The sequence below is a fragment of the Emys orbicularis genome, chromosome 1, assembly GCF_028017835.1.
Source record: "Emys orbicularis isolate rEmyOrb1 chromosome 1, rEmyOrb1.hap1, whole genome shotgun sequence".
NCBI classification, from domain to species: Eukaryota; Metazoa; Chordata; order Testudines; family Emydidae; genus Emys; species Emys orbicularis.
In genome coordinates, this window is record NC_088683.1 from 36,248,781 (window position 1) to 36,825,496 (window position 576,716).

The 576,716-nt window shown below is 41.4% G+C and overlaps 1 protein-coding gene across 1 annotated transcript; it reads left to right on the forward strand.

The window, feature by feature from the left end:
• The first annotated feature begins 18,001 nt into the window (after positions 1–18,001).
• TAFA5 (TAFA chemokine like family member 5) lies at positions 18,002–336,596 on the forward strand. The gene is made up of 3 exons (XM_065400274.1): positions 18,002–18,092; positions 174,014–174,163; positions 336,433–336,596. The coding sequence occupies exons 1-3, from the start codon at positions 18,002–18,004 to the stop codon at positions 336,594–336,596; spliced, it is 405 nt and encodes a 134-aa protein (XP_065256346.1).
• The last annotated feature ends 240,120 nt before the right edge of the window (positions 336,597–576,716 follow it).

Here is a 576,716-nt window from a genome sequence, read left to right on the forward strand (position 1 = left end):
CTCTCATTGTTTCCTCATGGTAACAAACCAAAGTTGTTCATGGATCTCACTTTTCTTGGCACTACAGATTAGTTTTTACTTAATACAGGTTGAGTATTACTAAAAGGCAATAACTAGACAGTTAATTTGTACTGTCTGTTGTTCTTTTGAGACAGTATGTGAATAGTTAGTCCCTTTCCAAAAAGAAAGCGAGAGGCTTCTCCTAGTTTCATTTGTACTAGCTATAAATGTGAGTGTGTATTTTATTAAATTAAAGTGATCACAAAAAACACCCTTAAAATCAGAAAGAGTTTATACACACTATCCTCAGCCTCTTGCAACACAAACACACACACACACACACAGATTATATAAGGAAAGACTATGCAAATCTTACTTCTAAATGTTCAGATTTGTAGGTTGTTAGATCCCTAATATTATTTGAACATAATTTATTTTGTTTCATTTCCTTTTGCACTTTCAGAAGTGATTTCAATTGAATCATTTATAGATCTTCCATTCAGATTGTAACAGCTATTTTTGAATGGATAAATCTCAATGGCCTGAGGTGTTTCCAAGATGCTTTTGAGCTGGGTAAGGAATACATTGAGCCTTGACACATCCTCAAAGCACTGTGGTGTAGATTTAAAATATACAGTTTAAAAATCTCTCGATAACCCCATTATCTATGGATCATTCAGACAATAGGCTATAACTTGGAGCTCTAAAGGAATCTTAATCAACAAATTATTTAGGCTGAAGCCCACATGAAATATTTACATAAAAATATGGTGTACTTGCAAAAATAAAATTAATAATCTAATCCACATGCTGCAACGGATGCATGAAAACTATGATGTATTATTTGCATACTTTAATATTTATTTCAATTGTCTTTTGTATAAAACCATTCAAAGTATAATATTACTGTTATTGGGAAATATGAAAATCATTTTGCAATGGCTCACAAAACAGCAATGCTAACAGACTCTGTGGGGCATTCTGTGTCTGTCCCTGCATGGGTATGCAAGTGAGGTGAAGAGGACCCAAGAAGCTTCCTCTCCCTTGCTCAGAGACCAGCCACAATCTCTGCTGTTGAGTACAAAAATCCAGAGAGTCTAGGTTGGATAGTATGATACTAGACTTCCAAAAAGAGTGGAATAAAAGTGGGGCCATGATTCTGCTCCCTGACTTCTACCCTATTTAGAGTTGAGCAATCTCAGCATGTTGCAACATGTTAAGGGGTGTCTTAGCCTTTATTTTGGGATATGCTTCAACACCGCACTGCTCTACAGCCAAAATGCTTCTGAAATAAATGTAGTCAAACTTTACTAATTCTGGGTCACTGAGAACGAAAATGATGCTTAAAATTGTTGATTGGCTCTAGTTTTCAAGATATGCTATTGGGTCAGTATATACGACCCTTGACTTGGGAATGGCGGAGGATAAGTGAGTTATAAAGGGAAGGGATCTCAATTTAAACCAGAAATGACTAAAATACATCTTTGACTGGATCTATGAATAAATCTATGACTGGGTTTGGACAGTACTTGCTTTTTAGGCAAAACAATGAATGATGCAATCTGAAGCTGGTATTGTGTCATACATGATATGAATTGCATCATGTTATTCCTAGATGACATGGATGATGCAATCATAACGAAGCTTACATCACTCTGCTGAACAAATTGCCCTATATCAGCTCTAGAAATCATACAGTGTCGTGCTCTCTTATTTGTCAGTATTTGATTTTGCAAAGGGACACATTTCTGTTTAGCCAAAGTGATCAGAGATGCCTCGTACTTGTGTGAACAGTGCAGATAACTTCTGCTATGTTTGTGGTGAAGTGACTTTTGCATCACAAAAGCGCAGTATAACCACTATGGTTAAGAAAGCCTATCACCTTTCTTTTGGCTGCAAAATTGGAGATCAGGACAAGAGGTGGGCCCCACACATATGCTGCAACACTTGTGCAACAAATCTTTGCCAGTGGTTGAACAGGAAAAGGAAATCTATGCCTTTTGCAGTGCTAATGATTTGGAGAGAGCCAACAGATCATACCAGCAATTGTTACTTCTGCATGGTGCCTCCAGTTGGGAAAGGTGTGTCAAAGAAGAAAAAGTGGACTGTGCATTATCCAAACATTCCATCAGCTATACGCCCAGTACCCCACGGAGAAGGACTGCCGGTTCCTGATGCACCAGAATCATTCTCACTTGAGTCAGACAAGGAAGAGGATGAAACTTCTGGTCCTGAACCATCAATGTCACATTTTCTCCCATCCTCCTCCTCTGAACCACACCTCATAACACAAGGTGAACTGAATGACCTTGTCAGGGATTTGGAACTACCCAAGAGTAAGGCAGAACTGTTGGGCTCCAGACTACAACAATGGAATCTCCTGGCAGGTGATGTTAGGGTTTCCATGTTCCGTGACCGTCAAAAGGATCTTGTCCCATTCTTCTTCATGGAAGGTGATCTTGTAGCCTGCAACAACATTGATGGTGTGATGGCAGCCCTCAACATCGTTCACAATCCAGATGAGTGGAGACTGTTCATTGATTCATCGAAGACGAGTCTTAAAGCTGTTTTACTGCATAATGGCAATGTTTTGCCATCAATTCCAGTTGGTCATGCAGTCCATATGAAGGAAACCTATGACAACATGAAACAACTTTTGAGGTGCATAAGCTATGACCAACATCAGTGGCAGCTTTGTGGCAATTTGAAGGTTGTTGCTCTCTTGCTTGGTCTGCAGACTGGATACACAAAGTACTGCTGTTTTCTCTGCGAATGGGATAGTCGTGCAAGAGATTCCCACTACATCAAGAAGATTGGCCACTCCGACAGTCATTGGAGCCTGGGAGGAAAAGTGTTCAGCATCCACCACTTGTTGAATCAAGGAAGATTTTGTTACCACCCTTACACATCAAGCTGGGTCTGATGAAGAACTTTGTCAAGGCCATTGACAAAACACAAGCAGCTTTCAAGTACCTCCGTGGAAAATTTCCAAGGTTAAGTGAAGCTAAGATAAAGGAAGGTGTCTTTGTTGGTCCTCAGATTCGTGAACTTCTTCGAGATGATGCATTTGACCATGCACTGCGTGGCAAGGAAAAGACAGCATGGAAAGCCTTCCAGTTAGTGGCAATCAATTTTCTCGGAAACAACAAGGCAGACAACTACAGGTTGTTGGTGGGAAACCTCCTCAAGGCATACAAAAGCCTTGGTTGCAACATGTCACTAAAGATACATTTTTTGCACTCTCATCTAGATTTTTTTCCACCGAACTGCGGAGCAGTGAGCGACGAGCACGGCGAGTGATTTCACCAGGACATTGCAACAATGGAGAAATGCTATCAGGGCAAATGGAGCCCATCAATGCTTGCAGACTAGTGCTGGACAGTGACAAGAGATGCTCCATTTAATGAATACAAGAGACAAGCCAAGAAGCGCCGAGTAGACACTGAATAGGACTATATAGGACTATATAGGCATAATAGTTTTTTGCCTTTTGTTTCATAATAAATTTTATTTATATAACCCTTTTGCTAATTTTTAAAGTGTTACATAAACAGGACAGGTGAAATATTATCATGTAAAGCAACCATAAACACATGAAAAGACCTAGGTTTACAATTTATGATTAAAACTCTACTATCTACACAATATACATAGACATAAAATGTAAAAATTTAAATATCTTAGAAACAGTAGCCAATCAGTTGTTTTAATTGTCATATTTGAATTCAGCACATCAAAATATCTAATAAATAGCACATTTTATCTCTGAAGCAGACGACTTCTCAAAATTTGTAGACCAGTGTAATATGATTGACCGAACCAGAATGCCTTGTGGAACTTCCACTGGTGTTGATTCCTTCCGTGCGCTGCTCATCAATGCAGGCTGTGGCTTAATACACACAATATTGCTCTACCTGTGGTGGGCATTACCATTTCAGTAACTGGCTTTTGTTGTTGTTTGTTAAATGCCAGTAACTTAGATGCTTCATTTCTTGTTCTAATTAAAGTTTGCTGTTTTAAAATAGCGTATGCATGCAGAAAAAATGCTCCTGTTAGAACTGTAAAATCCAAAACTAAGTGTATGAGGACGATGGATCTTCATTAACTCCAGTGATTTATCTCTCACTATGCTGGTACTGTGATACATACAAAAACAAATCGTATGGGAGGAAAGGGTGATTGGGAGGGGGGGGGGGGGGAGGAGAGAGAGAGAGAGAGAGAGAGAGTGTGTGTATGTGTGTGTGTAGTGATGCTAACCTTCAAATTCTGACATTACCCCCACTACAAATATACGTGTATTGGCCTTCATTTAATTAATTCCTCATAGCACAGAGTCCTGAACTGACCCCCAAATTATTTTATAGTAATCTATTTTCTCCTGCTTGACAAAAGAAGTCTCATACTACTTGGTAATATTTAGCCAGTGAGACTGGATTAGTACTTTACTTTTTTTAATATCCCAAAGATAGATTACATTTTACAAGCCATTCATGTATAATATAATGTTTTATATTACAGAATTACAAATAAATTTGCATTTTAAAATGACATACTTGAAAACCACTCCCTCCTTTTCTTACTTAAGATTGTGGAATAGAATGAAGTCCTGAACCTAGGCCCAACGGTAACTTAATATTTTAAAACTTCTGGGGCCCATTTACTGCTGTATTACTCCAGTTTTATGCAGGTGTAGCACTTCTGAAACCCGTGAAATTGCACAGGCATAAACCTGCAGTAACACAGTGGTAAATCAGGTCTTTTTTCTTTGTTAAATTTTAATTATTGTTAATTTTTGGGTCTACTTTTAGCTGTTTATTTGGGATTTTAACTAACTCTTTTAAAGCTTTGCACTTAACATTTTAATCAAAGTGTTTCTGAAAACATTTGTATTTTCCCTTTCAGTTTACAAGAATCCAAAGAAATTTTAAACTGCTTTTTGGTGGCGGAAGGGTGCGGGGGAGCATTGTTTGGGATCTATTTTTTGACTGTTCCTAAGGGATTTGTATAAGAGATTTCCTCACCCAGCATTACTACCATCCAGCATGCTTCACATTTTACTAGGACAGCCACTCCCACATCTGCAGCTGTGCACAGCACCCCTCAATTGCAGTAGGACTGTGGCAGTGCATCTGGGGTTCGTCCTAAGTATGCCATATTTGTGCAACAGCTCCCTTTCCCACACAGCAGAGTATGAAGAGCTGGGGGAAGGAGTCAAAAGAATCTATAGGGGCCGGATGGCTGTCCCTCATCATCAACCCTTTCGGTGTGCAGGGGAGTCAGTGGTTTGAACATAGCCACGAGGTTTTAGTCACAGACCCTGCAGTTTATTCATCACAGTTTTACCATCCTGTGGCATGCTGGGGCATATAAGGAGCATCCTTATGTGGAACCATGCTTTTCCTGCTTTCTCCACTTTACTTTCCCTACCTACCCTCAGACCTTTCCTATGCTGCGCCGCTTTATTGTGTGTCTATCAGTAGGCACTGCTGGCACCTTAAAACTTTGCCATCTCTTACTTTTACTCATTGCTTATTCTGCATGGCATTCCCCAGGGACCTCTGTCTTCAGACACAAAGTACTCATTTTTTCTGGGATAAATGGCCAATATTTCTGTCCACTTGCTGTTGTTACCAAACTGTACTATAAGGGGATGCCAGCATTCAGGCCAGGTGCATCAACAAGAAATGATGTTGATAAATATGTATGCCCCAAATTTAGATTCCTTAATTTCTTCTATTAGTAACACAGGTTATAACTTAGTTTCAAATACCATTTTAATCAGTAATACTTTTGGTGCGATGGAATTCTCATCACATGTTGGACTAATACAAATTAAACCATTATATTTTAATTCTGGAGAAGCCTTAAAAGATTTATCTTAACTTATGCAGACAAGTCAGTTGAAATGGTGGAAACCATTTTTTTTCTTTGACTAATGAGACCTAGCATTGGATTTATTTTTTACACCTCTGATTGCTTAGTTGTTGACACTTATTATTTTGAGCACCCCAAAGGAGTGCTGTGTAAAAGTAAAGATATGGGTTGAGATTTTTCAAAGCTAGCTAGATTTACCCACTCAACTTCCTTTAATTTCAAATGGGATTTGTGTGACTAACTCCCCTTAGTCAGTCTTGAAAATCTCAACCATGGCCTCTTCCCTGAAGAGCTGATTGGTAATGATTTTCTACCCTGAATACAATCTCAAACTAGGCCCGGATCCTGCAACTCGAGCCACGTGGGCAGCCTCTTGCAGCCCCGCTTTGGCTTCAGTAGGCTCCTCCTGGATGTAAGAGATCACCCATCCTATGACACAAGTGAGGGTCATAAACAAACCAAAAAAAAGGGCGGGGTGGGGAGAGGAAGGACATAAGGCCACTGTAATATCAAAAATTACTCAGTAAGGGACGCACCCATTTGGATAGTTCTGTCAAATTAATATTTTTTTATTTCTTCAAATGTACATAGGTATCTACAGGGAGCCATTCTATGGTTTTGGTACCTAGCCCATAAATTAAAACACGTCATATAAAGGACTGCCCATAAATATCCATCAATCACTTTCCGCTCAGTCCTCTGACCACCCCTTCCTCCAAAGCCTGAGTGGAAAATGATTTTTTTGGCATGCCCCAAAAGTTAACAAATCTGGTGTACAAGGCACAGGGGAATGAGTTCCAGAGTCAAGGAGCAGCTTGCTACCTATAGACTCACTGGTTACTGGGTTCATCTTTCTGGAATATGACACCAGTGCTTTTGGATCTGAACCAGCTGCCTTTTAAGTATTGGCTAAAATGTAAGGTGTTTGTGCTGTTGATGTATAAAGCCCTAAAGGGGCTAGGCAGCTTCCCTTAAATATTGCATCTCTTCCTATGTCATAGTGCCACCTTAAAATCAGAGGGTAGCCTAAGCTGGAGCCCCACTTATAAGAGATGGGACAGTTGGTGGGTATGGTCTGTGAGGGCCCCTTAGCTGTGCAGTTCACTCCCCATCCCCTCACAGTCTGAAGTATTCCTAGTTCACCAACCTTCACTGCATTCTGTGAGGCTCATTTGTTTCCCCTAGTTGGGAGGGATGTGGAGGACTCCTGTGGGAGACTGTAAATATCTAAGTATGTCTTCAGCTGCTAAGTTATTAGATATGTCTATTAGGCATAAGGCCTAGTAATACATTTTTATAACTGTGTTTTTAAGTGGGTTGCAGAGTACCTAGTGGAAAGGGTAGGTGATTTTTTATAGAATAAGCATAAAAATATTACATAATAATAATAAAAACAAATAGGCAATGTGACGGAAGTGAGGAATTAAGGATTTGAATAATTGTAAGGGAGGTGGCTGGGTGGAAGGTGTTCTATGGTTACAGCATAGAAGAGGAAGGCATATGGTAGTGTAGTTCTACTGCAACATCATCGTAAGTTTGCCTGGCATCTTGGTCATGTCCCCTTGGTCATTGCTTTGTAATTTAATACATGGCTCAAGGGCTCATTATGGACTATAGACCCTTTTACCTAATCTTAGCCAGCTCAAATACATCCTAAATCAATAGTGGACAAAAATTATTACCAACTGATGGCTGTTATATGTGAAAAAGTCAAATGAGATCCTAGTGGGCAACAGTCCACCTGACAAAAAACTACTGGCACAGTTCTTTCTCTATAAATAAAGAAAAGGAATGAGATTTAACCCAGAATAGAAAGTCAGTTAAATATTGTAGGGACAAGAGAAGAGCAGCAAAACAGCACAATGAGTTTATGCTATCCAAAAGGAGTAAGAAGAAGAATAAGAGATTTTACAAATGTCTCAGAAAGAATTAACACTAGATAAAAAGTTGGCCCATTAATAAAGGAGAAGTTGATTATATTGACTATTCTAGAATATGAGATACAGAATCCCTTTTAAGAATTTGTACTTTGCAAGAACAAATAAATACAAGTGGTCTGGACTGTCAGGAAATAACATAGAGCTTATTAATGTAGCACCCACTTAAGTAAGTGAAGTGAAGGGAGAAAGGGAGCAATGTTTTGGAAGCCACAGAGAAAGAAAATTGTTAAAAAGACATAGAATGGTGAAACAGATGTGAACTTGTAATCTGACATGGTAGATGCATGTATATCATGTCATAGATCAGGGAAATCTGTCAGAGCTTCTTTAAGGTATTTTTTCAGTGAAACTACCTTGATATTCTTCTTCATCTTAGCATACACGCAATGTGCCTCAGGTGGCACGTGTCTAGGATTCATCACCGAATTTGGTCTGCTGGTTGGATCATTAGCTTCCCCGACTTGGGCCAGGTACTGACGAGGAATGCAATGGGAATGCTGATCCATTCCCCTCCCCTCCTGGTATTCACTAGCTGGAGATCTGGCCCAATATTTAGATCACCCTATACAGTTCTGAGTATCTCAGTAGCAGACGGATGTTTAAAAATTGTAAGGGAATCTGAGGACAGAAACAAAAATTACTTATGGCGGGGGGGGAGGAATTAATTTATGCAGGGTAATTAGAAGAATTTTCACACACACACACACACACACACTCCATTTTTTATACTATGATATCCAAATTGGCCATATTACAATAAAAGGTGGGAAAAGATAATCTAATGCTCATACAGAAGTATGTGAAGGGTGTAACCATGATGAAAGGATAAATAGGAGTAACAGGATGAAGCTGAGCAAAGTAAACTGTTAAACTGAATGTCAAGGACATCCCAACTCAGAGATGATGTATAACTGTTGATGGGGAGCAGGGTATGGGGACAGTTTAACAGGTTTGATGGTATGCAGCAGGGTTAAGGGCAGGGCATATAAACCCTAGCAGAAATCTGGGGAGGGGTGGCCCCTCCACATGCCACCTCTGTCCCAACTGGTAGACCTGACATCAGTTACTTGGGAGATTATTCCATCCTAACCAATCCATCAACTGAGTAACACAGAAGTAAACTAAATAAAGTTCAGGTGGGAACAATCAGAGACAGGCAAAAGGTTTGGCCTAGATAACCTAAGAAAAGATCTTTTATGAGCTCTAATTGGTATGGTTCCAAGAAAGCAGTGGATTCCAGACGCGTAAGTGCATATGGGGTAAAGCCATCCCTGCCATAACTGCATTATACCAGGCACGAATTTGGACTATATTGAACAAAAAGGAATTAAACCCCCAAATCTATTGTCCCACAAAAGACATTCAACACAACTGAAATTAAGGGTTTGATTACAGGTATGAGTAGGGGGATCTTAAAATGGCCCTGCAGTAATTTCAAAGAACTGAAACACTTTTTAAAATTACAAAATACCACAGTTCTTCTTTAAGTAGTGACCCAGCTGGGTGTTCCCTGTGCGTGCACAAGCAATCCATGTACCTGAGACCAGAAGATTCTTCAACAGCAACGTCTGTTGGTCCACATTTGCAATGTGCATCTCAATGTGCTGCGGACCAACTACACTTCCAGTTCCTTTCAACCACTCTGGTCCGAGATGGATCTCCTCAGTGTTCACAGCTTTGCTAGCATTGATTTCCTGCTATGAAAATTGATTTCCCCCCCTTTAAACCTAGACACTAAAACTAATTAGTTAGTTGATAGTGTTTTGGGGGCTAAAGAGCCCCCCCCCTTCCCCTCTTCCCTGTCCTGGCATTTAGTATGCCTAAGATCCTGGACTTCAATTCCTGTGTGTCCTACCCCATGGTCTTTCTGATTAGCCATCTCCTACTTCTGCTTGTATTGTCTCAGGGAGTCTTACTTTCCTTCTAAGTGAGAGATCTGTTGTGGCTACCCTTCTCAAATGCAGCAATCCCGTGAGTTCTGGCTCTGAAGACACCTCATGGGACTCTCCACAAGGCCCAAACCACTCCTGAACCCTTTGAACCCCTGTACACCAGTTGAAGTCACCAATCAGGTGACTGGTATGCAGCTCTTGATTTGAAAGATTCCTACTTTCACAGACATTCACTCAGTGCACAAGAAATTCCTGAGCATCATGGTGGGCCTAAATCATTACCACGATAGAGTTCTCCCTTTCGATCTCTCAAGGGCCACAAGTGTTTTCACAAAGGTGCTCTCCATAGTAGCAACGTAGTTCTGTTGCCATGGCAGCCCATTTCCTCACCTTGACGACTGCCTGCTTACATGGAGGTGATCTTGGGAAGTTCAATAGAGAATTCTCACCCTCCTCAGCCTCCTGAAATCTTTAGGATTCCAGGTAAACCTAGAAAAGTCCACTTTAATCCACCCTCCACCCCAAATTATAGATTTTATTGGAGCAACTCTGGATTCTCCTTCAGCCAGAGCTTTCTTACTTCAGGGCAGATTCCTCACGGACCTCAACACCCAACTTTGCCTGAGCACTCAGACAACAGCTTAGTCATGCCTGGACATCTTTAGTGTCTTCAGGAATTGGTTAAAGACAGTCTATATCCCAAATTGAGATTCTCTAGGCAAAGGAGTCTCAATTCCCTAGACCATCCTGACAGCTCTCACCTGGTGGGAAAACCCATGTGTTATAGGAGTTCCCTTTGTTTTGCCTCAACTACAGTAATTACAGATACCTCCCCGGGGGATGGGACAGGGACACCTGGACAACCACGTGGCTCAGGGTTCTTGGACCCATCAAGAATCCAGACTACGTATCAACCTCCTTCAAATTTGAAGAGAATACAAAGCTTGCAATATTTTTTTTCCTTTCATACACAATCTACATGTTCTGGTCATGTTGGACAACATGACAACATAAACAAGTAGAGGGGTATGAGGTCCACCCCTCTTAGCATAGAAGTGGTCATACTCTAGAATTGGTGCATCTGATTAGGCTTTAACCTGCTTTAACCTTCCAGGGATAACAAACACCTCATCGGACAATCTCAGCAGACACTTCCACAGAGACCACGACTGGGAACTCCACAACTCAGTGATACTGAGCATCTTCTGACAGTGGAACTTCTTGGCATCACAAATAAACAAGTATCTAGCTTTCTGCTCATATGCAGCTCAAGAGGACACATTTTTGGTGCAGTGGTTGGAACCACTAATGTTTGCATTCCCACCCAAGATGAAGCAAGATAAAATGACACTAATTCTAGTGGTGCCTTGGTAGCCAAGTTCGTTTTAGTTCACCTCCATCCTCCAGTTGACCCCTCCCTGCCCCCTAAGGCACACATTTACGACTGCTGCCAAATCTTCTGACCCAGGATAAGAGAGTGACCATCCATCCAACCCAGTGCTTTTCCATCTCACAGCTTGGTATTTGGATGGATGACTAATGTAGAGAAGTCATGCACAGGAGATCCAGTCCATCCACAATAACAGCAGGAAATTCTTTGTAAGTAAATATTATACGGCCAAATGGAAGAGGTTCTCTATCTGATGCTAGCACCATCATGAGCCTCCAGGGGAGGCAGACTTCCCTATTATCCTGGAGCGTCTGTTAGCATTAAAGATATCTGGTTTATCTATCAGCACACTGTGTGTATATTTGGCAGTGATTAATGCCTTTCATCCTCCAATAGAAAATTGCTCATTCACCCATCCTATGACTATGAGGTTTTTGAAAGACCTTCTCAGAACCTTTCTTCCAGTATCAACTGCATCACTGAATTGGGACCTTAATCTGGTACTGTCAGAGCTTATGAATCCACCATTTGAGCTGTTAGCTTCATGCTCTCTTCTACATCTTTCCATAAAGGTAGATTTCCTGATAGCAATTAGCTCCACTAGACAGCTTGGGTCACTTATGGCATCCCCTCCATACATTATGTTCCATAAATATAAGATGCCTTTGAGTTTGCAGCCCACATTCACCTTAGGATATTTCTGATTTCACTTTGAATTAACCCATGCATCTTCCCATTTTCCATCTTAAACTTCACACTACTAGAGAAGACAAGAAGCTTCATTCTTTGGATGCCAGTAGAACACTGGTGTTTTACCTGCAGAGGACAAAGGCCTCCTTTAGGAAAACCCCCAAGCATTTTCATCACTGAGCAGAAGAAAGGGGAGGCAATCTCCTCACAAAAATTGTTGTAAGGGATTTTGAGCTGCATCCTGTTTTGATGTGAACAAAGAGGAACTTCCCCTCTTCATGGAGTTAGGGCCCATTCTACCAAAGCTCAAGCTACCTCTTTCACTTCTCTTAAGGGTGTACCACCTACACATCTGTAAAGAATCTACATGGGGCTCCTTTCATACATGCATTACACCCTGGTATAGCTGGTAAATGGGAAAGGTTCAGAGAAGAGCCATGATAATGATTAAAGGATTAGAAAACATGCCTTGGTGTTTGAGCTCCTTGAGTATATCTAATTAACAAAGAGAAGGTTAAGGACTGACTTGATCACAGTCTATAAGTACCTGCAGGGGGGGAAAATATTTGCTCTTCAAAACTATAACAAGATCCAATGGCTGGAAGTTGAAGACAAATAAAGTCTGGAACTAAAGTACACATTTTAAACAGTAATTAATCACTGGAACAATTTACCAAGGGTTGTGGTAGATTCTCCATCACTGGCAATTTCAAAATTAAGACTGGGTATTTCTCTAAAAGACATACTGTAGTTCAAATAGAAATTAGTTCAGGAAAATCCTAGGGCCTGTGTTTTTGGAGGTGGTCAGACTAGAAAATCACAGTGGTCCCTTCTAGCCTCATAGTTAAGGCTGCACGTCTGTCATGGAATCCGTGACCTCCGTGACTTCTGCAGTGGCGGTATGGCTGTCTCTGGGCCTGCCCGAGCAGCTCAGGCATCCCCTGGGCCAGTTGCACTGGCCACTGCCGGGGCAATCTCTGGCCCCCACTCCCCCAGAAGCAGGAGATGGTGGGGGGCTGGGGCATGGGAGGGGATGAGACCTCTGGGCAGCACTTATCTTAGGTGGGCTCCCCGGAAGTGGCAACATGTCTCGCCCTCCCTCAGCTCCTAGATCCATGTGCTGCCTCTGCCCACAGGCACCTCCCCCACAGCTCCCATTGTCCACTGTTCCCGGCCAATGGGAGCTGCAGAGCTGGCAATACATAGAGCTAGGAGCTTAGGGAGGGACATGTCACCACTTCCGAGAAGCTGGGTAGGGAGGCTGCCAGCCCCGCCAACCCCTCCTCCCCCAGCACTTGCAGCACCCCCCGGGTCACCTCCCCCGCACTTGCGGCACACACACAAGCACCCAAGATTTAGTCAGGGGTATAGTACAGGTCATGGGCAGGTCATAGGCCGTGAATTTTTGTTTACTGCCCATGACCTGTCCATGACTTTTACTAAAAATACCCGTCACTAAAACGTAGCCTTACTCATAGTCGATGATCCTACAGAATTAAACAGAAAAATATATATTTGCTACTGAGTTTCTTACAGCGGTTTTATAATACTATAGTGAGATGATCACTACCAAATTGTATGGGACGTAAGAGAAAAACAATGAGCTGATCTGGACACAATTTTTACAAGGCCTTTGTGTTTCTTTAAAAAAGGGAAAAGAAAAATTGGAAATTTTATATGGTTCTCCTATTATCTTCCATGCAGCGGGATAAGCACACACATCAAATACTCATTGGGATTGCTCCCTGACAATAACCGGGGGAAACATTTCCACCCCCACCAGCTCTGTGGTTAGAGAGTACCTTCTGCTTGGGGATCTCTCACTTCTACAAAAGTGCAGTTGAGATGTTTCTGCAACACTATCTCCTTCACTCATCTTTGTAGGGGAGGGGATTGTGATTCATCATTGGGATTGGGATTTATCATTGGGATTCATCATCATCTCCCCATCAATTCTGTAGTCTAATTGGAAAAGAAAATACAGACTGAGGTTAGTGTCCCTGGTGGCAGCCACAGCTTGGGCATATCCCCAGAACACATTGCTCCATTGCATCTGTGCTACTGGGGGATACCTGGGGCAGAGCTACAACAGAGGCTTTGGACATCTGCACAGATAGCGCTGCATATCCCTCAGGATCTGTGGGGCTTGGAAGTCGGTCTTATGGCCTGTTCCATTGGGGTGACACACCAAATCTTGCCCCCCACCTTCTCCCTGCCCTTGATAGACCGCCATAGGGAAATTTCTAAAAGGGGATTTATTCATATACAGCTACACTGGGCATTTGCAATATTGTTATTGGATTTAGCTATACCATTATCTTTAAAATTTTATATACCTCTATGCAGCTGACATGTTGAAAGGTCAGGGCTATTTTTGAGTGGGACTCACTCTGCTTGAAAGGTCCAAGATATTTAGAAAATATATAAACTTGCTGAACCATATTTAGTACAGCATGCCAGATACCACTTTCCTCCCAAATGGGATTTCCTACGGAAACTCTTGTTGCTATGAGACTGAATAGCTTTTTACAATGTGAGCTCTGTACCAAATTTTGCTCTCACAGTGTTGTACACTGAGTTTGAATTCTGATCTCTTAATAGTGTAAGGATATACTCCAAAGTTCACTGAAGTACATGGGAGTCTCTTTACAACCTTCAGTAGGCTCTGGATTAGACCCTAAATGAAGAGTAGCCCCTAAATAGTCACACCGGTTTAAACCAGTGTAAATGCAAGATGAATTAGGCTCATTGATTTCAGTGGGTTTACACAGGTGCAACTAAGAGGAGATTTTGACCCTCTTGGAGTATGTCCTTGCATAAACTTGCCAATAAGGAAAGAAATGTATTGCACAAGATTTTTCAAAACTTTTATCTCCAAACCCATTATTTTCAAATATGTGGACCATATTGCTCATTCTGGATCTCATACATTCTAAGTTTGATGCATTTTAAAAACCATTTCTGAGCTATTTTTATCCGATGACCAAAAATCACAAGTTATTTCAATTTTATTCATACTGTTACAACTCAAATTCATGGATTTTCTTCATACATTAAAAAAAACCCCACAAACTGTGGACTGAAAGCAGATGTGGTATATTTCAGATCTGTAGGTACAGTTCTGAATGAAAGGTTTTACAAATGGAACATCTCAAATTTAACTATAATGTTGCTACTGTGAAACTACAATCTTCAAATATCTTAAATGAGGGCAGCAAATGGGGTTATAGGGATATAGCAGTTTTATGAAGTAAAAAAATGAAAAGATAGATATTTTTAATGTTTCTCCACTCTTTGTCACTGAAGAACCAAAAAGCTTAGAGAACAGACTGTATCCCAAGCAGAATCAACAACAAGAGACAGCTGCCCCCCAACATTTAATTGATCTCTAATTTAAAATGGAGTAAATCTTTTTTTCCACCGGCTTGTAAATATATGGAAGCACCTACTACAAGCTACATTTTAAGCATTTAACAAAAAGATCTCAAAACACCACTGACTAATTTTTAATTTTCTTAGTTTAATTCTACCTTAAAAATCATTGGATGAGCTTTATTCTCAATCCTCCCTAAATCCCTGTGAAAATATTAACCACTGACATATTACAATAAAACTGTACAAAAGTAGAGACAAATAGTCTAACTAAAATAATAACTGTTGCTTATTGAACTGGCATGGCATTCTAGTGGTAATTAAAGGGTCAGTTTAATCCATGGAGTTATACCAGAGATGAGGACTCACATTGCTCATATGCTTGCAGGGTTTGGGTTGTTTTATACAATCGGCTTCCTATTAGTGCTGCCTTTAGCCGGCGCGCTCACACTGCATTACAGGTGTCAAATAATGAGATTGAATCACAGGTTCTCTAAGGGGCAAAGGGTGACTAGTGAAAGGGCAATGCGGCCTCTTTCCCCTAGCTCCCCAGCACCAACAGGGTGGGTCTAGAATCAGCACCTGAAATAATCGGTTCCCTCCTTACCCCCGCCCCCAGAAAAAAGAGTTGAGGACTGGCTTGTCCCCTGCTTCTCAGTAGTGGGTTGGAGGGTTATCTCCACGGGCAAGGAAGCGGCGTGGGGCGGAGGAAAAGGGAAGGACAAGTGTGATCATCACAGATCCAACCCTTCTCCTCCATGTTTACTCCTCTGATCCCCTCCCTCGTTTCTGTTCCCTCCTCCCATTCTTGCTTAGCCGCCCCGCTTCTGCACCCACTTTCCCCCCTGGCACCCCGGTGTTTGCTCCTTTGGCCTTTTCCTCTCCCACATTTTCGCTTCTCCCCCCGCCCCCGCTTTGGTTCCTTTGCCCACAGGGTTGCTCCCTGCCCCTCCCTGCTTGACCTTGCCCCTCTTCTGCCCGGCGGGGAGCAGATCCGGACGGTGAGCGCCGGCTGAGCGCTGCGCAGGCTCAGCTCTCGGGCATGCTCGCTACCACCCGGGGAGCGAAATCGGGGAAAGTTGGGAGGGGAAGCCGGCAGGGTTTAAATGCGACGGAGCGGGGCTGGGATTGGGCGCGTTGAGGCGCTACCGCCGCCGATCTCCCCCGGCCAAAGTACCTCCAGGGAGCTTGCATGCAGGCAGGCTCCCGGTTCACAGCCCCAGCGCAGGCAGGCAGCTTGCATCTCTACAGGCACCCAGCCTGCAGCAACCCAAATACACCCAGAAAGGGGGATCTTCAGCGTGCGGCCGTCCAGCCACACAGCTACACCCTGGGAGGTTGCACCTTCCGCGCACCCGGAGAGACACCGAGATCCGCTGCGTGAGCCCAGCCAGACTGAGCCGACAAGCCCCGATACTCCCTGGGAGCTTGCCTCCACCAAGACGCCTAGCCTAGAGGTCTAACGCGACCCCGAAAGGAAGCGCTCCAGCGAGCGAGCGAGCCCCAGGCTGCGCTTACAGCCCAACTCCACCCGAGACTGAGTGGAAGATGTACAGCGTGCAGCCAATCCAGACACCGAGCCTACAGCTCCAACCTCTCTGAGCGCCGATCGGGCAGAACCTCACAAATCAGCTCCTCTCTGCCGCCAGCCAGCCAGCAGCTCCCCAACCCTCCTCCCTCTTTTCCTCCAGAAAGCCTCCCAAACCCGACGGCCCGGGAGCTGCTCCTCGCCAACAACCCGCTGCGATCATTCAGCACCCGCTCGTTCCCCCTCGGCAGCAGCAGCGGCAGCAGCACCCCAAGCTTGGGAATTGTATTGTGCGCGTGGAGTGTGTGTGTGCGTGTGAGCGCGCGCGAGAGATTGCTACGGAGGCATCAACCTGTAGGCTGAGATTTCTTTTGCGGCAGCTACCTGTTTGGAAAGCGCTTTGCGGGTGCAGCAGGAAAAGCGCACAGAGACTTATGCAACCCGTCCTCAATCTGGAGGCGGGCAAGTGAACTAGGTCTCCGGCCCCGGCTCAGCGCAGCCTTTCCGGGGGAGGGCTCCCCATCCCGGCTGCTGGCAGGATCCGGACGAAGACGGAATCAGGCAGCGGGAGGTGAGAGCCCAAGTGAAGGCAAGCGGCTTTGCAAGGCAGCGCACGCCAGGAGCTGCACCGTGGCCCGCTGGTACCTACACATCCCCGGGATAACAGGATACATTGAGTTGCTCTGAATGGGAGAAGCTCTCCAAACCTGGTGGGTGGCTCAGATTGTGATCATCAGCTTAGAGAAGTTGCAGTAAAGAGAGATTTCCCCTCCCAGTCCCACGCTCCCCCTTCTCCACAGATTGTGGTGGCAGACACCGGACAGGTAACCCAGCAAGCCGGGCGATGGTGCACTGGCTTCCCCGGAGCCCCAGAAAGATAAGCCTGGCTCCCGCATTCCCAGCACTGCTGAGCCGGAGCAGTCACTGAACCACCACCACCAGCAGCAGCAAAAACAGCCCCCACCGGAGCAGTGTGGGAGCTATTGCGCAATTCTGCCCAGATTTGCTTCCCTCACTCCCTCCCCAACCCTCAATGCTGCTCAACTCACGAGGAAACAGAAAGCTGATTCATGGATCCCAGACCCAGCTTCCTCTGTGCTGCTGTCCATAAGAAGATCATGGTGCTGCTGCTGCTTGAGACTTTGTTGTAAATCCCCTCACCCCCCCTCCCCAAACCCTGAACGCTCGCTCTCTCTCGGAAGTGTGGTTACTGCTTGGGGAGCAGCCGAGCCTGGCGCAAAAGGGGAAACGTTGATGCATCGCTGTGGAAATTCATTGTGTGACTTTCTGGGTATTTACTGAGTTTCAAACCGAGATGCAGCTCTTGAAAGCTTTATGGGCATTAGCAGGAGCAGCTATTTGCTGTTTTCTTATATTTGTCATCCACTCACAGTTCCTTAAAGAAGGTAATTATATCTGCATGTCTACGTACCCTGTTCTTTCAGCGCGAAGGTCTCTTACTAGGTGCCTTAATTTTTTTTTATTGTTTCCAGTATGTTCTAGCTACAGCATTGGCTCTACTGTATCCCCCCCCCCTTTAAAACCGCTCTTTTTTATTTAGAAGGTAGCTAGATGTAGGTTTGCATTCCTGATTTTTATATTTTTATATATACACAAACACACACCTAATGTGTGCATTCTCTGAGCTTTAATGTCTCATGGCTTTAATGAGATATTTTAGCGCATGGACAAGATTTTCTGCTATTAGGAAGACCGAGGATCACTAGTCATCGTTTGAGTATTAATAAACCAAAAAAACCCCCACAAGTAAATGTCTTATTTTTATATCAAATCAATAGGTGGCTTATTTTTTTCTTTTTAAATTCAATATATTTTCAATAGATGGCACTAAAGTTCTGTGGAAAGGGCAGGGCAGAGCAAATTCTGGGCATTCGGCTCCTTCCTTTTCCTCCTCGCTGCCCTAAAACTGGCAGAGGCCTTTTGCATGGTTCCAGGGTTCTTGTTTTTTCCATTGCTGTATTCAGAAAATCACCATCACAAATCAGCGGAGAAAATGTTTTGTTTCCTTAAGGAAACAAAAAATGTAAGATGCATTCTGGTTAAGTGGATACAGGACGTTTCTCGGCGAAGGAAACCTTCGGTTCAGTTTCTCTTCCCCCCCCCCCCCCCCTTCCTCCCCTTCTCCTCCTCAAGGAAACTAACCCATTTTTTCTGCTGAAATAATGATTCAGTTGGTTATTCGTGATACAAACGCAGTGTGAAGATGGGAGCTTAATGAGTTAGGGGTGCATACATTTCTTTTGTGGGGGGGGGGGCAAGGGGAATGAGATCTGCTGCTGCTTTGTAAACCACGCAACGTTGTCAAAACGCTTGCAATTTACTTGGTTGTGTTTTGGGATCCAAGCTGGGGTTTTTTTAGTGCACGTTACTAAATATCTCAGTACTTGACTGAACAGTGACAACCAGCGTAGGTTAGGGTGTTTGCTGTACCAAATGTGAAGCAAGTCCTGTGTGATTGGGACAAAGTTTCACTCAAGATTGGTCAGAGTGACAATGTTGCAGCCGCTGGAAGATCTTTATTGGTGTGTAATTTACATGAGTCAGTCCAGGAAGTACAGTACATTTGGTAAAGCATTTGTAAACTAAGAAAGCATCAGGGTTGATTTGGTTAGTTGTGGGAGAAGAGCTATTTATATAGCTACCTACACTAAGAAGTTAGCCAAAGATTTCTCTTTTAAGAGGTCTACAGATGCTTTAATTGTGTTATGTGTATAATGCCTCCCAGATATTCATTAATTTAATATTCAAACAAATTAGCATAATAGCAGGTTCGTATATTTTCTGCCTAATTAGGGAACTCTTTTAAAGACATTGTGGAAAAAAGAATATATTGCCATTCATTTCAAGCTAATTTTGTTTGTATTTGCCTTCATGTTTTGCAATTTTATGCTGTCTTTCACTACTATATTTTGACACCTTCATTACTGTAAATAATCCGATAAGAAGGAGGGCTTTATAACAGTTTAAAAGAAAGTATTCTTTAGTATTGTTGGCCAAAAAGATTAACTACCAATTGCATTTTCTTTTTCTTTTTTAATGAAGGGATCAGCGACCACCCTACCAAGTATTTTAGCACATTTTGCATTATTTTCTCCACCAATATTTATGGTCCTTCTGTTGTGAAATGACTAGATGAAACTGATGTGCTTCTGAGCCTGTAGGGTAATTTATTAACTGTGCCTGTCTGTGTATTTCTGTGGACAAAAGTATTTTCATCCCATTTTTTTAATAGACACACACACAGAGCTGTATAAAGAGTGTAAGTCTGGATTGTTTGTATCATATTAGCTCTCAGCCTGAATGCATTTATTTTGGTTAATCTTAATATTAGCATTTTGACTTTTTTTAATAACATTCACATTCAACACTGTATGTGTTCTGCACTGCAGTTTGAGTGATAACATTGTACAGTTTAATAGGATTGGGTAAAACTCCATATAGTTTCTCCATGTCTTGCACAGCTCCCTCCCCACCCCCCATCACTAATCGGCTGATCTGTTTTTATGTGTAGATGTATTGAGATGAATTTATTTATTTAGGGGAAGGAGAAACATTAGGTAGTGTTTTGGGTTTCTATTAAAAAAACCCACCTACATGTATTTATTTTGCCTAAAGGAATAAAAATTCCCTTTTCTTTTTTATTGGAAAATTAACTTTTTTTTAAACGGGTGGGAGGGAAAAAAAAACATTTGTTAGCATGGAAAAAGTGAGGAAAACAAACAACTTCCCTTTCAGAACATTCATCTTCTCCCTACCATACCAGTATGTTTGTTTACTGAACATACATCAATGGAATACATTTGACAGATTACTTCTGCCTGTCTTCAGAACATCTGAGACTTGCTTCTGATAGTGCAACTGTTTTAATTAAAAAAAAAAAAAGTCTGAGATGTTACAGAATAGAATGTCTGAATCCAAATAATAATATTGAAACACTGATTTATTGGCAACTGGTGAATTTAAGTTTATTGCACATCAGAGTCCTGTGGACAGCTTGGGTCCATTGTTTGTGGCCCAGGTATGTAGCCAAAATCCTCAGTTAAATGCTAAGGTACCTTCATTTGATCATTTCTTATGGGCTGTCAAATTAATCTCTCCTCAGAACAGCAACCAAGTGGGTTGCCAGTTTGTCTAGCCTGATCAAACTACTTGATAGCATATCTTTGAAACAGTCTGACAGTACAAATGACACATACTCCAATTCTCTATATTGTGTGTAAGAAGATACCTGAATTACAAAAAAAGTTATATAAAATTAAGTAAAGGTCTAATTTTTCTTTTCTTATATGGTACATGTATGTTGTGTACAAGTTATATTTAGTTTTTATTGTCATTTCTAGAGACCATTGGTGATAGAACGTATCATAAAATTTACATATAACAATCCCTTGAAAATGCTGCATAGGATCATAGAAATAGAGGGCTGGAAAGGACCTCAAGAGGTCCTCTGGTCTAGCCTCCAGTGCTGAGGCAGGACCAAGTAAACCTAGATTGTCCCTGATGGGTGTTTGTCCAAACTGTTCTTAAAACCTTCAGTAATGGGAATTCCACAACATCCCTTGGAAGCCTATTCCAGAACTTAAGTACATTTATAGTTAGAAAGTTTTTCCTAATATCTAACCTAAATCTCCTTTGCTGCAGATGAAGTCTGTTTCTTATTGTCTTACCGTTGACATAGAGAACAATTGATCACTATTCCCTTTTATAACAGCCTGTAACATATTTGAAAACTGTTATCAGGTCGTCCCTCAGTCTTTTCTTCTCAAGATTAAACTTGCCCAGTTTTTACAGTTATCACATCTTTTTTCTGTATTTATCTTCCTGCTACTCACTTTGAATTAGTGATTTTACCGATTCATGGTAATCATATATTACATATTAGTACGAAATATTTTTATAATTTCAATTTGAAAACATCGCATATAGAATTCAGAACTTTGATTAAAATAAACGGATAGTATCCAGCTAAGATTATTTTTAAAAGCAAATAAACATTCAGTCACATTGATAGATAGTTGAAATATAGCACCCTCCTATGTAGTGTAGAGTTTGCAAACTGTAAATTTTTCTGTTGTTGTGCTTTGCTGAACTCATGCCACTTAAAATATCCCATTTCAGTTTAAATTATTTTTATATAGGTTACATAATTACGGTAACTTAATAGTAGTTTACATTGTTGTACACTCAACATGATGTAAAAAAAAAAACAATGAACGTTTTGTTCTGAGATGAGTGGGAAAGAGCTCTTTAAATGGCCATTTTCATGAATATGTTTTTTTCAGGAAGTGAAGAATGGGTGACACAGGGTGCCATTTTTCCACACTTAGGCTTTTGTGTGGAAATACAGGTCATCCTGTGGCTAATCCGTTCCCCTATGTCCAATCTGTCTTTCAGTGTTTCAAAAAGATGAATAGAGCTGTGAACCAAGAAAAGGGTATTGTGATATATAATCACAGTCCCATGCCTGTCTGATCTTCGTACAAATCAGTTTAATATATTCTAGTTAGTTTGAAGAGGAGTTAAAATTTAAAACATTGTACAATCAGTATAGAGGACTAAAAGTAGGGAATGATATTGACTGTGTCTAATTTTTAAATGGTTAATCTTCTCTTTATAATCACTTAAGATTTTTTTCAATGAGAAGCAAAGCTGCATAATGTCACAAGTTGAGGAACATTGTATGAATGAATTGGGAAGAATCTCTCTCCCCCTCCAAAAAGAAATAACCCTTTCATTTAGTAATTAATTTTAACTATTCACAAGTATGATCGTAATTATGAGAAAAGGTAGAGAATACATTTTCAGATTGTGCCTTTGTATAATTTATAAAAAGTAGCCTAATTAGTGGGTAACTACAGTGATATGCACAAAGCAGTATGTGTTTGCACAGTAATTTCTTTATTTTGATGTTTTTGTTTAACCTAAGAATATCAGATCTAATTAAGACCTAGATTTATAAAATATTGTTTCCTTTTGGAAAATGTTTCCTATATTAAGGATTGTGAATGGTTTGACAGATTAGAATGGCATGACACTGTTTTGGGCGCTTAAACTGCGCAGAAGCAACACTCATACAGTGTCACTTACTTAAACCACAAAAAGCAACAGAATTCAGAGTCTGAAACACCATTCTTAACCTGTTGTGCTTAGAAACTATAAGAATTCAATCTGTATAGAATGAAGTGATTTTGCATATATGCTGCAGCACCTAAACAGAACAAAGTTAAGGAAGACATTTTAGTGGCCAATTCCTGTTTTTGTGGGTATAATACAGAATTGTAGTGTCAATGGGACATAATTGTTTCATTATATACTGTAAATGTACCCCATTTGTACATGTAGAAAATCTTCTTTCAGCATTACTTCTGTGATTATTACTACTTTATTTTTTCTTATGAAGAGCTAACTATTATTGGTTAAATTGGTGTAGACATTTTTCTGTCAAATACAAACTGAATTTTAATAATCAATGCTGTTGTGTTTAAGGGACTGTTAGCACTTAAATTATGTTTCAATTGTCTGTGTTTATAACTGCCATAATAATTTGCTTTGGGCAGAAGTTTGACATACATGTCCTAATTTTATCCCTTTTTACAAACAGTGTTTAACATTTGAAGTTATAGGGCTATGCAAAAATGCTTTATTTATTTTATTTTGTGTTCTTATAACTTAATTATTTTTGCAAACTTCTCAAAAATGAAGACAATGCCTTGTTATTTTGAGAGTTAAAAACATTTTAACGGTTAAAAATATCTACACACTTCAGATTTTTCATAGCTATTTTTTTTTAATTGCAGCTCATATAAACCCATAGTCTCATACAGTAGGTGAGACTGGTAAATATTGTAAAAAAGTTTTAGGGAAAAGATCTATGTATCAATTTCCAAAGCGCTTTGGGTATATTAACCCCAAAAGTTTGTTGGAACGAGTTGAAATGTGTTTTATATGATAGATTGTAATTTCAGATGCCATTACAATGGAATAAGTAACACACATTTAAGATTATCTGTATACCTCATATAGCTGCTATAATGAGAAGCTCTTATATATATTAAAAATTACCCAATAGACTATATATACTATGAACAAGCCATTATGGTCCATTGTGTCAACTATGTTGCCCTTCTCTGAGGTTTTTTTCCCCCCTTTAGTCTTCAAAAATTAACATATACATGTTTATAAACAATTGAAGAAAAGGAATATGAAAGGAATTTGGCTATGCAGTGGAAACTCTCTTCAGTTTCCCCTTTTGTGCTTGGGAGGTACCTGGGTCTCCAAACAGTAAGATATCTTCTATACCAGATGTGTTGCCTATGTTACATATGTACAACGAACCTGAGTTAAGGACATGTCTTAGCTATATATTTTCTTGCTTTTCTGGGTTTTGTCACATTTAACATGCTGAATTATAATTGCTTGTAGTCTCTTGTGTCATGCTTGTGTGTATACAAAGACTGCATTGCATGCAGAGAAGCACAGATGAACCGGAATGTCACCAGATTACAGTGGGACATGTAAAGTAAGAGGAGTATTAAGCTTCTTAGCCAGGCAACAGACTTCATCCTTAGAACAAATTGAGCTTGAATGAGTATTAGAGTGGGAAAGAAATTTTGAAAGGCAATCAAAATAGCTTTTTATCTTAAGATTTACTATAGTTACATGTATGAGAAATTAGCTAAATACAACTAACAGAAACACAATCTCTTGAATGTTTGACAGTTAGCCCAGTATGACTGAAAATAGAAGAGCCTGCTTAGAAACAAGATAAAATTTTAAGTATAGTGTCCAAGTTTCTAAATAACAAAAACAAAAACAAAAAAAAAAGGAAGAGGAGGAAAATGTACAGCTGTTAAAAGATGCTACCCAGACAAGGCATTATAAAATATCCTTTAATTTCCTTTCACCATGGGTTTTACACTTGATGTAGGTGTGCCAAAATATACCAATAGGGGGAGTCTGTCTTTTCTTTACCCAAAAAATAATTATCTGTTGAAACAGTAATGAAACACAGTCTTGTAATATTGTTAATAGACTATTTAAAATGAAAGGTATTTGTGTCTAGACACAGAAGAAGCACGCTATAGATGGTGCAAAGGGCTACTTCTCGTGATCTAGCTCCATCAGATTTCTACCATCCCCTGCACCTACTGTCTGATTTCCTCCTAATAATATTATGTTGCACAAATCTAGGAAGAAGAATATTATTTGATTTTTGGTGTACACATTTGATCATGACTTTGATTATTAAAAGGATGAAGTTGGAAGACAATTACGGTTTATGCTTATTGAGACCTTTAATGTAATATAAAAGGGGACACCAAGAAAATGCCATCCATACACTTTAGACCTACAGCAGCTAAGAAAATATTTGCAAAAATGCTAGGTGGTTTTAGAGCTAAAAACTGAAACCTTTGGGAGTCATTCTGCTTTTTTGATGGCTCATATGCTTAATATTAAAATTTCATACCTCTGTGACCAAAAGGACGGCACAATCTGTTGGTGGTTGTTGTTATTCATAATGTAGTACCTACACACCCTGTTAGAGTTAGGACCCCCATTGTGCTAGGCACTGTACAAATGCAGAATAAATAGTCTTCACTTCCTTGAAGAGCCTAGTTTAATTAGATAGTTAAAATACAAGAAAACCCTGCAAAATGCATGTCTTGTTAGCTATATTTACAAAAAAAGAGTGCATCTTAATGTCCCTTCTCTCCTTCCCACCCCATTGTCCAGTAACCCCAGCCCATGTGTTCCACTGTGGTTGACTAAATGTGCTACTATCCTTATGCCACCCTGCCCTCTCCAATCTAAAAGGTGGAGAAAATTACAGACAGATGAGACAGAGTACACTGGTATAACAAACTTGTTAGGACAGTGCCCTTTACTTGGTAGGTCTTGTTGTGGGGTGTTGCTTGCAACTCCATGTTTTTGGTTAATGAAGCGCAATGTGGTGAGTGTTTTAACTAGGGCTCTTGATTAATCGCCATTAACTCACGCGATTAACTAAAAATTAGTATGATTAAAAAATCATGATTGTAGTTTTAATCACACTGTTAAACAATAGAATACCAATTTAAAATTATTAAATATTTTGGATGTTTTTCTACATTTTAATATATATAGTATTCTGTGCTGTAATTGAAATCAGAGTACATTCTTTTTGATTACAAATATTTGCAATGTAAAAATGATAAAAGAAATTGTATTTTTCAATTCACTTCATACAAATACTATAGTGCAATCTCTTTGTTTTGAAAGTGTAACTTACAAATATAGATTTTTTTTTAAAATAACTGCACTCAAAAAATAAAACTATGTAAAACTTTTGAGCCTACAGGTCCACTTAGTCCTACTTCCTGTTCAGCCAATCACTCAGACAAACAAGTTTGTTTACATTTTCAGGAGATAATGCTGCCCTCTTCTTATTTACAATGTCACCAGAAAGTGAGAACAGGCATTTGCATGGCACTTTTGTAGCCGGCATTGCAAGGTATTTACGTACCAGATATGCTAAACATCCGTATGCCCCTTCATGCTTCGTCACCATTCCAGAGGACGTGCTTCCATGCTGATGAAGCTCGTTTTAAAAAAATAATGTGTTAATTAAATTTGTGACTGAACTCCCTGGGGGAGAATTGCATGTCCCCTGGTCTGTTTTACCTGCATTCTGCTATATATTTCATGTTATAGCAGTCTCAGATGATGACCCAGCACATGTTGTTCATTTTAAGAACACTTTCACTGCAGATTTAACAAAACGTAAAGAAGGTACCAATGTGAGATTTCTAAAGATAGCTACAGCACTCAACCCAAGATTTAAGAATCTGAAGTGCCTTTCAAAATTTGAGAGGGATGAGGTGTGGAGCATGCTTTCAGAAGTCTTAAAAGAGCAACACTCCAATGCAGAAACTATAGAACCTGAACCACCAAAAAAGAAAATCAACCTTCTGTTGGTGGCATCTGAGTCAGAAATGAAAATGAACATGCGTCGGTACACAGTGCTTTGGATTATTATTGAGCAGAACCCGTCATCAGCATGGATGCATGTCCCCTGGAATGATGGTTGAAGCATGAAGGGACATATTAATCTTTAGAGCATCTGGCACGTAAATATCTTGCGACGCCAGCTACAACGGTGCCACGAGAACGCCTGTTCTCACTTTCTGATGACATTGTAAATAAGAAGAGGGCAGCATTATCTCCTGAAAATGTAAACAAACTTGTTTGTCTGAGCGATTGGATGAACAAGAAGTAGGATTGAGTGGACTTGTAGGCTCTAAAATTTTACATTGTTTTGTTTTTGAATGCAGGTTTTTTTGTACATAATTCTACATTTGTAAGTTCAACTTTCGTGATAAAGAGATTGCACTACAGTACTTGTATTAGGTAAATTGAAAAATACTATTGTTTTTTACGGTGCAAATACTTGTAATAAAAAATATAAATTGAGCACTGTACACTTTGAATTTTATGTTGTAATTGAAATCAATATATTTGAAAATGTAGAAAACATCCAAAAATATTTAAATAAATGGTATTCTATTATTGTTTAACTGTGCAATTAATTTTTTTAATAGCTTGGCAGCCCTAGTTTTAACTGTAAAACTGTACATATGATTTTCTATACAGGATCAGACCAATGATCCCTCTGGGCTGGTACATTGCCTGCCTTTGGCAGGAAGACAAAAATCCATCTTGCTTAAAAAGTAACCTTATGCTCTGAAGATTTGGTGAGTGTAAGATACCATTTGCAATGCAAAATCATATTATTTGTCTATATATGGATTTCTGTTTAAGCATGTTTGTGTCTATCCTGTGTCTTGTCCTGGAAAGCCAACACAGAATGGTCTGCCTATTCATTTCATATTATCTTTGGCATTTTATAAATATATAACTAATTTCTTTACTGGACACAACATAGATCTTCATATTAATTCTTGTTAACATTCTGAAGAGGGATGAACAATGCTTGTTTGAAGTGGCAACATCAAACAGCTAATCCCACATATGTATAATGGAAAAAATAATATGGATGTATTGAAATGTTCTGTAAAAGCAGTTGTCATGCTCATATGTGCTCTTGTGTGCGTTTTGAATTTTTTGTCATAACGTGAAAGGTGTACGATCAAGATAGTATTTGTCAGATGAAAACATTGTACTGAGAATGGATCAGTTCTTTCTGTGATTCATTCCGTCCAAAGTCAGTTTTTAATTAATGTTATTTTGCCAAAACGGAGTCCAGAGCTGTTTAGGAGAGAGCATAGCATATAAGAACATGCAAAACATCTTCAATATTTTGTTATAAATGACTTCTTGGCCTAATCATACTACTTTTGGGTCTCTGGGATAACAAGCAGAGGAAGTGCACATATGGTGATTCATACTTTAAAAAAAAAAAAAAAAGCATGTCGTAATGCAAGATAAGGGAGCTTGTCTTAAGAACCATTTAGTTTGAACCATGTTCACTCTTTGGGATAGAGACTTTAGCACATATCCTCAACCTTGCTTCATCTCCATTCCTTTTAATGTATTGGAATCAGAAAAAGTGTAATTGACTGGGATTTCTTACTGCCAGGGAGGAAGGCTGCAGTTTGGCAATCCCTACCTAGCATACCAGCATTTTAAGGCCATAGCCAGCCTACTTTAGAGTAACCATAAGGCTGCTCTAAAGTATACTAGATCTAGGACATAACAATCCCCAGGACAGGAGGAGAAATGCAAACAGCTGACTTGATGCTTCTCCCTAAACTGGATTAGCTAATGAGTGACCTCTTTATAGCTGCCAGTAAAGTATGTGGCACCCTGATGCTGTATAAAAAATGATAACAATGCCATCTACTTTATGTGAAAGTGTGTAGAGATTTAAAAAGCATGAAAAAGTATGCTAAAAGGATTAGAAACTTGTGCTTCCAGGTGACCTGCTGGAAAACAGTGGCTACCACCTAGCAGCACCAAAGTCCATTGCAAGTCCTTGCAACAAGAGAAAAGCTGAAATAATCTGGAACCTTTTCCTCAGTGAAGGCCACATAGCCATCTGTTGTTGGTATATTTAAATGTGCTACAGCCACTGATTGATATAATTGTACTCCAAAGTGTGGAGGTGGCTGGGTGCTAGTTACTGCTTCCTTGTGGCAGCAGTAACTTTTTTTTTTTAAATACAGGAAGTTGTAATGCTTTTAAAAGTAAATGAGTAATATTTTGTACCTGTTGCCTTCCACTTTATCAAAGACTATACCCACATTTCAGAGTCCTGTTGCTCTCCTGAAGGTAGTGATAAATCAGGACACTGATGTTATATGACATAGTCTCTGTGTAGTCCCTTTTTGTTTCGTGCTAGAGTTTTTACAGTAGTAAATTATCACAATCTAATTCTCTCTGCACCATGCTTGCTGTGGGATCTTACAGCCCTAAAGGAAGAACCTATTGTTAGCCCTTCAGTTGTTTAACTTAATATACATTTTAGAGATGTTTGTAGTGGATCTGAGAATACAGTATGACCACAAGAATACTGAACAGTTGTTTTGAAATGGCTGCTGCTTGAATATCCTCTTGTTTACACCTATTAACTAAATGATGTTGGACTCAAATAATTGTGAGGGTATTTTCTCTTGCTGTGCATCTTCATCTCTCATTAATTATCTGTTCTTGCTTAACATTTTATTCCATCTCTAGGGGGGAAAATGGACTGAGCCTTTTGGTTTTTTTTTTTTTTTTTAAAGTAGATGTTGGTAGATAAAGTGAAGGCTTTTTGGCTTCATGTATTGTGTAAAGATCCTGTAATTGTTGTTGTAAGCATTTTTGCATGCTTGGCTATAAATATATATATAGATTGTACCAGAGGCTGCTTTAACTTATTTTATGAAATGATGATGGATTCTTATGAATATTAAGGCAAGTCAGTTTTTGAAAGATAGCAATTACTTTACTGTGTATTGATTTTCATTTGTTTTCTGTTGTTGTATAGAATAGTATGCCTGTTTTTTCTGCATCTTTTCCTTTTTATGATTTACTGACAGAGTATAAATGTATCAATTATGATAAAACCCAAATAACGAAAAAATATGCCATTAATGTTAATAACTGTTAAGCATCTTCACTGAAAGGAGAAAAAGGCACTGTGCAAATCTAGACTAGGTTATTGCTCCAAAGAGTTTACAGTTTAAAAGACAATACAGACAAACAGAAATAGATAAACAAGTAAACAAATAGAACAACAGAAGTTGTGAGTTACAATTTCTGCCCAGTTTCCCTTCCACATAAGCTGCACCCCTTACCCTCTTCCCTCTGTCCACCTACCACAATCCAACTCCTTCACAGCCCTTGCCCACTTGAAGTGCTCTCCTTCTGCCCTACATCACCTGTATAAGAGAATATGCAACCTCATTCTACTGGGAAGGGGGAGACTCGGAGCGAACAAAGTCCCTGAAGTTATGCTCACTTCTTTTTCTTTCCTACTCACCAATCTCTTGCAGCGATGGAGAGGGGTCCCTGCTGAGCCCTGGAGATAGGGGGCAGGCAGCCCACATACCAGTGTCTATTCTTCCTCTCTTATGCCTCTCCATTCCATTGGAACATTGGGCCTTCACCACTGGCTTCCATCTTTGTCGGTCTTCTGCTGCATTCTTGGCTTCTTCTGGTGTCGTTTTGATAGCTTTCAATTCTGCTTCTGTTGTGTGTTTCCATGTTATCCTTGGTCTTCCTTATTGCCTCTTTCTCTGGGGGTTCCATTCTATGCTATGTTGTTCGGGTCTTTCCTCCATATATGTCTTAGCCATCTCCATTTTTGTTCTGTAATTTCCTATCCTATTCGTTTCTGTTTTGTCCTTCAGAGTTCTTCACTGGTGGGCTGTTGTTCTCCCCCCCCCGCCCCCGGCCATCTGATATTGAGGATTTGCATAAGACAGTTCAGGAAAACTTGGATTTCAGATAGTAAAGTCTTAAATCCCCAAGTTTCAGCACCATGTAATAAGATTGATTTTACAATGATGTTAAATATTCAAAGTTTGGTGTGGAGGGTAAGATTTCTGTTTCTCCGCTGGGCTTTAGAGTTGCAAAGGCTTGTCTGGCTTTTGCTATTCTGGTCTTAGTCTTTTTCTGTTCTACCTGTTGGCAGGCAGCATTGTAAGTACAAGATACACTTCTACCCCAATATAACGCGACCCGATATATCATGAATTCGTATATAACGCAGTAAAGCAGTGTTCCGGGGGGGCGGGGCTGCGCACTCCGGTGGATCAAAGCAAGTTCAATATAACGCGGTTTCACCTATAACGTGGTAAGATTTTTTTGGCTCCCGAGGACAGCGTTATATCGAGTTAGAGGTGTATGTGAAAGATCAAACCTCTTCAATGACAGTCCCACAGAGTTTTCGGAAGGTTTTTTGTTGTTGTTGTCTGCTGATATTCATGGTTTTAGTTTTCTTGGTGTTGATTTTCAACTCTAATTGTGCATAGGCCTGGAGATTATTTGTTCTTGTTTGCAAGTCTCTGTGGGTGTGGCATAGCAAGTTAATGTCACCTGCACAGTCAAGCTCCTCTTACTTCTGTGTGAAAGTTAATCATTGTATTCCCCTTGGTTGTTCTGTGGCCTTTCTCATTATCCAATCTACTACCAGTAAAAATATCATGGCTGAATGTAAGACATCCTTGTCTGATGCCTGGAGTAATCTTGAATGGCTTAGTCAGTTTGCTGTTATGTATTGGCATGTCATAAGCTCTGAATCATACTTTCAAATTTCTGAGGAATTCCATGGTGTTGTGTGGCAGGTTCTATAAAACTCTTCTATCCACTGTATCAAAGGCTTTTTTTGAAATCTATAACATTTATATAAAGTGGTGACTGCCATTTGATTGACAGTTCTATGATGATACTTAGGATTCCTATGTGATCCAAACACAAATCAAACATGATTTCTCCTGACTGAACCTTGCCTGTTCTTGTTGTAACTTTGAAACTACCTCTTTCTTTGTTCTGTCTAGAATAATATCTGTAAATACCTTACTTGGTATAGACAGCAAGAGTTGATGGCCACACTCTGAGGCCACCAAAAAATTTGTTGCGAGAACCTCTGTACTAGGATATTAGAGATACCTGAAGAAGAGCTCTGTGTTAGCTCGAAACCTTGTCTCTTTCACCAACAGAAGTTGGTCTAATAAAAGATATTACCTTACCCACCTTGTCCCTTTAGAATGCTGACATTTGCAGGTTACCAACTGGCTGCTTAGGAGAACAGTATATATGTGCTGTCTCACAAGGGCTTGGGCGAAACTAGTACCAGCCACATGAGAATAGTCAGTTTGGAGAGCTCCCAGAAGCATTGTGAGGCAGCTTCAGTAACCACTGGGAGAACATGGCTGCTGCCATCTTCTTTAAAAAGGTGCTGTACAGCATGTGTGTTGGGTCATCTTTCTTGGCTGGTGTACGCAGGGTGGTGGGGGTGACATGTCCGTGGTCTCCTTTCCTTAGAGTGACCAGATGAGAGGAAGAAAATATCGGGACACATGGGGGGCGGGGAGGGTCCGCCAGCGGAGCAAAAAACAACAACAACAAAGATCGGTCGGGACACGGGACAAACACCTAAATAATAGGACGGTCCCAATTTTATCGGGACGTCTGGTCACCCTACCTTTCCTCCACATCTTCATCCCTCCCTTTTTCAGCTTTCTAGCACTGCCATTGGAGCCCTTGCACTCAGGGCTTGCTCCGGCCCTATTGAAATTAGTGGAAATTTTTGCTATTGATTTAAAAAGGAGCTGTCTGTCCCAGAAAGTGTAAAGCCTGGGATTGTGCCTGTTCCTTGCATGGGGGTGCAACAAGGGAAAAGCTCCTTGTGCCTTTTCCCCTTTCCTTGTGCATTCAGACAGGGCCAAACACAATCCTGCATTTTATTTTTCATGTAGTCTTACTACGTTGTATTTGTTTTATTGGCTTTTGTTGCTTTGCTGAACTCTCACTGGCAATCTCTTCAAGATGAAGATTGATAATTGTTCACAAAATTAATTGCATCCCCTAAAATTGTGTATATTTTAACAATTATGGTTTAAAAAAATATTGAAAAAAATCAGTATTTGGTATGGTTATTTTAACAAGTAGTTTGAAAAATGATTTTAGTTTCATGAGAGGATGGGGTTTGTAAGCCTCTCCTCTTTGACACTCATTAAGATGATGAAAGTCAAATTAGAAAATATATCATCTCTATAAGATTATTTCTAATGCTATCACTTACTAATATGTGGCCTAAGGTATCTATTCTGCTGTCAGTAGGCACATAATGCCCATTAACTGTAATGGGAGCTGCTGGCGCACATATATCTGTGGGAAAGTAGATTCCTTAACTAAATGAAAGCAATTCCATAGTACATTGAGACATGATAGCATGTATCAAAATACAGAACATACATTTTTGTTCTCTGAAATTATTTTAGAATAACAGGAAAGAACACTGTAAAATTTCAGTATAATTAACAAAACAACTGTGTTGTACTATACAACATACTTTTATATTTATTTTGTTAAATAGCTTAGCAATTATCAAGCCAAACTATGAATTCCTATCCAATAGAAGTATTTGTGTGATAAATTGCTCATTCCTGGGTCTCTTTGTACTAGAACAGAGATGGAGGTTAGGTGGGGGTATGCTAGCTAACTATATCACTGTGACCTTTTCCTTAGTGTGAATGTGGTTAACACTTTAATCCTATTGCAGACCTTGACCAGCTGAATAGAAAAAAAAAGGCATCTAATGGTAGGGAAAAGATTGTGGTGAGCAACACAACCCAGCCTCTTTTCTAGTGTGGACAAACCCACCGTGAGTAAGAAGTTTACAGTGTGGCCCCACAATTCATTTAAATTGCCATATTAACATTTATTTACGCTACAGAGTTAGGTTGACGTCTGTCAGCCCGGGGGGACAGGGCTTCAGCTGTCAGTGCCCCACACTGTCAGTTAAATCGGTGCAAGCTCTCCTGATGAGGACGAACACCGCCGACAGAAGGAGCATAGTGTGAATGTTAAAAATTTCAGGGCTTTGGAGCTGTGCTCCAGCTCCAGGCAAAAACCTGAGCTCCACTGCTCTGGGCTCCGCTCCAAAGCCCTGGAATTAATTATGGCAGTGGCTGCATGTCAACTTAAGGCAACTTAATTATGTAGTGTAGACATGCTCTTAGTTACCATATTGAAAGACCAATATTAACACATACAAGTTACTGTGAAGATTACAAACTCTGGTCCCAATCCTGCACATGGCTTTGTGTAGACAACCCTCTGTGCCCATGTGAAGCATGACTGAAGTCAGTAAGCCTCCATGTATTGAGCAGTTTGCAGGATCAAGGCCTCATTTGATAATGAAACAGTCAACTTACTGCATTTAAAATGTGCCTCAACTGCCACTAAACAGCCTGGCCATCAACACACGGGATTCTTGTTTAAGTGACTGGGAGCAGCATGAATAATTTATTTGTTTCTTTTACATATTTCTTTACTATAAAAGCACACTATCCAATACTTTATAAATATCATTATATTACGGTCTCTAATTTTGCTGACATCCATGGGCTTCTGAGCTATGATGTGTCTGAGCTATTAAGGGTCAGCTTGGGCTGCCATAGATGTCTCGAGAGAAAACATTTCCCAACCTTTTGGTAGGTTAGAGTATTTTAGGCTTGAGTAAGGCTTTTACACTAGCACTTTTGTCGGTCGGGGTGTGAAAAAACCACCCCTGACCGACATAAATTTCACCAACAAAAGCGCCGGTGTGGACAGGGCTATGTCGGCGGGAGATGCTCTCGCTGATATAGCTGTTGCTGCTCGTTGGGGGTGGTTTAATTATGCCACCAGGAGAGTGCTCTCCTGCTGGCATAGAGCAGCTCTGCAGGAGACCTTAAAGCGGTGTAGCCGCAGTGGTACAGCTGTGCCACTGTAAGGTCCGTAGTGTAGACATAGCCTAACTCTCTTCCATATGTGTGTTTAAGAGTGACGGGACTGTCCTCATTACTAGGTATTTTAACAGTAATAAAATTATACACAGGCGCTTATCACCTAATTGCCAGAGAACAATTATTAGGCTGTTAGGTCCCTCCCTCCTCTAGTTGTAGGTGTACTGCCGGGTTTCCTCTCCCAACCCAGTTTTAGTTATTAAATATTTTGATGGTAGCTCCTCTTCTGTTCCATAGTTTCTTATACTGTGCTAACCACCGCAGTATCTGAATACGTACTAATGTATTCAGTGACATGACTAACATTTGTCCCATGTTTGTTCTCTCATCTTCTCCCGAGAGGGAGAAGTGTGTGCAGTGGAGTGGTTTCATTTGGTATGGTTTAATAAAAAAAAAAAGTTGCTCTCTGTTTGTGCTAGAGAAGATATGGTGACAGAAACACACTTTGCATTTGGAGTGGAAAGTGTTAGGGTTTGTGATGCTTCTTAGTTTCTGAGGGTGGAGTGGGTGGGTGGAGTTCATTGTACAGATTCTGTTCTTGCTTTTTCTGGCCAGCCTTTGCAATGGTTCCAATATCCACAGAAGAACTCAGTGGCCAAAATTTTCAAAAGCAGGAGCCAAAAGTTAGGTTCCAAGTCCATTTCCAGGCACCTGGCCTATGTTTACAGCACAGAGCATGCAGCAGATTTCATTGTGGTCCATGCTCAGCACTTTTGAAACTCAGCCAGGTATCTAAATACAGACTTTAGAGCCTAACTTTATGCATTCATTTTTTTAAAGGCTTGGCCAGTGTCTTTTGCAGCGCCCTTAAATTTCTTCCCTAGATTACATCACAAGAAGATCTCTGAGCAGGAAGCTTGTATCAAGGAGATCTTTTACTGCCCTTTGCTGTATGACAAACAAGTGGTTAAACTGTTAATTAAAATATAATATTTTGTTATGCATGTTGACATAACTGAAATCCAGCTTCTGTGTACATGTGACTGCCCCATGCTAGGAAAAACATTTAAAATACAGTACATCAAATAAGTGAGCCATTTTCAAGAAATAGCCTCCCTTGGTATATGCACAATTTTGTATGCACAAGGTTTTGTATATGTAAAGTTTTTCAACTGCAGGTATGGAAAAGTGCACATGGACAGTTGCATACCAGGTTATGGATCATTTGAAAACGTGACTAAAGATTATTCACCTTGCTAGGTATATTGTACAAGCTAAGTGCAGTTGGGCTGCATCAGTATCAGACTTTTAAGGAGCACATGGATACTTCAGAAAGTGGTGTTGGTGGCACTTCATATCATGGCTTAGCTGATAGCATCTCCAGTAGCTCCATCTTTCAGGCAAGCTGAAAAAGAGATACTAGCTAGGAGGAGTATGGGTGCTAGCTAAATTGCAACATAGATAGTTTCATTAATTCTATTTAAATCATCTCTGCTGTTTCAATTAGTACTCCTGGGAGAATTCTGTACCAAAAAAATAAAAAAAAACTTCTGTGCACAATATTTTAAAATTCTGCAAATTTTATTTGTCAAAATAACACACATAATCATGCCAGTTTCAATTATGTTGGTAATTTATTTAAAAATACCTGTCAAGTATTCCTGAAACAATACAGACAAACACACAAATTCCCCCAGTAGTAGAAAGTTAAAGAAACACCTATGACAACCCAGTTCCTGTTTCTCTGCCCCCTCCCCCCTGAGAGCCCAGCTGCACCCTCCCCCCCCCCAGCCAATACACCCTACCCCTGAGAGCCCAGCCGCAGGGCCCCCCTGCCCCTCTTTGCTCCCCAGAGCACAGCCCTGCCCCCCAGCCCAGATAGCCGCACCTCTACCCCTCAGAGCCCAGGGATCCAGAGGGAAAAAAGCCTGATGCTTGGTCCCAGGCTTGTTAGGAGTTTCCTGTGCACCACCGTCTCCTTCCCCCAGGGCATGCTGAGAACTGCAGCTGCTGGGAACCCTCCGCTCCCTCTTCCTCCCCCCGGCAGTGTCTTCTATGTGCAAGCTGGTCTCTGCCAGGTCCAGTAGCCCCAAGTGACGGCCTGCGGCCCATTTCTGTGGGGGGAAGGAAATTCTGCATACACATTAATTTCTGCTAAATTCTGCATTGTGTAGTGGCACAAAATTTCCCCAAGAGTAAATTAGATATGTTAGCTCTCGTCATCTCCTGTCCTAAACTGTTATGGAGAAAAGTTGATTTTTTTTGAATTCCAGTGATGGCAGGACATTTTCAAGTGGGTGAAGTGCTCCCTCAGTCCAGTTTGTATATCACTTTCATGAATTTGTAAAGCACTTTGGGATCCTTCCAGGTGAAAGAGCTATTATATGAATGTAAAATACTTTTAAACAAGTGTGGTTTTTGTCTTCTTTCCAATCTTGTTTCTCCTACTTAACCCAGCAGTGAAGCCATAATTCTGAATTTGATGGCAGTAAACTGTGATACCAAACACATGGAATTAAAATTTCAGTGCCACACAATAGAACAGGGGTGAACAAACTTTTTTTGGCTTGAGGGCCACATCTGGGAATAGAAATTGTATGGCGGGCCATGAATGCTCACAGAATTGGGGTTGGAGTGCGGGAGAGGGTGAGGGTTCCGTTGGGGGTGTGGGCTCTGGGGTGGGGCTGGGGATGAGAGGTTTGGGGTGCAGGAGGGTGCTCTGGGCTGGGATTGAGGGGTTTGGAGAGTGGGAGTGGGATCAGGGCTGGGGCTGGGGGTTGGGGCGTGGGGAGAGGCTCAGGGGTGCAGGCTCTGAGCAGCACTTACCTCAAGCAGCTCCCAGAAGCAGTGGCATGTCCCTCTCCGGCTCCTGTGTGGAGGCGCGGCCAGGAGGCTCTGCACACTGCCCCATCTGCAGGCACCGCTCCTGCAGCTACCATTGGAATGCGTAGGAGCTGAAGCGGCTGCTTCCGGGAGCCGCGTGGTGTGGTCCCCAATCCTGCGCTCTGGCTGGAGCGTTGGAGTGGGGCTGAGCTGCGTGTTGTGGCCCCCAACCCAGCACCCCGCCTGGAGTGGGACAAGCCCCAGATCCCACTCCCCAGTGGGAGCTCGCGGGCCAGCTTAAAACGGCTCGTGGGCTGGATCTGGCCCGCAGGCTGTAGTTTGCCCACCCCTGCAATATGTAAGCGGGGGAATGGTCCTGCTATTGTGGGGAACTTTCCTGGCTTCTGCACTACCCCGGTGAAGTGGGCTAGCGAAAGGATCTGAGTCCTCGCTCCCACTCCCTTTACCCAGAGGCCTTCCTGCCTTGAGGGCTCCCCTTCCACTCTCCTGTCTGGCAGAGTCCTCGTAACCCCAACAAGGCTGGGCCCAGGATTCCTGGGGGGCTCAACCCCCAACCCTGCTGTGGTCACCTAGGACAGGGGCTAGGGTGTCCCCACTCCGGGGTACCCTCTCTGCACTGGGCACCTCCCTGACCCACTGATTATTCCATACAATTTAAAGCAAATACAAGTTGTTTAATTAACAATTAATCTAAAGAAAAGAATAAGGAAAAATGGGAAAGGTTAAAGGAAAACACATCACCCCGCTCTGTGGCAGGGAACATCTCAAACAGTGTCTCTGGACATCAGGGCAGTTCACAGTCTGTTCCTTGTAGGTCCCAGATTTCCTTCTCAGGCCCTGGCTGTGCTGCAGGGATGCTGCGGGTTGGACACTTGCAATGGTGGTGGCCACACACCTCCGGACTTTGAGTGGTGGGACCCTTCTTCCCAGCGTCAGCCCCCCGTCAGGTTACGGTCCCCCTCCCGGTCTGGCCTGCAAGGGCCCTTGGCTAGGGGTGTCTTTCTGTGCTGGGCCCTTTGCCCAAGGTCCCCCCTTGGCTGGCCCCACTTGCTCACCACACCTGGCTCTGTGGCTGCAGCTCTGTCACAGCACAGGATCTGCTCTCCCTGGGCTGCGTCTCTGGCTCTGTGGCTGCGTCTCTGCTCCCAGCACAGGATCTGCTCTCCCTGGGCTGCGTCTCTGGCTCTGTGGCTGCGTCTCTGCTCCCAGCACAGGATCTGCTCTCCCTGGGCTGCTTCTCAGGCTCTGTGGCTGCAGCCCTGCTCCCAGCACAGGATCTGCTCTCCCTGGGCTGCTTCTCTGGCTCTGTGGCTGCAGCCCTGCTCCCAGCACAGGATCTGCTCTCCCTGGGCTGCGTCTCTGGCTCTGTGGCTGCGTCTCTGCTCCCAGCACAGGATCTGCTCTCCCTGGGCTGCTTCTCTGGCTCTGTGGCTGCAGCCCTGCTCCCAGCACAGGATCTGCTCTCCCTGGGCTGCTTCTCTGGCTCTGTGGCTGCAGCCCTGCTCCCAGCACAGGATCTGCTCTCCCTGGGCTGCGTCTCTGGCTCTGTGGCTGCGTCTCTGCTCCCAGCACAGGATCTGCTCTCCCTGGGCTGCATCTCTGGCTCTGTGGCTGTGCCTCTGGCCCCTCTGGATCTGGCACGGTTCTGCTCTACAGGTCAGCTTGGGCCCCTGCTTTCTCCTTAGCTCGGCCCCACTCTGTCTGACTCAGGCCATTCCAGTTCACACGGAGGACGGGACCCACCCTGGCCTCCTGTCATGCTGATTAGCCGGCCGCCCTGTCAATCAGGCTGACCTGGAGCATTGGCCTCTTGCCATTCTTCCTGGGGACTGTCAGTCTCAGGGTCCTGATTTCCCATCGACCCTTCCCCTTTTAGTGCTGGGAGCTAGCCAACCAAAACACCCCCACTGAATGTTAGTAAGGGGGCAACAGTCCCCTTACAAATAGAAGGAGAATCTGAGTAGTGAGTGAGCTCTCTTGTTCAAACACAAGTTTAATATAAGCAGGAAAAAGGTAGCAGAAGTTGGTGTGTTAACTTTTTTATCTATACACTTCTCCCCACCCCCTCAATTTATACTGTGTACAAGTCCCTCTTCCAAGTGTTGTTCAAACATTACTTGTTTTTCTACATGAATGAAAATACAGGTGAATGTGATAAGGTAGCGTATTTAAAATGTTTGCATGAGTTCACTCATCAATTCAAATATAAACTAATACAAAAGTGGGCCCTTTCCTACATTGTAACATACGTACGTAGATAATCCAAACAGAAAAGACAAGCTGTGAAAGACACATGACCTTTTCACAAGGGTAGTTTCCATAGTTTACAATTATGCTTTACCTTTTACGTTAACAGTCAATAGCATGGTTGGTGTGCTCATTGATATATGTCAGTACCTAGAATTCTGTTCCAGCTGGCACAGTTGTGTTAGGCTGTACTGTTTTTACATTTTGTCAGTAACTTAAAGCCTACGTGCACAGATATGCGGGAGAAACAGCGGTTGTCTTTCCCTCACTCTTCAGTTACCAGACTTTATTTTGTATCCCAGCTGTACTAAAGCTTTGCTAAGCTTATATATAATTTTACGCCGTGAGAGACTTAAATACGTATCCAGGTAGCCTGCTGGAATTTTGTTCTAGCTGGAAAAGTTGCTACTACTAGAAATGAAGTGGTATTGCATGTGTGTTTGTTTGCATCTCAATATCCAGAATGCCATTTTGGTTTGTGCAGATGTATGATGGCTGTATGTATTTGATTTCTGGGTGAAAATAGAAAAGCTTGTAACCATATAAATGGTATGTTTGTTGTAACTTTAGTTTGCTGCTGAAATGATGGAAAGCACTTACATTTTAGCTAAACATTTTGCCACGTTTTTTCCCCCATCCATAGTCTAAAATATTCTTAACTTTATCATCTTCCAGCTTCATGAATTTGATATGACTACACATTTGAAATGTGAATTTACAAAATGCAAAACATATGTTTGGGCAACATTAAGATTGAATTTTTAACCCTACATCTTCTCTCATGTGTATAAGTATTGCAGTACAAGCCCAAATTCACCACTGCTGCAAGTCATCACTATAGTTCAATTATTTAAATCAATGAAATGTAACATACCATAATAGAAATGTGTACTCGGATCTTAAATACATGTGCATCTACTGTGACTATGAATGTAAAAACTGTGTCATAATGCTGAAGTGCAAGGCAAAAAAGCTAAAGTTGCATATTCAACTTTTACTTTGCTTATCTGAGCAGCACGTGTCATGCATTTAATTTCTTTATTTTCTAAAGAAGGCTTCAAACAGGTGGTGGGAGGATGAAAAGTAATCTTTTAACTGTCAAGTATCAGTCAGCCAAAGACAACTGTTGCCTGTCAGTCTCAACAGTAAGCCGTGCACTTGTAGACTTAGACACCTCTTGGCAATTCAGCACTGAATGTGTGTATACAAACGTGAGACTTTAGTGCATACGCTGCCATAAGAATGTCTATTTAACTCTCGGTCAGCCCTGCAACCATTTTGTTGTTTCCTGTCAACCTCTCCTCCTCTTCTGTTTGTTTTTCAAATTTAAACTAATAAAAAGGTCACACTTTTATATTTTAAAAGGGTGCTCCTTCACAGTATATTGTAAAATGCGTTGCACAATGTGTCTTCATCTTCTCTCACTGGAACTGTTTACGTGCACAATAAGAGGAAGACAGCTAGTACAAATTTTAACATGGTTCTTATAAGAACACAGTTATTAACAAAATTAGCAGCAATATCATATTTTCCATATAAAAATAAACTTTGGTCTACTGAGGCAGTGTTCAGTCCTGGTTTAGCCTTAGGCTAGGGTTTGGATCCAAGGACCAGTCAGGCCTTGGGGTTAGAAATTGTGCCAATGTCTATGAAGCATTTGGTCTGAAATGTTGTGAAATTCACCGTACTTGAAAGTTGTCTTCTAGCTTGTGAGTACACCCATTCAAGAAAATGTAACTTACTAAAAGTAATTCAGGGAAACAGAACCTTGCCCGTATTTTTCCCCAATATTCTCACTCAGAAAATCTGGTCTGACTTTTTGTTTTTCTAGCTTGTTTACTAAGTAAATTGATTAAATTTGATCCCCAAATACATGCTACTTCCAGGTGTGTGTGGCTCCGAAAGAGCCTTCCCACCTTGGAGTCCTTGTGGCACCTAAGAGACTAACAAAATTATTTGGACATAAGCTTTTGTGGGCTAAAACCCACTTCATCATTTGTTAGTCTCTAAGGTGCCACAAGGACTCCTAATTGCTTTTGCTGATTCAGACTAAAATGGGTACCACTCTGAAACCTTCCCAGGTTGGATATCTCTAGGGCTCTATCAAATTCATGGCCATGGAAAATGTGTCACAGACCATGAAATCTGGTCTTCCCTGTGAAATCTGGCTATTGTAGCAGGGTTTGTGGTATTGCCACCCTTATTTCTGCGCAGGCATCAGATCTAGGCAGCCAGAGAGCAGTGGCTGCTGGCTGGGCATGCAGCTCTGAATTCCGCACCAGCAACAGCGTGGCATAGTATGGGGAGGTTGTCACTTTTGGGGGTGGAAGAGCTGGACTTATATGTGGGTGATTGCCCAGGGCGCTATGGTTAGGGGGGGTGGCACTGTGATCATCACCCCCCCACAGCCAGCCCAAGGCCTCTTTAACACACAGATGCTCAGGGCCGGGGGCGCTGTGGCTGGGGACTCCTTCTGTGTGCCAAGCTCCAGCTGCTAGTCCTGGCTGGGCTGTGGAGAGACAGAACTTCGTCTTTCCCTGCAGTGGCTACTCCTGGGACTGGGTCAGACCCATCTCTCCAGCAGCGCAGAAGAAATGGTATCAATACCATACTATGCCACCCTCACTTCTGCACTGCTGCTGGCAGTGGCGCTGCCTTCAGAGGTGGGTCCCCAGCCAGCAGCTGCCCCTCTGAAGGCAGTGCCACCAGCAGCAGCAGCACAGAAGTAAGGGAAGCAATGCTGTTACCCCCCTACAATAGCCTTGTGGACCCCCTCACCCCTTTTTGGGTCGGAATCCCCACAATTACAACACTGAATTTCAGATTAAAATATCTGAAACTGTGAAATTTAAGATTTTTTAAATCCTATGACAGTGAAATTTACTAAAATGGACTGTGAATTTGGTAGGGCTTAGCTATCTCACTATGCCTTGAGTGGCTGGGAAAATAACGACGTACAAGTTTACAAATGGAAGGCTTGTACAGTTATGTCATGTGAAATTTATGAACCACAAATCTGACCCAGATTCACTGAAAGGTTAACAGAAGTTCATGAACTTTTTAAGCAAACCACATCTCAGCTTTGAACCATGCCATGCATTGGGGGAAGCATTTTTTATTTCATCCAAAACCAGGATAAATGTGGTAGTTTGAGATCTTGGAATACTTAATCCTAATACTCACTGCAGAATTTAGGGCTGTGAACTGAAACAAACAAAGAAAGACAAATTGTGTTCCTATGTTGTAAGCTATTTTTCAGCTTTACTTTTAATCTCTTGTGTGGTATGTCCTTCATGCCATGGGCTGCTCTCAAAATTCTGTCCTGGTCTCTTGTGTCAGAGAGAGTGATTAAATATGGTATCTCCCGCTTTTGCCCTTTATTGGTAGTATATGCCCTCAGGGGGATCTCATAGGTGTGCTCTATCTAAATGACATCTATCTTCTTTCAAAAAATTTTAATATACTTTCAAAAGGAACAGTCTTAACACATTTACAGTGCAGTGCAAAGCATAAACTTGATGTATATGGAAGTACATATTTTCCTGCAGTAGGCTGTGCACCCCAGCTGCTTGTAATCTGACTGTAAATTCACAGGAGTTTTTAATAGTACAAACAACCTAGAATTTGGAGATTCTGAAAATGAAGGCTTTTGTCTGAGCCGTATGACCTCTTTTCAGCTGAAATACATCAGTGTTTACATCGCTTCACAATCATTGATGGTTAAGTATTCTATTTTAGATTATGATTTTGACCATATGTGTTTTGTAAACAGTGAAGCAAGACAGATGTTACCAGTTTGCTTTGATGTTTCTCAATAGCAAGTCTTTTCTATTCTTTCTAGCCCTTTTCAGAAAAAAGTAAAATTATGGAACTAAAAATCTGAAAGTATGAATCTCATGCAACGTGGTTTGTACTCCCCCCCCTTTTTTTTTTGCTAACTTGTCTTGCTATAATTCTTATCTTTGAAACCAAAGTTATTTTGTTCCATCAGTGCTGCAGCAGCGCTTAGACAGCTAGTAGTAAATTCAGCTAATGTTTTGGCTTGTGTTTCTATGATACAAATACAGCTCCTGGAAAATGGATACATTTCACAGGTAGGTTAACACTGGACACAGTATTGAGATCTTTACAGCTTAAAGGTACAATCAATCTGATCTGGCTAGCAAAGACAGAACTTTACAAGGGTTGGAGAGCTGTACAGCTGATCTGAATGCTGCACATTTGATTTGCAATGCAGGCTGGGTTAAATATCCTTGAATGTAAATATGATTTATCAGTTTCAGCAACCAAACCTGGAAAATTTGATAAATCTATATACAAAAGACATTTAGAAGGATAGCTAGAAAGCTTTCTTGGCCTGCAATTCAACCAGCTTTGAACTTATCTCTCTACTGTTTAATTAATGTCTTTGTGGTGGAACATTAAAATAATACTATTCTCTAATCCTTTAAGAAGTAAGAGTGTCTCAAACTACAGTTGAATTACATGCCACATAAATTAAAACTTGTGGTACATGGTATCTTTCTCAGAGCCTTATTAAGTGGCACAATTATGCAAGAATAGTTAAGTATGAAAATAGGAATGTCTGTATAATTTGTTACTGTGCGGTTCTCTTCTATTTTTCTTTATTTAAGTCCCAGTTCTACTTAGAATTAGTGGTATTACTGTTAAAATCTCTTACCTATTCTTTGTTAAGAAAAGCATGTTCCACAGCTTGTATAATACATCTTGAAAGCATTTTCTGAATTTAGCAAGCTTAACAAGGGGGAAAGCCAGAAACTTCAATGTGTAATTAATCTTCAGAATTCACTGTAGTCATAGGTTAGTAGAATTATTCTTTACCCACCAAAGGTATTGGCTGAAAATAATTCCAGCATAGGATAGGCCAATATTAGCTCATGTGGTATATGATAAAATAATTACATTATTATTATTATTTATTATTATTTAAAATTTAAATTTGTCTTTACACACACATAGTTTATACATCTACTTTTTATATACAGAAACTATATATGCATAGGTTTCAGAGTAGCAGCCGTGTTAGTCTGTATCCGCAAAAATAACAGGAGTACTTGTGGCACCTTAGAGACTAACAAATTTATTAGAGCATAAGCTTTCGTGGGCTACAACCCACTTCTTCGGATGCATAAGTTATTACAATTTCTCCACACTGTTCTTTTGTTAATGATTAGCTACCACTGTCTATGTGGCACAAGACCATGAGAAAACATTGTTGTGCTGCCCCTTGAGCAGACCAGCAGGGATATTGTGACACACAATCACACAACAGTTTGGGGAAGAAGTAAACTATACCTGATGCAGTGTATGCTGCCTGACACCTCAGTGCTGCTCACCATCTGGCTCATTGAAAGGCTGGAGCTAAGGCGTTACTCATTCCACACCCTGCTCTGCCCCCTTCCAACTCATCTACGGTGGGGCAGAAGATTTTCAGAGGTTGCTTCTAGGGTGACCAGACAGCAAGTGTGAAAAATCAGGACGGGGGTGGGTGGTCATAGGCGCCTATATAAGAGAGAGCCCCAAATATTGGGACTGTCCCTATAAAATCGGGACATCTGGTCACTCTAGTTGCTTCCATTCCTGCACTGCTATCAGTGATGCTGGTTGCACCTCCCTTTCTCCTCCCCAGAGTCTCTGGCACTCATTGGCCTGTTGGGCGGGGGAAGGGTGCTGATGTCCCACATTCCCCAGCTCCCAGGATTTAACCTGTGGGGGAGACCCTATGGAGCCTCTTTTGGCTCCATTCCAGTCATCCTGTCCTACCCACCCTGGACTAGGAATGGGAATCCAGCCTGACAAATGCTGCATATCTAGACAATTGCCCAGCTGGAGGGCAGGAAGGAATTTTTTTCACCCATGGACCAATTGGCAGAGGATCCTGGGGAGTTTTTCGCCTTCCTTGCAGCACCTTCAAGCTACAGTAGGTTATGTAGGAATGTGCTTGGTACCCAAATAAGGTACTTGGTTGAGTTGTTGTCACGACTTGCGGCTGGTTTCCAGTGTGATTGAAAGGACAAAATGAATGATTCCCAGAGTTAAAAACCCTGGGATGTCGGTGGTGGACCTTGGGCTCATGGGTTAGGGTGACAACCTTGTGGGCTGAGGTCTCCACCCTTCTGCGAGTGGGAGGGAGGGGTGTTAGGTCTCAGAGAGTATGGAGTCCTGGGGGATATGCTGAGTAGAGCCTCCACCAAATTACAGGTTGTATAGTAGGAGCCCTGTAGCCCCCACACTGGAATCAGTTAAATGCTTGGTATGGGTGATGGGTGGGTGGTGCCCCTCCTCTGTGTTTACGTTTAATAAAAGTTGTGGCCTGCCACTTAAAATCCATCCGTATGTCTGTCCTCATTTCACAGCTGTGTCTGCATCAATAGCCCATGGCCATTCGATCCCAGTTGGCAGGTCTGCTGCTCTGTGCTTGTCTGGCTGGCTGTGGTAGCTTTCAGGGACCTGGGCGAGGGTGTGGAAGTGAAAAGTGGATCCATGAAAAAGTCAGAGGAGGGTGGGGGACAGTATCACAGCATCACTCGAGCTCCCTTTCATTCCATGGAGGAGGGAGATATGTGGAGGGTCCCCCTACATGTGGGGTTCAAGGGGAATGATCTAGGCATGCTGTCTACGTTTTCTTTTCTTCAAAGAAGGGAGTTCAGAGAGGCCCAGATCAGAAGAACTTTTTGGTGAGGACTATATATTGTTATTGTGATAACCTGTCTGCTTGGATATCTGTGACCACAATAGTAGAATGACACCATCACTAACAGCTGTTTTCAGGCTACAGCTATGCATGCACAGACGCTTAATCCATGATGATTGCACTGAACTTTAATTAGTATTATAGTGTCATGCCAGTGTGCCACATGCGCACAAAGTATGATGACCGGTGCAAGTGTGTCGCAGTACTGTCAGGAAGATAGACATTAACTTTATTTTAGTTCCCCTTCCCTTGTCAGTGATTGTAACCAAGGATATTCAATGTCAGAAAGTATATAGAAGATATTAATATTATCTGTCAGCAAGATGTAATTGGTTAGTGTTGTTACTGAATACTAATGGGTATAATTCTGTCCTAATTTAAACTCTGTATGACTCAATGGAGAAAGTAGGGGCAGAATTCATCCTCATTTCTTCCAAATGAGGGGTAAGAGTCAACTTCTCTTCATGAACCCATGATATGATGGGATTTAAACTTGTGGTGGAATTGAAGCAAGAACAAGTGTGCATTTATAGTGGTCTCTTATTTCTTAGGATTTAATTTAAAAACAAACCAACCAATCCTTACTTTTAAAGGGTTAAAAATCTTGAAGACTCTGAACCTTTAAAGATTTGCTTCACACGTGCACAACTTTGAGCATATGATTAAATGTAAGCATGCTTTCAAGTCTTTGCAGGATTGGCGCCTAAAGGATAAATTGTATTTACATGGACCTTTGGGGAAAACAGATTATCTAATGGAAAATTTGTTGGGCTGGAAGAAGTAAGATGGGTTTTACTGAGTATTAAAAACATATCTGGAACATTATTATTACTACTGAGAAGCATTCTTGAGGCTAGAGTAATAGAGAAGATAACAGCCCCCAATGTGAGCTACACCTCCTGAGTGGCACATCTCAGAAGACAGCCCAGTAGGGCTGTGGGTGTAATAGTCACCTTTGGACACTCAAAATTATAATAGGGGATGGCGGCTTCTCCAGCCCCCCCTTAATTTAGAGCAGCCCAGAATAGCTGAAATGTGGAGTGATCTGGTAACATCCCCTTCTGCTCCCGGGTCCAACCCCATCATGTCGAATGCTGGGAAGTGGGGGGAGGGCTGTCAGCTTCATACCCTGCCCCTAAACCACCCAGGGATTGGGGGATTTACTGCTTCGAGAGCAGTGTGAGGAGATCCATCTAGTTTCTAGTTTGAATGCATCCCACAATCAGGCTCGAAGAGTCTTAGAGGTGTGGTGCAGTAAAGTGATCTTTTTCTGTTTTCCTTTGTGGAGGGTGGTAGTTTGGGGGATTTAGCTGTAAGTGTGGATTTTTATCTTGGGGGATCTGCAGTTTTGTGGCTTGTGGCATAGGGACATTTTGGTTTCATGGAGTGGCTTCCTCCCATCTTTTGGTTTCCTACTGCTGTGTTTATCTTTGAGCTGTATCATTATTTATCAGTCAAGGGCCACTAGCACTTTGAAATGTATGTTGTTTTATGCTGAAATTGAAATAAATATTTACTGATTGGGATTCTAAATATATTGTATTGCTTAGTCTGATAATCATTTAATTCCATATTTACATTTCCCTGAAGTTGCTTAGTAAGAAGAATATTAAAAGGACACAGTCAACTTGGAAGGAAGGTTGTTGTTGTTGTTGTTGTTTTAAGTTAAAAGTAGGTGGAGTCATTTTCACCTGCCCCTGATTCCCCTGACAAATTTTTTGTGAATTTTTTTTATTCCTAGTCATAATTCACTATTTTTAATTTGTTTTTCTGTCGTATGTTGTTTGGAAGCCTCAGACAGAGAACTGGGGAAATTTGAGTAATTAAGGGCTGCAAACACTTAAGCATGTGACCCACTTTATGCATTTCAGTCATTGTTTTGAAATCAATAGGACTACTCATAGTGGTAAAGTTATATGCATAAATATTTGCAGGATTGCTCCCTGACTTACAAGACAAGGGAAGACAGTGAAACTAACCATACACAAAATGCTGTCAAATGCAAAAAGTAAAGAAACTGGTGGGGGGGTAGGGGAGAAGGTATGCTTTTCTCTGTTATAGTAATCAAATGTGTTTTCACACACAAGTCTGATTTTAATTGATGATGCCTTTAAGGTTTGAGTAAATTCCCCAGACTTTGGTCATATATAATATGATGTCCACTAAAGAAAGAGAAACTATTAGGTGGTAGGTTCTTTGGGATAGGGATAATCTTTTTGCTACATGTTTATACAATACCTAGTGCAGTGGGGTTGGAGCAGGGACACTAGGTGCTACTTAAATAAGAAATAATAATTTTCATATTATATACACTTCCACATGTTTTTCAGTGTCTCCGTGGTCCAATGTGCTGTTTCAGGGCATTTAAGAGAAGAAATCAGACAGACTGGCAATGTCAGAACAATATTGCTATTACTAGACCAGCAGGACATGTATATTAATAATTTGCTCTGATGGGTGCATTTATAATCATAGTAACTTGCAATCACTGCTATTTATTTCAAATGTCTTAAGAAATATTTGAGTCTGAGCAATGGGCTGGCTATCTACAATTGAGACTTGTATATTTGTTTTATAAGTCCTGTTATTTTATAGCCCAACAAGTACATAAGGAACCCCACAGTATTGTTGCACGAGGTCCCTCCCTTGAGGAGCTTACATTTCACCCATGACCCCATGAAAGGGCAACAGAACGGGGAGGGGAAAGATAGTGGTTTCAGTAATGCAGTACACTTTTAATTACTAGTAATTTTGCCTCCTATGTCTCGGAAATAAAGCAGGGAAAATAATACTTTTAGTTAGGAAGAACACTTAATTTTAAACTATGTTGGGTAAAATTCTGCCCTTAATTATATCAGTGCAGTTTCAGTGGCTTTGTTCAGGCATCCTATGCCTCTTACCTGAATGGGAATGGACTCCTCTTGAGATAATACTTTTGCCATTCTGCACAAGGATGAAAAACTGACTATGATAATTAAATCTAAAACTTACTGGGCTAAATCTTCAACTATGCTAGAACTCTGAGCCACCTTTTTGCCACACCTTCCTACCTTGGGTCCATGCTGCCCTCCTGCATGTTGGTGGCTGCCCTGACTTGCACCAGCTTGTAATGGTCCCCAAGGATGCATTAGGTCTGTGAAAGTCACCAGGACACAGAACACTCAGGTCGTACCTCCTTCTGCCTGAATGTATTTGCATGCCACTATGCTGGAGAAGAGATGGGAGTTGGGTGGCCTAGAGCAGGCTAGAGCTAGGGATTCCCCTATGTAAGTAGGAAGAACAATAAAACAGGTGTTAGATAGCTCAGTTCATTAATGACTGTGAGGTGTTTAGACACCGTATCCATAAGATCCATAGAAATATCTATAGATGAAAAAAATTCTTTAGTAGGAGGTCACAATCCTGTGTTTGTCTTGTCAATATTTGTCCTATTATGATTTCAGAGCAATGTGGCACATTTCCATAGTACCTCACATTTGAAGAACTCAAAACTCTTTCCATACATTGATTAACCAATCCTCCAAACACTCCTGTGAAGTAGGTGCATATTATTATCCTCATTTTAAAAGCTGAGAGACCAAAGCAGTGCATATGTAAATGAGTTTCCTCTGGGAGGTTTGTAGGCAGAGCTATGAATAGAACTAAGGCCTCCTAACTCCGAGTCATTCCTTGCTCACACAGACTTCTGTTAAGATGCAGTAGCATATAGACTCCTAATGTACAAAGAGCCTGTTAAGAGAGGACCATCTCATGGAGAAGAAGGATTAGAGAAGGAACCATGAACATAAGGGGTCTGAACCAGGGATGTTCAGTGAGGAAAGAAGTGAAGTAGGGCTTAATACAATAGGGAAAAAGAATTAGGGAGATGCTGTTTGTGCTTGGTATTCAAGGCTTTGTCAATCACATTTTTATTTCTGTGGCACTTGAGAGTAAAAAACACCATCATTAATGTAAAGACTGTTTTATAACAGACTGTCCTTCACATTTTTCATGTGGCATCGTGTGCTTTTAAATAGTGGCATTATTGGTAACATTTTCATGTGATTATAGAGGAGGGCATATAAACTGCATTATTAAATAAGTAAATACACATCTGCACGTATCTGATGCTGTGCATATGTAACCTTTGGGTGGGCTAGGGTTCACTTCATTGCCCTTCTCCAATGCCTAAAAATGACCCAACTCCCATAGAAAAGCACTTGGAGACCCAGGATTCAGTCTCTAAGGAATTTTCAGCAAAGATTGCGCAGGGTCAACCTCCCCTCATTCAAGTCTGAAAGAGAACAAAAGGAATGAATTTAATTAACAACTTTATAAAATCTTATAATAAAGAAACATAATAAATAATAACTTAATTTTCATAACACAACATGGGTTATTTATAATCCACAGACATTATCTTCACAGTTATACATAAACATAAATAAAGAAAACAAATTAAACAGTTCAGTCCCCACAGAAACAGTCAGAAGGAACTCAGAGTTCCAAAAAGCTTAGGTTGAGTTTACCTGAGTCTCAGTTAGTCTTTTGATCACCAAATCTATACAGTTTGCTGAGTCAAAAGTAACATCTTCTGCCACTTGCTTGTAGGAATCTTCAGTTGGAATCCATGCAGACGCTTGCTGGCACTGAGTTCAGCAGAGGCAGTCAGCTAACTGATTAACCCACCACTCAGTTAAGTGTATTGATTTAAAAAAAAATTGTTAGAAGACCAATACAAAAACTGAAAATAGCAAAATGACTCTTTTCCCCATCATCATATCTAATAAAAGCAAAGTTGGTGAATCATACTAGTTGAGACAATTTAATTGGCTAAAAGCAACCAACATTCAAAGTATACAATTTAAAATAAAATAGATTATTTTCCCCTTTCTATAATTAACATTGCAAGGGCTTCCCTGTTAGAGGGTTAACAATATCAATAACCTGCTGCAAAATGCTTCAGAGTTAGGGAAAACAGCTTGCTTTCTCCTCCTGGGCTCAGCTTCTCCCAGCCCACACAATGCACATGGCCTTTTGTAGAGCAGCTGCCCTGACTGCTCCGCCCTCATGGAGGCTGACCTCAGCAACGGGGAACCTACTGATGCATACCCAAAACTACCATACCCAATTCCAAAAACTTCTGGATGTCGAATGCTAAATAAGCCTAGCAGCAATGACCCAGACACAACTTATTCCTTGCCACCCCTCAACAGATCTTGTAAAGAGGTATCTCCCTATTAGATAGGTGGGTTAGGCTCTGTGCTAGGGGCTAAGTGTAACTTTGGACTGTAGTGTTGGTGTAGTGATGTAAACCCGATCAGTGCACTATGTGTAGTGTATCTGCATCCATTCAGGATCTGTGATTTCCCTTCCTCTATATTCAGTGAAGTCTAAACTGGAAAAGATATGAGAGCTCTCCGAAGAACATGAAAATGATATACTCTCTATTGACTCTTCGGTTTTCAAATACAGAACTTTAAAGTAACATCTAACTTTTTAGGAACTAGATTAAAATGAACTCAAGTAAATGATTTGTTCTACTCCTGTGGTTGCTTGGGCTACTATTTACATGTAGGTATAGTCTCTGTATCTCCCATTTAAATTAAGGCTCATTTTGTGGAGGACGTTTGCTATTGTTTGGATTTGGGGAATAACAAGTAATATGGGTATCATTTTGGCTTCAGGAAAAGAACCTTTTTTCACAGTCGTGTTTTACTTGAAACACTCACAATGTACTAATGAGTCATAATAAATAGTTGTGGGTCACCAGGCTAGCTTCTAAATATAGAACTTAGTACCTTTCGTCAGAAGGATATATCTAACTCTCTGTGTGAACAGGCAATGATATCATTTTTAAAGCAAAATATGAGATTATGTGGGGAAGCAAATTACATTTGTTTGCATTTAATTAGAAAATTTAATTTTGAAGTATAATTAATACATTGCCAATATCTTTCAGACCTTTCATTCATCTGTAAAGAGTTTTTGATCTATCTGGATGCTGTTTCCTAGATACAGTGTTGGCAGACTTCCACTGCATGCTAGTTTATGCTGCTATTCATTAGTTGGCTTATCAAAACAGTATAATCAATGCCTGTCACAACATAAATAGATGACCCTAGTGAGCAGCCGAAGTGGCTACGTTTGCATCTCTGTGAAAGAAGTACAATATCCCTAAAGGAAACAGAAGGTCAAATTAACATTGGCAAACTTTGCTTCCATCATTTTGTTTATATATTTTAAAAACACTGAACTTTTTTTTAGAAACTCATTTTTCATAATTTTTCTTGTAAGGCATCCAGAGACATATGTATTCTTCTGCTGATAATGCATTACTGAAAAGTTATTAGATTCTACCGAGACAAAAATACATCATGGTTTATGAATACATAACAGTCAATAGATATTATTGAGTGAGGTCTACAACTTACATTATAGACATTTTAAATTATCAACTTAAACTCCATATGTGCCTGAACAGTAAATTGAAGGAAGCTGAACTTCCAGGAAGAAACATTAAAACAATTGGTAGAAGGTTATGTAGTTAAGGAGACTACATAGTTACTTTTAAAACACAAGATCTAATTGCTGTATTGTTTCGTTTCAATCCTCAAGTGACGGGGAGATGGACTAGATGCCTCATATCTGCAATTGCTGTAATTCTTTGATTGGTCAGGCTTTCTTGCCATCTGACAATGCCATCTATTTGTTTCTCCTCCCCCGCCCCCATTTTTCAAAATGCTTTCTATAACTTCCCTACATTGCTTCAGTATGTGGGAATCAAGTTTCAAGATATCATAAGCTGCCTAGTAAAACATTACAGACTTGGTATCCTGTTTTTATAACTGTATTTGATTTTCACTATAACTCTTATAATGTCAGTGTATTTTAGGACAGTTTTGGTAGGAGATATAACGGATTGTATACACGTGCATGTTTTTAAATAACAAGTATATCAACTATTGTAATGGTAGAAATATAGTGACAGTTATTGAATTTTGGAGTGGATGTGTGAAAAATGTTCTCTTGATTACATGTGATATATTATGTTAGAGTTGATGTTTCTTCTTCTTTGCCAAAACACATGGTTTTAACCAGTGTTGAATTGTTCAGTTTCAAAACCTTTTTCATGAGATACTTAACTGTACTTGCCTGATGGAAATCTTGGAAACGTGTATTGGTAAAGTCTTAAAGATTTTGGATTTTGAATATTGGGGTTAAACCATTTTAAATGGAATTCCAGAATGTTGTTCTTCCCAAATAATTAACTAAAGCTAATTATTCTTTATTGTATATTAACTTTTCTTAGTTGACAATAATAACCAGAAGATTAGGATAGTGTGTGGGGGGGAAAAAGAGGCTTCTATACTGAGAAATTACATTGATAATTTTATTTATCACTGCTAATTGTGAGAGTTAAATAATGCTGTTTCTAACAGTAATAATGTTTTACTGTTTACTTATTTAATGTTTTTTAACTAATCTCAGAACTTCCACATGTGATTTTTTTTTTAATATTTGTTGCAAAAAAAAAGCCCCCAACTCATAACTTTATGAAAAAAAACCACATTTTTTTTCATATTTTTAAAAGCTACTATTAAGATTTTGGAATGATCAAAAATTAAAGTAGCTGAGATATAATGAACTATATGCAGTGATATTGAGAAAACAAAGCATGAGTCACTGGCGTATAAACCCTTTCAGAATCACATCAGTGAGAAAAAAGTGAGTTCCAAAGAAAGATACACATTCTCTCCAGGGAGCTAAGTAAATAGATGAGTTTTCTCCACAGAGATCTCTAACATTTATCATCAGCATTTATCCTGTGACTCTCTTTACATAACTAATATTTCAGAGCTGTATTTTTTAAACTACTGGAGAAAATGCTTCCTGTTTGACACCCTTGTCTTTCTCATTGGCATAAGCATAACAAAAAGACTTTCCTTTAATAGTTCCGGATAGTCCTCATTCTAACTTACAGCCTTTCGTTCTCAGCCCAAGATCTGTGGGCAGGTCTTCACTATGGGGGGGGGGGTCGATTTAAGATACGCAAATTCAGCTACGCGAATAGCGTAGCTGAATTCGACATATCGCAGCCGACTTACCCCGCTGTAAGGACGGTAGCAAAATCGACCTCCGCGGCTTCCCGTCGACGGCGCTTACTCCCACCTCCGCTGGTGGAGTAAGAGCGTCGATTCGGGGATCGATTGTCGCGTCCCGACGAGACGCGATAATTTGATCCCCGAGAGGTCGATTTCTACCCGCCGATTCAGGCGGGTAGTGTAGACCTAGCCTGTGTGTAAACAGGGCAAGGCAGCTGGCAGAAACCAGTTCTTGCTGTTTTTATTTTCCTTCTATCTTCCTTTTTTGTTAGGCACAATCACATAGAACAGCAGATTAAAGTTTTAGTGTGGTATGATGTGAGCACTTGATTCTCATTTGTTGTAGCTCCATAGACATTACATTGCTAAAATGAAATATGTATTTATAAAGTCAGAATCCATTCGGGAGGGCTTGTCAGATATTCAGCAACTTATCACATTTGTGGTTTGCTAACAAAAGTCCATGATGTGTATGGAATAATTGAACCTCTTTTTCGCTTACCGCTATGAGCACTGTTTGTGTTGTAAGAGGAAACCAAATAATGTATAGGACTGTCACAGTAGGACTAGTCCCTTTTAAGGGGAGATGGAGTCAGCCACACCTGTATTATAATTAATTAGCTGCTTCCTACTTTTAGAGGGCAGTGTAAAGGGGTCAAAGTTACAGCTTAATGGACACCAGGGCCTTGTAAAAGGTCTGAGAGAGATTTGTGTGGACCAGGAGGGAGTGGGTAGACTCCTGTGGAAGGCTGTGATCCAAGTCCCTGGAAAAATAATGGAGCAGGTCCTCAAGGAATCAATTCTGAAGCACTTAGAGGAGAGGAAAGTGATCAGGAACAGTCAGCATGGATTCAACAAGGGCAAGTCATGCCTGACTAACCTAATTGCCTTCTATGAGGAGATAAGTGGGTCTGTGGATGAGGGGAAAGCAATGGATGTGTTATTCCTTGACTTTAGCAAAGCTTTTGATACGGTCTCCCACAGTATTCTGGCCGGCAAGTTAAAGAAGTATGGGCTGGATGAATGGACTATAAGTTGGATAGAAAGCTGGCTAGATTGTCGGGCTCTACGGGTAGTGATCAATAGTGCCATGTCTAGTTGGCAGCCGGTATCAAGCGGAGTGCCCCAAGGATCGGTCCGGAGGCCGTTTTTGTTCAATATCTTCATTAATGATCTGGAGGATGGCGTGGACTGCACTCTCAGCAAGTTTGCAGATGACACTAAACTGGGAGGAGTGGTAGATATGCTGGAGGGTAGGGATAGGATACAGAGGGACCTAGACAAATTAGAGGATTGGGCCAAAAGAAATGTGATGAGGTTCAACAAGGACAAGTGCAGAGTCCTGCACTTAGGACGGAAGAATCCCAGGCACCGCTACAGGCTGGGGACCGACTGGCTAAGCAGCAGTTCTGCAGAAAAGGACCTGGGGATTACAGTGGATGGGAAGCTGGATATGAGTCAGCAGTGTGCCCTTGTTGCCAAGAAGGCTAACAGCATTTTGGGCTGTATAAGTAGGGGCATTGCCAGCAGATCGAAGGACGTGATCATTCCCCTCTATTCGACATTGGCGAGGCCTCATCTGGAGTACTGTGTCCAGTTTTGGGCCCCGCACTACAAGAAGGGTGTGGAAAAATTGGAAAGAGTCCAGTGGAGGGCAACAAAAATGATTAGGGGGCTGGAACACAGGACTTATGAGGAGAGGCTGAGGGAACTGGGATTGTTTAGTCTGCAGAAGAGAAGAATGAGGGGGGATTTGATTAGCTGCTTTCAACTACCTGAAAGGGGGTTACAAAGAGGATGGATCTAGACTGTTCTCAGTGGTAGCAGATGACAGAACAAGGAGTAATGGTCTCAAGTTGCAGTGGGGGAGGTTTAGGTTGCATATTAGGAAAAACTTTTTCACTAGGAGGGTGGTGAAGCACTGGAATGGGTTACCTAGGTGGTGGAATCTCCATCCTTAGAGGTTTTTAAGGTCAGGCTTGACAAAGCCCTGGCTGTGATGATTTAGTTGGAAATTGGTCCTGCTTTGAGCAGGGGGGTGGACTAGATGACCTCCTGAGGTCCCTTCCAACCCTGATATTCTGTGATTCTATGAAGATCTGCAGGAGGCCAGGTATTTCTGGGGAACCAGCCTGGGGGATGAGTGCTCTATCCCAGAGCCAGAAAGATTCTCAAAGGTAGCTCAGAAAGGGGCTGCAAATAGGGACCGCAGAGTGTGATGAAGGGAAACCCCTGCAGGGCAGAAGAACTTATGTTTTTGTTTGGGCTTTTTAGATGAATGTTTTCTACCAGAAGGGGTGACGTTCTGCTTCTGACTTGACTGAGTGGGGAGGCTAAGCCATCTCTCCAACACAGACCAGTATGTGGAGAGCTGAGAAGACCCACCTTGAGGAAGGAAACAGAGGCAGTTAATGCTGGCAGTGCCACACTTGGCCAGCGGGGGATACTACAGGACAGGGCTGCTCTATGACATGGATAACTGCACTGAAATGTAAGGAACACGTACATAGGGAAACTTATGAATACTTTTGCAAAAGTCCCCCATAACATCTTTCATTTGAACTGTAATTGATTTAGGAGGGTCTTTATAATCCACACACATCTAATATTGACAGTATGTACTATAGAGGGAAGGGAATATCATTAGGAGACTGAGCTCTGAGTTTGAGACTTACCATGTTATTATTATATCATAATACTTTGTCCAAAGAAAAAAAATCCAGGAAATCAAAGAAGACACATTATGTTATGGAGAATCATAGGCCTGTTAAACTAATACCTTTACTAAATCAATAAAGAAATTAATTCTAGGCCATCACGAACAGTTTCCTTCTCAACCTGTTTGTTCTTTAAAAACAAAAACATCATCATAGTGGATCATAATAGTATCTTTATGTGAAAGGCAAAGCTCTGCCTTGTTTCTAAATAACTTTTTTTTAAAAAATTGATAGTTCATTGCACAAAAGAAAAAAAATATATAATGGCTGTTTTGTTGTTCCACACTGTGAAATGTGTGAACTTTCCATCTTGCTCAGCAGCAACAAATAAGAGCCAGCCAAGAGTCTGTTACCTGGGAATGACTGAGCACATGAAATCGCTTTTCAGGATTAGGCCCTCTGTTCCCAGAACTTTGCTCTCTGTTTATGGTGATGATGGATAGATAGGGAAATATACAGAAGGGTTATGAGATGTATTTGCTCCTGTAACTATAAAGACTGTAAAATATGTCTGCCAAATAAAGGACAAAAGTGGTAGGGGATTTATTCTTAGAAATTGGACAGCTTCTTATATAGCATAAAAGGTAAAAATATCTATAAATATCTAAAATAAAATTTTGTTTATTGGTGTGCGTAGAGACCCGAGCAAGCCAATCACTTCAGCTGGTTTGAAGTTCGTCCTGCTGAGTGTCTGGGACCAAAAGTTTCTGAAGATTGACTCATAGACTTTAAGGTCAGAAGGGACCATCGTGATCATCTAGTCCAATGGTTCCTAAACTGGGGTTTGCAAAATGTTACAGAGGGTTCTCAGGAAAAAATTCCCTAATGGCAGACAGAGATGTTCCTAGGGACCCCGGGCAGCACAGGGTCAGCAGCCCAGAGCCCCTGGACTTCCAAGAGCTAAGCAGATCAAAGCAAGCATATCTATCACACTGAGGAGATTTAAACTTCAAGACTCCTTATAAGAAATGGAAAGGGAGGTGGATATTTTTTGCTGTTTTTAAAATTAAATAGGCAGCTAGGATTGTTTTAAAAATTATTATGAAGAAAAAGTTTAAGCTTTGTTGTAACATGCGTTGTTTGTCTGGACTGCTCAAGACCTGAATGCTTGTGTAGGAGGAACTCTTTGAGTTGGCTTCTAAATACCTTCATGCTGTTTCACATCTGATACTCCTTGATGAAACATAGGAGCCTTGTCTTATAAGAGGCTTATTCAAAGTGATATAAGCTATGAAAGTGAGATCTTGCCATTTTCATAATGTAATTAAAAATACTGTAATGATAAATAATAATAAATAGTGTGTAATAAGCATGTCATAAAACAAATTTTATATTTCCAATATCACTGCTTTTATAATTTATATTCAGGTAAAGGAGAACATCCCTGGAAATATTCATTTTTAGGAGGGGGTTCGTGAGACTTGACATTTTAGTGAAAGGGGTTCACAGGTTGTTAAAGTTTGGGAACCACTGATCTAGTCTGACCTCCTGCCCATTGCAGGCTACAGAACCTCACCCACCCACTCATGAAATAGACTCCTAACCTCTGGCTGAGTTACTGAAGTCCTCAAATCATGGTTTAAAGACTTCAAGTTACAGAGAATTCACCATTTCCACCAGTTTAAACCTGCAAGTGGTTGATTCAGTTTTAAGGTGGGTTTGTTTTTTGTTTTTTGTGTTTTAATAGAACTTCTAGCTCTTAGGGTTTCAAGTGCCCAGTGGGAACTGAACGCTTATCATTGCTGTTTTGTCTTTCTGATTTTGCAGACTTGCAGCTCCCATGCTGCCCCAGAGTGAAATTAACAACTTTGATCAGTTTTCTCTGTTGTGATTGAAACCCCCCTAGCAACATTGAAACCACCAGGAGTTACATCAATTCATGGTGGTAATGTTGATGCTACTGGAAACTATGAGCAGCAACAGGAGTTACCTGTTGAGGAAGAGACTCAAAAGGGCAGAGTTTATGATGGGAAAGAGTATTTTCCCCTTCACCAATCACAGCAGCCAGGAATATCTGTGGGAGAGGTGGCGTAACAAAAACCTACTCCCCCACCTCAACTGAAGTTAAAAAAAAGTCTCTAGAGGAGAGGCAGAAACTTGGAGACTCTTGTAGTAGCCAAGAGGTTCTGGAGTGGGGGAAGAGGATACAGAAAGCACCCCCTCTGTCCCATAGACAGAGACTGGGTATTCAAGTTGAAAAACATGCTTCCCATTAGGAGGCTGATAGATAGATATATGGCTCCCCAAGCAAGATCTAGAGATAATACCCAGTTAGAAAACCTAATATCTTCACTTTCTTAGCAGCTAAGTAGAAATGGGACTCTTACTATGGTATTGGCCCAGGCCCTCACTACTGGGGACCTCATCCTCGTCTCCAGTATATGCCCACTGCCTAGCAGGTAACTGGCGTATTTTTCGGGACCGGCATTCATGCATACCAGAAAACTTATGAGAGCAGCTGTGGGAAGGCACATCAGCAAACAACTACCCCAGTGCTGCTTCCTCTGGTAAATCATGTTGAGAATGCTGTGCAAGTCCCCTGCCACTGATGCTACTGAGGGGGAATAGCGGAGTATTGCCATGGAGGGGAGTTCTTTTTGGCTAGGTATTTGTGTAAGTTAGAAGAAGCAATTCCCCCCCCCCCCCCTTCAAGACTTCCATGCAGTTTATTTCTAGTCTTAGCAGTGAGGCAGAGAGTACAGGCTCACATTAATGCTAATCTAAGGCAGAATGCCGGCAATATTTTTGCAGAGTATGCTTGCAACTATTTGGGGGATGGGGGAGGAACGGCTCTACCACTTAGCTAGCCCTAACAAAAAAAAATCACTTTAGATGGATGTACTTTTCTAAAAACAACAAGCTTTAAAGTCAGCTGATTGCAACTGGGTCAAGATTCATAAAAATAATATAGTGAGATTTCTTTTAATTGACAAATGTGCAGCATTTTCTCATGTGATCTTTCCAACACACAGATCTGGTGACAATTACCACAATGTTATACGTGTAAGACTATGACGTAATGATATAATTACACAATTTCATATTAATAAGTGATGGCTTTCTAGTGGTACAGAAATTTGGGAACTTATAATTAGAACTATTAGTTTACTTTCAAAAGTATATAAACATTGAATCAGGTTACCATTTATTTGTTGAACAAAATTAATATCCTATAATTATGATCAGTGTAGTTCTGATAGTACCATGCCTGGATTACTTCACAGACAAATGTGTTAATCCATTGAGTTACCAACTGATATTTGAAATTATTATTTCCCTAATGCTATGGGGAAGGAGATCAGTTTACTGTGAGCTATATATCCTCCCTAACTAAAATAAGTATAAACTTGACCAAGTTACCCATCTTCTGACTATTGGTAAATTATGCATTATGTTGAACATTATTCATATGCTGCATGTGCAGGTTTCAATTACAGAGATTTAAATTTTTTTAATAAGATTCAGATACCAGGTGTCTATCAACAAAACCAGTTGAGTGACTCCATCATTTGTTTCTAGTTAAATCCTTAACACACACACAAGTCAGTAAATCATAAACACAGATTTACCCATCACTTGCATTTATACTGTCTAATTGGGAATTGGTTGTACAATCCAAATCTGTACAGATGCAAGAGATGTCTCAGTGTGGCTCTGCAAATCCCCCTATAATAAGGCGCTGAAGTGCAGATGTGACAGCATAAACTATTTCCTTATGCCTGCAATAACAGAGCAAATTTTGGGGGGAAATAGTTTTTGTTTAGAACCAACTCATACCATTAAAATCCAAAACTGCTCCTCTCCCTTTCTGTCAAATACACAGCATTGTTGCCAGTTAGCTAATTGAAAAGTTAGCATGCCTTGTTGGCATAAAGTACTTAGTTTTAATTGTCTAAGCTCTCAACAATCTTTAAATGTTACAATTTGTACCTTTTGAATTTACACTGTCATTGTGTGTGCTAGTAAATTTGGTGTGTGCTGGTAAATTTGGTGTAATTCCATGTTAATCTGGACAGGATTTTGAATTCTCACTTCTTGTGAAGAATGGTTTGACCTAGTGAAGTTACTTTTAAAGTTTAAATAAATCAAGAAATTATTTCATTATGAATTTTTACTGTGTGCACAAAATGATGACCAAAGTTCTCACAAGTGAGTGCTTAAAGAGACAGGGGTCTCTGTCGAAGAGGTGGAATAACAGACACTCACTCCCCCCACCTTGATTGAAGTAAAAAAAAAAAAAGTCTAGGAGAGGGGTAGAGAATTGGAGAGTCCTTTTTAGTAGCCAAGAGGCTCTGGAGTGGGGGAAGAAGATTCAGAAAGCTCCCTTTCCTTTCCACAGAGAGAGACTGAGTATTCAAATTATGTTAGAGACACAAATCTCACAAATGATGGCCAGAGTTCTCACAAGTGGATTCTTAAAGAGACCACTATATCTAAAATGGATGCCGAAGCAAAGGGCCTTATTTTTATAGGTACTGAAGACATGCAACTCTCATTGATTTCAGGGACTTCATTGGAAGATGTGGATATTCCGACCCTCTGAAAATCATGCCACTACATTTAGGCCCCTAAGCTTAAAAATGTTGGCCAAATTTCACAAGAAATGAGTAGTGTGCCTTCTTATGAGCAGTTAATTTGGCATCTTGTCTCTTGGTTGTGGGTCTTATCTTGTAGTTGCACTCTGGCTTTTCTCTTCTTCCCAATACATTTCCCCCCTCTAGCTTGTTGTACTGTCTCCCCTAGGTAGTTAGATCTTATGATCTGAGTCTGGCAGACAGGAGAGTGGTGTGAAGAGTGAGAACAGGAGCTGAGGTTCAGGGGAAGCTGTTTCAAGCACAAAAAAGAAGTCTAATGATGGGCTAAATGGGATCTATATCTGAAACCTTTGTGGGAGTTTCTTAGAGGTAACTTCTAATGAAAGTTGTCAGATTGGTAACCCATGGGTTTCCATCTCTACCTTTGGAGAGAAGCAACCCACCTAGGTCATGAGCTGCACCGTCATAATCATCAAACTTATGAAAGGCATATTACACAATGGTGTGTGGCAAGGTATCAGGGCACGTACACATAACTGGTAGCATTCTACTTCTGTTCAGTAGAACAAGGTGCATTGCCAGTTTTGTGGCTTTAATTAGTGCTTCCACTGAGGCAGAGAACCATAGGCTAGTAGTGTTTTCAGAGAAAGATTACTAAGGCTAAGATTTTGTCACAGTTATTTTTAGTAAAAGTCAGGGACAGGTCATGGGCAATAAACAAAAATTCATGGAAACCCCTGACCTGTCCCAGACTTTTACTAAAAATAACAGTGACAGAATGGGGAGGAAGGGGGGTCCAGCCCCCACCACTCTGGATCTCCAGGCTCCCCATCACCACACACTGGTGGTGGCTGGAAGTTGTGGGGGGAGGGCTCGCCCGCGGCAGCTAGGAGCTCCAGCCCCACCTCCCGCGGCTGAAGAGGAAAGTCACAGAGGTCTCTGGAAGTCATGGATTCCGTTACTTCCATGCCCTTTGTGACATAATCTTAGCCTTAGATATTACCCATTGGATGATAAATTATTATTTATGCAGCATCCAAAAGTGTGATAGGTGTCTCCCAGGTTATAGAGAAGACATGGGGTGAAATCTCTGCCCTGTTTAAGTCAGTGGGAGCTTTGCCATTGACTTCAATGGGGCCAGAATCCCACCCATGGTTGCTGCCTTAAAGAACTTACAATCTAAAATGGAGCTGACAGACAATAGGGGACGATAGGATGGGAAGATAAGGGTGACACAAATTAGATAGTGTGCTTACTCTGGTAGTGTGTACAAGCTTATTAGCAGTTGGTTTCCAGTTATTCATTGTATTTAGCTTGATGAATGGGGTATGAGATGTAGAAAGCAAACTGTGGAAAGGTGGAGGGGTTGAAGTCCCAGGTACAAGGTTGGGGAGTGAGAGGAAGCAGAAAAAAGAGGGTTAAGGATGGATGCAAGGAGGAGAGGAAGAGGGTAACATTGGCAACAGGGAGCAAGGAAGGGCCTGTTTTTACATCATATTGCAGCAAATTATTACAGGTCTGTTTGTGTTCAGAATATTTTCACAGTTTGTTTGCATGAGCACAGCAGTAAACTGTTTAAGCTGTGTTTATAAAGTGTGCTCCAGCAGAACAACTAAAACCAGGTCTGCTTCTACGTGTGATTTATTTTAAGGATTCGCTTGGTAATAATTATTTAGTGCACACGTTGTGTCAGATTATAAAACAGTTTATTGGAAATCATGATTTTTAAGTTTTCAATATGACAGTTTCCTAAACTAAATGTATGCAGCACAAAGTGAACTGAAAAGTACGGCAGCTGTATATAATATTCTGTAGCTGTTTCATTCTATCTTCTTCTTTTATTGCAAGAGTAGGCAACCTATGGCACACGTGCCAAAGGCGGCACGCAAGCTGATTTTCAGTGGCGCTCACAGTGCCTGGGTCCTGGCCACCGGTCCGGGGGGCTCTGCATTTTAATTTAATTTAAAATGAAGCTTCTTAAACATTTTAAAAACCTTATTTACTTTACATACAACAATAGTTTAGTTATATATTATAGACTTATAGAAATAGACCTTCTAAAAACGTTAAAATGTATTACTGGCACACAAAACCTTAAATTAGAGTGAATAAATGAAGATTCGGCACACCACTTCTGAAAGGTTGCCGACCCCTGTTTTATTGAATAAACTAATTTGTTTAACTTTCTCCCTCCCTTTCCTCCTTTCCATCTGTGTTCTACAGACACATAATCTGGGTTATTAATCAGGAGAAGATTTATAAACAAGAGATAGGCAAGAGTAAGTAATTGATTGTGACCAATTAATTTAAATCGATGTAAGTCTTCCTTTGCTAACTAATACTAAGTATCGAAGCAATGATGAATTATGGTAGGGGATGTTTGCATTTGTTGTTCCTGTGCTTTCTTTGTATGTTATTTGTATGATGGTGTCCAGCCAATAATGGGGCCCCACTCTGCTAGGTTCTATACAAATACAGAATAAGAGTCTTTGCACTAAAAGCTCAAAATATAAGTAGATGAGGGAGTCAAAGGATGGTAGACTGAAAGTATTCCCAGTTTACAGATGGAGAATTAAATGCAACATTTTTTTGTATAAGAACATTGTCCAGGTTTGATTTTTTTTTTTAATTCTTTGGCAATTTCAGGGTATTATTCTAAATAACAAAAAAACAAACAAAAAAACCACACCCTCTCCTTACTAGCTTTTTTTAAAAAAAAATCAGTTTCAATACACAATATACTCCAGCACATTCACTTGTGATTATATGATTGCTCATGAGTGCTGGGTTGCTGGGGTTTTTTTTTCCCTGAAGAAAAATATTGACTCATTTGTTTTGAACTCCTACTCCACCCCCACACACATGTATAGAATTATGTAGACTTTGTAAATGGAGAAAATAAGACCAGTTCTGCTAACCTTGACAATGCTCATTTAAATTGAGGTTACTCTTTAGTTTAAACTTGACTACTGTTATGAAAAAGGTGATTAAATTACATGTTTGCAGATTATAGGTGTTGATCCATAATAATACTGCCCATTAAGATACTATACTGTAGGCTTATTTTACCTAGCTGGGAACCTGTAACTCAAGAGATTGTAACGAGTAAGTCTTCTGCCAGTTGTGATTATGCATGTCTAGTCTTATTTCCACTTATTAATGTCCGGACTGATAGTGATTGTGTATATTTCTGTGGCTGTTGCACTTTTCCACCTTCTCAGTGCCAATTTAAGAGTAGTTATTCTTGAGTCGTAAAAAGAAATCATATTCTTTTTGTTCCCACCAGAGAGAGAAAATGGAGTGAGTGAATAGACCAAAGACAGTATTAGCCATCATTTGTTCCTTTGCTAAAGAAATTCCTGCTCAAGAAAGTTGTTGGAGCTAAGTGCCTTCACAGTAATAAATCTACAGGACAAATTATACCAGGTGATCACCAGTTGAGTATTTTTTGAAAAACTAGTCACTTCTGACTCCTTCAGTTCATGAGCTTTTAGTGGTATGTCTAGTAGGAAAACGCAACTTGATATCAAGATGCATACAAATCTGTTGAAATTTTTTTCTATTTTTGTGTTGCAGGAGATGTTGAAACCTTTTCAAGTAAATTGTAAACTTTCTCCAAAGCTTTGTTTTGTTGTTTTTGTTTTCAAAGTAAGTGCGTAATTGTGAAGCTTATTACAAGCTTGTAGAGATAAAGAGGTGAAAGTTCTCCTTTAGCTCTTACATAGTTAAAAAGTTTTCTTTCATCCCAGGAAATGTCAACCTGATATATGGTTATAAAGCCTGAAGGGAATCAGCAGGTATGAATCACCACAGGTGACAGTGGTGTGATGGAGAAGATTGAAACAGTGATTAGAGTTCTTAATTAGCAAGAATCTACAGGCTATAAATTAGTGCCAACAGAACTGATTAAAGTTACTTCTTTTTGAATGTGGTGACAAGCAAAGGGCGTAATCCTAACAGATTGTTTTAGTGCAAAGAGTAAAAGAATAATAAGATGAAATACAGTTTTATGATTAGTTTATGAAATGAAATACAAATGAGTTTACAGATATAGTGAGTCTGTCAGGCTCATATTAAATTCATTATGGGGTGAACTCTTGTGTTAGAACTCTTCACTTTATAAAATGCTAATTTTATGTTTGATAGAGATACTTTCCACCAGATTTCCTTTGATCTTTACTGTGTGTTATTTATTTTTTGATTGACAGTAAAGAAAGTACTGGTAAGTTTAGCGATGGTAGCTGTGATTGCATTGCTTTGTATATGTACTGTGTTTGATTTACTCCTGAGCTTAAAGGCAGCTGTACCTGCGAGGGAGTCACCCCCAGGGTAGAGTCACTGGAAACAACACCTCCACTACAGGGAAGTAGCTTTAAACTCTGGACAGAGATTCAGAGGTGCCCCAAAAGCAGGATGTGCCTGGGAAATACTTTGTATCAAAGCATCCTGTGGTTGTCCTAGCCCAGCCCCTTTCCTAACCCGATTTATTAGTCTGCTTTAGCTGACTGTGGGGCTCCTGAGCAGAGCGCAGGTTGCCCCACCGTGTCCCAGCTTCTGCCAGGCTGTTGGCAGTTAGGGGCCTCCCCCATTTTCAGGTCTTTTTGACTAATATTGAGATCTGATCTCCTTCCCTTCATAGTAGAATGATAGCCAGCGGAGTCCCACTGCTTTAGAATGTGGCTGCCAGCTCACACTAGCATCATTCCTGGATATTGCCAGGTACTGACATTTCTTCACAATACTAAGTTGCTGGTAGGAAGAATGGAAGACTTCTTTTTTTCCTGGCTGTTAAACTTTCCTTCCCTGATGGACCATAAACCACAATTTTCAACAACATCCCCTCTTTTCTTTGCAGTCGTTCATAGAATGTACCTGCTGACTGAGCTGCCATATTTATCCTGCATCTCCAGACACATCAAAGTGACAGATGTAGGTGTGGCTTTTCTTAGCAGCTCAGTGCTTTTAAGAGACATGGGTCCAACCCCCTCATTCAGATTTGTGCTTTTTTTCCTTTAAAGACTCCTAGGGCAGAATCTTCTATTCAGATCCCTGGAGTACAGGCTGCTTTCAGGAGAATATCAGGAGTTTGTCGATTCTAACTCAAGATGAGTCAGTTTCACTGTCCCCTCCTCCTCCTCCTCTTGACATTTCTGCATTAGAAGCAGTAATATCCTCTGATTCATTTTTTTTTCACATCAAAGGGAATTCAGTCTGAAGAACACGTATCAAACAGGAAGATTTGAGAATATTAATACAACCTCTGAAAACTTTTGTGGACCCTTATTTCTTGGCTTCTGAAGTCTTCCTGGGAATCTTTTTATTTTTTTCTCTCTTTTGGTTCAATAATTGGTAGATCTGATAAATAGATTGCTAAGGAGAAAGAACTTTGATTAATAAGTGAATATATCTGCTGTAGTTTCAAAGATGGAACATCTTGTAACTGTTGGCAGGCTTACCAAAAGCAGAGCTAACCACCTGGAAGGGGGCATAGCATAATGGGAGTGGTGGATAAGAAGAAACAAGACAAGGCTTTTGATGTTACTGTAAACAGCCATCTATGCTATTTACTTTCCTTTTGGACAGAGTCCAGCGACTGCAGCAACTGAACAAATCATTTGCAGCTTCAGATCATTTTGAAGCTGGACAATATTTTTTGGCTGCTTCAATTCCTCCTTTCTGGCACACTTTGCCTATGACTTTATATGTCCAATGCCAGGAATACGGCATCATTGTTCACGGTACTCTCTGGCAGAGGCAATCGTCTCTGGAATTTGCCATAAAGAGTGACTCCCCTAAGGTACCATCTTGAGGTCAACTCTTGTGTTGCCAAAGGAGACCTGAGCATATTCCCCAAGACACTCAGGGAAACTACCTTAGTCAGCTTCCCTCAAGATCAAAGTTGTAGAGGGAGATTCTTCACTCTTTTATGTTCCATTTGCACTGCTGTTGTGCAATGAGAATAGAAAACCACCCACAAATTCCTGACAGGATATTCTTGCAGTCTGGGGATGTCTCCCGTAGTTGTAGAGCTGGCAGAGTCAATACCTGTATTTCTCTCTCCAGAGGGCATGTTGGAGCAGAGAGCAATGCACTCTGGGTATCCCAACTGGCATATGAGAGAGGAATGGGGCTCATAGTCAGATAATGCAAGTTAGAGCACTTCGATGCTGCTCTAACCTGCACCGAAGCTGGGTCAGAGAAAACTCCATGACTTCACCATCACCCCAGCTATGATGCTGGGCTCAGCAGAGAACCTGGCCTTCTGTGTACAGTTTCACATATTTCATATTAACTCCTAACATGTGTGAAAGAAGCTATACACTGAAGCAAACCATTTGCCCACCAGTTACTTGCTCTAGTGCTTCCTATCATTAGAGACAAAGAGGAATTGAAAGTTCCCAAAGCACCTTGAAAGCACTCTGTTTAATATCTTCATTGAAATCAGTGAAGGGTGCATCTTAGCGATTTTTCTAGGAAAGCTAAACAGCTTTTGCTCAGCAGATGTTTGAGATAGTTTCTCAAAGATACTCAACTAACGTCTGTTAGGCACTACACAGAAAAGAGTCAACACTAGTACAGTAGAACCTCAGAGTTACAAACACCAGAGTTACAAACTGCCCAGTCAACCATACACCTCATTTGGAACCAGAAGTACACAATCAGCTAGCAGCAGAGATTGGAAAAAAAAATACAGTATAGTATAAATATAAAAAATATAGTACAGTACTATCTTCAATGTAAACTACTAAAAAAATAAAGGGAAAGCAGCATTTTTCTTCCACATAGTAAAGTGTCAAAGTCAGTGTTCAGTTGTAGACTTTTGAAAGAACAACCATAACTAAGGCTGCGAGTCTGTCACAGAGGTCACGGATTCCGTTACTTTCCAGGACCTCCAGGACTTCTGCAGCAGCTGATGTGGCTGGCCTAGGCGCCGCCTGAGCAACTCGGGCCTCCCAGAGCCAACCGCATTGACCGCTGCTGGAGCAGTCTCATGCCACCCCCACCCCCCAGCAGCAGCAGGAGTTTGGGTACGGTAGGGGGCTCAGGGCTGAGGCAGGGATTTGAGGTGGTGAAGACTCTGGGCGGCGCTTACCTTGGGGGGGGGGTCTCCCCGGAAGTGGCAACATGTCCCTCCTTCGGCTCCTAGGCAGATACACAGCCAGGCGGCTCCGCATACTGCCTCCACCTGTAGACACTACCCCTGCAGCTCCCATTGATCGTGGTTCCTGGCTAATGGGAGCTGCAGAGTGGGTACTCAGGATGTGGGCAGTGCGCGGAGGCCCCATGCCACACCTCTGCCTAGGAGCCGAAGGAGGGACATGATGTCCGCTTCCAGGAGTTGTGCAAAGTTGGGTAGGGAGCGTGCCACCCCCGCTTCCCCAGTCACCAGCGGGGGTTCCGGGCCGCCCGCCCCCCCAAGCACCTGCAGTGCCCGTGGGCTGCCCCCTGCCCCAGAGCACCCAAGTTTTATTTAGGGGTATATAGTACAAGTCATGGACAGGTCATTGGCCATGAATTTTTGTTTCCTGCCCATAACCTGTCCATGATTTTTACTAAAAATACCTGTGACTAAAACTTAGCCTTAACCATAACATTTTGTTCAGAGTTACAAACATTTCAGAGTCCTGAACAACCTCAATTCCTGAGGTGTTCGTAACTCTGAGGTTCTACTGTAGATCTTGATACAGGATTGTGGTCTATATTTGTAAAATTCATCATCTGCTAGATGTAGCAGGGATCTCATATAATTATTTAACTGTACATTAAAATATACCTTTCCATAGCTTTTTCCTTTCTTGTTTATCGGCTTTTTATAAGTTTTGATCAACCTTTTTTTGTTTTTAATATCTGTATGCTGTACTAGTTTGTTGCCTGGCACAAGGAGAAACAGGACTATAATAGAGTCCTTGGTGGGCCAGTTGACCTAGTGGTTAGCACACCTGGTTTCCAGTCTTTCACTTCCCAGCAGGAAGGGCCTTCAGTCCAGTTTCCAACCCTTGTATGTGGCTTATCATTGCCTCATGGCTTTCAATGTCCTTACCCTCTCCTTACTGGAGGAGAACATAGTGGTGGAAATGAGGGTTATGGCCCTTCTGCAACAATGGCAGTTGGTAGGGGAACCTGAACCATCCCACTCCACAGGGCTTTGACCCATGGCCCAAAGAAAGACAATAATGTCAGGCACTCTGGAGTGCCCCAGAGCTGCCTCCTGGGTCACTTCCTACCATCTGTTCCCCAAAGTCTCCAAGAGCAATATGATAGCAAAAGAAAAGACAAACTAAACCTTCAGCCCCAATTGGGCTCAGCAGGTAGTCCTCCTCTTCCTCACAGGGGTCTTCTTTGGTGCCCTTGTTAAGGTGTCCTCAGAGTAGATCTGTCTTCCTTCCCCCTTTTGAGTTGAATGGCTCCCTTTTAAGCTTCCTCTCCAGTGGGAGCATACTCTGCAGACACGGAGTGGGGTTCCCTGGGCCCAGTACTGTATTGTCCTTTAACCCCTTTGGACCCAATGTGGGGTTTGTACAATCCATCACACTGACATAAATAAAATGGCTCACTTCCTGCTTGTAGAAGATTCCACTGAGGAATTCTGCTTAAAAGTTGCTAGCAGGATTTGGCTCAATATAATAATATAAATATAGATAATCTAGGAAAATAAGGGGACCAGACTAGCTTTTTTTGAATTTAACTCTTCATGACATTAAAAATTAAAAGAATGATGAGTTCTAAGAAAGGGAGTCCTGGTCTTGGAATAGATCTACATTTTGTATGGCCTTGAAAAAAGCTTTTTGATAATATAAAGGACAATTCCATACATGTTATCTTAGTCACCCCAAGAAATGTGTGGGTTTTTTCTTCTTTTTTTGAGTTTTACACACTGTACAAACTTTCCTGCAAAATTACCCCTTGAGACATCATTGTTTTTGCTTGTTTTGTACTGGGCTGTATCTTGTTGGAAAATAGGAATTCTTTTGGCTCTTACTGTTCTTGCATGCGTAAACTGTTACTGTGTATGTGGAAGATCACTAACAAAATAATGTGTTGCATTGTCCAACTTACGAACTGCATCAGAGGAGAAGTGATGTGCTCCAGTTCAGGACTTTAAGCTTAAGTCCCACTGGGATACTTTTCTGAATCTGGGTTTTTCATACCAAAGATCCTTTTGTCACCAGGGATTAGTCCACTTAAGGTATGTCTGCACTACACACTACTTTTGGCAGCAGGTAGGGTATGTGTAGCTGCATGCTGCAGTGAAAAGCAAGCTGTGTCCACGTGGTGGTGTCTAACTACATGCGTCAGTGAAAGATCCTGGCAGGGGAGAGGTTCTGCAAGTGGGGAAAGGCTCTGCCAGTTCCCCACTGCTGAAGACCTTCCCTGCTGCAGAGAGAGACTCCAGTAGCTCCCCAGCTAGAGCCCCAGGGAAAAAGACTAATGCAGCCAGGAAAGGCTCTGGCAGTGAAGCCTTTCCCCACTGGCGGAGCCTTTCCCTGCTGCCTGCCTCCTGCCAGAGCCTTTTCTTGCAGTGGGGAGAGACTGCAGCAGCAGCAGGGAGGCAGTGGTATACTGTACTGCTAAAATAGCAGTGTAGATTGGAAGGCATGGCTTGGGCAAGTGAAGAGCTGTATAGGGTGTGTGCCTGTGTACACGCACCCACCCTTCTTCCATGTCAGTTCTCTACTTGTGTATGTCATCCCTTACTATCTACACTGTTGCTTAAGTGTGTGTGTGTGTGGGGGGGGGGGGTATCCAAGTACATACCCTCAAAAGAAGCGTGCAGTGTAGGCATAGCCTTGATGACCTCAAACACAGCTAGAGACTTTTTTTGTGATGCCTAAGTTCTTCAGTAGTACTAGAATTCTTGATTGCAGACTGACAACTACATCTTTGCTGCTGTCGGGAATGTGTCATAGACACTTTGTTTCACTGGCAGCAAAGATTGCTCTGCTGATGACAGAGCAGTGCTTTGTCCTCTAGGTGATAGTGAAGGTGTGGGCTCTCAGAGGACACAGTCTCTGGCAGCTAGCTCAGAATGAAGATCCAATTTCCAAACTTTCAGAAAAGCACTGTGTCCTTGTGGAGATTTGGTTTCTTAGCTGGTGTAGTATTACTGTGCCCTGTAGCTGATAGCAAAGAGTAAAGATCTGGTTTCCTAACTGGCAGAACATTACTGTGTCTTACAGCTGATAGTCAAGATCTGGTTTTGTAACTAGCCGTATAGCATTGTGTCATTTTAACTAAAAGAACATTTGGTTTAGGAACTGGCAAGGAATATTGTGTCCTCTAGCTGATAGCGACAATGTGGTTTTAACTGCTTTGGGGGGACAATTTAGTGTTTAGGCTTGCACTGAAGCACTTAATTTGTAGGTAGGCAGGTGATAGTTCCTGTTGTGCATAAAATGATGTAGAACACTGATAAAATAAATTATTAATTTCAGTTGCATGAGTTATGGCTTTGCTTTTCTGTAATACTGAAAAGAAAATTAAAGCCTGTCTAATATACCTTTTCCCAAAATACACATTTTGTTCCTTATCTGCTGTAAACAGCTGTTTTGATGTGATTTCTTTTTAACATAATTTAGTTTTCCAATATATCTTGTGTCCTGTTAGTTATTCATGGGATGTCTGAAGCCTTATTGAATAGTAAACTTAAAGTCGCTGAAAAGAACAAAAAAACCCTGTCTGGAGAATTATCCATCATTTAGAACAGTTATATACTTTCCTTAGTGACAAATGATAGCTATGACTTGCATTGACATGGTATCTCATATGGACTTAAAATATTACTTCAATTTACTTTGCACAAGGTGCTGAAACATTTTCATAACTGGGAGTTACCTTGGCATAATTCTAATAATTAGAAAATAATACTATACTTCTGCCTCAAAATAAGTGGATAGAAAATGACCGTCAATAAACCTGCTACTGTTAGAGAATTGTTTAAAAACTGACATATTGTGCCTTCAACGTTAGGAGAATTTGAAATAGAAAAAAAAGGTAATTGGGTTTGCATTTCATACGTAGCTATTAAGATAATGTAATATTTCTGAATTTAGTACTCAAAATGTTTCCTTTCTGTAGATCCTTTTGTGTGTATTTGCTAGTAACCTTGAATTATGATTGTCATGTTCTCAGTAACACTTTATTTTGATTTATATGTTTTGTGGCTTAGACAGACCATGCACTTCTTGATGTTTAAAATATTCTGTTAAAAAAACCACCAAGTTGAATATTAGATGGATGTGGTACATGGATGTCATACTTGTCATGAGGTATTGAGACTGGCTTTCTCTGCCAGAAGATGCATCATTTTTAGATAAAATGGTCTCTGGTAGGGTAAAATATCAATAGTCTTAATTATCAAAGAAGACAGAAAGCAAGGCTATTCTTCGTTCCACTGTAAATTAATTGTTTCTGTTAATCTAAGACCCAGCAGTCTAGATATGAAGGGTAATCTGTCATGTATCCTTTTGATAGTCCAGTAAACACCAGTGAAAATATATAACCTTTTAATTTTCAGACTCTGTTGGATCTGTTTTCTGTCAGACCACATCAATATCTGTTTAGAATCTTGACAAGGTGGATGAAGAAATATATTTTATTGGACCAAATTCTGTTGGTGAAAGAGATGAGCTTTCAAGCTTACACAGAGCTCTTCAGGTCCGGGAAAGGTAAACAGAGTGTCACAGCTAAATAAAAGGCATAGCACATTGTTTGGCATAAGTAGTTAACACATATTGTAAGAGACTACTGAAGTTGAACTGAGCTAGTCAACACCTCCTTTGCAGTCATAGGACAAAAAATGGAGGGGGGAGGGTTAATAAGTTACAGATTGTTGTAATAAGCCATAAATGCAGTGCTTTTTATGAAGTCCATGATTTTTGTGTCTAGAAAAATTATGGATTTAAGAACCCAAGCTCGTCTTTTGAGGGTACTGGGTGGGTTTCCTTTCAGGATGAGAACCTGAGATATGGAGTGACCAGAGTGGGGAAAACAAATGTCTCCAAATGCATACTCCTATTGTCACCTACTTCCCCATGCTGGAACTGATATGGGGTATAGTTAAACAATTATAGCCCATGCTTTCACTGGGGACCACATCCCGGAAGAAATCTTTCCTGAACCCTCTCTTTTGGCCTTCAAACAACCTCCCAACCTTTCCAAGCTCATCAGCAGAACCAAGCTCACCACAGATCAGAACACAGAAACCCAAAGCGGCACCAGACCTTGCCAGAATGACAGATGCAAAACCTGTAGATGTATCTTAACTGCTGTAGTGATCAAAAACCATCCCCCCAACACACCTTTCAAGATCCATGGGTCCTACATGTGTCTATCACCAGGGCCGGCGCAACCCATTAGGCGACCTAGGTGGTCGCCTAGGGCACTAACATTTGGGGAGCGGCGACCGGAGCGTCCGGATGTTCGGCCACCCCGGTCGTCATCGGTATTTCGGGGGCGGGACCTTCCGCCACCTAGGGTGGCAAAAAAGCTGGCGGCGCTCCTGCCTATCACAATCCGTGGTGTACCTCAATCGGTGCACTAAATGTCCCAATAACAACTCTGTGGGTGAAATGAAACAATCACTATGCTCTCAAATGAACTCACACAGAAATATGATAAATGACAAAAACTTCTTGTATTTAACTGTGACACTCTGAGTACCTTTCCCAGACCTGAAGAAGTGCTCTGTGTAGGCTCACAAGCTTGTCTCTTTCACCATCAGAAGTTGGTCCAATAAAAGATATTACCTCACCCACTTTGTCTCTCTAATATCCTGGGACCAAAATAACAACAACACTGCAAACAATGGAATCTTGACAGTCAGTCACACATTAAAGGGACAGGGTCACCTTGATTCAGGCCCCAAATGTAATTCTTTTTATACAACCAAGGTTTTAGAAATGTTGCCATAATTCCTCAATTCAAATATGAACCGTTTTTTACTTTGGATTTAAAAATTTACCTGCAATATTCAGTATATTGGGATAGTGTCTGACAGTAATAATGTAAAACTGATCAGAAACAAAAGTAAAATTTACTAGCCTAATTTCATTATTTAAACTGAATGAAATTAAATTGTGATTACCTTTTTTTCATTTTCACCATTAATTCCTAATCTTTTTAAACACTCAGTTTTAATAATCTGACATTTTAATAACAAAAAAAGTTTGAAAATGAATGATCTTTAACTTACTGTTCAAAATATCTATTTCCACAACCCCCCCATCTGAGATGTACAGTTAAAAGGAGAAACATAAGGACTGCAATTGTACCAAATACAAAGGAGTATTATGCAGCTATTGTCCTTGCTGTGAAATCGTGTTTCATCTCTTTAGAGACGAAGCTGTAATAAATGGGCTCAGTAAAAACCCCAAATGCATAAAATGGTTGCTACTATAAAGTCAATATTTATAGTATAGCACAGTGGTTAATATTATGAAGTCAGCATTTCCCAAGTTTTACCACAAAACGGCATCTGACATACAGGGAATTATTGTAGTATCTTATGATAGATTAATGGTATGGGAACCTTTTACATATAATAACCACAGTATGAAGATGGTTTGTCAAGCACAGCTTGAAAAAAAAAAACCAAAAAAACCCAAACAAACTTGCTTTCCCAGAATAGGTAAAAATTTTGATAGGTAAGTTCTTAATGTGTAGGGTTTGGAATTCATAGTCTTTCACTGGAGGGGAAGGAGGAATCAGAGGGAAGAACAGCCAGAATGCTACTGCCAGTTTCTCATGAGAGGAGGTGGAAGAGTGTGGAGCAAATCCCGGGAACAGAATGTTGAGATTTATGGGAGGAGCTGACAGCCGTGCAAAGTGTCAGCGGGGAGAACTGATTTATTGATAGGGGTTGGGGAAATGAAGAAAGTTTAGTGACAATTAAATATGTCTTTGGGTATGTGTGGTGGCCTAAGTATTTTTCACCTAGACTAGTAAACTTTGTTGTCAGGTTAATAAGCATTCTTGCTACAAGCTGGTTTGAAGTGTCAGCAACACCATAGATACACCAATAAACCCCCAAACTCTCTTCCAAAAAAGAAAAAATGATACCAACTATTTCAAGTGAGTTAAAAGAATATTTATTAAACAAAACTCAACTAAAAAGATTTAAAGGAAGAGTAAAGCCACTACCAATATTTTGGACTTTAGGCTTTTTACAAGGTCAGGAACATATTGGCAAAAGCCCTAAATCCCCAAACATTGGTGTCTACCTCATTCTTCTTACAAGACTATGTATGGAACAAAACTGAACTACTCTTATTTTTACCTTACATGAAATAGATGGTGTGATTTCCCACCTCAAAGTAGGGTGACCAGATAGCAAGTGTGAAAAATCGGAACACTTTTTTGGAGGGGGCGGGGTACAGTTGCCTGTATAAGACCAAGCCCCTAATATTGGGACGTTTTCTCACCCTACCGTCAGCATTTGAAATGTGCCACTAACCCACTGACTTGAATTTGGAGTTGAGGCTGATCTTAATCCATCTTCTATTAACTGTTTTAATTTATTTCCCCTTCTCTGTTCAATTATAAGTTGTGCCAGTAAAATTCTTTTCCTCATCCCAGGAAGTTGAACTTTGCCACTAACTTTTACTTTCCTCCTTTTCCTACCCATGAGAAGCCCTCCAAAGCTGTGCACAAAAACTGCTAACTCCTTACTGCTTGCCTCTTGGGTTTAAACTGGAGATGAAATACAGTTATGTCCAAATGCTACTCAGTAGCCTCCTATGCTGTCCTCTCATTTGGTGCTCTCTCTTTGCTCAGAAAACTCCTTAGTGAAACTTGTTGTAAATAGTCACCTGGAATAAACATACTTATTTTTAATCACCCTCTTTTCCAATATGAGGATGAGGAACTGTTCTACCCAGCTTTAAGTCTGGATTGAATGCATTTATTATTTCCTATCTGGAGATCAATTTTCTGTGACTCATATACACCATAGGAGAATCTCTTTGGTCATATGGAAGAAAGAAATCAAGTTTAATATGAAGGACCCAAAACTTCTGCAATGCTATTGGTACTACTTATGACCCTGCTCTAGGAAAGCACTTAAGCACATGCTTAAGTCAGTCCCTATTCAGAACAGACCATGCTTAAAGTTAAGAATGTACTTAAATGTTGTCCTGAAGAAGGATTCTTTTTGAACTGGGGCCTATGTGAGGCATAGAAGATCTGTCACATCTCAGTTCCTGGATTTGTATGTCACTCCATCCTTTGTTTCACTGGGGGGGGGGGGTAGGGTGTACTTTTTTTGAGGGCAGAGAAAGATGATGAGAGAAAGCATGAACCTCACTTGAGAGATGGTAGTCCTGTCACTTACTACACTGCTGGAAGATGCTCAGATACTACAGTGATGAGGGTGGGATAAGAACCTATATAGAATAACTTATTCTCTGAGATCCCCAGTTTTTTCTCCTTTGCAGTCACCATCTTCAAAAGCCCTGTGATATGACAACCTGCTTTGCCGCTCTGAAATGACTGAACACAACTGACCTCAGGCTTTTTACAAGGTCAGGAACAACTCTCTTGGGAGCTTGTCAATTCTACTGAAAGCTGGCCAGTCTTCCTTGGTTGTGGCACAAGGTAATCTTTTCTCCACTCCCACTTCTGGGAATTAGCATGCTATTTCCATAAAGCTCTCTGTCCCTTGAAGATATGATCTTTGAAAAATCTGTAACAAATATAATACATTTTTATAATTATTAGGTTATTTAAATTCAAAACATACTGTGGTAGATAGATATTTTAAAGAATGATCAATGGCTCGATGTCTAGTTGGCAGCAGGTATCAAGCGGACAGGGCTGGCACTTCCATTTAGGCGACCTAGGCGGTCGCCTAGGGCACCAGAATTTGGGGGGGCGGCATTTTGCCGCCCTCGGCAGCAATTCGGCGGCGGGGGGTCCTTCCGCGCTCCAGGTCTTTGGCGGCAATTCTGTGGCGGGTCCTTCACTCGCTCCGGGACCCGCCGCCGAAGTGCCCCGAAGACCGGGAGCGCGGAAGGACCCCCCCACCGCAGAATTGCCGACGACGACCGGGAGCGCGGAAGGACCCCCGTCTAGGGCGCCAAAAACCCTGGCGCCGCTCCTGCAAGCGGAGTGCCCCATGGGTCGGTCCTGGGACTAGTTTTGTTCAACATCTTTATTAATGATCTGGACGATGGGATAGATTGCACCCTCAGCAAGTTCGCGGATGACACTAAGCTGGGGAGAGAGGGGCCCAATTCTCATTAATTTTATTAGGAATTGTACATCCAGATTCCTTAGATGGCTGTGGAAGATCTCAGCCTGGGTGTATGTGGTTTTTATTTTATTTTTTATTTTTTTGGTGTTTTTTTTATTTTTTTAACAGGGAGTGTAGTGCGCTTGCAGAGAAAATTGTATTATTGTTTACAGGTGGTAGTGCTTGTCATTGGATTCCAACTTTCAACCTCAACTTTTTTTGGTTGCTGAATTTTTATTAAAGATAAACAACTGTTGACAGTACAAGTAATTTTTGTACGCAAGTATTAGCATGGCAGATATAAAAGATAAGGCAAAAGAGCACAGTTGAGGCAGTGCAAGTTATATTTATGATACAAGATGAAATTATCTATATAACTTCTAAGTTCCTTCCATTTGACACATTCTTCTCAAATTATTCAAATACAGACAGTAAGTCATTCAGTTCCTCTATATTATTTTATCCTGGTCATGTACATTTCTATAGATAGTATATTTTTTGTAACCATAGAGATGAAATACGTCTATTGGCTGTATTCACTGGAATTTTAAAAAGGCCTCTGTCTTTAATAGAAAAATACATATGACCTACATTTGAAAGCATATACAGTAACTCAAGATACTATATATGTCATTGCATGAGAACATAACCAAAAATGGATCCTCACAAGAGCAGTGGAAGAGTGTGGGGCAGAAAGACAGGAGCTAGTTAGCATGGGACCTTGGGTCACAATAGGAAATACTGCCAAATCTTTGCTTTCTTCAATGATTCTTTCTTCCCTGTCACCACTCTCGCTAAGGAAAGCATCTGCCAAGTAACTAGTGGCCTGAAAATGATGGCTCACAGAAATATAAGATGTCCCTCTATGCAAGTATGCTGGAGCAGCCTAGATGTACAGAACAATCTGCAACTTTCAACACTCAGATAGAGAGGTGAGCAAGACTCCACCTAGTTAGCTCAGACTTCTATCATGAAGATTGGTCACCCCAACATCTCCAATAACATCTGAGGACAGGGTGGTTGCTGTAGTCACTATCTGTAAGCAATTATATGGATTTACCTTTGTCAAAGGTAACCAGTTTTTTAAAAAAACAAAAACCCTACTTATGAGCAAGGGGGCCAACTTATGGTTCTCATTTGAATTTACAGACTTTTCATTCTCACTCCTAACACTTCATTCAGCATTTTACATCCTTTTTTGTACCAAATCATTGCTTGAATTAATTACAATGTTATTTTTAAAACATCTGCATACTCCTAGTTATAGCAGAAGCCTTTTGCAGTCAGGTAGGACTGAGATTAAACAAGATCCCTTTCTAAGAAAATCCCATTTAAAAAAAAATAAGGGAAAGAAGGGTTATTGCTTCAGTAAGAGGTACAGATCACTGCTCAATCATAAGGAGCAAGGTCCAGGCAGCATTTGCTCTCCACTTCTGCCTAGAATAAGGCATTTGAAGAAGTGAGGTTTTTTTACCCACAAAAGATTATGCACAAATAAATCTGTTAGGCTTTAAGGTGCCACCGGACTCCTTGTTGTTTTTGTGGATACAGACTAACACAGCTACCCCCTGATAGTTGAAATTATGGCATCCCATGTACAGTGCATGAGTAGTACATACTTTTAAAATGTCTGTGGCTTTTATGTCCAAAACCCTTGATTCAGAGCTCATTCCATGCTAAGCTTCAAGTTTTAAAATAAAAAACATTTTTATAGTCTTATTTTTAATAAATTCAAATAAATAATCTCTAAAGACCTGTTCTATCCTCTGGAAGCCTATGCTATGAATTGAAATTGCATAAAATAATCAAATGAGACAATCTTTGGAATCCTGGAAGATTAGGGTTGGAAGAGACCTCAGGAGGTCATCTAGTCCAACCCTCTGCTCAAAGCAGGTCCAACCCCAATGAAATCATCCCAGCCAGGGCTTTGTCAAGCCTGGCCTTAAAAACCTCTAAGGATGGAGATTCCACCACCTCCCTAGGTAACCCATTCCAGTGCTTCACCACCCTCCTAGTGAAATAGTGTTTCCAAATATCCAACCTAGACCTTCCCCACTGCAACTTGAGACCATTGCTCCTTGTTCTATCATCTGCCACCATTGAGAACAGCCTAGCTCCATCCTTTTTGGAACCCCCTTTCAGGTAGTTGAAGGCTGCTATCAAATCCCCCGTCACTCTTCTCTTCTGCTGATTAAATAAGCCCAGTTCCCTCAGCTTCTCCTCATAAGTCATGTCCCAGCCCCCTAATCATTTTTCTTGCCCTCGACTGGACTCTCTCCAATTTGTCCACATCCTTTCTGTAGTGGGGGGCCCAAAACTGGACACAATATTCCAGATGAGGCTTTACCAGTGCCGAAGAGAGGGGAATAATCACTTCCCTTGATCTGCTGGCAGTGCTCCTTCTAATGCAGTCCAATATGCCATTTGCTTTCTTGGCTTCAAGGGAACACTGTTGACTCATATCCAGCTTCTCATCCACTGTAATCCCCAAGTCCTTTTCTGTAGAACTGCCACTTAGCCAGTCGGTCCCCAGCCTGTAGCAGTGCATGGGATTCTTCCGCCCTAAGTGCAGGACTCTGCCCTTGTCCTTGTTGAACCTCATCAGATTTCTTTTGGCCCAATCCTCCAATTTGTCTAGGTCACTCTGGTCCCTGTCCCTACTCTTCAGCATATCTACCTCTCCCCCCATTTTAGTGTCATCTGCAAACTTGCTGAGGGTGCAATCCATCCCATCATCCAGATTATTAATGAAGTTGTTGAACAAAACCGGCCCCAGGACCAACCTCTGGTGCACTCTGCTTGATACCGACTGCCAGCTAGACATCAAGCTGTTGATCATTAACCACTGAGCTTGATGATCTAGCTAGCTTTCTATCCACCTTATAGTCCATTCATCCAATCCATACTTCTTTAACTTGCTGGCAAGAATACTGTGGGAGTCCGTATCAAAAGCTTTGCTAAAGTCAAGTTAAATCACATCCACCGCTTTCCCCATACGCACAGAGCCAGTTACGCATCATAGAAGGCAATCCCGTTAGTCAGGCATGACTTTCCCTTGGTGAATCCATCTTGACTGTTCCTGATCACCTTCCTCTCCTCCAAGTGCTTCCAAATGGATTCCTTGAGGACCTGCACCATGATTTTTTCCTGGCACCGAGGTGAAGCTGACTGGTCTGTAGTTCCCCGGATTCTCCTTCTTCCCTTTTTTAAGTCTTTTTTTAAGCCTTAAGCCTTCCCTCTTCTCAATAGCCTGAGCAAAGTGATGGGTGAGGGGACTAGTGGGAGTCAAAGGGGGCACCAGCTAAAGGGGGGCACATGACCTCCCCACGTGACCCCCCTACATGACTCATCCCCGCCCCCCACGTGAAACCCCCACATGACTCATCCCCGCCCCCTGCCTGGCAGCCCCTTCTTGTCCCCTCCCATCCCACATTACCTGGTGGGGGGAACTCTGCCCCAGTCCCCCTGGCATGTGTGGCATCATTAATGCACTCTCCCAGGCAGCCTCCGACCATGCTGCCTGCCTGGGATGCTGCCCGGTGTGGTGCACAGAGGCTGCCTGGGAGAGTGTAGCCGCTGTGTGCCGCACCAGGCAACGTGGCGGAAGAGGAGAGTCCTCTTCTCTTCCGGCTCTGGCCCTGCCCCTTCATCTCCCTTGCTGCTGGCCTTGTTTCCCCCCCCCCCCCAGTGTTTTGGGGAAGGTCATGTGACCCTTGGTCATCACCCTCCCGCCCCCCCACGGGTCGCCATTGGCATGTTAAGTATCAGAGGGGTAGCCGTGTTAGTCTGAATCTGTAAAAAGCAACAGAGGGTCCTGTGGCACCTTTAAGACTAACAGAAGTATTGGGAGCATAAGCTTTCGTGGGTAAGAACCTCACTTCTTCAGATGCAAGACATTGGCATGTTGTATCTCTTTGTTTCACCTAACCTTCATTCAGAAGGTTAACACATTTTGAGCTACCCACAAGCAAAAGATTCTGAAGCTTTCCTTCCTCTGCAATGCTGAAGTAACACAAAAATGCCCAAATGGATTTTTTTTTTTAGGAAAATGCTTTTTTTTAAAAAAGAATCTGGATTGGGTCCAACCATGAGATTTCAGTCCAAAAGAGAGAACTTGAAAGTTATTATTCAAATTTGGGTTTAGAATGGAAGTGCAACCGCAGTCTTAATTTACCACACTGTTTCTTTGACATTCCAATTCTAGTTGTGTCCCATGGTCACAAATGTTTTATAAGGTATTTAAATTCTAAAAAAAACCCTGTGATATGTTATACTAGAATGGAAAACTACTTTGTTCTGCTCAGAAATCTGACCCTGTGTTGATCTTACTATTGAAAAAAAAATACACTGTTGAATAATGAGCATACTTTTTTTACAAATACTACTAAGGCATAACAGTTTCTAAAATTAAGTAACCATGTACACATTACTAGGGAAGACCATAGGGAAGACATTCAGGAGTACATTTACAGTTATTAATTTAATCAAAAATATGTCTTGTAGTCAGTTACTTTAAAAAATCTCAGATCAATTATACTGTGCAAGCTGATCTCCTTTTTATAAAAGAAACACATAAGACCTTTTAAAGAAAGCATAAAGCTGAAATAAGTAAATCTCTTGTTTTTGCTACAACCTTTTCTTAGAGGGGTGGGAATTGTTTTGGTTTTACTAAAATATTGTTCTTGAACCTTGGTCTAATGCAGGGATCGGCAACCTTTGGCACGCGGCCCATCAGGGAAATCCGCTGGCAGGCCGGGACGGTTTGTTTACCTGCAGCGTCCGCAAGTTGGCCAATCACAGCTCCCACTGGCTGCGGTTCGCCGTTCCAGGCCAATGTGGGCTGCATGAAGTGGCACGGGCCGTGGGATGTCCCAAAGGTTGCCGATCCCTGGTCTAGTGTAACTTTTGGCGTGGGAGAGGAAGGGAGTTAAGGTGGGAGAATTTTTTTTCTGTTTATTATTTTTAAAAGGCATACATATGGAGATATACCTATCTCATAGAGCTGGAAGGGACCCCAAAAGGTCATTGAGTCCAGCCCCCTGCCTTCACTAGCAGGACCAAGTACTGATTTTTGCCCCAGATCCCTAAGTGGCCTCTGCAAGGATTGAACTCACAACCCTGGGTTTGAGCAGGCCAATGCTCAAACCACTGAGCTATCCCTCCCCCATATTTTGCAAGCTGCTGGTCATTCTGAAATAGTAGAAGTAGAAATTATGGATTAGTGGTTAGAGTTCTGGAGAAATGGTCAAAACAGCAAGGTGAAGGTAATTTTTTATCATTAATATACACACACCATATATAAATTGTGATAAATTGCAAACCATGTGATATGCACATTTTGTGTGTACCATGCCTTCATTTTTGTTTGTATGACATTTGGCACATACCAGAAATAATTTTTTCTCTTCCTCTTTACATTTCACCCCAGTTTGAATTGAAAAGAATAGATACATTTCCAGCAAGACAGACAGTGGGCCTACAAGCTATAGCATTCGTGAAATGACCTGCAGACTCTCATTCTTACTTTGGGTCATGGTCTGCCTCATTTTTTTGTTGTCTCTTAATATCCTCAGATAGATTAAAAATGTCCAGCATGGTAAGTGTTTCATGTGCATTGCTGGGGCTGACATTCTTAGGAGTTAGCAGTGCTGATTTTTAACTTAGTCTTGCTCTCTGCTCTTTATTAGAAGCCATAATAATATCAAGTAAATTAAGTAGTAAGAGCAGAAAAGCAGAAGATTTCTACCTTTTCCCACTTTATACTTTTCAGGGGTTGAGTCTATGGATTTCTGTTCCTTTTCTGGTTCAGCACTGGGGACAAAAAGAGCCTGTTTGAATCTTCCCTCCCCCTCCCCCCCCAGTGTTTCTGCTACTTAGCTCCTGTCTTAAAGAAGAAATGAAAGAGAAAACTCAGGACCAAAAATGTTTTCTGGATTCCAGGGTGCAACCACTAAAATGCATCAACTGTCAGGCTATGCCCACTGTGAGAAATTCATGAAGAAATTGCCTCAACATTTTGATCACAGTCAGTTTATTATAAAAGTAGCTGGCATAGAAAGACACCCTGACAAGTGGGAAAATAAGCAAAACAATAGAATAAGTGATAAAATTGAGCATAGCATTTGCACAGTTCAACATCTGGCCCTGGCAGTACCTGCTGCCTTCAGTCACACTAGGATTGACTGGAAAATCCCATCCCCTTTGTAGGGAAGGCATTTCTCATTGACTAGCTTTCATTTTAAGATCAGATAGCATCTCACACCAAAATCCAAGATGTAAGCACCCCTTCACTTCAGAAGTTTTTCATGCCTAATGAAGACTCTGCCTTACCAAGACCATCTGTATTTAAGACTTAATTTCTCAGGATACTCCTTCCCTTACCTGGCTCACATTTCTCTAAGGAAGAAGGAATCTCTGCAAACATGCACCTTCCAAAATAGATAAATATTCTCAGGTCTACAAATAAGAGAGGAATAAAATGGAATTACCAGTAATCCACACTGCAAGAGTTAGCATCACTCCTTGCTTTGTTTGGGTAGGGAGACCTTTCCCTCTAATTTGATGGAGCATTTGCAGTTTGGCTGTACAGAAGCAGAAGAACTGACTCAGTATCTATAATTTTCTCAGAAAGGGGTTTATATCCTCACACCTACACAGAACCTTCCTCCAGCTACAGAATGGGCTTAAGTCAAACAGAGGTCTTATTTTTTCTGTAGTTTTCCAATGCTCTCTCACATACCTACAGAGGCAGTAACTCTTTGAGTATCAACTTTCAAACCAGACCCATGTGTTTGTAGAGTATGAAGAAAATGGTAGCCATATTGACATATTATGGATATAAAAGTAGATACCTCCTTAAACCTGAGTGTTATTCAAAACTGGAAGTTACGGTGGGTCTGATTCTCCACTGCCTGGCACTTTGTGCAGTCATTTATACCTGTGCACAAAGGGTGTAAAACACCACTGTGGTTTGATAGTATTTTACACCCAGCATGCACAAGTGTCAAAATTGCTATGTACACCAGATACAAGGCAGGGGAGACTCAGGCAATAGATGTTTGCGATCATAGGCACCGACTCCGTGGGTGCTCAGGGGCTGGAGAACCCATGGGGAAAAATTAGTGGGTGCTCTGCACCCACCGGCAGTCAAGCTCCCCTCCCTGCCCCCCCTCCACCGCACCTCACTTCCTCCTCCAACTGCATGGAGTCCCCGCTCCTCCGCCTACCTCCCAGCGCTTGCTGCCGCCAAACAGCTGCGTATCAAGCTCCGGGTGGGAGGAGGGAAGAGCGGGAACGTGGCGCGCTCAGGGGAGGAGGCGGGGAAGAGGCGGGGCTGGGGTGGGGATTTGGGGAAGGAGTCGGAATAGGGGCAGGGCCGGGAGGGGGAGAAGCAGGGGTGGAGTCGGGGCAGGGCTGGGGGCAGAGGGGGGTCGAGGACCCACCGGTGCCAATAGAAGTCGGTGCCTATGTTTGCGATAACAAATCTTCCTTGCTGTAGAGAACCCTGGAGGTAGCTGAAAATTGGAATCTATCGAAAGAACCAGTTAGAACCTCTCTTCCAATTATCTTAGGGCTTGTCTACATTACCCGCTGGATTGATGGGCAGTGATCGATCCAACAGGGGTCAATTTATCGCGTCTCTTCTAGTCTAGACACGATAAATTGACCGCGAGCACTCGCCCATCGACTCCGGTACTTCACCAGGGTGAGAGGCGCAGGCGGAGTTGACTGGAGAGCGTCAGCTGTTGACTTACCGCAGTGAAGACACCATTATTCATGTAGCTAAAGTTGCGTAACACCACACTATCTTTTAATTAAAAGTTTAATCCAGAATATAAGGACACTTCATAGCGGTATCATTAGAACATCCAAGAGTTAGGACACCTTTATTACAAGGAGTTTGAACTTAGACCTACGTTAGTGAAGACACTAACTTCAGCTATAATATTTAGCATTGTTTTTTTTTATTTGACCTTGGTATTATGTTTTTCATGGCTCTTTGTTCTACCAAGAGGGCCAGCAAGTCTAATGATTTTGAATGTCTCTGTCCTTCTAAGGCAGATTTTTTTAAATCCAGACTGTACCCAGTTTTTCATCAAAAGTTAATATGAAATTTCATGTAAGAACAGAAATTTCTTTATTCTGTGTACTTTAACCTTTCCAATTATCTAGAACTCTATTTCTTAGGTTTTATAGATATTTATGATATGCTTTATTGCCCAGATTTCAAGAATTCTGAAATATTTTGAATTAGAAAAGGAATCCCATTCGAGACACTCTTAATATGGGTCAGATCTTTTTTATTGTTAATGAATTACACAGTATAGGAGATGTCATCTTCACTAATTTTGATTGGAGCACATTCTGCAAAGTAGTAATCAGGGTTTGCAAGTTACCTATTTGCAAAGCTGAAACAGCTGTGTCTCGAGCCAAGCTGCCTTTTGCCCAGTCTTCTCCTGGTTGGGTAGCCCCCACTTCTTGTATTTAAAGACCCCAGTCTATTGCTGGCTGAAATCTGAAGACCCACCACACACACCACAGATTAACTAATTAATAGTGAGCCGCTGTAATTCCTCCCCATTTGCGCTCCCCCCCCCCAAAATTAGTTTACGATGACCCCACAAACAGGACCCTGTGTTGTGGTAGCAGAGGCCTGAGGAGACTGGACTAGTTGCTGGCTCAGCCAAGAAAAGTGCAGAGTGAGGGGAGGGGGGGCGCTGATATCAGGGTATTCCCCTCCCCCCACCAATGTACCCCATCTCCACAGAGCAGTGGGGGGGAGGAGGGACAGGGCTTGGGAGTGAGACAGAGCTGCTGGCCGCTGCTGCTGTGTCCGAACACAGTGCATAGTCTCTCATATACTTCCCCAGCACACACTCACTCTCTCTCTCACACACACACACACAGTCTCTTTAACACTCACCTCCCATGCAATACACATATATTCTCTGTAATTTTATTCTTTCAAAGTGCTGTTATTTTAGTTTTTTGACTGGTCTGTGCATTTCATAATTTTATTTCTCTCTTATACTTAAATTTAATTCTTTGAGTAGTGAGTTCTAAAATGCCTAACCTGTCCTGGCGGGAATAATTATCCCTATGGTAACTTTTTACAAATATATATTATATCTAGGTTTTTTGTTTCTACTGCTGGCACACATCTGCACATTACCTCGATATTGGTGCACATAACAAAATTCATTCCGCATATGGAAGGAAAAAAATAGAGGAAACATTGGTTAGGGTTATCAGCTTTGAAATGCAAAAAATGTGGCACCCCCTTTACAAGGCAAGCCCGCTGCAACCGCAACCTCTGACCACAAGGGAACTCTGCAACCCCCTCCTCACTCTGGGTCACGTGACTCAAACCCTCTCTGTCACACCTTTGTGGTGCACTTGCGTGTTGCGGGCAGACAGCTGCTGTATTTTCAACAATTGTAACCGTTATCACTTAAACTGCGGATGTGGGAATACTATAGCATCTGTAGCTAGACACGGAAACTTTTAACAGTAGATATCCCAGTGTATTATGATAATAATGCAAATCTTTAGATCCATGTTAAAAAAAAGAAAAAGGGCATATTAAATTACTTTTCTGGCAACTGGCAAATCCATAAAAAAAACGGCCAGGCCATTCAAATACTGGGCAAGTGGTAACCCTAGCTGTGGTTCAACATGGTCCTAGCTGTTAACTGGATGACAGGGGCCACCCAAACAACCCAGACCTGCCTGGACCACCATTCCCTGTCCTCAGACCAGGCTTGGTGTTGCCTGAGAGAGAGAGGAGTCTGTCAGAAGTGGGGAAGCTCTGTTGACACCAACCTAGGACTACTATACTAGAAAGCAGCAGTGAGCTTCTCCCTTCTGCTTCCTCCACAAGTGTTCTGTGCAGGGATGATCCTGCTATTCCCCCTCCCTGCAAGCTGGTTTTAGGATTAAGAGGAATAATTCTCATTTCTTGGAACAGCTGCTTCAGGCTGTCTGCAGTTGTAGCCTGACAGTGCTTCATCTGTTACACTAAGTTAACATTTTCCTTTGCAACCATGAAGACTAGAATACACTTTTTAAAATGAAAGCTGAGACTGTTCCCATCATGTGATTCCGGGAGCTGGAGCCTAGCCATGGGAGTGTCTTGTCTTAATCCTGTCCTGCCTGCAGGATATGGAAGTGGCAGTCTCCCTTTAGGGAACTCTAAGGCTTTGTCTACACTGACAAAAGAAGACAAAACTTTTGTCGTTCAGAGGTGTTTAACCCCCCTCTCCCCGCCCGAAAGACAAAAGTTTTGTCGGTGACAAGCACCGGTGTGAACCATGCTTTGTTACCAGGAGAGCTCTCCTGCTGACAACGCTAAGCCGCTTGTTGGAGGTGGAAGACAAACAGCAGCAACACTATGTGCCTTTTAGCGGCACGGCTGTAGCGGCACAGCTGTGTCCTGTAGACATAGCCTAACAGTAGTGGCAACCAGACTCCCGACGGCTGCTGACCCCTGGACTCTGTAAAGTTCCAGTGGTGGCACTGGAACAGAGTTACGCTACACAGGAATAAATGACTACTGGCACTGGATTTCTTCACCAGGATGCCCCCTAAGCCATTGGTTTCTGCTCTGCAATGTCCGGATGTTCCATAGCACCAGTCTGGTCGTAAGAGGCTCAGCACTCTGGCTGTGCCCCAGACAGTCCGCACCTTCCAGGGTTGTCAAATGCAAAAAGAGACACAAACTAATTGTCCCACAGGTGTGGTAACGCTTTCTTCCTTCAGAGAGATTTCTGTTAAGCTGTGGCCTCCAACTAGGCTCACTAGCTAATGTGGCAAAATAGTCCCCTCAAAAGGTGGATGTGGATCTCAAACTGGATCAGGTCCATCTGTCCTCCATCCTCCCTTCATGGCGGTCCACTAGGTGTCAGCCATCCAAGCAGCAATTGCCTTCAGTCATCCCTCTCCGCAAGAGCTGAGTGCGGATTAATGGTCTGGTCTGCTACAACTGTACTGGGTTTCCCCATTGTGAGCGCCTCCCTGCAGATCTGCCATGTCTCCCAGGTGTGGCAGGGTAGGACCACCTGAGCCCACATTAGCTCATTAACCTTGTGTTGCCCAGTGTGGGGTTTGAATCACAACTACACATGGTGCAAGGCAGTGGAGAATCAAACCCCTTCTCAGTAGCAAAAGTCAAGAGCAGAACCAGTGTGTCTAATTCCCAGACCAAAGGCTAATCCCTTAGGCTTTATTAGTGAGTGCTGTGCTGTGAACAGGCATTCAGAATAGGTAATCCATCAAACAAAAGATCTCCATTTCACAGAAAATTCTTTCTTTGGCTCTTCAACTGATATATTTCTCTGTATTGAAGCTTTACAATATTCAGCTGTTTTACAGTCACCTAATGTACAGTGAAGTTCAGGGATTTCTTTATTTTGAAAATCAATACAAAAACATGAACCAGCTTCTATTCTGTAGTTGTTAATACACAGATGAATTGCATTTGAATACTTCTTTTACAGTGTTCATTCAATGATTACGGAAAGCATGATTTACAATCAACTTTGAAGGGCTGAGTTTATGAACCCAGGACTTTCTCTACTTCAAGTTAGCAAGGAAATCAACTTGGAGCTAGTTGGAGAAAGTGTTTGAAGATGACTGCCACGCATCAGGGTAGATCAAGTGTTTCTCAGTCTGGGGGTAGGAGTTGCAAAATGGATTTAAGGAGGTCGCAAGCAGGGCCGGCATTAGGAAGCAAGAAGCAGGACAGTTGCCTGGGGCCCCACGCCACAAGAGGCCCCACAAAGCTAATTTACATATTTCAGCGCTGGGTGGCTGGACTTAGGCTTTGGCTTGAGCCCCACCACTCGGGGCTGAAGCCCGAGTCCCGCTGCCTGGGGTTCAAGTCCAAGCCCGAGCCCCACCGCCCGGGACTGAAGCCAAAAGTAGGGGGAGGGTCACTTTTTTTTTCCCAAGTCAGGGGGTCATGTTTTTTTTTTTTAAAGTCCAAAGGGAGTCGCCAGCATAAAAAGGTTGAGAAACAGTGGCATAGATGATCAGCTCTTAAGCAAATCTTTCTGCTGCTGAATGAGTGAAATGGTGCTTTGCTGTGAATGTAAGCTCTAGTTTTGTCTCTCTCAATGCATTTTCTCAGCATGGCTTTTATCCCAAAAGAGATAGTTTGCATCATTCTGTTTGCATTTCTAATTACACAGTTAAATTTTTCATTGTGATATATGTTGTGAGAAATTGTAGGAAATATTTTTCCTGCAATATGTACAGTGCTGTTAGTAGTGCTGCACATTAGGGAACATTTGATGAAGAAGTAGGGAGGAAGGGTGATATTGTAGATGAGATACAGGACTGGGAATCTCACTAGTTTCATCATTCCTAGCTCCTCCACACACATCCTGTGGGAGTGTGAACAAGCCACACGCCTTCTGTGCCTCTGTTAACCCATCTGTAAAATGGTGAAAATAATACCTACCTTACAGAGGTTTAGTGAAGCCAAATGAATTCATATTTGTAAAGTGTTTGGAGAGATTTGGATAGAAGGTGGCTATGCTTTATTTTAAGCTAGGATTTTCTGAAGGATTTAGTTATAGTACACTGTAAATATCACACCTTCCCTGGAAACAAAGCATTTGTGATTGTATCTGTGTCTGTGTCTTCTTTTATTGCCCCATCTATACATCTGCTCTCCCTCCTGCTTCCTCTCCACTTCCAAAGCCTCTTACAGTTCCTCTCCTTTCCCACTCTATTTCATTCGTATCCTGCCCACATTAATGGAACAGTATCCTTTTTCTCATCTGTTCTGTACTCTCTCTCCCTCTTCTTTCAAATCCCTCTCTCATACCGATCCTGCCTCAGGGTTAGGAAAATTATTGTTTTTTCTTTGTTTGACTTTCCAGGAGAGGAGAAAAATCCTACCTAGCGCAGTGGCTATTTTTTTAAGGGTTTTTTTCTGGCTTAGGCAGTTGTCTTCCAGGATGGGTGTTTGTGATGCTTTTTTGTAACATCTGTCACTTTTGTGTACTCACATGAACAAGTTTGAAAGTGTTTTGTGTCTAGAAACTTTGAACTTTAATTTCTTTTAAATCCTGCATCTTGGCAGGGGACTAGACTAGATAACCCTTGTGGTCCCTCCTAACCCTGTGGTTCTATTAATCTGTCTCTGAATGAAAATTTTACTGTTTTAAAAAGTCATTTTGGGCATCAGCGTCCTTGGTATGTCTACTAGGAAGTTGTTTTTCATTCAGTGGATGATTGTTTCTCATTTCAATGGTAGTAAATGTGAAATCTGCTGATCAATACTGTGGATGGAGGCTAGTGTTCGATGATCATGACTGATTTTGTCTGAGTCAACATACTTCTCCCTTCTGCCCTCTCACAGTGAAAGTGAATATTATAGTTTCGGGGATGGAGAGAGAAAGAGGGGAGAATGGAAAGTACAAGGTAGAGGAGACTGAGTGATGAAGAGGTAATGGTAGTGAATAAGGGGTATAGAATGAATTTTAAGAATTGTAGAGGATGGAGGGAGAGGAAATGAGTGAATGAAGGGGTTGACTGAATGAGGGGGGTGGATGAGACTACACTCATAGTTCTTAAACTTTAGCACTGGCAGTCACCTTTTTTGCTCAAACTAATACAAAATGGAATATTGAATTCAATCCTAAAACTGGTTTTCTCTAACAACCATTAGCTTGGTCGTTGATAACTTGAAATTGGAGACCAGCTCCTCCAGGACACTCAGTGGAATTAAATCAGGGATGGACCCTTTACACTTGCATCTGACTACAAGGAGACTTTGATTGGAACATATTCCAAATGGGACTCTAGGGAGAGGCACCAACCTTGCAAAAACAATTGAAGGAGGTTTCAGAGAATTTGACAGATTAGAGGCTGATTTTACTACTGTTGCCGTCTGATGGGACAATCTATCTTGCTCTAACAAAGAACTGGATTTGCACAAGGAAAACATTGAAAGAAAAATAATTCAGAGATGTTGTGGAAACTTTTCACTACTTAATCAACATGGCTGATCTCCTATGGAAAAGTTGTATTATTGAGCCTGTAAAAAGAGGATGAAATGTGGGTGATGGAATGTAATCCTGCAAATTACTTTGTTCTAGCATTTAAAAGATCCAGCTTTCTACTCCGTACCTATGTTTGTTCAGGGGGCTATGTCAAAATTTGGTGCCTCAGAATGGTGGAAAAGAGGAAATACAATCATGGATGACAGGAATCATAATTAAGGGTTGTTGTTGGTTTTTTTTTTCTATTTTGAAAAGACCCATACTTATGTCAACCTGCTCAGCATTTAACACATTGAGATTGGTTTGGCCAAAATTTTGCAATAGATTAGGTGCTGTAAAAGCAAATGAGTTGGTAATAGTGTAATTGTATCTAGAGGCAGCTATAGAAGAGTGGTAGGGGAGGCTAGTTTTAGAACTTGATTATTATGGCTTGCTTAGAAAATTGGATGCTGTTCCTTTTGGACAATGTGTGTCTTTTAATGTTTGAAGATCTAAATATGTTCACAAACTGAACAGAATATGTTTTCTGTATTATTTCATAAAATCTTTATTGGTTATTTTGCCCGCGTTCAGGCTGAGAAAATGGCACCCATCCCCCTTTTATTGTCATTGATATACCTCATTGCCATGCATCTCCTGGAGTGTTGCTCTCTGTTTTGCTGTCTATTTGTTTGTCTTGTCTGTGATGCAGTGACATGTCTTTATTCGTAAAGCATTTTACTTTTGTTTACTTTTACAGTGCTGTGTAAACATTTTTAATTATACGCTACAGTGTGTCAGTCTGTGTAGCTATACTCAAAGCTAAATATATTCTATGAACTCTGTATTATGATGCTTAAATTCAATAATTTTTGATAACTACATATTCTAGTCTAGACCTACTAGTTTAAGCACATGCCACTAATGAACATTTTAAATGTTGGGTGCATCTTCTGTCACTCCTTACTCCCTTAATTAAATGTCCAGTGTTTAGGGGATGAAACATCTGCAGTAAAGATAATTTAAAAAAAAAAGTGACTAAGTGACTTAGAAACATAAGAACTATTGACTTTCAACTTTCCTTTTGAAATTCTCATCCTTAAGCCATAGACAGGAAATATTTAAATCAATATTAGTGGTTATTAGAAGACAATCTGTAGTAGTTATCACAATGGTTTAAGTAAATAAATCTGTTTAATCTTTTCATCTTTTCTAAAATAATATGCCAGTTTTAACAGTTGTATGAATGAACGTCTATTTATTGATTATTTTTCTAAAATGGCAAATATACAACTGATGCTAGATTTACAGGTTTGAACAAACTGCAACAGCCTGTGGTGTAGCTCTTCTATTCATAGTGCAGGAGTTTAATCTGGGTATGGCAAACAAGTGTCATGGGGCTGTCACTTTCCTGGCCTTCTCATTACTAAACGGGAGGAAGGTGCTGGCTAGATGGGAGGAATATATTGGTTTTAAACCACTAAAAACCACTTCACCTTTTTTATGAGAAGTTCTGCTAAGTGAATTGTATCACACAGAAGTGCTCTGTTTTTGTGATGGATGTGTGGATGCTCAGAAATGAACATTGATTTGTTCCCAAAAATGAGGGTTTGGTTTTGTAGGATTCCTGAGGTGGTGGGCTGGAATGTTAGGTGGAGAAAACAGTTTCACCCTCTCCAGTCACAGATATGCATCTGTGCTGCTTGTTTTAATATCACTTCTGCTATTGCTTTGTTCCATTTGCTAAATAAACGTGCTTGTTTTAAGAAGATTGTCACCGTAGATCACTAGTCCTGAGCTCTTAAAGGGAAGAAACGCAGAAGCCCAGTCAGACCTAGATGGTAATAAGAGGTTGACATAGACTTGGTGGTGCTGTACTCCAATCTCAGTCTAAGGGTATGTCTTCCCTGGAGAGTTAACCTGGTGTTTGGCATGGGGTTTGAGCGTCCAGATTAGTCTACCTAATGTGTGAGCAGATGCCCTGCAGAGTCTTACTTAAGTGTGGCACTTAACTGCAGCTATGTGGTGCTGCGCATAGTTCTGTGACATTTTAGGACTTCTAGAGTCATATCCCATGATCCTTAGCACTACGGTAATATGAGGTGTCACATGATTCTTTCCCAGTGAATTGTATGGGTACGTGTCTGTCCTGGGCACATAGCTGGGAATTGTGGGAAGGCACTGGAGGACTCTTGAATGGTTTAGCCTCTGTCCTCACTAGAAAGTGGGTGAGTTACCAACCCAAGTGTAGGCATTCAGGCTTTCACCCATACCCCAAGATGGGCTGGCTAGCTTTGGTGTAAAGCACCACCATATTCAGGCCAGAGGGTTTGGTGTGTAGAAGGGAGCCAGGTTAGGTGCAACACCTGAGTAAGACCCCAAGTTAACTCTTCAGTGAAGACAAGCCCTAAGAATAGGAAAATTGGAAATTCCATCCTAAGAGAGGTCAGGGCATGTGGCTTAACACCTGTGAGGATGTACTCAGAGGGACCAGAAAGGGTATTTAGGTGCAAACACCCGCATAACTGAGACGGTTGTGAAGGAAGGGGTACCATTACAATGCAGTGTATTGTAATTAACAATTTGTAGGGAAAATTTCTGCTGAGGTTATGTGATCCATGTTTCTGTGGGTAAAAAGGACATTTCATGTCTTATTTTTGCAGGTTTGTTCCTTAGGCTGTATACCAACAATGTGCTTTAACATTAATTTCATATATGGGCATTTAATTTGTGGCTGTGCCTGCACTGGTGGGCTTAAGTATGGTAGATGGGGCCTTTCATCACTTCTCTCTGCTCTTCATGTCCACTGGTCAGGTGGCAGCCAAAGTTCTGGTGAGTACTGTGGACAAAAGGATGGCCAGCTCAGCCTGAAGTGCTCCATGAGTCATGGTACTCTCCCATACATAGCAGTGAGTATCTGTGGGAGTGAGTGTTGGTTATACCTTTTTGAAGGCCTACCAAGTGCTCTAAACCAGGATATTCTCCTTGCACCCAAGTGCCATTATACCAGACATAATGCCTCCTTGCATACTGCTCAGAACCTCACTCCTTGTGCTCTCCTGCATATTGAGAAATATTTTAGCTGTTATTAATAGGAGCATAAAATGCAGATAGAAGTTGGAGAGGAGATTGCCTAGTGCCTACTTAGCACATTTGGTAATTAGGTAGAGATATCAGTTTCAGATCTTCACAGGATCACATTTCATGTGTTCACAATTAAAAAAAGAAAGTCATAAAAGAAATAAATCATGGAACATTATCATAATTGCCGTAATGTAAAGGCTTTGCATGCAGTCTATTAGTATTTGCCAAGCCATCCGGTTTGTGATAATTAGCAAAATAGCTGTTCCTATGTAATTTATTAGATAAGCAATGCATTCCAAAAACCATATTTGCACAAATAAGCCATGGGGTTCTCTAGATAAGTGGGTACATGGACTCTGGGGGTACTCAGAGGTCTTCCAGGGGACACAGCAACTCATGTAGATATTTGCCTAGTTTCACAACAGGCTACATAAAAAGCAGTACCAAAGTCAGTATAAACTAAAATTTCATACAGACAATGATTTGTTTGTGTAAATGCAATATTTATATTCCATGAGATTTATTTTATAATTATATGGTAAAAATGAGAAAGTCAGCAATTTTTCAATGATAGTGTGCTGTGACACTTTTGTGTTTTTATGTCTGATTTTGTAAGCAAGTAGTTTTTAAGTAAGGCGAAATTTGGGGGTATACAAGACAAATCAAACTCCTGAAAGGGGTACAGTATTCTGGAAAGGTTGAGACCCAGTACTCTAGATATTAAGAGAAAAGAGAAACTCTCCTTGTGCAGGGCTTTGGAGCTGTGCTCCGGCTCCGCTCCAGCTCCAGGCAAAAACCTGTAGCTCCACTGCTCCGGAGCTGCTCCGCGCTCCAGCTCCGCGCTCCGCTCCAAAGCCCTGTGCTTGTGTTCTCTGTATTTGGGGGTAGTGAGGGGGACAGCAGTCACTGGTTATAAAAATGTGTAATATGTAGGTGACTAGATAGAATAGGTGTTTCTAATGAAAACACGGATTTTGAGGGATTGGTGACCTGGTGACTCTTTTGAAATTACACTCCACTGTTCCTCGTCGGCTGGATGCTGTGGCAATTGATGCCCAAAATAGGTGGTGGGGCAGCAGTTACTAATCTGTACGTATAATCCCAGGTGGGTCAATGTGGTCATGGGTGTCCCAGGGAAGTATTTTTGTGAGGCAAAAAGAGATTGGTGGAAAGATTACGTTTATGGTAACCAGGGCAGCATCATAATTTCTCTCCATATGTTGGAATATACACCCTCAGTATACACCTTCAATTACATATACTGCTGGTGGTGATCATATCAGCTAACCATTTAACCAACATCTGTCTACATATCTAATATTACTACGTGTTATTTACATTACAGTATCAACTAGAGACCCCATCATGCTAGGTACTGTACACACATGTTTAAATAGACAATACAGACAAAAAGTGGGAGAGGAAACAGGCATAGAGAGGTGAAATGACTCTCTTAAGGTTACACATAGGTCAATGGCAGAGCCAAGAACAGAACCCAGCTCTGCGGAGTCCAGGGTCTTCTCTACTAGGGCACATCACATCTTCTAGCTATTTGATTTTTAAAAAAGCTCAGAAGCATTAATCCCTTTAACGCCTTCATTATTTTAGTTGCTGTTCTCCAAATTGTCCCCAATTTCTCACCATCTTTCTTTCTTTTTTTTTTTTTTTTTTGAGGTCAAGTGTCCTGACTGATTGCAGTATTCTTGATAGGATTACACCTATACTTAGACCACAGATGGATCACTTCTAAGGTGTCTGATGTGCTGCCTTCAGTAATGGTACTAGGGTGACCAGACAGCCCGATAAAATTGGGACCGACCCGATATTTCGGGGTGTGTCCCGTGTCCCGACCGATATTTGGTCGGGACGCAAATTGTCCCAATATCCGCAGGCAGCACTTTTTTTTTCTCCCCCCCCCCCCCCCCGCCGGCAGGGACTGACTCAGCTTTTTTTTTTTTGTGTGTGTGCCTCTCCCCCTGGTGTGTCCCGATTTTTTTCTTTCCCTCATCTGGTCACCCTAAATGGTACTAATAATCATCTTGGCTTTGTCATCATGTTACATAGAATATTCATATTGAATGCATGGTCTGCTGTTACCCCATATCTTTTTTTCCCCAATATTGCTGTTGAGTGGAAGGGAGTCACTTGTAAAACTGTGTTCCAGATTATTTTATCTCTAGATGTATGAACTTGAATTTTTCCAGTTGTCTATCTCATTACGTCACTCCCTGCACAAGAATGATCTAAATTGTCTATATCAGGGATTCTCAAAGTTCATTGTACCGCGACCCTCTTCTGACAACAAAAAATACTACAGGACCCCAGGAAGGGGGACTGAAACCTGAGCCCTTCCTCCCCGTGCTGGTGGGCCAAAGCCGAAGCCCAAGGGCTTCAGCCCCAGGCAGGGAGTCTATAACCTGAGCCCCGCCACCCAGGGCTGAAGCGCTCGGGCTTCGGCCCTGGGTGGTGGGGCTCAGGCTTTGACTTCAGCCCCAGGCCCCAGCAAATCTAATACCAGCCCTGGCAACCCCATTAAAATGGAGTCATGATCCACTTTGGGGTCCTGACCCACAGTTTGAGAACTGCTTGTCTAGATCATTCTTGTATTCATTATTTTTGTTTTTAGAGATGTTTACAACACTTGCCATGTCTGAATGTATAGGCCTTTTTCTTTCATTTTTATTCATATTGAGTCGTACCTTACTCCTGGAGCAGGCCCTGTAAAGAACGCAATTAGAGACAACTGGGTGTTGGCCTTAGGACATCCAGATGCAAGTTATATTGCTGCTTACGTTTACCAAAATATTATCTGTTTAATAATCTGCATTGACAAACTGCTTTAGGCAGTCATCACAGTTTTATATTCAATGCAAAGTCTTTTATTTGTGTGGAAGAGGAAGCTTAAACTTGTACGACAAATGATATGATAAAGATGATGATTATTTTACTTTAGAAATTTTGCCTTCCCCGTGATGAGATTCTTGCTATTAATAAAGGACTAATACAAACAATTATAGTAAGTGGCCTGATACATTTAGAAGTGGATTGCATTAAGTAGGATCTGATCCAAAGACTGCTGAAGTCAGTGGGATTCTTTCCACTGGCTTCAATAGGCTCTGGATCAGGCTCCAAGCTCATAAGGAAATGTGGAGCACAGGAAAAAAGGAGGCGGAGGTGAGCTGGAGCAGGGGGGCGGGGCGGGGCGGGGCCATGGGGAGCATGCTGAGCACCCACCAATTTTTTTCCATGGGTGCTTCAGCCCCGGAGCACCCACAGAGTCGGCGCCTATGCATGTAGCAATCAGAGCTGTGGAGCTATCTGCCCAGGCAGTTGGCCACCCAGGGAGACTGGAAGCCCTAGTCGCCTGGCTCTGTGGCAACCCACCTGGCGAGCTGCTGGAGGAGCTTGGAGACCTGGGGAACTGCAGAGCCTGGCTGCTTTGGAATCCAGGCAAGCTGGCAGGAAACCAGCCTGTTTTCTATCAAAAGTTTTGACAGAATCCACACATTCCTATAGAACACTTCAATTCTGTTGATTCAGCATTTTCCAATGGAAAACTGTTCTGTCAGAAAATTGCCAACCACCTGACTTTTGTGCACCATGGGAATTCAAGCAAATATGCCAAAAAGGAAGCAGTGCTTTTCTTTTTTTCCAAACTGTCTTGTGATTTATATGGGGATTGGAAATATCATAGAAGAACCTATAACATTCATTTGTAATGAAAGATCTGCAGTGAGTGATGTGGAAGCAAATGCATATAAATACAGGAGTAACTATCTGTAAGGTGGAAAATGTATATAAATGGAATTTGTAAAACAGTCTTTCAACAGAAATGGGAATGATTGAATTAGATTGAAATACATTTCCTGATCAGCTGATTAAATTGAATTTAATGACAGTATCCAAAGTATACCACCTTTAAATCGTGTGTGTGTGTGTGTGTGTGTGTGTGTGTATGTATTAGGGCTGTCAAGTGATAAAAAAAATCACAATTAATTGTGCGATTAAAATAATAGTTGCGACTAATCACAGTTTTAATCGCACTGTTAAACAATAATCAAATACCAATGCAAATTTATTATAAATATTTTTGGATGTTTTTCTATATTTTCAAGTATTGATTTCAATGACAGCACAGAATACAAAGTGTACAGTGATCAATTTATATGGTTATTCTTGATTACAAGTATTGCAGTGTAATATCTGTATTGTGAAAGTGCAACTTACTAATGTAGATTTTTTTTTTTACGTAACCATACTCAATGCTGCCCTCTTCTCTTATTTTTTTTTGGTCTTTATCTCCCGAAATGTAAACAATCTTCTTTTTCTTACCGAGTAACTGAAGAAGAAGTAGGACTGAGTGGACTTGTATGAGGTGAATTGAAAAATACTATTACTTTTGTTTATGTTTTTTACAGTGCAAATATTTGTAATGAAAAAATAATATAAAATGAGCACTGTACACTTTGTATTCTGTGTTGTAGTTGAAATATATTTGAAAATGTAGAAAAACATCCAAAATACTTATAATAAAATTAAATTGGTATTCTATTAGCAGCACGATTAAAACTGTGATTAAGCATGACTATTATTTTTAATCTAGTTAATTTGTTTTACGTTAATCACATTAATTAACTGTGATTAACTGACTGACTGTGTGTGTGTGTTTTTAAAGAGTTTTCCAGAGTTCTCTGTGAAATCCATTCACATATTTGAATTCTGGGTGTGAGTATTCACATAGTATAGCTCAATACATAGTGCTATATGTTCCATTAATAGAATGAATTTTGAAAGTAGTATGGACGTAGATTTGAAAAACAGGAGACCTAGCTGTCAGTGAGGGAAAAATGTATGCTGGCAAAAGTGATAAAGTCACACGTTTTGTTTTGTTGTTTCTTGACTTTTTGTGAGCAAGAGAAACACTGAAGCATATTGCACTGATTAAATGTAGTACATGGGAGCACAAAATGTCACAAAACATATGGAATACCAGGAACATTCATCACTGATGCAAGAGGCTGTCTAAATCCTTGATAGGCTGGTCTAACAATTGTGCCAATAAAATAGCGAGTGAGTGAAATGAAGATCTAGAAGCTTGAAACAGATGGAAAACAAAAATGAAAAACAAAAACAACAAAAACAACCCTTGGGGTTGCTATGGAATTAAGTTCCCCCCCACCCTCCGAAGGAAGAAAGAAGATTGCCATGAGGAAAAGCCACGCAGAGACCATTAGTTGTATTCTGGTTATATGCAAGCTTTGACCAAAGTGAACTGGTGTGCATGTATGGTTGGGATTTTAAAAAGTAACTTTTTAAAGACAGTGGGTGCTGCTACAAATTTTATTTCAACAAGTGCAAGCCTATAGTTGTGGATTTCATTATTAAGTCAAATCCCTTTTGTTCAAATGAAGCTAAGTACCTAAGTGATCCATACAGTTGTTTCTTTGGGAAATAAGTTGCTTTAAAATAATTTATTTAAAAACCTCTAAGACTGTGCTAAGAGGGGAAAATAGTCTGCATAATAAAGGTGGTTCAATTACTTACCAAATAGAATTTTGAATACATCATAGGCACAAAGGAAAGAGTGTTTAATGTTCTTATGAAATACTTCAAGGCTTTGCAAAAATATTTTTAGGTGGTTTGTGAAGACTCTCCCCTGATTCCCTTACTTGCCATTATCACACATAGAATCATAGAATCATAGAATATCAGGGTTGGAAGGGACCTCAGGAGGTCATCTAGTCCAACCCCCTGCTCAAAGCAGGACCAATTCCCAACTAAATCATCCCAGCCAGGGCTTTGTCAAGCCGGGCCTTAAAAACCTCCAAGGAAGGAGATTCCACCACCTCCCTAGGTAAAGCATTCCAGTGCTTCACCACCCTCCTGGTGAAATAGTGTTTCCTAATATCCAACCTAAACCTCCCCCACTGCAACTTGAGACCATTGCTCCTTGTTCTGTCATCTGCCACCACTGAGAACAGCCGAGCTCCATCCTCTTTGGAACCCCCCCTCAAGTAGTTGAAAGCAGCTATCAAATCCCCCCTCATTCTTCTCTTCTGGAAACTAAACAATCCCAGTACCCTCAGCCTCTCCTCATAAGTCATGTGCTCCAGACCCCTAATCATTTTTGTTGCCCTCCGCTGGACTCTTTCCAATATTTCCACATCCTTCTTGTAGTGTGGGGCCCGAAACTGGACATAGTACTCCAGATGAGGCCTCACCAATGTTGCATAAAGGGGAACGATCACGTCCCTCAATCTGCTGGCAATGCCCCTATTTATACAGCCCAAAATGCCATTAGCCTTCTTGGCAACAAGAGCACACTGTTGACTCATATCCAGCTTCTCGTCCACTGTGACCCCTAGGTCCTTTTCTGCAGAACTGCTACCTAGCCATTCGGTCCCTAGTCTGTAGCAGTGCATAGGATTCTTCCGTCCTAAGTGCAGGACTCTGCACTTGTCCTTGTTGAACCTCATCAGGTTTCTTTTGGCCCAATCCTCTAATTTGTCTAGGTCCCTCTGTATCTGATCCCTACCCTCCAGCGTATCTACCACGCCTCCCAGTTTAGTGTCATCTGCAAACTTGCTGAGAGTGCAGTCCACTCCATCCTCCAGGTCATTAATAAAGATATTAAACAAAACTGGCCCCAGGACCGACCCTTGGGGCACTCCACTTGAAACCGGCTGCCAACTAGACATGGAGCCATTGATCACTACCGGTTGAGCACGACGATCTAGCCAGCTTTCTATCTCAGCTTTTTCATAAAGGTTGCATTTTTGTTCTATACTAGCAGAGGTAGAGCTTTTGTTATTCTATCTTGTTATATATACAATAGACTACTTCTTTTAAGCATGGCATTTTGTAGACTGAATTTTTTAATAATCAATATCTATTTGGGTAATTAAAAGGTTCTTATCACAGACTCTGCATTGATATATAAAACATAATATAGTATTTATAGAGCATGAATTATCTGATATTTTATAGTTTTATTTTTCACCAATAAAGTGATAGTATTTTCATTAGGGCTGTCGATTAATCACAGTTAACACACGTGATTAACTAAAAAAATTAATCACAATTAAAAAAAATAATCATGATTAATTTCAGTTTTTGTCACACTGTTATACAATAGAATACCAATTGAAATTTATTAAATATTTTTGGATGTTTTTCTACATTTTCAAATATATTGATTTCTATTACAACGCAGAATACAAAGTATACAGTGCTCACTTTATATTATAATTTTTGATTATCATTTTTACAGTGCAAATGTTTGTAAACAAAAGAAATAGCATTTGTCAATTCACCTCATACAAGTATTGTAGTGCGATCTCTTTAACGTGAAATTGCAAATGTCAATTTTTTTTGTTGCATAACTGCACTCAAAAACAAAACAATGTAAAACTTTAGAGCCTACAAGTCCACTTACTTCTACTTCTTGTTCAGCCAATCACTAAGACAAACAAGTTTGTTTACGTTTGTGGGAGATAATGCTGCCCACTTCTTAGGGCTTGGGTACACTTGCAAGTTAGAGCGCATTAAAGCAGTCCCAGGCGCCCTAACTCCTGACCCGTTCACTCTGGCAAGGCACTTAGAGCGCCTGGACTCTGCAGCTGGAGGGCTCCTGGTAATGCACCTCTATGAGAAGCATAACACTTGTTGCTCCTCGGCTGAAACACTCCAGCGTTAGTGTGAAGAGGTGTTGCATTTCTGCACTTCGATCGGAAATGTCCCATAATCCCCTTAAATCAAGTGGCCACTCTTGTCCTTGTTTTGGAATCGGCTGTAGGAATGCAGATATGCCCTTTCAAAGCCTTGTTTCTAACAACCGCATGCTTATCTGCTCCGGGACAAAGCAAGCCATTAGTGTGGAATGTTGCTTGCTGCGAGTGTGTGAGAGAGAGGCGGGGGGAGAGGATCTGAACTTACAAGACAGCGTGCTGACACATTTTCAGCACCCCAAAAACCTACTCTCTCTCCCCCCCACATACACACAACACACTCCCTATCACACTCCATCCCACCCCCCGCATTTGAAAAGCACGTTGCAGCCACTTGAACGCTGGGATAACTACCACAATGCACTGCTCTTTGTGGCGTTGCAAGAGCTGCTAATGTGGCCACACCAGTGCGCTTCCAGCTGAGAGTGTAAACACTCGGCAGCGTTTTCTCTGCTGCGGTCTCCGAAGGCTGGTTTAACTTCCAGCGGTCTACATCTGCAAGTGTAGCCATGCCCTTAGTTACAATACCACCAGAAAGTGAGAACAGGAGTTTGCATGGGACTTTTGTAGCTGGCATTGCAAGGTATTTACGTGCCAGATATGCTAAACATTCATATGCCCCTTCGGCCACCTATCCAGAGGACATGCTTCCATGCTGATTACGCTCATTAAAAAAATAATGCGTTAATTAAATCTGTGACTGAACTCCTGGGGGGAGAAATGTATGTCTCCAGCTCTGTTTTACCCACATTCTGCCAAATATTTCATGTTATAAGCAGTCTCGGATAATGACCCAGCACATGTTGTTCGTTCTAAGAACACTTTCACTGAAGATTTGACAAAATGCAAAGAAGGTACCAATGTGAGATTTCTAAAGATAGCTACAGCACTCAACTCAAATTTGTAAGTTCAACTTTCATGATAAAGAGATTGCACTACAGTACTTGAAAATACTATTTCTTTTGGTTTTTACAGTGCAAATATTTGTAATCAGAAAAAAATATAAAGTGAGCACTGTACACTTTGTATTCTGTGTTGTAAATGAAATCAATATTTGAAAATGTAGAAAACATCCAAAATATTTAAATAAATGGTATTCTATTATTGTTTAGCAGTGCAATTACTCACACTTAATTTTTTAAATCATTTGACAGCCCTAATTTTCATATCTTTTATCTTTTAGTGTTGTAAAGAAACAACAGGTACAAAGGTTTGTTTGTTACGTTCACATCAAATGCACCTTTTCTTAAACATAATGTATAATTTCAAAACGGGGTAAAAAAATCTCTGTTCCACATTAGGAGAGAGCAAGTAGTACTTTCCAGTAACTTACATACGATTTTCTACTCCCACCCCTCCATGGAATTGAAACATTCAGGTGGCTGTTTTTTCCACTACAAAAACAAAAACATTCCATTAAAACAACCCCCTCCATATCCTACCATAAACAATAAAAGCCACAAAACTGAGCCTCAGATTTAAACTTTTGGAGAGCCCAATTTATAAAGTGAACACATGAGTATAAACATAACCACATATGTTTGGCTAGCCATGTAGAGAACAAAATTATCTACTGTCCTGGCACTACTTGTGCTTTAGAAGAGGGAACAGAGGAGATTGAGATCATACAACATTTTTTATATTATCTTAACTCTGACCACTTTGCGCCATGAGAAAGTGATTTTGTAACTGCAAGGGCATTGCTTTTCAGAAGGTTCCCAAAGCTCAGCAGCACGGCGGGTACACATCTCATATACAAAGGCAATTTTCAGAGGCAAAGTAATTTTATGTCATTAACTGATTTCTCAGTGTCTAAACATTTTTATGTACTATGTCTAGATTGCAAAGCAGGTGCCAGTGTTGTTTTCATAAGCTTATAACTTTCCATTCACCTTTAGCACTGAAATTGCCCATGCTTGATTTCTGTGCCTAGGTGATTTGAAGTTGGAGCAAAGCCTTTCAGCTGTTTTAGATTTCTAATTCTGTAGTTAAAGAACTACAGCAAAAAATGCTGAAAGTTTGAAACTTAGCAGGACACTCTCCATTGAAGAACACGTGTTTTGCTGGACTTCAAAAATTGTTTTAACCAATTCAAAAATCACTCCTGAGGATTCTCAGTAGACCTCTGCCAAAATTTTTACCAGGGTTTGAGGCTATGTCTTCACTCCCCAAAAGTTGAGTCGAGTTAGCTCCATTGATGTGAAATCCTAGTGGAGACAAGGCACAAATAGTTTTTACCTCAGTGCAACTAGTTAAAGTCAACCTTATATCACCCCGAGGTTTACCTTTACTGTAACGGGTTCCCGCTGGGGTGCCACCTGGAACTGGGGTTCCACTGAGCTCTCTGACTCACCAGCTTGGGCTCCCTCTCACACTGTGCGGCTGTGACAAGCTGTAGACCACTCCTGGTCCTACACTCCCACCAGCATTCACACAGGCAGGAACACACCCAGCCGCAGTTGCATGCAGGCTTTGGCATGCACAATAGAGATGCTGCAGCCAAAATAAGTCCCAGCTCCCCAGCCTAAGACTCAAGTGCTGTACCGTCCTGCCCTGGTCAAAACCTTGACCAGTATGAATTTATTACTCAGTTCACCTCTCCCTCAATGTGGAGAAGAATATGCAACAAACTTGTGTTAACCAAGCTGAGATGTCCACCCCGCCCCCCAGACACTTCTCTCAAAGGAACAGAGAGTCCTGTGGCACCTTTAAGACTAACAGATGTATTGGAGCATAAGCTTTCGTGGGTGAATGCCCACTTCGTCGGATGCATGTCAAAGGTACACTCTCATACCTCTCAAAGGTACACTGGTTTAGATAAAGCAAAAATAAGTTTATTAACTACAAAAAGATTATGTGATTATAAATAATAGCAAACATCAAAACAGATTATCTAGTCAATAAACAAAACTGCAAACTAAACCTAAGATACTAGAAAGACTGGATATGCATTAGCAATTTCTCACCCTGACTGATGCTACAAGCAGGCTTGCAGATTCTCAAGGCACAAGCTGCACTTCTTTGCAGCTTGGGCTCCCCACCCCCGTTCCAAGTCCTTTTCTTTTGGAGCTTCTCTCAGGTGTTGGGTTGTGGGGGAGGGAAGAACAATAGATGATGTCACTCCCTTCCTTATATAGCTTTTCCATAGGGCGGGAACCCTTTGTTTCTAACTTGGTTCCCAGACCAGCCTGTGGAAAAATTCAGATACTCAAAATGAAGTTCAGAGTCATGTGGTCTGGTCACATGCCTTGCAGAGTCATAGCAGCCATTGCTTACAGGCTGGCCAAAATGTTTACAGGAAAGCTAAGCTATTCCACAGCCCATTGTCTTTGTTGATGAGCCATTAGCACTGTCTGGCTTCTTTGTTGTATTTGAAAGGCTGGCTTTCGGTGTTTTCCAGAGTAAGTCCATTTGAAATACATATTCATATTCATTATTTATAACTTTAGATACAAAAATGATACATGCATACAAATAGGATAATCATGTTCAACAAATCATACATTTTCCAATGATACCTTACATGACCTATCTTGTAGAAAATGCATCATAATTATGCCATAATCATATCATCATAATATCACTATGGGGTGTAGTGTCACAATGAAATCCTAGTGGAGAAAGGCACAAATAGTTTTTACCTCAGTGCAACTAGTTGAGGTCAACCTTCTATCACCCCGAGATTTACCTTTACTACCTCCATTGAGAGAAGAATTAAAGGGCCTTGTTACTGCTAGAATTTCACAATGAGATAGTTAAGTCAAGATAGCTATTTCAATGTAAAAAGACACCTATTCTTTGCAGTGAAGACAGCCTAAGAAGCCCCACTTGCCTTATGACCTCCTTCCTGTCCATTCTGCCTACCTGGTCTAGAAGAGAGCCATTGTTCTTTGGCTGATGCTGGGACAATTTAATATTAGGAATATTTTCTAGTTGAAGAACACTGCAAAATTCTCCACTAAGCTACCTTAATAGCAAAACCACAGCAAAAAGCCATGAAGCCTGTAGTTTTAGTGTTTGCAATTTTTGTTGTATTGTACAGTATTGGCCAAATTCTGAGCTTTCGGATAAAAAAAAAGTTTCTCTATTTCTCAGTGGTGAGGACACAGTAATAAAGTGAAGTGTTATCCTGCTTGTCCTGTTTAGCCAACCTTGAAGAAAACTGTTTCCAACCAAAACAGTGGCAAAGGTGGGAAGTCCCCTTCCTCTAGTCTCATTCATATTAGTGAGGTGTGAAATTCAAAGGTGAGTTGGAACCCTTTAAATACTAACTTCATTAAATAATAGCAGTTTTAATATAAAGGGAGAAAAATTATAATTAAGAATTAATTATGGGCGAATAAAATGATAGACATCAGGGCGTCCAAAAGATTAGGATCAATAAGCAGTGATCATTTGGATCCATTGTGCCTGTATAACAATTTTGTGTGTGTATATACTGGTTTTTAAAATGTATACTGTATGTTGTTAGAGCTGCTGTTTCTGGAGCTCCCGTGTATTCTCTACCAGGAGAGCGTGCAGCTTGTTGATTCAGCAAACCTCGATTTTACTCATAAAGAAAGACCACATTCTTGGTTCAGTGACAAAAGCTCGGCCAGGTTTATTGTCAGCAAAGCACAGTAGCAGTGTCCTGGCTGTCCACTTATAGGTACGCTAACACATGTATGCCCATAACAAGGTGGTGTTACCCCAAGAACAGACCTGGGGTCCCATAGTAGCCTGTTGCTTACTTCCGGGTTCCCCAAACATTAACCTATGAATCTGTTCCTGAAAGGCAGAGCTGGGCAAACTTTTTGGTCCAAGGGCCACATCTGGGAATAGAAATTGTATGGTGGGCCATGAATGCTCACAAAATTGGGGTTGGGGAGTGGGAGGGTGCTGGATGGGGGTGCGGGCTCCGGGCTGGGGCCAGAAATGAGCAGTTCAGGAGGGGGTCCAAGCTGGGACAGGGGAGTGGGGTGCGGGGGTGTGTGAGGGCTCTGGGGTAGGCCTTGGGATGAGGAGTTTGGGGTGTAGGAGAGTGCTCCACCCTGTGACCAAGGGGTTCGGAGGGCAGGAGGGGGATCAGGGCTTGGGCAGGGGGTTGAGGCACGGGGAGAGGTGCAGGCTCTGGCTGGGGGTGCAGGCTCTGGGTTGGGGCTAGGGATGAGAGGTTTGGGGTGCTGGAGGGTGCTCCCGGCTGGGATCGAGGGGTTTGGGGGGGGGACCGGGGTTGGGGTGTGACGAAAGGCTCAGGGGTGCAGGTTCCGGGCAGCGCTTACCTCAAGCGGCTTCCGGAAGCAGGGTCATATCCCTTCTCTGGCTCCTATGCGGAGGCTTTGCACGGTGCCCTGTCTGCGGGCACCGCCCCTGCAGCCCCCATTAGCTGCAGTTCCCGGCCAATGGGAACTGTGGGGGCGGCACTTGGAGCGGGGGCAGCGTGCAGAGCAGAACCCCCTAGCTGCCCCTACATGTAGGAGCCAGAGGGGGGCCATGCCACTGCTTCCGGGAGCCACGTGGAGCACCCCCCGACCCTGCTCCCCGGCTGGAGCGCCGGAGCGGGGCAAGCCCCAGACTGCGCTCCCCAGCGGGAGCTCAAGGGCCAGATTAAAATGGCTGGCGAGCCGGATCCAGCCTGCGGGCTGTAGTTTGCCCACCCCTGCTGTAAGGTGAAAGGAGGGGACCTACCCTAGTAGAATTGCCAGGGTTTACCCAGGATTTCCCTGTGCCCTTCAGGAAATTCCCCCAGAACAGACTAGATCTGTTCACCCGGGGAGGATGTGGATACAGCTTTTGCTCAAAGGATTGACACCCACGCAGTACTTCTCCAAAACAAAGTATTTTTCTTTATTTAATGTAACCAACCTTTCCTAATACAATTAATCTAAACCTAAATTAAAAACATAAACATAAATCCCTTAGAACGGGCATACAACCTAAAGTACCCAATACTGTAATGCCATACAGTTATGGATTAAGTGATTATGTTCTGCACATGGTGATCAAACATATAGAGGACACTGACAGCAATCAAACTCTAAACTTTATATATAGTAATATAGACACACACACACACACACACACACACACACACACACACCACAGATATCCAACTTTATTATCCCAAGCATACACATTCATCAACCCTACATCTATTTTATATCCTGTACTATAGCTAGTATGCTTACTCTCTGTACTCTTCTTTCCCTCTGCTCTGTCCCAGCAGTCCACTGCTATTGCTGCTATTCTGCAGTTGCTTCTGCTGCTTCCTTCTTCTACCTTCTTCTGCTCCTAACTTGACTGACTTTTGCCTGCTTGCTGTCTTTGATACAATTATTGGCCTGTTCTGATTGGCTTGTTTCCCAATCCTAGCATTAGCATACAATCACTTTTACCCCCTCTCTGATTGGTCCATACTTATAGACAAATCACAACTGCTAAATCTGGCTGTCAATCAAAGCTGTTACACAACACGTTTTAGCACAATGGGGTGTTTACTATTATGGTCTTGGGACCCTGACCTACTTTTGGACTTAGTATACCTGACTGATACCTCCCTTCAGTTTTGGAGTGACCTATACCTGATCTCACTCCACATCTACCTACCAACACACTAGCGATAGGCCAAACTGCTTAAAACTGCCAAGTCACTGTCCTTGTGCCAACATTGTACACAGACCTAAATTACCAAACTTTTCAACTGTAAACCAAGGGTTCTCAAACTGGGGGTCATGACCCCTCAGGGGGTCACAAGGTTATTATGTGGGGATCACGAGCTGTCAGCCTCCAGCTCAAACCCACTTCACCTCACCAGCATTTATAATGGTGTTAAATATTTTTTAAAAAGTGTTTTTAATTTATAAGGGAGGTCGCACTCAGAGACTTGCTGTGTGAAAGGGAACAGGAGTACTTGTGGCACCTTAGAGACTAACAAATTTATTAGAGCATAAGCTTTCGTGGGCTACAGCCCACTTCTTTGGATGCATATGTGTGAAAGGGGTTACCAATACAAAAGTTTGAGAACCACTGCAAAACAATTACCTGATTTCTTTCATATATACTTATTTGTTAACTTATGCATCTTAATGTTAAGGTCTACTGTTGCCACCCCATTTCTTACCAATTTGTTAATTGTATTTTGGTTCAGTTCAGTTGGTGGCAAAGCAATGTTTTCAGTGCTGTTCTTAAGAAACAAAATAGAGCAGTTCAATTTTTTTTCCTATCAGTGGCTCACTTGACCTGGTGTTGTCCCTTAGGCCAGTAAAAAGAGGCTCCCCCTTCCACTCAGGGCCGGCCCACAACATTTTGGCACCTGAGACGGGGAGCTCAAATGACACCCTCATGCCCCGTCGCTTGGGCCAAAACTTTGAAAGGTCTCAATTCTGCCTTCTTCCTGTTCTGCTCCTCTCATGGTACTGCTCTGCTACCTACCCCAATAAAGGAGAACTAACAACTTAAAATGCCTTGATCAAAAATTTTAAGTAACACTTAACTTTCAAATGCCTGCACAGCAAATGTAACTTTTCTTGTCTGCATAGCAAACACTGGCATTTTTATCTGTTGGAATAATCAAAGTGGTGTTTTCCATGCCTTTTTGGTTGCAAAGATTTGAACTGCTTCCTGAAGGTCCACAGTCTGGACCAGCTTATGCTCTATTGAGATGGTTGCAAGGCCGACCAGCCTCTCCTGTGTCATTGTGGAGCGTAGATGTGTTTTTATTAATTTCAGCTTGGAGACGCTATGTTCTCCACTGGCAACTGTTACAGGAAGTGTTAGAAGTATGCACAGAGCAACAAAAGCATTTGGAAAGAGGGTGGTCATCTTATTTGTGCATATATATTCCAGAACAGCCTTTGGAGTTCATCCTGCTGAAATGTATCTTGAAAGGGCTTTCAGTTCATCATCTAAATCACTTGCATCAATACCACACATGTCATCATGTGTCAACACTGTCTCTAGTGCCCTGCATTGCTGGTGTAGGTCTTCTTCAGTTATAGTGAGGAGATTTGGAATATCATACAACATCCCAAATATACTGCTGTGTTCCTTGAGCTGCATGAAACATTCTTCAACTGACTGTATTGCACAATCTAGCACCTGGTTAAAGAATTCAACTTTGAATTATTGTTTGGGGTCTCTTATGGGATTATCTCATGCCTCGTAATCAAAATGTCTTCTTCGGTGACTCTTGTATTCTTGAATGGGTGGGAAAGTAGCTTCAGTGTGAAGTTCCTCTGCCAACTTCTTTGCACTCTTCAGAATGTTTTGAAATCCCTCATCTGACCAGTAAGACTGTAGGTATGACTTTGCTTTGTCCAGTTGTTCCACTGCTCCAGATATATCAAGGTCAACACCTTGGAGTCTCTTGCTTTCAACGTTTATTTCAAACAGTATGTCATGCCACAACACTAAGCCACACACAAATTTGAAGTTATGTATGTTTCTGGTGATTCCATTTCCCTCTGCCACTGTTCTCCCATGAACAGTTCCTGTTATAGCATTATCCTCCATAATGGTAACTATGACATCATCTATCTTCCCAGTTTGGTGTTCGATAGGCGTTATCACCTCCACTCAACTTTCCCATCGTGTGGCACTCAGTGGTTTCAGTGTCAGAGAGGATGTTCCCAGATGTTGCTTCAAAATTTGCCATCGATGAGTTGATGCAGAGAAAAATACATACATGCTTTGAATTACATTAAAAAATTCAGCAACCTCACTAGAAGTTGATGCTGCATCACTGACCACCAAGTTCAATGAATGAGAACTGCCTGAGACAAAAAAAGCTCGAGGGTTTAACTCTTGGATCTGTGTCTGCACTCCTCTGTTCTTTCCTCTCATGTTGGCACCATTATCGTAGCCCTGACTTCTCATGTCAGCTATCGCAATTCCCGTATTTTCCAGCTTTTTAAGAAGCACATTTGTCATACCAGCTCCTGTAGTATCATCAATGTCAATAAATTCTAGAAAATGCTCTCTGACAGTCACAATTGCAGGGACATTTTCACTAGGTTCTGTTGTTGTTACAAAACACACCATTAAAGTAATTTGTTCCATATGGCTGGTGTCAGGTCTGCAGTCCAGAATAACAGAGTAATATCTTGCTGACTTCAGATCTGCCACAATCTTCTGTTTGACTTTTGTTGCCAGTAACTGTATGATCTCATTTTGAATTGTTTTTCCAAGGTAGTGGTGTGTGTACATTTCTTGGGCGGTGACTCTTCTTAGATGCTCCTGGAGTACAGCATCAAACTCAGCCATCAGCTCCACAATTTTAAGGCAGTTTCCATTGTTTGGCACATACAGCTGATCTGAAGTGTCACACAGTGCTAGGTTTTGGTTAGCAAGGATTCTCACAATGGCAATGAGCCTTTTCGGAACATTTTGCCAGTAAAGAGACTCTGATGCAATCTTCTCTTGATGCTGATCATCTATGGTGGCCTTTAACCTTAGTCTCATCTCAAGCTCGTTCCACCTATGGAATGCTCTCTGGTGATTTGCTGCCTTCTCATGGCATGCCAGATTTCTAGCCAGATTTTTCCAGTCCTTTGTTCCTGTAGAACCCAATGTGGCTGGAACATTAGACTGGAAGAGTTTGTAACAAAAACAGTATGCAGCGTTCTGGGTTTTTGAGTACATAAGCCATGGCCTCTCCACTTTGTCACCATTGGGGATTTTACGCCAGTAATGTGTTGGATGGAAACTTCTGTATTCACTGACTTTGGGGAATATGAAGTTTTTCACTTGCTGTGCCCCATGCAGTACAAGGAAGTCCCTCAGGCTACTGCTCAAGTGGGTCCACAGTCCTGGATCATCTAGACTTAAGGAACTAAACTCAGCAGCAGCTGTTTCTTGCACCTCCACCACACTCTTGTCTGATCTACACTTTTCTTCAGGAATGTGCATGGTTACATCCATTTGAGATGGAGATATGGATGCTGCAGTAGCTGCCAGGTCACTTGCACTCTGACTAACTGGAAGATCAGGCATCTCCTCCTCACCACTCACATCCTCACTGGGGCCAGAAGGCTCACCATGAACATTTGTGTCTATGTATCTCAGGAGAGCTCCTTCCTGCTTAGATAGAAAAGCTTCCTTTGCTTTCTTTCTTTTTCTGAATGCTGTTCCAGAGGGGCGTTTCCTTCTTTCAGTCATGACTGCTGGTCTGTGCCAGCTATAGTGGCTCTCAACACTCAATTGAAGGGGACAAATAAGCAGGCTGGTAGCAGGGCCTGAGTGAGGGAAGATATCAGCATCTTAAGGACCTAACTGGCTCCTACTACTTCAGTTGACTGCCTGTTCTCCTCAAGTGTGTTCAGGCAAGCAGCAGGAAACTCCCTGAGAAGCTGGTGTTAATCAGTCCAGGCTCCTCGGGGTGCTAGAGAGGTACATAAGAGGCTTCTCCTCCTCTCTCGCCCTGCAGCTCCTGCTGCTTTCTGTTATTCCCTCTCACCTTTTCTCCTGCCTGCCTGTTATGTCTCTTGTGCCCTCCTTCCTCCAGCACATCACTCCATCATCTCTGTGCATCTAGAGCAGAGAGAATACATATGCACCAGCAGCAGACACAATTTTCTACACTCTGGGTCCTAGTGGCGCCCCCCCCACAGTCTGGCATTTGAGGCGGCCACTTCAGTTCGCCTCATGGTAAGGCCAGCCCTGCTTCCAGTGTCCTTTTACAGATTGATACAAACAAATTACATATTACATTCCATATGTCTGTTACCACCCTTGTATCTTGTACTTCAAAGAAAACATCCTGATCCATTATCCTGTCATCCCATCCTTATCTTTACAAGGGATCTGTGTGTTACTCTATCACCCTCTTAGGAACATACTTATGTATTTACTTGAGAACTCTGTATGTTCCTGTACCAACCTGTCAGGGCAGGAATGTGTTACTTGGTTAGCTGATACCTAGTGTTACTATTCTGACAAGGGCAACTTTGGTTTACAGCCTTACTTTGGTTGATACTTTCAGCTATGCCTCGGGCTCCAGCACTGTAAAATATAGTATGATAAGCACATGATCAAATTGTTGGAGAGTTTTAAATGTTCTGCTTTTTGTGAATTTAACAGTGTGATTTAAATTATGTATTTACATTAATTTTTCCCATTTAATTAGTATATGTTTTAGCTGTCTCGTTAATTAAACAATGGCTTTTTTGGAACCGGAGTGACCTTAAAAATGGGAATAGATTTGTAGGGATGTGTGCAAGTTTTGTTGCCACTCTGTTCTGTTCTTCAGAGAAGGCAATGCATCTGGTTTTCTGTGTGATCCAGAGCTCAGGATTCTTATGTATTTTTATATCCTGTCTACTTAGAGCAATTTAACAGACAGACAGAGTAGAGCAATTTATATATGTGCATCAAGGATTGTAAAGAACCCACACCAAGCTTTTGTTCTTTTCCGGTCATTCAGCAGAGAAGTTTGAATTTCATCTGTGTTGCAAGCTTCATTTTGGAAGAATATATATAAAAACATTTTTTTTCTGCTTTGAGCAGATAGTTTAAAAAAATGTGTAACCTGGCAACCTTGACAGTATCTCTTTAGTATACTAAAATTAGAATAATTTTTCTGAAAGTGAAGATCATTTCCTGTATAAAATGAAGTCTGTTGTTGTTATGATAGAAATATGGTTATGAAGAAACTGGGGGAAAATAGTACATAATTTCCATGATAATATGCACAATTGTATAATTGCATAATCTGTACTAAACAAAAACAAAAATAGTAGGTTTCTGTTGATAGTACAAAATTTTGATTTAGATTCTGCTCAGAACTTATAGCTTCTGCCCAGACCTCAGCAAGTTTTGAACTCCATAGGACTGATTCACACCAGTGCAAGTGAAAAAATCAGAAGTAACTCCATTAGCTGCAATGGTATTCGACTGGTCTAAAACCAGTTCAAGTGAAAGGCAACTCAAGCATTTTGAGCATAGCAGCATGTTTCCTCAGGGTGGAACAGGCAGCTATGCTCAACAGCCTGGTCTCCACCTTATCCCTGGCATCATGGCTGCTCAAGTCCCTGTGCTGCTGTTGGTTAATTTTCCGTCACCTGTGACCTGGAGGCAGGACTCATCAATGGGGACTTACTGCTGAACAGAGTAGAGTGGAGCATGTGGTGCTAAACATCTGTTCCCTGGTTCTGTTCCCGCTCATAGCTCCATATGCTCTCCAAAGTCATGGAGCTTTGACTGCATGTCTTCCATGCATAGTGGTCCCTGGAGCCATGGAGGGGACTACTACAGGGGCATCATTTCCCATCCCCTTTGTGTTTGGGGGCTGTCTTTCCACATCCTTTCCTCTCCAGAACATAGTATTTTGTATGTGTATATGCAGCAGTGTGCAGGGGTGTTTGTGTTGGAGGCAGCATGTTTGTGACAACTGCTTGAATATCACTATTAACAAACTGGATACTTTTCTTATTACTGGTCATTAACATTTTTAATGTTTTTAGTTTCGTTTTTTACCTCAAAAAAATATCACCCTTGTGAATGCTCATCTCCAGAATAGAATTGTCTTTTAGCTTGGGTAAAATAAGATGTTGCAAGTTGCTTTTATTGAACTCTGTTTGAATAGTAATCAACTGCAACATAATTACAAAGTGTTTATTATATTATGCCAGCAAAGTACCAATCATAAGCTAAAGACTGACATTGGAGCGGGCAGTTTGTTATTACTACTGTATGTCAGGATCTTCATTAATATGCACATTAACTGAACATAATTGACTGTAAGCCAGCTGGACAGTGGTAAAATACTTAATAATGAACCACTTCAGTGCAGCATTTGCTGCCTCGAGGAGAACAATAAAAGTATCCATATTTCCTTTAATATCCTTCAATAAAATACTGGCATATTAGCAAGCAAAATTATACTATCATGTGAGGTCTTTACAGATTCTGCTTCTCCAAATCATTGAGGTAATAAATTCTAAGACTGTGAGAGCTTATGAGGTAAGAGAGCGAACTGTCAAGGCTGTTGTCTCTTGACTTTACCCACTTCTTTTCCTGTAACCCAAACAAAGAAAGCATAGTAAAACTAACTTCCCTCAAACAGCAGTTTCCAGTTAACTGAGTAACGATGTATATTTTTAAGATATAACTGCTTGTAAATAAATAAAATGTCAGCATAACTGGAAAACATGATATAGAATCATGGGGAATATATCTTATAATATTTTTATTTAGTTTTATTTAAATTTTACAAACATAGTGGATGGCATAATAACATTTTAGCCCTTTCTGATGGTGTCCTGTCTTGTGTTTAGTTTTCCCTCTTTAATACAACTAAGATATTGTTTTCCTTAACTGTGACTTTTTGTAAGCTGCTCTCCACATCATATTTCATAGACCATAGCTGTGGAATATATTAAATTAGGCAGAGGTAACAAATCTATACTTAGTGGCATTTGGATTATATAAGAATTAAACCTCTATGCAACAAAGCATTGAAGAGCTCAGTTTTCTCTGAAAATCATAATTACATAATTGCACATAAAAAGTCTGTTGCAACAAATGGGAAACAGCATAATAGTGTTGTGTTTATTATGGCCAATTTCCACCATAATCTCCCTTATGTACTTTTATTATACAGTCTTATCTACATAATATAGTAAAGTATCAGAGCAGTCATATTCTCTTAAAGTATTTGATGTTATTGCCTCTTAAGTTCTCATTATACAGAACTATTGAGGCCTTGGTTTCACACAGGTCTGTAACATTCCTGCGTTACATACAGAACAAATTAATTTCACTGTAGTGTTTTAGAAGCAAATACTTCAACACTGTGCACTCTTGATGGAGTCTATGTTTTAAAACTTGGTCAGCAAATGTATTCTTGGAGATATAGCAGACTGTCAACAGCAATGTATTTTTTATTCTTTGAGCTATGTTGTAAAGCTTCAGAAAGGAAGTGTTGCTTCCTTTAAGTTTAGATTTCTCAGAGTTTGTACTGGGAATAATCCCCTGAAAATGATCTGCCCTGAGGGTGCATGCAATCTGATGTAAATAGTCCACATCAGGAAAAAAAAAACAATGTGAACAACAAATATACAAAAAAAGTTCCATGTAAAACTGCCTGGTTCATTCACCCAGCTAGCTTTGGCTCAGATGCAGCAGCTGGTTTTCTGTGGGATTCTGCTTTTTACTCCATTTTACAGCTGGGTTTGTTTGCTGGAAAAGGTCAGGTTGTTGCAGGGACAGAGGCCCGAGGACAGCAACAGCTGGTTCGTTGCCCGGCGTGCTTCGCGCCAATAAACATACCGGGGTGGAGAAATAATCAAAGTTTATTTGAGATCTCAAAGTGGTGCAAGGAGACAGGCAAGCCTCAAATCGAGCACATCAGTAAAAAACAGCTTCTCTCTTCTTATACTTTACAACTAAGCCCCCCCCCCTCTCTCCCCCTCTACCACCCCCCCCTTACTCCCCCTCCCCTCTCTACCGAAGACATGTTTATACATGTAAGCCGTTAAATCATTCTAGGGCTATAAATCTAGCTTGTTAGTAACATTCCTCTAAACAGTCATTTGGTTCTGTTTACCCTTAGTTTACTACCCCTCCTCCAGCTAGAAACATGCAAACCTCATCATTATTGCTTGGGACCTGGTTATGAGCAAGGTCGTAATTGGTAACTGGCTATTTACACATTCCAATTCATGTCCTTGGCTTTTGAGGTCGATTAGAGTTAAACATGGAAGGACAGAGTTTAAACATGGAAGAACTTTGGTTCATATATATATGCCTAATGACGTCAACAAGGTGATTTGCCCCAGGTCACACAGTGAGTCAGTGGCATTAAACACAGAATCCTCTTTGTGTTGCTACTTAGATTGCACAGACTCCTGACTTTCTTTGACATTAACATATTTAAGGAACATCTTCATACTTTACTGTATGTATTTTTCTCATAATTGTTTTGTATGGTAGGACTGCTGCATTATTATTTGTATTATGCCATGAACATAAAAAAAAAAAACTTTTTACAGAGGGTAACAAGATCTTTGTCCCAACATGTATACTCTCTAAATGGATAATGTAATGGATATTGACAACAGACCATGATGGGCAGAGAGGGAAGGAAGAGGAGGAAAAATAATAAATATAAAATGTACAATATTAAATATTACTTATTATTATATAAATACAACACATGGACTATTTAAAATCAATGGTTTCTTAGCAAGCCTTTTACTAGGGAATGCGTATTTTTTGTCACTGTTCTGACTAGGTGATTGGCTATTGTTTGTGGTTGGCTTTTTCTCCTGGTCCTCCTTTTTACTTGTTCTGCAGAGGGGCTTCCCTTTTGACATCAAGTCATGCAAAGGTTTAGCTGTCTTAGAGAACTTCTGTGTGTAACCACATAGTGTTACATAAACACCAAGAACCCCAGGCCTTACTAATTGAAAGTCAGATGTGTAACTTTAGCGCCCTCGTGGCCAAGATGGAGTCTGCTCTGCAGGCAGCTCTGGCCAAGAGAAGGCGCGCGCAGGAATGCAACAGGGGCACCTGTTCCAAACCCCCCAGAGTGAACACACACACCCACAGGAAAAGTACAATGGATATAACAAAGGGAAATATTTATTTACAGAGGGATGAGAGGAGAAATACAACAGGGGGAAATATAGGGGGAGCAGTAGAACAGGGTTGCATCCAAACCAAGGCCCCACAGGCCCAGTGGTAGCACAGTCTGGAAGGGCAGACACTGAGTAATGTGTCTGCACACAGAGTTCAGGAGTCCTGAGCAAAGTTCCAGTCCAGTGGTGAGTCTTGGGTGTTCCTGGTTGTCTTCGGCGCCAGTGAACTTTCCCCAACAAACCCCTCCGGTGCCCTCTTCTGCCGCTCTCTGCAAAGCCACCCAGAGCGACCACCTCCCCACTTAACTAGCTAGCAACCTCCCTCCTTGTTCCCAATGCAGAGTTACAAGCCCCAGTACTCACAGCCCCATGCAGCTCTGGGCAGTCGTGATACTGGGTCCAGCTCCGGCCTGTCCTTCTCGGGCAGTTCCTCCCTGGCACAGTGCTCCTCCTGGCTCCTGTCCTGGGCTGTCCCCGATCGGCCGCCCTGTCCTTCCCAGGCTTCCGGCAGGTTCTCTCCTGCTTTCTTTGTGAGGGCCTGCGGGCTGCTCCCTCTCTCCCTCTGAGCTCCAGAGCCACCCCCTGGAGTTTCCCTCCTTTTTTCTCACTCTCTCCTCCCCCCCCCCGGAAAAAGATTTAAAGGGGCCATGCTTTTTAAACCCGAAAGGGGTTACAGATGTATAATTGAGCACTGGTTCAACACCACTGCTAGTAACTGTGGAAGCTTGTTGGTGTAGTGTAGACAGGGTGGAGGCATTTTATCATCAGCTGCCTAATCCAGTAGGGTTGACCACTGTTGCTATCTTCAGTGTATCTTTATCAGTGGAGAATTATAATTCTTAAGCTTGCTAGTGTAGATTCAGCCCTAGATCTCCCATGCTGTTAGGGGTTTCCTTTGTTTCAGTGCTTATACTAGTGCAATTTGTGGAACTATGGATTGTCTGTCATGAATCAACTCTTTGCTCAAGAATCGTACTTTTCTTTTGAACAGGTAACACTGTGTTGTGCTTAATTTTACCCCTATACTGGGTATCAACAGTCATTCTATGGTAGAAATACCCAAGGGAAAAGAGAAACAAATCTTTAGGTTTTTTTTTTTTTTAATGTGATGCTTTTAAATTTGATTTGGTGTCTTCTTGACCATCTGTCTATGGGAAATGGTAAATAGGAGCTCCAGCTTCTCCTTCACTATACAATTTGATGTTTGAGATCTCTCTCTTAGTGTTCATTTCCAAATTCATCAGTTTTAGGGACAGAAGTGGCCTAAATCTCCTCTTACTCAGGATTCACACCAGAACATCTGCAGTGAAGTCAAAAGAGTTTCACTGGTGTCAGCCCTTTTGTGCTAAGCCCTGTGCAAGGTCGAGGGGAGAGAGCACATAAATCCTTTTTCCACTTCCCCCCACATCCATGCATGGGCCAGTATAATCCCAGTCGTACTTGAGTACAAAGACTCCTCACATCTAGCACCTCTAAGATTCACAGAAGGGGTGGTCAGGACTATAAGGATCTCTGGGGCTAGAACCTGGGTGTGCTGGTCCCTGGGGGGCTGATGCATCCATGCTGCCACCGAACAGCTCTGTAGAGCAGCCATCAACAGACTGTGAGCCTTGTGGGCCCAAGCACCACAGAATGTGCTGCCCACAGAGGGTCTGATTGGCAGTGCTCCCAGAGCACCTGATTGGTCCATGTGCACTACCTAAGCCTCAAAAAGGGACAGCAAAGAGTTGTCTGTGCAACCAGATGGGTCCTGAGCTGGCTTCTACAACAGACCTTGCTCCTTCAGCTTGCTTTGTTTCCTAGGCTCTGACCCTCAGCTCTTGTTCCTGGATTCTGACCCTGGCTCTGACCCTTTGCTCATGGATTTTCCACTTCCACCCTAGCCAGTGAAGGCCAGGAGAAGCATTTGCAGCACTGTGTAAAGGCGTGTAGCAAGGACTGTCCTGGTGTGTGATACCCCAGTGCCCCATACCTGCTTCAGGTATAATGTTTCCAGAGGCTGCTGCATAGGTGGTTCATAGAATCATAGAATTATAGTCTTTAAGGTCAGAAGGGACCATTATGATCGTCTAGTCTGATCTCCTGCACAACGCAGGCCACAGAATCTCGCCCACCCACTCCTGTATCAAACCCCTAATCTATGTCTGAGCCTTTGAAGTCCTCAAATCGTGGTTTAAAGACTTCAAGGTGCAGAGAATCCTCCAGCAAGTAACCCGTGCCCCACGCTGCAGAGGAAGGCGAAAAAACCCCAGGGCCTCTGCCAATATGCCCTGGAGGAAAATTCCTTCCTGACTCCAAATATAACGATCAGCTAAACCCTGAGCATGTGGGCAAGACTCACCAGCCAGACACCCAGGAAAGAATTCTCTGTAGTAACTCAGATTCCACCCTATCTAATATCCCTCCAAAGCCTTCACGGAACTGCCTTAAAAGAACAATGTAGCCCTTACATTTTGCTTGGAACGCCTGTGTGGCCTCTACTTATTATTATCCTTCTCTATACCTTTTACTATGCTTGATTTACATATATATTTTTTAGATGAGGTTGTTTAAAAAACAGTATTCAAGATGAGGCCATACCACTGATTTATTTAATGGCATCTAAATATTATCTGTACAGTTTTATTCATTGTGCAGTTGATACTGCTGTCAACTGAGTGGATATCTTCACTGAACTGTCCACAATGACACCTGCATCTTGTTTCCGACATCTTTTTTCAGAAGCCATCAGTGTGTACAAGTGTGTACAAGTAGTTTGAATTGTTCCTGCCATAGTACATTATCTTGCATTGGTCTGTGTTGAATTTCATCTTCATCATGTTGCCCAGTTACCTTATTTTGTTAGGTCTTTTTGAAGTTTCACCTCCATAGTCTTGACTCACCTCGTTATGTTCTCAGTGCATTTTGCCACCTCACATTTTGCTCCATATTTAACAATATTTGGTCCACTACTAGAGCACTCGGCTGATAACTATTTTACATGCGAAGAATGTTCCTAAGTTTTAATCCATGACCTCTCATTCCATAGTAACCAAGTCTCCTTAATAGCACCTTCAAAAGGCTTTGAATAAAATTCTTCAGAAAGTCTAAATAAATTATAGCCACCAGGTATAAAGCCAGCTATGTTGGCATTTATTTATTTATTTATTTTTAGTGCCTTGCATTACATCTGACGAATAAGCCACTTGTACAAGTGCTGCACAAATGCATTGGTAGGGGTTTTTGTAACTATTTGCCCCTTTTAAATATTTTAAAAAACTGTTTGCTTTTTGAATTATTCCTCTTTGTGCGTCTCATGGTTACCCATAATTAAATTACTGGCTTATGACCTACTTCTGGACAGTGGCGCTGGAACATAGTCGGGATGCTGAAAGCCAGCCCCCTTATCTTTGTCTACCCCCATCCCCCAGAGCTGAGGCTGGGAGCAAAGCCCTGGGCGCGGGGCTGGCCGCTGGGAGCCTAGGGGTGCGGGGCCGGCTGCCGGGAGCCCGGGGGTGCTGCAGCACCCCCCGCACTCTTAGTTCCCGTGCCTATGCTTCTGGATGCAAAGTTTCACTTATACTTAGGGTGACAAAGGGTCACTGAGGACAAAAGATCTTACTACATGCCTTGAATGTTACTTAGCATCAGCCACCTTGTTTCCAGCTCTTACACGGCCTTGCCTACACAAGTTGGACGGAAGTTGACCGTCATAACTATTCTGGAATAAATATTCTAATATAGCTTTTCTGTAATAGATCCCTGTGTGGACTTTCTCTTCTGTAATAAAAATGATCTTATTCTGAAATAATTAAGCCACTTCCAAAGCACAATTAAGTCCTCTGTGTTGAGTTCATGCTTCCCTCCTGTAAAGCATTTGTGTAGTGAATGTGGGGGCTGCAGGCCTGGTGTCTCTTCTGTCCTGCACCTTGCCCTGCCCTAGGTCGCTGTTCTTGGCAATCCTGCTTATAATCTCATAAGGAGTGAGTAAAGGTCTTCTTCCTATAGCAAGGAGAAAGATGTAGGCTTTTTGGTTCCCCACTTACCTCTCCCCACCCCCAACTTAACTATCTAAAATCTAATGTTGAAAAAGATTGCTCTTTCTCTCATCAGCAAAAAAAAAAAAAAATCACCCAGTCCCCCACCCAAAGAAAACCAAATAAATGACCGCCATCCCCAGAAAGTCCCCATAGGGTTAGGATAGTATTAAGGCATTGTACATAATTTCAAATGTTTGCATAGCACTTGTGATAACAGTCCTCTAAGGATACATCTACACTTGTAGCTAGGGGTGTGATTCCCAGTTCACATAGACATACTCATGGTAGCTCTCACTGAGCTACAACACTGAAATTAGTAGCCTGGGTACATACTCTGGATGGCTAGCCCCTGCCACCACTCACCACTGCCCGTGCTACTGGGTTCACTACTATTTTTAGCATGTCAGCTCAGATGTGTATACAAGTTGGGAATCACACTCCTAGCTACAAGTATAGATGTACCCTAAATGCTTGAATCTGAATGACCTGATTTTCAAAAGTACCAAGCATTTAGTCGCTCACAGTGAAGAAAATCAGACAAGAAATCTTTTTGCCATGTTATTTTCTTAGGTTTGTCTGTCTGTCTACCACCCACTCCTGCCTTCTCCCCACCCCCGCACCCTCCCTCATACACACTTATTTGTTGTTACTGGGTTTCATGGTTACCCCTGAGCCTTGTGTTGATGTTTTTTGTTCCTGTTTATAATTATTTATTATGATTGTTATTTATTTATTTATTCCTTATTTTATTTATTAATAAAGAACACTGACAGATTTGTTTTGGAAAGAATAAAACAGCCTATGGACAAATATTCAATCTATCAACCTAGAAAATCTGTTTAAAGACTGCTGTTGCTCGTACAAAATTCTTGTTGATTTGAAGGTGTCCAGGATCACTCCCAACATGGTATAAACTGCACACACAAAAATAAGAGCTTGGGACATTCCAGGCTAATAAAAGGAACCTAAAAATGAATCTTGTTTCATACCACTAAAATCTTCTTTGTAGAAGAACCCTCCTAAACAGAACTTATGGAAGAAGAAATATATGTATGTGTTATACTTGTGTGTAGGTATATATTATATAGACATATTTTAATAATGTGATTTTATTTTGTATTTGAATAGTGTAGTTTCAAGTTAAATAGCCTACATTTCAGAAAATTGCTATTTAACAAACTTTGATAAGACCTCCTTTATAAGAAGAGAGGGCTTTATATTGCTGGGATTCACAAGACAAGTCTGTTACAAATGGTCTGACAAGTTCTGTTTAAATGAGTATATAGACAGATATTGGGAAAATGCTATTTGTTAGTTGTGGTGCAGTTTTCTGAGAAGCTGTGAAACTCCTCAGTCAAGTTGATTCATTGCTTGAGAATTCTTCCGATGTGAATTATTTATCAGGAACAGAGCTGCTGCCTCTAGGATATAACCACACAAGCAAGCAAATAAACAACATATCATGACAAAACATTACACAATTATACATAGAATCCCTTTATGCAGCGTGTGTCTTTTTGTGCATGTTTATCTGCTATTGCCATCATTACCAATGAATGTATATGGTACAACACACATCACTGAGTGTACCCAAGCAGTGGCACACGACCAATTAAACAAACAAATAAAAAACATTCCTACTTGCCTAAAATTGTAGACACTTTTGTCCAAGGAAGAAAACCTTTTTGTCATTGGAAAATTAATTTCACCTGAGTTTCGTATACCTGTTCTTTGCACTCTGTGGTTCTGCAAGGCAGAGTTTATAGAGGAAGCAGCCTTTTTTCTTGTCATAGGTAGTATGTGTCAAAGACATCAGTGAATGATCTAAGTAATTATTACTGGATCCAACTTTAATTGGGAGAGTGGTAAATAATGAAGAGGAGAGGTCACCTATTCAGGGTGATCTGGGCCAAGCAAACAATGTGCATTTTAATACAGCAAATTGTAAATGCCTACATTCTTTTTTTTTCTAGATGTATGCCATACTTAGAGGATGGGGGATGCTCTTCTGGGAAGCAGTGACTCTGAAAAAAATGTGGGGGTCATGGTGGATAATCAGCTGAATATGAGCTTCCAGTACAATGATGTGTCTAAAAGAGCTAATGTGATCCTGTCATGCATAAAAAGGAATTTCAAGTACGAACAGAGAGGTTAATTTATTGCTATATTTGGCACTCGTGTGACCACTGCTGGAATACTTTGTCCAGTTCTGGTGTCCACAGTTCAAAGAAGCAGGCCGCAGAGGGTTTGGAGAAGAGCCATGAGAATGATTACAGAATTAGAAAACATGCCTTATAGTGATAGACTCAAAGAGCTCAATCTATTTAGTTTAACAATTTAGCTTATGTTCTTATGTTGACAAAAAGAAACCTGAGTGACTCAATTACAGTCTTATAAGTACCTACATGGGGGGAAAAATATTTAATCATGGGCCCTTCAGGTGAAGAGAGAAAGGTATAACATGATCCAACAGCTGATGGATGAAGCTATACAAACTCAGACTGGAAAGGAGGCGTACATTTTGAACAGTGAGAGTAATTAGCCATAGCACCCAGCTTTAATTTATTGGATCATGATGAGAATTTTAAAATAAAGATTAGATATTTTTCTCAAAGCTATGCTCTAGGAATTATTTTGGGGAAGTTCTATGGCCTGTGTTATATAGGAGATCAGATTAGATTATCATAATGGTTCCTTCTGTGCTTGGAATCTATGATCTGTGAATTAATTATTGTATAATTTCTTTTCCACTCTCTTTTTCCCTATGAAAATGAGCACAACTGCTCTGTACAACGTAACAAATCTAGATGAAGCAATCAGATTAACGTGTGGCTGGCATTATAATCATGAACACTAAAATAAGTTTAACGTTCCATTTCTTTTTGTCTCTTTCTTTTCTTTGTTTAAAATTATATATTTTACTGTAGGACAGCAAATGCATTTTATAGAATAATTAAGTCTTCCAAAAATACTATCATCCTGAAACTTTTTGTGATTATAAAAATTACCAGGGACTATGTGGGACTCCTCCTTCAGCTTGCACACAGAGCTGTTTAGTTTATCCAGATACGGTCTTTGTGTGAGAATATTTGTTCGTATTTTTAATTCAGTTCTTCCAAACCATAGGGTTACAAAGAAAACAAATTAATCTTTGATTGCAGACACTCCTAGAAAATATAACGTCAGAAATAATAAACAAATCACCACACATTTGTTTTTCCCCTTTGGCTGTTTACTCTTATTCTTTTCAACATCAAATTTTAATTCAATAGAAACACTCATAGCTAGTACGTATTCTTACAGCATAGGTGCAAAAATTCCACTTCTTCAATATAAACAAGGTTTCAATATGGAATACTGCAAGGTGCATGCACAGATTTAAATAGACAGACTTAACAATTTTATTGGCATGAAGCCTTAAAATTAAATATAAAGGATCATATATAGATCTGGCATAAGCAGTTGCAATTCTATTGAAGTCATTGGTATTGCACCTGCTTATACCAAACATTTGACTGAATGTCTAGCTAACTGGAAGAGAAAAAGCCTAATATCTGTTGTTCAAGTGTGTTCTTTCCCTTGGTCTTCAATCTTATTACTCTGTGTTTGTAGGGATGCATATTTTACACCCCTTGCCCCTATATGGGGTCTCAGAGCTCTGATGCTGCACACTCATAGATTTCAAAGCCCAAAGGCATCATTGCGATCGTCTAGTCCAGCAGTTCTCAAGCAGAGGTTCATGGCCCCCTGGTGTAGGTGCGAGCTGGTTTCGGGAGGGGTGGGGGGGGGTCGCGAACCCCAGCGCCCTGCGGGACAGAAGCCTCAAACCCATGAATGGAGTTGGAGGGAGGCACCGGGGATGTTGCCCCCCCCCCAATAAAAACCAAAAAAACAAAACTGCAGTGCCTTAACCAGAGTGGGGCAGTCCCGGGAGTAGCTCCACTTCCCATACCCTCGCCAGGTCAGAGTCCAGAAGCTGGAGACGGGCAGTGTGGGACGGTTGCCACTCTGGTTAGTGTCATGGAGCGGTTGGCCATGGCGCTCTCCTGTGTGTTGCGGGTGCTCGGGGCCCCAGGGCTGCGGGTGCTCCTGAGCTCCCAGCTCCCTTTGACTGCTTGCACAGACGGTAAGAGCCCTTGGGGAGCAGTGACCACAGGGGGGTCCTCCCTCAGTACACAGCCCCTAGCTACCCCTCTCCCTGCATCCTGAGCTAGTCCCCTCTGCCTGCACACAGCTCCCAGCTACTCCTGTCCCTGCACCCTGAGTGGTTTTCAAACTTTTTGAGCTGAACCTTTCTCTCTCTCTTTCCCCCCCCCCTTTAGTTATAATTTTTAGTTTCATCCACCCTTCCTCTCCCAAACCTAGACAGGCTGGGTGGCCTGCTGAGGTGAGTCAGGAGGTGGAGGTTTTGCTCCCTCCCTAGGCCCTGCTGTACAGAAGTCAAAATAGAAGTCAAACTATGCCTATGGAGGGCCCCTCCCTGCTCTGTGCCCTGCAGGGCTAAAGCCCTGATCACCTCCTTCCCCGACCTGGCGGCTGAAGCCCGGAGGCCTGAGGTGCCCCCACCCCCTGACTGGGCCCTGGAAGTTTTCTAGTGTGTTGGGAGGGAGGGGGGTCAGAAAGAAAAAAAATGAGAATCCCTGATCGAGTCCAATCTCTTGTATAACACAGGCCATAAAACTTCCCCAGCATAGTTCCTAGATCATAGCTTTTAGAATAACATCCACTCTTGATTTAAAAGTTGCCAGTGATGGAGAATCTACCCTTAGTAAATTTTTCCAATGGTTAATTACTCTCACCATTAAAAATTTACAGCTTATTTCCAGTCTGAATTTGTCTAGCTTCAACTTCAAGCCATTGCACTGTTACACTTTCCTCTGTTAGACTAGAGAGCCCATTATTTATTATTATTTTGTTTTTACCTGTTTGTTTTATTTCATATATGCCCTAGGGGGGGTTGAACTCGGAGGTCCTCCTCAGATCTTTGTGTCTCAGCTAATCTAGCTGAGGGAGAGTTTTTAAATTACAAAATTTAGTTTCAAATATTGTGGGGTAGAGTATATATGATGGAAATGCATACACATACCACTCCTAGCTTGAGGAAGCATATCTGTTTAATAACTTTGCAAACAGCTGATTCAGACAGAGCTCACATGTATGGCTTTATCTTCAGACAGAACAGGCGCTAGGCATAAGCAGACTAAGCAATTGCTTAGCACCCCAAGCAGCTCCGAACCCCACTATTAATTATTAGTATGTATTGTGTGGGGGAAAACCCCAGAATATTACCACTTAGGGCCCCCAATGGGCTAGCACTGGCACTGCCTTCAGACATGAACTATTGTGATCACATAGCTTTTCAGAGACCCCAATCATTCATAGAATATGCAAAATGCCATACCAGATCATACCAGAGGTCCATCCCATCCATTATCCTTTCTGACAGCGTTGTTTAATCATCTCCTTGTATGTGGCTAAGTTTTGAGCCTCAATATCTTGTGGCAATGAATTCCATTGTCAGATATGCAATGTGCATTTTAAAAAAAGATATTTCTTTTTAGCAGTTTTAAATTGATTGCCTTTCAATTTAATTCTAGTCCTAGAATAATTTCATCCCTACTTAAGGCTATTGGGCCTGGAGTCCTATGTGAAGTGAGAAATTTTGCTCCACTTCTGCTCAGCCTTTCTACCAATTGCTGGCTTGATGCAGCACTGGGAGAAGAAATAGCTTCATTACTCATCTGTACTGGGACCCAAGACCTGTGTGGGCTGGGTAATGGAATGGTCCTTATTCAGTTGTACTCCTTTGCGTGGGTGTGTGATTCAAGTATGAGTAGCCTAGAATGAATCTGCAATGTTTCTCACCCCCTATACATTTGTTGTTTTAAACTCTGTGTGGTAAAGAAGCATGGTTAAGGACTGGTTGCCTTAAAGGCATATACACTCACATGTTTTTCATTGCTTATTTATAAAATATGTTTTTTTTTAAAACACATACTGATTTCAAATACTAAAGTCCAACAGAATGGAGGTTTTAACAATACTGGGTCTGGTCCAGGTGCTCAGCACTGCTTTTGGGTCAGACACACAGTGGGAAACACTTGCTCAACTGCATCAGTAATGATAACATAAGCAGGGTCGGAATGAGCTCTTCTCTGACGTCTAGTGACACACTGGGGGAAAAGATTTCAGGAGCGGACTGTATTTGCATAGATGTGCCTACTCTGCCTTGATGCGCAGCATGATGGAGCTGCTTTGCCAAAATGATTAATTTTGGCTGGTTTGGGGTTACAGATCACTCCGTATTTGAATGCAGGGGTAATGAAATATTGTTATCCTTATTGTATGAGTAAAGGGAAACAAAGCTGTGCTTAGCATACCCTGATTGAGAGGGTCACCATAAACTGAGCCTCACTTGCTAAGCAGGGAGTGGGAATGCCAAATCTCAGTGAAAATGAGAGTGGGTGGGGACAGGTGTTTCTACCTGGTGGTGCAGACTCTGCCTGAAGAGTCCTAGACAACATTTGACCTGCCCTTCTCCAGTGTTTAAAGACAGAGTTGATTAGACTCACGTGAGAGTCTTTGTTTCTAGTTGGTGATTCCTGGACGTTGACATCTCTGCTGAGCAGGTCTAAGGGCTCAGCCTTACACTTTGTGTGGGGACAGTGTACAGTGAAAGACAACACAGAAAGTGCACTTGCAGTGAGGTTCCCCACTACTTGTTGAAATCACTAAGAACTAGATTAAGTGGTGGAACCTCAGAACATAACATGCAGAGAAACTGTGAGCCAGTTGCAGAGGCAGTAGCAGGAGAGGCTTTGCTCAATGCACCTCTCCCAAGACGGGAGGTGAACCCCATGACACACCTCTGAACTCTCGGTCTTCGCTAACCAAGGACTGCCAACTGTGAATGGAGTGCAGCAGAAGGAGAGGGGACTGGCGTGCTAAAGGGACGTTCTGTCATCAGACTTTCCCACTGCCAGATGGAAAACTGAGGCAACAGACACTGCTCAAAGCAATGTGAGGTTGGCTTTGCTTGTGGTCAAATGCTTTTGAATGTGGTTGGTGTTTTCCCAAATTAATGCTGGGTTCCCTTTCTTGTTTACTGAAAGTTCTCTTTTGTTATACACAGACTCAGTGCTTGTGATTGGGGAAGTATTGCCTCTTACAGATGTCCAGGCATGCTGTTAAGTTTTCCCAGGTTTCTGGGTGTGGGATCTGTTTTGTATTGTTAAAAGGAACCCCTGAGTATTGAACCCAACCCTTGTTGCTGCCGATTCTACCTGGCTTAGAAGGGTTACAGTAAGAAAAAATAGTTTGGAAGGATAGCTATGATGTTATTAGTATGGGAGTGGGCATTCACCCACGAAAGCTTATGCTCCAATACATCTGTTAGTCTTAAAGGTGCCACAGGACCCTCTGTTGCTTTTTACAGATCCAGACTAACACAGCTACCCCTCTGATAGTGTACTAATGAGATGATTTGTGTTAGCATGGCAGCCCCAGATTTAGGATCCTAATTATTTTTGAAAATCTGGCCTGAAGTTACTATACCGTTGACTGATTTTAAGCCCTTGTGAATGCCCACTGTGAACTAGGGGCCTGAATCTGAAATCACATATTCAGGTTTTACACCAATGTAATTGCATTGACTTAACTGGGACTGTTCTTGATTAGCATCCATGTAAGTGACTGCAGAATCAGGCCTTGGAAAAGCCCATCCTGGTTCAGTGGTGAAGTAATAAGTTTTTAAAGTATATTAGAAACAAAGGAAATTCTAATAATGGTGTAGGCCCATTACTAGATGGAGATGGTTTATAATAATTGAAGGCTGTCTGGTTGAACCGATGCCACCGACGGCCTTCAGAACATTAATTACTGGTGATGATGGGTGAGATGCCTTTCATTTTAGAGCCCAGGCTGAGTTGGCAGGGCTGGTAATTAGGAAAACATCTTTTACTGGCAAACTAAGCACACTCTGGGCACTACTTCTAGTACAAAAACACTTCATACTGAAATCATTGTGAGACAATGAGCATGAAAACCTTATAATGCCATTTGTGTAGTCCTTTTTCAGAGTATAATTGCACTTAAGGGATGATCATTATATAAAAATATTTGGGAAAAATCAAATGACTATGTGTATTAGGTATCTAAAACTAATGATGCACTCACTGAGGAAGAATGCCTAAAATTCATGAGAAAATGTGAGTGAATGGGAAGTGATGTTGCATTGATAATGACATGGGGAGATTCAAAATTGAGTAGGTTTGTTTCTGTCATAAGGGCGAGATTGAGGGCTTGTCTACACTTACTGAACCACTGTAGCACTAGTGAAGACACTATCTACGCTGACAGGAGAGCTTCTCCTGTTGCCATAGGTACTCCACCTCCCCAAGAGGTGATAGCTATGTTGACAGGAGAAGCCCTCCCATTGACCTAGCCCGGTCTACACTGCAAGTTAGGTCGGTATAACTACGCTGCTCAGGGGGTGTGGATTTTCCACACCCCTGAGCGATGTTGTTATACTGATATAAGTTGGTAGTGTCAACCAAGCCTTAGTAAATGACTTATGCTTGGGGTGTATGGGGTTGTCAGGGAGGGGTAGTACCTCTGATGGGGGAGCAGTCGTACTCCTAGGAGTAGCTCATCCACTTTGGTCCCCACTTGACACCCAGCTCTCACCTGTGGCTCCAAGTAGCTGTCAGTATGCGACAGCGGCCACACCCCGGAGACTGTCTCGACTGGCGGGCTAAATCAGGTGAGGGTAGCTGATGAGTATGAGACTCTCGCTGAGTCAGGGCCTGTCTACCCATTGCATGCGAAGGCTGGATCCGGCTGACTGAGGCAACCTGGTTCAACCTGGTTCAATGGTCAGGAAGGCGGTGACAGCAAGCGTTGTGGAACGCTTAAGAGCACGACAAGACACGTAGGCGTCCTGGTCATCCACTACGCCCTGTCCTATCTCCAGCCCTCTCGACTTCTGTCCTGCCACTGGATACAGATAGGAACTGGGAAGAGAGAGTGAGGCTGACGTTGCGCAACTCTCCCTCACTTTAATCCAATTCATGCGCAAATCTCGACATCATATCATATCATATCACATCATATCAAGTCCTGTGGCGATGGGCGAGCGACGAAGCAGCAGGTGTGGATACACTGGGAGCTGTAGCCGCGGACCTGCACATAGGCGGCTCAGGCATAATGGTCATTCCTCACTGACCGAAGCAGCAGTGGAGCTCGGCATCTTCTTGAGCGACTGAGCAGCCCTATTCAGGATTGCACTGCTCACCTCCGTAGAACGAGGAGGGGGCTAGAAAAGGTGCCCTAAACATTGCCTGCTTCACCTTACCCTGGCCAGCATACTGCAGGTGGCGGGGATCCCATGAAAGCGGTCGAACAAAAACAAAAACAAAACTTAGAGTGACACCGATCACTATTGGCACATGGAATGTGCGCACGTTACTGGACAACATCACGGCAGACAGACCGGAGAGAAGAACAGCACTTGTCGCTAGAGAGCTCGCACGCTACAACATTGACATTGCAGCCCTTAGCGAAACTCGCCTTGCTAATGAAGGACAGCTATCCGAGTCAGGTGGTGGCTATACATTCTTCTGGAGTGGCCACAGCAGTGATGAGCGTCGCGAATCTGGAGTTGGCTTCGCCATCAAGAATCATCTTGTTCGGAAACTTGCCAGGTCCCCCAAGGGTATGAATGATCGGCTCATGACAATGCAGCTTCCGCTTCAAAAAGGAAAACAAGCTATTTTGATCAGCGCATATGCTCCTACAATGACCAACCCAGAGGATGTGAAGGATAAATTCTACGAAGAACTAGATACTTTGCTATTGTCAGTGCACCGCACAGACAAGCTGATTCTGCTTGGCGATTTTAACTCAAGAGTCGGATGCGATGCCGCAGCCTGGGAAGGATTCATCGGGAAAAATGGAGTGGGAACGTGCAACAGCAATGGCCTGTTACTGCTGAAAACTTGTGCAGCACATAGCCTTCTGATCAGCAATACGGTCTTCCGCCTTCCTACCCGCAACAGGACTTCGTGGATGCATCCCCGTTCCAAGCACTGGCATTTGATCGATTATGTCATCATCAGGAGAAGGGACAGACAAGATGTCAGGGTTACAAAAGCTATGTGTGGCGCTGACTGTTGGACGGATCATAGGCTCATAGTATCCAAAATGAAGCTCCGTATCATGCCGAAGAGATGACCACAAGGCTGTAAGGCTCTCAAAAGGATCAATGTGTCGAAGCTGAAGAACAGCCGCATCACTGAAAATCTAGTGGAAGACCTAGAGAATGAGCTTGCTGATCTTCGTATTGAGGATGACGCTGAGAAAAACTGGGAGCGATTCCGCAACACTGTCCATACAGCTGCATCAAAGGTATTGGGGCCCTCCACATGCAGGCGGCAAGACTGGTTTGACGAAAATGATGCAGAAATCCAGGCCTTACTTGCTGAGAAGCACCGCCTGCATCGTGCATATCAAAACGATCCATCCTCAGCGGCAAAGAAGACCGCCTTTATCAACGTTCGCAGAACAGTACAGAACCGATTGCGCAAAATGCAGGACTTGTGGCTGAGTGCCAAAGCAGATGAAATACAGGCATATGCGGACAGGAACGACTTTAAGCAGTTTTATGAAGCCCTTAACACACTCTATGGTCCACAGTCTTCTGGGAGCTTTCCCCTCCTGAACTCTGATGGTGCTGTGCTCCTTACAGAGAAGACGCAGATTCTCCAGAGATGGGCTGAACACTTTGAAGCAATTCTCAATCGCCCCTCAGTCATCAATGATGAGGCCATTGACAAGATGCCCCAAGTTGCAGTCAATGACTCCATGGATGCTTCACCAGAAGAGGACGAAGTGAAGAAAGCTATCAATCAGCTGTCAAGTGGCAAAGCCCCAGGGTCAGATGCCATACCAGCAGAGGTGTACAAAGTCGGTGGACCCGTGCTGCTACGGAAACTCACTGAGCTGTTTCAGTCCTTCTGGGGGCAGGGAACCATTCCACAGGAATTTAGAGACGCGTCCATCTTGCACCTCTATAAGAGGAAGGGCAATCGCCAGGTATGCGACAATCACCGTGGAATCTCGCTGCTTTCTACAGCGGGGAAAGTTCTTGCACGGGTTCTGTTGAACCGATTGATTACTCACCTGGAGAAGGGCTTACTGCCAGAATCACAGTGTGGCTTCCGCAAAGGTCGTGGGACTATTGACATGATCTTTGCTGTGCGTCAGCTACAGGAGAAATGTCAAGAGCAGAATCGTGAACTCTACACAACTTTTGTGGACCTCACGAAAGCATTTGACTCTGTCAGTCGCCAGGGCCTGTGGAGGATCATGTCGAAATGTGGCTGTCCAGACAGATTTATACGAATGGTACATCAATTTCATCACGGTATGATGGCTCGTGTCCTGGATGACGGTGAAACATCTGAGGCCTTCCCAGTCACCAACGGCGTCAAGCAAGGGTGTGTTTTAGCACCCACTTTGTTCAGCATGATATTCTCTGCCACTCTGACTGATGCCTTTCAACACTGCACTGAAGGAGTAGGTCTGAAGTATAGAACTGATGGGAAATTATTCAATCTGAGGCGACTGCGTGCCATCACCAAGGTGAAGGAAACTGTACTTCGAGACTTTCTCTTTGCCGATGATTGTGCTCTGAATGCTAGTGCTGAGCCAGAAATGCAAGCCAGTATGGACAAGTTTTCAACTGCATGCAATAACTTCGGTCTCACTATTAACATCAAGAAGACTGAGGTCATGCACCAGCCAGCTCCCCACGCTCCGTACTCAGAACCGTCCATCACTGTACATGGACAGAGACTTCAGACAGTGGACCACTTCACATACCTGGGCAGTACTCTTTCCCGAGCAGTGTCAATCGATGATGAAGTAAACTGCAGAATTGCTAAAGCCAGCTCTGCATTTGGCCGATTGCGCTTCAATGTTTGGGAACGTCGAGGGATCAGCCTATCAACGAAGCTGAAGGTCTACCGAGCAGTGGTGCTTCCAACGCTGCTGTACGCCTGCGAGACGTGGACTGTCTATCGGAGTCATGCACGAAGGTTCAATCACTTCCACATTTCCTGTCTGCGAAAGCTTCTAAAAATCAGATGGCAGGACAAAGTGCCCGATACTGATGTCCTTACTAGAGCCAGTCTGCCATCAGTTCACACATTGCTGATGAGAGCCCAGACCAGGTGGGCCGGACATGTTGTGAGAATGTCAGATGAACACATTCCTAAACAGCTCTTCTACGGAGAACTCACTCAGGGAAAGCGCTCCCATGGAGGACAAAAGAAGCGATGCAAGGACACGCTGAAGACCTCTTTGAAGTCCTTCGAGATCAACACCGCCACATGGGAAACCTTCGCACTGAACCGTTCAGCATGGCACAGCCTCATTCACACAGGCAGTAATACCTCTGAGGCGAGGCGTATTGCTGAGGCTGAAAAAAAGCGTGAGCTGCACAAGTCCGGAGCTGCTCGTACATCATCGACAGTGCCATTACATGTTTGCCCGACGTGTGACAGGACGTTCCATGCCCGAATCGGACTGATCAGTCATCTTCGGACGCACAAAGCCCGGTCATCGAAAGAATGAGTTGTTGAGGTCTTCATTGATAACGATGGACAAACATCATCGTCATGCTTGCAATCCCTGTTGACTTTTACAGGAGTGCCATACATGGAGCAGCTACAGCATCAGTTTCTTAGAGATACCCGGTTGACAGTGTAAAACTGGAAAAGGTTGAATTGATTTGAAGTTTCAAAGCAAGGGCTTTTAATAACAATGGCTTCAATTCACATTGGGGGTTATTTCAGGAGTTCAGCCACCTAAAACTCATGAAGCATTTCAAATACAATTTTGACATGTTTTGAGGATGAAGTATTACCACATCGTGTTGAAGAGAAACATAAAAGTCATGCAAAGTGAATTGCATTCTAGTCTGCTGGCTTTTAGGCCTTAGCAGTTACATACCTGTGCTTTCCAAGCTGGTCAAAAATATTAATAAACTCACTCCTTGAATTAATGGATGGGTTTGCAGGACACCATCAAACATAAATTTTGAAGCTGAATGATATTTACATTGCTATTTGTACTGTAAAATTAGTAAGGGTTATTAATTCTATCTGGTCTTGGTGTTATAAGCTTTACACCATAATTACATGCACAGACACATACAACCTCTTGAAAGAAGTGCTGAAACGAAGGCACTTAGCGGTACGCCAAGGGCTGAAGCAAGTGTGCAGAAGCTATCCTATCTGTCAGTTTTAGTGATTTTACCCTTGCCTTTTGGTGATACTGCTCATCTCAGTGATGAGAGATGGAATCACAACATTTGTAATGATTATACTCTCAAAGAGTAAGAACTATGCTGTAGGTTGTTTTAAGAATATAATCCCTCATTAATGGGGCCTGTTGAGATCACTCTCACTATCTGTAGTATCACAGAGAGACAGATCACCTCCACAGAGAGTTTCTAGACTTTTTGCTCCTGTATTCAAAGATGTTTCAAATATTGCTGTGGTCTTAGCTTTATAAAGTGGTACTTCCCAGTAATGGTAATAATACTGGATAGAAATGACTGCTTTAGTCATGAGTACCAACTCCTCCGATCTATTTGTTAGAAATTATCAGTTATACAGAAATGGGGGAAAAAAGGGAACAGAATTTCAAATTAAAAACTTCTGTTAGCTTTTTGTAAGTACACTGGTTAATGTAATACAGTTCAGTTATGGAAGTGACTGTCTGAAGTATTCACCACCTGATGCATGTTATTGGTGTGTTTGATATTTCTCCCCCCCTCACCTCTATACGTAGGGCAGATGTCCTATAATGTGCGGGTTTAGTTATCAGATCCCCTTCCTGGCCGTTCTATGGAATGAGAGCAAAATCTGCCGCCATCTACTCCCCTCCAGAAGATTTCCAGGAAAGCTCTGTAAATTTAAATTTGTGGAGTTTCAACCCCTTGTTAGAAAATGACCTGCCAAAAGATATTAGTAATTCAAGAGAGAACCTATTCATAGCTAACTGACCAATGAGAGAGAGAGCAGGGAACTATATGTAGCTCTTTTTTTTTACTTCATAGCTAAAATAGTGACTAAATTGCACCAGTTTTGCCATAAGAATATGGAAGATTATTAATTTTAGTATTATAATGGACCCATATTCTGCTCTGTTACACTGGTGTAAATATGAAAGAACTCCTCACATCTTGGGGGTATCTGCTCTCTGCAAAGAGGCAAGAGACAGTAAAAATGCCTACCATGGTATTTACTTCAGACATTAACTTTCATAAGTGGTCTGTATTACATTAACCAGTGTACGTAAGATCTAACTGAAGATTTGAATTTGCAATTTTGAGTCCTCTTTTTGGGATTTACACTGGTGTAACTGAGCCTAGATTTTTCCCCTATAGAAATTAGAGATGGAAAAGTGCACTTCCTACAACATATTTTCTAGTTTTAAATCTCCTCAGAGTTGGTTTCACTAATTATCTCATCAAACTATACCACAGTCTTTATTAGAGGTTCACTGATGTGTGAAAATAGGTTGTATATTCATTGCATTTCCCCAAATCCTGTTATTCTTTATTTGTATTCTAGTAGGGCCCATTGTCTGTTGTATTAGGCAATGTACATACAAATATATGTAAAAATTAAAAGATGACCCCTGCCCTCCAAAACCTTGACAAGAGACCAATAGATATGACAAATAGATGTTTTTTTCAAGTAACGTTATAGACAAAAAGAAGATATCACTCTTCATGTGAACCTCAGCAGTCAAAGGAAAACCAGCAATTACCTTATTTTTCCCTTAGAGCATTTATTTCCCATCATTATTAATAGCAGGTTAATGACTGGTTTTGGTATAAAGGGTCTCTCAACTCTTGAAAGTGGTCATTAACTACCAGAAAATGTCCTGCATTTTCAACCAGTCATGATTGCTTAAATAAAGTACAAAATAAATGTGAAAATGCCCTTCATGACAGATTTTAAACATAAAATATTATTCAAATTGTATATTAGAAAACCAGTTTCAATGATATTTTTAGGATTATTCAAGTGACATGCAGTCACAATCAATGGTGATGAGAGTGGGGTAGAAACTCAAAATCCTAAAGGTGTTTAATATGGGGACTATTACACCGACATCTACAGATGAAAAGCATTGACCAGTTTACAAAGTGGGGCAATTTATTCACATATTTTGAATGGAGATGAAGCACCGGGATTCTGAAAAGATGATTATTTATCGTGCCAATGAATTCTGAGTGTCCTTATCCAGTGGATCACCAATACTTTTTATTAGTTGGGATGGCTGCTATTTATTTAGCATCAAAAGTGTGACTGCTGCATTATAGACAATTTAAAAAGAGAGTCGTTTTCTCAAATTTACAGTCGAAGGATCTGTCTAGAGTAGATTTTGGTTGTGTTGTAATTTGAGTTAATTGATTACCCATTAGCGTGAATAAGCTAACATGACTGTAAATACTAAAGTAGACATTACGCTTATGTTTATATCAGTACACTGTTTGTTCCTCCATGTGGTTCATCCTAGGCTGAAGGGGGTATACAGAGGAAGGAAGGGGAGAAGCAGAAGGAGAGGGAGAAGAGAAGAGCAAGATGCTTGGTAAAGGGGAGGCTGAGCAACAGTGAGGTTAGGGTGGCTGAAGACTGGTGGTAGTATGTTAGAACCAATATCCAATGGGAGATCAGCAAACTAGCAGAATTGAAAATTCATTCTAATTATACCAAGCTGAGTCAGTGAAGAATCTTGCCACCTAGTCTTGTTACTCTTTCCTGGCTGCTGCTGTAATGTGGCTGGATCAAGGTCCCAGGATCGTTCAAGCAGAGTTTACCTCTGTGTGCGTCTCTGAGAACAGATGTCCTTGATTGGCTGCTGTATAGACCTAGGTAGGTGCAGGGGTGATGTCAAATCTGACTCTGACCCTTTCACTCCAATTCTGCTTTCCTCTGCTCCAGTATTAGAGACAGAAAAGAGACATGGATAGCCATCCAATAACCCATTGTAGGAGTCCTGTGACCATTGTAGACTGTATGTTGTCATCAGCATAAAGGGTATGCTGGAACTCAGGTGAGAGTGGAGGACACAGGAGGGGCTGGGCCAGCGTGCACAGTGTTCCAACTATTAGTTGCTCTCAGAATGACCAATAGAGGACTGTTATGAGGCAGTACAATTTAAAGCATCCCTGGAGTTGCTGTAAATTACTATGTAGGCTGGGTAAGCCCCTAACAGCCCGAATTGGGGTTTAAACCACCTTTTGCGGCTCTGCTCCTGCTCGTGGTCCAGGAATGGTGCAATGCAGAATCGAGGCTTCTGTTTTTGCTGGAGGGTGCTGCTGTATTTTGTTAAAGATCCTGAATCAGCTTGTCATTGAGACAATTTCTGGGCCATTATATTTGCTTGAATCAATGCAAATGCAGGGTCCTGCATACACAGATTAATGACACTAATAATCCATGATGATATGGCATGTCTAAAGCAATAGATTCTTTTCAGAATAGATTATTTAAAGGCAAGGGAAGGGACAAGATTCTTCCCCTTCTCATTACTCTCCTCCGTCCCTGCCACACACATTTAGAAAAGCTTCAGTTGGGAAGGTTAAGTGCATGGAGCTCTATGTAGGAAATATAAAATAGAATGTGCTTGACCTCCAGTTTACTGTAAATTGCAGTAACTTCTCATGTTGCATGAATGTTCATGAAGCATTCAAAACTTCCAAACTTTTGTTTTATCAATATAAATGAAACCATTTAAAATCCAATTTGGGAGAAAAAAAATAAATTTTGCTTTTTAAGTGAAAACCTTTCACACAGAATTTGTCTATAGATATTTGCTCATGATACATTACACACTATTGATTGTTAAACATTTATAATGACAATGCTGACAAATTCTCAACTCTGACTCTAGATAAATAATAATCGCGGAACAGTCATATTCTTACAGCTTTACACTCGGCTGATGGGATTATTGTATCAGGAGTATGGAGTTGACAATATTTCATCTGGAGAAGACTGATTCACTTTTTTGTGTTGCCTTATTAGCTTGAATGAGTTAGTGACAGAGTTCCCAGGTAAGTTCAGAGAGCTCTTACAGGCTTAAATAGACTCATGTTTCTTGCTGATTTGGATTTGGTGTTCAGCAACAAACCAATGTTGAAAACTCTTTGAATGCAGAAACTTATTGCTCGTTATGGAGAATTAAGAAGTTATGCATTTTATTTTTTGTTATAAATATCATACGTAGCTAAGTTTACCTGTGTGGTGTTATCCTGCCTGAATGCATAGAGTTTAAATCAAAGGAGGATGTTCTGGGGGAAGCTGAAATGAAATGAACTAATGGCAAAGATGAGGTGTATATCAAGAGTCCTTAAGGAACTAAAGGGGAAATAGTTAGTTGACGGAATGCACCCTACGTGGCTTCACCTAGTCTGGTGAGGGGTAGTCTTCTCAGACCAAAACCTAGGATTAAAGCCTTAAAGATGCTAGCATAGGCAGGAAGAGGGGGAGTGGATTGTCAGCAAGCTGACATAGAGAACAGGAACTGCAGCAAACAGTTCTCCCTACCCAGAAATGGGAATAAGCTGGACCTACCTGTGCTATGGATAAAGAAGATATGCTTAGGTAAGGAAATGGACTCTTTGGTTTTAACCCATTTCCCTAGATGCTGTTCTGTTTGGCAAATAAATACAGCTTTGTTTTGAAGAAACCGTTTTTGAGGCACTTTATTCAGCTATTGTCTCAGTTCCCCTAAGATAAAGGGTTCAGAGGTGACAAACCCAACTGGGCCTGTTGGGTCAACATATTTGGTAAATGGAGGAGCGGTACATCAGAGGTCCAGTCTCAGAGCGGTAGGACTGTGTGGGAAGGTAGCAAACCCTGTTTCCGAAGGGGTGTGCACTTGAAAGAGACAAAAAGAGGTGTACGGCGCAGCTAACCTGGTAATCATGACACTTGCATTAATCACTATTTGATTATGTTCATGAATTCTTTAACTTTAGTTGGCACTAAAATCCTACCTTGGGAATTATTCAGTCAGGCAGAAAAAAATGCAAATTGTCTTAATTCTCAAAGCAAGACTGAATGTAGAACAGCACAGCTACTAGGAGACATGTATTCATCATGGTTAACACATCAGTAGTAAATTGGTAGTCAAAATGTTTCCTTTCCACTTTCATTTTTTGGCCTGGGCAACACAGAAAAACAGTGAAAGCCCAGAGGAATATTTAAAATTTAATGAAGTGATACAAATCACACTCTTTAAGGAGATGTGAGCCTCTGTTCCTTCATTTGCAAATGTTCAAATAAGTGAATGAGAGGGACGAAAAAGTAAAAAAAAAAAATGTAAGCAGCATTCCAGCATCCTAGGGGATGCATTGAAGAGATATAAAATAAGAAAAAAAACAAACATGGTCAAGGCAAATTAGAGAACTCAATCTCATAATAAATGCTCTAGAGTCTCTAAAGAAAACATCAGCAGAAAAGAGAATACTGGGCACAACAGAGAAAAGTAAGCAAAGGAGTAGAAGAAAAAAAGACAATAGGATGCTAGTTTGAATCATTCCTTTCAAATAATTTAATTTATTATTAAAACATCATGACAGTATAACACAATAGCCATTATCCAGGGGTTAGAGTTGGGAAGAGATTCTTATTTACAGTGGAATTAATTGATGTATTGAAGTTTGGTTATTACTAGTCAAAAAGTAATTGACACTGTATGTGTAGGAGGTATTGCTTTTAAGATATTGGGGAAGAAGATGCCCCAGCATATATAGAGCAAACCTGTAAGATTGATGCTTTACAACAGGGGTCGGCAACATTTGGCACACGGTTCACCAGGGTAAGCACCCTGGTGGGCCGGGCCAGTTTATTTACCTGCTGATGTGGCAGGTTCGGCCGATCGAGGCCCCCACTGGCCACGGTTCGCCGTCCCGGGCCAATGAGGGCGTCAAGAAGCGGCGCGGGCGAGGGATGTGCTGGCCGTGGCTTTCCGCCTCCCCCATTGGCCCGGGATGGCAAACCGCGGTGAGTGGGGGCCGCGATCGGCTGAACCTGCCGCGTCAGCAGGTAAATAAACTGGCCCGGCCCACCAGGATGTTTACCCTGGTGAGCCATGTGCCAAACGTTGCCGACCCCTGCTTTAGAATATAAACAGTTTTTTGTCAGAGGATTGCAAATTACTACAATCAAAGGGCCTGTGACATTCCCTTGGTGTTATCTGGATGGCGGTCTGCTAGGTCACCCCAATCCTCGACTCTGGGACCCAGCCTTACCCTGCTCCGCTGCGAGAACCTCCACTCCCAGGCTATTCACACACAGCCTCTGGCATGTAAGCTGCTTGGATTGTGCTACTGAATGACACTAGCCAATATCTCCGGTCCCAGACACAACCCTAGGAACCTCCATCTCGCAGTGTCCAGTTATGCCCGCTGGACACTGCAAACTTATATGAGTTAATCAATTTAACAAAGAAATTGATATGTACCAGGCTTGTTATCCCAAGGGGTGTCTCTGACATGCTTCAAACCAAACATACTGCTTCAGGTAGAATAAACAAACAAATTTATTAACTACAAAAGATAGACTTTAAGTGACTATAAGTGAAAGCACAACAAGTCAGATTTAGTCAAATGAAATAAAAGCAAAACGCATTCTAAGCTGATTTTAACCCTTTCAGTGCCCTTACAAACGTAGATGCTTCTCACCACAGGCTGGCTAGTTGTCCTTCAGCCAGGCTCTCCCCTTTGATCAGCCCTTCAGTTGCTTGGTGGTGGTATCCGTAGATGGAGGTGGAAGAGAGAGCAAGCATGGCAAATGTCTCTCCCTTTTATCATGTCCTTTCTTCCCCCTTGGTTTTGCGCCCCCCCCCCCTTCAGAGTCAGGTGAGTATTACCTCAGCATAGTCCCAAACTGACCAAGGGAAGGGGTGACTCGAGAGTCCAACAGATCCTTTGTTGTTGCCTAGGGCAGTGTCCTTTGTTCCTGTGAGGCTGGGCTGGGTTTGTCCCATACATGCCCTGATGAGGTGTGAACTGCCCCTCTGCTTCTGGAGAGTTTTGCCTGAGCCTCTGCTCCTGGAGAGTTTTTTGCCTGGGCTTGTTTTAAGCCATGGGGACACATTTTCAGCCTCATAATTATATACATGAAATTACAACCTATAACATTACTATTACAATGCTCAGTGCATCATGAGCCTTCCGAAGACACCTGACATGACAAACTTTGCATTGGATACCACACAATCATATTATAAGGATGAACATGGGGGTGCAGGGTGTTCCCCCGAGGTACAGAGTGTCACAGGGCCATCTTCTCAGGTGTTGTAAATCACAGTAGCTCCTTTGGCTTCAGTGGAACTATGCTGATTTATACTACATGACTGTCTGACCCACAGTGTTGGAAGTATCTTCAGATCCCGTTGCAAAACCCATGTATTCACATAAATCTTCTCACAATAACAAAGTTGTGGAAAAGCAAGGAGAGGCATATCATTTAAAAAAAATCCTTGTCTAAGTTGCAGCTCCAGAGAAGAAAGATTAGAGTTAGTAAAGTACATGATACAATAAGTTTCTGTATCCACACATTACAGACCTTGATACTCTGGGGACAAGTACCTTTATAAATGCCTTATACGGAGGGATTAGATTAACATATCACATCTTCATTTTAATTGTTTTATCAAAAAAAGTACTTTAGATTTTGTTTAATAAAGTAATAAGGGAGAGATCTAGGTTCCTTCTGAGACCTGTGAATTAAAGCCTAATACTGGGGTGCAATAAAAAGAGACCAGAGTTAGGATTAGATTAATTTAGTTTAGATTATGTCTCAAATATAACTGGAATACAGCCCTCGGAAGACTAGGTAGTCTAGTGGGTAGTTCACCCAGTATCACCTCTCAGCAGGAATGCCTTTCTGTCCAATTCATCACTGATGGACAGGCTTAGCTTCCCTAGGGTTGCAATGTCCTGGCCCTCTTCTTATCAGAGAGGGAGTGAGAGGGGAATGTGGTTTATGCCTTACCTGCAGAAAAGGCAGCTGGGCCCTCACATTCCACTGGGCTCTGTCTCAGGACCCTATGAGATTAAACAGTCTCTGGCACCCTGGGGTGCCCTATAAGTTACTCTCCCAGTGTCACTTCCTACCATCTGTGTCTCTCCATGTCTCCAAGTCCAATGTAAGATAACAAAAGAAAAAGAAAAGACAACGAAACCTTCAGCCCCAACTGCGCTCCACATACAGTCCTACTCCCCACAGGGAGGCTTCTTCGGTATCCATGTCCAAGAATTTTTAGGGTACGTTTGTCTTCATCCCCCGACTGAGCTGAGTGGCTTCATTTTAAGCTTTCTCTCCAGTCGAAGCATGTTCTCCATGCGTGGAGGGGCAGGGCTGCTGGGGCCTGATATTGTCGTTTAACCCCTTCAGGGCCAGTGTGGGGTTTTTACACCCCATCACAGTGACCTGAATGCCAACATCTGTTTTTCGGTGAGCTTGGCTAAGACTCAAAAGCATAACACCTACTTACATTTGACATAATATTTCTGTTTTCTGTATTTGAACTATACTGCAGCAACAGACAGAGACTTGTACCCTAAGGGCCATTGCAAAATATTTCTAAGATACTGTTGGGAAGAAAAAGTGGCTAAGCCAAAAAGGTCACATTTCTCAGCGTGTTATAAGAACAGCAAATTTTCTACTAGACTGTTCATTTTCTTATCCTTTGGATGTGGCTTTGCAAGAGCTTTACTGAGCTGCACTTCAGGAGCACATGGTCAGTATTAAGCAAATAGCTGAGCTTTTACCTGTGGCTTTGTTTATGCATTTTTCTAAAATTCAAAGGTTTTTTCCTGGTCTCAAAGCATATTGGGGCTCTGACATGAGGTGTGCCTGTCCTGTAGCACCCCCTGCCGGCTGAGTGTGCTGCATCAGGCACTCCCACCTCAGTAAGACACACCCCTAGGTTTTCTTTCTCCCAGGGGTTCACAGGGTGCCACCCTCTGGCTGAGTCACTCCAATTTCAATCCCCTTTCAGGATAATGAGTTCAACCAAAAGTCCAAAACCAATTAAAAGTACTTTCTCCCCACTTAGAGTTCTCTTCAGTCTGCTTTGGACCCAGTTCTCAGTCCCTTCAGGGTTATCCATCAGTCTCTGGCTTTTGGATATCCTTAATCCCAGGCTCCTTCCCTTCTCATAGGGTATGTCTACCCTCCAATGAAAAACCTATTGCACTGAGTCTCAGAGCCCAGGCAAGTCAGTCCAGGCTTCAGGGCTAAAAATAGCAATGTAGCTTTTCCCGCTCGGGCTGGAGCTCAAGCTCCGAGACCCTCCCTGATCACCAGGTTTCAGAGCTCGGGCTCCAACCCAAGTGGGAACATCTATTTTTAGCCCCAAAGCCCGAGCCAGTTGACCCAGGCTCTGAGACTCAGTGCCAGTGTTTTTTTTCTTTGCAGTGTAGATATACCCTCAGTCTCCAGCAGACCCTCACTCAGGACCTTCCACAGAAACCAGTCTGGTCTCTGTGTTTCCTCTCAAACTGAGTTTTCTCAGCCATTTTATAAGACATCACCCAGCTGATCAGGGCCAGTTTGGGAGGGAGGTGGGTATCTAATCTGGCACTACCTTTAAAGGGCCAGCCAACCTATGGTGCTTAGTAATTTTCTTGGGTAGCAGTACTGCATATTGATGATATTTAGTGTTAGAAAGATGATCATTCTGTAGCACATTTGTGTTTGTGCTGCAAAGCGAGTCTCACTGTATAATCTGAACAATAGTTCAATGATCCTAATAGGAACAAAACCTATCACAAATATGGGCCAATGGTGTATAATAGGAAGGCTGCCTATGGTAGCATGTTATTAGAGGCATTGCATGTTGTATGTATGTCATGGTTACCAGGGGAATTATGCCTTAGACCCTTTTAAATCCCTATCTAATGTGCTCCTTAGATGATAGGTCTGGTTCCCTTTACCTCACTTTGGGTGGAACCCGGCAGTCCCACTAATATCAGACTGGACAGGCCCTGGTTCCCAACTGGGTCAACACGACAGGCCCAACTGGATTTGGCACCTGTAACCCTTTAAATCTCAGAACCTGTGATAGGGGCTGATTAAAATGACTTAGAACAGTGATTCTCAAACCTTTGTACTAGTGACCCCTTTCACATAGGAAGCTTCTGAGTGCGAACCCCCCTTATAAATTAAAAACACTTTTTTATATATTTAACACCATTATAAATGCTAGAGGCAAAGCGGAGTTGGGGTGGAGGCTGACCGCTTGCGACCGCTCACATAATAACCTCACGACCCCCTAAGGAGTCCCGACCCCTAGTTTGAGAACCCCTGACTTAGAAACAGCTTCTTCCACACAGAAAATTATTTATTTATTCCTCAAATATACAAAGAACGTAGAGCAAAGGGGGCAAAGAACAGAGAGCAAAAGAGCATGCATGGATATTACCTAAACCTTTGTAAATTCCTCTCAGCCCAGCTAACTCTGTCTCTGAGTTGGGTGAGGCCGACTGCACCTGCTCTCACAGCATCAATGTCTTTCTGTCCCTCTGAGTAACCCCTTGCCAGCCTGTCAGCTTATCACTGACACACACTGGGCAACCTTTCCTACTTAACCTAACCTGCTCCCTGCCCCCTTTCCTTTTTTGGGTCTCTGTGAAATTAGATATCCTTTGGTCCCAGGCTTAGTCCAAGATCTGAGACTGGTTGTGTTTGTTTTGTTTTGTTTTTTGTTTTATTGCTGTGGAGACATACCCACAGAGGCCTGCACCATATCCCCTAAAATTAATACAGATTTTTCCCTGTTCATTACATCATACTTATGGCTGTAAGAAGCTTGTACAAATGCTGTCGTGTTATCAGTCCATTGTTTCATCAATTTTTTCAACATCAGATAAATTGTATTCCTATGAACACCAAAAATAACAACGTAGCAATACAATATGCTTGATTGTTAATGCGCTGAAGCAGTATGCAGTAGGGGTGGCATAACATTGTGTGGCCTGTGACATGAATGACATTGAAATAAGACGTATGTTTCATATAGCCTTATGGTTGTGGTAAATCACGTAAGTTATGCCATAGAACTGGTATGACATGTAGGTGTGCCGTGTTCTAAGAAATCAGCTGTAAAAACCAGGTATATGTGTTGTTTTCCATTTCATTTTCACGCATGCCACGTACCACAGAATACTGGAACCGTGTCTCATATTTTGGGTAAAATGTTTCCATAGTTTGGTGTTCATACATATGCGACACCGTAAAATAATGAAGGCCACAGTATGTATTTTGAAGTTCTGAAAAGTAGTCCCACTTTGCCACATGCCTCAGTTTATTGATGCCTACCAGCCATTCTGTCCTTTGGACATTTCAGAGTGCTGATCTGAGGCCAATGGATAGAGTTTGGCTTTACATGATGTAAACAACAGTAGAAAAAGCTAAACAGATACCTGAGATATAAATATGGTAAAATTCCAGTCATCCGAAGGGTCTCAAAAGAAGAGATTTCTCAGATAAACAGGATATTCATGGTGTGCATGGATGTTAGGTGACCTGACTTATCTTCAGTTAATGAGAGTCGGTTAAACAAGTTTATACTATACTATATTTATGATTCTATGAAACTTAGCCATTGATTTTTGGACCTGAAATCCTCCAAGGGGTGTTACAAATCCACTCAGTACTCTTGGATCTCTGATTTAGGTGACAGATGTTGAAAAGTGTATGTTGCCAGAGAACTCTCAAGTGACCATCTGTGAATGCTAAAGAACACAAATTACTCTAGTTAAGTTTGGTATTAACTTATGTTCAAGAGTTCCTCTCCTGGAATAGCTTTTTAATGTGTACTTGCAGAATAGATTACTGTAGTAATTTTATTTTTTTGTTCCATACAGATTTTGGTCAGACTATGAATCATTTTGGGTACTATTCAAACAATTGTAGAACTTGATTCTACTTTTTTTTCTTTTTCTTTTTTTGCAATTGTATCATACCAGTTGGGCACAAATCTGGTATTGTCATATCCTTAAATGCATACATTAACACAATGTGAAGATATTGTATAGGATGAAGTTAACATCTGATGTAAGCAGGCATATCTTAACTGACTTCGGTAGAAGTCACAGAATTTGAACTCATATACAATAATGATGAAATTGGGCCATACAGGGTCCCGTCCAGACTCACTGAAGTCAGTGGAAAAACTCCCTTTGGCTTTAACAGATGCTGGATCAAGCTCACAATGCATATCTCAATGGCATTGCCTATGCTAAAAATTCTATTATCCCTCCGACGCTCAGGGGAATTGCTCACAAACTGTGATTAATACATATGACACTTCCATTGGTAATTTTGGCACACACTCTCTTAAAAGTCCAGTTCTGTCCTCTGAAACACAGGCAGGCATGTTGTTGAATATCTTGTAAAATTAATTAGCTGCATACATAAACGTAGCAAGTGAATTTGCAACATACATGGCAACATATATCTTCTTCCCTGAGATCCAGATTGAGCTCTAAGGAATAGACATTGTTGTGGGTGTATATATATATATATATATATATATATATAAAAAGAATTAAATTCCAAGAACCTGATTCCCCACTGTATCTTGTATCTTCTGTAGGCATACACCTGTGCAAAGTGCAGATTGGTAGCACTCTTCACCCACGTTGCACAGGTGTAAATAGCACAAGGTGCAAGGCAGTGGAGAATAGGGCCCTATGTCTGATTCTAGAAAAGTTATTAGAACACACTCCAGACACTTCTTTAGCTTTATTTGTTAAGGCCTTTGAAGTCACATTGGAATACAGTGAGAAGCCACAAGTAAATAAAATACAGCAGAGCCCACCTAATATATCTAAAAAAAAAAATCAGATTTAGTTGGATTTGTCAGTGGAGCATTAGGAAACCTTTCCAACCAAAACCAGAATAAATGCCTCAGACAAGTGTGAACACTGAGTGCCACTGAAGGTTGATAACTTAGAACTTAAGTTTAAACACACTTATTTTGACTTATTATTTTGTTATCTTGACATATTACTTCTAGAGACAAGGAAACCACTGGAATGAAATACTGCAGATGAAAGGACTAACAAGCCATTCAAGCAATTATTTTCATTAACTCTTCTGATGTATCAGACTGGAAGTGGGTGATACAAAATGCTGCACGTAATTTGTTCCATGCCACCTTATAAAGCAGAACACAAAAGTTAGAGGCAATTACATTTTTATTCAATATACACCTCCAGGGCCATTTCTTCAAATCCCCATTAAACTCATTCCGAAGTGGATTAATTTTCTTGCAAATTTGAGGACACCATGCGTGGGAATTCATAAATCCTGGCATTAGAACCAAGGTTACTCTTGATGAGTTCCAGAATATCCCAGTCCATTTAATGAAGACTTAAAAAACAAACAAAAAAGAGAGCTGCTGGAGGAGTTGGGATCAAAGAAAGAAGACTATTTTTTTTAAAGCAGGTCACAAAGCACTGGTGCTATCCCCTGAAATATTTGTTATATTTGCAGTCAGCTGGTTCTGTTACGTACAGTCACTTGTCAGCCTCCCTTGCCAATGGTTTGTTAGTTTTAGATGCCCACCAGTTGAAATAAATCCTAAATTATTTCCAACAATAAATAAATAAATAAAATCATATAAATGTGTAATTGAGCAAAGTACTGTAGGACATGGATGCTTTATAGATAGAGCATCACAACTCTCTCATTTAAGTGTATCTGGTCATGAGGTGTATTGTACTGCTGCAGCTGTTTTGCCAGTGCACTTAGGGTATGTCTACACTACGAGGGTAGTTCGATTTCTCTTAAATCGAAAATGTAGAATCGATATTGCAAAGTCGAACGTGTGTGTCCACACTAAGGACAGTAATTCGACTTTGTGAGTCCACACTAACGGGGAAAGCATCGACATTGGAAGCGGTGCACTGTGGGCAGCTATCCCACAGTTCCCGCAGGAATTCTGGGTCGAGCCGCCAATGCCTTCTGGGTAAAAAAAAAGGGTCGAGGGTGCTTTTGGGTAATTGTCGTCATCCGTCCTTCACTACTGCCCTCCCTCCCTCCCTGAAAGCGCCGGCGGGAAATCAGTTCGCGCAATTTTCCGGTCAGTGCCAGCGCGGACGCCACAGCACTGCGAGCATGGATCCCACTGCGACCATCGCTGCAGTTGTGGCCGTTGTCAACGCCTCGCAGGTTATCATACACCTTTACCAGAGGCAGATGCAGATAAACCAGGCGAGGAGGCTACGGCACCGCGGTGAGGGCCTGAAGTCTGAGAGTAGCACAGGCCTGTCAGAAAGCACGGGACCCAGCGCTGAGGACATCACGGTGACAATGGGTCATGTGGATGTTGTGGAACGGGGGAAACAAGCACGGACTGGTGGGACCGCATAGTGCTGCAGGTCTGGGACGAATCCCAGTGGCTGCGAAACTTTCGCATGCGGAAGGGGACTTTCCTTAAACTTTGTGAGTTGCTGTCCCCTGCCCTGAAGCGCAATGACACCCGGATGCGTGCAGCCCTGACTGTCCAGAAGCGAGTGGCCATAGCCCTCTGGAAGCTTGCAACGCCGGACAGCTACCGGTCTGTCGCGAACCACTTTGGCGTGGGCAAATCTACCGTGGGGGTTGTTGTGATGCAAGTAGCCAACGCAATCGTTAAGGTACTGCTCTCAAAGGTAGTGACCCTGGGAAACGTGGAGGTCATCATAGATGGCTTCGCCGCGATGGGATTCCCAAACTGCGGTGGGGCTATAGATGGAACTCACATCCCTATCCTGGGACCGGAGCACCAGGCCAGCCAGTACATTAACAGAAAGGGCTTCTTTTCAATGGTGCTGCAAGCACTGGTGGACCATCGGGGACGTTTTACAAACATCAACGTCGGATGGCCGGGCAAGGTTCATGACGCTCGCGTCTTCAGGAACTCTGGTCTGTTTAGACGGCTGCAGAAAGGTATTTACTTCCCGGACCACAAAATAAGTCTTGGGGATGTGGAGATGCCTACAGTGATCCTTGGGGACCCAGCCTACCCGCTAATGCCCTGGCTCATGAAGCCCTATACTGGTGCCCTGGACACTGAAAAAGAACTGTTCAACTACCGGTTGAGCAAGTGCAGAATGGTGGTGGAGTGTGCTTTTGGCCGTCTCAAGGGGAGATGGAGAAGCTTACTGACTCGCTGTGATCTCAGCGAAACCAATATCCCCATTGTTATAGCAGCTTGCTGTGTGCTCCACAATCTCTGTGAGAGCAAGGGGGAGACCTTTATGGCGGGGTGGGAGGTTGAGGCAAATAGCCTGGCATCTGATTACGCCCAGCCAGACAGCCGGGCGATTAGAAGAGCCCAGCGGGACGCGCTGTGCATCCGGGAGGCTTTGAAAGCTAGGTTCCACAGTGAACAGGGTAACCAGTGACTTTTAAGTATCTGTACAGAGAAGCGGAACCTGCCCCCGTTTCTTTACCCAGTTAATGTTGACTATCCTCTCCAGTTACATACCCCCTCCACCCCCTTCCAAAAAAATAAAATCAGTTTTATTTTGTTAATGAACACCGTTGTCTTTATTACTGTTTTCACGGGACTGTTTTAAACCTGGGACGCAGACTGTGGTGGGGAGCGGGTGTAGTGTACTGATGCAGATGATCCTTCTAAACTCCAGGAATGACAGGATTCGCAGTGGCGGACTGGTTGTTTCAACGGAGCCTGCCAGCCCTCCTGAGCGGGACTGCGTGTATGTGGGGGCTATGTGACTTTATGGCAGGGGGAGGAGGGTTACAGATCCCCTGCTGCATGGCTCTGTGATCCAGGACAAGGACCGCTGCATAAGATCTGTAACTGCCCTCTCCCGCCACAAAGTCACAGAGCAACACCCCCCCCCCCCCCCCACGCACAGAACATGAAAACCACCTCCCAGACTGACCAGGTAACTAGTCACTGCACTGTGTATGTGCCCTGCTGCTGGACCTGCCCCCTGCTAAAGGTGACTGTCCTGTCCAATTACCAAGCCCCTTCCCCCCCTTCAGACAGACTCTCCCACAAAAGAACATGATTGAAACAGTAATGAACAGAAACGTATTTTTTATTAACAACCACACATGAAACTGGGGGGTGAAACTTGGACGGGGGCTTGGGTGAGGCGGGCAGGAAAGGACTTTTCAAATTTTGGGGAATGACAGCCTTCTGGTGCTTGAGCAGTCTGCAGTGGTCGAGTGAGAGTTTTCACGGACTCTGCCGCCCCTCCTTCTTTGGACTTTGGGCGAGGGGGGTATGGGACTTGGTGGCGGGGGAGTGCGGTTACTGATAGCCTGCAGCGGGGCTCTGTCCTCCTGCCTCCGTTCCTGCAGAACATCAACAAGGCGCCGGAGCGTGTCCGTTTGCTCCCTCAGAAGTCCAAGCAGCGTTTGAGTCGCCTGCTGGTCTTCCTGCCGCCACCTCTCCTCACGTTCCATGTGTGTCCGGTGCATTTGGGACAAATTCTCCCTCCAATGGTTCTGCTGTGCTGCCTGGGCTCGGGAGCAGCCCATTAGTTCTGAGAACACGTCCTCTCGCGTCTTCTTCTTCCTCCGCCTAATGTGCGCTAGCCTCTGGGAGTGTGATGCCAGGCTGGGTTGGGAGACAGTCGCAGATGTGGCTGTGGGAATGAGAAAAAGGTATTGAATTCCTCCGAAACATAAATGTAGTTGTGAACAAAGAACATAGTCTTTCTCTGTGAACAAGACCATGTACCGCACCTATCACATGCGCACTCAGGACAAGGTCGAATTTTCGGACCTCGCCTTCAGTGCCTGGGGTCTTGCACTGCCGATCTGGGAAGCGGGGCAGGACACCGGAATTTCTGTAGCAGGCAGACATGGTAAGCCGTAGACTTGTGGCTGCTTAAAACTTTAGTAGTACCACTGGCCTCCTTTCACATTGAAAGCAATGCCAGTCTCTGCTGCCAGCAATCGGCCAAGCATGAACTCTGGCCCTGTCCCACCCCCTCGCGGATGTCCCAGGGAAAGATCCCTGTATGCTGCCCCTCTCCCGCCTCCACCGCGTGGCTGTAAACCAGCGGTTACAGTTCTGTAAAGGAACTTGCAAGCAGTCCCAATACTAACAGTCCCCTACCTAATTCAAAGCAGGTCATCATGAGCGACATAACAATAATGAGGATCTCGGACAGCGATAAGGAAAGGATGCTTCGGGAAAGCCTGCAAAGACCAGGGCCCTATGCCGCCATGCTGTGCAAGGCAATGATCCCGGAGTACTTGAGGATCTCCTGGCGCGGGAACGTCTCCTACTTCGGAGGACCCAATAAGGCCGCTCTCCCCAGGAACCTGATGAACAGGCTTTCCAATTACCTCCAGGAGAGCTTCCTCGAGATGTCCCTGGAGGATTTCAGCTCCATCCCCGGACATATAGACCGCATTTTAATATAGCTGCACTGGCAGGGACTAAAGAGTGGAGCGGCTTGGGCAGCAGAATCATGCACAACCGGACACTGTTAGATTTTTTTTTAATTGTTGGGACTGAATAGTTAAGCGCCTACGGCAAAGAAATCATGACAAACACATTGTTCTTATTGTTAATATTCCAGTTCTGTTAAAAATAAATGTTTAGATGTTTAAAACACTTACCGCTTGATCCTTCCCCTGAATCTATGTCCGGGTTAAATGCTGGGGACGGTTGGTAGGGCATCTCTGTAAGGGTGATGAAGAGCTCCTGGCTGTCGGGGAAATCAGCTTGGTAAGCGCTGTCGACTGCCTCGTCCTCCTCATCTCCTTCCTCATCTTCCCCGTCCGCTAACCTGTCCGAGGAACCGGCCGTGGACAATATCCCATCCTCAGAGTCCACGGTCAGTCGTGGGGTAGTGGTGGCGGCCGCACCTAGGATGGAAAGCAGTGCCTCGTAGAAACGGGATGTGTGGGGCTGGGATCCGGATCGTCCGTTTGCCTCTTTGGTCTTCTGGTAACCTTGTCTCAGCTCCTTGATTTTCACGCGGCACTGCGTTGCATTCCGGCTGTATCCTCTCTCTGCCATGGCTTTAGAGATCTTCTCATAGATCTTTGCGTTCCGTCTTTTGGAGCGCAGCTCGGAAAGCACGGACTCATCACCCCACACAGAGATCAGATCCAAGACTTCCCGATCAGTCCATGCTGGGGCCCTCTTTCTATTCTGGGATTGCACGGCCATCTCTGCTGGAGAGCTCTGCATCGTTGCCAGTGCTGCTGAGCTCGCCACGATGTCCAAACAGGAAATGAGATTCAAACTGCCCAGACAGGAAAAGGAATTCAAATTTTCCCGGGGCTTTTCCTGTGTGGCTGGTCAGAGCATCCGAGCTCGGACTGCTGTCCAGAGCGTCAACAAAGTGGTGCACTGTGGGATAGCTCCCGGAGCTATTACCGTCGATTTCCATCCACACCAAGCCTAATTCGATATGGCCATGTCAAATTTAGCGCTACTCCCCTCGTTGGGGAGGAGTACAGAAGTCGAATTTAAGAGACCTCTATGTCGAACTAAATAGCCTCGTGGTGTGGACGGGTGCAGGGTTAATTCGATGTAACGGCGCTAAATTCGACATAAACGCCTAGTGTAGACCAGGCCTTAGAAGCTAAATGAGAAACTCCCATCTTAAAGACTTACCTTGAATTAAGCCTCATAGAAATCTCTGGAATCAGGCCTCCAGAAGTATGAGTGTGCTGGAGTGGGCTGTGGAGTCTGCAGCGTTTTTGTGTTGTCGTCATGGGGATGTGCAATGAACAAAAATTCAAAAAGAATGGGATGTTGTGGCCACAAAATTCAATGATGGTGACCAGCACAGTCACCATCAAAGAACAGTGCCTACATCTTTAGCTGATAATCCAGTGCATTTGCATTATGGTACAGAAGATGCCGACAGTAATCATGGCCTGTCATGCCTTTTTCCCTCTGCCACTGACCAGGAGATTTTGATCTCCTTTCTCAGATGCAGACCTCATAGAACTTTTTTTGGTTTAGATCACATTGTGAGTAGCATGGCTCCTTAATGCCCATATTATGTGACAGTGATTGGAAGTGGGAGGTGCTGGAGGATTTGCTGCTATCCCAGGTCACAAAACCTCAAAAGGAATCATTTTCTTGTCTTCCCACTTTTCAGTTTTTGACTTTTGGAACAGACAAATCAGAGAATGTTTCAGGTGCTCAGGTAGTTCAATGGAGGTTACTGTAATCTACATGTGTGTCAAATGAGGAGAATAGATCATGTAGGGTTCATTTTATTCTCTGAGGACAGCTTGTTTAATTCTCTTTTGTTAAGGTGGTACTATAGTTGGTTCAGTTGAGTAGTTTTTCCTAACTACTTCCATCCGTCCATCCTCTGTGATCTTTTAGAGAGATGGTCTGACGAAAAAAAACCTGTCAGGGACAGTACTTAGTCCTGCTAGTGAAGGCAGGGGACTGGACTCGATGACCTTTCAAGGTCCCTTCCAGTTCAATGACATAGGTATATTTCCATTTCTTTTTTAATTATTTCCACTTCTTTACGTCTCCCACCCTCTGTGCTCCATGTTGCGACCGTCAGATCTCTGTTCAGTCTATCATGATGCTCCTTACTTGTCTGAAGGAGACAATGTTGAATGCCATTTGAGTAGGGCAGTATTTTTATTGCTGTGGCTTTCAGGAAAATCACAGATGAGCCATGACCACTTAGTAAAAAATCATGAAAGAGTGATGGCATCTTAACGCTGCTAGGAAGTCTGGCTCCTTTAAAAACCAGCCAGTCTGTAGAGGTGGTTGTTACTTATCACTGAACTTCAGGGGGAGCCAGGATGGGCTCCTCTGCTAAGTCAGCCAGTTTTCCTATAAACATGGGCAACTATCAGGGCTGGGTATATTATGCACAGTTCTGTGCATTGTACCGGTCAGCTTTTGATTGGCTGCTGTCATTGATTCATAGATGATAAACCCAGAACGTTGTGATCATCTCATCTGGGAGCAGCTGACAAAAAGTTTTTTGGTTTTTTTTAAAGACAAGGGAGTGAGGGGATGGAGTAGAACTTTATATTTTTTGGCACAAAAGTCACAGCTGTGACACAAGCACTACTCTCTGCATTACACTAACACCTGCGAAGGCTGCTTCTTATCGATTTTGTAACTCTGTTGACTTGTATGGAGTTACTCTTGTTTTGCGTTAAAGTGTTTAAGCAGTCAGTCAGGCCCAGTACTTCTCCGTATTCCCAGCCCCTGCCAGCCTGAAAAGTGACAACACACAGGGGAGTGAATCTGGGTCTGCCAAATGGAAGTGCACAGTGGTTCTGCTAGGCCAACAGGCTAATGTGATTTTCGTTTAAAGTAAATAAAATTTAATACCCAGTGTTGAAATACTAAATAAATGACTTATAAGTGATAGGTTCTGCTTTAAAAAAAAATCCTTGCTATACAGTAGCAGAACAGTCAGGGTTTATGTATAATAAACAGATACATTTGCTGACTATGACTGCACCATATATTTGGAGTATTGCACAGATGGGAATATAAAACAAAGCATAGCATTAGCTGTAAATTTATCTTTTCTGTTTTAAGGTATCTGCAAAGGCGAAATGAAAGTTGCTTGGTTTTTACTTTATTCATATAAAGATGCCTTTAAATTATTATTAATAAAACCATTATGTTATCTTTGCCTAAATCATTTTGCACTGTTTTTATACATTTCCTCCCCTCCCCCCTACCCCCATGTACCCCCTGTCACCACTGCCACCCTTAAATACGTAACAAACATGAACACAATCATGGGATTCCAAGGGAGGGTGGGCAAGAAAGAATGTCAGTGTTTATCATACAGCTGTGCCAAAAGTAAAGGCTGAATGAATGAGATGGAGATTAAAGCCAGTAGTCTGAGCCTGTATTCAATCACTGCAGTCACTCTGTTTGCCTCCTGCATGCTGATGAAGTGTCATGAATGGTCCCATGTACTTTCATTCCAATATATTTCAGGCAGTAGTGATTATTGCTTGTACTCGGCTAAAGCTTGAAATAAATGGCAAAGTCTTGCTTAGCAACAGAAGGCCTAGTCTTATCTCTCTTGGGACTGCTAACTCAAAATGGGTTACTTCTTATAGAAGTTAACCGTAGGAAGGAGATATAGTTTATACTCATTGCTTTCCTTGATAATTTAAAATAATGAATAACAAACTAAAACCCACGAACAGTGCTGTTTCATAAATAATTATCTTGTTTGTAAAGTCCAAACCTCATGGTTTTTATCATACAGTAAACTGTCCTTCAGGGGGAGCAGAGGACCAGAGGTTGCCTTTATTTGTACTGAGAGAGTGCAAGTAGCATTCCACCTCCTAGAAAAGTTCTTATAGCATATTTTGGTTTATATAAAATGTTAGAAATATATTTATGGAATATTAAGACATTTTACATTCATGTATATTTTAAATGCTTATATATACGTTTGTGCTTTTCATTGGGCTCAATCTTAAAAATAAATAAATTTACATTTTAAAAATAAATGACAAAACACAAGTATGATTCAGGTTGTAGATCTTCAGTATATGCACAGAGGAATTCATTAAAAAATGCAGCAGCATAATTCTACTGTGAATTATAAGCTGCTATGTAGGTTTCTATTTTTGGTCACCACAAGATGGCAAAAGCAATGAGCACACAAACACAAGGCAGAATGGGTTCCATAATAATGCACTCTGCATTCACACTTTATGCACATCAAGATAGAATCCAAGCACAGCAGGGGTGACAATCACTCCAACAGTCTTTTGAAATCAAAGTACTTCCTTGAGAATGTCTTTCCAGTGCTAATTACACTCTTTTATTGTGGTTCTTGTATTGTGCAAAGTAAAATGTTTACACTGTCACTGAATACAACTCCATCATTGGGGGGAGGGGGGGGAAGATAACTAAATCTATTCAATAATCTGATTTTGGGGTTGTTTACCTGTTTGTTTTGGAGTCTAAACCAAAGTGTGGGTTCTTCTTCAGCAAACTGACTTTGAGAAGGGTGTTAATGTCCGCAAATGCCAAGAGCTACTTTCAGCTCAAGACAGTGAATATACTGTAGAAGTGACTGGTTGCTTGGAGATCCCAGTTCTCTTCTTAATCTGAGCCATTGTGTCCATTGTGTCTTTCAATCTCATAGTAGCTACTGTCACTAATTCCCCCACTGAGTGGGAAGGCAAGTACGTACCAACGTATCAAAGAAGCTGTAGTTCTACTGATTAGTGCATCTCTGTAAGTAAAATCACAATAAATAATCACCCTCTGGGGCAAGGTGCAGAGTGATATTTCCATAGTCCCATGTAAAACAAGAGGAGAAAGGATGCTAATTCTAAATATCTAGCTCTCACCTAACAGTGCAAAGGTTTACCCAGCTGGCTGATGAGCCACTCCATTCTTGACCTTTTCTTTTAGTCTTTATATTAAACTGATTCAAAGGATAATTGATAGAGTCGATAGTCAGATTTAAATGCAACTGGGAAAACCATTTAACATACATTACTGAAGACAGGGGACCAAATGTCTTGCAGCATATGGGCCTGAGTCTCCATTGCATTGTGTTTGTGTAGTCATTTACATCTGTGCCAAATGGATGTAAAATATTACTGCTCATATGAGTCGAAAATTTCTGATTTGGGAGCATTTTATACCAATTTTATACCATTTAGAGGACTACATAAGGTGTGAGATTATAGAGAATCAGGCCAATGGTATTCATTTTATACACATCAAAGCACATCTTGTGTATATTTTATGTTTAATATAATATATAAGTTGCTTTGTTTCTGGATTTGACCTCCTTTTATTTATTTATTTTTCTTATTTTGTCATCTGTTTGCCATGCATGTTCTAATTAGGTACCACTGGAGACCTCACTTATATTATCAAACAATTTTAGGCTATCTCTGCAATTTTTGAGTGTGTAAAAAGCCCTTAATACAATTGTGTGTGTGTGTGTGTGTGTGTGTGTGTGTGTGTGTGTGTAAAATACACACACCTATTTTACATTCAGTTAAAGGATTTTACAGACTCAAAAATATCACACACACACTTTACTGTTAATGAATTATTGGGAACGTATATGTCTGCGTTTGCTTTCCTAGTGTAGTTCTGACAGCGATCAGTCTTGCTTGATTAAAGATATCGGAATTCAAGTATTAAATGGAATGGAGATGGAATAAGCTTATCTCACATCAGCAGAGCAGTTCTGTTATGTCAAACTTATATTAATATATGAAATCAGGAGTTGTAGTAAACGGGAGCTGCCTGCCTGAAATTGCAAAGGAAGAGAGGGAGAATGAAGCTCTAATGCTTAAAAAAATCCAACATCAGCAATAATGAAGAGGTATGTCTATATACGAAGGCTAAATTCCAGTTTGAAAAGTGAATGTTTATGAAATTTGGAGCCTTATCCTGTAACCTTTACATATGATGCTAATATTTACACTTGCAAATCTTACTGTAGTAATGGTTGTGGAACTGGATCCTTAATATGTTGTTTGTAAAGGGAAAAAATATACAAGCCCCAGTCCTTGGATGCAGTCAGAGAGCAGCTAGCACAGTGCAGCGCAGAGGGATGTGCCCAAAGCTGGTTTTAAGTCACCTTTGTGCTCCCCAATCCTTGGCCACCTTTGCTCTGGACTAGTCCTCTGGCATACAGCAGTCTGATTGGTGTTCTAACTTACTCTAGCTGCCAGTGGTGCCAAAGGGCTAGTACCGCACCTGGGGATTGCTTAGGCATAGAGTTGGGGTCCCACCACTTTTTCTAGCCATACCCCGTACACCAGCAGAAATTAAGTGAGTTTTGATTTAAGAGTTTCCATGGTGGCAGTTTGTGTTAGGATGAATATGTCATGGCTGGTTAAGCTGGCGCCATTTTGCTCTAGTGGCACAGCATAAAGTGACTGCACCACAGCTGAAGATCTGTGTGAGTCTTACTGTTTGATAAGTGATTCTGTACAGTTGTACATAGTGCCCTCCACCTGAAGATCTTAGAGTTCTTTGCTAATGATGATGAGTAAAGCTTCACAGCACCTTGTGGAGGCAGATGACTATTATTGTCCCACATTTAACAGAGAAATCAGGAAGTTAAGTGATTGTCAAAGGTCACTCAGGAAACCTGTAGCAGTACTGGGAATAGAACTAGAGTTGCCTGACTCCCAATCCCGGGCCTTAACAACAGTGCCATTCTGTCTTAATTCTCTGTATTATGTAACAAATACAGATATTATTAAATATGCATATTATGGTAGTGTCTACATGCCTCTATCAACCCAATGTACTGGGTGCTGTACAAATCTAAAAGAGGTATGTAAGCTGAATAGTTTACAATCTAAGTAAACAATATAAACATACAGTAAGTATCAAACATTTACATGATTCCTACAGAATACTGTACATTATGTAGGCTCTCTTGAGCCTTTTATTCACCTTTATGAGCTTTCAGTTCATTGTAACACAGTATGAGCACAGTCTTGAAAACTGATACAGAGGAATATAAACATTTAAACAAATCTCCAAATTTTAGCAGCGATGGCCCAGTCCCTTCAGATAAAATGAATGGTTCTTGGACTAGAGCTCCCACTTTGATAAGACTTTATTTGACCAATGTCCTTGGTTAGAACCACAGCTATTGAAGATATAACACAAATTTACTAAAGGGATAATTCTGAAGATTTTCTCATTATAGTGTCAAATATTCTCCCTGGGAAGTCCGTGCCAAAACTTCTTTTAATGGGAGCAGCATTGGACACTGCATATCATACACCAGATAATACAACTGATCTTCCAAAGAGCTGGAGCCATCTTCACTAAAGACTAGTGAAGAGCTAGATTTGTTTAATCCATTTGTTTCAGCAGAATGGAAGACCAGACTACATTTGATAAGTACTTTTAAAGTCTCAGGGCTTGTCTTCACTACCCACCTGGATCGGCGGGTAGAAATCGATCTCTCAGGGATCGAATTATCGCGTCTCGTCGGGACGTGACAATCGATCCCCGAATCGACGCGCGTACTCCACAAGCACAGGTAGGAGTAAGCGCCGTCGACAGGGGAGCCGCGGCGGTCGATTTGCCGCTGTCCTCACAGCGGGGTAAGTCGGCTCGGATACGTCAAATTCAGCTACGCTATTCGCGTAGCTGAATTTGCGTATCTTAAATCGATCCCCCCCCCCCAGTGTAGACCTCAGAGTCTTATTTGCCTCTGTGTCATTCCAGTTTTATGCTAGTGTAATTCTGTTAAAATCAGTGACAAATCAAACTCTGAAAGTTAACTACTGGGCCACCAATTATTTTCTGTTGTTATTGATATTATATATTAGATTAGGCCTGAGTCCTGCAACCTTTACTCATCAGCAATCCATTAATTTCAGTAGGACAATTCACATGAGTAATATCTTCTCAGGTTAGCAAGGGCTGCCAGCAATATTTAAAACTGGATATCAAAAAAGTTAAACATTCATGCAAGATTTTGAGACAGTAGAAAGAACCGAAAAAATTGAAACTGAAACTATTTTTTTCTTAGAAATATTATTTATAATATTCATATCGAACAGTATCAGAATGTGTAGGGGGAGAAACTTTTCTTACTGACTCATTTTTAGCAGATCACTACAATGGATAGTGACAGACTGTTACAATGTTTATTTAATATCTGCAAACACTTAAACCCAGAAGTAGTCCAATTAAGGGCTATCCTTACAGTTACTAATGTGCTTAAGTGTTTCCTGAATCTGGACTATGTTGTACCAAATCCTGCTCCCTTCACTCATGAAAGTAGTCCTGCTAATTACTACAGCAACTGCGTAGCAGAGTCAGGAATAAAATGCAAACCTTTTGACTTTCAGTCCTGTATATTTACAATAGATCTTGATTCTCATGTAATTTCTGCCTGTTTAATAATTATCTTTCTTTCTTCTTTCTATAAAATAAACTGGCTTCCTTGAATAATATTTTTCCAACTTTAAGATTAAATGAGATTCAGTTGTTTATTTCAAAATCTCTGTTTCCTTCCCTTCTTCCCCACCCTCCCAAATTAAAGACAAAAATATACATATACACATAACATGGAGAAATGGCATGATGCATGAGAACCATTTACAGTAGTGATTAATCATTTAGTTCACATCTCTTAGCTGTCTTTTAGATAATATATGCTTCTATCTGCCTATTTTGTCCAGAGATACTCAACCCAAGCTCTTGAATGATTGAATTTATCTCAGTGTCATAATAAGTGATAATTTAAAGGTTGCTGTATATTATAAGTACAGATTAAATTTACCTTATTAAAATCTTTTTGTTTAAATCTTATACATTTTGGATTCAGAGCAGTTAGATGAAAGATTGTATGGCCTTTTGTAGAAAAGCCTTTTTTATTGCAACATTTATTTTCAGCTTTTTGCCTCTGATATCAGCTTATCCTCAATTTTTATTCAACCTATTTTATGGTTATAGGTAGAATTAAGTTTTTTTTAATAAAAAAGGCAGGTCGACTTTTGGTAAATGTGGTCATGTATATCTGATATACATATGTAGAGTGTGTGATATCCATGTGTACCTGACCTTAGAGTTTGATGGGTTATGCATCTACCAACTCAGACATCTCTTTCTTGCTGTCTTTGTTCCCATCTGCCTCTGTGCACTGCAACTCTTTGTCTGTATCTTTTGTACTCTCTTGTGCACATGTCTTGTATTCATACTCTTGAAAGCTAGGTCGAGAACCACTGAAACCAGATTGATCTGTTCCTCTGCACTCCAGCAGAGATTTATCCCAAAGAAGAGCAGCTAGTAATAGAGCCATCATCCTCCCAGGGTTTCCAGTGGTGGTAATAGCTTTTGTTAAAAACTTCATAACCAGGTTGCTGGTAGAAAATGATGAATTGGCATATCCTAGCTTCCCTGGCCTTCCACCATTTACTTTTTGGGATGTACTTGCTCCTAATGAGCCCCTGTCCAAAGTGTCTATTGCCACAACCTCCAGCCTGGGCAGACATTCCTCCTTGGTGACTCTCCAACAGGGTCTATGCTGACAGAGCTGGCCTATATGCATGTGTTTAGCTTGGTTCAGAGTGTGAATGGGGAGGTTTTGTAGCAAAGTACCACTAATCAGAAACACTTACCCAGCATACTGAAATTTTGATCACAGCCAATATTCTATCATAATCTGAAAGAGCTATAGGTTAGGTGAAAATAGGAGACACAAAATGTTGCCAACTAAGGACAAAATCCTGTGGATCTTTTGCTTGTAGGGTTCCCATTGAAGTCAATGGGAGTTTTCCATATAGGGTAGATTAGGGCCTTATATAGTGCTATCTTTCATAGGGTTCGATTAAAGGATTCATAGTATCAGACTTAAATTGGGGTTTTCGAATAATATGGTGACGGATTCATTCTTCATTACTAGTATGAAGTGGACTTCACAAGTTGCTTATTTCTAAACGTTCTATAGGAGAAGTTTGTTTTGAAGTATCTTCGGTTTTAGAGTCATACAGTACAACCCATATTTTTTTTATTGTTTTAAATATATAGTCTCTTTACAAGATGTCACACTACTTCATGCCCTGGGTAGCATCTTTCTCAATGGTAATTCATGAGTACTGGTAAGCATATTTCTTCAAATAGCAGAGCAAAAGAATGAGTCTTCATTTTAGTTCCTTTGTTACTAAGGAGCTTGGTCTGAACAGTATTATGTATTAGGTGTTTGTGAGGAAATTGATAGCACAGTTTGTTTTAATTGGGTAACAAAAATGATTAGTACATTTAAAGATGACCCTCATTAGACAGGGAATAGTTAAAAAATAAAAATGTTAATTTAAACTTTTAAACATAATGTCATGAAATTAATGACTTCTTAACATTATTTTCACTAACGTAAATGGATAACTTGAAGTCCTGCTTCTTTCATATCTATGGGTGATACTTTTTTTCGTTTGCTTCTATCTTACAGTTGTATGGTTGAGTGGATTTGTGCCATTTATCTCTTCTACTGTAGACTGAAAAGGCTTTTAGTTTTTCAGTAACTTGAGACTAATTTTAATTCTGGGGTGAGTGTATATAGTCTTAATGTAGAAACACATTCTTGTTTAGTGAACGTTAGACAGAGCCAATGGGAGTTGTGAGTATGCAAAGATTGGGCTCTTTGAACGGAAGAGAAATGCTTTGGTGTGCAGACTGAAAAATGAAACAGACTGACGCTGAGCACAGATTTTTACTGCAAACCCTTGTGCACCAAGCTGTATTATCCTACCTCCTGAGTGCTCAAAAAGGGATTTGGATTTCTGGGACTAGACACTGGCCCTCCACTGGAGCCCCTTTTTGGTGCTAAGGGGCTAGAGCACTGCGCTAATGGCTGCCCTCCATGGCTGGCATAGAGACAGATATGTTGGCTGTATGCCACTGCTTCTAACACCCCAGGTATAGAGGCTATGCCAGTGCAGAAGGAGGCATGACTGGAGTGCAGTACATTCTATCGAACTCTGTTGAGGATCTTACAAGCCCGTGCAACTTAGAGCAATCTAGAAGCCTCTATGTTTCTTTAATGACTAAACTGTGCCCTGGTGGCCTTGAGCATAGGAGGAGAACAAAGGTAGCTTAAAGTTACCTTTGCCCGTCACCTTCTGAGTGATGCTGAGCACAGCTCCAGTGCAGCTGGGGATCTCACCCTCTGAATGGCAGAATAGAAATGAGGCAACAAAGATTGAGCTCTGTTTTGATTTTCACTGTGCATCTATTTCACATTTTTGCTTTGAACAGGAAGGATAAAAATGACCAAAGCAGCAGCAAAGCTTGCCCAGACATAGCAACAGTCTCTGAATGCCAGCAAAATAGCTGAGTTATATAGCCAGAATGCTTGCACCTTTGTGTGACTCTTGTGTGTAAAGCATCTCCCCATGTGCACACAATCCTTTGAAAGGGAAGATAGTTAAGCCATCACTCAAACACTCAACACTTGAACAGTCAGTTAAAATCACCCCAAGTTAATGCAAACATATTGGGGGTTCCATGGCTTAATGAAAAGGGGTCCCTTTTAAATTTATTACATTTTAAATGATTTTTTCCCTTTGAGCCAATGCGGTACTGATTGTTTATGAACAGGAAACTTTAGATCTCTACTAATTGAGTTTCCTTTACATGGTTCAATGTATGTTGTTTCTTTTCAGAAGTGGCACGAGGGCCAACATCTGCTGAAGGCCATGCCATCCGTTTGAAGGCATCATTCCTCCATAGTGCCTCTGGTTCTCACCAGCTGCTGGGGTACTATTAAGGGTACATTTACACTGCAAGTGGGAGGTGTAATTCCTAGCTTGGGTAGGTGTACACACGCTAACTCTGCTCAAAGCTAGTACACTAAAAATAGCACAGTGGTCACTGTGGCATGGGCAGTGGCTTAAGTCAGTGGCTCTCAACCTTTTCAAACTACTGTACCCCTTTCAGGAGTCTGATTTGTCTTGAATATCTCAAAATTTCACTTTACTTAAAAATTACTTGCTTATAAAATCAGACCTAAAAAGTGTCACAGCACACTATTACTGAAAAATTGCTGACTTTCTAATTTTTACCATATAATTATCAAATGAATCAATTGGAATATAAGTATTGTACTTACATTTCAGTGTATAGTATACAGAGCAGTATAAACAAATCATTGTATGAAATTTTAGTTTGTACTTACTTTGCTAGTGCTTTTTATGTAGCCTGTTGTAAAACTAAGCAAATATCTAGATGAGTTTATATACCCCCTGGAAGACCTCTGCATACCCCTGGGGGTACATGTACACCTGGTTGAGAACCACTGGCTTAAGTTAGCCACCTGAATATGTTCCTAGGATCTCGGACAGGGTTATACTCAGGCAGCTAGCTTGAGCCATAACCCGTGCCTTGGGGGCCAGGCTTCTACTTTTTGGGGTATGTCTATGCTGCAATTAGACACCTGTGGCTGGCCCACGCCAGCTGGCTTGGGCTCTTGGGGCTCAGGCTATGAGGCTGTTTAATTGTGGTGTAGATGTTCGGGACCCTCCCCCTCTCAGGGTCCTAGTGTCCAGGCTGCCAACGGAGCCCAAACATTTACTTTGCAATTTAACAGCCCCTTAACCTGAGCCCATGAGTCTTAGTCAGCTGGCTTAGTGCCCTCGCTTGAGCAGAGTTAGTGTGTGTACATCTACCCAAGCCGGAAATCAAACCTTCCAGCTGCAGTGTAGACATACACCCTGGTGGGGCTGTGCTTTCAGGGGTTTCCTTGTCACCCGCTTATCCAGAACCTGTCCCTAATTGAGAGTGGTTCAGAGCACAAAGTCTTGAAGCCACTAGGATTAATTTAGACAGAAACTTTCCATGCAGTGAGTGGGGCAGGCAGAAAATAATGCCACACAGAGTAGCCAATTTCTCTGGCTTCACCTCCTAGAATTCACTTGCTACCCAATGAATCCCAGTTTTTGTGGAGAAATGGGGTGGGAAGCAGTGCCTTAGTTATACCTCATAATAAATGTGTTTATTTGAAGACATTACTTATTAGATGTGTTAGGGGTAGCACTGTGGATGATTTAGTGTGACCACATTCTTGCTATTGCAACAGCTACAAAAAAAATCAGGTCATTTGAATTTTTGTTGCATTCTTAGCTATTAGTTAGACCACGATAACTTACCAAGACAGAACACTATTAGGCAGCAATTGTTTTCAACTGCACAGTTTAGCCTTCTGATTTCCCCATTTTCCAGAGTAGTGTTATGGACACTGAGTGATTACACAGCTCTTGCTGGGTAGGATATAACTTTCTACCTCGCTGATGATAATCAGAAATCTAGTGTTACTATTTTTTCAGCCCTTTACATGCAAAGAAAGACTGACAAAATTTAATGAAATAAAAAATTCTGTCCTATTGAATTTTTCCTTTCCCATGTGATCACTACTGGATCAGAACAGTTTAATCTCATTACTGTTGTAGATCCAAGAACATTGCAATGTTTACTTAGTACGAAGGGCCTTCACATGACCTTTTAGTCTCTGTGTTGTGTGTCCATATAGTTTGTTTGCAATATTGGAATGGCAGTCGCTTTCCAGAGTGAAAAGGAGGATGGATCTGACAGGTTAAAATCTACTTTCACTTCTGCTGTTTTATAATATCTGTTTTGGATAGTGCATGTTCCCTCAAACCAGTTTCATATTCCCTGCAGTGACATCTACTGAAGACAGCAGACTTGTTCCTTCACAACATGCTGCTGCTGGGTTCAACAAATGTTACTAGATTTTCAGGAAAACTAACACTTCTTGCTCTCAACGTTTCCCCAGAGGAAAAGCCTCACCTTTATGAAAGCACCTTTTGTTCTTCTCTTGTAGCTATTTGTTTTGTAAACAAGATGGATTTGTTTTAATATGTACAGAGTAATAAAGATAGGTGAACGGGATAGTTAATGCTGTTTCTCATAGTTTTTAGAAGGATAACATACGGTTGACCAAATCCTCAATTGATATATCAGCATAGATATGTTAAAGCCTGCATTCCTGCATTTGTTTTCTTTTTGGTACTGATAGAGGTCTTGGGAACCGATTAATTGAAATCTAGCATCAACATTTTGTGCTTCCCCTCTCTAGATTCTTCTTCATAGCAGCTTTGTGCAGATATTTGGAATCCATAGTGTTTTGCATGGATGCAGTATTTCTGTAAAGAAAAGAAACCAGGTATTCCTTATCCCTTGTGTTTATTGCTGACAGCACTGGTTACATGACTTCCACATTTAGAGGGATGTTTTAGACTCACTATCTAAACAGAATTAAGGGAACTTAAAAAGAACAATTACTTGAGGAATCATCACTGAGGGAAATTTAAAGAAACTGCACATTATTCTGCAGACTAAGTTTCCCTTAGTTTTCCTTAATATTCATAAGATTATGTGAGGGCAGGTAGGACAAATCATATCTGGCCTTCTGTGGGTGCTCTGCAGAGAGAAGCCCTTTGCCCCCTGAGTAGACTCACAAAAGAAGCAGCTATAATTTGCCTGATAGTAATGGGGAGTACAGGGTTTTGCCAATACTTGTTCTATCCTAGTCCACTCATCAGGAAATGCTGGTGTGGGAGACCTAGTTACATGTTCCTTACAAACATAAATAGTTGCACTACTTTTGGATATGCATCACTCAGATGAATCTGACTCATGGCAACATACCACCAATCAGAACCACTTATCCTGTGTACTCTGATGGCTTTATCACATGGACAGTTATTATGCCTCTGCCCTCTGCCACGGTGGTGAACAAGTTTCTTCCTCAATACAGTATTCCAAACTTACTTTTCCCTTCACAGAGAATATAATGTACTGCCAAATGTGTTAATTTGGACATGTGACTGTGCAGGTGTCTGAGAATTAACACTGCTATGCCCTGCATTTGTTCACCATTGTGAATCACTTTTGGAAATAATGTACTGAACAGGAAGCAAATTGAAAATGGTAAACATCATAATGTATGTAATGTTTCTACATTCCTTTTTATGCATTAATGTCTTGATTTTTGAGCCTCTCCTGGCTGTGAGCTCATTTTTGGAATCAGCAAAAGTTCAGGCTGTGGAATGGCTGCAGAATCAGGTCTTTTGACCTGAAGTTTTTGGTGGAGACACTATCTGCATTTATTTTCCTTTTAATTGTGTTTTTGAATGCAGTGAACAGAGGACAGTATGATATATATTTATACAAAAACAAATAGAGTTGAGTTTCAAAGCTGTGGCACTAACCAAATAATGTAAACTGGCAACACCATGTTCAGTGTTAGCATAATATTACACTTACTTTAAAAATAATTCCACAAAAGGATAAACTAATGTATTGAATGAATCTTGAAGGCCTATAGACTTTTTTTTTTTTTTTTTGCCTATACAATTACCCAGCTGTGGAGGATCATTCGTTTAATTAAAATTGATTGCTTATTTCAGAATGAAAAGGATGACTTTTTTTTCCTATCCACCTAGCATCCATACTGCTTATATGTGTGAAGTGGTTAAGAAGTAGTAGTCTGAAAATGACAACAAGATTAGTTGTTACTTTAGGAACATACTGTACTGTTTCATGGCTGCATTACTCTGAAAATATTTCAGTCAGACTCTTCAAAAGAGCAGACCTTCATCAGATTTTTCACTTGTTAATTCATAATATTTACTTATGAATCATAGAAGGCTTTTAGCTGAAAAACTTCTTAATGTAGGCACTGCAAAATATGGGCCAAATTATGCTCTTTTACACTAGTGTAAATCCAGAATAATTTTGTTGGCGTTGGAGTTACTCCAGTTTTACACTGATGTAAATCAGAGCAGAATTTGGCCCTGTATATGTAACTCAACAAAGATCATACAGAAGATCCTGCAAGAGTCCACAAATTCCCCCAAACTGAGTCACAGGCAACCAATGCTTTTTAGCTCATGGCACCTCTGCAGGATAAATTTGTAATGAAGGAATTATCCAAAGTAATTCCTTTTTATTTCAGTAACAGTGACAGATTAATCCTTAGGTTCTTTGATCATCAGCACAGTCATACCCAGTAGGAAACAGTTAAGGACATTTAAAGAGAGTTGCTGTCCTAGAGTAGTATGCCTGAAGAATCCCAGTTTGCACTGCTTTACCTAAACAACCACAGCATTTATATGTTTTAATAAAAGATTTGGATTCTAGATGATCCTCAATGATGGATTGAACATCTTTGAGACAAATGCTTTTTTTATTTTAGTGATGGAAAAGGGATTTAGTTCATTTTAATGTGTATGTTTCTTGAGAAATTGGAATGCATTTGTAGCATAAATTAGGTTTGAAATTGTACTCTCAGTTGAAAGCTATCTTGAAATAATTCTGTTTCAGTGAATGTCCTTTTCCTAGATTCAGTTATAGAGTATGAACCAAATTCTGCTCTGTGACAGTAATTATAAAGTTGTTTCACTGACTTCTCAATTGCACCAGTGTAAATTTGGAGTTACACTGAATTTACACTGTTGTAATGCTGAGAATAGAATTTGTTACTCTAGGTTAAATTAATTCCCTCCAATTGCCTAGTGCTATTGTTTTCAACTGTATTTTAAAATAAAAGCTTAAAGAGCTATGTCCCAAAGTAGACATTTTAAATGCAATCATACTGTTCAAGTCATTGTCAAGGAAAGACATATTATTCTGGAATATTTCATTGGAAGAAGCAAATATGGAATTAATATTTTCAAGCTTTGCCTAAAACATTGTCATTTTTCTTCTAAGCAAAATACACCTCTACCCCGATATAAGGCTGTCCTCAGGAGCCAAAAAATCTTACCGCATTATAGGTGAAACCGCGTTATATCAAACTTGCTTTGAGCCACCGGAGTGTGCAGCCCCCCCTCTTCCCCCCGGAGCACTGCTTTACCACGTTATATCTGAATTCGTGTTCTATCGGGTCGCGTTCTATCGGGGTAGAGGTGTATGTATAAACTCATTGGACACTTACGGGTTAATATCTGTTGCAAATCTTGAGAAAGGCTAAGCCACTTAGAACTCCCACTTATTTCAGTGGGGGCTCAGTATCACTCAGGATTTGGCCCGTCAAGAAGACTTCAGTATTTCAATAACAAACTGCAGAATTTATTATGATGATCTGATTTGAAACAACTGCTGGCATTGTGTTCAATCACAAACAGAGCCTGAATCTAGCCGAGATTTTTAATAACATCTACCTTTATGCATTTTGAACTAAAAAGAGCTTGTGTTGCTAGGCATCAAATTGGTGGTGCATGGAAAATTATTCAGTGAAACTACAATATAAGCCTGCATGTTCAATTCAGAATTAAAGTTCCTGGATGAATATGGAAGCTAAAACCCTTAGTAAAACCATCCCTTTAGATCAGGTTCTGTTTGTATCATATTAGAAGATGGAGAAGGTATTGTCTCCATCTGAATTTCTATTTTAGGGAAAAAAGAAGTCTTCTGCTTTTCAGTGTGTGTAAGAGAGAAATTCATAACTATATCACATTTGTTATAATCACAGCAGACTTTCTTTTAAATGGATTATTTTATTCTGTGGTAGAGAACAGAAATGTTATTTCCTACCGAGAACTAACATTAAATAGATCATCATGCAGACCCTCCTTCTTGAGCAATTACTGTACTGCATGTTGGGGATGTGGTAAGAAGGACATCAAACATCTTACAAAAGTGGTCTCTTTCTCGTATGACATGCAGTTTAAATTTCAAGGCTCTTTGGAGGTGATGATGAGATTGCAAACCAGTATGCCTAAAAATAACCTGGGAAGAAATCTTTGTTTCATTAGCAAACAGGCATTTGATTTTATTTTTTCAAGAATATAGACTCTATTTTAAGACACATTTTAGGATTTGATCATTTCACCTGGGGCCTCGTTTTTCCTCCCTGCTATGCAGCTTGTATGCATGTATTCACAGAACTGTCAATGACCTCAATAGGATTCTCACACACGGAACAGTTGCGGAATTGAACAATAAACATTATTTTTCTCTCTTTAAAAAAAAAGGTGTTGAGTGCCCACAATTCCCATTGACTAAAGAAAGTTGTGGGTATTTATGATTTCTGTGGCCCAAAATTAAAAATACTAATTACAGAAGTACTGCCATTTTTTTTAGATTTTTATTAGTTTGGGATTTTGATATCTATGTATTTCTAGCTCAGAAATGGGTCCAAAGGGAGAACTGATCACTGAATAAGCTGGCTTATTGAAGGCAACTACCCCCATGTATCATACTCTGTGCTTAGTCTAGAAAACCAGGTAGCCATCTGCACCTTGCTAGGAAACTTGTCCCTTTCCTTCCGTATGAGGTTTTTGCCACAGTGATTCATATAGTGCAGGAAGGGGCTCAGGGCAAGTGATTGGGGCAGAGGAAGGGTGCAAGGTGTATGAGGGGGCTCAGGGCAGGGGTTTGGGGTGCAGGAGGGGTACGGTGTGCAGGAGGGGGCTCAGGGCAGGGGGTTGGGGTGCACAGGATTGCAGGGTGCAGCAGGGAGCTCAGGGCAGGGGGTTGGGGTGCAGGAGGGGTGCGGCAGGGGGCTCAGGGCAGGGGATTGGCGTGCAGGAGGCGTGCAGGAGGGATTCGGGCTCCGGCCCACACCGCTTACCTAAAGCGGCTCCAGGGTGGCACCAGCCCACACCGAGGCCAGGGCAGGCTCTCTGCATGCCTGCCCTGTTCCAGGCCCTGCACCACTCCAGGAAGTGCTGCGGCCACTGGGGGAGGGGGGCGGAGGGCTCCGCGTTCGCTGCCCTTGCCGCGCCTCCAGGTACCTCCCATGAAGCTCCCATTGGCTGCGGTTCCTCGTTCCTGGCCAATGGGAGCTGCGGGGGGCAGTGCCTGTAAGCAAGGGCAACACACGGAGCCCTCTGTCCCCATGCCCGGGGTCCCTAGGGACATGGTGCCGGCCGCTTCTGAGAGCGGCGCGGGGCCCACAGCACCACTGGGCGCAATCCCGCATGCCAGATCCAAAGCCCTGAGGGGCCGGATCTGGCCCGCAGGACGTAGTTTGCCCACCCCTGATCTAGCCACTTCAATGACTGCATCTCCACATGACTTAGTAATGTATTTACATTCCTTTGGGACAATGCAGCTCTCAAAGCGCAGGACAAGTTGTATGAGAGATGTGGAAAATCTCTTTCTTTCTTTCTTACTTACTCCTTCAATTTAAGGGGTGTCAACTTTGGAATAATTTTCCAAGGGAGGTCAGACAAATACAGAGGCTGGGCAAGCTGCAAAGTCGTCCGCTTTTGAAAAGCTTCCCCACCATAACCAGATTAATGGAAAAGAGGAGGAAGAGAGAAAAAGCAAACAAAATAAAAAATCAATAGTCCCTGCTTAAGATAAACACATCTTAACCAGGGAAGGCAGAAGAGAAGAAGGTTCATGAAGTTCTCTAAAAATCTCACTGTGCAAATCTAGTTTAACTAGTAGGCACTAGATAACACGGTGATGGGTGCTTTGGAAAACCTTTAGATAGATTAATATAGATATGTAAATATGTGTAGTCTGTAGAATGCTGTGCTCCTGATTCATCATTGTGTTATTTCAGTTTTACCCTGGTATAATTCACTGATATCATGGAGTTTCACCAACATAAAATTAGATCAACTCATTGGTGAATCAGTCCCAGTGGCTGGATGAGACCCATCAATATTTTGCTCCTCTGACAATTTCAAAAATCTTATTCACGTTTCCCAGGGGGAGTGGTCATGAAACATAAGCTGAGAAACATTAAGGGCGAGAATCTACTAGGTGAGAATTGTATTACATGTAGAAAAAATGGCAATATTATTTTAATCATTTAGACTTTACTTCATTTGAATTTATCTTTGTTTTTAGGTAGCTTTTTGTGAAATGAGAGGGTTTATTTTTATGGAACTATGGTAGTAAAAGATCAGATATCACAGTCTTTAACTGCTTGCTCAAATGTGCACCTTACATCATAAGACCCACCTGACAAGAAACATTAAAGTTTTCAATAGACCTGAAACCATTTACTAGAAATATTGTTGAAATTGCACAGCCTGGTTTGTCATCTCTAGATTGGCATTTATTGCATCTCAAGTATTCTGAGAACTAGATGTAGTTAGCTTATGAATTTCAGGCACATTTTTGCACATGTTCACATAAATGGTTGTAATTGATTGCATGCAAGTACAAGACCAAATAAAAGTGCTATCTTGCACTGTAACATAAAATCTAGAAGAGATAAATAATACACCTGCCCGGTGAAAAGTGATAGTCTGTTTTTCTACCTTATTAACCACTGTATTATCTATAATATATCTGTCTTGCTTGCAAAAGTTAACATTTGCCTTTACTAGTCTCATGTTATCAACATCTTCAAAAGGAATGTGACATTTCAAACTTTCAAGATTCACTTTTGGCACAACTTCCACCAAAAACATTTTCTATTACTTTCTCTATCTATCCTAAAGCAAGTATGAAATCCAGAATCAAACTGAATGGGCTTTCTTAGTATCTTTGGAGAAAACAACATAGATCAGGGGAATTTATACATATATATATGCTTGGCTATTAAATAGTGTCATCTTGATGTGGTTTGCAAGTTGATGGCATGATTAGTGTATAAAAGGATCACAGGCTAATATCTAATAGGAAATATGTATGTAAGTGCTTTTGTATTTTATTGTGATGGCATGGAAGCTAAATTAAGGGATTGAAAAATCTGCTCAAACTTTCAAATACTTTGTTATAAAACTGGATTTTCAAATTAAAAAATCCTGTAATTAAGATTTACATTCATGGAAAGGGCACTGTTTGCAGATATTTTCTGAAATTTCCCTTCGGTATTTTCAAACATTTGTTTTCCGCACGTATAGACAGTGCCACATTTAATTTCATTGCTGCAAAAATGGATTGTTGCTTTACACCAACTAACATAAAAGTAATCTGTTTGACCCTACCTTTCCTGCTTTTATAGAACAATAACCATTTTCTGACAGAACCAGTTTGCAAGGTTTTCACATGTCCACCACAAAGAAAAATTGTATGGCATCTCAGTTTTATTATATCCGTCAGCTGGCTTCCCATTTGTTGTGGAGTGTCTGCCGTGACATTGGGCCATGACTCTATTCAGCTGTAATAGATTGCCTGTAGTGCATTCAGTGACTCTGGTACCTGTTGCTGGTTCTTTTTCCAGGTCAACTGGCTGCAGGTACATGTGAGATTGTTACTTTGGACAGAGATAGCAGTCAGCCCCGAAGGACTATAGCCCGACAAACAGCTCGCTGTGCATGTAAAAAAGGACAGATTGCCGGTACAACAAGAGCAAGGCCAGCCTGCGTGGATGGTAAGAGGCAAAGATCCATTCAATCAGTATCTACCAGCACAAAAGTCATCACGTTTAATTGTTTATTCAAATAAAAAAAGATTATGTGTCTGACATTATTATATGTGTGAGCTAACCTACTAATTGGTTAGTTTTGTGATGATATGGTCGAAATCCTCAAAACCAAGAATTACTCATTAATAGCATAATTTTTTCCAAAGGGCAGTGAATCAGTGCTATTTTTCTTCTTTAGCATCTTCATTTCTGATTTAGTTTGGTAGTGCAGGTGAGATGTTAATAGAATTGGACTAATATATTCTGTATTTTAATTTGAATGATGCTGAAATCCATGAGCTTTCTAGAGTGGAATTTTTCTTTGTTTGTTTAAGTTCTTTGTGAAACCAAGTCTAATCTAGACTCAAAGGTTTAATACCACTGAGGCTAAAGTGACCACTCCTGCATGAAAGTTAGTGTTCTTGAAAAAAGCGTTATTGATGTTATTGGAAAAGAAAATATGTATGTACCTTACATGCACAGTATTTCTTCTTTCATTAAAATGATCATTAGATATGATTCACGGCAGATGCAGTAGCTGAGTAGAGCCTGCAGCCTGCAAAAATGCTGATGTAGAGGGAGGTATGAAAATATTTCACTTTGAAATCATTTTGTGAAGCAAATGAACTGCTATGTTACAGCTAAGTAAAACATTAGCAGTGGTGCAGTCTTCATTGTAAGCTTGCTGAGGTAACCTTATTAGAAAGCATTCATATTGCAATTAGACGAAATAAAATATGATGTTAAGTATATGTTAAAAATAGTTGATGTAAAATGGCATATTTTGATCTAGACTCTGTTAACAACAACAAAAGAAAGATGCTTCTATATGGATACAATAAAGATTGCCTTTGAAAAATGACTCACATACCAGCTTGAGTCCTTAAATAAAAATGTGGCATGCCATAACATCAGAATTTGATCTCACCCATTGACTGTCAAAGAAAACAGCTTAATGGGGATTTCAGTACCTACCCACAGAGCTAAGCATAGATCATCATATACATTCTGTTTCCATAGTTTGCTACTCTGGAGATCAATTCATTTTCTCGGCTATCTCCATCATGGATTGTGGGACTCCATCTCCAATAATTTTCTTCCTCCCTGTTTGCAGTAACATAATGTGGTTTCATTGGGTACCTAAGGGACACATTTTTAGTGGGCCACCTTATCTATTCATGCAAATTTTGCAAGCCCGTTTGTTAGCAAATTGGGTAATTCGACATTATGTGCAATTACCCAGTGTGATAATCAGAAGGTAGGTTTTGTGAGGGCAAATATGGGTTTTGCATGTACAAACCAGATGCACTCACAAATTTGGTAGGCAATTGAGGTCACATGTTAACTGGACTCAACTTTCAGACTGGTGGAGGTCCCATCTCATTTTCATTTGATGAAAAGAAAAAGGTCTCCACTTATCTGTAGAATGGGTGGGAGGGGTTAGTATGACTCCTGGTTTTGCTGCCAACATCCTTGGTAATCATCTTTATACAACTAAAGGGAGTAGATTATTGTAAATAAATCTATTTATTCATGTCTGCATAACAATTATATCAGCAGAATTTTCAGAAGCCTTCATGATCCATCGCTATCTTCAAGCACTCAGCATCTGACCTTCCAGTGATTTGCTGCACCATCCATTCATCTCCTCACTGATCATTCCTTACTACGATGACCCTCCACCATTCTTTCCATAATAACTTTCTCAAGGTTATTTCCTATGCCTAAAGTGACCAAAGTACGTAAGTTTGCTTCTATTGGTTTTTGACATCAGGGTCTGCTTCTCTTCGATATTTTTTTTTCTAACATAGACATTCATCTTTTTTTCTGTCCATGAAATATGCAAGAGTCTTTGCCAGCAGCACATTACAAAAGCTTCAATTTTCTTCTTGTCAGCAGCATTAACTTTATTCACATCCATAAATCTGTATGGGAAAAAAATTAGTCTTTTCACCAGTTGCCCCTTTTGAGACAGAATGGTTTTTCCACACTTTCTTAAGGGAGGCAATTCCTGAGCAAGCCATCCCTTGTCTTTTTTGATTTTTTGAAACAGCTTCATTGATTGGCTATATGTGATCCCAGATAATTAAATTAATCTGCTGCCTCTCTAGCTTGTCTGTTAATTATGATTTCTGCTTGCATCCTATTTTTGTTAGCTGAGTCAACGTATGTGCATTTTGTTTTCATCACATTCAGGAATAGTCCATATTCCTCACTAACTGTTTTTTACAGACTCCAACATTTGCATCATAGTTGTTACAAAGAGTGTAATATCATCAGCATTTGTGAGGTCAGTTAGATGTCCACTAATGGAAATCCAAGTTCATTCTATTTTGTCAAAACCTTCCAAGCCTTGTTTCATCATAAATTCGGTGTATGTGTTAGAGGCTTGCAACAAAATACACTCTTGTCTCATAGAATGCCCACTGTTCGCACCATGGCTGATGTTGGTGGAAGAGACTTGCAATGAGTTCATGCTTTGGACTCCCTATATCCGCCAATTTGGAATGCTTTAGACTCCCCATATCTGCCAATATCCTACAAAGATGGCCATGTCAGACAGAATCAAACGCTTTTGAGTAGTCAGTGAAGCATGTGATCAGTGGGTGATTGTACTCTCTGCATTTTTCCAGTGATGTGACTAATATTCGCCATTTGGTCACATGTGCCTTGAAAACAGACTGTTGTGGTGGTAGTTCTGCTTCTATCCTTTGTTTCATGCTATTCTGAATTATGCAGAGAAGAACTTTGCTCGCATACAATACCAGTGTGATGTTATGATAGTTACTACAACTGTCATGTCTGCCTTCTTTGAGAAAGGCAGAAAAATTTCCTTTGTCCAGTTCTCCAGCCAATTTTTAGTCATCCATATATCACTACAATTTTTCCACATAATTTCAGTATTGTGATTACCGATCCCTTTTAACAATTCTGCAGGCATGTTATCTACCCCTGGTGATTTCCCAGTCTTCATTTTCATAATAGCACACACCACTTCCTTTCGCAGGATTGATGGCTCTGGCTCAGCACTCTTTTTTCTGTCATCCTATATTATGAGTGGCTCTGCTGAGACATACAGAGTAGCAAAATAATCTCTCCACCTGATTACTGTAGGAGGTTGGAAATTTTCAGACAGCCAAAGACGGTGTGTACATTCTGTAATCCCTCACATTTAAAAGAAGTGGTGAAATCATCAGCTAAAAGCAAAAGCTACAAGCAGACTACTGTGACTATGGATTACTCTGCAGTTTGCACTTTGTCTTACAATTCCTGTTATTTCATAGACTTTAAGGCAAGAAGGGACCATCTTGATCACCTACTCTGACCTCCTGCATGTTACATGCCACCAAACCTCAACCACCTACTCCTGTAATAAACCCATAACCTCTAGCTGAGTTACTGAAGTCCTCAAATAATGATTTTAAGACTTAAAGTTACAGAGAATCTACCATTTACACTAGTGTTAACCTGAAAGTGACCCGTATCCCATACGGCAGAGGCAGGTGAAAACCCCCAGGGTCTCTGCCAGTCTGACCAGGGGGAAAATTCCTTCCCGACCCCAAATATGACAGTCAGTCAGACCCAGACCTCGTGGGCAAGACCCACCAGCCAGACATCTGGAAAAGAGTTCTCTGTAGTAACTTGGAGCCCTCCCCATCTGGTGTCCTATCACTGGCCATTGGTGATATTTGCTGCTAGTAGTCACATATCGGCTACATGCCATTGTAGGCAGTCTCATCATACCATCCCCTCCATAAACTTATCAAGCTCAGCCTTGAAGCCAGTTAGGTTTTTTGCCTCCACAGCTCCTCTTGGAATGCTGTTCCTATGTAGCTCTAATGGATTCGGTTAGCATAGATTATCCTAAAAGGTATAAACTGGAAACGTTATGCCCTTTATTAAGTGCTGCACTTGCAAATACTTTTAAGACACATTTATTTTGGTTCCATCATGTAGTTAGGAACATTGAACTTCCACAGGTGCTTTGGAATCAGGGTTCAAGTAGACCCCATAACCTGCTAGAACCAGGTAACAAATTCTAAATAATTTATCATAAAAGAAAGATAATATAGTTTCTATAATGCTCATTCAGACATGGTCTCATGAAAACAGAGAGACTGCCCCAGCACTATGAGAGACAGTGTCCATCTGGTTTCAACATAAGTATAATTTCCCCTTAAAGTAGAAAAATATGAAAGGTAATCCAAGCATTGTCTCCTATTCATAGTCTCCTGCTTATGAATATATTTAATGCTGACAACTAATACAAAAAAAAAAAAGGTTCTGTGAGTTGGTGAGATGGCTCAATCTCAAGATCACAAACAATTCTTGCTGCCCGGGCAGGTAGAGGTAGAATTTTCTAAAGGTGCTAACATATTTAGTTTCTAGGAAACTAGGAAAGTGTTGGGGAAGTTGCTATTGAATGCTTTTTGCTGGCCAGTTCAGAGAAGTAATCTTCACAGGGAGCTGTTCATCCTTCTGGTTTTTAGCAAAGTACCATTGTTTTAGGAATGTGACAACCAAACATAGGGTAGGATATTTTTTTTCTTACACTCAGAGAGAACATCTGCAGTTATAGATTTTTTTTGTACTTTTTGTCCATTAGAGACTTCTGTTCACTCTTAATCACATAGGCATCAATGCCAAAATTAAAAACAAACCCAGCTTTCTCACTAAGGACACACAAAATGTCTTGTTGACACTTTTGTTACTGGAAAGTTTGGCCTTCATAGCTGATCTTGATTCATCTGCTTTACTCTTTGACTGTGAAATGTAATGTATTCACCACCCATTGCACCTCTTTATGTCAGGGTGCGATGCTACAAGATGTCCTTGTCTTCGGTACCTCCTGCAGGCCATCTGCCTCTCACCGGGTCTTTCATGGCTTGGATTTGCTTCCAAGTCATATACAGTTTGGTCCTCTTCTGGGGTAACAAGGAGGTTGAAGAGAAAGTTCATAAACATCCCATCACAAAAAGCCTTCCCTCCAAACCCCCACCATTTGGGCTATTCCTGAGCCTGTCCTTTCAGATCAGTCTTCAACCCCACCTTAGGCTCAAGATTCCTTCCGTTGGGCTTGGATGCCTCTTCCTCAGGGGCTGGTGGGGGAACCCATACCCTTCCTCAACTCTGTATTCTGAGCCAGGGACCCTCTATTAAGCAGCTCGGTCTGTTTCTTCAGACATGCTCCTGTTTCCCTGGGTCACTTACTACCTCTAAGCCTCTTTGTGGTGCTGAACTACAGCTATGCTTTACACAGCCTCCCTTTGGTTCTCGGACCTCTGGGTTCTCCCTAGGGCCCCCCAACTTTTGCTTCCTCTGCTGAACCATAGGCACTGACTTTTATTTTTCCCCAGGGGTGCTCCATCACCCCTCCACCCCCTCCCCTGAGGCCCCATCCTTGATCTGCCTCTTTCCTCCCCCAGGCCCCACCCACCTGCCACCCACTGCTCTCCACCCTCCCCCAAGCCCCTCCCACAGCCACCAAACAGCTGATTGGTGGCCCCACCAATCAGCTGTTTGGGCAGGGCCCTGCTGAACAGCTGAGAGTGGTGGTGCTGAGCACCCACTATTTTTTCCCCATGGGTGCTTCAGCCCAGAGTACCCATGGAGTTGGTGTCTATGTGCTGAACTAAACACTCTCCTCCCCTCTTGGGCTTCACTGAAGTACGTTCACTAATCCTATTTCAGTGCTCCCTCCCTACAGGAGCCTGGCTTGCTCTCTGTGAGTTTCTGTCCGCAGGAGAGTCCCACCTTCTCTTCAGTCTCTCTCCTACTGAGTTCTTTCAGGTTCCCTATAAGGCCCAGGTGCCTAATGATCCTTATCTAGCTCCACCCCCTCTGATCAGGAATCAATCAATCACAGCTGCACTAATTGTCTCTTAACTCCTTGTCTAACAGGTGATGGGAGTAAGCCCCATCACAGTCTCCTACTCCAGAATGAAGATACTCTAATGGTAAGATTTTTTGAATAAGAATATCATTTAGATAATCTGCTGTGAACTAATGTCCTGATTCTCCCATTTTATACTCTGTGAGTAGTCCCATTGGTTTTACTGGGACTGCTTGTGGAGTAAAGATTCCCTCTATGCTTTGTGAATACGAGTGGCAGAATTGTACCCCAGTTCTTTAATAACTAGCACAAAACCACTGACGATGAAGACTAAGCAAAAGCAGTAGTTAAGAAAACACTAGTTAGTACTATGAGAACCTCTGATAGAGGAGCACTCTTTGGCTTTGTGATGGGGTCTACAAACTCAGCAGGAAGGGGTTAAGAACCCTTTATGCCTGCAAACAGCAAAACCAGCCTTCCCTCGCCCCCCCACAACTGCGAGAAGTGTCAGTTATGGACAGACACCCCCCTGCCCAGCTGCTGCAGGGAATGAAGGCAGGCACAAGTGTAAAGAGAGACAGGAAGAGATGGGTTGAAAGAGCTTGGAACTTCAATGCCAACAACTCCCTGCCAGACTGCCTCTAAAAAACTTAGAATCTCCTGGAGTACAAGGGAGGGAGCTGTAGCTGGAAGTCCTGTGGGCCGAGGGCTTTTTGACTTGTGTAAGTTTCTGAACGCTGATTTTTATTGATTTAATTTAAGCAATCGCTGCCTGAGCCAAGGACCAACCCAAAATGCTTAAATTAGGACTCTGCACGAGGCAGTGTCCATCTCCGCTGACAGAGTTCTGTATCAAATTTAGCAAAATACATTCAGAGCACATTCTGGTAGTGGTATCAGACTACCATTTACTCATTGTTTTGTGTTGAATGTTATTCTAGAGTGTATTCTGTTATGCTATATATTTTCTGAAGGACTGAATTCTGATGTCAGTTATTTGGCAAGGAGAGTAGGAAATTTAAGGGCCCTTATACTTCAAAAGCACTTGTACCAAGAGCAATCTCTACAACTTCTGAGTTGATTACCAAAGTCAGTTCTGATTTCTACTGGTATATTAACTAGTGTCGTTTCCTAAGAAATGAAAGTGTGTGCTTCAGATCCTAGAAAACTGGAAGCAGTCTTAAATATAAACAGGCACAACTCTGCACTATGTCTCAGTAAAGTATAAAGAACAAAGCTTTACTTTTAGATATTTGGCTAGCATGAGGAGCTCTGATGTACTCATTTCCAATCATTCTTCTCTAAATATGACAGACTACTAATGTAGCTTGAAAAGGGCCTCACTGTTCTCCCTGTTTTCTAGCTTGAGTTGATGCTATTACTTCTCTGCTGAAAGAGACAATGGTGTAACTGTATGTAATGGCTATGGCGTAATTTCATACCTATATGAAATTACGTAGGAGTCATGCTGGTATAATTTATTATCTGCCTCATCATTTTCTGTTTTTACCATTCTAGAGATCTGTAGACCTTCTTTTTAGATCAAATTCTGTAATGAAGTGTTTATTAGCATTGCTTTAACAATATATGGCAATTCAATATAGCCATTTGGATTGTCAACAAAGTAACTTGTCTGTGTATGACCCATTCTTCAGCACCATTTTAAATTGGAGGATATAGGAGATTGACTAGAGGAAAGAGGTTGACTGGATATATATGTACAATATTGTAATGAATTTAGTTCTTGTTCTAAAAGCAATCTTGACCAGTACAGTCTTACTCAAATAATGCTGTGTGTGTTTGCGGGTGCTCACTTGAGAGAGAGAAACCTACTCACACACACACACGTATGATTGCACTAGAATTCTTCCACAAGTGCCGTATCAATCTGGAGATGAAATTTGCAGTGCCCAGGTTAGCAGTGAGTCACGTGAGATGCTATGATGGCTCTCTCATTGATTTACATTAATGTTTTCCTCTCTTCTCTTGGTGCTCCACTCAGTGATGTGTGGTAAGGACAGTGTATTAATCAGGGACAGGGCTATTCTTTGTTTAAAGCAGATGTTCTGCCCAGTTGACATTCATACTGTGCAGCAATGAACTGTGCTCTAAGTGGGCAAAATATTAGAACTACTTGGGGTTTTTTTTTTTGTTTTTTTTTTGCTGCTCACAATCATGTCCTAAAATACCAGTTTCAAGAAGGGACATAGGGATTCTCTGATATGAACCTGGGAATTACCATAATGGGTCAGACCTGTGGTCCACCTAGTCCAGTATTCTGTCTTCAGCATTGGCCAGTACCGCATGTCTCAGAAGAAGGTACAAGAATCTCCACAGTGAGCAGATGTGCAACGTCACCTTCTAGCCTCGATAGCAGGAGACTGGTTTAAGCTCTGAAGGATGAGGTTTTAGATCTTCTTCAAAAAAGAGTGTCATAGTAGTCTCTTGCTGAGCTCACCAGAGTGTGAGGAGGCATTCTTCTTGGCTCAGTACTCCACAGACAGCAACTTCTAGCACTGAAATTCTGTGCCCTGGCCCACTACAATCTAACCCTGTGACTCTAAAGGCTTGTGTACACAAAAGGTTGCACTAGTTGGGTTGTGAATCTACCCCGCACTAACCTGACACAAACTAACTGTCCATGTGCACCCCGCTGTGGAGCATTAAGAATTGATGATGATCTAATTCCGTTTCAAAGAGGACAATTGCAATAAGAGTTGGACTGCCCTCTTGCTGTTGAATGCAGCTAAGAACAAATCAAAATATCACTGGTTTTAATTTCCATTTAGAAGATGGATATCTGTGGGCATTGTTAAGTCAATAATTGAAGTTAAGATTATGATTCCAGTCTTGAAATCTTGTTTAAAAGAATGATCTTCTGCATGATACTACTGCAGGGGTTCCCAAACTTGGTTCACGGCTTGTTCAGGGTAAGCCCCTGGCGGACCATATATATAAATACCATATATGAACTTTGTGTCACATAAAGATGCAGTAGAGAATAATGCAATTAGAAATAATTATTGCCAAAAAGGTACTAGAATTTAATTATCATAAAGTATGTCTATACCTGGAGATTATGTCAAGGAGCTCTTTAAAAAGTAGGAGGAAAAAATCTAATAGGAATGGAGAAAAAAAGAGAGGAAAGCAAGTATCAAAATACCAAATATTAGTGTTTTATTTTCAGTTGTTTTAAAGTAGTCAAAATTATAATACACAGTAGTACAGGGGTTCCCAAACTTGGTTCGCGGCTTGTTCAGGGTAAGCCCCTGGCGGACCGCGAGACGCTTTGTTTACCTGAGCATCCGCAGGTATGGCCGCTCGCAGCTCCCAGTGGCTGCGGTTCGCCATTCTCGGCCAAAGGGAGCTGCAGGAAGCAGTGGCCCGGCCCGTGCCGCTTCCCGCAGCTCCCATTGGCCGGGAACGACAAACTGCGGCCACTGAGAGCTCCGAGCGGCCATACCTGCGGATGCTCAGGTAAACAAAGCGTCTCGCGGTCCGCCAGGGGCTTACCCTGAACAAGCCGCGAACCAAGTTTGGGAACCCCTGTACTACTGTGTATTATAATTTTGACTACTTTAAAACAACTGAAAATAAAACACTAATATTTGGTATTTTGATACTTGCTTTCCTCTCTTTTTTTCTCCATTCCTATTAGATTTTTTCCTCCTACTTTTTAAAGAGCTCCTTGACATAATCTCCAGGTATAGACATACTTTATGATAATTAAATTCTAGTACCTTTTTGGCAATAATTATTTCTAATTGCATTATTCTCTACTGCATCTTTATGTGACACAAAGTTCATATATGGTATTTAACATGCTTTTCAGTTGGCAGTGATTGATTTTGTTTAACACAGAAACCCAGGATCTCTGAGGAGGCTGTATTAGACTCATTTAATAATTTCCTGCTCTTCTGTCCTCATTAGCTCTGAGAGCCGATAGGGAGATGTTGGGGTCAAAAGTGATTACTAATTGACTCCTAACTTACCCACTGAAACAGAACTCTATTCAATACCTAAAGGGCTTCAGGCTTCTTAAGATATTCCAATTTGCACAACCAAAAAATATTGCAAATATTACAATCTCTAGAAATGTAATATGAGTCTTTCATGTTTAAGTTGCATACACTGTTATTGTTGTAGTGCCATCTAAGGTAGGAAGTTTCTTATAATTGTAAATGCAGCATATGGAGTAAGTTTAGTTGCATTTATGATAAGTAAATCCGATGCATGTGAAACAAAAAGGCAGCATTGGATAGATTTGATACTAATAGGAGGTTGAATAAAAGTGAGTAGACAGGTGTTGGGTTGCTGGAACACAAACAGTGCTCTGTGTGATCATGCAGGAGATCTAGGTTTAGGAGGTGACCAGGGCTATTTGGTTCTAGACAGGTGGAACTAATTATATTGCAGTGGTAACAGTGGTAGAAGGGCAACTGCCTATCCTGGAGACTAGTTAGAGAGTTAAACAGCTGGGAGCATGTTTTTAAAGCTGCTTGCCTTTTTTATCATTTTGGGTAGGTTGGCAAGAAGTTCTGAAAATGATTATATGAAACTGAGGAAAATGATGGGTGAGTTGGAAAAACTAGCTCTGCTCTAATGCTCTGCATGATCTCTGAGCGCTGAAGGACAGTAGCAGTATCTTTTTCTTCCTTTCATCAAAATACAGGTGGATCACATTGGCCAGATTGGCACCTCCCAGAATTCAGTAGACATTGAAATCATTCTCTCCCCATATTCTAACAACAGGTCTGCTATGTGGATGCTAATGCAGTTTGGCAACATGTGATTAGTAAGGATTTATCCTAGCTGAGAGAGAATTTTACTTGGATGCCATGATACTTTTTTATTTTCAGTATGACGAGAGCCCAGATATCATGAAATGTGTTCAAGACCAGCATTTCAGTTGTGGAGCTGAGAGAGATTCATTAGTTTGATCAAGGCTTCAATATTTCTACTGCTTTTCAAAGATGTAGTTTCACGTAATGTTTAAAGCCTGATTCTAGGGGGTGATGAGCACCCTCAGGTCCCAGTGAAATAAATGAGAGTTGAAGGTTTTCAGCACCTCTTAGACTGTGCTCAGTACCTTGCAGGATCAGACCGTTAACTTTTAAATTACCTGATACTAAGATTGTGTTATACGCGATGTGGGAAAATAAAAGGAATATATATATATATATATATATATAAGATGGGTTGAATAATGAGTGGTTTGAATATTTGCAGGTATGTAGGCTGTCATAGATCATGCCATTTTAATTTCCCAAGAGTAGTTTTCCACCTCTTCATCAGGCCTTTTAAACACTACAAGAACTCACCAACTGCACGCACAATGTAAATGATCACTTCTTGTGCCCTGATGCCTATGTTAGGAGAGGAAAAGCATATTGTGTGCAGGGGAGGGGATGTCTTTTGAGGAATGAAAGGAAGTATTAATGTTTTGGCCATTGCATGTGCATACTTTTTAAATTTGTAGCTTGGCTGTCTAGCTTGACTACCTTTTGGAGAGGTGAATGTATCCGAAATTTACTACTACTTTGGATGTAGAAGTACTACTAAGCTGGGGGGAGAGGTAGATACCCTGGAGGGTAGGGATAGGGTCCAGAGTGACCTAGACAAATTGGAGGATTTAGCCAAAATAAATCTGATGAGGTTCAACAAGGATAAGTGCAGAGTCCTGCACTTAGGATGGAAGAATGCCATGCACCGCTACGAGCTGGGGACTGACTGGCTAAGCAGCAGTTCTGCAGAAAAGGACTTGGGGATTACAGTGGATGAGAAGCTGGATATGAGTCAGCAATGTGCCCTTGTTGCCAAGAAGGCCAACGGCATATTGGGGTGTATTAGTAGGAGCATTGCCAGCAGATTGAGGGAAGTGATTATTCCCCTCTATTCGGCACTGGTGAGGCCACATCTGGGGTGTTGCATCCAGTTTCCCTCCCCCCCGCCCCCAGAAAGGATGGGGACAAATTGGAGAGAGTCCCGCTGAGGGCAATGAAAATGATCAGGGGGCTGGGGCACATGATTTACGAGGAGAGGCTGAGGGAACTGGGCTTGTTTAGTCTGCAGAAGAGAAGAGTGATGGGGGATTTGGTAGCAGCCTTCAACTACCTGAAGGGGGGTTCCGAAGAGGATGGAACTTGGCTGTTCTCAGTGGTGGCAGATGACAGAACAAGGAGCAATGGTCTCAAGTTGCAGTGGAGGAGGTCTAGATTGGATATTAGGAAAAACTATTTCACTAGGAGGGTGGTGAAGCCCTGGAATGGGTTACCTAGGGAAGTGGTGGAATCTCCATCCATAGAGGTTTTTAAGGCCCGGCTTGACAAGGCCCTGGCTGGGATGATTTAGTTGGGGTTGGTCCTGCTTTGAGCAGGGGTTGGACTAGATGACCTCCTGAGGTCTCTTCCAACCCTAATCTTCTATGTTTTTATGTTCATTTTGTTAAAATGCCCTTTCCACCCCACACTGCAACTGAAAACATTAGATGCTTCTATTCAGTTCTACATGCAAACAAGTTATGATTTTTTTAAAGGCCATTTTCTTACTCAATAAACCTGCCTTCACACCTGTGTGAAAAAACCTATCCAAGGCCTACCACCTCCTACCCCAAACCTCTCTCTCAACTCTACCCCACCTAAAACACAATTTCTGTGGAAGATCTTTTGCCTTTAGAATCAACTTTACATCAGAGCCATATGCATAGCACTTAATTTTCTTGCACATGCCTCTAGCCAGTATAATCTGAATTATAGATATCCCTGATAACTGAAATCTGAGGTGGGTAGGTTACTGTGACTCACCAAGTCCCCATTAATATGCACAAATGTCTGATCCTGGCACATTATGACAGTTTCCACTTTGTGAATCACAGTTCCTTTAGAAGTACATGAAAAGCAGATTTTTTACTACGCTTCTGTTTTGCTGCCCGAAATGGACTATTAGGGAAATTATTTGGAATTTTAACTGTATTTTAGCAATAATATCTTATCCAAACAGCTTGACCAAACTAAAGGCTGGTAAATTCTTGTAAAACGTAGCCTCAAATAGAGTCAAGGGAAACAATAATGTATTTATTCTGTTTGGTTATGAAAGAAAAAGGTGGGTTAGAGTTGGAATTAAGCATATAAGAAGCAGGGCCGGCCCCAGGCACCAGTGCAGCAAGCAGGTGCTTGGGGCGGCCAACGCAAAGGGGCGGCACGTCTGGGTCTTCGGCGGCAATTCAGCTACGGGTTCCTCGGTCCCTCTCGGAGGGAAGGACCCACTGCCGAATTGCCGCCGGAAAATGAAGCGGCAGCGGTTGAGCTGCCGCCAAAGTGCCGCCGATTGCGGTTTTGGGGTTTGTTTGTATTTTTTCGCAGCTTGGGGCGGCAAAAACGCTGGAGCCGGCCCTGGCAAGAAGTCAGCGTTATTGGCTAAAATCTAGTGGAGAAAGTAAACAGCACAAAGTCAGTAGCTGTAGCACCCACAGCAACATCAATTTATGTGCAGTCTAGTGAAGTGAGAATACCACTCTTAATTTTAGATACACAACAGGAATAAATGCAGAAATGAAAGAAAGTGAAAGTGTGCAAAGAAGAGAACAAACAGTTCTGTAAAAGAACTGTAGCTGCCCCAGGGAAATTCTTTCTCGGGCAAGAAGTAAGGGCTACAGTTTTTCTGGAAGTGTGTGAATGTATAAACACAAAGAACAGAGAGGAATTGTTTATGATGGAATTACCTGAATTCACATAATGGAACCATGCATAAAGAGGCAGTCCAAAATTTTCCAAAGTGACTAGTGATTTAAGTGCCTGGAATTTGGGGTACTCAACTTGACACCATAAATGGAGCCAGAATTTCAGACTATGGGTCCTCAGTACTTTCTGAAAACCAGAGCTTGTTAAAAGAACAGGAGTACTTGTGGCACCTTAGAGACTAACAAATTTGTTTGAGCATAAGCTTTCATGGGCTACAGCCCACTTCTTCAGGTGCATAGAATGGAACATATAGTAAGGATATATATATATATATATACATACAGAACATGAAAAGGTGGAAGTAGTCATATCAACTCTAAGAGGCTAATTAATTAAGATGAGCTATTATCAGCAGGAGAAAAAAAAAACTTTTTTAGTGATAATCAAGATGGCCCATTTCAGACAGTTGACAAGAGGACCGTCTCTACGCAAAAGAATAAATGGACACAAATCTGACATCAAGAATCATAACATTCAAAAACCAGTAGGAGAATACTTCAACCTCTCTGGTCACTCAGTAACAGACGTAAAGGTGGCAATTTTTCAACAGAAAAGCTTCAAAAACAGACTCCAACGAGAAACTGCTGAACTTGAATTAATATGCAAACTAGATACCATTAATTTAGGCTTGAATAGAGACTGGGAATGGCTGAGTCATTACACAGATTGAATCTATTTCCCCATGTTAAGTATCCTCACACCTCTTGTCAACTGTCTGAAATGGGCCATCTTGATTATCACTTCAAAAGTCTTTTTTCTCCTGTTGATAATAGCTCATCTTAATTAATTAGCCTCTTAGAGTTGATATGGCTACTTCCACCTTTTCATGTTCTGTATGTATATATATCTCCTTACTATATGTTCCATTCTATGCATCTGAAGAAGTGGGCTGTAGCCCACGAAATCTTATGCTCAAATAAATTTGTTAGTCTCTAAGGTGCCACAAGTACTTCTATTCTTTTTGCGGATACAGACTAACACGGCTGCTACTCTGAAACCAGAGCTTGTTAAAGTGTATCAGCTTGGGCACCCAAAAGAAGAGGCACTCAAAATCACGAATCACTTTGGCAAACTATCAGGAAAAAACAGGGACAGTGATATTTATTGAATGGTAGAAATCTTTCTTTTACAGAATACCTTTCATCCCGAAGGATTCTAATAGGCTGTACAGATGTATTCCTATAACTAGGAATTACTTCATCTCTCACTGTTTGCACTGTTGTAGTCCTCGCTTATAGACAGCCTCCCAACCTGAAGCAAATACTCACCAGCAACTACACACCACACAACAGAAACACTAACACATGAACCAATCCCTGCAACAAACCCTGTTCCCATCTCTGTCCACATATCTTTTCAAGGGACACCATCATAGGCCCTAACCACATCAGCCACACCATCAGGGGCTCGTTCTCCTGCACATCTACCAATGTGATATATGCCATCATGTGCCAGCAATGCCTCTCTGCCATGTATATTGGCCAAACTGGACAATCTCTACACAAACGAATAAATGGGCACAAATCAGACATTAAGAATTGTAACTTTCAAAAACCAGTAGGAGAGCACTTCAATCTCCCTGGACACTCAATAAGAGACTTAAAAGTGGCCATTCTTCAACAAAAAAAACCCTTCAAAACAGACTTCAACGAGAAACTGCCAAGCTGGAATTAATTTGCAAACTTGACACCATCAAACTAGGCCTGAATAAAGACTGGGAGTGGCTGGGTCACTACAAAAAGTAATTTTCCCTCTGTTGATACTCACACCTTCTTGTCAACTGTTCGGAATGGGCCACATCCACCCTGATTGAATTGGCCTCGTTAGCACTGACCCCCCACTTGGTAAGGCAACTCACATCTTTTCATTTTCTGTGTATTTATACCTGTCTAGTGTATTTTTCACTCAATGCATCTGTTGAAGTGGGTTATAGCCCAGAAAAGCTTATGCCCAAATAAATTTGTTAGCTTCTAAAGTGCCACAAAGACTCCTCATGGTTTTTCCTGTGGTCATAGTCATTTCTCACTGGCATGCAGCCTCCTTTGACTTCAAACCTGGAAAAAGCTCATCCTTGTATGATAGGAAACTTTTCAAAATGACAGTGCAGGGAAATATTTAGGGAAGCAGAATTTGGTTACCTGATTTGGTGGTTGGCCAGGAACCAGGGGTTAACACTTTAATTACCTCAAAAGTTAGTACCTTGCTTTTACATCTCATTTGAAAGATGACACCTTGAGAATCTCAGTGCCTCAATGGGGACATTAGTTCACTATTTACATAGTGCCACCAGCTTCACTTCCTTTATTTGCTGGATAGTCCTACAGAATCTAATCCTATCTTGGCTATGGGTTCAGATGGGAATTTCAGCACAAGGTGCTATGAGCAGAGACTATGTGGTATTGGACTGTGGACTAGTTTTCCAAGGAAATGGCTAGAAGCCTCATCACTGAGGACATTTACAAGTGAAATGGACAAAGGTTAGACAACCTATTCTGGGAAACAAAATCCTGCATTAGGAGAGGGATGTACTACATGACCTCACAGTTTTTCTACCTTCGATTTCTATGACTTGCTAATGCTAGTTGGGTTACAGTATTAACAGTCACCACAAAGTTGACTGGTGACTCTTTGGGGGTGACGAAAGTAGTTAGAAAGACCCAGTTACATTAAGTATTTTTCATCCTTACCAAGTAGACTGACTAAGCATGAAAAGAAAATCGCTTCAGTATGTGGAACTGAATTGAGGGGGGCAAAGAACTATGGTTAGAAATAGCATAGAGATACATTACTAGAGCTTTATTTTTAACTTCTTTTATGTCTAGTGTGTGATGATGGATGATGTGTCAGAATAAACCTAAATAAACTCTAAAATTGAGTGCTAAACAAATTACTGACAGCATTAGTAATGTCACTACATTCAGCATCCACAGTGGCAGCGCAGTTATTGCTGTACATCTTTGCTTTCTCCTGTTATGGTTCTCTGCACAGAGCTGACTCAGAAAAGATGTCCTTTTTGAAGGAGAACCCTCAAAAAGCTGCATTCTTAGGGCTGACTCAGAGGAGATAAGATGTCTGTCCCTAGAGATTGGGATGGCGTCACAGTGGGACAAAGATGCTGTTGCATTAACATAGTTGTTTTCCATCCCTAAATAAATATCATGGCAAGGGCTCTTATGAATTCTCTGGCTCATTCAGTTTGAGTTGCATGTTTAGCAGAGGACTTGGTTGTCTGTGCTGTTGTCACATTCTGGTGTGCAATCCAGAGCAGTGAGGGGTTGTGTCACCACTTGCCCCTGCAACCTTGGGTGCTTCATAATACTTTGCTGTTGTAGCTCCTGACCTGGGCTTCTCACAAACAGCCAGACATCGTACAGATCACACCCTGAGTATCTGTGTATAATTACAGCCCTGGTCCTTCAACTGACCTAGCAGCCTGTCAGCAACACATCAGCTACACTATGGCTTCCAGAAGCCTTGGTTACTACCTGCAGGTGATCCCAATATACTACCAGTCCTGAAATTTCTGCAAAATGTATGTTCTGCACTGTTCAGCCCTCTCCTGGGCAGTTCAGATCTTAGAGGTCCATTGCCCCTGTAAGAAATCAATATGCAACAGTTTGCTAATTTAACTGAAGTTAACCAAACAGTTCAGTGTAAATGCAACACTGGATTTATTTATGTTAAAAATAAGACAAGTTTATTTAATTACCAAGAGAGACTTTGAATACAAATATAAGATATTAAAATTAGAAATGGTTACAAGAGAAATAAGATAAAGCACTTTCTAGTAAGTAAAACTTAACAAAGTAGACTTGGTTTGAAGTAAAATCCTTACCACATGTTCCCAGCAACATTGCTGACCTAATTTTCCAGTCAGGATCCCTCCCAAAGTCAAACGGCTGGTTCCTTTGTCTTCTTAGGTGAAAGAGAGAGAGAGAACCTGGGGTGCTCTTGCCCCTCACTTGTATAGCCCAGTCACCCTTTGAAATGCATTTTCCTGAGAGTTACCCCAAGATAAAGTTCCTTCCCACTGTGATCGTGGAGACATGGCATTTCATGGTAAAAGAGGTTCCATGTTGTTGTTTGCTAAAATGCCGATCAATCTGTTCCTCCCCCCTTAGTTGTCAAAGAATGGCAACTTGACCAGCATTAACTTTGATGATACCTGGCTAATCTTTTGTTCTTGAGAAACCAGTTTACCCCATCTGGCTATTCCAAGGACCCTGTTTACTACTTATATGTAAATTGAGATGAAGATACATTTATTGGTTTAGGATGTGTGTTCTGCACTGTTCAGCCCTCTCATCCTGTTTAACAACTTCTGCCTTGTCAGGGCTATGTGGAATTGAACATGTGCTACAACATCATACAGGGGGAAATCATAACTTTACATGTTGCTATATACATTTCACCATGATATTACTGATCATGAGTTATTGAGTTATTCATTTTTAAATGATACCTCACAAGGCATATTTTGTACAAAGATTATTACAATAGGATGTGAATACAGGAGTGCATTCGGTCACAGCTATGCAAACCAGTAAGACACAATCCTTGTCCCAAGAGCAAGCCCCAATCTAAGGGCAAGATTATAATCTGGTTTGTGCAGTGGTGCAAGGGAGTAAGAGTGTCTAAAATGCTTCCTTGCATTGGTCATTGTGGCAGCACAGGGAGGAGAGCAGTTTTGATGGAGCAAGTCCATACCCTCTCTGGTGAAAGTGGGCAGAGTGATGTGGGGAATGGATGGACTCCGAACACCCCCTTCTCCCCCGATGCACTGTTTAACATTGCTACGCAGGAGGAAGTATTCTGTGCCAGGTATAGACCTGATGCAGTCATATTCTACCTTCTGGTCTGCTCCAAGGAAGGGCAGCGATCTTCTGCCCCTTGTTCAAGTCTGGTGGTAAGGCCAAGATTGAGCCTTAAATGAGATGTGACAGGAGATGTGATAGTGGACAGGGTAGATGGGACTCCAAGGATAGCTGGGGGAGAAAAATACAAAAGAAATTGGCACTGCAGCACAAGGGAATGATGGGAAACTAGAGCTAATGTGTAGGCAGAGCAGATTGGTGCAGGGCCTTGAAGGGGAACTGAGTAGTTTGAATTTAATACAGAAGGAGACGTGGTGTCATAGAATGGACTTGGAATTGTGGGGATGGTGATGTGGGGGAGAGAGATGAGATTAACAGCAACGTTTTGGATAGAGATTAGAGGTGCAAGACAGGAGTTAGGTAGTCTAGAAAGTAGTAATGGTTTTAATTATTATTGTTTCCATTTATTATTCCATTTATAAAAAAGGGTGTAATTCTATTTGGTTTTTGTCCTGTGCCCATCAAAACTCCCCACCCACACGCAAACCTCAGATGGGAGTCTTGACTGATAACCAGGGTGTAAAGAAAGGTTTTCTCAGTAGGAATGGAGAAGAAGGGATGGATTTTTGAGATGTTGTAGTGGAAGAAAGTACCAATGTTTTGTTAAATTTTCAACAGATGGCCAAGAGGAGAAACAATAGTCCTGGAAATGTATTGTTTTGGAAGAGTTGGGATTAGAGCCAGGCAACGTTTTTCAGATGAATAATTTATTTGACAAAAAATTCAGTTTCAGTTGATCCAAAACTCTTTGCAAATTTGATACAAATTGTTTTGGCCATTCACAAAACAGCCAGAGGATGAGGAGCAGGAGGTGAGAGTGGTGGTGCTGCCACTTTTAGTCCAATGGTTAGGATACTCCCCTGGGATGTCCAAATGCCTTCTCTGGATCAGACCCACAATTGACTTTTTTTATTCAAAAACAAATTCAAAAACAATTCAGATTTGATTCAACCTGAGCTGAATTGTGTTTTGATTTTCTTCAACTCTTATTTTCCTCGCTTATCCTTTTCCTTCCTGTTGAGTTTTGTTGTTGTTTACACTTTCCTTCATAAACAGACCCACGTAATTCCCCATACACTCCTACTAACCATGACAAAAATATTTTTTTTCCTTTTTTAAAAACAGATTAGTTTTTAATTTAATTACTTAGGATACGCAATGCAAAGTACAAGATTTTAAAAACGGATGGGCTGTACTGCAAACCACCTAGTGAATACCACATTCTGCAGCAAGCACAGTTGAAACTTTGTCCTTTGCGGAATTTTTAGTTTTGCAAAGTATAAAGCAGTGATTGCTGGCTGGATACCATGATCCACCCTTATATCCCACCAATCTTGATTTACATAAACAGATACGGTTACCTCAGTATTTGTACTATTCCTTAAACATCCCTATAGTTGTTGTAGGGAATGCTTACAATATTGCAACTACTAAGCTACAATCACTGAGTTACCTGAGTTAGATGGCTTTTTTTTTTAAGACTGACCAGTGTCTTATTATGGTGCTGTCCTGAAGGAGACGTTTAACAATTCTACCACCATACCGAAGGGAAGATTGTGGTATTTTCCTACTGGTAGAGCATACTTCCGTCCTGTGTACTAGTAAATCACCCCTGCCAGATAGGACTTAATCCCGGGGTTCTTACAAATGGTTTTCATAAGCACATATTTTGCCTTTGGATTGCACCAGGATTGAAACCGAGTAACAGGTTGTGACAAAGTGAGTATTTTCTGTAATATTTTTATGAATGGTATGCATGGGAATGTCTTACTTGACTAGGGATTGATGCCCAGTTAGTGCAAAAGGGTTAAAAAGTTTCTCTTGGGACAGAGCAGGAGACTTAAGGTGTTTGTGTCATGTAACTGTCCAGGGTGATATGAATAGGTCATTAAGGGTCTGGCTGAATCTGACCTATATCAATGGAGGATCTGAAAAAGCAATGGGATCCCATGACTGAACAGCTGACATCTGTCCAGGGAAAACTCCAGCAGGTAGAACGTGTGAACTTAGCATTTGGTCAGCAGGAGGAGGACAGTGGATCAAGAGGTAACAGGAGGCTAGGTTAAGTGTTGGCCTTTGGAAAGACAAAGGGGCTCACCTAGGACTGGGAGATGCAAGCAAACCAAGATGGTGCCACAGCACTGTCGCTCCAGGTAGCCGTGGGTTGGTCAGTTTGAATGATGTCTTAGCCTTTGCTTCTCTGTGCTAATCTAAGTACTTTCTAATGCAATGTTCCAGTTGACTATTAAACCCTAGTCTGTTTTGGAAAGGCTGCCTGATGTCACCGCAAATACTTGCGGAGCTGCATGGATCACTGAAGAGGTCAAACAGGAGTCTCTCCAACTGGAAATGTTGGGTGTATCTCACGGTGTGAAACAGGAGTTCTGGAGCCCAGAGGCTCAGTCTCCGAGGCATTGTGGCTATGTGGCCTATCCTTAAGGAAGAGTGGGACCCCATGGGGGTCTGGCACACTGAAGTGGTTCCTCCAAGGCACTGTTTAAGAGCTGGGGTATAGCAGAAATTCTGTGGATCCATAAATAAATATGTCCTGGGGAAAGTGGAGCAATGCCTAGACTTCCATACAATAACTTCATCCCTGCTCCCCATTTTAAAATATGTCAGTTGAACACCGTGTTATCCTAACCTCTTTGTCAGGAGCAAACTATAACATCAATTGCACTTTAAATTAAGTTTGTAGCTCCTCCCTCACCTTATGAGAAAATGTTTGAATGGGAATGCAAATAAATACTCCTCTGCTATTAACGTATTCATCCCTCATATTTTATGCAGTGTTTATCCCACCCATGGGAGATGGATTTTTGTTTTGTTTTTATGGGAGTCCCTCATTGAAATGTCAGCAGCACACCACTTTTGTAAAGTAGATTTTTTAATCTAGTTGCAATAAGGGCAACAACAAAAAATAAAGATTTTGCTGGAGTCATTTGCGTGTGAAATATTTTGTAGAGATCTACATAGATCCTTATATGCATTATGATTTTCCACTGCACTGTAGTGACACAATGCAAAATCTAATAAGAAACTTCAGTAACTAGAGGTCAGTAATTCTCAGCCTCAGGCTTTCCCAGTTCTAAATGGAGTCAAGATGAAACAGAAATCATAACATTTCCTTAGTTTATCTTGCTCAAAGATAATGCAAAAGTAATACAATTTTTCACCCCATCTAAATCGGTGGAAATCTAAATTCGGTGACAATTTTACTTGCTATAACAGTAATAGTAATAATAATGTTTTGTATGCGCTTTTCATAGAATCCTAGAAATAGAGAGCTGAAAGGGGCCTTGAGAGGTCATCTAATTTAGCCCTCTGTGGTGAGGCAGGACCAAGTAAACCATAACCATCCCTAACAGGTGTTTTGTCTAACATGTTCATAAAAGCCTCCAAAGATGGGGGTTCCACAACCTCCACAAATGGAAGTCTATTCCAGAGTTTAACTATCCTTATAGTTGGAAAGTTTTTCCTAGTATCTAACCTTAATCTCCCTTGCTGCAGTTTAAGAAGATTACTTCTTTTCCTACCTTCCATGGACATAGGGAGAATTGATCATTGTCCCCTTTATAACAGCCTTTAACATATCTGAAGATGTTATCCCATCCCCCGCCCTCAGTCTTTATTTCTCAAAACTAAACACGCCCTGTTTGTTTTTTAACATTTCCTCGTAGGTCAGGTTTTCTAATCCTTTCAAGAGTGTAGACCAAGGATTGGCAACTTTTGGCACACGGCCTGTCAGGGAAATCCACTGGCGGGCCGGGACGGTTTGTTCACCTGCAGCGTCCACGGGTTTGGCCGATCGCAGCTCCCACTGGCCACAGTTCACTGTTCCAGGCCAATGGCTGCAGGAAGCGGCGCGGGCCAAGGGATGTGCTGGCCGCCACTTCCTGCAGCCCCCATTGGCCTGGAATGGCAAACCGCAGCCAGAGGGAGCAGCGATCGGCCGAACCTGCAGACGCTGCAGGTAAACAAACCGTCCCAGCCCGCCAGTGGATTTTCCTGACGGGCCACTTGCCAAAGGTTGCCAACCCTGATGTAATCGGAAGATTTTTGGGTTAGAATAATGGGACTGACATTATTATTAGGAAAAGTGCTATTGTGCTTTTAATGCCATTTTTTCCCTAAAATTTCCCCTAGATTCTGTATGCAAAACTACATATGCAACTGTGTACTTGTATGGGTTGTTGGAGGCCTCAGCCCATATGAATGTTGTGGATAAGTATCTGAACTTTTGCCTTTTTATTCAAAACAAACTCCAAGCCTCTTAGGGTTTCAGCATCACGTAGCATAATATTTTAACTATGTTGGTGCTCATTTCCTGTGCAGATGCCAAGGACTGATTCTCTGTTTGCAGGATCAGGCCCTATGGTGGACAGAAAGAGCACTGTAAACAGTGTAAATATTTTTGTTCTCCAGTACATAAAGTGATGCAATCAATGAAGTAGCATTGACTGGCTTTATGGAAGAAGTGCATTTTGAGGAGGGATCTGAACACATTCCTAATAGACATAGTTTTAAATATGGCACAGTGCAGTTATTTTTCTAGTGTTCAAGTTTTGAAGTCAATAACTTTTCACGATAGTTGATGTTTTCCACTTACTAGAAATAATCAATTGTAGCTATTTATTTTAAACTGGAATTGGGAAGTTTCTTTAAATGTTAAATATTTCCATACCCATTAAACATTGGCATCAGTTTTATATCTGTTATTTGTTCATAATAGCCAGCTCATTTACCCCATTCTCCAACTAATTTTAGGATTTAATAGCTAATTTTAAAACTAACACAGTTGAAAGTGCAAGAGCCCAAGAGTTAGCTTCTGACTCTCTCCTGCGTGCACAAGTTCACATACAGGATTTTCTAGTAGCTATAAATATTAAATGCAACCCTCCCCAAAAACATACATTAACATGATGTTAAAAAGATGTTAATATGAAATATATCAATTAAAAATCAGTTCAAAATAGTTTAAGGAACTATTCCTGTCCAACTTCCCAGACCAATTCTATTGGTTTTTACTATCATATTTTCATTTCAAATAAAGTCAGACCACTTCCTTCTTGCTCTGTAAAAGCAGACAAATAACAGGCTTAACTAACTATTGTCCCAGTTGTGCAAGCTACACATGGGTGGACCCTCACTGGAATCAGTAGGTATGTCTACACAGCAATTAGACACCCATGGTTGGCCTGTGCCAACCAACCTGGGCTTGTGAGGCTTGGGCTGTGGGGCTGTTTCATTGCTGTGTAGACTTCCGGGCTCAGGCTGGAGCCTGGGCTCTAGGACCCTGCAGGGTGACAGAGTCCGAGAGCTTGGATTTTTCTTTGCTGTGTAGACATACCCAGTGAGGCCCCATGTGACACTGGGATCGATCCATATTTTGTAATTAGGTATAAAAAAGAAACCTAGAGAAGTGTGATTATTTTTTCAAGTTAACTGTTTCTCTTTAAAACTATGCAGTTAAAATCACTGCTAAAAGTCAAGAAATGTAAAAGCTAATGTTTCAAGAACAATAATTACTCTGCTTTGTTTCACATCCTGTATGTTTACATTCATATTAAACTCAGCATTGTACTAAGCATTTAACCACAAAAACGCTACAAGATCCAGTTCTGCAAAGATTTGGATATGCTTAACTACAAATTCCTGAGTAGTTTCACTGAGGTCAATGAAGACTGCTTGAAGTAAGCATGTAGTTTTGTAGAATCAGGGCCATAGCATGTGCGATACTTCTGAGGTTTAGTTGCTGTTGCAATCTTAACTTTTGCATTTGTGATTTTTACTGTGAAACCTTAATATTACATTAATGTTCTTTTTATATTTTTAAACAACAAAATTAAAATGCAAGGGTGAAAAATACATTTTTATGACCTAACTGGCCTTTAATGTTCACATTGTATCATGATAAATAATATGGGAATGAAATGATAGTTCATCTTTGCTGCTGCTTTTTCATTTCAACCACTACAACCTTTATTTATTTTCCCATACCTAAGAAATGCCCTAGCCCTTGTTGAGGACTGAGTCTATGTAATGCTTCAAGTTTTCAAATTTCCATTATTCAGAAAAGTGTGTTTAGAACAGGGGTCGGCAACGTTCGGCACGTGGCTCGCCAGGGTAAGCACCCTAGCGGGCCGGGCCAGTTTATTTACCTGCTGACGCGGCAGGTTCGGCCGATCGCGGCCCCCACTCGCCGCGGTTCGCCGTCCCGGTCCAATGGGGGCGGTGGGAAGCGGCGCGGGCCGAGGGATGTGCTGGCCGCGGCTTCCCACCGCCCCCATTGGCCCGGGATGGCGAACCGCGGCGAGTGGGGGCCGCGATCGGCCGAACCTGCCGCGTCAGCAGGTAAATAAACTGGCCCGGCCCGCTAGGGTGCTTACCCTGGCGAGCCACGTGCCGAACGTTGCCGACCCCTGGTTTAGAATTAGTTTTACCATGGAAAAATTATTTTTTGTTATTTGTCCATATTGTAAAGAAAGCTAAAGGGATTTTACTCACTTTAAAAAAAAGTCACCTTTTGGTGACAAAGAGGACATAATATTTCAGCCCAAAAGATAAATGTGCTAAAAAATTATAAGCAAACTTAATTATAATAATGTTGGTAAATATCTACTATAAATGATTATATAAGTGTATCTATACAGATACACAACAGTGTAGTGTAATGATTTTAATTGGCATGAATATGGGATGGCCATATTGTTTCTGAATACACAAAGGTTGTCTGTATGAGAATGTTAATATTCATGTACATACATGTGAATATATATAAATACAACCTATATTGCTATGGCACACATTTTAAGTAGTGCAGTAAAGCCATTTCTTTGTTCATACGCTCCTCACAGGAAATCGCCATAAAATGTTTAAAAAAAGAATCTTAAATTACTTTTTGAAATTACTGCTATTTCACAAATCATTTTCTTAACTGGCTGTGAAGCAAAAGTAGTATCTAATTTGCAACAGAAATTGAGATGCTTTTTTTCTCTGTAGACTCTTTGTTCTGTACAGAGACTTCTGTGGAATGCTAGATCAGACTTTCCAAATCTTTTTTTTTGTATGTCCCAGATTTGTTGAGTCTAAATACTGTATGATAACAGCTGGAAAATGGGCCCTAATATTCAGCAACCTATATTTTGATAACCGTCTGTGGCCACAATACCTCCATTAGTAGGACTTTCAACACTCATGCCAGAATTTCATTATACTACAGAGACAGACTGACTGAATAAGTACAGATAGCTAGTAGCTTATAAGAGTTCCATTAACAGTAGCTATACACATGTCAAGGAAAATAAGCTATAACTATCTTCAAAGACCTTTCCTATTTCCTATGAGATATTCAGTAGCTATTGAATCCAATTCTTTATGTTTTATGTTTGATAAGGATCCTTTATCTACCAGAGCCTTTTATCATTGGCTTCAGTCTTGCAGTACAATATTGATTTCTATTTCAGGTGTAGAATACATGGTTGCCATTATGTGGTAGCCTTGATTGGTGCAAGTGCAAGTCTAATTGTGAATAGAGGACTGATTGGAAATTGAAGCTTTTGCATCCTGTTAATGCAACAAACTAATAATACTTTCTGACCTTAAAATATACTCCTGTGTCTTTAATCAGAAAAACATGGAGCTTTGGACTACAATGCTTTTAACATTGCAATAAAAGTATTGGTCATCTGCAGGCTTCCAGTCCCACTAAAAAAAAAAATAGAATTGTTTACATGTATTCTAAGAATTGCATGTTGTACTAATAGTTTGGTTTATTTATTTATTTATTTTAATTTCACAACATCCAGTGTGTGCTAGGTGCTTTACAAACAAATGAGACCTAGACTCTGCCTTGAAGGGTTTAGAGTCTTAGTTTAGATGGGTAAAATGAGTGAGATGAGTAAGAAACAGAGGTTGTGGGTAAGGAAATGGAAGACAAAGGATACAAGGGTAAGATTGTGTTAGTTTTGAATGGTGATTATATGCTGCTAGATGCTCCCACTGTGCTTTCATTCCTTCTTCCTTTTCTTCTGTTCTTCTAGCTAACTTTTTTGAGAGGTGTCTGGGTATTGAGGAGGTGGGAGAAAAGGAGAGAAAGGTGGATTGTGGAGACTGGGGAAAGGGTGGAGACTAGGAACAAAAAAGATGTCCTGGTTAAATAGAATCAGTGGGGGATTAATAAGGTGAATCTAAACGGAATACTGAGGAACTGAATAATTTCAATATTGATAGTATAAAGTTCCAGGAAAGTAAAAGCAGTTCAGCAATTAGCCTTGTATCTTACCAGTTAAAGTAAAAAGAACCAACATTGGTTCACCTGTAGATAGAAATTACCATTCATTTTGCACCCAGTTCATTCAGATTCTGAGTTTGTGGTTGGTATGAGGCTGTTAACCAACAAGGTGAAACAGTGGAATTCTAACACTGCCTCTCAGTATTGTGCCTTTCTATGAGTATATCCTTTATTTTTCTTTATGCCAATATTTTTCATTCCATAGTGAATTAACCATGTCTGGTACTTATCATGTAGCTCTCCAATCATTAGTTGGACTAACTACTTCTCCTAAACTAATTTATAAACTTCCTGATCTTATCCTAGCTTAGTTTGACTCCAGAGCTTCAGCAATTGACTGGTACTACTGCTACAGGACTAGAATTTTTATGACCATTTTCTACACCAATTACTAAGTGCTTTAATGACTTTCTTTTTACGTATGTTTTCTTGGTATCATTGTATTTTACGAAGATGGCCAAAGGTAATTCTGCCTCTCCTATAGCTATTTGACTAGTGATTTAGAGTTTACATTTGAAAAATATATTTAATGTACTACAAATACATGTATGTGTGTGTATATATATATGATTTCCACTGTGCGACTACATACAGTATTTGATGAGATACTAATCTCTTTTTTACTCCCTTTTCCTATTTAATCTTTTCATTAGCATGGAACTGCTGTAGATGGGTTCCTTTCACATTCTCCCTTTGTTTTATCTGACTGGAATTTATATAACTGGTACACTTCTCAGGGCAAAGGACTTTTCCCCTCCCTTTACAGTAATGCACTCAGCATGCTATATAAATAATAATAGCGTTGATAAGGGAGGTTCTGTGAATGAATCTCCTACTTCCCATTCCATGGTTATTCATTTCAGTAGGATGGGGATGTGGCAAATGATCCAAAATGGCTTCCTGGAGTCCCTTCACCCTTTCCCATCCACAAAATATTTTACTTGGGGAGTGGGGGTGAGAAGGGAAGGTTGTAGGTAGAGCTGGTAAAAAAAAATCAAGAGGATTCCTGCCCTCCTCCTAAAGAAATAGTATGGCCTTATCCTTGTTTGTTTGGGGGGGTCGAAATAATAACTATTTTAAAAAAATACACTTTCAACCAGTCTTATTTGTGGACACTCTGAAAAAATGCCCCCCCCCTTTTTTTTTTAGCACAGGCATGTTTGCATATCAACACACTACTCCCTTAATCCGAGCTTTTTTCGGATGATGGTGGTGGGTGCTGCTAGTTGTGCTCCTGGTAAATCGGACTGAGACTTGGCATACTGTAGTTCTTTGTTCTCTCTTTGCTCCCCTTTGTTTCCCATTCTCTTTGAAGTATTTTTTTAGTGAGACAGGAAGTCTGCAGTTGGCTAATAACCAAGAACAGCTCTTTTCCACTCTTAGGGTATGTCTACACTACGAGAGTAGTTCGATTTTACTTAAATCGAATATGTGGAATCGATATTACAAAGTCGAACGTGTGTGTCCACACTAAGGACTGTAATTCGACTTTCTGAGTCCACACTAACGGGGCAAGCATCGACATTGGAAGCGGTGCACTGTGGGCAGCTATCCCACAGTTCCTGCAGTCCCCGCTGCCCATTGGAATTCTGGGTCGAGCCCCCAATGCCTTCTGGGGAAAAAAATGTGTCGAGGGTGCTTTTGGGTAACTGTCGTCATCCAACCGTCACTCCCGCCCTCCCTCCCTGAAAGCGCCGGCTGGAAATCAGTTCGCGCACTTTTCTGGTCAGTGAAAGCGCGGACGCCACAGCACTGCGAGCATGGAGCCCGCTGCGACCATCGCTGCAGTTATGGCCGTTGTCAACACCTCGCAGCTTATCATCCACCTTTCCCAGAGGCAGATGCTGAGAAATCGGGCGAGGAGGCTACGGCAGCGCGGTGAGGACCTGAAGTCTGAGAGTGGCACAGACCTGTCACAAAGCACGGGACCCCGCGCCGAGGACATCATGGTGGCAATGGGTCATGTTGATGTTGTGGAACGGCGATTCTGGGCCCGGGAAACAAGCACGGACTGGTGGGACTGCATAGTGCTGCAGGTCTGGGATGAATCACAGTGGCTGCGAAACTTTCGCATGCGGAAGGGGACTTTCATGGAACTTTGTGAGTTGCTGTCCCCTGCCCTGAAGCACAATGACACCCGGATGCGAGCAGCCCTGAGTGTCCAGAAGTGAGTGGCCCATAGCCCTCTGGAAGCTTGCAATGCCGGACAGCTACCGGTCAGTCGCGAACCACTTTGGCATGGGCAAATCTACCGTGGGGGTTGTTGTGATGCAAGTAGCCAACGCAATCGTTGAGCTACTGCTCTCAAAGGTAGTGACCCTGGGAAACGTGCAGGTCATCATAGATGGCTTCGCCGCGATGGGATTCCCAAACTGCGGTGGGGCTATAGATGGAACTCACATCCCTATCCTGGGACCGGACCACCAGGCCAGCCAGTACATTAACCGAAAGGGCTACTTTTCAATGGTGCTGCAAGCACTGGTGGACCATAGGGGACGTTTTACAAACATCAACGTCGGATGGCCGGGCAAGGTTCATGACGCTCGTGTTTTCAGGAACTCTGGTCTGTTTAGACGGCTGCAGGAAGGTATTTACTTCCCGGACCACAAAATAACTCTTGAGGATGTGGAGATGCCTATAGTCATCCTCGGGGACCCAGCCTACCCGCTAATGCCCTGGCTCATGAAGCCCTATACTGGCGCCCTGGACAGTGAAAAAGAACTCTTCAACTACTGGCTGAGCAAGTGCAGAATGGTGGTGGAGTGTGCTTTTGGACGTCTCAAGGGGAGATGGAGAACCTTACTGACTCGCTGTGATCTCAGCGAAACCAATATCCCCATTGTTATTGCAGCTTGCTGTGTGCTCCACAATCTGTGTGAGAGCAAGGGGGAGACCTTTATGGCGGTGTGGGAGGTTGAGGCAAATAGCCTGGCTGCTGATTAAGCCCAGCCAGACAGCCGGGCGATTAGAAGAGCCCAGCAGGACGCGCTGTGCATCCGGGAGGCTTTGAAAGCTAGGTTCCACAGTGAACAGGGTAACCAGTGACTTTTAAGTATCTGTACAGAGAAGCTGAACCTGCCCCCGTTTCTTTACCCAGTAAATGTTCACTATCCTCTCCAGTTACATACCCCGTTCCCCCCGTTCCCCCCCTTCCAACACACGTTTAAAAATAAAATCACTTGAAATTTGTTAATGAACACCGTTTTCTTTATTCCTGTTTTCGCGGGAAAGTGTTGAACCTGGGACGCAGACTGTGGTGGGGAGCGGGTGTAGTGTAGTGATGCAAATGACGCTTCTAAACTCCAGGAATGACAGGCTCCGCACTGGTGGACTGGTTGTTTCAACGGAGCCTGCCACCCCTCCTGTTCGGGACTCTGTGTGTGGGGGCTACGTGACTTTGTGGCAGGGGGAGGACGGTTACAGATCCCCTGCTGCGTGGCTCTGTGATCCAGGATAAGGACCGCTGCATAAGATCTCTAACCGCCCTCCCCCGCCACAAAGTCACATAGCCCCCCTCCCCCCACACACACACAGAACATGAAAACCACCTCCCAGACTGACCAGGGTAACTAGTGACTGCAATGTGTGTGTGCCCTGCTGCTGAACCTGCCCCCGCCTCTGTACCCTGGTAAAGGTGACTGTCCTGTCCAATTACCAACCCTCTTCCCCCCCTTCAGACAGACTCTCCTCTAAAAGAACATGATGGAAACAGTAATTAACAGAAACATATTTTTTATTAGCAACTACACATGAAACTGGGGGATGAAACTGGGACGGGGGCTTGGGTGAGGCGGGAAGGAAAGGACTTATCAAATTTTGGGGAATGAGAGCCTTCTGGTACTTGAGCAGTCTGCAGGGGTGGAGTGAGAGTTTTCACGGACTCTGCCGCCCCTCCTTCTTGGGACTTTGGGTGAGGGGGGTATGGGATTTTGTGGCGGGGGAGGGCGGTTAGAGATAGACTGCAGCGGGGCTCTGTCCTCCTGCCTCCGGTCCTGCAGAACATCCACAAGGCGCCGGAGCGTGTCCGTTTGCTCCCTCATTAGTCCAAGCAGCGTTTGAGTCGCCTGCTGGTCTTCCTGCCGCCATCTCTCCTCCCGTTCCATGTGTGATCGGTGCATTTGGGACAAGTTCTCCCTCCACTGGGTCTGCTGGGCTGCCTGGGCTCGGGAGCAGCCCATAAGTTCCGAGAACATGTCCTCCCGTGTCCTCTTCTTCCCACGCCTAATCTGCGCTAGCCTCTGGGAGTGTGATGCCAGGCTAGGTCGGGAGACAGTCGCAGCTGTGGGATGGGAAAAAGGGAGTGAATTCCTCAGAAAGATAAATTTAGTTGTGAACAAAGAACATAGTCTTTCTCTGTGAACAAGACCATGCACAGCACCTATCACACGCGCACTCAGGACAAGGTCGAATTTTCGGCCTTCGCATTCAGTGCCTGGGGTCTTGCAGTGCAGATCAGAGAAGCGGGGCAGGACAGCGGAATTTGTGTAGCAGGCCGACATGGTAAGCCGTAGACTTGTGGCTGCTTAAAACTTTAATAATAGCACTGGCCTCCTTTCACATTCAAAGCAATGCTCCTAGCGTTGGCCAGTTCCTGCTGCCAGCAATCCGGCAAGCATGAACTCTGCCCCTGTCCCACCCCCTCGCGGCTGTCCCAGGGAAAGATCCCTGTATGCTGCCCCTCTCCCGCCTCCACCGCGTGGCTGTAAACCGCCAGTCACAGTTCTGTAAAGGAACAGGCAAGCAGTCCCAATACTAACATTCCCCTACCTAATTCAAAGCAGGTCACCATGAGCGACATCACTCTGATGAGGATTTCAGAGACGGAGAAAGAAAGGATGCTTCGGGAAAGCATGCAAAGACCAGGGCCGTATGCCGCCATGCTCTGCAAGGCAATGATCCCGGAGTACTTGCTTGTCTCCTGGCGCGGAAACGTTTCGTACCACGGAGGACCCAATAAGGCCGCTCTCCCCAGGAACCTGATTCAAAGGCTTTCCAATTACCTCCAGGAGAGCTTCGTGGAGATGTCCCAGGAGGATTTCTGCTCTATCCCTTGACATATAGACCGGATTTTACTGTAGCTGCACTGGCAGGGACTAAACAGTAGAGCGCCTAGGGCAGAACAATCATGCTAAACCGGACATTGTTAGATTTTTTTTCAGTAGTTGCACTGCCAAGGACTGAAACGTGAAGCGTCTAGGGCAAACTAATCATGAAAAACCCATTGTTAACATTGTTAATATTCCTGTTCTGTTAAAAATAAATGTTTACATGTTTAAAACACTTACTGACTGATCCTTCCCCTGATTCTGTGTCCGGGTTAACGCCTGGGGACGGTTGGTAGGGGATCTCTGTAATGGTGATGAAGAGATCCTGGCTGTCGGGGAAATCAGCGTTGTAAGCGCTGTCGACTGCCTCGTCCTCCTCATCTCCTTCCTCATCTTCCCCGTCCGCTAACATGTCCGAGGAAGCGGCCGTCGACAATATCCCATCCTCAGAGTCCACGGTCAGTGGTGGGGTAGTGGTGGCGGCCGCACCTAGGATGGAATGCAGTGCCTCGTAGAAACGGGATGTCTGGGGCTGGAATCCGGAGCGTCCGTTTGCCTCTTTGGTCTTCTGGTAGCCTTGTCTGAGCTCCTTGATTTTCACGCGGCACTGCGTTGCATCCCGGCTGTATCCTCTCTCTGCCATGGCTTTAGAGAACTTCTCATAGATCTTTGCATTCCGTCTTTTTGATCGCAGCTCGGAAAGCACGGACTCATCGCCCCACACAGCGATCAGATCCAAGACTTCACGATCAGTCCATGCTGGGGCCCTCTTTCTATTCTGAGATTGCATGGCCATCTCTGCTGGAGAGCTCTGCATCGTTGCCAGTGCTGCTGAGCTCGCCACGATATCCAAACAGGAAATGAGATTCAAACTGCCCAGACAGGAAAAGGAATTCAAATTTTCCCAGGGCTTTTCCTGTGTGGCTGGTCAGAGCATCCGAGCTCGGACTGCTGTCCAGAGTGTCAACAGAGTGGTGCACTGTGGGATAGCTCCCGGAGCTATTACCGTCGATTTCCATCCACACCTAGCCTAATTCGATATGGCCATGTCAAATTTAGCGCTACTCCCCTCGTTGGGGAGGAGTACAGAACTCGAATTTAAGAGACCTCTATGTCGAACTAAATAGCTTCGTTGTGTGGACGGGTGCAGAGTTAATTCGATGTAACGGTGCTAAATTTGACATAAACTCCTAGTGTAGACCAGGCCTTAGATCCTTCAACATTAAACTGTATTTTCCTATGTTGGTGCATTGTTTCATGTGAGTTGTAGTTGGGATTCCTGATGGCCCCATTCTCTTCTAGGGGTTTGTCTCCTTAACCAGACTATCTTGTCCATGAACAGTGCAGATCAACATGGGAGTCATATGGCTGCAGGTGCATCATGGGAGTTGTAGGGAGCTCAAACCATAGAGGAAAATGGGGTCAAGAGATCCTCAAAACTGCAGCTCCCATAAGGCACTGGAGCACCATTCGTCAATGTAATTTGATGTTGAACTGACTTGAAATAAAGCATTTTGGGTCCGTTCAGCAATCCATAATGAAGTATTTTGATTTGGGAACATGAAATGTCTCATTTCAATTGAAATTGCCAAAACAAAAAGTTTCACCATTTCCATATGTGTTTATTATTATTTGGAACTTTCCATGTTATGGGGGAAAAAACATATATTTCCATTTTTTAGCTTGATTTAGGATGAAACTAAAGGGCGGAAATTCCAGTTTCTGTTTCATTGTACTTCTTAACCTTCTCTTTGATAAGAAACATCAAACTCTATAAGCCTCTCATTGTAGGGCAGTCTTTCCACACCTCAATTCATTTTTGTAATTCTTTTCTCAAACCTATATAATTTTTCTACTTTGTTTTTGGTGTTTGAACCCCCATGCTGGACAAAGTATTCTAGTTATGGTCTTGCCAGTGCTATATCCAGAGGTAATATCAGTTCCCTTTGATTGAAGGGGGATAGATTTGCTTGCATTTTTGTCAGGATTGTATCCTCAACTCTAGCATCAGGGCCTCTTGCTCTCTCTTTTCCCAGTTCTGGCATCCTGTTCCTATTTGGGGAAACAGAAGAGTAGCCAGTAAGAATAAGACAATACCAAGGTATAGAATTAACAGTTGTGCATGCTGATTGCTGTTTTACCTGTTTGCTTTTCGCCGCAGGATTTCTTCAGTAAGGCTTTAAATGGTTGTAAGCCTTAAGGGTCTTGCAGGTAGTTTGGGAAAATATATGAGTCTGTCTGTGAGGAGTCACGTTACTACATGTGATAGCAAGTTAATGTGAGATTGTGACCAGCCTGGCTATCAGAATCCAGACCCATTATCCAAGAATTTGGTATCTGATCATTCCTCAAAAAGTGGAATCATCATAGCTCTGATATTTTCAAGCAGGGAGTATTTCTTATGTTTTAAATCATACTAGAGTAGGCTGATAATGTAGGATTTTCAGCCAGCGGCAGAGGTATATAGCACCTCTCAGTCTTGGAAGCCTGTGTAAATTATAGACTCTGTACATTTGTGCTCCTAGCCTGAATGATTTCAGACCTAAGCTCTCTAATGTGGCACGCTGTCATATCTCAGGCAAGCTGATGGGAATAAAAAGGAATTAATGTGGGGTTTTTTTGTGGAGGGGTTTAAAACAACACTCCAGAGACTGTGTGTGACTAAAGAAATGAGGCTTTTGGATTAATGGAACATTGAAACATATTCTGCAACAAAAGATGGCTAGTTGTTGGAGTTCTTTACAAAACCTTCATTTCCTTAGATCCTAAGGCATTTTAAATGTTTTTACCATTAATTATCTTGCTTCTCCAACTATATTTTAAAGACACAGTATTGTGATTTTAAGAGCAAGAGAAAGAAATGCCTTTGTATAGACATTATAGATGTTGCCATATCCCATTACTACTGGAACTGTTATGGCACTCATATTTTTCATTTTATTTTTATGCCTAAGGGCTTGTTTTACTGAATTAATGGTACAATAAGGTGGTTTGGTACAAATTCTTTGAAACTTTGAAAGGTGATATCGGAACTGTTAATTTGCTATGAACATCAGCCGCGGCTGCTGATTAGCAAAGAACAAGATGAGAGACCCAAATGAAATGATATATGGAAAAAATGGGGTTAAATATTATGTAAAGTATACATTTAATCAAATTACATTCCAAATTGTTCTCATTATATTGTAGTCTTGCTACCTTTACAGTAACTATCATGAACAATACTTGAAATGGTTGGCATTTGCAACATATAAAATGTCTCTGTCTTTAGGCATAGCCTAGGGCTGTGGGCATTTTTAGCAAATGGAGCTCTGATAGAATTCATTTTCATAAATAAAAACAGAATTAAAGTTACCCTTGCTGGGAATTAGCTCTCTGGGACTACTCAGCAGTCTATTTATATTAGTATTAATTTCCTTAGCATGCTAATTTGATTTATTTCACATTTGTATGCCCAAGTACAAACTCCTTCAGGAGAAGAATCATTGGTATGTCAATCATCATATGCAGTTACTTTGTTTCAATGATGTTCAAGTTGCTATTAGGAAGAGTTTAGAGAGGTAGGTATGTAAAATATATCTAAGGGAGCTCATTTGCCAGTAGATGACTTTAGATTTTCTATACATATTAACAAAGCAAAGTAGTTGTGCATTTGGATAAGTTGATCTTAATTTTACATGTGATATTAGAGCATATGGGTGTCTTAAATCATTACCAAAATTACTTTGTGAAGCTGAAAGATGGGTCCCCTGAGGCAGCTCCAGGTACAGTGTGCTGTTTGTGAGATAGTGATTAGTAGGCTGAATGTGTGTTAGTGAGTGTGGCAGAAAGAAAGGTTGAGATTGAAAAGAACTTTTAAGAGAGCTGCCTGGCTTTGAGAGATGCAAATTTTGGAGGATAACTGAGAGAAGAAAGGAGAGAGGAAGCGTAGGGGAGGTGGCAGAGAACACAATGTAGGGAAAAAAACGTAGAGAGAACATAGGTTGGAGGGAGCCACAAGGAGCAGAGGCAACATACATTCTAAACAATGCAGGAAAAGAGGTACCGTGATCTATTTTAGGAAAGAAAAGAATGAGTCACTGAAGGCAGGAAAGGAAATGTTATCATAAAAGCAAGAGAAATGTAATAAGAAACATTTTGGAAAAAATGTATAGAAAACTGGAGCCTAATTTTCAGAGGCTCTGAGCACCTGCTGCACCTAATAACTTCCATTGGGCATGTGGTTGCTCAGCATATCTAAAAATAAGACATTGATTGACAATGTCAATCAATGCTCATGATAAGTTGCATATGTTCTGTTGCTTTAATTGTACAGTGTGTGTTTTGGAGGTATGGCCACAGGGGAGTGTTAGATCCATTATTTGCACCTTTGACTGGTTATTTAGTCCTCTAATGATTAGATAGTGGGTAAATATTTCAAGCCCTGTCTCTATTACACAACAATGTCCTGTTTCCTATGAAAACCTCCCTGTAAGAATCTGTGCCACCACGATGTCTCCTGTTTGTGCTTCAGGCCTGTATTCCTAAATTGAGGTTATTACATCATTCAATCCCCTTCTGACTGTATAGCTGGATAACTAATTAGATTTCAGTCTATTTGACTGAGGCCTGTACTCCAGATTTATGTCACTATCTTAGTGCTTCTGTCTTTTAAGAAAACATACTGAGGGACAATCAGGACTACTTTGCAATTTTCAGAATCAACAATTCTGTGATCTCTCACAGATCCCCAAGTCTTTGCCTTCCACACTCCAGACCTGGGACAAATATATGCACCAGATGTCTGGTCTGTGTCAAAATGTAACCATCGGGGCAGCAATCTGGTGCAACAGCTGCTCCTTCCATTTCTTTATTGCTCATCCCACCTACCATCTGGAAGGTTGTCTCTATCAATATTATTGTTGTTGTTTTTATTATTATTATTTAGGAAGGGGAAAAAAGATAAAGAACCAAACTCCACTTCATCTATTAAAATCCAAAAAAAAGAAGAAGAGATTTTTAAAGACATTTCCAATTTAAAAATAAAAATCCAGTAGCTTTCCCAAGACCAGAAAATTGTCTCACAATGGGATGGACATGTCTGCCACTGAAGAGCGAGAGCTTGCATTAACCAGGTTGTTCACTACTAAAAAAAATTCAGTGTTTGAGATTTGCTTGGGTGCTTGTGTCAGAGGAAAAAAAACCCAAAACATTTTTTTTTTTGCCTCCCACACACAACCATGTCTTGAGATTTGAAAAACTGCTCAGAGTCAGCAGTAGACTTCTGCTACTATCACTCCAGCTCTTTCTTTCCACTTCGGTTCTCGCAGTTAATCTGTAAACCATGATAAACTGTGAGGACAAAGCCGGGAGAGAGGATTTTTAATGGCCACTTCATTTGTACTATACCTAGCACACTGGACTCCTGGGCTAAGACTAGTGCTCCTATGCGCCACAATAATATAAATAAATAATAATGATAATGAACAGCTGAGGAGAAACAATCATGTTGAAGTGCTACCAACCAGTTGATGGAGTGGTCTGTCAGAACATTATGTTTCTCAGTTCCGTGTGGAAGTGCTAGTCTTCCATTAACATCTGAGGGAAAACAAAACATGTCCCTTGCCCCAACAGGATAAGCAGAACTTCACTTCAGTCTTGTATCTCTAGAAGTAATGACTAGTTTGTGGAATGAGAAAAAAATTCACTTATGCTACTTCCAGTTCTAACCCAAACATTAGATAAGGCATGTGACCAACCTTATGGCTAGTCCCATGGTTGATCATGGTGACCTTGGAATCTTGGGCTGCCTTGATAAAACAGTCATCGATGTTGAAGTTACTGAACAGTATCTCTAAATATGTGATAGGCTGTGATTACAGGCCAGATCTTACTCCCACTGAAGTCAATGGGAGTTTGCCATTGACTTTGAGAACAGGAGTAGGCCCTTTATCTGATTAGATCTATACATTGAGGAGACCCTTTGTGCACACATCTTCCCTTTCCAGGCAGAGTGGTGGGAGGAGAAAGCCTTGATGTTGTCCTTTCAGGTCCCCAGATTGTCTGTGAGATACTAAATCCATGTGTGAGAAGAAGGAGGGTCTGGCTACCTAATTCCTTTTCATGGTTTTTGCTGCAGGGTGGAGTGATTTGGCCCATGGCTGTGTTGTTAGACTTTGCTAGTTGTTGATTGTGTTGGCAGGGCTACCTCTCTTCCTCTTATGAGCATAAAAAAAAATAAGCAAAACACCAGAGCAAAGAGAAATTATTCAAAAAACTATGCAAAAATATCACCCATAAAATAAAGATTTGAAGTCTCTCAGCATTTTTTTTTCAGTTTGTAGAGGTTTTCTGATAGAAGAGGTCACTGTAATGTTGTTAATGATGGATAAATGGTGTGTCCTATGAAAAAAAATGGAATGATCTGCATATCTATCAGTTGCTAGAATATTATTATATTGCCATAAATCTAGGCATAGAATGATCATTTGAAGTTGTGATTTGCTGATAATATTGATTATTACTGAAATCTTATTACAGCAGTTCACTACTTGGGAGATTATAGCCATTTATCAATGAGTTATCAGTGTTCAGCAGTCAAAATGAGCAGGAGTTTTTGATGGATGAGGTTATACTGGTACCTGTGTTGTTTTATTTGAAAGGGAAACCCCCCCACCACGTAGCATTATTTTCTCATTTATTTTGTTTTCCGCTGTTTTTAAAGCCTTTTTACTTTCTTGATTATTTGTGTGAAGAATTAATTATGCATTTTATATAGAGCACAATTATTACTCATACATTTTATTTCCACCTAGATATGTGTGCTCAGCGCCTATTCATGCTAATTAGAATACGACATATGCATCAGTTGCATCATATTCTTAAAATGTTATATTATAGTTTGTTTTAGGGTTTGGCAATGTCGTGTAGGACATGAGAAAGTAACAAAATAAATATTATTTCATCATGATACAGCTGTGCAAAGCAGGAGATTTCACTTCTACCAAAACATGGGAATAAAAACTGTGCAACCACATACTGATGTATGAACAGGAGTGTTGTATGTAAGACATAGGAGGTAATTGTCCCACTCTATGTGGCACTGTTGAGACCCCAGCTGGAGTACTGTGTCCAGTTCTGAGCACCACAATTTAGACTTTTTCCAATTTGTCCACATCCTTCCTAGAGGAGAGCAACAAAAGTGATAAAAGGTTTAGAAGACTTGACCTATGAGGAAAGGTTGAAAAAACTGGGCATGTTTAGTCTTGAGAAAAGAAGACAAAGGGGTGGCCTGATAACACTCTTCCAATATTTGAAGGGCTGTTATCAAGAGGATGGTGGTCAACTGTTCTCCATGTCCACTGAAGGTAGGACAAAAAGCAATGGGCTCAATCTGCAACAAGGGAGATTTAGGTTACATATTAGGGAAAACTTCCTAACTATAAGGGTAGTTAAGTTCTGGAATAGGCTTCCAAGGGAGGTCGTGGAGTCCCCATCATTGGAACAGTTTGAAAAGAAGTCCGACAAACACCTGCCAGGAATGGTCTAGGTTTACTTTGTCCTGCCACAGCACAGGGGACTGGATTTGATGACTTCTTGGGGTCCTGCCCAGCCCTACATTTCTATTATTTGATTATATTATATTGTATTTAAGAACAGAAATCCATAAAGCAACATATAACCATTAGAACTGATCACTATTTACTGCAATATGCTACTGTAGATGATGGCCATTATAGTTCCTATCTATCTTTAGTTGATTACAGCTGTATCTTTTATCAGGATTCTATTGGGATGGAACTGGGTTTCCTGTCCCATTCACATTCTTGTAGCATTGCAGGCATTGATAACATGAGACTGGTGCACAGTCAAGAACTCGACAAAACCCGACATTTTGCTTCTGAAGCATGAGAAGGAAGGAACAGTAAAATAAAACACTTGGTAAATGTCATACATTTCATTTTAAACCCTCTAAGGTGTTATAACAAACCGAGAAGAGTGAGGAAATAAAAATTATGAATAGACGTATATCAATTGTCAGTGCCATTGTAAAAGCAAGACATGTAGACCTGACTAATTTTGAAAATGCAGTGGCAGTATATACAGCACCTGTTTTCAATAGAGCTCTAGCACACTTTCTGCCTGCACTACTCATTTTTACACCCCATGTTAAATATCTCTGTTTCATGTCCAGCCATGCTGTCTTTAGTTTTCTGAAGTCCATTTAAATCATGTACACTTACTGTGCTTGTGAGAGCAGGTGGCTGCAAGCACAGTGAACTTTAAATTGTCACAGCCAGTCAGTCAGGAGTGAATAAAAATGTCTTCTTAATGTTTAATACATTTGTTAACAGGGCTGGATTTTATTAATGATTTGGGGAGAATTTACTTAGTCAATTGAATCATCGGTCAGAGTGAAGTGTCATTCTGAAACTGCAATGATTTTCAGAAATGTCGCTCGGATTATTTAAGAAAGGACTCTGGGGAGTTCAGAGAGGGAGGAAGGAAGTTGCTATAAATCCAGCATAAGGAAGTCTTTCTGCACAACATGTTATTGCCCCCTTAGCATTGTCCAGATTAACACACATGTAACCTCTTATAGTGCTTGAATGTGATATGGAGTGCACGCTGCTTCTTTTATCGTCAAGGGCTGTAACACAAACAAAGTCAGCAAAGCAGCTGGAGCCATTTAATCAAATCTACGTCTCATCTAACCTTTGCCAGAGGTGCCACATAAATGGAGTTGAACTGTGAAGAAAAAAGAGAGAGTACAAAATCCTATTTAACCAATTTCTTTTTGAAGTCTGCAGAAATGCTATTATTTTTACCACAGCACTGATGACACTGGCTACAAGGCATGAATGTTAACATTTCCGAGTTTCTCATTGAGGACGAGATTACTATGCATTGTGTCAGAAAGCAACAATTTCACTGGACTTGATACAGCACCATCTTTACTCATTCTAATACTGAGTCTATTTAATTTAATGCAGATGCCTAAAATCTGAACCATCTGATTGAAAACAAAACCATTTGAACTGTTTTCTCATATAATACAAATTCCATAATATGGCTATTCAAACTCTTATAATCAGATACAACATACAGCTAAAGTTAGACTTTCTGTTATTAGAATCTGAACTTTGAGCTGTAATGTCCCACATAGTGGAAGTGGCATAGGTAATTTTCATTCAGTATATTTATGTGGAAAACTGATCAGATTATTACAATTTTCATTCCCTCCACATTTGTGTAGCTGGCTACAGTAAAATCAAAGTGAGCTGTGGCTTGGTGTATGGTGTGGCGCTACTGCATTTACTTTGAGGAGAATAGACATGCTCATGAGACAGAAGTGACAAGGGAGGAAAAAAAGGGCACAACAGTCCAGCCAACAACTATGTCTCCTCCAAGATTACACCTGTTACTTCTGTGGGAAAATCTGCAGGGCATGAACTGGGTTCCTCAGCCACTTAAAACCCCACCAATGAACCCCCTTGGCAGACATCACTCTCGCAGCGAGGGATAGTTGAAGAAGAGACAATGAAATATTTATATTAATGCTCTCTTTACATATTCTCCATTGAATCAGCTGCTCTTATCATAATGCCAATGTTTCTTTCTTAACCAGATAATTACAGAAAAGTTGCACAGAGCTCAGCTTTTATTTTAAGTGATTCATCTTGAATCTCTTACCTCCATAACAATTGGAAAATCACCTAATAGCAAAGTTGCATTAATAGGTTTCTCAACTGAGTAGAATTTCATGGTTTGAGCTGGTATTCAATAATGGATTAAATCCAGTTACATTACCCACTTCTGTGGGTGGGAAGCCTGATTAAGGTTCATTGTGAAAATGTATATTTGAATCATTGATAGGTTGGCCTGACTTGCTGGAGCTGAAGTATGACACCGAGTATTTGGAAGCAGGAGTCCCTGAAAAGCTCAGGAATTTATGATGAGCCTGAGTATTCTTTGAAGGATGTAAGGCTAGAAATGAGAGGAAAAGGAAGAGATAGTGAATTAAGCTGCTGTTGGCGCTGTTAATCTATCAAAGTTGTCCAATCAGGATCATTCCTAGGACACCATAGGTGAAACATTTTAGCATGGAGATTGACTGGACACTATCCCACCTATTGGCATTTATTAAAAGGATACAGAGTTCAACTGATGTGTCCAATATTTGTAGGCTATTCTATGAGCATCCTTTGGCTGTTTCTAAACTGTCCCTCTGGCAGTGTTTTGAAAGTGGAGGGGGCAGGATGAGGAGAGGAAAAAAGGGAGTAGTGAAGAAGTGAGGGGCGAAGAAGGTAAGTAAGGGAAGGGGAAATTGGAAAGAAAAGTAGAAAGGGGAAGCAGCAGAGACAGGAGGGAAAGGGTGAGAAAACCTGTGGAATATGAACAGTGATTGGGAGTAACTGTAAAAGTGGATGTGAACAGAAAAAAAAAAGGAGATACATGTGAAAAGTGGAAAGAGATGATCAACGAGAAAAGAAAGAGGAAAATATAGTAGGTCTGGCAATAAGGAAATTCATCAGGCTTTTTTGTGTCTTAAAATCAGAATTTCTAGCACATGTGAAAGGCAGGGGAAAAAGGATACTCTCTTCTAGGCTGGTGAGAGCTTATTCACTTGGATCTTGTAACTCAGCAAAAGGCTCAGCCAGTCTCATTTTAGGTTCAGGATAGCCCCAAAATCTCTTAAACTGCAATCACAGGATAACAATAAATGTTTATGTATTCAACAAGGTTTGCCCAAGCAAATCTGATATTAATTGAATGCATTGTGCTCCTACCACAGAAGGGAGCTCTTTGATAATTGCCACTTGTGAACCACTAATGTTGACAGTGCTCCCAATAGAGCTATCAGAATGGCTGTGGAAAAGCTCACTCTTCCCCAGAAGGCACATGGCTGATCCCAGACATTGTAGTACATCACCCATGATTAAAGTGTTTGTCATTATTTTTTCTTTAATATTGCACCACATTATGGTAGATGACATTAACTCTGACAGGTGTAAAGTCAAACAGTGATAAAAAGTGTGCTGTCAAACACCAGTTTATTATAGAGGCAAAGAAAACAAAAATAGATAGAACACTCAGTACAGTGATCTAAAGTATGCTCTTCTTAATACCTTTTTATGTAGCATAAAAATATTCTTGAGGAGGAAATGTTTAGATAGATGTTTAAGCCTTGATTGCTGTATATCTAATTAACTAATCATATCTTGCTTTTTAATCATTTGAAACTTGGATCTGAGAACATGAAAGGAATATATAGAATGGATATTTTAACTTGGAAGCCTTTTAACTAATACATGGTATTTCTATTACTTATTATAATTTTCTTTTGCATTTTAAAACAAAAAGAGTTGTAAGGGCACAGTTTCAAAACTGGGCAGTGGTTGTCCTGCAAGAACTCTGCATGCTTCTGTTTTACCAGCAAAACCCTATATTGGGGTCTGATCCAATGAGCACTGAAGTCAGTGGAAGAAGTTAGGAGCCTAAATACTTTTGTGGATCTGGACCAAATGTGGCTTGCCCAAGGTCATACAAGAAGTCTGTGGCAGAGCATGGAATGTGTCTCCAAAGTCACAGCCTACCACCTTAAACACTGAGTTATTCAGTCCTGTCTACACTGATATTCCTGGTGACATTACACTACTCCACCTTACCACATACACTCATTGCCAAATGTAACCATGTACAAAAGACTTGTCTGGGGCACCAAATGTTGTAATACAACAAAAAAGAAGATTGCATAAGCATATAGAGCAATAATACACTAATAATCAGATCTAATTCTCAGCCAAGATAGGTCATTGCCACAGTGTTTTGGCCTGTAACTAATCTTCATATTCATTTCAGTCCTATTAAAGGGTCTGACAAGTTTAGTAAAATTTAATGCAACCACTCTAGACACATACAGGGGAGTCGCATCTTATGCGGGGGTTAGGTTCTGAAGTCAGCGTGTAAGGCGAAAATCGTGTATAGTCAAACACTCATTGAGTGGAATGGCAGGCGGAATCACCCGCACTACAGGTACAGTATTTAAATTATTATTTTTCTCTTTTTTGTTTTTGTTTTGCCGAGCGCGTAGTTAAAATTGCGTAATTTAAATGCACCTATGATGCGACTCCACTATACCATAATGTGAATTAAAGTACGATTTGTTCATTGCAAGTGGGTTACAAAATTCCTTGATCCTTCTCCTCTCACCTTTAACTTTACTTCCTCTTCCTGAAAAGCTTGAAATAAAAAAACCCTCCCCAATTTCACATTCATTGACTCTCACCAGCTCCATCTGAGCTGTCTTACTTTTAGACGCAGCTCCACATGAATACGAACATCTTTCATTACCAGCTGGGTGAGATGCTCATTTGGATTGTGGAGTAAAACCATTTCTTTTTCTTCTGTTGGCTCACATTTTGAGTCTAATTTCTGGGTGTAAGAAAAATGAGTCTGCTTGTCTCTTGTGGACAATAGCCCACATCATAAAGCATCATGAATTATTCAGCTAAACTGGCAGACTTTTGGCAGGAGAGGCTAGGTCCCAGCCAGCAGACAGGCTGATTTATTTTATAGGTGCATTCAGGACACCTGTAGGGTAATGATATTAAGTGTACTGAGAGAGCTCACCCCTCCCCATATACAGAGGTAGAATACAGATAAATAGGGAGTTTCAGTTTCCAGTATTCTGAGTTCTTTAACCTTCATAAAATGTAAAGCTAGATAGTTCATTGGGTGTCTTCTCCTCTGCGTGGCAAATGATCACTTCTCATTTATAGCACTAATACTATAAAGATGTGCAACTCCTGTAGGGTTGAAGTCTATTTTAAAACACTCAGGCAGAGTCAGAGATATAGTTCATCAAGTAGCTGTGACAAAAGATACCATTAAAAAACAGGTATGGTTAAAAAAAAGAAAACAGTAGTATTCCTAGATCTCTTAAATAAATGATCTTTTATTAATACCTTCTGCTATTCTTACCTTTTTTTTCTTTCTTTATCCTTTGCTCTTAAACTGTGAGCTATTGAGAATAGATTATAGCCTATAATAGGTCTTGATCAACTCATCGCCATAAAGTCCATAGTTTAGAAAAGATGCAAAGGAGTAAAGAAAATACAGAAATATCATAAGACTTCCAGATAAATAATTGTATGTATAATAACATTTGTCAAGAAATCCATAGGCTCAGGGAAATTTCAGTATTTTTAAGCAATCACTTATTTTTCATAGTCTAAGATGAATATTTAATATTAGCCAGGTTCCCTGTGACCTAACCCCAATCCCATAAGCATTGTGAAATAAGAATCTGAAGAGTAATAAACATGTAATATAGGGTCCAAACCTGCAAACCTTTACTCATAAGGACAGGCTTTGGGACTCCTTTCTACTCATGTGAGTAAGGATTTGCAGGATCAGGTTTCCATTAAGCATGCTGGAGTGGTGTTTCTTAAGTGTCTGGTAGAATCATTTCCATTGTTTCCATTAGATTGTGTTGGCTAAAAGTATTACAGAATTTAACAAACTTCTGGAACTAGACAAATACAACAGAGATAAAATAAATTAGATTAAAAATGGTGACATTCCTTGATTTATGTATTTGTTGAATACTATTCAGCCAGCACTACTAACTCAATTAAACTAGCCTAGCACATTTTCCATTCTCACTTAGTGTCCCCATATGATGGCCAACCCCTTGCATGTATTATTTTCACCTGCTTAGCAAAACTGTGCTTGGGAAGCACTGTCACTTTGCTGTAGCTATGCAGTGTCAGCAGAGGAACCAGAGTCATCCCTATTATAGAATTCTGTAGGAGGGTTAAAAACCTATTGAAATGATATTCTCCGCTAAACGCCATAGGGTTTTTTAATGATTTCTATAGAACCATATTAAATTCCTATTGAGCCCTGTTGGTTTCATCCCTATTTCTATCAATAGAATTTTTCTGTAACAGCTTACACTTGAGCTAATGGAGAATTTCCAATTGTTGTAGTACTCTACGGGTTGTGAGCCTCTTTGTGTCTTGAACACTAGAAAGCAACCTAACACACACTGGAGCAGGTTTGATATTCCATCCAGTAGCATGCAGTCATGCACATGTAATACTAATGTATTACAGCCTGGAGGATCTCAGTTTTACTCCTAATACTAATTGATACTGAAGAGTTGACTTTTCCAACAGGAGAAGCATGGTCTAGTGGACGGAATATGCTGGGAGATGATTATAAAGCATCTTCCTCTCTGATTTCTTTTTTTCTCATCATGAAGAGGTTTTCTTTTCTTTCTCCCTCCCTCCCTCCTGTTCTCCCTCCCCAACCTTGCAATCCAATCTGCAGAGGGAGACACTTGCACCAAAACCATTACAACTTAAACAGGACACTGTACAGGGATCCAGTCACACTGGTTCGATTGCGGGCTCAGGACTTTTTGTTTGTTTTCTGTTTTACAAAACAATAAATACTTTTCAAAATTTCAAAACAAACCCAAAAAGACAAACCAGGAATTAAGTGTAAAATGGAAATTGGCAAATGTGACACAGAGGCCCATTGGTGTCAGTTGGCAAAGGGTTCACTGCTCTGTGTCAGCAACTCCTAACAGGACTGACAAACTCACTACAGTGAACACACCACATTCATGATATTTATCCATAAATAGTACCTGGTGAGAGATCAAATGAAAGCTGCGGTCATGGTGGTCAATAATATCATTGTGAAATATATGAACGGGTGAAATTTAATGAGTTATGTGTACCTATCAATAACGTTTTAAACTGTGTAACCAGGCAGGATTGACAGATAGATTTTCTGCCAGACAATGCATATCTATTCACCTGTCCCTGTCTCTGATGTAAATTACACATTGTGAGCCAAACATAATAGGAGCTACATGTGCATTCCAGATCAACCTGGGAAGTCACCTGGATTCTAAACCTATCCTGTCTGTGGGGTGCAAAGACCATAAACTTTGGAGTATAAAAGGGAGACAAAAGGACCTCTGTTTTATCCTGAACTTGAGGAAGTCAGCAATCATATTAATGAAAATGGGATCCCAAACTGCCCTGATTAGAAATGCTGCAATGAAGTGAGAAACTGCTTTAGACAAAGATTTTAGCCTATTACAGTGTGAACTCTGAGGAGCATGTTATACCTTTTGTTTCGCATGTAACCATTTTTGTTTCCATTATTCTTTCTCAATATCTCTTAAATCTTTATCTTTGATAATAAATGCATGATTGTTTCGCTATCAATACATCTCTGTGCTGTGATGTTATAAAGAACCTGAGTTGTACCATCAAGCTGTGTGTATGCTGTTCCCTTGGGAATAGTGAACGTGGTAATTACTGTGAGTGTCCACTGACAGGGGCGGGACATTACAGGGGATGCTGTGGAGGAGCTTGGGAACTGGGCTGCTAAGGTTAACCTGCAAGGAAACGTAGGGGCTGGCAGAGGCGTGAGGATATTGTTTGGATGGCTAACAAACATATGCATATGCATCCGAAGAAGTGGGTTGTAGCCCACGAAAGCTTATGTTCTAATAAATTTGTTAGTCTCTAAGGTGCCACAAGTACTCCTGTTATTTTTGCGGATACAGACTAACACGGCTGCTACTCTGAGACCTTAATTAAAGTAATTATTCACTGGACTCTATCTGCTGAGAAGAGACTTCATCCTGCCATTCGTGGAAGCATAAATCCTCTTAAATTGTTCATCATAACAATGGATTGTATCCAGTGATCAATATGTAATAAAATCTTTTCAGTATTTTGCTGGAATAGCTGTTGATATCAATATATCTAAATGTTTTCTAGTGTTCTTATCTATTGACTCTTTTATAGTTACTCATTTGCATATTAATGACAACACATTTAATGCTAGTTTAGCATGTGTGATATTTTTTTTTTAGCTGTTTGTTTGCTCCCAGAAAAAATAGATGAATAATCATGAGTTTTAATCCTGGTTTTACTATTAGTTTAGGGGCTGTCAACATCAATGAAAAGACACAACTGACTTCAGTGGAAGTTGGATCAGGCTCTCAGTGTGTGGCCTTGGGCAGCCTCTCTAAGATTGAGCTTTCTTGTCTTTAAAGCAATAGTAATAAAAAAAATACATATGCAGATATTTTATACACAGACAGTATTTACTCACCTACCACATAGAGGTTTAATTATGTAGCTATGGCCAAATTCTTACAGCCTTGTTAACAATGAGTTGTACCTTACTTTTTGAATAGACATGTCACAGAGTGAGGTATTACTCACTGTGAGTAAGGATAGGAGAAGCTAGCCCTCAGTGTGTATTGTGGCTTCCCTTTACACTAGTGTACCATCTGAGAAGAAAATAGGGAACCTTTTCTCCTCCTGAACAGCAAGCATAAGGGTTGACCATAGTTGTAGCCCCTGCACAGAGTTCTACCAAGATGCTCACCATGAGTAGCACTTCACTCCAGATGGGGCAGGATGAAGTGACTCCTGCCCACCTCACCCACATGAACATGATGCAGCTGCTCAGGGGGAGTACATGTAAAGAGGAATAGCAATTTATGCAAATTATCTGCACACTGGCCCAAACATGGTACTATGCCTAAAACTATACACAGTGGTGTGAATATATTAAGGACAACCCCATATGAGAGTCTGGGATTATTCAAATTGTGTGTGCTTTTTGTTTTTTATTATCACTACAGACCATAATTTATTTTCTCTTTCAGTCATTTATTTACTAAATCCAGTGACTTACCTTTAGTTAATTGCCACCAATGTTCAGTTATTTTGTGGAAAACTATACCTTCCTCTTCCTCTGAAATAATATAACACAGAATTGAGGATGGTTTTCGGTGGCTTTTTTCCCCTTCCTGCACATTAAAATCTGATTCTTGAAAAAAAAAAAAGCCAGAGTCTTTTTCATTTTGTTTCTTCTTTTATGGCATTGCTGTAAAGTAATCAGGTATTATGATGAGGGTGGCCATACAAGAAGATTAAAGTATTTTGATTCTTGATATGTCTTCTGGGCTTATCAAGACCTCTAAACTTCATTGGTGACTATCCTTCAGCTTGAATAGAGATCCCCTTAAGTTACCTGTTCACTCTTAACTTCCTAGGTAAACAAAAAGAAAACGCCAAGTAAGGATGTGGTGAGTGGAAAGCTTAGTCTTCACTCAAGGGCCTTACATGGATACAAAGAACCAAAATTAAAGGGAATTCTGAGATAAATGCTGGCACTGTGTGGAGGATCATGGTCAGCTTACCTTCATCACAGATCAGCGCTTTAAAGGGAAACATGTTGCATTTAGGGAAAATGTGTACATCACTAGAGCTCAAGGATACTAGTAAGCAGTTGTAAGGTATGTGCTAGTGGTATAGCACAAGTGAGCTTTAATGCTTCCTTGTCATAAAAGAATGTGGTACTCTCTATAGAGAACAAACCTTCACATACATCAACATTGTTCATACATATTTCTGTGCTTTTCAGGCTTTTCAGGAAAAATATGTTTATAAATAAATACTCAACTTCCCAAGGTTGGTCAGTATCTTATTAAAATGTCATTTTAGATATTTTTCCGTAACTTGGTTTATTCTTTCTTCCATTGACCCTTTTTGCTGTGAAAGAGTGTAAACTCATGGGGGCAGGGACTGCCTGAGATGCCTGTCACACTTCTGGATGCTTGATAAACAGTTGTAACCTAACTGCTATTACAGATCAGGTCTCACTCTGCTGAGCTTTGTGAGATCTGAGAGGATCACAGCACAGGGTGAAATGGCTAGAGGCTATTACTGTTCTATCGCTTAGGGAGAGCTGGACATGTAATTTTTTTTATTTGCCAAATGAATATCTGTAATTGCAAAACTGATATACTTACATAATCTCAAAATATCAGACCACTTTAAGAGCTTTTCTAGATTAAGCGGATCTTAAAAGACACAAGGTGACTTACAATTAAAAGAATCCACTTTCGTCAATGGAAAAGGAAACAAAAGGAGGTAGTGTGATACGTGTTCACTGGAGGACAAACCACTACTGCCAACTTTCCCTTTAGAGGTACCCTTAAAAGAACAGGGAGATGGGAGAGACGAAAAAGCAGATGGCTGGTTGTTATGAACAAAGACTCTAGAGAGGTCAACCATACTGCAGATGACTTACAACACCTGCTAAACAACCTGAGACCTATCAGACAGGTACATGCTGTGTGTGTGCCCAGAGAAAGGACAGAGTGTGAAGTGCAGTTATTCATAAATTATTGAGCTATAGATATACTGTATAAACTCAGTTATATACATTTTCCTGATATATAAGTTAGGGCAGACTGAGCATGGGCAGATTGTTCCTGTGCAGGGCGGTGGGGAGGAGGAAGAATGGGAGTAGTTCTCCTCTCTTTTTGTTCTCCTTCAAGATGTGGGCACTATCCTTGATTTTGTCCCATTGGACCACACTCTTCAAAGAGGGTGAGAAGGGGCAAGGCCATAGTTTCCGATCTACAGCTAGCCAACTGAGCAGTGTGTCACACTCACCCAATAAGTGTCACAATATGGCCACACTCACTCAGCTCTTCATTACCCCAGCACAATAATTTGATAGACACAATGTGGCCCATAAAAGATTGCCCAGCATTTTCCAAAGTTGCCCGCAACTTCAGGTGCCCAACCAGAAGTGTTGGTCACCTGAGCCTGATTTTCAGAAATTGCTGAATGCCCACACTCTGAAAATTGGGACCCTTTACTGTGACTCATATTGGGTACCCAGAATTACTAGTTGAAAATGTTGACCATTATTTTTTTAGCAAGATTCAAGTCCTAAACCTTATTTTGTTTTATTTATTATTTGTTTTGTGGTAGCCCCTAGGAGCCCAAGTCACGGATGAGGGCTCCATTGTGCAAGACACTGTACAATCAGAGAACAAAACAATGGTCCCTGCAATAGCTTAAATTCATTGTGAACTTTTTTTTCTATAAGATGGGAACAAACCAGAAAACATTCTTTTGGTGAGTCCTGTTATATAAATCTCTCTGCTAAGAGAAAAACAAAGGCTCAGTTCTACTGGCATACTATAGATCTAATAAGAGGAAGCAGAAAATGTATCATATGAAGTACAGTATTTCACTTCTAAATGAGCTATGCTGCATTGCAGACTATTGTTTTTTCTTCACAATTTTTCACATCAGTTACTTATTGCTTATGTATGCCACAATAGGTATTCCTGACTGTTACAAAACAGGTAATGGCAAAGGACCTGATTTTGGGTGATACTGTGCACAATAGCTCTAGAACGTCCCTTGTGTTGCAAGACGTCCCTCATTTTAGTCCCAATGTTGCCAAGAAATTTGCTGTTCCTTCACTTTTTATTCCGGAAAATGGTTAATCCCAAATAGAGAATCATTAAACCGAGAAAGAGCTGTTTACACTAAAGGAAAGAGCCCCTCTCATTTTAAGTTTCCTCCATGATTAACTTTTCAGTGTCCTTATTTTGGGTCTTTGTCAGATATGTCCCCTAACTGGCGCCTTCTATGTTGAGCCTCTTCAGCCCTCATTGACTTCAATTGTAGTCATGGGTGCTCAGCACTTCTGAAAATCAGAACCAAAATCCTTCCCTGTATGGCAACTTATACATGTTTTCGGGTCATAACTTGAAGGCAATTAATAAATAAACCATTTCATGTGGCTGCAGGACTGTGTGCCTAGCCTAGCAGGATCAGGGCCTTAGACCCCAAATCTGCAAAGTCATGTGCAACTTTACTCATGCTAACAGGATTGGGTCCTAAAATAAGACAAAAACAGCAGGAGGAGATAACACAAAAAGGATGGGAGGGGAAGGATGACAGACAGATATTTTGTGGGTCACAAAAGCTGATGTTGGATCCATTAAGCAAATGTGTTCTACTAGCTGATCACTATTCATATGTATTGGCACATCCCAGCATAGAAATCTGTATAGCAGATAACAAAATTTTAACAGGAAATGTTTATAAAATGACTCTTGATTCCAGAGCACCAATTGAATATTTACTAGCAAAAACACAATTTGTTCCAGCTTATACTGGTAAAATGTTTTTGCCATTCAGGGTCCCTAGTTTAAATCCTTTATTTTCTTTCTGATCTTTGAGACAAATAAGCTTTCAAAACAGAGATATCCACAGCCGGTGGGGAAAAAATAGTTTCTATTTAAAGAGACGCTGACATGAACCAGATTTGACCCAATCTTGTTTTCTTTTCTTAATTCCTTTTGTATTATTATTTCAAAACAAATGTGTCCTTGTTCTCTCTTGTTAAATAGATAAAGGACAACTTGAAAGTAACAACCTGTATGTATGATGGAAGGGGGAGGGGAGAGAAATGATTTAGTTTTTAAGCTTTGAAGAGTTTATTTCAAATAAAGAAAATGTATTTCCAGAATAATTGAGAATATCCTGGCAATGTCCCTTTAAAACATAAGCTATTTGAAAGTTAGAATTTGTATTTTTTTTTAAATGTTCTCCATAAAAGAAAAATATAAACTGTCTTTGTTGACAGAACAAGAAGCAGTGGTCTCAAGTTGCAGTGGGGGAGGTGTAGGTTGGATATTAGGAAACACTATTTCACTAGTAGGGTGGTGAAGTACGGGAATGGGTTACCTAGGGAGGTGGTGGAATCTCCATCTTTAGAGGTTTTTAAGGCCTGGCTTGACAAAGCCCTGGCTGGGATGATTTAGTTGGTGTTGGTCCTGCTTTGAGCAGGGGATTGGACTAGATGGCCTCCTGAAGTCTCTTCCAACCCTAATATTCTTTGATTCTATGATTCTATAATGCAACTGCAGTAAATAAATATAAAATACCAACGAGGCACACAGAGATGAGTTTACTACTACTGTTTTGTATCAGACCACTTCAGATATGTGAACAAGTACTTATGAAGTTTTTCAGTCATTATTCTTCTCAGTCAGTCCTGTAGCCACATGAAAAGGTTCATTTATCACTTGCCTTCAGGTTATGATCCAAAAGCATGCATAGGTTCCTAGAAATGTTGTTTATAAGACTTTGGTATATTTCTGACTGAGAATTAGTAGAGCCAGTGCTTTGTGAGGGACCTAATAGAATGTTTTCCAAATAACTTGGGATGTGTGAGTTTCTTTTTGCACTGGGTTTCTTCAATATAACCTAAATCTTGTTTCTCTCCTCTCCTGAAAACCCTTTTCTTTACCTCTTTGATTTCTCAATTATATTCCTAAGATTTTGCTGGAGCTCGGCTGGTGATTTTTCATTTAATGGTCTTCAATGTGTTTCTTTAGCTGACCTTTCCAATGCATATTTTTGAGCCATATGTTCATTTGGCTTGCCAACTACAGGATGCAGATGATAACAGCAATTTAGTATGAAATTCACTACAAGTCCGTAAGTGAAATGAAACTTCTACGTCACCATATATCTTTATATAGTATAGGTATTGTGCTGGTGCCTATGAACCCCAGTCTTGAACTTGTGCTAGGCACTGTGCAAGCACATAGGAAAAAGACAGTCCATGCCCCAAGGAGCTTTGAAATGCAAACACTTCGGTGATAGAAAGCAACAGCCATTACATGCCAGCTAGAGTGCACAATAGTTATGTTACCTCTACATGGCTCAAGTGTGGGTGGGGTGGGGCAGGAGTTAACAACACTTTTTCCTCACTCCACCCATTTGGGATGCAAGGAGATGTCAACGCTGTGTACTGATGTTCAGAATAAATGATAATGGGGGTTCCTCGGGCATAGGTCCTCCTCAGTAGGATTTTATTACACTCATAGTTTCTGTGCTTTATTCTTCCTTGATGGGGGAGAGAATAAGTGGTGGTACTTGTGACAGGTCTCCTACCCCCACCAGGATGCAACCTGGAACTGGGTTAACACTGAGCCCTCTGATTCACCAGCCTTGGCTTCCTCTCACTCTGTGTTGCTGTGACAAGCTGCAGACCGCTCCCAATCCTGCACTCTCACCAGCATTCACACCGGCAGGGACACACCCAGCTGCAGCTACATGAAGGCTTATTCTCAGCCACTCATGAACTAACAATAGAATGGCTCCAGCCAAAATACCCCCAGCTCCCCAGCCTAGGACCCCGGAGCTATAACGTCCTGCCCTCGTCAAAAGTCTGACCAGTAAAGGAGTTATTATTCAGTCCACCACTTCTCCAAGGAAAGTGGACATGCACCAACCCTTGTTCCTGAACTGAGATTTTTCCCCAAGCACTTCACTCAAACCACACAGTTTTAGGTAAAATATATAACAGATTTATTAACTACAGAAAGATAGATTTTAAGTGATTATAAGTGATAGCAAACAGATCAAAGTAGATTACATAGCAAATAAACAAAAACACAATCTAAGCCTAATATATTAGATAGGATTTGAATTAAGCAGTGTTTCACCCTGTTAGATAGTAAACAGTCCACCAAGGTTTCATACACAGGCAGGCTTCCTTCTTTCCTGCCTGGGACCAGCACTTCCCCTCTTTCCATCTTTTTTCCTCAGATGTTTCCAGGTGTTCTCTTGTGTGGGGAGTGAGGCCAATTGGTGATGTCACATCCCCCTTTTATAGCTTCTTCCATATGGTGGGAACCCCTTTGTTTCAAGCAAAGTTCCCTGCCCAGTTTGTGGAAAAATACAGGTACCAAAATGGAGTTCCATATCATGTGATCTAGTCACATGCCTTTCCCTGCTTCGATGAGTCATGGCAGCCATTATCCATAGGCTGATGAAGCATCCCTAGGACAGTTCATCAGGCAAAGATAAGCTTTCCCCATGGTCCATTATGATTGTTGATGGGCCATTCAACTTGAATAGGCTATTCACAGTGTGCTGGCAAACTGTATGTTAAGCTTTGTGGGTGTTACCTCGGCTATGTCTACACTATGCACCTTTTAGAGACACAGCTGTGCCGCTAAAAGGTACGCAGTGTAGCGACTGTTTGTCAGCAGGAAAGCTCTCCTGCCGCCAACCCGCTGTTCACACCAGCGCTTTTTATCGGCAAAACTTTTGTCATTCGGGATGTGTGTTTTTTTCAAACCCCTGAATGACAAAAGTTTTGCCAACGAAAGTCCAGTGTAGACAAAGCCCTAGGTGTAAGCACATTTGAAATACAAATACATAGTCAATACCCCTAACTCCATATACAAAAATGATACATTCATACAAATAGGTAACCATATGCAGCAAGCCATAACTTTTCCATAGATCCCTCACATGATATATCTTGTACAAGATGCATCATAATTGTATCACTATGGTGAATATGAGGTGCCAGGGTGTTGCTTTGGGGCACAGAGTTACTCAAGGCATTCTGCGCCAAAAAATTAAAAATTCTGCACACAATATTTTAAAATTCTGCAATTTTTATTTGTCAATAAATAAATGCAGAGGCTCCAGCATGGGGAGCACAGGTGACTGGCTGCACGAAGGTGGAAGATCACCCTGGAGCCTCCCTCCCCCACCCGCAGGACACAAACTCAGTGGTGAGGCTGCACCTGACACAGCACAAGGCCTGGGACTGTCCCAGAAACACCCTGGGGCTATACCCCTCTGCACCAGGTGCACCAGGTATGGGGCAGATAAGCTCAACCAGGCAGGATCCAAGGGTGGAGGGGCTCAGTGTGGAGGGATCCAGGTGTGGGGTGAGAGGATTTTGTGTGGGACGATCTGGGTACAGGCAGCTCATTGGGGGTCTAGGTGTGGGGGGATCTAGATGCACAGAGACTCATTTGGGGAGTTCCAGGTGCAGGGGCAATGGGACTCTGCAGGGGCTTCCAGGTGAAGGTTGTTGGGGCTCATCAGAGGGGTCTGGGTGGGGGGTCTCAGTGGGGGGGTCTGGGTGCAGCTAGTTGGCGGACAGTGGCATGGGTGTCTGGATGGCGTGGCTCAGGGTAGCGCAGGGGTGGGGCATCAGAGTGGGGGTTTGAGTGCAGAGAGCTCAGTGGGGGGGTGGTCTGGGTGCAGGGGTGGAGGTTTGGCAGTAGGGGGTTGGTACAGGGGGGCTCCAGATGCAGGGATTGAGGTTCAGTGGGGTGGGGTTCAGGTATGGAGGTCTAGGGGATTCTGGATGTACCGGGTGAGGCTTGGCAGGGATGTCTGCGTATGGGAGGTCCAGATGCACAGGGGTTGGGTGGATGGTGGAGCAGCACCCCATACAGTGACCCTTCCCCCCACAGCTGAGGAGTGATGTGGGCAGGAAGCAGGAGAGGATGCTGAGCTTCCTGCATCTGGGAGAGTTTCTGGGAGTGGGTCTGACACAGCCCCAGCCACTCCTTGCAGGGGAAAAGGAAGTTCTGTCCTCTCCTGCTTCCAACCCAGCTGGGACTAGCAGCTGATCGCAGCTCAGGGTAGGAGCCACTGACTGTGGTGTCCCCAGCCCTGAGGTGATTTACCTCTCCACCGGCTGCCCTGGGTGCCTGAAACGTTGTACCTGCATTGCTAGGGAGTGGTGCATGACTGCTCTTGCAGCTTCCATTTGCTTCCCTGTCAGAAAGTCATTTTTTTCTGTGGGGAAGCAAAGAAATCTGAAGTGGACATGAATTCTGCACACGCACATTGGCGCAGAATTCCCCCAGGAGTACAGAGTGTCACAGTACTTTCCCACATACCATTTACTTTGAGTGCCAAAATCATCTGCCACTTACAATAGACTGTGAAGATCTGTGATCGTACCTCTCCTATCTTCTGTGCTCTGACCAGCAGAGAAGTTATTTAAATGTTAATAGTGTCATCATGGACTGCCTGAGTTAGTGCCTAAGGGCTTGTCTACACTTGAAATGCTGCAGCTGTGCGACTGGAGCATTTCAGTGTAGACACTCAGTATAACAATGAGAGGGATTCTCCCATCAGTGTAGTTAATCCACCTCTCTGAGAGTCAGTAGCTAGGTCAACAGAATAATTGTTCAGTTGACCTAGCATGGTCTACACCAGGGGTTAGGTCGGCTTAACTATGTTGCTCAGGGGTGTGGATTTTTCACATCCCGGAACGACATAGCTGGGTTGACTTTAACTTTTGAGTGTAGACCTGGCCTAAGTGAGATGAATGGGGGAGTTCATGAGTTTCAGAGCTATTGTTTCATGTTCTCTGCAGACACAGGGCTTGTCTTCGTGGGAACATGCAGAAAAATTTATCTGAATTAACTACAGATGTGAATTTGAAGTGAATTAGTTAAACCACATTAAATTCCTGTGTGGACATTGTTATTCAGAATTATAGTGGCCTTATTGCAGTTTAGTTTTTTCACTTTGGAAATGAATTGAATTAAACTAAACTGAACTAAGGGCAGGTCTACACTTAAAACGCTGTATCAGCGCAGCTGCACCACTGTGGCAATTAAGTGAAGATGCTTCTACACTGACAGGAGAGCTTCTTCCCCACCGTGCAGTGTTATGTGGACAGGAGAGCTTTTCCTGTCATCATAATAAATCCACTTCTTTATCCAGCCTCCAAGAGGTGGTGGCTATGTCAACAGGAGAAGCTCTCTCGTCAACATAGCGCTGTCTACACGAGGGGCTAGGTTGGTATAACAGTGTCGCTCGGGGGTGCCCTGAGCCAGGTAGTTATACTGGTACAGGTCTGTAGTATAGACTTGGCCTAAGACCATCCACTTTAACCCTGGATGAAGGTGTTCACACAGGGGTTTAATGAGGTTTAACTAATCCACTTTAAATTCATACATTTAGTTAATTTGGATTAATTTTCCTGGATGTCTTGGTGTAGACAAGTCCTCAGGCAGATGTTGCATCAATTATGCTTGGTTCACACCATAAGGATTAAAGACATAGGATTTGAATGGAAGCTGAAATTATGGAGCACAAGAAGGCACCTTGGAATAGGTAAGGAATGATATACCCCAGCACAAATACCCATTCCGCCACATCTCACCTCCCAATTTGAGCCTTGTGTAGTTTTTGATTGAACTGCCAGATCTTCAAAGAGGGGTGTATTTTGACATAAAATAGTTGGACTTGCCCAAATATTAACATTTGTCCTATATTAATGCATTTTTCAAACATATTTATTGCAATTTCCTGCATTTTAGTCTACTAGTATTTTTACCTTAAATTTTGTTTATCAAAAGTATGTGATTATGTAATGCTGTTCTTTTTATGGGGCAATCTTGGTTTATTCATGGGACTGCAGATTGTAATGCAGACAATGAAAACTGAACACATAGTCCATGTTGCAAGGTATGTCTTATGGCCATACAGTGAAAAATAAGAGAGACATTTTTTTTGAAACATTTAATGGATTTATAATATAATTTCAGCAATATTTGTAGAACCTATTTTCTTTATGGATCCAGTGGATAATAGACTCAGCAATTTTTCTCACTTGTTTAATGCAGTTGTGTTCACCTGTGCTACAATGAAATTCTTTTAGGTGGTTTAAGGATCCAGATGTTGAATCTAGCGTTTGGAATGATCAGCGTAGATTTATCACATTTATTGAAGGACTTTAACTTCATGGTCCTCTAAGGGTATGTCTACACTACAAAATTAGGTCGATTTAATAGAAGTCGATTTTTTAGAAATCAATTTGATACAGTCGATTGTGTGTGTCCCCACTAAGCGCATTAAGTCATCGGTGTGCGTCCACAGTACCGGCTAGTGTCAACTTTTGGAGTGTTGCACTGTGGTAGCTATCCCACAGTTCCCGCAGTCTCTGCCGCCCATTGGAATTCTGGGTTGAGCTCCTAATGCCTAATGGGGCAAAAACATTGTCGCGGGTGGTTCTGGGTACATGTCATCAGGCCCCCCTCCCTCCTTCCCTCCGTGAAAGCAATGGCAAAAAATAGTTTCTTGCCTTTTTTCCTGGGTTACCCGTGCAGACGACATACCACGGCAAGCACCGCTCAGTTCACTGTCACCATATGTCACCGTATGGTTAGGTTGGTCGAAGGTGCCTTGGCAGACATGGGTGCTCCTGGCCGGCCTCGTTGAGGTCGGTCAGGGGTGCCTGGACAAAAATGGGAATGACTCCAGGTCATTCTCTTCTTTAAGTTTCGTCTAATGGAGATTCAGTCCTGCCTGAAATATCATGCCAGCTGGAGGCTTCTGCCTCAGGCTGCTCTCCCAGTCGTCAGCACCGCGCGGTTGCACCTACCCCAGCCTACCCCTTGCTCATAAAGCCTGGACAGTAGTAAGGAGCAGTTCAACTATAGGCTGAGCAAGTGCAGAATGGTGGTAGAATGTGCCTTTGGACGTTAAAAAGCTCGCTGGCGCAGTTTACTGACTCGGTTAGACCTCAGCGAAACCAATATTCCCATATTTATTACTGCTTGCTGTGTGCTCCACAATATCTGTGAGAATAAGGGGGAGACGTTTATGGCGGGGTGGGAGGTTGAGGCAAATCGCCTGGCCACTGATTACACGCAGACACTAGGGCAGTTAGAAGAGCACAGCAGGGCACGCTGTGCATCAGAGAAGCTTTTAAAACCAGTTTCATGACTGGCCAGGCTCATAGACTCATAGAATGTCAGGGTTGGAAGGGACCTCAGGAGGTCATCTAGTCCAACCCCCTGCTCAAAGCAGGGCCAATCCACAGATGGATTTTTGCTCCAGACCCCTAAATGGCCCCCTCAAGGATTGAACTCACAACCCTGGGTGTAACAGGCCAATGCTCAAACCACTGAGCTATCCCTCCCATCACATGCTACGGTGTGAAAGTTCTGTTTGTTTCTCCTTAGAATCATAGAATCATAGAATAGCAGGGTTGGAAGGGACCTCAGGAGCTCATCTAGTCCAACCCCCTGCTCAAAGCAGGACCAATTCCCAACTAAATCATCCCAGCCAGGGCTTTGTCAAGCCGGGCCTTAAAAACCTCCAAGGAAGGAGACTCCACCACCTCCCTAGGTAACGCATTCCAGTGCTTCACCACCCTACTAGTGAAATAGTGTTTCCTAATATCCAACCTAGACCTCCCCCACTGCAACTTGAGACCATTGCTCCTTGTTCTGTCATCTGCCACCATTGAGAACAGCCGAGTTCCATCCTCTTTGGAACCCCCCTTCAGGTAGTTGTAGGCTGCTATCAAATCCCCCCTCATTCTTCTCTTCTGGAGACTAAACAATCCCAGTTCCCTCAGCCTCTCCTCATAAGTCATGCACTCCAGACCCCTAATCATTTTGGTTGCCCTCCGCTGGACTCTTTCCAATTTTTCCACATCCTTCTTGTAGTGTGGGGCCCAAAACTGGACACAGTACTCCAGATGAGGCCTCACCAATGTCGAATAAAGGGGAACGATCACGTCCCTCGATCTGCTGGCAATGCCCCTACTTATACAGCCCAAAATGTCGTTAGCCTTCTTGGCAACAAGAGCACAATGTTGACTCATATCCAGCTTCTCGTCCACTGTGACCCCTAGGTCCTTTTCTGCAGAACTGCTACCTAGCCATTCGGTCCCTAGTCTGTAGCTGTGCATGGGATTCTTCCGTCCTAAGTGCAGGACTCTGCACTTGTCCTTGTTGAACCTCATCAGGTTTCTTTTGGCCCAATCCTCTAATTTGTCTAGGTCCCTCTGTATCCGATCCCTACCCTCTAGTGTATCTACCACGCCTCCTAGTTTAGTGTCATCGGCAAACTTGCTGAGAGTGCAGTCCACTCCATCCTCCAGATCATTAATAAAGATATTAAACAAAACCGGCCCCAGGACCGACCCTTGGGGCACTCCACTTGAAACCGGCTGCCAACTAGACATGGAGCCATTGATCACTACCCGTTGAGCCCGACGATCTAGCCAGCTTTCTATCCACCTTACAGTCCATTCATCCAGCCCATACTTCTTTAATTTGGCAGCAAGAATACTGTGGGAGACCGTATCAAAAGCTTTGCTAAAGTCAAGGAATAACACATCCACTGCTTTCCCCTCATCCACAGAGCCAGTTATCTCATCATAGAAGGCAATTAGGTTAGTCAGGCACGACGTCCCCTTGGTGAATCCATGCTGACTGTTCCTGATCACTTTCCTCTCCTCTAAGTGTTTCATAATTGATTCCTTGAGGACCTGCTCTATGATTTTTCCAGGGACTGAGGTGAGGCTGACTGGCCTGTAGTTCCCCGGATCCTCCTTCTTCCCTTTTTTAAAGATGGGCACTACATTAGCCTTTTTCCAGTCATCCGGGACCTTCCCCGATCGCCATGAGTTTTCAAAAATAATGGCTAATGGCTCTGCAATCTCATCCGCCAACTCCTTTAGCACCCTCGGATGCAGTGCATCCGGCCCCATGGACTTGTGCACGTCCAGTTTTTCTAAATAGTCCCGAACCACTTCTTTCTCCACAGAGGGCTGGTCACCTTCTCCCCATATTGTGCTGCCCAGTGCAGCAGTCTGGGAGCTGACCTTGTTTGTGAAGACAGAGGCAAAAAAATCATTGAGTATATTAGCTTTTTCCACATCCTCAGTCACTAGGTTGCCTCCCTCATTCAGTAAGGGTCCCACACTTTCCTTGACTTTCTTCTTGTTGCTAACATACCTGAAGAAACCCTTCTTGTTACTCTTAACATCTCTTGCTAGCTGCAACTCCAAGTGTGATTTGGCCTTCCTGATTTCACTCCTGCATGCCTGAGCAATATTTTTATACTCCTCCCTGGTCATTTGTCCAATCTTCCACTTATTGTAAGCTTCTTTTTTGCGTTTAAGATCAGCAAGGATTTCACTGTTTAGCCAAGCTGGTCGCCTGCCATATTTACTATTCTTTCTACACATCAGGATGGTTTGTTCCTGCAACCGCAATAAGGATTCTTTAAAATACAGCCAGCTCTCCTGGACCCCTTTGCCCTTCATGTTATTCTCCCAGGGGATCCTGCCCATCTGTTCCCTGAGGGAGTCAAAGTCTGCTTTTCTGAAGTCCAGGGTCCGTATTCTGCTGCTCTCCTTTCTTCCTTGTGTCAGGATCCTGAACTCGACCATCTCATGGTCACTGCCTCCCAGGTTCCCATCCACTTTTGCTTCCCCTACTAATTCTTCCCTGTTTGTGAGCAGCAGGTCAAGAAAAGCTCTGCCCCTAGTTGGTTCCTCCAGCACTTGCACCAGGAAATTGTCCCCTACACTTTCCAAAAACTTCCTGGATTGTCTGTGCACCGCTGTATTGCTCTCCCAGCAGATATCAGGGTGATTAAAGTCTCCCATGAGAACCAGGGCCTGCGATCTAGCAACTTCTGCTAGTTGCCAGAAGAAAGCCTCGTCCACCTCATCCCCCTGGTCTGGTGGTCTATAGCAGACTCCGGCCACGACATCACCCTTGTTGCTCACACTTCTCAACTTTATCCAGAGACACTCAGGTTTTTCTGCAGTTTCATACCGGAGCTCTGAGCAGTCATACTTCTCTCTTACATACAACGCAACTCCCCCACCTTTTCTGCCCTGCCTGTCCTTCCTGAACAGTTTATATCCATCCATAATAGTACTCCAGTCATGTGAGTTATCCCACCTAGTCTCTGTTATTCCAATCGCATCATATTTCCCTGACTGTGCCAGGACTTCCAGTTCTCCCTGCTTGTTTCCCAGGCTTCTTGCATTTGTGTATAGGCACTTAAGATAACTCATTGATCGTCCCTCTTTCTCAGTATGAGACAGGAGTCCTCCCCTCTTGCGCTCTCCTGCTTGTGCTTCCTCCCAGGATCCCATTTCCCCACTTACCTCAGGGCTTTGGTCTCCTTCCCCCGGTGAACCTAGTTTAAAGCCCTCCTCACTAGGTTAGCCAGCCTGCTGGCGAAGATGCTCTTCCCTCTCTTCGTTAAGTGGAGCCCGTCCCTGCCCAGCACTCCTCCTTCTTGGAACACCATTCCATGGTCGAAGAATCCAAAGCCTTCTCTCCGACACCACCTGCGTAGCCATTCGTTGACTTCCACGATTCGACGGTCTCTACCCAGGCCTTTTCCTTGCACAGGGAGGATGGACGAGAACACCACTTGCGCCTCAAACTCCTTTATCCTTCTTCCCAGAGCCACGTAGTCTGCAGTGATCCGCTCAAGGTCCTTGATGAAAACCTGCCCCCTTGGTTCATTCTACTTCCCTGTAAGCCAACCGCCCTCCCCTCCCCCCTTTGATCTCCACTTGCAGAGGCAATAAAGTCATTATTGTTTCAAATTCCCACCTAGTCTCTGTTATTCCAATCGCATCATATTTCCCTGACTGTGCCAGGACTTCCAGTTCTCCCTGCTTGTTTCCCAGGCTTCTTGCATTCGTGTATAGGCACTTAAGATAACTCATTGATCGTCCCTCTTTCTCTTTAATAAAAAAATTCATACATTCTTTTTTTAATTTGTCACACAAATGGGGGGATAAATGCCAAGGTAGCCCGGGGTGGGAGAGAAGGGAAGCACAGGGGTGCCTAAAATGGCATGCAGCTCATCATAGAAGCGGCATGTCTGGGGCTCTGACCCGGAGCGGTCGTTTGCCTCTCTGGTTCTTTGGTAGGCTTGCCTGAGCTCCTTAAGTTTCACGCGGCACTGCTGCGGGTCCCTGTTATAACCTCTGTCCTTCATGGCCTTGGAGATTTTTTCAAATATTCCGGGATTTCATCTTTTGGAACGGAGTTCGGATAGCATGGATTCATCTCCCCATACAGCGATCAGATGCAGAACCTCCCGTTCAGTTCATGCTGGAGCTCATTCAAAAGTTCGCGGGGCTTTTCCTGTCTACCTGCCAGTGCATCTGAGTTCAGAGTGCTGTCCAGAGCGGTCACAATGGAGCAGGAGACGATTGGGTCTGGGTCTGGTTGGGTAAGGAGACTAGGAGGGGGAGTCCAGAGGACTGAGTTTAGGATTTATGGGAAAGGAGACGAGGACTAGGAAGAGAAGACAGAAGTGTGGAGGCTGGGACTGGCACGGTGAGGAGCCAAGGACTGGGACAAGGAGCCAAGGATGAGGAAAAGACGGGACTAGGATAAAGATAATCTGGAGGGAATGGAGAAGAAAGGAGACATACTTGGTGGGGAATGCGCAGAAGAGTTGGTGCCTAATAGAGCATATTCACATCCACAGCCTGGAATGAAACCCAAGGTTCCTGACTCTCACCCTTTCTCTGCTGTCAGCAATCAGCAAATAGCTGTGAAATCTACTGTTAGTGCTATCACATATTCCATTAGCTCAAGTTGCGGAGGTCTGTGTGGTGGAAATAAAGATTCTAACCCTGCTGATGCACCATGTGGGTGTCAGTCGATATGATGTAATTTCTGGGGTTTTTCAGTTTGCTTTTTTAAAAACTTAGGAAGTTACACATACAAAAACTGAGCTAAAATAACATAATTAAGGTTACAAAGTCAAGCACCGAGAATTAGAAAATGCTGATATTAATGTTAATTTTTCAGAGCCTTTAATTTCATGATCACTGTTTTTTTTCCACAGGACCCCTATCTCATTCAGTGCACAGGGTGGACCGTGCTCTATGGCTGAATCAGGGTTGTGCAGTAAAGGAGGCTGTTTGAACTAGATTATCTTCCTAGTTCCTTCTGCTTCATTTGTTGCAAAGGTTGGAAGGCAGGTAGTGAAGGAAGCGGGGGATTACAGAAAGAGAAAGAATGGTCTCATGGTTAAGGCAACTGAATGCTGCTCTGGATAATTGGATTCTCTCCCTGCCTCTACCACAAAGTTTCTATGTGATTCTGGGCAGGTCACTTAATAAACCAGTCTTTTGTGGAGGTGGTTACTTATTGTATATTCTTCATTCTTTTGGCTGAGCCTACGGTGTGTGTGCAAGTGGTTGTTCCCAGTAAGTCTATCAAGGTACATAGAGGATGCTATAGCCCCAAAAGTATCAAGCCTAATGGGGGCTTAGGAGTAGCCCCAAATAAGCCTTGTGAAGCATAGGGAAGATAACCTAAAGAGTTATGGGGAGGTGGATCCAACTGAGCCTCCTAAGGCTTTGTAGATGAGAAATTCCAAAGAGTCTCTGGGGGGGGTTCTTCCCTCCTACAGTCCTCAATAGGTCTAGAGGAAGGGGACTTCCTCCCTTGGTCTTCTCATCTGCCTCTCCCCACCTGCTTTAAGGGGCTGTTTTCACTGCAGATTTAACTCGGGCTCTTACTTCGGTGTTGCCCTTAACCCAGCTCCTGTCCCCACACACAAGCCTCTTGCCTGGATGTGATGGTACTTTACACCCAAACTAGTTGGCCTGCGCAGGGGTATAGGCTAAAGTCTGAGTGTGGCTTACACTTGGGATGATAACCTGCCAGTTTGCAGTGGCTAACCCATTCCAGTTTTGATAGTCCTCCAAAGCCTTCCCATGATTCCCCTACCCAGAAGGACAGACAGGTTCTCCCACAATTCACTGGGAAAGAATTATAGGGTGGATCAGTTTACTGCAGCACAAAGAACTGTAGGGTATGACCCCAGAAAAACTAGCTCCTTCCATGACTGAGTGCAGCACCAGTGTGGATGCAGTTGAGTGTACACATTCAAATAGTGCTTTGCAGTTTGGCCACTCACAACTGAGGTAGGCTACCCTGGGAGCTCAGACCCTACTGTTGCTCACCTGAATTAACTCTGCAGTGAAGACATACCTTGGGTGACAGCAGAGAGCCTGCAGGGGAGGAAATGTACCCTGAGGCCTGAAGGAGTGGAGAACCTTTTCATGAGCCTTTTGATGGCAAAAGATCTCTTGCTCTCATTGATAATTCGCCATAGCAGTTGAGCTACTGCCTGAGCTCTAGCACTCCTGGGAAGAGGTCTAGAGACTTAATTTTTATTTATTTTTCCCCCAAAAAAAGAAAGCTTAGGTCTCTGTCATGCTGTCTGGAGCGGCTTATGACCGTGAGCGCCTGCCTCAGGGCAGACGGTCAAAAACAGGGCAGATATCTCAAACTGGTGGTTCTATAATAAGATTTCACCAAGCCAGTGGCAAATGTGAACTCCTGGATCACTATAACAGTCTTAAATTGCAGTCTATCTTGCCACCCAGGATAATTGGATTTAGTGATAAATAGAGTCACTTACACCAAAAATCACAAAACATTCAGGTTGCTTCCAATCCCAAGAGACCAATCACTTACCCCAGATCAGTTGTACCCTAGATCTTACACCAAAGACAACACCTGTAGCCAATCCTGTACTAAACTATCTAAAGGATTACTAACTAAGAGAAATGAGAGAGTTATTTACAGGTTAAAGAAAGCAAGTATATACACCCAGATGAGTTGTAACGTAAGTTCTAAGAGTGACAGAGTTGTAGAGATCTGTCAATTCAAAATGTCTTTTAGGGCAGAACCAAGGGTAACCTGTGGGGATTTCTGGATTCAGTTTAGTGTCCCTGGCCCTGTGAGAGTTCAAACAGCAAAGAGATGACAAATTTTCCTCTGTTTTATTTCCTTCATTCAGTCACCAAGTCCATAGGAGAAGCTTCCTTGCACATATTATTTCCAAGGTGTGATAGGACCATTCATTCCTTGATGGCCTATTTGATTTTGATAGTTCTTCTGGACAGGTGGGGGAAACATCTTCCCATCTGAGTTCACAAGTTTAGAGTAAACATTTTTAAAGTGATAAAGCAAAACATACATATTTCCTTGTAGCATGGAATACAGACATTATAAATAAGATTAATGCATGCAGCAACTTACAAACATTCTATAGAGTCTGAATACTAAATGCATTCTTATAAGACTAATACTTAACGCTAACACATAAGTAAACTGGTCTGGTCTCCAGCTATGAGTTTCAGTTCTTAGCTAGTGCCTATAGCCTTGGCATGAGCTGGGCCTTGGTTTACCAGCATCAGTATCCACCAGTCCTTTGATGTGCTGCACTAAGGTCACAAGCATCTACATTGCCTGGAGACATGCCTAAATTAGATGTCATTAACCTTGCAATCAGTCTCTAATCAACTTAATTTTGGTCCTGGTCTCAGCCAGGAGATTCTGATAAGTCCGCTTTATTTCTCTCCCTTTCCTGTCTTCTTTCTTTTATTTTTTTGCTACAAAGGGGGGGGGGGGGGGGGGCGGAAGTTTTAAAAGTTTTTGAAACTGTTTCCCAGCTGTATTTAATTTTATGTCATATTCAAAAATTCCATGTCTAGTCCACTTCAAATTTTGTAGCAAAATTAACCACAGCCCCAGAACTGACCTATCAATTTTGAGTCCAATATGACTTTTGTTTTTGGTTGGTTGGTTTCATTTCTTTCTTTGTTTTTTTTTTTTTGGGGGGGGGGGGGAAGAGAGACATAAAAAAAGGCTAATAATGCATTCTTAACTCTGGAACTACTACTGAATTAAGAAGTCTCACCTACTATTCCATACCATCACAGGAAGCAATTCTGCTCCTGTGAAGTAAAGGGGAATGTTTCCCTCAGCTTAAATGGGAGCAGGATCAATCCCTAACTTTTCAGAGGTTAGCAGTGAAATCCTGGATACGTTGAAGTCCATGGGAGTCTTGCTATTGACTTCAGTGGGAACAGGACTTTACCCTAAATGTTTTTAAGTTAAAAATTGCTAAATTCCTTCATCTTCTGAATGTTGTCTAGATGCAATAACTTGTTCCCTTTGTTAGTACTTCAGTCTGTCAGTTCATATTTGCATACGGATACAATGTAAATTCATATTTTTACCTTTGTTCAGAGATAAAGAGTCCTCATTCTAATAAAAAACACAGATATGTTATGTACATTTGGGTGTCTCTGTAATGAGAGCTTCTTGAGATTTCTTCAAGTGTCATGTATCTTACATCAATAATGGACAAAGAAAACATTGTATACACTTTTTCAAGTAATTCGTTTGTGGGAATTTGAAGAATCTGCCTTTTCCACATTGTAACTTTGAGATTAGCATTTGTTAGCAAGTTACATGTTTTCTCCTGGAAAGGCTGGGCAAGGAAATAAAAATTGCCTGTCAGGGAATAGAAAGACCTAAAAGGAGGTCTGCATAAGCTCGAAAGTTTGTCTCTCTCACCAACAAAAACTGGTCCAATAAAAGATATTACCTCACCCTCCTTGTCTCTCAGGGAGTAGTAAACACAACTGTGTGCATCATTGGTTTTGTAAGGGTGGGCAGTGTTTCCCAGGAACTTGAAACATTTGATTCAAATAGCTACTTATAAAAGTGTGGGCCCTGTTTTCAGTTGAGGGCTCTCTAGAGGCTAAATGCAATGTGCTTCTTGGTGCACTAAATTTAAAAAGCTATTTGTTCAAGAAAGGGGATGCACCAGCCTTTGTCAGATCCATACAGATGGCTTCTGTGTTGCGACAGCCCCCCAGATAACAAACAAATTGACTACATTTTAACTAATGATTACACCTTCTATATTTAATTACAATCGCCTAATTACTTAATTATCTGCCATTTTATCTTTCATTCAATAGAAGAAACCATAGTGCAGTACTAAATAGCTGTTTACATGAGTAGCAGAGGCGTGTGCAGAAAGAGAGGGAAAGAAACATTTCCTGGAGTAACCAAAACTGTGGTCCTGATGTATTTGCAGTCTTATTTGTTTTGATGTGGGTATTGCATATTAGTGAAAGTCTTCAACATTAATACTCCTCTCTGTCTGTGTACTTGCTATATCCCATTGATATATATTTATCTTACAGTGTTTACTTGAATATTGATGGTCTTCAGCAGTCTCTGCACTGCATTAAAATTTGCCACTCGTTTAATTCAATTTCTTTTATATTCTGACTTTGCTGACAAAAGTAATCTATTTCTGGCAGTTGGTAATGCAAAGTTTAAATTGTAAATTCAGATCTTTAGTTTTAAAATAATTCCCTAACATATTAGATCCACTAATCAAGTTATCAGAATGGATATTTCATACACTGTGATGTGGCATCACCTTGTTTCCATGATTAACTTACCTTTCCAGGTTTTCAAGGAGATTCTGCTGCAAATGAGGTCTGAAGCATTAACTTTAATGGATTAATCAAGATGAAAGAGAGAGACTGATCTGTCCAAATGTGCATTGATTCATCTCCAAAACACTTAAAAATGAGAATGATACCAAAAGCCCAGCAGATGTAGACTTATCAGTATATAAAACCTGAGACCAATTCATTCTAAAAATACATTTATAGATTAGTGGATCAGAAGCCATTTTCAAACCCAATTAGATGTGTTCCTCAAACAAGTGGAAAGTCATTTCTCTAAGGGCAGATTTTATCAAGTTAATCTCAGTAGTTTCTCGGATTAGTGCTAAGTATTAAGTAAATTTATCACATTATTAACATACCAATACTGTATCAAACAAGTGTCACTTTCCCCTGCCCAAAGTCTGATGCCATGGTTGGTTTTGTTTAATTCATTAATTAAAGCACCACATGTAACAGAAGAGAGATTGTTGTGGGTTTTAAAAATTGTTGAACCCTAGCATAAATTTCTTAATTTTTTTAATCTATATTTTCCTTAATATTCTAGAAGGATGTTCTCATCTCTGATTGCCATGATTTTTAAATGTACATCGTTTGTGTGGACAGATGGTTATCCTTTTCTCGTTATCAATCCCATGCTTCAGAGCATAAACAGATGACCCTCTAGGGTCAGGAAGAAAGGTCTTTCTTTGATAAAATGTACATTTGTCCAAGTGCATTATAAGTGGTATAGGGAAATGGGATTCTGTTTCCTCTGTAGCACAGGTGGATGTGGGGAAGGGCAATGTCAGAGCCAGGCTATGGATGCTGCATGTCTTGATCAGCAGCCCCTGTTTGGGAAGCATATAGGCTATGGATCTTTTAAACTGTTTATAACCCAGCCTAACAGCTTTCACAGAGTGTCTCAGGTATTTATATGAATTGCTTTTCATAGGAAGATGAAGAGCCAAACTGTATAACAAGAGATGCCAAATAGGATATTTAAGTATAGCATTAAATTGTTAATAAATCGTTGGTAGCACAGTGGAGACTTTGTAAATGAATATTGTGGGTGTAGTGTAAATGTGTATCCCTTTTCCTGACTTAGTCTGATTTCTGTATCCATCTAAGAGTTTTTCCTGTTTTGTTGTTATGACCTCAGTAGCCATTAGCTTGACCAATATTAGTTCCTGATCTGTTAGCCATTTAGTATTTAAAATAAACCAGTCTTTTAATTTACTAAAATCCATTGCTTGTTGACTAAAACATGCTTATAGAAGGAACCAAGGATTTAGGAGTGGTCATGTCAATTACTAGAGCCTAAAGCTGAACCGAATATTATTCTATTATTAAAGGAGGGAAAAACAGAACATTTGAAGTGTCAAACTCAAGGTTGCCACTCTTCTGCAATAATGAGAAAGGTTTAGAATCTTATATTTAGTGACTGAGCAGTTTTCCCACCTCATCAGGAAATAGGAAAACGCTGGGTCTACATTTTAAGTATAGGAGGCCTACTAAAGACCTCCTCTGCTGGATAAGGGTAATTTTACATGGTGGAAAGGAACATTAACAATAACCTGTTTTGTATGCTGTCTATACCGTAGTAATACAGACCTGATAAACTTGAGACAACAGCTACTTAGTTGCTCACCTTTTTAAGTCAGAGTGCTTTCTGCAATTATCTATTCAGTTGTCTAATTAAACATTTAAGGACCAGATTTTAACACCCTTCCTCATGCTGAGTATTGTAACAATCTTGGAGTTCATTAAATAACAAACCAGTGAATGAGAAAGGAATAAAACTTTAATAAAACAAACTGGGGAGCGTTTCTGGTGACCTGCTGCACACAGCCATGCGGCCCCATCTCCAGGGCACATCTTGAAATTCCTATGTTCGTAATACTGTCCCTTATGAGGGAACATCTCTAAATTATAAACTTCTACAAATATATCTCTACATCAGGGATTGACAACTTTTGGCACGCTGCCCGCCAGGGTAAGCACCCTGGCAGGTTGGGCCGGTTTGTTTACCTGCCGCGTCCACAGGTTCTGCTGATCATGGCTCCCACTGGCCGTGGTTCGCCGTCCCAGGCCAATGGGGGCTGCGGGAAGCGGCGCGGGCTGAGGGATGTGCTGGCCGCCGCTTCCCACCACCCCCATGGGCCTGGAGCAGTGAACCACGGCCAGTGGGAGCCGCGATCGGCTGAACCTGCGGATGCAGCAGGTAAACAAACCGGCCCAGCCCACCAGAGTGCTTACTCTGGCAGGCCGCGGGCCAAAGGTTGCCGATCCCTGCTCTACATCTTCCCTGTGAAGAAAAACAAATGAAATCTTATGTACATATATCTTAATAGCTATCTAATAGCACATGCATTAAATTCTCAACCCGTGTAGTACATTTCCATAAACCCAATGTGTCAACTATCTAGAGAGAAGGGGATTATCACAACATCACTCTTGAGTGCTTCTTTACCATTCACTTTCCTAAAATACCCCTTCTCTAAGCAAGTTAGCAAGTCTCTATGAGTCTTTCAGGACATTTAATCTCCCGCTCTGATCTTCTCAGTATTAGCCTTTCATTAGAGTGTGAGTTGTTCTCTTGTTCCTTGACAGTTTCTTCTTTGTGCATCGATGATAAAGGATCAGTCAAATGGGAAATGCCAGAGTCCACATCTACTGTCAATGTGTTGGAACTTTCTGGGATTACTCATAGATCCTTTCAATTACATCTAAATGTGTTCCCCTGGTCTGTCTGGACTACATAAGACCTTAGATGCAGTTGTTCTTTAATGGCACCCCTTTGGCCCCAAGTATTAGGGTTCCACAGGCACACTCTATCACCTGGGTTAAGAGATGGGAGATCATGGGCCCTTTTTTCAAAATAATATTTCTGTTTCCACTTCTGATTTTCTTTCATCTTCCATATGGTTGCATTGTTATGAGATTTCACCAAAGTTATCAGTAATTGGTAAATTAGATCTCATCCTTCTTCCCATTAACAGCTGAGCTGGAGAAAAGCCATTCTCTAAGGGTGTACTTTGGTAAACCAGTAGCGCCTTATACAAATCACCCCCACTGTCAAAAATATTTTTCATATGGCTTTTTATGGTCTGTATAGACCTTTCACAAATCCATTTGATTGGGGGTAATTTGGGCTTGATGTTTTGTGATGAAAATCCCAATCAATGGCAAATTGCCAAAATCTGCACTGGAAAATTACAGCCCATTATCGCTGAAGACTTCACGTGGAATTCCATGTCTAGAGAAGATTCCCTTCATACTGGCTATCACAGACTTACTATTAGTACTGTGCAGTGTACAGATTTCTGGATACAGAGAATAATAATCTGTGACTATTAAATAATTATTTGATTGCTAGGTAAATAAGTCAGTGCCAACCTTCTCCTAAGGCCTTTGTGGAACTGGATGAGGTCTCAATGGCTCTGCCTGTTGGCATGGCTTGTATTTCAAGCATGAAAAGCAGTTTCTTATCACACAGTAATATCATGATTGATCCACAACCAATACAGCACCTCTCATGTTTGAACTTCTCAATTCCCAAATGACCCTCATGAACTTCTGTAGTATTTCTTTTCAGAGGCTCATTGGAATTACAACCTTACTGCCCTTGAAAATCACCCCATCTATCACAGTAAGTTTGTATCTGCAGTTCCAATAGTCTCTTATACTTGGACAACAACTGCTTATTTTTTCAGGCCACCCTTTAATTATCGCTTCTTTAAGATTCCCAATGATTCATCTGTTTCCGTTTCCTCTCTTATTTGTTGCAGTTTCCTGTTAGCTATGGGAATTGGCTTTATAATCAAATCTACATAGGCTTGCATCTCTGTCTCTAAAGTCTTTTCTGGTTTCGTGGAGCCACTGCTCTGGAAAGTACATCTTCAGTGAACATGAATTAACTGGCCATGTAGGTCACAACCAAGTCATACTTTTGTAGCTTTATCATCATTCTTTGAATCCTTAAAGTACAGTCATCTAGCAGGTTGCTAAATAACACTATCAAGGGACTTGTGGTCTGCTTCAACTTCCACTGTCTGTCCATAAATATACTGATTGAATCTCTCACAGACAAACACTAGTTCTAAAAGCTCCTTTTCAATCTGTGTGTACCTGGTTTCTGCTTCAGTTAGTGATTTGGATGTGTATGCCACTAGTTGCCAACAACCATGCTTCTGTAAAATCCCTGTACCTAACCCAGACTGTGAAGCATCTGCTGAAATTTTAATAGTCCTTCCTGGTGTATAGAGCTTCAACACGTATCAGCTGTTGTTTTAAACCATCCCATGATTCCTCCTGTTCTGCACCCCAATACCATTCATTTTTATTCTATAGAAGTTTTTTTTAAAGCCACTGCTTTGCTAGATAGATTAGGTATGAATTTTCCAAGATAAGTAACCATTCCCAGGAACAGTTGGACATATTTCTTTGACTGGGGACATGGCATCATTTCAATTGCTGAAATCTTCCTCTTATTGAGTTTTACATCTTCATTGGAAATAATGTCCCCAACAACAGTCAGTTCTGTAATCCCTAAAACACATTTCTCCCTATTAAGTTTGAGCTTTGCAGCTTTAGTTGCATCCAGGACTCCCCGAAGTCTACAATCATGCTCCTCTTTCATTGAGCCCCATATGATGATGTCATCCATTGAGGTGTCAACACCATCAATATGTTCATAGATCATATGTATGGTTTTGTGGTACACTCCTGGTGCTGAAGCTATGTCCAAGGGTAAGCGTAAGAATCTATATCATCCAAATGGGGTATTAAATGTGCATAGCTTCTGTTAATTTTTGCTGCCGAAAACCTGAGGATGCTTCCAATTTACTGATATATTGAGCGTTTGCAAATTGAACCATAATCTCTTCTCTGGTTGGTAGTTTGAAATGTTCTCTTTTGATAGTCTTATTGAGGTCTCTGTGATCTAAGCATATGTGTAGCTGGCCATTACTTTTCTCCACAATGACAAGGGAGCTCACCCATTCTGTTGGCTCCTGAAATTTTTGTATTACTGTACTTGCATTGCTTCTATTCTTGCAAGTACAGCCTTGAGTTTATCACACGGAGCAAATAGCACTTTCTACATGGATGATAACTGTAGAGACCCGCTTTTTTATCCGGATTGTATGTTCACCCTGCAAGCAACTCAACCCTGGAAACAGGTCATGATATTCCCAAAAGAGTGCCTCATAGCCAGGTTCAGTATGACCTTGTATTGAGAGCACCCATTTTACCAGATTGAGTTTCTCACATGCAACCAAGCCTAAAATTAGTGTCACCTCCTTTGGCACTACAATGAACAGGAGCCTGTATGTTGTGTTTTTATGGTTGATGCTAGCAATGCACCTCCCCTTCACTGGTATATTTGTTCCAGAATAACCAGTTACTTTTGTTGGTCCAGTTTGGTCTTATTATCAGTCTCTCATAATTGTGTTCAGATAGAATATTAATCTGAGTTCCTGCATCCAGTTTTAGTGGAATAATTGTTCCATTCACTGTCATAGGCAGTATCCAGTTCCTCTCATCAGGTTTGCTAGATCCAGTATGTCTATTAAAAACTCCTCAACCAGGTTGTCTTTAACTGAATGCACTTGACTTTTCTGCATTTGGGATCTGCAGCATTTTGCAAAATGATTATTTTCCCCACATTTATGACCGTTTCTCAAAGGCAGCACACTGTTAAGGGCCATGCTGTGATCCACATCTTCCACATGACTGTCTGTACCCAGTCTTCCCCCTAGTTTTCATAGCAAGTGATTCCACTCTTTGATTTGACCTATTCTGGCTATATTCTTTTGTACTTAGTGCATGGATAACCCCTTTTAGTGAATTTAGCTCTTTGGCTTATGCTTTCACAGTTCTGCTGCCCTGCATATTTGGCGAGCTTTTTCTAAAGTTAAGTCTTCTTCACAGAGCAGTCTCTCTCTTTACATATTGTCTTTAATGCCACAAATGATTCTGTCTCTGACCAGAGCCTCTGTCAGCTCACCAAAGTCACAGGTTTTCCTGGGTTTCCTTAATTTTCTGGCATATTGCTCTATATGGTGTCATCACTTTTTTGCATGCATGTAAAAAATTGTCTCTCTCAAAGGTTTCATACCTTTTTGGCATGCAGTGTTCCTCAAATTTAGTCAGTATTTTACTTAACTTCATGCTTTCACCTTCTTCAAACTTAAAGTTGTTATAAATATCCAATACTTCCACCCCAACATGTAAAAAGATAGATGATTTCACTTTATCATTTTTCTCCTCTGCCCCTTGGCTGCTAAATTAAATTCAAATCTCTGTCGGAATTTTTTCTAGTTCTCTGCAACATTGCCTGACAACTGCAGACTGGATGGAAGTTCCAACACATCCATTTTTGATCCCCCCGTCCCTTCTTAAGCTAGTCAAGCTACTATTGTACTCCCCTCGTGGGGGTGGGTTTTTTAGAGCACTGGGAGAGCTCTCTCCCAGTGCTGCGCTGTGACTACACAAGCCACATTAAAGTGCTGCCACAGCAGCGCTTTAACATTGCCAGTGACGACGTGTCCTAAGGCTGTAGAGCAGACTCATTTTATATCTCTCTCTCTAAGTGGTCTTGGTGCTACTAGATGGGACAGAACACCACACCCAGGAGGTGTGTGGGTTAGATTAGGACCACAATAATTATAAAAAGATGAGAACATGGGGTAAAATTTTCAAAAGCATCTAAGTCACTTAGAGGCCTAGCTCCTGTTGACTTCACATGTTAATGTAAACAGGGCTTAGGCACTTTTTAAAATTTTACTATGTACGTTGCCTTTTTAAAAAATTTACTCTTTATCTGTGACTTTTTAATATGTGAAAGCTATACATTATTGGCCTGATTTTCAAAATTTCTGAGAAGCTAACAGCTCTTTGGAAAATCAGGTCCTATGGATCCTCATAACTAAGAACATAATTCTTATGTGAAGACTGTGTTAGTCTCCAACTCTTGCGAAATATATCAGTTAGCTGTGTTTTGTTTACTTGTTTGTTAAACATCTCTGTACAGCAGGGATCGGCAACCTTTGACACGCAGCTCACCAGGGTAAGCACGGGCCGGGCCGGTTTGTTTACCTATCACCTCCGCAAGTTCGGCCGATCGCGGCTCCCACTGGCCGCGGTTCACCGCTCCAGGCCAATGGGGGCTGCAGGAAGCGGTGCAGGCTGAGGGATGTGCTGGCCGCCGCTTCCCACCTCCCCCATTGGCTTGGAGCGGTGAACCGCGGCCAGTGGGAGCTGCGATCGGCCGAACCTGCAGACGCAGCAGGTAAACAAACCGGCCCAGCCCACCAGGGTGCTTACCCTGGCGAGCCTCGTGCCAAAGGTTACCGATCCTTGCTGTACAGCATTGTAAGCCATTTTGTTCTGTTGTGGAGTGATGCTGTAAATTTTGATGGCTTTGCAGTTTTGAGCCATTTTTATTTGAATTAATTTTGGTTTTAATCTACAAAATCTTAATGTTTGATGCTGGAAATGCATAATTTTGTTTAGTCTCCTGCAGTCTGAGAGTTTATTCTATTTATTAATAGAAACTGGTTACCTTCAACTTTTCTGTGTGAGGTGGAAAAGCTTCATTCTTTGACTCCAACATAGGGTTACCAGACATTGTGATATTATCAGGACTGTCTCAATATTAGGGGCTTTGTCTTATATAGGGAACTATTCCCCCTCCCTCCCCCTGAAAAAAAAAAAAACTGTCCTGATTTTTCACATTTGCTATCTGGTCATCCTACTCCAACAGCACTAATCTGCAAATATGACTGAGCCAAAGAAAGTTAGTTCTCATTCCATTGTATAAACTTGGGCTGAGAAAATATAGATATTAACATTTGAAGGTAAAAATACTTAAGATGAGTCTATATCTTGTTTTCTGAGGGAACTAAAAGCATCTTGCATTATGCAGCATTTATGTTTTTGCTTTTTTATTTATTGCCATGACATTAACTATAATAATAAACTAAAGGTCAGTAAATCAAAAGCTCTTACCTTTTCTTGATTAGTTTATGGCAGTGCTGCCATCTCAAAGGCTGTGAAAATATGGAGAGAATGAATAGTATTTTTATGCGGTTTTTATTTCCTGCACCATATTCTGTTAGCCTTACTATGAAAGAACACAGAGAGAACTGTGCATACATGGGGAACTTTTCATTCATTTTCCAAAAGGGAAAACTACAGAGTTATTGATTTCTATTTTAAAGAAAGAAATTGCTCTATATCATAGACTACAAGCCAAATGCAGAGGTCCTTATGTAACCCACTAGTAAGTGTGTGTTACTCAGTGGTTACTCAGGCAAACACCCATGAGTAAGACATTGGGGATTGGAGGGGGCGCAAAGAGTAAAGGTTACAGTATTTGGGGCTAAATTAATATTTTGGTATTGAATGGTACATGACCAAGTCCTTTATGAAAACCACACTAATTTTAGCCTAATTTGGGGGGAGGGATAGCTCAGTGGTTTGAGCTTTGGCCTGCTAAACCCAGGGTTGTGAGTTCAATCCTTGAGGGGGCCGCTTAGGGATCTGGGGCAAAAATCAGTACTTGGTCCTGCTAGTGAAGGCAGGGGGCTGGACTCGATGACCTTTCAAGGTCCCTTCCAGTTCTAGGAGATGGGATATCTCCATTTATTATTAGACAAATAATTTCTCACCAAGTTGACAATCAGGGTTTCTTTTATCTTCCCCTCAAATCTCATTTTCTTCCTGACTATAGATGTGACAGCTTCTTTGCTGACTCTGTGGTCTGTAGGGTGACCAGACAGCAAATGTGAAAAATTGGGACGGGGTGGGGGGTAATAGGAGCCTATATAAAAAAAAAAGACCCCAAAATTGGGACTGTCCCTATAAAAATCGGGACATCTGGTCCCCCTAGTGGTCTGTTGCGATGGATTGCTAGTCCATTTGTGAATTACCTCATCTTAGCTAATTCATCTTGTACAGTGCTCCTTTTCACCTTTGCCTTTATGTAACGTGTCATCCCTGGAAATTGGTGCCCATACACAGAAGAATGCAATTTCAGAAAAGTACCAAAATGTAGCTCAGCATATGTTAGTATATGAGGAATTATAACAAGGGGGCAGCCCCATCTATGGATGTGCCTTGTTACAAAAATAACCTCAGTTACCCCACTATACATGGCAATTTAATGACAATATTGAAGAGGCCCCTTCTGGTAGTTGATCTGTGCTGTTACCAGGACACTGTATTTATTTTATCGACTTACTTACACATTTTGCAAGTCTGCATTTGCTTGAGCATTGATATTTGTGCTAATCCATTTTAATGAAATTATATACTGCAACGTGTAGCTTAATTACATGGTAGGCAGGAATGATGCATTGCAAAGTCATCTTAATGTTCTTGCAGGTGCTCAGAGAGTATTGGCATCATCTATTAATGTACCTTCCATTATATTAGTAGTGATTGGCACTTACTGTAGAGCCGTAACTTGGAAGCAGTTGTAATTCATAACTGTGGTTTACTTTACACCTGGAAAAAGGGTATTAGATGGAAGTCCACAGTATGTATGTAGTTCATTGCTGAACTTTGAGGCAAAATTGTAGCCATTTTTTTTAGTATTGTAAGGACATAATCCTCATTTTTTTAACATCACTATTGGAAAGTTAGTAATTCAGAGTAAAAGAAATCAGGTTTAATTAATGCACTTTATAGTACTTCAAAATTAGCAGAATAATTGGGAACTTCTTGTTCTTGTTACAGCTTTTACAATGCTTTTTTTAATATCCAGAAATGTAAATGTGGGGTTCATAGACCATAAGCGTTTGCAATAATGCCAGGCATTTACCATTTTAGATGTTGTTATTAACTGAATCTTTCCTCTGGCTATACCTCTCTTCTGTGTACTTAGTGTTAATTACATGAGTCAGATCATGGACCAGCAGGGCCATATCTAAGGACCAGACTTAATCACCAAACTTGGTTCAGAGATGTATTAAATCAGATTTGAACCTAAAGTAAGCCTCCTACAGTGAAAGATTAGTGCACTGATGTCACTTTATATGCAGTTGCAACACCTGACTACATAGATTTATTTAAAAAAAAAGTTAGAGCAAAAACAATTTTAAAACATATGATTGAGCTGAATATTCTTGATACCGTCTAAGAAAACAATATGGGTAAAGGGCATTCTGTACAGGCTAATCCTCCTGTACTCCATGTTCAGGGCCGGCTCTAGGATTTTTGCCGCCCAAAGCAAAAACAATTTTGGCCGCCCCCCCCCCCCCGCGTTTTTTAATTACCCCACCCCCGGCTCCGCCTCAACTCCGCCCCTTCCCCAAATCCCCAGCCCTGCCTCCTCCCCCCAGGCTCTCAAGCCTAGGAAGGAGGGAGGGAGGGGGAGAAGCGGCGCCCGCGCCGCGGCCACTCGGAGTCTCCCCCTCCCTCCCAGGCTCTCAAGCCTGGGAGGGAGGGGGAGCAGCGGCGCGCGAAACGGCTGTTTTGCGCGCCGCGGCCGCCCGGGATCTCCCCCTCCCTCCCAGGTTTGTGAGCCTGGGAGGGAGGGGGAGACCCCAAGTGGCCGCGGCGCGGGAAACAGCTGATTCGCGCGCCGCTGCTCCCCCTCCCTCCCTCCCAGGCTTGAGAGCCTGCGAGGGAGGGCGAGTAGCGGCGTGCGAATCAGCTGTTTGCGCGAGCGGCAGCAGCAGCAGCGGAGGTGAGCTAGGGCGGCTGGGGCACATTTTTAGGGGCGGCATTCTGGCGCCGGTCGTGCCGCCCCTAAAAATGTGCTGCCCCAAGCACCAGCTTGTTTTGCTGGTGCCTAGAGCTGGCCCTGTCCATGTTTGGCACATTTCTACTCAGTTACTTCATTTGGACACATGGGGTGGGATGTTTGAGAGTACCTACATGATTTAGAAGCATAAGTCCCATTGAAAGTTAATAGTACTTGTTCTCTCAAATCATGTAGGTGCTTTTGAAAAGCCTGCCAATAGTGACCAACCCTGCAGCCATTACAATAGTCCTTCCCAGTGTGACTACTCCCATACGACTTGTCTAGATTAGATTCCCCACTCCCTCCCCAGATTTCCCACTGTTGTTACCACTGGTTCTGCTCTGCTAGTGACAGCAGAAGTGGCTGTGCTGATGTAGGCAAGATGCCTTTCAGCTGGTGGCATTTTAGGCACCCTGCTGTGCAGGCTTTCTCTGAGCAAGATTTGATTATACGATGCTTTAAAATCCTGGTGGCTGCTGCCTGGAGCTTTGTGTGCACAAGTTCTCCCAGCATTGCTACCACCAGTGGAAGTGAAGTGGCGATATCAAAATGGGAAGTTTTAAGCAAAAAAGCCTAATATAGACATTCCCAGAGGCATGGCAGGATCCGACACCTAGTTTCCAGTCCTCTCCCTCAGAGGCTCATAAGCTAGTGTATTATTTGTCTACATTCTCAAGAGAAAGAGAGAAAGTAAGAATGTTTTTAATTTCACTGGGCATGTATGTCCCACTCTTACGTAGCATATCATAGACTAAGGCAAGCATACACCCTTTCCCCCAAGAATGCTTAACATACTCACTTAGGCCTGGTCTACACTACGACTTTAATTCGGATTTAGCTGCTTTAATTCGAATTAACGCTTGACCCGTCCACACAACGAAGCCATTTAATTCGAATTAAAGAGCCCTTTAATTCGATTTCTGTACTCCTCCTCGACGAGAGGAGTAGCGTCAAAATCGGTATTGTTAATCCGAATTAAGGTTAGTGTGGCCGCAATTCGATGTTATTGGCAATTCAATGTTATTGGCTACCCACAATGCAACGCTCTGGAAATCGATGCTACTACGGTAGCTTGGACGCACACCACCGAATTAATGGTGCCTAGTGTGGCCGAATACATTCGAATTTATAAAATCGGTTTCCTAAATTCGAATTATATAAATTCGGATTAATCCCGTAGTGTAGACATACCCTTTACTAACTCTGTCAACTTCTATACATGTCAGCACCATGGAGTTCTGTAGCACTACATCCATTCAGTCTATTACTGAACACTCTGGTAACAAACAGTTCCTTTCACTCATTTTAATGTATTCAGGTTCTATTTAATGACTAGCAAACATAATTAAATTAAGGGGAAATTCATGAATAATAGAGTAATATAATAATAAGTTTGAATCTGTATGGGTGGCCATGGGTGAAGCTGCTGGGTGCCTTGATTTAAAAACCAGTACAATAAAAATCTGCAAATATAATAAGCCCTAAACAGTCAACAGTACTAGCTTTGTGCATATGGATAAGTGCATGATGTTGATAACTATTTATTTGTTTAGAAAAAAAAAAAAAAAAAAAAAAAAAAGGAGGCCCCTGCTACTAGCTAAATGACCAAGCAGCAGAAGGCTTTACTCTTAGAGCTGGTAGGCCATTTTAGTCGTAAGTGTATGATTCATTTGAAGTCCTCACACCAGAGCAAGAGTTAAAGCTTATAAACCTTAATATACTATCCGAATGTGAAGAGTCTTCTCGTCTCAGATTTCATCACATAGGATACAGTGATCCAGTATGGTAGTCCATCATCATGCCAATGAACATTCCAACTCAGTCTCATGTATGGAAAAGTCAGGGCAGGTAAAACTTTGTTCATGAAAACCCTGGGTTCAAACCTGTTTATTCTTAAACACATATGATATAAATCAAGAGACTATCTTGATTGGACGAGGGAGAGGAAAAACAAGAGGACAATCTGAATGCTCCTGCCAGAGCTACAGTCATGATAGTGAATGTTCATTCTCAGATTTTTTTCTTTTGGGGGGGGGGGGGTCAAAAAGGGGTCAAAGGGTGGCAGTATAAAGGAGGGGAAAGGTTTAAATTTCCATTTTAGGTAAGGAATTATAGAAATAGTTTTAAAGTCCTAGTTTATTATCCATCTTCCTGAAATATTAAAAATAACACTCGCACACATTTTTATCTTGTCAAAGCAATCAGAAAATTAAAGTTTAGCTTTTCCATTTCAGGCAGAGGTTTTTGTTTATGGAACTTTGCAGTGGTCCTCAACCTATTTACCATTGTGGGCCGCATATGCAGCTCTCTCGGTGTTACGTGGGCCGCATCCACACAATATGTACACAGTGTTTAATGTTTCTAAATGTATGTCATGACCTGTTCCCTTTGTGCTTTTAATCCTTGTAAAGGACTGCTATAATTTGTAGTCCTCAAACTGAGTCTGAGAGTGAATTAAAATGAGTGAGGTGAAGAGGATGCTTCTGATGGGAGTTCAACTTGTGTTGAAGTGAGTGTGCATACAAGTCTAAGGGCTTGTCTACACTGGCAGCGTTAAAGCACTGTCTAGAATGGCTGCTAGAGCTTCCCCTGCTCAGGGTGGCTGCATATCAGCTCCTACTCAGGGTTGGAATAATCTGGCCCTTAATATTAAATGAAGAACATTGTTCACATAACAGAATTATTGAACTCGGAACAAAATCCCCTTTGATCTTCCCATGGGGACCAATTTCTACCCTGACTTATATCCCTTAGGCAACCCTATTCAAGTAGATTATGTTTCAGGAGATGTAAATCTTTGCCCCAGATCTGTTTTTGTTGCATGTGTATTCTGCTTTCGTTGCATGTGTATAAATCCCAGTCATAGCAATGGAAGTTCCATGCTTGGAAGAGGGTTGAAAAGAGATCAATGGTGCTGACAACAAGAGATCCTTTGTATGGGTCAGAGAGGAAGAGTAACCGTCCCTACCTCTCCATTCTAGAGGCCCTTGCCAGAGCAGGCTGAGAAAGTGGCTAAACTGTGAGAGATGGTGGATTGTTTGCTTGTTTGTTTTTTTATGTTGTTGTTGCTGCTGTTATTTATTTGTTTTTGCCTAATAGGAACAAGGCTGACATCACAAACTTAACTGCTAAGTGAAGGGGGATTATTTTAAGCCAGATGTGAAGCTGAAGTAGGCGTCCAGTGAGTCAAGTTGGCGAAATAGTTGAATAGATGATTCTTCAATGTCGAAATTAAACAGTAATAATAAGGAGGCCTCCTAATGAGAGAGGCAAGTGCTGTACTTCGATGTGGCATTTTGTATTTAGTCACACACTTAAATCTGCACATTTAATATAAAATATGTTTTACTGTAAAACTTTACCCAACTCTTCAGTATTTGGTTTTTAATGTTTATTACTGTCCCAGAAAAAATTATATGTTACAGTTTGACATCTTTCTATTATTTTTCCTTATGTGGATTCTTAATACAGAAAAGATAATTTTGTTCTTGGAGCTGAAACGCCAGTCCTACCCCATGAGGAATTTGGCACTAATAAGAATTCAGTTCCTAACTCAGGAATGATGATATGTGCTGTGATATCTGGTATGGATTCAACACCTCAATATAATAGGGTAGATTAAACGAGGAATATCGACCATGCTTTTTGTTCACTTGTAGCTTTCTCTCTTTTCATCTATTCTTTGGTGCTTTCATGTGTACAATTTGACTTATTTTCAAAGGATCAGAGCACAGATTTAAATGGAGACCCCCTAAAAACTTTAATAATACTAAGTCCTTAACTCCATTACAGTGTATCATACTAGCCCTTAGTATGGAACTATTAACATGCAGGGTATTTTTTGCAGGAGAGAGGGGGTGTTACATAATACATAATTACATGAGTCATTAGACTATGTAGTATTTGACATAGTAGTGAAAAGTCTGATGTAGCTATGCATATAGAGCTTGATCCAAAGTTTTTGATGGTCCATTGACTCGAATGGCCTTTAGATTCAGCATTTTAAATTCAGTGGATAATAGGAACATTCAGATAGTCATAACTTGACTGTTTCATATTGTATATATTTAACCTAACAAAGGGCTGTAAGATGTAAGAGATCTAAGGATCTACAAAACTTAGTCTCTATTTTGTTAGCAGAGGATTTGATTTTTTTAACAAGTCTGAAGCAATAACAAACTGTATTTCTTTAAAAATCCCAAACTAATTTATATCAAATGTGATTCCAAAGACAGAGTCTTTTTGCCCCTCTGAATTATAACATCCATAAGCTTGAAACTTGTAAGTCATATGAATATTGATACACACAATGAATCTTTTTCATTTGTTAGATGAAACACAGCTCTTTTATCTTGTCTGTCTCTTGGATGTTCCAGTGCTTAAGTCACTAATTTAGGACTTGAGAAAAGTGGGTTCAAGTCTCTGCTCCACCCAGACTTGCTTCCGTGACATTGAGCACACTGTACCTCAGTTCCCCATTTTACAGATGGGGACAATAGCACTTCCCTGCCTCAGTGGTGTTGTGAACATAAATACATTAAAGATTGTGAGGCATGCAGATACTACTGTATTGTGTTCTATAGGAGTACCTAAGATAGATAAAATAAATAATAGCAATATGACTAAACCTAGATATCCCATTATCTTCAAGGATTGATTTATGCTTCCTTGTGAACATGGTCTATATTTGATTAGCTTACTATAGATTAATACAGTTCACATATATTTTAATGTGATAAGGGCCTATTTCTTTATTATATTTTTACCTCAAAATATTAAATGAATAGAAAGGCCAGAACTGCTAAGACCCTCAGTAGATTTAGAACATCAACAAAGGATGAAGATGTCAAGAAAGAGCATGAACACTGGATCAGGACAGAAGGGAAGGAGTGGAAAATGAGAAAAAGAATAGCTGAATCTACATCATGGGATCAATCTAAAGAGCTGATGCATTTGGCAACAGCATAGCAAGATGGGGGAGCTGGAAAAAAGAGGAGAGCCCATACTAATTGAGAAAGATTATGTTGGATTGAAAGGAGGGATGGCATGTATGTGAAGAAGTGTCATCATAAGAGTCAAATAAGCATTCATGCTTTGGAGGGCTTATCCAAACAGATTTTATCATCTGAATCTAATAAGCATTGTCTGATACTAAAACAGAGAGAATTAGATAAGTTGGGCTCATTTTTACATCCCCCTCCCCAATTTCATGTCAAAGAAAGAATTAATCTCTCAGATAATGGTACTGTAATTCTCAGTACATATATGAATCACAGCATTCAACAGGCATTGTAAGATACAGTGTCCATCAATGATGATTGTTCCTGACAGCTTGACATTGATTATATTCTCAATTTGAGGCATTCTCTTATAAAACTGCTTTGCCTGCTACATTGATTCTCATTACAGGCACCCTCTGAATAGCATTCAACCAAATATGTCATTTAAAAGATTAGCTTCTGCAGATAATTCTTTGTGTGATAAGTTAGAAGGTATTATTCTTGTGACCAGCACATGGTTGCAAAGTGTTTTTCATTATTACACGTTTTAAATGATGAAATAGAGCAACCAGAAAATAAAGTGATAGGGTTAAATTTTCAGAGGGCCTGACGAAAGGCAGCCCAATGTCTGCATTTTAACACCATTATTTCTGTATCTATAGTTATATATCTAGATCAATGTTATCTATAACAAATGGATTAATATAAACACTGGGCATAGTTTAAAGAACTGATCTGTGTTACTGCATTTGAATATGTTACACTGCTCTACAGCCAAAATGCTTCTGAAATAAATGTAGTCAAGCTTTACTAATTCTGGGTCACTGAGAACGAAAATGATGCTTAAAATTGTTGATTGGCTCTAGTTTTCAAGATATGCTATTGGGTCAGTATATACGACCCTTGACTTGGGAATGGCGGAGGATAAGTGAGTTATAAAGGGAAGGGATCTCAATTTAAACCAGAAATGACTAAAATACATCTTTGACTGGATCTATGAATAAATCTATGACTGGGTTTGGACAGTACTTGCTTTTTAGGCAAAACAATGAATGATGCAATCTGAAGCTGGTATTGCATCATACATGATATGTATTGCATCATGTTATTCCTAGAAGTCATGGATGATGCAATCATAATGAAGCTTACATCACTCTGCTGAACAAATTGCCCTATATCAGCTCTAGAAATCATACAGTGTCGTGCTCTCTTATTTGTCAGTATTTGATTTTGCAAAGGGACACATTTCTGTTTAGCCAAAGTGAGCAGACTACAGCAGTGGAATCTCCTGGCAGGTGATGTTAGGGTTTCCATGTTCCGTGACCATCAAAAGGATCTTGTCCCATTCTTCTTCATGGAAGGTGATCTTGTAGCCTGCAACAACATCGATGGTGTGATGGCAGCCCTCAACATCGTTCACGATCCAGATGAGTGGAGACTGTTCATTGATTCATCGAAGACGAGTCTTAAAGCTGTTTTACTGCATAATGGCAATGTTTTGCCATCAATTCCAGTTGCTCATGCAGTCCATATGAAGGAAACCTATGACAACATGAAACAACTTTTGAGGTGCATAAACTATGACCAACATCAGTGGCAGCTTTGTGGTGATTTGAAGGTTGTTGCTCTCTTGCTTGGTCTGCAGACTGGATACACAAAGTACTGCTGTTTTCTCTGCGAATGGGATAGTCGTGCAAGAGATTCCCACTACATCAAGAAAGATTGGCCACTCAAACAGTCATTGGAGCCTGGGAGGAAAAGTGTTCAGCATCCACCACTTGTTGAATCAAGGAAGATTTTGTTACCACCCTTACACATCTAGCTGGGTCTGATGAAGAACTTTGTCAAGGCCATTGACAAAACACAAGCAGCTTTCAAGTACCTCCGTGGAAAATTTCCAAGGTTAAGTGAAGCTAAGATAAAGGAAGGTGTCTTTGTTGGGCCTCAGATTTGTGAACTTCTTCGAGATGATGCATTTGACCATGCACTGCGTGGCAAGGAAAAGACTGCATGGAAAGCCTTCCAGTTAGTGGCAATCAATTTTCTCGGAAACAACAAGGCAGACAACTACAGGTTGTTGGTGGAAAACCTCCTCGAAGCATACAAAAGCCTTGGTTGCAACATGTCACTAAAGATACATTTTTTGCACTCTCAACTAGATTTTTTCCCACCGAACTGCGGAGCAGTGAGCGACGAGCACGGCGAGCGATTTCACCAGGACATTGCAACAATGGAGAAACGCTATCAGGGCAAATGGAGCCCATCAATGCTTGGAGACTATTGCTGGACAGTGACAAGAGATGCTCCATTTAATGAATACAAGAGACAAGCCAAGAAGTGCCGAGTAGACACTGAATAGGACTAAACTATGTACAGAATAATTTTTTGCCTTTTGTTTCATAATAAATTTTATTTATATAACCCTTCTGCTGATTTTTAAAGTGTTACATAAACAGGACAGGTGAAATATTATCATGTAAAGCAACCATAAACACATGAAAAGACCTAGGTTTACAATTTATGATTAAAACTCTACTATCTACACAATATACATAGACATAAAATGTAAAAACGTAAATATCTTAGAAACAGTAGCCAATCAGTTGTTTTAATTGTCATATTTGAATTCAGCACATCAAAATACATAATAAATAGCACATTTTATCTCTGAAGCAGATGACTTCTCAAAAATTGTAGACCAGTGTTATCAAGAGCTCACATATTATCCAGACTTTCTCATCATATATCTGTATTGGCATGGAACTGGAATACATTATGTCACTTAATGCCCTCAGTTTTAAATTCCATTGTCACTCATGAGAGTTCTCCTATGCTTGAAAGCAGGGGAACTACTGAGAGGCCTTGTGAGAAGGGAAGAAGAGCAGAGTGGCAACATGTGATGTGTGTGTGTGTATGTTTTGGTGCTAGCCATACACCAGCTCAGCTGGCTAGCAGTTGACCGATTTTCAGGGGTTTATAAAATCACAGAGAGAACAGTAGTTTTTGTCAAAACCTAGAGGGATCCAGGCTCTGAAAAAAGGACATTCTGGGCTTTCAGGGACACATGGTAAGCCTAGAGTCTAGAATACGGTTTCTCAATTGGTGGGTCGCAACCACCAGGGAGGTCACAAAAGGCAATGGGGAAGGGGCCATGAAGCATGGAAAATTATAGTACAATCTAAAGCAAAGAAAATCTCACTTGCTGAATCTCCTTACCCTTCAAGGTCAAGTATTCTCTGTCAACTTCTTGAAACACACACAGAAATAAACTATATAGGGTTATGACTGGTATCATTGATACATTTACTCTTTTATGAGAAATGTAAGGAGTGTGTGTGAAGATTTTTGACATTCAATAATGGGTTGCCAACCTGAAATGTCTGAGAGAAATTGCTATTGAATCACAAGATAAAAGCTAATGTCCAAGAATGTACCGAGAAGAATGTAGGGACTATTTTTCTTTTCCTCTTCAAAAACCCATGTAACTCCTCTAATCAATGGCTGATTATGCTTTCTCTATGATATTGATTGACTGACTCCATCCTAGCTGGTTGGTTGTGTTCCAAGGCTAATACTGAAACTAGAATAGTGATCAGGTGAATTAGATCTATACTCAATGAGCCAAGGTTTAAAATATAATAGGTGTGAAGATGCTTCTTTGGATTAATCTCCATATGCACTTGTGCATTTAAACTAAATGATTTATTTTGATTAACAATTTCATAAATAGATTCTCAGATGAACACTTTTTCTCCTCCAAGACTGTATGAGGGGGAAATTAACAAGGGACAGTCAAGTGAAGGGGATATTGAGATTATGAGTAAAATCCAACAGTTAGTTTTTAAAGTGCTGGTAAAAGGTGCCAGATTAACAGAGTTGGAAATTTAAGAACTACTTTTATCCAAAACGCCTGAAGTGAAATCCTGGCCCCACTGAAGCCAATGAGAGTTTTCCCAATGACTTCAATGGGGCCAACATTTCACTCTTGAAAAAGCATAGATGTTGGTAGTTCAGTACTCCACAGGTTTGCTTTCCCTACCAGTGAGTTTCTACCTTGACCTGATGCTCATACAATCTTGGATTTATTTTCTCTGTCTTCCAAAAGGGTGACAACTGTCACGGTGGGTTTGTTGCATGTCCATAGACAGAGCAGGATTCATATTTGGGTGGGATTGTTGCTAGTTCTGGTTTCATCTAGAGTTAAACTTATTTATTTATTTCAGTGTTTATTCCAAGCTGTAAGCACCTTTTCTAAAACTTGGAACACAGCACACTAGTGCAAATCTAGCATTGTTATTTCTTGGTAGCATGTAGCCAGTATATTGGTAGCAAAATATTACCTCTGCTTGCAAACACTTTTGGTAATTTAATGTTGTCAGGCACCTGATTTCTTCCATATCATTGCAGCTTATTTTTTATGAAAAGGGAGTAAATTCTGTGTATTTATGCAAAGCTAGAGGCGTTTTAGGATAATTTTATAAATATATACAGTACCTGCAGTAAATGCGATTATCCACCCCTCGTAGTTCTCACCACTCACTTAAGCAAATAGCCTCTAGCCATCATTCTGAAACTAGATGTGGAGAAGATTACATTTCCATAATTAAAAAAAAAAGTAAATCCCTCATCTGTCTTCATTTTTAAACTGCCACTGTCAAATTGTACAAATGTGCCAAAGAAAAATGATCAAAGGTTTGGGGGTCCCCCGCATTTATAACAGGTAGCAAATTACAAAGTGTTCTTTCTTCATTCTAATGTGATTACACAAATCTTTAGTGTTTTACACGGTTATGTTATGCTGTACCAATCCTAAATTCTATATATTCCTACACTTAAGCATATGTAGGCTTGGTGGTAAGCAGCACGTGAATCAATCTAATGACACAACTGAATCTTGAAAATTAATACATTTTCACTGTAGTTGCTTAACAGAAAAGTAATTATTAGGATTGTTCTCATTAAATGAAGTTGTCTTGTCTTGTTAAGATGGAATCTGACTGTGTGCAGCGATATTTCTCTTTCCTGTATCCTTTTTGGATTGAAGAGATTTTTCTGTGTATGTTTAATTTTTACTTACAGTATTTTCATTGACTTCCAATTAACATTTTTTGAATGCACCAGAGCTTTCTGATGTTCGCTTAATAACAATTGTGACTTTAATAGGACATGGGGTTGATGTTTGTTTACAAATGAAAACAATTTTATACACAGAGTAGTGATTTCAAACAATGTAGCGTCAATATTGTCCTTAAGCGATTAGAAAAAAGGGTGTATCCTTTCTTTATTTTGGGCACTTTGTGATATGATAAGATAATACTGATTTCTTTTTTCAATGCATACTGCATTTCAGGGTATGCAGAAAGAAATCTTGGATAATAACCATTCCTAAAGAAATAAAGAGCAGATCCTCAGCAGGTGTAAATCGTCATATCTCCACTGGAGTCAGTGGAGCTACGCTGATTTGTACCAGCTGAGTCTCTGGCTCAATGCGCCTTGCATGAAACTGCAATCTCTTTCTTTATAGCTTGCTGGGCTTAATTGTTTAGTGCTACATAAAACATAAAGCATTTGGATTTAATGTTGAGTACTGTAACAGGCCAGCAGTGATATAATGATTGACAGATATGGTTACTGCCACCCCCACAAAAGCTGTTCCAAGCTCAGATAAGCATTCATCCATAAGCATGCACAAAATGGAAAAAAAACTAAGTTTGAAATAAACATACGTGTACCATTTAAAAAAACTCTTCCCATTAGAAGTTTGAAAGTGATTTACTTAATTCTATTCTATTTACAGTAAAATCCTTTGAATTTGGGGTTTTAAGTAAGAGCTTTACTGTGAAAACTACAAAAAAATCTTCATGAATTGCGTCATACCGTCCACGTTTGTGCCATTTGTTTAACTTTATTTCCATTAAATTCTTTGTTCAGTGTACTATAAATATCCATGGAAAGACTTTGATATATAGGCAGAGATGGAAGCAAGGTACAGAGATCTCACAGGCATCTAAAATAGAGATAAAAATATGGTTTTAGGAAACGTGCCCTGGAGGTGTCTACTAGGGCATCCAGCTGTGACAGCTTCACCCCTTGAATGGCCACTGTGACCTGCAGATATGAAAACCCTGGCAAAATTTGTTGCTGCAGGTCGAGTGATTTGATTCCTTTTATAGCGGGCAGAATAACAGTAAGGGCTTGTCTACAGGGGGAAATTTACTGGCATTATTTGGAATAACAATGGCCTTTTTTGGTTTAAGTGACATATGTTAAACTGAAAAAATTGGACTGTCATTCCAAATAAGAATGTCTATGCAAGGAGTTATGGCAGTATTACCATAGTGGTATAATTATACTGGTATAGTAATGCCAATAAATCTCACCATGTAGCAAGTCTTAAGTACAAAGAGACCATTTTTGAGGTGTAGACCATGTGTTCAGAACTTATTATCTGGAAACAGAATCTCACTTGAAGATGTCCGGATTTTAAATGACACATCCTTCCATCAAGCATGTCGCAGTGCAAGCAAAAAAAATGGTTGTGGGTCCATTCAGATTTCTCCTATCCTTTCTGCCTACGTTAGCAAGTAATCCATGACATTAAGAAACATCAAAGATGTCTAAATAAATCTCCTATCCATCGGGCAAAATATATTTTAGGGTCTCCTGCTTCAGTTTCCTAGAATGCTACAGCATGAAGATCATACATAGCTTCTCCCTGAGGAATATATTCCCCCTGTATAAGAAGGACATTTATAGAATGGGAGACGAGGAATGCCAGAGAGATTTCCGCCCCCCTTCTCTGCCCCACTGTTCTATACATTACAAATATGCATTGTACATTGTGTGGGTGGCTTGGGGCCTAGGTTGAAGACAGGAGTTCCTTTTGTATGCATTTCTTCTCTTGTTCCCATTTTCTTCTCTGAGGTATATCCTCACACCACAAGATGATGCAATATTGATTATGACTAAGACTTCTCACAAGCCCTTCTCCCTTTCTTATCTTGATCGGTTTCAATGCTTGACCCCAGAACTCCCCCTTCTTTACCTTTCTCATAACTCCCACTGCTCCTTCACCTACCCTTATCTCCAGTCTCCTCAGAACTCAGGACAGTCCCTGCAGGGGACTGTCTGTAATTATGGAGTAAGTGACAAAATTCTTAAAGACATGAGGTTATATTAAGGATATTATTCATTCCTGGAGTGCAAACAAGCCCTAAAATCATCTTCAGTGGACACTGGGGGAAATTCTGCATTTACATTGGGGCAGAAGTTTTCTAATATCTTTGCATAACTCCATGCATAATGGACCCTGAACCTGATTGGGACCTGTGGATGCTACTGTGATATTACTATTAAATAACGAAGGGAACCCTCTGGTGGTGGAGAGCCAGTGTAGTGGCTCCAGCACCACTGCCTATCCCATCTTGTGCTGCAGGAGCATGACTAAGAAAAGGAGGCATTTTGAATGCATACCTATTTCTGGGCAATCCCTAGTAGTTGGAATAGCCCCCTAAGGCCACTGGCAACCAGCTTGGATGAGAGTCACCTTGATATATATTAGGGATCAACCTGTAGACTGGACACTCCCAGAATGGGTGGGATGTGCACAGGTGACTTCTTTTTTGCATCTGCACACACACCAAGCTGCTCTGAGCACAATGTGGCCACCTTCCAGGTTCTGGGCCAGTACATCAGTTCAAGGCAATGTTTGCTGAACTGTATCCAGTTGTGTTTTAGGAATGTCATCATCACACCACATGTGTCAGGTCTTTAAAGTCCTCTGAGATAGTGCCCCTTTAATTTGTACATGGAAAAGCTGTGATAAACCCAGAGCTTTGTCCAGTAAAGGTTCTTTTAGCACCGACCACCTCCCCTTTTTTCTCTAGGCATGTTGTTGAGGTCTCTCTGTTAGGCACAATAGCAGAAAAACAGAATTAAACAGCTATTGTTATAATTTAACAGTAATATTACACTAGCGTTCAGAGGTGCCGATGGTATTCAAGTCCCATTGTGCTAGATTCTGTACAAAAATGTTAGGGAATTTATGGAGTTTGCAATCTGAGAAAATAAGTGATATGAAAAGGGGAGAGGAAGAGAGACAATCAAAGATACAGTTTTTCTACAGAAAGATATATTTGTATGTTTTTTCCTGATTGTATACGTTTGTAACAATCCCTAACTGCCCATCAAACCATTATTAATTCATTTCTTATAGGCACTAGGGCAGATGTGGGTCCTGAAAAGAGGCTAGTGACCTTACAGTAGAGCCCTGCATGGGATTATTCTTTAATTCTGCTCCCACCCGCTCCCATTATTATGTCAGTGGAACCTGTGGGATCCCAGTCCTGCTGTTGGGTGCTACACTAGTCCCGCACAGGGCTCTACCTAGATCCGTTCAGTGTGGGTTTTCCATACATACAACAGGACAGAGTCAGGCACGAATAAGTTTGTGTGAACACTGACAGATGTGCAGAGAAGGATGGCATCTTTGGCAGAATGAGGAAGGCTGGAGAGTGACTCAATAAAATATATTTATTTGATTGTAGAGTCCTAGAAGTGGGGAATAGGGTCTATAGAAATAACTAAGAAGATAGAGATCAGTCCTAACCTTTACTGTGTTAACCCAAACCTATTACATTGCCCCTAACCACTACTATTGTGAGTTCTGCCATGGAGAGGGGAGAGCAGAGGCTCTTTGCCTGATACCCTCCTGTCTTACACCCCTTTGAGCAATGAGACAATGAATGTAATATTTAGATATGCCTTCCTACTCACCAGCCAGATAAAGTGTTCAGGCACAGGAAGGGGAGCAAGTAATTTACTTCCATCCCTAACTCAGAGGTACAGTTCCTTCCAGGAGCTCCCTCTGAATGGTACCATGTCTTACTTTGGGTTGATATTAATGGCTTCAAGTTAAACCCCATCACTTACTTTCCATGAGGTGAGGCAGGGAAGAAGAAATCAGGGAAGCAGGACAGCACCAACGCGCTTTTAAGTGCTGGCCTTGTATATTAATGATTCTGTGTATTTGAGTTAATTCATGTAGACTATCGTTAATAATTTTGTTCCATGTACAGCACTGAGCACACTGCCACTGCTTAACAGATAGTAAATGGCAATAGATGACAAGTCTACTTTTGTCATCCATGTATTTAGAAAGAGGACTTTGGAAAAGCTTTAAAATGGGAAACTCACAGCTGAGGCCGAACACCTGGTAAGGTGATTTGTTGATGTAGAAGGTGTTTGTCATTGTCCATTAAATATGCATATGGTCAATTAGTGACCTGAGCGATTCAGGAGGGGTGCTCGGACTTAATTGCAGCCCACAGTACTTGTGAAAAATATCTATTCTTAGACTGGTGTTTCTGCTGAATAGTGGAATCTGTTGCCTAATATTAAAGTTCAATCTGAACAGTTTTAATCAACCTCCTTTTCTTGTGTCATTTACATTCTTTTTCCAAGTCACTCTAAGATGCACAGTCGACTCTCCATCTTTATTACAGCTTCATTAACCTTTTAAATCTCCTATTTTTGTATAGCAGCCTTTCCTTGGTTTAATTATCAATTTAAAATTCACAGTCAGTAACTGCTGCCATTTTAGCTTTTTGACATTTTTCACCTGCAGATTGTAAAATACAGAATTAAGAATCCTGTTCTGCCGTTGTATGTTGCATTCTGATTCTAGCTGGAGTAGTGAAGCTGGAATTCGGTTATTCATTGTCATTCAGGAATTGTTTGAGTTGTGCTTTTGTGCTTTATCAGATCATCAGACCTCAGCTGAATTACAGTCCAGAATTTAATTTTGCAACCATGTATTATCCTCCGTGTGTTGTCACTGTGTCTGCTCTTTAGTATGATCATAAAATATAACGTGAGCATCTTATACGGGAATTCCATTTCTTCTTTTTTACAAATTTTTGCTTGTAGATAGGATCACCTGGCTTCAAAATCACTCAGTTCTCTTTTCTATCAGTCGATCTGTAGTTTTTACAGCATACTCATCACCATCCTATCTAAATCTGATACCTGAGAGCAAATACTATATTTGATAGTATTTATTCCATCATGCATTGTTCTGTGTACTTCAGGGTGTTTCCTGCACCCCTCCATTACAACCACAGTGTTCTCTACTGGGTTTTTAGGAACATCCATATATAAGGATCCATAACCATATCAGGGTTAGTGTAAAATTGTCCCATCACTTTTATGTTCAGTCTTTCAAGTATTTGTTTCTTTTCCTCCAATCAGATAATCAGAACTTGATGACAGTTGTGCTGATTTGGGAGTTGGAGAACTAAACAATGCCTGTGACACAGTAGCAGCACATCTGTGTTAAAAGGCAATGCCCAGTCTTTCCTGTCCGGAATCATTGAAAACATGACTAATGATGTGGAGGAACTTAAACTATACCTCCCTGCACCAGCTAATCCCTCTGTGCTCAAGGATATTCACACAAAGTGGTGTGTCTACCGTGTTTTAGGGTTTTAGTTAGGCCAGGAGGCAGACTTAATTTCTACAATGACTCAATTTCTTGGCTATCTGGCTAAAACAATGGGTGAAACTAGCACACCCTCTGCTTATCCTGGCCATTTTCCAGTGTTGCCACTCTTTAGCACTGTGTCTGTCTCCCTCAAACATAGTTTCTGCTCCCCAGAACCTGTGACATCATAGACCTGGTATGAATTATAAAGTACTTTGTCAAGATCTGTCTGTCTTCATCTTGGTTTTCTTTCTACTTATTACCAGCATGCTGCATTTCCGATATTTCTTTTCTTATTGTAGCAGAATTCCCATGAGGTAATTCCTGAGCCTCTTTCACAGTTGTTCAAATATTTTTCATAACCTTCTACAATTCAGATCAGTTCATGTCTCTGGGTGCAGTTATTTAAAACCGAAACTTTAAAAGTTTTGGATGTCTGCTGAAAAATTTCAAACTTAAAGTACTGTAACCCATATCAAAACCCCAGCACTAAAGCTGTTTACTTCTAACTGACAAGCTGGTAATGATTTCTCAGAGGTACATCTGGGCCCTTCCTTGTCTCCTGGACTTCCACGTTTTTTTCTGATAGTCATACTGGAATAGGTATTAAAATGAGCCAAACTAGCCCAAACAAGACTTTATTGCAATTCCAGAATGCTGCTGAGCCACAGTGTCTTCAGTACACAGTGTCAGATGACAACCTCCGCATAATAGGTAGTCTTTATGTTGTACTTGCAGGTTTTCAATCATCTTGTCATACCAATTAATTTTACTTAGACAAAAGAGTCTAATTTCAGAGGAAAATAACTGACAGTTTAAGAATACTTTGCATTTCTATAGCTCCATTCCACCCAACAATCTCTCCGTACTTTACACACATTAATGAATTAAACTTGAAAGTAACCCTGTGAGGAATTTCCTTATTTCACAGACAGGGAAACAGAGGCACAGAGAAATTAAGTGGCTTGTCAAGGTCAAACAAAATAATATGGGTAGGAAAGGGAACACACCCCATCATACCTTATTCCTAGTCCCGTGCTTTAACCATTAGACTAGTACTCCTTGGCCACTGGAGTGCAACCTAAAAGTATGTCATAGTGAACAACTACTGGATCATACTCAGGAATTAAAGTGAGTGAGAGTCAGTGGTGCAGGAACAATTTTTATAGTGGGGGTGTTGAGACCCTTTGAACCAAACAGTAAATCATATATATGATGGAAACCACTTCAAGCAGGGGGTACAGCAGCACCCCCAGCACCCCTGGTTCCAGCACCTATGTGGGGAGCAGGAGGAGCACAGCACCCCATCCTCTGCAAAAGCATTGGGAGAGCCACCTACAGCTCCTGTGTTTCAGTGGCTGGACTTCCCCTTGTATAGCAATCTGCTGTAATCACTGGGTCAGATAAGAAAAACCCTAAACAATTAAAACCAAAAAGCCCACTGGCACTAAGAGCCAGCAAGAGCAAGGCCAGGAAAAGGGCAACTCACTCCTTCCTCTAAAATCCACTTACAGGGAGCAGAAGCCATGGTAAGTGATCCTTAGACAATGCATGCAATTTAGAAAGTGTTAGGGAAACTTCGGGAAGAAAGATCATATAAATGCAAATGATGATGATCATCATCATCGGTTGTCATTGTCTACCAATTCAGTGTGTGAGTAGCATTTCCTTTGTGTGGTTTGTTTTGTTTTCCAGTGTTTTCTTGGGAGGTGTGTGTGGGGGTGTGTTAATGACTGCGGGGACTGGGAATGGGGTATAAAGCCTTTCAAGTTTAGTGGATGAGTTGTGTTAAGGGTTTTGTGAAGTTCCTGCAGTTCCCCATAGACAGGTGTCCGTTTCACCCAAACACAGCGCCCTGTTAACCCATCAGCGATGTTGCCAGTTAGTGCTAAGTGTTGAATGGGTGTTCAGACTAAACTTCCCATTCACCATTTGAGGTGATCTCTCTGGATCAGAGATGAAGCACCCTGTTGTGTCTAGACAGGAGAGTAGGAACACCCTGCTATGGAACTCTTCTTTTCATAAAGAGGAGACCCATGATGTACTAAAGGGGGGGGGGGGGGGAATACAACAGCAGGCTCTGTGACTCTGCAGATCCACACTCTACTTTACTCTGAAACCACAAATGTGACCCAACTAATGCCACCATCTCTCCCTCTGCACCTGCTTCTTACCTTCTTGTGATCAGACTACTATCTGAATTAGCTATACCTCCTACTTTTCACTTCATAACTTACCCACAAGATGGAGCAGACAAGTGAACTGGGAAAGAGGATGTGAGTAAGCCAGCAAGTAAGGGAAATCATCAAGTTGCTCTAAATGTGCTAAGACACAGTAATTAGATGTATAGGTTACATTAGTGATACAATGAAAATACTGTGATACTGAAGTATGTTTGTTCAGAAAAGTGACTCTAACCCCACATTATCAGTTTTACAGTCACTTTTCAGAGTAGAAATACTCTATAATATCAGTGTTTTTCTATATAACACTTTAATATAACCTTTACACTCAATTGCAATTGCTTATCTCTTAGTGTTTTTGTAATCAAATGTACTCACTTTACAAGTAAAAACAGATATTTTTCTAGCTGCCAACCTTGCAAACTCAGCCTGGGCTCTGAGAATCAAGCTGGGTTCTTTCCATCTCACTCATCATCACTAGTAATAAATGTTCTGTAGCCCTCAGTGACACCTGTGCAACTCCACTGCCTTCAATTTATTATGCCAGTGTCACCTGTGCAACTCCTGCTGCCTTCAATGGATTTGCACAGGTGTCAATGATTGGTACTTAGTAAACATTCCTGTCAGTGGCATAACAGATGGAAAAGAATCTAGCTCACTCAGTCTTAGCAGCGTGAGCTTTCCAGTGCTGGAAGGAGCAAAGGTCACCACAAACTGATTTTAGTTACTAAAGTAGATGTATGAGATTGAACACATACAGGATAAGGAGGTGCTATTTTTACATAACCAGAGCGCTTTAAAATAAAGAAATACAAGAGAGTCTTTGCCTAGGGTTCCCAGTTAAAGTGGGTTAGAAATTCTATGAAACTAAAGTCTTTTGCTTTTTGAATTCTATTACTTTTCTGCGATAGCAAATTTTACTTTTTTTAATTGCATAGACACAATTGCTCTATAAATACATATAATTACAGCTCTTTAATTATTTGATTTATGATGTTGAGAACCAAGTAGAATTGGAATTAGAAGTATATCTGAGATAGAGTCTCCTTTTAAAAATTGCTTTGTTTCTTTTAATGGAAATTATGATCATTAAGTATAATATAGAAGATGACGATGGAAATGGATTTTCTACCATTCTAATCTACAGCCTCAAAAGACAAGTGTCCTGTATGTGTTTATGAAGATAATGTGGAATCTGAACATCCCTTCACAGAAGAAAAATCATCAGATCATCTAAACTTCTAACAGACCTTATAAACTGTAATCAAGCCACCCCTTAGCCTTCTCTTTGTTAAGCAAAATAGACTGAGCGCCTCGTGTCTATCACTATGAGGCATGCCATTCTTGTGGCTCTTCTCTGAACCCTCTCCAATTTATCAGCATCTTTGTTGACTTATGGGAACCAGAACTAGACACAATGTTCCAGAAGCAGTGACTCCGGTACCAAATATAAAGGTAAAATAACCTCTCATAAAATAACCTTTAATCCATTTAATGTGTGCCCTGTTAATTTTATATCGTCGAATTTTTTAATCAAAATGTTGTGCGGTACCAAGTCAAACACCTTACAGACATCTAAGTGCATTATGTCAACACTATTATCTATATCAACCAAACTTGTAATCTCCTAAAAAAAAAATCTAGTTAGTTTGACAGGATCTATTTTCCATAAACCCATGTTGATTTGCATTAATTACATTACTCCCCCTATAATTCTCAAGTCCCATATTAGCCACTCGATTATCTTGCCCAAAATTGATATCAGGCCTATAACTACCCAGATCATCCCATTTAGCCTTTTTAAATATTGGCACAACATTAACTGTCTTACAGTCTTCTGGAACTTCCCCTGTGCACCGCAACTTATTGAAAATCAACATTAATGGTCCAGCAAGCTCCTCAGCCAACTCTTTTAAATCTCCTGGATGCTGGTTATCTGGACCTGCTGATTTTAAAATGTTTAACTGTAGTTGCTTCTGTTTAACATTCTCCAGAAATATTAGTGGAATTGAAAGAGTGTTACCGTCTCCATATGATGAGACTATATCATCTGTTTTTGCCCCCAAATACAGAACAGAAATCTTTATTGAACACTTCTGCCTTTTCTTGTTATTGTTATTAGTTCTACCATTTCTGTCTATTAAAAGACTGATACCATCGTCAGGAATTAATTCGTAACTTCTGGTTTACATTCATTACTATCAACTTTCTTTTTTCTTCTCGTATGTGTATATATACCAAATCAACTGGAAGGAAGAATTTAATCAAAAAATGGGAATGATAATTGGGAATTGTTTACTAGATGCCTAAAAAGCCACAATCAAAGAAGGTCATATTGGTAAAAAAAAAAAAAAAAAAAATTAACCTGGTTTAAAGGAGAAGTGAAGACCTCTGTAAATATATAGATATGCTGGCTTTTGGGGCCTATAATAAATTGTTCTTAAACAATTCCTGATTATCATTCACATTTTTCCTGATTAAATTCTTCCTTCCAGCTGATTTGGCTCATAATTATTTTCAGTTTTGTGAAAACAACGAGGAGTCCAATACCTCTCTTGGAATTGACATCTCCTCATCAATTATTGGGAGTGGACCACATCCACCCTGACTGAATGGGCCTTGTCAACACTGGTTCTCCACTTATAAGGTAACTCCCTTCTCTTCATGTGCCAGAATATTTATGCCTGTATCTGTAGTTTTCACTCCATGCATCTGAAGAAGTGGGTTTTTTACCCACAAAAGCTTATGCCCAAATAAATCTGTTAGTCTTTAAGGTGCCACCGGACTCCTTATTGTTTTTGTGGATACAGACTAACACGGCTACCCCTCTGATACTTGGCAGTTTTGTGAAATTGAGCCGATTAAAGCACCAAGTATCTACATTACTGTTCTGGGTTTTATTGTGTTTGTTCATTATAAATGTGATCAAGATATGATCACTTGTACCTAAGCTACCATTATTTTTTTAGTTCTGTGATCAGTTCCTCTTTATCTGTTAGGACAAGGTCTAATAAAGAATTCCTCTGTACTGGCAGTAATACTTCTTGAATTAGGAAATAGTAATCCATAATATTTAGAAATTACAAGGATGTTTTACTACTGGCAGCATGAGACCTTCAGCATTGAAGTCCTCTATAAGCACACAGCTTTTTTCCTAAAAATTATAGATACATATGTAAGGAGGGTCATCCTGTTCCCTAGAGTGATTTGATGGTCTGTAGCAGACACCAAGTATTTCCCCATCTTTTTGCTTTATCTGTAAGGACATTAATGCATAAGTATTCAAGATCATTATGGTCTGATTTATCCATGACTCAAAAACAGGTGATGCCATTTTTGACATAGAGTGCCATTTCCTCTCCCCTTTTGCCTACTCGATTGTTTCTAAACAAGTTATAGCCATTGATTTTAACATTCCAGTAGTGTGAATCATTCCATCAGGTTTCCATAATAACAACTAGATTGAATTTATGCTCATAAATGAGCAATTACAATTCCTCTTGTTTACTACCCAGGCCTCTACAATAGGTGTATAGGCAGTTAAATAATTTCTTCTCTTCATGCCCTTTGATACCTTGTTCATTTTTATTCTCCACATCTTGGTTTTGTGCTGAGTGCTCATATCTTCCCTCTATTTACCTTTTGCTTTTGTTTAACCCCCTCCTGACTACTCTAGCCCATCTGTCTCCAAGGAGATTACTTCCCCCCTTCTACTGAGATGGAGGCATCCAAACTATACAGCCTCTTTCCCCATGGAAGTTGGGCCAATGTTCCACAAAACCAAAACCCTACACCACTTACCTAGCCAACGATTCACTCCCAGAATCTTCTGCCTTATGTCTGTGCTCATGGGACAGAAAGGATCTCAGAAAAGATGGATTGGACATGCTTCTTCTTAGCACACTTTGAGTTCCCTGAAGTCATCTACTATCTCTGAGATATCAACAATGCACTGCATTAGTGATGATGTGAACCATCACTAATGAATCCTTTGACATCTACTTCAGAAGCCTAGCCAATCTGAAAGTGACATCTCATGTCTTGGCTCTAGGAAGGCAGCATAGCATCCTGTAATCTACCTGTCCCTTTTGATTTGTCTGAATATTGACTCTCCCACAAGGATTGTCTTTCTTCCTTGGACAGTTGGAGAACTTTTTACGGGCAAGCTTAGGCCGAGCTGCCATCTACATGTGTGTGTCACACATCTCTCCTTTCCCTTGTAGCAGCTGGATTGTTAGAGGTATCATCCATAGTTTCCACTTTATGGGATGGGTATTGACTTGAAACTTCTAGCTGTGTGGAATTCCTCGTAGTCATCTCTCTGTTGTCCACAGCCTGCCTATTCTCATGTGTCTCCAGCCACATAGAATGCCTCTGTGACCTCCTGTCTCTCATCACTGTGAGCCGTCAAGCCTTCTTTTAGACTTCTCTCTCTGATTCCTTGGTGGCCAGCTCCATTCTTCTTTGAGACTCGATTATTGGTGTTTCCCAAGCTGCCTGTCTAGGAACTCCTCAACATTTCTGATTCTCAGTAGCATCTCAACTTGTCCCTCCAATCCAAGAATCTTCTCCTGAAGCAAAGCCACCATCTTGCACTTCATGCACATGAAATCCCTTCTGTCTTCAGACAGGAAAGAAAATAAGTCACATTCATTGCAGATCACCATCACTGGCTATCTTGATATCACATGTAGTGCTGAAGCTGGAAGGAAAGCCCCTCGCACTACCTACAAAACTCCTTTGTTAGCTCCTTCTGTTCACAGCAAGTGACTTTTTATACCAAGTCTTCCCTGATTAGCTCAGCTCAGCTCCACCTATCACTACCAGAAGGTGATTAACCACTCAGGGACTTCAAACAGGTAGGCTGATCAAAACTCTAAGGGCTAGAGCCTGTTGGTCTTTAGCAAGACATCCTGCTTCCTCAGGAGCCCATGGCTCAGCTATGCACATCATACACAGAGGTCAAACACAGTCAACCAAACAATCCACACATGGACCAAATGCAGCACTTGCCAAGTCCCACTTCCTCCAAGCACGGAGTCTGCAGCTACTCCCTCCAAAACTCCCCTGTTAGTTGCCTCTGTTCGCAACTCTATGTGAGCTGGATGCTGGAATAGCTTCTGGACTATACAATTCTAATAAATGAGTAGCTTTCATCGTTTCAACTGATACCCTGGCTAGTTTATTTGTAATCACACTTTTTTTTTCTTTTCCTTTTGTGTTTGCTCTGTGCATTGTATTTTTGGTGAGTTCTCTTTAAAAAAATCTGTGAAATGCCTCACTTTTACTTCTTTATTTTTAAAAACAAAGAGATTACTGCATTTCCCCTCCTTTAATTTTAGTGAGAGGTGTGGCAGATGCAGTTCTCAGTTCCGTGTCTGTTAAATCTCTCCCTCCCTCACCCCGGAGCACCAGTGGGTGCCCCAGAGCCCCCCCTCTCCCCTCCAGAGAAGCAGCTATGCCCCCAGAATCTCCCAGAACACCCAGGATTTAATCAGGAATATATAGTACAAGTCATGGACAGGTCATGGGACTGTGAATTTTTATTTATTGCCTCTGACTTGTCCATGACTTTTACTAAAATTACCCACGACTAAATCTTAGCCTTAGCTATAGATTCTTCTGACCCAATCCCCCCTGCCAAGCCTATTTCTGCTCCTATATTCCCTTCTTCATGTCCTCGATCCTGTTCCTATTCCCTTCTTCACCTGTCCACCCTCCCCCCCACACACCAGCCTTTTCCTTCATGTTGCTATTGTCTACCCTGGCACAGCAGTCCTTTACCTGTCCCCTATCCACCCTTTCAACATCTCCATACTCCATCTGTTCCTTTCCTCCCTGCTCCCTTTGCTCCTGCTACCCACTCTCTCCTGAAGGCCCTCCCCCTGCTCTTAACTCCTATGCATTCAAGTCAGATGGCTTTCTTCTTTTTTTCCATGCTGCGTGGGCCCTGGGCATCAGCTAGGGTTGCCAACTTTCTAATCACACAAAACCGAACACCCCCGTCCTGCCCCTTCCCCGAGGCCCCACCCTGTGCCCCACCCCTTCTCTGAGGCCCCGCCCTTGCTTGCGCCATACCCCCTCCCTCTGTCGCTTGCTCTCCCACACCCTCACTCACTTTCACCAGGCTGGGGCAGTGGGTTGGGGTGCGGGAGGAGGGTGAGAGCTCCAGCGGGGGGGCAGGCTCCGGGGTGGGGCAAGGGATGAGGGTATTGGGGTGCAGGAGAGGGCACTGGGCTGGGGCAGAGGGTTGGGATGTGTGGGAGGTATGGGCTCTGGGATGGGGGTGTGGGCTCCGGGTGGGGCCAGAAATGAGGGGTTCAGGGTGCGGGAGAGGGCTCTGGGATGGGGCAGAGGGTTAGGGTGTGAGGGGGAAGACTCTGGCTGGGGGTGCACACTCTGGGGTGGGGCCAGAGATGAGGGGTTTGGGGTGCAGGAACGGGCTCCAGGCTGGGACCAAGGGGTTTGGAGTGCAGGAGGGAGTGTAGGCTCTGGGGTGGGGCCGGGGATGAGGGGTTTGGGGCGAAGGAGGAGGTTCCGGGCTTGGGCAGGGAGTTGGGTTGTGGAGAGGGGGTGAGGTCTCTAGCTGGGGGTGTGGGTTCTGGGGTGGGCCCGGGGATGAAGGGTTTGGGGTGCAGGAGGGGGCTGGGGACGGGGGGGTTGAGGTGCGGGGTCCCAGTGGCGCTTACCACGGTTCCCAGGAAGCAGGGCCGGCTCTGGCTTTTTTGCCGCCCCAGGCAAAAAAGCCTCTGGCCGCCCCCCCGCCCCCCCGCGGGGGGGGGGGGGGGAGGGCGGCCGGAGCCCCGGGGGGAGTGCGCCGGGGGGAGTGCGCCGGGGGGGAGTGTGCCGGGGGGAGTGCGCCGGGGGGGAGGGCGGCCGGAGCCCTGGGAGGAGGGCAGCGAGCCCCGGCCGGGGCTCCGCTCTCCCCCCGGCGGCCAGAGCGCCGGGGGAAGGGCGGCGAGAGGGCGGCAAGAGGGCGGCGAGCCCCGGCTGGGGCTCGGCTCTCCCCCCGGCGGCCAGAGCGCAGGGGGCAGGGCGGCGAGAGGGCGGCGAGCCCCGGCTGGGGCTCGGCTCTCCCCCCGGCGGCCAGAGCGCAGGGCGGCGAGAGGGCGGCAAGCCCTGGCTGGGGCTCGGCTCTCCCCCCGGCGGCCAGAGCGCAGGGGGCAGGGCGGCGAGAGGGCAGCGAGCCCCGGCTGGGGCTCGGCTCTCCCCCCGGCGGCCAGAGCGCAGGGCGGCGAGAGGGCGGCGAGCCCCGGCTGGGGCTCGGCTCTCCCCCTGGCGGCCAGAGCGCAGGGCGGCGAGAGGGCGGCAAGCCCTGGCTGGGGCTCGGCTCTCCCCCCGGCGGCCAGAGCGCAGGGGGCAGGGCGGCGAGAGGGCGGCGAGCCCCGGCTGGGGCTCGGCTCTCCCCCCGGCGGCCAGAGCGCAGGGCAGCGAGAGGGCGGCAAGCCCTGGCTGGGGCTCGGCTCTCCCCCCGGCGGCCAGAGCGCAGGGGGCAGGGCGGCGAGAGGGCGGCGAGCCCCGGCTGGGGCTCGGCTCTCCCCCCGGCGGCCAGAGCGCAGGGCGGCGAGAGGGCGGCGAGCCCCGGCTGGGGCTCGGCTCTCCCCCTGGCGGCCAGAGCGCAGGGCGGCGAGAGGGCGGCGAGCCCCAGTAGGGGCTCGCCGCTCTCCCCCCGGCGGCCGGGGGGAGGGCGCAGGGGGGAGGGCGGCCAGAGCGCGGGGGGAGGGCGGCGAGCTCTGGCCGCCCTCCCCCCTGCGCCCTCCCCCCTCCAGGTGCCGCCCCAAGCACAAGCTTGGTGGTCTGGTGCCTGGAGCCGGCCCTGCCAGGAAGCTGCCACCAGGTCCCTGCAGCCCCTAGGCGGCCAGGAAGGCTCTGCGTGCTGCCCTCAGGCCCACAAGCACTGCCCCCACAGCTCCCATTGGTTGCAGTTCCCAGCCAATGGGAGCTGCGGGGGCGGCGCCTGCAGGCAAGAGGGCAGCACACAGGGCCTCCCTAGTTGCCCATGCACCTAGGGGCTGCAGGGACCTGGCGGCCGCTTCCGGGAGCTGTGTGGAGCTAGGGCATGCAGGGAGCTTGCCTTATCCCTGGGCCCCCACTGTGCTACCGACTGGACTTTTGACAGCTGACCGGAGTTGCCAAGGTCCCTTTTTGACTGGGCGTTCAGGTCAAAAACCGGACGCCTGGCAACCCTAGCATCAGCAGAGGGAGCACTGAGAGCACACAAGAGAGTGTCTTCCTGATCTCAGTTAATAAATCTGTGTTCACAGTGGCTCCCAGTGGCTGGGAGGAGCAATTGCAGAAGTCCCACTCAGTCGCAACAGGACTGGGCTGGAGCATACTCAATGCAGATGTAATCTTTGGAGAATTTTGTAGCCCAACTCTAACAAAACTTTACTGCACATGTGAAAATTGTTATTTTTGGTCACTTATAACTTGGCCAAAACTGGGCAGTTTTTCAAAGAGAGAGAAAAAGGCACACCCCTTCCTCCAGGGACACTCCACTGCCAAATTCCAGGACCCTGTATCAAAGCATGGGAATGCTAGAGCTTCTCAGCTAAACACTTGAAAGAATCTTTTAACATGGGGGAACCCCAGTCCCACCCCACTCAAAAACATATTTTCCCATAATCTCAGTCTCTGAAACAGTTGAACCATTCTAGCTGAAACTTTCCAAAAGAAATCAGTGTGAGGCTGATATCTGGCATGGAAAATTTCTGCCCAAACAGTTTGGCAAAGTTATAAGAAACTGAAAAGAGAGTTTTATAATGAAAAGGATTGGGCAACCTTAACTAGAGGTTGTGCAATATGGAACATACACTGTAATCTATTAATCTTGTGCATTAATTATATCAATTTCTTATAGCCAGTAAAATGCTAAAAAAAACTATGATCCCAGAACAAAATAGTAGCCCTTGCGCAGAACACTTATGCCAGTGATGTCAGCTGATTTTTTTTTCTTTTCAATTTTTTTTTTCAAATTAGACTCTGGACATTTTTTAACTCTCTCTCCTGATTGGTTGTTTGCTCTTGCCTGCCTGCCTGCCTTCCTGTGGCTACATTTTCTCCAACCATCCCTCTTCTTCCTATCAGTGTCCCATTCCCTCTTCCTTTTAGATTCCTAATCCCTTGAGGAGCAGATTCAAATTCCACTCTTCTACTCCTCCCCACATTGTTCAAGGAAACAATTTTGAGGTACTTGAAGTAGTGAGAAAGAGATCTCTAGCACAGAGACTGGGCTGAATGAGGAGAGGATGGAGGCAGGGAGCAGGGAGAGTAGGAAATGAAGAACAGTTTTGATGGATGGCCTCAATTGTCTGTCTTAAAAATTCAGTGAGATACTAGGCAGAGATGGAAAGGGAGGTTAAAAGTAGAGAACAGTTGTTCAGGCTTCCACTCTCCTACAAATCTATAAGTAACATTTATTATCTTGAATTTTAGTGGTGCATGCGCACACATGCTCAATCAGTAATATCTCGGTACCACATTTCTTCTCCCAGTCATGTCAAGCAGACAAAACATTCAATGCAGAGTGTGGAAAGTGAATGCTCATTACTTAGCTTTTTTCCCCCCTCCTTCCAATTTCTTTCCAAGTGAGCTGCTTTTGATCAAAGAGATATAATTAAAGAATTAAGTGAGTTTACCTCTAATAGACTGCCTGCAGTTTTCCACTGCATTTTTTACCAAGCAACAGTCTACTTTACATGATTGTCTATTACACTCATTAGGAAACTAAGCAAGCTAATTGTGTTTCTCTGGGAGAAAAATAAATGAAAGGTAGAAAAGGTGTGTAATGTTTTGATGAGATGAATGTGGGTGCATGCTCATAGCCTGCTTGTTTTCATTTAGCACATGCATCAGCTTGTAAAGTATCTTTAGCTTTCATGTGGTATGTATGATGATCTTTTGTCATTTTGATTGTGCCTTTCCCAGTGGCTGGTAGGTCAGGGAGGTGGTTGGTGTTCTGGAAGAGGCTTCATTCTCTTTGACAAGAAGAATAATAGTGATTAGTTCAGCTTCTTAGTTGGGGCTCTACACTGCAACCTAGATTGATTTTATAAAGGCAACAGTTTGGGGGTTATTTTTGTCTGTTTCTCCCTGTCCCCCCTTTCTGGAATGCTTTCTGAGTAAATTCTTTGCTTGCAGAGCAATGACACATTCCCTTGCTCTGGATGATAAATATTTATGCCCAAGAAGAGCAGAAAGCTCACTTTTGGATGCTTTCCCATTTTACAGTGTGCTGGCGTTTGGCCTGATCTCTGTATTTAGAAAACATTGTGTATACCTGCATGCTTTCTTGACTCAATTTTCTATTGCTAATGGGTCCACAGTCACTGCTGCATGAGAGCCCTACTTCACACTGCAACATTTCAATGAGCAGTCACAACACTTAATGAAAGCAAGCTGAAAATGTGTAGCTATTTTTCTGTGTGTAATCTTATTTTATGGAGAAATTCATAGCTGACCTCAGGAAAGAGTGCAGCACTCAAACTGTAAACATGACTTGCAAAGCACTTTGCAAATATATTGTTAAAACTGTACAGTTAAAAAAATGCCAAAATTACAATTACTACAGCAATATTAAATTGCTTTATTTCACAAATATAGCCTTATTAACTGAATAATTATCACATTTCTGGGTTTAGATTTCCTCCCACTTTTACATATTATTATTTTTAAAAATCCAGAATACATCCAATGGTAATAATATTTTTGTTTTAATGAAGGAAGTTGTTTAGGTTAGGAAGGAATGTGTTTTCCACCTTAGCTGCTAGTACTGTTATTTTGCTAGAATTTAACTAGGCTGACCAGTTGCCTAAGCCCAGTGGCTTTTGGAAGGTTAGATTAACAGGGCAGCAGTTTATTATTCTACATTGTCATAGCTGTATCTTTGCAACAGAAAGAAAGAGGGACTAAATTCAAAAAGGCCAGGGGAAGCTTAGAATTTGAAAAAAAAAAATTACTGAATGCAGCAAAAATTGAGAAACACCTTAATATCATTAGGTCTAATTGACTTTTTTTCTTCATTGCCATTTCTCTCTCTCTGATGCTGAGGCAGAGTTGGGCGGTTTGTTTATCGGAGGCTACTGCTATGTGTTTCAATGAGTCAATTAAAATCTCCTTCATGCACATTGTTCCAGGAACAGATGTGCCTGCCAAGCTGGGCCAAGAAAATGTGCAGTGAGGTTACAAAGAAGGTGGGCCTTCATTATGCCCTGCTAAAATCTTAGCAGATGCTGATTGAGCATACCTAGAAGTGATATTTCAGTCACTTGTTACTTTATTTATTTATTATTCTTAATTTTCTCCATTCCCAACATTACGAAAGGTACGAAAGGTTGAAAGCAGCACTCCTCCTTAAGGATAACAGTGCAGAGTGTCAAGTTTCAGACTACTGTTGTTTTTGCTGAAGTTTTGTCTGAAAAGGGGGGGGGGGGTGTGATGTAAATGGGAAAAGGGTATTTTATCAACGATGTCAAATTAAAAAGGGTCAGAAAAACATTTCTGATTTTTTTTTCAAGTGCTGTTGGCTGAGAATGAACAGGGACAGTTTCAACGCAAAATTAATTTTTCAGTCATGAACAGCTGAAAACAAATGGAAACCCTTTAGCAGTTTTCAAAAGTGACCAGGGACTTAAAATCATACTTCCCTCTGAAAAATATTTTAGCTGCTGTTCTTATAAGTAATGCCTAAGACTAGTCTAACTGCAAGAGATCAGAGCAAAAAGTCTGTTTCTTCAGTGTGTTTACTTTGGATATCTGACAACATTTTGTGTAATACCACTTTCTTTCCCGTTTTGTTTTTGTGGGACCAACCTTCACGCAGCAACAAGGGAGAGAAAAACATATACACATATAGGAGTGTGTGCTTGTAAAACCACATGGCATGGGAACTCAGGAGCAGATAAAATATCTGCAATTTCTGTTAATTCGGGTTTTTAAAATTCACTAGTTTTTTCAAGTTTTAATTATAGCTTTCACTATCACCAATAGTTTTTTTTTTTTTTTACTTACAGTAGCTATCAAGGGGAAATATTATTCATATGTCATTTCCCTTCATGTCATCAAAGGGTTCTGGAGGTTTACAAACGAAAGCCAAACGCATAACATACACATCCATAGAAGCTCCCACCAAAGACCTGGTGTGTTTTTAATATGGTTGGAAAGAGAAAACAAATGTAATTTGTTACATTGGAGAGTCTACCCACTTGTGTTAAGAAGGATGAAAATAACACTAAGCATCTGTCATCTTCAAATGTTAGGCAGATACAATGAGCTGATTAAGAATTTAATATCTCTCCTTTTAAACTCAAATTAGTGCAGATGTGAGAGAGCAATAGTTGGAATGATTTCATATAGACGTTTAGAGAAATGAATGAGACTGGGCCAAAACCTATACTTATTTACACTGCCATACACCAGGAGTAACTAATTTGAAGTTGATAGGGTAAAACAGATTTAAATGAGTAGAGAATCAGGTCTGTAGTTTCCCAATTCTTGTTCTATTGTTTGTTCAGATCACTTAAGATTTGATACCTTTTTTAGCTTCAGAATTGGCTGGGATGAGTTTTATCTTGATCAAATGAATTCCCAGTGAATACAGCAGTGCTGCTGGCATGATCTCTTTTGGTGGCTACAGTTTCAGCAGATTAAGAAAAATGGTCCTTGTGCCTGTTAGATAAGGAAGCAGACTTAGTGCTCCTTTGTATTTCTAATATAGCTGTTTCCTGGCCGATTATTTCTTCAATAACTTGTTCAAACAGAAAAGCATCTATGAGGTGATTTCCCCCCCCTTAAACATCTATGCACAAAGTGAGTTTGAGCCAAAACCAGGCGAAAATACCAATTTGAGGGGGAGGGGAACCGCACACCAAACACCTTGGATAAATTGTGAAATCTGGCTATAGAATATTAGTATTTTTGTATTTCCTCTTTGCCATCAGAATCCAGATTGACTTTTTTCAGATCTGAGATGAACTGGCATCTCAAGCAAGGTTCATTTAAGGAAAAAATGGGCAGTTAACAAAACACACTAGAAGTTACTATGGAATCGCTCCTCAGGGTTTCCTGAGGAAATGAAGCAAGATAATCTTATATTATATAAAGAATATTAGATCAAGGGGTTTGGGTCAGATATGTTAAGAGACTTATTACATTTTTTCCCCATATGATTGTGGGGTATGTGACAGATCATCTTTTTTAACATATAGTGGGCTGGAAGCTCGGATGGTTTTAAGAAAGGCTCTAAGAGCTATTGAGCTGTTTCTGTTTGACAGTCATAGGCTAGATTCCCTCATTTATATTTAACTGTAATCATCAGCTTTGAGAACAGTTTCTAATTTTAAACACATGCTGCTGCCTTTTTTTTTTTTTTTCGCTTCAGAAAAGCTTTAATTTGCTTGGGTGCATCTCTAATTTAACTGCCAACACACTTCAGCCCTGGAGTGGGCTTTGTATATGAAAACTGTGCTGCCAAAAACTGCTGCCTGTTTCTTCTGAGAGTAAAGATGGACTTCTGGTTGAAACCCAGGCCTTGGGTGTCAGATGAACTGTGTGCTATTCCCAGCTCTATGGCTATCTTGCTGTGCAATCTTGAATAAATATCACCTCTCTGTGCTTCATATAATAACTGTCTCACAGGGATGTCATATAGCTAAGTTAAACAGTACCTGGAAAGTGAAAATGGAAGTTTAAAGTAGTATTGTCTCTTGTCATACTACCCAAATTCAGTATCTCTTTTCTAACCATATGCAGAAATATGTGGAGATGTTTATAAATCCTGCCTTTCCTGCCATCACTTCCAGTAGTGTTTCTTTGCAAGCTTATGCCAGAGGCCCACATTTCAATTAATACACCATGTGGCATCAGTAAAAGATTGTGTTTAGACAGTGCACTTTACAGCAAAATTGTGACATTTGCCTAGATGTCTGCGTATTTAATCATCACACAGCTTCATAAACTGCTTGCCTTTACTGTAGGGCAATGCTAAACCCAGGGAGAGGAAATTGTAATGGCCACCAGGGTATGTTCATATTTGTACAGAATGTTGTCCATTTAACAAAGATGAACATGAAACAAAAATCCATATGTTTGGATTTGTTGATGCGTTATTAATTATGCAAAGGCTCATAGCATAACACAATGAGAAATAATTTAAGATGATACAGAAAAATATAAATCTCAGGCTTTAGAGTGTAATTCTTTGGTGAGAAACACCCAAATCCTAATCTCTACTCCTGCGAGAAACAGCCTGTGTGAAATGCCACTCATGCGTCTGTGTCTTAGGGTTAGATTCATCAGAGAGTTTAAAATATATATGGCAGAATAACAGGGCTGAGAGCCAGAAGACTTTGACTCTCTTTCTGGCTTTGCAAACAGAGTTAATGTGTGTGATCTTGGGCAAACACTTGGGCCAAGCATATAAATTCATGATTCGACATCTGAATAAGATGCACACGTTTCCATTGATATCAGACCCTTTCAAAGTAAGGTCACTTATTGAACTGTCTAAATGTTGATGTGTGTGTCTAGCTTTAATGAACTCATTGACAGCTATAGGTACTCAGTACCTCTGCAAAATCAGGCTACTTACTTAAGTGTCCAAATGTGAAATGAGCTAACTAACCTCAAGTACCCATGTTTGTGTGTAACACAATCTTCTTTAGTTTCTCCCTTATGTGAACGGAGTTTGATGTTTCCCAGTCCCTCACGGTTGTGAGACTTATTTAATTGAGTATTTGGAGGGACCAAATAATAGTGGACATCTTTCACTGTAATATACTATAATTACCCATTTGAAACAATAACAAAATATCTGTATACAAAGATATAACAGAAACTTCAGATGGCTGTAGCAAGTGTCCTTGAGGTTTTTTCAGTAATCAGAGTGTTGCTTGCATATGTTAGTGGAGAGAATTCACAACATACATCATTAACCCTCATCATCTATCTAACCACAGAGATCACTTAAGCATACAGAAAGTGTTCAGCTTCCTCACCGTTACCATGGGCAATTTTTATTGGAACCATGATAGGGTGCCCACATGGTTGAGAAATTCATTTTGCTGTCAAACAGCATGTGTAAGTGAAGTAGCATTCTCTTGAAAAGATTACTGCAAATTGATATAAATTAAGGTCTGCTTTCTGTGAAGGAGGAAGTTAATCGAAGTAGGATTAAAGCTATAGGTTGCTTTCATTCTGTAGAGGTGCTTCACTGGTTTGTTAAATAATGGATTATTTGATGTACTGTACTGGGACTGATGTAGGTCATTTTCATCTTGGACTGCTCCAAATTTAAGGAGAGAGAGGAAAATATTGATGCATTATAATTTGCCAAATTCCAGTTAGAGCAAATAAATGAGCAAATAAATCCTTCTAACTCTCTTGTTTCTTTTACCGTCTGTTAAGAACTAAACTTCTATTGTATCCTTACTTTATTTCACAGCCCCTCAAATATTTCAGTGATATATCTTTTAATTACTATCCTTTTGAAATAAATACTAATGCCTCTTTTTAATAAAAGATTTGTCTTCAGCAAATGGCAGGGTCAAATAGTTCTCAAGAAATTGAATCAGATTTCTTTTGACATCGTAAGGAGTGGTTAAAGGGATGCTTGACCTTGTTTCTTACTCTTCTCTGTTTTAAAATTACATGTAATTCTGTATAATTTTCCAGTCCCCAAAGAGTACAGTACAGTCCCCAAAGAGTTGGTACAGTAACTCCTTGCTTAACGTTGTAGTTATATTCCTGAAAATGCGACTTTAAGCGAAACAATGTTAAGTGAATCCAATTTCCCCATAAGAATTAATGTAAATAGGGGGGTTAGGTTCCAGGGAAATTTTTTTCACCAGACAAAAAAATTTATATTATATAGATATACACACAGTATAAGTTTTAAACAAACAATTTAATACTGTTCACAGCTATGATGATTGTGAAGCTTGGTTGAGATGGTGAAGTTAGAAGGTGGAAGAGGGAGGGATATTTCCCAGGGAATGCCTCACTGCTAAATGATGAACTAGCACTCAGCTGAGCCCTCAAGGGTTAACACGTTGTTAATGTAGCCTCTCACACAAGGCAGCACGAACACGAGGGAGGGGAGACAGCATAGCAGACAGAGACAGACACACACCTTTTGTGTGGGAGAGAGAGAGAGATGAACACTGCCCCTTTAAGTAAGCTGACCCACTGTTAAGTGCATTGTCTTTTTAAGAGGATCAGGAAGTTGAGACAGCAGCTGCTGTTCCAAGCTCTCTCTGTCTCTCTCCGTCCGTGTTCCCTCCCTGCTCTATATGGAGAAGGGGTAAGTGAGGTGCAGGAGCAGGGGGGGGGACACCCTGACATTAGCCCCCACCTCCCCCCCCTGCACAGAGGAGTCTCTGGGAGCAGCTCCAAGGCAGAGGGCAGGAGTAGCACATGGCAGTGGGGGGAGGGACAGCTGAACTGCCAATTGATAGCCTGCTGGGCGTCTGCAGCACAGGGAACTTAGGGGAGCGGGGAGCTGATAGGGGGCTGCCGGTCCACCCTGCTTCCAAGCTCCCCCCAGCTAGCTGCAATGGGCTGCTCTTCCTGCAATCAGTGGACAAAGCAGGTGGCTGCCAAATGACTTAGAAGGAAGCATTATACAACTTTAAACGAGCATGTTCCCTAATTGATCAGCAACGTAACAACGAAACAATGTTAACCAGGACGACTTTAAGTGAGGAGTTACTCTACTTGTACAAAAAAAATACCATCAAGGACTGGATGACTTAGAGACTCTGGCTTTAAAAGATAATTAAAACTAATAGAGCCTTGCATAAGTCACCAGGTTCAATTCAAATATAGTCCATTATGGGTATGACTCAAAAGCCATTACATTATAAAAGCTGTTCAGTATCTTACATGTTATGATTGGGGGTGGGGGTTCAGTCTAGCTCTTAATAAAAGCCAACATCACAAAAATCCATCATCACTGTTGACACACATTGGCACACTTGCTGCAAAGTCCTGAATGGGCAATTGGAGACCAAACTTCCCTTTCATCTGTATAAATGGTCACTCGGAGATCAAGGTGGAGATACATTAGACTGACTTATGGGGAAGCTAGTATTGTTACTGATTATACCTCACCTTTTCTATGGATAAAGGACCTGACTTCCGTGAGCGTTGGAGTATGTCTAAACGGAGGGTATTAGCCTCTAGGGATGTCTGACTGTTCAGATGCACCATATTCAATTTAACTGACTTAATTTCATAAACTGTAGTGTGCAAATGCTTGTACAATTTGAAAAATTTGCATGAGGATTTACTATATTTACATGGGAAAATCAGGAACTTGGGTGTATAATAGGCTGGTCAGAAGCATAATTAGTCAATTGCATGTGCAATTGTAGTTGTGCAGATGATCAATAAGGGGCTCAATTGCAAGTGCATTTTATGCATGAAGTTACATGCCTACATTGTTTCTAAATCAAGCCCTAATATGTAAAACACAACAATATGAGTAGCACAGAATGTGCGGTGGAAAAGGGGGAAAGCAATACTTTGGGAAAACTAATGGGGTTTAAATAGTTGTAACAATTAATAACAGATTTTTCTGAGCCTGATTTAATGTTAATCTAGACAATCATTCAGTCTCACATCTTCTCATATATCAGTAAATTGTAAAATAGACATAAATGTCTACAAATTGTAATATGCATTCATATTTCCAAATACTGCAGAATTTGGCTACAAGGGACACCTCAGTGGACAACAAATTGTTTCAATTACCTGATCAACCCATTTTAGAGAAGCTTGTGTTTCTGCATATCATATGGTGTAGAAATGAGAATACTAATCTCTTACAGGAAGTTTGCAAAGGTTGATGAACATTTTAATCATTTAGATTATCATTTTTAAAAGTGATACAATTTTACATAAAATTGAAATTTAAAAGTCAGATTTCACATGCACTTTAAAAATATACACAATATGGTTCATTTTTCTAAGCTTCAAAAAACATTTGTGTTGAGACTATAGTTAGTACAGTTAGGGTAGGTCCACACTACCCGCCCAATTCAGCGGGTAGAGATCGATCTTCTGGGATCGATTTATTGCATCTCATCTGGACGCGATAGATCGATCCCAGAAGCGCTCCCACGTCGACTGCGGAACTCCTGCTCGCCGAGAGGAGGAAGCACTGTCGACGGGGGAGCCTGCCTGCGCCGCATGGACCCGCAGTAAGTAAATTTAGTTCGATCTAGGAAACGTCAACTTCAGCTACGCTATTCTCGTAGCTGAAGTTCCATTTCCTAGATCGATCCCCCGCCCCAGTGTGGACCTGCCCTTTGTGACACAATGTTACTCTAGGCAGTGATTTTATCTGGCTAGTGGACCTATGAAAAGGAATTCTATGTAATACATTTATTAAATAGTTTCCTGGTAGGACATCCTAATTAATAGGACATTTTTAAAATTTGGGTTGAGATAAGTGACACTAACTGTATCTAAAGATCTCCAGATAGCCCCATCAATTTAGGACTTCACAGGCAAATTGGTATGATCTGAAAATAGTATTTTCTTCTTCTGTCAAGACATAGATTTTTTTTGGTCATGTTGGTAGACTGAATGTGCATTTAGTGACTGGATGTCAGAAATAGATGTACTGCCTCTTGGTTTTGGGGATCCAAGCTGTTGTTTTAGCTCTTATGACAGATTGTCCAGCTCTTCTTTCCTCTTGAGGTCACAAAAGAGTGAATTTTATCCACCTTATTGATAAGCATTAAAAACCTTGGAAAGAGTCCCAATACTGATTGCAAATTTGTAACCACATTGGTCAAGGTTTTGAGTCATCACAAGATATAATGATAAAATGTGTATTTAATTTATTATAAAATGAAATACTTTTAGGAAGGAGACTCCAGATCAGGATGTGTACCTCCTCCCCCTCGCCCCCAGTATGAAAACACACACACTCTCCTCTCCCCTAACCACAGTGACTATGCCTTATTGTGTTGTTCCATTGTGAAATGGTGATATAGTGTCAAGCATCTCAGTACAACGCTACTACTTATTGTTTTCCCCTCCCTCTGAAGCCTGTACAGTGGTAGCCATGTTTCACAATGTCCCCGTTGTCTTCTTGTTTGATCCCTTTTAAAGTTTCATTGCTTCCGGGGGGGGGGAGGGGGGACAAACAAACAAAAAAAGCCCAATCAAATAAATAAAGGAAGATAGACAGGGGACTAAGTTTCTGATCTGGAGCCCACTAAAGCTAATAGATGTTATTCCACTGATGTCAGTGGGCTTTGGTTCAAACTTTGGATGCATTAGGAGACATAGAAGAAGATAATACCCCAACATACATAAGTATGTGGCAGTTCTGAGTTATTCAGTGCTCACTATTATTCACACAACCTGGCAGGGTTTCAGATATGAAAACATAATATTCTATCATCTTGTGTGTGTGTGTGTGTGTGTGTGTGTGTGTGTGTGTGTGTGTGTGTGTGTGTGAGATGTGAGTAAATACATGGTTTGGAATATCAACTCACCCAATTGCCAGTGATAATTGCCATGCGTTTCCTAGTGATTGAGAGAATTTATGCACAATTTATGGTTTGACTTAAAGAAATCTTCAAGGCCTTATCATTACTAAAATAGTCTACAAAAATGTGAATCAAATGTAACCAGATGCAGTGTTCTTTTCTGTTGTATTTGGGCCGTGCTCATCATTCTGGTATCTGAGTATCCACCATCTTCCTCAGTCAGACTGACAGTTCCAGTGTCTGTGGTACTGCTCACAGTATTGCCAAATAGCAGCAGAGGGAAATTAAGAAGGCTGATTGGTCTCACTGCTGCTGTTCAGACACTAATCAAGAATTATGTCAATTTAGTTAATTGACTTGGCAAAGCTGTGAGTCACTGGAAGGGAGTAGGACCCAAAAAATGGAGGCTGGGATAAAGCAGGGTAGCAGAAACTTCCTCATACAGATAATGGGTAGGTTCATGGAGACCTAGCTGCTTTGCAGCTTTTAGGTGGCTCTGCCTCTGAAGGGAATGAAGAAGAGACAGAAAACTCCTTCTCCTTTCCAGCAGCTAAAGGGGATAATTCATTTCCTGTATATGTGTATGTATAGACAGATGGCTCAGGAAATTAAAACAATGTTTCCCATAACAATTGTAAACTTTCACTGAATTTTATGTATGTAAATCTGGATTCTCCTGTTGCTTCGATGGATGTGTGTTCAGCTAGTGTTAACATGCATTTTGGGTTTCTTTGTTTGTTTATATGGCTTCCCACATGGGAAGCAAGTCTGATCCTGGATTTACAAAAGCGGTTACATGTCTTGCAAGTGTAGTTGTTGCTGCAAGGAGGATTTGAGCATTAGCCTTACAACGTGATGTATTAGCAGGAGTGTTGTAAGCAAGACATGAAAAGTAATTCTTCCACTCTACTTTGTGCTGATTAGGCCTCAACTGGAATATTGTGTCCAGGCCTAGGCACCACATTTCAGGAAAGATGTGGACAAATTGGAGAAAGTCCAGAGAAGAACAACAAAAATGATTAAAGATCTAGGACACATAACCGATGAGGGAAGATTGAAAAAATTGGGTTTGTTTAGTCTGGAGAAGAGAAGACCGAGTGGGGACACAATAACAGTTTTCAAATACATAAAAGATGGTTACAAGGAGAAGGGAGAAAAATTGTTCTAGTTAGCCTCTGAGGATAACACAAGAAGCCATGGACTTAAATTGCAGCAAGGGCAGTTTAGGTTGGACATTAGGAAAAACTTCCTAACTGTCAAGGGGGTTAAGTACTGGAATAAATTGCCTAGGGAGGTTGTGGAATCTCCATCATAGGAGACTTTTAAGAGCAGGTTAGACAAACACCTATGTCCTGCCATGAGTGCAGAGAACTGGGCTAAATGATGTCTCAAGGTCCCTTCCAGTCCTACAATTCTATGATTCTCCTGCAGAGACGCCACTCCTCAAAAGCTGACACAGCCTCATGGCACAGACCTCTCCATCAGGGTCTGTCCAATGCAATGTGTTTCCAGGTTTTAATGACTATCTTGGATGCTTTGTGGCTACCTTTCAAGGTGTCTTTGTATGTGAGGATGGGTTGACCCTTAGAGTAGGTTGCCATGTTCAACTGATTGTAGAGCACCACTTTGGGTATGTGGGGAAACCTCCATGCAGCTCACATGTCTGGCTCAGCAAAGTTGAGCCCTGATGAGCATGCTTTCAATGCCTGGGATTTGGCACTTCTCAAGGACTTCAGTGTTGTAAATAAAAAGCTTAGGCAAAAAGTTGGTTTCTTGTTTTTAGCATTTAACTTTTTTTTTAAGTGTCATTGCCTACACAGTGAAGTAAAGAAAGGAATACTTCTTGGTCTATATATTCCATTATTCCAGGGAAAAAAACACTAAAACAAATGCATTAGATGTAATTTTTTTTTAACAGTGACATATCTATGCCAGCATAATCAGATTTACATTTTACGTGCTCCTACAACGCCCCTCCCCCTGCCTATAGCTGAGCTTTGTGTTTTCTGTAAAAAATGAAACAAAAAGAAATATAAATGTTAATTTAAATATTTATTCAATACAATAACAAAAAATACATGTAATTAAAACAATCACATAGGTAGCGTATGCTAACCACTTTTAACCACATATGTATTACATTTTTAACTTTTAACCCACTTTTAACTTTTAGGCGTCCCTAGAATGCCAGCGCCCCTAGGCACATGCCTACTGTACCTAATTGGAAATCCGGCCCTGTATGCCAGTATAGTCTCTGTAGTATAGACATACCCAAAGTGTTGCAGGAGCCTAAAAGACCCACTTTCATAAGTGACTTTCACACTTAAGAAATTACAGTGCATTATATGCCCAAAACTACATTAAAGAATGCTAAGGTTGCAGAGTCAAGCACTCAGACTTTAGGAAATCCCAGAATCCCTGTGCAATCTCAGTTTGGTCCCATTGTGTGTATGCATTAAGATACAGTCTTTGACATAATCACATACCCTTTGTTTCCACAGGACCCCTGCCTTATTCATTGTATGGGATGGACCTACTCTGGTCATGAATCAGGATTGTGTATTGAAAGAAGTTGTTGTCTAAAATCCCGGCCTCATTAGTTGCCGAATTTGGAAGGTGTGTAATAAATGAGGTAGGGGACTGCAGGAAGAGAAAGTACAGTGTAGTGGGTAAGGCATGTCACTGGAGACTTGGATTCTATCCCTGCCTCTGCCACGGAGTTCTTATGTAATGCTGGGCAAGTCACTTAAGCAAGGTTTTTCACAGGTGCTTGAGCTAATGAAGTAGGGTGTCATCCTGTGTGTGGACTAATCACTAGTGGCGGTTGAGACACACATTTTCATCACTTCTGATGAACCTGTGGTGCATAGTGTTTTGCTAACAGCAGAGGAATAGGAAGGTTCAGGAGTCTGGGGTACCATTCCAGGTTCTGGAGGGGAGTGAACTGTAGTGGTCACGGACCTTCTGACCCCTTTGGACCCTGTCCCCCTATCCTGTTCTGTGCCACTTCTGTCTCTTGTGGCCTGCCATAGCCAGTAGCTGCAATGGCAGGAAAAATCCTGCTCAACCCCTGCAGCCTCATGATTCATAGATTCATAGATTCTAGAACTGGAAGGGACCTCGAGAGGTCATCGAGTCCAGTCCCCTGCCCGCATGGCAGGACCAAATACTGTCTAGACCATCCCTGATAGACATTTATCTAACCTACTCTTAAATATCTCCAGAGATGGAGATTTCACAACCTCCCTAGGCAATTTATTCCAGTGTTTAACCACCCTGACAGTTAGGAACTTTTTCCTAATGTCCAACCTAGACCTCCCTTGCTGCAGTTTAAGCCCATTGCTTCTTGTTCTATCCTTAGAGGCTAAGGTGAACAAGTTTTCTCCCTCCTCCTTATGACACCCTTTTAGATACCTGAAAACTGCTATCATGTCCCCTCTCAGTCTTCTCTTTTCCAAACTAAACAAACCCAATTCTTTCAGTCTTCCTTCATAGGTCATGTTCTCAAGACCTTTAATCATTCTTGTTGCTCTTCTCTGGACCCTTTCCAATTTCTCCACATCTTTCTTGAAATGCGGTGCCCAAAACTGGACACAATACTCCAGCTGAGGCCTAACCAGAGCAGAGTAGAGTGGAAGAATGACTTCTCGTGTCTTGCTCACAACACACCTGTTAATACATCCCAGAATCATGTTTGCTTTTTTTGCAACAGCATCACACTGTTGACTCATATTTAGCTTGTGGTCCACTATAACCCCTAGATCCCTTTCTGCCGTACTCCTTCCTAGACAGTCTCTTCCCATTCTGTATGTGTGAAACTGATTTTTTCTTCCTAAGTGGAGCACTTTGCATTTGTCTTTGTTAAACTTCATCCTGTTTAACTCAGACCATTTCTCCAATTTGTCCAGATCATTTTGAATTATGACCCTGTCCTCCAAAGCGGTTGCAATCCCTCCCAGTTTGGTATCATCCGCAAACTTAATAAGCGTACTTTCTATGCCAATATCTAAGTCGTTAATGAAGATATTGAACAGAGCCGGTCCCAAAACAGACCCCTGTGGAACCCCACTCATTATGCCTTTCCAGCAGGATTGGGAACCATTAATAACAACTCTCTGAGTACAGTTATCCAGCCAGTTATGCACCCGCCTTATAGTAGCCCCATCTAAATTGTATTTGCCTAGTTTATCGATAAGAATATCATGCGAGACCGTATCAAATGCCTTACTAAAGTCTAGGTATACCACATCCACAGCTTCTCCCTTATCCACAAGACTCGTTATCCTATCGAAGAAAGCTATCAGATTGGTTTGACATGATGGAACATGCTCAGTCTGTTTGTGAGCGGTACATGTGCAGTCCACTTGGCATGTAGGAATTGTGAGGACTCTTAGGAGAATTTAGCTGCCAAACAAATTTCTGCTGGGCAAGAAATAATATCTTTTGTTAGACCAACTTCTGTTGGTGAGAGAGACAAGCTTTAGAGTCACACAGAGCTCATCTTCAGGTCTGGCAAAGGTACTCCCAGCATCACAGCTAAATGCAAGATGGCACAGATTGTTTAGCATAAGTAGTGAGGATATATTCTAAGATAGAATACTTTAGACCAAGGTAGAGTGGCCTGTTAACACCTGTGCATCATAAGACAAAAAGAGGGTGTTAGTGGGTAACAGATTGTTGTAATAAGTCATAAATCCAGAGTCTCTGTTCAGCCCATGATTTTTAGTGTCTAGTAGAGTTATGAAGTTAAGCTCCCAGGCTTGTCTTTTGAAAGTATTGTTCAGTTTCCTTTGAGGATCAGGACTTATAGGTCAGATACAGTGTGACCGCTTTGTGAAAGTGTTCACTCACAGGTGATATATGTTTTTGATTTTAATCATTTTCCTATGTGAGTTCATTTGAGAGTGTAGTGATTGTCTCATTTCACCCACATAGTTGTTATTGCGGCACTTAGTTCACTGGAGGAGGTACACCACATGTTGAGATAGGCATGTGTAGGACCCATGAATCTTGAAAGGTGCTTTCTGAGGGGTGTTAATTATTTTAGCAGTGGAGATACATTTGCAGGTTTTGGATGTGTTGTTCTGGCAGGTTCTGGTGCCTCTGAGGTGGTGTGTCCTGGTCTGTGGGGCGTTGGCTTCTGATGATAAGTTTGGAGAGGTTGTGGCATTGTTCAAAGGCCTGAAATAACAAGATCATTATGTGCCAGATGCGCCAAAGATTCATATGTCCCTTCATCTTCAACCACCATTCCAGAGGACATGTGTCCATGCTGATGACAGGTTCCACTTGATAACTATCCAAAGCAGTGAAGACCAATACATGTTCACTTTCGTTATCTGAGTCAGATGCCACCAGCAGAAGATTTTGTTTTTTGGTGGTTCAGGTTCTGTAGTTTCTGCATCAGAGTGTTGCTCTTTTAAGACTTCTGAAAGCATGCTCCACACCTCGTCCCTCTCAGATCTTGGAAGGCACTTCGAGTTCTTAAACCTTGAGTTGAGTGCTGTAGCTATCTTTAGAAATCTCACATTGGTCCCTTCTTTGTGTTTTGTCAAATCTGCAGTTAAAGTGTTTGTCATAACTATAAAGGGAAGGGTAACAGCTCTCCTGTGTACAGTACTATAAAACCCCTCCTGGCCAGAGACTCCAAAATCCTTTTACCTGTAAAGGGTTAAGAAGCTCGGGTAACCTGGCTGACACCTGACCCAAAGGACCAATAAGGGGACAAGATACTTTCAAATCTTGGGGGGGGGGGGGAAGGCTTTTGTTTGTGCTCTTTGTTTAAGGGGTTGTTCGCTCTTGGGACTGAGAGGGACCAGACATCAATCCAGGTTCTCCCCATCTTTCTAAACAAGTCTCTCATATTTCAAACTTGTAAGTAAAAAGCCAGGCAAGGCATCTTAGTTTTACTTTGTTTTCTCAACTTGTAAATGTACCTTTTACTAGAGTGTTTATCTTGGTTTGCTGTACTTTGAACCTAAGACAGAGGGGGGTCCTCTGAGCTCTTTAAGTTTGATTACCCTGTAAAGTTATTTTCCATACTGATTTTACAGAGATGATTTTTACCTTTTTCTTTAATTAAAAGCCTTCTTTTTAAGAACCTGATTGATTTTTCCTTGTTTTTAGATCCAAGGAGTTTGGATCTGTATTCACCAGGGAATTGGTGAAAGGTTTCTAAAAGCTTCCCAGGGAAGGGAATGGTGGCAGCGGACCAGAACTAAGCTGGTAGTTAAGCTTAGAAGTCCTCATGCAGGCCCCCACACTTGTACCCTAAAGTTCAAAGTGGGGATACAGCCTTGACAGTGTTCTTAAAATGAACAACATGTGCTGCGTCATCATCCAAGTGTGCTATAATATGATATACAAGGCAGAATGCGGGTAAAACAGAGTAGGAGACATACTATACTCCCACAAGGAGTTCAGTCAAAATGCAATTTAATGCATTATTTTTTAATGAGTGTCATCAGCATGAAAGCATGTCCTCTGGAATGGTGGCTGAAGCATGAAGGGACATACGAATGTTTAGCATATCTGGCACGTAAATACCTTGCAATGCCAGCTACAAAAGTCCCATGCGAACACATGTTCTCAATTTCAGGTGACATTGTAAATAGGAAGCCGGCAGCATTATCTCCCATAAATGTAAATAAACTCGTTTGTCTGAGTGACTGCCTGAACAAGAAGTAGGACTGAGTGGACTTGTAGGCTCTAAAGTTTTACATTGTTTTGTTTTTGAGTGCAGTTATTTTTTGTACATAATTCTACATTCGTAAGTTCAACTTTCAAGATAAAGAGATTGCATTACAGTACTTGTATGAGGTGAGTTGAAAAATACAAATGCAAATATTTGTAATAAAAACAATAATAATATAAAGTGAGCACTGTACACTTTGTATTCTGTGTTGTAATTGAAATCAATATATTTGAAAATGTAGAACATCCAAAAATATTTAATAAATTTCAATTGGTATTCTATTGTTTAACAGTGCGATTAAAATTGCGATTAACAGCGATTAATCGACAGTCCCAGTAGAAATACCATCGGCTTACACAGGAATTTTATTTCACGATTTGTAGAACTCCTCTTCTACCTTATATTTTCCTCACTTCTTTAATCATATAAAGGACCTGATACATACAGTGGGGATGGAAAGTCTAAATTATCAATGGAACTAATGCTGTTCCTACCACAGGCAACTCTTGCTGCCACTTCTTTACCTTCTATCTTATCTTTTCTTGATCTGTTAATAGTGTCTTCTATATTTATAGGTAGGTGTAAGTTGACACTAGAGTTGTTGAGTACTATCACTGGATTTTGTACAGGTAACATTGATATTTCCCCTTCTTCTTTACCAAATTCAGGAGTATGTAGTCTAAATGTTTGCACAAGGCTTTGAAATTCTTAGGAGTGTTGTTGTTATTATTATTATTAGGTGTTTTTTACCGACATAGGTATGCCTGTAAAAACCCTAGTGTAGACTCTTTTTACATCATAAGCATTTTTTTATTGCTATAATTGCACCCACACTGGAGGATTTTGTTGTGTACCTATGTGAGCAAAACCCACCTAGTGTATACAAGGTTTATGTCAATGGGATAACTTGTGTAAAGCCAAGCAAATTCTTACAGGATGGGAGCTTAAGTGGTGATTATTGTTATTGCTTTTCTGGATACTTAGACAGCAGTAATTAAGTGTGTTTATCTGATATTACAGACAGATACCGTATGTTCCCTACCAGTAATATTAAAGAGATGTGGAACATGTTCAAAAGAAAATCACTAGTTTTTTTTTTCTGGGTCTTTTTAATCATATATATTAAATGCTATACACACAGAAGATTTAGTTGCGGATTTTTTATTTTTTTTGCCTTTTTTTTAAAGGATACATGGGTCTAAATGCACTGGGTGCTAACTTGAATCAATTTTAATTTTCTTTTGCCCAATAACTTAGTGCTATATTTTCATATCACTGTTCTGATAAGGAGATAACAGTTCATCTGGTGTGTCAGATATTATATTCTTTACTTTCTGGGTAAAATCTAACCCCCACTGAAATCAATGGGAATTTTGCCATTGTCTTCCATGAGGCTAGGCTTATCACCTGTATTTCTTCAAAAGCAATTAAGGCAGGGGGGTTAAAGTGAATAAGGTCTCATGTAATGCCTCTGTTCTCTGACTTGGGAAACATTCTTAAATTTCAGCCAATATCATAAATTAAAATATATTTGTGACTTGAATGTAATAGAATTGAATAATAAAAAGTAACATCTCATTGGGATTTTATTATAATTTGATTAACACTTATTTTGGTAATAAACTAGAAAATATTTGTTTTAAAGGTGGTTGGTAAATGTCTTTGTAGACTTGTGTCTTGACTACAAAGGATTTAGAATGAATTGCTTCGTAGATGAAAGTATGTATGGTTTTCCAAGCAGATTATAAATTACACAATGACCTTAGCCATGTGTAAGAGCATCCTTCATATTTTAAAGGGAAGTTATCTTTTGAAAAATACTGGAGATTTGTCATTTTCCATTTAGCTTTCATAAAATGTAATCATAGTTATTTCCTTTAGTTCTTATCTATAGAACCCAAGTACAAATGAACATGTGATGAGGAACATTTATATATGCCTTTGGAAATTTTGGTCACTTTGGATCAAATATTAAAATATAAATAACAAAATCGGTCAAAGTAAACCTTTCTTTCATAATCAAACAGTTCAAATAACTAATTTCATTCATCTAAATAACCTCTTTTCACCAAAGAGAGCACCTTCCCTTTCCTTTTGTTCCTGTATAGGTGTTAGACTAAAAATGTTATTATCTAATTAGTTTCAGTTTTGTTTTGGAGTTTTGCTATCTTGTTGCAGTTCTAGCAATTGGATGGTCAAGAGTAATGATAACAACACCTTGCTCTTATATAGCATCTTTTAACAGTAGTTTTCAAAGTGCTTTACAAAAGAGGAGAGTATCATTATCCCTATGTTAATGATGGGGAAATTGAGGCAAAAGGATGGAAGTGACTTGTTACCCAGCAGGCCAGTGGCAGAGCTTGGAATAGAACCCAGGACTCTTGAGTCCTAGTCTAGTGCTCTATTCACTAGGTCACAGAGCTGGCTGAAAATTTTCTGACTGAACATTTTTTTGTCAAAAAGCGCTGATTTGCCAAAAATATAAATATGTTGTGGGAATATATCAGTTGCATTATAATCTTGACAGGAAATTGAAATATTTTGTTGCAGTAAGGTTTATAAGTAACTTATAAATAATATAATGTAAAATATAAATATCTAAATAGTTGACTTTCATATTATAAATAATAATTAATGCAAGTTAACAGAAAATGTGTCTTCTGGAGTTACCCCAATGATAGGCAGAAAAACACCAGGCTATAGATCAGAGGTGGGCAAACTACGGCCCATGGGCCACATCCGGCCCACGGGGCCGTCCTGCCCGGCCCCTGAGCTCCCGGCCGGCCCCGGCCCCGGCCTCTCTCCTGCTGTCCCCCCACCCCCGCAGCCTCAGCTCACTGGGCCGGCAGCGTGGCAGCATGGCTTGCTCCGGCTGGGCGGCATGGCTCAGGGGCACATTTACCAGTGAACACAGGGTGCCCTGGCATGGGGCCCCCCAACAACAGGGAGCCCCAGCGCTGGGCACTCGGGCAGCTCAGCACTGGCACACCCCCCACAGGGGGGAGGAGCTGCCCTGCGGGGGCAGAGGAGCAAGCGGGCCATGCGGGTGGCAGGAGCGCAGGGAACGCGGCCGGAGGACACAGGAGGAGCACCGGGTGGCTGTGCAGCCGGCCGGAGAGAAGCAGCGCTTTGAAGGGGAAACCACCATTTCTCTCCAGCTGCACTGGCCCTCCATCCAGTTTCGCAACCCCGATGTGGCCCTCAGACCAAAAAGTTTGACGACCCGTGGAGGGGCAAGCTTTTACTCCATCACCACTTAGATTAGGATGATTTGGTTACATAAGAAGTGCAAACCTGGACCAATTTATTCTCAGCCATTTGCTAGGACAAGCAAATGTTTCAAATAAGCTGAGCTTTTCTCATTCCTTTATATCTTGTATATGAAAGCCTACATTCCCAAAATCCTAGGGAAATATTTGATTGTGAACAAGGTTGGTCTCTATCTAATGAGCCAGCTTTTCAAAAGTGACAACCCCAGACTCTTGGTAAATTATATATGTACCAAACACTCACTATGCAATAGAAATCTGGCACTGCTTGCTCAGCCTTCAGAAAAGGTTGCCTTTTGTAGGGCTCTTTCATCAGCCAAAATGAGAGCTAATACTTGGTGAACAAAATTATTGTATCTGGCATTTTCAGAACATTGACTTCAGATATATTTTAAAAGGCTTTGAGAGACAATTGGATGGTGATAAAGGTTGTGTCTTTCAACAAAAATTGGGGAAAACCCTGACCCTAAATTATTGACATATGTAGATCATCTCTTAGCTGAAAAAGGTAATAAATATTTGTAAGAAATAAAGTCCTTAACGTTGGCAGCAAATCTAGCAAACTTTTGGCCACTTCACATAAAGCCCAGCACTAGCCCTTACTGTATAATTCAAGGATGGCAAATTAAGCTAAACTACTAATCACCATGTTATTATTAAAAGATTCCTGAATTTCTATAACAGCTGTATGATCTTGAGGAGCAACAGACTCCAGCTGACATCAAAAAGCTCCTGCAGAAGTTAAAATTCTCCTAATTAACAGGAAATATATTGCACAATAGAGGATGACATTACTTTAACTAAACCCAACAAATTATTAAATTTCAGAAAGTAAAGTTACAGGCCCTGATGGATATTCCATTATAAAAAATTCTCTAATACCATCCCTCTTGTTTGCACAAAATGTGTAGTCATTTCAACTAATGAAAACCCTACCGCCAGCTCTGACTGAAGCTACTTATAAATGTAGGAAGGAAGGCTGTGTCCACTTTTGAGGAGTAGCATGTGAGGTCTCTGCAAGAGAATCATAGAATTGTAGGACTGGAAGGGATCTTGAGAGGTCATCTAGTCCAGTCCACTGCACTCCTGGCAGGACTAAGTATTATCTAGATCATCCCTGACAGGTGTTTGTCTAACCTGCTCTTAAAATTTTCCTATGATGGAGATTCCACAACCTCCCTGGGCAATTTATTCCAGTGCTTAATCACCCTGACAGGAAGTTTTTCCTAATGTCCAACCTAAACCACCCCTGCCTCAATTTAAGCCCATTGCTTCTTGTCCTATCCTCAGAGGTTAAGCAGAACAATTTTTCTCCCACCTCTTTGTAACAATCTTTTATGTACTTGAAAACTTGTATTGTGTCCACATTCAGTCTTCTCTTCTCCAGCCTAACAAACACATTTTTTTCAGTCTTCCCTCATAGGTCATGTTTTCTAAACCTTTAATCATTTTTATTGCTCTTGTCTGGATTTTCTCCAATTTGTGCACATTTTTCCTGAAATGTGGTGCCCAGAACTGGACACAATACTCCAGTTGAGGCCTCATCAGCATGGAGTAGAGCAGAAGAATTACTTCTCATGTCTTGCTTACAACAGTCCTGCTAATACATCTTAGAATGATGTTTGCTTTTTTTTTTTTGCAACAGTGTTACACTGTTGACTCATATTTAGCTTGTGACCCACTATGACCCCCAAATCCCTTTCTGCAGTACTCCTTCCTAGGCAGTCATTTCCCACTTTGTATGTATGCAATTGATTGTTCCTTCCTAAGTGGAGTACTTTGCATTGTCCCTATTGAATTTCATCTTGTTTGCTTCAAACCATTTCTCCAGTTTGTCCAGATCATTTTGAATTGTAATGCTACCCTCCAAAGCACTTGCAACTCCTCCCAGCTTGGTATCATTCGCAAACTGTATAAGTTTACTCTATGCCATTATCTAAATCATTGATGAAGATATTGAACAGAACCAGACCCAGAAGTGATCCAGGTGGGACCCCACTTGATATGCCCTTCCAGATTTACTGTGAACCATTGGTAATTACTCTCTAGAAACAGTTTTCCAACCAGTTATGCATTCACCTTATTGTAGCTCCATCTAGGTTGTATTGCCCTAGTTTGTTTATGAGAAGGTCATGTGAGACCATATCAAAAACCTTACTAAAGTCAAGATATACCACATCTACCACTTCCCCTCCAGTCACAAGGCTTGTTAACCTGTCAGAGAAAGCTATTAGGTTGGTTTGATATGATTTGTTCTTGACAAATCCATGCTGACTGTTACTTAGCACCTTATTATCTTCTAGGTGTTTGCAAATTGATTGCTTAATTATTTGCTCCATTATCTTTCTGTAAAAGCAGCAAAGAGTCCTGTGGCACCTTATAGACTAACGGACGTATTGGAGCATGAGCTTTCGTGGGTGAATACCCACTTCTTCGGATGCACCCATGAAAGCTCATGCTCCAATACGTCTGTTAGTCTATAAGGTGCCACAGGACTCTTTGCTGCTTTTACAGATCCAGACTAACACTGCTACCCCTTTGATATTATCTTTCTGGGTATTGAAGTTAAGCTGATTGGTCTGTAATTCCCCAGGTTGTCCTTATTCCCCGTTTTTATAGATGGGCACTATATTTGCCCTTTTCCAGTCCTCTGGAATCTCTTCCGTCTTCTATGACTTTTTGAAAATAATCGCTAATGTCTCAGATATATCTTCAGTCAGCTCCTTGAATATTCTAGGATATATTTCATCAGGCCCTGGTGACTTGAAGACATCTAATTTGTCTAAGTAATTTTTAACTTGTTCTTTCTCTATTTTATCCTCTGATCCTACTCATTTTCACTGCCATTCACTATGTTAGACGTCCATTCACTAATAACCTTTTTGGTGAAAACTGAAATGAAAAACTCATTTAACACTTCGGCCATTTCCACATTTTCTGTTATTGTTTTCCCCCTCTCATTGAGAAATGGGTCCACCCTGTCCTTGGTCTTCCTCTTGTTTCTAATGTATTTATAAAATGTTTTCTTGTTACCCTTTATGTCTCTAGCTAGTTTAATCTGGTTTTGTGCCTTGGTGTTTCTAATTTTGTCCCTACATACTTATGTTATTTGTTTATATTCATTCTTTGTAATTTGACCTAGTTTCCACTTTTTGTAGAACTCTTTTTTTTTTTTTTTTTTTGAGTTTCGGATCATTGAAGATCTCCTGGTTAAGTCAGGAGATACTTCCTATCTTTCCTACGCAGTGGGATAGTTTGCTCTTGTGCCCTTAATAATGTCTTTTTGAAAAACCGCCAACTCTTTAACTGTTTTTCCCCTTAGACTTGCTTCCCATGGGATCTTACCTACAAACTCCCTGAGTTTGCTCAAGTTTGCTTTCTTGAAATCCATTATCTTTATTGTGCTGTTTTCTCTCCTACTATTCCTTAGAATCATGAACTCTACCATTTCATGATCACTCACTCTTAAACTGCCCTTCCACTTTCAAATTATCAACCAGTTCCTCCCTATTTGTCAAAATCAAATTAGAGAAAACTACTAGGGGAGAGGTTGTTCTCCCTTCTGAAATTGTCTCCAATACATTCCAAGAACTTGTTGGATAATCCATGCCTTGCTGTATTATTTTCCCAACAGATGTCTAGTTAGTTGAAGTCTCCCATCACAACTAAATCCTGTGCTTTGGATGATTTTGTTAGTTGTTTAAAAAAAGCCTCATCCACCTCTTCTTCCTTGTTAGATTGTGTGTAGTAGACTCCTACCATGACATTACCCTTGTTTTTTTTTAACCCTTTAATGGATATTTAATGTAAAACTCATGTTTGGTCCCTATAAACTTGAATTAATTAATTATTAGGGCTGGTCAGAAATTTTCTGAAAGAACAGGTTTCCATCAGAAAATGCTGACTGAATAAAATTGAAACATTTTGTGGGAATATACTGATTTTGTTGGAATTTAATGGGAAATGATTGAAGTGTTTTGATTTGAGATCAGAATGTTTTGTTTTGACTTTGTTTTGATTTATGTCAATATTATATTATTTATATTCAACATCTAATATAATATAAAAATTGAAATGATTAAGTTGAAACTAAACTTTTCAATAAGGTCAAAACAAAATATTTCAGAATATTTTGTTTCATGAAAAATTTTGAGATTTCTACCTTTCATCCCCATTCAGGATGAAACAAATTTTTGGAATTTCCTGCAGGGTGTGAATTCCATATTTTGACCAGCACTATTAGCTACCTTAATTTTGTTAAACTTGCTTTCTGTGTAAAATTGTATGCAGTATGGTTTACTAATATAGACTTATCGCAGGCTCATTCCAGATAGCCAGGTTTGCCCACATATTAATCTCAATGAGGAATATATTTGTCAATGCTGGGAAAAGTAGTCCACATCTACCATAGACTAAATGTACAGTATTCCTCCAGATGTGAATATGTAATTGGGACTCTTGTAGGCAATATGTTACCTACTTCATAACTATTAACCCTTTATTCCTGATTCTTATACATTTTACATATATTCTTATATATTTTACATATCCTTCATATTCATAAGAAGTAGTAGTGGCAATTATATACGTATGCATACTCTGAGAAAGAGATGTTTGAGTGTATGCCAGATCTGGACTGCAAATTAGGTCTGTGTATGTGTCTTCCTTTATTCTTTTCTAGGACATATTTAAGTGGAAATGAGCCAGATGTGGAAAAGGAGCTATGATATTCTCTGTCTGCAATGTTATTAGATAAAATGATTGCAGGTTACGCTGTTAGTGGTATCTCAGCCCATTGAGGCTCAAGAAATTCAGCAAAAGGAGCAGTGATTTATGCTGTAGACTGCATGAAGGTTGTTCTAATGTGCCTGGTGGTTCTGCCCTGTGAGTCAAGAATTTTGTTCCCATTTAAAAATTCCCTAGTCTAGTAAAAATGATTAGATAAGAGCACTGCTGTTGGAACTCACTGGGAACAGCTGCCAGTTTTCAACCTACAGAATCCTTATTTAATATTTACTGGTATCTGGGAATTGACTGTTGGCTTTCTATTGGAAGGAGAAAAACACCCCTCACTGCAACTGTGGTCTGCTGGTGTAGTAAAGTCAGGGAAGTGGTGTAAATAGTGAACCAATAAAAAAACCAGACAAGTATCTTGAGGTCTGGCTTCCATTTGTTAAATAAAAAGCCTTTTCATGCAGTCAAACCAAAACATTTGTGGTCTTTTAAATAGTAATTTAAGAGGCTAGGGTTCAGCTTTGATGTGGTATCATATACTGATGAATTACAGGGGACAAAAAACCAGTTAAAGGGAGTCTGAGAGACAAGTCAAGAAGTGCTGTTGTTTAGCAAGGTGCTCATAAGCCAAGACACATTCTTTTGCTCTAGTCCTTGTGTTTTTGCTTGAATTGACTGCTGGATGAGATCCATAGGCTGTCCCAGGATATAACCACCCCTTCCTTGGAAAGGAATCCTGTCATAGTACATGCCTCATGCTGTATTATCTAATGCAGCTTGCTCATATTATCTGTGGAATGTATTTGCTCAAAATAGCTAGGTTTTTTGTGTGTTGCTTTATTCTAGAGAGCCTATAAAAAGTAGTTACAACAAAAAGTGTCTGTATTAAGCAACAGAGTCCTGTGGCACCTTTAAGACTAACCGATGTATTGGAGCATAAGCTTTCATTGGTGAATACCCACTTCGTCAGACGCATGTATTGTTCGGTTTCAGAACTGACTATTTTATTGTAGCTCTTAAGTCCTGGATTTGCCCTGATATGCTTCTTTAAAACTGATCCTTGCAGTGGTGAGAAACAAGAAGACCCTAACTCTCATTTACACTAAGGCCCATTTATACTACTTGGCAGGGTAAAGTTATTTTAAAGTGGGCATAAATTGCACCCACTATATACTGCTAGAGTGTTATAGAGAGACCTTAGTGTAAATGAGAATCAGGCCCAAAGTGTGAGAGACAATAAAACAAATGCTAAGTGGTCTGTGAATGACAGCTCATGAAGCCTGGTCAGGTCTTGAACTGTGGAGAGCTGCCTGAGTGGTAAATTGCAGTACAGTGAAACCTAACCTGAATGATCAAGAACACACTGAATAGAGCTGGTTTGAAAAATTCAGTGAAATTGGAATGTTTGGCCAAAATGGACTGATTTGGTCTAAGTAATCATAAACCTGTGAGCTCACCCACCCTGCTCCTCAGCCATCCTCCTGGTGAACTTCTGGGGAGCCTGTGTTTCCAGGATCCATAATCCTGGACCAACCAGCCATGTGGATTATTCTCCAGGGTCTGTGGCTCCAGGGCAGCCCCAAAGGCCGACGTCCCTGCGTTCCGTTCCCTTTTGGAGAGTTCTTACTAATTAGAAAAAGAAAAAAAAAGAATTTCAAAATAGCAAAATCCTCTGCAAATCAGAATTACCTTTTTCTGCACAGATCTAACACAGAATGTTCCTGTGAAAGTAGGGGAGCACTCTTACTTGCAGGAGCTTGCGTACCCTTCTTGCACTAGCTGATGTGTGCAGTTGGCAATGGGGCAGCACCCCCATCAGACATGGCCATTGGCTAATTAGTGGTAATGCTGGCTACTACCCACTCTATCCCCAGTTCATTACATTCTGGGAATGTAAACAGCCTAACTATGGCTTCTTCTTGTGGGGTAGTGTAAAAAGCCTTCCTCAGTAGAGCTGGTTGGAAATGTTACAACAGAACTATGTTTAGCTGGAAGGTGCTGATTTCACTAAAGTGAACTTGTTTGGCAGAATCTGTTACAGATTCAATGAAACTTCTGTCAAAACACAGGAAGGTTTTCGTGGGAAACCTGCTGGTGTTCCAGGGTTGACAGCTCCACCCGGGAGCCCTGGCGCCCCAACTGGAAAGAATCAGAAGGAAAACAAATTGGAAAATACTGAAATTTCTTGTGAACCGTAACTCTAAAGTTTGTGCCAGCTCTATTGCTGAACCCTGTCTCCTATCAAAAAACATTTGTTTATAGACCCAGCTATAATGTGATACCCTGAATCAAATGAATTCTCAGAGTTTTAGCAGTCTGCTTCTTGATCTAACATCTCGTTCACTGGACTATCTGTGTGTGAGCCTGGATTTGTTTCAAGACACTACAGAGATCACTTTAGAGACTGAAAAAGAGTGGAGGACTGAAATTTAAGTTAAATAAAATGCCATTGGTCACTACTAGTTGTAATCAGGCTATGTAAAGAAAGAAAGAACTGAACTGTCTGGCAGCTTTGGAGCAACAATTCCAGAAATCACAGATCATATTGCACTTATTACACCATCTCAGTTTTATCGTCTGTTTGTCTAACATCCTGGGGAGAAAAATCAAGGTTATCATGTGTACTCTTATCCGGTGGACTGTGGATGGTTTGAAGTATGGATAATGAATGTTCCACACTTACATGTTATCCTTTTCTAGGAAAAAAAAAATCAAATGTTAAAAAAGAAAAATATCTGCATCTATCTGAAATATACACAGAACAAAATAGTGTAGGACAGGGAGAACCTGCTTTCTGTGCATCCTGCTTCCTGTTTTTTAGATGAGAAATAATTGTAAAGTTGTGTTATCTCCTGCAGCTCATGGATTTGATGAAATTATGATTGTGTGAGAATATGGGCAGGGCTTTAACATGGAATCCCACAGATCTTGTTCTAGATGATTCATCTTTTCCTGCTGTTGGTTAAAGTAAGCCGATCCATGTGTTCATGGAAATTAAGAGACAGCCAGCTCCAAGGGGAACTATTGCATTTGTAAACATCAGTGAAGTATGGCATTAGGTTGAAAGGTATAAGTCTTCAAAATTCAGGAGGATTTTAATCTTTCCATCTCTCCAGACTCTAATATCATATTATTTTAAACAACTGTTTTCTTTTGGCTCAAAATGTCTGATATGTTCTGATGCTTTTAAGGCATACATTTTGTTAGCTGTTTTGGATATACAGTACGTAAAAAGATTTTTAAAAAAGTATAAACCCTTCAGCACTGGAGTTTTAAAAATTGGATTGGTGGTAGAGTTAGTGGCAACTGGAGGGGAAGGGTTGATAAAAGGATATCCCGTGTGTTGTGTGGTAACTGTGGTGGGAGAAGTGGAGTCTAAGCCAGAGGGGTGGAGCAGGAATAGGAAAGGCAGGCAGGCGCCACAAAGTTGCGGGTCATTTGGCAATCTGTGGGAGAGGAGCTTCCTCTGTACAGTGGAGCAGTGGCATGCTACCTAGGGGAATAGGGAGAGGGTGAAGAAGAAGTCTGTGATGAGAAGCTGCAGCATCGCATACTTTGGCTTAGCTGCTTCTCCCTGGAATAAATATGTGACACACGGCAGTGCTCGTAAGAGACTGACTGGTCTTTAGTTCTTGGTCCCACATTCTGCTTCCTTTCCTGGTTTTAGATTTCACATCTGAGTAGTGCCTCTTCAATGGAAGCATTCGTGCCTGGACAGTATAAGTAATTTTGGGTTCTGACCTTACACTTCTCAAGACCCAAATAGGCACTGTTAATTATTTCTACTCTATGTCACTGTGACAAAAACTCACTGTATGATGATAAAAGATCATAGTGCAAATTATGAGACAAAGAATGTAAGATTTAGTGGATTTTTCTTGAAGACAAGATCTTTAAGAGCAGCCAGAAAACAAAATGGTTTTGAGTCCCTGATAATTATGCTATTCCCTTAAAATTAATCTAAAACTTGGCAGCTCCCAGACTGCCTGAATAATTCAATTATTGCCCCTTGTGAGAAACATAAACTGAAGACATATCATGAAGACATTTACCCCCACCCTACAAAAAGACCGGTGGATCTGTTTAAATATACTGACTGGATAAATAAAAGAAGTTGGAAAGGGGCACTGCATCATCAAAGAGAAGGAGAGAGGACTACTAAAATCAGATCCTGGTTCACTCATGGGTGTTCAGCATGTCACTTAACATCGCTGCCTTTCAGTAAAATGGTGTAAAAATATTTTTGTTCTCACAGGAGTGCTATGCATATTAACTAAAGAGACGCTGTCAGAACAATGTTTTAATGGATTGTCATAATACTGCAGTGTTTGAACTGCAAACACTTAAAGGGAATGTTTTTATTAAGAAAGAGAACTTTTCACTGAAATTAAAACAACAACAATAGACTACTTCTGATTATGTTATAAATTTTGGCCATAAACCAACCTAATGTGGGGTTACTTTAATGTTTACAAGATGTGTGGAAATAGAAAAGCACGCCATGTTGTTATTTACCGGATATTATTATAATAAAAAATGAGAGAACAAATATTCAAGAGACCTGCAGTCTACTGAAATTGTATTGCTTACTTTAGTACTGAATTAAGTGTAGCATTCCCTAATGAACCAAGTGTATTTCAAGGGAGAGTTTTCTGCTAAATTGAATTAATCCGAAAAGCTGGTTTTTCACAAAGGAGCAGTAGACATCTACTTCCCCCATTTAAGGAAGCAGGGACTACTTCAACTGATAAAAGCATTGAAATGCTATACATGTTTTTTCTCATTGGCAATATAACTTTTAATGTATTAGGCTTATAATAACAATTTTGAAAGAAACATTCTAAATTCCACCAAACTCTGAAGCCCAGTACATATATGGGTTTCCATTGAAAGGAATGCATGTGGCATGTACATTTAGGATTAATTAGAATTTGAATGAAAAGCTGTAAATCGGTTCAGCAATAGAGCTTTTTTTTAATATTTGGTGGGAGTAGGAAATGGACACCCCATTTTAAAGTTTTATCATCAGTATTATTACTTGCATAGCTATCCTCATTGGGTTGTAGAAGTAATTAATTGAAATCATATTATGGTTTCAGCAATTTTTTGGTGCGTGAGCATCCAGAGAGAAAGATCAGATGTTTTCACTCACAGGTCAGGTGTACACTGCAAAATGTATCCACTAGAGACCCAGTGGTTTCAGAAGGGCTAGGAAACTGACTATTTGTGTTTGCAAACCATTAAGTAAATTAACAGTGCTTTATAGATTTATTTTAACCATAACAATGGCAACATTCTAAGTAAACAAAAGAGCAAATTCCCACTACAATGTACAGATAATTATGCCTACTCCATTCCCCATGGGATCTGTGTTGCAATTTAGATCAGGGAAGCTACAAAAGAAAAACATGAATAGCTTCAATTTCATAAAGCGAGGCACCAAAATCTCTATTTATTATTTGGATTTCTGCAGTAGTAATAAAAAGAAGCACCTGTCAAAGACTCCAGACAAGAACAATAAAACTAAAATTGCAGCGTAACCCCTGACAGACAGCAGAACTCAACACCCTACAAAACGCAATGCTCCCCTTCCTCATGAAGATCAAACCCTGCCTTCTAGAGCAGTCTGCACAAATAAATACATCTTGCATCATAGCATAAAGGTCAACAGACTTCAGCTATTTCAAACCAGGAATGGGGGAGCCTGTTCTAGAGCTGAGGGCTTACACAGAAAACCCTGTTCTGCCAGACCCTTATTTCTTACATGGAGAGGGATCCCCTCAAGCATCCCTCTTGATCAGCACTGTGACAGTGAAGTATGAGGAGAGAGGTGGAAGGTCCCAGGCCATTTAGAGCTTTATAGATCAAAAATGGTCCTTAAATTAAAACCAGAAGCCATTGCAGATCCAGGGACACAGGGGTCATAAGTTGTCACCACACAGCATCAGAGTATTGCATCCTGCACTGGTTTAATTTTCAGATTGTCCAAAGGTTGAGTGCACTGAAGTAATTCAATCTTGAGGTGACAAAGGCTATGTTTTCACAGCAAAGAGGTGTGTTTTTACATCTAGGTAGTTAACTCAAGATATGTCTTGATGTAAAATCCAAGTGGAGCAAAGGCATAGGTAGTTTTTAATCGCAAGGTAGCTAGCCCAGGCCAACACTATACTCTGCACCAGAGGTTTGCCTCCACTAGCTACACTGTCTCCACTAGGATTTTATATTGAGATAGGCTACATCTTCATGGCAAAAAAGAGATGGCTAAGTCATAGATCACAGAAGCAAGGTCTGCATCTGGAAGAAATAGATTCACTCGCCTAGTGAGGTGCACATAGTAAGATGTGTTCCTGAGCACTGCTTTTCTGTATGATCATCTAATAACAGCTGGGCATCCAACACCACCTCCAGATTGCAAATGGTGGGCAAACACTGTCAATCAAAGGGGGAGGGATCCTGGCTATAGCTTTCATTTTCTTCCTCACATTTACTAGTATCTCCTGAGCCTTACCCAGATTGAGCATCCGTCAGCTCACTCTTGTCCATGTCCTTGTCTCATTCAGACAGTGAGGCAACAAATCTGTGGTACCATTGGATAATCCTGACCACCCAGTAATGCTATTTAGAAATCTTTTTTTAAAAAAACCTTTCAACTATAATAAAACGGTTTTAGCGGTAATGAGAAAGTGCATTCATTTCTCTATATTTACTGGGTTTTATATACGATGCCACCCCTCCCCATTTTTTGTATCAGTAGGGACTTTACTCTTTATTGCATTCTTTTCAACACTTGATCTTTTGTTCCCTTGTTAATATAATCCTCTGTTTCCCAATCTGCTATGAGCCTGCTATACTAAAGATTATCAATCTTTTTAAGCAACCTCCCCCCTAGAGCTTTGTTCTGTTGATGTCAAGTAATGAGATAAATTATTACTTCACTAGTTTGAAAAAGTACTTTGTTGATTAATTTGAAAGTAAAATGATATTGAACAATAATCAAGTAAAATCCTTCTAGTAATCTCAGAGTTTTACAAAGGTTTATCTTGGAGACTGAGATAGAAGATTTGCATGCACTGATCTGCTTGATTCCATATAAAAGAAAAAAATTGTTTACAGAACCAACTTCTTCAAAGGCACGTATTAACTGGGATATGAGACTTTTTTGTCTTTCATTTTTGCTCTATGTGTTGATTAGTACGATAAAATTTGCATATACAGCAGCAAAGAATGACAGATAAATAATTTGCTTTGTGGTCATATACAAATGATATTTGGGCACTTATCACTGTTCTTGGTCAAGTTGTCTTCACTCTGTGTTTACAAGTCTAATTTGTGAAGACTTAAGATAAATTATAACAGCTATGTCAATAGCAATATGCATTTTCAGAGTATTTGTTGTGATATTTTTAGCAAATATTTCTACTTCATAAAATTTATTTTCTTTCAACAAATATTTCTGTTCTGTGTTTGGGAAAAATAAAGATGATATAGTCATATCAGATAATGAAATACTTTCTATTCCAGCAGTAACTAAGAAGGACGTTAAACAATAAGTACTAAAGTTGGACATTTTTAAATCTGCAGGTCTGGACCCCAGGTTGCAGCTGTGTATTTAAAAAGAGTTGGCTGAGGAGCATTCTGGACTATTAATGTTGATTTTTAATAAGTCTTAGGACACAGTGAAAGCTCCAGAGGACTGGAAGAAAGCTAATATTATGCCAATATTTTAAAAGGGTAAATGGGATGACCCAGGTAATTATACAGCTGTCAGCCTGATATCGATCCTGGGCAAAATAATAGAATGCCTAATACAAGACTCAGATAATAAAGAATTAAAGGAGAGTAATATAATTAATGCCGGTTGACATGGGTTTATAGAAAATAGATCATATTAAGCTAACTTGATATGTTTTTGTATGAAATTAAAGTTTGGTTGATAAAGGAAATAGTGTTAATACAATATACTTGGACTTCTGGAAGGCATTTGACTTGGTATCATCTGATATTTTGACTGAGAATTTATAACAATAGAAAATCAATGTGTCACATATTAAAAAGATTAAAAACTGGCTAACTGATAGGTCTCAAAGTATAACTGTAAATTGGGAATAATCATTGTGTGTGTGCCTTTCTAGTGTGGTCCCTGTGGTAATATAGTCTCTAGTTTTGGTATCCACAATTCAAGAAGGAGGTTGATAAATGAAAAGGTTCATGAGAATGATTAAAGGATTGGAAAACCTGTCTTTAGGTGACCAATTCAAAGAACTCCACATATTTAGCTTATCAAAGAGATGATTCTGGGGTGACTTGATCACAATCTATAAGTATCAGCATGGAGAACAGAAATTTGAAAACATAGAGCCCTTCAATTTAGGAGACAAAATATAATAAGATCCAATGTCTTGAATTTGAAGCTGGACATATTCAGATTAGAAATACGGTGCAAATTTTTAACATTGAAGGTAATTAACCACTGGAACATCTTACAAAGGATTGTTGTGGATTCTCCATAACTGAACAAAAACACATAAGAATGGCCAATGGTCCATCTAGCACAGTATCCTGTCGTCCGACAGTGGTCAGTGCCAGGTGCACCAGAGGGAATGAACAGAACAGGTAGTCATCAAGTGATCCACCCTCTATTGCCTATTCCCAGTTTCTGACAAAAAACTGGAAACATTTATATCCAGATTGGTTGTTTTTTTTTCTAAAAGATCTGCTCTAAGTCAGCCACAGCTATTGGACTTGAAGCAGAGAAGTCTTATTGCCTGTGTTATGCAGGACATCACACTAGATGGTCAATATATTATGTCCCTTTTGGCCTGAAAATCTGAGTGCCTCTTCTGCTCTTTGTGCTGTAGTATATTGTGCACGTGCTGTCCTTTGATTTTCCATTAGCTTCATTTCTTTTGTTTTTGTATAGTAGAGACCTATTGAGTGCGCAAATTTAATAACCGAGTTTTTATTTACATAGTTTTGAGGGCAATTTACTTCTGTTTGTATTGGTTGGATTTCTATTGACTGTGGCAGTTAAAATGTGATTTTCAGGTGTTGCATTTCCCCTCAAGTCACGCACACATATTTTGACTATGTTGTCATTTCTGAGAATTATTTGCAATTTTGTTAATTTTAAGGGGGCATGTTTATGTGTTTATAAACATATAAAATCTTACTGAATGAAAAAAAAATCACATGATTATTAAACATAAAAAGCTCTAGGCCAGCCCCAGATCCATAGGTGATGTAAACTGGTGCCATTGCATTGATTTCAGTGGAGTTATGCCTGTTTACACCAGCTCAGGACATAGCTCTTAATCCTTATATTTGTAATGTTATATGTTAAAGTTTCATCTTGCTTTTCTGATGTCTTGTTAGAAGAAATCATAGGGAGATACCAAAGCTGAGACCTTAAAAAATGTTTTGGAAAGTCTAGAACTATACTTTTATGATCACTACCATGGGCTAGCCCTAAAATTATGTTTGGGTTACACATTTGATTTTAAATAAGATCAAGTAAGAACATAAACAGATTGTTGCCAATTTTTGTTAATTTTTACATGGTGTGATATTCAGGTACTTCACCTTAAATTGTGCTATAGTTCCTCTTTCAAGGTCTTCCCTCCATTTTACCCCTGAACCACTACTTTTAACAGCATTTTTTGTAATCTAGACTTCCTAATTCTATTTGATCTAGGCCCAGATTTTAGTCATGCAGCTACAGTGCTATCTCCTTGGATTGAAGCGCCACATCCACAACTGGTCAATTTATTCTGTAATTTAAGAGTGCTCCTGGATTATTCACTGAATCTAAATTCTCACATAGCAGCATCCACAAGTAAGGCTTTCTAAAATCTCCACTTGGCTAGGACACTCCATCCTATCCTAAAAAACAATGACCTGGCCTCAGTTATCCACACCTTTATTGCTTCTCAGCTGGACTATAGCATGAACACTTCAGCACTTAGGAAGCTCCAACTGGTACAGAGTGCTGCAGCATGTCTCCTTACCTCAGCAACATGGGCTGTCATGATCTCATCACACCTGTCCTCTGCTCTCTACACTGGTGTCCTGTAGAATATCAAATCAAGTTCAGGGTCTCAGTCCTTATCTTCAGGGCACTCAGTGGCCTAGGCTCAGTGTAACTAAAAGATCACCTAAAGCTCCAGAATGAAGATTGGTCAGCAACTTTGCTCCTCTGTCTCAATGTAACTTTCTACCACAAGGGTAAGCTTGTCTCTGTAGGAGACAGAACTTTCTCGGGGGCTGGCCCAAGACTGTGGAATGAACTCCCCCAGGAACTAAAGGCAATCACAAACCTCATCACCTTCTGCCCTAACTGCAAGGTGCATTTCATTGCTCTGCCTTCTCTAACATACACATTTAGCTGTGTGTGTGTGTGTATCTAATATGTTTATATCCAAAACCAAATATTCCACTGCACATACACGTCATCCCCTGGAGAGAGGATGAAAGAACGGACACGTGAGACACGTTAGTCACGTTGCTTAGTGCCCCACAGAAAGGTGCATAGATACTATGGTGATGGCCACGGTAGAAGAATCTGAACAGAATAAAAATCTTTAATCCTGAATTCTTAACATTCTTTATTACTGATTTTGTATTTCATAGGAAAAAATGTGATTCATTTGTTTCTTAAGCATGCAGATTTATCAAGTGTGGCACTTGAACTAATTCTCTTTCAAATGATAGATATTTTTACTTTTTAAAAATTAGCACAGTACCCTTCTTTCAGAGTTTGCATGCATAAAAGGAAATCTAAGAGCATCTTTTGTATACACTGTGATACTATAACAGGGTGGCTTGCCCTTGGGCTGGAGAGCCGGGGACTGAGTGATCCCTTATTACAAGATGAGCCCGAACTGAGGGGAATCAGGTAATTCAAATACAGAAGATAGCAGAAAGCTGCAGGGGACAGGGTGGTGGTGCTGGTTGAGAATTCAGGATTCAGTAGATACTAATAGGAGAAGGAAGCAGGACCAGAGAGTTGAGCTCCAGCCAGAAAGGGCAGGGGACGGTGGCTTCAGGTGAAGCAGACTGACAAAGACAGACCTCTGGATGTGACTGAAGAACCAGAGCTAAGTATAAACTGATGAATTATGAATTTGGTCTTTATTGTGAGGACTCGTTGAGAATTGTTTGCATTCTTTTGTGGTTAGAACTCTAGGATCAGGGTGAACTTTATTTGATATTGAACCAGCCTCAGAAAAGGTTTCTGTGTACCGCAACAGAGACTGACTGGGGTGTTTAAGGGGCACAGAGACGGATGCCTACAAAGTGACCTCTGACCACAAGGGAATGCACAATAAGTGGCCACATCACTACAGGTACCTTTAAATAAGGAACGGTAGATAGTATGCATGTTTTTCATATAATATACTGAGGGGACTAGGAAAAACTAAATACTATTTTTTTTTTCTTATAACCTTTTTTAGGTAGGGGATGTGTCTTGACATATTTAAATGAAGTGAAGTCATATACAGATATATTTTACTTTTAATGATCTGAACAGTATTGGTGTTGAATTATAACTGGGATAAAGGAAAATATAATTTATAATATTCATTTATATATGAATTCCACCTCCCCATGTTCCATGTATAATTCAGTGCCAATACTTTCCACATTATTTAAAGAAAAAATATATCCATTGTTCTTAAATCAGCATTACAAAGTACCAGAAGAAAAGAAGCATCTCTAATTTCAAATACACACATGTTCATTTTTAAAATTATTAATTTATATTCATTCTGAGATTCATGCTGGGCTAATCTGTGGCTTTGCCCGAAGCCCTGTGTATTGGGACCCTGGGTAGGTGTACCGTCCCAACAGCAACACAAGGAAGGAATAACACAGAGAGGCACAATTTCTTCTCTGCTTGTCCCCCATCAGCATATAAATTGGCCGCATGGCACAATGGGACAAAATTTAGAGAAACAAATTCTTGACACTTTTTAAGTGATTGCTTCTTAGAATAGCTAGTTCTAGAGCATACAAGAAGAGAGCCTATTCTTGATTTATTCTTAAATAACATACAGGCGCTAATTTAAGGAGTGACAGTAGCTGAGCCACTAAGTAATAGTGACCACAATAGAATTTTGTTCAACAACATCTAAGCCTCAAGGAGAGTACCTAAAAGTGACATTTAACTTTAGAAAGCAAGATTTCAATAAAATGAGAAGACTGGCCAAAAAAGACCTAAAGCTAAAAGTAAAGGAAGTAAAATCCTTAAGAGGTGGCATGGACGTTACTTAAAAAATAAACACACAACCAATAATAGAGTCTCAGAAGACATTCATGCTGCTGAACTAAGGCAAGGAATAAATCAATATAGCTAAATGGAAAAGTTCTGGAGGCTATTCGAGTCAAACAGAAATCCTTCAAAGTTTGGAAATCTTTCCCTAGTGAAGCCAACAACAAGAACATAAATTAAAGCAGGTATTAACTAAGACGGAACTTAGAAGGGCCAAAATAGATTTTGAAGAACAAATAGATAAGGATATAAAAACAAACAAAAAGAGAGTATTTAATTATATCAGAAGCAGATAGCATGTGAAAGAATCAGTTTGCTGGGTCACCAAGGGTTGAGAAGCTAAATGATTTTTGCATCACCACCAAGGCTATTGGGGAGATACCTACCCCCCAATTATTCCTTTCTGGAACAAAGGTGAGGTACTATCAGAGACAGAGAGCTCAGAATAAGAAGTGCTAGAGGAAACTGATAATTTAAGATGCAGTAAGTCACTGGGTCCAGATGGCACAGTCAAGAGATCTGGAGGAGTTTAAGTATGAACTGGCTGAGCTGCTAACAAAAATTTGTAATTTCCCATTAAAAGCAGTCACTGTTCCAGAGGATTGGAGGATGGCAAATGTACTAATATTTAAATAAGGCTCAAGAGGTGATTTGGGGAATTATTGCCCAGTAAACCTTACATCTGTACTTGGGAAATTGGGTGAAACAATAACAGAATAACAGAACACCTGGAAGATCATAATACAGTATAACCAGCATTGTTTCTGCCAAGGAAATGTATGTCTCACTAATCTCTTAGAATTCTTTGAACCTGTCAATAAAATAGAGAATACAGAACTGGTTGACATGATTTATTAGGCTTCTAAAAGGCCTTTGATAAGGTCCCACATGAGAAATTACTAAACAAGAGAAAGAGGTCATAGGATGAGAGGCAAAATACTGTCATGGATCAAAGCCTGGTGTGTAGACAAAGTAAAGAGGAAGATTAGATGGTCAGCTTTCATCTTGGCAAAAGGTTAACAATGGGTGTCTTGGGGTTCCTAATGGGTACCTAAGTCTTCTGTTGTTGAATATATTTATTAATGGTCTGGAAAGGGGATGCTTAGTGAGGGAGTAAAATTTGCAGACAATACAATTGGTTTAAGTTACTCAAGATCAGAGAGGACTGTGAGGAGCTTCAGAGAGACCTAAACAAGGTGAATGGGCATCATGATGTCAAATAAAATTCAATATTGATAAATGCAAAGTATTGCACGTTGAAGGGAAAAACCTTGAATTACAGATATACCTTGCAGGGTTCTAATTTAACTGTATTGATTTAGGAAAGAGACATGGACATCTCTGTAGAGAGCTCTATGGATAACTTTGCTCAATAGGCAATTGTGTTTGACAACGCAAGCACAATGTTAGGTTGCATACGGAATGGTATGGTGAATAAAATGGAAAATATTATATGGCCTTTATATAAATCAATGAGGTAGCCTCATCTGAAAAACTGGCTACAGTACTGGTTGCCTCATCTCAAAAATAGGTAGAATAGGAACTGTTGTTCTCCCTTTCTCATAACACAAGAAAACGGGAAAATTCATTGAAATTAAAAGGTTACGAAATTCGAAACTGATAACAGATTTTCACATAATGTGAATTAAACTACGCAACTCTGCCACTGAAAGGTGTTGTTGAGGACAAGAAATTACTAAGATTAAAAAGGGATTGGATATTTATGTGGCTATCAAGAATATCTGTAATTACCATAATTAATGAAAACTAAAATTTTGTGGAATGGGTATTAATCCTCATGCATAAGAGTTTAAGCAAATTTCTAACCATGAGAGATTGGTATGTATGGCAGACGAATTATCCTACATCTGCCTCTTATGAGGTTCTTCTACCTTTCTCTGAAGCAAGTGATGTTGGCCACTGTCAGAGATGGGATCCTGGATTAAATTTGCTTCAGTCTGATGCAGTATAGCAATTCCTATCTCCCTTACTCCAGTTGCAAATTACTATGGACCTCCAAGACAGCTGGCCAACATTTTGGAACCAAAGCTCCCTCCACTCCTGACCCACCTGCTGGGAAGGATTTAGCAGTGGGTTGCCCTGTGACCATTTACTCACACGGGCCTGGGCCCAAGGTCCAGGGAGGCCACAAAGGAACATAAGGAAGAAGGGGGTCTTACTCCAAATTCATGTTACTATCACACATAACACACTAGACAATGCTATAGCTTGTAGTGAATAATCTTACAATGCATAGAAGACATGTACAGTAACAGCTGTGTTATCCAGGACTTGACCAACCGGAAAGCTTTATAATCTGGCATTTCTGATCTTCAATTGGGTCCAGTTGGCACAGGGCCAGCAGGCTCCTTACCTGGCTCCCTGGAAGCGGTGACATGTCCCTGCTGCTCCTAGGCAGAGGAATGGCCACAGGAGCTGTGTATGGTGCCCCACCCCACCCAGCCCTGAGTGCTAGCTCTGCAGCTCCCATTGACGGCCAATGGGAGTTGCAGGGGTGGCTTCTGCGGGTGGAGGCAGCGTGCAGAGCCACCTGGCTGTGCCTCCACCTAGGAGCAGCAGGGACATGTCACCACTTCCAGGGAGCCACCCAAGGTCAGCGTCGCCTGGATCCGGCACCCCGAAACCCCTCCCGTGCCACAACCCACTGTCCTGAGCCCCCTCCTGCACACAAACTCCCTACCAGAGCCCATGCCCTGCAACCCTTCCCACACCCCAGCCCTGAGCCCCCTCCTGCACCCAAATGCCCTCCCTTTTAGTTAACTGGAATTTTTGACTTACCGGCACCCCCTGTTCTCCCAATGTGTTGGATACAAAGCTTTTACTGTATATTATCATACTGCAAGGCTGTGTCATTCAAGCATTCAGAAACATTTTAATTATCTGACACTGAAGATACTGATGAGGCACTAGGATGCTTTTGGGACAGGATCTGGCCAACTCTTTTATGGCAGCCCAGATGCACAGTGTTTTGATGCTGCTAATATTACACTGCCATAAGCCATCTTCCTAAATTTTGCCCAAATTTGTGCTAAGTTACATTTTGGCTAAATACTGTCCAGGATAGTGCATTGCGAAACCACCTTTCAAATTATCCACTGGTAGAAGTGTACACTGGATGCGCTAAAAAACATACCTAGTTTTGCCTTAGGTAATATTATCTAGTTATCTTAGTATCTGCAGTATTCCTCATAGTTCCCTATACTTAATAAATGCTGAGGCAATGTTATTTAGTTATTGGCAGTTGTAACCACTGTGCTTTCATTTTAAGAGAATTACTGGAAGACCTATTTTGTGAATTAAGACTGTGACAGGACAAAATAATTTCCACCCTTTAGAGTAAACAGAAAAATTCACCAACATTTTCAGTTTAGGCACTCTTATTGCAATATAAAGGCCAGTATCTGGCCCCTAATATGAAGTTCCTCATATTGTAAACTTTCATAGATGTCAGAACTGTAAAAGACTGCTCAGGTCACCTAGTCTAACCCTCAGTTGTACATACAATTGATTCTCTGTCATTCATGTACAGCACAATCATGTAACATCTGCACAGAAAGAGGGAATTCTTTTCACATAGCATGAGTGCTTCACTGATATTGGGAATGAGAGAAAAGATCTTTTCCTGGAAAGAGACTGTGTGAAATGAAGTTGTAACACGTTTGCTTAAAAGGCTCTTTTGTTAATTGCCATTGTGCTAATGGTGCTTTGAATACGAATTGTTTGCAAGCAGGAAGTAGGCAATGATTCAGCTAAGCACAACATTAAGAAAACTTAAACCTGGATGGGAACAACAACAAAAAAAGCATTGGGTTCATGTTCATTAATCCATGCTAAGATGGTCTGTGCAGATTCAGTAGTCAAAATATTACATATAATAAACACAATGCTTAAGCTATAGTGTCCATTAGAAAGCTGGCATCATTTCATTTGCACCACAGAAGAATTAATGAAGGATTTGCTGGCAGAAACTTTGTTCTGTCTGTTTATTCATGGCCCTCCTTCCCAGTGTGTGTGTCTTTTAAGTGAAAAAAGGAGACATGTTTTCTCAGCAGGCTGACACACTTTGAATCATGTTTTCCATGACATGGGGTAAAGACTCCCTGCTAGTCTGTCTGGTAGAGAATAGGTATTCATGAAATCTCCAAGATGGTACAGAGAAATCAAACTATTATCTATGTTTCCTTAATCAGGAGTCTTCAGTGAATCATGTTTATATTATTGTCAGTGAACTTAAAAATCTCTGTTAGATACAATTTAGAAATATATAATACCAACTTTCTGCATGAGACTCTCCAGTTGAAAAAAATCGTATAGTGGTTAAAAAGCCATAGATAATACAGTGGCCAAGCCAATTGCTATTTCTATAATTAAGTATAGTTACTATACTGTTTTTATATGCTTATAACTTCCAACACACTCATAACTTGGACTGAAATTTCCCATTTGTTCTTACCCAGAGGAGGTTGGCTTTTGAAATTTTCAAGTGAAATAGCTTCATCCATTTGATGGAGTGATGAGTCTTTTTTTTCTGATGTGTGAGAAGGTAAACAACTTTTTTTCCCTCCTCACTGGAAAAAAAAAATTGCTACTACCTTCCTTCTCTCTCTTCACCTGTCCTCCTCTTTGGCTGGCTGAGGAATGCCCTTGCCTCCTTTCCTGTTGTTTCCCTATCTGTGTCACTATCACTGCCTCCATCTTCCACTTCCTTATTTGCCTGCTTTCTATGAATTCAGGGTTCTCTTTGCTGCTTTGCTGCAACAGCTGGCACTCGTCTTCAGGGATAGAACATGGTTCAGGCTCTTTTGTGCAGCTCCCAGGTGTCCCTTTAAAGCTCTGCTGTGGCTTTCTCCTGCTTCTCACCTGGAAGGTGCCTGCAGCTTTGGCGGCTAAGCAGAGAAGAGAGAACATGGACATTATTCCTTCCCTGTGGATGCCAATAAGCATTCACCTTTGAGGTTCGGTAGTAGTACAAATCCTCCCTGCCACTTGTTGTGTATCTTGAAATGCTCTGCCAGCCAGCAGGCAGGACATTGGGAAGTGTGTTGTGTGTGTCCCAGCTTTACAGGTAGGCTACGTTTGCTGTAGTTCATAACCACAGCTGAGTATATTAAGCCAGGTCTACACACACACAGTTGTACCAGTTTAACCAATGGTGTGATTGTATACGAATTGAGTTAAACTGGTGCAACTTTGCACATGGATTCTTTCTCTGTTTAAGCTTGGCTTATGTGAGTTTAGCTTGCACCCTTAAATGTACTGACACAAGCTGAACTGATTTAAGCCAGTTTTAAACTGATAGTCCACACACAAATTGGTTTTGTTATACAAGTGCAACTTTAAGTTAAACTAGTGTGATTTCTGTGTGTAGACAAGCCCTTATTGACCAATGATTGACCATTTTCACGTGAGGTAGTATACAAGCTGACATACAAGAAAGACTTTAAATAATAGATAATATTTTTATGATTGGCTGAGAAGAATTGTTCAAACTAACTTTATTTTGCTGTGTAAAGTTTCAATACAGTTTGCATACATAGAAATGTCAGCATTATTGCAAAGAGAAATAGAGTACTAGCACTTTTAGGCTTCTTCATCTGCACAAGGGCCACTTCTGGTGTGTGAGCTCAATCCTTAGTCAAGTAGCAGTCCACTGAAGTCATTGGAAATTGTATCTGAGTCAGCACAGCAAGCTTGAGTACTGTCTGCTTTGCTGCACAAAATAAATCCTTAGTGAGGCTTCCACTGTGCTTATGTGGAGCAGGAGTTTGAATGTTCGCTAATTTGGCTCCTGAAGGACTGAGGTCTGAGCATCACTGGGCTAGAGGAAAAGCCACTGCTGTGTGTGCTCCCTTGAACATGCACAAGGTGTGCATAAGCTAAGACTTCCAGATGTAGCTATAAAGAGTTAAAGGATGTCTGATCTCTGTACATCAGGTGCTCAAAGTCCCGGGTTCCAATCCCCACTCCTACTTCACTCAGTGGATGTGGTGTTGTCATGTCAAAATGTGCCCTTTTTGCTAGCGAGCATATGCATTCTTCTCTTCACATACCTAATGAGCACATGCAGGATGTGGGCATGTACAGTGTAGGACTGATATCTCAGTGAGGATCCTGCCTTTCCCCTCAGTTTCAGAATCAGTGCAGGGATTCAGCAATAATTTGTGACATTAGAGTCCTTCTGGATGGAATAGTGAAACCTCTGGGAAGCTCCTCCCATGCAGATCCTGTTGTGTCCATACTATGAAGCACAGGCTGTATCTGGGCTCTTGCTATGAAAGGGTGATTATACAAAAAGGGAGGTACGTAGGAAGGCACATTTTGACTGGTATGGGGAGCTCATCAAAATGTAACCCACCCACCCCCAACTTTTCACCCATATCCCTGAGAATGGTGCATTTTGATTGGCTCCTCCCCACCCATCATATATTACATTGCAGAAGTTAACATGGAAGACAGGTACATTTTGATGCATATTTCAACATGACACAGCGCTTTGTTGCATTGATAATTCTTATGCTTTTCCTCTTATCCAAAAATATCTCCTATCTTCCTTCCCTGACTTTTCCCTATGGCACTGATCATGCCATAGGTGCTGACTTTTATTTTTCACTGGGGGTGCTCCACCCCCACTCTGCCCCTTCCCCCAAGGTTCCACCCCACTCCGCCTATTCCCACCGCTGCTCCTCCCCCGAGGCCCTGCCCTCACTCTTCCCCCTCCCTCAAGGCCCCACCCTCACACCACCTCTTCCCGTCCCCTCCCCTGAGGCACCACCATTGATCCACCCCATCCCCCAAGGTCCCGCCCTCACTCTGCCTTTTCCCACCCCTGCTTCACCCCCTCCCTGAGGCCCTCGCCCGCCCACCGCTCGCTGCTCTCTGCCCTCCCCCAACCTGTTCCCCGAGACACCAAATAGCTTTGGCTTGTGGGTGCTGAGCACTATTTTTTTTCCCTGGGTGCTCCAGTCCTGGAGTCCTGGAGCACCCACGGAGTCAGCACCTATGGATCATGGCCTAGAATGGTTACTAGAGTATGCTGTTTTCTTCACTGTGATTGCCTCCTTCAGCCATATGGTTTGCTACCTTTGCAATGGTTAGCTCAATACACCTATATATGTTATGGGAATGATGGGCCTGGTTGTCGGCCTTCACCCAGATTTGCCTGAACACTAGTCTACTGGCATGCTTTCCAAGAGGGATTGGCATGAGTATTTGCACCTCCCCTTCCCTGCACATTTTAACTAAGCTCGCTATTCCGTTCACATCAGGAGTAGAACTGGTGGGGAATTTTTCGACAAACTTTTTTGTGGGGAAAATGCTCGTTTGTTGAAACAGAAACATACCTGTTTTGACAAAACTTTCAGAAAGGTTGGGGAGAGGCGAGAGATCCCAGAATAGCCAATAATTGTAGTCTGGTGGTCGCCAGCTTCTCCTTCCAACAGCCCCACAATTAACAACCCCACTTGACCCCTCCTCAGTCCTTTGTTCTCCAGCTGGTCACACCTGAATGGCTTCCTGCAGAGATGTGGGCTGTCTGTGGTCATTAGTTGCTAGGTACCAAAAGTCCAGACAATTGGAATGGCCCTTGTCTTCTCAGGCTCTCCATGGGCATGGGCCCCCAGACTCCCGGCAAGTAGGCATGTCACACCTGTATCTCTGGGTCTCTGCAAAGAGTAAACAACCCTTTTCCCACCGCCTAGTTAACCACACACCACAAAGGGGAAACTGAGGCACACACACTAGTCATCTGAAATATTATGAAAAATTCCCACTTTGTTACATCTCTTTCCCCTTCTAGACTCAATCGAGTGGGGTCACTTAAGCCAGTGACCTGGGGGAGTTTGAACCCGCCAATGTTATCCATAGATGCCACTGCATCTTTTCCATTTTCTTGGCAGTTGTTCTAACAGGCACTTTCACAATTCTTTTATCACCCTTGTTAATCCATCACAATTGCAGTTTTACAATGCACAGTTCAAAGCAGTTTCACATCCTCCCCTTAGGTCTGGTCTGTTTAATGACACTCGCAGGACGCACGTGAGGAGCTTTCATGCAACACCCAGCCCTTTTAACCATCCCAAAACCTTTGGGTTTGAAACTGGGATAGGGTCCTGCTGCTACCTCCTTCCCCTCATCTGCCAGGGAGTGAGAAGGGCAGTGAACCCACATTCCTCCATGTTTCAACTGTTTTGGCCACAACCTGGGGTGTCGATACACCTACATTGGAACAGGGAGTGATCCCTTCTGCATTGGTTCTTAGCCCAACCATATCTCTGGGGCTCTGGTGTCCCAGCCCAGGGGATGGTGAGGCGGGCATGCAAGGCGCTTCTGCACATTGGCAGGCCTTTTCTGGAGTTGTGTCCCATCCCCAGGGTTGTGCATATGCAAGGAGCCCATCTCCGCTCTTAGGGTCAACTTGTTGCCCTCACCCCCAGGACTGAGTCCTCTCCCAGACCCTTTTCTGGAGGACTATTTGGTCTCTCTTGGTTAAGAGAATCTACCATGCCATGGCCACCCTCTTACCAGGCATCTTTGTTACCAGCAGCATTCTTCCAGCTGCTTCCCCTTCCCTGGCAACTCTTTCACCCCTGGACAAGGCAAACATGTTTGGCAGTCCTTCTTCCCTGTCTGTCTCTCACCATGCTCAGCTGGGGTCTCAGCTACCACCATGCTCAGCTTTTCCTTTGCTTTCCCAGTGAAGGTAGACAGTGAGCTCACTGCCTTGGCCACAGCATTAGAGCCAGTGAGAGTCACATCTCCTGTGTGGAGATGGGCAGGGACCATCCCTCTGTCCCACTCCGATCCACAGGTCCGGTTACAGACTGGAAGGTATCATAAGCTTACCAGCTCTTCCTTTGTGCTACCAGCGCCTCCTCCTTCCAGGCTATTTACATGTTCACTGACACCTGCATTCTCAGCCTTTTGGCTCCCTGGATTCAAATCCTTCACTGTTACAGAAGCAGGGCCTGCATCCTGCCTTAAAGAGAGAATCATTTCCCAAAAGAACCTCAAAGCTGATATCTTGGAGAACCCCAACTACCAGCCACCCCTATCCTTCCTGTGTCTGCACAGGGATCTGAGCCATGGGCAGATCAAATGTCTTCATGTTTGGGACCTTCACCCAAGTTACACAGCCCTTTAGCATTTGATGGGGTTGCACCACCCAGGGTTTGACAAGAATTCCCTCTGTCAAAGAATTTCTCCACCTCATGAATGTCTTCCCATTAACCACCACCTTCTGTTTCCACTGGGGATCATATGTGCCTGAGCCCAGGAGAGTACGAGAGGACATATACCCTGGGATCTGGAGCGGGAGCCCACCTGCCACCACTCCCTGTGCCCCCCAAAGAGCTGGCAGTGTGATTGCTTTCCTCCAAAAGTTCAGTCACATAGTGCACTCTGTGAGTCTGAATTACAGGCTGCCTTCCTGGGCAGACAGAGGCTGAATTAGCCCTTCTCTCCTGGGCATTTGCAAGTTAACCCTTTGAGGATTCTGTTTGGCCACCATTTCCTTGATTTTTGGGCATTGTGCACTTATGCCCTTTTTGCCAACACAAAATGAAAGTGTTGTTTTCCAGCTAGCCATTACTCATTTGCATTGTCCATTTGACTCAGGTGAACAAGTACTGCAGAACTAGGTTCTATCTAACTACCTCAATCACTGTCCTACACTTATAGCCATGGTACTTGAGCAACTTTCTTCCCTTCCTCTTTCCCTCCCACTCTTATATTACACTTCACTACTCTGTTTTCTTGTTATTTCCTTCTCTCCACTCTTCCCACGTTTCTGCATCTCTGCTCTCAGTGTTGTCTTCACATCCTCTCTCCTCTGGTCTGGTGTTGCTCTCCATCTCCACTTAAATCTGCTGTGCTCAGCTTATTGGCAGCAAAGTGAAATGTGCTCAAAACCGGATCTCTGAAGTGTTTTGTGCTGGCACGTCAGAGATCAGGGTTTTTTTTTTTAAATAAATTTTACTTTGCTTCCAGCACACTAATTGAATACAGCAGAGCAGAAAGCAGCAGGGGACAGAAACAGAAGACAGTGAGTCCTGACAAAGACTTTCTCTAGGGGCAAGTGTTCAATTAACATCTCTTGTTAGACAGCGAAAAGTAACTACCCCCAGACAATAGGACTCTGGATCATTCACATTCTGAAAACTGTTAGACATCCAGGACTTTGGGCATTCAGTTTAGGGTCAAACTCCTCTCCTGAATGAGCTATTGTGAGTTAGGTTGCTCATATTAAGCATTGAGCTGTTTTGACATATAGATAGGAACTACCAAATTGGAACAGACCAGTAGTGTATATGTATCAGCAGAAATCCCTAAAATGTATAGATTGTACCTGCATAATCTAACCCAGATGTTCCCAGACTGCACTGATGGGTTACAAGTACTTCTGACTCTCTGAGAGCCGGTACTGACTTTTTTCTTTGTTTCTAACTGCTTTATGGGAAGCTGAAAATACATGACATATATTAGTAGTATTACTTTTACAGCTAAGCAAATGTGGTAGTTGCCAAAGGGACGCTTTTGGATTACAAATGAAAAGGTGACGGCACAATCTCAAATGGGAGTGATTGCAAATAGTAGGTGTCACAGTTCAGGGCAACTGCACCTGCATTCCCCCTCGGGGTCCAGCAAGGGCACCTACTCTAGGCTCCAGGCTCCTCAGCTGTCACTTCTTTTGGGTTGAGGTCTGTGATCCTCTCCCTCCTGACTGGGTTTTTCCCAGGCTGCACAGCTCCTTGCCTACATTGTGAATTTCCCAGCAAGTCAGGCTGCCTAAGCATTTTTTTTTTTTATGTTTGGGATGTAATAAGGAAGCTCTAATATAGTTTGGAGACAAAATGGAAAAGAAGAATAAAATAAAGTTAATAGATTTATAGATTCCAAGGCCAGAAGGGACCATTGTGATCATCTAGACTGAACATAGCGCAGGACATAGAAATTCCCAGAATTAATTCCTAGAGCATATCGTTTTAGAAATACATCCAGTTTTGAGTTAAAAAGTGCCAGTGATGGAGAATCTACCATGACCCTTGGTAAATTGTTCCAATGGTTAATTGCCCTCACTGTTAAAAATGTACCTTATTTCCAGTCTCAATTTGTCAAGCTTCAACTTCCAGCCATTGGATCATGTTATACCTTTCTCTGCTAGATTGAAGAGTCCATTATGAAACATTTGTTTCCCATGTAGGTACTTATAGATGAGGGATCGGCAACCTTTGGCACGTGGCCCGCCAGCGTAAGCACCCTGGTGGGCCGGGCCGGTTTATTTATGTGCCACGTCCGCAGATTCGACCGATCGTGGCTCCCACTGGCCGCGGTTCGCCACTCCAGGCCAATGGAGGCAGCAGGAAGCAGCAGCCAGCACATCCCTCAGCCCGCGCCTCTTCCTGCTACCCCCGTTGGCCAGTGGGAGCCGCGATCGGCCGAACCTGCGGATACGGCAGGTAAACAAACCAGCCCGGCCCGCCAGAGTGCTTACCCTGGCGGGCTGCGTGCCAAAGGTTGCCAATCACTGTTATAGACTGTGATTAATCAAGTCACCTTTTAACCTTCTCTTTTTAAGATAAAAGGATTAAGTTCCTTGACTTCATTACTCTAAGGCAGGGGTCGGCAACGTTCGGCACGCGGCTCGCCAGGGTAAGCACCCTGGCGGGCCGGGCCAGTTTTATTTACCTGCTGACGCGGCAGGTTCGGCCGATCGCGGCCCCCACGCGGTTCGCCGTCCCGGGCCAATGGGGGCGGCGAGAAGCCGCGGCCAGCACATCGCTCGCCCGCACCGACCCCTGCTCTAAGGTATGTTGTCCAATCTTTTAATCATTCTCATGATTCTTCTCTGAACCCTGTCCAATTTATCAACATCCTTTGTGACTTGTGGACACCAGAACTGGACATAATATTACTGCAGAGGTTGCACCAGAGCAAAATAGAGAGATAATAGAACCTTCCTACACTTGCTGGATACTCCCCTGCTTATGAATCCAAAGATTGCATTAACTCTTTTGGCCATATTGTCGCACTGGGAGCTCATGTTCAGCTGATTATGCAACATGACTCCCAAATCTTTTTTTAGTGTCAATGCTTCCAAGGATAGAGTCCCCCATTCTGTAAGTCTGGCCTGCATTCATAGATGTACCCAATTACATTTAGTCATATTAAAACACATATTGTTTGTTTGCACATAGCTTACTAAGTGATCAGGGCTGGCTCTGGCTTTTTTGCCGCCCCAAGCAAAATAAAACCCCCCAAAAAACCCTACAGGGCGGCCGGAGCGGCGAAGCAACAAAAACAAAAAAACTGTGTGGGGCGTCCGGAGCCAGGGTGCAGGGGGACTCCCTGCGCTGCAGACGTGCCCTGGGCAGCGGAGTGCGTGCCTCGGCTAGCGGGGGGGGGGAGGGGGAGGAAGCAGGGGGGAGGGAGGAGAGATAGAAGGGGGGCAGCCAGGGCTTCTTTCAGCCGGGGCGCTGGCCACACGGCCCCTCCCGCCGTGCCGCCTGCCGGGAGGGCTCCGTGCCGCTCCGGTCAGCGGGGAGGGAAGGACGCGGGCTGCCCTGCTGGGCTTGCTGCAGACCTGGCACCGGCTGGGGCAGACGGAGCGCGCAGCCCGCTCCCAGCAGGGCGCTCCCCTCCTCCACGCCACCGCCCCCTACAGGCGGCCGGAGTGGCGAACCAAAAAAAAAAAAAAAAAAAATGATTGGAGGGAAGCTGCCCCTTAGAATCTGCCGCCCCAAGCACGAGCTTGCTCGGCTGGTGCCTGCAAGTGATCTAAATTGTTCCTTATCAGTGACCCTTCTTCTTCTTTCTTCATGATTGCCCCAATTTTTGTGTCATCTGTAAACTTTATAGAGTTTAAGGCCTGAAAGAACTACCAGATCATCTAGTGTGTATCCACCAACGCCACCCTGCACCCGCACACTAAAGCCAACAGCCAAAATTAGACCAAAGTATTACAACCCAGAGCAGATTGGACTATTCACAGGCAGAGAATAGAAGGGACTGGGATGCACTAGCGATGATTTTGTTTTCTTTCAGGACATTGATAAAAATAAGAAATAGTGTAGGGCCAAGGTCTGATCCCTATGGGTCACCAGTAAAAACATACCTGCTATATGATCCTTCCCCAACGATAATTACATTTTAAGACCTATCTGTCAGCCAGTTTTTAATCAATTTAATGTGTGCCATGGTAATTTTATATCTTTCTAGTTTTTCTTTTTTTAATCAGAATGTCATATAGTACCAAATCCCAAATCAGCTGCTCCGTTATCTTTCCTAGGATCGATGTCAGACAGACAGGCCTATAATTATCCAAACATTTCAATTTAGCCTTTTTAAATATTGGCAGAAAATTAGCTTTCTTCCAGTCTTCTGGAAATTCTCCAGTGTTCCAAGACTTATTTAAAACCAACATTAATGGTCCAGAAAGCTCTTCAGCTAGCTCTTTTAAAACTCTTGGGTGCAAGATATCTGGACCTGCTCATTTATAAATGTCTAACTTTAGTAGCTGCTGCTTATCATCATTGCTAGTTCTATTGGAGTGTAAGGTATTTCATTGTCATCATTATCATCATCTTATGCTATCACTATATCTGTTTTTTTCCCAAATACAGAACAAAAATATTTATTGGACTCTCCTGCCTTTTCTACATCAATATTAATAATTCTGCTATTTCCATCTAGTAATGCAATACCATTGTGATTATTTTTGTTCCTATTATACTTTAAAAACTCTGTATTGTCCTTAAAATATATATTGCTGATCATAGAGTTCTCCGTGTGTATTTTTGCTTCCCTTATCCATTTTCTACAATTCCTAGCTTCTGATTTATTTTCAGTAATATTAACTTCTCTTTTCTTCCTTTTCTTATTTTATGTATCTGCTTTCATTTACTAAACTAGGCCATTTTTTCCAACCAGTAAGGCCTTCTTCCTTGATTGTGGCTTTTGGGGTGTCTAGGAAAGTGTTCTTAAATAATTATCAATTATCATTTACATTTTTCTGACTAAATTCTTCCTCCCAGCTGCTTTGGCTCATGATTGGTTTCAGCTTTGTGAAATTGACTTTAATTTTAAAATTCCAAGTGTGTGTGTGTGTGTGTATGTGTATATATATACAGAATAAAGTCAAAACCAGTATATATATATATACTGGTTTTGACTTTATTCTGTTTGCATAGTATAAATACCTCTCTGAGCTTCAACATTTCAACAGAAGATTTCTGGACTACATGTTATCAGAAACTTTCTGGAAGGGTGTTGAAAGTTTTCATCATCCCAACCTGCTCTGTGACTCTTCATCAAAGCCTGAGTTCCAGTCATGCTGCATAGCTATTTCAGTTAGTCAGGCTTTCATTTGAATATGATTTTTCCTTGGTTTTCTGTTGCTAAGTTTTTCTTTATTATTATCATCTGTCATTGTGGTTTGTAGGGTGTCTCTGATTTCGCTCCTTTCTAAACTGTCAGTACATCTTTATTTAAAGAGCTCTATGAAGACGGATGTAAAGTTAAGTGTTTGCTTATGGGTTTTGCTGAATAGGGTCCCATATCCATAGGGATGACCCTGCAAACACTTAAGTGCGTGAGTTGACTGCTAAGGAACTACTCATGAATCAAGTTACTCACATGCTCAAGTGTTTGCAGGAGCAAGTCTTTAGCTGCTAAGAGGTAAATCCTGTCCATTCCTTTGTGGCTGAGAAGATTCCCCTGGCACAGTGACTGGTATGGTTCTGCTATCTGGATGGGGAGAATAGGGTTTGGGTTCCCATACAAGGTTTACGTGTGTGTGTGTGTGGGACAGAGGAGGGGAGTTGGATTAAGGGCAGTGCCTCTGCATAGATTATGCAGTCCTCCACCCTGCGTCAGGGCTGCCCAAGGAGCATTTCAGCCAATATGCAGCCACTCCACAGCCTACTGGAGAGGATTCCTTCCCCCAACTCTTCTATGTATCTGCCCACCTCAGCTCCAGGATCAGGCACTACCTTGTGATGACAGCAAGAGCAAAATGCTAAAAAAGGGATGCTAGACATTGCTCTAGTAAATATAGCAATGTTCTTTTGATTAATTTAAATAATCTCTGGCTAACTCTTCATGAATTAGCCATTTCTAATTTTCTGCCTGGAACAGAATGACCGTCTGTTGGAAAGATAGCCAAGACTTCTGCTGTTTCCTTGTTTCATAGTAAAGTGGATTAATGCTTGGGGTTCATGAGCTAGCACAACCAAATTACTGCGCTGAAGACACTCATGACTGCAGCGGCTTATTAAACTACTGTGATCCATTTTGTGTTCTTTTATCTGCCTCGTTACTGCCACTGCAGTTTAACCAATAGAATATATATTTTAAAAGTCTATTACTTTGCATAAATATTTTTTGATTAAATTCTCATTTTTTTAGAAGCACAGTAGGAGCTTATTATGTATATACCATATTTCCATAAGGGAAAAGGAGATATCTTATGAGTAAGGTACAAGACTGGGAATCAGGCGACTTGGAGGTTTTATTCGCAGCTCTGCTACAAACTTCCTCTGTGACCTTGGGCATGTCAATTAACCTCTATACAAAATGCGGACAATAAAAGTTACCTACCACTCATGGGTGTTGTAAAGCTAGCTAAATGCTTTGAAGTTTGCAGAGTGTTTTGAGATTCTTGGTAAGCAGACATTATACAAATGCAAAGTGGTCTGGGTGTCGTGCCAGTGACTTGTAACCTTTTTGTTAGTTCCAAGCCTTTATAATTTTTTTTGTATTTTTTTTATTTATACTATAAAAATTGGTTATTTATATTATCCAAAAGGACTGAGGAGGAATTGGTGGGAACAGACTGTGAAAATAAAAAAGGGGAGTGGGTAAAAGGAGAATGAAATGGAAGGGGATAGAAGAAGAAAGAGGAAAGAAGTGAGACAAACACAAAGGATGAGGAGAGAGAGACTGGTAAGAGGGGGTGAGAAGATGATGGAACCAACAGCCATTAGGAATTTATCAGGTCACAAAATTTATCAAGCATGTCTGATGAGCTGAGCTGGTCTCTCTAGGACCAATGGGGAAGACAGGGTCCTCAGAGGCACTGATGTAACCCTCCTCCCTGCACTTTAAGCTACTTTGAGAAAGGAAACACTAGGATAGCCTTAGCGTGCCCTTTGCAAACTCTTTGTGGCTGTTGATCCTGCTTCTGCCATGTGGGTAGGCGGAGGGGAAGAATCCTAGCCTCAATAAAAGTTGCAGATGCTTAGCAATACTTGGCCCATGATTGTTAATAATTATTTATCACTCTTATTATTAACCTATTTACACTTTTTCCAAAGGTCAAGGACAATGACACTGAGAAGCAGCAATTGGAAAACTGATCAAAGGACACATTTTTTACACAATTTATAATTAACCTATGGTACTAATTGCCACAAATTATCATTGAAACCATGAGGATCAGACATGTTTGGGGATAATGGCAACATCCACAGTAACTTTACATTGGATAAGAAGTATGAGTGATATAAACACTAATACTTCAGGGCAGAAGCCAACCACTAACTACCTGGAGTTATCAAGAAGCTTTTCCTGTGGGTGGGTTTTTCCATTATTGTCCATTGCAGGGATTTTTGCACCCTCCTCTAAAGCACGTAGTATTGGTGACTCTGAGATAGGATACTGGGCAACCTTATCTTCTACTTACTATGTTGGGTTCTAACACCATGCCTCTCATTGTGGTGTCTGAATACTCATTGCACATACCACGTACTTCTTGTCTAGGGCCACTGCTGTGATCTGGAATGGCAATCTCTATATCCCAGTGTTATTTTCATTATTTATTACTGATATTCTTATCTGAGGAAAAAGTAAAAGAGTTTTTTCCTCTCTTTATTTCTAAGTTCCTTTTTCAGACACTGTAAATAAAATTTCAGCAGACGTGTGTATTTCAATCCTACATCTTCTAAGATGGATATAACTTTTTGTATTTATAGCTGTTGGACAAGGTTTATCTCACTTTTTTTTGCTGTCACAAAAAGATGATGCTTTCTATTTGGGAGATTTACCAGAGATGCAGCAGTGGGTAACTGCCTGAATGAATAACGAACACATGTGAAAAGGAAATACAGAAAACAATGCTGCTGTTTTACTGAGAAATATAGATATCCTCTTAAGCTAGTTTAGAAGGTTAATTATGAGTAAAAAGTCATGAAATGCATTTAAAAAACACTTTTGTTCAAGCTACCTTATCCTAGACTATACAGTTGAACAATATTAACCTTTCTCTTTAATAATTGGAAGACCCACTGAAAAGAGCTGAATGTTGCAGCTCAGTTAAGAATACTTTATTAGGGAGCTTCGCATCCTGTTGGTTGTAACCACTGCCTGGAACAGTTCTGAATTATCTTCTTGAAAGCTGTTGGTTGAACACTCATGTTCTCTAATTGAAATGATCACTATCTAAAACCACAATTCTACTAGGTGCTCTGTGTGCACAATCCCCATTGACTTCAATGCAGTTGAAGGGGCTCACAGCATTTGTTAGAAGATGCAAAGCAGCTCACAGGATCAGGCCCTTAGGATGAAATTCACCCCTTTACAGAGAGATATCCGAAGGTCTATGCATCATATGTGTCATTTAAGTCCTCAAAACTGGGCCTGAGTGGGATTTAAGAGGGTTATAGGCTTTCTGCTGGCTCTCTGCATGGAGATGAATTTCACCCTCAGTGAATAAATAAAATAAAATGCAAAGATATTGCATCAGAAAATACACTTTATCTGTTCTGACAACTGTAATTCAATTTTAATTATTGATAGTACTTGATATTATTCATGTAAACATACTGTGAAAATAATGAAGTCTTAGTAATATGAGACCTTCCTGCAGCACTTTGCTGTAACGTGGAATGGCAAAGTAAAAGGGGAAACCAAGTTCATACCATAGATATGTGCTAAGGCCCTGATCCTGCAAATTCTAACACGTGCTCCATGGGACTATTTCTATGCCTAAAGTTAAGTATGTTTGTAATCATTTTCAGCATCAGGGCCTAAATGATCCTGCTAACCATGTGCGTTTAGCACAATAATCTGTTTTAACAAACCTTTTGTTTTTCTTTCCATTCTGTGAAATATTTTTGGTATGTTTCAATTTGCTGCCGCTGTCATAGAATATGACATCACTAATACCGAGGCTGCCAATCCATAGTATTTGTAATGTCACAGATTGATGCATTCTGAGATCCCACCAAAGAACACAAAGAGAAATTAGCAGATGGGATAAACAAATAAAATGAAATAAAAACGTATTTGTTTCCTGGCACCCATTGACAGCCCATGAATGGAGACAATTTAGCATATATTTCTGGGTGTAACTCAGTGTTACACAGAACTCTTCTTCAGAGATTGGCATAAATTCAAAAGCTTGTCTCTTTCCCCAGTGGAAGTTGGACCAATAAAAGATATTACCTCACCCACCTTGACTCTTTAATATCCTGGGACTGACACAATTACAACACTGCAAACAACATTATTATTAATTTTAACCATTGCTCCTTCTATTATATTTCATATACACCAGGAATTCATGCCATTGAAAACTTACCTCTGCCTATTCTTTTTTCTTCTTTTGTTAAACCAGTACTCTGTTTTGTTTTCTTGTTATTTAAATGTTGTTTTTATTATATAATTGGTTGGCACAGCAGGCGATGTAAATAGGTTTGTAAATTGCTTGGGGCTATCTATGGCGTAGCCTATGGTTGCGTTATCTGATGATGAAAATTGGCACCTCTAATGAGTTCAGAGGGAAGTGTAACACAAACCCACCTGCCAACTGTTTTTGTTTTTTTTTCTCTTCCACAGCACGAATTATCAAAACAAAACAGTGGTGTGAAATGCTTCCATGTTTAGAAGGAGAAGGCTGTGATTTGCTAATCAATAAATCAGGCTGGACCTGTACACAACCGGGTGGGCGAATAAAGACAACCACGGTAAGCTACTTCCCTTTTGTTCCTCCTTATCTGTAACTTCCAAAGAGCAAAGGGTGAGACTTCAAATTTAGATGCCTCATCGGGTTTTAAAGTTAGACACCAGTTAGTAGCCCATGCTCACAAAGACCCATACTGAGACACACACATGTACTTTCACACCTGTGATTACAGACAGGAAAAGTGTGGCAGATTACAAAAAGGATGTAAAATGTCAAACTTTGACTTAAAAGGGTCCATAAATTCAGTCAGTAAAGATTGTCTCTTCACCTTTATTTCACCCTGGTGTGTATTCTGAACTGTGGGTAGAGCAAGGATATAAAATTTCATACTACTGATCTAATGGGGGGAAAATTAGTTTGTATTTTTTTTAATAAAAGTAGTTTTGGCTTTTTCACTATAATAAAAAGGCAGTTTCCAAAGACAAATCTCCATCTTCCCAGAGGAAAATTTATGTGAGGCCTAAAGAAAACAAAACAATAAAACCCTTTTGGGGGGATAATCAGAACTTTGGCTCTAACTTGTCCATACGGTACTTTTCAACTCCTTGGTGTCGGCTCCTGTTGTGTTTTGGATTTGTTTGAAGACACTATATTGAGGTTGAATATGCCTACAACAGTGATGGCTCCCGGGACTTTTAGCATCAAGCATCAGTCTGGGGGACATTCTCCAAACCAACTGAAGACTCTTGTGCATCAAAAATTTAAAACCTCCCAGGAGATATGGTAGAACAATACCCTGATAGGTTGCTATGCCATCAGGGATATTTTTTTCTATAAGTTTACAGGACTCTCAAGCTACATTTAAATAACTGACATTTCAAGAATGTTTCATCATAAAGATTTACTTCAAATCCTGCTTTATATGTTAACCTCAGTGTGCTTCAAATTAGTGAGGTTTAGCAGGGTTAGGGCACAGGCCTATCAAGCAGGATCTCCTGCATAGATTCTCTCTCTGGAGAGAGGTGAGGAGACACTATTGCGTATTTTTTTAGTGTTTTTACAGTGTCAGTATTTTGACACAAAATCAACATGGACTTCACTTTTTAATTTTTTTTTTACCAATCTTTGAGAATAACATTTATTGTCAACTGACATTTACAAGCACAACCTATGAATTTGGTATTGTTCTAATGTAAGATCCCATGCCATCCTGACATCCCTGTAGTTGCTAGACATAGAAAGGTACATTATGGATAGTGTTGCAAACTTGCCTCTCAGTCTCCAAATCAGAACTTTAATCTTCATTTCCTTTAGGTCATATGAGTGTAATTTATGTAATGGTGATATAAAAGTATAATAGAGGGAAACAATATCATCAGCTCCCAAGGGCAGGCAGACCTGACAGGGTATCTTTGGAACACTCACAATATTATTCAAAATCTCATTAATTCAGTGATATTTTCTGTACCTCAGGTAAAGCAAATTACCTGTGTACCCTGATACATTTGCATCTATCATTATTATTGTTTGTTTTATCAGGATGCACCAGTGATATATGCTTGGTGCTATGAAAGATAAAAAGTAAGCACAGTGCCTACCCTGAGGAATTCATGTTAGATATCTATCAGATTGATTCAGTGGATCTCTTAGATTTGACACCAGGGCCTGATTCTGATCTCACACCTGCTTTACAACTGTTTAACTCTACTGACCTAAACAGAATTACTCTTGTTTTCAACCACCATAAATGAGATCAGAATCAGGACACATCCTGGGGAAATTATGGCAATGCTGAGCAAAGTCTTACTAAGAAGAATCTCTTCTGCGACAAGATACACTCAACAGAGGAGAGAAAAGGACTTCTGTCCAACCCTGTCACAGCCCAGGCCCTTACCTAATTTAGAACAGTCTACAGCAGCTGGCTAAGATCCCTAAGAGACCATACAGCATCGGAGAATTGCCAGAGGGAAGTGCAATTCTACTCTAGCCCTTCTGTACCCCCCCCACTACATCTTCTCCCACCACCTTCGTGACCTCTAAGCTGAAGTGGAATGGGCGGGTCGGCGGGTGTGCACACATACATTAATTGTCTATTGATCCAAACTAACAGTTCAGGATGTTCCAAGGAACACTGGGTCCAGCATAAATGACCAAAAAAAATAGTACTTAAAAAAAAATCCAATTGCTCATAGGGCACTTGATTTGGTGTGCAGGGGAGGGGTCAGAAAATAGCAAAAGAGCTGGAAACTTGGTTCATATGGGCTTCATAATGACTAATATAAACCCCTAAGAAAAGAGGATTTATAATGGAAGCACCACCACTCTTCTTTGTAGCAATACCACTTGAAGGAATAAAGTAAGTTATATTTCTCTTCCTCATCAGCCTACCTTACCTGCTAGACCCATATTGCTCCTTGTTGAAAATATAAGTACAGCAAAGTATAGCCTGAGATGGGGTGATCAGGAAAATTGTGGAATTAAGCTCCAAATACACAGAGAATATACAGCCCATTGTGGGTCTAATCCTCCTGTGGAAATAAGTGAATATTCTGCCATATATTCTAATGGGAGCGGGATTGGGGCCTAAATTAGTTAACCTACAATAATTTATGCAGGTGTTTGCAGGTAATATTAGGTTGTATCTGAAAGTGAAAGAGGTACTAATACTGTACCTTTCACTACCAGAGCAGGGATAAGTTTCTGTAACACAAGATATCATATTACTGATATCATATCAGTAATTATATGCTGCACTATATGTACTATAACTGGTAAGTAGGAATAGAATTGAACACTTGAGGACTTAGATTAGCGCTTCCATTTGTAGTGACTCTTACACTGATGCCTGTTGTTAGTGTTTGTATATATCGCATTATAGGCTTGGGCATAGAAGAAGTGTGTGAAACGTGAAGCTAAGTGGAGGCAGGTGATAAGTTTCCTCTCGTGAGAATATTGACCCTAGAACCTATTTTTTTCCCCATGAAAATGAGGCAGAAATAGAACTCTTGCCTGGATGAGTTTTACTAATGTGAACAGCATCACATTATGTAATAATGCTTAATATTTTATGTGCCAAATATCTAGGAAACTGCAAGCTTATCTAGTAAATACACTTTGTACCCACATGTTTCAGTGAATTGTGTTTCCTAGGAAGGGCTTTGGCTGGTGTCAAAATAGTTTTGTGTCAAAATAGTTTAACCTTGATAGTCAAGGCCTGATTTTTTTCATTGCCTGCCTGCACTTTGTGTAAGCATTTATGCCTGTGCAAAGTAATGCAACCAAATCGGAATTCTCTACTCACACTGGTGGCAGCCTTTTATGCCCATTTTGCACTCACTTTGCACAGCTGTAAATGACTACACAACGTGGGAAGGGAGAATCAGACCCAACATATATTCTAAATGGATCTGGATGTCACTTATGCCCTGTCAGCCTTTCTACAAGGTGTGAATGAACCAAGGATTTTTCATCCGGTAAGAGGCTTTTAGAATTGAAGATTGACTGGGCCAACTGCCAATCTATGTACTAAGCATTTGATTGTCAATACAAGGAAACAATATGGCAGCTTACTAGAGGAGATGCTGTAGGAACAGAATACTTTGTAGTTGTTAACACTTTTAACAAAGTGATTCATGCTAAGTACTTTTATTTTTAAAATGCCTCTATTTAAAAAGCCTCTATGGTTATCTTCAAATCACCTGCCATGCAAAAATGTTCTGCTTTTTATATTTTCATTAATCTCCGAAATCTGATTTTTAAAATGAATTTACCTGACTCTCTCATGTGAGAAAGACTGTATAATTTCATCAATGCCAGAAGATGTGTCATGATTTCACCAGATACTGCTTAGAAACATGGCCCTTTTATATTTCAAGCATGAATCTTGCCAGTGTATAAATGAGGAGATACACAAATCTATTGGCTTTACAGGGGAGATTAATTTTAGCACCAAAGTGTATATATGTTGTCAATGATCCATCACTACTTAATTGTTACTTAATTAATTCCTTCTTTTACATGATGTGATTTCAATGCATGGAGCTTAACAGAACATTCATGCGCCAGTAGCTAACCTTTTAAAACCTCTGTGATTTTACTGCTAAATTAGCTGAAGTGGGAAATTAAGGAGTATGAAGAAGCTAAAAGAGAGCTCGCAGTGGATAAAAGGTGTAATTACTTTGACATGGAGCTCACTGCTTAGCTAGTAAAATTTACTAAGGATCTAGCTTCGCCAAGGGACGTGACTTTCTTAATAGAGTTTTCTTACGCACAGAGTAACTTAGCATTACTCACCATTAATATAAATGACATGCTGGCTGGCTTGGAAAGGTAATTTGTTCCTTACCCTGAGAAATACTAAAGTTGTTTGTATTGGCTGAAATTTAAATGAAAAATTTTCTGCAAATCTTTATCATACACAAATGTATGATTAAGGTAAATTGGACAAAATGTACTGGCTTGTTTTCATCATTGATTTACCAGCAATGTGGTGTTACTCATACCATTACATTCTGTTTTCAAAGTAAAAATACATATTGCATATTGGATTTGAGAATTTACTTTTTTTTAGACTGAAGACCATCTGGAAATGTCCTGAGGCCATGGACTAGTGGTCTGAGCATGGGACTGGGAGCCAGAAACTCCTGAGCTCTAATCCCGGCTCTGACAGTCACTGCCTCTGTGGCCTTGGGTAAGTCACTGAACCTCTCTGCCTCAATTTCCCTAGTCATGCAGTAGGAGTAATAATACTTACCTACCTACATCAAAGGTGGATTGTGAGGTTTCCTTAAATAATACCTGTAATTAATTAGGAAATTCAGGGTGCTATACAAGTATTATTAATATAGTTGTTAGGCTCTGGAATTATCCTAATTTCTCTCGCATTCATATAGCTGGGCTAGATTGGGTTCCAGTTCTGAGTTTTGCTAAACATACCTTTCACATTTCCACAGGGCAGCGGATATATATTTATGTCACCATCCCAGCTCCACCTCCGCATGTTGTTTCACATGTGATTCTAGGATGTAATGCAAGGCCAGATGAAGGTAATTACAGGCTGTAGGCACACCACAGTTTGGGGGTTCCCTGAGATGCTGTCTGAACACAATAGCCCTGACCACCTCTCCCTTTTGGTAGGGGTGATGTTAAGGGGACTTCCCACAGAGATAGGGCAGTGGCATGCAGCTCTCATCTTCCCATAGGAGTTGCAGCAGGATCCTACTCCTTAGGAGCTTAGGGTGGCAGTAGGAAGCCCTGTCCCAAACCCTGGAGAGGCAGAAGTGGTACCAGAGGGGCTACCAATACTTATTCCAACAGCCAAGGATGGACCTGCTTGTATGTGTAGGCTGGGACTACTGTAATCCCCTTCTTTGTGGTGCTGCATACACAGTCATCTGTTATTGGCAGGGTCCCCCAGAGCTGTGGGTCTTGTTGGTAATGCCCTATTGAGATGTGTGATGCAGTTTAGGCCTGTCAGAGCTATTATTTCAAGCAGCCTACAGACTCATGCAGATATTTGCACAACCATTAGGGCTAGAAGCTTACTTAAGTTTTCAATGGAAGCTGAGATTCTGGTGTAATTGCACTATGCCAAGAACTGGACCCGTGGCTTAAACATGCCCTTACATCAAGAAGAGTAAGGCAGAAAAAGAAATCCTGATTCTTTCTGCCATTCTTTCTAGATGCACTAAAATTAGAAAGAGAGGTATCACTTGATACTGATTTTCTGAATTGGTGGGTGTTTTTGTACTGGGGGAAAAGCTTTTCTCTTGATGGGTAGCATGTGTGTCAGTTTTGTATACTCTGTGTAGATTCATGCTGTTGGTGCTTGTGAATTCAAGTTGTTATTCCTTTCCAAGGTCTCATAAGATTCACCTGCTCCCAGCAGTTCCCATTGTTCACACTGAGTGTTTCACAGCATGAATTTGTTGTATCTTGATTTCTCTGTCCTGGGACTGGCTTCCCTTCTGTATGTGATTGGTGGCTGCCACTAATGTATAGTTGGGTCAAATATCATGGGTCAAATTACAGAGCCCAGAAGGTGATTGAAGAGATGGCTTTTGCTCTCTGCATATTCCGAATCAGGTGTATTTTGGTCTGAATCAGGTGTAACTTAAAGCAGCTCTAAAGCTTACTCTAATTTATACTGGATGCTAATAGTCCTGAGGATCCAAACCAGTATGCAGGTATCTGAGGGGCACACTGAATCTGCAGACTTGCCTATTTTCTCCTGAACACTCTTCTACACTGACACAGGCTAGGATCTACCATGCTAACTCTGTGCCACCAGAGGACCCTCTACAGCAGTGGTTCCCAAACTTTAACAACCTGTGAACCCCTTTCACTCAAATGTCAAGTTTTGCAAACCCCCCCCCCCTAAAAATGACTATTTCCAGGGATTTTCTCCTTTACCTGAGTATAAATTATAAAAGCAGTGATCTTGGAAATATAAAATGTGTTTTTATGACAATCTTATTACACATTATTTATTATTATTTATCATTACAGTATTTTTATTACATTATGAAAACGGCAACACTCTTCCAAGATCTCACTTTCGTCACTTGTATTACTTTGAATAAGCCTGTTATAAGACAAGTCTTCTGTGTTTCATCAAGGAGTATCAGGTATGAAACAGCATGAAGGTATTTAAGAAGCCAACTCAAAGAGTTCCTCCTACACAAGCATTCAGGTCTTGAGCAGTCCAGGCAAACAACGCACGTTATAACAAAGCTTAAACTTGTTCTTCATAATAATTTTTAAAACGATACTAGCTGCCTATTTTAAAAACAGGAAAAAATATCCACCTCCCTTTCCATTTCTTATAAGGAGTCTTGAAGTTTAAATCTCCTCAGTGTGATAGATATGCTTGCTTTGATCTGCTTAGCTCTTGGAAGTCCAGGAGCTCCAGGCTGCTGCCCTGTGCTTCCCGTGGGGTCCCTAGGGACAGCTCTGTCCCCCATTAGGGAATTTTTTCCGGAGAACCCCCTGTAACATTTCGCGAACCCCCAGGGGTTCACAAACCCCAGTTTGGGAACCACTGCTCTACACTGAGGTGATCCATCTAGGGCTGGTTTTAGGGCAGCTTTATACCACCAGTGCAGTGCAAACCAGCCACACTGCATTTGAAAGAGGACCTGGGCCTCAACACTGGCCAATAAAAAAATAAAAATCAGATCTCCAAATCAGTGTTACAGATAACACCCCTGATTATTAAACATGAAGGGATTAGAACCTACGCTTCATCATTTAGTATGATGTTTCCTTTTTGCATCACCTTCAGGCTGCGCTGAGTCTATTTTACTTTTAGGATTTAATGCACTGATAGCATTCAGACTCTGCAGAACATTTGCTTTTGATAACTTGGCCAAATCCTGGATTTCTTAATTGGACAAAACTCACTGGAATCTCAGTTATTGATGCTAATAAGCCGTTTGCTTAAGTAAAGGTTGAATGATTCACTCCATGCTTCCATTAGAACGAATATAATATTTTTTTTATCTTTTATTTTCTAAAACCTAAATTTTCAACTAAATTTGACTCAATTATCCTGTAAAATATTATTGGAACTCAGTATTTTCAGAAAATGAAGATCTCTAATCCCCAAATCCAGAATGCTAACAAAGATTGGGAGTTTTTCCCATACCCTAAGGGCTCCAAGTTGAAGAGGGGTGACAGTGGGGAGTTTTCTGTTGAGAAAATTAAAATTGCTTAGGGAGTATTTTAAGAGGATTAGCCCTTCTCATTGAGTGCCAAATCCAGGTTCCATTTCAATTGATGACAAAACTCCCATTGTTTTAAATGAGCACACGTTTTGCCCCATGAGTGTGCATCACTTGTAGTGAAGTATCTGATTTTAAAATGTGGACTGTCAGCATTTCAAACAATTCCTTGCAAGAATATAGGGAAACCTAGCATCATTGTTCCATTTCAGAGGAGGTATTTTCAGATATTGATGGAGAACCATGCTAGCCACATATTCATGTCTCATAGCCAACCTCAAAGAAAATGTAAAAGGGATGCTCATTTCTGCATGTAATATTGTAAAGATCATTACAATTTCTATTCAAATAAAATCAGTTTTCAGGGTATAAGATTTTAAAGATGTCTATTCTCTCTGAATTCTTACTTGTAACTGTCATTTATGATAGAGGCTACATTCTTAAACAGTATGGTCCTGAATCTGATCTCACTACACTGCTGTAAGTGAGAGAAGAATTAGGCTTAGATGACTAAAAACCTACATAGCAATTGGTTTTTTGTAATTTGCCCACCTACTGGTTCTTAGGAATTAGTGATTTACTACTGTTGTGTTGATTTACTCATGAAACCTGCTAGTTTAATGTAAAATAAGCTACACATATCTGATCCATTTCAGGTCTGCACTGTCCTTTTGAATAAAGTAAATAAAACAGATTTTACCCTAGGCACCAGTGGCTGGATTCCCAGATAGTCATCTATTTCATGTTTGTGTAGAATAGACTTTGCTTCTGCTAAAAGGAAATGACCCGAATAGTTATTTTGTTTTTCTTTTTGTACTTTGAAAGCAGAATTCTGAAATGTACATAAAACACATCTGTAACTTTGGCTAGTCACTGACACTAATGTAATGTGGCATACTATCAACCCAACCAATAAGTTGTGATGTCTGAAATTGTTCACGTGCATGAACAACCTTAATAGCTGGTCTTGTGGGAGTGCCTACATTGTTAAATTGGCCCTAATGAAAATTACTTCAGTTGGAAGTTCTTTCCAGGTTTCATGCTTCTGTAAGAATAAGACAACTTAAAAATATATATAATCATGTGGAGGTGAGGTTCACATACATCCCCAAAACCAAAGGAAAACATTTAAGAATGGAGTGCCCAGGATGTGGAGGCTTCAGATCAGTAATGGGTGATTCTGTCTCATGAAATTTCAGGAAAATATAGGCCCAGCAAGAAGATGAGATTGTTTTATCATTATTATTATTATTTATGTACACTATGTATGTATGTAGTAGGATCACTACAAACACTCAGATATAGTTCCTGCTCCAAAGAATTTATAATTAAAGGAAAAATACACAAGTAGGTATGGATTAGTGGAAGAAAAACAACGAGACAATTTATGTTAGTAATAATCTGTGTTACTCTAGCACAGGGATCGACAACCTTTGGCACGCGGCCCGTCAGGGAAATCTGCTGGCGGGCCAGGACGGTTTGTTTACCTGCAGCATCCGCAGGTTCGGCTGATCGCAGCTCTCACTGGCCGCGGTTCGCCGTTCCAGGCCAATGGGGGCTGCGGGAAGTGGGGTGGGATGTGGCCGCCGCTTCCCACAGCCCCCATTGGCCTGGAACGGCGAACCGCGGCCAGTGGGAGCTGCGATCAGCCGAACCTGTGGACGCTGCAGGTAAACAAACCGTCCCGGCCCGCCAGCGGATTTCCCTGATGGGCCACGTGCCAAAGGTTGCCAATCCCTGCTCTAGCACCTACAGGCTTCACCTGTCAGGGACCACAGGTCTCAAACCTGGGCCATAGGGCTATTAGGGGCTTGTAAATGCTAGCCAACCACCCAGTAACCTGCTAACAGTTGCCAGGACTGGAAGCTGAATTCCAGAGTTGCCAGAACTCTGGGGGGCCTGATTGGTTTCCTGCTTGTATTTAAACTGAGCACAGGAACAGGAAGTTGTCCATGCAACTGAGTTTCCCCTACTGAGGGCTGCTTCCCTTGTTCGATCTGCGCCTACTGCCGGACAATGATCTCCCAGACCTTGCCTGCCTCCTGCCACCTGACTCTGTAGCTGCCCTCTGGCGTAGCTCAGACCCTGATCTCCTGGTATTTGACCCAGCCTGTCTCCCATGGGTGAGACCATCCATGTCCCGTTTGTGACACCAGCTGATATCAGGGCCATGTTGTGTTTGTACAGTGCCTAACACATGAGAGACCGTCCCAAAGTGTTTACAATCTAAGTCAGTGGTTCTCAAACTTTTTTTACTGGTGACCCCTTTCACATAGCAAGCCTCTGAGTGCAACCCCCCCTTACAAATTAAAACCACGTTTTAATATATTTAACACCATTATAAATGCTGGAGGCAAAGTGGAGTTTGGGGTGGAGGCTGACTGCTCATGACCCCCCCCCATGTAATAGCCCTGTGACTGCCTGAGGGGTCCCAACCCCCGGTTTGAGAACCCCTGACCTAAGTAGACAAGACAGATACAGGATAGGAGAAGAAACAGTCACAGAGCAGTAAAGACACTTGCCCAAGGTCTTTATTCACTGTAAGTAGCACAGTATTGCTAGGTCTTTAAGAAGAGCTTAACATATGGACAGGATACAGTTCTTGTAGATGAGCACTGTATCCTGTCCATATGTTTGCATCATGTGTACTAGTTAGTGTATGTGGAATAAAGCATGGAGGTGATTTGTCAATTTCTTGCACAATGGATGAAAAATTTGGTGGAACAGAGGAGACCGAGCCAACACAAAGCTTCACAAAAGAGGAAGATTTGTGTCTTGATTTTGTTTTCTAGCATTTGGGCAACTGATGTGGCCAAGTTCTTGATCCACCATTGAATATCTTATGGATTCTTATGGGGGAGCAGCTGAATCCAGCTGAAGTTCAAGATCAAACACAAACACTTTGTGGGATTCATATCTGTGACCCTAGGACAAATGGACTGCAGATTTTCTTTCTTTCTTTCCTTTATAGAATTAAAGTTTTCATGTCTGATCTTGACCTTTAGAGTAGGAAAAAAGCAAGTGAAACCTTAAGAAAGGAAATAACCCTGTGGGATGTTGTTTTTGACACTGTATAAATCAAAGTGGGGCATATAGCTAATTTTTGGGGGGAGGCGGGGGGTTGTAATACAAAAGTATAAAATTTGGAAACTTGTATGTCATATTAGCATCAAGAGTTTAAAATGTATGCTAAAATATTACACTCTCATTTCACAGAGAAGAAGTCTTCATTGTAAAAATGTTATGACATGAAGCCATTACACATGTATATCTGGTTGAACCCTTTTTTTTCTCTCTTTTCTGAATCCAAAACAATTCAAAAGTTTATTAAATCATGTGAGGTAACCTGGATCTTGGACATTGTGACAAAACTACTACATATATAGAGGAAATGCAGTAGGTATCATAGTACAGGGATTTTAGTAATGTATTAGACAAAGTGTCTGTCAAAACATTACTTGAAAAATTAATTCTAATTGGCTCATCACGTGGAGCACTGTCATTTCAACTGGAAGGCTGAGAAACCATAAACAATAATTAACGGAATACATTGAACTAGGGTGAGATAGACTAGGGAGTGACAGATGTGTGAAAGGCCCAGTTTTACTTTATTAGGGATATTTTCAAAGTCTCAGGAGCCTGTAAGTTCCTAACTCCCATATTCAAGGCCAGAAGGGACTACTGTGATCATCCAGTCTGACCTGTAAGTCACAGAACATAAAACTTCCCAAAATTAATTCCCCAGGTCTTTCTCCTCCTCTGTCGCTTCCAATTGATACATCCCCAGTTAATTGCAAAAATTCTTGTTGTTAATTCCAAAGTCCATAACCTTGAGCTTTGCACTATTAAATTGTCCCATTTCTATTACAAAAACCTGGATTACGATATTCCAGTCCTTCTTCCATATTGACAATTCCTCCCAAATTTGTGTCATCCACAAATTTTATTAGTACACTCCCACTTTTTGTGCCAAGGTCATGAAAGAAAATGTTAAATAAGATTGGTCCCAAGACTGATCCCTGAGAAACTCCAGTAGAAACTTTCCTCCAGCTTGACAGTTCCCCAGTAAGACCTGTTGTAGTCTCCCTTAAACCAATTCCTTACACACCTTTCAATTCTTGTATTAATCTGCATCTTGTCCTGTTTAACCAATAATTTCCCATGAGGAACTGTATCAAATACCTTACTGAAATCCACGTAGATTAGATCAATTGCATTTTCTTTGTCTAGAAAATCAGCTATATTCTTAAAGAACCCTTTACTATTGATTTTAATTTCCTGTGTGCAGGACCCAACTCTGTTTGGCCTTTGGCAGTTATCAATTTTCCCCCTACACTTTCTAACCTCCAAAAGGTAGCCTTGCTTGCTGATTCATCCCATCTTCCGTTCTTTGTAGGCTTTTTTTCTTTCTCTTAATAACCTATTTGGGATCCTTGTTCATCCAGTTTGGTCTGCAACCCTTTTCCTATGTTTTTTTCCCCCCTCTTGCTTGGGATACAGGCTTTAGATAGCTTTGTAACTTTGACTTAAAGTATTTCCAAGTCTCCTCTGCATTCAGATCTTTGAGTTCAGTTCTTAACTAATTCCCTTCATTTTTTTAAGTTTGCCCTTTTGAATCAAGGACCCTAGTTACTGACCTACTTTTGTTTAGCCTTCCATTTAGTTTATACTGAATTAGTTCATGATCACTGGAACTTCTATGAGGTCCTCGCTACTTACCAATACTAAATCTAAAATGGCATCACCTCTTTGTTGGTTTGGTGACTATTGTTGAAGAAATCTGTTGGCTCTCTCATTCGGGAATATCCGGGCCCTACCATGATTATTAGCACTTGTCCTCCAATCTATATATAGGAAATTAAAGTCTACCATAATCACACAATTTCCAGTAATATTTATTTCATTAAAAATATTAGAGGTCTCTATCCATATCCTGATTGAATCCTCAGGGTCTGTAGCATACCCCAAGCACTAACCCAGTGGTAGTGGTAACTGTTACCTTCTTCTCCAAAGTGATTTTTGACTGAAACAGATTGTTTTATCCATTCCATCACTTCAGTTTATTTTTTTTTCCATTTTTTTATTTTTTGTTACAGTCTACCTCATCATTAATATACAATGCTACTCCACCATCTTTACCTTTTATTTCTGGCTTTTTTCGAACAGCACATACCCTTCAATACCGGTACTCCAGTCATGACTACCATTCCACCATGTTTCTATTATTCCTATAATATCTGATTTCACTTCCTGCATGAGGTCTAGTTCCTCCATTTTGTTATCCAGGCTCCTTGCACTGATGTTCAGGCATCTTACTTGTTTCTGCTTGGCTACACCCAGATTCCTTGCCCGATTAGGTACACTCATTCTACTGCCAGTATCACCTATCTGACTGTTAATGTCATTGCTATTGGCACTCTCTTTCCTCTTGTTGTCCATTCTCCTTCCCTCTATTGTTCTTTTCCCCATTGCTGTTTCCTCTTACTTGATTTTCCTTCTGCTCAATATTGAAATCAGGCATGGAGATTACATGAGCGTCTCCCAACTGTCTCCACCAAATCATCCTCCTGAGATACTAGTGGAATAGAAAAAGTGTTAACATATCATATTAGTTTTATCATATGATATGACTACATCATCTGTTTTTTTCCCCAAATCCAGAACAGAAATATTTATTGAACACTTCTACTTTTTCTGCATTATTATTGCTAGTTCATCATTTCCATCTAGTAATGGACCAATAGCCTTGTTCTTGTTGTTTTTCTTCTTGTTCTTAAAAAAACTCCTAATTGTCCTCTGACCCTGCTGGCAGTAGATTTCACCTTGTCTTTCTTTGCTTCCCTTATCAATTTTCTAAAATGCTTAGCTTCTGATTTATATTCATTACTATCAACTTCCTCTTTCTTTAGGGTGACCAGATGTCCCGATTTTATAGGGACAGTCCCGATTTTGGGGGCTTTTTCTTATATAGGCTCCCATTACCCCCCAACCCCGTGCTGATTTTTTACCCTTGCTATCTGGTCACCCTATCTTTCTTCCACTCGTTATATATTATTTTTATAGCTTCACTCCTCCTCTAAACTAGGTCATTTTTTTAACCTGTATGGCCTCCTTCCTCAGCTGTGGGATTGTGGCTTTTTAGGCATCTAGTAAAGTGTTCTTAAACAATTCCTAATTATCATTCACATTTTTCTGATTAAATTTTTACTCCCAGCTGATCACGTTCATAATTGTTTTCAACTTTGTGAAATTGGCCCTTTCATAGCACCAAGTATATATATATATATGTATGTATGTATCACTGATCTGGCCTTTATTCTGTTTGCACATTATAAATGTGATCAAATCACAATTACCTGTACCTAAGTTACCATTAATTTTTAGTTCTATGATCAGTTCCTCTTTATTTGACAAGATGAGGTCAAATTATAAAATTCCCCCCATGTTGCTTGCAGCACTTTTTGAGTTAGGAAATTGTCATATATAACATTTACAAATTCCAAGGATGTTTTAGTACTGGCAGCTTGAGACTGTTAGCATGTTACTTAAATGAAATTCCCCATAATCACACACTTCTTCCCCCCTACATATTATAGACAGGTATATTAGGAAACAGTCATCCTGTTCCCTACTGTGATTTGTTTATCTGTAGCAGACCCCAAGTAATGCCCCATCAGATGTTTTATCTGTTAAGACATTGATCCATAAACATTCAAGTTCATTTTCTTGCAAGTTGTCAGTGAGTCCGAAGGAGGCATTGCCATTTTTGACAGAGTGCCACTCCCCGTCCCCTTTTGCCTATTCAATCTTTCCTGAATAGGTTATAACTATTGATTTTGATGTTCCAGTCACGGGAACCATCCCACCAGGTTTCATTAATACCAACTAGATCCAATTTATGCTAATAAATGAGCAATTACAGTTCCTTTTGTTTGTTACACCAGTGCTAGGAGCCTGGGTATAGGCATTTACATTATTTATTCTCTTCATGTCTTTTGTTCCTTGATTAATTCTGTTCTTGTGCTGAATGCTCATATCTTCCCTCTTTTAACCAGTCCCTTTTGTTATTAGTTTAATGCCCTCCTGACTATTCTAGCCAGTTTGTTCCCAAGAAGATTGTTCCCCCTTCTACTGAGATGAAGGCTATTCAAATCATACAACCCTCTCTCCCCATAGAAGGTGGATTAATGGTCTACAACACCAAAACCCTCCACCACTTACCTACCCAGCAGTTCACTTTCAGAATTTTCTGCCCTCTCTCTCTCTCTCTCTCTCCCCCCCCCCCCCCCCCATGGGACAAGAAGGATCTCCATGAAGATTGCTTGGACATTCTTCTTCAGCACATTTCCAAGTTCCCCGAAGTCATCTCCCATCTGTGAGATATCCTGTGATGCAGTGTTATTAGTGCCAGTATGAACTATCACCAGTGGATCCATTGCATCCACTTCAAAAGTCTATCTAATTTTAGACTGATGTCTTGTGGAAGACAGCACACCATCCTGTTGTCTGCCTGAATCTTGCAGAATGTTCTTTCAATTCTTCTGTGTATTGAATCCCAGCAAGGATAATATATCTTCCTTGGATTACTGGAGAACTCTTTGTGGACAAGCTTGATTTTCTTGCTGGCTGGGGCAAGCTGCCATCCACAAGTATGTCCTGTATACCTCTCTGTTCCTGTGGACCAGCTGTATCTTAAGAAGAATCTTCCACACTTTTCACATTGAGGACCTGGGTATCAATTGGAAACTTCTAGCTGTGTGCAATTCCTCCCCTGCCTCTTTTCTCTGGTGGCCATAGCTTGCCTGTACTTGTCTATCTCCAGCTGAGTAGAATGCCACTGTGACCTCCTGCCTCTGGTGGTTACAAACTCCCAGGCCTCCTCTCTGACTGCCTCTCTCTCTGACTCGTTGGTGGCCAGCTTCTTCCTTCCTTGAATGTGGAGTACTGATGTTTCCTGAATCTGACTATTTAGGAACTCATCAGTTTCTCTAATTCACAGTGTCATCTTTACTTGCCCCTCCAATCAAAGAATCTTCTTTTCCAGCACAGCAACCAACTTGCATTTCATGCACATGAAATCCCTTCAGTGTTCAGGCAGGAAAGAGAACTTGTCACACCCATTGCAGGTCACCACCACTGTTCCATCCCTGGCCATCTTGAAATTCCATGTAAAGCTGAACCTGGAAGGAAAGCCTCTCATACTGCCTCTCTGAACTTCCTTTCAAACCTTACTGTTCGCTGCATCTGTTGTGGCTATCTTGTCGCCTCGCAAGTCAGTGGAAGTTAGGTACCTAACTGCCATTTGTACCTTTGAAAATCTCCCTCAATATATTTATTAATTATCTGGAATAGGTTTGGGATGGTTAGCAACTTTATATCTGCACTTAGGTTTTCTCTTCTCCAAGAGAGGACCTAAAATGGTAATATCAGTTGATACTGATCTGCCCCAGGTGGTCTCTGTTGTGGGGCATTCGTACAGTTCTTTTCTTTTGCCCCACCTGTTCAGTGTGCCCAGGAAGCCACTAGGACGGATGGCAAGACAGTTTGGCTTGCAGCATAACCAATTTGTTGGTTGAATCTCAAGTCTGCACCTCTTTTATGAAATGAAGCTGGCCAGTCCCATTATTTGGCTGAGACTGGAGCTCGGAAGAGAGCCAGCTGCTTTAAGGCTCATTCTAAATAACACTAAGGTGATGGTGTTGGGACAGGGTAATCAGCTTAAGAGAATAACAGAGAATTTCCCCCTTTGTTTATGGAGCACTCCTAGATTGTGGAGCTATTAGGCCTTGGACTTGGACAGCTGCTGGATGTCCATATAACTGTTGCAGCCAAGAGTTCTTTTTCCCTCATGTGCACTTATATAGGTTGCAAATTTTCCTGTTCAATACAGACTTTACAATAATTATCCATGACTTTGCCACTCTCATATTGAAATACTTCAATGTACTCTACCTGGGGGATGAAAAGCCCGTGTCTTAGGCTATGGCTGAGGAACACACAGTGCAGTTCTGGAGCAGGGGGCCTCTTGCTCCCTAATCTTGATCCAGTTGTGTACTGGGCCCATCCCTCAGCTAAGTTACGTCAGTCTAAGTGTTGCTTATGAATACCTAGTTTATAAAGTATACAATTTATAATTTCATATTACACTTCTGAACCTTTCTGTAATTTCTAGGTGAAGAACTTTTACTCTTGGGATTGTCAACAAACTGATTCCAAAGGTGGCCTAGCTAAATTTGTACAGACTTGTATTCCCACTGCTGGATATTGGACATCATTAGAGAGAACAGGGAAACTTGGGTATCCCATACAGCATAATGAAACTCCCTTGGAAAGAAGGACATGATACAAAACTTCCCAAAGGGAGAGAGAGAGGTTGATATGTTGAAAGACAGACAGGATGCTGCTATGGTGAGAGACTTCCTTGGAAAAAAAATCCTTGAGACCTGGCTGGGATTGTAGCCTTGAGTTGAACAGCTGAGAGATAATTTGGCTAAGGACGCCCAGAATGAAGAGAGACAGCTTTTGAGCAATGAGTCACACAAAAAATGTAGCCTTAAAGGGAAATGGAAGCACGAATAATGAAACAGTCAGAAAAGCCTGTCAACAGTGAATCTTAATTATTTCCTCCCCGAAAGGGCTGTGAAAAAGCTGACTGCAGTCTGCATAGCCATTGAGTCAGCTGTCATACCTGAGGGGTCTTAGTGTTACAAGGGTGTCACAGAGTTTGGGGGAGACAAGGCTCTGCACCCCCAGCTTTCTGCAGTTCACCATGACTCTCACCAGCCAGCCAGTAAAACAGAAGGTTTATTTAGACAACAGGAACACAGTCCAAGACAGGTCTTGCAGGTACAGACCACAGGACCCCCTGAGTTAGGTCCATCTTGGGGGCCCCAGGGAGGCCCGAGCCCCATCTGGGCTCCCCTCCATTTTCCCAGCCAGCTCCAAACTGACTCACCCTCCAGCCCCTCCTCCTCTGGGCTTTGTCCCTTTCCTGGGCCAGGAGGTCACCTGATTCCTTTGTATTTTGCTGCCCCAAGCACGGCAGTGAGGCAGGCTTCGGCAGCATGCCTGCAGGAGGTCCGCTGGTAACGTGGATTTGGCAGTATGCCTGCGGGCGGTCCGCCGGTCCCGCGGCTTCGGCGTACCTGCTGCCGAATTGCTGCCGAAGCCGCGGGACTGGCGGACCTCCTGCAGGCATGCTGCCGAAGGTAGCCTGACTGCCACCCTCACGGCGACTGGCAGGCTGCCCCCCGCGGCTTGCCACCTGAGGCACGCGCTTGGTGCACTGGTGCCTTGAGCCGCCCCTGCCTACAGTATTCAGAGGAAACATTAAGAACAGTCCCACTTCATCACAAAGGGGTAGATGCCATATTGAGAAAATTAACTGATAGTCATTGTCACAGCACCAGTACACCCCATCCCCCCTAGGGGTGGGGCAAGAGAGTGGTAGGCCCACAGTTAAAGCTAATAGGGCTCCCCCAGACTGGAGGGAAGCAGGGCCCACTGGCCAGAGTCAGTGGTCCAGTGGGCCACCCCTATAAGGGGGAAGCCAGATAAGGGGACCCAGGTTCCCTGCTCCACCAGTTCCCACTACAGGGCCCTGGTAGTGGCAAATGGGTTCACCACTAGTCAGCAGGGAATCCACCCACAACCCACCAACTGCTGCTGGGACACTGTCTAGCCTCTCCCCGGGCTACTTCCTGCCATGACTCCTGCAGTTGAAGTCAGGGTGTCTTCAGAGTGTCTGAGTTCCTCAGGTGGTGACTGCAATCTCCCTGGGGCATCCACAAGTGCCTGGGCCTTGACATCTTCTGCACCCACAGTCTGGAATCCCGGCTGCTCCTCAGCTGGAGCCAGCAAGGTGCATCCTTCCTCCTTGGTGGCCACCACAGACTGAGCTAGGCTGCTCCCTTTTATACTGCAGCAGCAGTTGGCGCATGCCCAGCCGGGTCGAGGGGCCCTGGCTTCTGCTGCTAAGAGTGCTGCTTTAACCCCTTCCGCTCCAGTGTGGGGCCAGTACACCCCGTCACAGTCATACTAAATGTAACATGCTGCAAACACCAGTGAGGACAGAAAAAAAAATAGAAAAGTCCCTGAATAAGTTAGACCCTTAGTGAATATAGATGCTGTGAGTGTCTGGGTAAGGTGTCAGAGTAGCAGCCGTGTTAGTCTGTATCCGCAAAAATAACAGGAGTATACTTCTGGGCTCCGCAATTCCAGAACTTGAAGGAAAATCAGAAAAGAGAAACAAAATAAATGTAGGTGGAAAGAACAAAATATGTTTAACTTGACTAAGTGGTGATGAGCAGGAATAAATCCAGTAACAGCAGTCTCTGAGAAATTCGAAGCCATAAACATGGAGGAAGAGGAATGGTTTTAAGGTGTCCACAGAGATCTGAACTAGAAATAATGAGATGGCACTGAGCACTGGAAAAAACAGGCTGAATATCAGGAAAAATAAATGATAACATATTGGTCTATTAGGCTGTGGAATAGTTTTCCACAGAATGCGTTAGAAGCTCCATTGATAGTTTCTTCCAAAGCAAAACTGGACAAAGACCTACAAGTATATTGTGGGGATCAATCCTGTATTGCCAGGGACATACAGGCTACATGAACTAAAAGGTCTTTACCAATTCTAGTATCTTTCATTTTTTTAAAGTATTTTTTTTAAATACCATTCCAAGGCTGTGCATGCCCCATGTGGAGTGAAGTGTTGATGCACCCTGCTGAGCTCTTAGTTTCTATACACACTTTTTATTATCTTCCTCATAGTGTTTAGTCAGTCTGGTAAGTCAGACACCTCTTTGGTTTTAGATGCTGGCACTGGGTGAATCATGCCCCACAATAATACTTCAGCTTCTAAGGGAATTATTTTATTTTATTGTTTTAATGACTGAGGACTTTGGAAAGTGTGGATATGGTTCTTTTGGGAGTTATGTCAGTCTTCTCCATTTTATGGCCAGAATTAGGCATTCAGAGGGTTAATTCTGAGATCACAAAAAGTTTGGATGTGCAGCAGTAAAAAATGTGTAGTGTTGAGCCTTGTTAACTACCATTGAAAAGAAAAATTGAGGCTGTCTCCAACAAATTACAGGTAACAAAATTCAGAGTGAGTGATTCCCCCAGCAATCATTAAAGGTAACAGTGCCTCCAATTGATCATTTTGAAAATAAAGTGAGAATTACTAAAGCTCCACATAGAGTCAGCATCACTAAGATTTTTGGAAATGTGTGTGTGGGGGGGGGGGAGTTTTTTGAGGGGAGGGGGAATGTTGGGTTGTTTTGTTTTTTTTGTTTTTTGGCTATTCCTTTGTCATTTGTTCTTCCCTCTTTTCTTCCTTCTGCTGTCAGGAGAATTCATGGAAAGATACTTTCATTCCTGGTCACCTCTGGAAGTCAAAATAACTCTTACAACTGTTCAGGCAAGGAAGGAATTTGAAGTTTTATGGGATGCTGGCATGCCTTCTTTCTCAAATTATACGCCAGTTCTGCCAAAATAGGATTAATGGACTCTTTGGGATTATGGGGAGACTAATAGTGCAGGACTGCAGAGCAAGGCAGGCTGTCATTAGCAGGCTGTGGCTTCTGTGCCTCTATGTTTCCCTCCAGACACTCCCACTAAGATTGCCCCAGCCTTGCTATATTCCCAAAATACAGAAGTTGCAATTAATTTACCTAAAGAGAAAGAGAGAGAAATCATCCCATGTTAGAAAACAAACTCTGACTCAAGTTGGATAAGATTGAAATGAGTTGTTTATTATGCTGATTGGTTGCTGAATTTCTATTGTGGATGTTTTTGAAGGGTTGGGTTGAGGAGGACTAAATTATGTGATCCGTTTACAAATGTCAAAGGTTATTTCACAGAGCCATTAATGTGGCTAATATTGTGTTGCTTGTCCAGCACTGAAGGACTCTTTCTTTGCTTAGGCTTTTGGACTATCTTTATAATAGTTTTCCTGTCCCATTGTAAGGTATGGTTTGTGGGTTGCCTAGAAGGGCTGGAATCCATTAGTGGGAATGGACTCTCACTTCCCACACTGTACTCTCTCAAATACATCTTCTTGGACCTCCATTGACCCTTTGTGTTCCATTTCATTTTTTAAGTCACTGTCATCCCCAGGTGCTCACATCCCAGGGAGCAATTTGGCCTTGGGCAGGACAGTCTCAGTTCTGCCTTAATTCGTTTGATTGATTGGTTAGTGCTAGTAGCGCTTGTATACCTGCTCTTTTAAGGTGTGGGAGTCTTATTTTTCATTAGTTTGTGTTACATTAAGCACAATTGCCTTCAGCTCTGTTCTATTCCTTCCTGAAGTGCTCTGCTTCTCCTCCTAGATTAACTCCCACACTTCCTACGCATATCAGATCTTCTCCAGGTCTGTGTGTCTTTAACATTGCATTCCACTCCTCCTCCTTATCCTGCCTCTCTTCTCAGGAGATGGCAAGTACATTAAAGACAAGATTAGTGCTATCCACTTTTCCTTTCACTGCTCCCTCCCATGCCTTCAGCTCTGTCCTCCTTTTCCAGAGATTCCAAAACCCCACAGCCTGCACCCTTGACCCTTTCCATTCCAGTCTCCATGTACGTCCTTGTTTCCTGTCTCATGTCCTCCCATTTCCTTAACTGCTCTCTCTTTTCTGCCTGTTTCCCCGCTGCCTTCAGGCACATTCTTCTTTTCCTATGCTAAAGAAATTGTCCCTCATAGCCACCTGTTTCTCCAACTACACTCCCTCTTCCTTCTCCCATTTACCCTCTGGCATTCTCAAGCATGCTTTATACGCCCTCTACATCTGATTTTTCTTTTTCTGCTATTTTTTTTCTGCTTTAATTCAGCTTTACTGACAGAGCCCTCACCGCAGTCACTGGCACCCTTCTCCACGTCCAGCTCTTTAGGTGTGTTCCAGAAAAATGGTTTTGGTCCTTTCAATAGGGTTAGCAACTTTCTATTTGCAGAAAACCGAAGACCCTTGCCCTGCCCCGCCCCTGCCTCTGACACCATGCCCCTGCCACACCCTTACCCCTGAGGCCGGGCTCCTTCTCCGAGGCCCCGTCCAAGCTCACTCTATCCCCCCCTCCCTATGTCGCTCGCTCTCTCCCACCCTCGCTCATTTTCACCGGGCTGGGGCAGGGGGTTGGGGTACAAGAGGAAATGAGGGCTCTGACTGGGGATGCGGGCACTGGAGTGGGGCCGGAGATGATGGGTTTGGGTGCAGGAGGGGGCTCAGGGCTGGGGCAGGGGATTGGGGTGCAGGAGGGGGTGTGAAGTGTGGGCTCCAGAAAGCAGTTTGGGTGCAGGAGGGGGTTCAGGGCTGGGACAGGGGGTTGGGGTGTGGGAGGGGGTTCGGGGTGCGAGCTGTGGGTGGCACCTACCTCAGGCAGCTCCCAGGAAGCGGCCAGCATTTCCTTCTGGCTCCTAGGCAGAGGCGTGGCCAAGTGGCTCCGTGCACTGCCCCTGCTTGCAGGTGCTGCTCCCACAGCTCCCATTGGCCATGATTCCTGGCCAATGGGAGCTGCAGAGCCAGCACTCGGGACGGGGGCAGTGCGCAGAGCCCCTGTGGTCACCCCATGCCTAGGAGCCAGAGGGAGATGCTGGCAGCTTCCCGGGAGCTGCACAGAGCCAGGCCAACCCTGCTGCGGGCGGCCAACCGGACTTTTAACAGCCCGGTCAGTGGTGCTTACCGGAGCCGCCAGGGTCTCTTTTCAACTGGGCATTCTGGTTGAAAACTGGATGCCTGGCAACCCTACCTGTCAGACTTCACTTTGCCACTATATTGTGGTTTTGTGATTTATTTTTAACTGTAGTGTGCATGGGCTCCAACTGTCCAGTCATACATCTGCAACTGTCTCTCCAGCATCTCCTTCTGGGTGTCCCAATTCTGTCCCAAACTCATTGTGTCACAATCCACATTTCTTTCTCCTAATCTTTCTTTTCTCCTCTTTTTCCTATTATTTTCAATAATGGCACTGTCCTCCCATCACCCTCACTCATAACCTCACTGTCCTCTTCAGCTTCCCTGTCATTCACTTAATACAGCCCGTCACTGTTCTTTCTCCTTCTATAATAGCTCTAAAAATCCATCGTTTCCTTGCTGTCCTGACTACAGTAGCCTCCTTTCCACACACACACACACACACACAACACTTATTTTCCCATCTAATCAAATCATCATAGCAAAAATCATCTTATTTGCTGCTTCCCCATGCATGTCACCCCCACCACTTGAATTCCCTCCCTGGCATCCTCTTGTCCTCTTTATCAGATGTACAATGGTCTGCTCCTAGTCACACACCTCTTATTTTGTATTGTATTAATTCAAAATAGACTGGATTTTTATTAATTGTTTGTACCTCACCATACACAGTTTATATACCGTACTGAATATGAGTTTGTAACACTTACGTCAATATGCTAAATTTACCTTATTAATTAACCTTAATTCTGGCATTTCCTAACTCTTGTTTGACTTTGCAACCTTACTGTTTGTAATGTAGTTACACACAGACACACATGTATATACATGCACATATAGGCTTCTCTCTCTGTAGGTGTACGCATTTTATATATAAAATAATTATGGCCAACTACATCCCTGGTATAACTCCACTGAATTTAATAGAGTTACATCAGGGATGAATTTGGCCCAATCTGTAATGCTAGCTATTAGGACCTCTAAGTGTGATGTATGTGCTTTGCTGAACTGCTATGACTATGTCTCCGCACTCATCTCCATCATTAATCTCTTCATCCTCCTTAAAAAAAGATGTGACTAAACCTCCTGGCAGATGTTTAAAATTAGTGCTAGTGAGGCAAGCTAAGAGAATGTTGGTTGCACACTGTCCAGCTGTTATATTCTAAGGGGTGTGAAAATATCCTTACCTCCCACGTTCAGATGGTCATGCTGTTCTAATATGTTGCTATCTAGATGCAGTGAGATTGGTACAGTGGCTAAGTAATGCAGAAAACCATTGCTTGGTTTCCTGTATCCAGGTAATATTTTAATTTTATTTTAGGGGGATCAGAATGAGGCTGGACCAAAATTTCCTCCCTTTTTTATTCCTTGTGCCTTACAGGTTCTGACTGGGTAGCTGACAAAATTAATATATAACTTTAAGACATGAGCAGTTGTGTTATCTCCTACTTTTTAATCGCACCAAGAAATGGAAAGAAGAGAAATTAAGAGTAAAATCGCATTCCCTTTATTTTAGCACTTTTAAAGGCACAGAAGTCTATAAAGTCTAAGACTATATCATAGGATTGGGGTGGGGGGGGGCGTTGGTCAAATAAATGAGCTTTAAAATCAAGACATGTCCCTTTTAATTCAGTTTTCTATAAAATTGTGGTAATCACTGAAATGTCAATGTGCATTTGAGCATAATCACTATCTGAAGATATAGCACTGAGCACACAGTTAATTCTTAGCAGATAATAATAATGAACCATAAAGTATTGAATTTGTGTAATAAAAACACGATTTACTGAAAAAACAAAACAGACATATCCATAGACTGCTATAGACAGGGCTGTATTCATTACACTGAAGAATTCTGCCATGATACCAAGTACTGCATACAACCTGGCACCATCTCTTGAGAGAATTACACCTACTGGTTCTGAAAAGTGAAATACCTGCAAATTAGGGTTTATAGGATTCTGCAAGATTTTATGAGGAATTAAGGAAAACTGCATTATGATGCTGTATAATTTTAACCTTCATAGTAAGATCTTCTCAGAATCCAACAGAAAAATTGCACTTCTTTGGAGTTGCCACGTGTAAAATAATTTTGTCATGCAGTATTGGTTTAACAGCCTGATAATGTAAATTGGTTTAGTTTGTGTCATCATAAACATTTTTCAGAAGATGTAATTGATTAAACTAATTTACAGATACAAGTAATACACATTTTTGAAATCCCAAGTTGTCATTGCTAGATCAAGTAAAGGGTCTAGTAATTTCTTTTAGGATGTATAATCAGTGCTTAATTTGTGCCAGGGCTGAGTCCCGGCACCTCTAGGCTTGGCAGTTCATAGTTCTGGCACCTCTGGGCTTGCCGCATCAGTTATGAAAGTAAAAAATTTGCTTGAGCCCCGGCGCCTAAATGCTTAATCCCCGGCACCTCTTACAAATAAAGCACTGTATATCATGGGACTCAAAGGATCATTATAAAATATTCCTACATTGGAGGCTTTTTGTACTCAGACTACAAACAGATCACACATAGGTTTTGAGATTTTTTTTGTCAGCATCAACAGGACTTGAACTGTATTGAGTACAATACCAAATATGGGTGCTCAGGGCAGATTTCTAAATTGTTGGCATTCTGCATTAATAGAATTGCAGTGAGTTCTGTATGCATTAGACCAAAAATAGCCTTAAATTTGTGTCCAGAACAAGATTATTCCTAACTAACCTCTCCCATAAGACATGGTTTCCTTTCTAACCTTTATTTAATGCTTATTCAACAAAGATGTAGGGACATCCCATTGTTTTACCAGGAGCGAAGATCTGTAACTAGCTTATGACTTCACAATGTATCCAGTTATAGAAGAAAACTCTAGGAATTTCACCGGCCAGTGGTATTACTGCACCAGTAACCAATCACCAGTGAAGATTTCTGGCACTGTTTCATGTTCTCTTCTTTAATGCTCCTGTTGTGATTTCCAGGGTTTTTTTTTTCTTGCTGCATATGTACCAAACTTACACTGTTAATGGTTCATTAACCACAGCATAAGAACTTAAAGAACATAAGAACAGCCAAAGGTCCATCTAGCCCAGTATCATGTCTTCTGACAGTTGCCAATGCCAGGTGTCTCAGAGGGAATGAACAGAACAGGCAATCATCAAGTGATCCATCCTCTGTTGCCCATTCCCAACTTCTGGCAAACAGAAGCTAGGGGCACCGTCGCTGCCCATCCTGGCTAATAGCCATTGATGGCCCTATCCTCCATGAATTTATATAGTTGTTTTTTGAACCCTTTTATAGTCTTGGCCTTCACAACATCCTCTGGCAAAGAGTTCCACAGGTTGACTGTGTGTTGTGTGAAAAAAATACTTCCTTTTGTTTGTTTTAAACCTGCTGCCTAGTTCTTGTATTATGAGAACACTTCCTTATTTACTTTCTCCACAAATCATGATTTTATAGAGCTCTATCATATCCCCCCCTTAGTAGTCTCTTTTCCAAGCTGAAAAGTCCCTGTCTTATTAATCTCTCCTCATATGGAAGCTGTTCCCTACCCCTAATCATTTTTTTGGTCTTTTCTGAACCTTTTCCAATTCCAATATATCTTGTTTGAGATGGGACAACCACATCTGCACGCAGTATTCAAGATGTGGGCGTACTATGGATTTATATACAGGCAATATGATATTTTCTGTCTTATTATCTATCCCTTTCCTCATGGTTCCCAACATTCTGTTAGCTTTTTTTGATTGCCGCTGCACATTGAGTGGCTATTTTCAGAGAACTATCCACTATCCACAGTGACTCCAAGATCTCTCTCGAGTGGTAACAGCTAATATAGATCCCATCATTTTATATGTATAGTTGGGATTATATTTTCCAATGTGCATAACTTTGCATTTATCAATACTGAATTTCATCTGCCATTTTGTTGCCCAGTCACCCAGTTTTGTTAGATCCCTTTGTAACACTTTGCAGTCTGCTTTGGACTTAAGTATCTTGAGTAGTTTTGTATCATCTACAAATGTTGCCAACTTTAACCTTTTCAATAACTGAACAACATCCATAAAAATAAAATGAAATGCTGTAAGAGATATACTATAAGAAAGAGTCAACACAGCTCACAAATTCTTTCAAAGTATGTTATTTAGAAGTGGTTTAATACCAGCGCAAAATGATAACTAGTAACTTATATTTCTGCATCCTCTATTACACCATCTCTGAGTGGCTGTGATCATTATAGCAATCCGTTATAAAAATAGTATACAGATGGGGGAGGGGGAAGTGAGAAAGAATGAAAAAGATGAGTTGTAGATCACAAGAGCAGAAAATACCAACAGAACCTGTAGTCCAGGACTAGTAAAGTCTAGGTTTGTAGAGGCATTTGTGTCACTAACATTTTTTTAGTCTCGTTGTCTCTCTCAGATCCTCAGGGGGATCTGTACATGTGCATCATGTAATTTATCACACCATTGGCTTGGCAGAAGGGTATCCATAGCACCGTATCCCCAATCGTGATCCTTGAAGAGAGCCCCCCATGCAGTTTGAGGGCAGATAGTTGGACAAGGGAGTGAATGGTAAGAGGAGGTTCAAAACACATTCCTGCTACACTGACCCTGAAGTTCCATAGAGAATCTGTTGAAAAAAATCTCACACTACAATTACATTTCTGTGCCCTCCGCCATGTACATACTTCATGTAGACTTCTAGGTATAGTTTGTGGTGGAGTAAACTCCAGTGGAGCTTCAGGTCTGGCCCTACACCAGTTCCTGGCAGTGGTGTGGAGGTTAGGGAGCATCTGTGGTGATAGCCATAGCTTCATATGGAACACCAGAGATCTGTGGATCCTGGGGGGCGAGAACCCTTTTTTCATTTTGTGAGGTACCAAACTCCACCTCACAAAGGAATGAATTGGAGAAAACTACACACAGAGAACTTTGCAGAGATTTCATCCTAGAACCACACTCCATTGTTTTTTTCCCACATAAAGGCAACTAGGCTCATTATTTCATTTTTATTTCTTATTAATTGCTGTCTTTATACCACCAACAGTGTGCTAGGCATAGCCAAAGTCCCTGCCCAAAGAGCTTTGTCTACATAGCAACTTTAGTCTGTAGTCTTTTGAAAAAGCATGTAGGGAATACCAAATAGCTGTCCTACACTCAAAGGCTTCTTCAGCCAAGGAAGTCACCACAACTCTGGTGTGTGGCTTTGATTCCTAGAGATCATGGGAAGTTCAGTTGTCTGTAGGCCTTAAGAATGTATGTTTAACCCCCCACCATGTGTCCCGATATTTTCTTACCCTCATCTGGTCACCCTACCACTGGCACTGGAGACAATGAGGCAGGCAAGGAGGCTGAAGGTGCTGTAGGCTAGGAGAAGCACGTTGCGCAGCAGCAGCGGCAGCTTCCCCTACTCTGCAAGCACCAGGGGCGGAGGGCTCAACCCTCAGCCCACCCACTCCACCCCTTCCCCCAAGCCCCCACCCTTAACCCACCTCTTCTTCTCCCCCCTCTTTACTTTGCACACCGCATACTCACTCCTCCCCCCTCCCTTCCCTGTCTCCTGCCCGCGACAATCAGCTGGCTTGCGACATTCAGGGGGCAGGAGGGAGGGGAGAGGAGCGAGGACTCGGCACGCAGGCTCCTCCTCCCTCCCCTGCCTCCTGCCCACTGCAATCAGCTGGCTTGTGGCATTCGGGAGGCAGGGGAGGGAGGGAGGGGGAGCCTGCGTGCCGAGTCCTCGCTCCTCCCCCCTCCCTCCTGAACGCCGCAAGCCAGCTGATTGCCGCAGGCAGGAGGCGGGGGAGGAGGCGGAAGGCGCTGATCCATGAGGTCTGCTGGCGGCACTGGGGGGGAGGGGGGCGTAGGGGAGCTGATGGGGGACTGCCAGCTGTGGACAAAGCAGGCAGCCAAACGACGTTATAGCGAAGCATTGCACAACTTTAAATGGAGCATGTTCTGTAATTGAGCACTGACGTAAGAGCAAAACAATGTTAAGCAAGAGGACATTAAGTGGAGAGTAACTGTAGTGTATTTTGAGGATGAAGGCTGAACGCTGGGTCCTTCAAATAGAAAGTACATTGGTTCTGACTGCCAAAATTTGGCAGTTCTGTCTAGGTAGAAGCCAACAGACATCAAGCTGGTGTCATTTTCTTTACAAATCAGATTGGGGAAAGGTACAGAAAGTAGAAACCCAGAAACATTAATATGTTCCCTTTAGAAACCAGGCTGACAGCACTAGGGCCTTGGAGCCTGGGTAAAGACAATGTCCCTGGAGAAAAAGGCTCTTGCTTTGTGGTAGAGGTGAACTGATCTTTTCACTGACTTAATGCTCAATGTGTCCATGCAGAGACATGATTTAGATCTTATAAGAAGATGCTAAGAAAGGAGCAGTTCTCTTGATGAGCTCCCCTGGCTGAGATCCTGGCATCATGTGTTAGCATTCTTGCTCTGGCTCCTAGATCTTCTCCCCTGTGCCTGTTGACACCCTGAACCAACTATTGTAAGCAGCTGTTCATCGTTCTGGAAGACTGATTTATCTTTGTAAGTTCTCTAGAAACTGAGCCCCTGTTACAGTAAAAGGGGCTTGAGGAATGCAGGAGGTGCAAGGAATAGATTCCAGACAAGAAACCAAAAAGCCAAAGAGACTCAAATCTCTCTTAAGGGAAGAAATCTCTTCTATTTATGTTTGCTGTCTGCGAACATGCATACTTTCCTCTGGCTATATTGAAGTGTATTGAAGCCATCATTATCTTGCCTTGTGATAAGAGAACTGTCTAAGTTGTTGATCACATCTCAATTGCTGATATATGCTTTGGACAGCTTGTATGGCTACTAATGCTGCTGGACATGAAAAGCCCAAATTAATCAATCATACATATGAGGGTTCTATCGTCACCATCATCTTGATAAAATTCCTTGGTGAGGTAGGACCCCAGGAGCATTGTTGGTGACATTCAGTGATCAGAATAATTAAACAGTCATCCCTGGACATGCATCAGTGTCAGGAACTCACACAGATTTATCTATGTGAAGAATGACAATCCATTTTGAAATACCACATACACATTTCCTCTATGTCCCTAAAAAATGGATGAGACATTTGTGACATTATTTGAAACTTTGCCTTCTAGAAAAGGAAGTTCTTGGTTATCAAGGATTAGCAGTCTTTTTCTTGAAGACAATTGTTCAGACTGTCCCAGAATAAGAAGAGTTTAGTAATGAGCTATGTTTTCAGAGAGGCCTGAGGACCAGACTGTTAGCCTGTGGGTCACTGTGATTTATAGCCCTCATCCATTTCCTTTTTTTTAGGGTCCTAAAACAGTAAGAGGATTGAAAATCCTCACACTTTCAGGACCAAGGAAATCTTTGCCACCCCTAGATGGCAACATGTTACTGAAATATACCCAGTAAAAGAAAGCTGAATACGTCTATAATGGTATGGAATGGAAAAGTACAAACGCTGCACTTGGAGGTTCTGTCAGAGTGAGAAGTGCTGACTCCATAGTGACCAGATTTACAGCAACTGCAATGACAGTGCTACAGTAATGGAGGACACATTAGCTATGGCTTGAAGAAGAGCTATTACATAAAGCCTTGTGCAAAGCTACAGGCAATTCAGGCAGGACTATAGAGACAAAGGCCTAAACAGAACTTTGGGCCACTGAAAGACTGTCTGTCAGATTGGCTATTAGCAGTTGCTTGGGTGGGTGTGATGTGGAGTGTCTACCTGATTTTCTTGTTTTGTCAAAACTGGCTTACTAAGCAAGATGGTAGCTGAAGTTCCTAGCTACTCTCCTGCTGACCCCTTCGAGCTGACAAATCGCTTTTGGCACTGTTGTAGCATATGGGCCCCACTATTATTGGAAGCCTTCAAATGGATAAGTATTTGCCTTTATTTCTTATTTAGCTTCGTGTGGGTGTGTGAGGGGGGTATCTTTTCTTGTCCTAAATGCCAACAGGAATGGCTGTAACTATCTTTACTGAGAAGCAGAAAAACATCTGGGGCAAAGGACATCATTAAGAGAGGAGACTACATGAAGGGGCAAAACAATTCTTAATTGATGATAGGTTACTGCTGCAGCAAGTCTATGAAGAGAGAGTGAACAGCAACTTTGACTTGACTTAGAGAGGGTGTCAAGAATTATGTGCCTTTAAAACTGCACAAAGTAATAGGGCTTATATAGTTTGGCATTTTGTTGGCTTCAACTTCTGCAAACCTGAAATGGGTCTTAGTTGTCTGCTGTAAAGGCTTTCATATAGATACGCTCTTGTTCTCTAATTCAAATGATATCTAAGAACTCAAATCTGCTATTGTTAAATTTTGTGTGCCCTACACTCTCAGTAGGCCAAATCCTTAGGTCCTCATTCAGCCTGAGGAAGGACCTCAGTTTCTGGCATATTCACTTTAACGGGAGTTGAGACCACTCAACACATCACACATATAGAGTGAAATCCTGGCTCCATTAAAGTCAACGGTAAAACTCCCAGTGTCTTCAGTGGAGCCAGGATTTCACTCTTAGCACCAATGACCTAAAATGCATGATTCATACGTTTTATTAGTTACACCTTCATGGTGCAGGCAAAGTTGTAAATATAATCATAATAGAATTATATTTTACCTTAGTAGTTAGCATCTTTAAAATTCACAACCGCTGTAGATTGATTTTAAATCTTCTTAATACTTCTGGAAGTTTACAATTTTCTCATATAACTTCCAAAATCATTTCTTGCATCAATCAATCAATCAATCAATCAATCAATCAAATAAACAAAAACCCTAATGTGTCATAGTAGATTTGGATTTAACATGAAAAATTGATGCACAGCAGTGATAGCTGGTTTTCTTGTAACCTTCTGAATTCCATTTTTCATAGCTTTGTTTTCTTCCAGCTTTACTATATTGTTTCTTATTTGAATTTCCACAGTGTGGGTTTGGGTGATGGAAATCAGGAGACATGAAAAACCCCAAGGGAGATGATTCTATATCCCTAGTTATTTATCTTGGAGCCTCTCAGACCACAGAATTACTGTCTGATGGAGGTAATTTGTTCTTCTGGGCATTGGGTTAAGAGAAGACTTTAACTTTTCAATTTCATATTCCCCAGCTTTTCTCCTTTGAATGTTTTGTATTAGGAAATTGTAATGACATTCGGTGAATTGTTATTGAATGGGAAATAAAAGAAAACCCACTGGTTTGTTTATTGTACCAAGGAAAAAACCAAGCAGGGTGTTTTTCATTTTAACAGTGTGAAAAATGCTTTTTAATCACTGCAGATGTTAGCAGATTTATGTTATGTAAATTGTGTACGTTAATGATATTCCAAAATGTTGTAATAAGTGTTTATTCTGTCACATTTTATTTATGTTTGTGTTTCAAGATGTATGGAAGATACAGAAAACTATGGAATCATAGTAAACCAGCCAGATTTAAATATAGTTTTCAAACTATTGAGATGCATTTTAATTAAAACACTTGATAAATATATATTATAACTACTCTAAGGGGTTCTGGATATTTGTTTACTGATATAATTGTCTTTTAAAATATTTCCATGTAGACAAAGCCTAAGAGAAATACATCTCTACCCCGATATAATGCGACCAGATATAACACGAATTCTGATATAACGCGGTAAAGCAGTGCTCTGGGAGGGTTGGGGGGGGAGGGGGAAGCTGCGCACTCCGGCAGATCAAAGCAAGTTCGATATAATGTGGTTTCGCCTATAACGCGGTAAGATTTTTTTGGCTTCCGAGGACAGCGTTATATCGAGGTAGAGGTGTATTTCAGAACAAGTGAGTGCATTCTTAGGACTGTGGGATTTATGCCTAATTTTAGTGGTATAAGTAGAGTAGGGTTTGATTCGCTGTCTCACCTTTCCCTCAACACTGATAAGGCCCCTCTAAGTAAATAGAAATAACATTAATTGAAGAACGATTTTCAGAAAAATTATGATTTTCTGCACATTATTGCATGATGGATCATCCCTTTGATTCTCTTCCACAATCCTCATCATGATATCAGAGTAAGTCCAAATAATTAAGAATTTATGTGCTGGACCTGTTAGCAGACCATGTTTACTGTCATCATGAAGTTAGTCTCCAAAAGAAAGCAAGTTGTAAGGATTGCGGCATTTGTGGTACATAGCATATGTATCATACTTGTGGAAATGCAGGTTATACATGGCAATGACATTCTACAGCCAAACTGACATTGAGTGCCATGCCTTTTACTTGATAGACAAGCATGCTACACATCATAAAATGCTACATACCCTACCACTTTTTGTGTGACAGTTTCCTTTTCACGTTGTCTTCTCACACGTCATTCTCAATCAGTTAAAATGTTCAGATTTCTAACTTGAAAGAGCCACTTGTTTTAATTAGTTCATTCATGGAGTGAATATTAATGAATGAATGAATGAATGAATGAATGAATGAATGAATGAATGAATGAATGATAGGACTTGGGTGTAGACCCTGGAGATTAGGTTAGAGTACCATGTGTGAAACCCTGGTCCCAGTGAAGTCAATGGGAATTTTGCCATTGACTTCACTGGAGCCATGATTTCACCTCATTTAGAAAGCATCACAATCCACGTAATGTGAAAGAGTGCTAGATTCGGCATTTGTGTCTATGAGTTACCTGCAAGTGTAGTATTAATATGAAAAGTGATCATGAAGTAATGACTCTGTGTATACAGAGTCATCTGAGCAGGCTTGTGGTTCCTGTTTATTCCATTGTATGTATGGAATAAGTTATGCTTAAGATATTTATCCCCTGTATGCCTGTCTGAGACGATAAGACAGCTCAAACAGGGCTAAGTCCTCCCACTTTTACTCAAACCATGCACTATTTTGGAGATTGTTCAATGCAGTTGTAGAAATCAGACAGAGCTTGCTTAGTGTGAAATTCTTACTGCCATAAATTAACACATGGTCTGGTGTGAGCCCCTGTCACAGGGTGCTTTACTTACCGCTGGAGTGCCTCCTTCTGGCCACATCTGGGGGTTAACTCTGCCAGGCCAACGTATCTTCCTGTGGTTACACTCCATCACTCACTCTGGTCTCACTCTCTTGGAACTCAACTGCTCCCCTCTTCATAGCTTGGCCCTCTGGTCAGGTCACTGTAGTCCTCCCTTTCCAGGTTATCAAAGTCTCTCAGGAACCACTGTCCCAGGCAGTCTTCCCATTCACTGCTCCGTAACAGTGGCTGGTAGGGCCAGGCCCACCCTCTACACTGGGATCCAGCCTTGGGATCCTACAACAAGCAGTCAACGTCTGCACAGTCCTGAACTTTACTGCTGTGTCCCTGTGCTACTTCCTACCTGAGAGCGACTGCAGTTGCGCTCTCTGCAGCCTCTTGCTGCTGTCAGCTACTGGGCTTTATACAGGCCCTTCCTGTTCCTGTCTAGCTGAGCCTTGCACCCTGGCTCCTCCTCCAGGTGAAGCCTAGTCAGTTAATTGACCCACCTGGCCACTTTAACCCCTTGAGGCCTTGGGTAGGGCGGACACCTCATACAGCCCCTGAAACGTTCCTTGCCTTTGGGTGATATGCATATGTTTATCTGTATATTGTATGTGAATTTGCTTTCTTCATTTTTTTTTTTTCATAATTTGTTTTTATCACATTAATGGATTCATTCTGAAACTACATTCCCCACTCCATGTAGGTTATACGGAAAAACAGGCTTGTCACAAAAATAAGTATATCTCACCTTGGTAATTTGATGAATACAGTCATGGGCTGTGCACATCCTTTTTCTGAAAGGCTTTAGAGAAAATAAGGCAAAGAGGGAGCTAGCAGAACAAACAAGTTAGTTACCGTACATTGACTGGTGAAGGCAAAGCTTATATCCCTTCTTTAAAAAAGTTTGATGTCAAAGTTAAAGCTGCCTTTGGATACTTACTGTACGAATGCTACAGGCACTTGCTCAGCAGACAACTCATGCAGATAGTGACCTTGACAGCATTTCAGGGATAATATTTTCACAAGGATGAACTCTTCTTGAACAATTTCTTCAATGAATTAGGCACAAACAAGCTTTCTGTCAGGATCAGGCATGTAAGTCTTATCATTTCTACTCTTTAGTCTGGAACAAAGCTGTTGTTGTGCCCAACTAAAGAAAATTCCCACGCTCCACTTACATAAGTGCTCTCTGTCCTTCTCCACTCCTTATGTATATCAGTTCCCCAAGTCCTGTTTTCACTGTTTAAGGAGGAAGTATGGGTTTTTTACTTATTTCTTTGGCATTTTTAGCAATAGCATAAAATTATCAATCAATCAAGAACATGAAAACTGCAGCCTTTCTTCTTACACTAGAGGATGGAGCATAACACTTTATAATATGTGGGAATTGGTTTTAAAGCATGTCATTTTGAGGGGGGATGTAGTTATGAAAACTATTAGGCTGGTGGTGTAAAGGCTACTTACCTTCTCAGTTCTGTCTCCTATATTCGAAGATATTGTTCTATAATCACATCATTTTTGTAGGATTCCTCTGTCAGTGTTCCAGACCCTAAGAGAAAGACTAGTAGTATCATAGAAATGTAGGGCTTGAAGGGACCTTGAAAAGTCATCAAGGCCAGCCCCCAGCACTGTGGCAGGATAAATAAACCTAGACCATCCCTGACAGGTGTTTGTCCAACTTCTTTTTAAGTGCTTCCAATGATGAAGACTCCATGACAACCCTTGCAAGCCTATTCCAGAGCTTAACTACCCTTATAGTTAGAAAGTATCTAGAGATCTGCCTTGTTATTTTTTACCTTTGTGGAATAAGATTGATTTTCCTCACCTTCGCATCTCACTCTGCAGGGAGTAGCCTTTTGCCACTGTGTCCAAACCTGGTTACTCACCCAATCTGGTTTTAGAGAGATTCACAATTTTTAGAGCATGTACAATTACGTACACATCTCTAATTATTATTATTTATTCTTTTGCATCTTTGAGTGCTACTGGAATACAGTCAGGATCAGGGCTTCATAAGCATTGGTACAACATTTAACTGAATAAAAACAGGCTCTGTCCTACAGAGTTTACAATGTAAAGAAACAAAAAAGACAAAAGGGGGATGGAATGTAACAAAGAAGCAGAAATCAAAGTTCTTCCACATTATGGTCCTGATGTTATGCCTGTGCTTAACTTTACTATCATATGTAGTTGAACTGATTTCATGGTCATAAAATAAAGTATGTGTTTTCAGGATCAGAGCCTAAGTTATGAAACCAATCTTTGCATTCTACTATGCTCCACTTCTGTATAGGAATATATTGTACTATAAAGTGCAATATATAGATATTTTTAAGAATTACTATTTCTAGCCAATAGTAGAAGAATCTTCTCCCCCATGTTTACTTGGTAAATTGGTCAGTTTACCTTCTTCCCGGCCCTGTAGCCAGTACTGCATCTGGGTACAGATTTTGCAAATATTTGCAGCAGGAATAGTGAGCTGGCCAATAGGGTAGGGTATATGTATATTAATACTCAGATGGCCCGCTCACTTCTCCTGCTTCAAAGAGAAATCAAATAAGCAAGTAACTGAAGCTCCCATAAGTAAATTACGGCTCTGTAGTTGAGAACAGGAACCTTCACGTTTGTATTTAGCAACCCTAACTTTCAGCAAACCATCACAAACTTATTTTTCATTGCAATGTTGCAGAATTTGTACATTAAGTATAAAGAAATTTCATTTTCTAAATATTTAGGGTTCCAGTTTATCTTTCTTTCTGTGTATCAAGCTGGAGTTGTTCTACTGACTCAGAGCTGAGTTTCATACCTTTATTATGGTATCACAATGGGAAAGACAATATCAGTGTTTTAGTGTATTGTAATTGTATTACTGCAGAGCACAATATTGGGGCAATTGATCATTTTTCATCTCTTCCCCTTGTGAGTTAGCTGTTGACAGGTCACCTTGCTTCATACAGAGACTGATTGATCTCTCACCACATGGAAGTGACAGGTGCTTGTTAAACCCCCAGTGGGGCTTACTTCAATCTGCAGTGCTTTTCCCATTTAAGCACCTCACCCTATAGTGTTTTTAAAGACTCTGTCTCTTGGTCTTGATCTTAAACCAGCAAAAGAAATGAAATCTATGAAATATACCCAGCGTTCAGTGTTTAATTTATGCTACTTTACTATATTGTTGTGTGACTTCACGGTCACATTCTTCCCTTTCTTGTAGGTTAGCACAGCAAGCAAAGTCGCTGGCATGAAGACACTGGCACTTGCTCAATAATAACAGAATGTGTATTTATTATTAGAGGAGGGTTCAGAGGCAGCCCCCTCCTGCTCTGCTGGTACTTCTGACTCCACCTCCCCAGGCAGGCAGCAACCCCTTTGTTTGATCTTCCTCCCAGGGTTACTCCCTGGATCACAAGGGTCCTTCCCCTCAGGTGCTGCTTGACCCTGTAGAAGTGCCACACACTGAGACCCAGTAACACTGTTACAATAATATTACAAACACGGGTTGGAAAGTGAACTGAGTGCTTGCCTGGGGATAATTTTTGTGTTGTTGTCTATATTAGGCCAGGTCTACACTACCGCGGTAGTTCGACGGCTGGCAATCAAAGTTCCGGGTTCGATTTATCGCGTCTGGTCTGGACACGATAAATCGATCCCGGAAGCGCTCGCCGTCGACTGCGGTACTCCAGCTCGGCGAGAGGAGTACCGCGGAGTCGACGGGGAGCCTGCCTGCCGCGTGTGGACCGCGTCTGAACCGCGGTAAGTTCGAACTAAGGTATGTCGACTTCAGCTACGTTATTCACGTAGCTGAAGTTGCGTACCTTAGTTCGAATTTGGGGGTTAGTGTAGACCAGGCCTTAGACTGTCTGTAAACCCACATTACATTACATAGTATTCAAAAGAAAGCCTAAAAAGACAGCATTGCAACTTAAAATCTTACAAAATCTCTTAGATGAAAGCTCAAAAATATTGCTTTCCCAGAGGATGAAATTAAAGTTTGTGCCACTTTCTTTAACCAATTATGCATTCGTGGGTATAAAGAATACATTTTCTGCTGAACAGAAAAGAAATCTTCAGTCTTGGGTGTTGGTTGTTGTTGGGTTTTTTGGGTTGTTTTGTTTGTTTGTTTGGTGGTTGTTTTTTGCAAAAATGGTTTCAAATCATAGATCTGTATATTAGCCAAAAGGTTCTGTGCTTCAGGGGTTTCTAGCACAGGATATTTTATGAACATTAGGTTACTGAGGGTCCTGTCTTTTACTTTGTTTTCTCTACTTCATTCTTAGAATTACTCATTCTTCTATAACAGCAGAAATGCTAATTAATTGACATAGTTTATTTCTCAAGTAAGCACAGCTTGGAAGCTAATACTAGTCTGCATCCAATTTAGAATATGCAGTGTTGTTATAGCCGTGTCAGTCCCAGGATGTTAGAGAGACACCTTGTCACACCTTGTCTCTAGTTTAGCATGACTTTCTTATACATCAGAGACATTGTCTTTTATTTTCATAGAGAAATTCCAAATACTCTGAAGCAAGTGTTAGCATATACTATGGATTTTTCTGTTGTGATTCTCTGGTTTAAGATATGGCCTGATAGAGGCACAATGCAATAAAGCCTAACTCTTTATGCTACATTGCAAATCTTGTGCGTTCTGCTTTTTCAGAGGCCATAGAAGGAAGTTTTTTTTTTTACTTTATAAAAGTAAGAAACACTTATAATTTCAGGTGTCTAATAACTTTGAGAGAATGAGATTTAGATACCAGCTGCTGCTAATTAGATTTTTCTCTCTTGCTTTATCATCTGAAAGATGTACAGTGCAATCCCATTTATCTGAAAGGCCTGGGGGACATCTGAAAGTTTTGGAAGTGCTATTAAATAACAAAGCGCTATGTGGGGGACACATTGTGGCTTCAGATAACTAGAATTTTTGGATGAAGGCAATTCAGATCACTGGAATTATGCTGTGTGTGTCTATATACATATATTCAGATTGTTTCTCATAATTGTGGAGTGATGTACTATTCTGAAAATAGATTATTCTAAAAACACCCCTCATTTTTACTTTCCTAAATTATTGGGGCTATTTATTTATTTATTTTAAATTTACAAACTGATTTGCAGACCTCTGTTGTAAACTCTGCTGAATCAGTTAAGATTTACTTTTACTATTAAAGTATGCCATGGCTGTGGGATAATATTCCAATGTAGCAGACTATTTACGTGGGTGAGAGTAGAACAATACATAAAGAGACTATTCCCATGAAAGTTTTGCAGGAGGTCAGACTAGATGATCATGATAGTTCCTTCTGACCTTAAAGTCAATGAGTCGAGTCACCTACTTGCTTAAGTCTTTGCAGGACTGGGTCCAAGTGCAGCATAGACCAGACTCTGGGATAAACCTGTGTGCCAAGTATCTCCATGAGGCAGGAGGGAAGGAATCCTCCCCCGCCCAGCATGAAGCAGCAGTGCAACTGCCCCAGGAAGGGCTACTTCAGCACAATAGAGAAATGTTTGGAGAAAATTAATTGTTGTGTTTTTAACCATCTGTGAAAACACTTACTTTTTTTGCATAGTTTTTCATTTTATTATGAAAATGTTCATAACCCTGATGCGTATGGGGAAGACAATAACAATGACAACATAATCCATCTAATCACACACCAGATCCTATGAGGTTCTCAGTGTACAGTTAAATTAATGGGAATTGAGGGTGATCAGCATCTCCAGCCTCACTGGTGTAATGATGTAGAAACACAGAGGATTCTTTCCTGATCCTGCTGACTATTTGCAGCTCAAAGTATGTGTTTACCTATCTTTTAGATTCTTATATTTTGCTGATCAGCAGAGCATCTAAGCACCTCTCAAGTAGCATTACAGTGGCTACCAGTCATATTCATCTGGCCCACTTCTAAATAAAGCTACGGTATTTGATTCTTGTCTCCTGTGATCATGAAAGTGGTGGGAATTCACCACTCTGTTACTGAACTTTAACACAAAAACTCACCACCATCGCTAGCCACTGTTTGTGTAAGGGTACGTCTATACTTACCTCCGGGTCCGGCGGTAAGCAATCGATCTTCTGGGATTGATTTATCGCGTCTTGTCTAGACACGATAAATCGATCCCGGAAGTGCTCGCCGTCGACGCCGGTACTCCTGCTCCGCGAGAGGAGTACGCGGAGTCGACGGGGGAGCCTGCCTGCCGCGTGTGGAACCGCGGTAAGTTCGAACTAAGATAGTTCGACTTCAGCTACGTGAATAACGTAGCTGAAGTTGCGTATCTTAGTTCGAAGTGGGGGGTTAGTGTGGACCAGCCTTAAGACATACGATGGGTTTGCTCTGGTTACTGCAAATGGATTCTAACCCTGTTCTCACTGCTGTTACATTATTGATACTGATATGCAAGCCAGGAAGTAAGTGAAAGAGGGAGGCTGGACTGAACTTCAGTTTAACATGTGCAGGGATGGAGAAGGAATCTATCCTTTCCCAAGTAGAAAAGATTAAAGTCATTGGTGGATAACATTAATCTATAACTTCTAAACATATATGAAAAAATAATAATTTAAAAAACTGTGCAAAGTATTTGGCAGTTTTCTTTTTAAAAGAAGTTGCTCAATGAAACAAGCACAGTGAGAAACAGAATTAGTATTCTACTTAGTTATTGTAGAGTACCCCACTACAAATAGACTAAGGTGTTCAGATAGAGAGAAAGACATTCCTTAGACAAATGGACCTCTCTGACAAAAGCTGATTTCTATTAAAAATTATTCTAAGTCAAATCCGAATGTGTTTTACTTAGTTTAACCCATGCTTTGAAATCCATGAGAACAGTCCTGCATAAGGTCTTAAACTCCCCAGGATTTGGCCCTCACTAAATGAATTAAATTGAATGAACTTATACCATCTTCATTATGGTTTGAAGTCATTTTGTCCAGATACTTATGCATGGTCCTTGCTCCTAATGTGATTTCCCTCCTCCTTGCCCCCCCTCCCCCAACCTCCTGACTTCCCAGTGTTCCTGCCCCCAATGAACAGGCATACGGTAATGTAGAAACGTAATGGTGGGGTTATAGCACCACTACATTTAAGGCTGAGTCAAAAGTACTGTTTAACAACCAATTTTTCTAATCTTTTATCTTTGCTCGAAGAGTCTTCCTTAACTGACCTTAACTGTATTTGGAATGTAAACATGATATCTACTGAATACAGGCAATTTATTATATTGATGATAATATGATATTATAATGGAGCATTTAAAACAACAACACAGTAATCTTGTCATGCAAAAAAGTGCTGCTAGAACATGTCCAGAAGTCCTGGTTTAAAAAAAGCTGGGATATCCATATAATCTACAAGTAATGACCATATACGGGGATGTGACATAATATCATTTTTGTCTTTCTTCCTGAAGCTCATATTTCTGTCTGTGTGTTGTCGTTCTTTACTGTATATGCTGCATTAATGTGTTAAGTGTTTCTATGTGTAAATAAATTATTATATATCTACATTATCAGAGCACTGAGGACTTTAAAAACATGCATTTACTTTTTAGGCTGAAATAAAAAATAAAAATTGTATTGACCAAATTCACATTCTTTCTGGCAGTAATCTGGAATCATGGAGTCGTAGAAAATATTGCCATTACATTCCCAAGGGTTATTTACAGTAATTGTACAATATTAGTCTCAATTTTCCTTAAGGCAGTATTTCATAGAATCATTTTAAATACATAAATGGCAAATAATTGAAATAAATGAAGACTTACATAACTGTTCATTCACCAACAGACTTTTTAAATCCAAGCCATTTTATTTTATGCTAGACAAAGCAATGCCCATGAAATACTTAACTCAGTAAATAAAGAGGGATGATCTTCTACAAGAAAGTAAATCTTGCTTGAAGGTATAATCAGTTCTATACTATTAGTGCAAATCCAGCTTATGTACAACAATATAGAAATCAATGCGGCTCGTTGATGCCTTCAGATGCGAGACTATTTTCAGTGGTGAAAAGGCACTGGATTTAATAATTTTAACTGGCTAACACTTAACGCTGCCCCAGAAATGATAGGTATATCCCTGTTTTAACAAAATATGCTGGCTGTCAGACAGTAAGCATACTTAACATGCTGCACAATATGAACTGTCATTAGGACACATCTGTTGCTGGAGAACACACGTTATATATTGTATATTATATAATGAGAGAATATTCTGAGCTCACTTGAGGCTGCAGGATTTCATCCTGGATGCAAAATTCCAGTCTAAAACCACATAAATTGTATCCCTTGGGTGCCATGTTCCATCAGGGCACATTAGTGGTGTTATTCATTTTAAAGATGAAAAACAGTACTAAGTGCTGCTATTGTCAAATATCTAATGCTGGGAGTGTTTCAGTAGTTAGATGCTCGGGACCTGATTCTAATCTCACGTGTGGCAGTGTAAAACCAGAGTAGCACCACTGAAATTAATAGAGCTACACCATTTTAAATATTATGTGAAGGAATGTTTTCAGGACCAGGCCCTTTGATGCTTAATGTTTAACTCCTGATAAAATACTTCTCACCTATTTTAACACTATTAGCATTACTGTATATATAAAGAGACTATGGATAGAGCCCTAAAATATATGTTTCTTACTGTCCAGAGTAGTTACTATTAAAAGGTCAACATTTGCCACCACTTTGAAACATGGTAGTGTACCATAAATCTTTCATATGGAGGGTACAGAATGGGGCTATAACTGTTGGCAAATGAAGACTCTTTAATGGTGACTTCTTTTAAGTAACAGCTTTTCAATTATTTGCAGTAGGACAAAGCTGCTGATACCCTATTCCTACAATCCAGGTATAAAAAAGCATTTTGAAGTGTCACATGAAATGAGAGTGTGGTGAATAATAAGCTAGAAAATATGCTTAAGGAATCACTTTACTATCTCTACAGTGTACAAATTATACAGGAAGAGCTGAGAGCTGACATCTGTATTTTAGCTCACTTCTGTGCACTACAAGCTTAGTATTGTTGTTCGCCTACAGCAATTTTTGCACTTATTAAGAATAAGTCAATCATGCAGCTCCTAAACAAAAGGAAATTATTTGGCTGCTGAACATAGTTAGATAAGGCTTGAAAGGTCCAAATTATGGTTTTCATATACAAGATGGATAAAATAAAACTGTCCATATTTTTAGTAATTACACAGATTGAAATACCCAACCGGACTGCATACCAGTAATACCCACATTTAAATTGATAAACTGACTCATGAAAAGAGCAGGTCAGCTGTTGGGAAACCAGAGACATTTCTTAGAAGGAACTAAGGGAGGGAGGGATAGCTCAGTGGTTTGAGCATTGGCCTGTTAAACCCAGGGTTATGAGTTCAATCCTTGAGTGGGCCACTTAGGGAGCTGGGGCAAAATGAGTACTTGGTTCTGCTAGTGAAGGCAGGGGGCTGGACTCGATGACCTTTTAAGGTCCCTTCCAGTTCTAGGAGATAGGATAACTGATATAACAATTGTTGTTTTATCTGCAAGGTTATTTTCTCTGGGCTAGTATTCACACAAGACATTTTTTCATAGAGTTTCTTTTAGTTTTCTGAGAATTTTTGTTCTTGCATGATTTTTCCCCCCTTCTTAGAGTATTGAAGGTTCTGTCATTGTTCAGCTGTTTTGGTTGGGATATCATTCATCTGGCAGTACTAATATGTGCTTGTTGGGCAGAGAACTACAGGCTAGTTGCCCTGCTTGAGAAGAACAATGAGCCATAAGAATTTCACGGGGAGAAATTTCCACATGTGCAGCAAAGCTACATACTGCGTGGGGAATTCAGTTACATCAGAGTGAGTTTCTTGTGAGAGTTGACGGTAGAACACAGTGCATAGTGTGTGATGTTTCTTATTCCCCCAAATTACACTAATTACTGTATTGATACAGACACTTCTAAAAAGCATTAAAGTTGGTCCCAAATAATAAATCCAGGTCCAAAACATCTGAGCTTCATAATTAGCACTGTAATTAGTATGTCTATAATGTGTTTGCCACCATTTTGATCTTTCTGTTGAAGAAGTCCTAAAAATAGTTCCCACAATACATCTTCAAAACAGGAGCTCTATACATTTTTGATTGGGTCAAAGCACAGGGGTAAGAAAGTTTAAATACTTGTTCTGGAGGTCATGGATATTAATGATTCTAAGCCTTTAAGGGTACATCTACGCAGCATTTTGGAGAGAGCCTCCCACCCTCGGTTGACAGACTCGGGCTAGTGGGGCTCATGCTAGAGTTGTAAAAACATCTGTATAGCCAGTGCTTTGAAGTTGTAGCTCATACTGAATCTTGGGCTCTAAAGTCAATTCCCTTCCCTCCTTAAGCTTCAGAACCCGAGCTCCAGCTGGAGCCACAACTTCGAAGGGCTGTGTATACAACTATTTTTGGAGATCTAGTGCGAGCCCTGTTAGCCTAAGTCTGTTGACCCGTGTTGGGAGGCTTGCTCCAAAATGTGTAGACATACTGTGACGCTTTGGGGTTCAACCCTGACCAGTAAAGGGTTGGGTCACCCCCTGCCCAGCAACTCTGGGTGCCTTTAATGCTGCATTGCTGTGGCTCAGGGCCCTGACACCAACAAGCATGCAGGTCACATTGGGGCTTCCCCCACATATTCACTTTTTGCAGAATGACCCCAATTCCCTCCCGGTCCTGAATTTCCCCCAAATCGTCTGCCAATGTGACAATCTGCTGAGGTATCCCAGAATTCCCAGAATTCCCAGAACACAGTCAGTTACTGTGTTACCACTTTTAGCATCAGCCTGTGAGAGTTTTGCTACTGCTCAGCTGCGTGAAAACTCCCTGACACACCTGCTTGTCTGCCTTGCCAGCAAACTCTTCAGTCTCTGCCAGTCCAAACCTTGCCTTGCAGATAATAAATAGTGAACCCCAACTTCTGAGTTCCCCAGAGACAGCTCCTTGCAGTGTCCAGCCTTTCCTGGAACACTCGCAGAAATGTTAAGTTTGTTGCTCCTTTAAAGAGACAATATACTGCAGTTCATTAATTTAATTGGGATTTGTTCTTATTTCAAGGTTTTTAAGATCAGGCTTGACAAAGCCCTGGCTGGGATGATTTAGTTGGGGATTGGTCCTGCTTTGAGCAGGGGGTTGAACTAGATGACCTCCTGAGGTCCCTTCCAACCCTGATATTCCATGATTCTATGATTCAACCATAGCACTGAACTGGTTTATAGTAAAGATAAAACAAGTTTATTAAACAAAAATCAGAGGATTAAGTGATACCAAGTATAAGGAATAAAGATAGAAAGGGTCACAAACAAAGTAGAAATACACATCTAAGACTAAAACTTAAACTTTAGCAAGTTACAACCTTTGCTGAAGAAGGTTTCTCACATACATTCAGTTCCCAGAGACTTCAACCCCCTAGGTTGAAGGATCCAACAGTCTGTGATTTCAAGAGCTCTAGCCCCTTGGATCCCCTAAGTGATAGATAACTCAAATGTCTTTTTGTTCCCCTTTTGCACCCCAAAGTTCATTGTCTCTGTTTCAAAAGCCAGGAAGGCTTCTTGCTGTTCTTCCATTCCTGTGGCGTTCCCATCCCCCTGCAGCTTTGCATGTAAATGGAGCTTCCATTGTTTTGATTCCATACTGCTTAATTTGCATTGTAAACAGGTAGATAGCTGCCTTCCCTCCTGCCTGGGAGAAGGCCTCTTTCTCACTGTGTTTTGTCACAGACTTTAAAGCATAATATCAATCAGTATCCATAATTCCTCATATGGTGTTAATGCATACATTTCCCAAAGATATTAATTACCGGTGTGTCATAGCTTTTCATAGAAGACCTTATTCAATACACTTTTATAATACAATAATATTTTATACAATGAGTTGATTCAATTGCTTGTTATTTGAGGTTCAGATCCCCGTCTTTATAGCCCAATAAACTTTAAAATCTAAGTGTATTCCCAGATAAAGTTTGTCTCTCCTGCTAGGGTCTTCTCTCCCGCTTGTTAGCTTTGTTTACCTTATATGTAAATGTACCTTCATTGTTTCTGCCTGGTGATCAGGCTGGTCAGACAAGTAAATACACAGTCCTTTCTATAAGGTGGAATGTGCTTATGCATTGTTTGCCAAACACATTTTAAGAACATGATTCTGGCACATATTTATAACTCTTTTTACACACCCCATACATGTATCACATAAGAATATTAATGATCACTGAGTTATTAGTTTTTCAGCAATATATCACATGCCATCTTTTGGGTATATATCATGTCAACAGTATGTTAGGCAGTGTGAGTGTCAGGTCTGACAATTTGCTGACATAGAGTAGTGAACCACCAGTGGGCCTCTGTGTCACACATACCTTAGGGGACTTTGATCTTGATAAACGCAAGGATCTACCAGATTCTACCATGTAGAGAATCAGTGTTAAATAGCCAGATAGTTTAAAAATGCCTACAATTCCTCCGATGTCACAAAGAACTTGCAACATCTGCTATATCGTGTGTTTAAAAGAAACAGGACCCTATTCTTTTTCTTCTTCAATGTTAAGCTGCACAGTCGGCCATAGCAATTTGGTCCGTTCTTGAGTGGCTGCAAGGACTTGATGGGCCACCAGTCCGATGTTGGAACAGACTTGATGCACCCACATAATAAGGATCTATCTCTGGGCTTCCCCCACACCCCGGTTGGTGGAATTTTATCCCAGATGTTACAGTCGACCCAGAGAACGGCATTCGCTGGAACGTCTTGTGGCATTCTCATGACATCTCCAAAAAGAGTAAGTTGCCATCTGCGGACAATGGCCTCTGTAGTCTGTAGATTAGAATGACCCTAAACATCTGCATTACAAATGAAATCGTTCCACTTTATGCCCAATATACAATGTTGGCATTTTCTGTAGAAAGCCTCCATCTTTGTCCAGTCTGAGCAGCATAGTGTCCATGTTTCACAACTGTACAGCAGTATGTAGAGGATACAGACTGAATAGGTCCTGAACTTAGTTGTAAACGACCTATTGCAGATGCTGTGATGCCAATCCGGTGGAGAACCTCCATGAGAGAGTTGGAGGAACTGGTGAGTATAGAACCCAAATAGAAAAAGCTGGAGGCTGCTTTGATAATTTAATTATTCAAAGAGATTGGGGTCGTGGGTGGACTTGATCCTAGATTTTGCAGCTTTGTCTTTGACTGTGAAACATGGAGGCCAACCTAAGCTGACTCCTCCCCCATTTGCTGGAGTGCCTTGGGAAACCTGTCAGTGCTCTGTACTAGAAGAACAATGGTCATCTGCATAGTCAAGGTCTGAGAGCGAGAGATCATCAATCTTAACTATGGATCTGACGAAATGCTGCATTATGAAATGCATTCCCCAACAAAAGAATGCCGGGGCCAAGACACAGCCCTGCCTGACACCAGATACTGATTTAAAAGGTGCCGACATCTGATTCCATTATGCAGCTTGCTAACCAAGTCCAGCAGAGTTGTTGGGACACCTGTGCCCTTTAAGGCCTTCCATAGCATGACTTGGTCAACTGAATCAAATGCAGCCTTAAGATCGACATACACCATGTGCAGGGGCTTCTTGAACTCGTGCTGTATATCCAGCAACAAGCAGGGGGCCAAAATGGCATCTAACGTGGGCCTGTTCCTTGTAAAACCTGACTGTTGGAGGCAACACTTCTGATGCAGCAGGGGCTCCAAACACAACAGCAGAACATGCACAAACACCTTCCCTGGCACAGACAACAAGGTGATCTGCCTATAGCTCTTTCATTCCAATTCTCACCATTGAAACCAAGAGGAGATTTTCCTGAATGAGAATTTAACCCAAAATCATAGTATGTAAAAAGACATCTAGTAAAGTCCAAAAAAGCAATTAAAAGTAGTGTACAGTATGACACTTCTCCTCAGGGCCGACGAGAGGGGGGGGAAGCCGGTATAAATTACCGGGGCCCGGCGGTCCGGAAGGGGGCCCTGCTTCCCCGGCTTCCCCCCTCCCCCCTTCGTCGGCCCTGTTTAGCCGGTCCACCCTTGCTGGGGGGCCCGAAAAAATTTTTTCACCGGGGCCCAAACCCGCTCTCAGCGGCCCTGCTTCTCCTTGAAGTCTCCTGCCAGTTTTTCAGTTTAACAAACATAGTTTCCCCTATTTCATAATGTTTTCCATTCCATTCTTGCCATATAAAAGACCCACACAAACAAAACTGGGAAGTGACTGACTGATTATACAGGGAAACAATGACACTGACTATACAGAAAGCACCGTCAAATATCAAAAATAAACACTGAAAATCTAGAATAAAATATGTCATCAAATCTCTTAAATAATCTTAAATGTTCCTTGTAACAATAGGTAAAAACCGTTCAGGCAGAAGTATGATTTTTTTTTTTTTAAAGAATTGTCCCTTTAAACGATTATTTGTTAACAGGCTGTCTGATAGAAAACTACAGTATGGTGATTTCTAGCAGAAGGCTAGAAATGGAAGATAATATGACTTCTTTCATGCAGCTTTTGTTGCATTTTTCAGTGGCAGCTATGATTTAGTGAGGGAAATCTCACTGCCAATAAATGGTTCTGACAGACTGCTGTAGAAAAGCTATGTTAGGCAGAGAAAGAACAACCTTAAAAAAAACCCTGTAGGATTGCAGCTACAAGGGGAGGCATCCGAAAAACGTCTTGTTGATGAGTCTTTAATATATATTGCAAGCAAAGAAAGTGTGATGTAGGGAGAGAGTTGCTATTTTCAAGCAGGGATTTACAGTGCTAGCATCTACTGACTATGTCATTTTATTCATGTCTGCTGGTTTGTATGGGTGCTGGATGGCCTGCCTCAGCATGCAACATGGCAGTCATGCCCCAGGATATTGATCAGCAGTAAAAGTGTGAACATAAATCTGATGTTTTCTCTAAAGGGGGTCGTAACACTCAATTTTGATCTCAGTAGAAATGTGTCCTGTACCATGCTCTCTCATCAAAGGATTGTTGCAATAGTAAATGTCAGAAGCCTCTCTCTTGTGTGGGAAACACAATTTTTATTATGTGCAAGAATACAGAAAGTGAATGAACTACTTAATGCACATACTGTCGGTGCTAAATAGATGTAAATATGGTATACAATTGCACTGGTGTATTGCTTGTTGTGCAGCTTGTAAGAAGAGTGTTATTGGGATTCTGACCCTGCACAGAATGTGAGAAGCTGCTTCTAAGAAAAGATTGTTTAGTATAAAGATTATGGGTAACATTTTTAAAAGGTGCTTCAGTGACAGTGCAATCAATTGCAGCCTAGGTGCATCTTTAGGTGCCTAAATACCTATACAAATCTGGCCCTACATGCCTAAGTCATTTTTGAAAATGGGACTTTAGTCCCATGTCACTTAGGATCTTCTGAGACTTTTACCCAAGGAGTTGTTGTGAATATGGGAGTATGGACATGTGCTCATAGCAGAAATATTGTTGTGTGTATGGTAATCTCTTCATATACAGTAGATCCAAATATTATATTTTGTCCAGTACACTCTTCTAGTTAATGTTTCCATTATAGATGGAATCATTTTTAATTGTGAATTTATAACCATTTATTTTCTCAACTTGATTCCAAAAAAAGCAGATTAAAGGCCTCATACAAGTTCAGTGATACAACATGGCATTTGTCATCTTGTCTACTTTGTCCTTTTGTAGTACAGCTGGAGTTTGTTTCAGTAGCTGGGTATAAAAGATATTTCTGTACTAGTTAAAGGCACACCTGGGAAAATTGGAAAAGAATTATATAGAAAAATTAGAGTTTGGAACTAGCCTGCTCTTGAATCCATTACTCATTCAAGTCCCATATTACTCATATCAAGGGGTACTTGTTTAAATAAGGGTTTTTAGGATCGAGTCCTATACGTTTTGGTCTGATTACAGAGTCCTTACTCATGCGAGAGATCATTACACAGGTAGTTCCATTGGGCCCAATAGTGAGGTTCTCACTCATTTTTACATGGATACTCATCATACAAGCATCCATTGACTTTAATGGGAACTGTCTGAGAGATGACAAAAAATCAGAGTGAGTCCCTCAGCATTCACATGTAGGGAGATCATGTGTTCCTGAAAACCTGGAATGTCACTTGGCAAGTCTACACTACAGTACTACATCAGTGTCTGGTGAAGACGTGCTATGCCGACGGGAGAGCGCTCTCCCATCGGCATAATTACTCCACCTCCGCAAGAACTGGAAGTGTGAACAGCGCAAAACCTACGTCGCTCGGGGGGGGGAGGAGGAGGGCTTTTTCACACCTCTGAGCAATGTAAATTTGTAAATTATATCAACTTAGGCTGTAGTGTAGACCTGCCCATGGTTTTCAAGGCTGTGGCTGTGTCCTTCTCATGGTTCAAAGCCCTGCTTACCTCAGGTGGGGTAGAGACAGTGCAACATGTCTAATTGAGGAGTTTGTTCCAAAGCATCTCCAAGTATACAGAGTTCAGTTCTGCTCTGCCTTTGTTAAAAGGCCCTGTTGGGAGGGGAGATTTTGGAATTGGGCCATAATTCCCCTCTGTGTCGTTGAAAATCTTCCCTCTGTCAAGGTTTGAGTTTGTCCACACTCTGAGTAGTCATTTCTGACCTTTTTATTGTAGTTATTGTATAAGAAAAATAATATTCCCCCCTGCAAAGGTATGTCAGGCTATAAATAATTCTTTTTTAAAAGTTCATTGCTTGACATTTGAAAGTAACAAAAACATTTTCATTAATATTAGATTTTGTAAAACCTTTTCTTTTACACAACCTAAATAACCACCTATTGGAAAAGATTAGTCATATTTCTGGTAGTACCAAAGAAAAATATTCTATTTCTCTATCTAAACTTTTTAAAATCTATTGTCTGAAACAACTTACCTCCATCACTGACAATTTCTAAATCAAGTTTGGATTTTTTTCTAAAATATATGTTCTAGGAATTATTTTGGGGAAGTTTTATGGTCTGTGTTATACAGGAGGTCTGACTAAATTGCACAGTGGTCCTTTCTGGCCTTGGAATCTATGAACCTATGAGTCTGCTGCCTAACATATCAGGTACTTTATATCTAGTAGACTGTACATCCCAGTGATCACAAATGTACAAGGTATGTCATAAGAACATAAGAACATAAGAAAGGCCGTACTGGGTCAGACCAAAGGTCCATCTAGCCCAGTATCTGTCTACCGACAGTGGCCAATGCCAGGTGCCCCAGAGGGAGTGAACCTAACAGGCAATGATCAAGTGATCTCTCTCCTGCCATCTATCTCCATCCTCTGACGAACAGAGGCTAGGGACACCATTCTTACCCATCCTGGCTAATAGCCATTTATGGACTTAGCCACCATGAATTTATCCAGTCCCCTTTTAAACATTGTTATAGTCCTAGCCTTCACAACCTCCTCAGGTAAGGAGTTCCACAAGTTGACTGTGCGCTGCGTGAAGAAGAACTTCCTTTTATTTGTTTTAAACCTGCTGCCTATTAATTTCTTTTGGTGACCCCTAGTTCTTGTATTATGGGAATAAGTAAATAACTTTTCCTTATCCACTTTCTCAACATCACTCATGATTTTATATACCTCTATCATGTCCCCCCTTAGTCTTCTCTTTTCCAAACTGAAGAGTCCTAGCCTCTTTAATCTTTCCTCATATGGGACCCTCTCTAAACCCTTAATCATTTTAGTTGCTCTTTTCTGAACCTTTTCTAGTGCTAGAATATCTTTTTTGAGGTGAGGAGACCACATCTGTACACAGTATTCGAGATGTGGGCGAACCATGGATTTATATAAGGGCAATAATATATTCTCAGTCTTATTCTCTATCCCCTTTTTAATGATTCCTAACATCCTGTTTGCTTTTTTGACCGCCTCTGCACACTGCGTGGACATCTTTAGAGAACTATCCACGATGACGCCAAGATCTTTTTCCTGACTCGTTGTAGCTAAATTAGCCCCCATCATGTTGTATGTATAGTTGGGGTTATTTTTTCCAATGTGCATTACTTTACATTTATCCACATTAAATTTCATTTGCCATTTTGTTGCCCAATCACTTAGTTTTGTGAGATCTTTTTGAAGTTCTTCACAATCTGCTTTGGTCTTAACTATCTTGAGTAGTTTAGTATCATCTGCAAACTTTGCCACCTCACTGTTTACCCCTTTCTCCAGATCATTTATGAATAAATTGAATAGGATAGGTCCTAGGACTGACCCTTGGGGAACACCACTAGTTACCCCTCTCCATTCTGAGAATTTACCATTAATTCCTACCCTTTGTTCCCTGTCCTTTAACCAGTTCTCAATCCATGAAAGGACCTTCCCTTTTATCCCATGACAGCTTAATTTACGTAAGAGCCTTTGGTGAGGGACCTTGTCAAAGGCTTTCTGGAAATCTAAGTACACTATGTCCACTGGATCCCCCTTGTCCACATGTTTGTTGACCCCTTCAAAGAACTCTAATAGATTAGTAAGACACGATTTCCCTTTACAGAAACCATGTTGACTATTGCTCAAGAGTTTATGTTTTTCTATGTGTCTGACAATTTTGTTCTTTACTATTGTTTCAACTAATTTGCCCGGTACCGACGTTAGACTTACCGGTCTGTAATTGCCGGGATCACCCCTAGAGCCCTTTTTAAATATTGGCGTTACATTAGCTAACTTCCAGTCATTGGGTACCGAAGCCGATTTAAAGGACAGGTTACAAACCTTAGTTAATAGTTCCGCAACTTCACATTTGAGTTCTTTCAGAACTCTTGGGTGAATGCCATCTGGTCCCGGTGACTTGTTAATGTTGAGTTTATCAATTAATTCCAAAACCTCCTCTAGTGATACTTCAATCTGTGACAGTTCCTCAGATTTGTCACCTACAAAAGCCAGCTCAGGTTTGGGAATCTCCCTAACATCCTCAGCCGTGAAGACTGAAGCAAAGAATCCATTTAGTTTCTCCGCAATGACTTTATCATCTTTAAGCGCTCCTTTTGTATTTTCATCGTCAAGGGGCCCCACTGGTTGTTTAGCAGGCTTCCTGCTTCTGATGTACTTAAAAAACATTTTGTTATTACCTTTGGAGTTTTTGGCTAGCCGTTCTTCAAACTCCTCTTTGGCTTTTCTTATTACACTCTTGCACTTAAGTTGGCAGTGTTTGTGCTCCTTTCTATTTGCCTCACTAGGATTTGACTTCCACTTTTTAAAGGAAGTCTTTTTATCTCTCACTGCTTCTTTTACATGGTTGTTAAGCCACGGTGGCTCTTTTTTAGTTCTTTTACTGTTTTTTTTAATTTGGGGTATACATTGAAGTTGAGCCTCTATTATGGTGTCTTTAAAAAGGGCCCACGCAACTTGCAGGGATTTCACTTTAGTCACTGAACCTTTTAACTTTTGTCTAACTAACCCCCTCATTTTTGTATAGTTCCCCCTTTTGAAATTAAAGGCCACAGTGTTGGGCAGTTGAGGTGTTCTTCCCACCACAGGGATGTTGAATGCTATTGTATTATGGTCACTATTTCCAAGCGGTCCCGCTATAGTTACCTCTTGGACCAGCTCCTGCGCTCCACTCAGGATTAAATCTAGAGTCGCCTCTCCCCTTGTGGGTTCCCGTACTAGCTGCTCCATGAAGCAGTCATTTAAGGTATCGAGAAATTTTATCTCTGCATTTCGTCCTGAAGTGAAATGTTCCCAGTCAATATGGGGATAATTGAAATCCCCCACTATTATTGGGTTCTTAATTTTGATAGCCTCTCTAATTTCCCTTAGCATTTCATCATCACTATTACTGTCCTGGTCAGGTGGTCGATAATAGATCCCTAATGTTATATTTTTACTAGAGCATGAAATTTCTATCCATAGAGACTCTATGGAACCTGTGGATTCGCTTAAGATTTTTACTTCATTTGAATCTACACTTTCTTTAACATATAGTGCCACTCCTCCCCCTGCACGGCCTGTTCTGTCCTTCCGATATATTTTGTACCCCGGAATGATTGTGTCCCATTGATTGCTCTCAGTCCACCAGGTTTCTGTGATGCCTATTATATCTATATCCTCCTTTATCACAAGGCACTCTAGTTCACCCATCTTATTATTTAGACTTCTGGCATTTGTGTACAAGCACTTTAAAAACTTGTCCCTGTTTATTAGCCTGTCTTTTTCTGATGTGCCAGATTCTTTTTTATGTGGCTGTTTATCATCTGATCCGGCCCTTACATTATACTTTTCAGTCCTCTGCTCCTGACTATAACCTGGAGATTCTCTATCATCAGACTCTCCCCTAAGGGAAGTCTGTGTCCGATCCACACGCTCCTCTGCAGCAGTCGGCTTTCCCCCATCTCCTAGTTTAAAAACTGCTCTACAACCTTTTTAATGTTTAGTGCCAGCAGTCTGGTTCCACTTTGGTTTAGGTGGAGCCCATCTCTCCTGTATAGGCTCCTCCCATCCCAGAAGTTTCCCCAGTTCCTAATGAACGTGAACCCCTCCTCTCTACACCATCGTCTCATCCACGCATTGAGACTCTGAAGCTCTGCCTGCCTACCTGGCCCTGCGCGTGGAACTGGGAGCATTTCTGAAAATGCCACCATAGAGGTCCTGGATTTCAGTCTCTTCCCTAGCAGCCTAAATTTGGCTTCCAGGACATCTCTCCTACCCTTCCCTATGTCATTGGTACCTACATGTACCACGACCACCGGCTCCTCCCCAGCACTACACATAAGTCTATCTAGATGCCTCGAGAGATCCGCAACCTTCGCACCAGGCAGGCAAGTCACCATACGGTTCTCCCGGTCATCACAGACCCAGCTATCTACATTTCTAATAATCGAATCTCCCATTACTAACACCTGCCTTTTCCTAGAAACTGGAGTTCCCTCCCCCGGAGAGGCAACCTCAGTGCGAGAGGCAACCCCAGAACCATCTGGAAGGAGGGTCCCAACTACGGGAAAGTTTCCCTCTGCTCCCATTGACTGCTCTACTTCCCTGGGCCCTTCTTCCTCCTTAACAGCACAGGTGCTGTCTAAGCGGAGGTGGGACAATTCTACAGTGTCCCGGAAAGCCTCATCAACATACCTCTCTGCCTCTCTCAGCTCCTCCAGTTCCGCCACCCTGGCCTCCAAAGTCCGTACATGGTCTCTGAGGGCCAGGAGCTCCTTGCACCGACTGCACACATACGCCACCCGCCCACAGGGCAGGTAATCATACATGCAACAGTCGGTGCAATAAACTGGATAGCCCCCACTCTGCTGCTGGGCTTCTGCCTGCATTGTATCCTAGTTAGTGAAAGGGTGGTTTACAGAAGGAAGTTTTGGAATGTGGTATGGTTTATAGGTTTTAGGGGGGGGCCACGGGGATGGGGTTACGGCTGGCGAGGGACTCCCACTCCCTTCCCACTCCCCTTCTAAACTCCCTTGCGAAACTCCCTGTTAGCAGCCCCTGGTCGCTTGTGCGCGGCTTTATAAAGCCCTGGCCTGAGTGAATGCCCCGCCCACTGAGTAAGGCTCAGCCAATTACCAGAGGCTTCGAGCTTTCAAACCTGCCTCCAACTGCCAGCCAGAGCACACGGTCCCTCAAACAACCAAACAAACAAACACAAGCTCAGCACACAGCAAGTAACCCCCAAACACAAACAAACACACACTACAGACAGTCACTTACCCCACAGATGCTGTATTAGCTCCTCCTTCACCTGGAGAACTCCCTTGCGAAACTCCCTGTTAGCCTGTCCTGTTCAGATGGGCCCCTAGTAATTTTTAATAAAAAAGTAAACTGTAATAGAACAGCTAGAGTGAGGCACCAGCAAGGAAGCAGTTAAAAAACATTGTCAATCTATTGATCCAGAATTACCATGTGAAGTTTGCATAAAGTCATGGTGAGGCATGTTCTCTTAGTTTAATCAGGCATTAAGGGACAAAATTTCTGTTGTAGGCAGAAAACGGGCCATCAGAAATGAAGGTGCCTCTATTGCACACATACACATTTGTGTGCACAAACAGGATTTGCATGTACACCTATGGTAATTGCAAGTACACAGTTACCCTGTTTTACCTATGTTGTAATCTTACCCGCACAATTTAGGACTCCACCCCTACACTACCCCATAGGTACTCAGGTCATAATATAGGGCTCCCACCCCTACCTGTCCTCGTGGGCACTCAGAGCGTAAGGGACCCAACTTTACCTCTCCATGGGCTCATGGCTCTATCCCTTTGTGGGCTCAGGACTAACACCCATTCCCATTAGACTCAAGGCTCTACAGGTCTGAAAGGTCTTTTTCCAGTGAAAGAGCCTTCACACAGTGAATATCTTTAAACATGTATACATATTTATTAACAATTAGCAACCAATCAACAGAATACACATGCTAAGCATCTTCTGCTCACCACTCCCAATAAGACAGATGTCTCCCGATGGCCAGTCAGGGTCATGTTGTCTGGGCTCCTGCTTCTGCACAGTCTAGTCTTGCAGGGATTAAAAATCCTAAAGTTTGGATAAAGTTCCGGAGCTTGTTTTCTGACCCTCATTATATAGTTAAAATGAGGCTCTCTCTTATCTATACCTTAGCCAGTTATTTTACTTAAAACATGGCTGTGCAAAAAATACTAACCCAGGGATCGGCAACCTTTGGCACGCGGCTCGCCAGGGTAAGCACCCTGGCAGGCCGGGCCAGTTTGTTTACCTGCCGTGTCTGCAGGTTTGGCCGATCGCGGCTCCCACTGGCCGAAGTTTGCCGTTCCAGGACAATTGGGATGGCGGGCAGCAGCGGCCAGCACATCCTTTGGCCCGCGCCGCTTCCCGCAGCCCCCATTGGCCTGGAGCGGCAAACCGCGGCCAGTGGGAGCCGCAATCGGCAGAACCTGCAGACGCGGCAGGTAAACAAACCGGCCCGGCCCGCCAGGGTTCTTATCCTGGCGAGCCACGTGCCAAAGGTTGCCAATCCCTGTATTAACCAATTATTTTCACTATACAGGGGTTCACATGGCTAAGACCACCTATTCATTAGCTTTTGTATTTTTCAAAGTTAGTAAAAAGCTCTCAAGGTCTACTTATCTGTATGCTTCATTAGTGGGATACATTGGCAACAGCAAAACCTCATATTTTTTATTATCAGGAAGAAGCTGCAGAAACTCAAGGTTAGCTTGTCCATTCTCTCCCATTCTCATGACTTTGTGAATATTTATCTATCCCTATTAGTAATGCTGCAGTTGCTACTTTTCTATGTCTGCCTATATCAAGGCCAAATTTTTCTGACTCTATAGTTTTTGTTTCCAACTTATGGTTGCTGAGCATACAAGATGGCTGCAGGTTATGCTAAGTCCGTACACAAGGCTGTAGGTCATCTCAAGTCTAGGACTCTCGCTACAGAGGGGCTATGTAGCAATGGAATTCTCCAGGGAATTCTGTCTGATATATCCACCACATGCTGAACCCTTTTAAAGGGTGTCAGAACTTGTGGAGAGCACATGCTGGAGAAGGCGTTCGGCCACATCTTGAAAGGGCTTGGTGTACATTCATCCCTGTACCAGGCCAGCTGTACTGATGTTGCTAACCAGGAGCTTCAACTGCCCTCCTCATTGTGATTGTGGCTGTCCCTGCATTAGGATTTTGGGAGGAGGGGTGACTTATGCCTTTTCAGCCATTTTGCACACTCATGCATAGCCAGCCGTGATTTGGCCCTGTGTTTGAAGTGTTGTTTACATTGGACATACTGGAACAAATTAATCCCTGGTGTAATACCATTGACTTCAGTAGAGGCATGAGTTTGGCCCACTCTCTCTTGTCAACATCAATAAGGGAGTAACATTTAAAAACAATTAAATAGGTACTGTTTCCGGAGGGCTTAGACATAATCTCTGTTTTATGCTCTGCTGGGGCACACCAAGCAGAGGAAACTCATTTTAACCAAACCCAGTTCCAGTGCTGCACTGACATAAAGAGCAGTATGCAAAGGAGTAAATAGAAAAGTGACATTAATGTCAAGCATCATTAGAAATGAAAGCCAAAAAAAAAAAAAACATGTTTGCCAAATGGAAAATAAAATGTATTTTAAAACATCTAAGAGGTTATTGCAGGCAATGGAGAGTAGAAAAAAATTAAAACTATTAAAATGTAATTCACAGTATAATTTAAATGTAGAGTGTTGCAATCTACAAATACCAAATTGAGCAATTTAACTAAAGAAGCACGTAAGTGTTACATTATTGTGATTTTTTTGTTGTGATTTGCTAAGACTAATACAGCCTAATACTGCTGTCAATTACCCTGGTGTAAATCTGGAGTAACTGAAGTCAGTAAAGTTAGAATGGTGTAAAACACAGATAAAAGACAGCAGAATCAGACCCATAACTGGGAAATCATTGTCAGATAATATACGTTTTTATTTGCATTTTATTTTTCTCTGAAGTCCAATTTCTTTGAATTCACCCTCACTGTAAAAGGTTGACAATGGCTTATGCTTGTGTCATTATCATACATGTCTTTCCAATGTTTCATGTATGTTTATGGTGACAAAGGTAGATGAATAAAGAAAATAGTACATTTTCTGTATGCATCTTAATCACATGCCTTAAATGCACCCTATTTCAGCTGGAATCCTGGGTTTCATTTCTGCAACACAGTAAACAGATATGTCTACAGGACTTCGTATTACCATTTTAAAAACATTTGTTCATTATGAGCCTGAGTGGGAAAAAAAGAAAGTGTTACTTCCCCCTCCCCCTTAGGCAAGAACTATCTTTGAACTGTTCTTATTCAAAGAACAAGTTTGTAGTTTTGGCGCAGTTCCCAGAGCATTGCATACTTGGTGATGTGTCAGGCACTGCCCCTTGGGGAAGAGGGGGACTGAATCACAGCATTTAATTCTTAATGATTGTTCTGCATGGTCAAGAGGACACAGAGGCAGCCAATGCTCTTTATTTATTACTTACTGTTATAGCTATTGGCAGCCAGCATTTTTAATTTAGTCATCAATACTCAATGCCTTGAATCTATTACTTTAAATCCAGTACAAAATTAAGTACTAGCAAATGAGCATCTGCTAAACAGAAACAGTGAAAGGTAGATGTGGTTTGAAGCAATATAGTTAAAGGCCTCACAGAATGGACTTCTGAGTAAGGATTGCTGGGTGAATGCTCTCTTTACCAGGTTTGCTACTTTATTGGGAAGGCATTTCTCAGAGCCTCTGACAAAATGTCTAGCCTAATGTTTGTATAGACCCACAGGAGTTTGAGATAGATGAATCCTTTTAGATAATCCCATCCTTCTCCCTGTCAATGCAAGATAGTACTCTAAAGTACATATTCTAGTGCTTTGTCCAGTCTGGATGTTAGAGTCACATGCAATGGGGTTTCCACGACTCCTCGGGAGGTTGTTTCAGGCCTGGTGCATCTCACTGTTTCTCCTGATTATTTCTGTTTTATTTTCATTCAGTGGCATGCTAATTATACCCTAATGCACAAAATAATTCTTCTCCCTTCTTGGTGGTGTTCAAATATTTGTAGATGGTTATCACTTTGCCCCCTTAGTCATCGCTTAGCCATGCTATGTCTATTCAGCTCTTTCAATCATGTCGGACACATCAGTCATTCCAGACCCCTGATCAGTTTTGCTCTTTGCTGAACTCCTTCCAGTTTGTCAATATATTTCTGGCAATGTGGTGCCCACAATGGAATGCAATATTCCAAGTGTAGTGTCACCAAAGCTGTAATGATCAGGACCACTAGCTCCCTGCTCCATGATGTGATATCTAGCAGACTCCAAACTACTTTCTTTAGAAGGTCACTATGTTGGCAGGAAGATAATTTTGCATTTTAGAATTGCATTCACTAGGGACAAGACTGTGCGCAGGCCCTTCATAGACGTGCAAAGGAGAAAGAGGGCACCTGCAGGAGAAGAGTACAGTGGCAGTCCTTGCACTCACAGTACTGTTCTCAACCCTATCTTCTCCAGTGGAGGCAGGAAGTGAGCAGGCCCATAGCCCCAAATCTTCCTACCCTTCTGCAGCACTCAGAAGAGTTGCCTGTTCAGCAAACAGGGAGCATAGAATCATAGAATATCAGGGTTGGAAGGGTCCTCAGGAGGTCATCTAGTCTAACCCCCTGCTCAAAGCAGGACCAATTCCCAACTAAATCATCCCAGCCAGCGCTTTGTCAAGCCTGACCTTAAAAACCTCTAAGGAAGGAGATTCCACCACCTCCCAAGGTAACCCATTCCAGTGCTTCACCTCCCTCCTAGTGAAAAAGTTTTTCCTAATATCCAACCTAAACCTCACCCACTGCAACTTGAGACCATTACTCCTTGTTCTGTCATCTGCTACCACTGAGAACAGTCTAGATCCATCCTCTTTGGAAGCCCCTTTCAGGTAGTTGAAAGCAGCTATCAAATCCCCCCTCATTCTTCTCTTCTGCAGACTAAACAATCCCAGTTCCCTCAGCCTCTCCTCATAAGTCATGTGCTCCAGCCCCCTAATCATTTTTGTTGCCCTCCGCTGGACTCTTTCCAATTTTTCCACATCCTTCTTGTAGTGTGGGGCCCAAAACTGGACACAGTACTCTAGATGAGGCCTCACCAATGTCGAATAGAGGGGAATGATCACGTCCCTCGATCTGCTGGCAATGCCCCTACTTATACAGCCCAAAATGCTGTTAGCCTTCTTGGCAACAAGGGCACACTGTTGACTCATATCCAGCTTCTCGTCCACTGTAACCCCTAGGTCCTTTTCTGCAGAACTGCTTCCTAGCCATTCGGTCCCTAGTCTGTAACAGTGAATGGGATTCTTCCGTCCTAAGTGCAGGACTCTGCACTTGTCCTTGTTGAACCTCATCAGATTTCTTTTGGCCCAATCCTCTAATTTGTCTAGGTCCCTCTGTATCCTATCCCTACCCTCCAGCGTATCTACCACTCCTCCCAGTTTAGTATCATCTGCAAACTTGCTGAGAGTGCAGTCCACACCATCCTCCAGATCATTAATGAAGATATTGGACAAAATCGGCCCCAGGACCGACCCTTGGGGCACTCCGCTTGAAACCGGCTGCCAACTAGACATCGAGCCATTGATCACTACCCGTTGAGCCCGACAAGGGAGGCACAACAGCTGCACTCTACCTTTGATATTTACAGATCCTGATGGGGCTGGGCCCCTCACCACTGTTTTTCAAATGAAGCTGGAGTTATAAGTACAGATTGAACCTCTCTAATCCAGCACCCTCGGGACCTGACCGGGGCCGAACCAGAGAATTTGCCAAACCACAGGAGGCAATATTGTAGGGAACGGATCTCTTTTTATTTTATCTCGCCGAGGCGAATAAATGGAACAATGCTTGCCGCCTAGCCAAGGCTTACCAGCTCTCTTCATAACAAAGTGTTGGTGTTGTTACACAATTTTACTGTATTGGCACAAGGAAATAAGTAGATAAAGCATACAAAACATAAAATAAAATCATGCCAGACCACGGATGTTGCCAGACCAGAGAGTGCCGGACGAGAGAGGTTCACCCTATACCACTCCAGAGCTAGATTTTATACCAGGGGTAGGCAACCTATGGCATGCGTGCCAAAGGCATCACGCAAGCTGATTTTCAGTGGCACTGAAACTTCTTAAAAATTTTTAAAACCTTATTTACTTTACATACAACAATAGTTTTGTTATATATTATAGATTTATAGAAAGAGACCTCTAAAAACGTTAAAATGTATTATTGGCACGCGGAACCTTAAATTAGAGTGACACTTCGGAAAGGTTGCCGACCCCTGATTTATACTATTACTACTACTACTAGTAGTAATTCCTAGCTCTTGCATAGTGCTTTTCATCCATAGTTCTCAAAGTTACAGATGAGTACCATTATCCTTATTTTACAGATGGGGATATGTATTCCAAGTAATTGCATAAATATATTTTTGCTGGGATTTCATCTAATGATATTGGCTTGTTAAAAATAGTGTCCATGTACACATTGTTTAAAGTAAGGTTGTTACAACTCAGTATGGTCATCTCCGTGTGGATGGGATCAAAGTGTGTTACAACTAGGTTAAAAACATACTTGATGCTAATTATTTACTACACAGGTGAGTCTCTGGCTTTTAAGTCAGTAGATGGAGTGCATAAAAACAGGTAACATGATATTTCACAACGTGTGTTAGAATATCTTGTAGACACAGACCAAAGCAAGCTTCTTCTAGTTCTGTATCTGTTTGACTAAATGAGTATGCAACTTGTTTACATGTGGTTAACATCTGGAAAGTTATCTCCAAAACACAGAAATTAAAAATGGGTTGGTTTTTTTTAATGAAAGTTTAGGTTCTACAGGTTTACTTAGGTTCACATTTCTCTTTTCTTAGATTTCTTAGAAAAATCCAGACCATTCAAGGTTTGCAAGATACTGTCTGTATTTCTCTCTTTTAAAATTGTTTCCTTTGCCATGAATCAGAGGAAGTGCATCAGAATGTGGTGAGGTCTGCTGTCCAATCCAGTTGGAGACCTTGAGTTCTGTTTACTCACTCCATGTCAGTGTTCACACCTTCCAGTGGGTCCAGCATTTCTGGAAGCACTTCAGCCATGAATTTTACCTTATTGCCCAATTTCACATACTTGGGCATCTCCACAATGCAGATATTCTGTGTGCCCAGCTTACTAAATTGCTGATCAAGGCCCTGATTCAGGAAAGTATTTGCTTAAGTTCATCCCTAGTTAACACAGCCCTTAAGCGCAGGCTTAAAGCTTTAAGTGCTTCAACTTCCTTAACACGTCCTTCAATGTCACTTGCTTAAGTGGACCTTAACTGCATTCCTAAGTGCTGTCCTGAATAGGGGTGCTTCCCTGAATCAGGTTCCAACACATGTAAGTCTTTCATTTTACATTCTAGGACTGTTACTTTATGGTGGTAAGAGATGGAGGGGTTTGAAGTAATTTACTCTTGCTGGAGCATACCCACTTTTCCATTTCACTCACCCTTTATCCTATCTTCTACACTTCTCTTCTTACAAAACTAAATTCTTTTTATAAATGTCACCAACATCAGATGTGACCTCCGGGAAAACTTCTGTCAGGGAGTATCATTTGCTGTTACTTCCCATCAGCAGGGGACTAGCTAACTGGGTCCATGCATGTCACAGGATGACCCTTTGTCCATCTTCTTCAGGAAGCCTGCGGTACTTCCTTTTGTTCTTAATGTGTTTCTCAAGTAATTTGCTCTTTCCATTACTTATCTGACTTGGAATGTTCATGGATGGTTTATTTAACAGCGCTTCCTGGGCTGTTAAACTTTCCAGAAGCTGCAACACTGTTAAGCTGAGGCTATACACAGGGTTTTATTTATTTAGCAGTTTTATACTCTTTTTGTTACCTTTCTATCAAGATGAAAATGTACAATTAGGTTACAACTGTGTCCCATTTATTCATCTATCCCATTAGTAGTTTCTTTATCATTTATGTCTATGTACATTTACCTGGCACACTATAAAGGGGGGGGGGGGGGGGAAAGGATAGCAATGCTAAAGGAAAGTTGAGTGAAACTGTTTGTTTATAGGTAAGTGAAACTGAAAGTATTCCTTCAGAAAATTAAATAATTTCAGACTTCTTTAAAAAGTCAATTAAATGGAAAGAATGCTGGTCACTATAAAACGTAGTGAGGTTGTGAGCTGTCAGTTTGAATCTCTGTCTCCTTGATTGCCCTGAATGAAATAACTTAGTGTACACACTACTGCAACCAGCGATGCCTTGGGAATCTCAGGGCTACCATAGAGAGTGCTTGTAAATAACAGCTCCAAAGGCTGACATATATAACAAACAAGAATCGGTAGACACTCTGCAGCCAGGCAAATAGTTCAGTATGGTCTGATCACAACATTTAGGGTCAGCTTTCTTCCCAGTTGAGGAAAGGGGCAGCTATTATCTTGCTAAATATAGCCTGACAAAAACATGATCAGGCTGCTAACAAACCATCATAACTTTTACCCAGTCCACTGCCTTCCTCTCTTTGACAGGTTCCCCTCTCACAATTTCTAATGCACAATTGCCTACATTTTAAATTCAGCGGTCTTCCAATGTAATTTTTAAATGCATCTTGACTTTGCAAATCAGAGTGTAAAGATATATAGTTTCAAATACAGCCCAAAATTTTAAAGAGGATTATTTTTGTTGAATCCATTTTTGCCCTATATTTATCTTTGTAACAAAATCACTACAGGGTTAAGGATATGGTATTTGGTATGTCACTTTTATTTTGTTCTTTCCCTCGATTCACTTTAAAAAAATGAAGTAAACCTTCCATGGCATTTTGCTGTCTAACACTACAACAGTAGCCAATTAAGTTAAGTTCCCTGAGTACCTACAAGGTCTCAAGTAGATGATGTTTCACAAAATACATTGGTTTAAATGAGACTGATTCAGATAGATTTCAAGAGCTTACCAAATTTGTCTTGATAAATGTTATATTGGCTCATATGCAAGAATTTTCTGTTTAGTTTGCTTGCAATATTTTCCCTACTGCATTCATAAAGCTGTGATGAAATACACAGAGTAAATATATCATTCCAGTTGTCTGCTATAAAATCCCAGAAGAAGGAAAATGCTTACGTGAGTTCTGCTAAAGGTCTTAGAAGTCCTGAATTATTAAGAGCTTGACTGGTAATTAAAACATACAGTACATAGTCTGCTATAAATATGTGAAAAATATTATAGAAGCTACTTGAATCCATCTATACATGTGTAAGAAACAAATTTCTCCAAATATCCTCAATATTATTAGATGTGAACACCTATATTTATGTAATTGGGTCTGAGCTTCTCATGCAGTTAATAGTTATGTAGCACAGGGATGGGCATATTGTAAGTATCAAGAAGTGCTAAGCTAAACAGAAATTATAATGAAATCAAAGATGTCAATGACAATTAGCTGTGTCATGAATATTCATTTCATATTCACTCTGTACAATGAATATTAGTATATGATTGAATAGTGTTGCAAGAAATGGAGAGATAACTAACAGTCAAGTGGTAATTAATGCGATCTTTCCTGAGTAGTACAGCTCTTGTCAAGCAGCATGTGGGCAAGGGCAGTGACTGGAAAGTTAACACTCAAAGACAACTAGTCATACTGTATTTGGCAGCAGGCCTCCATTAGAAAGGGCTGCAGGAATGCTATTTTTTAAAAAGGAGAAACAAATCAAAGCTTCATACAAGTGTTTTTTACCATGTGCAGTAATAATTCTAGAAAAGCTGACTGCACAGGTTCAGGCTACATTACAGCCACCAGGATGTACCACATGTAATTCAAGCAAGCCAAGGTCTGCTGTTACCCCAAGAACAGACTCAGGGATCCCAGAGTAGCCCTCCTATTGCTTACTTACCAAGATGTTGACCTATTAATCTGTTCCTCCAAGGTAAAAGGAGGGGGCTCGCCCTAATAGAATTGCCAGGGTTTACCAAGGATCTCCCTATGCCCTTCAGGAAAATTCCCAGAACAGACTAGATCTGTTCACCCTGGACACGGATACAGCCTTCTGCTCAAATGATTGACACCCAGGCAGTACTGTCCCAAAACAAAATGTTTTCTTTATTTAGTGTAACCAACCTTTCCTAATACAATTAATCTAAAACATAAATCCCTTAGCACGGGTATACATGTTAAAGTGATTATGTTCGGCACATGGTGATCAGTCATATGCAGGACACTGACAGCAATCTTAATAAACTCTAAACTTTATACATAGTTTCATAAACCTACACCACTGCTGCTGCTGTCACCCGGTGGTTGTTTCTGCTAATTCTTCTGATTCCTTTGGTCTTTTAGGTTTCTTCTGATCTTCTTTTGGTTCTCCTTCTTCTTCTCCTGCTCCTGACATGACTGACTTTTGCTTGCTTGCTCTCTGACTTTTATACAATTTTTGGCCTGTTCTGATTGGCTTGGTTAGCATAGCTATCTTCCAATCACCTTCAGACCCTCTCTTTTTGGTCCATACTTATAAACTAATCATAACTGCTAAATCTAACTGTCAATCAAACTGTTGCACAACAAGTCTTAGTATTATGAAATGCTTACTATGATGATCTGGGGACCCTCACCTACTTTTGGACTCATTATGCCTGACTGACCCCTCCTTTCAGTTTTGGAGTGACCTTTACCTAACTTCAGTCCATACTCTGCCTACCAACACACTAGCCATAGCCTAACCTGCTTAAACTGCCAATTCACTGCCCTGGGCTGTGTGCTAACATTGTATGCATATTTAAATTACCAAAATTTTAAATTATAAACAATCACCTTATTTCTTTAGTATATTCTTAATTGTTAATGTATGCACCTTAACGTTATGGTCTATCGTGGACACCCCATTTCTTACCAATTTAGTTAGTTTTATTTCAGTTCTTCCTTTATTTGTAACAATGTTTTCAGTGCTGTGCTTAAAAAACAAAATAGAGCAGCTCAAAATCCTTTTATATCACTACCATGAACCCAAACAGTGGGGGAGAGAGAAATGTGTTCACATGAAATAAGTCCCCCAACACACAGATGTTTCTATGTGTCTGTGATTTCCAACAAACTTTGGACAAATGTATTGTTTCAAGAAAAGCATGCATATTCAGGATAGCACTTATGCACATGTTTATGTCCCATTGAAGTCAATGGAACTGAAGCAAATGACAGCTGGTTTAAAACAAACAAAAAGTACTTCTTCACACAGTGAACAGCCACACGTGCAATTCATTGCCAGGGGATGTTGTGAAGGCCAAAAGTATAACTGGGTTAAAAAAAGAATTAGATAAGTTCATGGAGAACAGGTCCATCAATGGCTATTAGCCAAGACAATCAGGGATGCAACCCCATGCTCTGGTTGTCCCTAAGCCTAATTGCCAGATGTTGGGACTGGACAACAGGGGACAGATTACTTGATGTTTGTCCTGTTCTATTCATTCCCTGTGAAGCATCTGGCGTTGGCCATTCTCAGATGACAGGATACTGGGCTAGATGAACCATTGGTCTGACCCATCATGGCCATTCTTATGTTCTTATGTATCTTGATTCAAGGCCATACACTGGAGAGGCATCCATGACCATGAAGGTACACAGCACTCTTTGCAAGTTGTACGCTTTAGTTAAGTGACTTTATTCTATTTTGGAGGCCCCCTATGATTGATAGTATTCTATTCCAGCAACTTTATAAATGCCCTCCCAAAAGTTTAACACTCAGTCATTGTTAGCATCTTGACAAACGTACACCAGTAGGCATTAATATTAATAAGCATGTGCTAAGTATATAATTCACTTCTGAAATCCACAGAACCCCACCCAGAGTACAATAACATGGTCTTTCCTACAATAACATGGGTGTGAGTGCATACTTACCATGATTTTAAAAGAAGCACCACAGAGTTAACCTTGAAGTCTTCTACAGAAGGAGCTTCATATGGAAATCTTCTATTCAGTTCACAGAACAATTCAGAAAAATATGGAGAAATCTGGAAATTATTTCTAGAGGCAGTACATTTATAATAAATAATATATGAAAACAGATGAGGCAAGTGTATTCTGACTAGCCCTCCCGTCCCTCACTAATACATGTCTAATACCCTTCTTCACCGGTACTGATACAACCAGTATGTGAAGGAATTAAAATAACATTGACTTTAATATATGTGGTTTAATGGAAAGAGAATACTATAATGTAATTATGTTTTGATTGTAATAAAAGAATTCTTTCTACTAAAGAAATTTCTGTAATTGTGAGTCAAAACTTCATTAAGTCTATATTAACTAAACCCAAGTTTATTCTTTATAATTTGCTCATACTCTGTTCTGGAAATATATGTTTAAAGTTATAATCAATCAATGAAAAAAAAAAAGTCCGGGTGTATCGTGAGACTGTGTGTTAGGTCGGAGATGGCCAGACAATGGTCTCACAGTACAGTGTTAATATGTACCTGGTTTGGGGCCAATCAGAAAGGTATTAGAATTTGGCCCTTTATTTTGTCACCTTCTCTTTGTGCAACATTACAAGATTAATATTGGATGAAAACACAGGAGGAGTGCTAGGAGAGAGATGGAAAGAGATAGGGATAAGAAATATTAAAGCATATCTTTCATAGGCTCTTTAAGAGAGCCCCTTCACTTCTTCCTTTCACCCTGCCTATGTTGTTTCCTCTTATTGTACTTATCTCACAATCAATACAGATGAAAGTGTGGGCTTTTAAAAACTTTTTTTACCAGTAAGTGTACTATTAATTTCATTCTTGCTGAGAGAAAAGGTGAAAGGAAAGTAACTGCACCCACTGGGATTTAGACTGAACACTTTGGGACAGGGAGTCTATCTTCATTTGTTTGGAAACATGCCATGTCTGTATCATGATATAAGAAGCTATAAGAGAGAAACTAGCTTGTGTTCATTTTAGAAAGCATTTAGAAAGTTAATTATCACACAGGAAACCAGGGCTAAGGAAATTTGATCAATTTGTCATTGATCTGCTGATTTCTTTGGGGCTCTATTCTGGTTTTCACAGCCAGAGTCTGTATTTGGGGGGCTTGTGGACAACAGCACCTGCAGACATTATGACTGACCTAGAATGTATCTGGGAGCACTGAGATAACATAGGCCCGAGCAGGAGCTGCAACTAGGGTGACCAGATGTCCCAATTTTATAGGGACAGTCCCGTTTTTTGGGTCCTTTTCTTATATAAGCTCCTATTACCCCCCCACCCCCGTCCCGATTTTTCACTCTTGCTGTCTGGTCACCCTAGCTGCAACCCGCTTTGAAAGGGTGAAATTTCCAGTCCCGAGGGCCAGCCTTGCTCTGCTGACTAATATAGAAGGTCATGGTCTAGCTCCCTTTTTGGTGCTGAGTGTTGCTGTAAATACTAAACATTCAAATCCGTGCACACTCAGAGTTCAAGTGAACCAAGATTGCATCTGCTTCTTGCTCAGGTGCTCAAGGAGAGGGGGAAAGGGCATTTTGAACCCTTTTCCTCAACCTAGCTCTTGATTTATCATCTGTCCTTCAAGTATCAAGGAACAGTACTAAGTACGTATATCAAATGCAGCCATGTGTACAGCAGCAATTGAGAAACAACTGGAAAACAGACATGTTTTAAGTTTAACCTTAACATTCTGAGAGAATCACTTGAGTAGCTATCAGTTGGAAGGGCATTCAATCCTTGGAGACAAGTGGAAAAAAATGTTCTGTGTATTTGCTGTGTATGGAGATTGCATGAGATACAGATGGTACAAGAAGCAAACTGTCTGACCCGGAGTGCAAAGTTTGAATAGGGACATAATCCTGTGTCAAAATGCTTACAATACAGCCCAGCAAAGCCATGTAACCTACAAAGAATGTGTGGAGATGAGTTGTTTGCATTAGAGTCCAGAAGTGCTGCATGTAAAAAATGAGTGCAAAGAAATGTTTGACTGCCAGATACCTGTCTTGCTCTGCACACCCATAAATGATAGGCAAACCACTGTTTTTAGAGAATTTTGAAATAATAGCTATAGGTGTGACTCAGAACCTTCAATGGGTTCACAGTTGTAGGAGAGGACTTAAAGAGTCTTTCCTCAACTTGCATGACCCCATCAACAGCAAGTTGCAATCCCTATACTCTTTGGAGCTCAAGGACTTCTCCCTTCTTATTCCACTGTGTCACCTGACACCCGAAAGGGGGTGAGCATGAGTTGTGGCCAGGACTCTGCTCCCCATACACTGGTCAGAATCACTAGCATCACAACAGCTATCAGAAAGGCAGCCCACCCAGTCTGCATGATGAAAAACAATCAGTAAAACAGCAAGGGCTGATGCAGTGAAACAGCATCTCAGTTACTGCATGTCCAACCATGGCCACTTCTAAAGTTCACCATCTGACTATAGGTGACAAAGAACATGCCAATGGATAGACCTGTCAGGTGCCTCATCTGCAGGGGCACAAAGATAGCTGGCCAAACAAAGAAGCATTAGGGTACCGTGTGCAATAATGCATGGCCACAAACTCAGTATGTTGCCATGGAACAGTGTAATAATAAAAAGACAGTGGCATGATCAAAATCTCATACACCTCTGCCCCCAACAGCTGCCATCAGCAAAGTGGCAAGCCAAAAGTTGGCAAGAAAATCATAAATGGCCATTGTGGAAATCTAATAATCACATGCCCTGCATCAGAGACAGCCCCAATATTGTCCAATGCTATGTGCCACCATCATAGCCAAAGCATGACCTAAGATTTCAGAAATGTCTATGCTCTTTTCCTAACAGCCACATTTACAGGCATTCCCTGCCTTTCCTTTGAAGAACTGCAATTCCTGTCATCTTTGTCAGCCTGTCTTGGATTGACTGCCCTTGTCATAAATCCTGCTAGCTAGTCACAGCCACTATTTTGAATTTCAGCTACTACCCTTCTTCCTATTCCTCCCTTAGCATTTGTGATTACACCTAAAATAAATAAATAAATTATTTTTTAAAAACTTAACAAAAGATTAGTACAGAGATCCAGATAGGGCCATTCTGTAATAATGTTTTAAAAAGCTACAAGAAGCCCTGGAAGAAGTTTCACAGATAACTGCAGTGGGCACTTTGCCCAGCTCTGCCCAGGAGGCAGCAGCTCCTGAGGCAGAATACGCTCAGAAAGTACCCTTGTTGTAAAGAAGCAAGCACTTTTCTGTTTGAATGACTTTGTTCTGTTAGGTTGTTGCATTTGAGACCCTCCAACATCATGGGGAAGGTCATTCTACGTCAAATAGGGGAGACTTGGGACTATAGCAGGTTTCAAAAAAGAACTAGATAAGTTCATGGAGCATAGGTCCATCAATGGCTATTAGCCAGGATGGGCAGAGATGGTGTCCCTAGTCTCTGTTTGCCAGAAACTGGGCGTGGGCAACAGGGAATGGATCACTTGATGATTACCTGTTCTGTTCATTCTCTCTGGGGCACCTGGCATTGGCCACTGTTGGAAGACAAGATACTGGGCTAGAGGGACCTTTGGTCTGACCCATATGGCCATTCTTATGTTCTGATGGTATTTTTAAGTATCTTAAAAGTGATATGTAATTATACAATTTATTAGATACAGATCTATGTGGCCGAAGGGAGGGTGTCCCTTAATCAACAGGTCTGCCAGTGGTGGCACAAAAAGTTTAAAATTTATGTACAAATATTAAGTAAGTTTGAAATGATAAAAACTGGATACATAACATAAACCCTGTAACCTTTTAACATTGCCATATTGTAACCTGAGATCCCCAAATAGGGGTTAAATGTAGAATGCATGATGTGGAGGAGGAATGCAACAGTGATATCCTTTAAGGCAACTATATTATTGTAAGTTGAGAATGCCTGCTTGTGATTTAGTGAAATTCAGGAAAATAGTAGTGTAATGCATGAAATAATGCAGGGAATTATTGTGTAGAGAAGAATTAGCATGTAGTGTGTTCTAGACCCCCTGCTAATAAAACAATATTAAATCTTCTTCTGTGGATATGCTTGGGAATGCCTTAACAAAAAGCAATACAAGGCACATTAAAATATTATTAGGTATAGCAAACTACAAGTACCCATGTACCATGTTAAACATATCATTGAATTGAAATGTCATATGTGTCCATTGTAAACACCGGCACCCAATAGCGCTTACTGTTGTATCTCTCATGACCATGTTGCATGTGTCTTTCAGTCTTTTTGGCAGCTCGTTCTGTTCAAGGGGTGATTTGGAAAGAGATTGTTTTGGGACAAGGACAATAACAAATTGATCCAATGATGAGTTAGAAAGGAAAACAACAACAATCCTGCAGAAATATGACAACAGATATGATGATTGGTTTTGTGTCAGTCAATTTAAAACCACATGAAGTGTATTCTGAAGTTCTGGCTGCTAAAAGCACAGAGGTTTCAAAGTTGCCACACTCTGAAGCCAGACATCTGGCACAGAAAGGAAAACTCCAGGATTTTGAAGCCTTGATAGATCAACAAGATTTGAATGATCAAACTGGCAGCATCCACATGACCGCCTTTAAGGTATTTTGTTGAAGTCTTTACAAATCACACAAGTGGAAGGTGTGTACCACTGCAGAAATTCATATCCTTCCCTGCGCTAGAGAGGATTTCAAAAGTTATAATGTCTGAGGCAACTCTCCAATTGAAATCAATGTCTTTGTCAGATAACACTGTTTTGTGTCATATTGGTAGAATATAGCTGAGAATGGCTGAGAGCAATTGCTTCCAAAATTTAGAAAACCTGATTAATTAGCAATTCAACTCAATGAATCAACCGGGTGTGCTGTGAGGTGTGTTTCCGCTGCCTCTGTTGAAGAAGACTTGCTCTTCAGTAAGGTTGTACCAGAATGCAGAATAGGATGATGGTTACTTAAGATGCTTCAGGATCAGTCAAAGATTATCACATTGCGTCAATGTGTTCCATTGTGATCTGCGCAGACAGTACCAATGTGATGACAGGTGAGAACAATGGCCTGGTTACATATATTCAAACTATCACACTTAGTGCCTTATGGCATTTACGTTTAACACTCCCAATCTCTTGCTGCTAAGAAAATCCAGGGAGACCTGCACAAAGTCCTTCATAATGCTAATAAACTAATAATAATGCTAATATTTGGCTCTTTAGTAGTAAACTTCACTGAAGGCTGTATTCCCAACCTTTTGCATTGCTTTGTGATGACAAGAATTCTCTTCAACAGTAATTCCTCTTTCACATTAACTGGTAAAGTGATAACTAGACTCTTTGAATTTGTAGCCATTTTCTTCAATAATCAGCAGTCTCCCCTTGCTAATGCAATCAGTCTTCGGTGGCATGCTTAGCCTGTCTTTCTGACAACTTTGGGTGCCTAACCAAGCTGAATTCTTTTTTGTCCCGGGTGGAATATATATGTTCTGTCCATGACTCTGAAAAAGATTTGGGGGTTGTGGTGGATAATCAGCTGAATATGACCTCCCAATGTGATGCTGCGGCCAAAAGAGCTACTGTGATCCTGGAATGCATAAACAGGAGAATCTTGCGTAGAAGAAGAGAGGTTATTTTACATCTGTATTTGGTGCTGGTGTGACCACTGCTGGAATATCATGTCCATTTCTGGTGCTCACAATTCAAAAAAGTTGTTGATAAATTGGAGGAGGTTGAGAGAACAGCCATAAGAATGATTAAAGGATTAGAAAACATGCTTTGTAGTGATAACTCAAATAGCTCAATCATTTAGATTAACAAAGAGAAGGTTAAGAGGTGACTTAATTAAAGTCTATAAGAAAGACTTAACAATCAGTTCTTCAATCTAGCAGAGAAAGATATAATACAATCCAATGGCTGGAAGTTAAAGATGAACAAATTCAGACTGGAAATAAGGCATATATTTTTAATGGTGAGAATAATTAACCATGGAAAAATTTACCAAGGGTCTTGGTGGATTCTTCATCATTGACAAATGTTAAATCAAGATTGTCTGTTTTTCTAAAATATATGCTCTTTGAGCTATTTTGGGGAAGTTTTATGGCCTGTGTTATACATGAAGTCTGACTAGAAGATGATGGTTGGTTTTTTTCCACATCTTGCACGCTGACCTGGCCAAGATGGCAGACTACTGTAACAGTTGGCACCTCAAAGCAAGTGTTACCAAGACGGTTTTGAACATCTTTCACCTCTACAATGCAAGCGCTAAGTGTGAGTTAGACATCTTCCTCAATGGCAAACAACTGAAACATGAAGCAAAACCATCATGCCACACTGGACTGCTCTTTGACTTACTGTGACCATCTAAAACAGACAGCTGCCAAACTCAGGACCAGGAATAAGTAATTAGCATATTAGCTTGTTTGATATGGGGCACAGACACTTCACACATCGGTTCTGGCATTGCACTATTCCTCGGCAGAATACTCTGCCCATGTGTGGTGTCGTTCGGCTCATACTAAATTGCTCAGCATCAGATTGAACTTGACCATCTGCATCATCACAGACACCCAGCGCCACACACCTATTCCATGGCTACCAGTTCTTAGCAGCATGGCTCCTCCACACATTCGTTGCACAGAACCTACAGACAGGTGAAAAAACGACATGCAAATTCAGGTCTCCCACAGTACACAGAGATCTTCAGTCACCCCAGAGCATGACATATGTCGAAGTGTCCAATCTGTCAGCAGCAACCCTATAGCATGATGAGTTGTCGACTAGACATTTAGAATGGTTTCCTTGTCACTGATCCAACCATTTGACCGCCAGGATTTGACCTGCCACGTCACCTTTGAGCTCTGCTGAATAGGTTAAGAACTGGCCAAGGAATATGTGCAGCCAACCTCTACAGATGGGGTCTGTGCAATGACCCACTTTCTCAGTGTGATCTCCATCAGTCAATGGAACATATTGTCGATGCGTGTCAATTAACCGGAGTTCATAATGGCTCTAGGTCCCTTCATTGTGCTGATGAAGCTACTGTCAGGTGGCTTGGCAAGAACTGCAAATACTAGAAGAACTGGAAGATCACAGTTGTCCCTTGGCCTTTGAATTTATAAACAGCGGGGTAGAAATATCCATCAGAAAAATTGGAAATTCATGAGTGCAGAGGAAATATTGAGTCATTTCCTCTTGCTTCAGACTTCTTCAAGGGAATTGAGGAGTAACTCAAGAACCATCAGGAACTCATAAATTAGAATTTGAGAGAACTTCAGACCCATCTGAGGGTCTGTTTTGCTAATGATCCACAAAGAGGTGAGGTGACTCACTAATTGTTTCATCCCAGATGCTATTGACTCTGCAGCACTGGTTGAGCTACTACAAGAAGAACTGAAAGGCCTGTCTTCTGATAAGACCATACATCCAACTTTGTCCAACCAGGAACTCAATAGACTTTGTTTCTGAAAGAGAGCTGCCAAACTAGAGCTTTAAAAGCCTTTCAATGTCTCTTCCTATTTTCATCCTCATATCTCTGTGAATCAAGTTTCTTTCAGTGGCAGCATTCTACGGCTTTTTGAATGAAAAGGATTTGAGACACTGTTCCCCCCAATTCAATCTTATCTGAGACATCATTCATCAGCAAATCAAGCCCCACCCCATCAACCATAAATGTGGGAGTATGTTGTACCTCTTTTAAAATTAAGTTTTCCTTTTTGAAACTTCATAATTAGATGTTACACCTCTACCGCGATATAACGCTGTCCTCGGGAGCCAAAAAATCTTATCGTGTTATAGGTGAAACCGCGTTACATTGAACTTGCTTTGATCCACTGGAGTGTGCAGCCCCGCCCTCTGGAGCACTGCTTTACTGCGTTATATCCGAATTTGTGTTATATCGAGTCGCGTTATATCGAGGTAGAGGTGTACTTATTGTGATGAATTGGGCTATAACTGTACAATTTACCAATTCTGATTGACATTAAAGTTATATTATGAAAATTGCTGTATTATTAATGCCTATATGTATGTGAATCCAGTATTGCTGACTAGGCCAGTAGCATGTACACCTTAGACAAATACAAAAGGAAGTACTTAAGGTTAATGATGGTACTTAAACCTCACAAAAATTATTTTAAAGAGAAGTTACATCCTTAAGGGGGAAAAAAACAGTTTAGCTGATTCATCTGAAGTGAGGGGGAAGGTTGGAGTAGTAGAAAGTTACCAGAAGGAGAACTAAAAAGGCCAGGTGACTAGGAGGGGCTTACAAAAAAAAAAGAAACACATAGGAACAGGGGCCAGTTATCCCACCAACTGCAAAGTTGTATCTTTTCAACTCTCAGTCTAATAAACCCAAGTACCTGATCTCATTTAGGGTTAGAGTGTTCCAGGTGGGAATCTGGATTTTCTCAAGTTAATCATGGACACCATAGGCCTTATGGAGTTCAGCCTAAAGTATGGACCATGTAGTCCAAGATCAGGGCCCTATTATTCTTGCCACTTCCCATATATATAACAAGATGTCCCCTGTTCTGGAGAGCTTACAATCAAAATGTATGACAAGTAGAACCAGGTGGATAAAAAAAAGAGCCAGAAGAAGCCCAAGGTAACAATGAGACAATAATGAACTGTTTCTGGTATGGTTATAGTTACAAAATTTCATCTGTATATCATTAGGTTTAGAGCTCTCCAGGGATGGGGTGGTCTTTGTCTGGAAGTGGCTCATTAGCTCCCCAAACTTGGAAAACCTAAGGAAGACGGTATCTCTTATCATTCTTACCAGAGGGGATGATCACTGATAAAGACCTTGTATTTTTATCTTGATAAAGATTTTAATCCTGTAACCTTCTGATTAAGTTTACGGTTTAAAGAAAAGCCAATTCCCTAACGTGATACCTTTGGTTATAGAGAAGTGCTCTAAATCCCAATCCTGCAGTCTATATTTTTAATTTCTGTTCAAAGCAGTGGAAAGTTTTCTTGTGTAAAGACTGTGGGACTAAGCCCACAATTATTAGGCCAATGTAAGCAGGTATTTTGAGCACAAATCTTTGTTCAAACCTTGTTAGCTGATCTTTCCCTTTTATTTCTCCATTTCATATCTGGTGTATTTGATGGAAGCGGTTCACGCCATCCTGATCTTTTTGACACACTCTTTCTTTTTCCTAAAGAAGAGATGGCAAACTGATATCTCTCAGACCTACAGAACAGTGATCACAATATCACTCTATTTAGTATATATGCTTATGTGTGACATCAAGCTGGTTATAATACTGGAGAGCCTGTTCAGTCCAGTCTGATGGAACATTCCATATTTGTATCTGTACATGACATTCCAAGCACATCCTGCATAGGGCACCTTACAGGGTACATATTATGTTGGAGGCTCACACACAAATCATATTATTTGTGCACCACTGTTAACATTTGGCCTGTGTAACAAAGAGCAGTGTTCCCCCATGCTGCTACCAGTTTGTCTCATAAATGTGCTGTAGATTTCATTCTGTCCATATCACTATACACACGTGCCCCTGAGTTTGCACTCTAAATCAGAAATAAAATTTGCTGGCTTTCTGCCAGGCAAGAAAAAGACACCTCATTTACATTCACATAAACCACTTTATGGTGAATCAGGCTCATGATTACTTTGATTATCTGAAAACCATGGGTTCCAACCTGGAAAAGCCAGCCAGCTGTTCACGAGGAGACAAACATATACCCTGTTTTCTTCCACTTTCTTTAAAAGGCTTTGTGGTTAGGAGTCACTAAAATTTGACAGTTGTCATTGCATTGGTAATAGTATTAAAACAAGCTGCTATCATGATGTACTACTGCATCAGGGAACTGACTTTGTAATAATCTGGGCAGTCACTGGTATCAGAGTTTCCTATATATTTGTTCATGAAACTATTTAGGTTTGATAGATCACTAAAGACTGGATGTTCAGTGGAAGTGTACTGAGCCTTTTACCTTTAGGTCAGTAGTTTAAAACAGCACAGTAGTGTCCGTATTGCTGTTATTGTTCAGCTGCATTTTGGTGGCCTCTGTGAAAATTGTTCTGATCTCACTTCCGTTTGCTGGAGAGTAATGTCCACATCACAAAATGATTGTTATAATTTACACAAATGAGGAGATTTTTTTTAGCAGCCTCTGCAGAGGGGTCAGGGAGTGAGCAGACAGGGAGAGTGAACTTCTTGCTCTGGTTCCTCCAGAAGAGTCACATTAGGAAGGCAATGTGGGGGAGTTTGTACTCACACTGCTCATTTGACCATGTTATGAGTCAGAGCCAAATCCTGTCCTAAATTACACCTGTGTCAGCACAGTTGATGTCACCTGGATATTTGAGAGCAAATTTGCCTATAATTTCCAGTGCTATTGTAACGCCAACAGGTCGTGGTCATCACTGGGCTCGAACCTGGGACCCCTGGAGCTAAATGCATGAGCTAAAAGCCACATGGCTCTTAGCCAAGGCTGTAGCAGACTCATCAATCTCTAGCTGGGCTAGGTGCCACTAGAGGGGGACAGAGTGTCACACCAAGCAGGCATGGGTTATACTATCAATCAGGCAACTTTCAAAATTATTAAGTAGACTTTTAATGGATTTAAAATACCTTATTATACATAGTGTTCAATTAGAAGAAGAGGACCACTTAGCTACCCCAATTTTATGTCTCTGCAGCCTTATCCAAGGGCCACATTACATTTTACACTAGGTGCTGGCTACCCAATTTTACTGATCCTGGTGCAATTATATCTCTTTTTTTTATTCAAAGTTTAGGGTTTGGGGTATGAATTGCGGCTGAAGAGTCAAGCCTTAATTTTGAATTTTTTAGCAGTTTTGTCACAAGTTTAACATTCTTACAAGAGACTTTTGCGTGTGTGTGTGTGTGTATTTGTTTTTGCAACAGACAACACCGATGCAGATTACTGATTTCATCATCTTTTCTTCTAAAAATGGTGGCAACATTTGGGAATATATTAAAGGAGGAAAAAGGTTAGGAATAGCAAATGTTGAAAAATCTATTAAAATGTATTCCCTTGAGGAGGTATAATATTAATTTGCATGATTAATTTCCAGCATCTCAGGAATTCACCGAAACCCATCTTGAACTTCTTTATTTGATTTATTTCATTTTATTGCAGTGTGATTTATGCAATAAAGCAAATAAATGAGTGGTTGATTTATCTCGCTGTTCCACTTGTGCGACAAAGCATACAACTGAAAGGAGGGAGAGAGATGGAGTCAACTGATGTAAAGTGATTAATTGATTGTATGCTAATGACATTTAGATGTACAAATATACTCATTTTAGATTTTTGATCATTTTCAAACATTTTATGAACATGAGATGCAAGGAGCCCAATTAAGGGCTTTCATTCCAAACTTAAACTTGTTTAAGTAATATACAGTTCGATTGTATTATGGAGTTTGTTTTAAAGTGACTTACGTATTTGTGAAAGGTGTCAGACTGCCTTGGACACTGAAGTTCTCTGTTTAGCTACAGAATGAGTACATCATAGGCAGCTGCATTGCAGACTTCCTCAATATTGTCCCTCCAAAGCGCTTCAACATTCTGATGACACTGTTGCTAGGAGGAAGAGGGTCATTAAGGATTTGTACCTATTCTGTCCTTACCCTCTCTGCCAAGCAAGAGTGAGAATTAGTGCCAGTGGCAATGATGCTTGTCTGAGATAGGGGAAAATATGAGATTGAAGCTCAATCCAGGCAAAAAGTGTTTCTGGGGTGGGAGGTAATATCTTTTATTGGACCAGCTTCTGTTGATGAGAGAGACAAGCTTTCGAGCTACATACAGCTCTTCCTCAGGTCTGGTAGAGGTACTCAGAGTGTCACAGCTAAATACAAGATCAAACAGATAGTTTAGCATAAGTACATAGCACATATTCTAAGGGACCATTCAAGGTGAAGTGGCCACTTAGAATATGTCCCTTACTACTTATGCTAAACTATCTGTTTGATCTTGTATTTAGCTGCGACACTTTGAGTACCTTCCCCAGGCATGAAGAATTCTCTGTAGCTTGAAAGCTTGTCTTTCTTACCAAGGGAAGTTGGTTCAATAAAAGATATTACCTCACCCAACTTATCTCTCTAATATCCTGGGACCAAAACCGCCACAACAACACTGCATACCTAGAAGATGTGGCAGTTTTAGTCTCTGCTTTTCTTTTATCAACGAGTTTCACAATTTGAGGGGAGGGACACTTCTCAATCTCCCCCCTCCCCCTCCTGAATTTTCAGTTAGCTTCATGCCCAGAAGCTTGTGTGCTTGGCTGACAGCTATAGCTCTTTTTCCCTGATGCAGACATCAGCCCAGCCCACTGCAGAGTCCAGACTATTCTTTTGTGAACTCCAAATTGCATATCGGTGCAAATTACTGAAGATCACTTAGGCCCCAATCCTACAATGTGTAGCATGTAGGTGGACTGTTTTGCTGGCACAGAGTGCCTTTGAAGTCAATGACGGCCCTACATAAGCACAGCAATCTACCCACACGCTACACGCTGCAGGATCAGGGTCTTAGGGTATGTCTACACTACGAGAGTAGTTCGATTTTACTTAAATCGAATATATGGAATCGATATTACAAAGTCGAACGTGTGTATCCACACTAAGGACAGTAATTCGACTTTGTAAGTCCACACTAACGGGGCAAGCGTCGACATTGGAAGCGGTGCATTGTGGGCAGCTATCCCACAGTTCCCGCAGTCCCCGCTGCCCATTGGAATTCTGGGTCGAGCCCACAATGCCTTCTGGGGAAAAAAATGTGTCGAGGGTGGTTTTGGGAAACTGTCGTCATCCAACCGTCACTCCCGCCATCCCTCCCTGAAAGCGCCGGCGGGCAATCAGTTCGCGCACTTTTCTGGTCAGTGACAGCGCGGACGCCACAGCACTGCGAGCATGGAGCCCGCTGCGACCATCGCTGCAGTTATGGCCGTTGGCAACACCTCGCACCTTATCATCCACCTTTTCCAGAGGCAGATGCTGAGAAATCGGGCGAGGAGGCTACGGCAGCGCGGTGAGGACATGAAGTCTGAGAGTGGCACAGACCTGTCACAAAGCACGGGACCCCGCGCCGTGGATATCATGGTGGCACTGGGTCATGTTGATGCTGTGGAACGGCGATTCTGGGCCTGGGAAACAAGCACGGACTGGTGGGACCGCATAGTGCTGCAGGTCTGGGATGAATCACAGTGGCTGCGAAACTTTCGGATGCGGAAGGGAACTTTCCTGGAACTTTGTGAGTTGCCGTCCCCTGCCCTGAAGCGCAAGGACACCTGGATGCGAGCAGCCCTGAGTGTCCAGAAGCGAGTGGCCATAGCCCTCTGGAAGCTTGCAACGCCAGACAGCTACCGGTCAGTCGCGAACCACTTTGGCATGGGCAAATCTACCGTGGGGGTTGTTGTGATGCAAGTAGCCAACGCAATCGTTGAGCTACTGCTCTCAAAGGTAGTGACCCTGGGAAACGTGCAGGTCATCATAGATGGCTTCGCCGCGATGGGATTCCCAAACTGCGATGGGGCTATAGATGGAACTCACATCCCTATCCTGGGACCGGACCACCAGGCCAGCCAGTACATTAACCAAAAGGGCTACTTTTCAATGGTGCTGCAAGCACTGGTGGACCATAAGGGACGTTTTACAAACATCAACGTCGGATGGCCGGGCAAGGTTCATGACGCTCGTGTTTTCAGGAACTCTGGTCTGTTTAGATGGCTGCAGGAAGGTATTTACTTCCCGGACCACAAAATAACTGTTGGGGATGTGGAGATGCCTATAGTCATCCTCGGGGACCCAGCCTACCCGCTAATGCCCTGGCTCATGAAGCCCTATACAGGCGCCCTGGACAGTGAAAAAGAACTCTTCAACTACCGGCTGAGCAAGTGCAGAATGGTGGTGGAGTGTGCTTTTGGCCGTCTCAAGGGGAGATGGAGAAGCTTACTGACTCGCTGTGATCTCAGCGAAACCAATATCCCCATTGTTATTGCAGCTTGCTGTGTGCTCCACAATCTCTGTGAGAGCAAGGGGGAGACCTTTATGGCGGGGTGGGAGGTTGAGGCAAATAGCCTGGCTGCTGATTACGCCCAGCCAGACAGCCGGGCGATTAGAAGAGCCCAGCGGGACGCGCTGTGCATCCGGGAGGCTTTGAAAGCTAGGTTCCAGAGTGAGCAGGGTAACCTGTGACTATTAAGTTTGTTTACAGAGAAGCTGAACCTGCCCCCGTTTCTTTACCCAGTGAATGTTCACTATCCTCTCCAGTTACATACCCCGTTCCCCCCGTTCCCCCCTTCCAACACACGTTTAAAAATAAAATCACTGGAAATTTGTTAATGAACACAGTTGTCTTTATTACTGTTTTCGCGGTAAAGTGTTGAAACTGGGACGCAGACTGTGGTGGGGAGCGGGTGTAGTGTAGTGATGCAAAGGACGCTTCTAAACTCGAGGAATGACAGGCTCCGCACTGGTGGACTGGTTGTTTCAACGGAGCCTGCCACCCCTCCTGTTCGGGACTCTGTGTGTGGGGGCTATGTGACTTTGTGGCAGGGGGAGGACGGTTACAGATCCCCTGCTGCATGGCTCTGTGATCCAGGATAAGGACCGCTGCATAAGATCTCTAACCGCCCTCCCCCGCCACAAAGTCACATAGCCCCCCCCCCCCCCCCCCGAACATGAAAACCACCTCCCAGACTGACCAGGGTGCCTAGTGACTGCAATGTGTGTGTGACCTGCTGCAGAACCTGCCCCCGCATCTGTACCCTGGTAAAGGTGACTGTCCTGTCCAATTACCAACCCCCTTCCCCCCCTTCAAACAGACTCTCCTCAAAAAGAACATGATGGAAACAGTAATTAATAGAAACGTCTTTTTTATTAGCAACTACACATGAAACTGGGGGATGAAACTTTGATGGGGGCTTGGGTGAGGTGGGAAGGAAAGGACTTATCAAATTTTGGGGAATGAGAGCCTTCTGGTAATTGAGCAGTCTGCAGGGGTGGAGTGAGAGTTTTCACGGACTCTGCCGCCCCTCCTTCTTGGGACTTTGGGTGAGGGGGGTATGGGACTTTGTGGCGGGGGAGGGCAGTTAGAGATAGACTGCAGCGGGCCTCTGTCCTCCTGCCTCCGGTCCTGCAGAACATCCACAAGGCGCCGGAGCGTGTCCGTTTGCTCCCTCATTAGTCCAAGCAGCGTTTGAGTCACCTGCTGGTCTTCCTGCCGCCACCTCTCCTCCCGTTCAATGTGTGCTCGATGGATTTGGGACATGTTCTCCCTCCACTGGGTCTGCTGGGCTGCCTCGGCTCGGGAGCAGCCCATAAGTTCTGAGAACATGTCGTCCCGTGTCCTTTTCTTTCTACACCTAATCTGCGCCAGCCTCTGGGAGTGTGATGCCAGGGTACTTCGGGAGACATTCGCAGCTGTGGGATGGGAAAAAGGGAGTGAATTCCTCAGAAAGATAAATTTTGTTGTGAACAAAGAACATAGTCTTTCTCTGTGAACAAGACCATGCACAGCACCTGCGCACTCAGGACAAGGTCGAATTATCGGCCTTCGCATTCAGTGCCTGGGGTCTTGCATTGCAGATCAGAGAAGCGGGGCAGGACAGCGGAATTTGGGTAGCAGGCTGACATGATAAGCCGTAGACTTGTGGCTGCTTAAAACTTTAATAATAGCACTGGCCTCCTTTCACGGTCAAAGCAATGCTCCTAGCGTTGGCCAGTTCTTGCTGCCAGCAATCCGGCAAGCATGAACTCTGCCCCTGTCCCACCCCCTCGCGGCTGTCCCAGGGAAAGATCCCTGTATGCTGCCCCTCTCCCGCCTCCACCGCGTGGCTGTAAACCGCCAGTTACAGTTCTGTAAAGGAACAGGCAAGCAGTCCCACTACTAACATTCCCCTACCTAATTCAAAGCAGGTCACCATGAGCGACATCACTCTGATGAGGATTTCAGAGACCGAGAAAGAACGGCTGCTTCGGGAAAGCCTGCAAAGACCAGGGCCGTATGCCGCCCTGCTCTGCAAGGCAATGATCCCGGAGTACTTGATGATCTCCTGGCGCGGAAACGTTTCCTACTACGGAGGACACAATAAGGCTGCTCTCCCAAGGAACCTCATGCAAAGGCTTTCCAATTACCTCCAGGAGAGCTTCATGGAGATGTCCAATGAGGATTTCAGCTCTATCCCCGGACATATAGACCGAATTTTACTGTAGCTGCACTGGCAAGGACTAAACAGTAGAGCGCCTAGGGAAAACCAATCATGATAAACCAGACATTGTTAGATTTTTTTGCAGTAGTTGCACTGCCAAGGACTGAAACGTTAAGCGCCTAGGGCAAACAAATCATGAAAAACCCACTGTTAATATGAATGTTCTGTTCAAAATAAATGTTTACATGTTTAAAACACTTACCGACTGATCCTTCCCCTGATTCTGGGTCAGGGTTAACGCCTGGGGACGGTTGGTAGGGGATCTCTGTGAGGGTGATGAAGAGATCCTGGCTGTCTGGGAAATCAGCGTTGTAAGCGCTGTCGACTGCCTCGTCCTCCTCATCTCCTTCCTCATCTTCCCCGTCCGCTAACATCTCCGAGGAAGCGGCCGTCGACAATATCCCGTCATCAGAGTCCACGGTCAGTGGTGGGGTAGTGGTGACGGCCGCACCTAGGATGGAATGCAGTGCCTCGTAGAAACGGGATGTCTGGGGCTGGGATCCGGAGCGTCCGTTTGCCTCTTTGGTCTTCTGGTACCCTTGTCTCAGCTCCTTGATTTTCACGTGGCACTGCGTCGCATCCCGGCTGTATCCTCTCTCTGTCATGGCTTTTGAGAACTTCTCGTAGATCTTTGCATTCCGTCTTTTCGATCGCAGCTCGGAAAGCACGGACTCATCGCCCCACACAGCGATCAGATCCAAGACTTCCCAATCAGTCCATGCTGGGGCCCTCTTTCTATTTTGACATTGCATGGCCATCTCTGCTGGAGAGCTCTGCATCGTTGCCAGTGCTGCTGAGCTCGCCACGATGTCCAAACAGGAAATGAGATTCAAACTGCCCAGACAGGAAAAGGAATTCAAATTTTCCCGGGGCTTTTCCTGTGTGGCTGGTCAGAGCATCCGAGCTCGGACTGCTGTCCAGAGCGTCAACAGAGTGGTGCACTGTGGGATAGCTCCCAGAGCTATTACCGTCGATTTCCATCCACACCTAGCCTAATTCGACATGGCCGTGTCGAATTTAGCGCTACTCCCCTCGTTGGGGAGGAGTACAGAACTCGAATTTAAGAGACCTCTATGTCGAACTAAATAGCTTCGTTGTGTGGATGGGTGCAGGGTTAATTCGATTTAACGCTGCTAAATTTGACATAACCTCCTAGTGTAGACCAGGCCTTAGACGCTACAGCAAGTATAGAATTGCAATTGTCACTGTATTGTGAACTAACATTCCCAGGATATTTTCCTGGCTTCTCATTTGCTTCTGCTGGTGTAGTATTGTTTTGTAAACTATGTGCTTTGGGTCCCAGCTATCAGAAATATTGCTTCTCTCCCTGTGTGGTGTCACAATCATTGTGATCATCTGGGATGCCTTTTCTATTAGCCCAAATATATGAACATTTGGGCACTGCAGTCAGGGCATTGTCTGAAGACAGCCATCTCTTAGCAGAAATAGGGCTGGTTTAGGCAGAGTATAGGTTCATATTAAGCTATTGTGGCTGTGTATACGGATGCCTGTTGTGATTAGGAGAGGGGAGTTATGCCATTTTCCCTGCATTAGCCTGAATTATTACCTAATAATCAACATTAAACAATGTTACTATTACTTGTAATAATCTTTAATGATGCAGTTTTAAAATACAACTAATATTCAACAGGTTACAGTATGTAACCTAAAGTTTCTAGTGTGGGTTTTATCCCCTCACTGAAAGGCCTTTACATCTTTTATGAAACACTGAAGAATCTGCCATTGTTTCCCCCCTTATTTATTCCACTTCCCTTTGAGACAGCATGTGGCAATCACCATCCATCTGTCTGAGGAGGACAAGGGGTTCCCTTGAGAACCAGTCAGCATGCTCCTTAATTGGCTATAAGAGTTTCTACTGGCCAATGCCAAACATCTTCTTACCCCTGGGAAATCCTGTCAAGTCCTGCCTTACTTGTGAATGAGAGGTTTAGAGCAGAAAATGAACCTGTCTCCCACATGGCAGCACAGAGCATTTGCCACTAAACCACTGGGCTCTGTCTAGTTGGTTTAAAAAATAATATTAATGAATTAATTAATTCCTGCATCTTCCCCATCATTTCTGCCATCAGCATAACCACAGCTCTCACTAAAAATTGAAACCTGCAGCTGGGATGCTTTTAACTTTCTTCTCTAATTAAATAAGATACATGAGGAAAATGAAACACCACCAGACTTGGGATTTTTTTTTTAATACAGCAAGGAAGTTAAAAAGCAGCGGTGCTGTGGATGAAGTGCTTTTGAAAGCCACAATGAAATTGATAGTTGTGCTGCTGCACTTGATAGCTCCTTGCCCACATCTGAATTGTTTGAAATTCCACTTTTTCCAGGAGGAAACAAAACTGAAAGATCTGAGTCATCTGACATCTCCTGCATTAGGGAAGAGGGGAAGAGTATTTTTAAGATCCAATCTTTCTCTTCTTGCCACTTTAAAGATCTCAGCCCAAGGAAGAATATACAAGCATTGGCTGGAGTCTGACATTGCTCCTCCCTGAGTTGGGCAACTCTCTGTGTCATCAGAGGTGGGCTGTAGAGTATCATCATTTGCCCTTTTCTCCCTAAGGCCTGATTCAAGAGATCACCTGATCTTCCCATTCACAATCCCCATTCAGGACAGTACTTCAGCATATGCATAACTTTAAGCAGGTACTTAGTTCCTATTGATTTCACCAGGATTAAAGCCCATGCTTGAAGTTAAGTACATGTTGCAGTGCTGGATTGAGTAGGAATGCTTTCCTGGATCAGAGTTGGACAACTCTGCGCAGCCCTCCCATCCTAGCCAGCCTAGCGTGCGAAAGCCTTGCATTCTCTTCCACTAGATTGGTGGTAAAAAGTGGTAATCTGGGGCTAGAATGTGCCCTAGATAAGACACAGCCCTCAATGTTAGCTGCACAACTCCAGCAGGAGCCCTAGGAGGCATTGTGCCACAAACAACACTCCCATGCCCCTCTGGTGCAATAGGCGGAGGGAGTAATGTGGTACAGCTCTTTACAGGGCAAAGCACGCTTGCCTCTTTGTGCACAGTGAACTGACTTCTTGGTTAATGGGGGAGGGAGGAGCAGGCAGAACCATGGCTCCATCTTTCCCCATTTATTTTTTGTGGGGGTGATACTGTATGCAGAGTTGCTCCCCATACCTGGAGTTGCTATACGAGAAACCCTTCCAGGGCCACATACATGTGACAGGGCCTTATTCCAGGCCACATACAACCTGGACTCAATGTAGCCATTTTGAAGCAGCACTACTGTGAAAACCATGTTGAAAGCCACACATGGCAAGTAAATGGTCCAGTCCTACCCAGAAAAAGGAAAATAAATGTTAGTCAGTGGTGATTTAAAAATGAAATTAGTTTAAAAGTCAAAACCAAATTACTGTAAAAAGGTTACTACCTCCTTTCTTACCAATTCTTTCTCATGTATTCATAACTTAATTATTTTTCATAACTGCAGGGAATATTCAGTAAAGCCCACAAAAACATAGTGTTCTTAAATCAGAAAAAAATCCATATTATACCAGCAATAAAACCGCTCAGGGATGTGAATTAGTGGGTCATGGGTGCATTCCTCAGGGTATGGAGGTAACCTACTGTGCCTTTTACCTTCTGCTGCCCTGTATGTGCCACTGAAACTTAAAGCATGTGTTATATCTGATTATTCGATTGGACTATATTGTGGAATTAATTATTGTACTTGTGAAACATCATTCTTGGTATCAGTCTTTTTTGAGTTCAATATATGCAATAAACACTTGAAGCTGGTAAGTTAAAAAAAATTAAAAAACACAAAGTAAGAGGGCAGAACCCCTGAAAAATATTATATGACAGGGGTAGGCAACCTATGGAACGTGTGCCAAAGGCGGCATGCGAGCTGATTTTCAGTGGCACTAACACTGCCTGGCCACCGGTCCGAGGGGCTCTGCATTTTAATTTAATATGAAGCTTCTTAAACATTTTAAAAACCTTATTTACTTTACATACAACAATAGTTTAGTTATATATTATAGATTTATAGAAAGAGACCTTCTAAAAACGTTAAAATGTATTACTGGCACGTGAAAACTTAAATTAGCGTGAGTAAATGAAGACTCGTCACACCACTTCTGAAAGGTTGCTGACCCCTGTTATATGGTATATTTATCAAGCGGAGTGCCCCAAGGGTCGGTCCTGGGGCCGGTTTGTTCAATATCTTCATTAATGATCTGGATGATGGGATGGATTGCACCCTCAGCAAGTTTGCAGATGACACTAAACTGGGAGGAGTGGAGGGTAGGGATAGGATACAGAGGGACCTAGACAAATTAGAGGATTGGGCCAAAAGAAATCTGATGAGGTTCAACAAGGACAAGTGCAGAGTCCTGCACTTAGGACGGAAGAATCCCATTCACTGTTACAGACTAGGGACCGAATGGCTAGGAAGCAGTTCTGCAGGAAAGGACCTAGGGGTTACAGTGGACGAGAAGCTGAATATAAGTCAACTGTGTGCCCTCGTTGCCAAGAAGGCTAATGGCATTTTGGGCTGTATAAGTAGGAGCATTGCCAGCAGATTGAGGGACATGATTGTCCCCCTCTATTTGGCATTGGTGAGGCCTCATCTGGAGTACTGTGTCCAGTTTTGGGCCCCACACTACAAGAAGGATGTAGAAAAATTGGAAAGAGTCCAGCGGAGGGCAACAAAAATGAGTAGGGTCTGGAGCACATGATTTATGAGGAGAGGCTGAGGGAACTAGGATTATTTAGTCTGCAGAAGAGAAGAATGAGGGGGATTTGATAGCTGCTTTCAACTACCTGAAAGGGGGTTCCACAGAGGATGGATCTAGACTGTTCTCAGTGGTACCGATGACAAAACAAGGAGTAATGGTCTCAAGTTGCAGTGGGGGAGGTTTAGGTTGGATATTAGGAAAATCTTTTTCACTAGGGAGGTGGTGGAATCTCCTTCCTTAGAGGTTTTTAAGGTCAGGCTTGACAAAGCCCTGGCTGGGATGATTTAGTTGGGGATTGGTCCTGCTTTGAGCAGGGGGTTGGACTAGATGACCTCTTGAGGTCCCTTCCAACCCTGAAATTCTATGATTCTATGATTTTCAAAAAATAAAACTCAGGTTATCAACCTAGAAGATACACTGGCAGAATTCATTAATTCTTTCATCAAGTAACTTATATACATGCTTCAAATATGTTTTTGATTTTTTAATGATCTTTCTTTGTTACTGTGAAACCAAATCTGGGCTCCTGGAATAAGGCAAGAATTTTTTGTAACCCCAGGAAATTTCTGGTAGCAGTTAGCTAAAGTTGATCCACTCTTTTTTGTAAACCTTACATTTCAGAAGCTTGTAACACAACTATTAAAATTTACTTGAGGCCACTAATTGGACCAAAAATTGCAAAAACAAAATACAAGTAAAAGTTATTTTATCTTAAATCTGAAGAAGTTATGTGAAGTATTTTAACCTGTAATGAATAGAGATATTATATTTTCCTGGAAGATAATCTGTGCTATATTTACTGACAGACAGCCCATGAAATTATAACAGTTTCAGCAGACCCGGCTATCAACACTGGCACCTGCAGTGAACTTGCTTGCCTTTAGAGAGCTCCAGTTTTTAAATGCAATGTCATTTAGTTTCATTATTTTAAATGAAGAGAAGTACTTGTGATCACTAAAGTGCTGCTTTTAACATTGACCTTTTGTTCATAAATGTGCCCTTCTACTGACACTGTTTGTTGTTATGTGTATGGTAAAAATGGAATGAAGTAATTTCATAGAACTGTAAAACTCTTGTAAAACTGGTAGAAAGGCTACCTTACTATCTCAGACACATAATGAGCCAGTTCCTTGGCTCCAGTTCCAGAGTCTCAAGTTGAGCTACCCAAAATCAGCAGTCACTTTTGAAAATTTCTGCACCGATGACTTCAGATGATCTTCTTTGCTCCAAACTGAAGGCTTAATTCCCAACACAACCAGCTCAGGGGAAACAATTAATGTAACTTTTACACATTGTTACCCCAAATATGCATGCAAGGGCATTTTGGCTGCTGTAACCTGATGAGAATGACTGATCCCTTTTTGGTGACGTCTGATGGAAAACTCATATTTCTTTATTTAATTACTAATATTACATGAATGTTTCAAATGGCATGAGTCTAGCTCAGCAGGAACATGGAAGTTTACTGGCTGTTAATCAGTGAATGAGTGCTTACAGTAATTATCGGAGATGTTTTTGATAGGTTCCAGCCTCTTTCTCCCACATCACCTGTCTGCTTTGTTCTCCTGGTTTCTCAGTGGAGCTGTGATGTGAAGGAGGCTTCCAGTTCCACACCAGAGAAGGAGGGCCTTATTCTGGGCCATGTAAAACTAGGGCCCAATCTAGCCTAAGGAGTACACTCAGCCCTCAGTGCTTAGTGTGGTTTTGCTATGAAAAACTTCTGTAAAAACGGCATTGTAGGGTTCTGTGTTTATTGTGTCTCGCTAATTCCATATCAAATTAGGTCAGGTCATAAAAAAAGGATGATTTTCCAACTTCCAGCCCTGGAAAAAAGTAGCCTTCTATATGGAACTCTTTGAGACAAAACACGGATGATTTCATTCTTACCATCACTTTCAGAGTAGACCTGCCCTGTAATGCACCTGAGTAATATTTACACAGTATGGGAACAATTTTCAAAAGGCCCTGTGTGCCTCAAGTGCTTCAGTTCCATTTTCAAAAGTGACATAGACACCTAACTGCCACTTTAGGTGCCTGTGTCCACAATTTAGATGATCAGTACCCATGCCCAGCTGCTGCCTAACCTGGTAGGAGTCTAAAATCCTTAGGCACCTTCGTTTCTGCCAACAATAAATTTACTTTTGGTCAATTTAGAGAAACCATAGACTTTATTTTAAGACTCAGTGAGCCTGATTTGGCCCTTTGTCTATACTTTGGACACCCTTCACTAGACCAGTTAGCCAAACTCCAGTACATAGTTAATTGTGAGAGCTAGAGCTGTACTTTACACAGATGAATAATCATGGGTTATGACACAGAAAAAATACATTAAGTAGTGGAAACTTCAATCAACAAATGGATAACTTCATTTCAAAATGACAAAAGACTCAAAGAACATTTAATCTCCGTTATCTCTGTAATATTGTCCTTAAGAGCTTAGTTGGGAATATAATTTGTGATAGCAGTACATTTTCCCCAAACTCATAAACCTGCGAGGCGCCTGGCCCTTTTTGTACCTTTACATTTTATGATACTCTGTGTGTGTGTGTGTGTGTGTGTGTGTGTGTGTGTGTGTATAAAAATAAATACAGGATGAGGATTTGCTAACAAGGAGATGTCTGGGAAATAAGCCAGCTTCAGTGGTTTCAGGAGAATTTTCAGAATTACAGAGTATCATAGGAATATACTTATATTTAAATACACAAATGTCTCAAATTATCACAGCAAATGGCAATTGACAGCTTATGATGCATCTTGGCACTGATTTCAGATCAAATCACATACCAGGCTTTAAATCAAAATATATTTATCTCCTTGTTGACATTAATATCAATCTCAAGCTTCATCTTCTGGATTACATTTACTTATGATCCATAAAGGAGCCATCTTAATTTTTTCACATTTAAATGTTGTTTGTGCTGCTTTTGGCCTGCTAGACAACAGTATATCCCATATGTGAATATGACATTGCCATCACTAGGAATGTTACGATCATTTTCAGGATACTGTCTTTCTGAATTTGGCTAGCAAACTGCTCGGCTGCAGTCTGTGTTTTTGGCTATAGGCACCTGGCCCATCCTAGAGAAAGATGACCTCTGGCAAAATATTGGGATTATTGTTTCCCATCTGGAGGCAGCCCAGGAAGTTCCAGATGTCAGAGTTCTGGCCCATCAAAGTGCCAGTTTTTGAACGAAGATTCCCAGGATCAGAGTGGGTTTTATTAGTGGAATATCTACCTCACACTGCTGTTTAGGAGAGGGCCAGTTTAATATTATTTTGGCAAAAGCTCACCTTAAAATGGAAATATCATTTTGGAAACATTTTACATTAACCATTGATGTGACTGTTCTGCTTTTTGGCATTTGTATATGAATGATGAAGAATGCAGTCACTTTGTAGGGTATGCTATATTGTCTCCCTATGGCTCAGTTTCACCAGCCATAAAATGGCGCTAATGATGCTTAACTCCCTTTGTAAAGTTTCTCAAGCTATACTGATGAAAAGAAGAATGTAAGAGCTATGTAATATTATTATATTTGCATAGTAGTTAGATAAGTAGTTAGATGAGTGGACATACTGTAATAATATGAAAAACACTTTGGGTCAGATTGTGTCTGGCACTGGCAGTTGCACAAGGTGGGAGAGAAGGTACAAGGAGCTTCCAAACTCCCTTTGTAGAAGCCAGAATCATCAGTATGTGTAAGGACTGCTTGAGGGCAGCACCAACAGCAGCCCTTCATCTCTACAAGGTGAGCAGAGCGGGCTCCACATGAGGAGGGGAGAATTCATGCTGGATGCTGTAAGTAAATGTAACATGGACCTCAAGTGCAATGCCTTGAGGAGCTCCTACCAGCAGCATTCTTTCTCTCACCTTCACAGCAGTGCTGTGCCTTAAGGTACAGTCTAGCCTCTCGAATCATTTACTGTACACAGTGTGGTGCTTGTAAGAATCCTGAGATCGCACCCATGTTGTCTTCCACTCTCAAGACCCTTGCATCATTTCTCCCTTTTTTTACATCTCTCCTCTGCCTGAATGAGGCTCCTTTCTGTACCTTTCACACTAATCAGCTAGACCGGTCAGTGGTAAGCAACACCGGACACTCCCTCCCCATCAGCCCTGATATCATCCACAGTAATCCCAGCCTGTGCCAGTTTTTTGGACTGAGAGCCTGGGAATGAGAATCAGATACAGATCTGAGGCCCCAGGCATCTGAGCATGTGTTTTCTCACAAGGCAAAAATGTAGCGCTGCAGGGTGATTGGAATGGTGGGATGTTGGGTTTTCACCAATCATGTCATCTGGGCTATTATTAAATCTTCAGGCCCTATCTCTTTATTTTGGCTGCATTCTCTTGTAATTGCTAAGACACAGTGCTAGCTATCTCTCCCTTCTACCTTGAGATCCTCCTACAATTTTGCTTATAGTCCCAACAAGTTCAAGGAATCAATACAATTGAAATTGCCACCGAGGTCTTTCAAATCCCTTGTATTTTTCCTTTAATTTGACAAGAACAGTGGGGGTAGGGGGAATGCAGTACTAAAGCTCCCATTAAAAAGAAAACTTTAAGTTCTAAAGTAGAGAACAAGTTTCATGCTAAATGGGTTCTTGGGGTTGAGTGTTTGCATTTGATTAGGAACTCAGAAATAGCACTGTGATAAATAGCAGAGAGTGTACCACACCAGATTTGACTAATGAGATTGTCACTACAATATCCTGGTTCCTGTCTTCACCTGAAGCTCATTTGCTTCTCAGGTTCATTACATTTCATCTGTGTAGCTGTTTTATGACACAGTAAGGTCAGTTCCATACTTACCATTAGGAAAAGCAAAGTGCAGCGTATAGTACTCTGATTTAACACCAATATATTTTTGAATACCTCAGTAATTTTTACTTTATTCTCCAGTTTTTGCTGGTTTTTTTCAGTTTCTTAATATGAAAACAAGGGCTGAGTGGTTGTTTCTAAAAATCAAATTGGCAGTACCTACTATAACACAAATGTAATGAAACTGTTTATAGTGTGATACTTAACTATGATCAGGGCTTATTGACTCCTGGGATTTTGTTGTCACAGAAGTAGCAGTGGAATTTCCTCCTTGATAAGGGACCCACAGAAACTGTTACCTGTTCTGTTAGGTAGTCTCATCTGGCAGAACAGTGGTAGTGTGCTGTATTGGTCAGAGGAACAGGAGGGCACCAGTCACCAAAAACTGTTTCTCATCCCTTTCTTCCTCTATCAGCGTGGCTTATCCCTGAGATAATGCTCAGTCAGAGGATGATGCTTTTGACGATGATGCATATGGAGTGACAGTGGGAATTAGTATGCAACTGATGGTAGCATGGGACTTGCTGTGTCCAACTGAGGAGAGGTGCAGCTACTTGGACTTCTCCTCCAGCCTGAGAAAGGTTATCAGAGAAACTGTTCTATGGGGAGCCAGAGGAGTCCCTTGGAAGATATTCTGGGGAGAGAGAGGGAGTGTGGATTCCCACACTTTGAATGACAGAGAATTGCCTTGAAGGTGGGGAAAGAAAGACTCACATCCCATTTTAACTATGATACAGATGGAACTAGACAAAGGAGATGTGACTCTTCAAACACCAAATAGTTCTGTGTGTAGGGGGATGGAGGAAGCTTCTCTTCCCCCTGTCCCCCAAAGTTGTACTGTGTTTGCTTTCTTACAGTCTTTTCCCTCATATGTGTAGTGTTCGTGTAAAATTTGTTATAAATTATAGAGTTAACATTTCCTTGCAGTTTGCCAGTTTGTTTTATTTATTTATTTTTTACTGTTTTTCTATTTGTTTCCATTCTGCTGCAGAAATCTGATCACCACAGAACTCCTTGCCAAAATTCCACAGAAACCAGGGGGTATTGGGGATCTTGCCAAAGAATTTAGATCCAATATGCTGCACAATACACAGGGCTCTGCCTCTGATAGACAGCGACACACTGGTTGGTTTTTGAACTACTGTACTGTATGCGTCCCAAATTTGTGTTGAGGTTTAAATGTAATTAAAATGTTAAACAGAAGTTTACATGGACTGTAATCCTTCCATGTGTCTGCTTTGCTGTTGGGAGACTAAAAATGTTTTCACTGGCTAATTTTGGGGATAAATGTATACCTTCTCCTATCCTCAGCCCTGCATGTCTTGTCCCCATCCCCTTCCATTCCTCTCACTCAGACACAAGTCAGAACTCTATGACATGACTGTATGTAGATATTACAAAATAGGAATCATCTCTGATTATAGGAATATAACACAAAGAATGCATAAGTGTCAAATACTCCCTGTAGATGCACATATGTGTATGCCATTGTATTGAACAAGAGCTGAACATACATGTCTGAGGGCAGAATTTGGCCCTCTGTGTTTATGTATTCTTTAGTATAGAGAAATCTAATATTTCTACAGATAGATATTGGTTCCTTTGCCATGTCCCCCACTATCTCATATAATATGAAGCTTTTTTGTAGATGACAGGTATTATTCCAATGCAAATTAGGGGAGGTGAACTTTTTTCAAAAAAACACGGGATTAGATGTCACTGTAGTCAAATAATTCCATTATTGAGAGGATGGGGGTTCAATGTGCACACAACTGGTGCACTTGCCCAAAGTTCTAAAGCCTCTGGAACCAGGATCTAAACATTATTAAAATGTTAACTGGAAGATCCCATTTGTTAGACTTGAGAGTTTTGAGATTGGGCTGCTATCCAGAAAAAAGTTCTCCTAAATGGAACCGAGGGTTAACTGCTGAACTAATTTGTGCTGACACCAAGCTATTCTGGAAATCTGTGCTGGAGACTGGCCCATCAAACAAAGGACTCTGCTGTTTTAGCAAACTCTCCTGCCAGTCTCCATATTAAGTGTGAGGATTATGATCAGCAGCAGGCAGTCTTCTAGGATGGTAGGAGAGTGCTTCCTCTCATGTGCTCATTTGTATCTGTTCACATCGTCATGAACTTCATTCAAGGCCACTATCTGTCTTTTCTGTTTATGCTTTGGGTGGCTGTATAGTCCCACTTATGTGAGTTCAGAGCATGCTCTTTCTCTTGCCTCAATCAGAGCTATAAAAATTCATTAAAAGAAGAAATTTCTTGCATTCCTCTTTATCTAATATATATGCATTCCTCTTCCCCTGCCCCCATAACCTCTCAGACTCCATCCTCAAAGCATAGGCAAGAATTCTGCACATTGAATTACGAATGCCAGTGATTCTTTCCTATATCTGGCATGCTAGTAAAGATTGCTGATTTCAAGTGACCTACTGTACCACACTGTATTTTTGGAATGAGGCCAAACAAGACTTTTTTTTTTTTTTTTTTAAGAAATTGCCATGTGGAATACATAAACCAGACATAATATCTCACTGGCAAGCATTGATCATTCAATTCCTTCACTGGCAGGAAAGCATCCTATCTAAAACTCACGTATTATGAGTCTGAATTCTCTCCTTTAATGGGTAAAATAGCCTAAATATCCCACCTAATAGAACACTACCATTTTTCTGATGTATTATTCATTAAAGTTTAACTGTTTTCACAATCAATTTCAGGACATCGCTGTTCCCATTTTTTTACTGCAAGTGTGAGCCCAACCTTGCTCCAGACCAGCTGCTTGTCAATCAGATGTCACTTCGTGAATGCCCCTGCACAATTCTCTGCTCTAATTAGAGAAGGAAAAGTAGCTGTTTAAGACTGTCTGTTAAGTTCAGTTGATGCCAGATCTGTGGATGTGTTTTCTTCAGCAGTTCAGTGTACTTTATAATACCTGAGATTGTTTTTAAACCTTACAATTAAATCTCATGTCGTCCTCCATGCAGTGTTTTTTTTGATAATGATGCAGTATTGAAGCAATGGAAGCTTTACTTTATCTCCATGAAAGACCATTATTTTTAATAAATACTTCACTGTTAACACACTATTCCTCCTTTTTTATTTTATTTTTTATTTTTTTGGCGAGGATGTGATACAATTGCAGGTTAAATCTGCAGTAGATCTTGTCAGAGATACGCAACAGTCCTTGCAATATATAGATCTGGATATTTAGATGTCTGTGTATAGATAGATAGATAGATAGATAGATAGATAGATAGATAGATAGATAGATAATAAACTATATTAAAAGTAACTCTTAGACACATTGTTAACTTGATCTTGCCTCCTCAAAAAAAAAAAAAGTAATCACAAGAATTATAATCCCTGATTATTTTTTTACTACCCAGAGGAAAGCCTCTGGCTACTCTTGTATATTTTCAATCACATTAATATCAGAATTACTTGTATCTGAGCAGTAAGAAAAGCAGAGAAGTGGTCATTTTTCATACTTCAAATCACATACCAGTGACATATCTTCCTTATTTTCACTCTCCTTAAAGCTTCATGCCTAATACAGTTGTAAAGAACAAGAGGAAATAGATACAATCCAGTTACTTGCTCTAGGCCTTTAGGGATAGGTTATTTTTAATGTATTTGATTCTTACCCAGATCGTTAGAGTGGCCTCTAGGAGAAATCTAGCTATACCATTTCCCATTGCTGCTCCATTTTAGATTACAAGTGACTTTTATTTATCCCAGCTGTTTGATGCTGATGTCTCAATGTGGTGCTTTGAAAAGTACCGATTTATCGGCTCTGGCACCTAAATTTCACCCTTCTGTCTGTGGATGCTCCTAATCTTAGTGATCTTCTCTAGGCTTCAGATAAGAAAAAAATAATTTGTATCCCATAGGTCATCAGAGCCTTTCTAAGACAGAGTTGTTTTGCCCCCAAGAGGCTGATTTGGTCTCTAAACCTTTAGGTCCTTTCTGAGATGTCTGTGTCTTTTCAGCCCGATTTCCTAATGAAAGACACTCATTACCAATGTGCTTTTTTAGCAAACCAATAAAATGCAGAGCCTGTTTTATCAGGTACCTGCTAAGAAGCCCTTTGCTTTTTAGGATAGCTTGATAAATTCCTTACAAAGTAGAGCTTCAGGTGAGAACTTAGTTTACAATAATACAAGAACTTGTGTCGAGTTTCCTGGCTCGACATGGTTTACAATGCAACATCCCTTTTAGGTAGGTAAGTATCTCTATTTTACATATGGAGAATCAGAGGCACAGAGAGATTAAGTGACTTGATCAAGGTCTTGCAGGAAGTCTGTGGCAAAGTCAGGGGTCCAAAACAAAGGTCTCCCAATTTCAATTTCTGTGTCTTAATCACAAGACCATTTTTCTGCTCAAAACAACTTCCACTTGGTTAGCCACTCTGGAGCAAATATTATCGGGAATTACTTTGTGACTGTTTCAGGCAGAACCACCAAAGAAGCAGTATTTGGATTGCAATCCACATTATGTTCAGGCAAGGGTTTAGGGCTTGGATTTGATGTTTAATCAGGGCTATGATTCAAATTCAGCTACATCTTGTGAGAAATTCTCATGAGATTTCAGCCACATTTGAGGTAACATTAATGTTATTAGCTATGCAGCACTCCAGAGTGAACTAGTGCTTTACAGGATAGAACAGATCACTGACCTAAAGAACTTCCAATCTAAGCAGACCACACAGTGAGAGCTGGATGGTGGGTTTTAATTCAAACACTACTTCCTTTGATGAGTTGAAAAGGGTTCAGATTCAAGTTTCCAGTTTGGGCTTCTCTCTACTGCTGAGTATCATTATGTGATTAAACAAGAGGCTCTTTATGTACAAAATCAGTGAAATATTATTCTACTATTGTAGATCATTTTTCCATTTAAAGGGACACGATCAACTTGCAAATCACATTGTGCCTGAAAATTCTATAGCCAGTATAGTTACAAGTGAAACATAAGATTACTGTAACTGAAGGAATATAGTAGGAGAATATCCCTCATTCCCCCCCCCCCCCAGTCTACTCTGTGCATTTGACAGCACTACTTAGAAAGTTCCACTGGAATGGAAGAATGTACCAGTTCTCTATCCTTAAAATAGGGAATTTTAGTCTAATCTTTCAAATGAGTGGACTTTTTTAAGGGTACCTGCTGAATTTTCCTTGTATCTTAGTAAAAGACACTTTCAAACATCAGCAGAGGAGCAGGAAACTTCTTATTAAAATGCCCTTTAAGGATTTTAAAAATAAAATCAGGTTGCACTGCTTAGAAGCTAGAGTCTTTATTTTAAATTAGTCAGTTTAGAAGAACTTCTCATGTTGACTGTGTCTGTTTAAGTTGTTTTTTCTGAGGCAGGATTTTTTTGTCATTGACCAAGAAGGCCAAAGAGTATGTTAGAGGGAAGCTGTTTGGGAATCTTTTTTGATCAGAACCCTCATGACTCTGTACTGGGCCAGCCCTGTACTTCATGTACAGCCCCACAAATCCTTTCCCTGATTTTTTTTTTCCCAATTAGACCTCACTTCTTCTCCTGAAATATTATTACAGCTTTTCACATCCACACCCAGCAAGGACATTCAGTGAATAGTCTTAATAAGACCATCAATTAATGCTGCTCCATTATCTGGCTATCCTATGGAGTCATGTAGTATGAAATATCACCTGCCTCTTTCCCCTTTTTTCTATAGGAAATATGATATAGCATCACCATGACATGCCTGAGTCAGGAGTACCAAAGTTCCTTCTAAATCTAGGGTTCCCACACTGGCACTTGGTTGTGTCAGCTATGCCACCAATCAACTGTGAGGCAGGTTCGAATAACCTTACTCATGCTGCGGAATTGGTTCTAATACCCTTGTTCACCTGATTCTGTGAGTAGTCCCATTGATTTCAAAGAGTAAGATCCAATACAGCCTGAGTAAAGGTATCAGACTCTGACACCCAATGCATTTAAAGTTTTCATAAGAACAAATCCCAAAAAGGTGAAGAGAAATATAACCATAACTTCTATACAAAAGGAAGGAAAAAAAGCATGATGGGGGAAGTGGGAGTGATGGTTAAGAAAAATACTGGGCACATCTATTATTTGAATTCTGGTAAAATTATTGATATTAGGACAATGGTTGTGGGGGGGAAATATATGTACTAAGAGCAATAGGAGCCACAGCCAATTGTTATTATTGTTATTAGCACATTAGTTTCCTATTCCCACAGGAAAATCATTTTTCCTTTCTGTCACTGATTTGAACAGGGCATGTAAAATAAGCAAACAATCCATGCTAAAGAAAAGTCTTCTTGGAAGAATACTAACAGATATAGATATCTCCAAATTTCTAACTTATGAAAAAGCAATATATATGTATGGAAAGCATGGCTGGATATGGACTACATAATGTGTGAGGCTGGTCTTTATAAACATTCATCCACAAACATATTCAGTAGGTATGACCTACCCTATTACACTTCAAATACAGTGGGAGCGAAAAGCTGTTGAATTTTTTTAATATGGCCTGCCTGGTGGCTAGTTCAGTGACATATAATAAATGTACATCTTTTCCAAATAAACCACTTCATGCTGGGGCTTTTTTTTTTTTTTTTTTTTTGTTCTAATAGCTATAGTCACTTTAAAGTTAGATTAACTTGTCCTTTTGTGAACATTGAAAAATCAATTTGCATAAATGAATAGCATGGAAGAAAGTGGAAGGAAGGAGCAATACTGAATAAATTGTCACCAGGGACTGTGGCAGTTCACGTAAATGCAACAGGCTGGTATTGCTGCTGAGATCATCACAAGAAATTTACATTTTTATTCCTGAGAAGAGTGAGGTGCCTTACAGGGCAGTGTCAGGTTTTTCTTGGGTGTTTAATGGTTTCCATCTCTGTTGTGGTATTATTCATGCATGGTTATTCAGAGTCCTAGAACAGACAGCTGCAGCAGCAGAGGGCAAAGACATGCTATTTATCTGTCTTGCAGTCAATTGCTACAAAGCACTGGAACTATTTCCGTTATGAATACGTTTTCTGAGGCAGAGACTGGCCGGATACCTGTATTCATCTTTGTAAATTATCTTTTTATTAGGGCTTTTTTTTTCAGACTGTAATCCAAGCAAGAAACAAGAGGAGCCAGTGCTTAGATACTACAGTGATGAGTGCTGTATAAAATCCTAAGATAGGTAGATGGAGCAAGACTGTTTTAAAAGGCAATTGAAAGTGTAAAACATGTGGGCAGGACAAGCATTTTAGCTGTTACCCAACATAAACCCCTTAATGACCACTTATAACTGTTTGGACTCTGGAGAAGGTCAAAAAGTAGTGTTGGACAAATAGTGGACAGTTTAGACCTGACATTTTGGAATGCAAAGACAACGGGGAGGTGGATCAGTCCTTACTTCCGCTAGCCATCCAACGGATCTCATATAAATTAGGCACTTGGCTGTCACAGTAGAAAACTGCAGCTTTGGTTCACACTCCCTGACTTTCATTTTCTTTCTGAAAACTGAGAGTGCAGCCCATGTGAAATTGCCAAACCTTTGCCAAGATTTGGGTGGAATTTTTGGCATGTGTATGGATTCCATGTGAAATAAAAGCTCAGTCCACACATGCTCGAAAATTCAGCCCTGTCTCAGAGATCCCTTGCAAATCTCCTTTGCTGGTTTGTAATCAGAGTCCCAGACATGTTGTCATTAGTTCAGAGCATAGTTACTATGGTGGGAGACGGATACTTTGGTGGAAAGCTCATCTTGTTACTTTAGGTAAGAAATGGACAGCATATTTCCAACCTCTGTAGATAACTCATTTTCCTTGAATATCTGTCTTTGCTATCAAGAATGAACCATTAAATTTTCTTAGTTTTATACTTCATTTAGTCATGCATTTCCCCCCACTCTTCCCTCCTCCCCATGGAAGTATTTCAGAAGAATCAAGTTCAGTGTGTTAGAATTGCTTTAATAAAACAGAAATGGTTAAACCATCTAAGAACTATAATAACACTTCTGTCGCTATGTGAAAGGTTTGGTTTGGTCTTTCTTATACCGTAAATAATGTTTTAAAAGACAGGAAAAAGGCTGCTAAGTTATTCACTACTTTCTCTCTGACATGTCATGGGACATACTGTAGATGAGAGCTGTCACAGTTCATGGCAACTGCATGCTTTATATCCCCAGAGTGGTACACAAGGGCTCCCACTCTCAGCTTACAGCTCCCCAACTGTTGCCTCTTTTGGTTGGAGACATGTGTCTCTTTCTCTTTTGACTGGTGTATTTCCAGCAGGGCCGGCTCTAACTTTTTTGCCACCTGAAGCAAAAAAAAAAGAGTGCCGCCCCGCTGTAACACCCCCCCCCCCGAGCGCCGTGCTGCACCGCCCCTCTGAAACACCCCCTCGAGCGCCGCCCCACCCGGCTGAAACACGCCCCCGAGTGCCACGCCACCCCCCCAAGCGCCGTGCCGCCAAAACACCCCCCCCGAGCGCTGCGCCGCCCTGCCAAAACACCCTCCCGAGCGCCGCGCCGCCCTGCCAAAACACCCCCCCGAGTGCCGCGCCGCCGAAATACGCCCCCCCCGAAACACGCCCCCCAGCGCCACGCCACGCCGCCGAAACAAAAACAACACCCCCCTCCCGCCCCCCAAGCGCCGCCTGGCCGAAACAAAAACAACAAAAAAACCCACCTCAAGCGCCGCCCTGCCAAACCAAAAAAACCCCAAACCCCGCCACCCCAAGATTGGCCGCCCCTTACAAGGTGCCGCCTCAAGCACGTGCTTGGTCGGCTGGTGCCTGGAGCCTTTCCTTCGCTATGTCATTCCCAGCACAGACAGGTTGCCCTAGGACACCTGCTTGCTTTCTCTTCAGAGACGGATAACAGTGTAATTGCTACAGATATAAGTTACCACACATCTCTTTCTAAGCAAGCCTACAAGCATTACAGAGAAAACATATTAATAACAATAAAAGAACTTGAATACATGCTAATAAGCTTACCAGAGTTCATCCCAATACTTACATGGGCTCTGGCAAATGCACTCTTTTAATACCCCACCTTAGGGGCATCGTCGTGGTTGCAAGTTGTTCAGAGCTTCAGCACAGAACAAGCACACAGTCTTATGAGGCCCCAGCAGGTCAACTTCTCCCAATCCTCCCCTAAGGATTGGGGCCCTCTGTGGACCAGGAGTCCTGTCTATTTGCTGGAACAGGAAGAAGCCCCTGGGAAAGATTAACCCCAGTCTTTTATCCAAAAGTATTTTCTTTGTCTGATGCTCTCTGAAGAATCCAGTTTGAACTGTGCATTTCTCCCAGAGGGGGATGACTTCAAAGGGTTGATAATGGAAGAAGTACATTAGCATCCCTCCTCCTTTCTAGAGAAGGTACATACAATGCCACAATAACACGTACACACACATGTTTTTAATGCAGTGTACCTCAAAAATATTAACGCTAATTCAGTAAGGTTTAACTTAACTCACTAAAGCTTATCTTAATTCCATAAGGTTTGCTCACAGGATATTGTCTGTCTGCCACCAGGGTGATTTGGATGTAGATATATATAAACACACAGAGCTTAGATACAGTACTATGGTGGTTAGATCCAATTAAAAATGATAGACATTTGTCAGTTCAATGTATCTGCCTGACAAGTTCGAGGGTTCCCCAAATTATGAGCCTCTTGCTGTAAGTAGTATAGAGACAGATGTGCTGGGCCATTTTTTTTTAAATAGCCTCTAATTTTGCGCCCACTGGAGTGTCAGTTACTTGCAAGTACAGATGGTGCCTGATCCAAAGCTCATTAAAACTATCTAAAAACTTCCTTTAATTTCAATGGAAAAAATCCCATTAACTTCAGTTGCTTTGGGATCAGGCTGTAGGTATCTAAATATTATTAGATAATTGCCCCCTCAGTTGACTGCAGAGACAAAATTTGGTCCCTTTATCTGTTATGGAGTTTACATACACGCACATGCACATAAATACATAGTTATGTAAGACAATAAAAAACCCACTGTGAAGCACACTGCTTCAATAATCTGTGGGGAGGTATCTTTTGGGACAACCTGCTAGTCTAAAACCCAAATGTAAGACAGGGTGGAGTAAGGACTCATAGTAGAGGACATGTGAGAAGTAATATTGCAGGAAGTGGACACTTATGTGGATGTAACTGCTGTAGCTTACATTGCATTCTGAGTTTCACAAGTTGGCACTGATTTTGTAAATCACAGTGCTAACAGTAGGATAAGATTGCGTTGTGCATAGCGTAGGAAAAGGTGTAAAATATAGGGATTCCCTAGTGGTGGGGAAGAGTTGAGACAACTCTTGACAAATCCATTCACCCACTTGCATTTTACAATTTAATTCAAGGATGGTAAGTGCTCTGGTGGAGAAGTATTTACAAAGCACAGGAACTCGGGCTCAGCCCTTGTGAGGAGTGTAAGTACTGCGGTAGCTCTGCCTCAACCGGGGAGGGATCTTGGAAACTCTGCAGGAGGCTGAGATGTAACAGAGCCTCTTTTCTGCAGACAGGAAGAAGACTTGTCAGAGGAGGGGAGACAACCTTCCCATATTCCCTTCACTTTACATTCTACATATTGGTGGGGAGTGGGATCCTTCTGTCTAGTGGGCTGCTGGGTGATGGTTTATCAATAGTTGGCTGGGAAGTATGCTGCTAATGCAGATTATAATAATTGTATCAATACCCTAAGCATTGGGTGCAAATATTTCCAGTATGCCATTCAGAAAATGCGATCTCTGCAGCAACACAGAAAAACTATACTAGGGAAAGGAAACAACAGAAAGGTAGAGTTATCCCTGCCAGCACGCTTTGGCTGAAGTGTATCAAGCAAAGCAGAACAGTCTTTTTTAGAAGGACTTAAAACCTACTTTGTGAAAACTTGGGGTGAATTCTTGTTCCATTGAAGTCAATGCAAAATTCCCACTGACTTCACCAGGGTCAGGATTTCATCGTGCATTCCTAACTTGGACCTGTGAACACATAAGCTGATCCAGGGTTGAAGCTTGGGCCAGGGAATTGGAGCCCAGGATTTTATTACTTCAGCTGCAAGGTTTCAGATTAGAAAACCAAAAGCATTCTCTACTACTAAAAGCTTTTACATTCTTCGTTACTTAGTTTATAACTTGTATTGCAATCGGTGTCAAACTAATTAGTATGAGGAATTGAAGATAAGTCAGGGTGGGCATTCTGAACAACTTTAGAGTATCTCTTTTTTCTTTTAAATTAATTTTCCAACCCCAGGAGTCTGGTTGCAGGGTTGAGCAACCAGGGTATATGGTATAAGAATTCCATTTATTCCAGTCATTCAGGGGCCTACTTCTTTCTCTTTATTAATTTGTATGGGGTGCGATGATTGTTTGTAGATCATGAAGAATGAAGAGAAGGGAGGATAGCATGGAGATGAGAAGGCAAGTTTGCAATCTCTCTTCTCCTCCTTATGCTCTCTCCATCCTTTTAATATACTGTTTCCACTGTACCCTAGCATTTTACAATGTAGAATCCTTCCCGCTCCTCTCATTTTATTTCTTAAAGCATTGATACCATATTCACACAGCAAATCTGAATGTTCAAAGTGGAGGCAGGGATAGCAAGGCAGGAGACTTTTAAATCCATGAAATGACAAAGCAGTAGGTTTCTGCAAATGAGTGTGGTTGAATCTGAATCTGTCTCCATACTGGGACCCACAGTATGGAAGCTCACTATGAAAAACTGAACATGCCAATCTATCAGCAGTTTATGCTGTTGCTTTTAACTTTGGGTCATTCCAGTATAATTCATAAAACCCTGAGCTAGGTCAGCCTAATTCTTCACAGAATAGTAGCTTACTTTCACCCTAATAAGTCAGAGAACTCTAGCTTCATGTGCCATCCTGCATAAAAATTATTCCTAAACTGCAGAATTTTGTACTGATGCTAAACCTTTGCAATGGGAGGAAGGAAGGAAGGAATGTAAATGGGAAACAAAACATTAACTGAAGCAGAACTTTAACATAATTTCTTCTTGCTGAATGTATATATAAAACAAGAGAATATACCTCAATAATCATCCAGGTTTTTTGCCTTCAGCCTGTCTGAGGCCATGTGGTTTGGAGATCTGATCACTAGTCCGAAAAGAAAAGGCTGTTTTCAAGATTTCTGGGGTGTTTTTTCCTGGAAAAGGTGAGAGGATAAAAGCAGAAATCTGTGAAATACACTTTATGCCTTATAGGGCAAATATATACAGAGAGAGAGAGAGAGAGAGAGAAATGTTTCAAGCTGTTGCTAAACTGATTTGGAGGCAGGTATTTCTTTCATTTACCTCTCCAAGGGGTAGGTTAAAAAAATAAATCTAAATTTCATACACGCCTTGAACCAAGGAAATTGGATTTTCTTATTTATTTTGCTCTTTCGCATACACTTTTAGTATTTTCTGGAGTTATGTTTGGTATTTCTATCAACAATGAGAATTTTAACTATTGAGAAATGTCCGGAAACAAAGAAGGTAGTGTTTGAACATTCAAACAGCATTTTGTAGTAATCATATTTCCTTAATACACCTCAAAACATTTTTCTCTGAACAATGCCTGTGTAATTTAGAAACAATTTATAAACTGATACTTTTCGTGAGTTTGTCCAAAAGGCTTCTTGTCATATAAATACTTCATTTCTTTATCTTTTGTGTTTATGCTATCTTTCATTGTTCTCATTTTATCTTTAGTGTGCACTATTTTGTTCTGTTGTTTCTCTTTCAAGCTACTATCTTTTTTCTTTCCTTTCATTTTACAATGGTTTCTATTCCATTTTTCTTTCTTGAGGTTCATGAGGCAATGATCTTTGCAATTTTTTTTGTTTTGTTTTTAAATCTCTATAATTAAAACAAGTTTCTAACTACATTGATCATAAATATACTTTTGTTTTAATTTGTACTTGTAATGGCATCACTAGAGGGCAGTATTGAATAAATTAGTCTGCTGAACAATGCTATGAGAAATTAGAAGCAGAAAAGCCCTTGGTAGAAACATGCTTGCATTTTTTTTATTAAATATAAAATACTTTTGGATTTCAGTTTTTATCAAATCCCATTCGTACAGGATAGAATGAATCATAAACTTCATAATAAAGCATTTATTGGATCATTTTATATGTAACTTAATACAAAAGGAAGAGCTGTCTGTAAAATTATTAGAAAAATGGATGGGCAGGGGGCTTAGTAGACAGTAACAGTTAAGCTGTTGTAAACTATTAATTCATAATGTCATAGAACTTTAATCTTTAACTAGACATCATGGTTAAAATTTCGTACAGTATATAAAGTATATACATTATCTCAGTATTGTTTCCCAGAGAAAATGTTTGCAGTAACAAATAAATATTTTCCAATTCATTAACTTGTTCCTTGGAATATACAGTATATATATTCCTTGGAATAAACGGTACAGTATATTTTGAAATAATGGGCAGCAAATATAACCAAAAGTGTGGAGTAAGATGTTGACTCATTTGTTCTTATTGATTTACAGGTCTCCTGACAAATGCAGCAGCAAAGAATTCTCGTATGAGTGGTCTAGGTTCTGTGTGAGCTACTTACCTTAGTCAAGTTTCACTGCTGTGGATCATCATCCATTATATGTCATCAATTCAACTGTCTGTTTCTCTATATCTCATAAAAGACAGCATAATTCCTCTACATTATGAGCTAAAAGTCTGTTCTACCATTCTAAGGAGCACTGGACTAAGGAATATAGATATAAGAGATACGCTTGGGCATTAGCAATACAAAAAGTTCATGGTTAACGTTTCATCTGCGTTATACACCACTGTTGGACTCAATGTTACCTACATGTTTTGATCTGAAGAGTCTACTGCACTGAAGAGTATTCATCCCAATCAGCCTTAGAGAAGACTGTTTTGTCTATGGGAGGACACTGAGGTGCAAAAGAGAATCTCTTCTTGTGCCCTGGACTGTCTGAATTGCTTTTATTTTCTTATACTTTCAGTATATACAATAGACCAAAGAGCAAAATCTATTTTAAAGTGGACACAATCTTACTGTTAACAGAGCTATCTGGGTTAAATTGTAAGGTGGTCTCCACAAAGACATGATTTCAACACTCACAAAGCTGAGATGTTCCTGTACAGCAGAAGTCTTTATGGAACACTGCAGTAAAAACTAAACTAGAAAATTACTCTTGAAAAACCACATTATAAACAACGAAATGGAGCATGGAGAGAAAACGGCGTATGTTTGAAAAACTTTGATGAAACAACTACAAACTGTCTACATGGCACCTTTATTCCTCTGTACTTAGATTGACTTTCTCGTACTAAAATCATTTTCAGTTTTAACCAGTTAAACATGCCTCTTCTACAGTTCCATTTTTGATAGTTAAAATTGGATAATACAGTATTTGCAAAGAGCATGTTTGGTCATCTGTGGCCTATGTCTCATCTGATACACCATTTAGCACCAGAAAGCAAATTAAAGAAAAAAAAAGTAACACTTGTTTGAAAGAGATCATTAAATGTATTTTGAAAAGCCTAAAGTTATATATTTAACAGTTTTTATATGTTGTATATTTGTAGAAAATCCTATTTAACAATTAACGTGGTAACTCTGACGATCATGACAAATGGTTCAGAGTTAAGTTGTGTTTTATTACTTCAGTTGTCTCTGAAGTGACAGGTGTCATTTGCTTTCTTCCATTAGGACATTCTGGATGTAAAGCATGACCAGAGAGGACTCTGTAGAAAAAGCAAAGAATAATGTTGTTTCTATTACATAAATGCATTCAACCATTGCACTGTTGGAAGGCATTTTTTTTTGGTCTTTATGTACTGGTAAAAATAGAGTGTAAAATATTTTAATCATGGCTTTCCATACCGAGTTATTTCTCTCTCTCTCTCTCCTCCCCACCCTCCTCTACATAATACAGTATAAAGGTCAATTTGTGGCCTATTCCTTGACCCAGATTCAATGTTTTACCTCATCGTTAGAAAGCCCACTTTTTTGGCATTATCAGGTAGTGAAAAGTTAATGCAAAGACAGCATAGAAAAGAGGGGAAATGAAGATAAAAAGATCCCTCACTCCCTATTACTGTACCTTTCTATATATGTCTGGTACATATTGATATGATGAAATCAACAAATGAGCTTAACTTCTTCCTGGCAAATGTATTCCAGTTTTAACTATTTCTCCAAGTTTCCACTGTAGTATACTACCTAATACTCCAATTAACTTTTAGTACTATGCTAGTTCTATGCTACTAAAGAAAAATATATAGAGACTGTTCAAGCAACCATAGATAAAAAATACAAAAACAAAAAGTTATTTTTTTTTGTAAGGCCTGTTCCACTATTCAGGCTCATTTAATACACAGGTTGCAGAAAATATGAATTATAGGTGACTGTGTCTTTTGAGTAAAATAAATATATAAGAATTTCTTATTTAATCTTAAGGTTTTTGACCAGTATCAAAGTAGCAATTCAAGGCCAACCACTTGGAAAGTGTTATGGACTGACTGCACTATAAATGACCAATGTCTGGTTTAAAATGTCATGCAATAAATGATGGTAAATACATTTACTGTACTACTAGAAGTCAAGAACCAGATCCCTCACTCCACCAAGTTTCTGTTTTGTTTCAGTTTATTTTTAAAGGGAGTGTAGTAGCCTTATTTAGTAAACACAGAAAAACTAAAGATGTTACATTTTTGTTGCTTTACAGTATTCAGTTTTGTGTTGGTTCAGCTAAATTATGGAAATAAAGAAAATCCTTTTATAAGTGAGACTTTTGTTCCCTGATCGTGATGTCACACAGAGAATTTCAGTAGAGGGCGCTTGCGGGTAGGGGAACAGAGAAGTAGATTCTCACAATGAAATAGGTGAAAATGAAATAATACCCTACATTTGCAAAATTGCTAACAGTTTTGGGCACTGACATTTTTGGGTGCTCAGTCTGAGACAAGCGCCGAGTACCCAGTCTTTGGAAATTAGGCCCCTTTAACATATCTCAGATTGGACACTCAAAATCACTAGTCACTTTTGAAAATTTCATCTAATATCTCTATGTTTTCATTACTTTGAATGCTCAGCAAAAGAGAAAGATGTCCTTGTTTTTAAGGTCTGCTCAGGAGAAGTAACAAAGCAAGGAAAGTTTAGCTTATTGGTCAGAGACAAGTGTACATTCTAGCTAGAAATGGGGATGAACCTAGTTTGTGTGACAGCAGTCCCAAGTCACTTCAAAAGAGAACTTTTCAGAATGTACATTTTCAAATGAATGAAATATACTGACTGTTTTTGTAAATGTAAATTAGTGTCCTCAGTGCTATGCTGAAACCTTTATCTTTCAGTGACATTAGACTTTTACAATATTGTGGGCTTCAAACCTTACGGAACTTGATTTCACAAAGAATTTTGATTTGTTTATGTGGGTATTTTATGTGCCTCTTCCACAAAGAAATTCAAAGCATAAGAGAGGCATGTCTCATTTGAATGCTGTTAAATATCCTCCTTTTCTCAGTTTTCAAATGGGTAACTTTCCAAAACACACGGAAAGGACGATAAAATATGAAAAGGGTAGAGTTAGAGAAAAAGGTCACCCCACAATTTAACAAAAACAGAAATACAGAAAAATACAGAAGACCTTTCATATAATTTTCAAAAAAGCTGCTGGTATAGCTTTCTGTCAGCCTGTGCAGGGACAGATCTAACTAATGCTTCAAACAACTGAGATTTCACAAGACCATTATTGAAGTAAATATTAACACACTGTAACAATCCACATAGCAATTTCTCTGATTTCATAATTACGTTTCTAACCTGCTCTTTTATTGTGAACAAGCCTTTTTCTTTTTATTACTGTACAGGTTTTATGCACACAATGTTCTTTGGTCAGCTGCTTGTTTACTGAAAGTGTACCCACATGTTTTTGTGTAAATCTTTAACCCTCGCATTTTCTATGTAATATGGCCTAGTATTCATCATCTTGAGTATTAATTAGAGTTCCATAAGAAAATAAAGAATGCCGTACCATGGCTGAAGAATTGTACAAGCAGCATTAGCTATGTCTGAACCAAAAGGGAATAAATGAGTTGGCTTAAAGGATAAACACAGCTCTGATAGTTTAAACTAATGAACAGGTGGACAGAACAAGCACAAGGCAAAATTGGATACCGATACCTGGGAAGGGAAGACAGAAGCATTTGCAACTAAAATTCAAGGAGAAAAATAGAAAAACACTTGAGGTCAAGAACATAATTCCTCCCTCCACATATCAGAAATAATATCAGAAAGAGAGTATTTGGAGCTAGCTGAAAGGGTAGATGTCTGTGTGTCACAATTGCAAAGAAAGTTCCATTAAAAAGTGGGCAGAGGTAGACTTGAAAGTATGAGCATAAATATTCCCACACACCATTTAAGGGATGAACTGAAATTTGGCAGGGAACTAGAAGTCATTGGCCTTTGTGATTAAGCACTGTTTCAAGGGAAAGGTTGAATCAGTAAGATGTACAATAGCTTTCTCCATTAGAAAAGTTTGGAATGGCCCTTTGGAAAATTAGGTAGACTTGCCTGGAAATTGCAAGAAATAGCCCCAATTCCTGCTTTGCAATACAGTCCGAAACACAACAGGTGCAGCCAGGGGAGGATTCCTGCATGCAGGGGAATCCTCAGGAGGTGCAGCGTTCCTGTAGCATCACCCTGGCTCCTAAACACTGATATTGGGAGCATGGGAAATAGCTCGTACCTGCTAGCACTTAAAGGGCCTTTGGCAACCAATGAAAATTAGAGCAGTCTTCAGGCTGCGCTGATTTATGCAGTGGACCAGTTTGGCATCCAGGTGGCCTCAGGATTGAGTCAGTGCAAAGGTGATTTATAGCCACCTTTTCACCCTCCCTTGCAGACTGATACTGAAACGTACTTGACTATACCAAGGAATAGTAGTAAATAATGGCAGTAAGCTGATAGTAGGAATTTGGGAAAAGATTGCTTATAGGAAAGAATAATTACAGATGAAGATGACAGCAAAAATCATAGAGGTTAATGAAAAGGGATGAGTTAGTAGTACGTGCATATGATGATGGATATCATCACTCGGGCACTAATTTTGTTGGCATGTTACATGAATGCGTCTTTACACAAGGCCTCATTTTTAGAGGACTGACACCAGTGGAACACAGGCATTGCCATATCAGATCAGATGAGTGGTCCATCTAGTCCTCTATCCTGCAGATAAAAGGTGACCAAGTATGGAATAACCCATCCAAAGTTGTTCTGAACTTCAATCAGTTAGAGCTTGACTTATGCACTGAAGCATGAGGGGGCGTTATTCCTTATACATTTTTATTCTGCCTGATGTAACTGTTGGTGTTATGATTATCCATACAATCATATTATCCATTTTTGTTTTGTTTTTGTTTTTCATTCTGCTAAGGTCTCAGCCTCAATGATAAATTGGGGCAATGAATTCCACGGGTTAAACTTGCTTTGTGTAAAAATGGAGGCATGCCTCCTAAAGATTCATGACACAATCCAGGCCAAGTCATGGACACAAAAAGGGGGACAATTCTGACTGTTTAGGGGGAAACATTACAGGATTGGAGATGAGAATATGAGTGTAAATCTCAACTGAAGAGACTTTAGGGATTGTTAGCTTGAGCCACAAGTCAAGTGTTAGCCCTAACTAGATTTCTATGCACACACACGTCTCTGGATCGAGTTAAGTGGTCCTAGCTTTAAGCTTGAACTGGCTGGCCTGACAGACGAGGCAGGTTGAAGCACAAATGCTCCAAATGCTCAAACTAGTACTGCAGGGAGGATGCAGCAGCCTGAGTTACAACTGTTAATCCAATCTCTCTGTGTTGCTTCACTGTTGTTTTGCAATGTTGTCACACTCACTAAAGCAAGGCTAGCTCACAAGCAGTAACTCGGGTGTACTAACTCAAGCTTCACTGAGCAGTGAAGACAAGCCCTTAGGCCAATTAGATTTCCCATTGGAATTATTAAAAGAAGAACAAAAGAGTCAGGAAAACTATATTCTCCATTTCAGCTAGCTAATTTTTGATGTCTAAGTGCTAGGGGAGCCAAAAAGAGTAAAAACACAAAAGGGAAATAGGAAGTGAAAAGGATGCTATTTCATCTGCCTTCTATACTGCTGCTAATAAGGTATATTCGTCTCTTGTTCATGTGTCTCAGTTATTCATGTGTATAAGCTCCATGAAACTTGACAGCCATGAGGTGAGCGATAAAGTCCCATCATGGACTAAACCTAGTTAACGATAGAAAATAAGTAGAAATAAATGGCCAATATTCACCAAAGACAGAGATTAATGAGGGGCTGCTTCAGGGGTGGATCAACAGAAGGGCCCTTGCTGTTCAATATATGTATTAACATCCTGGATGAGAGGGTGACCACTGAGATTGTGTGGTTTGCTGGCACTACTAAATTATATAGGTTAGTTAAAACTAGGAATGAGTGTGAGGAACTGCAGAGGAGAAACTGCAACACAATGGCAAGTGAAATTGACTACAAACAAGTGCAAGGTGGTGGACCGCAAGGAACAATTCAAACTACCTGTTTATTCAACTGGGTTCTCAGTTACTTGTAACCTCAAGGCATCATTATGGACTGCTCAGTGAATGTGCTTGCCCACTTTGTGGGTCAACCAGGTAAATAAGATGTTAAGCTGTTTTAAGAAGAGAATAGTGACTAATATGATAGATATTAGGACTACAATATATTAATCAAAGCCTTCACCTTAATGTACGTTCAGCTCTGGGCATCTCATGTACCAACATACGTAGCACAAATAAAAAAAAAATGTTTGATCTTTTCCAGCAGAGCTGTTCCTACTCTACTGGGACTACTCTGCTATGTTCCTACTCTACTGGGACTCATGGATTAAGGGTAGAAATTGGCTGTACTATTTGTTCAGTTCTGCTCTTGGAAATGTGGTGCACTTTGATATCTGTGTTGTCAAGCTGACTGTTGCACAAGTATGCTCACTGCACCTACAGTGAAGCAACTGTACCAGGGTTCCTATGCACTCATAAGGAGTCTCCAGCTGGCCTCAGGTGGGCCAGGGGGAGGAGCAATGAGATCCATATTTATGTGAATCCAATGGCATCAACTTGTGCAACTGGCATGGAGGGATTGCAGCTACATAGACTTGGAAAAGAAGATGGTGGGGTGAAGCATGGAAGGAAGATTACAGAGGACTATGCAGCAACCATATGTCCTGGCCCTGGTTGAGCGCTGGATTTCATTTCCCCAGTCCATCAGCATTTTGAGCACATAGAGCCTGATTACTTTGGCTTTATGCAGCTGGATCACATTTCACCCATTGTGAAACGCATCCACATGTCAGAAGGCAGCACTGTGCCAAAAGGAGCCATATAGATGAACAAGGAAATGTAAAGTGTAATCAAACAAGAAAATGCATATAAGAAATATTAAAAGTCCTGGTTCAAAGAAATACAAATGCAAACAAGGTAAGAAAAACAAAGGTAGAAAGTGAAATGGAGTAAAAGAAATAAAGGCAAATGATAAGAAATGTATTAAACACTGGAAGGCATCTTCTAAGCCACTATGAGATGAGACACTGTACTACTGGGAGCTTAATGACAGACACATTTTTTTATTTTTGGTTTTGGTCATTTGAGATTAACACTTGAGTTGTGAAAGTGCTCAGAAATGACTGATAGTAGCAGTTTAAGGCCCTGATTTGAGAATGGGTTTAAGCGATGCCAAAAAGAAGGTATAGTGATAGTGTGCACAAATTCATAGATTTCAAAGCTGGAAGGGACCATTATGATCATCTAATCTAATCTCCTGTATATTCAGGTCATAGAACTTCCCCAAAATAATTCCTAGAGGATGTCTTTTAGAAAAAAAACGTATTTAAAAATTGCCAGTGATGGAGAATCTACCATGACAATTGATGAATTGGTCTAATACAGGGATCATCAACCTTTGGCACGCGGCCCATCAGGGAAATCCGCTGGTGGGCCGGGACGGTTTGTTTACCTGCAGTGTCCGCAGGTTCGGCTGATCGCAGCTCCCACTGGCCACAGTTCACCATTCCAGGCCAATGGGGGCTGTGGGAAGCAGCAGCCAGCACATCCCTTGGCTTCCCGCAGCTCCCATTGGCCTGGAATGGCGAACTGCGGCCAGTGGGAGCTGCGATCAGCCGAACCTGCAGACACTACAGGTAAACAAACCGTCCTGGCCCGCCAGCGGATTTCCCTGATGGGCCGCGTGCCAAAGGTTGCCAGTCCCTGGGCTAATAGTTAATAACCCTCGGTGTTAACAATTGATGTCTTATCTCCAGTGTGAATTTGATTATCTTCAACTTCTAGCCATTGGATTCTGTTATGCCTTTGTTTGCTAGATTGAAGAGACCATTTTCAAATATTTGTTCCCCATGTAGGTGCTTACAGACTGTAATCAAGTCACACCTTAACCCTCTCTTTGTTAAGCTAAATAAATTGAGCTTCTTGAGTCTATCACTATAAGGCACATTTGCTAATCTGTTAATCATTCTCATGGCTCTTCTCTGAACCTCTCCAATTTATCAACATCCTTCTTGAATTGTGAATACCAGAACTAGACACAGTATAACTCGTAACTTCTAACACATGCAAAACAAGGCATGTGAGGGGTGACCTGTGCCAGAGCAGTTGTCCGTGAAGGAATTCTAGCTGAGTTAACAATGAGTAAATAGTGGTAACCTCACTTTACAGTTTGGTAAACTGAGGCACAAAGAACCAGCAACGGGACCCATATGTCCTCACTCCCTCTTTCCTGCTCTAATCACTAAAATCCTTGGAACCTGTACTATAATATAATATGATAGGCTAACAACATCCATAAGTCAGTGGTTCCAAAACATTTGATCATGTGTTTGTTTATAGTATTTTAAATACCCTGTCAAACCCTGATGTTTTGGGCTCCCTCTATATTTGCATCTCCCTCAAACTCCCAGAAAAATCACCATTGGTTCACTGCATATTATTTTTATATCACTGCACTGATGTATTTGTTTTTCCTCCTTTCTTACACAGACTATCACCAGCAACCCCACTTCTACCACGAGTTCAGTTTTAAAGTGTAAACCATCCCCCTAACTCCTCAGATGATCAGGCACCTCCCTCTATAGCAGCATAAATCCCTTGAAGTCTATGCCACACCAAGGGCTTGTCCACTCTCACTGCTGCTGTTCAGAAGAAGGATTGGGTCCCTAAAGCTTTCAGGTATAAGAGAGCAGACAATCCATGGATCTGTTATGAAGTGTACACTCATGGCCTGGAAGTCCAGAGCCAGGGATGTGCCACTAGGGCTTGCTTCTTATGTAACCCAATACTCAGTAACTTACTCCCATCTTGGAGTCACTCTCCCAACAAATTCCTGGAGATTTCATCACATGACATAATCTTTAATTAAAGATTAATCTTTAATTCCTGGAGACTCCAGGACAATCCTGGAGGGTTGGCAACCCTACCAACCCCACAGAATAGCTCACAGAATCTGGAATTGCTGACATCACCAGAGTGTCTGAGCCTGTAAAAATACTGTTCCCAGTGCTCCTGGGAGGACAACAGAGGGGGGAGACCACTGCAGCCATATGTCTCTGAAGTCAAAATTCTGTAGAGGTAAGAGGGGACTTGGCTATCTTCTTCCCCTGACCCCTGAAGTGGTTGCCGCTATCACTACATCTTTCCTGCCTGGAGAATTGTGGGTCTTCTTTAAAGGGCCTCACCCCTTGAAAAATGACAATCCTCAAATCTTAATTGTCCAGGGTTAACATGTGTCTGGGGCCTTGTAGGTGGAGAAGAATCAGTGGTGTGGACTCTGGGTATAGTCTAAGTGAAATTTGTTTCATCTACACATGTATGTGTCAGTCCTGGAATACAGGTAGTCATCACAGGTTGCAGGACTATTCCTTCTTTCAGGACGCTTCGCCCAACACCACAGTCTGTTTCACAGAGAGCAAGTCTGCCTCAAGAACTGACACTAAGCAGAGCCCATGGCAGAGGACAAAATTCTCCTTCCCTCACCCCTGAACCTTGTACACTAACGAAAGCACACAGTTCTCCCAGGACTGACTGTTTGCTCACATGCTCAGAATAGAACCTGAAAGGCTGTGTGTAACAACAGCGCTTGATGACATCTGCAATAACAGTATACAGTTTAATGTGTTAATTTTACAATAAGACTTTTAAAATGATATCACAATAAATTGCAATCATTGTTTCATCAGGTGTTTCTTTCCCTAGCAAGAAATTACCTGGGGCCCATTTAAGGAAACCAGTATTGGTGTATTGTAGTCTGATAAGATTCTATGCATGTGTAGCTCTCCTATTGTTAATAGGAGAAATATTTACACCTTAAAGGCTCACACTGCATTACTCAGACCCTCCAAACTTCCTTAGTGCCAAGGGGACTTTTAGGTAAGTCAGGAATAGATCAGTTCCTTAGTAGGTGAATATAGAATATATTGCACACTAAATCAACTCTCATCTTTAGAATATATCAGATTTCAAGACAATATCAAGTTAGTTGTACTGAATATTTTCCAGATTTTACAATCCAACATTTCAGCCCCCTGGATGATTTCAAATAGTGCTTATGGCTGGAGTAATTAAAACAAAGTTTGTGAGTTGAGAGGCTAAAAAACAAAACACTAGTGCGCCTACATTTAATTACTAGCGACTCTAAAAGAATACACTCTCACAGTGACAGATGACATTTAGCCTCTCTGACTTTGTAACCTACATGATGATAAAATGGGGTTACATTTTTTGAATTAAATTGATAACACGACCAAATCGATTTCATTAGTGTATCTGTCAAATTTGCTGTTAATGATGGCTAACAGTGGAATAGAACCTGACAACAATCCCTGAAAAACTGTGCAGAACAAAATTATATTATACTGGCATTCATGAATTTTAATACCCTTTTTTATCATGAGTTTTTTTTAACTCCCTTTTTAAATTCTAAGCTCACAAGAAGAGAATTAAACTTTCTGCACCTGTCTCAGCTGCTATTATTTCTATTGTTACAAGTTAATAGGCTTGAGAATGGAAGACATTTCCACTAACTAAAACAAAAAAAAGGCCTCTTTGAGAGTCTCTTGTGAGTGCTTCGGGGGGAACCAATGAATCTGTGCTGCTCAATTGTTGACATCAGAGTCATTTCTCCTGAATGACTTGAGAGCTTCAGGACACCCAAATTGCTGTTTAGAAGACTGTTTGTGGAAGATGCCATTTGTATTAATAGACTGTGGGGTATATTTTCCTCTTGACACTTGTGCATAACTCCCTTTAATGCTAATGGGGGTGCTGCAAGATGCAAGAGGAGAATATACTTATTTGCCTGCCATGAATCATCATAGGGCTATAATCCCATTAGAAGAGCTTAAATGTATGTGAATTAGATGTGTATAAGTAAGGAACTACTCAGCTTATAGCTTCAGTTGAGAACACCAAAATACCCTTGGGTAATGAGATAACTTGACCTGCCTGGTACTTGAAAATGTGGTAAGATTTTATTAACATATCATACTGAGCTGTAAGACCATTATCCTCTCCTACTTCAAATCCCTCATTAAGACCCACTTCTTTGGTAACACCTACAGGAAGCTGGCTGATTAATAATGGATAGGCTGAGGGGCAGTCTGGCACAGTTAATGTATATTTATATATATTTCAGAAGACTAGAAGAAACTAATGTTGTACCAGTGTTTAAAAAGTGTAAATGGGATGACCTGGGTAATATAGGCCTGTCAGCTTGCCATCAATCCCAGGAAAAATAATGGAATTAAAGAAGGGTAATACAATTAATGCCAAACAAGGTGAGTTTATGGAAAATAGATCCTGTGAAACTAATTTGGTGCCTTTTTTGATGAGATTCCAAGTTTGGTTGATAAAGGTAATAGTGTTGATGTCATATACTTAAATTCCTGTAAGGCATTTGACTTTGTGCCACACAACATTTTGTTTAAGTAACTAGAATGATACTATATCAACATGGCACACATTAAATGGATTAAATTAGCTAACTGACAGGTCACAAAATGTCATTGTAAATGGGTAATCATGAAGGATACGATTCTGTCATGGAGGTCACAGATTCTGTGACTTTCTGGGACCTTCATGTTTTCTGGGGCAGGGTGGAGCAGCTGTCAGCCTTGGGGCTGCTGCACAGCTGACTGGTGGCCGGCCACGGGGCAGTAGAGCAACAGCCACCAGAACAATGGCCGCAGTTAGCCCTGGGGCCGCCAGAGTAGCAGCCAGCTTTGGGGCAGCAGCCCCAGGAACAGCTGGCCTGCAGCAACCCCGGGACCACTGGAACGGCAGCCAGCTCTGGAGCAACAGCAATTGGAACAGTTGACCAGCGGTCAGTCCTAGGACCATCGAACAGCTGACTGGCAGCCAGGCCTGGGCCAGCCAGAGCTGTGGTCCCTGGCCTACCAGAGCAGTGGCCTGGGTTGGGACAGCCCCACCTGGGGCTAGGGCTGATGCAGCTGCATCCCATGGCAGTGCTCTGTTTGTCCCCCTGCCCCCAGGATTTTTTAGTAAAAGTCAGGGACAGGTCCCGGGCACCCATGAATTTTTGTTTATTGCCCATGACCTGTCCCTGACTTTTACTAAAAATACTAGTGACAGAGTCATAACCTTAGTAATCACCATAGAGCAGATGTATTTCTAGTGGGATCCTGCAGGGTACAGTTCTTAGTCTTATGCTGTTTGATTTTATATTTTCTTCCAGGTCATTGATAAAAATGTTAAAGTCTGCAGATGACATAAAGTTCAGGGCAATGGCAAAGAAAAAGAATAGGTCACTGATACAAAGTAATCTGGATCACTTAGTAAACTGGGTGCAAGCAAACAATATGCATTTCCATATGGCCAAATTTAAGGGCAGACATCTAGGAACAAAGAATATAGGCCATACTTACACAATGAGGGGACTTTATTCTGGGAAGCAGTGACTCTGAAAAGGACTTGGGGTGTTATGGCAGATAATTTGATGAACATGAGCTCCAGTTCAATGCTGTGGCCAAAATGGAAAACTCAAGTAGGAGTAGGGAGGTTATATTACCTCTGAATATGGCTCAGAGAAGAGCCATGAGAATGACTTAAGGTTAGCTTACCCAAGTGAATGTTAACGGCTCACTTCATCAGTTTATAAGTACCTACATGGGGGACAAAACTTTGATAATGATATCTTCAATCTAATAGGCAAAGATGCAACAGGTGGAAGTTCAGACTACAAATAGGGTGCAATTTTTTAACAGTGATGGTTATTAATCATTGGAAAAATGTACCAGGGTTGTGGTGGATTCTCCATCGCTGGCAATTTTAAATCTAGAGTGGATGTTTTTCTAAAAGTTGTGCTTTAGTTCAAACAGAAATTAATTCAATGAAAGTTCTGGGGCCTATGATATTCAGGAGGTCAGGCTAGATGATTACAATGGCCCTTCCGGCCTTATAATCTATTAATCTATATTTTAAAATGGTATATATGCAGATATAATGTATATAAAGTGCTTCCTGTTTTGCTTGTATCTTTTTCCTTCCCTTCCCTACATTTCTTGTCTTAAACTTCAAATTGTTCAGCCAGGGACCATGTCTTCCTATATGTCTGGCTAATGCCTAGTACATTGTGGATGGCAATGAGATACAAATAATACTACTCACATTTTAAAGGGCTTACCCAAGCATTGGTTCATTGGGATTCAGCACCACAGTGACAGCATGAAATAGGGAAAAGCAAAGAAACATAAGGGAAGGAGATAAAAGGACAACAGTAGGAAGAAAATAAGGTTTAAGAGAGCAGAAGTAGTGCAAACATCCAGCTGTGCATGTCTAACAGGGAAGTTATTTGATTTTGTAATTTTCAGACAATGTAGATTTCTTCCCCGAGTGGGCATGGTGGACAATATCACCCATAAAGCTTCACAAAAGCAGAAACTATTCCACCCACTGGGAGTAACAGAGAACAATTTTGCCTATTAACTCCTATAGAAATAATGAAATTGTATTAGGTTTCAAATATTTGCAATTCTTCCTTCTGCTTTTACACGGTTCTGTTTTTTCATTGTAAAACTTAGTCTCAGATCCACTCCCAAAGTAGGCAATTGCATAGAATTAGATTGATGAAATGAAACAGTCTAAAAATATATATAGAGAGAATGCTAGTGATATGCTTATTCATTTGTTTGGTACCAACTTGGTAGGTGTTCCGGTAGTTAAGATAAATTGGTGGCCATGGAATAGCAAAAGAGTAACTCATGGAATATAACTATGCATCATTAGTTCATGGACACAGACAACATTGATCTGCAGCATAGACATTAAAATGTATCATTGTTCTCCAATGCATTCTCCTTGCCTTCCATTCTTAGAAGTTATGCTAGTAGATTTCCATCCTCTTGAATTCTGTAGGGGTTTTAAGCAAAAGAAGTGATACACTGGGCAACTTTAAAGAACTTTACAGCATGATTACAGATATATATGTCACACAAACACCAACAATTCTCTTCAACTAACATTTAGAAATATACACACATATTTTTAAATCCACCATTCAACTCATAGTTGTGATAAGATACAGAAGCATTGTTTACTGTCTAAATCTAATTAAAGAGTATTCAGGAATGAGAAGGAAATCAATGTCTAATATTTATCCAGTTGTTTTCCTCATCACTGCTAATATGTCACAGAAAATGCCAATACACTGAACTCATACACGTGCTTTGTTGCATTTACAATGATAGCGACAAGGTCAGTTGTGACAGAATATGCTGCAAATCACCAACAAGTTCTTCAATGACTAACTGGGTTATCAAACAACTTAGTCAAAGTCTGCAGGCAAATATCAGTAAATAACAAATGCTAACTGCAGGATCTCTTTGATCATAAATATATCTTTGATTTTAACCGTAGAACCATCAACTGATTATCTGTAAGAGCCTTGACAGTTCACAGGTTAAATAGTTGTTGGATTTTTTTGTGGTGAAAGAGCTATCCAAATACAGTGTACTGTCTATTTTATAAATAATTTTGTTAATGTGATTTTGCAATAAATCAAGGGAGTTTCTAGAAGTAAACATCTCTCCATAAACCAGGCAACTGACTGAAAATATAAGGATGCAATTTTCGTTGTCACAAAGCTGGGAGAGAAGAATCTTGAAAAAGCTGGTAAACCTTTTCCTGGCATGGCTTTCCATTGTGCTCACACTAGATCCAATTCTTCCTCCATCCCACACCAATCTGATATTGTTACAGTAGATTATTAACACTGAGAAATCATGAAGTGAAGATTATAAAAAGTGATATTTTACATTACATTCTCACATTGGGGCTCTAGCGCAAATTGTGTCCTACCTTTGGACTTTGTCAAGTGGAGAGATATGTTTCTCACTTTTAGGCTATTAATTTTGAATGATTATTACGTCAATTTTTTAGTATCCATAGAATTAGAAAAAGGATTATCCAGAACTAGTGGTTTCAATGAATCCTTGGCAAGCAGCACATTATTAAAAGAAATATTACCCTGTTTGCTTTTTTAGCCTGGACTATAATTATTTGAATGCATATTAAGTGTTGTTAGATGTCTATAGAAGATGCTTACAGCATAATGTTACAGAGGAAAACTGATAGGTCTCATTTACTCATTTTAAAAGTATTTCTGCACCAAAAGCTGCAGATATGTGCCTAGTGAGATTTTCCAAAAGTGCTCTGATTGATTTTAAACGGTATTTAGGCACTTACATTTCATGGTAGTTAGGTGCCTAAATACCTTTAAAAATCTGACCCCAAGTGCCTAGATGCTTTTGAAAATACTTCTAGACATGTATCTGCATCTTTAGGTACAGAAATACCTTTCAAAATCTAGCCCATACTTCTTATTTACACTCAGATAAGTCAGTGAACTGTATAGTAGAAGGAGGTGTATGAAACTGAATACCTCCACAATATTAGAAAAGATTGAAAGGACTTTGGGTGAAATCTTGGTTTCTCTGAAGTCAGTGGGAGATTTGCTATTGACTTCAGTTAAGCCAAGATTTCAACCATTATGTCAAACCATCTTGCAAAGACATCAGACAGTGACCAAAGACCACCGGGACTGGGCTTTGGTATATCTGTGCTGCGCAGCATTCTCAATCTGACCCCACTGGTAACTTCCTTTAGGCTTGTGGCAAACAGTCCATGAAAGGCAAAAGAGCTAAAATAAGGTAACGATCAATCAAAAGGATATAAAATGTTGGGAGCGTGCGGAAAATTAATCAGTTTATTTCCATAGTAAGGATACCATTTTCTCATTGTAACTCATGTGAAATAATAAAATGGCTCATTTGACTTGATTTTCTTGTAATTTGGACTTCAGCAAAAGTCTTTTAGCAACTTATTTGGAAACTTAGGTGATCATCAGCAAAGTATTCTAATGAATTATTAGTTGACTTTTCGCTATTTTCTCTCTGTCAAATATTGTCATTTACTATGATGTCCAAGTCAAGCATATTATCTGGGAGAAGAAAAAGGGACAAACTGCTTCTGCTTTTTCAGTATCTTCTCTATTGCCATCTGCTCTAAAGTAGGTGAGTACTTCTGTCTCTGAAATAAGTGTATACACATATCCCGACCTGAGGAATGCTAAGCTTCTTGGCAGCATTTTATAATTCAAAATAAGTCATGTTATGTTTTAATTTATTGAGCCAGATCCTCAAGGGTGTGACTGGATTCAGCTCCATTTACTATAATGAGCAGAAAAGTAATTTTTACCATTTTACTGAAGTCTGTGAAGTTGCATCTTTTTACACCAGCTGAGGCTCCAGCCCAGTGTATTGGTTTTTAACCAACTTTGACATATAAAATATGTTGCAGGGTAAAAGCCTGCACGCTGTACCATGATGTCATACTTAGAGGACCACAGTATGCTATACCATATACTACATGTTTAATAACCTGACACATTGTACAAAGAAGATACGGTGGGGCTGATTTACCACTGGGCTTAGTCCAGTTTTATGTCAGTATAATTCTACTGATTTCAATGGAGTTACACTGGCATGAAACTAAAGAAACACAATGGTTTGTATCACTCATAACTCACACAAGGTGCAGTTATGTAGGAGAACGTATTTAAGATTATTGGCAGAGGAAGGGCTAACATAAAAATGAGCAATAAACAGTATGTCTTGACAAACTATTATAACTACAGAGAATATCAGTATGAATGTAATTGAGATAATTCGAACCACTTACATTTAAAAATTCATAAAAGCAAAACAGGCCAGGCCTGGGCAGGTTCTTGGGATTCCCACTGAGACCTTTTCCACTCAGCTTCTCCATCACACTATGTCCAGTTCTGGGACAATACTTCACCCAGTTCACTGGGATCCATAAACTCAGTTTGACTCCAGCTCATCATTTAGGTTACTTTATCCGGCATGTAACAGCTCTATGCCCACACTGGCTAGGCCCAGACACACGGGGTTTAGGTACCGGGGGTTATACCACAATTCCAAATCATGTTACACATACACAGTTTATATACATTTTCCCTTGCTATTAACATCTATACTTCTTGAATCTAATGGTTTGGACATCATACAGCTCATGTAAGGACCAATAACTTATGTCCTTCATTTATCTATATTTCAAGTTTATCAGTTCATGGTGCTCCCACTTATCTCACTAGCCTGAAAACACCATCTCCAGCACACAGCCTTTCACACCCTTGTTTACAGTTTAACCTGGCACTCAAATCAATTTAGTGCAAGTTAATTCATGCCCAGCTAGATCTATGCCTACACTGATAAGGTCAACTTCTGGACTATTGGGTATGGTATGACAGTGGGGTTAAGTGAAAAAAGAATAAATGAACTCTCCCATCTACAGCTACAAAGCTATGTCTGGATGTGAAGGAAGGGTTTATTGTATTTCAGTATTTATTTGTCATCCTTGGTTTTCAGTAATTTACAGCTCTTATTTTTCTGTTCATTACTGACAGAAATTCTTTCTGCTTTCACTTATTTTATCCATCATTACTATTTATATTTGAGTGTTTCAAGGTTGATGTGCACATAAAAGTAAGTAAGTCTCTTTTGCTTTAATTTGCGGTATCTCAATTTCTGTAGGTTTATTCTTTGCTTCACAAGCTAAATCACTGTGATTTTATATTTGATTTTCTTGATGGCCTACCCCTGCATTGGCATATGGATGATATATTTCCTGTAAAATATGGAAAGCAACCTGGGATTGTTAATTTCTATATTTAAGAAAAGGCAGTGAGATAAAATATATTTTTCCATTCATCAAATTCATGAGGCATCTGAAGAGATGGGTCTCCTAACTACTCATTTTATCAATCAAGCAAATAAGCTGGTGGAGAAAGAAAGTTAATTTTCTATCTGGAGTGGATTACTACTGTTCCTTCAAGTGAATATTCTCCTAGTGTCTTTCTATTTCATTAGCATTTAAGTACATCAGAGAGACTCCTCTGTTTATTCAGTTATTGTGGGCCATCCATTTGGGCCAGATTCTCAGATGGTATAATTTGACATAGCTGCACTGACTGAAGTCATTGTATGAGCAGAGAAAGTGACTAAACTCCAGAGCATTTCCATTATTTTTTTTATTAAATAGGATGTCACTATTTTCAGGATCCTTTATGCTTACCTACTCATTCACATTTCCCAGTACAAAGCACCATTATCTAGGTGGCTGTTCATTGGTGTGTCAAAATATGAGCCAGTTATTACTACTGAGACCACAACCTGGGGTTAATTTGTATGCAAACTTTCAGGTATACTTAGCACTAGCCATTAGCAGGTGTGTTTATTTAATGTTCATGTACTGTCTCCAAACTTGCTTCAGCAAATGTGACATAGCATAATATACCGTGATCTTCTTAAGAAGACCTTTCAGTATAGTATGCAAGCATTTTACCATGCCACATGCTGTATTTGTCATCCTCTCTTTTTGATAACTTTTCTCAGTGTGTTTTATAAAATCTTCCTAGTGGTCTTGCTTTTGCTTCTGCATCTACTCTTCTGTATTGATACATCTGCACTGCTGTGACCCAGGGACCTCTTTGGTGCCAGCTGGCAGAGCGCAAGAGGTGCATAGGGTGAGAGGTATCCTCTGGGTCTTGTCTCTACATAATAGCTCATCAAAAGGGAGGTCTATATTGAAATCCTGTGTCACACTGATTATCATAATTGTTATGAAATGTATGGATGGATAATATGAAAGGCATTATGTATATAAACTGAAAATTAGGCTCTTAAGATCTGTGAGGTGGGGCTGGTTACCAAAAGGTGATGAACAAGTTTCTTTCAGATATGCAATGTTTATCTATCTGTCTATCTATATGTAAATTGAGTATTGTATGGTTCACACTGGATGCCCATTTACAGTCTGAACCAAATGCTAATGAAGGGATAGTAGAATCTTCCAGCGTGGGAATGGACAGGAAAAAATAGACTAGCAGGTGGGAGTCCTGTTTACAATTGAAGACAATGGATTTTTGGACTATAACTGTAAGTACAGGAACTCACTCTGCATCCTTCACCTAGGAAGAAAGCTGACAGTGTGTTTGATTGAAAAAGGGATCACAGCCAGGCTTGGCTGAAAAACATTGCAATGGCTTTGGGGATCAGATAAACTTTGTTAGGCCAGTGGGTGTCTAGTTAAGTAAGTCTAGGTTCTAGAATGTGTGTTATGATGTTATTTTACATGTAACTGTGACAGGGCGTGCATGCCCCGTACTGGGGACTGTAGGGGTTAATTCCTCTCTTTGGGCCAAGGAGGCCACACCCTCTCGACCCTGCTGGACATGATCTGGCTGGAGCCCAGCTCATTCAGGGCTCATTCTGCTGGAGGGGAAGGAGGTGTGCTGCAGGCTCCTGCTGAAGGACTGCTGGCACAGCACAATGCGGAGGTCAGCCAGATGGCAGTGACCCATGCTCCCCAGGCTCCCGATGCCACAGAGGAAGGAGAGACTGGGGGAACCCTGAAACCACAAGCCACAGAGAAGCGGGTAGGAAGCAACTCAGGGAGTCTTTGCAGGAAGGTGGTTGGAGAACCAGAGACTAGCTCAATGTGTTTCGGTTGGATCCCCACCGAGCTGGTGGCCATGGGTTGGGACCAGATGGAGAGGCAGGGCCCAGGTCCTCTTATCCTGGCCACTGTCCATCCTGAGGTGGCGGCCCACCTCACCAACCCTATTGATGCTGGCTGCTAGGCCGCCCAGCCCTGCTCGTGAGGACAAGCCTACTGACTCTGGCCGCTAGGCTGCACTGCCCTGATAGAGAGGGCAACTTTCAATGGTCTCTCTATTTTTTTCCATCCATATGCAGAATGAATTTTGTTATGGGCACCAATATCAAGGTAATATGCAGATGTGCGCCCCCAGTAGAAACAAAAAAACTAAATATAATATATATTTTTAAAGGGTTACCATAGGGATAATTACTCCAGCCAGGACAGGTTAGGCATTTTAGAACTCACTAGTCAAAGAATTAAATTTAAGCATAAGAGAGAAATAAAATTGTGAAATGCATAGACCAGTCAAAAAACTAAAATAACAGCACTTTGAAAGAATAAAATTACAGAGAATATATGTGCACTGCAGGAAGTATCAAGGAGTAACAATAATAACACAAGTATGTGTTGGGAGGTGCGTGTGAAAGAGACAGAGTGTATGTGAGTGTGAGACAATGTGTGTGTGTGTGTGTGTGTGTGTGTGAGAGAGAGAGAGAGAGAGAGAGAGAGAGAGAGAGAGAGAATGTGTGTGTGAGCAGGCCCGCTGACAGGAATTCTGGGCCCCAGGGCCGGGGCCATCCTTAGAGGGGCCGGGGCTCGGGCCCGGGGCCCGGGCCCGGGGCAGAAGTGACAAATCCATCACTTCCAAGACTGACCCCGCGCCAGCCTGCGGAGACCCCCAAAGTGCGAGGCCTGGCCCCAGAGAAGCCACACTTGCCTCGGAGCCCTGTGGCCTGCCCTGGCAATATAAAAGGGCCCAGGGCTCCCAGCCACAGTTACTGTGGCAGCCAGGGGCCTCCGGGCACTTTTAAATCACCCAGGCCCTTGGACAATTGCCTCTTTTGCCCCCCACTGTCAGCGGGCCTCTGTGTGAGACAGAGACAGTGTGTGTGAGAGAGAGAGAGAAAGACAGAAACAGTGTGTGGGAGAGAGAGAGACAGAGAGTGTGTGTGTGTATGTGTGTGTGTGTGAGACAGAGACAGTGTGTGTGTGAGACAGACACAGAGTGTGTGTGTGTGTGTGCGCGTGAGAGAGACAGAGACAGAGTGTGTGTGTGCTGGCTGCGGGGGAAGTGTATGAGAGACCGTACTCTGTCTCTTTAAGCAGAGAGGCACTCGCCAGTCTGAAGGCTCCTTCAGACTGCAGCAGCCTGCAGCAGCTCCCTCTAATTCCCAAGCCCAGTCCCCACTCCCCCGCTCTGCGGAGATGGGGGCACATGGGCAGGAGGGAGGGGGACACTCTGACATTAGCTCCCTCACTCCCCACTGTTCTGCACAGCAAGCAGGAGGGTCCTGGGAGCCGCTGGCCAGGGGCACCATGGCAGAGGGCAGGAGCAGCACGGCAGCAGAGCAGTGGGGGAGGGGCACCTGCACACAAGTCACCGGATGTGCACGGCTCTATTAATCAAGTGCACGGCACTTGACTGACTCTTGTGCGGCCGCACAGATGCACAGCTTAGAGGGAACACTGGTGACTATATGGACTCTGACTGATAGGCCACCCTGCCCTTATAGAGAGGGGGAATATATTGGCTTTGGCTGTTAGGCTACACTACTCCGGGACCCAGAGGAGTTGCGCACACTTGGCCTGGGGTCTATAATAACCCTTTCCCCACCACAAAGTGGGACAGAGCATGCATGACCTGCAACAGTAACCTTTTGTTTACAATATTTCTACTTGCTATCATTTGAATCTCTATTCTTTGTTAAATAACCTTTTTGTTTTTACTATAAACATATCTAAATGCTGTGTGTTGAGCATTTAGGTGTAACTGGTAAGCTGGTGTGTTCTGTTCCTTTGGGAGCACAGGATCTGGGAATTCTGTGATTGTCCAGTGGATCAAGGATTGGGCACTCTAGGGGGACACTCGGAGGACTTGGGAGTTGGAGTGTGCCTATCATTAACCTGCAAAGAGAGAAAGGGGCCCGTGGAAGGCAGTGGAAAGCAGTGCTTCTGTTTTCACAGGCTGGTGGAGTTGGGGAACTGACACCTGGCAGGCGCAGACAAGGATGCCTCAAGCAGGGGCGGCTCCAGGCACCAGTGCACCAAGCGTATGCCTGGGCAGCAAGCTGCGGGGGGGGCGGCCTGCCGGTCGCCGTGAGGGCGGCAGTCGGGCTGCCTTTGGTGACGTGCCTGCGGGAGGTTCGCCGGTCCCGTGGTTTCGGCGGCAATTCGGCGGCGGGTACGCTGAAGGTGCGAGACCGGTGGACCTCCCGCAGGCATGCCGCCGAATCCACGTTACCAGCGGACTTCCCGCAGGCATGCCGCCGAAGGCTGCCTGACTGCCATGCTTGGGGCGGCAAAATACATAGAGCCGCCCCTGGCCTCAAGCAAAGGGCAGGTGGTAGTGAAGTTCCTCGCAAGTCTGGGTATACCCAGGAAGGGTGAAAACTGCATTTATGCATTGCTTTCTCAGAAAGCAATACTTAGGTGCTCAACAGATTTCATAGAATCAAAATTCTCTGTAAATGATTAAAGAAAGTGAGGAAATCCAGTCAAACAAACCTTTCTTCTAGAAAGTCACAAATAAATTAACAAGGAGAAAAATATGGTTCATGGTGTATATTGGACCTCCACCTGCTCATTCATCACACGTTAAAGTTTGCATATCTCCACTGTGTACTAATTTACATATATTAATGCAAGCATATTATTGTGAGATCTTTGGGGGATGCTGCCATGGTTTCGTGAAAGCATTGCTGTGCTGCCACCAAGTTACTTTTACTCAAGAAGTCCTGAGAAGATAGCCAAGTATCTCATTACTATAATGTGGATTGCATTTAAATCGATTACATTTATGTCCCTTCTCTGACTTGCCCTGTCTCTTTGTTACCCTCCACATTTATGATAAGAGAATGGGAGCTCACAGATTAATGCCTCACAGTGGGGAGGATAACACCTGGGAGCCTTATTTACATGTGGAAGCCCTGGGAGCCGTACTCTCTGGCAGCCTGCCAGGTGAGCTGTGAAGGAGCAGAAGAGTCTGGGAGCTTAGGCGCTTAGGAGATGGGGCTTCCAGGCTCTTAGCTCCCCATCAGCCTGCAGGTGGAATGTTGAAGTGTTGGACAGGTGAACATAAGAACGGTCATACTGGGTCAGACCAAAGATCCATCAAGCCCAGTATCCTGTTCTCTGACAGTGGCCAATGGCAGGTGCCCCAAAGGGAATGAACAGACAGGTTATCATCAAGTGATCCATGCCCTGTCACCCAATCCCAGCTTCTGGCAAACAGAGGCTAGGGACACCATTCCTGCCGATCCTGGCTAATAGCCATTGATGGACCTATCTTCCATGAATCTATCTTGCTCCCTTTTGAACTCCAATATAGTATTGGCCTTCACAGCACCCTCTGGCAAGGAGTTCCACCGGTTAACAGTGTGTTGCGTGAAAAAAAATACTTTCTTGTGTTTGTTTTAAACCTGCTACCTATTAATTTCATTTGATGGCCCCTTGTTCTTGTATTATGAGAAGGAGTAAATAATACTTTCTTATTTACTTTCTCTATACCACTCATGATTTTATAGACCTCTATCATATCCCCCCTTAGTTGCCTCTTTTCCAAGCTGAAAAGTCCCAGTCTTATTAATCTCTCTTCATACGGAAGCCATCATCAGCATTTTTGTTGCCCTTTTCTTAACCTTTTCCAATTCCAATATATCTTTTTTGAGATGGGGCGACCACATCTGCACGCAGTATTCAAGGTGTGGGCGTACCATAGATTTATATAGAGGCAATACGATATTTTCTGTCCTATTATCTATCCCTTTCTTGATGATTCCCAACATTCTGTCCGCTTTTTCACTGTCGCTGCCCATTGAGTGGATGAGAACTATCCACAATGACTCCAAGATCTCTTTCTTGAGTGGTAACAGCTAATTTAGACCCCATCATTTTATATGTATAGTTAGGATTATGTTTTCCAATGTGCATTACTTTGCATTTATCAACATTAAATTTCATCTGCCATTTTGTTGCCCAGTCACCCAGTTTTGTGAGATCCTTTTGTAGCTCTTTTCAGTCTGTCTGGGACTTAACTACCTTGAGTAGTTTTGTATCATCTGCAAATTTTGCCACCTCACTGTTTCCCCCGTTTTCCAGATCGTTTATGAATATGCTAAATAGGACTGGGCCCAGTACAGATCCCTGGGGGACACCACTATTTACTTCTCTCCATTCTGAAAACTGATCATTTATTCCTACCCTTTGTTTCCTATCTTTTAACCAGTTACCAATCCATGAGAGAACCTTCCCTCTTATCCCATGACTGCTTATTTTGCTTAATAGCCTTTGGTGAGGGACCTTGTCAAAAGCTTTCTGAAAATCTAAATACACTATATCCACTGGATCTCCTTTGTCCGCATGCTTGTTGACCCCCTCAAAGATTTCTAGTAGATTAGTGAGGCATGATTTCCCTTTACAATAACTAGGTTTGCAAGGAAAAGCTGCCTGGGTTCCATAGCAACTTTGTCAAAATCGCGCCAACTCCATGAAGCAACTCAATTTTAACGAACCAGCATTCCCCAATAGAAAAAAATATTCTATCAGAGAATATCCAGCAATTACAAATAGCAACAAGACTTTGGAGAGTTAAGGCAAATTGTTTGGATGCCCTGGATCATTATGAATAATGATTTATCTGCATTTCTTTTTGTGTAACATTATTTCTCTATATCTCATCAATCGGTGGGAAAAGGAATTTTCCAAAGTTGCTGCTAAATGAATCATTCTGATACACTGGAAATTCAAGCCAACCATCCCTCTATGGAAGCATGAATAAATGTTTTACCAGACATTGCTAAATGTGGAAGGTTTCTTTTATGCCAGGATAAGATGGATTGCTACAATCTCAATTGGAGTTGGTTTCTGTAAGTAATTAACTTCTTGATGGCCCACATAACTACATATAATTGGCCTGATTCTGCTCTCAGTTACACTAGAATAATTCCACTGAAGACAATTATTCAACAGAGTGATGTGATGGAGTAAGGTCAGGTTTTGGAGACAATAAAAATGGCCATTAATTGTATACTTATGATGGGACTGGAGCTTCTATCCTCCTTATGCCTCTTTTCTTATTTGTTTTATCATTTGGTATTTGTTGAGTTTATCTATTATAGTTTTGAAGCACCAGCTTTATAATTCACTACTGGTGGTGGAAAGGTATTATATGACTTCATATTTTGCTCTTTTTCATTTATATAGGTTTTGTTTAGGAGAACTTTTTGAAAATTTGAATTTTCCTTTCAATGGATATTTTCATTGGTAAAATATTTCTCAAATGTTTGACACATACCAACTCTAGTGCTTAATATTATGGTTACAATGTATAAGTCTTTTCCATGCATATGTCATAACAGCCAATTCCCAGATTGCTAACTCCATGTACTTTAATGAATCTATAAAAGCTGTTGAGTTGCATGGCACTCAGTGCACATGGGGAAGGATTTTTGTGATTGTTTGGAAGTTTCAGTCCTCCTCCCCCATTTTTTTTAGGAGAGCTCAGTATGCTAGATCATGTGAGACACAGTGAGAGGACTATAAGCCGTTTGAGAAAAATAACAGCAACCAGAAGAATGTGATGGGGAGAGATATGTCTCCAACTCACAACCAGGAGCAAGGCCCTCGCAGCACTCACAGCCAGAACAAGGTGGAAGGGCCAATTAATCCTTTCAGTAACAGGAAAGAGATTAGACTTGCAATAGTTGCTGAAGTACTTTGCTGGATCAGAGCCTCAGTTCTACAGCTGGTTGTAAAATTTTGAGGGGAAAAAAAGAGAAACAAAATTTTAAAACAAAAATTTCATGAACTTCTCCCCCTTTCCAACAGCCTTTGTTTAGCCCATAACGTATGCAGCTGATGGCCAACCAGCTAGGAACTTTTACTATTGAATTTTAACCAGCATTTAGTCTAATCAAGTCAACTTGTAGTCTTTAGACCTCATCCTGAACGCCTTCCAGGGATAAAATCCTGGCCCCATTGAACTCAGTGGCAAAGCGTCCATTAACTTCAATAGGACCAGTATTTTACTCCGTATACTGACCTCTCCTTGGCTTCATTCAGATATTTGTGTTCAGAGGCATGGTAGGATTGGGCCCATAAACTGTGATCTAAACAAACTGTATCTAATGCAGTCATCCCCTCCTTCCATTGAATAACAATATAAATCAGGGGCTTTTCAGTCAAATCATTCATACACCTTCTCTGCACATTCAGATAGATGAAGATGAAGTCTAAAAGTGCACTGAGGTCTTGCAGTTAAACATAATTTATTTCATAGGAAGATGTCCAGTCAAACTATGATAATTATAACCCTCCAAATGCTTAAATCAAAATAATTTAGAAGTGATGTGAAAGATATTAAGCACCTCTGAGAAGGAAAAATGCTGCAGGCAGTTTTCTTAATAAGTCTAGTTTGGTTAATTATTGCCCAAAGCATTTCTGAACTAATTATTTACCCCCAAAGGGGACTCCATGTTTTTGGCAGAAAAGTGCCAGATATTGATTTTCTTTAATTGACAGGCTGTGGTACTACACAGACCACACAGAGCTGAAGGTTAAGCCATTTAGAGAAAGTGACAGCCAGGCCCTACAGAGTACCACACAATGTGCCAATGTGAAAGGGAGATCCAGGGCCTGAAACTCTGCACTTTCAGGGAAGAGCATTATTTGTCTCTGTCATCTGGCCTTTATGGTTCATTTAACATCTTAAATAGCCTGTATAAATTAACTGTGTTTAATAGTTGCACGTCTCCACAATCAAGGGCCGCTTTCCTATTCAGCAGAGAAATGGGAGTATTTTAAGTACCTTTTTTTTCTTAACAAGACCTATATCATACAGTGAGTAATAAAAATTGTACAATTTTGTCATTATATTTGAAATGTTGATATTCTTACAACCTGTTATAAATGGCCTCTTAAATTTTGTACTCAGCTTGCTGTTGTGTTTTTTAAAATCATTTTGAGTACATACAGCTCACAAAATTCACGTATGCTGTGTGTGTGTGTCACCATTTCTGGTATGTGCATATCTATGTAAATAAATGAATTCATACACACACCCACACATAAACACACAGAGTGCTTGTTAGGTGCATGATACATACACACTCAAAAACCAACCAAACAAACCATGTACACGCATATACAAAGAGTGAAATTCTGGTCCCAGTGAAATCAATGGCAGGATTTCAGCCCAATGTGCTTAAAGAAAATTTTTAACTGCATGGACTGATATGAAGGTTTTTAATGGCATGAGTTCGGGATGGCTGTATTACTTATGAATGACAACTCCCCAAAAGATATGCATCCTGAACTTTATATTAGGCCATAATATATATAGCCGTATATACAGATGCTTGTCAAGTTAAGCCTTTGATGCTAGTACAATAGAAATGATAAACAATATCAGCAATAATGCAGGCCCTTTTAATGTATTAATCTATACTGTTAAAGCTAGCTCAGCTCATTTAAAACTTTAAAAATCTTCCTTTGTCTGAGTCCTACATTATTTCCTGCTCTTTACTTCTGTCCTGTTCTCCCACCTGTTGGATTGTCTGTCCTATGGAGTGTATGGCAGAACAGGGGTGGGTTGCTTCTATTTAATCTTATTAATTGTAATCACTTTAAACTCTGCTTGTTCTCCTTTTATTTCTCTCCACATTCTATTCCTTCTTTCCATCCCCACTCTCCTTTTCTCCCTCCTTCACATCTATAATTCATCCTCTCTCTTGCACCCCCACACCAGCCCACATTCCCACTCACTTGTTATATGTTTGCACTCACTCCCTTGCCTGGACACTGTCTCTTGTCATCTTATTCATTCATTCTCTCTTTCACCCACACTCTATCAACCCCACCAAACTAATTTCACATACTTGGCCACAGATAGCCTAACCACCAGCTACCCACACACTCAATCACCAAGTCATACAAATTGGCCAGTTTGGGATGGATTCAAATGAAAAACCCAGAGGAAAAAATGTACGTCATTCCCCAGCAACTGAGTTATTTAGTGCCCCCGTTTCTTAAGAGAAAACAAATAACATATGTTAAATATAAGCACTCACATATAGAATGAGAAGCATGATAAAAATGTCTACAAACAAAAAAAGCAAAGTTAATCAATAATGTATTTTAATTACTAAATATGTTGAATTTGAAGTGGCACATTAGGACAAATTTCAGAGAATATCTTTTTAAAAAGAATGATTAATTAATTATCATTGTCTTTTTTTCTGCTCTGTGAAGTTGTTCAATTATTTGTTTTTCCCTTCATGTAAGAGTGAAGTCTATTGAGGAGAGCATATCTCAAGTTATTCACTACACCAATGGCATATTTTCTCCCAGAAATTTCTGACTTTCATTGTAGTGTCTACAGTAATTGAATTACAGGCTCTCTTTGATCTGGAAAGAATAGTTGAAATGTATATAGAAGATGTACCTTAAACAGAAATTTGGTCCTGAATCAGAATATCAATTCTGAGCCCTACCCTTCAAAACTAGGGACACTCAGATAGAGTCCCAAATTTTAAGTTTTGGGCCTATCTCCCTTCCATGACTATTTTGCAACCTGGGTCCATCTTTACCTAACGTACATACATTCCTGTACACAGAGACTACAGCATCTTTGAAAATGTTGCAACATCAAAAGTTGAGCCTCTTTAATGATACCCACTAGTATCTTTGAAATGTGCTTCACTGCTTTTTGAAGACTACATTAAAAACAATAAAATAGCTGTTAAGCATCTCTTACACGTTTACTGGCTTGTGGAGAATCTACAGTGTTTTAGAGGATCATTGGTGCCATAACAAAATAAACCTTTGAGTCTCTGATTTGCTCTCTAAATAGTATGAATTTCCCTTTAAGCTACTTGAATTCAATGAAAGTTCATGTTTTTTAAAGCTATTCAAGCCAGTTGATTGCCATTCTTTTTCAATGAGGTGCCCACTGTATTCACTTACAATACCAGGATTAAGGATTCGACACACTCTGTTAGTAAGTGGCCATATAATTGCAAAGAGATTATTCTCATACAAAGGATTATTCACATAGCACTGGAGTAAAGGTGTTTTATATGGCTCTCAATTAATAAAAACACTTCAAGTAGCCTTGTGAACCTTAGTAAGAAATTGACCCATCAAGATCCCATGTTGAGTTGTATCTGTTTTCTAAATACTTCTTTTTAAAGTTACCCATTACAGCATTTGCTGCATAACCCAGTTGTCAACAGCTTCAGTAAAGGATTCAAGTTCTCAAATGTTGGTATTTTCTACTACAGTAAATTCAAAGTTGAATATTTGTATGTTTAACAATGGTTCCAGGAGCTTTTACTACAAATATATCTATAGTAAAAGTTAGTTTGTCCATTTCATGTGGTATAAAATGGGGGATTCAGGTGATGCTTCCTGAGCTTTGGCTGCTCATTTTGGGAAATCCATTGTAAGAAACACAAACAATTCTTTATTAGGCAATCAGCAATACAGGGAGAGAGGCTGGAAAAGAGCTAATCTGTGTGTAGCTAGGCAATTTACTAACAAAGTCTGCCATTATAGTTTGTCTCTGTTGAATTGCAATACACAGAGATGTTTGGAATTGTAGAAGGAAGTTAAAAGAGAAAAAGTTGACTGCTGTGTGGTAGAAATTGCCATTGAGAGGAAGTGTGTTGGAGCACTGCGTAATATGCAAAGACATCTGGATTCTATTCTTTGTTCTGACATTGACTTGCTGAGTGGTCAAGTAAAACCACTTTTATTTAGCCTCAACAGTGACAAAATGTTCATGAACAACAACCAGCCCAAGCATTAGTAGCAGCCATTATTCAGCAAATAATTAAATTGAGCAAATCATGAGCTGTCCATGGACAATTTGCAAGCAGAAAAAGAGGCAAAGTTTGTTGAATAAATTATCTACCACAATTAATCACACAGCTCTGTGTGAATGTGTGAGGGTATAACTTTTTCCTAAAGAGTCTGTTTTTCTGAAATATGAAGGACCATATTCACTGATATTGCTGAAATCAGCATTGCTCCACTGAAGTCAATGGAGCTATGCTGGTTTACACCAGCCAAAGATCCGTCTTGAAAAATCTCCTTTTCTGAGATATGTCTGTGCTGTCTGCCAAATTTTCTAAAGCTTGTTATTTTATATCAACCTTTCAAATGGACTCATCTCGTGCTTTTTTTCACAACAGTCTTTCTTTTCGTATCTCGCTATATCTAGCTGCCTCTAAACAGTCTTGTCCTCTAATATGGATGTTTTCTTCTTCTTTACAATTTAAATAATATGAAAGGCTCCTAAGAGATTTTTCCCCCCAAGTTGGTTAAACAGTTTCTTCTCCTCCTGTCAATTCTCTTCTTGATTGAACCTTTTTCAAGTAAATGGTTAAATTCCTTAAAAAAAGGATGAAATGTTTGGAAATTTCATGTGGTCTAGAAGTTGCATTTCTTTGGGATAATCAACATGCTGGAGCATCACTATAAGACATTAAGTCAAAGCCAAATGAAAGCCACGTTTATTCAGATCAATAATCTATAGGACTAATGGCTGAGTTTCTTCACGATTTCTGGTTCAGACTTTATTTTATTGGGTCCTTCAGTTTTGCCACTGTCCTTAGAACAATAATGTCCTTTTAAGGAGGTAAACAGATTATCCTTTGATTAGGTGATACTTTGAAGAATGACTTTAAAGTAAACTTCTGACTCTCATAAGACTCACTTATTTTTAAGTCTGGAATTTGTTTTCTTTAAGATCTCTTGAGTGTCCAATAAAAACAAAACTAAGATACTAGTGATTTCTTCTTTCAATAAAGGCTCGGGGAGGGTAGTATAGTGACTCTATAAAGTCAAAGTCATGCATTTCCTAGTCTCTTTCTCAGTGTTATCTTGGGGACACACAAGGAGTTTCCAGTACTAAGCCAAGAAGCAAAGTTTCTCTCTCGGTACGCCCGTGTCATAAACAGACGGTTAAGGGTTAATGCCTCTTTTACCTATAAAGGGTTAAGAAGTTCACCTAGCCTAGCTGACACCTGACCAGAGGAACCAATGGGGGGACAAGATGTTTTAAAAGGAAGGAGGGAAGTTCCCTTTGTCTTTGTTTAGGGTCAGTTTCAGTTTTGGCCGGAGTGGAAAAAATCAAGGAATCAGACTCTTATCAGAGTAGTAAGTATTAGAAAAGGAATAAATAGGTTTATGTTTATTTTCTTTTGTAACTTGTCTTGTGCAATTAGAGGAATAATCAAATTGGGATTTCTTTTGTGTATCTAAGGTTTTGCCCAGGGGAACATCCTCTGTGTTTTGAATCTGTTGTCTGTGAGAGTAGCTTGTATGCTAATCTTGCAGAGGGTTTTCTTTCACCTTTCTTTCTTTAATTAAAAGCCTTCTTTTTAAGAACCTGATTGATTTTTCCTTGTTTTAAGATCCAAGGGGATTGGATCTGGACTCACCAGGAATTGGTGGGGGGAAAGACGGGGGAATGATTAATTCCTCCTTGTTTTAAGATCCAAGGGGTTTGGATCGGTGTTCACCGGGGAATTGGTGGAGGAGTCTCTCAAGGCTACCCAGAGAGGGAAAGGTTTTGGGGGGGAAGACAGAGTTTCCCAAATGACAAATATTTGGGTGGTGGCAGCCAGACCAGATCTAAGATGGTAATTCAGCTTAGGGGTTCACATGCAGGTCCCCTCATCTATACTCTAAAGTTCAGAGTGGGGGTGAAACCTATGACAGCCCGCATGATGCAAGATGGAAATCTTGCATCATGCGGGCTGTCATAGGTTTCACCGGTGCTCATTATGGGCCATATCTGTCACTCTTATTCACATTCATCAGTCCTCTACTCAGTCCCTTTTAAACAATTGGGGTTACTTGCAGAGGAAGATATTATTCAGTCAATTAGTCATGTTTCCTCCCAAGCTTTGCCCTTTAAACCTGTTTCCTCAAAATCTGCATGATACAGCAGAATCCTTTTATGCAGCTCTAATTTTAGTATAATGCAGTTCCAAAACGATAACCTTTATAAATAAAATTAGTGTGAAATTCTAGATGCTATCAGGATACTAGACTTATTATTTAACCAGTACCTCTCAGAAGGATAAGAGTAAAAGAGCTGAATCAAAAGCCCAGAGTGAGCATTGCTTTGCATTGATTTAGGACTTGGCATTCAAATACTATGCCTCTGCTTATGTAAGGTTAGACCCTCTCCTGAGCCCATACAATGATCTTTGTGGCAGGCTCTCTTTACTGGGAGGATCACAGTGAACACTGGTTTTTTACTCAAGTTCTCATGCTTTTAGGCCTTTCATTGATTAATATTTCTTTATTCAGATATGATCCTGAACCAGAAGCCTGTATCTGAACACCCCCAACAATGTGCCCTTATCCTTATCTGGAGCTGAGTGAACACCCCAGTGTTGACTATTGCCAAACTTTGGGAAATTCAGCTCCTATTGTATTCTGTGTAGGTTTTTATACTGCCCTCATCACTGTAGTATGTGAGTGCCTTACAATAGTACTTTGGGTGATGTGACTAATATTTGTCATGTGTTTCTTGCTCTTTCACCCTCTCCCCAAGGGGAGAATTATGTGCACGGGAGTGTTTTGTTTTGGTGGGATATATACATTTTTCAATATATATATATTTATACATACATTGCTATGTGCTTGTATTAGTGCTTGTATTCCTCCTCAGGGACCGTCACCTTGTTGTGGTGAAGGGGCTTGTGTGTTCCAATGACCCTCAGAGCTAAGCTGTAGGGCGTTTTATGTTCCTGGTAGGGTCTCCCAAGGTGAACAGGTCTGAGGGGAGGTCCCAGACAAAGCATGGTCCAATCCCCTAAGTCCTCAATGGTGGATCAGGCAGAAGAGGGTCCTCAGATCTCAACAGCTGTGAAAGGCAGACGAAGTGGAGATCTCCAGTCATCTCGGACTTTCCCTGCCGCTGAGCCCCAGACCTCCAGCTTGTCATGATTGTGTGGTTGCTGTAGGTGCACTAGCTTCCCCACGTTAAAAGAAATCATGCAGGAGCTTCTACCATGGGAAATAACATCTTTCCAACCTTCCAAGCCCTGCGGTGACAGACTAGTGGTGACAGGGACAGGATTAGTGAATCTGGCAGTCCCTAGCCATGAATCTGCATGCAGGTGGTAGTAGTTAGATGGTTATCTGGCACCTGGACTGAGACAGAGATGCAATTCAGCAGCTACTATCGTGACTGAGCAGTCCTATTTAGGATCCCCCCGCTCATCCCGTATGGGGAGAGGGCTAGAAAAGGTGCCCTAAATCTAGGCTCTCATATACACTCCTGACTGGATTAAAGAAAACTGATATGGACATCACAAGCTAGGAGGAACAAGCCACCAACCGATCCCAATGGTGTCATATCATCCATCAGGCAGTGGCCTGCTTCAAGGAGAAGTGCCTTGCCCTCGAAGCTGAAAAGAGAGAAAGAAGGAAGGAAAAAGAAAGAACATTCTCTCAGCAAGAAATGTGCCTTGTATTGGAATGGAAGGTGGTGACGTTTCTGATGTTCCTTTGTTTCTGGGAGAGTCCATTCCACAGTCTTTGACCAGCCACCCCCTCCAAAAGCTAGACCCTGAACTTGATTCAATATTTTATGGGAAGCCAGCATAGGGAGTGGAGGACAACTTTGGTGTGCTCAACGTATCCATGTTGCTGAGGAGACATGCTGCAGTGTTCTAGATGAGATGAAAAGGTGGGAGAGTTGCATTTTATGTAAGAGAGCAGTATGACTGCTCAGAGCTCCAGTGTGAAACTGCAGAAAAACCTGAGACTCTCTGGATTAAGATTAGAAGTGTGAGCAACAAGGGTGATGTCATGGTGGGAGTCTGCTATAGACCACCAGATCAGGGGGATGGGGTGGACGAGGCTTTCTTCAGGCAACTAACAGAAGTTACTAGATCACAGGGCCTGGTTCTCATGGGGGACTTCAATCACCCCAATATCTGCTGGGAGAGCAATACAGCAGTGCACAGACAAGCTAAGAAGTTTTTGCAATGTGTAGGGGATAATTTCCTGGTGCAAGTGCTGGAGGAACCAACTAGGGGCAGAGCTCTTCTTGACCTGCTGCTCACAAACAGGGAAGAATTAGTAGAGGAAGTGTAAGGGGTCAGACTCACCCCTGCAGCGCCTCCTGCTGTTCATCTGGGGAATCAGCTCAATGCAGCCCAGAGCACCCTCTGCAGGCCAGTGATCCGCCTTGTTGTTAGCACTGGCCCCCATGTCCCTTGCTCTGGGTGCTGCCCCTGGCAGTACCCCCACACACTGGGTCTCCCCTCCCAGGGGAACCCCCACCCACTAATCCCACCTCACCTCAGTGTAAGGCTACTGCCAGTCATCATCTAGCCCCACACCTGGGGCAGACTGCAGTATCAGCCTACTCATCACTGGCAAGGAGGGTTTGGACCTGCTGCCTTGGCCTACACCTGGGTTGCCCTCTGCAACCCCCAGTACCCCTTGGCCTAATACTAGGCCGCAGCCTGGGGCTTTCCAGGCTGGAGCTCCCCAGCCCTGCTCCACTCAGGTACTTTGTCTTAGCTCCCTGCAGTCAGGCCCTTCTCTCTCTGAACACAGAGAGAGACTGCTGAGCTCCTGGCTCCCAGCCTCTTTATACAGGCCAGCTGGGCTCTGATTGGGGCGTGGCCCAGCTGCAGCTACTTCCCCAATCAGCCCAGTAGCTGCTTCTCCCTGCAACAGCCTTCTCCTAGGGCTGTTCCAAACCCCTCAGGGCAGGAGCGGGTATCCACCCTGCTACAGGAAGCAAAAGTGGATGGGAACCTGGGAGGCAATGACCATGAGATGGTCAAGTTCAGGATCCTGACAAAAGGAAGGAAGGAGAGCAGCAGAATACGGATCCTGGACTTCAGAAAAGCAGACTTTGACTCCCTCAGGGAACTGATGGGCAGAATCCCCTGGGAGAATAACATGAGGGGGAAAGGAGTCCAGGAGAGTTGGCTGTATTTTAAAGAATCCTTATTGAGGTTGCAGGAACAAACTATCCCGATGTGTAGAAAGAATAGTAAATATGGCAGGCGACCACCTTGGCTTACCAGTGAAATCCTTGCTGATCTTAAACACAAAAAAGAATCTTACAAGAAGTGGAAGCTTGGACAAATGACCAGGGAGGAGTATAAAAATATTGCTCAGGCACGCAGGAGTGAAATCAGGAAGGCCAAATCACAATTGGAGTTGCAGCTAGCAAGGGATGTTAAGAGTAACAAGAAGGGTTTCTACAGATATGTTAGCAACAAGAAGAAGGTCAGGGAAAGTGTGTGCCCCTTACTGAATGGGGGAGGCAACCTAGTGACAGAGGATGTGGAAAAAGCGAATGTACTCAATGCTCTTTTTGCCTCTGTCTTCACGAACAAGGTCAGCTCCCAGACTACTGCACTGGTCAGCTCAGTATGGGGAGGAGGTGACCAGCCCTCTGTGGAGAAAGAAGTGGTTCAGGACTATTTAGAAAAGCTGGACAAGCACAAGTCCATGGGGCCGGATGCATTGCATCTGAGGGTGCTAAAGGAGCTGGCTGATGTGATTGCAGAGCCATTGGCCATTATCTTTGAAAACTCATGGCGATCGGGGGAGGTCCCGGTTGACTGGAAAAAGGCTAATGTAGTGCCCATCTTTAAAAAAGGGAAGAAGGAGGATCCGGGGAACTACAGGCTGGTCAGCCTCACCTCAGTCCCTGGAAAAATCATGGAGCAGGTGATCAAGGAATCAATTTTGAAGCACTTTGAGGAGAGGAAAGTGATCAGAAACAGTCAGCATGGATTCACCAAGGGCAAGTCATGCCTGACTAACCTAATTGCTTTCTATGATGAGATAACTGGCTCTGTGGATGAGGGGAAAGCAGTGGACATGTTATTCCTTGACTTTAGCAAAGCTTTTGATATGGTCTCCCACAGTATTCTTGCCAGCAAGTTAAAGAAGTATGGGCTGGATGAATGGACTATACAGTGGATAGAAAGCTGGCTAGATCATCGGGCTCAACGGGTAGTGATCAATGGCTCCATGTCTAGTTGGCAGCTGGTATCAAGCAGAGTGCCCCAAGGGTTGGTCATGGGGCCGGTTTTGTTCAATATCTTCATTAATGGTCTGGAGGATGGTGTGGATTGCACCCTCAGCAAATTTGCAGATGACACTAACCTGGGAAGTTTATTGCTGGCACATATATGCCATCATGTGCCAGCAATGCTCCTCTGCCATGTACATTGGCCAAACCAGACAGTCCCTACGTAAAAGAATAAATGGACACAAATCAGACATCAGAAATGGTAACATACAAAAGCCAGTAGGTGAACACTTCAATCTCCCTGGACATTCTATAACAGATTTAAAAGTCACTATTCTTGAAAAAAAAAAAACTTCAGAAACAGACTTCAAAGAGAAACAGCAGAACTAAAATTCATTTGCAAATTTAACACCATTAATTTGGGCTTGAATAGGGACTGGGAGTGGCTGGCTCATTACAGAAGCAGCTTTGCCTCTTCTGGAATTGACACCTCCTCATCTATTATTGGGAGTGGGCTACATCCACCCTGTTTGAATTGGCCCTGTCAACACTGGTTCTCCACTTGTGAGGTAACTCCCTTCTCTTCATGTGTTATTATATAATGCCTGCATCTGTAACTTTCACTCCATGCATCTGAAGAAGTGAGGTTATGCCCAAATAAATCTGTTAGTCTTTAAGGTGCCACCGAACTCCTTGTTGTTTTAAACTGGGAAGAGTGGTAGATACGCTGGAGGGTAGGAATAGGATTCAGAGGGACGTAGACAAATTAGAGGATTGGGCCAAAAGAAATCTGATTAGGTTCAACAAGGACAAGTGCAGAGTCCTGCACTTAAGACGGAAGAATCCCATGCACTGCTACAGACTAGGGACCAAGTGGCTAGGCAGCAGTTCTGCAGAAAAAAAACTAGGGGTTACAGTGGATGAGAAGCTGGATATGAGTCAACAGTGTGCTCTTGTTGCCAAGAAGGCCAACGGCATATTGGGCTGTATTAGTAGGAGCAATGCCAGCAGATCAAGGGAAGTGATTTCCCCCCTCTATTCAGCAGTGGTGAGGCCACACCTGGAGTATTGCGTCCAGTTTTAGTCCCCCCGCTACAGAAGGGATGTGAACAAATAGGCTCCAGCAGAGGGCAACGAAAATGATTAGGGGGCTGGGGCACATGATTTCTGAGGAGAAGCTGAGGGAACTAGGCTTATTTAGTCTGCAGAAGAGAAGGGGGGGGGAATTTGATAGCAGCCTTCAACTACCAGAAGGGGAGTTCCAAAGAGGATGGAGATAGGCTGTTCTCAGTGGTGGAAGATGACAGAACAAGGAGCAATGGTCTCAAGTTGCAGTGGGGGAGGTCTAGGTTGGATATTAGGAAACACTATTTCACTAGGAGGGTGGTGAAGCACTGGAATGGGTTACTTAGGGAGGTGGTGGAATCTCCTTCCTTAGAGGTTTTTAAGGTCCAGCTTGGCAAAGCCCTGGCTGGGATGATTTAGATGGTGTTGGTCCCGCTTAGAGCAGGGGATTGGACTAGATGACCTCCTGAGGTCTCTTCCAACCCTAATATTCTATGATTCTAAAGAAGAAACATATTTGGAAATCAGGTTATATTGAAAAAAGCATTTGAAAGAAAAAATATTTGCATATGTTATTTGAAAAATAACAAAAGAAAAAATGGAGCAGTACAGTTGATCTATGCATTCATAATCATGTGCAAACACATACACAGACCAGAATATTTGCTAACTAACAGTCCTTAGCATTTTGTACTCACTGGCAAAGTATATATATGTGTAATCAGCTGTACAAAACAGAGAGGGCCAAATTCTTAAACATTGGGCAGCTAAGCTATGCCTGCAACCCATTGTAAAACCAGATAATTGAGTGTGCAAGCATGCTTTCTTGCATGCACATAGAGCTGGATTCTCAGGTGATCCAGCACAATGATTAGTGCACCTGAACCAGGGGTGTGTGTTCATAGGGTGGTTTTACACTACTGTACCATGGATCCATCTTTAGAGGTAGGACTTTACAATTTTTCAAAACCAGACACTACAGGCCCCTCCCCCATCTCTCGCTTCCCTCACCTCCGTCGCTCACTCCCCCCAAAGTCGTTCACTCTCCCCTGCTCCAGGTCAGTCCCTGGAGTCTGGGGCTGGAGTGTGCCAGGGTGGGAGGCTGAGAAGGTGAGATGGGCTATCATGGATGGTGAGCCTGGGTGCTGACCCTGCTCCTCAAACTCCGCGCGCCATCAGGATCCCTCCTCCTCCAGCAGCAGCTGCTCTTTCTGCCCTCCCGGAAGCGGAGGCCGGTTGTGGTTACTGTAGTAACTGGACTTTTGGAGTCTGGTCAGCAGTACTGACTGGACACTGCACAGGTCCCCTTTCAACCGACTTTCAGGTCGAAAACTGAACTCCTGGCAAGCCTAGAGCTGAAGTGGCCCAAACTGACCACTGGCACAAGTTAGAGCAACTTCAGAGGCGCTCTAATGTAGCAAGACGAACAGTGATTCCCAACCAACTGCCCCATCAGCCAGGATCACTGGACTGCCTTGAAATCTGCCCTTTTCCAAGCTCCCAACGAGAGTGAAGTCTTTAGTAGTGCCTTAAATCTATTTGCACAGTAATGCCAATGAAAGAAAAGACTTCTCAGGGACTGAGGAACTAACTGCAAGTGGGCATTTGTACAGCCCAAAGGGTCCTGTGACATATAATCTTTGTAATTGTCTCCCAGACACAATGTTGTAATGGCCCATACCATGAGCAATGCCTCAAACCCGTTACTAAGCCTGAAAAAACCTTATTTATAATTAAGAGTATCTGACTGACTTACAGTTATACAGACATTACAGTATACATATTCTGTAGTATATATATCTTATAAAACCATAGTTAATATATAATAAAACATCTTTTTAGTAGAATATGCAAGACACATATAACTAATGTCTTTTGCAAATAATTAGAATATATGTGCCAAACAATATATTAATAATTCATTATCCCAGAGTAATTTGAGTGTAGATTTTTAAATGTTTTTCCATAGACTAACTTTGTGTAGGGCATGTGAGGTATTTTGCAACCTGGCCATATTTCATATAGTACACTATTCATACTGATTTGTTTACAAAATTATAAACTTGAACTCTTAATGGACATGAATCACGGGAAGATTTATAAGCATATGTATGGAAATACAGGGATACATATTCTTTGAATCCATAGGCCGAGCTCTGTTTAATATTAATAGGAGTTTAACGTGGTCATGGTGAAGAGAAGATTCCTAAATTTTTAGTGTTTTGTTTACCTGGAAGCATTATTAAGTGGGAAGCAATACTGGTTTTACACACTCTTTATACTGCAACCTTACATTATCATGGAGTCCATGTTTCACCAATTTCTAAGGGCCTTTGATCAAATTAAAAATGTCCCCGTTCCTTTCTCAACCAAAAGATTTTCATTGAATCTGGTGTCTCATGCCATCAAAATATCAATCTGGGTACAAAGTCCAGTTCTTTTTTTTGCTGATGCCTTCTCCTGCTCTAGTCTTGGGGAAACATGCCTGGTTTGAGCTTTTTACCTTAAGTTGAAGTGAGATACTAGAAGATACGGGAAACAGTATTTCCCCCATTGGAGAGTTTTACCTGTGTTATAGAACTGGGAGAATCATAGATAACATTACTTGAATATCTATTCTGTTCCAAAGTCCATTTTGACTCAGCTGTATTTGCAAATGTTTTACCTTTGCTTTCCATGAACATTTGTGTGATTGGATGTTACTGATAGGAATACTCACCTGGGGAGAGGCAGGGAGACACCTCAGAAGTTCAGTAGTTAGAGCACTAGCCTAGGACTTGAGAGATGTCCCTATGCTATCACAGACTTCCTGTGTGATCTAGTCATTTAGGTCCAGGTTCTCAAAGGTATCTTGGTGTTGTGATGCTCAGCATCAAAGTGCGTAAGTTCTGGTGCCTAGAAAAATCACAGGAATACACTGCAATTCACAAAGCCTGAGTTAGATGCCTAGGCTACCTATACAATGAATGGGGAGAGATATAGGTACCTTAGAGTGTGATTCACGAAAGCCAGGAGGCTAGGTGGGGAGCCACCTAAGGTAGCCAAGGAGAGATGCTGATCGAGGGGTACTAAGTCTCTCCCCATCATGAAGATAGGTGCCTAAATCGGGGCTGGAGGACTGTGCCTATGGCTCCTAGCGATTTACAGCTAGGAACCTTCTTTGAAGACAGGTGCCTAAGGCTTTTGGAGGAAAAAAAACATGGCGGGGCGGGGAGGGAGGGAAAGACCTCTCTTATAACCTTTAGCCCAGTGGTTTGGATAATCACATGCAATGTGGGAGACTCCCAGTTCAAGTTCCCCCTCTACCTGATGAGAAGGGATTTGAACAGGGCTCTGCCATCTCTCACGAGTGCCCTACCCAGTGGGCTATAGGATATGCTGATGTAGTGCTCCCTCACTCTTCCCTGTTGAAGCTGTTGCACTTTGGATAATAATTAGAGTGTCCCTGGAGCAGGGGGACTGGACCCTGGCTCTCCTACCTCCTGTGTGAGGGCAGTAACCATCAGGCTATTGAGTCATTCTCATTCTTGTGCACTTTCTCACTCTTTCTGGGCCAAATGACTCTTTAATTATTTACCCACAATGGAACAGCTCCAACAGGAGAGACTGAGTTCACCTCCCCCATCAGAATAGCTCATAGCCCAGGGATTAGGGCACTCACCTGAGCAGAACTTTTTTCTGGGGTAATGGCACCTAAGTACTTTTGTGAATCTAGGCCTTAGTTTTTCTGTACCTCAGTTCTGCATCTTTAAAATGGGTATAAGAGCTCTTCCTTAACTCACAGGACTGAGATTGTGAGATCCTGAGCTATTCCAGTAATGGGGGCCAGATAAGTCCCACAGTCAGACAGACTCCTTGAATACTTGCCAAAAGCAAATTTCAGATAGTATATTTGATTACCATGTTCTAATCCATGCTGTGCTGGCATGAAGTCTTGCAAAGAGAATGGTGTGGGTGGATGATTTATGCAGAGCCCCATTGACTTCAATCGGCTCCAAGCATAGGACAGCAGGGGATGGGTGCACAGTTCTCTTTGCAGGAGCAGGGCCCTAGTTAGTTACATAATTCATGTGGTGTTGCTTCTAATCCCTGGCTGGACAGCTTAGTTAATTAACTAGCAAAACAAATGATTTATATTACAATGCAATATGGAATTCAACATTTGTGTTGTAATAATTGAAGGAATTAGTAAAACTAAAGCATAATTTATCATTTCTATATCAATTATAATATTCTTAATTAGTAAATGGAACGATCTGCAGACCAAGAAATATTGACTGAAGAAATTTGTAAATAATTTTGAACAACAAATAAATTGGAAGCTTTTTTCATTGCTTATGGATAATTGCAGGTCAGAAAGTGAGGGGGAAATACTTGAAAGTATTCTTTATTGTAAATTATTTTATACAGTACCTGCTTAACTCTATTGTATTCCAGCAATGTGCTCATTAATTCAGTACGCTTATTTCTTCTTTCCAAACTTTCTAATCCACTATACTTTTATTACTTTTTAAATGTGTCACAGATACAGTTATCAGGCCTGATTCTCCTTTCACTTATACCTATAGTACACTGGGCTATCCCCATTGACTTCACTGGAGTAAGTCTTGAGTTACTCTAAAGTAAGTGAGGCAAGAATCAAGGAGGGAAAAATAACTTTCGTAATTCTTCTGTTGGAGTCAGTGAAGTACTGATAAAAAAACTTTCTCTGGACTTTCTTTATACAATAAAATGTATGTTGCTAAACGTATATTGCTGATTCAGATTCCATCATGTGGGATTTTGGGTGAGTCCTAAGACTGAATCAACACTTCCTTAGTATTATGCAGTTAAATTTATTCTGGATTTAGATGACTTTCCAAATGCAACACTGCTTTTTCAATCAGATAGCTCATTTTGAATAAAATAACTGTTCAGTTGTAACTGCATTACAATGTATTCACTTATTTTTAAGAAGATCAGTATCTTTGCTACTTATCTGATCATGTCAACCATGTTTGTCATTTTCATAAGATCAACATAAGGTGTCATTGTACCTTACTAGAGTCTGTGGTCATTGGGGGTTCTCTTGGGATCTGCTGTGTCAGCTATCTGCGCAGAGCTGGGGCAGCACACAGAGGGAACACACGCACACAGCCGATTGATATCAACATTGAACAGAGCAGAGCACCACACCAGTAGCATCTGACAACACCAAGGAACTCACCTGTTCTATGCCATGGTTGCAGCAGAGTTGGCCCTTGAGCATAGCCTGGGTGTCTCTCAAGAAATCCTTGAAAATCAGTACCAGGATCTCAGATAGGAGGCCATACAGTGAGTGAATCACCAAGGTTTGTTTGTGTTGATTTGCTTGGCAATTCTGCTGTAGCATACGGAATCATCTGGCGCTTCTTTGAGGATGGGTTCATTTTTGGGTGCAGTGTGTTGCAGCACACACCTGATATCAGCACAGATGCAATTATCTTTATTTATGTGAATTACCAAAATAAATACTACAAGAGAACAATAGACAGCTTAATGTGCACACAAAAATCGAAGACAACTGTTGCTGAGATAACAACAGATGTTCACTCAAATGACAATGAGTTAATGATATCAAACATGTAGACAACATGCAGAGACTACACAAACTTCTCTGGTGACTTGGGGAGATAGTGTGGCCTAGTAGATGGGAGACAGGAGACTAGGGTTCTCTTCCTGGCACTACCACTCACCTGCTGTATGACCTTTAGCAAGCCACTTCATATTTCTGTGCCTCAGTTTTCCTTCCCACCCTTTGTCTGTCCTGTCTCTAGAATGTAAGTTCTTCGAGACACAATCATTTGTAGAATGCCAGACTGTGACAATTTGGGGAGTCTGTCTGTATAACTTATGAATGCTGATTGATATTGTGAAGTTGATCTTATGAAAATGAAATGTTATGGAATGTCTCTATGTCTATGTAGAGCCACCATTGCTGGTGAGGCTGTAGCATGTACACATCAGACTAGGGACAATGGAGAGTAATTAACCTTAACAACTGTCCTTTTACCAGTCAACAGGTATGCTAAGGAGGTTGGCTGAAGCTGGGTGAAGCCACTTCCTCTAGCTTATCTGTAGAGGGCTGGGGTTTGAAAAGTGGAAACTCATCAGCAGGAGAACAAAGGAACCAAGTGTTGTTGGTGGGACATATAAACTAGAAAGACTCACTGAGACAGAAACATGAAATTGTGGGTAGGAGAAAGGAAGGGTATAGACCAGCCAAGGTCAGAGAATGTTAGCTGGGGACAGGAAGCTCCATTTTCCCAAAGACAAATCATGAGCCACGGCAGAAGGATCCTGGATACCCCCCCCCCCCCCCCCGCCAAACAGGCAACTCTGGACCCGGGGAAAAAAAAGCTCTGGAATGGTGAGGAAATGGAGGCAGGGAAATCTATATAGGGTTTCTAATTTTGTATACATCTTTGTATTTATCATGCGATTAAGTAAAGAGCAAGGTTGTTTAGAATCCTATGAAAAGTGTCTGTGCTTTTATGTGTTTCACCTACCACATGCCCTTGAAGAGTTAACCTGTGGACCCAGAACTCCCACCTGGCTGGAGTTCTGGAAAAGGGTGTATTTAAGCTATGAGGAAGTTTGAGGGTTCACCACTGGTTCCAGGGGCTAGGCAGTGAGCTGTGTGGGCACAGAACTCAGGAGGGGGTTCTACACAAAAGATCTGCACCCCAAGAGTGTACCTAGAGGTCTCAAGACAGCTGCAATGCCTGGGCATTGTTGAGGCTGCAGAGGCTTAAAACTCATGTTATCTAGTGGTTGGATCTTCTCACAGCAGTCTGGTGAGTGACCAATGGAAAGGCTTCCCTAGACAGACACAGGCATAAGAAATGTTCTCATTTTCTATAATATCAGAAAAGTTACTTGTTAGTAGCACTCTTGTGCATACAACAGGAGGGACTGGAGATCTATCAGTCTCATGTCTTCATTCTATAAAGTTTTTGGCTTGTAACTGAAAAATCAACAGTAGAGCTGGACTCCAACCAACTACAGAAAAGGCAGACTTTTAATCAGGCTTCCCCACAATGGAACACATCCATTTGATAAATGAACTAATTAAGCAGATGAACAACTATAGCCTACCACTGTGAATGACATTTATCAACTATGAAAAAGCTTCAAATCCTTATTAAGAGTTCTATGAAGCTAGAGAATATGGGGGAAAATACAAGTTCAGTTCATGAGACACATTTATGTAAATGAAATTTACATAAATGTGTCTCATGAACTGAACTTGTATTTTCCCCCATATTCTCTAGGGGGGAGGGGGGAAAAGTGAAAAGACTTCTACTTAAGAATTTTTCATAACATCAGCTATTTCAGAGACTCCAGAAAATGGCAGTGGCTCCTGCGCTCTGCCAATACTAACTTCTGCTAAATGTGGTGTGATACCATAAAACCTGTATTCCCCATCTTTCCTTTACTCACACAAATATGGGTTTGGTTTCTCTGGATCCACAGGCTGTGTGCTGCAAAATGGATCTGAAATTAAAAGGACTCAACATCAAGAGAAAGGTTCTATGTAACCATGGCTATGCATTTACAGCTTCCTTTAGTTGGTGTCTATGGGCATGACCTGATTCCTTTGGAAGTCAATGGAAGTCTTCTCTTTGCTTTCAGGGGGAGTTGGAAAAGACTTTAATGCTCTGATGCTGCAATGGGCTCTGGGTGGGTGCATGGGTGTGAAACTCACTGCAGGACTGGTGTCTTAATTACCAGATTCAATTATTTGCCCGCAAAGTACAACCTCAATGCTACGGAAACCTTGACAATGTGGGTTTTTTTAAATTATGCCTCACACCAATCAATGGTGCAACATGAGGGTGATAGCCACAATGGAGAGAAAAAATGTTTTAAGAAAAATGAAGATTATGTTCATGAGTCACAACAAGGAAAAGAAAAATCATCATAGCAGGAGACGTTAATGAATATACAGAAAAATGTTGTGTACCTTAGACATGATAGTTAAGTCAAGAAGAAACAATCAATCAGGTAACTGCACTCATACAGGGAGATAAGGGTTTGTTACTGGAATTGAAAAATGGAATTAATTTGTATTGCTGTAAACTCATTCTGTATATTAATCATGGTTGCATAATCCTCTAGGTGCTAAAGGAACCTCAGGCCTTTCTCTTTCTTTAACTGTAACACTGTTGCTCTTTCTAACTTAATCAGCATAGCTCAACAAATTGCTGTAAAAATGAGTCCTCTGGCTTTAGGAAAAACACGGAGGCCTGTGGCTTTGTGTTCCCAGCAGTACTTCTCTCTTTTGCTGACTGGGTTGTGACCTGCTAGCAAATTATCAGTCAACCACATTAGCATATGGAGTGAGAGCTTCCATGTGCAGATAGCTCTGTGCAGCACTAGTTGGAAAATTTCCATCAAAATGGAATTTTGACCCAAAAAGAGAGTAAAAAAATCATGAAAATGTTCACAATATTTACCCGTTTTCCAACCAGTTGTGAAGATTTCTGCAAAGAACAGATCCAGCCACTGTTAAGCTCTCTATATCCTATGCTCATCCGAGGCAAGCAAATAGTCTTATATTGGGGAAATATGCAAAAAAAGAGGGTATAGGGAATACTACAAATACCCTTATCTGTTTTTCTAAGGAGTCTAAAGTGTTATGTTTCTAAGGGTGACCATTGAAGTATGTGGATTTGAGTGGGAACTGTAATAAAGAACGACTTAAAAAAGAAACCAAAAATGTCCCTTTCTTTGTGTACCACATTCAAGCACCAGATTCATTGTAACTCAGTCTGATTATTATAAATGACATTTATTTTCAACCTGGCTTGAGGAAAAAGGCATGCCTATTGTTATTAGTAATCCGGGACATTATGAATATACAAATTCAAAATGATCAGAGACACTTGTGTAGTAGATTATGTACTGAATTCTCCTTGACATTTGTGGTAGCACACAGTGCATCAGTTTATATAATAATTTTGTCAGTTCTATATCTATATAATCTATATCTACATATCTAATCTATCTATATATGATGACAATTCTCAATTTGTCATGATAGTTACCTGAAGGGATGTAAAACTTGGAGGAGTTTCCTTGTTTTTTTGCCATCCCCTGTCCATCGTGTACATTTCACTACAGGAAAGGATGCTCAAACTTTGTTATATAGTGGTTATCAATAAAGTGTGAAGATTCCTTCACTCTCATCATATGTCAAATCTTTTTCCCCACTAACATCTGTTGAAAATGTTCAATACAGAGTTATCTGTTGAAACAATTGCTGCCAGTGCTGTTGTATGATTGGCAAATATAATTTTGAACAAGTTACAGTGACTGTTAAAATGCTTTATGGATTATAAACTACACTTAGTGCATGAACATGGGAAATGAAAAACTGCCCTGGTTAAAGTCACTTGCTAAGAATGGAATTATAATGACTTTCTGTACTTAGCTTGCAGAACACTGTATAAAGTAATAACAATAATTTATAAAGTCATGTACTAAACTAATTTTAATTATGATAGTTTGTAACAATATAGACAGGATCCCTGGAACAGTTACAAGTTTTCAGAGAAACTAAGGATTAGAATATTGAAATATTTTACAATACATTTTAAAGAATGTTTACCAGTTTCATAATATGAGTATTGTGTTGAAACATAAATGATGCATAGAAGAAATGCAGGAAATGGTTTTATCATCTCATGAAACTTTTTAGGATTGTAACATTTTTCACATTCAAAGACTGCAATGAAAAATGAGAGAAAGCAACGCTGTAGAATAGCATGGTCTCTCTCTCTCTCTCTCGCTCTCTGGTTTTGATGATAAATTCCATCCTGGACCTGAGGATCATTTCCTGTTGAAAGTTGTGTTGAAACTAGCACTTACCCACAGAAAGTTTTGGTAATGCCAAATCTCTTTTTCCAAAAGACAAGGCAAAACAAACAAACAAACAACAACAAAATGTTTTGTCAAAAATTTCCTGACCAGGTTTACCTAAGTGCTCGCATCTCTAGTAAATGAATGTGCTACAGTTAGAATTTGTCACCATTCACTCTGGTATAAACCGGATGCTCGAACTGGAACCTGCTTCAGATTTACATTTCATTCTTAGTAAAGCACCTTTCTTACAAGGCTTCTCTTGAGATTAAAAGAGGAAACATGGTAAGTGACATCTACATGAATTTCTGGGTGATCTAGTCCTCAAACTCTTTGGGATTACTTTTTTCCCCCAAAACTCCTGTCCTCACTGATAACAGACCTGGACTGGGTTTATAGAGCTATTTTGGGGGCAAATTCTTCCTTATTCAAGTTTCAGAGTAGCAGCCGTGTTAGTCTCAGCAAAAATAACAGGAGTACTTGTGGCACCTTAGAGACTAATAAATTTGTTAGTCTCTATGGTGCCACAAGTACTCCTGTTATTTTTCCTTATTCAAGAAGTTCTATTAACTTCAGTGGACTACTCACATGAGCAAAACAAGCAGGATTCAGCTCTTTGAGAATGACCTTTTCCACTCCCCAGGGGAGCATTTTGACCTTTTTTCTTTTGTACCAGCTGTTTTGGAGTCATTGGAGTCAGTGCAGTTCTGACCTCTTCATGTGACAGTGGGCTAACCTTTTGCAATCCTGATCCATATCAGGTGAATGAGGTCTAGGAAGTGTTAGTACCTGTTAATAAATATTAACCCTACTAATCCTTTACTTTCTGTACATTTGATTTATATATCAACTTTTCTTGAGAAACGTTAGGATATTAACAAAATTCATGTTGAATTCTAAGGCACAGAACTCTGGCCATTGACTGATAAGTAACCCTATTCAGGAATTCTATGTGTTACTGTATTTAATGATCTTGGACACATCTATGTCCATAGAACACCAGATAGTCTGGAAAGCCATTCCCTTTATATAAATAGCTTACATAAGCATATGTAAACCTGGGAAACTGAGGAGGGATAATTGTTACAGCAGATGGGAAAGAATAATTATGGGGGAAGAAAAACCCACTGAAATATATTACCTTGTTACTCCTCTCAGCTGTAAATAACTGTGCTTTCGCACATAAATCAGGTAAACTGTGAATGTATAGAAATGACATCAAAACATGTTTCTTTTGGCAAAAGAGGTTTTCTTTGTTTGAAACCCCTATATAACGAAACTGGTGTGGGAACTTAGTTGAGGAATGAAATCTGCCACGTCCCTCCAGATACAGTGAAAGAGAGAGCTGGAGCCAGCTCTTGTTCTGACAACAAAGGGCTACAATGTATCTATTCTTCCTGTACTCTATATCACGCTGCACTAATAGCTGATTGATAATTTTTGATAAAATAATTCCAATTGAGTCGTAATTAACTCAGACACACAACAGAAGTAAAGGTCAATCCTTTACCTGGACTCTTGTGTGTCACATCTTTATTACAGGATGATAGAAGAACATGAAATCTGTGGCAGAAATGGAGCAAATGAAGCCACCTGAATCCCTCACATTCCTGGAAGGGAAATTCACAGGGGATTAGAGTAAGTGGGAGTAAATGGTACTGAGGAGAAACCAGAGAGGTTGAAATCTTCCACAATGTTATATGTGTCAGGTCCAGAGCCATTGGAGGACTGCTATACTCTCCAGTGGGAACATAAAGGGGACTGAAAACTGCCATACAAAGTCACTTTAAATTTTTCAAGAAAACCATGAAGGAATGACAATGGGGAAGGCACAATTTCCTTACAAGAAACAAGCTGCCAGTGAGATTACTAGCCATTCTGTTACAGACCTATGTAATAAAGCTAAATAATATAAATCTGAACAGTTAACAGATGGATTAACTAGAGACACATTCTTTATGATATAACTGATATGATATCCAGCTGAAAGCAAGTTTGTTTAAGAAATTGACTTGACTTTAAAAGACCAGTAGATATGTGCAAGATTAGTTTAAATTCTGCTTCCCAAATGGAAATTTTAGCTAGTAGAGAAAGAACTAAAGTACATCTCATTATGAACACACACTGAGTCATAAAGACAAAATGCAAGGGTAAATGAATGACAGAGAACAGATTTATTTGTAATAAATTTGGAGGCAATCTCAACACAATGCAATTGTCCAGTGCAAGGGGAGTAGTGTCATGATTACAATAAAAGTAACCACTTTTCAGAAACAAGTCATTTTCAGTACTCATTGCAAAAAGTACAAAAGCAAAAGTCCTTAATGAATATACATACAGCTAGAGAATGAAGCTCTGATGATAGGTCTCTTAGTAAAAGTAATAAGCAAGTTGCTTCACTGAAAATAAATGAACAAGAAGTGAATAGTGGAGCAGGGTATTCACAGCAAGAGTATAAAAAAAATGACCGTCCAATGTTAAAATCGAAAACCATGTTTATTTCATATAGCAAGTACAATTAATAGTCTGTAGTTGTAACTTCTATTTGATATATATTTTATATGCATTTGTTGTGGGAAGATGTAACAGTAGCTACTAGCATACTGACTTCTGTAATGTGACAGGGGTATTAGCTGTTTGTAACCCTGATCTACGCCAAGAAAGAAAGTTTAGTCTCATAATAGCTCTCTTGTATGTCACACTTTTATTACAGCAATATTTTCTAAAGGATGAAATTCTTGGGAAAGAGCCAAAAGGGAGATTTAAGGTTTTTTCACTGTAAGAGCAGATTGCTCTGAAGTCTGCCAATTTTCTTTCTTTCTTTCTTTCTTTTTTCTTTCTTCTTCCCCCCTTTTTTATTGAGCCAACTCTTATTCTAGAGTGATTTTTTACTCAGAGTATCCCAAAAACCTCACTCAAACCAATAATCATGTGTTGATAGGTGAAATTAGTTTCAGAATTCTAATGAAGCTCAGCAGCTGGGAGATAGACAGCTCATCTGAAGATTAAATGAGAAAAATTGCCACTTTTGCTGGTTCCTTTAGAAACTCATTTACATTCTGTCAGCTTCCATTAGGAATAGGAACTGCGAATATTGAGGAAAATATGCATGAATTCTGCAGTGAGCTGGCCAATCAGAATCAGTTCCTTCTTTCTTACAAAGCTGCCAGAAGACTTTATGTAGTTATTCCTTCTGGAAATGGTAGCTGATAATCTGCTTGCCTTGAATTGTGACCTAACATTTTGAATTTAATACAATCTAAAGAACTTCTACACAATACAACAAGGCAAACAGAGGATAATATTTAATCTCCAAGGCATAGGTATAATGTTGTTGAGGCCCTGGATCGAATTCTTTGTTCCATTTCAGGGAAAAAGGATTATGTGTGTGCACACACGTGCACACAAACACACAAACATACACACAATTAAAACTCTGCCAAAAACTGGGTTCATGCAATATTAACGTTTCAGTTTAAAATGTAAAATAACACAAAGTCATGAAAGGAAAAAATTCTAGTTCCAGCAACAGCTTTAATTCAACTGTGCTGCACATCCTGCATGCGTTATGGTATATTTTTAGGCCCTGATCTTGCAAATGGCTGTCTCTGAGGTCTGCCCAGGGCCAGCTCCAGGCACCAGCTTGGGGCGGCCACTCCGGAGAGGGGCGGCACGTCCAGCTATTCGGCGGCAATTCGGAGGACAGTCCCTCACTCCCACACGGAGCGAAGGACCTTCCGCCGAATTGCCGACGCAGATTGCAATCGCGATCGTGGCTTTTTTTTTTTTTTTGGCTGCTTGGGGCGGCCAAAACCCTGGAGCCGGCCCTGGGTCTGCCCGCATACAGTCATTTGTAGGATTGAGGTTTAAATAGTTCAGAGGCTAATTCAGCTCTCATCGACTTCTTTGGAATCCTTTCTATTGACTTCAGGCTGAGTTGAATCAAGCAGATAAGAGCAATTTGTTAAGTAGAACCAGGTGAATTTTTTTAACAAATTTTTTGTTGCCAAAAAAAGTGCATTTTGGGGGATCTGTAACTATTTGCTGGATTTCAATTTGGCAGATTGCGTCAGGTGGGAAAAAGGTTTTAAAAGAGTCAAAATATTCTATTTGTACTTTTCTATTCAAAATGGCATGTTGATTTTAAATTTGGCCAATTTAACGCCCTCCCACCCAACACAGACAAAAGGGTGAAAACACCTGAAACAGCCTAACTGAAATTAAAAACTCAGAGAAAAAAATTATTTCTCATTGACCAAAACATTTTGGTGGATTCTAAACTAAAAAATTTTATGCTGTATTGCTACAAATTATTTCCATTTAATTTAATTTAAATAAAGAAGTTAAAATTGTCAGTAATTTTGATTGGCAGAAAAGGCAGAAATGTTCAACAAATATTTATATTCTGTATTTGTAAAGAAGCTGGTTGACATAGCCACAGCTTCCAGTGATAATTAAATACGTTTTCCCCCCAGCAGTAACTAGGAAGGATGTTAAATAGCAGCAACAAATGATAAACATTTTTAAATCTGTGGGACTGGATAACTTCTGTACAAGAGTTTCAAAAGAATTGGCTACAGAACCACTGATGTTGATTTTTCTTAACAAATATTACTGATAGAACTCAGGTAATCGTAAATAAGGTAATTGTAAATAAGGAATTATCAGTTTGCAGATGACACCACAACCATTGAAGTGTTAGATAATAATAAGGAAACGTGAGTTCTACAAAGCAATCTGGGTTCCTTGCTAAGGTGAGGGGGACTGTACACTGGGAAGAAGTGACTCTGAAAGGGACTTAGGGCTCCCGATAGCTCACCAACTCAATACTGGCTCCTAGTGTGATGCAATTCTGTGGATAAGCAAGGGAATATCAAGTAGTAGTAGGGAGATGGTATTACCTCTGAATACAGGACTAGTGAGACCAATATTGGAATACTGCGTTCAGTTCTGGAGGCAGATCATCAGATGGTGTAAAAGACTGTCATCACTCCATTGACTTCAATGGAGTCATGACAATTTACATCAGTTGAATATCTGGTCCCTGGTGTCCACACTTCTAAAGAGTGTTGAAAAACTTCTATGATGAGATAACTGGCTCTGTGGATGAGGGGAAAGCAGTGGGCGTGTTATTCCTTAACTTTAGCAAAGCTTTTGATACTGTCTCCCACAGTATTCTTGCCGGCAAGTTAAAGAACTATGGGCTGGATGAAAGGACTATACAGTGGATAGAAAGCTGGCTCAACGGGTAGTGATCAATGGCTCCATGTCTAGTTGGCAGCCAGTATCAAGAGGAGTGCCCCAAGGGTCAGTCCTGGGGCCGGTTTTGACCAATATCTTCTTTAATGATCTGGAGGATGGCGTGGACTGCACCCTCAGCAAGTTTGCAGATGACACTAAGCTGGGGGGAGAGGTAGATATGCTGGAGGGTAGGGATAGGATACAGAAGGACCTAGACAATTTAGAGGGTTGGGCCAAAAGAAATCTGATGAGGTTCAACAAGGACAAGTGCAGAGTCCTGCACTTGGGATGGAAGAATCCCATGCACTGCCATAGACTAGGGACCGAGTGGCTGGGCAGCAGTTCTGCAGAAAAGGACCTAGGGGTTACAGTGGATGAGAAGCTGGATATGAGTCAACAGTGTGCCCTTGTTGCCAAGAAGGCTAACAGCATTTTAATATATGGAGATATACCTATCTCATAGAACTGGAAGGGACCCTGAAAGGTCATTGAGTTCAGCCCCCTGCTTCACTAGCAGGACCAAAGTGAGGAGGGATAGCTCAGTGGTTTGAGCATTGGCCTGCTAAACCCAGGATTGTGAGTTCAATCCTTGAGGGGGCTACCTAGGGATCGGGGGCAAAATCAGTACTTGGTCCTGCTAGTGAAGGCAGGGGCCTGGACTCAATGACCTTTCAGGGTCCCTTCCAGCTCTATGGGATAGGTATATCTCTATATTTTGGGCTGTATAAGTAGGGGCATTGCCAGCAGATTGAGGGACGTGATCATTCCCCTCTATTCGGCATTGGTGAGGCCTAATCTGGTGTACTGTGTCATTTTGGGCCCCACACTACAAGAAGGATGTGGAAAAATTGGAAAGAGTCCAGTGGAGGGCAATACAAATGATTAGGGGGCTGGAGCACATGACTTATGAGGAGAGGCTGAGGGAACTGGGATTGTTTAGTCTGCAGAAGAGAAGAATGAGGGGGGATTTGATAGCTGCTTTCAACTACCTGAAAGGGGGTTCCAAAGAGGATGGATCTAGACTGTTCTCAGTGGTACCAGATAACACAACAAGGAGTAATGGTCTCAAGTTGCAGTGGGGCAGGTTTACGTTGGATATTAGTAAAAACTTTTTCACTAGGAGGGTGGTGAAGCACTGGAATGGGTTACCTAGGGAGGTGGTGGAATCTCCTTCCTTAGAGGTTTTTAAGGTCAGGCTTGACGAAGCCCTGGCTGGGATGATTTAATTGCAGATTGGTCCTGCTTTGAGCAGGGGGTTGGATTAGATGACCTCCTGAGGTCCCTTCCAACCCTGATATTCTATGATTCTATGAACTGTGAAGGATTCTGAAAAGAGCTGCAAGAAAGACTGAGATTTGGAAAATCTGCCTTATAGTAGTAGACACAGAAAACTCAATCTATTCAGTTTATCAAAAAGAATGTTAAGATGTGTCTTGATCACGACTGATATGTATGTGGGAAATGTTTTGGTAGTAGAGGCTTTTTTATTCTAACATACAAAGGCAAAATAAGATCCAATGGCTGGTAGCTGAAGCTAGATGAATTTCAGTTTAGAGAAAAGATGCATATTTTAAAAAGTGAAGTTAATTAACCATTGAAACAATATACTAAGGATATTAGTGGATTCTTCATCATCTGAAGTCTTTAAATCAAGGCTGGATGAGTCTTTGTAAAAAAAAAATACTCTATTTCAATCACCAGATATGGGCTTGACTCAAGAATTACTGGTTGAAATTTTATAGCCTGTGTTTTACAGGATGTCAGTTTAGATGAGCCTCATGATCTTTTCTGGCCTTAAGGTTTATATATTTGTTTAAAGAAAATAAATTCCAATAAATTGTTTGAACACACACTAAAATATGTCTATTTTGGGTGGGGGGGGGTAAATACGTGGCATTAATACATAGGATGGCACTGTGTGATTTGAAAATTGTATTGGTATTGCTTTGGGATGAACTGAATGAGTCATTCATGACTCGCAAGTCAAGAGTAGTGTGACGCTCCCAGATTCATGCTGATAAAATGTTGATAAAACAGCACCCCATCATGTATTCTATATCCATGCATATGTGTTTATGCATAATGTAACTGTAAATAATTTGATAAAATGATCAATCTATATTTCAAAAAGTTAGATTGCTTATATCATATTTGGTCTTTCCATTTGTTTTTAACTTGTTACTGTTTTTCTCTCTGTTTAGATGTAGCAAGCAAAGACATAATTAAGTTGGCCAACAGAGTTAAGAGCTGACATTGGTGCTAATTATTCTTTAAAATTAGCATAGAAATGTTCTTTTAGAAGATTAAAGTCATTGGTAGGTCTTCAGTTTTTGAATGTCACCCCAAGCGATGGGTAATAAATAACACCAATAGGCTTTTTTTGTTTGTTTGCTTTCTTGTTTGGTACATGTAATGGGGTGCTTAAGACGCAAAAGCTGTAAATTCATTGATTTTTGCTTGTCTTTGATTTATAAAGAAGGCATTTACATAGATAAACATGATCTATTTGCATTGTTGGCACGTCTCACTTTTCGCTGGCACTCCTATGCTGTAAAGCTTTCTTCATAAATTTCCATATAGGTCAATGACCTATATAACAGCTCTGTACTGTAAGCACTTTTACAGTCTATAAAATGCATTACGTATTAGAAATATTATCTCTACACAGCAAACTATCTGCTAATGAATAGTTGAGTGAGTAAAATGCATGTTGAAAAATGAATAAAGATTTCATAAAGCAATTAAACTCAACATTATGTTTGCATTTCTCCATGATATTTGCATTACAAAAGAGTGTCGTGCAGTCAGAAAAGTGATACGAAGACAGATGTGTGATTATTGTGAAACTTAACAGCCTTCACAACTGAAGCTCTTTGCACTATCATACCATGCTGCGGGATAATTTGTTTTGAACACAGGCAGAAGTATTTCAATGCACTGTTAAGAATAAACATTTATAAATGTATTATCTATCTACAAAAGAAGACAATAAGAATGTGAAAGTTTATCGATCATTTGCACAATATAACCATTATACAGGAGAAAAATTCAGTCTGTCATAGCACAGACAGATACATTATGCTCTCTCAAATGACAACTCAGACCTGAGCTGACATAATTGAATTTCATATGGAATTATTGTTATTGGTATTTAACATTTATATCAAGTTAGTGCCTGGGCCTCATTTTGCCAGATGCAGCATTGAGATATAGAAAATTCCAAGTATTTACTTGTAAGAGTGAAAAGAGTGAAAGAGAGGAACAGAGAGATGGAGGAAGGAAAGCCTGTAAGAAGACTGTGCAACAGAAAAAGATTATAGACCTTGGTCAACTGGCATGATTCATATGGGTCAGATGTAGAGCTATTTGGAAACATCCCAATGAATCATTATTTTGTCAGAATTTGCCAATTTGGCAAAAATCAGAATGTTTTGTGGAGATGGCCTGTTTCCACCGAAGTTCTGATGGAACTTCCTGGTTTCCTACCAGCTCACCTGCCTGGCCTGGCCTTGATCCTTGGCCTCCAAGGTTCATGGCTCTGGGGCATCCCTGCCACGTGGACTGCTCTGGGGCCAGAGACAAGAGGGCTTCCAGGGTCCAGGGCATGAGCAAGGCAGACTGCCCCAGAATTGGGCCTGCATTCCCTTTCAAGGACAATTTTGAAACTTTTACTTTACATTCCTAATAGGAATTAACCAAATTCTGAAATATAAAAATCCTCTGTGAAGTTGAATTACCTTTCTCTGCACAGCAATAGGTAGATGTGAAGGATGAAGTGACAGGAGGAGCAATGATGTATGCTCACTATCTCAAGGGCCTTCTACAAGTGTTGTGATAGTTCTGCTCTCAGTTCAAACAATGAGGAATAGAATGAGAATCTTGGCAATTGGAAAAGAAGCTATAAAGATAGTATAAATGGTAGTATAAACACTGTTTCTCAACCTTTTCAGGATGGTGATCCCTTATTCTTAGACCCTGTATAAATCACAATTTTTTATTTTGTTTTTTTAAAGAAAATTCAGAGCAGTGTAAACAGTACTCAATTTCTCAGAGTTTGCATGGAATGAATTTTACAACTAAATTTAGTCAGTCTCAAGGATAGAATGAATTTCACAAGTAATGTTATTCATTTTAAAGGATGGAATTAACTTTACTACTAAGCATAATCAATTTTGACTAATACTTGTAAAACTCATTCCATCCTTGAAATGGATTAAATTTCCTTGTAAAAATCCTGGAAATTGACGAGCTAAGGTAATTTTTGTATTAAAGAATTTGTTGTGGACATTTTCCTCTAAAATAAAAATATTTTTAAAATGACAGTTTGGGGGCATTTTCATGATTTTTGCACTCTCCATGAAGTCATGATTTACACAGGGTCCTAATTATTCCAAGTCAAAACTTTTTGTGAGCTCAATCCATTTGCTAGAAAAAAAGAGATAAAAAAATCGATAAAAATGATTAGCTCACATAATTTATTTGTTTGAGTGTATTTTGAAAAGTTGACAGAGAATACTTGAGCTTGAATGGTAAGAGTATGCAGGAAGTGGGGGAACAAGATTTTCTTTAATTTAGATTGTAGTAAAATTTGCAATGCCACAAAACTCCCTGATTGCCTTTTGTGACCCCCCCACCCCCTTAAAGGTTGTGACCCATCGGTTGAGAAACACTACCCTACAGAGAAGGGATGAGTACCTCTCTGCAATAGCATTTCTTAGAATGTATAAAGAGAATCCGCATTTGGATGGCTGAGGTGATAAAACATATAAAACGTTATTAGCATGGGCAGTATAGGAACACCATTCCTCTTCCCACTGTCTTCTAAGACTTGTAATAGTATTGAGAGGTTTTTGTTTGCAGAAGCCATACTGATTAAACCCTCCTGAGCTATAGTTATACAAGTATTGTACTGCTCAGTCCTTAATTAGATTCTCAACTAGTTTCCCTGGAGCAGCAGTGAAGCTCACTGGTCTGTAATTCCCAGGATCATCTATGGCTTTTTTTTTTTAGACCAAAGATAGCAACTTTCCAATCTTTGGGAACGGTGTCTGGTTGATTGCATATCTTCATCGTTATCTCTGCTATTTCACACTTCATTTCCTTCAGAACTCTCGCATCAGCACCATCTGGTCCTAGTGATTTACTGCCCTTGAGTTTCTCAAGTTGCTCAATAACATCATTCTTAGAGACTTCCGCCTTTCTTAAGGCCACATGTTAATTTCTCATGAAAGTTATCTTTGGATCAAGAATTTTCCCATTGTCCTTCATGGTAAAAATGGATGAACGAAATTGTATTTAATTTCTTTACTCCCTAAATCATGCTCTTTAATTGCTCTCTTCATTGCTTGGTGATTTAAAGTGTCTACAACTTGAACTGTTGCATATTCTGTCTCCTGAAAAATGACTTACATTTCTCCCAGACCTCAAAGATGTTTTGATGATTTGACTCAGAGCTGTCCCCCTATTTATTATCTTTCCCAGCATCACTTACTGCCCATTACAGAATTTGTTTTATTCATTGTGAAATTTAAGGGCAAGTTTGTAAAGTTAAGTGTATGGTAATGTTTGGTTGTGTTACATTGGTCAGCAGCCAAAGAGCCTCAGTGAGGGGAATTACACTCCAGAAAGATAATTAAGAAAAATAATATTCATAGGCCCTGTTTTCCCCTTGAGATCCATGCTCTGAGCATGCCTGTATGTATGTATGTATGTCACACTTCCCTCTGAGGGGTCAGCCAGCACTGGCCCTGGATCTTACACACGATGCCAGCATGGGGCATGAAGAGTACATTGTTGTGCCCTACCATATTACATACTCCTGTGGTAAATCCTCCAAAAAAAACCCCAGCCCCAAACTGTATTCACTTTGTGCTGAGCCCCTCTCTGCTGCAGAACCCAATTAGGTTCTAGGGCAATGGATCTATGGCACTCCATGGCAATGTGGTTCCATTGGAAGGGATGGCAGGGGCATCAGAACGGATCACTGGTAGAGCCCCAAAATCTGTGAGAAACTCGGTGGAGCCTTAAGATTTTAGTGGGATAGAAACCTGGATTCTTTCTCCATGCGTGGGTGGGGAAAACCACGTCCCTTTAATAAAAGAACCACAGACTTGTCTCTGGGAAGGGTAATCCACTCCCATGTATTTAACAGCATACTGTCTATTTGACAATGAATTGGAAACTAGCTACTTCAGAGGCCGCCTTGCCTCAAGCTTTCCAAAATATTTACTCTGACATCTGATCACACATGGAAAAACTACAGCTGGCTTGATTTAGTCTTGGTGAAGGTAAGGGAGGTAGTCATCATGTGCACAAAAACCATTTACAATGGAAAGCTAGCTTCCGTGTTAAACATGGAGAGGCTAGCATTTCTCCATATGTTCCTATTATCTGATTGATTTTTTACTCTTTTATTCACTGTTGTGTTACTGTTTTTAATAAGTAACTGTGGACTAGATCCTGCAAATACTTACACACACAAGTGACTTTATACACATGCAGAGTCCTATTGAAATTAAAAGGACTACTGAAATGTGTGTAAGGTTATTCATTTAGACATGTATTACAATAAAGCCTAAGATGCCTACTCATGCACTAGGATCCCATTGTGCCATGGACTACACAAATACAGAGCAAAAACATGGTCCCTGTGCCAAGAAATTACAATCTAAGTGCAGGACAAGAGAGCAGATGAAGACAGACAGACAGATGTGTAAGTACAAGGAAACAATGAGACAATATTTGTGAGCATGTAAGGCAGCTGCCTTATGTTTGCAGGACGGAGGGCCTATGTATGCATTGATCAGTTGAGTTTGAATTTTAATAGTGGAATGGCATGCAAAAGTGAATTAATTTTTTTAATGGAATTGGAGTCAGTATTGAGTATTTTCATATTTTTGAAAATGTAATTTGACGTGGTAATACAAGGTAACCAATGAAGAATTGTAAATATATTCTTGCTTTTTATAACTTGAAGAATCATATTTTTACAATGAAATGATTAAAAAAGTCAGTTAATATTATTGACTTATTGTTATTTATTAAAAGGTACCTACATTGTTTTAAAGTATACAGTAAGATAATTTTCACTGTACAGACGGGCATGAACTAAAAGGTCCTAGTTCACTTTAATGTAATTCTCTTTAAACAGGACCACACTAATGCGAATTAGGTACCTGTTACTTTGTGCCTGCAGTGTCCACACACAGAAGAGTTACAACGCAGCACTTTGGACCACACTGCTATTTGTAGTCTGCACTGTGAGGCAGTGTAGACATAGCGATAGATTCACGGGGCCTGATCCCAATTCTACTGATGTCAATAGGAGTAAAGCTGTAGACTTAAATGGGAGCAGGTACAAGCCTGTAGAAAGTGTAGATGGAAAATACCTTTTAGGTTAGTTCATCCTTCTGCCTATATGGAATTGTTCCCTGCAGACTTGAATGATTTCAGTAAATTGGAACATGTAAAGTGCAGTTCCAGTTAGTGAATCATTGCTTATTCTATTCTGTATAGGTTCTTCCATTGCCCTCATTACTGTAGCATCTGAATGCCTTCCAGTAGTACATTAAGCAACTTGACTAATATCTGTCATATGTGATTCATTCTCTCTCTCTTTCTCTCTCTCTCCCTCTCCCCAGGGTGAAAATTTTGTGTGCAGTGAACTGTTTTATTTTGATAAGGTGTTTTAAATGTATTTATTGCTGTGTGTTTATATTAGAGAAGGTAGGTCAAAGAAGTACGCCTTGCTCTTGGACTGGAAGGTGATGAGGTTTGGGATGGTCCTTACATCCTAAGGGAGTTCATTTCATACTCTCAAAGCAGCTCTCAAAAAGCTGTGTCTCCTGCACAGACATGCTTTACCTTTGTGGTAGAAATTCCTGCGGAATGAAGTTGTTGACCACAGTCTTCATGCTGGAGCTTTAGGTGATCTTTTAGATACGCTGGGCCCTAGCCATTGAACACCTTGAAGATAAGGGCCAAGACCTTGAACTTGATTCTCTATTCTATGGGAAGACAACGTAGAGTATGGAGAACAGCTTTAATGTACTCACAGTATCCCATGTTTCCAAGCAGACACCCTGTATTGTTCAGAGCTACTTGGAGTTTCCTAAGGGCTGATGATATATTGCCCCAGTATATTGCACTGCTGTAGTTCAGACAGAAGGTGATGAAGGTGTATAGAACCAAGGCCAGGTCATTGTCTGCCAGGATGGGACAGTGTCTCCTAGCCAACCGGAGATGGTAGAAAGCATTACTTGTGGGTGCTACTATGTGAAAGCTTAGTGTCAGAAAGGCATTCAAGATGTCTCCTAAAAGAAGGAATTGACTAATTGTGGGTGTGTACCTTCAGCCAAATGAGAGAGCATTGTGGCTGATAATCCCCCAAAGTATTTTCCTCTGCCCATCAGCATCACCTCTATCTTACCATGAAATTGTTCTACAAAAAAAAGTTATGTCTATATAAGACATCTCCTATATTTCTAATACCTGCTGGGGATTATATGTTCTTGAATCTTGCCCCTGCTTCCATGGCCAGATGGAATACCTAGGCAGTGGAACCAGGGTGGTGCTGTCATGCAAGGAATGGTAGTATATCTCACTGGTCAGGGTATGTTATGTGTTTCTCTCTGCCCAATCAACAAAGGATGTGAATATGTTACAGGAATCAGCTATCAATCCTGGCTCTTCAGCTGAAGCTCTGGAGACTGATTCTTTTATTTCTAGAGGTCCCCAGTTGAATCCATGATGTATTAGTTAAAATAACCGCCATGACAGAAGCAAGGATTTAGCGAGGACTCATGGTGAGGGTGCACCCTGTATACCATACAGAGCACTTCTTCTTGAGTGTTTCCTATGTGAAATTGCACAGGGGAGCAGACAGGGCTGGGCAAGGACTGGAGTTGGATGGAGATGGAAGATTTTCTAGATCACCTGGTTCTCTGCCTGTGGGGAGACACATAAGGGGCTTAAAGGCTACTACTCTGTCATGGCCACTGTGACAGAAAGCACCTGTGTCTACACACTATTGTAATAATCTTTGTACAAAATACAGGTTGTAAGGTATCATTTGAAAACTCATAATTTGCTCATCCTTATTGTACTGATAAAATGTGTGTGGCAACATTGTATGTGAAGTGATAAGATTCCACTGTATGGTGTTAGAAATATATTTTCCAAACTGAGGTTGGCAAACAGGTGACTGTCTCAAACAAAGGAATGTATGCTCTGCTTAATTTGCATCAAAGCAATAAAGAGAGTCATCAAGTAAGAAGGGTAGAGAAAGAAACCTCAAACATGTGAGGAAAAGCAGCAGGGAACATCCTTTCCTATAGACTCTCTGTCTCCTGAATCTCAGCTGGAAATGTTTTCCAAGGCACTATAAAAATGAGGGACAACACCCCAAGGCACCTGTCCTCTCTCTCTGCCCATTAGTACACTCAACCAGAAGGAACAAATGAAGCAGCCAGTGAACTGAGGAAGGAGTGCTCACCTAAGATGTTTGGTCAGTAAGACTCCTGAGAGCATGTGTTGAGAAAAACTTTGCTTGAATCTGATAGTTTGTTAAGATAGGCACCAGTAGAGTTTTAACTTTATTTTCTTGCAGCCATTTCTGACTTTTATGCCTCATTACTTGTACTCACTTAAAATATCTCTCTTTGTAGTTAATACATTAATTTTATTGTTTTATCTAATCCAATGTGTTTAAATTGAAGAGTCTGTGAAACTCCATTTGGGGTAACCAGGTATATGTATATTATTTCTGTTAAGGAAATACAGAAATTAAATGAATTTGTATTGTCTCAGAGAGAGCTGGGCAATAGAAGACATACATTTCTAGGGGGAAATCTAAGATTGGGAGTGTGTTGGAGTCACCCTGCAGTATAATCTAAGAGCCAAGGTGTGGCTGGGTGGCTGTAGCAAACACACAGACATAGCTGGGAGTGTCTTGCCTATTGGAGGCTGTTTGTGACCAGTCCAGGCTGGTGGTTACAGCAGCAAGGCATTGTAAAGGGCACCCCAGGTTACAGGGCAAGGGTGACAATTACTAACTAGTCTGGATTGTACCCTTGGTATATCACAGCCACCAAAGATCACCAAGGCTGCAGTGCATACACCAGACAGTGCTGCAGCCATGGGAGCTGCTGATCACAGAGCAGGTGAAAGCCAGTACTCTCACAACAAAGCAGAGATGTGGATTGTAGACTGATTCATGATGGGAGGACAGCAGCTGCTGGTAACGAACAAGGATGGTCCAGAGCTAGGCAAGGCTGAAGAAATTATAGAAATATAGAACAGAGCAAATTTATTGACATCTGTTCCTTCTTCCTGCAGTTGTCCTGAGCCTGCCTTGTCAGGAGCTGCTCAGTCTCGGCAAACGTAGACGAGAACTGCAGGAAGTGCAGAACTGCTTTCTTCCAGTACATCACTGGTTCAGCTAGGTGAATAACAGATTTTTGCTGGTTCAATGGCTATTTTGAAAAGTAAAAAAAGAATTACAGTGAATTGAAAAGTAAAAATAAATAAATAAACTGTAAAAAGAATTAATTTCAGGTGAAATGAAATATTTCATATTGACAAAATTGAAAGGTTTTGTTTTCAACCATTTAAAAATATTTTTGATTTTTTAAAATAAAATTCAAAATATCAACATGTTTCACTTCAAAATGTTGAAATGAAACATTTAGATTTTTTTCTGAATTTTTTCTTGAAATGAACAATTCAGTGAAGTTGACTCAAATTCACAAAGTGTTTAAAAGTCCCTAAATCTGCATTACTTATTGAAAAAAGTTTCAGATGAAAAATTTTGCTGAGCTCTAGCTAGCATTAAGGGCTAAATAAGGAAGTGCCATGTTCACCATAATCATAGCATTAATAGTATGAGATTATGCACTGTTCAATAAACAACCTACTTCTGTTGATTTCCTTCTTTAAGGAAAAAAAGCCACCCAAAAACTTTAAAGAAATAATTTTAGTAATTCTGATCAACAAGGAATATAGCAAAGTGTCAGTGCAAACTGTAACAGTCTTTTGGTTTTTTATGATATGACCTTAATATTTATTTCCATGTTATTACAATACATACTTATTTTATTTACAGTGCATTATTAGTTATATTATTTCAGCCATTTGGACTTGGTGTCTAGTAAATTTTTTACTCCGTGTGTCACCAACATCATTGTTAACGTTAATCACAGAACCCTTCCTCATTTTAGTAATCCTATTAGGCCATATTGTGCCATCAGTTTTATACAGGAGGCACCTTTGATTTCAATGAGTTCAGTCAAAAAAACCGATGGCACTGTATGACCCAGTGATGTGAGTACAGATTTGCAAGATCACACCCTTCTTCTGCAAAGGTTTTAATGGAGGCAAGAATGAGAGGCAGACTAAAACCCTGATACTTTATACCTCATCATAACCCTAATTAAGTCAAGGGCATGACAAACATTGACCAATATGTTTGCATTGTTTGTATCTGTTCAAGTCTCAACATGAGTGTCAAGAACTCCACAGAACAACACTGAAAATATTGTTCAACCAAGCATTGTACACAGTCTGAATTAATTGACTGGCTGAACCTGGTAAAATTTGCTGAGGGATACAAATTACTTCTTTAAAAAAAGTTGTTTCCAATGTAGAGTAACTCCTATGCCCCCCAAAAGGGAAGGGGTTCGGGTTTGATGGTACTATGACTGGGCCACTAGAATGGAGAATCCTGATCTCTAGCTTCTACATTTTGAACTGAATTTGCATTTACAAATTTGAGAGTGATGTTCAAGGGAACTTGGGTTGTTTTCTAAACCTTTAATCCGGCTCTAATCATGACCCAGTAAAAATGTGTCTGCATCCCCTGTGCATGCAAATGAAGTGTTGTGTTCTTTTGTTAGCTGAGAAGATTTGCTAGTTCACCAGCATAACTGTAACTATTATTTTTGAACTGTTTAAATCTTTTCTGTTCTCTTTAATCAGAAACACCCCTTTCATTTCCTAACATTATTTGTAAGTGGAAAGTGAATCATAGCATCATAGAAATTAGAGATTAAATTATTTTATCGTCTGCATACTGCACCTCTGCCAGTGAATGATTTTCTCTCGTATATTTTCAAGTGAATCATTCAGTCCAGTTTTCTATGATTTCAATGGTGTCATTCTATTATTTCAAATGGGATACTGAACTCTAGTTCTGTCTCAAAATTCAGGAATTTTCTTCGTATTCATCCTCTTATCTTTGTATGATTTCATAATGTCATAATTAATGATAGCCTCTTAGACTATCCTAAACAGTTCCATTCTCTCCTCAGCATTTATATCTTTCAGCTATTTGTACATAGTTGTCCTTTCTCCATTTAGTTGTTATTTATTCAAATGCTATATATTTGGTTTGTTGCCCTTTCCTCATACCCTTTAGCTCCTGAAGAATTTTTGATGCTTTGAGGATCTCAGGGCTCTGTCTGTACAACTTATGAATTCTGGTTGGCATTGCAAAGTCATTATGAAGAGTTACTACGAAAACTGCTGTAACATGGATGCTTCTATATGTGTATCTTTACCAGACTGAAAAGCGTTTTTTTCCTCAGACTTAAAACAATGAGAAGGTACTTAACATTCACCATGGTGCTCTGAATGGACAATAGTGGGTTTTCTCAATCTGGGAAGAGATTTTTCCTCCTCTGGTCTGAAGGGAGGATGGAAATTTGGAACAATGGCAAGTTACCAAAAACCGGACAAAGAAAGCCAGGTGACCAGTCAGGTGTTTAAATAAGAAGCCACATAGGGAAATTGGGGGAGATCCACTCAGGAATAGGAAGCATTGGGCAGCAGACAGGAAGGTCTCAGGAGATGGGGAAGAAGCCTCCATGAGGGAAAAACTACCCAGGATATAGCAGGCTGTGAGGCAGGCAATTCTGCTCACCTTCCTGGAAACCGATGGTCCCCCAAGGACATGTAGAAGGGTGAATTAATGAGGGGCATTGCATTCAGGATGTTTGCTATGTTTTGTAAGATATGTACTCTCTTGTGCTGTACATGGTTAAATGGAAGGGCCATTGTATTAGACTGAGCAAAAAGGCTCTCCGTATGTGTTGTGTATCAGAGGGTAGCCGTGTTAGTCTGAATCTGTAAAAAGCAACAGAGGGTCCTGTGGCACCTTTAAGACTGTTAGTCTTAAAGGTGCCACAGGACCCTCTGTTGCTTTGTATGTGTTGTGTATGTTTTAAATATGTCTATTGGGACTTAGTGCTGCTTGAGGCATCGTTATCTTCCTTGGGCCATTTGCCACCAATCATCTGCAGGGGATTTAAGAAAAGGCAGTACTGCCTCTATTAGAGCCATGCTGCCAAGGAAGAGGGGGGATAGAAGAGGTAAGAGTCATTTGTGTGGATAGTTCCTGCCTCTATGGATTCCTGGATTCCCTTCCCTGTGGATCCCAAGGATCTGTAGGTGGGCAAACCTCGGTTGGGCCACAGACTCCTCCCTCTTGATGAGACAATTTGTAGGTAGCTCTCCAAGGGAGATATAGCAGAAGTTGTCGTGACCCTCAAGCCAGATCTCCATGTTTATTTATGAGATAGACAACCTAGCCCTAGGTGTGTGTAACCACTATTATAACGTAACCATTTTCAATTGTGAGTAGCCAATAAGGCTCCAATTATAACTCTGGTATCAGAGGGGTAGCCGCGTTAGTCTGGATCTGTAAAAAGCAACAGAGAGTCCTGTGGCACCTTTAAGACTAACAGATGTATTGGAGCCACGAAAGCTTATGCTCCAATACATCTGTTAGTCTTAAAGGAGTCACAGGACCCTCTGTCAATTATAACTCTGTTTTTCATAAGAAACAAAACATTACACGTTCCTAAAGGAATTAACATATTTCATTAACTTTATCATCCACTCAGCTTCCTCCTGCAGCATTTCTTTAGCACTACCAAACTTTAATACAAACGGCAGTCTGAATTTCAATCAGATCCAGGCTATCTCCCCAAATATTGCAAATCCTCCAGAATTTGCATCACTAATTCTTTAATAAAATAGATATTTTATGAAACCTGACAACATTACTGGAGGTTTTTTACAATTGTAGATTAAGCCTTTCACAAGGAATCACTGATGACAGTCAGGTTCAATAGAACAAAGATTTCATCTAATATTAGTTTCTGGCAAGTCAATTTGCAAGGTTATTTTTGCAGATTAAATTAGCTATATTGGGAGGTCACCCTCTCGCTTCTAAATCAAGAAAGAAAGACAGATACATAATAGCATAACACTATAGATGTACTATTAACCAATCTTTCACAATAAGGAAATTAGCTATTTACCCAAGAGGGGTGAATGAAATAAAAAGCTATTTTGTAACATAATAAATACCTTTAAGAGGAAGTGGGTCAAAGGCCATCTGAATATCATCAACTATACAAGTTGCCTATATGTTACTATTCAGGTACTGGAAAAAAATCTCAGTTATTATTAAAACTGGGAATGAGGGAAACAAAATACTATGTTTTAAAGAAGGGAGAGAGAAGCTTAGTGCCTATATATGCTGTGCCACTTGATGTAATCATTCTGTTTTCATAGGAATGTGCCATGAAGTTCTATGATGCTGCTGTAGTTAAATATTAGTTTATACTATCAACTCCTTTGTCAATATTTTTACACATGTTCTGTTACTTACAATTTCTAGTAAAAAAAAAATACATATGCATTTGGAGGCTGCTAAATGTCACAAAATTCAGCCATGCTGTAGCATTCAGACTGAAACCTAACCTCTTCCTTCTGCCCACATTTTGGGTATGAGATTTCAAATGTTCCCAGACCCCAATGGTCATGAACAAGCAACGTCTCATAAGATTTACACCAGAGTTGCCACAAAGTATTTTAGAAAAAATCTTAAACTTCAGTCCAAATATTGAACCAAACAACCCTCCACCTCTCCCCTCCAAAAACTCTTTGCTGGATCAGAAAAAGCTCTCTGAACTCCAAGGACTTAAAGTCTGCTTAAAAACAATGAGGAGACCAATAGCACGTTAAAGACTAACAGATTTATTTGGGCATAAGCTTTCGTGGGTAAAAAACCCACTTCTTCAGATGCATGGAGACTTAGTCTGCTTAGACACCTGAGACATTGAAATAGCACTGAGTCTGTACTTTGGGGAAATGAGAAACCAAAGACCAGATCCTCAGATGGCATAAATCCGTGTAGCTTCACTGGCTTCAATGGAGCTACACTGAAGTACAACAGCTGAGGTTCTGACCCTGTTTTCTTCCATGTTAAATACCACTCTAATCTGTAGAATGAATAAGGCCCACTGAAGGGTAACTTCCAATGTCAATGGTCATTCAGTGCAGCAAAATTGACTCAAAGGCAAATGTAAGTGCTTTTGTGGGCTTGTCACAAAAGTGAGAGTGTTATTGTTACATACTGCTTTTTTGTGATGCTAATTCTCTACGCCTTTTTCCATAAAGGGGATGAAAAACACTTGAAGTGTAATAATCTGCTCCAGAAGATTTTTAGTTCATTTTGAGATCAGGAGTAACCATCTCAGTGGTGATGGTCTAGCAGACATCCAATGAACCCTCCCACCATCTAGAAATAGGTACTATATGTCTTCTGAAAATTAAGGATAATCATATTACATCTGTGAGTCCTGTACATATTCAGCAAGTAGCTAAATATACCTAATCTAACATTTTATGATCTCTCTAGCCTCTCAGATAAAGTATATTTAGCTTTCTGGCAAAAATGAATAGAATGCACTGCTGCTATTATTATTTTATTTGTTTGTATTACAGTAGCATGTTGAAGCCTGAACTAAGTTCAGGGCATCAGTGTGCCAGATGATGATGATGCAGTTCCTGCCACAGACAGTTTACAGACTAAGTAAACAAAGAGAAATTAAGCAAGCATTATCCCCACTTTACTGGTGCGTACCTGAAGCACAAAGAGATTGTGATTTGCCAAACGTCAGAATGTACCTACATCTCCTGACTCCCAGGCCAGTGTTTTAACCACAAAACCATCTTTCCTTCCAAGAAGTAATTTGATTCTCCCTAATTTCATGTGATGTATACAGCGTTTTATCCTATGTAACAGGCTGGGGAGCTGGGGGTGGATGATTATGAATTAGGCTTGGCCTGGAAGGACACACACTCCATTTATGTTTACCAATAAGTTAAATTAACATTTCAGATCTTTATCAACAATCTGTAGTATTTTTCCTGTAATTATTTATTTAAATTTAACAATAAAAAGCACTCATAGTCCCCCACAGTATGCAATGCTTTTTTCCCTCCCTAAAATGAGCATTGAAAGCATAATGCATACATATTATAGAAAGTTATTCCCTTTTATTATAATGAGTAGTTTGTGATATTTTACTTTTCTCCCTCTTGTCTTCCTCTCTATACAATGTCCTGCTGTGGGTCTCTCTTCTCCTTTCACCTGGCTCATTTGGAAGACATCACCTCTGGGACATTTGCAAACTTTGCCAGCTGATTAATTGACTCATGGCATATCAAGTTGCCTGTGACATCTAGCATCTAGATAGTTCATCTGAGACTATCTTAAGCATAGGGTGATGATGGCTGCAGGAAAGCTTCAATTTGTTGGAAAGCAGCAGAAAAATAAATATTAGGAAAAAGCTGTAGTAATGGTAATGAAGAAGTGGGAGGTCTTTAAAAAGCATTTAGCCTTCAGACTCTTCATCCTTCCCAGTTTTCTTGCACTTTTTGTATTTCTGTTTAAAAAGCAATTTTCTCTTTACTGCTTCCAGCTAATTTTCATATTGTTCCCTTTATTGGCTATGAGTCTCACATTCTTCAGCTAGTCTTTCCTTTCATTATCTCCTTGTTCATTAAGCTATCATCCTTATTAATTTAATTATCTGATTTCTCTTTCCTTCCATTCAGTTTTTATCTTTGTACTTTTCTTTATACTGGTTTGTCATGTCACGTTCCTGCTGTTTAATTATTTCCCTTCTGTTGAAGTCAATGGAGCTTTTTTCCCCACTCAGTTCAATGGGTTTTGAATCAGGCCCTTAGCCTTTATTAATGATCGTTTGATGGCTGAATGTTTCCATTTTGTATTAGTAAACGTACAAATTAAATGCTTCAAGAACTACTCCATTTCTGTGAATGGTAGTGCTGAAGTGGGCAGAGCACCTTCCCCTCAAAACTATGGACATGCCTTAGCAGCAACTCTGTAGGGATCTAAATTTGTGGATAGAGTGGTAATGGGGAGGGGTGCCAGGCAGCCTCTGCCAAAACACCCCCCCCCCCCAAAAAAAACCCCATGAGGCCAACTGGAGCCAGCTACTACATACTCTATAAGATCTCCACCTGCATCACTGAACATCCCTGCAGGAACATACTATTCAGGGACTGACGAGTCCCTGGTGGCTACCAATGGAGACAAATGTGTATGGCTTCTGCTACCAGCAAATCTTCTGAAACCTGTGGGAATTAGCTGAAGGAGCTGGACTGCCAACCTCTTCCTTGACTATGACAAACTCTGTCCTTCCAACAGAAGAATCAGGAGAAAATGCCATGGGTGCAAACTCACAGAGTCCCACTCTTGTCTGGGTTATACACATGTACAGCAGAATGGGCCCTATATATTATTCTCCAGTAGGATTAACATATTTATGCCATTGTCATTTCTTCCTCTGTAATATTATTTAGTTTTCTTTGACAAGTAAATACAGATGAAGTTGCTGCTTCAGGAAGTATCAAAATTATTATTAATAATAAAAATACCAAGCTATCAGCACTTTCAGTCAGTAGGTCTCAAAAGCTCTTTACAGGAGGTTAGTATCATTATCCCTATTTTAAAGATGAGGAAATTAAGGCACGGAGAGGGGATGTGGTTTGTCCCAGGTCACCCAGAAGGCCAGCGGCAGAGCTGGGAATAGAAAGTTCATGGAGGAGAGGTCCATCAATGGCTACTGGCCAAGATGATCAGGGATGCAAACCCATGCTCCAGGTGTCTCTAAATCTCCAACTGCCAGAAGATGAGACTGGATGCCAGGGGAGGAATCACTCAGGATTACCCTGTTTTGTTCATTCCCTCTGAAGTCAATAATATCATGGTGAAAAGAATGTAGCAACATTGTATGCAATTTTATGAACATAAGGTGAAATCATGACTGAAGTTTGTTTTCCAGACAAGTCTGGGAAGTGGGTAAACCTGTTTCTGAAAGACAAAGGACAAGCTGACACCGCTAGCCAGGTGTCATCAAAGTGGATGGGCAATCACCTATCAAGTGGCCATTCCTTGGCAAGGAAGCTGGGCAGGAACAAACAGATCTGCATCTTAGTAAACAACAGCATGGAACCTCTTTCACCACCAAACTCCTGGACTCCAACCTCACAGTAGGTATGAACTTTATCTAGGGGAAACCATTGGGAAAATACATTTCAAAGGGTGCCTGATCTATAAAAGTGAGGGGCAAAAACTCCCCAAGTTCTCTCTCCCTATCCATCTCTCTCCTTTTCACCTAAGAAGACAAAAGAAACAGCTGTTGCCCTTTGGGAGCAGATCCTGGCCTGAGTGTTTGGTCAGCAATATTACTGGTAACATCTGGTAAGGGACTTCATCTTGAACCAAGTCTAGTTTGTTAAGTTTAGTACTACGAAGCATTTTATCTTTATTTCCCTTGTAACCATTTCTGATTTAATGCTTTATACTTGTGCTCACTTAAAACCTATCTCCTGTGAATTGTCTGGGTAACTTCATTTAAGGTAGCAGACTGTTGTATATTGATTGTCTTAGGCCAGGTCTACACTACCACGGTAGTTCGACAGCTGGCAATCGAACTTCCGGGTTCGATTTATCGCGTCTGGTCTGGACGCGATAAATTGATCCCGGAAGCGCTCGCCGTCGACTGCGGTACTCCAGCTCGGCGAGAGGAGTACCGCGGAGTCGACGGGGAGCCTGCCTGCTGCGTGTGGACCGCGTCTGAACCGCGGTAAGTTCGAACTAAGGTATGTCGACTTCAGCTACGTTATTCACGTAGCTGAAGTTGCGTACCTTAGTTCGAATTTGGGGGTTAGTGTAGACCAGGCCTGAGAGAGGCAACAGACCTAATATAGCTGGACTTTCCAGAAGAGGGCTGGACAGTGCAGAACACAAGTTTTTGGGGAAAATCCTGGACAGGGAGTGTGTTGGGGTTACCCTTCAGGTGGTAACCCAGGCTGGTGGATGCCATAGTATGACTGATGTGTAGCTGGCAGGCTGCAGTTATACTCAGACACTTCTTGCATGCTGGACGGCTGTTTGTGAGTGGCCCAGGTGGGAGCCACACCAGCAAAGTATTGTGAGTCATCCAAGCTTGCAAGCAGGGATGACACAGCCTCTCACTGGTTTGGATTGCACCCTGGAAAGTCATAGCACATAAATAGTCCCATTGGACCCACATGATTACAGCTATACATGTATAAGAGCACTAAGGATTGGGGCCTTACTTTTCTAATTAGTCTACTTGTATATCTGGATGCGTAAGTAAGTATCAAGTAAAAGCCTAAACTACCATCAAAAATTACCAGCGGTAAAAAGAAGTCAGCAAGCGAGCACTTGGATTCTAATTAAATCCATTCTCCCCTGCCCCATTCATGAATCTTAACTTATGCTTGGACAAATATCAAAGGCTAATCATCATTTTACTATTGTAACAGATTCTTCAAAGCAGTACAAAAAATGGCCCAAAGATTAATGGAATTTAAATTTTGATTCACTAATAACATGCTTTAGATTCACAGCAACCTTCACTATTTACAGATAAAACAACAAATTGTGTAATACCTCTGGTTAAATAATGGAACCTTGAATAAATACTGCCCTGATCTTAAGGACGCTTATGCACATAGTTAAATTTAAACATATGAGCACTCCCACTGAAGTCAATGGGACCACTCATGTGCATAAATCTAACAACGTACATAACTATTTGTAGGATCAGCACCAAAGATCTGAACATGTTGCAATTTGCATCCCAGTGGTTTTTAGCTCTTTAAATATTTAGCTAATCAAATAATATTATCAAACAATTTGTTTTACAAATTCCATTATATTATTAGACTAAATTATTCTAGGACTTTGTTTACATAATCTATCTATGATAGGGAGCTTGGAGGGCCGGGCAACCTAGTGGTTAGTCCACATGACTTCCAGTCAATTGACTCTCTATCTGGAGAGTAGGGGTACTTGTTCCTGACCTGAAGCTGGGGATCATTTGGGTGTAGACATTTAGGGGGTGTGGTAGGGGAACTCAGGCCCGCCTTCTCCACCATGTCCTAGCCCAGGGCACTGTGGAAAGCAACATCAGCAGGGTCCTCCCTGCAGTGAGTCTAAGTTGCTTCTCTGGGCTACTTTTTACCTATAGATCCCTTCAGTTTGGGGCATAGCCCCAATAGTCCAAACAGTCAATCACTTCACAACAAAAGATCCTAAAGGAGCAGGGTCCTGCCAGACCTTTGAGTTCTCAAAGGGGATGGCGGCTAGCAAAGGCTTTGCCTGAGAGCCTTATCTGATCTGTGGTCCCCTCACAGGCTCCCTTGTTGAGCAAATCACTTGTGAATATATACAGAGTTAAATTTTTGAATCAAAGAGCCACAAGCAATTGTTTAATTTATTCTCTCAGTGGTGGTGTTTAGCAACATGTGTTTAAATTTATTGGTTCAACTGCCTGTTTATTTTACTAGTGTGGATGAAATGCATGTAGAATAGATTGGCTTTAATTTATCTACATATGTGATAAGAATGAGAAAAAAGTTGAGAGAATTATAAGGGAAAATTATTATTATTAGTAGTAGTAGTAGTACAGTAGTAGCTGTGGCAGAGTTCTGACCTTGTCCCCGTGGGTCCTGCGCTTCTAGGCAGTATATGCTAGCCTCAGTGGCTCTCTGTGACCCTCCACATAGCCCTTCTCTCTCTAGGGCCAGGGTTACAGTCTACTGAGCCCTTTTCATCATAAGCCAGCAAGGAGGTTGGCGAGAGAACTCCCACAGTCTCTGTTGTCCCTAGGGCTTGTTTTAGAACAGTTTAGCCTCCTGTCCTGACAGGGGCCTGACTTCCCCTCCCAGGAGGTGTTCCTGTAGTGGTGGGTTGGGGGGAACCCGGGCCCACCCTCTACTCCGGGTTCCGGCCCAGGGACCCTAATGATAGCAGCTGTTGGCAGCCAACCTTTCACTGCCAGAGTTGCTACATTTCCCTGGGCCACTTCCCCACAGCTCTCCTGCTTCTCCCTTCTTCACCCTTACCTTAGGGCTCCCTTATCAATAACTTGAGGGTGCCTTCATTAACCAGCCCTTCAGCCACACTGCCTCTCCTCTGGCTCCCTGGATCTCCTCTGGCTCCCTGGCTCTCCTCTGCCTGACTGGAGTGAGCCCTTTTTATAGTATCAGCGGGGCCTTAATTAGAGTCAGGTGGTCACATTAGCTTAATGGCCTCACCTGACTCTTTGCAGGTTAATTGGAGTCAGGTGTTCTCATTAGCCTGGAGCAGCCCCTGCTCTGGTCAGTCAGGGAACAGAAAACTGTTAATCCAGTGGCCAGTATATCTGCCTTCTGCTATACCCAACTGGCCTGGGTCTATCACATAGCATTACAGCACCAAGAAGCCCTAGTCATAGACCATGACCCTATTGTGCTAGTTGCTGCTGTATAAACCCAGAAAAAAATGCTCCAAAGAGCTTACAATCTAAGTATCAGACAAGAGATAGGTGAGTAGAAGGAGACAATGAGACAATATTGATCAGCATGATAGGAATGTCTATTTAGTTACTATTTTTTTTATTAAAGATAAATGGAATTGTTGATGATCATTTGCATATCTTCTGGGATTTCTTGAACTGAAGAACTTCTGTTCTCATAGAACATTATCTCTTTAAAGACAAAACAAACTGGATTCAGTATGATACCTCCAGCCAAAGTCATCAATGTGCAAAAGCATGGAGTCATCCTTGGAGTGAGGGACTTTGCCAGGAATAAACTATATGGTAGTGGTCACATAGTAATATAATGGTAACATTGCCATGAATTCTTAGTATAGTTTTAAACACTATGAATGCATTATCACATCTGTTTAAACATGCAGAACGGACTTGGATACAGTGAATCTCTCCAGAGGTCATGGACTGGGGACAAAGTTGGCTTTGTGGCATCATCATCCCCCAGGGGACCCTGCAGAAGCTGATCTATGGAATGTGGACTCTGTGGTAAGGCCAGAGAAAGCAGAGCCCCCATTCCACAGAACAGAGTTAAGCAGGGGCCCCACAGTGTCATCATCTGTTGACACGGTAGATTCCAAAGAAGAAATCTGAACTGGAGTTAATTCTTCATTTGTATCCACGTAAGGGCTGGTCTCTCACTTACTGCAAAGGTAAGACTGGTGCATTTTAATTGCATTGACATTTTTAATGGTAATACAGTGTGTGCTGTATGTTAAAGTCATGTCAGGGAAAGAACTAGCGTTTCCTCAGGCCATATTTCTATTCAGTAGTAAAATGTGCAGGGGTCTAACTTTCTTGTAAGGCAGATCTGCGGTTGCATATAGCACTGTGCATGTTAGGATGGACTACACAAGTTACAGTTGCAGAGATGAACTCCTGCATAAGCTGATATCTACAGTAAATGAAATTTTAAAAGCTACTGGACTAGACCTTCATTTCATTCCAAAGTGTATTGATATTAGCCCAATCTAAGGCAAGGTGTGCATTCTATTATACATGGACACATTCATTGCAATAGTAACACTTAGCCCTTTCATCACACTTTTCAGGCTCAAATCACTGTATACACATTATCTAATCAAGCATTGTAGCATCTCACTGAGACAAGCAGAGAATAATTCTTATCAAAGTTTTACTGAGGGGGAAACTGAGGCAAAACTGCAGAGCTGGGTAGAGAAAGGTAACTCCGTTTCAATGATGATTTTGATATTTCAAAATTTGGTTTCATTCCAATTCAAAATGAAAAGCAAGAATTTAGAAATTCTACTTGAAAGGGAATGGATCTCCAACTCTGAGGCAATCTGTCTGGTGGTCTACCCAAGACTTGCGGACCCTGGGAGCCCTGGGGTCCCCGATTCTGAAGCAGTCTGCCTGGCGGTCTGTACCAGAAGCCCTCCAGGAAGGCTGCAGACGAGCTGGGTGAATAAGTTGACAGGAAACCAGGCAGCATTCCTGCCTGGGTTCCATTGGAATTTCATTGAAACTAAACCGCCTTCAAGGAACATTTCAATGAATCAGCAATTTTTGATAAAAATATGTTTTGTTGGCATTTTTCTGGCCAACCCTACAGAACACTTAAGTGACTTCCCCAGAACCACAGGGCAGTCAGAGTTAGATTTTGGGCTCCATTCAAAAGTGTCTGGCGGTCCAGATTTGTTCCACGGTCTGCCTATTGACTACCCCTGCACTAGAACATACCCATCAGTACTGAACTATGGAAGCCCCTGACAGCAGAAAATGGAACCAACATAGTTCTGCAGTAAGAGGATAGATAGGAGTGGGACAGCCTCATGGGGGGGTTTCTGCACACATTGGGTGCTATGAAAAATAGCTCAGGAAAGATCCATAGAGGAAATTTGACGGGGGGAATGGAACCATGGCTAGGAGACAAACAATTATGCAGAACCACTGGCCAAACTCCGCATATTGATTAAGGAACGCAGCAGCTGCTGAGGCCACTTCAAATTATAGGCTGCAGTAGTGGCCATAGAAAAGTTGGGACTGGGCAGATAATTCTGTCTCTTCCCCCCGTACCACTCAGGAACACTCCTGTGCAAAGCACAAAGATTTTCCATAGGGGATAAGATTGGGCCTAACACAATATCTCCATCAGGAAAGGACACAAACCACAAAACTACCTGTACCTTCTCATGCAAATAAAGTAATATCATACCTCCCTCCTTGAAATGATTTGACCTTCCATTTCCATTTCTCACTTTGAACTGTATCAACTTTTCAGTTAATTCTACCTCAGGTTGTCGCTTCCAGTCTTCCCTTTAAATCACATCAGCTTTTCAGCCGCACCTATTTTAGCTCTCCTCTTCCAATTCTTATTTTAAATCACTTCAAGTTTTACATCGATCTTATTTGAGCTCACCATTTCCATTGTTCACTTAGAACTGCACCGGTTTTTGGAATTGCTTTTATTTTTCCTTTCTGCTTCAATTTCTGGGCTTAAATCACATCAGTTTTACATCAACTTTTCAATCACTCTTATCTCAGACACCTATTTTTATTTCTCACTTGAAATCACATCAACTTTCATGCTGATGTAATTTATGTAAGCATCTTCCAGATCCCAGTCTTCGCATATTGACTTAAAAAGGATTTCCAATTTGTGTGAATCTATGTGTATTGGCTGTATTTGCGATACCCCATAGGATATACTGAATTCAAAATAACTTGAACATTATTATTTTCTACATGGCAACAGTTTAACTGGGACAGTCAAATATTCCTTCCAAAGGGCCTGATCCACAGCCAATTGAAGTCATTGGAAAGAGTAGTTCCCCTACCCTGGCTCTAAGTAGCAGCATTTAGGGAAAGACAGCATTTTTAAAGAACTTTTGCCCTCTACCCCCGTCTCAAATTAAATGAAGAGATACCTCTTCACAGAAAAGATTGCATATGAGATAACTTAAGGGGGATAAACTTTATAATGGGCATAAATTATATGCTGGGGCTATTTTAGTAACACACCCTTCTAAGTAACAAGACAAGTAAATGAAACAAATGCATCTTACATGTTCAACGGAGTTGAACTGAACTAATGCAGGATGGTGCTTGGACTTGCATACGTTCACATGGGAAGAAAGAGTGTGCAAAGGTCCTTTCCACTTTGACTCTCTCTACCAGAAACATGCACAGTTTCAGCCTTTGTATCCCCTGAATGCAAGGCTTCCAGGTGCAAATTCCTAGCCCCACTGAAGTTAGTGGCAAAACTTCCATTGAGTTCAGTGGGAGGCCAGGATTTCACTCAAGAGGAGACTACTGTTACTGCTGTTGCTATATGTCCCAAATTGAGCAGGGAGATGCCAGGGCCCCATCACTGCCATATACAGGAAAAAGCCAGGCGTTAGTACATACCACATTCTGTCAATGGAAGGCCCAGCTGCCTTTGTCCCCTTGCATTCCAAATGATATTGTGCCTGCCTAAAGCACAATGCCTCTGGGAGTTCCCCCTGGGACTATGAGATTTTTCTCCCATTCTCTACTGTAGGCGGTGGCTTAACACTATAATGTAGCTGCCAAATTTTATTTCTTATAGAAATAATATTGTTACGTAATTTGTCTATTGTCCATCATGCGATGCTGGGGCAATAGTTGTTTGATTTAAAGCATATAAAGAATGACCTATTCTCATTGGCTGGTGAGAAATGTCAGTTCCCATGCACAAGGGATTTTCTGGGCTTGATGCCTACTCTAAAATAGAATGCTCCCTATAGTAGATTTCTGTCTCCCTCGTCTCTGACACCTTTTCTCTCACTCCTCTCCATTCTTGTTTTAAATTCCATTGTTTTCCTCCTTTCTGGTCTCCCACCCCCTATTTGTTCACCATTTTCATTTCCCCCCCCCTGCCCTCTCCTTGCTGTCTTCGTCTCTTCCCATTTGTCCACATCTACAGTTTGTCTGTTTCTTCCCTGTTTGTTTTTTTAAAGCTGTTACCTATCAGCTCTGTTCTTGGGGAACCAGGGCACCATACCCAGCCTGTCTGACTCACGAAAGACCTTTCCCCCACCACCAGCCTCTGCTTGAACCAAAGCCAATCAGAAGCAAGACTTACAAAAAGCAATGAAAAGGCAGTGGGAGATTCACCTAAACCCCTCTGGACAAGGGTGACAGGATTAAGGAAACTCCCCTGGCCTCATTTGCATTGAAGATGGGACAGGGAGGCATCTCCATTAGCATACAGAATGGAGAACAGAGATTCCAAGGCAAGAACCGTACTGAACTCTGGGACCAGAAAAGCAGGGAAGCACTGCACGATGGGGGATCTCTGCTCCACATGTTAATGAACCCACGCCTGCACACACCCAGCTCAGTAGTTATCCGACCAATTCTAGTAATAAATCATTTATTGGTATCCAAAATACTGAAGCTGCCTAATTGCATTGTGAACTCCCTCGAAGGAACACTGCCCATAGCCAGGAATGATCAATTCCTATTGTCTAACCTGAACAAAACAGCTTTGGTATACTCCCTTCAGCCATCAGTTTACCCATAAACATATCTAGTGTTCTCTCTTGAACCACTGTTGTTTCCCTACAAAAACCCCTACCCACGCTCAAGTAAGTGTTCTATGCCTGTATCCAACATCTGCATCAGTTCCATTGGGACTTCGTCTTCTCCTGACTGATCATGCTGGGGGCTCTGCCTGTCTCCAGCACTTCATACCCTCAGCTACCACCACCACCTGGGACCCCCGATCGATTCAAGCTTCATGGAGTAGTGAGAACCCAGCGCTCTCTCTCTTTAGGTATAGCCTTCTGACCCTGGCTTGTGTGATCAGTTACAGTTTTCTAAACCTGACTTTTATAATCAAATTTAAGTTAGATTTTATATTATAACTGTTTTGTTTGTTTGGTTCCCCTATGGCTATTACCTGGCAATAAATAACTTTCATGGTTAAGCTGGTTGCTTCTCTCTCTCTACCCCCCAACCCCCGTGGATGTTTTTTGGCTTCCTCATTTGCTCTGCAGCAACGCTTCTCGTACCTAAGCTAAAGATACCTGCAGCGCCCAAACATCCTGTGGGGTTTGCTCATCAAGTGGGTTACTACCAGAACAATTGTAATGTGAAAGTGGGGATAGGGATGTGTTAAACCAGGGACGTATAAGGGTGGCAGCTTGGAAGTGCTGCTCGACCCAGTCTGCTGAGTCCAGGGACATATAAGGGGTCAGCTTGGGAGTCCTCTCAGATGGGCTCTGTTAATGTGTGTGTGTGTTCGTCTGATTCTGGGGCTGGAGGAACCCAGCCCTGGGGAACCTAGGTCCTTCAGGATAGCTCCATTGGGAGGGAACTTGCAGAAGGGAGGAGTAGAGTTCCATAGGAAAACACAAGTGACACAAGCAGTACATTGATAGAATTACAGAGCCCCACCCCCCAGAAGAGTAATCCTAATAAATGAGCATACCCCAAAGTAACAGGCAAATCTGGTAACAACTGATTCATACCTTTTTAGGTCTTTATAGACGTGTTGTGGGTCCTCAAAAATATCAATTCAGTGATAAGCACAACAACCAATGTGTAGTAATGTTACAACTGGGCTACATGCAAACTAGCACATACCTCACTGCACCAGTTTTAATTCACTCTTTTTGTTATTTCAGTGTACGTCTCTCTATGGGCACTCTTATTTCAAAATAAGAGCATCTAGGCCAAGGCATGCTCCAAAGTAATAAAAGATGTGAATTAAACCTGATGAAGTTATTTATGTGCAAGTTGGTATGGAGCTAAAGTCTTGGTTTCTTAAAATTCAGCAGACATTGTTTTCATAGAATCATAGAATCATAGAATCATAGAAGATTAGGGTTGGAAGAGACCTCAGGAGGTCATCTAGTTCAACCCCCCTCCCTGCTCAGAGCAGGGCCAACTCCAACTAAATCATCCCAGCCAGGGCTTTGTCAAGCCAGCCATAAAAACCTCTAAGGATGGAGATTTCACTACCTCCCTAGGTAACCCATTCCAGTGTTTTACTACCCTCCTAGTGAAATAGTTTTTCCTAATATCCAACTTAGACCTCCCCCACTGAAACTTGACCATTGCTCCTTGTTCTGTCATCTGCCACCACTGAGAACAGCCTAGCTCCATCCTCTTTCGAACCCCCCTTCAGGTAGTTGAAGGCTGCTATCAAATCCCCCCTCACTCTTCTCTTTTGCAGACTAAATAAACCCAGTTCCCTCAGCCTCTCCTCATAAGTCATGTGCCCCAGACCCCTAATCATTTTTGTTGCCCTTCACTGGACTCTCTCCAATTTGTCCACATCCTTTCTGTAGTGGGGGGCCCAAATCTAGATGCAAAAAGTGAGATTAAAAGTAAAGCCTGAAACCATTGTTATAACAACATAAGAACTGCAGAATCCACTAATTTATTGTAAATTGTTGCCTAGAGTACATATATTTTCAGTATACTGCACTATTGCTAACTCTTGCAATTTCTTTGGGAATCACATGAGGTTAGCTAGAGCTGGGGCTGGAACCAGAGCCCAAGCCCAGCGTGTGATGAGATGACAGAAACTCCAGCCCTCTCACAAATTTCAGTCCTGCCTGGGGGAAAAACCCCTCTGATTGGCTATGTTCCTCACTGCCCTTTCTACTAGAGATGAGCAGCCAACCCGAGCTACTGCAGGAAGCAGGCATAGCTCTCTCATGGCCCCCACCCCCACCAGGAGCTCACACCATTCTCACAGGAGGCCGCGGGGCAGAGGGGGTGGAGGGATCAGAAAGAGTCCAGCTTAGGATCACTCCTCCCCCCTCTGTACCCCCCCCTTTCCCTTCCTGCAACACCTGGTCTGGGAAGAGAGACGGGGGGAGTATGAAGAACCCCTGGAGCGGCTCCTACAGCCTGGATGGGGGAGAGGGGGCTCCCACTGAAGCCCTGCCAAGTCTTGGTGAGGGGGATGAAGAGCCCCAGGAACTGCAGGAGGAGCAGAGTTGAGGCAGAGTGTGTGCATGTACAGATCATATAGGCCAGGGATTGGCAACCTTTGGCACGCGGCTTGCCAGGGTAAGCACCCTGGCGGGCTGGGCCAGTTTGTTTACCTGCCGCATCCGCAGGTTCGGCCGATCGCGGCTCCCACTGGCCATGGTTCACCGCTCCAGGCCAATGAGGGCTGCCGTAAGTGGCCTGGGCTGAGGGATGTGCTGGCCGCCACTTCCCGCTGTCCCCAGTGGCCTGGAACGGCGAACCGCAGCCAGTGGGAGCTGCGATCCCTGATATAGGCAGTGCTAGGGAGGCTGGGCAGATATGGGTGCAAAATTGATGGGATGCAGAACTGATACAGAGGCTGGCAAGGGTCAGAATTAATTGCTGGTCAGGAGGATGAGCAGATGTGTGAGTGAGAGCACCTGTAACGGGGACAAAAATCTCCTTAATACATTTGGAAGATCAGGCAACATTCATTGTCTCTCTCTTTATCTCACCCACACTGGGGGAGGGCAGAGAGAGTTCAAAAATTAAAACACAGATCAAAGCACAATCTAATGTATTAGAATGACCTCCACAGGGATTTTACTGTTTCTCCTCTATGGGGGTGGGAGGCCTCCAGCCCTGGGATTTATATGAGTCTGCTGTTTTGATGGACATCTTCCCCTCAGCCAATCAGATCACTTTGAGGAAGAGCTAGAGATGGGAGTCATCTTGTAAGACTGCCATGGGAAAGCAGCACCTTTGTGATTAGGAGAGGATCAGAGAACCCCCCAACAATCTGGCACAATCAAGAAAAGGTGTGAGTTAGGTGCTTCTGACATGGGAGATAGGGAGCTCTGACTGGATATAAGAATCCCTGGTTGAGAAGGGCTTTGTCTCAGGGTACATTTGCTCCCAAGTCACATGGGACTCATGGACATTTGCACTAGCCCAGAACACAAGGTCTCATTGTTATTAACTGTTATTATGTTCTGTTCATTTTGTTTATGTTTGACTTATTTAATTCTGTTTATTGTTACTTTGTTGAAATAACTTCCAGCCAGAATGGAAGTAAAATTCCTTGTTTATTTTTTTGACCTCTGCATGTGATTGTCAATCCTGGGTGAACCTGCTGAGTATTATGTACCCATGAGGCTCTAATACTTGGATTACCTACAAAACTCACCTTCATGGTTGTGACATGGTTGGCATGGCTACAGCCTAACCAATTTCTCCAAACTGTCATTCAGACCTCTCTGTGATGTACAGATTTCACTTATAATAAATGTCAGGGACCAGATTCCAATATCCTTACTTTGAATAGCACCTAACGCCCCAAATGGTCCCCTGGATTTCAGTGGGACAATTCATGGAGTAAGGAACTACTTGATATAAGCAATGGTGGCAGAATCTGGCCCAAAGTAACTTTCCTGATTAAACTGAGCCAGGGTGCAGCATAAATTCTTGAGTTATTTTGCATCCGAAGAAGTGGGTTGTAGCCCACGAAAGCTTATGCTCTAATAAATTTGTTAGTCTCTAAGGTGCCACAAGTACTCCTGTTCTTTTTGAGTTATTTTTATACTCCTTTTTTTAAAAAGTGCAATGATAACATTTTCAGTGGACCCTAGGAAATGAACAATTCAAAACTGATAGGTGAACGGGCATTTGACATTAATGTTCTGCATGAAGCAACACCTGTTTGGAGACATTTGAAACTAAACTGCAGAAAATGCTAGAAAAAAAAGCACTGTACTGAACAATATTATATTTGCAGAGAGATGGAACAAATGACACAATATGTTGATCCCACCTTTAACTTTTGTGATTCATTTGTATAGAAATGTTTGAGTCATTAGCCATGACGTATGGGAGAGCTAATTTCACATAGCTTCTTTTGCAATCTGGAGATAACTTTTACCTCTTGTTATTTTTAATCACATATCCTCTTGTTAGGTTATACTTTAAAATCCATCATCCAGAAATCCCTGAAGCTTATTATATTTCTTAGTCTTCTAGAAATACTTCTGACTTTGGCTGCCCTTAGTGTCAAAGCTAGAGGAGCACAGAGGAGTATGCCAGGGACTTGAACAGTGATAAAGACAGCTCTTCTGGGCTTATCTTTGGAATTCCCCCGCCCCCCAAAGGTAGGCTCATTAGATCTTTTAGGAAATTCAGCCATTTTATGTTTAAGTGCCATGCTCTATCTCTGAGAATTATATACCCGATTGCTCTATTAATAATTAACAGGCTTATTTTTTTCTTATTTTTTTAAAAAACCCATAACTTGTGATAGCGCTATTGTTTAGAAAATCCTGTTAATATTTTTATTTTCAGTAGGAACATCAGTAGCATATGAGGTTTCCTCAACAAGCCTTAAATACCATCCTGATTTTCTCCATCACTTTTTCTTCTTGATTCGGAACTCAGCAGCAAAACGGAGTCAAATCTTAAGAGTTTGTAACAGAAATCCCATAAAAATATTTTTCTCCAAATCAAGATGACATATCTATCTATCTATCTATCTATCTATCTATCTATCTATCTATCTATCTATCTATCTGTAGTGCATCCACGTAGTATTATTGGTTATTTATCTAGTTCTATAAGGTATGTTAGTTGGTTTACAAAACAAATATGATGTCTTCCTGAAGAACTTTGGGCCAAATCCACAAAGGGCCTTAGATGCCTAAGCCCCAGTTTTAGGCATAACTGGGATCCACAAAATTCCCACTTGGTTGCTGTCTAACCCTGTAGGTGCCTAAATTCACTTAGTACCTACATTTCTGTTTTAAAATTTCCCTAGGTTATAAGAGAGTTCCTCTTCCTCCGCCCCCCCCCCCGCCCATTTGTTTGCAACAAACAACTTAGATGCCTAAGCCCACTAACTCCATGAGAGGGTTTCCGGGATGTACATTGAACAAAGAGATAGACACCGAACTCCATTAAAGTGGTTGGGCTTAGAACAAGCCCCTTTTGTTGGTATCTCCTATACTAGCTTATGTAGCTCCCTGCCTAAAGTGCTGGCTTTTTGTCTATCCCATTCGTAGGCCCCTATCTCGCCCCATGCATTGTATAGGGAGCCTAGGCAGTCCGCCCCAGTGAGCGGGGGCTAGACAGTGACTGGCAGTAGCCATATACTGAGGCGAGGTAGGGATGGGGGTTGGGGGCTCCCTGGGGAGGGGAGACCCAGAGACTGTGGGGGTACTGCCAGGGGACAGCACCCAAGGTAAAGGGGCACCGGGATCCGGGAGAGACATGGGGGCCAGCGACAGGTGAGACACTGGCTGACAGAGGGCGCTCCTGAGCGGAAGAGCTAATTCCCAGGACGACCAGCAGGAGGCGCTGCAGTTGTGAGGCGCAGCACCGTTACACCAAGTTATCCACAAACGGAAGAGGGAGACTGAGAGTAAACTCAGCAATAGCAAACTGCTAGTATGAACAAAGCATACTAAATAGAAAGGGCAGCCACTCACAATTACTATTTGTTCAGAGATCCCTGCAGTACCAATGGACCCCTCTGAAGAGGGATACTTTATTAGGCTGAGGACTTCAGCGTGATGTAAGTGAGGCAGAGATTTTATGCTGGCCCTCTATGCATAGATGAATGTCACCTGTAAAGGAAAAGAGATTGGTTAAATCAGCATTTCAGCACTAACAATGAATTTCCTGGCCTTAACCATTTCAAATTAGACCTTTCTATATGGGCATGTGAGTTGCACTTTCAAAATTTGTTTGTGTGCCCCTGATATCTACCCACCTGTGTTTGCATGTACCAACATATTATTATGGGTACAATTAAGACAGCCACACATTAATATTGGCCCCTTACTGAGCATAGCTTGAGTTGTATGAATATACTATTAAATAAGCATGCTATTTGCAATAAGACAGGGAACTCGATTTCTAAAATTAAAGTCTTAGGACAGAAGAGATGCCATCTGTTCTAAAGAATGAGAATGGAATGCCAGAAAAAAATCATTTGTACTTCATGTGAATTAGCTAATGACAGACTAATATTTATTTTAAATGATCTAGAGTATGATCTATATATTTAAATCTCATGGTTTGTTGAGCTAGAAGTAATAAGCTCAATGAATCACTGTCTTTATTTCATTTGCAGCCTTGAAATGAATTAATCATCATCCAAAAGAAACTTGGATATATGGGTCAGAGTCAATTGCTGAACTCTGAGTACCTTGGAACATATAAATGTTTAAAGACTTGGGGAAAAGTTACTAATGTTGATTACCTTTAATGATGTCATTCTTGAATGTGTATTATCTCAAACTGTTCCTTTCTGGGTACCATGATCAGTCTTGGTAGTGAATGAAACTTAAAGGCAAGTTCGTATGGAGCATATTGCTGAAAGTTTCACAAGCTGGCTGGGTTAACCTATGGAATATTGTCATTTTCCATATTTCATGCTTATGAGCATCTGTTTTACTATCTATCTATATTCAGACATCTACTTAAGTATCAATTTCCATCAGCCATTGACAATATGAATCCAGTGACTTATTTTGTATTTTGACAACACATTAATATTTATTTGTGTGTATTTTAAATGCTTCTGGATGGGAACATTTGGAGTTTGCCAGTATTATCATTAGACCTTCCTTGATCACTCTAACAAAAAACATCGATACTTTTAACATTTTGGTTTCTGTGACTTTTGGGATGTAGAACCATTGTGGACATTTTCAGTGAAGTAGAATATAAAAATCATAATGCTATAACAAAAGAATTAAAATAAAGAACTAGCAGCATATAATAATGAGTATTACACTGATTAATAAAATCCATGTTGCAGTATAGCAGGCTTATTTTTCAATGTAATGCACTGTACTGTCACATTTCCTTATACAATGTGTGGAACAATTTTCTCTTATTGTAAAGAGACCAGTACAAAAGAGTCCTGATTGGCTTTCTTACTCATTTCAATGGAGCTCTGCAATATCCTTAGCTGTGTGACCAATGAAAATTCACAAATACATTTTTCCTTATTTACTCTTCTGATTATTCTCTTTACACAAACATAAAAGACCACTGAATCAGCTGTATTTAAATCTCCTTCAGTTTACTGAATTGTTAATTGTATTATGTGCTTGGACTAGAAACGCTGGTAATTAGAGTTACTGAATCTGGCTGGAAACAATTATATTCACTTCCTCTGGTTTTACCACAATGCTCAAAAATGTTATCAAATGTAAAGATAAATGTATGGAGTCTTGACTAGGAGTTTATTAAGACTGTATAACAACATATAGAAAACGTGAGAGGGAAGAAGTGAGAGAAAGAAAGTGAGTGTAAAATAACCCAAATCTTTCAAGGTGTTTCTTAATTTTCTTCTAGAAGGATGAAAAATAAAAAAGGACACAATGATAGATTCATTCTTTGTGTCACTCCTTTGAAGTCAGTGGAGATATACCATGAATGGGTTTGTCCCAGAGGGTTTAAAAGTCATTTATTTTAAATGAGGTCCATACATATTTTAAAATGAGAGTTGCCCTTCAGAATGCAGAAGTACTGGGTATGAAAGGGAAGGCATCCTGAAAAATATAGGAAGATGTGTTTTATAAGGAAGTATATGAAGCTAGAAAGTCAAAGAGTTTAAACTCTTTTCCCCATCTCATTCATCTGGTTTGCCAGGCTGCTTGGGTAATAGCTGTGAATTAAACACTGAGGTTTTAAAATAGGGGAGACCAAGACATGTAACCTTGATCATAACACACTTTATTAAGTGGCTTGGATCCCTCTCTAGGAGACTGTAAGACTCATGTGTCAGGTGGATTGCCATGATTGGTCAGGAGGAAGAAAACAGATTCACTAAAGAGGACTGGTGTGGTTCAGGATAGAGAGGTGGTTAAAATCCTAAGTGCAATTACGATCATATAGTCTTGTCTCAAAAGGTGAGAGCCCCTTTGGCCACATGAGGAGAATACAAAGATCCTGATGTAGCATCTTACCCCATTCCAGATGAGGCCCTAATCAGCGCTATCTCTAACAAGACTTGTTCCTACCGCTTTCTTGGTAGCCACCTCCAATCTGGCTGCTCCTCCCTCCCTCCCCGCTGCCAGTGTTCATGAGGTTCAGCACACTCTGCACTCTAGCATGGACTGGGAGGTGGAACTGAAGCAAACCTTCCCAGACAGGAAGCAGGGAAAGGCAGTGAGGGAGGCAATTGGCGAATCCGGGGTCTGACTAGCAATTCAGGGGGCAGGTGTCTGTGTGTGAGGAAAGGAGGGGACATGCTGATCTTGTGCACAAGTGGGAAGGAAAAGTGCGTAGGGACTCACCTTCCTTCCGCACAATGAGCAGGAAAGGTTCTTTCCATAGCACATCCAAGTGCTCTAGGAGCTGGATCATACCAATGCAGTAGCTCAGATGCTACATTCAACTTAGGAGGTATGCTCTGTTGGTTAGGCAGCATAAGCAGCCCCCCAAGCCAGTCAGTACTTATGTTGCCAGCAGAGGGGTGGAAGAGCATGTTGCCATTGCTTAGAGAATGCAGCAAAATGAACCCTACAGTCTGCTCTTCGGAATACCCTGAGTGGCAGAATCTCAGTGACAGAAGACAAATCTCTGGTCTCCATTGCTGGACTCAGGGCCGGCTCTGGTTTTTTTGCCGCCCCAGGCAAAAAAGCCTCCCCCCGCCCCCCGGCGGGGAGCGTGGCAGGGGAGGGTGACGAGCCCGCCGCGGCTCCGCTCTACCCAACTGGCTGGAGCGCCGGGAGGAGGGCGGAGAGCCCGGCCGCGGCCCAGCTCTCCCCGACCGGCCAGAGTGCCGGGGGAGGGCAGCGAGCCCGCTGCGGCTCCACTCTCCCCGGCGGCTGGAGCGCCGCGGGGAGGGCGGCGAGCCCAGTTGCGGCCCCGCTCTCGGGCCGGAGCACCGCCGGGCGCCCCAACAGCCCCAGTATGTTTAAAAAAAAAACAAAAAAAACCCCAACCCTGAGCACCGCCCCCCTCCAGGTGCCGCCCCAAGCACATGCTTGGTAGGCTGGTGCCTGGAGCCGACCCTGGCTGGACTGAACAGGGTTGGATTTTGCTTTATATGTAAAGGTCCATCACTGATAAATAATGCACCTTTTACAAATAAATATATTAAAATAATTTAAAAATAAAAAGCAAAAAAATATTATGAAAAGTGCAGTTCCCAGCTCTGATTGATCAGCTACTAATCAATAGTGACAGGAGAAATACAGAACTTTAACTTTGGTGCTGGCAGACTCAAAGTCTTTCAGTTCACCTTCAAGGCAGACCATGAATCCTTACCTTGCCTCACTTTGCCTATTTCAGGTAGTATGAGTGGCATGAAAAGTTACACGCTGATCCAAGAAATGTATGAGATCTGATGAGGTAGACCAAAAGAACTTCTTTAGAGGCAATTGAGAGGAATTTATTAAACATAATGGCTAGATATTTTCATTTGTAGAATTATAATGAATATACACCATTCCTCATCCATCATGTCTTTTGCTTTAACTAATAGTTTGTTTATAGAGAAAATATTTAATAAAATAGCAGGAAAAATAAAATAATACAATAACCAAAAAGTAGAAATCATCATTTTTATAAATCATTGAAGAGTGTCCAGAACAGGTAATCATGTGACTGGTTTGAGACTCCTAATCCTCTAATTCTGAAGACATTAGGATCCAGTGGGTAACAATGGACTGTTCCATTATGCTGCAGATACTGTGCAGTATCTTTATATCAGCGATAAAAGCTTCAGAAATATGTGTAGACAGATGTAACCGGACTCTCAGCTAGTATAATTCAGTGTAACTCTATTGACATCAGTGAATGCCAGTTTACACCAGCTGAGAATCTGGCCCAATAGGTATTGCACAGATGGCAAGAAAAGCTGTTGTATTTTCCTTAAATTAGATTCCTTTTCAGTTTTGCTTAAGTGTGATTTACACTAAGATTAGAAACTGATCAGAGCTTCACTGACACTGACATTAGGTGCCACGTGTCTCAGGGTCAGATTCTGAAACCCATATTCATAGTACTTATTCATGCAGATACTCCATCTAGATAGAGCACGTTAGATTGGACTCAAGAGTCCAGGAGTCCATTCCCAACTTTGCCTTTCTGTGCCTCAGTTTCCCCAAGAGGAGAAAGATTAAAGTGGGTTATAGAATATGGTTCCATGAAAATTTCTTTAGGACTATGCCATTCTGTTGAATGCTACATGAAATCAAGTCAATTTCACAGGAATTTTGTTTCAGAAGAAAGATGGGGGAAAAGTTCTGACAATGTTGAAACATCCCATTTTGATGTTTTGATTAAATGTTTTGATTTTTCATTTAGAAATAACTTTTTCTTTTGATTTTTTAAAAATTTTGTATTGTATATTATATTATAATAACAAAAAGTTAAATTGAAACAAAACGTTTGTCAACACAAAACATTTTGAATAATGCTGTAACAGGGTGATCTGCCCCTTTAATAGCCTGAGGTGGCAGCGGTGCGGCGCGGCATGGCGGGGTGAGAGTGAGGAGACAGGCAGCAGGAAACCCTGATCCAGAGAGAAGCCCAGCAGGCAGATTCTGGGAATCAGCTGACACAGCTGATCAGCATCACATATTTGGCCCACACTCTCAGCTGGACAGCAAAAAGGGGTATTATCAAGAGAAAGGGGCTTGTCACCACAGCAGGAGGCTGCAGGCAGGCACACCAGCCCTATGAAGCACCCCCTTCCTTGCTGCTGCAGAATCAGAGAGGGCCCTACCTGGTAGTTACCAGAGGACTGTAGTCTGAACCCCTAACCAGACTGTTGTTTTTGTTACTTTTTGCACACTTTTCTTTTTGTGAAGACAATGAATAGAGCCTCGAAAAAAGGGACAGAAAACTAACCTGGACATGTTTGATTGTCTATTTCCAGCCGGTGACTAGGGCCACTAACATTTTGACCAAAATGATTTTCTTTTCAGATTTTTCCTTCATGGAGAATTTCAGAAACTTCAGTTTTTGGTTCAGTTTGGAATGAAGCTATATTTAGAAATTTCAAAATTCTTCAGGACTTGGAACTTGTACCCTATGCATAACTCTATTAATGATAATACTTACTGCCTGTGTAAAGTGCTTTCAGGTCTGCAGATGAAAAGTGCTAGGTAAGAGCTAAGTATTATTATTGCTAATATGATTAACTTCTACTCCACATGAGTAAGGACTGCAGAATCTGGCCGCCTTAGTTTAGTATTCAGAGGATATTAGTAGCATCAGTCACTTTGTCCTCTTTCACCTACAGTTTAACTCTTGAAATGCAGTTTCTGTTTATTTTCAAGAGTAGTAAAAACAGAGCTGTTTATAAATTTCGGCTAAATTGTGCCACCCTTACTTAGGCCGAATCCTAGATTATCCCTTTGAAACCAATGGAACTACTCAGAGAGTAAGATAAATGAGAGTCCGAACATCCCCAGGTTATGTGGTGTTCTGATTCTGCATTTGGATTTGGTTCATCATAGAGATAAGGTCAAACTGTGAATTCAGATCCAAACCCAGATCTGGAAACTGCCTCATATCCAAGCATATTTTGCTTTGAGCTTGGCTGAAGTTTAGACCTTTTGGAAACTAAGAATCTCTTGGAATTGTCATCAAATTTTGTGTTTTCCTTTTTCCAAGTATATGGACTGTCACAACAATTTCAGCTTTTATTTTCTTTATAACCTAAAAAATGTGGCTCTCTAAAGCTGATTGAAATCCTATAGCCATGCTTCACGAGTAGTAGACTTGATTATAACAATGCCCTGCATTCTGACCTTTCTGATGATGCCCCATATGTCCTTTTCACTGAATCTAGGATACGGTAATCAGACTCCTGACACAGGCTGCAATTTATTGATCACATTATCCCTGAAATGCTTTTGTTGCACTGGCTCAGCTCCTTGGTCATCATGCTGATTTTAAAATGTTATTCCACACCAAGTACAGAATTTCACGAGTTGGCATCATTTTATGTGTTCATACCCAAATTGAAAAGTCCTCAAGGGCCCCAATTCTTATGGCAGAGCCACTTTGCACTTCTCTGATAGTGTAAAGTGGCTGCCAAGGAGGCACAAATGGCAGAATACCCTTTACTGGGTGGTGTAGAGCTGTGGTAATAGTTCTATACTGCCCCCTCCTTTCTTCTGCTGCAGAGAGTATGTTGTGGCCAAGCCAAGAGTTGGAGGGAAAATGAGAGAAGGTCAGAGAACACTATGCTGGCTTGCGTAAATTGGCTCTGGGATTGGGGCTAGAATTCAGGAGGCTCAAATGAGACTTAGAACCACTTCTTTGCCCTTTCCTCCATTTCATTTCTCGGCTGGGAGCAGAGAAAATCTGGCTCGTTCTCTCTTGGAATTTTTTGGAATCACAAATCCCAGACTTTTTGTTATATTGGTGATTTGGCATCTTATACATTATGTTCCTATGTCCTTTGCTGTATCTAGGGAACTCCCTGTCACAGGCTTGAGCTAAATTAAAATGCCCCCCCCCACACTATCAGTAATATGGAAGGGCCAGCCCTCTGTCCCCAGCCTGGTTGCCCAATTGGGCTATTTTTAGCTATAAGTTGCTGGGGTCTTTCAGCGGTAGCGGGTTGTGGTATTTTGGGCTATTTTGCTGCCCTGAGGTCCGCCTGGGGTGCCGGGCTTTGGGGGTGCCAGGCTCGGGGTGTTTTTGGTGTTAGCAACAATAATTTTAAGTAACATGTAACATGTATTCCATATATAGATTCATTTTTCATTAACCTCTTAGAATGTTCTGGACCTTTGAAGAACCTTGTGGAACCTTCCAAACTTTCGGAGAACTAAATTTTCCTTGTACCTCCTAGAATGTTGTCATGAATAAATACAAATTTACAGATCCTAGCATGAGAATTTATCGTCTTATATGACAGGGATAAATCATGCATGCAAATCATGCATCAAAGTTGTGAAATAGGCTACAACTGTAAAATAAAAAATAAGGTATTCAAAAGTTTAACAAATGAGGGGTGGAGGGCGGAGGGTGCCATTTGGTCTAGGGCTGGCCCTGGCTGTAGAAAGGTTCTTCACCTGTAGACAACAGTGAGAGTTTGGAACTAACTACCAGAGGGGGAAGCTCAGTCCATATATGTTATTTAGATCTCAATCCTGCGAACTCTTACATGTTTGACCTTTCACATGTGAGGTTTTACAGGATCGGGGCCTAAGTTAACAATTCTAGACAGTTGAGCTAAAATATACTCACTATTCTGAAGTTTCAGGCAGAAAATGAAGGGGAAGGTAGATAAATTCCTTGCAGTGCCATCATATATTGCAGCAGTATGCATTATTGAGATCTTACTTTAAAGTAGAGGTGGTCCAAAACTAGAACCTGAAGTTAGAATATCTTTGAAGTATGAAGGGCATGGGGAGGGTTCAGGTCCAAATGTCTGGATCTTAATCTATGATTATGATTATAGGTTATATCCATAACCTGGAAGGAAGCTTTTTTTACATCTATGGCGGTCTGATCATGGAAAAGTTCCTGTTGACTTCAATAAGTGTAAGATCAGCCCCTTGTTATAGGCCAGATGCTCTTAAGAACAATAATGTTTGGAAGATTTTGTCACAAGATAGTGGAAGTCACTCAAAGAGAACATATCCTGTGGATTTCCATCATATGGGGCTGAAGTTTGACAAGAACAACTCACAAGATTGTGGCGCCATTAATACCAAACTCAAACTCCGTTGCTGATTTGATCTTGAACTCAGAATATGAACCTTACACTTGGGTTGTGTCTATTTTAAATTCATAGAAATGATTTTTATATTTATTTTAAACAGATATGATGGAAGCATTCTTGTTTTAAGAAGAAATTGTTACTTTGATTTACTGGTAATTTTGAAGAATAGTCATGACACTGGTTTTGTTTCTCAGTCTGTGAATCCTATAGTTATTTTGTTTGTCTCCTCTCATGTTATTACAGCTATTAAAGTCATGACTAGAATTGTTAATGATTTCCCAGCTGCAAAGAGGGGTTTACCACTTTATATTTTAGTGAAGAATCAGTAGTTTACCACTGGGGAAAGTCACATCATTGCGATGCATATCATAACACAATACAGTGAACTGGCACACACACATCTATAATGTTCTGTGCATAATAACTATTGTTTGAGAACCAATAAAAGCAAGAGAGGAGGATATAATGCCAATTTTAACTTAATACATGAGCTTAATTCTCTCCCATCTTTTAGTAGGTTTCTATTTAATAGAAACTAAATGGTGAGTATTTCAGCATCCTTGACATTTATAGATTCTGTTAATGAAACTTCTGTTGAATTGTAGACATTCAAGCATAAAGAAAAGCATATGAATGCAGTCTTGAATGCAATCACTTGTTATCCAAACATAGAAAGGAAATTCTCTATTAGAACGTGTGCGTTACTTTCAACTAGATGAGACTCTTCATTGGAAGGTAAGTACAACCTGACAAGAGAGTGAAAGTAAAAAAAAATAAAAGACACAAATCAGGAAGATAGGGCAGGGGAAAACAAAAAGAGGAAGTGGTATTGATAGAGATATCTATTTATGAAACTCATTTGAGTTAGCCTGCCCATATCTAGGGCAGAAGCATTGTGTAACTGGAGGAGCATCATAATTGGAGAAGGAGAAGCTAGTAAGGTTTTCAGGCAGTTTGTTCGATAAATCCTCCAAATACTGTGATAAATGAGAGGTGGGGTAGCTTCCTTTTATGGACATCCAGCCAGCCAGTTAGCTATAAAATCCCTCTTGGTGCTGTTTTCTACTTGTTTTCCCTGTAAAGGGTTAACAAGCCCACAGAGAAAAGGAAAGGGAGTGGGCACTTGACCAAAAGAACCAACGGGAAGGCTAGAACTTTTTAAAATTGTGAAAAAAGCTTTCCCTTTTTGTGTGCTGTTGTTGTTTTCCGGAGAGAGGGCACCGAGCAGATCAGGGCTAAAGCTATGCTGTAAAAATCTTTAAAACCAGGTATGAAAAAGCATCAAATCATACCTCAACCCTACTTATCTGAACCCCAAATAGTAAGTAATCAGGGAATCTCTAGGAAGATGCAATTAGGTTTATTTCTTTTATTTCTTATTGGCTTGTGGACTCCTCTGTGCTAACCCCAGGTGCCTTTGTTTTGTTTGTAACCTTTAAGCTGAACTTCAAGAGAGAGATCTTGATGCTTAATTTTTGTAATTATTTATTTTAAGATCTAGCAAAAAGCCTAAGTTCCAAATGTATTCCCTTTCTCTTTGGGTTTAATAAAATTTACCTTTTTTAAGACCAGGATTGGATTTTTGTGTTCCTAAGAGGTTTGTGCACACATTGTTTAATTAGCTAGTGGCAACAGCTGATTTCCTTTGTTTTTTTCTCAGCTCTTCCTGGGAAGGGGGGTCAAAGGGCTTGAGGGTACCCCACAGGAAGGAATTCCCAAGTGTTCCTTCCTGGGTTCTCAAGGGGTGGCGGGGTTGTACTTGGGTGGTGTCAGCATCTACCCATCCAAGGTCAGAGAGAAGCTGTGACCTTGGGAGTTTAATACCAGCCCGAAGTGGCCAGTATTAATTTTTAAAATCCTTGCAGGCCCCCACCTTCTGCACTCGAGTGGGAAATCAGCCTTGACAAATGCTATCATTCTTTCTCATGCGTGCAAACTGTTGAATAGCCCCCCATGAAGCGTAGCCCAACAATCTTCTTTTTCAGGGCAGAAAAAGGATTCAGCTCCTTCCTGGAGTTATGAACACTTGAAAAACATTGTCTTTGCAAAAGTTATCAGAAAAATTTCATGATCAAATCAGTTGCATTTCTTAGGCCTGTATATCAATTAAAGCTTACCAAGGAGGTGATGGGGTCACATAACTTAAAAAAATCAGTCATCATTCAGATTAGTGCCTACTGTAAATGTACTGGCAAATAAGATGGGCTCCCTGTGCCCCAAATCAGCAAAGTGGAATTGCCATTTTTTTCTTCTCCTTTACCCAAGTTGTCCCCTCAACCCATCCGTTTCTCTCTGTCCCTTCTTTAACTTCTCTATCATTTTTTCCTAACCTCATCTCCCTTCTCCTCATCCCTAAGTCTGGGACTGAGATTTATCTTCTCACTGCCTGTCTTCCCCAACAGCTTGAACGTTTGAAACAGAGTCCTCTGTCCAGATAGCTTTTTTTCTGTGTGAAACTACTCCTGGAACCACAATGCATGTCTTCAGGAAGTACCCCTGGTAGCTGACTATGCTGCCTATGAATAAAGTTGTCCCCACTTCACTTTTCTATCATAGTGACAGCCAGGGACGGTGCTACCATTAAGGCATACTAGGCGGTTGCCTAGGGCGCCAAGATTTGGGGGCGCCAAAAAGCGGTGCCCCCAATTTTTTTTTACAGCGTTCCTGGGCTGGTCTGCTGGCGGCGCGCTGCCATGTGCAGCTCAGACTCCCTCTCCCAGCGCGGCAGCCGCTCCACTTCTCCCGCCTCCCAGGCTTGCGGCGCCAATCAGCTGTTTGGCGCTGCAAGCCTGGGAGGGGAGGAGAATTAGAGCGGGGGCGGTGTGCTCGGGGAGGAGGCGGAGCAGAGATGAGCTGGGATGGGGAGCTGACGCATGGCTCCCCGGGCCGGGGGGGTGGGAAGCTGCCGCTGGGGGGGGTGCCTCAGGGCAGGGAGGGAGCTGCCGCAGGGCTCCCCACCCCAGCTCACCTCTACTATGCCCCTTCCCCAAGCACGCCGTCGCTGCTCCACTTCTCCCGCCTCCCAGGCTTGCGGTGCCAATCAGCTGTTTGGCGCCGCAAGCCTGGGAGGGGAGGAGAATTAGAGCGGGGGTGGCGTGCTTGGGGAGAAGGCGGAGCAGAGGTGAGCTAGGGTGGGGAGCTGCTGCGGGGGGGCGCCTCAGGGCAGAGGGGAGCTGGGAGCTGCCACAGGGCTGGGGGGGGGGCGCAAGGTGTAACTTTCGCCTAGGGCGTGAAACTTCCTTGCACCGGCCCTGGTGACAGCAACAATGATGAGTCAGCATGCATAGTTTACCCTCCTTCATGGGTGTAAGGGAACATTTACAAAATATCTGAACAGTTATCCTTTCCTGAAGTTGGGTTCGGGCCATCAGTGGATAGACAGAAAAGGAGATTTTCAAAATGAGTCTAACTTTAAGTACTATGCAACAAAGAGTCCTGTGGCACCTTAAAGACTAACAGATGTATTGGAGCATAAGCTTTCGTGGGTGAATACCCACTTCGTCAGATGTCATGCATCTGACGAAGTGGGTATTCACCCACGAAAGCTTATGCTCCAATACATCTGTTAGTCTTTAAGGTGCCACAGGACTCTTTGTTGCTTTTTACAGATCCAGACTAACACGGCTAGCCCTCTGATACTTTAAGTACTATGACATCCTAGGAACAGTTTTCAGCTTTGAGTGTCAAATAATACTGTAGGTACATAGATCGATAATTAGTTATATATGTACTGACTAAATAGGGAATTTGATGCCTGAAACCAGTACTTAGTGGGGAGATTAACACTGGTCTACAATTTTTGAGAAGTCGTCTGCTTCAGAGATAAAATGTGCTATTTATTATGTATTTTGATGTGCTGAATTCAAATATGACAATTAAAACAACTGATTGGCTACTGTTTCTAAAATATTTAAGTTTTTACATTTTATGTCTATGTATATTGTGTAGATAGTAGAGTTTTAATCATAAATTGTAAACCTAGGTCTTTTCATGTGTTTATGGTTGCTTTACATGATAATATTTCACCTGTCCTGTTTATGTAACACGTTAAAAATCAGCAAAAGGGTTATATAAATAAAATTTATTATGAAACAAAAGGCAAAAAACTATTCTGTACATAGTTTAGTCCTATTCAGTGTCTACTCAGTGCTTCTTGGCTTGTCTCTTGTATTCATTAAATGGATCATCTCTTGTCACTGTCCAGCAATAGTCTGCAAGCACTGATGGGCTCCATTTGCCCTGATAGCGTTTCTCCATTGTTGCAATGTCCTGGTGAAATCGCTCGCCGTGCTCGTCGCTCACTGCTCCGCAGTTCGGTGGAAAAAAATCTAGATGAGAGTGCAAAAAATGTCTCTTTAGTGACATGTTGCAACCAAGGCTTTTGTATGCCTTGAGGAGGTTTTCCACCAACAACCTGTAGTTGTCTGCCTTGTTGTTTCCGAGAAAATTTATTGCCACTAACTGGAAGGCTTTCCATGCCGTCTTTTCCTTGCCACGCAGTGCATGGTCAAATGCATCATCTCGAAGAAGTTCACGAATCTGAGGACCAACAAAGACACCTTCCTTTATCTTAGCTTCACTTAACCTTGGAAATTTTCCACGGAGGTACTTGAAAGCTGCTTGTGTTTTGTCAATGGCCTTGACAAAGTTCTTCATCAGACCCAGCTTGATGTGTAAGGGTGGTAACAAAATCTTCCTTGATTCAACAAGTGGTGGATGCTGAACACTTTTCCTCCCAGACTCCAATGACTGTCGGAGTGGCCAAACTTTCTTGATGTAGTGGGAATCTCTTGCACGACTATCCCATTCGCAGAGAAAACAGCAGTACTTTGTGTATCCAGTCTGCAGACCAAGCAAGAGAGCAACAACCTTCAAATCGCCACAAAGCTGCCACTGATGTTGGTCATAGTTTATGCACCTCAAAAGTTGTTTCATGTTGTCATAGGTTTCCTTCATATGGACTGCATGACCAACTGGAATTGATGGCAAAACATTGCCATTATGCAGTAAAACAGCTTTAAGACTTGTCTTCGATGAATCAATGAACAGTCTCCACTCATCTGGATCGTGAACGATGTTGAGGGCTGCCATCACACCATCGATGTTGTTGCAGGCTACAAGATCACCTTCCATGAAGAAGAATGGGACAAGATCCTTTGGACGGTCACGGAACATGGAAACCCTAACATCACCTGCCAGGAGATTCCACTGCTGTAGTCTGGAGCCCAACAGCTCTGCCTTACTCTTGGGTAGTTCCAAATCCCTGACAAGGTCATTCAGTTCACCTTGTGTTATGAGGTGTGGTTCAGAGGAGGAGGATGGGAGAAAATGTGGGTCCTGTGACATTGATGGTTCAGGACCAGAAGTTTCATCCTCTTCCTCTTCCTCATCTGACTCAAGTGAGAATGATTCTGGTGCATCAGGAACCAGCAGTCCTTCTCTGTGGGGTACTGGGCGTATAGCTGATGGAATGTTTGGATAATGCACAGTCCACTTTTTCTTCTTTGACACACCTTTCCCAACTGGAGGCACCATGCAGAAGTAACAATTGCTGGTATGGTCTGTTGGCTCTCTCCAAATCATTGGCACTGCAAAAGGCATAGATTTCCTTTTCCTGTTCAACCACTGGCGAAGATTTGTTGCACAAGTGTTGCAGCATATGTGTGGGGCCCACCTCTTGTCCTGATCTCCAATTTTGCAGCCAAAATAAAGGTGATAGGCTTTCTTAACCATAGTGGTTATATTGCGCTTTTGTGATGCAAAAGTCACTTCACCACAAACATAGCAGAAGTTATCTGCACTGTTCACACAAGTACGAGGCATCTCTGCTCACTTTGGCTAAACAGAAATGTGTCCTTTTGCAAAATCAAACACTGACAAATAAGAGAGCACGACACTGTATGATTTCTAGAGCTGATATAGGGCAATTTGTTCAGCAGAGTGATGTAAGCTTCATTATGATTGCATCATCCATGACTTCTAGGAATAACATGATGCAATTCATATCATGTATGACGCAATACCAGCTTCAGATTGCATCATTCATTGTTTTGCCTAAAAAGCAAGTACTGTCCAAACCCAGTCATAGATTTATTCATAGATCCAGTCAAAGATGTATTTTAGTCATTTCTGGTTTAAATTGAGATCCCTTCCCTTTATAACTCACTTATCCTCCGCCATTCCCAAGTCAAGGGTCGTATATACTGACCCAATAGCATATCTTGAAAACTAGAGCCAATCAACAATTTTAAGCATCATTTTCGTTCTCAGTGACCCAGAATTAGTAAAGTTTGACTACATTTATTTCAGAAGCATTTTGGCTGTAGAGCAGTGATCAAAGGCACTAAGGGCAGTTAGATGCCCATCCCGCATTGAAAGAAGATGGAGTCGAGGGCCTACCTCCCATTTGTGCCTTTGGCTTAGATGCCAATAATGGATATTTACATGGCTAACTTTAGGCACTCAAGTTTGAAAATTGATGTTTGTCTTCAAAGAAAGATGGATTTGTAAAGATTACAAATGTGCAAAAATAAATGAGTTTACATTTTAGATTGCAAAAAAAAAAAAAAAAACCACTGAGCTATCCCTCCCCCCTTTAAAGCAAAGTGCAAAAGAAAAAATAGCCCAGAGAAATGAAGCTGTTCTGGTTTTAAATTTTGTATTTCAATAGGAGCATAAGGGACATATTTCCACCTTGGTATTGAGTATTTACATTCATAAATCACTGTACATAAAGATAAGAACACAATATATATTTTTTAAAGAACTTCAACACTCAGCAAAATATATTTCCATGTGGATAATTTTTAGAATGATTCAGATTTTGAAAGATACTGATATTTTTGTAAAGGAATTCATTATGATAATTATCCATTGACACAAAGAGATTCTGGATTAAGTATCAAAGAAATTAAATCTTGTAAAACACCACAATAATAGCCCTTTTAGCAAATTTCTATCCTGAAGCATCATGTTGCTTTAGGCCCTATGAGGTTATATTAGTCACGTTGCATAACATCATGTCATATCTGAAGTGCCAAGGAAATAAAGTAAGAAAGTCACCAAAAGTGACACATTACAATATGGCACAGTGTAAAGCAATACATCAGCATGTGGCATGGTTAGAATCAATGTAGCCTTTTCTTCTGTAATCCTTCAAAAGAAAAATTTATTTAAGTGATTTGTTTTTTCCTTCTGAAAAATGTTTTAAAGGATTTTTTAAAAGGATCACAGCAGTGACATGTATTGTACACTAAGTTTATACTACTCAAAAGTGTTTGGCCCAAGTTCAGTTTCACTTTTGGGGAAGTGGTTCCAATCTTACTAATAAGGTGCAAACATATGTTGTGAAGATAACGTTAAGCTAGAAACAGATTGTGACTGACCACATCCTGACGCTTACCAAGTGGGTAATGTCTAGAAAATCTGCTCCTCAGATCCACAGTGGACCTTATATTCACTGTCTATTGCAAGGGTAGCCAACCTATGGCACGCGTGCCAAAGGTGGCATGTGAGCTGATTTTCAGTGGCACTCACACTGCCTGGGTCCTGGCCACCGGTCCAGGGGGCTCTGCATTTTAATTTAATTTTAAATGAAGCTGCTTAAACATTTTAAAAATCTTATTTACTTTACATACAACAATAGTTTAGTTATATATTATAGACTTATAGAAAGAGACCTTCTAAAACATTAATATGTATTACTGGCACGCGAAACCTTAAATTAGAGTGAATAAATGAAGACTCGGCACACCACTTCTGAAAGGTTGCCAACCCCTGGTCTATTGAAACTGTGCCAAGAGTGAAGATTGCTGAAGGATTTCTGCTGATCTACATCTATATACACCATAGGGCCAGTAAGTTACCATACAGCACCCATGAGACCTGCAGATACAGGTACTCGGGCCCAACTGTGTATCTTAGTTCTCCTCTGAAATGAAATACGTTACATGGGGCTAGATTCACAAAGGGTCTTTGATGCTGATGTCCCAGATTTAGGTGCCAATGGCATTCACAACCCCGCCCCCACTCAACTGCTGCCTAACATTGTAGGCACCTAAATTCCTTCAGTCCTGATATTTTTGCAGTAAAAGTTCCCTAGGCACCTAAGTTTCTGCCTCTGGGCTTGTGCGCTGCTGCCACACTCTGGGCATCCAGAGACCTAAGCCCCTGTGCAATCTATGAAAGAGAGGTCCTCCTTCACCTAATTCATCTGTGGGGTCCTATCTGGCAGGTGTGCTCAGAGGCTTCACACAAAAGAACGGGGAGGGGAGGACCTTCCTCGTAACTTTTAGACCAGTGGTTAGGATATTCACCTGGAGCGCAGGATAGCTCCCATTCAAATCTCCCATATGCCTGAGGAGGACAAGGGATTTGAATAGGGACCTGCCAGCTCTGAGGTGAGTGCCCTAACTAGTGGACTATGAGATCGTCTCTTAAGGGGGCATTCCCTCAATCTTTCTGTTCAAGCAGTTCTACTTTGAATAAATAATTAAAGAGTCATTGGGCCAGAGAGCAAGAGAGAGAATGACTCTATAGCCTAGTAGTCAGGGCATGCCCCTAGACAGTGAGAGATCCACGATACAATCTCACTTCTCCAACAAGCAGCAGTAGTACTAGCAAACATCTTAGTTGTGTGATTCCAGGAGAGGGTTCCTGGCTGTAAATCACAAGCAGAAATAGGTGCCTCCTTAGAACCTGGATGGATGTGCTCACCTCCAGCAGAGAGAAGGGGCTTAGGATGCATCCCATTCTTGGCATCTCCCTTTGGCTAGCTTAGGTGGCCTCTTGCTCAGTATGTTGGCTTTTGTGAATCTCATTCTTAGGTGTTTGTCTTTCCTCATTCACTGTATAGGGAGCCTGAGCATCTCACTCAGAGTTTGTGAATCCCAGTAATTTTCTATGTGCCTAATTCTCTTTAGCGCTCAAAGACTCTATGGCTATTCAAAAAGAATAATTAATAAAGTGGTGGAAAAGGTTTTCTAAATGAGAACCCAAGTGTATTGTATTGTTATGCCAAAAATAGTAAATATATAAATCTAATTTGAAATAGGTTATAGTTCAGTTGTCCATCTGTACGGGGAGATTTTGACAAGCCAGTAAAGTGCCTGAAACCACTATGGCTTATTGTCAAAAGCAGCTTATTCAGCAGTCTCAGCTTGACCAAGGCAGGGAGGGAGGGGTTTGGGGTGCCACAGAAAGGGCAGCTTGACCCCTCGTCCTTCCTGATAAGAATTGTGTTGAAGTTACTGATATATGCATTTTAAAAGAGCAGGATGTGCCCCAGGACCTCATAAGGGGTCTCAAGGCTGCAAACTCTGGAAAAACCTACACCTGGTTAATCAAGAATCAGAAGGAACCTCTTGCTTGACCATTGAAACTGCTTACTTAACAAGTTTTCTTTAAGGGACATGTCATTCTATTACTAATGTAAAAATAAGGGGCAAAAGTTTGAGATAGTTGGATTCTTTTTGGACTCTCCCTCTGGATACATCTTGCGGTCCCCACCGGCAGATGGAAGATTTGGCCACCGTAAGCCTGCCGCTGTGTCACTCGAAAGCCATACTCAGCTTTGGTAATTATCAAGGGCTGGGGGTGTTTTATTAAACCTGTTGCGGACGTGTGTAAGTGCTTGAGACTGAGGCTACGTCTTCACTACCCGCCTGAATCGGTGGGTAGAAATCGATCTCTCGGGGATCGAATTATCGCGTCTCGTTGGGACGCGACAATCGATCCCCGAATCGATGCTTGTACTCCACCAGGAGTATGGTAGGAGTAAGCGCCGTCGACGGGGGAGCCACGGAGGTCTATTTGCTGCCGTCCTCACAGCGGGGTAAGTCGGCTCCGATACGTCGAATTCAGCTACGCTATTCTGTATTTGCGTATCTTAAATTGACCCCCCACCATAGTGAAGACGTAGCCTAAGTAAAGTTTATCTTTAAGTGAAAGCACTCTTGTGTTGTCCTGTTTGTGCCAGCCATCTATCGGTCGCGGGGAGGGGAGAAGCAGTTGGCAGAAGAGATAGTAGAGCTACTTACATTGTTTTTGTGTCTGCAGACTGTTGCCCTGGAGGGGCAATTCTCCACCAGCTATCTTTAGCCTATTTAAGGCCACTTTGCACTGGTTATGTTGGGAAAATTGACTTTATTAGACTGGCGACTCTGGGCCTTTATGTCTTAAGAGTTGAATTTCGAAGCTGAAACTTGACACATAGTCCTCATGGAGGACTAGGTCCTTGGCTTGATTTGAAAACATTTGTTAGTTTTTACCAAAGTTATGAATCCATGTAGAAAATTCCTTTATCCAGGAATGCATTTTGCACAAGATCTGGTCAAACATTTTCATTCTAATTTTTTTCAATGAAATATTGGGTTACTTGAAAATGATTGTTTTGTTGAAATTAATTTTCCAATTTTTTTTATTTTTTTTTCTGAAAAAATGAAAACTGAAACCATGAAAAAATTTCATTTTTTGACATTAGAATGTTTTCAGTTTTCTTTTTCCTCATTTATCTCCTTTTTTCTCTTCCCCAAAATAAAATGTTAATTTTTTGCAGCAAAACATATTTACCATCTTTCAACAAGCTCTACTTATCACAAATATTTTGCTGACATTAAATGATTGCAACTTTCATATTCACTGAACTAATTTTCTTCTAATTTGAGTTGTTTTCTAGTTATTGTTCCGATGTAAAAATGCAGCTAAATTTGAAGGAAATCAGTTTTAAACTGATGATCATATCAAACTGAGAAAGGCTAGAATCAGGCTAACCGATACACTAATCAGTAGCGTAGGTAGGGGGGGAGCAGGGGGTGTGGCCGCTCCCCCTGAGGACATTTTCCAAAAGCGGCGCCTTTCTGCATAGCCAGCAATGGGCTCCGGACTCAGAGTCCAGAGCTGGGTTTTGCATGCGGCCGCTGGCTGGCTCTCCTCTCAGCACCGCCCTCCTGCATCCCCAGCCCGGCTCGCTCACTTGCTCCGGGGCTGCAGGCAGCATTGGCTGGTTGCCTGGCTCCCCTGTCCGCCTGCAGCTGCCCGGATCCCTAAGCTGAGCCCTGGCAGGGGTGGGCTCTGCTGGGAGGGGAAGGGGCGGCAGCGCAGCCCCCCAGCGTGGCGGGGGAGGAGGGGGGCCGAGGAGCAGCAGGCTCGTGGAGGCAGCTCGCTACCGCTGCAGGTTGTTGAGGGTCTCACCCTGCATCGTCTGCACGGTCACCCCCTGCCTGCCTGTCTGCCATGTTCCTCCTTGCCCTGCAGCCTCTGCGCTGCCTGCTCCCCCGCTCACCCTGCAGCCTCTGCCTGGTGGGGCTTCGGACACTCAGCCAGGACTGGGGCAGCTCGGGTTCCTGCACATGCCGCACTTTCCACCCCGCGCCGCAGCCTCCTTCCTGACGCCGCCCGAGCATGTTCCCCCGGCCTGTTCCCGCCGGAAACAGCTCCCGCGGCACTCGGTTCTGATCCGCGCGGGGCTGGCGGGGCCACAGGAAGGGTCAGCGGGGAGGGGAGCTGGGCTGACTCCATCCCCAGGCCACCTGGCCTGTATTGAGGGGCGCCCTTTGGGGCCCAAAGTCCTGCACCGAGGTGGTGCGTTAGGACGCTGCTGCCCATCAAGCGTTTGACCAGCTCTAGTGCTTGGGGAGAGCCTGTCTCTGTGCTGATCAATGCAGGGTTTGCCCTTGACTTCAATAGGGGAAGGAGCAGGATTTCACCTTTCCTGGTTTCCGAGCAGTGCCTGTGACTTACCACACGTCTTATAGTGCCAGGTATCCCAACAATAACCTTTGTCCTTGATTTTTCATAGGGATATATCCTGGATGGCCTTGAAAAGCAGGTGATTCCCTTACTAGTGCTAATGCCAAGTACTCAAAAAATCATGAGGCAAGGCTCCAAATATCCCGAGATTGGCTTAAAAATCATGAGATTTTAAAATATAATACAATTGGGGTTCTTTTTATTTGTCTTCTGGTTTTTGAGCTTTTAGGGTTCCTGTTTTCCAGCTTTGCCCCTTTCTCATGAGGGCTAGTATCTTGTATTTGTTGTTGTTAATGAAAGCTGAGATTCTCACATACTCACAGGCCTGTGCTTAATTCTTAATGAAAGATGCCAGGGCTCAAGCAATTTTTTTACTTTCATAACTGACGCAGCAAGCCCAAAGGTACCAGGGCTATGAATTGCCAAGCCTACAGGTGCTGGGACTCAGCCTTGGCAAACCCTTGCACAAATTAAGCAATGTGTGTACGTGTGTGTGTGTGTGTGTGTGTACATGTGTGTGTGTGTGTGTGTGTGTGTATGTGTGTGTGTGTGTGTGTGTGTGTGTGTACAGCTTAAATTGGTTAAAAACCCTAACTTTCAGTACTCAGTGTTTCAAAAATGTTAGACTGCCAACCTGTGTCATAGAGATGTCTTTTGTTTAAAAAAAACCTCCATGAATAAAGCTACTTTAAGGGAAATTGCTGCTTTGTCCAACCCCGAAGAGCTATGAGATCTTTGCTCACCAATTCTCATAAAACTTGTATTTGTCATGCCTTTTTGGTGACTTTAGTATTACGGTCTATTATAAATAAAGTGCATTTCATTGATTGATTTTTAAAATGAAATTAGTAACTGGAAAAAATGGCCAGTATTTTTTTTAAACCTGTGACAATTATAAACTACTGTAATCTGTCATTTACTTTCTAGAATCTAAAGTATATCTAAGTATAATCTAAAGTTCCCCTGCAAAATGCCGGCTGTGCAAACGCTTCCATGGCTGGATCATTCTTGTGTTTTTGTTTTAAGTACAAAATAAATATGTATAATGAATTTAAAAGTATGTAATTAGTAATTTGATATGTTGGGTGGTGCCTTTTTTTATGTGTTCGCTCCCCCTGATGTTAGAACCTGGCTATGCCACTGACACTAATATAAAGTTGTATTGCACACAAAAAAACTGTGTTAAAAGAATATTAAGGTTGCAAAGTCAGGCACTCAAAAGTTAGGAAATGCAACTATAATTCAGCCCCCTAGTCTCCTTACCCCAACAATTCCATCCTCAATGCCCACCCAGGTTCTAGTTCCAGCTTTCCCTCCCCCTCAACCCCCAGTTCCAGTTTCTCTCCCCTCCTCCAGTCCCAGTCTCATCAAAACCCTTTTCCTAGTCTACCCCTTTGCCTCCCTCTGGTTCAGCTTTTGTCTCTTCTTTGTTCAAATTCAATGGCTTCTTCTTCCTTGCTGCCTGGATGGCAGCAGGGATCATTGAGAGTATAGAACAGGGATTGGCAACCTTTGGCACGCGGCCCATCAGGGTAATCTGATTGCGGGCTGCAAGACATGTTGCTGATGTTGACTGTCCTCAGGCAGTGCCCCCTGCAACTCCCAGAGGCCGCGGTTTGCTGTTCCTGGCCAATGGGAGCTGTGGGAAGCGGTGGCCAGCTTGTCCCTGTGGCCCACCACTTCCCGCAGCTCCCATTGTCCGGGACCGGCGAACCACAGCTACTGGGAGCTGCGGGGGGCCGGCCGTGCCTGCGGACGATCAATGTAAACAAAATGTCTGGCGGCCCACCAGCGGATTACCCTGATGGGCTGTGTGCTGAAGCTTGCTGACCCCGGTATAGAAGAATACAGGTTCCCTACTCATAGTTCTGATGCCTTGTCCAGAGCAGCTGAAAGCAGCTATTTCAAAGAAAGTCCTTCTGAACCCCCATAGCTGTGGCTGGAGCATATTCAGTTTCTCTGTGGAGATGGCAGATGTATGGAACAATCACACGTAGGAGCTATGAGGGATCATGCTTAGTCATTCTGTGTGAATGGTGCATGTGCAGTCTGGTCAGCACTGGGAGCAATGAGAGATTTAATGTGCTCAGTGAGGACAGAATCTTCAGAGATTTTAGTGTTAAAAATCAAAGACGTGTCTACTGAACATGTGTGAACTGTGATTTTTAAGGCTTATCATTCAGCCAAATTTGGGTGAATTATCAGGGGGGTGGTAAAAAACACATTCCTTACACAAAGGCTAAGTCACCCCTTTGCGAAGTTCAAATCCCTGTTTCAAAGTGCCTACTACTTTTCAAAACAACAATAACAACAAAAAACTTCACTCTTCTTTTAACATGGGTAAAACAGTGTAGTTTCCCCAGCCTTGGTCTTGGAAATGGCTGAATTATATTGGCTGACATTTTCCAAATAAAGTTAGCCTGGGGTAGATACCTAGCATAGAAAATTTCTAAGGTTAAAGTTTCACAAAGTTATAAACAATTGAAAACAGGGTATTATAGTGAGAACAACCTTAATAATAGGCAATACTACCAGCTTTATCTGTGATATTTTATCATTATATTCAAAGGCATGAAAATGCAAGTTAATGTGTTACTAACACTTTTGTTTGACTGGAGTCTGGTAAGTGTAAAAGTAGATTGATTAATTATGATTAATTAATATGTCTTTCTCTTTGCCGACTCATGTCTATTAATTATAGAACCGGGACCTTCTTTTTTAGCTTTTTTTTTTTTTTTTTTAGAAAGAAACAGTAACTAATAAAAAATAATCAAAGGCTTAACAGCTTTTTAAATTGGTGTCTTTCTACAAGACAATACCTGTTTGTAATATATAAAATCCTGGCAAAAGAGGTAGAAATAATCTCCAGTGAAATAGCTTGGGGAAAGTTTGCAACTGTGATTTTGTAGGAGGGTTTGGAAATCGGTTCACAAAGGAAAACTTTTCTCCAGAGATCCAAAACAAGATACCTAAAACAAAATGTGAGGGTACAATTAGAAAAAGTAGAGTTTGACCTGAAAGGGCATTGTAAAATATACACAATGCCAAAAGAAAAAGCACAACAGAGCAAGACTGAGGAAAATATCAAGCCAAGGACTCAAAAGGTAGTTTTGCAGGGAGTAAGAGATGAAATGCAAATCAAGATATCTGACAGGTTTTTTACCTTGTAAATCCCAAAGGTAGGGAATCATTTCCTATAGAGATTCAGTGTGCAGGATTATTATTTAGATTCTGATTCATTAACAAACATTTAAATATAATCATACTTTTTTAATAGAACTATCCACATATGTTTCTTCTTCAGTACCTTTCCTCAGACCAAAAATAAGAAAATTTCAATAGATATCCTAAAATAGAAAGGGTGTGAAAACTTTTCAAGCCTCTTAAATGACACTTTTACAGGAAAACAATTCCTATATTTTAAAATGCTTTGTATTAACTGAATCATATGGACAAATAATGGGATTTTCATGTGCAGTGGGCTGTTTGTGAACTGTTCATTGTGACTATTTGCCATTTATCATTCATGATTTGTGACTGATCATCTAAATCATATCATATTTTTTCTGCCCCCTGATTGGATGACAAACATTTTAATGAGGAGAATAACCACTGAAACAATTTACTAATGGATGTGGTAGATACTCCATCACCTGAAGACTTTAAACCAAGATTGGATGTCTCCCTAAAAGATAGGGGTTGAAATCCAGTCTCCATTTAAGTTAATGGGAGTTTTGCCATTGATTTCAATGGAGCCAGGATTCCACCCATAGGCTTGAAGCAGGAATTACTGGATTAAATTCTCTGGTCTGTTGTTATGCAGGAGGTCAGACTAGATGATTATGAAGGTCCCTTCTGGCTTTACAATCTAGTAATCTGTTGCCCCAATTCTGCAGTGGGATATGCCTTTGTGGGTGTTAAATATCCACTGCTGAATTTCTTTTGAGTATAAGGATCTATGATTTCTGTGCTGCATGAGATCAGCATAAAAATAAGATTTAGCATGACACCCATAACAGAGAAACAGTTGAAGAAAAATACCAATTCTGAGGTTCTATACTTAGCACCTATAAATATGTTTCCCAGTATTTCATGTGACCAGTCAGGAAATGTGAATCCAGTTTCTGCTACAGACTTTTCTTCTTTCTTTTCCCCATCCAAACTAAAAATTAAAACACTCAGCAGGAAGTGATCATTTTTCTAATAATTTTGTAGGGTGACAGATGCCATGCATTGCAGGATATAAGAGATCACACCCACTATGACAGCTAAAACTGTTATTGAAATCACATCAGCAGATTTTGTAGTCATTTTGCATTCTTTCCCACTTAAAAGCCATATCAGAGCTTTGGGATCTGACCAACTAATCCACTTAATACTTATTTAATTATCTCAGCACTCTGTTTTATAATTCTCCATGAACTACTTAGATGTGAACTGTATACCTTCTCATCACAGAGCTTATCATACAACTTGCACAAAATTTAATCAAGGGGAAAATTAAAGTAAAATGTAGTAAGTCAAATTAGGTTGGCTATATGTTAGCAATTTTCTTCATTTACAGTTATTCATGTAATTTATATGAACTACATTTTTATATCATGAGCTCATATTTCCATGATAATTACACTGGTCTACAATTTTTGAGAAGTTGTCTGCTTCAGAGATAAAATGTGCTATTTATTATGTATTTTGATGTGCTGAATTCAAATATGACAATTAAAACAACTGATTGGCTACTGTTTCTAAGATATTTAAGTTTTTACATTTTATGTCTATGTATATTGTGTAGATAGTAGAGTTTTAATCATAAATTGTAAACCTAGGTCTTTTCATGTGTTTATGGTTGCTTTACATGATAATATTTCACCTGTCCTGTTTATGTAACACGTTAAAAATCAGCAAAAGGGTTATATAAATAAAATTTATTATGAAACAAAAGGCAAAAAACTATTCTGTACATAGTTTAGTCCTATTCAGTGTCTACTCGGCGTTTCTTGGCTTGTCTCTTGTATTCATTAAATGGAGCATCTCTTGTCACTGTCCAGCAATAGTCTGCAAGCATTGATGGGCTCCATTTGCCCTGATAGCGTTTCTCCATTGTTGCAATGTCCTGGTGAAATCGCTCGCCGTGCTCGTCGCTCACTGCTCCGCAGTTCGGTGGAAAAAAATCTAGATGAGAGTGCAAAAAATGTCTCTTTAGTGACATGTTGCAACCAAGGATTTTGTATGCCTTGAGGAGGTTTTCCACCAACAACCTGTAGTTGTCTGCCTTGTTGTTTCCGAGAAAATTTATTGCCACTAACTGGAAGGCTTTCCATGCCGTCTTTTCCTTGCCAGGCAGTGCATGGTCAAATGCATCATCTCGAAGAAGTTCACGAATCTGAGGACCAACAAAGACACCTTCCTTTATCTTAGCTTCACTTAACCTTGGAAATTTTCTATGGAGGTACTTGAAAGGTGCTTCTGTTTTGTCAATGGCCTTGACAAAGTTCTTCATCAGACCCAGCTTGATGTGTAAGGGTGGTAACAAAATCTTCCTTGATTCAACAAGTGGTGGATGCTGAACACTTTTCCTCCCAGGCTCCAATGACTGTCGGAGTGGCCAATCTTTCTTGGTGTAGTGGGAATCTCTTGCACGACTATCCCATTCACAGAGAAAACAGCAGTACTTTGTGTATCCAGTCTGCAGACCAAGCAAGAGAGCAACAACCTTCAAATCGCCACAAAGCTGCCACTGATGTTGGCCATAGTTTATGCACCTCAAAAGTTGTTTCATGTTGTCATAGGTTTCCTTCATATGGACTGCATGACCAACTGGAATTGATGGCAAAACATTGCCATTATGCAGTAAAACAGCTTTAAGACTCGTCTTCGATGAATCAATGAACAGTCTCCACTCATCTGGATCGTGAACGATGTTGAGGGCTGCCATCACACCATCGATGTTGTTGCAGGCTACAAGATCACCTTCCATGAAGAAGAATGGGACAAGATCCTTTGGACGGTCACGGAACATGGAAACCCTAACATCACCTGCCAGGAGATTCCACTGCTGTAGTCTGGAGCCCAACAGTTCTGCCTTACTCTTGGGTAGTTCCAAATCCCTGACAAGGTCATTCAGTTCACCTTGTGTTATGAGGTGTGGTTCAGAGGAGGAGGATGGGAGAAAATGTGGGTCCTGTGACATTGATGGTTCAGGACCAGAAGTTTCATCCTCTTCCTCTTCCTCGTCTGACTCAAGTGAGAATGATTCTGGTGCATCAGTAACCTGCAGTCCTTCTCCGTGGGGAACTGGGCGTATAGCTGATGGAATGTTTGGATAATGCACAGTCCACTTTTTCCCAACTGGAGGCACCATGCAGAAGTAACAATTGCTGATATGATCTGTTGGCTCTCTCCAAATCATTGGCACTACAAAAGGCATAGATTTCCTTTTCCTGTTCAACCACTGGTGAAGATTTGTTGCACAAGTGTTGCAGTATATGTGTGGGGCCCACCTCTTGTCCTGCTCTCCAATTTTGCAGCCAAAATAAAGGTGATAGGCTTTCTTAACCATAGTGGTTATACAGCGCTTTTGTGATGCAAAAGTCACTTCACCACAAACATAGCAGAAGTTATCTGCACTGTTCACACAAGTACGAGGCATCTCTGATCACTTTGGCTAAACAGAAATGTGTCCCTTTGCAAAATCAAACACTGACAAGTAAGAGAGCATGACACTGTACGATTTCTAGAGCTGATATAGGGCAATTTGTTCAGCAGAGTGATGTAAGCTTCGTTATGATTGCATCATCCATGTCGTCTAGGAATAACATGATGCAATTCATATCATGTATGAGGCAATACCAGCTTCAGATTGCATCATTCATTGTTTTGCCTAAAAAGCAAGTACTGTCCAAACCCAGTCATAGATTTATTCATAGATCCAGTCATAGATGTATTTTAGTCATTTCTGGTTTAAATTGAGATCCCTTCCCTTTATAACTCACTTATCCTCCGCCATTCCCAAGTCAAGGGTCGTATATACTGACCCAATAGCATATCTTGAAAACTAGAGCCAATCAACAATTTTAAGCATCATTTTCGTTCTCAGTGACCCAGAATTAGTAAAGTTTGACTACACTTATTTCAGAAGCATTTTGGCTGTAGAGCAGTGTTATCAATGGAATAAAGGCTTTTTAATAATTAAAATCCACATGCATATTGCACTTGAATGATAAGTGCAATCATGTTCTCGGTCACTCGCATATTGTTAATGTACTTGACAGCATGGATACATTTACTTACAAATATATTGTATCATCAGAATTTTGTCCTAATACATTGGTGACCATTAAAAGATCAACACTGAGCAAGTGTAGCCAGACCACTTCATGTGAGGTACTAAAGTGGTAATCTTTGGTAAATGTTGGCTGTTTAATGGCAATTTCTGTAACATATATAAAAAATTGCATTAAAATAAACATAACATCTATAAAAAAACTCAGCTGAGCATGTGACAAGAAACAGTGATGTCAAATATGTGGGATGTGAAAATCTACCATAACAATTACAATACCTTAAAAGAAAAAACACTATATCCCTGGTCTTTACAACACGTACTTTCAGTGTGCTTCTAGTTATTACTTGACTGTAAGTACAAATAAGCTATTTCAGCTATAGCTAGTTCACAATGAAATACACAAAGATGAAGATCTCATGGAGAATCAACATTTATGGAATCTTTTTTTCCCCTTCTGTATCATCTCAGTGCATCAGTGGTTAGGCCAGCAGTGAGCATGAACTTCCAAATATTTTGCCATATTTTGGGGGGATTTGTTTTATGTTCTTTTCCTTGACTCATTGCAATTCAGCCTAATCCTTGCATAATATTGGATGCCAAACAGAGGGCTTCTAAGTAAGTGGAGAACATGGAGACCTGGGAGATGGGTTGGAAATAGGAGGGAGCGTGTGCTATAATGGCAGAGAGAAAGGAGGGTTGGGGCAAAACTGGGAGGCAAGATCAAATCAGTATCTTTGATGCCTATATACAAATGCGAGAAGTATGGGTAATAAGCAGGAAGAACTGAAAGTGCTAATAAATCAATACATTGTTGGCATCACCGAAACTTGGTGGGATAATACACATGATTGGAATGTTGGTATGGATGGGTACAGCTTGCTCAGGAAGGATAGACAGGGGAAAAAGGGAGGAGGTGTTGCCTTATATATTAAAAATGTACACACTTGGACTGAGGTGGAGATGGACATAGGAGACGGAAGTGTTGAGAGTCTCTGGGTTAGGCTAAAAGGGGTAAAAAACAAGGGTGATGTCATGCTAGGAGTCTACTACAGGCCATCTAACCAGGTGGAAGAGGTGGATGAGGCTTTTTTTAAACAACTAACAAAATCATCCAAAGCCCAAGATTTGGTGGTGGTGATGGGGGACTTCACCTATCCAGATATATGTTGGGAAAATAACACAGCGGGGCACAGACTATCCAATAAGTTCTTGGGCTGCATTGCAGACAACTTTTTATTTCAGAAGGTTGAAAAAGCTACTGGGGGGAAGCTGTTCTAGATTTGATTTTAACAAATAGGGAGGAACTCATTGAGAATTTGAAAGTGGAAGGCAGCTTGGGTGAAAGTGATCATGAAATCATAGAGTTCACAATTCTAAGGAAGGGTAGAAGGGAGTACAGCAAAATAGAGACAATGGATTTCAGGAAGGCGGATTTTGGTAAGCTCAGAGAGCTGATAGGTAAGGTCTCATGGGAATCAATACTGAGGGGAAAAACAACTGAGGAGAGTTGGCAGTTTTTCAAAGGGACACGATTAAGGGCCAAAAGCAAGCTATTCCGCTGGGTAGGAAAGATAGAAAATGTAGCAAAAGACCACCTTGGCTTAACCACGAGATCTTGCATGATCTAAAAAACAAAAAGGAGTCATATAAAAAATGGAAACTAGGACAAACTACAAAGGATGAATATAGGCAAACAACACAGGAATCCAGGGGCAAGATTTGAAAGGCAAAGGCACAAAATGAGCTCAAACTAGCTATAGGAATAAAGGGAAACAAGAAGACTTTTTATCAATACATTAGAAGCAAGAGGAAGACCAAGGACAGGGTAGGCCCACTGCTCAGTGAGGAGGGAGAAACAGTAACAGGAAACTTGGAAATGGCAGAGTTGCTTAATGACTTCTTTGTTTCGGTCTTCACCGAGAAGTCTGAAGGAATGCCTAACATAATGAATGCTAATGGGAAGAGGGTAGGTTTAGAACATAAAATAAAAAAAGACTAGTTAAAAATCTCTTAGAAAAGTTAGATGCCTGCAAGTCACCAGGGCCTGATGAAATGCATCCTAGAATACTCAAGGAGCTAACAGAGGAAATATCTGAGCCTCTAGCTATTATCTTATATTCTTATCGATAAACTAGGCAAATACAACTTAGATGGGGCTACTATAAGATGGGTGCATAACTGGCTGGATAACCATACTCAGAGAGTAGTTATCAATGGTTCCCAATCCTGCTGGAAAGATATAACAAGTGGGATTCCGCAGGGGTCTGTTTTGAGAACGGCTCTGTTCAATATCTTCATCAACGACTTGGATATTGGCATAGAAAGTACGCTTATTAGTACTGCTTTGGAGGATAGGGTCATAATTCAAAATGATCTGGACAAATTAGAGAAATGGTCTGAGGTAAACAGGATGAAGTTTAATAAAGACAAATGCAAAGTGCTCCACTTAGGAAGGAACAATCAGTTTCACACATACAGAATGGGAAGAGACTGTCTAGGAAGGAGTACGGCAGAAAGGGATCTAGGGGTTATAGTGGACCACAAGCTAAATATGAGTCAACAGTGTGATGCTGTTGCAAAAAAAACAAACGTGATTCTGGGATGCATTAACAGATGTGTTGTGAGCAAGACACGAGAAGTCATTCTTCCACTCTACTCTGCTCTGATTAGGCCTCAGCTGGAGTATTGTGTCCAGTTCTGGGCACCGCATTTCAAGAAAGATGTGGAGAAATTGGAGAGGGTCCAGAGAAGAGCAACAAGAATGATTAAAGGTCTAGAGAACATGACCTATGAAGGAAGGCTGAAAGAATTGGGTTTGTTTAGTTTGGAAAAGAGAAGACTGAGAGGGGACATGATAGCAGTTTTCAGATATCTGAAAGGGTGTTATAAGGAGGAGGGATAGAACAAGAAACAACGGGCTTAAACTGCAGCAAGGGAGGTTGAGGTTGGACATTAGGAAAAAGTTCCTAACTGTCAGGGTGGTTAAACACTGGAATAAACTGCCTAGGGAGGTTGTGGAATCTCCATCTCTGGAGATATTTAAGAGTAGGTTAGATAAATGTCTATCAGGGATGGTCTAGACAGTATTTGGTCCTGCCATGAGGGCAGGGGTCTGGACTCGATGACCTCTCGAGGTCCCTTCCAGTCCTAAAGTCTATGAATCTATGAATAACTTGTACTTATAAATGATGCTAATATGACAATTGTTCTTAAAAAGTAAAAGGTACTATATAACACAAGCCACAAGTACCACAAACTTCATGGGCATGATTCTGATCTTACCTCAATTTACCCTTATTTACCAAGCAGATTTCTGCCAGGGTTTATATGCCTTGAACCCTGCTACATACCACCAGAACTTTTACATTGCCCCTCAACAGTTACACATCATCTCTGTTACCAAGAGTTGTATGAGTGTTAAATTAGAGTAAATAATTTCAGAATCAGCCCCTACATCTTCAACTCCACCATTCTTATGGTGACTGTTAAAACCACAAGAGGATGGGGGTTAATAGGCTATTGCTACACCCTTTAGGTACATGCCTCAAACCACTTAAGAAGTGCACTACTTAAATGTATTGAACATTTCCCCCTCCTTAATTATTTTCCCCACCCAATATTCATTTATTTCCCAACCAACATCCCACCCATGATGGGTCAAATTCAGTGCATACACACATGAATGGAAGTCATACTCACTTTGGTCCTTCTCATGCTACAGCTAAATTTGGTTCAGTGAGATTAGGAATGTTTGTTTCTTTTTTCTGGTGTTGGGGGTCCCAACTATGCATCATTGGGAGTTCACTCACAGCTGTGACATCATCAAAATGGCCCAATCAGAATGTACCTTTGAATAATTAGCATACAAAGCCATACTCTAATTTGGAATACAAATCTGAACAGGTATAAGAGGCTTATGACACTAATGGGTCACTGGTGTCATACTGTAGGGGCTTCTTTTGGAAGAGATGACACTTGCCACATTCTGCAGACTTCTCATCTACAACCATTCTTGGCTGGCTCCTAACCCTAATGAAGTTATTACCCCTTGAGTGGGCACAGGTGTAGTGTAACAGATGGGGATTAATTTAGACTGCCAAAATACCAATTATGAACATCTGAGGTATTTGTTATGGGAATAATTCCCAGCCAGAAATGCCAAAGTGAAAGTCCATTATATTTCCCTGCAGGCTTAGTTACGGTGTTGCCATTATTTTAACTCAGATCTAGCTCAACTTCAGAAGAAACATTTCCTAAATAAAATCTTTACAGAATACTGTTCTGCTACTGATCATCTAAAGAGAAATTCACCCCACCATCTCACTTTGTCATCTGTCCTTATTTCCGTTTAGACTAGTCACCATGTACCTGGTAACATCTATCACCTCTTTTATCTTTCTTCACCATACAGAAGCTGTTGTCCTTTATTGTTGTGCCCAATCTTTTTTCTCATCTTGCTACATGAACTGCTAATTCTCACTGATATCATTTATACATATGTATAGATGAGACCAAACTATTTACAGCACTTTAGGTGAGTGTTCATGACAATGTTTCATAGGTTCTACATTTTAGATAACAGCTTTGATTGATCATTACCAGAATGTCCCATATAGGTGAAGGAGTCCACTTTTCATAGACTAAATCCTTCTTAGCATTTAACTCTTTTGCCTTTGTGGTGGTACTCAACAACTTGTCACTGTGAACTTCACCAAATATTACCAAACACTCCCTAGTTCTCAATGGTTTTTTTTAACAGGAATATGTCATAAATCCAAAATTCCAAGCCTGGTGTTAGCTTGTTTTCCATTTGATCCCAATATTAATGTCCTCTTGTGAGCTTAGAAGACATGTCAGTGACAGAAAGAATGAATAAAAGAACAAAACTTAGTCTAACTATCTTAGTAATTTTAAATCTTTCTGTGCACTCACGCTCTCTATTATTACACAGCATTTGGTATCTTTATAAAGAGTCTTTGATAATGTTCATAGTGTTCAATAAAATGCCATTTATCTTATAGGACATGCCAGTGAGAAACTGTGTGAATGCTGTCCATAGGGAATTCCAGTGAGAGATCTTATGAATGCTCTTGAAAGCTTTTGAATGTCTACAAAATTCAGAAGCAATATCTTCCAAAATTCAAGAGAGTGTACCTCTTAATTATCTACAGGGTGAAGAGTTCATTAAAGGAAAGTATTCAGGGGTCAAATCTGCCTGTTCTTAGCACAGAGTGAATCTATGAAGAAAGAAACACTTTCATGCATCTATTAAATTCTTGATTCTTCTTAGTAAAAAGCATGCAATACATCCCATGAAACTGATAGAAAGCTCATAGCACTCTACTTGTAACAATTAGCAACAACATGCTGCATATTAGCTCCCTTCTGCGTGCAGTGGTACTGTAACAATTTGTATAGTGGGGGTGCTAAGAGCCATTGAACCAAACTGTAAACCCTTTATATAATGGAAACCTTTTCAAGCCAAGGTGTGTGGTAGCGCCCCTAGTTTCTGCACCAATGTGTGTGAGTGAGAGAGAGTTTATGTCAAAGTTTCTGCAATGTGAAGTCTGTTGCCCTGATATCTATTAATATAATTGATATAGAGCTTAATATGTCCCCATGGTTTGAATAGCTTCTTACTTGTGAGTAAGCCAGCTAAATGATTTTTTTATTATCATAAAATATCCTAATTATAACTTTTAATACCTATTACATCAGTGTGAACAAAATAATTTAGGATGAAATAGAATGAGTTTGCATTCAGTAGAGCAATCTGACAGGACAAAAGTGTATATCGTATACATGTCCCAAGTGGTGTACAACACCAATAATCACAATCAATTATTTTCTCTCATTGTGAGAAGGAATAATGGCCAAAATATGAGGGCAAATGCTATTCTTTAAAATTGTCATGGTGAATGCCTCACAACTTCAGTCATTATTAGTTTCATCTGCCCCATTGCCATGAATATTTGGCAGTGCCTTAAGTTTGATTTTTAGCTTTCAGAATATTCTAGGAAATCAGAAGCCTATATATAAATCCATGGCATGCCCACATCTTGAATACTGCGTGCATCTGTGGTCGCCCCATCTCAAAAAAGATATATTGGACTTGGAAAAGGTTCAGAAAAGGGCAATACAAATTATTAGGGGTATGGAACGGCTGCAGTATGAGGAGAGAATAATAAGACTGGGACTTTTCAGCTTTGAAAAGAGACTACTAAGGGGGGATATGATAGAGATCTATAAAATCATGACTGGTGTGGAGAAAGTAAATAAGGAAATGTTATTTACTCCTTCTCATAACACAAGAACTAGGGGCCACCAAATGAAATTAATAGGCAGTAGGTTTAAAACAAACAAAAGGAAGTATTTTTTTCACACAACGCAAAGTCAACCTCTGGAACTCCTTGCCAGAGGATATTGTGAAGGCCAAGACTATAATAGGGTTCAAAAAGGAACTAGATTAATCCATCAATGGCTATTAGCCAGGATGGGCAGGGATGGTGTCCCTAGCCTCTGTTTGCCAGAAGCTGGGAATGGGTGACAGAGGATGGATCACTTGATGATTCCCTGTTTTGTTCATTCCCTCTGGGGCACCTGGCATTGGCCACTGTCGGAAGACAGGATACTTGGCTAGATGAACCTTTGGTCTGAGCCAGTATGGCCATTCTTATGTTAAGCACATGCTGGTTTTATCATTCTGTTGAGATTTTTGGAGTGTTTTGACCACAGATACACTGAGGAGGCTATACTTTCTTTATATCTTTGTTTTTCCAAAAGCTAGTTGGTTGGGTTTTGGTTTTGCAAAACCAACCAGCAGAGGTTATTTAGATCTGTGTCCCACTATATCCAAATCACTAGAATGAAAGCGGGGTGAGCATAAAAGGTTTCAATTTTGAACCATTAATCAGGACAAATTTAGAATATTCAGTAGTAGATAAGGCAGTCTCCATGGATAATCAGGCATGTTTTTCAGTAAACAGGCAGTTAAAGTGTGTAATGAAAGAGAAAACAACATATCCATAGATCAAATTACCCCAAAACTGTGATATCGAAAGCATTTTTTTAAAAAGAGAAAGTATGCATTTATTTTGTGTTGCAACAAATTGATGCAAGGGGGAAACATTTTTCTTGATACCCACCTAGATATTATTTAATATCTAGTGTAACTTTAAACTTGGAACTATTATATTTTGGTACCATACTTACTTTTTTGTCTGTCAGAATTGGTAATTGATCATGAAATAGCATTTTCAGTTCAGACATGCGGATGCCTTAGATTAATCAGCTGCTTTTGCACACATACCTTCTTGCTGGCAGCATTTGCACACTGCACAGCAGAGTGTCCAATGCTGTTGAACTGTAGCAGAAGTGTGAGTAGAGGCTATGCATGGGCACTGATAAGGTAAATCACCAAGCTTTGTCCTTTGACTGATCAATAATAATTCTGAAGCCCTCTGTACACACCCTGCCTTATCCAGACATGGAAACAATCGAAGTGGAGTGTGCCATGGTGGAGAATGACCATTGAATTAAATTTCATCTTCATTATGCTAATGAGAATGCTACACATTCCCTTATCCCCTTCTTCTACTACTAGAGAGGGGTAAGTTAGTGGCCTCAGCAGCACTCCCCAGAATGCAATATTCAGTTTTCCTGCACCACCTTTCAGGTTCTATATTGCTCTTATAAATGCAGTATTCCCTACTGGGATGGGCAGGATCAGGCCAAAGATGGTGTTTGATGTGGACACGCTTTAGGAATGAAATACCTATCCATTGTGTTATATGGCATACTGGGATTTAACACCAAGGGAACAGCAAGCACAGAGTTCAGAGGGATCACAGTTTTATATGCCTCATGATTTTAATTAGCCTGGTTGGAATTCTTTATACTTTTGTATAAAACCTACATGACGTGCATTATTTGCCTCCACTCTTCCCCCCCCCCCCATACACAGTTTTACAGTATGTGATTTTTTTGTTGGTGTGAAAGAAAATTTTTCCAAATAATGAGAGGGCAATGATATTTAACTGAGCCAGGAGGCTTGTTGACAGGCCAAGAGAATAAGAGAACAAGATCCATCAAGAAATCCTCTAGATAATTGGCTGAGATTCAAGGCAGTGCAGCAGAACAACAGGGACGTCCTAGATGTTTTCCCATTATGTTTAATTAGAGAAAGGCCCAAATCAGAAATCTAGATTTTAAAGGCCTGAGCACTGGGGGTGTCTGAACTGGGTTGCTGAAGCAACATCCATCTTTGATCCCAGACTTGGTAAAGATCCTATTGAGAGCAGCGAGGTGCTAAGCACTTTTGAACATATGGCCTACTGCATTTAACTATTCAAATATTATCCTCTGAACATCCTTGCTTTTCATGAAAACCCACTGTAACTGGTGTAGGCAGTTAACTGCACTAGCCTTTAACTTCTAGAGACCTGATTTCTAATCCTGATGATTAGGGTCACTAATATAAATGAATTGAGTGCGTTATCCTGGCCCCATTAGCAAGCATCACGTAACAGAACAATTGACAATCTGTGCTAATGCAAGGCTCAGCCCCAGCGTAGTGGAGCTGTTGCAGCATCTGACATCATTAGCAGAATTGTGGGGTAAATCTGCACAGAATATTTCTGTATTATTTCTTGACTTTCATGAGAATTGTGCTTGGGAGCCCTTCAGTGTCAAATGGAAAAAGGCTCACTGTTTCATAAATACAAATGTTACCCAGCCTGATAAACTCACTCTACCTAACACACTGTTGTCATAGTATTTATCCAAAAAGTATCTTGTAAGGTATCAAATAAAAATTGGTGACCCTTTGGTCATTAATATTATTGCATGACATATGTTCGGTTAGTGTGTAAAAAATCATGTATGTGTGCTGGAAATATGTTCCTAAAATATGTTCAGAAAAAGCAATCTGAGTAGAGAGGATAATCAGGATGGTCCTAGACAAAGAAATGTGGATTTGCCAGTCTGCCTGGGTCAAGCTGTGTAAGCCAGAGACAATGAAAGTACATTTGCATCTAGGGTGAACAAATTAATTAAACCAATAGGAGGAGCTAATTAACAAGAGGGCGAAAAAGGGACATGGCACGTATACCCTAAGGAACAAGCAATGGGGGAGAAGAAATTTGGGGTTACTTTAAATATTTTTTTTTAAAAGGTTTTCTGAACTATGGGGGGAAAAGACATTGTGGTTATCCATCACTTAAAAGACAAAGAGGCTAGTACTCTTGGAATCTCTGAAAGGTGAATCCCCAGCAATGTACGTTGGGGATGCTCAGAACTGACTGTCAGTGAGAAATTGCCTGAGACCAGGAATACAATCTGTTAAACATTATACAATAAAAACATTTTACTTTGTTTTATTTGTAACCATTTTCTGTGTATATTATCCTTGCTTACTATCACTTAAATCTGTTTGTTATTAATACACTTATTTTTGGTTTTACTATTAAATCATCTCAGCGCTGTGTAGTAAAGTGCGGTCCTCAGCTAAACTAACAGGCTGAGGTGTGTGCTTTCTGTGACTGTTAATTGATAGGGGCTGGATAGTGCAGAGGAATGCTTTTCCAGGTGGTTCGGGAACTGGAGTTCACGGAATGTTACTTTCAAGGCCAGATTAAGAGTGGCAGAGTCTTGAGGAGTTTGTTGGTGAGGTAGACAGACTAGTGTGGCAGGGAGCTGACACAATTTAAACTCCAACAACTCTCTCGCTGAGGTAGAGGGGTAAAACAGTGGTTTATGGTTCCAACTACCCTGAGAAAGTGTCACAAGAACTAAAGTTTAAAAAAAAAAAAGAGAGAGAGAGACAAAGCCCATGTTCCAGAGAGTTCAAGGACTAGTCCTGCAAACATCCATGTGAGTAACTTTGTGCTCATGACTAGTCACATTGGCCCAAGTTAAGATGCAACACTATGACTGTAACAAACTGTAGGGAGTAAATAGAGTGAAGAAGGATAATGGTCACAGCAAGGTAATCATGTGATGACTCTGTTAACGTTAGAGCACTTGTTGGTTCATAGATTGTGCTATTGTTTCATATGTATATAAAGTTATGACTGCTGACTCACTTAGTGTGGGTATTGTGAAAACGTGAGTAAAGGAGGGTCTTGAATCATGACAAACTGGTAGCTTGGTAGACCAGTAGTGGGAAGTCATTCCATATGTAGAGGGCAGCATAGAATGATGCCAGATACGTTTGTTGATGAAATAGGTGACTGGTATATTGAGGGTAATATCAAAGCATAGGGGTGAGGGTTGGGACATCATTAGAAACCAGAAGCCTTATTCATAAGCTACTTCAGTAGGCTATGGGTCAAGCACTACAGGGGAGATTTTTTAAAGGTATTTAGGGCACAGATTCACAAAGGTATTTAGGTGCCTAACTCCCATTGATTTAAATGGGACAAAGGTGCCTAAATAGCTTTGGTGAATCTGTACTTGTGGTGCCTAAAGATGCAGATAGGTGCTAATTCAAATGGGAGTTAGGTGCCTACATGCTTTTGAAAATCCCACTAGGCACTTATTGCCATCTTTAGCAAGCTAAATGCTTTTAAAAGTCTGGCCTTAAGTCGGTAAGTAGGTGTACCTGTAGAGTAGGCTTAAAACTGGAATTCCTGGTCTGCGGGAAATTCCAAAGTTTCAAAGAAAGAAGTTGTTCTGAAATGGAATGAAAAATGAAATTTTGAAATTTCCCATGAACCAGGAATTCTAAAAGTTCATTTTCTTATTTAGAAATGTTTCCAAGGTTCCCTGAGATCCCAGAGCCCCATGGAATACAGGGGGCATCAGCCCTGGAGCTGCCCTGGAGCCAGGGACCCTGGAAACCCCAGGAGCCTCAATTCCACAGTAGCCTGCCCTGGAACTGGGGACCCTGGTAGCTAGGGCCAGGAGCTGGGAAACTCCAGGAGCCCAAGCTGCTGAGAAACTGCAAGCTTGGGAGTTTGGGAGCTGGAATTGAAATTGACACATTCTCAGGGAACAGTTTGATTTTGATGAATTGGTATTTTCCAACAGAAAATGTGTTGTTGAAAAATTTCCAACCAGCATGACTAAACTTATTTTTAATCACTGGGCCAGAGTCTAATTTCTCTGAGGCCCATAGAGAGGCGTGTCAGGGGCTGCTCTGTACATCCTACCTTGCAACTTTGTTTCATTTAGAGATTCCATTCATCCCTGGCATAATGGTTTTGAAATCAATGGAGCTGTATCCTGGGCCAATTTGGCCCATTCTGTTTAAGTGGCTCTTTAAAGTAGCTACAAAAACACAATGACGTACAGAAATGAGGCCACAAACTGCAGATGCAATCATGCATCTCATCTCTTTGAAGAATAATTATTCTTGCAGCAGTTATATGTTACTTATCTTATCATGGGAATTCTAGGAATTCCCAAGCCAGTCTTCTCTCCCCTTTGACACTACAATAAATAAATAAAATAATTCTTCCATGAAATAAGTAGAATAAATTTTAAAAATAAGTGTTTCCAATATAATATAAACATAATTAGCTTTAGAAGGAGTGAGTTAATTATATTTTACAGATACAATTACATATTTTGTGAGAAATATTAAGATGCAAATCTTATAAAAAACAAAGAAATAAATCGCCAAATAAGACAATAAAGTAAAATCAATACTGATAAATAGCAGCAAAAGGCCATAGTTGAGGCAGCAAATTTTTTAAGATCTAAGCAAGAATACTCTGGTACAACTATAATAAATTACATTGGTTTAATCACTTGGTAAAAAACTGGAAGATTTGTATGGAATTTATACAGTCACTTGAGCAGCATTTCTCTAAAAACGCCACATTAGAGAACTAACTGTGACAGTTTACTGTAGAAATGGTACCTCCATCATGTCACTTGGGCAGTATATTTTTTAAATTAATAGCTCATTATTCTGTTTATAGTTCAGCTTTAAAAAATTACTTTCCTACTATTGGTCACAAAGATTCTTCTTCACTTAGGGCATGCCATTGACTTACACAAGCAAGAGAACTCTAAAGGCATGGTTGTGGTGTTAGGTACAGCTCTAAGCAAGGAGTGATGCGGAAGCTGCACCCAGCCATGAAGCACAGCTATAGGAAGCACCAGGACTCATACGTCACTGAACATCTGTACTTATATGTTCCTGATCACCACAGTACCTGAGCAACTCCCAATCAGAAATGGATTTTAGCCTCACAGTACTATTGTGAAATACTATTATTCCTGTTTTCACAAAGGGGGGAGTGAAGGACTAAGTAGATTTGCCTAAGGTCAGACAGGAGGTCTGCAGATGAGCCAGGAATTGCACCTAGGTCTCTGGAGTCCACGTCCAATGCCCTATCCACTAGACTATCCTTTCTTCTACCAGAGAGTCACCATTCTCTTCCCCCTTGCCTTCAACTGTAGCACCATCAAATTTCAACAGTTCTTAAGCCAGCTCAGCCGCACTGGTCAGCAAGTGTGGGAATGAAGCCAAGGCTCCACCCATTCCTTGCTCCTCCCAGACTACCCACTGTAGGGGAAGTGAGGAAGTACACATCACTTGTTTACTCTGACATGACCAGACCCCAAAGTATGACTAGCCCACAGTGGGGTATGGGTGGAGTTATTTCACTGCACAAATGTGTAGCCCAAATCACAATTTGACCCAAAGTTATTAATAGTCAATAATTTGTTTTACAAAGAAGTTAACCAAAAATATTGTGTTTCTTAGTCACACTCATCATCTATGGTTTATATCTTGTGGAGAACTTCTGATAAAGACTGTGTCCCCACTTCCTGTAGGGGACACTCTTCTCTAGACAAACAAACAGCAATTAGTTACAGCCTAAAATTCATAGGTGGGTCTTGTCTAATTATCCTGAAGAAGTTTGGTTGAAGGCAGTTTAGTCCTGCATTATATGCTGTATAACATTAATGCTCATGAAAGATGCCCTGTTGTCTTAAAATTCCACTGAAGTTAGCCATTTTACAGGTAAACAGTTATAGCATGAGTGGTGGTAGTACAAGCTTCCAACAAGACCTCTCCAACTGTGAGCTAGTCCAGGCCATTTTTTACAATGAAGGAACTGGTCATCCTCAAAGCCATGTAATTAAAGTTCTTTCTACTGAGAAAGCCAACAATTCTGCGTGTTGATGGACTAAGACCATCAATTCATTTTACATGGATCAGTGAACAACCACCATATGGTAATATGTTTTTCAACTGCTGACCCTGGCCACATTAAAGTGACCTTAAGTGAAGAGGAAAGGTACCACTAATACTTAGAGCTATCCAGTTCCCTAACATTTTGTTTAACTGTAGTAATGCTGCCCATTCCTTGATCTTTAGGTTCAACATGAAAACACTTTTCCCAATTTCATTTGCAAATATATTAAGAAAAGTCAACTAATTTCAGTAACCTTGGCCAGTTTCCAAAGTAACAATATAAAACAATGTGGAGATTTTACCAATACATGACCAGTATTAAGACAATTTTCCACCTAACCACCTTAACTACCTTAGGGATTACCTTATCACAGGAGAAAGTTAAGATCCAAAACAAAATTTCAAACTATATTAAAATGAGTTCACTCCAGGCTAGCTTTAACAGTGTTTCCAGAATTATAATTCAGTATCTGAGTGTCCAAAACCCAAATTAAGCATTCTTGCTTGGGGATATCAATGTGAAGCAGGACTAAGTTAAAGATGCCCATGAAGGCCACCTACATTCATTTGCAATTGCAGTTGCCTGAAGAGCCAGGTACTTTTTTCCTTCAGCCTCCCAACCCTTGAGCAGTTCAGCATTAATTGGGTTTAGTGACAGAGGAACAGATGATTTCAACTCAGCTGGCTGTATGGAAACAATTTGAAAATCTGGGCTTGTGCTGTATCATAATTTATAGTTTTCAAATGGATAGGATGCTTTTTATTGCTAGCTAGGAGTTCCAGCAAGGAATGATGGTATGCTCAATTTCAAAGGAAGCTGTCAGTTCACCTTGAACACACAACTTTGTATAAATGGATTAGAGCTGAACTAGAATTTATAGTAAAGGTCCAAGACTGTGCACAATTCAAGGAGTATTTTCACATCTGGACTGCTGCACTTCAGTCTGTCTTTTATTTAATGCTAGTCCCTTGTCTGTATCAGTTTTATTCAGCAAATTGCAAAGATTGTGCAAAGTGCTGGCAGGAGAGCAGATTCACTGCCTCCCTCCTATTCTGAGTGTCAACAAGAAAACCCAACTCTTTCACAAGTGACAGGCATAGGGCACAATGTTCTGCTCAATTAAGCCTCAGACAGGCTGTTTTGGCAAATTCTGTCTAAAATGTCTCCAACATTTTTCTGGTAAGAGATTCTAGAGATCCTCTTTTAAGTTGTCTTATGGTTTTACAGTATCAGAGGAGTAGCCGTGTTAGTCTGAATCTGTAAAAAGCAACAGAGGGTCCTGTGGCACCTTTAAGACTAACAGAAGTATTGGGAGCATAAGCTTTCGTGGGTAAGAACCTCACTTCTTCAGATGCAAGTAATTGAAATTTCCAGAGGCAGGTATAAATCAGTATGGAGATAACGAGGTTAGTTCAATCAGGGAGGGTGAGGTGCTCTGCTAGCAGTTGAGGTGTGAACACCAAGGGAGGAGAAACTGCTTCTGTAGTTGGATAGCCATTCACAGTCTTTGTTTAATCCTGATCTGATGGCGTCAAATTTGCAAATGAACTGGAGCTCAGCAGTTTCTCTTTGGAGTCTGGTCCTGAAGTTTTTTTGCTGTAAGATGGCTACCTTTACATCTGCTATTGTGTGGCCAGGGAGGTTGAAGTGTTCTCCTACAGGTTTTTGTATATTGCCATTCCTGATATCTGACTTGTGTCCATTTATCCTCTTGCGTAGTGACTGTCCAGTTTGGCCAATGTACATAGCAGAGGGGCATTGCTGGCACATGATGGCATATATAACATTGGTGGACATGCAGGTGAATGAGCCGGTGATGTTGTAGCTGATCTGGTTAGGTCCTGTGATGGTGTTGCTGGTGTAGATATGTGGGCAGAGTTGGCATCGAGGTTTGTTGCATGGGTTGGTTCCTGAGTTAGAGTTGTTATGGTGCGGTGTGTGGTTGCTGGTGAGAATATGCTTAAGGTTGGCGGGTTGTCTGTGGGTGAGGACTGGCCTGCCTCCCAAGGTCTGTGAAAGTGAGGGATCATTGTCCAGGATGGGTTGTAGATCACTGATGATGCGTTGGAGAGGTTTAAGCTGAGGACTGTAGGTGATGGCCAGTGGAGTTCTGTTGGTTTCTTTTTTGGGCCTGTCTTGTAGCAGGAGGTTTCTGGGTACACGTCTGGCTCTGTTGATTTGTTTCTTTATTTCCTTGTGTGGGTATCGTAGTTTTGAGAATGCTTGGTGAAGATCTTGTAGGTGTTGGTCTCTGTCTGAGGGGTTGGAGCAGATGCGGTTGTACCTCAGCGCTTGGCTGTAGACGATGGATTGTGTGGTGTGTCCGGGGTGGAAGCTGGAGGCATGAAGATAGGCATAGCGGTCGGTGGGTTTTCGGTATAGGGTGGTGTTAACGTGGCCATCGCTTATTTGTACTGTGGTGTCTAGGAAGTGGACCTCCCGTGTAGATTGGTCCAGGCTGAGGTTGATGGTGGGGTGGAAGCTGTTGAAATCATGGTGGAATTCTTCCAGGGTCTTCTTCCCATGGGTCCAGATGATGAAGATGTCATCAATGTAGCATAGGTAGAGAAGGGGCGTGAGTGGACGAGAGCTGAGGAAGCGTTGTTCCAGGTCAGCCATAAAAATGTTGGCATATTGTGGGGCCATGCGGGTGCCCATAGCGGTGCCACTGGTCTGGAGGTATATATTGTCACCAAATTTGAAATAATTGTGCGTGAGGATAAAGTCACAGAGCTCAGCAACAAGTTGTGCTGTGTCATCATCAAAAATACTGTTCCTGACAGCTTGTATTCCATCTGTGTGTGTGGGCTGTTTGTGTAGAGAGCCTCTACATCCATGGTGGCTACGATGGTGTTTTCTGGGAGGTCACCAATGCATTGTAGTTTTCTCAGGAAATCAGTGGTGTCACGGAGATAGCTGGGAGTGCTGGTGGCGTAGGGTCTGAGTAGGGAGTCCACATATCCAGACAGTCCTTCAGTGAGAGTGCCAATGCCCGAGATGATGGGGCGTCCAGGATTTCCAGGTTTGTGGATCTTGGGTAGTAGATAGAATAACCCCGGTCGGGGCTCTAAGGGTATGTTGATTTGTTCCTGTGTTAGTGTAGGGAGTGTCCTGAGTAGATGGTGCAGTTTCTTAGTGTATTCCTCAGTGGGATCTGAGGAAAGTGGCCTGTAGAATTTGGTATTGGAGAATTGTCTGGCAGCCTCCTTCTGGTAGTCAGACCTGTTCATGATGACAACAGCACCTCCTTTATCAGCCTCTTTGATGATAATGTCAGGGTGGTTTCTGAGGCTGTGGATGGCATTGCGTTCTGCACGACTTAGGTTATGGGGCAAGCGATGTTGTTTTTCCACAATTTCTGCCTGTGCACGTCGGCGGAAGCATTCTATGTATAGGTCCAGCATTCTATGTATATGTATGGTTTTACAGTTTCCGTTGATATTCCTTGCAGATAATGTTGTCTCCATTTGTGTTGTTATTAATCTCTGTTGACATTCCCATAAGTGCTAAATGTGGACACAGTCTTTCTATAGTTGACAGTGAGTAGCTCCCCAAAGACAGATATAAACAGTGCCCAAACTTGGATTTCTCTTCCACTGCCTAATACTTACTGCTTTGACAATATTTGCATCATCATCAGTCATGCCTACCTTTAACAATTGTTCCCTCCCCTTCTTTCACAAGGCACGTTGGATAGCAGTGATCAAATCTGTAGAATAATGGGTTTTAGGCCTATAAAATGTGTGAAGGGAACAATACACCATTTAAAACAGTTGCATGGCTTAGGGCTTCACTACTGGGAGATTGACGCTGCTGCGATCAATGCAGCGGGTGTTGATTTAGTGGGTCTAGTGAAGACCTGCTAAATCAATGGCAGGGTGCTCTCTGGTTGACTCCGGTACTCCAGGTCCCTGAGAAGAGTAAGATAAGTTGGCTGAAGAGCTTCTCCCATTGATGCAGTGCAGTGAAGACACTGGGGTAAGTCGACCTAAGCTACGTCGACTCCAGCTATGTTATTCACGTAGCTGGAGTAGCGTAATTTAGGTCGACTTACCTGGTAGTGAAGACAAGCCCTTAGTGTCCTGTCTATGACTAGACTGAAAACTCCTTCAGCTATTCACTTGTCACATTAATGTAGTAAGTTTTGTCTGGAAAATTTTAGACTGACATTTTACCTTTACAAATGGCTGCATTTATTCAGACACCATGATTTTGGAGGGATCAAACTAGCGATCTTCAGCAACAAATCAATGCGACACTGTCACATGAAGTAAAGAAGTAAGGTCTGAATGCACAAAACACGTTAAGTGCCAAGAACAACACTGCTATTCACAAAGCCTGAGTTAGGCATAAGCTTCTATACAATGAATGGGGAGAGATAGGCACCTTAAACTGCAATTCACAAAAGTCAACATACTAGGCAGGGAGCCACCTAAGCTAGCCAATGTGAGATGGCAACAAGCGAGTACTGACCCCCATCCCTGTCTCAGAGATCAATGTCTACATCTGGGTTGGAGGGAAGTTACTATTTCTGCTTACAATTAAACCCCCCTCTTGCAGGTACGTGCCTATGGTGTTATGCAACTGAAACTGTGGGGAAGGAAGGTAGACTTCCCTCATAACTTTTAGCCCCTAGTTACAATATTCTCCTAGAATGTGGGAGATTTCCCCTTTCAAGTTCCTGCTGCACTTGATAGGGGTTGCGGGAGGAAGGATTTGAACAGGTCTCTATCATCTTTCAGATGAGTGCACTACCCAGCAGACTGTAGAGTCATTCTTATGGTTGTGCACCCTCTCTCTGGCCCAAATGATTCTTTGAGAGAGAGCACACGTGCGAAAGAGAGCACAAGCATGAGTGACTCTAGAATATGGTAGTTTGAGCACTCACCTGGGAGGTGGGAGACCCTGTCTCCCTGCTCTAATGATGCTTTAATTATTTATCCATGTGCAAAGCATCAACAGGACAGAATGAGAGAGTCCCACATCAGACTATCCTATAGCACAATGGTTAGAGCCCTCATGTGAGACGTGGCAGAACCGTGCTCTAATCCCTTCTCACCCTCTGGTGAAGGGGTAGGGACTTGAACCAGGAGTCTCCCACATCCCAAGTGAGTATCATAACCACTGGGCAAAAAGTTATGAGGGAGCGTCTTCTTCTGGCTGTTTTGTGTGCACGGACCTGCGGGGCCCCATCTGGTAGGTGTCCCCTGAGCCCTGGATTGGGCCCCACATACAATTTAGGCAGCTGATTGGGTCTTCCAGTTTGTGAATCACTCTGGGGCTTAGGTGCCTGGGTGCGTACAGTGAGGCAACAGTCCATGTGCTCAGAGGAAGAAAAATAGGTAGCTCGGGAACTTTTACGGAAAAAACATAGGTGCTGAGTGAGTTTAGGCACCTACAGGTTCAACAGAAGTTTTGTGCATCACAGGGGTGCCAGAACTGGGATTTAGGTCCTTTTGTGCCTTTAGCTCTGAGTAAGCAGCAGGCTATTATAATTACTGGGATCAGCCATTAAACAGGATTATGTCCAAGAAGCCAGCATATTACATGAGTGCTTCATTTATTTTATATTTTGGGTGTTCTAGAAATACCTAAGACATGCAATTTACCTACAGGGTTTTTACTGCTTCTTGTCAGTTAATAGCAAAGATCAGGCATTTTCAGCTTGTTACGAAGTGTTCTTGGTGAACTCTTAACACTGGCATTGTATTTTTGGAAAGCTCTATTGTATGCAGAGGTACACTCTTCAGGAGAGAAGTGCTCAGATGTATTTCAAAGATAGGTTTCTAATATGTTTCTAATATACATTTTCTCAAAGTAAAATTCTGAGAGTCATTCTTTTTCAAGGATGTTATTCCCAACTCAGAAGATCACAATCTATTTGTACATATGTGTCTGATTTTGTCTCACTGTTTGTAATGTGGTAGTATTTGTGATAAAATGCCAAGGTAGAGATGTTACTAACCTTAGTCTTCAAAATGCTTTTAAACTTTTTTTTTTTTTTTTTGCAAGATTGAGTCAATTGGAATGACAAGTTTGCCATTCTTCTCAGAAGAGAAGAAGCAGCTGAACGCTTCAGTGCTGAAATAAACAACTCTTCAAATACTCTTTTGTCTGCTTCTCAGAAGAGTTTTACTTAATCAGCATGATATAATTATGTCTTTTCTTTATGACATTGCTTTTAAGGCCCTGTCTAGCATGGTATTGAATTCAATAGGAACTGAGATGTTCAGCACCTAACAAGATCAAATCCTAAGGGCCTAATCACTCACTCCTGACTCTCACAAACCCCCTTGTAGGAGAGAGGGGAGCAATCAAACAGTCCTACATTATATTGTAGACTAGCAGTTTAATAGTCTAAACAAAACTCCAGTGGACTAACAAAATAGACTACTGCATAATCAATAGGATCAAATGGAAGCATTTCAATGCATGAATTCTTGAAACATGCATTTAAAAGAACAGCTTATGTTTGATAATCCTGAGAAGAAATCTGATGAATTCTAGAAATTACAATAAAGATCTGGAGGGCAGGTTCTAGTCCTCCCAAAATTTCTAACTCACTACAGGTTGGATTGTACCCTAGCAATCTAGACCATGAAAGGAGCAGACCATATCTACACTCTGCAGGAGCAGAACAGGAACCAGATTGTGATTTTAGGAGTCAGGATCTGGTTCCCGCCTCACCCTTGCTCCAGGGAAGGAATCTGTACCATCTCTTTTGCTGCTGCAGATTATTTCCCACTTTCTGCCATCCTTGATTCACAAGGAAAATGGGGGAGATTTGGGTATCATAGCTAAGATTCCACTCCGTCTCCACCCACCTGTGAGAGAAGAGGAATAGCAGCTGGATGATGACAGCTGCCCTCTCCATTGTGCAAGCTCTTGTGATGTGGGTAGCTCACACAGGAGAAAAAGAGACTTTCTACAGCCCCTTATATCTCTGGGCTGGCACACAGCAAGGCTCACATCTGAACAATTTTGTGAATTAGGGTGAGTTGCCTAAAACGGAGAACTGAGGTACAAGCAAAACCTCCATGTCAGTGGTGAGGTTGCCCCCCCCCCGGCTTCCCCACTGTGAGGGCCTGCAGGTTCCCAGGTAGTGCTCAGATCACAACTACCACCCAGCAGCTCACCTGGGACTGGAGAAGGGGGGCCAATGAAGCTCTAACTCACAAAAGTCCCTGCCCACAAATTTCCTGATTGGGGGAGATATCTAGCCCCACTGACTGGCTGGGAAACTCTACTTAAACCAGAAAGAGGCACAGGAAATTGGCTGAACAACTTGAGAAATCTTTTATTGGCTGCTACTATGGACCCTGCCTACTTGCCTGATTCCTGAGTCCTGCCTCCCAGCCTGTTCCTGGTTCTTGTCTTCCTTATCCCAGACCCCTCTCTGTTCCCGGTTCCTGCTTTCCTGGCTCACTCTAGGTCCCTGCTCCTATGCCCTACTCCTGACACTGACTCTTGCTTTGACTCCTGGCTTGATTCCTGAGCCTGACTCTGGCTCGGACCTTTGGCTTGGTACCCAAATTTATCTCCGGCTCTGACCTCGGTTCTGGTTCCAGGCTCCTGACTCTAACTATTAGACATGATTGCCCATGTCCTGGTCCCTACAGCTTCCTTGGACACTATCAACTTCTTGGGTGGGCCCAGCTGAGGATGGACCCAGTGAAGTTCCCTGTACCAAAAGGATCATCTGCACTGTATGAGCAGGTCATCCACCTCCTGGCAGACAACTGAGCATTTCAGGTGCAGCAGAACACACAGCTGGCCACTGAGAATCAGGCATTGCTGGAGCAAGTCATTAACTTCATGCAGAAAATGCTATGCTCTGGGCCTATCCGGCTGCACTGACACCTGAGCTGGGACCTGCTCTCCCTCTGCCCCTGAGAGCTTCGTGGGGAGCTCCTCCAAATTCTGGCTTCAAGAATCAGTGACACCTCTTGTTTTTGCTTCCATCACAGATGTAAGCATCTGACCATAACAAGGTAGGCCTGGTATTCAGTCTGCTGACAGGAGAGGTGTTGGGCTGGGTTTCTCCCCTGCTGGAAACCAACAGCACAGATTTGTCCAACCAGGATGCCTTCCAGTGAGTGATATCAAACATCTCTGACGATCCCAACCATGCCTGCTTCTCTGAGGCTGCCCTGCAGAAACTCTTGACAAGGGATGGGCACAGCCACTTTCACTTCCACTGTCTCATATCAGACATGGAATGGAATGAGGCAGCCCAGTTATGTCAGTTTCAATGGAGCTCACAGGATGAGATTAAGGATGAACTGGACTGAGTAGAGACCCCAGTGGGTCTAGATGCCTTCATAGATCTTGTTATCTGTAGAGGCATCATAACCGTGCCACCTGCTATTGCATTCTGCCCTACCATCTGAGCCAAGGCATATAGACCTGACCAACCAGCAACTCACCCCTGAAGAAAAAGAGTGCTGGCAATGCCTTAATCTGCGTTAGTTCAGTGGTGAGCTGGGCCACACTACCTCCAATTGCCCTATGGGGAACCTATTCTGAAGGAATCTGGGAAATGAGCCAGCCCAGGTTTGGTGAAGGGAGCTAGCCTGTGTGTCCTGACAGAGGGCCCCCCTGAAACCTGAACTGAGGTCCTGACAGGAACGTGTGCTGGCTCCTGTCACCTGGCACTGCATCAACAAGTACCAGTCAAGTTACGACTCCCGGGGAATGCCCTCTAGAGCAGGCCCTTATTGACTCAGGTGCAGCAGACAACTTTTTTGATGTAGAGGACGCCTGGACACTACCAATTATCCTGCGGCCCAAACCCACTCCAGACCTTGTAGAGACAATTGATGGGTCCTTCTTATGCTCTGGGCCAGTGGCTATGGAAAATGTTCCACTTGAAGATACTATCCAAGGGCATTGTGACACTCTATAGTTCAGTACCATCCATTCCCCACACTTCCTTCTGATCCTGACTATCTCATGGCTGGCCCTCCACAACTCCTTTATCAGCTGGCATGTATTAAAAGTTGAATTTCTTTTAGAATTCTGGCAGCAGCACTACTTCACCCAAAGAAATTCACACAGTAATTCCACAGCACTCACATGCTGGGGTATCTGGCCCAGCAGTTCCAATTACAGCAACTACAAAGATATCTCTGAAAAAAAGAATGCAGACACCTTGCCCCCGTGCAGGAACTAAGATTGCCCTATTGAGCTACAACCAAGGGCAAGCATTCCATTTTGGCATATTATATATATATATGCCAGGTCAGAGCCCAAACTAGCTGTGCTGTTCATCTACCTGCAGAAGAACCTAGCCAAGGATTTTATTCATAAATCCACTTTGCTTACCAGGGCAACAGTCATCTTTGTTAAAAAAGATAAAAAGGATGGAAGCCTCCAACTATGTTTGGACTATCAGGCCCTAAATGAGGTCACCATTAGGAACTAAATACTCTTTACCACTAATCCATAAGCTAATGGATGATGCGAGCGCTGTCCGGGTATACGCAAAGCTACACTTTCGGGTTCCATACAACCTAGTATGTGTTAGAGTGGGCATGAATGCAAGACTGCCTTTTGAACATGTTACAGTCACTTCGAACATTTTGTGATGCCATTTGGTTTGACACATGATCCTGCGATGTTCCAGCATTATATTAATAATGTACTCTGGGACATTCTGGACCAATATGTGGTAGCATACCTGGATGACACTTATTTTTTCAGACAACACTGAACACCACACCATGCAGTTCAGTTCTGTCCTGAATAGGCTATGCCAACATGGCCTC

What these genes read in the sequence shown, in the direction of transcription:
- TAFA5 (XM_065400274.1), top strand. Translation starts at nt 18,002, where the DNA reads ATGCAGCTCTTGAAAGCTTTATGGGCATTAGCAGGAGCAGCTATTTGC. An exon ending in CTCACAGTTCCTTAAAGAAG is followed by an intron (nt 18,093 to 174,013) that starts GTAATTATATCT and finishes TTCTTTTTCCAG; the next exon opens with GTCAACTGGCTGCAGGTACA. An exon ending in AAGGCCAGCCTGCGTGGATG is followed by an intron (nt 174,164 to 336,432) that starts GTAAGAGGCAAA and finishes TCTCTTCCACAG; the next exon opens with CACGAATTATCAAAACAAAA.